Source organism: Scophthalmus maximus, chromosome 16, assembly GCF_022379125.1.
Source record: "Scophthalmus maximus strain ysfricsl-2021 chromosome 16, ASM2237912v1, whole genome shotgun sequence".
Lineage (NCBI taxonomy): Eukaryota > Metazoa > Chordata > Actinopteri > Pleuronectiformes > Scophthalmidae > Scophthalmus > Scophthalmus maximus.
Genome location: NC_061530.1, coordinates 10,337,519 through 10,809,790, shown reverse-complemented (window position 1 = coordinate 10,809,790; position 472,272 = coordinate 10,337,519). Strand labels below are relative to the sequence as shown.

Here is a 472,272-nt window from a genome sequence, read left to right as displayed (position 1 = left end):
CAGCCGACTAATATAAACCACTTCGTTGGATTCATTTTAAGAAATATATGTTGGAAAAAAAAATAACACAAGCAGACAATATTTACTGCACGCAATGCCAGTGTTGGCTCACAGTCTTGAGAGAAACTGCTGCATTGAGATAACAACATAAAATAGTCCCAACAACAGTCATAACAAGGGTGCAAAAAAAAAGAAGCAAAGTGAAGGACAAATACGATTAAAAAATCAGTGTGACTAATTCAAAATTAGCCCAAGCTTGTGTGCGCCCAGGAGATTAACGATGACACACTCCACTGAGAATACACACGATAATCAGTTTTTGAATTTGGGTTATAGTTTTGTGTATTCACGGAGAAGACTCCCAAAGGTTGACAGCAGAGAAATTAGTCCCAGGTTTTTCTCACTATCAAATGTAGACCTGGTGGCAAACTGAACAACCCTCTACATGATTCAATTTGTACAACTCATTAGGCAGCAGTGATTGAATACGGAGACGTGTAAATGGCTTTTGAGCCTGTGACCTTGCAGACTGGAACCACTGCCCAGGCCCTGTGCAAGGAGAAGTGCCTTTTTCATCGCCTCAAGTCTGCTGCGATCATTTCCAGCACGGCCGGCGGCGGGCCAGTCCCGGCCGCCGCTGTGAACAATATTCCCAGGGTGGTGGCCAATCAGGACTCCTGTCTTCAGAGGCAGCAGACTTAGACTTAGCAATCGATTCATTTCTACTGACAGCCTGAAGCCTGGGGCAATAGTAGCTGAAGGAAAAGCAGTCCAACCCTAACGTTTCCATGTAAAACAATAATAATGTAGAAATATACTTTGGTGGTCGTGGGTGACTGACGATGCTTAAATAGAAACAGCATCGCTGTGTATATTTGTTTCCAACATACTCTCTGAGAATAGTAAGACAGTGTTGCGCTCCTTTTGTCTTTACAGCAATGACTATTCCCCTCACCGAAGACAATGATATTCATGCTCACTCCAGCCGACAAAGAAAGGGACGGGACGTGCACTTTGTTGACGCCTCCAGAGTTTCATGTCCCCGCAAATGTTTTTAAAAGGAATGACTGCGTGACAGGATTGCATGTGTTGTTGGCGAGACGTCTGAAGCAAAGACTTCCTCTCCGTGTTCAGAAAGTAATTATGACAGCAGGCGAGAAGGCTTCAAGGGGATTTTCTTTTCACAACAAATGGTGACGCCTGTAGAAAGGAATAACAAAAAAACTATATATTTTCCCTGTAGCAGTGTGTATGGCAATAGCATTTATGTTTTCCTATGCAGGAGGACTGTGAGGACAGATTTGGTCTGTAACCATATATTTCTCAATAAAACCTCTACTTATGCCTGCAGAGATGCACTCAAAGCCAAATATCTATTGATCACTATGTAAAATTCAAATGATGTGGCACATCTCTTCGGCAAAGTCCTTCTGCGAATGAAAACGGTGACAGTTAGGACAAACAATGTGAGTGTCGGCAGGACGAACAAGATAACTAAATGAAAGAAGACTTTCAAACGTGATTGATCCGGGTGCCAAGTCAAGCGGCTCAACCTTCCCTTCAGGGTGAACAACACAAAATGCTCCGGACAAAGAGGGTCATCTCCATTTCTTTCCCCCCCCCGAGGTGTACGTCGCTGGTGAGGCAGTCAAAAATAGCTCGCTCGCGTTGCAAATGGAGAGATGAAAGAGTGAAAAATGGCACTTTGTGCAGCGGGAGAAGATCTTCCTTGGTAATTGTGCTAAGGTCTCATACATAGTGTATCAGCAGGCACGCTGCTGTGTCTGTAGACCTTGTGCCAGCAGAAACAGTCTCCCGTGGGCTGCTGAGAGGGAGAGGAACCGTGTCTGAAATGAAAACATGGGAGAATTTGTATCCAGCATTTCTTTTCAGAGGAGACATGGAGGAAAACCTCTGTAGTTTTGAATGCACTTCTGTCACAGTGTGTTCTTTTATCTTGAGGTCAGAGTACGGAGATATTGCACTGTATAGAGACGAAAAATGATCTGTAGAGTGTCTTTTTTTGTATTTTGAACAAGCTCTCAAAGTGGACTCGCTGACAAAAGTGACGCCGGATGTTGTTTGTGCCGTGTGGCGCATAGCGTGATGTATTATCTTACATAATGTCCCCTCATTCCCGTTCTGGAAAAACCATCAAACATTAATGAACCCTCAGAAATTGTGTTGCTCTCCGGACTATAAATTCCATTTTTAATTATTATGACGCATTCAGGCAGAAAGATTTCCAGGGCCAAATGCAGCTGGACCGCACAAGATATAAAAACCAGTCCCTGGAAGAAGAGATAGCAAAGGTGATGATTATTATTATGCTCCAAGGCCACAATGACACTCATTTAATGTTGCTCAGGCCGCGGGAGAAGAAGTGTCCTGCCAATGCTAAAAAAAAAGTGTGCAAATTTGAATTTGATCCAAATGTCCAAAACAAAAATATTTTTTTCCCCCTTTGAGTTATTTGATTTCCAGATGGCATATCTTGTCCTATCTTAGCCTCAGTTCAGAGCGTTTGGCCTCTGGAAACAAAAAGCAGTTTCTATGCAGTGCACTGCAAATAACCCCCGTGTGCTTGGCTGATAATCGTGAGCGACCTGTTGTAGGAAAAGGATGTTACTGCTATTTTGGATGGTTGCTGCTGCGTAGCATACTTCACTTTTACATGACTGAATCTGACAGGGCTATTTCACTTTTGCTGGTCCCAACGTGCGCTTTCATCTCCAACCCTGCATTTCCAATCAGTGCCGCGCAGTTTGTAAGGAAACAGACTATACGTGATCATCTGAATGCTTCACAAACTGTCCCTCTCCTCTCACAAATCTGTAACAGGGCATGATCATTACGTGTTTTTTTTTTCCTCTTGGGGCCTTATTCTGTGCACAACAGCTTCTAATTGATGTTGATCTCAGTCCTGTGTTTTCATATATTTTGTCCCAGGAGACGTGCACTGGGTTTGTTCTTTCCTAGTATCTGTGGTACTTTCTTGTGTGCAACAATATAGAGCAAACCCTTGATGAGAATATTAAACATCATCGTCATTGTTGTTGCGGTTGGTGGCAGGAGTCCTAATTCAGCTAAATGAAATGAGCTCACTTTTACCCACTTAATCAGGTGCACCTCGATGCTATACTTTTTTTTTTTTTTTAAGTTTAACATTTTGGCCCACTTTTCTCCATTTGGTGGATATATTTGTCTGGCGGAAAAGTGGGCCAGAAGCTTCCCATGAGCCTCCACACGCAGACAGGAATTAGATTTATTACCCAGAATGCCCCACAGGGGAACACTGTCCCCTGCCCCGTCTAGAGGCAGAATCGATGAAACATGGAGGGGAGAGGAGAGGGGTTGAAAAGAGCAAGGCGAAGAGAGGGAACAGCTATTTTGGAGTGCAGTGGAGACCCAGGAGAGAGAGAGAGAGAGAGAGAGAGAGAGAGATCTAGAAATGAATAAGAAATTCAGAGAAAATGACAAAGAAGGGAGGCAAGAGGGGAGAAGTCCAGGAATTCTTTTTAACCAGTGGCTACAAGCAAAGTGCAAAGATACTGTCCATCTACAGGAGGCACACGTTGTTTGTTTTCCGACTGTTTAGCCCAGGACATGAAGTGAAGCCCACTCTCAGGTTGCACATGCACAGTGGTGAACTGTGGCGAAGAAATTCTTCTTGAGTGTGGAGAGTTGGTGAGTCTCTGAAGACGTTTCCAAAGTGATGAATGACATCTCTTATCTTCCTGCAGCCCAGAGACAAGACCCTCGCGGTTGTTCTCTGTCAGACTTTCTGAATGTCTGGTCTCGTACAGCCCAATCTCAGACGCACAGTCACTGACCCATGACAAGGTTGATTCATTCAGGTATTCTTCCTCAGTGCAATGGCCTTTTTTCGTGTTACTATCTTTTCAGTTGATTGCCAGATGAATCATCTACCTCACAACTTTAACACAGAGAATTACAAGGGCATCATCTGACGTGTAGACATCCCTGAAAAATTACTTCTAAAACTAAAACTACATTGTTCATTTCTCCCAACAGTCCAACCAAAGAAAGACTTTTTTATTCAAAGCAACTGAATGAGTTGCTGAATATTTTCAAATTAACAATGGGTTGTATGAAGGGTTGGCTTGCTTTGATGAATCCACTGAGAATTAACAAAACTGCAGTTCCCCTCAGCTATACGGAGCTTGAAAGCCCCCTAATGCACGTTGTTTTGGTTTTATGTACCGCAGCTTTACTGTTTCATTGCTGTCATAACGTTGTTCTGCGTTGCGCAAAGCTAATAGGATGTAAAATCCCACTGCACATTAGTTGTGTCTGTCAGTAGACAGGCACAATTAGTGTCTAGCTCATGAGCATATAAACAGCCAGATACTTTTTTTCTCACGAGTCGGTGTAAAATAAACGTAAGATATTTAATATAACCTTGATTTTTAATGTTACTTTTTAAAATCTGTATTAAATTCATATTCGGATGCAACTTTCTCCACAGCACCACGTGTTGAGGGTCACGGTGATGCATCATCTTCTCGACCATATCACACACGTCATATTTGGCCATAAATCTTGACACTTAGACATATGCTGGTTTGATCTCCATCCCCCCATTCCTCAGTTATTGATAATCTATCAGACTCCACTTTGTAATTTACTGAATGGTCTCTATGCGAGTGATGGATGGTGTCACAGAGGCAACTTAAAGCCAGGCATCAGAAAAATGCATCAATAGATGAATTGGTTTTGCAGGACTAAAACATTTTGTGTGTGTGTGTGTCTTTGTGTAGAGTACTTGTGAGGATGCTGACTTGCTGTTGTGTAGCAGATGTCCTTCACGTTCCCCATCGTAGTTTAGCATGTTAGCGTGATAACATGAACTATTTTACACCAAACAGAAAGTACACCTGAGACTGGAGGGTGCATTCGCTTCTGCAGGTATTTGTTCATCCTGAAGGAGACATGCCATTCCTACAAATCAGGCCTCTGTCTACAGAGTAATTATGGATTTAATAGATTTTTATAGTTTGATTCTAAAGAAAAATATGTCAATGGCCAAATGCCTTTTTTTCCCAATGAATATGTGCCTATTTATTTAATATGTATCTATTTGTGGTAATTTTAAAATTGCAGGTTGCCATTTTTCTACAAATGCATATTCATAATGATACCCTCCTGTGTGTTTACAGTGCCTATTGTAAACACACAATGGCTGCTGGTCTTGGTTGCAGCCTTTGTTGACTCAGCTCATTGACAGCTTGGCGATGACAGTGAACACAGCCCCCTGCTCCTCTATTTGTTCTTGCCATCTCTGTTAGACTCGTTCGGCAGCCACCTGAATTCCCTGCGAGCTGCTGTACAAAATGACAGTAACAGATGGCTAGTGTGTGTTTGTGTACATACAGCACGTATGTAGGTCAGGTACACCACTGTCACCGGTTGCCATGGGAACTGCGTATCAAACATGTCTGCAATCTCCCGGAGAAATCGACTTGTGGCCAAGCTGCTGCTCTCGCACCTCTCATTCCCTCTCTGCAGTTAAGCCTTCATGATTTTCGCGCCAACGACACGGGAATATTCTCCAGAGAAAGTTGACATGATCAAAAACAAGCTCAGACTGAGCCCGCAATCGCCCTGCTGACGATAAGAAGGGAGATGATGCATCACTTTAGATCAATAATCCACACACATCTGGTCAGCCAGAAGCACACTGGACTGGTGATGCCTTTGCTTCCATTAACCTCAATGTACTTTTAAAAAAATAAATCCTAATCCCACACACTCTGACCTGCAGTATTATCTCTGCCTCGCACTTGGTGGCAGTCTTGGATCTGTTCATGAATGCCTGTACGTGACCTTGAGGATTTACAGGGAACACAAAGGGATTCTCCCTGCCAGTCTCTGTCTGTCTACCTCCATCAAACACACACACATTGTCCACACACACACACACGCACTCTGTATGGTAATCACACGTGATTGGATGCAGTGAGCTGGGGATTCATGTTGAATGCTGATGAGGTTCTTTGGGTGCTTTCTTGAAAAAAGGGGGGAAAAAAGGAGAAGCGGTAGAAAGCTTCTTCTGTGCCTGCAAGACAGAGAGGAAGGAAGAAGGAAAGGAGAACGAGAGAAAGGGGGAGAGAGAGAGAGAGAACAGCCCTGCTCACATCATTCATCAGTGTCAAATCCTGCCCTCGCCTCCTGGTTAGACCATACGTGTGTGTGTGTGTGTGTGTGTGTGTGTGCAATCACCTATCGACACACACATATAGGTGGAAGTACTTCTACATGACACACACACGTGAGTCTCTGTGATGCACTGCTGCCCTTTCTTATCACATAATTCACTGCCATTATGCCCGATGAGAACTGTGGTGTACAAACACTCCAGTTAACATGGCCTCCCTCTCCACTGCATTGTCCCACGCTCTCCTGCTGCGGATGTATACACACAAACCTGCTTTGTCCTCACTGTGTCCCAGTTTTTATGTCCGTCCAGACTAATGAGGTGAAAAATTAGCTCGAGGCGAACCAGGGAAGCCTTTAGGGTCGGCACCGTGCAAAGCAATTTTTGGTGTGAGATAGCTACAGACAGAGCATTATGTACCTATGCGCAAGTAACTGTGGATTAGCGATGTCAATTATGTCAGGCCATTCTTTGTTGAGGTCCTGGTTGTATACAGTGTCATTGGCTTGGTAGCTTTAAAAAAAAAAAAAAGTCGAAATTGTTCTTCTTGTCAACAAATCCCATGATTAGAATAAAATCCATCTTTGTCCAAATTTTTTTTAAAAAATTAAAAAACTAAGAAGTGTAATTCCCATCCGGTTATTTTTAAATGTTGTTGATTTTTTCATGTAATAAAAACTTTTTGTAAGGAAAATATGTTTCACGCTTGGTTGACGTGGAAGATTTTAGTTTATCAATAAAAGCAAAATGTGTTGCAGTTGCAGTTGGAACAGGTTCAGTGAAAAAATCATGACGCACACAAGGCATGTGACATTTCGCACCAATGAGACTAAAAAATGGCCAAAGACAAAAAACATCATCACACCACATCATATTGTCTTCAGCATTATTTGAGGGATTTATTTTTTTGACAAAAAGAGAAATTATGCCAATTTATCCTTTAATTTCTAGAGCCTTCAGGAGTGTGTTTGCTATCTCTGAGCTCTGATACAGTTCTGATACATCTACAGTGACTTTTAGCTGTTTGCTGCTGCAACGTAGAAATCATTGCATCTTCTGAGCCTAAAAGATTCTGCCTGCTCAAACACCATACTTTTTTTATGAGGATTAAAAAGTTTTCCTCGGGGGCCACCCAAGGAAAATGTCTCATTGATCACATACAGTACAAATGTATTAAAGTTAATCCATGTAAAAGTTGCTATTTCCCACACTTTTAACAGTCTGCATTCAAGCAGAACCTCATGCTTCAGCGAGTGGAAATAGATGTTAGACTGTTGGTGGTCGACCATGTGAACGCTCTTTTCACGCCCCTGTGTTTGATCTGTCTAGAAGCTGGCTCATACCACCAGAGTACGAAAACATCCTTCCGAGCCAGCGACTGCTGCCTCTGAGACTCATCTGATGACGGAGTCAGAGATGAAGTTGGCTGTTTTCACTTCCAACATAATGACTCAAACACTCGCATCCAGTCACTGTCACGCGCCTTATTGCGATCACACAAGTGACACGACAGCTCACTCTGGGATCAAATGTACATCCTGTCGTATTGTGCTGAGTTGGATGCATTTTGTTATTCGGATCTGGACCTGTAAGTGGAGCAAGAAATTTCCCAATTATCCAACTAGTTTGAGACACAACACTTCAAAGAAATTGAGTTCATTTGATTACACTGAAGTGGCATGATAAAGTTTAGATTGACAGTGTGTCAGCTGATGTGTCACATCAATTGCCTTCTCCTCAAGTTACCTCCAAGCATTAAATGAAACTCCAATTGACATACTAATGATTCTGGTGGACAGATGAACCCACACTAAATCCTCCAGTTAATCAAAATCATCTCTTCGGATGAGCAAAACATCTCTCCATTCTATCTTCAGGGACGAGTACCCTTCCCCCCCACAAGCAGCGGTGAGGGATGAATCAGATGCAACGACATCTAAGTAGTGAGTCATGAAAACAAACCAGCCAAATCAATTAGATGTACCTCGTCAACGGGTTGTCGACTCTTGGAAAGCTGGTCAGCGTTTGGACAGAAATTCAATGGAAATGTTCAAAAACCCTGCACGCGCCCGCAGTGCCAGCTTGGTACCACACGGCACAAACAAAATGTGCGGATCATTAACATTTCAGCTGACCTTTCTGCTGTGTCAAAACACACCTGGTCTGCTCAAATAGGACCACACAAACAAACACCAGTGTCTGTTCACCACACACACCAGAAATTCAGAGAAGGGCACGCTTGAATCAGAAACTACTGTCAACACTTTTATCAGGGAACCTCACCTAAAGGCATTGTTGCTTATTTTCCGCAGCTGACAGTTTAATTTTGTCCAAACGCCTACAGTGCTGGAGCTCAAGCACACGCTCGTGCTCATAGGGCCATCTAGTGGTGCTCAGGGGCATTTAGATATAATAACCATTGTGTTGTATTAACAAGGCTTCGAAGAAACAAACCAGATTATAATGAAGGTTTGTTTGTTAATGATAAAGCAAAAATGATGACAAGATGCCGGTTTTTGAAAGGGGCCCAAGCTGAGAAATATGATAATATTTTCTTTCACACAAATGATCTCATTTCCTGTTTACTAGTGTGGCTAATTATGTGAAGATCAGCATGATGGCCTCAGTGTGAAGACTTTATAAAAATAGGCGCTGTTTTAGTTTTTAACTTTTTGCCTTGAAGAAATCCACCTATACGTATCTGATTAGATTGCATGTAGAAGAAGTATTGGAAAATATGAGGATTTAACCTGCTAATCCAAACATTTGACTTTCTGACTCAAACTGAAACATTTTGTGAAAACTTCTCAAATGTGATAAAACACTGCCGTTCTTATCTGGACCCAAAAGGCCCAGGAGAAATACTCTGTACACAGGCCAAAGCATGGTCCTCGAAATGATCAGCAAAAAATTATAATACGTTCAAAATCATAGACCATATGAAGATGCCATAGCAGTCATGTATTTGATATTAGCTTCCTGTGTCATTAATAACCTCTGACACAGACACAAAAGCTAATTCATGCATACGACATGCAAGTGCAGCATTCTCAGTTCCTTTTATGTGGCAAATCACCTCATATTTATGACGGTATGCACAACAGAGGAACACTGTCTGTTGAACTGAACCGAGTTAATAATCATCGCCAGGATATACACTTAAATAACCATTTCAAATATTTACCTTTTTTATTTTTTTAAATAGTCAAATTGGACTTTTTGCAATTTCATCACACTGTAATCTCCCTGACCACACACTCATCATATGGCTATATTTGATTCTGGACGAACAGGGAACAGAAATGAAACTCTGGCCTAATTGACTGAGTAAGACTGTGCAAAGTGTAACCAGCTTTTCTGTGGTCAATTTCCCATTAAACGATTTCACTGAAAGGTTTAAGGGGAAACCAACCGCTCCTGCAACAGAGGTCCAGTCGGCCTAGTGAAACTATTTCGGAACAGAAAGAGGTTTGTTGAACTGGAACAACATATAGAAACATTTGTTTCACTTTTTTTTTTTTATAATTCTCAAGAGAGGCATGAACCAATCATAATATTAACCCTCTTCAGGGAAATAGCCCTGAGAAAAATGAAAAAAGTAAATGAACTCAAATAAGCCTGAGCTGAACACGTCGGGCTGAAAAATAATTTCGTCAAGCAGTTATAGGATCTATTATGTAGTTTTCTTATAGAACATTACTGTAAAGGGCAGTGGTGCTTGCAATCATTTTTAGCATCTCCTTTTTTCGCGGTTTCACCCAAAACTTGCATTCCCATCTCCATCTGACCTACATATTTCTAAACATTATGTATCTGTGGAGATACTTTAAAAGAGGAAAAAAAAAAGAGTGTTGGAAGAAGATCTGGATCTGGATCCCGACCAACATTTTCATCACATTTTACCATGGCTGAAACCTATATCTTCGATACAATTTTCATGCAACTCGGTATATAACTTTTTTGAGTAATACTGCTAACAAACAAACAAACAGACAAATGAACCCAACCAGTCACATTCACTGCCCCCCAGCTGATCCAACCAGCTTTGTATTGACCTTTGGCACCCCTTCAGAAAATCAGTTTTTGAGAGAGTCATCACAGAGTCACTCTCAAATGAAATGGTGTGGTCAAAGCGTTTAAAAACGCACCGTAGGTCAACAAGAACTATTACACACTTTTCACTACAGGCTCACTTGTTTCATCTATGTTGGACCCACTGTATACGCATCACACTAGGTATGTTCCGAATGGATGGAGATGTCGCGTGCAATTAAAAACACATGACTCTCAGACATCAGGCCTGGATCTTTCGCCGCATGCTGCTGCAGACTGAGGCCGTGACCTCTGACCTCCGACCTGTGGTGGGCGGGACTCGGGCCTGGAAGTTACACGTGAACCCGCGCTCCCCGCTTCTCAGAGTGGGGTCGGGGGGGCCCTGCTCGGGTCCTCGCACGGCTTCTCGAGTAATAAAATATACCTTTCTTTTTAACGGTATTAATAAACTTTTGCGTCGTCGACAGGCCTCTGCATGTTCCACCCGCCCTTTTTTTATCGTCTGGATTAACCGGTGTTCCGTCTTCCACCGTGGCTGAATGGTGAACTGAGCCTTGGGAGGAAGAAGAGCCTCCCTCCACCCCCCTCAGCCCGTCTGACCGCCCACAGTCCGGGGGGGGGGGGGGGGGCTGCTTTGTGAATGAGGGGAGCGGCGAAGGGCAGAAAACTAACTTTACCAACATCCTCTCCCGACGCGCGGAGGGTCTTCGACGACGAGGAGCAACAAGACACCACAGTAAGTCGCGACGCCCTCTGGGACCAAGTGTTGCTCCGATAGGAGGCAGATTGACAGGCGGTTTCTTCTTTTCTTCTTCTTCTTCTTCTTCTTCTTCTTCTTCTTCTTCTCCTCCTCCTCCTCTCGACGGAGAGATGCAACGCGCAGCAGCCTCGCCGTGACTGGAATAACTGTCGTGAGGTGGGAGACGGTTCCAGGGCGAGCACTGATTTTATCTCATCATCCGAGGAAGAAATCCTTCCTTCGCGCCGACCGCTCGTCAACCGCTCGGCGACCGGTCGGCGACTGCAGCCGAGCGGAGAGACTCGGGGACCGGTTTTGTTTGCGGATGACACGTCGGGGTTAACGGGATCGCCGCGGCTGCTCCAAGTCGTAGCTCGACAGCTCCGATTCTTCCCGTGTGTCCATCGCACCCGCTTCGATGCCTTTATGTTCTCCCCCACATCCGAGGCGTTTGGCCGTTTGATGCAAAGTTTCCGTCCGCTCGCCAGCGCGTTTCGCAACGTTTCGTGACTCACGCAGAAGACGCGCACTGCCAATGTCACCATGAAAAAAAACAAAAAAGATAGAGCCATAGAAGACTCATTCATGATCTTACGCTTTGTCATTTCCTCTGGGAGAAAGTGGTCTGGAGCCTAAGAAGTTTGTTCGTTTTTACTGTGGATTTATCTGTGGTTATTTTTCTCAATTGGCTATTTCCACCGAGGAGGTTGTGTGATTGGCTCAGAATGTTTATTTGTTTGTTTGTTAGCAGGAATACTCCAAAAAAAGTTATGGACGGTTTGGCGTCAAAGTGCCATCAAAGATAGATCTTGGCAATGGTACCGGGTGATTACATTTTGGGAGGGATCCAAAACCGGAACTGGATCCTGTTTTTTTTTTTTTGATTTCTTACCATTTCGAAATAGGGCAAAACTTGATATTTTCAGTCACACCTTCACAAATACATACCATTTTAAAATATATGTATGTCAAATGGAGATGGGAATGCCAGTTTTGGGTGAAACAGCATAAAGGTGTGGGGATTGCTCAGCCTTGTTGATCATTTGGTCTATAAATTATAAGGAAATTGTGAAAATGGCAATTATTATTTGCTAAAGGTCAGGGTGGATGTTGGTACGATCAACTGACCAAACTCAACTCAACTCTCAACCGCTAAAATCTCCAAAGACTGAACAAAACCTGCAAATGTTCACATCTGACTGGCTGGAACCTGAGCATTTTGATCAACAAAGTAATAAGTCAACTGATCATTTCAGCTCTACAGGAATGCAACTGATGGTGATTTTCTTCCATGTCTGTTCAGGCCTTTCAGAGGAGCTGTAAATCATGGTGGTGGGTCTTGCCAGTGTGGCCTGTCTTTGCCTGGTGGTGGTAGTCGGTGGCGAACCATGCCTCATCATCAGCGAGATCAACGCCGACAACCCGAGACTGGACACCACTGAGTTCGTGGAGCTGTATCACACCAGTGGACAACGTGCTTCGCTGGATGGCTACACCCTCGTCTTCTATAATGGAAATGGAAATATAGCCTACAAGGTGCTGGATCTCAAAGGCCACAGCACAGACGACCGGGGTTTCTTCCTGGTGGGCTCCGTGGACATGCTGCCCAAACCTGCCATCCTCCTGCCTCCAAACACGGTCCAGAACGGCCCAGACGCCATCGTCCTCTACCACACGTCTGCTGCTCGCTACGGCGAGAAGATGAACGTCACGGCTGTCGGGCTGGTGGATGCCGTCGTGTACATGACTCGCCGTACTGGCGGCGCAGAATTCCTCGCTGAGACGCTGACACCTGGAGAACCGGCCTTTGTAGAGGACGAAACAGCTCTCGAGGGGGACGAGTCAATCGAGAGGTGCCTGCTGTCCGAGGACAGATGGGGCTTTCAGGTGTCCTCACCATCGCCGGGTCAGCGAAACAACTGCACCCCGCCCGCTGCCCCGGTAACCAGTCCTGTCATTACTGAGCTGAAGCTGGGAGGAGGGCAGGTGGACGGGTTTGTGGAGCTAACAGACGCCCCAGCTGCGGGTCCTCTGGTGCTGGTAGTGTTGGATGGGAAAACGGACAGGGTCAGTGTGAGTGTGGATGTGAACGTGGAGACGTCCAGGAACATGCTGACCTCCGTGACGATAGAGAAGAACTACATGAAAGGTCTGTGTGCTGTGACTTGATCTCGTTCCAATGCTTACCATAATGAAATTGACCCTCATGGGTTTTGGTCCCTTTTCATTCATTCATTCATTAGCTTTCGTTTTCCTCAAAATTCTTTGTTCCTCTTATGATTTCTTCCTCAGGAGACGAGTCTGGGGCGGTGGCCATTTACAGCGGCAGAGCGTCAAACTTCTCTGTGGGCAGTCCACTGAGCCAGACCCAGCCCTTAGATGCGTTTGTATTTGCTGGACCTGGAAACAAGCCTAGTGCCAATCTCACTGAGACTCTCATCCCGGGCAGACATCCTTACCAACTCAGCAACAGGCAAGAAACCACTACAGTATTCCCCCTGCACAAATGAAGCTGCTTTCAGACATGCACTGAAGTCCGGACAACATTGTCCTGAACATCTGTGGAGGCCGGGTGCATGTGAGAACGCGAATGTCCGCAGATGTTGCTCCGGACATTCTGTGGAGTTTCTCCTGCCAGCCCCCCGAGTGTAATCTCCGGAGTGTTTTCTGAGTGAGCCCATGTGAGAACATGGAGAATTTCCGGAGAATGTCCTGAGCAAATTCTGCGGACATTGTCTGGAGGTCAAGTCTGAAAACGACTTAACACTGCAGTATATGCAAGAGGTGGAAATAGGTGTGGTGAAACGCTTGTGGGTGTTTTTATTGTGACTATCAGAGGTGTTAGGGATGTTCAGTGGTTGCTTTAAGAAGCCATAGTTTCAAGCGTTGTGAAATGCATTGAGGAAAGGGTCAGCTTGTGACCATTGTTCCTCTTTGCTAAATGCACTGTTCCTGTGTTTAGTGAGTGTCATCGCAGTGAAGCAGTAGTCAGATCTTTCTCACACTAGACACAAGACACTGAAAAAACCTAACAACACTATACATCAAGATTCATCAAGATCAGGGGTTCACAGCCACCTTAGCAGCAATATTGGACAAACCCTTTCATGCCGAATTTGGACATGATTGCTGCTGGCATGTAAGAAAAGTAAAGGGATAATTGAAGTCATATGTCATCTTTCTTTCATATTTATTTAGTCATCTTTTCAGCCATTATAATTGTATGACCCTTAGGGCTTACTGTGTGGAAGAACGCAATGCAAAGTCTGATTTGCAACACAATGAAATAAACTATTGAGCATAACAGGAAACAATTTTCTTTCTTCAGCGCATGATTTATACTGTCATATCCCACAGCCCTAATAACCTTTAAAAATTAGGATCAGTTTGTGAGGGGTGTTTCTTTATGACGTCATTATTTTCTTTCAGTTTGAGAGAAGGAGGTTTCTATCTGAGTCGCTGTGGGGTGGCTTCCTGGTCCAGAGATCCCGGCGTCTTCTGGGAGGCCCAGCAAACTCCTGGGCAGCCCAACCAGTGCCCCTGGCCGAAGATCTGCCCTCACAGTATCGGTGAGTGTATGAATTATGGTCATGGTTCTAACGTCTGGTTCCGTTTATTAGATAACAAAACACAGAAGACCCCCAAAACTTGATTTAATACTTGCGTTTTGAGAGAAACAAAAATTTGCCTGCTTAGCCAAGTTGTTATTGATGTGTTTGAGGGCAAACTATGGACTTCATCATTCATTCTGAACTGAGGGACAAGGCTACAACACTGGAACAAGTAGGGATGTTACAATGCCAGAAATTTGGTACCAATGCCACTGAAATTCCAAAATGATGAATTTTTGAATGATTCCAAAAGTAAACACCATTAAACAGTAAACCACTGACACACCAGTAGAGTTGAAATATGAATTAAAAAGTAATTGGAAGTAGTCCAACATTTATGTTGAGCTAAGCTAACCAGCTGCTGTTTGTATCTTCATGTTTAAAAGTCAGACATGAGTGTTATCAATCTAAATATGTGAAGCGAATGAGTACTTGTCTTAAAATGTCGATTTATTCCTTTTAACAGCGTCTAACAAATGTCTTCTTTTATGCTTTAGTAATTCCGGGAGGCACAGACTCGCCGGCTCACTTCCCACCATGGGGGAACAGTGACTTCCTGATCAATGAGCTAAACACTGACACACCCGGCGCAGCTGAGGATGGCGAATACATTGAGCTTTGGCACACATCCGGTCGCCGGGTGTCCCTGCAGGGGATCTGGATATTGCTGTTCAGTGCAAACAGCAACAAACCCTACCGGGAGATCAGCCTGAGTGGACACTTCACCACCTCTAAGGGCTACTTTCTGCTGGGCAGTGATAGGTTGGTGCCGGCTCCGTCGCTCCGCCTGCCCCCGAATACCATCCAGAATGGACCGGACGCTGTGGCGCTCTACCGCAGCCCATTTGGTCCACCATCAGCCACACAGAGGGGGATTCCCACAAAAGGCCTACTGGATGCGGTAGTGTACCGGCGGAGAGGATCAGATAAAGAAGCGCAGGAGCTGAGTAAAGCGCTGACCCCAGGACAACTGCCTCTGTTGGAGGATCCAGAAGTTCTGCCTGGTGATGAGTCTCTCAGCCGCTGTAGAGGCCTTTACCCCCACGACCTGTCTGCGTTTTCAGTGAGTACTGTACACAGAGCAGAGACTTTCCTCTAATGTGTTATATAGGTTTTTTTGTGTTTGTACAAGGTCTACAAATTTAGAAAGTCTGAGGTAAAGGGAACTCCTCTCCCGGACAGAAAACACTGCTCCTGGAGCTTCTCAAACGGCCGATACTTCCATAAGATGGTGACCATATTCCATATTACAGAAGTGCATCAAGCATGTCTAGGGGCTGGTAGCCGGGTAAAAGCGAGAGTGAGAGAACTTTCCACACACACACACGCACACACACACACACACACACACACACACACACACACACACACACACACACACACACACACACACACAACAGAGTGGGCCAGCTGGCCAATCTAAGCAGACTGGGCTTCATTGGGAGTGGGCGCCTGAAGAGATAGGAGCTAAAACCAAGCTTTTCAGACAGAGGCTGGAATCAGTATTCAAAGGGGAATAAAGTTTTTGATGCAAAACAAGACGTTTTTTCTCTATTTGCATTATTATCATGATCATTTTTTCAAGTTGTTAAAAGCCATGCGTCTGTCACCATAGGTGGCTCCACCCACACCTCTGCGGGAGAACACCTGCCCCCGCCCACCCCCAGCTCCTGAGGGTGTGGTCATCAGTGAGGTGGCTAGTGGCCACTGGACCAATCACAGCCAGCAGAGGGCCTTTGTGGAGCTGCACGGGCCCCCCATGACAGACCTGCGAGGCCTGGTGCTCTCTGTGTTTGACCAGGAGCGCAGCGGGACCGTCATCGCCCTTCCTTTGACTGGATCTATTGATCAGGACGGATTTTACATAGTTGGAAATGTCACTGGAGCAGGTGAGGCTAGTGGAAGACATTGTCATTGAGGGATGGATGAAAATAGGAAAAGAACACCTTTCCTATCTCCGTCTTAATAATTACGTACATCTTTTTCTTGTTTTTCCTTCACCTTCTCTCACTATGCTCCTTCACTCTTCTCTCTACTGCGTAGATCAGATTTTCCCCGAGGGCTCCACGGTGCCGGTGCGAGGGGCGGTGGTCCTGTGCTATGACCTGTTCAGCGTCTGCAGAGCTGGGACGGCGCTGACCAACTCCAGTCTCAGAGACGCGCTTGTGTTCAGTGAAAACCAGCAGCTGCTCTCCTCCCTGACCACCACCAGAGGGAGACAAGTGATTCCAGCTCTCAGGTTAAACCCAACAAACCCAACAACATGAATCACACAAGCTTTACATGTTTAAACTTTCACTCCACTGATAAATCTTGAACCCAAAGAAAGTTATATTCTGACGGTGGACAATGCCATTTAATTATCTTAATTGGGTCCCTGTTATGCCTTTTGATCACCGGGGTTCACTTGTAAAAAAGAGACACACAGTACCATGGTAACTATGGTACTGTCAAAACAAATCAAAACTGTCCCTGACGCTGCAATATAACCATTCAGCCTTGTACGAATTCTGACAGGGTTGTGAAATTAGAATGTCTACTTCGTTCCCAGTGAAGTGGTGGACACTGAGGAACACAGAGAACCACCTCACTTCACTTTCCATCCGTAATTATTTCTAACATTACAGACGATGTTTTGACAGAGTTAGCCACCTGCTTTGTTCTTATGGCCTCTAATAGTACGACCGTGGTTTTGCCCACGTATCGCATGTTAAGAGGCTGTTTTTTCTCAGGAAGAAAAGCGCGTGTCACTTACAACAGCAATTATTGTGCATTACTGTATCGTGTCCGCATGGCAGTGTGACAATAAAGCCTCAAAATAAAATCCAGCTATCGTTATTTCATTATTCATACATTGGAAAATGTTTGCGGGGTGTTTTTGTTTTGTTTTATTCATCGCAAGTGTTTTGTTTTATTCATCGGCTGCTGAATGAGTCAATGGATTAAGATTTGATTTCGCTCGATGAAAAGATTTCGATTTTTCCATGTTTTAATTTCAGGAACAGTTAGACACTGAATTGTAGAAAACACACTACATCTTAGGTTTTAACGTCAGCAACTGATGTATACACATACATACCTGTCATTCTGCTTTTTCAAATTTATCATGTACCATCATTATATCACGTCTATTCACATATTTTATTCTATATTTCCGGTTGCGTGTACGTGCAGGTCGGTGGAAGATGGCACTGTCTCGCTCAGCCGGTGTTCATGCTGTGAGGTGAGAAGCCCCTCCTCCTGGACAAGCTCCTCCCCCACACCTCACGGCGCCAACCTCTGTCCGAGCAACGCCTTCTCCAGCCAAATTGACCTTTGCCTCGGACCCCTGTCCAGTGACTGGCATGACCAGTCGGGAGGTGAGGCATCATATCTTGAATGTAATGTGAAACAGAACCGTGTCTAAGGGAGGGTGCCGTGTGTTTTGAAGATTTTTAGGGTGTTGAATCAGGAGCAACTGGACTTGGTTGCAGGACCAGTTGCTCCTAATTCAAAACCCTTGTGGATAACTATGACCTGGATGAATGAGAATCTCCACAGAAGCCTTTGGAGGCAAGTTTGATTTGGCAATATAGATAACACTAACTTGACAGACAGGTACACCGTTATTCCCAGTGTCCTTTTGGTGGAAACATGTACCATGTGGATGCAGCATCTCTGGTTTGATCCCAGCTGGGGACATGTTATACATGTTATACAAAAGAACCCTGAATTGAGTGGCAGTTTTTTTTGTCTAATGGTCACAACACAATTAATATGCATTTTGTTAGATTTGACGGCTGCTCGCCTGTTTTCCACAGACTGCAGTGGTCTGATACAGGGGAAGGGGGTCGCAGAGGTGGCCAACTACCTGGAGAAGAGGTGTCACTGCGGCATCTCTGCCTTGTACCTCCAAGGTGAGCCGCTTTCACTCCCTTGAAATGTTTTTTTTCATGTAACAATTGAGCTTTCTGTTCAAGAGACTGCAAGTGAAAAAGACCGAAAAGTTTACAGATATTGACCCCTAACAATCAACACAGCGGGATAGGTCTCCGTTACCATAGAGCTGTAGAAAAGAAGAGATAAGAAACTGCTGTTGGTGAAGAAACACAACATTATATCTGAATACAGGCTAATCATTGTGATGTGTAGTGGTGCGGCAAAGTATACTTGACTTAAAAAGACTGCCATGATAACCTGTGTAATAATAATGTAGCAACTCACAGGAGATTATAGTGGCAACCAGGAGTTTCTTCGTTGGTTCTGCTCCTGTTATTGGGAAAACTAAGAAAATATGTTCTCCTGGTTATTATTGCGACAATTAAAGTTACCTTGCACATCTCACAAGTTCATTTTTGATTAAGACATTAGTCTAGTATGCATTGATGAATTTTAGCTGTTCCCAATCTAGAAAAGATCTCTCCGTCTCTGTCTCTGCCTGTCTCGTGCGAGGGGAGGGGGCAGCTCTCTCTCACAGAGTGTAGCACCCTGCAACACACACACACACACACACACACACACACACACACACACACACACACACGCACGTTGCTGCTCTCCATTACGACGACAGGGAGAACTAAAGCTCAACACTGTGGTTACACTTCACTAGAGTAGACGCTGACAATGCTCGTTATAACAAGCGCAACAAGTCTTTTGCACGAAAGGGCAGAAACACAAGCAATCTGTAAAGGTACAATCAGTACATCCTATATATATATATATATGTGTAGGATGTACTGATTGTACCTTTACAGTGATCTGAAACTTAAACTGAATTTCTGAACGACAGTTCAGATGGTGCCCTTGTTAGTGACCATGTTAGATAGAATTTATGAACGTACCCATAACAATCAGCTTTCTAATAGTACATTTTCTTTAAATCGTTAACACACCATAATCACTGTTGTCTGTAGAAAACGATAACACGTCTGTCTATTCTTGTTCAAGGGGCCAACTTTTCTTGCGTGTCCGGGTGGCTGCGAGTGTGGGGGAACATCCAAGCACTGTCGGACCATCAGAAGGCCCTCATCGTCCAGACGTCCCACATGAATCCTTCACCAGTTCAGGGAGACGTCTGCTCTTCTCCCACCACGGACCGTTACACAAGCACAGGTTTGCGACTCCTCAACACACATCACGAGCTAACTGGCACAACAAAGCAGACACAAACAGGCGGTTAGTGCTTGAAATTGCATAACAGTCAACTAATGGTCTGCTGAACACCCTTGGTGATGAGTTCTCTGCCAAATGTGTCAAATGCACGGAGGCCGCGGCTTCGACTCCGACCCCGGCCCTTTGCTGCGTGTCTTACCCCACTCCCCCCCCCCCTCACGCTGAATACTGGCCTGTCAAATAAAGTGTTAAAAATGCCCCAAATAATATCATAAAAAATTTAAAAGAAATAATCCCCCATCCAACAACGTCATCAATTTACGATGCTTAGTTTGTTGACGGTTAGCCTAAGCAAGCTGAGCGGTAGGTTTTGGTGTGGCAAAGGATGGAAAAGTTCCAGAAGTGAAAAAACAACGACGGTGGCGTTAGTATTTAACCTAAAAATTGTTTAATGTGTGCATAGATACAATCTGGACTTCATTAAATATGGTTTTGTCAATGGAGGTGACAACACAGAACCCAAAGCCCAATGTATGGAGCCTGGCTTGACGCTCTCAAATGAGGAGAGAAGATTTGCCAAAATACTTTTTTTGAATGGGCCCTGTCCCGTTACAAGTATGAATTGGTGGGCCTTGAAGAAGAAAAAGTCCTGTTTTTAAGGTCAGATATTGATTGATCGAGATATTTTATCCATTTTATGTTGATAAATGTCACTAACACTGCAAAGAGAAAATGGCAGGTTCACATAAATCAGCAGCAGGATTAAAACGGGCTTGTGGTCTCTAAAGGCAACAAAATCTATTGCTGGTTCAAGGTTCCATCTTTGAATTGATGTGTTTAAAGAGTCGTCAATGTGTTCAGAAAGTGTAACGGAGCTTTTCTTTTCCCTCCCCAGCTTCTACCCTGGGGTTACAGATAGGTCTGATAATAGCAGTGCTTCTGCTGCTGGGACTCGGAGCTGCACTGTTCACATATTTCTACAGGAGGAGGTGAGGACTGTTATTTGTATAATTCTCCCTATCGCTCTCATCTGTGGCGGATGTGCCACACTGATGACAGATATTTATAATTACCTTTTTAGACAATGAGCATGACGGCAACATTTTAATTTCCTTACTCTTTCCTAGAAATCTTCACAAAGCCAGATTATTAACACTTGTCTAATGTTAGTGTCAATGTCACAGTGAGGATGTGAATATGGTATATTAGTGAAGGGATATGGACTAAAACCATGATCGAAATAGAAATCAAATGTAATTAAATAGTTCAGTATGAATACAGTGTGACATTGGCATAATAGCTATAGTATGATGATGATGATGATGATGTAGTATAATTTAAAACATTCCAATTGAAATCATTAAAATTATTTTTTATAATTTCATAATAATTAAATTATTAGGGAATATTATTTGAATGAAAAAAGGAGCAGGAGGAAACAGCTAGCGTGGCCGTATGTCTCTGCCACTTTGTCATAATAAGAGTATGAATTCTTGATTTACTGACGAAACCATGTTTCAGGGTATACATGAGGGTCTGGGGTATAAGGGTAGTTGCTTTCTCTGTCTGCTTTATAATCCAGCCTTAAGCCCAGTGACATTTGGATACATATAGAGGTACAGTATCTGACATGTATCAAAGTATGGACCGACTTTAGCCACGTCACTCAAACTGCATGGATTTAAGGTTAAGGGATCCTTTAACGTTTTAGTGCACCTCCTTACTGGAGACACCTGTAGGCGGAGGTCCCCCTCGAATCGTTGTCCATCCGTCCAATTCTTGTGAACGCCAGATATCAGGAATACCTTGAGGGGTCCACTTGGAGTCGAGGATGAACTGATTTGAATTCATTTGGTGCTGTAGCTCAGAAATAAAAACCAAAAAACCTATTTCTCGTGTTTTTACACCATCTGAACAGTCATAGAAGGAGAAAAAATTCACGTGTGAGGTTCAGATTTCTCCACCAGCCACAAAATTTTAATTCCCACACTCCCGTTTCTTCTTGACTGGAGGAACCCTCATAGTTCTCCTCTCCTTTGTGTGTAACCCAGAACTATAAATATGGAAAGTTCCCAACGGTGCTCAGGAAATCTGTGAAAGTCGTTCCGAGTAATTCAACAAATCACAGAGCGAGGTAGTGGTGGTAGATGAGGCGGGCTGAGGGCAGAGTCGGGACTTTAATTCAAAAACATTTTTTCATGAAAATTCCCTGGGAATAGTTTGAATGTGAGTTACTGGAAACCATGGCATAATTGCCACGTGTTGACTCCCAGGGAACAGCTGCTCGATTGTGTGTGCGTGCATGTGTACCTTTTTTTCAGGTTGTTCTCTCTCTTCTTAGGCGTCCTCTGGACTATTACACCATGGAGCTCAGTGAACACGCAGAGGGAATTTCAGATCTATAATCCAGGCTTTGGAATGCTGTCTGCATCTGGGAGTGCTCTTGTGCGTGGGAGGACTTCGGCAGAGAGAGTGATTGGTAATAATCAGAGGTTCATTGGACCTGAGCGTAACTGATTGCGGGGTTGTTTTGAAGCAACATGCCACCGCCAGTGTCCTTCTGTGTGTCGCTGGGAGATCACTGATGAAAATGACTTGTTTAACGGCACGTGACACGTGATATTTCGTAGCACTAGTGACACACTGACATCAAATCAGGCAGCCCAACGAGTTGAATTTTAAAACATAACATCATATTTAGTGTACGACATTGCCTGTGATCTTTGCTGGTTATTACTTTTAAAGGAAAAGGACGATGAAAAAGTTTTGTTTTTTGGAGTCCTAAATGGTCATTTTTATTGACTTGTTTGTGTTGCCCTGGAAAAAACTGTATGTAATGTAAATTTAAACAGCTATGCTCTTCATTTATGCAGAAAGCTCTACCAAGTTGATGACCTTCCCATCATCACCTTCTCAGCTGGTAATACGGTGTTTTAACAACAGGCATTGTTTTTTGTGTTTTTTATAAAGATAATATTTGTTGAGCTCACATGTATTCTTCAAAATGAGTCGACTTCCTGCTACTTTTACTGCTGCATGCTGTAGTAGACCAGTTAAGACTCAAGTCTCTGTACGGGCTTGATTGCCTTTTAAATGTGAATGTCTGTAGCTAACTTGTGAGGAGTGTCTGTAACCACTTATGTGTGCTTATTTAAAGCAAACTGTTTACATTTTCTAGATTGAATATGAGGCGGGGGGGATGTGAGAGACGGATGTCAAGTAGTTTGTTGAATGAAGAGTATTTGTTGTCAGAGATAAGAGACTGCTTTGTGTTGAAGGGGGAAAAAATCCAAGCTCTTTTATTTTTCGCTTGTGTTTTTTTTGTGGCTCACAAACCTCAACTGTGCCTTTGACATGCGTGTTATTTGATCAGCTGATTCCTCCTCTATAAGAGGGGAAGTGCTGCCATGATGATTTATTATTCTCACCAATTTGAAATGACAACTCATTATAGAAATATGGGAAGGTTTGGAAATTTGGTTTGAATCCACTTTTCTTTATGAATCTAAATAATCAAGGTTTAAAATAATAAGATTGCCATGATGTGCCATGAAATAAACATACGCTTGAATATGCTCCACTTTTGGTGATGTCATTGTGCTACAATATTTAAAGTTAAATTGACTTATAGAAGTATAATTGTTATTTACTTTCTATTCATGTCGCGATGATATCTTCATTTATCTTCGAGTGAAAATCCGATATTGTGACAGCCCTGACTGAAGACGTCAAAACTATAAAATAACATATGGAATTATGGAGTTAACAATCCTGTCAAATAAATCAAAATATATTTCATATCCTAGATTCCTCAAAGGAGCCGCTTTGCCTTGTTGACAGCTCTGTGCACTGTTCAATATCGAGTCACCTCGAATGCTTAGTCATTTTTAACCATCGGGGGTGAACAACATTTTAAAACCTCACAATTTATAAGTTTCCTTTTCAGTGTTTGCCTTCAGGTTTATTTCCCCCCCCCCTTTTCCTTCCAGTGTAAATGTGAAGTTAAGATTCACGGTTGCTGTTCATCCTCTTGTTAGTCATTTTTCTGTCACTGCCCTCTGATGGCTGTGCTCCATTTTCAGATATCTAATGATCATTATCTTCAGTCGCCGCGCCACTGCTCTCAGTGGCCCAATGTTCTTACGGCCCACTTGTCTATTTGTTTGGATGTGCTTTCTGTGAATAGAGCAGGTGCATTCACTGAGCACCACTGTGATTCACTTAAATATGTGATATGACATGGGTTCATGTTTGCACTGTGCAGTATAAAAAATTACATGTGCTCTTTACAATTTTCTGCCCAGAAACACCTATTCACTATTTATTTATGTGTCAGACGTCAGCAGTTGAACTTACTGATGCAAATTGCTGGCTGAAGCTATTCTTGCTCCCCTCTTCTAAGCCTTGATACCAATAATAATGTATCTCGTTTTGGCTTTCACCGTGCTTCGACACCAGCTGCAGTTGAGTAGCTATCTAAAGAAAAAAGAAAAAAACACACTCAGACCTGGGTCCCTGTCACATTGCGTGCTCAAGTACAAAGCACCTTCTGTACCCTCTTTTCACTCCTCAATCTGTTAACCACAAAACAGGAAAGCAGATTAGATAGACAGGAAGGAGCTGCAGCATGACACGGTATCTCCAGCAACGGTCCTGAGTTGTGATGAATTCAGCTGCAATGTTTTGAGACACGTTTCGTCTGCTCACTATTCCTCAACTAGATTTCATTCCTTCGCAATTTTGGCAACTGGCACTTGAAGCTCTCCTACACCTTCTTTCATGAGAATTACGGCACGACCATGTGAAACAGGCCACATTTTTTCGTCTTTTGACACCTCATCAAACCCATGGTGAGTAACCGGATTTTTGTTTTTAAAAAATGTAACATGGACAACTACAGAAATGTTCTAAAACTGAATCCAGCTTGGCCTTTAGTCTTTCCTGAGCGATGAAAATGGAATAACGTGCCATAACCTACGATAAATTTCCGATAGACTGGCACCTCATAACCTTCTCATGTTTTATTCATTGACAATTGATCTGCCTGGCTGTTTTCTTTGTCGTGTAATGCGGATGTTCTTCGATCATGCAAATTATACAACTAGTTGTTTGCTTTCTGCTGCTGCCGATAATTGTGTGATTTTACTTGCTCCTCTGTGTTTGCTGTGCAACATTGTCTCAACCATTTGGCATTCTCCCCAACTTATTTACTCAGTTGCACAAGTATGTGCATTAGGTGGTTTGGCCATTAAGATTGTCTGTAAACTTGACTATAGAAGCCGAGCGAGGCGTCTCAAATCATCTGAGGTCTGGATTTTTGAATTAGCTTCCGTTGTGAGAACTTCTATGTGCTCAGCAACAAACCACACAGGAAGGCCTCTGTCATTTCCCGTTTGTCTCAGTGAAACCTCCAACATAGTTTAAGTTCATCATTGCAGTACATCCCGCAGTTTTGTGAAAAGCCTATGTAGTGATAACCCTCCAAATTAATATGTTGTTTTTCTATACAGCATTCCATATGTATGCAATAAACTATTTAAGAAAAAATATGTTAGAAAGGATAATAAATGTCCTTTTTAAGAAATTAAATTACAGTGTGAGCTTGATTTTCTTCACTGTTGTGTATAACAGCTACCCTGAGAGTGAGCAGAGTTCAGTGACCTGTAACACATCTGACAGTGAAAGTATGGTGTGGGAACTTCATTAATGCAATTTTAATCAAGGCTGTGAAATCATTTGAAAACAACAAGAGGCACTTTATAGGCCCTGCACACTCATGTTCATCCCCTCAGTTGTTTTCATTTATAACTTGCGTTGTTTTTCCTTTGCCATTATCAAAAGCACTTTGACTCAACTCGTCTGGTTCTTAATTTGATATATATATATATATATATATATATATATAGTCAGACTTGACTGACTTCACTTATTACCCGATTAGTTCTCTCTTTCAGAACTGTGTGGATGTGGACAGAATGTGCAAAAGACCTCCTTACCTTCAGCACCTCACTATTATTGAGACCAGGGAAGAGGTTTTTCGAAGAGATTGAGGCCTCAATAAAATTCTTCACCTTCTTTCATCACAGCCTGTAATTCCCAGTTGGTTATTGTTGCAGATCTTGTAAGTAATGCTCAGTTTTTTTTTATTGTAAAGACACAAACCGGAACACTTTTGGGAATAAATTATTAGACCTTCTCATGGAGAGGAAGGCGCATTACGATTCTATCCTGGACCGAAGCAAACGCATTACATGGCAGGACGACTGCTACATGGATCTTCAGTCAACATCCTGCTCTCTCTCTTTACAACCAGAAACAGAAGGTAAGACATTTCATGACAGATTCATCATGGCTCTGTTGAACTCTCCCTCCCCTTTAACCTTCATTTTTAATTTTTGTCATTTCTTGTCAGTACTCTCTGTAATTACACCTGACAAAAAATAAATAGCATAGTATCACATCTTTTCAGCATTACAAGGTATTGTTCTGGGGCACAATAAATTCCTGACAATTTTACTTGCCAATCACGTTAATCACGAGAGTTTTCTCTGCTCTGTGCTATGTTTTGGTTTAGATGTTGGCTGGATCCAAAAGCATCAAGACCAGCTGCGACGCTTCACTACGACCTCATTCCTTGAGGGGATGTTAACCCACCTGAGAAAGATGGACGTGCTGAGTTTAGCCGAGGAGTCCAAGATCATGGGAGCGGGCCGGCTGCAGGACCAGCTCAATATGCTCACAACCATTGTCACGAGCACAGACACTCAAGGCTCTGATACCCTCCAGGGCTTCATAGAGAGCTCAGATTCTCAGGTTGCTCAGCTTATCATCAACCACGGTACGGGGCTTGAAATAGGATTTGCTCTCTGTGTCATTTTTTAAAAGCGTGATCACAAAATTGCTCTCAGAGTAGTAGTTTAGGCATCTAGTAGCTCACAGGGTAGATTTAGATCATCAAGTAATAGCAGGGGGAGGTGGTTTAATTATGGAGTTCCTGAAATACTCATGTCTATGTGCAATTGACGAAGACATGGAGTCCCAAAGTGCTCCTGATGAGCTGTTCCATGCCATCTTCAGAGTATGAATATATGCATGTAATTTGAATCATATTGTAAAGCACTCTGCGCCAGGGCTATGTAACTGCAATCCATTTCATGCTCTAGCATCTTGGCAAACAATAAGAGAGTCCATTTCTTTTACTGCAGATTGCATGGTGAAGGAGCACAAAGAAGTGCTTTTACGACGATATGAGCAGCACAAGGATAGAGATTCAGTCAGCTGCCCCAAACTGAACACCTCCTCAAGAACCTTACTTCTGGTTGATGGACTTTCTGACCTCCAGCAAAAGGAACATGACCTGATGCAGGTGGGGGTAACTCGAGGAAGAAAAAGAAATCACCTCAGACAGCTGGCGCTGGCCAAGCTTCTGGAGCCCCTGACCCGGGTCAGTTTGCCTCCCAGGGTCTCCCTCACAGTCGGGGTTGCTGGTATCGGCAAGACCACCTGTGTCCGACACTTCATCAGACAGTGGAGCCAAGGGGCCATCTATACAGATGTGAGCTTCATCTTACCTTTTACATTTTGTGAGCTGAACTCACTGGAGAAGCTGTCAGCTGAGAAACTGGTGAAAATAGCTTTTCCTCATTTAACAGACCCCAGTCTGGTCCTGAGCAGCTCCTGCCGGACACTTCTCATACTTGATGGTTTGGATGATTTCCGCTGCACTTTAAATTTCTCTGATGCAGCACCCTGCAATGACCCAAAGAAAGACGTGTCTATTGAAGACTTAGTTACTAACATCATTCGAGGGAATCTGCTCCCTGACGTAGCTGTGTGGGTGACTTCCAGGCCAAGAGTGGCCTCACTCATCCCTGGAGGACTTGTAGACAGAGTGACTGAGATTCCAGGATTCAGCCCGAAGGACATCCAGGTCTTCCTGAACCACCACTTTTCTGAGAGGGATTTTGCCAGCAAAATATGGGAACACTTGGAGTCCTACAAGATCATAATGGTGATGTGCTACATACCAAGCATTTGCTGGATAGTAGCTAATACTCTGATGTACATCATGCAAAGTGGAACACAGGAAAGTCTTCCAAGGACTTGCACTGAGCTCTATGCCCACTTCTGTTCCATGAAGGCAGAAGTAGGCGAACCAAGAGGCAGGGAGCATGTAAAAATGGAGCAGCTTCATGGGAGCAATCGAAAACTGCTGGGGAATCTTGGGCGATTGGCCTTTTATGGGCTCCTCAAACACAAGTACGGCTTCAGTGAGCAGGACCTCAGGGCCTATGGGATAGATCTACAGTTAACTCAAAGCAGTTTTGGTGCCGGAGTTCTAGTTCGGGAAGAGTCGACCATATACATAACTTATCGGTTCACTCATCTGACTCTGCAGGAGTTTCTTGCAGCTACATTTTACCATGTATCCTCCAAACGGGCTATCTTTGACTTGTTCTCAGAAAGCACCATGTCCTGGCCCAAGATTGGTTTCCAGAACCACTTCAGAAGTGCCTTTCAACGTGCGCAGCAAGCTGAAGATGGACATTTGGATGTGTTTGTGCGTTTCCTGACAGGCCTGTTGTGCCCAGTCACACTGAAACCTCTCGCTGGGCTTTTGTCCCTTGGGAGAGATGATGGTAGTCAGAAGGCCTGGGCAGCAGGGTTTTTACAAGGCCTCTTGGTCAGCGGGGGTGTTGTTGTGTCCCTGCGCACAGTCAATCTGGCTTATTGTTTACAGGAGTTGCAACACACAGAGCTGTTGCGGAGTGTGGAGGAAGATTTACGGCTTGGTAGCCTTGCAGGGAAGTTAACATTGGCTCACTGTGTTGTGCTTGGATATCTGCTGCATGTGTCTCCAGAGTGCAGTGAACAGACCAACCTAACAGGCTCTCTGAACTACACCACAGTGAAATGTTTGCTCCCACAGTTGCTGTACTGCAGTCATCTCAGGTCAGCTCCCCAAAGCACGGTCTCCCAATGAACTAAACTCAGGAGAAAAAATGAGGGTTGAAACTCGATTTTTATTCTGTTCAACAGGTTAGAGAATAATCACTTTAAAGACGACATCATGGAATTGCTGGGAAGCCTGCTTAGTGCCAAAGACTGCCACATTCAGAAGATTAGGTGAGATTGCACTAACCACTACTTTCTACTCCCTATTGAGTTAAGGCATCATATGGTCATTTTATGGCCCAATATTTCCCAACTGTACCATACAAAGTTGTCTAATAATCATATAATTAGGATTTTATGTTGGTCTTGTTGATTACAAGGGTGCGATAGACCCTCAGGGATTATCATGTAATTGTAGAATTGGTGTGGCAATGATGACACCTGTGATTATCATTAATATGATGTACCATTAAATTGTAACCATCTTTTATTCACTCCCTCAGTTTGGCAGAGAACTCCATTAGCAACAAAGGTGCCAAAGCACTGAGTCGAGCACTGTTGGTGAACCGGACACTAACTTCTCTCAAGTGAGACCTCTATGTTTCCTGTCATAAATGACTCATTACAATTAAGTGAACAAACGATACCCCTTAAATTCCTTAGAAGAAACTGGTGTGCTAAAAATTTAATTTAAAAAAAAAAAATTAAAAAAGCATTGACAGAGCCAGGAAAAGAATGGCCACTCCAAAGGTCAAAAACATTTCATAACCTTTATATTTTCAAATGTTTTTATTTGAGAAATTAGACTTTAAATGATATAAATAAATTCTGCACTTGTTTTTAATACATTACATCATATTCACCGCTGGCATTGATTGGGCTAATTATGCAATAAGATATAAGATAATATACTTTTATATGCTATAAACTAGTGCAAGCATAAACCTAAGGCATATTTGCCTGCTAGCAGCATATAGATGGCAGCTGTTCTGTAAACAGCTGTTAAATATACATTTGATTAACATTTTGATGCTAATTTATGTAACTTTAATATTTTCTAGTGTGTGTAGTTTTATATCAAAGGATTTGGGGAAAAAGGACATTTCTTTAGATGGCAGTTTTTTCTTGCATCTTCAGGCATAGACATTGCTACATAGCGATTCAATTACTACTGTATATCATCTAATCGCCCATTTATAACTTAGTCTCCGGAACAACAACATCGGCTCCAAAGGCGCAAGGTTCCTGGCAGAAGCACTGAAAATGAACCAAGTCCTGGTATCGATCAAGTGAGTGTAATTGCTATATATTCTGGTTTTAACACAATAATCACACAAACTGTCAGTAAAACCCTCGGGTTGGGGTAATTGCTCAATTTCCTGAACCCCTCATCAGCTTCCAGAACAATGCCATCGAGGAGGAAGGTGCTCGAGCCCTCGCAGAAGTGCTACAGTGCAATCGCAAATTGGTGTCTCTGAAGTGAGTTTTGCCTGTGCTTGACTTGTTTGTGTTTGTTACACCTCCTATTTATATTACATGTGGTGTAGTCAGTACTAATACCTTTTAATGCATGTATTGATTCAGCATACGGAAGAATGCGGTCGGAGCAGGAGGAGCCAAAAGGATTGCTGACGCGCTGAAGACCAACCGTACCCTCACAAATCTGATGTAGCCTTAAATTTATTTAGTCATTAATTCTGCTGATCCTAAATACACAACATTATACTGTACCTTACATGCTTTTGACCTGGTAAAATGATGCAAACATTTGTACATTCACTCCAGTGGATTCAGAGTGAAATCTGTCTTTTTCTCTTTGTTCTTTACACTTGTTTGTAGAATTATGTTTCGGGGTACAGCTCACTTATAGACGATAGCTTGTTTACCACAGAGCCTGTATTTCGGTCACATACTGGTCCTCAACATGAATGACTTTTTTAACCTGCCGATTGTGTGTCTATTTTTGCTCATATCTGCAGTCTTTGCAGCAACCAGCTTGGGGATAAAGGGACAATCGCTCTGGCAGAGGCTTTGACGCTCAACCACACTCTACTCTCACTTCAGTCAGTATCTGCAATTCAGGAGTCTCCAGCAATACATTTAACATCACAAGCTATTGAACCCATTGAAGTTGTGTTTAACCTTTTTTTTGAGCAGACTTCAGAGTAACTCAATCAGTAACAGGGGGATGGCGGCCTTGACCAAAGCTCTTAGGCTGAACCGTGGTCTTGTCTCTTTGAAGTGAGTATGGAACTTGAAGCTTTCTGTTTTACTGTACAGCTTTCCTACAGCACACGATCCTCCACGTATCTATATCTGTAGTCAAAAATCGATACCATTTTGTTATCGGATCCAGTGAATATGGAGAGCCATAAGTCCTGACATGACCCTTGGGAAAACCAAGCTGGTGCCCCTTTCCCCAGTCTTTGTGTAACGCTAAACTATGCTGCAGCTTCATATTTACAATCCCTGTGGAAGAATAAGACATTGCCATTGTTGCCAATTCTGTGCATGCTACTGTGTATGGTATGGAAACAAATCCTCATCAACTATGATATGACCTTAGACATGAGAATTCCTTTGCATTGAGATTGTAGGGGAAACTGTGATTTCCTAACCTTATTCCCCCCTTTCCGTTAATTTTTCTTCTAAATCTGGATAGTTTAAGGGAGAACTCGATTGGGGTGGATGGAGCCAAGAACATGGCTCATGCACTCCATGAAAACAACTCTCTACAGGACCTTGAGTGAGTCACCTCATTAATAGCAGTATATTGTGCTAATTGCTCCACAGAGGCATAGAAATACTATTGCATGTATAAATGCTGTCACTCCATGTCTCTTTTTTCTTCAGACTGATTATTTGTACTCTATGTTCTCAATGTACTGTGTGTGTGTGTGTGTGTGTGTGTGTGTGTGTGTGTGTGTGTGTGTGTGTGTGTGTGTGTGTGTGTGTGTGTGTGTGTGTGTGTGTGTGTGTGTGTGTGTGTGTGTGTGTGTGTGTGTGTGTGTGTGTGTGTGTGTGTGTGTGTGTGTGTGTGTGTCCCAGTCTCACAGCCAACCTGTTGCATGATGAAGGGGTTCAAGCTTTAGCTGGCGCCATCAGGCTTAATCAAGGCCTCACCTCTTTGCAGTAAGTGAGGCTCGTAATGCAAATGCGAGCATTCACACTGACAGGTACCCGCGCCTGTGTGTAGATCAAGCACCACTCACTTAGACGAAGTTGATACCACAACTGCAGAATGGCACACACAGTACAGCGCATACCTCCACCAAGACAAAAAGAATATCTAATCTCAAAATGCAATGATGCAACCGGATTCAAGACATTTTATTACATAACTGGGAAGTTATTACATTATCAGGTTTAAGTGGAGATATTTATTACATTACATTACATTACATTACAGTACAAGGAACTCATTACATTATTGGGTTCTACGGATACTCAACAAAAGTACAAGTACGTCAAAACACTACTTCAGTACACTACTATATTGAAAGTACTTAGTTCCTTTCTACCCCTGCAGGAAAACCCATTTACAACATTTTCCTTATTTGGAAACCTTATGTGCCTCACTTTCTCTTTTTACAGTCTCCAGTGGAATTTCATCAAGTCCACTGCCACCAAAGCTCTTGCCCATGCTCTGCTCTCCAATGGCACAATGCAGCTCTTGGAGTAAGGTCAACCTCATTATCCCATTATCAACCCTCATATAGCCCAACTCCCTCCTACACACTCTTTGCCCCGCAATTAAATTGATTTCCTCAAAATGCCAAAGCTGTATTCTGTGAAGGAAATGTGCTTTACCTTATTGTGAGCAACTGATTGACCAACAGTTTTTTTTCTGAACAGTCATGTGAAATTTCAGTCACAGGGTTGTATTGTTATTCACAACTGACACTGGGTCTGTGTGTGTTTGCAGTCTACAGGAGAATGCTATTGGAAATGAAGGCGTGATTTTTCTTGCAGAAGCCCTGAAAACCAACGCGTCTCTTCGTACATTATGGTTGGCATTATAGTACTGTGCAATCGTCTTCAGCCTTTCATTAAAAAAACGAATGTGTTTCTGGATGTTTGACAGTTTGTTGTTCTATTATTTTCACACACGTCAATTCTTTTGTGGGCTTGTCTCTCCAGTATCCAGGGCGTCTCAGCGGGCAAAAGTGGTGCCATTGCCCTGGCGGAGGCTCTAATGACCAACAAAACCCTGCAAACATTAGAGTGAGTCCAAGCTCACTCTTGTGTCAAACTGTTCTTTTGTTATTTGACATTCAGACACATACTATAAGAGAGTAATTTAAAACCAGTTGAGGTCAGTCCTCTATTGCTTTTTCCCCTGTCAGTTATCAATTCAAATAAGTCAGCTACAATATGAACACATTTGCTCATAAAGTGTTTGCTCATAATCCTTCTGCAACTTTACTGAAATAAGATTCATTTCACAAGAAGAACTATGGACCACGTTTTAGGTTTTTAGAAAAACAGCAACAAAAAGCAGAATCGAGGTACAGTAGAACAGTGCTTTAGCCTCCGATTCTTTTCTGTTATGCAAAGTGCAAGAGGCTACGGAGGATGGGAGGTGACATGGGCATAGTCTTTTTATAAACTACTTTAAGTAAGTCGCAAGCATAGTTTATAAAATAAATTACAGTCATCTCACTTCCCAAGCTCTGTTCAAGGCACCTCACTGTAAAGCTGTCAGGTTCCTGGTTCCTTTTTACGTTTGCATTGCAAGTGACATGAGGCAAGAGAAAAAATCCTCCACCTCGGGATGTGTCACTAGTGTCCCTATTACCTCTTGTTCCTGTATTTCCTACAATTGTCTAACTGTGTTATTATTATTGCTAGTGTTAAAGCACCCTCTGCCATTTATGTAAGAAAAATATTGTGTTTCATACTACATGTTTGCACATTTTTCCATTATGTGTTTCAGTCTACGTGGGAACACTGTCGGGATGGATGGAGCGAAGGCTCTAGCCAATGCATTGAAAAGCAACAGAAGCCTCAAGTCATTGAAGTAAGTCCTGACGGGATCTTATTATGATCCAAGTGAATCAACAATTATTGTCAATGTGTCTTTTTACAACTTGGAAGCCATACAAACGATAATAAACACAACAACATGAATAATTTATTGCTACTAACATATGACTACCTACTCTGCCATTTTACAAGTAAATGAAAAGTGAATGTTCTTAAATTTCCCTGCATTTAAACTGTAGCCTTGGTATATTTTGTGTTTCCATATAAAACTGTGTTTGGGTTATTTCTATTGAGCAGAAACACGCAACTGAGAGTCTTATCAGACCACTTCCTTTGTGTGTGTGTGTGTGTGTGTGTGTGTGTGTGTGTGTGTGTGTGTGTGTGTGTGTGTGTGTGTGTGTGTGTGTGTGTGTGTGTGTGTGTGTGTGTGTGTGTGTGTGTGTGTGTGTGTGTGTGTGTGTGTGTGTGTGTGTGTGTGTGTGTGTGTGTGTGTGTCAACAGTCTGCAGGAGAACTGTCTGGGCATGGATGGAGCCATATTCATTGCAACAGCCTTGAAGGGAAACCACCAATTGACCTACATCAAGTGAGTTTCTTTTTTCACGTTCATATCTCCTCTTACATCTCTACACATAATTGATTACCATTTATTTTGTGAGAACAGGAATTTTAAGGACAAAAATATGCTGTCAGTCTGCTAATATCAAAAACCAAACCGTGTTTTCATGTTTGTGTAGTTTGCAGGGAAATGGCATTGGCGAATCTGGAGCGAAGGTCATATCTGATGCCATAAGAGCCAACGCCCCGAGCTGTGTGGTGGACATCTGAGACTGGAGCAGGTCAAACAGTACATGTAGGCTATGTTTTTAGAAAAAACAGATGTAAACTATGTTATTAAGCTGTATAATGATACCTACATGAACATACCATTTTTAGATCTATATTTTTATATTTATCATGATAATAAACAGTTGCTTTGCCTTCAAAATGCTGTTTCCACCAATGACAAATAAGACTAGGAGACTTAGAGATGCAGAATATTTTTATGTACACTCAGCATCTTAGTGAAGCTACATCCCTCCCCATTTGCTATTTTTGCACAACTGAATCTGTTGTAAAGAAATAAATAAATAAGAAATTTAAAATAATTGAATATATATGTTTACATATATATATATAAGGGGGGTTGTGCAGCAAAGGATACAGTATGGTCTGTCACGGGGACGTATTGGCCTTATGCTCTTGGTTTGGATTTCACCTGGTCCCCCTTACTGGGCAATATGATGCCTTCATCACTCCCCTTGCACACGTGCATGAGAGAATCTCCGTACTTCCCATTTCAAATATCGTCTCAAACAGTTCACCTCATTCCATAAATTGTTGGTAGCAATGTGCCCCTTGGCACTCAGTTTCAGAATGCTTTGCGCCTCTGACCTGGAAGTGTTCACCACTGCTTCAAATTTCCTCTGGAACACAGGACCAAAAAATTATCAGCAACAGTGGCTTCTGATTTCCCATGAGTAAAGTTTGTCTTTTGGATCAAAGGTCTCCCTCAACAAATAACAGTTTCAAAAGCCCTGATGATTTATCCTAATATTATATTGCAGATTTTTATTCTGGTTAATTTCTTAACACTACACTTAGCCAATTTGTTTTGAGCTAAATGCAATTGTGAGCATGCTTACTAGTTCACTGTCATAAGCCAACATGATGTTTAGTAGGTGAAATATTTAGCACCTTAGTTTAATATCTTACTTTCTAATACATTAATTTCCCTAATACGACTATATTCTTTTCTTTTCTAACATTGATCTTACTGACCCCAATTGGGGACACAGCTTTTTTCCCCAATGGGACAATCCCACATTCCCAGTTAAGTGGTCTTTAGTCTCAAGTTTGTCCCAAAAGCCTTTGATATTTATGAACCATGCAGGCACAGCACTTAAAAAACCTGATGCAGACTTTTAGTATGCATATTTCAGTGTTTGTTCATCAAAAAAGTAAAAATTTTGTACAATTTTGCTCTCAACATTAATCAGCTGGAAGATTTTACCATCTTACCAGCTTTAAAAAAAAAAAACTAGTTTGTGTTTTGGTTTTTTTACATTATCCTCTGGGCAAATAATGTGGGGCGATACAGTGATCAGAATGTCAGTCTGTTCTGTGGAAAACCTTATGAAATTCGTTCACGAAACTTCACAATTATGTTAATCAGGATATGAAGTGTTGCCAGGGGGATATGTCATCTCCCGAGGCCTCTGTTTATTGACTGTTTATGATTGTTTATTTTGCATCCTCACTCCTTTATCACTGTATTTCATTTGCATATCTCTCACTGGATACATACAAAACCCTCAGATTGTATTCAAGATCACTGACTTTTCCATAATTGGAGTGGCTGTATGAATTCTCAAAGAGATATATTTATGTCAACTGACAGCACCAAATATACAACAAATACAAAGTTAAAAAAATAAAAAAATACCGTAGCGCAATGCTTATTTACCCATCCTCCTCCTATTCCTTTTATTGCATATAACAGTACTAAATTAAACAATATTTTGCAATATAGTACATTAAAGTTTATTTTTTCTACATTAAAGACCTCTGTATTTGATGGTTTCTTTCTTCTGGTTATTTTTTAAAGTGGAAGATCTGTAAGGAAACTAATGACTGCAAGAGGTCTGCCTATGAATAATTATGTCATACAAAGGAAACATTCTGCAAGAAAAGGAATCCGGTATTAAACTCCTCAGCAGCTGTATAATTTAAACCATGGAAGCCCACATATCTAACATCTTTAACTGAATGGCAGACTCAGGCCGCGTGTGGATTTTAGGGGACTGAAGACTTTTAAGGACACACCAAGCAAAGGCGAACATGTCAATGAGGTATGTGGTAAACCCAGTGTCAGAGAAAATTGCTTTTTGCATTCAAATACTATATTAATTTTATATGGGTTGGTGTGACATGGTTTCTGTATTCTCTGTGGGCTTCATATTTGAGTGGTTTTAAAGACCAGATCACAATAACTCTACAACAGTTAATTTGCTATGAGTTAGGAGCTATAGGGGCATACACAAACATTTAAACATCCATCCAACCTGGATCACACACTTAAATTCCACTGATACCATGCTTCTGGCCACGCCGGCATTCCGGGTAATGAATGAAAATAATTTGAATAGCAAAAAGCAAATCCAGACATTTTGTCATCTGCTCCGTTTAGTTGACTTTATTAACCACTAGGATGACTTGATTTGGATAGTATTTTAAACATTGAATTTAGCTTCTGAGTCTTATTCTAAAATGCTTTCATGGTATTTGAATTAACAACCAACACACTAAACCAAGAAAGACAAGTGTGTTGTTTAATTCCTGATGAAATCAATTATTTGTCAACAATTGAGAATTCAGCGACATAAATTGTGGCAATAATAAAGTGTTATGCTGATGCGGAAGAGTTTTTAAGGGACTTACAAACTCAGTGAAATTCAAAATATCAGAGCAATAAATGAAATGTCCTATAGTCTAAGAACATACCCACATTCTCCCCATGTGGGTGGATTTTGAATCTTGGGAATCTTGGTGGACTGCAACCACATAAGAGACTACCTGACCCATGCATTTCCAATATCAGTGAAACAAATGGGACCACTCAATGGAGACATCAAGACCATGTCTCCACTGAGTGTGTGGGAGCTGATAGGAAACGAGAGGGATGGGGGTTGTGCTGCACGGCTCCAGGAGCTCTCAGGAGGTGATGTGAGTACGTACTGGAGATCTGAGCATCACAGTAAAGACGCTGACCTCTTCTCACCAGCTTTTGACATTCTGTTCAAATTCTGTGAAGTTATACTTACGTCAGTGACCTATTAACACCTTTATTTCCCATTGGAAACAAAGTTCATAATAGAAATGTGTCAATTAAACACATGAAATGGTGGGCCTTTTATTGTAAACTATGAATTCATAACTCTTCCTTTGCGGGTTTGAATCATTTCATCTGGGTGGTAGATAATAAAAACTTTAAGTCATTAGGTAACTAAATTAATTAATTTCACCAAGTGTCAAGTAAACCGTTACGTGAACACCAACCCCCTGTACGAGAGGAATACATCTGGGAAGTTTAAGTGAACCGCGATGTGGAGTATTAGAAAAAAAATCCTTTTTTTTTTTTCTCAAAAAATCCTTTTTGAGAAAACATAGTTTGGTAACCCCCCCAAGAATATGATCTGTCCATTCATTTGCATGCGATGGAGGGATGACTTAGAATAACCGCCCCCCCCCCCCAAAAAAAAATAAAAATTTAAAAAGATAAATAAATAAACAAAAGAAAGAGGAAAGAAGACACGACTTATTGCCAGTTTTAGGGGGCGAGAATTATCTTCAGGATTTGATTGTCGATGAGCCGACGAGCTGCTGCGCGCGGTCTCCCGCCGGCGGCTCGTGGTGAGGAGCAGCCGTCAGTCTGTCAGCGCGTCGCCCGGGACGGAGCGACTCTGAGCACCGGAGGACCGCGGCTATCCGTGAGTGACAGCTCTTGCTTCTTTGACTTTGCTTTCAGGACTCGAACCCGTTTTACCCTGGTGTGTGTTTTTTTGCAGATGATGGGCTTTACCCACACAACATTACAGGCTATGTGCTAAATATCCTGTGACAACACGGACCCTCTGCAAGTAAGAAAAAAATGAACTTCTTCTTTAACAATATGAAATGCTTTTCACTTTGTTTTTCCATCAGACAGCCGTTATACATGATGATTAGAATGAGTCCCATCTTTTTTTCTCTCTATCCATTCCAATTATCGGGACTGTGGGGATTGGATCATGCTCACAACTTAAGTTAGGCAATACATCAGACAAAAATGCATTGAGCTGTCTTGAATAAAAACATTACTGTAGACTGTTTTATGCACAAGGGATGAAGGGATGTCATGCATACAAATTTGTGGTGTAAGAAGCCTGCAACTGCAAAACTGCTGTACAGCACTGTCTGTTTCAAGCATCATAAATTGTTTTGATATATTATGTCTCAGTGAATGTTGTGATGTGTGTGTGTGTGTGTGTGTTTGCCATCGGGGCTTTTTCATATGCTGTTCGGCTGCTTATTGCTGATATAGATGCTCCGCCACGATGTTCTCATGATGATTTGATTGATGTTCACTCAGTCAATCCATTGTATTACCTGCCCAAAATTTTTAAAGGGTCCATTTCTGAATGCTGCCGTGTGCTGGTAGAATTGAATAGAATACTGTTAAAACAAAATGCTTTCTTCTCAGGTGTAAGCCACTCAAGCAAAAGCTCAATTTGAGGAGCCAGATGGAAATGTATCCCTGTGTGGAGCCCTAATGAACCCCACAGTGTGTGGCCAGTATCGCAGTGACTCACAAATAAGCCCGCGACAGCTGTGATTTGCCTTAGCTGCCTATTCAGTGAGCCCATGCTTAAAAGGCTTGTCTTGAAAAGATGCTGCTTCGTGATAATAAAAGACAACTTCAACAGTTGAGGATAAACCCAATGTGGAGTGGGGCTTAGTAGGGCCTGCATTAGATCTGGGATATCCCACATATGAAGTTTGAAAGTTTGAAATGCCTGTCAGCCTAAGAGTGGTTGGAAACACACCGGTTTTTCATAAAAAAAATTTAAAAAACAAGAATAAGAGACATTGCTGTTTGCCATCATGTCTTACAGAGTGGGGTGAGCTCCACAAGGAGCAGTTCTTGGACCCCTAAGAAAATCAAGCTGCTCTCGCTGCCACAGGCGAGGACTGCCATATGACAGCCACCAGGAGGGGAACAAATTAAATCAGTGTTTTGTAGGCCTTAAGTGCGACCCCCACAGATGATGAGGACATGGGGCCCCCTGAGCTGCAAGAGGACCCGGGGTTAATAAGTGGGGTGTGACACAGCATCACAATAGGCCACAGTGCCAACCTAAAAATATTTCTCAACAACAATATTACATTTTTTGACAAATGGGACAAACTGAAAAAAAGACAAAAAATCAATCATCACGACGGAAACAAAAACAAGATACAGCCTTTTAGTGGGATTATGATGATAACTCTCTCCAGCAGAATTTAAAAGTGCATTTACATTTTAAGGTACTCAAGTTTTACCTCACTGGTCATAAGGGGAGTTTGAGGACACACCACAGCAAAACAAGAGCAGAAGCAGCAGTCATTGCTTTAACACATGCTCTTGTAACCTCTCCGATAGTTCGTTCTCAGGAGGAAAGTCTAAATTCTTTTGAATTCAGAATGATACATTTTTTCATATGAGGGTTCCAGGTTGAACAGACCTGGCAAGACCCTCATCCAGCCCCCCTTCATATCAGAGTCATAACATTTGACTGACTGAAATATGTTATGTAGGTGACTAATGTACATCCAAAGGTGAGAGTCTGAGAATTTGAGAAACAAATCTGTAGGTGATAATGATGACTATAAATATATATGGTAGGATTCACAGTGAGTTTCAAATTGTATCGTAAAATCTTTATAATTACTAGAGAAACTAAACAATTATAGTGTGTCCCACTTACTCTAAGTAAGTCATAATTCTTCTGAGCAGATTTTGGGTTAAGTGGTCGGGGAATCATTATAATCATTTCAAATCTTATTTGAAAAAAAAGAAAGAAGTCCTTGACAATAACATCGAAAATGGGGAAGCCAGCTAGATGAAGATTTTTATAAAAAAAAGATCACATATTGTTTTAATAGCATTTTTATGGTTTGAAGGGGATATCACTCCACTGTCTGATTTCATCATCGCGGGGTAACAATGTGGTTTTACTGTTTGAGCTTCACCGTGCAGAAGGACGTTTGTGCAGAGTCTGACACTGGCAGGCTGCTCTCACATTCGTGCTGAAGGGGAGAAAGGTTATATGTGCCTACCCTTAACCTGGGTTTAAAATGTATACATATGAGAGGATTTTGTGACACCACTAGCCTTTAATGCAGCTCCAGTGATGCTAATGGATGGTAATTCATATGTTTTCTTACATGATTGACGTCAAAGTAAGCACCACCCATTTCTCATGAAAAGCCTTTCCTTGTGATTTGTCTGCAGGGAAGTCTACAATAGCTGAAGCTTTTCTAGGTCCAGTGGTTCACATCTGTTTTGAAATTCATGGCACATCAAGCCTTCTCCAGTTAAATAGACAATTCAGATCAACTGAACCCAATTGCCAACTGACAATTCGAACCCTGAAGGTTCAGGGTTCGAATCCCGGTTCAAACCAACCAGGGCCTTTCTGTGTGGAGTTTGCAAGTTCTCCCCGTGTATGCGTGGGTTTTCTCCGGGTTCTCTGGTTCCACAGTCCAAAGACATGCAGAATGGGTTAATTGAAGACTCTAAATTGACTGTAGGTTGTTCGTCTCTGTATGTGGCCCATGCGATAGGCTGGCGACCTGTCCAGGGTGAACCCCGCCTCTCGCCCAATGTCAGCTGGGATTGGCTTCAGCCCCCCCGCGACCCTTAAATGGATAAAGCGGTAGACAATGGATGGATTCTGATCAACTGCCATATGAATAGGAACTCTAGTCTTAGAAAAATGAATTTGGCCAGCACTTACAGAACTCAGCACTAACAACCTTTCTATTTCAGCTGTCAAACTTGTTCTGATCTCTTTTCTCCTTTCAGTCCTTCCAAAAAGAAAGAAACAAGTCTGCAGGGATGGACAGGGCACGAGACATAATGGCATTGATCTGCCTGTTATTTCTCAAACTACCAAAGGTCAGTTTTGGTAAAATACAATATTAAAGGTTTTGCTTCTCTTTTTAGAAATAAAGTTTTCGACAAGAATAACTCCAAGTAACTCAACTAAAGAACCTTTTATTTTCCGATTTTCTGTGACTTAATAAAATGTTTGACATGAAAGTGAAGGAATGTTTTCTAAAGTATCATGTTCTGTATCTCCTTACAGTATGAGATGGCTAGTGGAAAAGTCTTAGAGGAAACTTATCACAAGTGGGTCCAGTATAAAGAAGACTGTGTCAAAATGATAGTAAATGAGCCGCCGCCTCAAGGTATGGAGCAACCTCTTTCAAGTACTGAGTCATCATGCAAAAGGGGATATGGCAAGAGATCAAAAAGGAAGGGAAAGGGAACTGGGAAAATGTCAAATTATGCTCATGATCATCTGTGGCTTTTTTTTTGGTGAGGAGCAGGTGTCTTTTTTACTTTCTTATTCTTATTCTTTCTAGCGGATGTGTTCTGTAACAGGACATTTGACAAATACGCCTGCTGGCCAGATACTCCTGCCGGCTCTGTGGTCAACATCTCATGTCCTTTCTACTTGCCCTGGTTTGACAAAGGTAAAAAAGACTTTTAGTGTCTTTACTTTGAACAGAACAGACTAGCTGAAAAATGAATGTGTTCATGCCAGTCTGTACTCTTTCCATTCCTGCATGTTTTTGACAGTTGCTTGGCAACTATGTCCGTCCAACTGTGGAGGTTGCTGAGGATTTTTGGAGTTTTCCCAAACTTAAAGACACTTTAGCTAGTTTCTTCCATCGTTTCTGTGTTAAGCTAAGATTCTGGCACAGACATACTGTAAATGTGGGTATCAGTCTTCTCATCTAACCAACAGCAAGGGAGCAAAAATAAAAACATATTCTTACTATCCCTTAAAGCACCTAAGTAATATTACAAGCACACCTGGTTATTTTGCACATCAGTGTGTTTCTTTTCCCCGTCTGACGGATTTACCTGTCCCCTGCCCGGTGCATGCTGTGATTGGCCTCAATCTCTACTTAGGAAAAAGCGGGTAATGAGTCAGTTACCATTACACTGACAGACTGTTTCTCCTCCAGTGTCCCAGGGAGTTGTGCTTCGGCGGTGTGGCTCTGACGGCATCTGGGAGAGAGAAGACAGCGGGCAGGTGTGGAGGGACATGACCCAGTGCGAGGAGGAAAAAGAGATCACATCTCACGAGGTGCGGCAACCAAAATGTCTCCAGCTTGGGGGTTAATTTGTTGCACTTCTCATTGCTTGGACATTTGCATCACGTATAGGAAGATGCAGGTCATCAACATCATCTGATTGAAAAGCAACTGATATTTACTCATACGAGTTTGGATGCCAATTGGCATCATTTGGTGCAAAATAGGGGCAAGGAGAATGTATACTTTCATTTGCAAGTTTTTATAGATAAACAAGTCACAAGATAATCTTTTATCCCCAGTCTGCATTAGTAAAAAATAAAATAAAATCATTATTCATTTATGTTAAACTCATCCATTAGTGATGATGGATGAATGATGGAGACCTACGGTGTATAGGGAGTTGACACATACTGTTAACTGGCATTCAATTAAACAAGAGTCACTTTTGTATGAGTGTTTGCCAAAGTAACAGAAATCAAGCTGCAATTAACTCTATTAATTTAGTGTTATCTGCTGTATAATGAATCTGCATTGTTTCCATATGATCTTAGTAGTTTGCATGAAAAATGATAAATATATATTGATTACTACATTACTTAAATTATCTTCATGCAGAGAGCGGCAAAAGTCTGTTAATCCCTGAAACAATTCTTTGCAAATATCATATGCCTGAGGTTTTAATAATTAAACTCTTTCTGCCTTCATTGATAATCTCATTAAGGTTAAAATAGTGAAGTAATTTACGTGATCTGATTCCCCAAAAAATGATCAGTGTGGATTTGTATTTACAGCTGTGGTTCAAACAATTGATGGTGAGCTTCAGGATGTTGTACACTGTCGGCTATTCCTTGTCCCTCTTCACGCTCATTACGGCTCTCATCATTCTTCTGAGCTTTAGGTAAGCTGTCATACAGATGCGCAATGATTTTTGCTCCCATATTAAGTGACTCGACTCAATCAATGCTCTTTGACAGATACAGAGCGACGCTTTGTAAAGAAAATAGATAACAACATGCTGCAAGTTTAATTCTTTACGCAAATATGATATCAGAACTGTCAAGATGCTCTGCATCCCTATCAATCGAGTACTAATGCAGGAACTGAAGACTGTCCACAGACATGCAAATTGAGGTGAGTTTCATTGGAAACTTGAAATTGACTGTAGGTGTGAATGTGAGTGTGAATGACTGTTTGTCTCAGAATGTCAGCCCTGTGATGGGCTGGCGACCTGTCCAGGATGGATGGATGGATGAATGGATGAAGTTTGCATTATTTAGCGAACATTGAATAGTGATGATGAAGCAAAAGAGTTAAATGATTAAAGGGTGATCAGACAACAGCATTTTATTTTGAAGAAATCAAATAGGAAATAGGTGCAAAGTGTGTTTTTGCAGGTCATAAGTGTTGAGGAATTTCTGTCCTCCCTGCAAAGATGAGCGTTCCCACGCACTGTGCGAGGTCATCCAATCTATGGCAAGCCAAGTCAGTTGGTGGGTAACTGATTGCTGTGTTGGCAATAAGGATTAGAAGACAAGCAAGAAAAAAATGTATTCAAACCTTGTTATTTTTATGTCCCCTGACAGGAAACTGTATTGCTTCAGGAACTTCATCCATGCTAACCTTTTCCTTTCCTTCATCCTGCGAGCCGTGTCTGTCATTGTTAAGGACACCATGCTAGAACGCCACTGGGGACGAGAAATCGTGAAACAGACCGATGTGAGTGAGATGCTCAGTCACCAGGTGGGTCTTATTTGAAATGTACTGCTAATAGTGTGCTGTTGCTACTTATTATGGGGTACCACTAAATATTACTTGTGGCTATTGCATATTTGAAGCTAACACTTCAACGAGGCAACATTACTTTTTGTGTCCATTTCTTCTAGGCTGCTATTGGCTGCCGGATAGCACAGGTGATGATGCAGTACTGTGTCCTGGCCAATCACTATTGGTTCTTTGGAGAGGCAATTTATTTGTACTCTGTGCTTATAGCCTCAGTGTTTATTGACAACAACAAATGCTTGCCTTACATCTGTCTTGGCTGGGGTAAGTTCCATCTTTTTGTGTCCAAACTAACAAACACCCAAGAAGTTTTTCTGGGACTCTTTATGTTGTGTTTCTCTACCCTCCTCTAAAATGTATTTCCACTTAATACCAAAAATCACCTCAGTACAGAGATATAGAACAGCTCATATTCAAAAAGCAGTCATGTTGCAACAGTAGAAACCACTCCCCCTCTTTGTGCGCCTGTTAACAACTGCACAAATAAACAAGGTTCTGTGACAGTCCCAAGGCATATGCCCTGTAACATCCGTGTATGTCATGGAAACCTCTCAGCTATTTGTTTACTTATTCTTACTTAGTTTCTTATTAAGCACTAGCAGGGAGGACTTTTCAATTGTTAATGTGTTTTTTTTTCTAAGGAACACCACTTCTATTTGTGGTTCCCTGGGTAGTGATGAAGCTATTGAAGGAAAACAAAGAGTAAGTGTGTGTGTGTGTGTGTGTGTGTGTGTGCCTGCGTGCGTGCGTGCGTGCGTGTGTGTGTGTTTATGTGTGTGTGTGTGTGTGTGTGCGTGCGTGCGTGCGTGCGTGCGTGCGTGTGTTTAGCATCCCCCCCATGTGCCTGATTGCTTCACATCCAGACCCCCTTGAAGGAGAACATCTGCTTTTCTTTGCAGGTGCTGGGCTTTAAATGAGAACATGAACTACTGGTGGATAATTCGCTTCCCAATTCTTTTTGCATCACTAGTAAGGATCAAATATGCAAATCATTTATTCCGTATTTAGCTGCATCCCTCATCTGTGTCTATTTCTGAAAAAATGTACGACATAATATAGCTTTTTCCTTTTTCTGATCAACAGATCAACTTTCTGATTTTCATTAAGATCCTCAAGGTCATTCTTTCCAAATTACGAGCCAGCAACCAGACCGAATACCCTGATTACAAACTTCGGCAAGTTGTCACAAATTTTCAATTATGTTCACATCATTCTTTTCAAGTTAACACCATGACTGGCTGTTATGGAAAAAAAAGTGATGAATGGAGGTGAGGTAGCCAGAAAAATGTATGTTGACAAAAAAAAAACATTGTATGATGTGACAAATTGCCTGCTGTTTGATTTGTCCCTTTAGGCTTGCCAAGGCAACGCTTACCCTCATTCCTCTGTTTGGGGTTCATGAGGTCATATTCATCTTTGCTACAGACGAGCAGACGACAGGCGTTCTGCGCTACACCAAAGTTTTCTTCACTCTTTTTCTCAATTCATTTCAGGTAGGTTGGTTCAATTGGACCGGAGACTAATTCCTTGCTATTGCAGATATGTCTGTCAAAGTAGAACAGTTTAACTGTCTAGACATCATCTGTGTGTTCATGTAAAGCAAATGTCGCCCACTTTGCTGAAACTAAACAGGGACTCTCTGCAGGGCTTTCTGGTGGCTGTGCTCTACTGCTATGCCAATAAAGAGGTTTGTTGTTTCATTTCATAATCTCATTTAAAAAAAAAATCTTTAAATACAAGGTAAGCTATATTGATTAGACATATGCACCTGTCACATTATCCGAGAGGCAACAAACATGAATCTACAATGAAAGTGTGGAATTAGGGTTAAATCATATTAAACATAGTATTAATCTCCCTATGAATTTAAGATCATTTAAGGGTGCATTGGAATGAAGAGAAAAAATATATGTGTGTTGGTGAGTGGTTCCTTAATTGAGGTTTAATTGAGGTTTAATTTTCCATCCAATTTTCAAGCATCAGACTGTTAAATGACACAAAATGGCACATTAACTCTGATAGGGTTCACCCCCCTCTGGATGCAGGTGAGGGCAGAGCTGAAGAGGAAGTTACGCAGCTGGATGATGGAGGCAGAGCTTGTATGTTGCGGACGGTGACTAGCCGTGCTCGACTCTCGAGTAGACACTTTTTCCATCACCACAGTGCCAGAGCGCAACAGAACCTCCCCCATAATGATGAGGGCGAGGCCTGACGGTTCGCCCACTCCTGAGAGTTCACTGATTTTCCGGCATCAAACTCAACCGACATCACCACAACCTGATGCATCATTGCTGCACTGTCCATCAGTGGCACACAGAGAAAACACCCTGCATCGCGGGGATCAGGATGAGACTGGAAAGTCGTCTGCAGCGATGCAGGTGTCCTTCCTCATTCATCTTCAAGACCCTGTAGAGCTACTCCCGAATGTTGTCGATATAGATTCAGGCTGAACACACCGTGCATTTTCAGATCATATGTGGTCTATTGTGAATATGTAAAAGTGTGATTAAGTAATTGTTATAAAGAAATTGTGAACGTCTGATTGTTATCGCCTGAGCCATCTTCAAGTAAATAATGCAAATAGGGTGTTAAAATAAAAAGGATATTTTTCTTTTAATTGACTCTTGTGTGATGAGGCAGTGCATAAGTCCTGCATGATGGGTCGTTGTTTTTCTAAGTCATAAGTGTATGGGGTAATCACTCTATAGCTTGGTGTGACAGAATTATCAGTAGGCTTGTTAACACATAGGTTTAACGTTTCAAGCTGTAAAGGTAATCAACATCAGAGCTATATGCAGTAACATTTATAGCTCCTCAGAGTTCAAAATGCGACAGTTCCTCCGTTGTGTCGATTCTGTTCCGATAAACTCCATTACCCAGAATTCCAGGGAACGAAACGCGCTGACGTCAGCAGCGTCGCGCCGTGTCGTTGGCAACGCGGAGGCTGGAGCGGGAAGGACCCGACTGCTGCTGAAAACACCGCTCGTCAAATCCAAACTATAGGTTCAGCCGGTGCCGGCGAGAAGTGGAGAAGCCCTCGCGACTCGTTACGACCTGAAGCAAACTTTTTCGGATCGTTCGAATGACTGTGGCGAGGAGAGCGAGCGTTTCGGGCCAGGTTACAGTTCGCTAGCTAACACCTGTGGAGTTCGAACAACAGACACCTCGACGAGTGGATTCAACCTCTCGCCATCGATGGCCTCCAAAGGTAAAGTGATTTTTTTTTTGAATGCAGAGTCGCTAGTTGTGGCTACGTCAGATGCAACAGCAGAGACTGCGACGGAGGAACCGACTTGTTCAGTGTCACTGAGCTCTGACTTCACTCCGCAGGTTGGCAGCATCCTTATGTCAACATATTCAAACATGTCCGAGTCGAGGACTGGAGAAGGTCTGCAAAGGAGGGGGACGTGTCCACATACACGGTAACTCAGTGTTGCATTCAAAGTTATACTTTAACCCCGAACTACCCTTTAAAGATCAGACACCCTTGAAGGTTGCTGTTTTTGTGTGTGTGTCAATTTGTAGTGTTTGGCAAAATAAACAGCTGTGAGGGTCAGAGTTTGACTCACGAAAGGTCTATTTGTTTGGGGTGGAATATCACTGTTAACTGACTTTGTCGACCCCCTCTGCGACACCCTCCAGGACAAGACGCTGAAATGTTCAGTGTTCAGAATCAGGGGTCCTGTTCCTGCCAACAGCCACATCCTGGTGCCCAAGACCATCAACCAGTCCCTGGGGCTGTCAGGGCGCTACTTCTACCTTCTGTTCAGGCCCACTCCTGGCAAATACTTTGTGGTGCACCTGGACGTTGCAGCAGAGGTATGTCATTGTGTATACTGTCTGTGATTTAGGATTATTCATACATATGAATATGAATATATATGCAACCTAATGGTCTATCATTATCAAGGAGGTTTTTCACCCCTGTCCATTGGTTTGTCAGCAGGATTACGCAAAAATGTCTTAACAGATTTCCAGTAAATTTGGTAGAAGGACGGGACATGGGCCATTCAATTCATTCAAATCCAGGAATTTCAAAAAATTACAGGGAACTGAGTGTGCACAATTTTGTGCGACTTGATTGAATTTAAGGGGACTGTTGGGCCTTGGCAGAGGTATGAGCTCTACTGGTACCATTCTAGATTAGTGAGTCTTTTTATTCTTGCAGGTGACTGCACTCCATTTTGAAATGGATCAAGAGACAAATCCACAGCTCTGAGTTATTAGCTTTCTTTGTAATTTTCTACCCCCCCCACCCCCCCTCTCCTCCTTCTGTGTCTCTCTCTCTCTCTCTGCTTTGATGTGTAGGAGGGCCAGGTTGTGCGCATCTCCTTTTCAAATATGTTCAAAGAGTTCAAGTCCACAGCCACCTGGCTTCAGTTTCCTTTCCTCTGCGGAGCTGCGAAGGATTCAATCTATGAAAGCACGTCCAAGTCTGCAAGACATGGTAAAATACTTGCGCACACATGCATACATACTTGTGGCGTATTTGTTTTTCATTTATCACCCCACTGAGACTCCACGGTACTTTTGTATATGTAATGTAAATAATCTTTCATTTCTTGCAACAGTTCTGACTGACCTTGTTTTTATGTTCTCCAGGTTTCGTGGGTGCAGCCCCCACATCAGTGCGTTGGACCTGTCTGATGCTGGATCTACAATACACACTCTCTGTCTACCTCAGCCGCTGCTTCAGTCACATGAAGAGCATCAAGCTTTGTGCCAACATGGCAGTGAAAAACATGTTTACCAGTGACCTGCTGCTCGATCCAGGTGAGTAATAATGTATATATATATATATATATATATTACACTTTATATGCACACCTCATGTCTATATGTTTATGTCACTAGTGTTAAGTGTTACTTTGAGGTGGCGTCATGTGAATAAGAGAAATGCAAAATGAATGAGGCACATTATCCTCTTTATGCATGCATGACATTTTCACTTTTCTTATCTCTTTGTCCTTTTCTCTTTCAATAGGAGTTTCCTTCAGTGAAGCCAAGCTGATGGGGCTGGCCTCTTCCCATGGAACAGGTGCCATGCCTAGAGACATGTCATTCCCCGTGCCCAGGGGAGTCTCCTGGCATGACCTCTATGATTATATCAGGTACGATTACCTCACTTCATTCAATGTGGAAAGACATTTAGGAAAAATATTATAAAACACAAAAATGTGGCTAACCCTGTTGTTAACATGTGAACATGTAGCTTTGGTGTCTTAAGGGTGGATTTTTTACTTTTACTATTACAGACACACTGGTATTTATGTATAACTTATGTATTTGCTCAAAGCAAAAAAAAAGAATCAACAGCCTATATTTTCAAAAATTTAAGATAACTACATGCTTTGTTACAGTGTAAGTCTCTGATTTTGTCTTACCCAAACAGGTTTCCCTCGGAAGGAACAAAGTTACCCTTTGACTCCATTCAAAAAGGCAGTCCAAGTGGTAAGTCATGAAATATCAAGCCACTCATCATCATGTGGTATTTAAAGCTTTTTACTGCCCTTGTGTGCTATGCTCTTTAGGTCTGACCCCCTTGTTTTTTTTTAGATTTTCCTTAATACTTTTTCGTTTTCCCTTACATGCTTTTAACAGGAAATTCTCATTAATTTTTACTTTGCTCTGCACCAGAAACAAATTAAGCTTGTATCATTCCTTTCATTTTTGTTATTTTGTACACGTGTCATACATTTTCTTTAGGCAAACATAGTTCTTGCCTGTACCAATAGGACTATTTATTACTATAGATTACTGAAATTCGTAAACTAATTTCTCTCAGGTTGTGTCACCAGCCAAAGAAGCCCCATGAGAGAAGTGTCTCGCTGTGTAAACCTCAGCAAACCAGTACGGGACCGCGTGTCCCTCATCCAGCAGATCACTTCCCCAAAATCAGTAAGATAACAGTTAGTAGCCTAAATCGAGCCATTGTGTATTCACATATTTACTTTTGTTAATATGCTAAATATAGAATTGAAAATATAGTTTTCTTGGAGACTGCTAGGTTTCTTTTTTCCATTCTTTACCCCCCTCCTGACTCCTCAGCTGCCGAGGGATCAAACCCCTGTGGTGACAAACATACCTAAGCTGGATGTAGTCTCCTCTTTTGAAACGGTCGGATGGCTTTGCCAAGATGATGACCATCAGCAGCAGCAGGAGGAGTTGCCATGCTTCAGTCCATACCGGCTCACATCCAGGACTCCCTGTGATACTGATGACGGCGGGGTACATGTGTTTGTGCATCCCGAGGACGCTTTCAGCAAGCATGGGGAGGAAAGTGAAGAAGAGGTGAAGCTTCTTGTTGACCAGACTGTACATTCAATCCAACTTGATATAAAAACAATTATATATCATTGCACATCCATCTCTCTTTTTTACATCCATGTTCTGTATAATGCCTGACATCATGATGCCTTTTGAATTGTTTTGTGAAAGATTTGAAACATACTGTTTACCTTTTATATTCGCAGTTTGCTTGCAGTTCTTTTCCACATCCTCTCCATTTGTCATCATCTAAGGAAACCAAACAGCAGGTAACTGATGAGAACGGTGCTGAGGGAAAATGAAAGCTTTTTTTCGTTTCAAAATCTTTGCATCTTCTTCTTCGGCTCACCTTTTCAGAAGCTGCTTCCAGACCCAATTCTCAGGCTAAATCGAATCATCGGCTTTGGAGGAGCCACTACTAAATATGTATGTTTTTTTTAAACTGTTACAGGCAACATAGTTTTGAAGGTCATGGATAAAATGCATGAAATCAAATACACAGGTCTAACAGTTGTACTGTATTACACTATAGGCTCTGTGGACCAAATCAGGTGATGCAGTGGTGTATCCTTGTCACGCAATTATCGTCTCTATGAAGATTTCCTCCAAACAACAGCGATTCTTCATTGGCCACACTGACAAGGTAGATGAGCTGTGACATGTTTTACTAACCGGCAGCGCAATGTGGAGGACTTTTGACTTTATTCTGGCAGCTTAAGAAGAATCACTTAATTCCTGGCCTTCGAAAGCCAATTGCAGCAAATATAAAGAGAGCAATTTCGAGTCTATTTACTGTAGAAATCGGATTCTCGTCAATGTGTGTTTTCTCTGTAGGTGTCTGCATTAGCTTTTGATGGCAACACAACACTGCTTGCCTCAGCACAAACTGGCAGTCATGGTGTTGTACGTGTGTGGAACTACAAAAGAGGAAACTGTCTGGCCATATTCAGGATTCATGCTCATTCGTTATCCTCTCTTAGGTAAACAACTGTATACACACACACACTCGCATACGTTAATTTATTAAATTCTATGCGTACTGATTTTTTTTCCATTTCCTTCCATTTGGCAGCTTCTCATACAGTGGCAGTATTCTTTGTGGAGTTGGTAAAGACAGCCACAACAAAACGGTAAGTTTCATGAATGCTAATTTTTCCGCATGAAAATTCCAGGGCTTGTTTTCTAATTTGTGTATAGGCAAGTCATTTATCACTAGCTGCACTCTGTAGGGAGAGCCATGCACATCATTAGATTCAGATGAGAAAATGCTAAGCAGCACCTGTAATCACTAGTTTGACCGACTCATCTAGTTGTAATTTAAATGACATGCAATAAATCGCTCCCCTTATTAAAGTCTATGACTTAACAAAGCTGCGAGCTGACTGTGTATATTTGCAATCCTAATTCTACCGCTCTTAGATGGTGGTGGTGTGGAACACTCTGAACGTTACCAAATGTGGAGAGGTGACCATCTTAGCCAAAGCCCACACAGATGTGGACATTCACACCATGAAGGTTGCCTCATTTGATGACACAAGGTACCCTCGTCTCATTTTTTAGTCATATATTTGATTTATTCCTTTTGGCCTACAGTGATGGGCTGAAAAGCGACAGGGACCGTGCTACCTTAAGATCTAAGAACGTCATTGATTACGAAATTAGGACTTTGGAATGCTGCATTAGGATTATATGATTCATAGACGGCTACTATGGCAGTTTACACCGACAGCAAGGCAGCTGTGTAGACCACACAGGCAGACTTCCTCAGGGCTCAGGGCAGATCAGCTACATCCCCCAAAAAAACCCTCAGTATGTCACAAACAGCCATATCTGAAGAATCAATGTTTAAACTGAATAGAAAAGCCACTATTAAAAAGACGCTTTAGTGTTTTATGTCTGGAGCATAGAAAGGAATTTAGGAATCCTGTAATGAACCTCCTTATGGAAAGAGGAGTTCTGGACAGTAAATTGTAGGAGTTCTCCAGATATCCTCTCACGCTTACCTCTTGTATCAGCTATGCTTAGTGGAGAAAGGTGTGGATGAGAGAGTGGGAGAAGTGAAGAGGCTTTGACTGCAAGAGCAGAACAGAAATAGGCAAGGACTCACCAGTAAACTAGGATTCAGGCACTAAATGTCAGTGTGTTGGTTTTAGGATGGTGTCATGTGGTCGAGACAATATTCGTCTGTGGCGAATACGTAATGGGACGCTGCGCTCCTGTCCAGTAAACCTGGGTGAATACCATTCACTGGACTTCACTGATGTGGCCTTTGAGGAGGGAAACGCACCGACCCAGCATCTTGAAGATCAAATGCTGTGAGTGGGCAAATGAGTCACTGCAACCAAACAATTGGAAGAAGTATAAATCTGATCTGGATCATTATTGATAAGAGATGACTCTTTCTCCCCCTTTGACTGTCTTCCTATAGATTTGCCAGCAGTCGGAGTGGCCATATCTTTGAGGTTGACTACAGCAGAGTTTTGATCAGAAATGTGAGGAGACTGTTGCCTGCACAGCAGCAGCATGCGGAACGCAGGGAGAAATGGACTTTTAACACAGGTCTCTAAAATCATTTAGAGAGCGAAAATGTTTGTTATGTAGTAGTTCAAAGTAGAGGTTGGGTAGACAGGGAAAAAATCTGTAAAGAGCCTGTGATTACATCAAGGTGTGTGCGTGTGTTTCATAGGACCAGGCATTGCCATCAACAGCATCAGTGTGTGCTCATCATTCTGTGCCACGGGCTCTGAAGATGGCTTCCTGCGTCTCTGGCCCCTTGACTTTTCTGCCATCTTCCTGGAGGCAGGTAGGCACAGCGGGGCGTGGTGTAACATTTACCTGCGGCAGCTCACAGTGACTGACAGCTCCCACTCCACAGGCACTGATATGATCCACGTTCATGTATGTGTAAATAGCAGTTTTTAGTTTGCAGGGACAAGTGTTTGTGAATGTGAAGTGGAAGTCAGGAGTTTTACACCATTGATTGAATTGTCATCACTTAGCACAGTATTCGTTGTAACACCAATTATCACATGCTGCGTACTGACATTACAGTAGATTAGCTGTATCACAGGCACCGCTGGCTTCCACATTCAATATCAATTTATCTACCTTTTTGAGCAACAGCATAAATCAATTATTCTCTGCTATAGCATTCATTTACATTTCTGTCAGCATTTGTCTGTCCTCATACAGAACAGCTCAGACACATGTCATTGTTTTCCAGAGCATGAGGGACCTGTGAGCCTGGTGTCAGTCTCATCAGACAATCTTCAGGTCCTGGCAGCCACCTCCACTGGTAACCTGGGTTTCCTAGACGTGAGTAGCCGTGGTTACAACACCCTGATGAGGTCGCATATAGACACTGTGCTTGGCTTCAGCGTGGACGGCATCCGTCGGCATCTCACAACAGCCTCCTCCGACGGCACAGTGCGCATTTGGAATATGGATTCCATGCATCAGGTCAGATTTTCAGGGCTCAAGGGGAAATCTATTTAATCTTTTTGTCATTTCATGTAAGAGACACTGTCTGTCAATTTGTTGAACCAGACAAAAGGCTCAGGTCAGTGTGTGTACGATGCACATAATCTCGTATGTGAGACTTTGGCATTCTATTGGCATTCATCTGTCAGTTTCTCTGTTGGAGCGAGATAATGCAAGGCTCTGTTTTTGTTCCTTGTCAGACTGCTTTGTGCTTTTGAAAAAGTTTTTGGGAAAAACGTATCACCAAACTTTCCGCTCGCTCTCTCTTTTTTCCTTCCCAGTAATTTTTAAGGACCCTATCTACATTCTCCACTACCATAGCATTACCACTGGCACTGACCAATTTTACTATTGAACTGAATGTCTGTCTTGTTTTCTCCTGTGTTTAGCTGTATGACTTTGTGTCTGAGGACAGCCCCTGTTCAGTGGCCTTCCATCCCAGTGAGCAGGTTTTCTCCTGTGGCTCCAGCTCTGGCATCATCAGGGTCTTTGACATCTCAAGTGCCAAGCTGTTGGCTGAACACAAGTACGTCTATAGAAATTTGGAAGAACATAGTTTTGGTTTGTTTTCTCTGTTGGATAACAAATGTTTGCATGGACACAATTACTATAATCTATAGTATGATATGTCATGTTGTGTCCTATTGCTAGAAAATATAGTGAAATGCAATTCTTCCCAGCTCAGCCAGTTTTATTTAAGGGGCCATCTGCACAAAATGGTGGTTTGATTATGATGATTAGCAAGTTGCTTTATAGTGCATAGAGTATATAAAGATCAAATTATACTCTGAACTGACTATAAAAGTAGATTGGTCTTAATTTAAAAGGTGCACATTTGCATTGAAATTTAATATAGATAACAAGTACAGTTTTGACTTTCAAATGAACAAGATAAATTCTCAAAATGTTTTGAATCTGTCCTCCAAGAGGAAGTAATGACCGCTTTTATATTCTTGTTTCCCTGCATATATTTTTTCTCTTTCTGTGTGTGTGTGTGTGTATATGTTTATATATGTGTGCATATGTTTATATTTATTTGTGTTATAGGCAGCACAGAGGTGAAGTGGTGGGCCTTGCCTTCTCTCCGGATGGGGAGTTCATGTATAGTGCTGACTCCCAGGGCTCTCTTGCACTTTACAACTCCTCTGAGGAAGATCACAATATGATCAGAGTCGTATGTATGTATACACACAAACGAATGCACAGACAAAACTCAAGTTAATTTTGGTAGATTACATGATATAGTTCTAAGCAATGTAAACTTAAATCAATTGAATCAAATCGTAAAACATTCATGCAGGCACAGTATGAAATTAGCCAGCCAGTTTGAATCACAGACACAAGCTAGTGTATCAGGCAGCCATATTTAACACCAGTGTGATTTAATTCACTCTACCTAATTTGTTAGGTAATGTGGTGGCCCGAGGCCCTGAGCGTGCTCCAGACGCTCTTACAGTGAGCAGTGACAGCCGCTGTCTGGCTTTTGTCGGCCCCTCCGAGTACATTGTCACTATCGCCGACGCACGGTCTCTGGATGAGGTATCTTGAACATTGTCATCTTTCAGCATCACTCTTCCTTTATGTGGGTTTTTCTTTTTTATGTTCTTGCGTGTCCCACTTACCCCTGCCATCTATTTCCAGTTGCTCCATGTAGATGTGAGTATTTTGGACATAGAAAGCCCGCGTCTGGATTCTGCACTGAAGGTCTGCTTCTCCCCGTCCTCCACCGAACACTTGCTGGTTGCAACATCTGCTAACAAAGTCCTCTGGGTTAGCACTAAGACAGGTCGTCTGCTCCGAGAGGTAACGCCACAGATGCTGTGCCTTAGAGTATCTGCATCCACAAATTAGAGTGTCCACGATTCCTCATTTGCCTGAGAAGCAGCAGGTGTTAAAAAAGTCTCAGTTGCAGTGAGTGCTGTCAGACGCACAACATAAGTTTAGCTGAGAGAAATACTGATGACAAGAGGCTCACAGTGTAGAAGGATGTGGAAAACATGTCCGCAGAGACAGTGACACGTGAACAAGAGTTTTGATATGTACAGGTTGACTCTACACAATTATTTTATCCAATTTTCAGCCGTATTATATCTGAGAGTTTGTTTTCGTCCTTACAGGTGTCTAAGGTTCACAAACACCAGTGCTCATCCCTCGCTGTGAGCGAGGACAATCGATTCCTGCTGACAGCAGGACACAATGCTGTGAAAGTATGGGATTATAACATGCAGCTCGATATTAACTCCCAGGTAAGTCAATAATTGAATAATTATACCTTTTAGTATTGGGTATTTTTACAGATTTATATTTGATAACCTAAGTCCTGCAGCTTTATGTATTTTACATGTTTGAGTCATACAGTAAGCACATACACTGTAAGTATGTAGTTGTTTGTGGCTGAACACAATGCAAAGCATTTACAATTTAAACATCTTGTGAAAACAAATAGGTATGCAGCTAACCGGTATTTTCATTGACAATTAATTAGATGATTATTTTCTCGATGGTGTGATCAATTGTTTGGTCTCTAATGTAAGGTCATAGTGACCTTGACGGTCAAAATTATTACATTTTATGCCAAATTCTCTCAAGGTGTTCTTGAGATGAGATTTACACTGTGACCCCACAACACAGGTTTTTGGCCATAACTCAAGAATGGATACACTTATGTAATACTACCAAAGCCTTAATGAAGAAAAATGTCTTTATTTACATAAAATATTACATTTTACGTTTTCCTTTTTCAATTCGCTGTAGAAGTTTTGTGTATTTCTGTATTTCATGAATGATGTCAGTTGTAACGGAGATGTGTCTCTCTGTATCAGATGTTCATAGGCCACAGTCAGCCCATCTGCCAGGTGAGCTTCACCCCTGACCAAATGGGTGTCGTCTCAGTGGGAGATGCCATATTCCTTTGGGACTTCCTGGCACATTCTATTAACTCTTTGACTGACAGCCGGTAATATTCCATGTTGCACGTTTGAATCTTGTTATTACTGTGCGTTACAATTCATAACTTTAATTTGTACGGGTTAAATTCGCCCCTTCTTCAATCACAGTTCACCTCACAGTTTAAGCTCCAACTCTACACCTAAATCAGGTAAATTCACTCTAAAATCATAGTTATGATGGAATAATAGACAATAATACAGAATGTACCTGATACAAATCTTCTTGTAAATAAGAATTTATTGCTTTATTCTGTGTCTTCATGTTATAGTTGAACCGGATGCTGGAGTGAGAGGAGTTCAGTTGTCCAATGGGATGCCTCGACAGAAAGCACCCCTACCTTCCTCACCACCTCCACAACTGGACGCCAGCACGACCTACCAAATTAACCAGGGTGGTAAGTTCTCCTGCTAAAGGAGACATATTATGATTTTTCAGTTTTAGCAAATGAACATGAGCCCGCTCATTACACTGGTTTTCAGTCTAGAATATTATGCCACTTTATCTAAAGTGTATGGAGTAGACTTTATAATAATTTACAGCTTCCTGATTCTCTTAATTTCCATTTCCTATTCCTTTCAGATCTGGCTAAATATTGATCATTGACCTATCTTTAAAATACAGAGACACAAGGATTTTAACAACATCCAGTTTATATTTCAACTCTCACACAGGTGTGAATCTTAGTCTCTCAGCTCCTAGCAAGAAATGATAAACCCCAGTAGTTGCTTGGCAACAAAAATGTACATGCAACACTATTCCTGGAAATTGTATCATTGCTAATGGCCATTACAGAAGGTGTCAGTTATTGCATGGAAGATGACTGGTTAGTGGAGGCAGTATTAATAAATTCTCTCTTGTCTCTCTCCTTTAGCTTTGTTTTGTGATGAAAGCCCGGCCATCACAACTGTTCCAGGCCAAGCCACTGGTTCAGATCCTTCATCTGACCCCAGACCTGCCGCCTCCTTCCTCAAAGTTACAGAGCTGGTCAACACATCTCCCCTGAATAGCAGCCATATTGACAATAGTAAGTGCCCCACTGCACTTTTCCTCATTGACATTGAACTGACTTTCTGTTGTTGTACTAATTTGATCACAGAACTGAACTTTCAGTTTTTTTATGTCATTTTTTTAATGTATTTTTTTTTTATGAAGTTGAGTCGAAAGGGAAGACGGCAGTACGTCCAGATTGTTACAGCCACTTTATCCCACGCTTCAAAACCTCCACTATTGATCAGGTAAAGAGCACTCTGTATAATTATTTGATTACTATATAGTATAGTGTTATTGTATGCTTGCTCTCCAGTCTTACTTTTTTCTCTGATCCAGGCTGCTGTTGCTCCCCAACCAGGAGAAGAGGGTATAAAGCTGAAAGCAGTGATTGGCTACAATGGCAATGGGCGTGGCAACATGGTGTGGAGCCCTGACCAAGGTTACTTTTATATACTGGAATTGAAAGTATCACATAAGCTGTAAAAAAGAATATGTTTTTGGACAATCTCTTGGTTATTTTCTCAGATCCATCCTCTCTAATCAAAGAGATCTGGTTGTTAAGATATCAAGCTAACAAAGTCATTTGATATTACAAGGACTGACCACAATGCTTAGTGAAATATATATCCTGAGAGAATATTATTCTGCTAAAACAGGTTAAAGTAATATTGAACATGAAATAAGTACTTTCTCTAACAGGAGCACAAGCAGGGCTGCAGCTAATGATTATTCTCATAAACATTTGATCTGATAATTATATATTCAATTCATTGTTTTGTTTATCAAATGTAACAACACAGTTGAAAAATGCCTGCGATTATTTCCCACAGCCGAGGAGGGTGCATAATTACACACTCTGAAAACTAACTACAGCTCAACTGAATATCAAATTGAAACCAAAATGAAAATAGAATAAGATTCACATAACTACAGTTATTGTTATTGGCGGATGTTTTGTCTTATCCTCAAATTATTGTTTGTTGCAGGTTTATTTGCGTACACGTGTGGCTGTGTGTTGGTGGTGGAGCATCTTCAAACAGGATGTCAGAGACACTTGCAAGGCCACAGCGAGGAGATCTCTTGTCTTGCAATCACAAATGATGCGCAGGTACTTTTCATGGCTCAAGGCGCCACAGTTATGTATAATGTAATGAGTTGTATATAGATGGGGACAGTGAGGACAAAGAGCTCATGTCTACTAAGGTCTTTTAAACAGTGTGGATACAGCTGGTGATGTTGCTATAGGTAACATAATATAAAATTGGTGTATTGAGGTGATTGACAAACTACTGCTCTCCTTTTCCGGTGAGTGATAGACCAGTCTGTTCATCTTTTGAAAATCTATAGATTAAACAAGTTTGCATTTTATTTCAGTACCTTGATGATCTACCTAACTTGTTTATGTTATTTCCTGCCCAGACAATAGCATCAGCAGCTGGCGGTAGTAAGGGTAGTAGGAGCCTCATCTGCATCTGGGACATCCACAGTGGAACATGTCGCAATACCATCTCCTACCACAGAGGGATGGTGCAGAGTCTTGCTTTTTCCAGGGATGATCGCTTTTTTCTCTCCGTCGGTCAGTCAAATTGAAATTGGCTGGCATCCATCATTCATGAGCATGTCCTGTAGATTTAAACCTAAATGTCTTTGCATCACTTGACATAATGATTTAAGTACAACACATTTTGCCTCTATAGTCAATGAAGTTATTCTGCTACCACTGTTTCTTCCCAATTCCCCACAGGCGACTTCTCTGACCCAGAGGTGGCCCTGTGGAGCAGCAAGACCTTCCAGATGCTGTCCAGTGTAAATGTGTCGGGGCCGATCCATGATGCAGCCTTTAGCCCCTCAGCAGCCAGCCAGATTGCCTGCGTGGGCAGCCAAGGGATTTACTTCTGCCTCATCCACAATCGTGGCCTGGAAGAAGACCTCAAGGTATATGACCACACCCACTTGGCTGGAATAAAATGTGTGTACTTTTATTACTCTGGTACATAATGGCTGACCACTCTTTCACCCTTGTAGGTCCAGAGGGTGAAAGCACCAGCAGACGTCGGTGATGTGGAGCTGACGGCTGTGTGCTACCACTCTGACTCCTTTTTGTTCACCGCCACTAATCGAGGACATGTTTGCGTCTGGGACGTTAACACACAGTGTTGCTTTATGACCTGGGAAGCTGATGAGGGAGAGATCGGTACAGATTAACTCTACATTCTGACCATCTAGTTAGAATAACAATATTTTTTTTAGCTAAGTACTTTTAATAGTTCACACTGTGGTTTCTTGATGTAGGCGTGCTGTTGTGTCGAGGGAACCGTCTGTTGACAGGCAGCAACACCCGCTGGTTGCGACTGTGGGGGGTCGAAGCTCTACAGGGCATGCAGCCTCGGGAAAGAGTCTACAATGTGGAAGACAGGTTTGTATCACATTCTATTATGATTCTTTGTGTGTCCTATCTAGGCAGTGGTCTCTTTGCTTTAATTATTTCATGTATACATACATACAGCTCTGACTGGGTACACTAAGATTAACACTGTCGTTTCATTTTATTTTCTATACAATTCACCACAAACTTTAAAGGACTTGGAGGTTTGGTGTATTCATGATTTCTTCTTTATAAATTCATTTTCCTCCTTTCATTATTTGCATATATTGCACAGCCCAAATTCACCTGTATTTTAATACCATAGATAGCATGGACCATTCTGCGTCACATTATTGTATTGTTACCCTTTGATTTCCCGTCCTTTGTGACAGTGCACAATCTGTACATCAAAGACTTGTAGATAAAGCTGTACATCTCCCATGGATCTCAAGGAATAGAGATGGAGAATAAGCTACAATGGAAAAAATAATTCAAAAGAAAGATATTAGATGACATGAAAGCCAGTCTTTTAAAGTGGTAGTAGCCACTATCTGGTCAAATATGCACAACAGCGTTTCTGGGTAAATGAGATCAATGTTTTTCTTCCTGTCTGTAAAAGCGATCAATCTAGAAATCAATTTGACCTTCTTTAGCCAGGAAAAAACAATGTGTTGCTACCTGGCAGCAGATCTATGGTTATGCCTCTGGGGTAAGTTACCACAGTATTGCCAACTGTGGTTCTATCCAATGTTAATTGAATTAGATTCTAGAATCTAGATGCTACCTGGCAAATCAGGTCAGTTTTAATGGTATCTTGTACATTGAGTTAATTACAGAGACATATATATGAGATATGAGTGTAATGTGTATAAAATGTATGTTTCTGTATGTTCAAGGCTCACCCACTCTTACTCATATCCTCTGCAGCCCTATTAAGCATTAGTCACACTGTGGTATATAGGAGTTATTTTAGAGACCGTAATCTTAAAATGTGGGGATTATCAGTGGCTCTAATTATAAGGCATGATTATGTAAATGTGTAATTATGGATGAATGCAGTCTTCTGCTGAGACTGACTGGTGATTTTCGTTGCAGTAAGCTCTGTCATGTAAAAAAAAAAAGCATAAAAGTTCCTGCAACTAACTAGTGGAATGAGAATACAGTATATCCTCACCCATGTTTTTTGTCACCTGCGTCTGTCCTTTAGTGGTACCACTGTGGTGTTGGAGCAGGAGGTTATGCTGGATGGGACGACAGTCAGCGCAGCATTTGATAACACAATGGACATGGGCATCGTTGGAACCACGGCCGGAACCCTCTGGTACATCAACTGGTCAGACAACAGCAGCATCCGGCTGGTCAGCGGGCACAAGACCAAGGTAACAGTGTGAGCTCTGAAAAATTGAACAATCACCAGATCAAAATCGTGCGTCTCCAACAGAGTCTGGAGTATATTACTGTCCAGTCGATGGCATACATCTGCCTATGGCATGTTAACAAGTGTCACCCATTGCTACGTGTGTCAGAAGCTCACAGCGGGGAACAAATATAGTATCACTACCTATTCACAGTTGATCCTGTTTCCTGTTTATCTGTTGCTGAGCTCTGTTGCTGAGTATGAATGTGAGTGAGTGGGTGAATGTCAATTGTGCTGTAAAGCACCTTGAGTGGTCAATAAGACCAGAAAAGCGCTGTATGAATGCATTTGTTGTAATGGCTGTCTGACACAGGGGCTTCACTCTTTTTTCAATCTCGATTTGGCTGCTTTCCAGGTGAATGATGTGGTGTTTAGCTCCGACGAAAACCACTTCGCCACCTGCAGTGAGGACGGCAGTGTGAGGGTGTGGTCAGCCCCAAGCAATGAACTGGTGGTGCAGTTCCAGGTGCTCAACCAGGTGAGGACGGTACACTTACACTTATTAAAAAAATTACAGTCAGTGCTAGTATAAACTGAGGGAACGCCATACATTTTCTACTGGACGCCTCAATGACATTTGTTGTATATATGATTGGGAAGTCAGAGAAAATCATGTTAAATTTTAACAAATTATAACTCTTATGTAATTGTTAGTTTTCTGGTGTTTTTGCACCATCCTACTGTGTTGAAAATAGTCTTTTAGAAGTAAGAAAATGAAAAATTATCAGCAATAACATTTATTACATAAGGAACATATTTCCTGTACTATTTGCACACAGGTGGCAAGATTGAATACTGCAAGCAGATACTGTGCAATAATTTCTCCTTGTTGTTCAGGCCTGTGGCTGTGTGTGTTGGAGCCCCTCTTCTAGTAAGGACAGTGCGTGTGTGGCTGCAGGATACGGTGACGGGACCTTGAGGATCTTCCGGCTTGCCTCCTCAGAGATGGAGATGAAGCTGCATCCCCATCACGTGGCTGTCACTGCAATCCAGTACTCAGCTAGTGGTGAGAGAGCAGTGCAGGAGGAAAAAAATTAAAAAATGATCTCCATCTCCTGTAATTACTCAGATCAAGACTTTTCCTCAGTCTTCCTTGTCTACCTGTCTACTTCTTTTAGCAATTGTTTTTAGGACCCTCCAGAGAAGAACCCAGACCAGTTTCGATTTTAATATGGGATGGTTTGTAATAGTTAAACAGTATGGTTACATCCACACTGATACGTCTTAATCTAAAAGATTTTTTTAAAACAGAAATGGTCCAAGCTTTCTTGCTCCATATTAGAAATAATCTGTCCATGCTAACGTGCCTGAAATTGCATATCACATGAGGAAACATTGCACATTGGCGTGCCAACGGCCACTGTTGCAAATAGTAACTCAAATGATAGCTTGCCTCCTGCACATGTAGGCAGACAACAAGGTCAGTAACGCTTGTAAACCTTTATCCATGTTGCATTCACCACTGGTGTTTGAGGCTGATTTTTTCCCCAGAAAAGTCTCATGTGATAGAAAGCGTGGGAAGGATACATCATCACTGACAAGACACTTTCAGGAATTGAACATGCGTGTTTCCAAAATTATCAGTTTCTGCTTGTTCAGACTAGAACGCAACCCTGGAGTTTTCAAATTACAGAAACGTTTCCAAATATCTCTGTGTAAAGTGATGCATTTTACCGCTAAATGGTGTAAATGTAGCCTAATAGAAAAATGTATCCATGATCGGAGGATGGATATTCAGAAGAATTTTCCTGAAAAAATTTAAAGACAGTCCATGTACTGAAAGTAAAGTGTCATGTTTGAATCAAGCTGCTATGATTCATTCAGTATCTATTTTTGGCCCCCAACAGGTCATGTGATCCTTTCAGGCGGGAAGAATGGTCTGGTAGCTGTCAGCAGCCCCGTGAATGGAGCGACTATCCGTGTCATCAGGGACCACAAAGGAGCGCAGATTACCACCATCCAGTGTGTGAATGAAAAGGTCAGCTCAGTGAATCGGGCAGAGGTTTGAAAGGTTTGAAGATTTAACATGACAGCACAATAGAAACAGTGAGAGATTTATTCTGCCACAGTACTTAACAAATAATCCCTGAAGAAACTTCAGACTGTGCCCTGAGTAAACTTCTCCATGAAGGGTGAATTTTATTCCATGTCTTTTTTTGTATGTGGAGTTGTGCTACTAATGTCAACTCTCAGCCTCTTCTTAAATTTACTATATAGCTTTTTCTTTTGAATGTGGATATTTTTCTGGAGTTTGCAGTTCACATATGCAGAACAGAGCAGGAGATTGTCTGAGTAAGACACGCTCACAACAGCAGGAACTTCTGGAACATTCAGGCTTTGGGTGATGCCTGGGTAGAGCTCCCACTCGCCTGCCGTCAATCTTCTGGAGATTTTCTTGCTGTATACTGACTCACATGGGCTCACTGACATTTTCCAGAAATGTTTCCAGGGGGCTGGCAGGAAAAGTTCCGGAAAATGTCCGGAGCAACATTTGTGGTCATTTGTGTTCTCACGTAAAGCACCTCTGGAAAATGCGCGGGCTTCATTGCATGTCTGAAAGCAGCTATAGATGATTCTGCTGGTTGATACAAAACATAGTGCCTTTGTTTGCCTGAATATTGTCAATAATGTTCTTGTGATGTATAATGTCCATTTTAATCTTCTAATCCCTAGTGTAAGAATTTCGGACTGGACGGAGCCGAGATGTGGTTGGCTGCCAGTGCCGACAGACGTGTCAGTGTGTGGGCTGTCAATTGGTTGAACGACAAGTGTGATCTGCTAGACTGGCTTACATTTCCTGCTCCCGCATATAATGGGGTACTGTCTGTATTTTAAGTAATAGTACGAGGTGAAGAATAGAAATGTCAATGCTGTTGGATATCCCCTTAATTTAAGGCTCAAGGTTTCTTGGTCTCCCTTTTGTGGTGGAAGGACACCCTTAACTATGAGGTTGACACTTAACCCTGAACCCTTTAGCCATATTGATAGTCAATGGCTTCTCTGTTGAATCAACTTGTTGTCTTCTTTACTCTGCAATCACTGTTTTGAAGTCTATGCTCAGAAGAAAGGCTTGATAATGAATACTTAGTTAACATACATTTGCATGCAATACTTCCCCTAAGCCTATTTTTATTCTGCATGTATGTGTGCATGTTTTTGATTACTGTTTTGACATCTTCTGGAATATTGTTTTAGCCTGTTTTGGAAATATCACAAAAATATCAAGTCCATCTTTATCCATTAGCCTTTTAAAGGGTCTCTAAACTCTTTGTGTTGTAGGATGACAGCCCACCGCCCTGCCTGGCCGCCTTCTGCCCAGCAGACACCGGCCTGGTGGTCTACACTGGCTACGGAGTAGAGAAAGAGTTGTCCTTCTACAGTCTGTCTAAAAAACAGGTACCACAGCTCCGTCACTGTGCTGGGGTATTTCCTGTGCCTGCACAGTGCAGAATGTCAACAAGTCTGTGTGTTATTGATATTGATTAATATTATACAATATGTTTATTTTTTATTTTTTTTCCACAGATAGTAAAAAAGATTGCCCTGCCCCACTGGGCCACATGCTTTGATCTCTGCGCTAAGAGTCAACTCATTGCCGTGGGATCTAAAGGTAAAGTAAAGGTAAAGGAATGTGTAAATTCAGTTTTGATAATGAGTTTAATAAATTTCTGATCTCTTACCAGAACGAGGATTGAAGTTAATCAAGTCGAGCAGCGGCAGGTTTCAGGACTTTCTGCAGCACAGTGACTCCCTACAAACATGTCACTTCTCTCCCAGTGGGGCGCTTGTTTTCACTGTGGCTTATAATGAGATCCTGCTGTGGGAGGTGAGGGGCCTCTGACCACAGATCTGTTTATGAATCTCAAACCTGGTAGCTTTGTCTTGTTGTTGTTACATAATGTAATTTTATTATTCCACAAATATATATTTTTTATCAATCAATTGTTTTTAAGGAAATAGTTTGTGGATGAGCTTTGAGAACGATTCCCCACAGTGGTGCTTATTAAGTAAATTAACTGTATCTTGTGGATCTTTTTTAAAATACAGCCATGTTTTAATTAAGGGAATGTTTTGCGTGTCCATTCTCTTCTTATTTTTTTATTCAGTTATTTTAGTTTTTCTTGCCGCAAGTTAGTACAAATACCGATGAGAGATTAGCAGTTACTGTTTTGAGATGTAGATAGAGTGATGTTTTTTTTTGGGGGGGGGGGCTGCCCTGAGATGCAATGTAAATAAAAAAGGAGCTTGAAAAATTATAATTGGTGAGATGACTGTACAGTTCCCGGGGGGGGGGGGGGCACACACACACACACACACACACACACACACACACACACACACACACACACACACACACACACACACACACAGACACACATAAAAGAAGACTACAACCGCCACATGCATTTGATGTTTCTCCTTCCACAACAACAAAGGAGGACAGGTGGTATACTTGGATCATTTTTCATGAATCCTCTCGAGTTTCCATTTCGGTGAAGGATACTGACACAAGGACTTAAACTCAGACTTTCCAGTTTGAATGACAGTGTGTTACTGGTACAGGGGATAGACTATGTAAACAGTACAGGGTCATTTCTTTCAGTGTTTTTCATTGGTTTGTCAGTTGAGTATTCAGAATTGTTGCATTCACCACCTTTTCACTGTTGTGTTGAGAACCTCTCCGGTAAAACCTTATTTATTCTAGTTATTCAATCAGTCCGTGACATGATTACATATATGGAGAGAGATATTTAATGGTTTGTGAATTTGGGGAAAAAAAGTGGGGCAACATACAATGCATGGAGTTAAAATCCATACACACTGACTTGTCCAGCAAAAAAAGATATCAAATGCATATGTGAGCATTACCATCATAATTTTACTCTAATTATCTACCAGCTGGAACTGCAAAGAGGACAATTATTGAACATTAGAGATATGTCTAACAATAAAGCACAATCGCTGAGACTGATGAACACTATTTAACATGTTACCACATAGTTGGGAACTTAAATGAACCCTCTCCATTCCTTCTCGTTTGTAGGTTGCTGCACTACACACACACAATTCCTTGTAATTTTACCTACGGGGGTATGGACTTGTAAATAACCCCAGAAATATTACACATTATTTCATGTTTATGCTTTGCATTGGGGCATTACATATTCATTCAAATGCCATAGCATGTACGATATGTTCAGTTCACGTGTGAGTATCTATCAGTTCATTAAGGACCTCGTTGTCAGATTATGACGTCAATGTGACGATTGATTTGATTCCTACACCACGTGAGGCGACTGTGAGGCAGCGCGCCGTTTGTCCTGCAGGGGGCGTCTTTTCCTCCAGTCTCCCGTGTGAACCGGAACGATATGGTTTCACCTTGGGTGCACATCGACGTGGAGAGACACACATTTGGCTCCAGCTAGAAATTTGACATTCAAATGAAAGATACATGTCAATGTAGCACCGCGGCGCGTCTGACTGCTCTTCACACAGAGAGGAAACATGAAGCAGGACGTCAGGATACTTTTACTGGGGGAACGTAAGTCTTTTTTACACTGCTAGCTAAAAGAGCTAGCAAACATTAGCTGTTGTAGCTAACTTATTACTCAGTGGGAGCGGACTCTTCCTGGGTTACTCCTGGTGGAAATGTTATTACGTAGATAAATGCGCGTGTGTGTTTGTAAATATGTGCATTAATTGCGGCATAATTTTTTGTCATAACTAAGCTGCCGCTTTCCAAATGTTTGTTTCCGCTAATGCTAACATAGCATAGAGAAACTTTGCCCACAAAGTGTCATCGGTTAGTTCGTAGCTGATCTTGCTGAATGAAATGGCTTCTGTCCATATTTCCTTTGGCTAACTCATAAGCTGTCGTCTACTGAAAGCCACAATACATGAAGCACAAATGTGTTGAATGACAGACAACTATATGTTCTATATATTCCACGTCACATGATCTGTTTGATTCTTTATTGTCTGTTTTAATTCTCGATAAACACATTGCCTCTGCCCACACGTCCTTCGTGCTGTGTTAAGTGGAAGCATATCAGGACATTTATTAGAGTAGCACCAAATGAAGTGCTGTCAATTTCAACATTCAACTAACATCGGATGATGGTTGAGTTTCTGTGTGGCCGCTCCTCTCATCCTCTTCTTATTGTCTCTTCTAACAGCCAAGGTGGGCAAGACGTCGCTCATCATGTCTTTGGTTGGAGAGGAGTTTCCTGAAGAGGTGAGTGTGGGTGCAGCTTCTTAGCCACCGCTGAGGGTTTTCCCAAATTTCCCTTTTTACAAGACGATGGTCAAGAAGCCGACCACCTGCATCTCATGGCCTGTGTTGCCACAATTACTCCACAGTAGTCAATGTTTAGCATTGGCTAGTGTACGTTAGAGCCCGACTGATGAATCCGTTGGCCTTTTCGCAGACAAGTCGCTGCGTTTGTATTTTGCCAGTATTCAAAAATAATTTTAATGAATAAACAATGCAGAAAGGATGTGCATTTATGTTTACATGATATGTTTAAAATATGTGCATTGTCTTAATTCAAGTTCTATATATTGGGTTGAATGTTTATTTTCAATATATATAGTTATTTGAAATCCATTTCTTTCCTCCCTGCCTGTGTTAAGTGTAAAGCAGGAGCAGTTATCATTATCTTTTGTAGCTTACCTTGCAAATTTACTTTTCTTGCCGCTCAACTTCCAAAATTGACTTGTCAATGAAATGACCGTAAGTATTAATGTCTCAATGATGTCCTGTTATAAAACAAAAGAAATTGTTTCAGATTTCATTCATACTGTAATTTTAAGAAGGATGATCAACACCATTGTTACTTATAATAGACCATTCTGCCATTCTGTGGCAAGAACAGATTTTTGTGTAGCTCCATTAAAACATCTTGACTGTGGCTTCTGTTTCAATGCATTTAATTGTAAATGTTTATTGTTTGCATACATTTTTTTATTCATATATATATGGTAGAAAGTGTGTCTCTTAATTACGTGATGCTGTGGCCTGACCAATTGATTATTGAGAGTTAATCTTGGATCTGTGATCCCTGATAGGTTCCCCCCAGAGCGGAAGAAATCACCATCCCTGCTGACGTGACTCCGGAGAAGGTGCCTACACACATAGTGGACTACTCAGGTAACATAACCTGAAGGCTAACAACAACAAAAAAGGAGCCATAACAAATGCATGTGGGTCTGTATGACACAAGTGTTTGTCCTTAACCTCGACAGAAAAAGAGCAGAGTGATGACATCCTTAGAGATGAAATCATCAAGGTAAGCACACCTTACCACCACACCAATCAAAACATTCTGAACTTGAACAGATGATCTTTGTAACACTTTGTTTAAAACCCAAACCCACTGCACCCAGGGTTTGAATTAAGCTTGATCAATCTTGATCAATTCAATCAAGCCTGGATGGAAAATGGGAACGTTTGAGCTGTTTAAATGCATGCAACTGTCTTAATGTTGTCTGCAACTTGACAACAAACCAAAGCACATTTTTGAAGGTCGGTTCAGTAACTCTCCTCAAGTATAACGTACTCGTAAAGGTTTTTAGGTGAAAGCAACAACATACTGAGCATGATCTTTTTCTGTCTGTGGCTCCAGGCATTTTTGAATATACTGGTTATTCTGGTTATTTTTTTTTACTGGTTATTCTGTAAGTCATTCTTCTATTTCTAATGTTCAGTGCATTTCTATGCGCATATAAAGTGCTAATAAGTAATAATCCTTTTTGATTTAAATAGAGAATATTGAGCTGTTGTCTGTTCTTGATATGAAGTTCTTGTCACCACAGGCTAATGTGGTGTGCGTAGTGTATGACGTCACCAACGAGGACACAATAGACAAGGTAGTAACCTGCTGCATGGTTTGCATCGTCTCAGCATTCTACATACTGTGTGTTACATTTACTCCATGCATTTGAAATAGAAACTTCACTTGTGTTTGACGCAACCTCTTACTTTTCAGATTAAAACTAAATGGATTCCTTTAGTAAATGGAAGCGCAGAAAAAGGAAACAAGTATGTATAAGCTGCGTGTGTTACTCGGGCTTTGCTTTTCTGGTGGACTTTGCTCTCCTTCCCTGTTTTGCCCCTAATGTCGGTAAACTTGTCCGTCTAGGAATTTAAGGCGGTTGTTGAATTTATTCATTCTGAAAACTTAATAAGAGCATCAACAAAATACCCCATATGAGTGAGAGCATGCTTAATTGTTAATATGTCCTGTATAGTGATGTCATTGTTGTATGTAATAAATCACGATAGTGATACTGAGAGTTAACATATCTTCACACATTGTGTCAGAATTCCCATCATCCTCGTGGGGAACAAGTCAGATCTGCGCTGTGGGAGCTCAATGGAAACCATTCTTCCCATCATGAATCTGTTCTCTGAGATTGAGACATGTGTTGAGGTGAGCTGAACCCTGCGACGTAGCCATGCTGCTAAATACTGGAGTCTGTGTTACACCTGATAACTCTATCTATGTGATAAGCACGTGGTCGCTGGGTTTCAAATCAATATTTACACAAGCACACTCTTTTTCATTTTTCAAGTGTTCGGCAAAGAACCTGAAAAACATTTCAGAGCTGTTCTACTATGCACAGAAGGCAGTGCTTCACCCCACTGCCCCTCTGTATGACCCTGAAGACAAACAGGTCAGCCCCTTTTTTGTAATGGGATGTCAACTGCTGAGTGAGCCCCTTTTTCTTGTGCATGCAAATTATTATTTGATCAATGACAACCTCTTTGTCCTCTGATATTTGTCCACAGCTGAAACCTTTGTGTGTCCGAGCCCTGAGCAGAATATTCTACATTTCCGACCAGGACAATGACCGTATCCTCAGTGACGCTGAACTCAACAGGTTTCAGGTGCCAGTTAAAATTGCTTCAGCATAATGATTTCTCCACTATTATTTGAACCAAAAACTATATGTTTGCTATAATTCTTTAATTTTTATTTTGTAGAAATCTTGTTTTGGGAATCCTCTGGCACCTCAAGCCTTAGAAGATGTGAAGACAGTAGTTTGGAAGAACACCAGTGACGGTGTGCAAGACAATGGCCTAACTTTAAACGGTAAAAATCCGTTTTAACTGACAACATTCAACTGTAAAACTGTAAACCGTGTCGTTGTAAGGCCCCACTCAACTAATGGCCAAGTATGGTCCGTCTTCTCTCTCAGGTTTCTTGTTCCTCAATACATTATTTATCCAGAGGGGTCGACATGAAACCACGTGGACCATCCTCAGAAAGTTTGGTTATGACGACAACCTTGAGCTGACCGATGACTATCTCTATCCTGAGTAAGTCTGCGTCTTCTCTTTCATTTCAGCTGTAAAATATGGTTTTGCAAAATTTTCATTTCAAGTGGTTGAGAGGTAAGATCCCTCTCTATGTAGTCTACCGTTATCTAGCTCAGACTTGCTATGTTTCTTATGTGTTAATCCTAACTATGTTTATTCGTACACACTAGTCGGGTGTTGATTTTGTGTTGTCAGACTTCGGGTTCCTGTCGGCTGCACCACAGAACTCAGTCCTTTAGGCCATCAATTCCTCCAGCAGCTATTCGACAAGTACGATGATGTGAGTAGCTACCATTTTGCCGCTGGGCTGTAATGTGTGATAAATGTTGCAGGAAATCTTGCTAAATAGTGGAAGTTGTCTTTGTGTTGAAAAGTGTCTTTTCTTCCCCCCTCGTAGGACAAAGACTCTGCCTTGTCGCCCACGGAGCTCAAGAACCTGTTCTGTGTATGTCCCTACATGCCGTGGGGGGCCGAGGTCTACATGACTGTGTCAACCACAGACGAGGGCTACATCTCTAACCCCGGCTACCTCTGTCAGTGGACGTAAGTGTCTCCCTCCGTCGTTGATGACTATGTATGATTGTAAGCATGCACTAGGCTCACACTTTAATACAGTAATTAATAATTAATATTCTGCACTGCTCAAAGCTCACGTGTACCATGCCTTCACACGCAGGCTTTCTGCATACCTTGACATCCACCGTTGCCTGGAGCACCTAGGATACCTAGGCTTCCCCATCCTCACTGAGCAGGAGTCACCGATTTCGGCAATCACAGGTGTGTGTGTGTGTGTGTGTGTGTGTGTGTGTGTGTGTGTGTGTGTGTGTGTGTGTGTGTGTGTGTGTGTGTGTGTGTGTGTGTGTGTGTGTGTGTGTGTGTGTGTGTGTGTGTGTGTGTGTGTGTGTGTGTGTGTGTGTGTGTGTGTGTGTGTGTGTGTGTGTGTGTGTGTGCGCGCGCGCGCGAGCGTGCATGTTTCGTAGTTACTCTTGTAATTGAGAAAGGTTGGGACCATCTCTCTGTGGTACATCAGAGATACACAGTACATCCTCCCTGAAAACTTTTGTCCCAGTCTCATAATTTAGCACAAAAGGAGGATTACCAGTCTTAATCCAGTTCACTGTAGCCTAATAGATTAACATACATGTACATTTGCCCTTGAGATGTGAATGGATAGTTAATTTAACCTGGGAGTCTGCAAGTTACACTTTAATGCATGCATAGTTTGAAATGCGGTGCACGCTCCACCCCGCTGCAGGACAGTTTTCCAAGAAAGCTTTGACAAGATTAGAAAGTGTGATGTAATAGGTATTACTGCTGCTAATCACACACATTCTGTCTCTGTCTCAGAGGTCAGAACCTTAAGTTGACACCACTGTACATGTCAGAGAGGCTAGATGTGTGTCAACCTTTTATTAGGCAGTGTTATTTATTGTTATTGTACATTATTTTTAGCCATGTCTGCAGTTTTACTTTAGGGACCTCATATTTTGAGCCATGGTTCAGTTCATACGTCCTTTTTGTGGATGTTAGCAAATGGTTGCAGTCTTTGTTTCAGAATCCCTGCACCTCTAGTCTCACATATCCTAAAGAGGCCACTGTACAAAGTAACCCTCTTGATCGTGGTATCAGCATGCACCTTTCTCAGGACAAACTTTATTCTTTGTCACGAGTGGGACTAATATTTATTTAGTCAAATTTTATTTTATGCCTGTGTGACTGTTCGTCTTGATTCCTCTGACTATGAACCTGTGGTGATCAGTATATATAATATATATAACACAGGTGTAATGCACACCTGCGTTATATTCTTAACCTAGTTAAGACTCTGGAACTGCCTCCCCCTGCACATCTGTGCAGCCCATTCTCTGAATATTTTTAAGTCCCATTTAAAGACCCACCTCTTTTCACTAGCCTTCGATTAGTGTCTCCTTTTTTTTAAGTGCCAGTGCATAGTGTTCCCTGGTTACCTTTTAAATTCTTTTTTGCTTTACTTTACCTATTGTATTATTCTTTGTTTATTGCACTTAAGCACTTTCTTGTGAAGCACTTTGGTGCGGCTCAGCCGTCTGTAAATGCGCTATAGAAATAAAATTGACTTGACTTGACTAGTTGTTATGCTTTGCATTTGTCTTCTGAATGGCACCAGAGGTCAGTTTATCTTAGCTTGAAGTTATTCCATATACAGTGTGGCCAAATTTGACTTTAGTGTTTAATATTATGAATGCAATTAAGCAGCCTTAATCTAAAATGAAAAATGAAAGCAGTTGAAATTAAAGCCAGAGAGTTTGCGTATGCCTTATTTTTTATATAATTCCTGCTGCTGGCACTCACAAACCAATCAGTGATGACACTGGAGAGAAGAAACTCATTTGTTGCCATGTTGAAGAACTGAAAACAACAGCCCCCGTGGCAGGTCGGTGTTTCTCATCTGCTGCAGGAGTAATGTTGGCCTCATACATCAGAGGTATAAAAAAAAAAATAGGCCACACTATTGCGCTGTGTAGAAATCATAACATTTTCTTTCTTCAGTTGTGATAATCAAACAGCATTTTTCATTTTGCCATGTGTTGATGTGAAGTAGCTGTTAAGCTGTGCTAACTCAGATAGATTCTGATAGGCAGAAGGAGAGTCCTGTGTGTTTATGTTTTTTTTTTTGTTTGTGCTTGTTTATATGTGCAGTGACACGGGAAAAGGAGGTGGACCTGGAGAAAGGCCAGACACAGCGGTCGGTGTTTCTCTGCAAAGTGATCGGACCGCGAGGGACAGGGAAGACGGCCTTCCTCCAGGCCTTTGTGGGTTGCAACGTCGCGGTATGGCACCATCTGCTAGTCTGGAGCTGAAAATGTCAAATGTTAAAAAATTTTAAAACTGTAAAACGTATAATATGTGTCATCATTAACACTGACGCAGAGGTGTAACTGTTTTCCTGGGGTTTTTTTTCTTCTGTTTTGAACAGAAAACAGGAAATCATAGCAGTGCCTTTGCCCCCTATGCCATAAACACTGTTCAAGTCAGCAACCAGGAGAAGTACCTTATCGTAAGTAGCTCCCATCCTCATCTTAATGTTGACCCTAAACTCTGACCCTGACTGAAGCCTCAACACTGCACTCTGTTTTTATTATTATTTATTTTTTCCCCCTCCATGCAGCTCAATGAGGTGGATGTGGAGGCGGAGTTCCTGAAGGCATCAGATGCCTCCTGTGACGTCGCCTGTCTCATGTATGACCACAGTGACCCACATTCCTTCGACTATTGTGCCAGTATATACAAGGTCAGTCACAACACAAGTTAGTAGCTACGGGAGCATTTTTTACCTCTAGTGGAGCAACATGTCCATCTGTAAATATTACCTCAGGAGACAGGCCGCCTCCAGCCTCTGCTATGATTCACAATCTCTTGGAAACGATTAAACATCATTTATTGAATTTCTTTCTTCTTGGAAAGATACCCCACTTAGGTAATGCTCATAAAGGCTCAACAATAAAAGAAAGACAGAAGTGTTCTCGTCCTTTATTAAAGATCTTCAGAAATTAAAAGGTAATCTGATCAAGGTGTTTACAAGAGGAGTAGCCTTGGCCTGTTATTACAATTATTAGTGGAATGAAGGGCTCAGACAGGGTCTCTCCACGGTGTGACACATTAGTTTATGTGTAAACATCATGCTAAAAGTGATGTCGTCTTCATTTCATTTGCATGATGAATGTATCCGAATTTCATTAGGAAATTCTCCTCGCTCTCACTTAAGTTGTCAATTTTTTTCCCCTTTTTTTTATCTTAGCAACACTACATGGAGAGCAACATCCCATGTGTGTTAGTCGCTTCCAAAGTGGATGTTTCAGAAGTGAAGCAGCTCCACGGGATGACCCCGGCAGAGTTCTGTTATAAACATCGACTGCCTCCGCCGATGCCCTTCTCCAGCCTGCTCCTCGACTCCACCAGCAGGAACATCTACACCAGGCTCGCCTGCGCAGCGATGTACCCGTATGTTACACAAACGTTGGCATCACTCAGAATATTACGTTTCACACATTGAGGAATTAAAGCGTGATCGGTTGAGATGTAAAATAAGCAAGACATTTGTTATGGTAATGTAAGTGTCTGTTTATTATTTGGTGCGACTGACACTCTGTGGTTGTTTTTCAGACACCTGAACGGTTCGGACATGAGCAACACGTCCTTCTGGCTGCGAGTGGCGTTCGGCTCGGCTGTTGTTGCCGTTCTGGGCTTTGCCGTCTACAGAGCCGTTGCGAGACTGAAATGACCAATAAGCAGCTGAGCTTTTATTTTTAATTTTTTTTCCAAGATTTTGCAACCCTTCACCTATCCATCGAGACCAGATCAAGACCCACTGCAGTCTGAACCGTTCCACTTTTCAACATGCAGGCTTCCAGGAAACGTCTTCATATCTTCTCTGCCCCCATCTCTGTGTCTTGACTGCATCACTTTTTTCAAAAGATCGCAAAAAATCCAAAGGCAGTTGGATCCAAGTGATCATATTATTCTCCTCGCTCCATTGCCCAGCTTTTTCTGCCTTATGTTGTCTACGCAGGCCTAGAAAGAATTAGCCTGTCTGCGCTCATTGATACACAAAGAACTGCTAACTGTTAATATCCAAAAAAGGTGCTTTATCAGAGCTGAGGAAATGCACAAAGTCTCTTGACCAGTCCACTCCTCCCCCCCACGGTCGTCTGTGAGAGTCAATGGTGAGATTGGACAGTTTTTATATACATGCAGTGCTTCACAAGCAAAATAGAGAAATGCCAAATTGACCAGACTGAAGAACCAAAGTGCATCCCATGCAGTCTTTTAAACAGAGACAGACATTGTGATTGGCTGCTGCTTAAACTCCTCAGTGAACAACACTTATCCTTCTGACCACAGATACAAGATACTTATATCTTATTTGCCAAACAATGAGCAGTGAGTAATCATAGCATGTTAATTGAACCATTTTGCCTGAAAATGAAATGGCTGGAATGTTCTTGTTGAAATTTTCCTAGCGGTGTGAGGTGTCCGCTGATCGGCCGTGGCATGGGGAGACTTCTCTTTTGTGCATGAAGAAGGTATAAAATGCAACAACAAAAAAACGATAACAACCAAGAAATATTTCTCCCGAGGCAATGCAAATCTTAAATGTAAAAAACCTTACAGGAGGATCTGGTCAGGCGTCTGCTTTCACTCCATCTGTTCACACTGAAATCAAATTAGTTTTAACTGAGACTGAAATATATTTGTAAGCTGTTCTTTTTCTATTCACATATACCTTACACTGTGCACACACACGTGACATAATCTGCCATGGTGTTGTTCCCCAACATGCATGAGTCATGTGAATTGTTTGTTTTCGTTGATTCATTTAGCTGGTGACATGCTGCTTCTGCAGGACGCTCGTCTGCGCTTTTTCAAATATGACTGTCCTGATGCTTAATAAAAAACCAGACTGGGTGGAGGGGAGGGGCCTCCGCCCAAAAGAAAACTAACATTGTGGCTGTTGGGATGGAAGATGTGTTGTGATTTCTGTGGCGTATGTTTTATTTGATCCTCACCGTCTTGAATTGCAGCATCTGTGTTTAAGAGCTGATTACTCACAACTGATTTTTATTTCGGGGGGGGGGGCGGGATCCGCCTTCAGTGACCTGACACCACACACTTCGTTTACCTCTTGAGTTTGATTCAATGCAAATGTTAGTTTAATGCTACGCTCTTTGTTATTAGAGTATAATTAATGTTTCCCATCCCACATCACCTTCATCACAAAACATTTGTTGCATTAGTAATTTCAAATGTAAAGTCATGCAGCTAAAATTCAAGTGGGAGTTCCCTGTTAGAAGCAACACTGTTTGCACAAAGCGTCTCGACGCCAGAGCAGCATGCCCTGGCATGTTCGGATGCTCATCTCTGATGACTCGGCCTGTTGCTGTTTACACAGGTCGGTTCGATTAGGAGTTTGACTCCTGCAGGTCCCACCAGCACTGGCGCGTAGTTCCTGCAGGAGACCACGAGGTGGCGGTGTTGCACGTCGGACGAGAGGCGGGACAGTAAGGGATGGGTGTGTCTTGAGTGAATATGGATGCGGGGGTTCCGAGTGATGTTCTACACATATTTCTTTGTGTGTAGTCATACAATTGCAAGTGACATGTCTACTGTTCAGCTTTTGGCTGCACTATTTTTGAGAACTTCACGCATCTCCCTGTGTTTACGATTCCCTCAAGCAACTATTTCTGTGCAGCAGTTTCGAAAAATGAATTTCGATAATTAATATAAAAGCCTTTTTGTCCTCATATTAGCTTAGTTAGCAGTTACAAGGTCATTCCGAGTTATTTCTTTTGGTTGTTCACATAACTTGGTGGTATTTAACTCTCACTGCTGTAACATGGGACTCTGTAGCACCAACTCCATCGAACTTTGAGAACGTTGTAATGCTGAATATTATTGCTTTGAAACCTAAAATCCCAACTGCCACCATCACTGTTTTGGAGATTCATTTTTTTTTATTATTAGTTTCTCCGCAGCAGGCTACAAGGAGCTGTTTGTGGGCAGCATCCTGGTGTACACGGACTACAATCTCAAGACCTTTGTGGAGGTTTGTGTGTCTCGGGAACGTGTGTGTGGAAATGCAGGTGACCGTGTCACTGGTCTATCGAAGCACATTAGAATAAAACCTATTGATCTTTGATGGGCTATATGCTCTTGTGCCCTTCTCCCCTTCGCTCCTCTAATTCACCAAGCAGCTATTACGCACGCGTAAAATGCGCGCAATAAAGTTGACAAAAACAATCTGTAGAAGATGACAACGGTTTATTGAGTTGCAGTACAAACGGTCTTTAAAAGTGACTGACCACAGCGGGATGTTGTTATGAGTCGTTCTGAAATGTGAAAATATACAGACAGGGAGCTTGAATGAAAACTATGGAGCCTTTAGGAAAAGGATCTCGCTGACGTCCACTGACTGTGGTCTGGACATTGTAACGGTCCAACAATGGTCACCATTCAAACCCCCCCCCCCTACAACAACTATTCATTCGTTTAAGTCTATTTACATGTTATTTTTACCCTTTCAGTAAGATCCTAGAGCTGCCATCAGACAGAAATTAACATTATTATTATTATCATCATCATCAATAACCCCAAATAAAAATGCTCACACTTGTTTCTACAGCATCTTTAGGCTATAGTGCAATGGAGAGAGAACTACTGGTAAAAACAGCATAAGTTTGCATGGGACCTTACAAAAATAATACATATATGAAAACATTTCCTTCAGTATTTACAGTGTGTGTCTCTGATCATTGTCCTTTCACTTCTTCTTCGCCGTCTTCGCTGCCTTCTTCGGTGTCTTGGTCTTGGGCTTGGCCGCTTTCTTTGCGGGCTTCGCCTTGGGCTTGGCCGCCTTGGCTTTCTTCGCTGGCGCCTTCTTGACTTTCGTCGGCGTCGCCTTCTTCGCGACCTTCCTCACTTTCTTCGCCGCCACCTTCTTGGGCTTCTCCGGCGTCTTGGCCACCTTCTTGGACTTGGCCACCTTCTTGGGTTTGGCGACTTTGGCCGGCGCTTTCTTTGGCTTGGGGGCCACCGCAGGCTTGGTGGACTTCTTGGTGTCCTCGGGTTTGGACAGCCGGAAGGATCCGGACGCGCCGCTGCCTTTGGTGTGGCACAGCATCCCGGTTTCCAGCAGCCTCTTCAGGGCCATTTTAATCTGCACATCGGCATGGTCGCCCACCTTGTAGTTCATCCTCACGTACTTCTGGATGGACTGACGCGACGCTCCGCTCCGGCTGGCGTCGCTGACGATGGCCGCTGTGATCATCTCGGAGTACTTGGGGTGAGAAGCAGGTTTCTTGGGCTTTGCTGCCTTTTTGGCTTTGGCCGGAGCCGCCGACGTCTCTGCCATGGTGACTTTTTTTTTTGGGAGTAAGTTGTCAAAAAAAAAAAGAAGAAGAAAAAGTCCCAGAGGTGTGATTTCACCCGGTTCAGCTGGCGAAGCAAAAAAAAAAAAAAAAAAAAAAATATTCGCACGGCCACAAACAAAGCGTCTCCCGAGAACGAGACAAAATCACACTCTCTGCTTTCAGAAGAACCGAATCGAGACGTTGTTGTAATTGTCCAGGCGCAGTGACGTGTCTGTCCACCGGATCACTTAAGTGTCTTATTCCACAGGCGCTCCAGTGAGCCTATGAAGGCCATCTGCGGACGTGATTGAGAACACCAACTGCCAGCAGCTGATCCAGCGTACTCCATGGAACTGGCGCCGTCCTGTTTGTGTTTCTTCGCCGGCCAACTCCCGTCAAATATAAAACCCACGGCGGAGCTCTGGCCCACGGAACCGCATGTGCTGGTAGCGGAGACATTGGGCTTCACGGCGACACGTCGCTTCCCCTCCGTCGGCGCCGGCGAACAACTTTTATTCCAGGAAAACCCGCTGGAAGCAGCGCGCGCCGTGAACAATTTTGCTCAATTCGCGTTAAATTGACCCGAACCGACGGAGCCTCGGGCCGAACGACCCGGCGCACGTCCACGTCGAATCTGTGCCCGGGCGGATGCACGCGGTTCGGACGGTGCACGGCTCCGTTTTTGCTTTTAATACATCGATACATTTCCCCAACTAACACAGTCCGGCCATTGACTTTGAGTGACGTGGTCGAGATTATTTGCTGTTAAACCTGCTATAAATGAAATGTCACAGTGTGTGAGTCCCAGGTGACACCCGGGGCGACGGCGTGGGCTCGTGTGCGCGGGGACGCGTCGGGCGGCTTCGCCCTGTTTGCTGCTTTTTGGACAGAATTGCTTATAAGTGTCACTATGGCCGTCGCCACTCGAGCCCCATTGTCAGGAAAGTTGCCAACACCTCCAAAGATCAGGGATTGTGGTACCGGCTCACAGAAGCGACCGGGTCGCTGGATGAGCCGGACAGGGGTGTGAGTGACTGCTGTCCAGATGTGTGTCCAGCTGCAGAGGGGGGCTGCAGCTGGACAGCGGTCCCTCGGCGCGGGGCTCAGTGATGGCTGTCTTTTGTTCAGTGACTGGCGCATCATCACCACAGCCACTGACACATCTGACATTTGGATTGTCCTCTTTTTTCACACGGGGCTCCGTTGTGTCGCTCCAGAACAGCAAAAGCCTCCCGAATAACAAACTTTATAATCATTGTCCTGCCTTATTTCTTATTTCAATATCAGCTCGGGTGTCCCTCCCAGCAACGCCATTTTGATTCCCGTGTAAGTCCCAGCCACTGGAGTTGTGTTTTCAGCCACACTTTTGTGGCGTGTTTATCTGAGAAATGTGACACTTTCTTCTTTTCTTTTGTCGTTATTAACCACATTCCCGTCCTCGTCTATACAGTCCATCAGTGTGGTGCAAAAACCACGCGGGGGCATGGCCAGGCAGTGGGACACTGTTCCACACAATGGAGAGTCCACTGTTGTTCCAATAACATCGTGGTCAGTTATTAAGTAGCCCCACTGGGTCTCACCTGTCTACTTTTTTTAAATATTGGAGCCGATAGATATGATCAATGTCAATAAGCAAAAATGAATTATCACATTTGGTGAGGTAAAATGTCTGCATCTCTGTCCCTCTGTCTCCACCTGTCCTCACAGTGAGTTGCTGACTTGAGTGTTTTGTTTTGGCGTGTGTGTGTGTGTGTGTGTGTGTGGTGGGTTAGCGACTAGTAAAGGAAGGAAGGAGGGAGGGAGCGAAGGTGACAGTGGTTTTCCCTCCATGTGGAACAGTTCAGTCAAAAAGGGAGGGAGATGAGAGAGTGAGTGAGTGAAGGGGTGAGGAGGGAGGGAGAGAATGGCTTTGCATTCAACAGCATTTAGGCTCTGTTTTGTACAGCACAAGTGCATGTGGGAGGATGCTGTTGCGCCATATTGATTTGGCGCAACAGTATAAAAAAAGGACATAATTAAGATGTTTACCTCAACGCGCATGGCTTCATAATGAGCAACATGCCTATTGTTTGCGAGTCGTATTCGGGCCAAGTGCATCATTGATAGGGTTTCTGGTTGTATTATGATTCTAGTTATTTTTTGTTGTTGCAGGGTCCGTTGTTGTTGTTGTTGTTGTTGTTGTTGTTGTCACCACCGACTCGCCCCGGAGTGATGATGCGTTTTTCTTGTGCCCCATTTAGGAAGCGGCGGTGAGGATCACTGACTTGTCCCTCCACCCGCCGACAGGGGGACGTCCTCAGCACCGACTGGACCTCCCGAGCCCCCGTCCCCTGCCCCCTGCCCATCACATCAGAGCAATCGGCGGCACAATGCCACGTGACGTGTCGACCAGTGCCCCCCCCCCACCCCCCACAGGCCACTGCTAATTGGAGATGATCTATATGAGTCCCGTGGTGTCCCATTCAGAACTACAGCACCGCTGTTGGTTTTTAGGCTCAGTGTCTTTGTGTTGAGGACAACGCTGAGGCATGTTAGTCGATTAATCAGTTAGTCGGCAGGAACTGTTTTGACAGTTGCAGATAATTGATTGATTATTAATTGATTGACATATCATTTGATTACATGTCTGAGCAAAAAATACCCCAAATTCGATTAATCCAGCCACTGCCATGTAAAGATTTACAGCTTACTCTTTACCGAGGTTTCTGTTTTGCACCAAGAGAATAGAAGCAATTTGATTTATTTTCTGCTGGACTGAGCAATGATTCATGACAATAATCAACAATAATGAAAATAATCATCATTTGTTGCCTATAGGAAAATGTACAGATTGTTATATGTCAGTGGAGCTTCTCATTCTAATCCAAAAAGGGCATGGAGTCGGGCGACAGGACTTGGTGGTAGACTCTTGAATAAAGCAGGAGAATTATTCAAGAATCTACAACCAATGATCCGTTCAACACCCAGTGGACAATTTCTTATTTACTGCTTATAAATCAATTATCACCTTACTAGAGAAATATTCTCGATATTGGTATGAGTGTGGTTTTCTTCTTGGTGTGTCCACGGTCACTCATTTCTGCTGCCAACAATCAGATCATCCTTGCCCAGTTTTATCTTTAGTCGCGCCAGAGTCTAAGGTGTAAATATATTCATCTTACATCACCCATGCAAACCCCAGTGCCTGGTTTATTTGTCATTAGTGGGAGTTATATTACACGTGTATTTACAGGAGGCGGCTGCACCACCATGTCAGGAGAGATTTAGAGTTGCACCTCTAAATTTATCAGATGCCACCTTGTAATTTTAGCTGCCTGAAACCCTCTCCTCCTGCCTCGGCTCTGGCCCAAAGCATTCTGGGTAGCGTCAGCCACCATTTTTTTCACCAGCGAAAGCCTCTCGGTGTCCTCTGTGTTCTGGGCTGTGGATCAGTCGTCAACAGATCCAGAACTATCCAGCACGTTATCATATCGTGCTCTACTCTGATATGACGACTGTGTCGCAATTTACTGAGGCTTCAGACATCAGATAAGGTTGAATCACATCGTTCTTTCTTATTTACTCAGGTGGCAAGAAAAGAAGGTCTGGAGACAGGTTTTTAGATTAGATTGTTTCTTTTTCAGCTTGTAATTCTCTGGGGGGGGGGGGGGGGGGGGTTACACAAAGACTGCTTTACCAGTTTGTCAAGCAGCAAATTGGGATTTATTAATATTCAACATGATAAGGCCACATGTTCTCACACACAAACCATCTTTTGTCCCAAAATTCCACCCAGCAAATCAACATTTAAAACAAAATACATTGGTTGAAAGTCTTATAAGATTCAGAATAAATACCCTCGGTACCAATTCTCAAATATGTTTGCTCATCAAATTTTAGTCGTATACATTTTATTCCGACACAAACTGCACGTCTCTACAGATATCGCCCTTTGAATCCAGACGAGTAAATGCCCCACGATCACTCAGCCAGTCAATAAAAGATAATCAAAACAAGGGAAGCACTCTGACCAGACCAAGTCAATTTGATTTTAACTTTAGGCTTGAGTGTGAAAACAGTAATATTCTATTTCACCCTCAGATTTATCAGAACCATTTGACTTGTTGCTGTTCAATCAATCATTGTGGTCTGTAATTCATTTTGTTATTGCTTTAACTAATAGATGATTTTAAAAACAAAATGAACCTCTCGATACAAAGTCACTGCGCAACGACCTACCTTCCAATGTGCTCTTCCCATCAAGCGAGAAAAAAACCACGTGGAAATGAACCTTTTGTATTTTTTCAGTAATGTTTTCTTTGCGTGTAACTTGTGAGTCACACGCAAAAATATGTTGGGAAATTCCAATGATCTACAATAAAGTAATATAATATCACATAACAATGTTTTAAAAATAGATACAATCAACTTGCAACATCATAAAAGGAAGCAGAAAAATTGTGTAATGTCTGCCAGGAACACAATTTAGCAGAAGCCAAACTGATTTGTGTGGCTCTACAGTTATGTCAACAAATGACAACAGCGCCTCCTCAAACTTCCCCATATAACCTACAAAGGAAATGTACCCACCTGGCTCCAACCAGATCTTTGTTCTTACATTAAGAAAATATGAATACACCAAATGTGGTTTGACCAAACTGTAAATGGGTTCATGCCTGTGACAGGATGTAACACCGGTTCCACTATAGCAGAGTTGTTGGGAGAAACTCAGGCAAGAAATATAGAAACGTGTGTAAAAGTGTAGTTCATAGAAACATTTTTATAACGTTTCGCTAACAAATGTGTCATTTTAATTCCGGTAGAAAGAATCTCCTCCCTCAACATGTTCTTGGACCAAATATGAAAACTCAAAGCGTGACCGTGGACACATGGATGATGAGTTATGGCTTCCATTACTTTCTTGCTTGGAGAACTTGTTCAAAGATGTTCTGTGAGGGAAACAGTTTCTGGCCTTGAGCCTAAATGAATTGAAGTGCACCACGAAGGACATTGGGCTGTTGACAACTGTTTGTGTGTTTTGTTGCTGTCATGTTCTGTGTGTGTGTGTGTGTGTGTGTGTGTGTGAGAGAGAGAGGGGGGGGGTCTTTGTGTGTAAGTGTTTATATTACATCATGTGCAGAAAAAGGAAAATTAAAATAGGGGGAAAAAAAGGAACAGACTTATTTTCTTTGCTCCCACCCAGCCGTAAGATTTTCTTGCATAATATGTACATCCCAGTGTAACAGTTAGAAATGTCAACTGTAGCCTGGAGCTGGACATAGTTTAGTTCAGTTGCCCATTAATTGTCCCAGTGATTGGACCTGCACTAAATTAAAAGGGTGCCATGTTGAGAAAACAGAAAGTGAGAACGAGGCTTTGACACACTGGAGCAGCTTAAATACACTTGTCCTCTGTGTAGCTGTGGAGTTTGTGTGTGTGTGTGTGTGTGTGTGTGTGTGTGTGTGTGTGTGTGTGTGTGTGTGTGTGTGTGTGTGTGTGTGTGTGTGTGTGTGTTGCACACATTTGGCTTTTGACAGTTGTGACAACACTTGGACGTCTGAGCAGGTGTCAGCAGCCAGCAAGTGCTGTGCTAACTGCTGCACAGCCGAGCCAACAGAGGCCCGTCAGTGTGTGTGTGTGTGTGTGTGTGTGTGTGTGTGTGTGTGTGTGTGTGTGTGTGTGTGTGTGTGTGTGTGTGTGTGTGTGTGTGTGTGTGTGTGTGTGTGTGTGTGTGTGTGTGTGTGTGTGTTACCGTTAGCACACACTTTGTCAGTATGCAGAGCAGCAGCACAGTGTCAGCTGTCAAACCACCTAGGCCACGGTCTGTCAGAGCACCTGTGAGCTGTCATTCAAACCAGCAAGTGACTCAATCAGAGGCCATTGTGTGATGCGTTGTCTCTCAGGTTACAAAGATGACACAGCATTTTTAGTTAAACAATTGAAAGGGGGCTTTTTTTTTGGTGTGTGTGTGGGGGTTTTTTTTTTAAACAAATGCGCTCCATTGAAAGAAGCTCGTGCTGTCAATAGGCATCCTGTATTGTAGATAATCTAGATGCGGCCTTATAGAACTACATTTCCGAGACCCTCTCCCCCCGCCCCACTCACTCATGTGGCATATTGACTGCAAGCTACCACGTCTGATTTGACACCGATGCATTGCTCTTGAAGAACGCCACATTTAGCCCTAATCCTGACTTTAACCCTTGCCCCTTTAATACTTGGAGACTAAGGTTGACTGCACGAGTAACACAAGCTGCTGCGGCAGGCTGAGGCTACACCGCAACCATCTACCGTACGTAGATTCCAGCATAATTGTGTTATTTCCTAAAGAAATTTTTTTTAAAATAGAGAAGTTATAATGTTTTGTCTTTTGAACCTGACTAGGACTTTTTCTGTCTTCCACTTTGTTTTCTCTTGTTATGCCACACAATGATTTAAATGTTTGGACTTTTTTTTAACAGTTCCTAAAGTTTTAAAGAGCAGTGGCACAAGTCCCCTCAGGTTCTGGTGACCTCTGGTGTGAGCTGATCTAACCAACAGAGGGCAGCAGTAGCTTAAAGACGAGTAAATAACAGTGTCACTTGTGATCCATATAATCTTAGACTTGGCTTAAATGCAATTATTGCTGCACACACGGAGGATAGGAATATATAACTGTGTCAAACACTTGACAGTGAGGTATTGACAGTAGTGGAAACAGTACAGGCAGTCAAAGCACTAAATATGTTTTGTTAATAAAGTGCAGGATGTGACGAGCCGTGGTTTATTTTCAGGTCAACTCAGGTGCTGCACTGTGTCTGGTCTGTCAGCCTCAGACGCTCATTGGCTTTTTCTTCTTCTATATGGATTCCCGCCAACCGTCGTGCTGCCCTCGGTTCCGGCTGCACCCGCAGGTTTAGACAGCAGAGGTCTCCCCCCTCACTTCAATCCTGACTGCCTTGACTCACAAAGCCCATCACAGGAAGGGAAGCTGCTCAGAAAATCCTGAACTCAACTAGAAGAGAGAGTGGAATGAAAAGAAATGTATCATGTTTGAGAGAAGGATCAAGACTCGAGTTTTGCAGAGACGAGGTTGGTAAAAGCAGCTCTCCTATGAGTTCAAACCTTGGCAGAGTTTATGGAATTTGTTATCTATTCTTTTATTAATTCCCCCCCACTTCCCTGTATTGCCTTCACTATCTCCTCCTTCCTCTGACTCTCTCCTTCCCCTCCTTTTGCTTCTTCTGCCGTCGGTCCCCGAGAGATCTTCTAAATGGAGCAGTTTGGACTCAAACTGTGTCAGTTTGTGACCTGATTCATTTCCCTGTTGTCTTCCATCGTGTGTGTGATTCCCTCTATTGCACAATCACGACGGCTTGACACTCAGCACTGGAATGTGAAGTGCCATTTGTTTAGATTCACAAGACTGGCGGAGGCTTACAGGTTTTTGGAGATCCATGAGAGCAACTCGTCTTCCTTATTTATGGTCCGGCTGAGAACGATGGAGCAAGACTGTTGTGATGTGATCCTGCACATTGCAAAAACTGATTATTGATTGTGTTTTACACACTGTCCGGGCTTTATCACTGCTACAGTCCCCTCCGACTCTCTGGTTTGTGTTGTGGTCATGTAGAATTTGTATTCCCTCTTGCCTTGAGTTTCATTCTCCCCTTTCAGCTTCATTCATGTGATCAAATGTAGCTTTCTCTTTTTCAGGGTGGTAAAGCAGGAATGGTTTCCCAGCATAGACTGGACAGAAACTCCATCTCACTTGTGTGTCTACACTGGAACATCACTGACGTGGCTGTATCCCACTGGTTTGTGAATCCTTGTAGTGATTCCTGGTTATCTCTTTCTGTAGCACAACTTGCTGTCCTGTGAGGGAGAATTCACTCTTCTGAATATCATTTTCTGCAAGGTACAGCTCGCTGTGTATGCTTTGCAGCAGCATTTTGCCATCTCAGTGCATGTATGTGTGATATATTGATTCATTGATTGGATCAATGCTTTTAACAAAGATCTCCACGGTGAAAGCCGACACAACATGTGATGCAACCAAAAACAAAAGACAGGGGTCTTTAACCAAGGCAGAACAAAGTGTAGTGTAGTGAATGACAAAGTGTCATTATGCCTACAATTTAAGTTACACACAAACACCTATGTGGTCTATGTCGGCACGAATTGGTATCAAGCGATGTCAAACTTTTATTTTTCACAATATAACAATAGATGACAAGAACAAACCGTATTTAAACGAGCAGTGACTGCCTCCGACAAGAAACCATGAATAAGCTAATGCTAAAAAAAACCAACTCGTTTGGTGCAACCCATCCTAAAGGGTCGGAGGAGTACTAATCTGCATGCACTTACAGTACAGTATGTGGTGCACACAAGGAGACAGAGTAAAGGCACTCTTCATGTTAAAACCCTGGAATAGCCTGAGTATATAATTGAACCAAACTGAATCCAGACCTTTAAAGCACATATTTACAGCACACAGCTATTCTCACCCTGACACGACAGATAAACACCTGCCTAATGAACCTCGGGGTCATGGCTGGTGGTCTAATGAACGTGCGTCTCGCGACTTCCCGAGAGGCCTTGTTATTCTCCCCCTGCTCTCACACAGAGGCTTGTGGACCAGCGTTTTGTCTGCCGCCGCTCTCAGGCCTCGTTAAAGAGGAGCAGGCTGCCTGACTTTGTCCCGCCGCCGCCTGCCTCCCACCATCATCCATCCACTGGCGGTGAATAGAACATGAGGGGTTTAGTCAGGCCCAAGAGAGAGCATTCAGCTCGGGACGCTTCAGGCAGCGGAGGCCGTATTTCACTGGAGGCTTATCTCGCTCCGTCAGTCGTCTGTATAATGTCCCCGGGTGGCAGTGTAATGGAAACAATAACACTGGCATGGTCCTCGCTGGGGCTGTGAGCCTAGTTGGCCTCTTGTTCATATATTTGGGGATGTTGATTACCTGCGTCTATGGTGCTTATTCGTATAGTGTACGATTGATTAGTGCTACATACATATTACATGAGAACCTCATCCTTCTGTTCAGGTTTGAACACATGGTCTGAGCCTGTGTGGTTTTTCTTCTTTCTGATTTGCGTGATTTTTTTAGTGCGCTTGTTTTTTTTTTTCTTCTTTAGTTCATGGTTCTTGTCTTTCATTGTTTGATGTGAGTCTTGAGGTTACCAAGGCAACAGTTGGATCCAGTTTCCTTTTGGCTGCTCTTTCAGTCTGTCTCATTTCTTGCCGTGCGCAAATCCTCCAGCAGTGACCTTACGAGTTTATTCTTCCTATTCATGTTCACAACTGCAGAATGGTGGAGGCAAATTAATTCCCAACATTGATTAGAAGTTGAACAAAGAACCCCGCAGAGTGGCTTGAGTCGCCCCTCGCAGAAAAGTGAATCCTGTCGTTTCTTAAAGACTTGGTCATTATTATCATGGTTTTGTTTGAACAAGAGTATGTCAGAATGGCATAATGGGAGTTGACAAAGAAAGCCTGGGAGCTCTGCCATGTTCAAGGTGGCCTAGGCCCAATCCATTAGGACAAATACGGCAGTTACCCGCGGCTTCGTATGGCCAGCAGCCTCCGGCTGAGCCAATAAAGCACCGGTCACATTTGGTGTAATGAGTGGCTCCACATATTTTACAAATTCTCCTCACATTGTGGAGGATTTACAGCCCCCTTTGCCTATTGGAAAATTAAAGTCTAAACATCTGGTGCAATCATGGTGCTTAGACACACAGAGGCACTGTTTGTCACCGAGCCAGACGCCGAGTTACACTCCTGGTGCTTAATCTCACTGGAAACAGTGTGGAGGACCCAAAACACTCCTGATCAAACCGTGATCTGTCCGCCGAGGTCGCCACCACGTCACGACCCCGACGACGTCTTCAGCCACAGTCAACTCCAGGGCGTTTAAGGCTGATTGACTTTTTTTCCCCCTTCCTATGAGTGAAGATTTATGTCCCCCTGCTGCCTCCTCTTCGCCTTATCGGCGTTGTCCTAAGGAGGAGGGGTCACTGCGGATTTGTGCAGAAAGGAATCACCTTTTAAAGGAGGAACCTCAGCGAAATGATGCACAGCCTCTGGCTGCCGCCCACATGAACAGTAACAAGTTCATCATTTGTACGTATTTCAACCCTCATGATCTGCTCCCTGCATCCAAGCGCATGAGATTAACAAAAAAGAACTCTTTGTCTTTGTTCTGGTATTACTCGTATTGCACTATTGTGTTGACGATTCTGGTGTTGTGGTGCTATTCATTTGAGCTCATTGGAGGATAAGTGAGCCATCTAAACAGTCTAAATTTATTTTATGTTTGTGCTTGTGCGGTGGTGGGGGTGGGGGGGGCGGGGGCTTGGTTGTGCCACAGTGCATATAATGTGCTAATGTGCCAATGGTTATAATTAGCACAGAGATGTAAAGGATGCAGAGCAAGTTCTAGTTGTCTGGTGGTGGTAAGGACATCGTTAGTGGTATTATTTTGTCTTTTATGCCACTCGTCTCCTTTTGTCTGTGTACGGCCCTACAATCACTACACTCATTATATGCTTAGGTTTTTGCCATGCCTGTGTATTATTAGCTTTGGTCTTGTTTACAGTGTGTGTGTGTGTTTGTGTGTGTCTGTGTGTGTGTGTGTGTCTGTGTGTGTGTGTGTGTGTGTGTGTGTGTGTGTGTGTGTGTGTGTGTGTGTGTGTGTGTGTGTGTGTGTGTGTGTGTCTGTGTGTGTGTGTGTGTGTGTGCGCGTGTGCGTGTGCGTGTGTGTGTGTGTGTCAGTCAGTCACAGACCAGACGTATGTGCGGTGGTGGTGGTGGTGGGGGGGGGTCTCATCCAGTAGTAGTCGCAAAGCCGCAGTGGTGCCCATCCCCTGCTCCCTCCCTGAGATGCCACACTTGTAGTGAGGAGAGGAGCCGCAGCCCCTGGACACTCCTTCCCCTTCTGCGATTGGAAGGATGAGGCCACCTCCCTCCCCTCCCTCATTGGTATGCAGTGTGCAGCGCCTTGTGTGTGTGTGTGTGTGTGTGTGTGTGTGTGTGTGTGTGTGTGTGTGTGTGTGTGTGTGTGTGTGTGTGTGTGTGTCGAGGAGAGAGAGAGAGAGAGAGAGGTAGCAGTCAGTGCGATGGGATAGAGGAGAGCGAGGAGAGGAGGAATGAGTGAATGAGAAGCCGCTGGGTCTGCCTCGCCTGCCTGTCGTCCTCTGAAGCTGGCTTTACCGCCACACTGCGTTGGCACGGAGCGGGACTCGCGGCTCCGCCACCATCCCCTCTCTCACCACCGGCTCTCACCACACCACCGGCGAGGGAAAGCGAGGACCCGAGCTCACGCGGGCTCTCTCCATCACCACGGAGGGACGCGGTGGCTGCGCGAACGGGGCCTGACTCCACGATTTCGGCACCAGCTGCAACCTCCACCAAATCCCCCCCCACTCCTCCCCTGCTCCTCCCTATGCCCTTGTCCTCGGCGGCTCCTCTCACCTCCCTGGCCAGTATATGGATAGAAGCTCCCTGTTTCAGCTCATACAAGAGCAGGTAAGCGAGCGAGCGAGTGGCGGCGGCGGCAGGGGTTTCTATGGTTACGGGCTCCTGGCCACCTCGCCGTCTACCCGGGGACCGGGAGGCGGAGGCTGGGGTGAGAGCTGATGTCAGGATTGATGGCAGGGGCTGGAGCTGGAGACGGATGCGAGCGTCGTGGAGCCATGTGGGCCCACGGGAACTTGAGTTCGGATGCTGAGTACCCCCCCCCCCCCCAGCAGGGGGCTGGGCAGCAGGTCGTGGTTTGTGGAAGGGGTCGTTCGAGGGAGGGATGTCTGAGCGAATAGATAGATGGATGTGTGAATGGATGGATGTGTAGGTGGACAAGGTGGAGGAACATTAGTACAAATCGTGTAATAGTGGTCAGGTGTCAAAGAGAAGTCATTTAGCTGCTGCATTAGCGTTTGCAGCAGTGGTGTGAATGGTGTGTGTGAGTGAGTGTGTGTGTGTGTGTGTGTGTGTGTGTGAGTCCCCTTACCTTATGAATACTTGTTTACTTGCCTCAGACACTGCCCCCCCTAGAATAGAAGCTGTGATTTGGTTTTAAACTTTCCCCCCTTTTCAGCTCTGTCATTGAAGATGATTTGCCAAGAACAAACAGAGTGTTGGTGGCCATATTTAGGCTACAGTGGAAAATGTTTGTCTTGGCATCTGCTTTCTTAGAGCCGTCTATTCCCCAAGCTACGGTTTTCCTGCCCAGTCAGATCCGTGTTTGAATTTAGGTCTTTGGTTTACCATCTCCAAATTTAACAAACCAAAATGGATTGTAACTGGTAGATTCTAGCCAGTAATCATGTGTGTATTTGGTTAGTGAATATATATATACATATATATATATATATATATATATATATATATATATATATATATATATATATATGTGTGTGTGTGTGTGTTTGTGTGTGTGTGTGTGTGTGTTTGTTTCCAAATGTACCATGTCAGGTATTTAACTCTCGGTTTTCCAGCCCTGTTTTTGAACTGGCCTGTTGGGGTTTGGTTTGACTGACGGATAGATTGGGCAATCATTCTGTCTAAGGCAGAGAAATTGATTATCTGCTGCAGGGTTTAGGGGTCACGAGTGACCCATCAGCAAGACATTGATCAACACACCCAACAGCCTTGGGGAGACATGTTGCGTGTGCATGTGCGTGCGTGCCTCTGTGAACGCGTCACGGTAGCATTTTTCATGAATGTGTGTGTTCCTATAACAAACGGAGGAAGCCCGTGTGGGTTGAGTGAGAAGATGCTCTGTGGTCACACCGTGGTGAGTCATTTACTGTACGAGCACTTCAGTGATAACATCTACAGTACTTAGTGATACCCCAACAAGGCTTGTTCCTTCACAGACGCGTTGTAAACGCAGTATCAAAGAGGCTGACTCATCCGTGTCAATATATTCACTTTCGGTGCTGCAGGTCGTTGGGCTGGAGATGAAGCCAATATTTCCACACCGTAAACGGCTGGTTGTTTTATTGATTGTGGGGTTTGCGCTGCCTGTGCCAGTATGTTCGTATATATAGGCAGTTTGCAAGGCCGCAGTGCTATTACACTCTCATCTAGACCAAAATCACTCACCCAGACTGACAACAGGCTTGTTTCCACCTTTGGGACTCTACGCAGCGGCCTTTGATTTTGAATAGGGCTCTCTAATTAAACTCGAATGAAGTGAAATCTGCCAACAGCTTTTGGACTGTAAACAGGCAAGCTTGTTTTTAACAAAGCGTTGCTGCCTAATTTAACAATTTTTTTATAGCTTTATCCAGGAAAATATTTTTGCAGAGCATGCCTTGTGTTTTTGCAGTTCTTTCCCTCTATATTAATGTTGCCCCATTCATCGGAGGCTTCCGTCAATGACCACAGGATCCCAACAGCGTCTGAGCAAAAGCACAAGAGCAACTGGAGGTCAAATGCTTTGCTTAAAGGCACGTTAAGTCGAGTTGTTTGGGAAGTGAGTGCATCGCTCAGTCACTATTTGGTTTTTAGGACTGCAACTAACAATTATTTTCATTATCGATTGTCATAAAACAGTGAAAAATGACAATCGTGTTTCCCAAAACCCCATGATTATGTTTTGTCCACACACCAGAGATATTTAGTTCACTGTCACAGAGGAGCAAAGAAACCAGAAAATATTCACATTGAAGATGTGAACATTATTTTTATAAATGTATTCAAGCCACCACTGGCTCAACTTTTGCTTCAGTCAACTGTACATTAGACTTTAAAGCTGCTAAACTTTAATACGTCTGGGGTTACCTGGAGTTTTGAAAATAAAGTGAAAAAATCAATACGAGATGTTTTGCACCAAATGAAAAGTGAACGTGTTTAGTTTACATGAGCACTGCAGGTCTAAAGCAGAGGGGGGAACTGCAGCCCTGTCACACTGAACCACATGAAAATGCTGCAGGGGGAGAGAAGAAAAAAAAGAAGGCAACAGTGGCAACATGAGTGAGTTTATTAGTCTTTGTCTGCAGGAGGTTGCAATGCTGAGCTCAGTCTATTTCTGGCCTATGCGGGCTCACACTTGATCGGGGAACGCACACACGGGTTTCTCTTAAGTCGCTCTATTGCGGCACCATTGATAAGGCAACTTGATGGCGTAGCTCTCAACACACACAATCATTATAGCTGCGGAATATTTCCCCCATGTGTCATTCACCCCTTATCTGGCCTATTTATATCTTTCCCATTTGGCATTGGGGTTCTGAGTATGATTCTGACATATAGTCAAGTAGGAAGAATAAGGCTCATGTTACTGTATATTGCCCCCTTTCATCATTCTCCGATGCTGATTTGCACTGAGTTGTATTTGAAAAATTCCTCTGGCTGTTTGGGTGCCAGGAAATGTAGTTAGCTGACTGTTTGCATTAAGGAAAATTCCTTGGCTGTCTCTGTCTGGGAGTCTCCATCGGAAGAGAGGGGGGGGGGGGGGGGGGGGGGGCACGGTTTGGATCTTGGGGCCTTCACGTTGCAGAGCCACAGTGGTAAAGTTTGAGCGTAATGATGGTAAAAGCGGTGCAGAACGTGCATTGTGATAATTAATTAGAGAGTCAGTGGCCCAGTTGTTGGTGAACACCAGTGAGTCCCGAGGGCAGCGGAAGCAATTCAAAGTGGTTTTATCTGATGCTATGCAAATATGCTCATGTGCCCGCTGCCCTGTGAATGCCACTGCCCTCTGCAGATACACGGCCACTGTTCAGGCTTGACAGGCTCGTTCACAGAGACCAAAGTAGTCTGTAGTGTTGGTTCTGTGTCACTGGGTAAGCACTGTGCCGCTGATGCTGGGTCCGGGAGCCACATCGCTCCTGCTGCTGATGATGATGATGTATTCCCATTACATACTGTTAAATACTGTAAATTCTGTTCATTGAACTGCTAGAATCGACCGTTCAAACTCCAGCTGCACTATGTGATCAAGTGTAGGATAAAAACAACCTAAAAAACACACACACACACCCACACACATGGCAATTGGTATGGAACAGATGATTTTATTTGTCAATGTCTCCTGATTAATTAATTGACTAATCAGCTAATTGTTTTAGCTCTCGACACATGAAATGTTGCTACTCGTCCGCTCTCTGTGACTGCAGTAATTAGCAACAACTACATACACATTGGTTGTGTGCCAGTATTCTGCATGAGAGGTACTTGGCTGGGTCTCTGCCCGCTGGCTGTGCTTCTATCATGGCTGGGGTGTTGTGTGTTGCGGTGGTCGGCTGGAGGTGTGGTTCTCGAGCCCCTGTGGAACAGGCCGATTGGTCGGCTGTAGGCGGGGGTCAGTCCGAGGCGCTGAAGGTAATAGAGGTCCCGCCGGTCAACACTGAGATCATTCTCCTGCGGTCAACATTCCACTCCTCTTTGACCTCCTCCTGCTCCTAATGCTCACAGATGTGTTTACATTTCCGTTTGGTCTTGTCCATCCCCTCTCTTGAACCAGCCAAGTATTACGCTCTTCCTGCCTCAACACCTCCACCTTCCATCCATAATCCCCCGCCACGCCTCCCTTCACACCTAACCCCCTGCCTTTGTCTTATTTACCACCTTGTGCCTATCTCATAGTCTCTTCACATCCATCTGTATTGCATTTTTCCTTCCCCTCTCAGGCATCTGTATCCTTCCCTCCTGGCATCATCGCTCCCCCCCCCCCTTTTGTGTCTTTCCTTTTCCTCTCAAACGCCAATATGTCGGGGTGGGGAAAAGGAGGGGAAATGCAAGAAAAGGATGACTGGTAACCATGGCAATGCATGCAGCTTGTCAAAGTGTCGCCCTCACCAGTGTTGGATCGCTTCAATAACTGCTTCCCTCTCTGTGCTTTTTCCCTCCAACCCCTTCCTCTCTCCGTCTCTCCGTCTCTCCGTCATTCTAGCAAAATGTCACCAGTGTGCCCAAGGAAGGAAAAAGAAAAAACAGGCTCTTCTTGCCAACATCCATTCATCTCAGTGTTCCTCACCCTCTAATTGATAACCCTAATTGGGTACAAGAACCAATCCTCCACCCCTTTGTATCCACTGCAGACAGTCTCCCCTGTGGCAACGTTTACCTGAATAAGGTCAGACTAAGAAAGGGAATAGTATCATTGTGACAGCTCAGTGTCAACACTTGGTGAGTAGGAATGTGCACAGCCATATACAGTGTGCGTCTGTGTCTGAGTCTTTGCTGTTGCTGTATGTGTAGTGATGTGCTGACATATGGAGGCTGACAGTTATCAGACATCCCCGGTGTGGCTCGCTGTTCCCCCTGTCAGCCCGGGCTGAGCCAGGAGCACATTAGAATCTGATCTATCTCCCTTCTGTGGCAAGTGGATGCAGAGCACTGGAGTGTGTCACAGCCCTCTTATAGGAAGAGGACTCGCTGCCTGACTGCTGGGTTCTGCACACGCACGGAGTAACAGCATTTTCATTCTCTCTGCGTCTCCGTTTCATTTCTGTCTCTTCTCTGGCTTTCTCTGCTCTACCTTTCTCTCTTTTCATATCTTCTTCTGCTCCTTTAAGTTCAACATTTTTCCACCTTTCACATTGCACTGACTGAATCGACCAAGCATCTCTCTAACTCCTGTTTTCCACCTCTTGTCTCTCTGCTGTCTTTTCTTTTCTTTCTGCTGTCTCTTCTCCCCATCTCAGACACTGGCCATATCTGCACCCGTTTGCTCCGCTCTCCTCAAGGGAAGAATGGGGCCGTGTTTTAACAAACATCCATGGAACACACAGTTAAAGGGGTTATCTAAAAATAGACCTGGGGCTCTTTTCTTTCCCGTCCTTGTTCATTTTTATTCACAAATTTGGTTTTTTGTGCATGTCTTGAGATCGGCGTGTGTCAGGCGCTGAGTGTTAACGTTACAGTGAGATGAGGGTGCGAGGGAGAACGACCACCATGGAGAAATTCTCTGGATTTCAAACATTTGCAGGGTAATGCAATGCAAGGAAAGTATATCAATCTTTCCACTGCATCAACCAGCAGCGGGAAAACACACTCATTCTGAGTCAAGCATCATCAAAACTAACCTATTAGTTCCTGCCTCCAACGAAACTCTCCCATGTGAATAAACATGCAAAAGTGTTAAGAGGAATAAAAAAGATTAAATGCAATTAAAAGGATGATTGTGTTCAACTAAATGACTGTAGAAGCCCTCTGGAAACAGTGTAGGGGGGGAGCAAAGCACATAACACAAGTAAACATGTTCAGAAGGAGATTCGTCATCTTTGCTCCTTCATTGAGCGGTGGAGCTTTGAGCCCCGAGTCTCACTCAGACTGACACAGCGCAGCGTCGCTTAATGCCGCACGCCTCGTGCAGCCAGTGGAGCACTTTTGTCTGGCTGTGTCAAAGCAGGCCCGGTCCACACTGAGGGGCCTTGTGGACTCATGACGTGGGCAACAACGACCCGGCACGACTGACTCCACACTGACGCAACATCGGAAAAGCTCACTCCTCCCCGGGGCAACAAGACGCTGTTGGTTTACTATCCGAAAACCTAATGAGGCTGTGTTAGCATTCAGGAAACTGTCAAATGAGGAGCAGCAAGGGCCCCTTTCCATGTGCTCTCTTTGTGCTGCTGCAGATTGTCCACAGGCACATTTCCACACACACAGATGATCCGAGGAGAGCTGTGGAGAGAAATTAACACTCCACAGCAGAGCAGTTGATTTGCATTTAAGAGGAGAATGCAAGGGGAGAAGATCCAGTATGTGAAGATGCTGGCCAAAAAAAACCCACATTGCATAAACCAGGCGTGGATACACACCCTATACTTTAAGAGCCATTTTTAAACCGGCGCTATTTTAGACAACTACGCTGGTCCATTTTTATCACACTCTCCCGCTTAAATCAATTAAGCGAGGAGCAGCACTGGCGTGAGGCGTCGGCAGCAATAACCCACGGGGCCTCGGGTCTCAGTGAGCGAGTGGTGATTATCAAAACCACACAGGCCGCGAGCTGCAAATGTGACCGAGGACAGAGCGACTCAAATGAAGCATCCACTCGGAAACAAAGACTGAAAAGTCAATCTCATTTCATACTGAGAAATGTCTTCTTTTTTTTTTGGTCTTTCCCTCCACGCAAACTGTGGAACTCAATGCATATTGGAACGATGGTGCCCACTCGTCTTATCACACTGCTCCAACAACAACAACCATCATGCAGGTCTGATTCTTTCAAAGGCATCAGGGAGACCACACAGCGTCCCTATTTGAGCTGAATCCTTCAGCCCTGTAGCTCTGTTTTGTCGTTCTGAATATCTAGCGTGTCTCTGAGTGTCTATATATATTTATATACATCATAGCTGTCTGTTACTGACGCATTCTCCCTCAAGGCAAACTGTCACCTGTCATCTGCAGTGCTTCTTATTATTTGAAAAAAAATCATGGTATCTTTAATATAACTTTTTTTTGTCTGTTTTTTTTTTTTCTTCCAGCTGGACCCAGAGAACACCGGTTTCATTGCAGTGGAGAACTTCACCAGCTTGGTGGAGGACCATGAGCTGCAGCTGGACCCGTCCAAGCTTGACATGCTGTTAGCCCTCGTCCAGAGCAATGAAGACGGACAGGTGTGCTACCAGGAGCTCATCGAGCTGGTGAGTGCAAGCCGGACGCACGCACACGGGTAGAGACCAGAGTTGCCTCGCTTTTCCTGTGCTGATGCAGCGCAGATACAAACTTCCACCGTTTTCTGCTTTGAACTCATTTCAGAAAGGGTACGGGATTGATTCAGACGGAGCGCGCAAGTTCCGCAGTGGCAAAAATAAGATAAGAAAAATTGACCGCACCGTTCGGGTCGTTGTCCTGCAACAAGGAGGATCAATCTTTTCCAGTGAATGTGTCGGTAAATCCAGACACTTAACCTCACAAGCCTTTCACACTGCTGGGTGCACTAGAAAACGTTTCCAGAGCAACACATTTTATTTCATCAGAAGTGATACAATCAAACCAAACATAAGACAATATTTTGTACATACTGACTTGAAACCATGTGTGTAGTACACGATGTTCTCATGCAGATGCCTTATTCTGAGTGCGCTTTCCTTCCTTCTCTGCTTTGAATGTGAGGTCAGACTCTTCATGCTTCTCTCATTCTTCCCTGCCTCCTCACCTGTGTTCACAACACTTGTATTAGAGCTTTATACGTACGTAAAAGGCGGACTCTCATCGAGCACAAAGATGAGCACCTGCCCCCAGCCCCTGGCAACATAGGGATGTAACCACTGTGATTAATTCACCGCAATGTAATTCTTGGCACATTTTCCCTTCCTTGAGCCCCCCCCCCCTCTCTCTCTATGTATCCATATCTGTCTTATCTCTTTCTCCCCCTTGTGTTATTTGACCTATGGCTTATAATGAAGGGCACATGGGGCCACTCAATTTGGAGCAGGATCCATTTCTCTGAAGAAAACTCTTCAGAGGTGTCGCTACAGTGCAGCCACTCCTTCTAGCAGCCCTGCCTCTTGGAAGTGTGTGAAGCTCTCTTCCTCTGCCATCCTTCAAGTGTTGTTATTTATTTATTAAATTTTTGGACCCATCTTATTCCAATTTGTTCTCATCTCCAACCCTCCCCCTTCCTTGCTTCAAGTAATATCATTTTGAACCTCCTTGAACCCCTCGGATCTCATCTCCCTGTCTTTCATTCCACACGCCTTAGAAACACATGTTGGGTGAAAAAAGAAAAAGCTTGCCTCGCTTCCTATGGCATCCGGAAGAAACTGTTAAAATTACCCATCGGCCAAATGCAAATTGCCTTCGATTAGCCTGGCATCGCCAGTAGCAGGCAGTGATCTGAGGTAATTCGAGAACACCCAGCCTCATCGACATCGACCCCGCAAGTCTGATCTTAAAGATTTGTCTGATGCACACATTTGAACGCACGCAGTCCCCAGCCACAGTGATCTGCACACGCAGACAATTTGCATATATACAAACACTTCATTATTAATTAATGCAGCCACCCACTTCCTCTCTGTCTGTTTCCCCATAGCCCCCTCTCCCTGACACACACACACACACACACACACACACACACACACACACACAAAAGCAGACAGACTCTCATTCATACACATGAGTGCTGCCGGTACAGATTTGCTGACTAATTTAGAGGCTATTCGAATGTTGATGTGGATCTTTGCTCCCGTTGTGCATCATGTGATGCATGAACTCTGCAGGTCTCCGTTCTCTGGGATGAGCTCCAGGCCGCCATGGGGAAAGTGGCTCATGTATAGCAGGATATTTTCACAGGTTCACATATACCTTCAGTATATACCTTCATAAAGACACAAAAATCACACACAGCAAGGCGGCAGGCACATTTTACACATGGTGACACGTTTCCGCGCAATTACACACAGACTATCTGTCAACGCAGGCGGCTGAGAGACACCAGAGGTGTCCGAGTTCACACATGGTGAGGCTGTGAGGGGATGGTCCTGTGATAGATGAGCTTCTGTTTATGAATTGAGGGTAGAGCCGGGCCATACTGAAGTAGAACATTCCCGCGAGTGTAATTACGCGTATCCATTTCTTTAAAGAGTTCCCTCTGATGCTATCGTGTAACAGCTGTGTAATTGAAGAAGTGTGTCATTGTTTTCCTTCAGGTGGCAATTTGGCTAATGTTCGACAGCGATCCAAAATGGCTGCCATGCCTAATTACTCGGGGAGAGGGTGTATTCTAGAGACTATAGCAGCAGAATCTCCTTGTTCCTGTTGGAGGATTTTACGATTGTTGCTCTGTGGCCTTTTATTATTTTACCCTTCGGACCGGAAGTTTCACTTACATTGTCATCTCCCTCAGGACGCATAGTTAGAGAAATGCTCATGTCGTTTCACTTCACGTTTTCTGCCGAGCGAGTCTTCTGTCACGTCTGAAGCTGTATCGTAAGAGAGAGCACTTACAGACTGCAGATATTAAAACTTTGGTTGCAGTCCTTGTCAAGACAAACTCTGTAAATGAAAGAAATGCATTTTTTTTAAGTCTGTTTAGGTGCTCACAGTGCAGCCGTCTCCATGGACACAGAGGATACCTATCAACATCACATCCCACACCAAGCTCAATTCAAGGCTTTCTGTTTCAGATGTTGTTGCCCGCTTAGTGTGATGCATTTTATGCAAGTGTCCTGCAGTGAAGGTTATTTTTTTGTTTTCTTGAGTTTTAGCTATGCAATGATTAAACCATGAAGGAAGGATGTGGCCGCAAACTGCTGAGGAGAAATAAAAAGGTGGACTTCCATTTTAAAAGGATTTGGGCAAGAGTATGTGGGTCAGGGTAGAATCAGCGAGGCCGAGATCCGCTGTGATTTAGATTCTGCTGCGAGAGTGCATGTGTCTAAGAGAGAGAGAGAGCAAGCGAGAGGGGATTTGGGGCTTTTGAATGACTCACAAATTAGACAGAAAATGGCTATGGTGACACTTTTGGCCTGGTGGCTGTGAATAGCTATGTAAGCCTGGTTAATTGGCACAAACTTCTAATATTGTAACGATGAATGATTTATTTCGCCTGTACGTGTGCGTGCGAGTACGTGAGTGTGCGCGCGTGTGTGTGTGTGTGTGTGTGTGTGTGTGTGTGTGTGTGTGTGTGTGTGTGTGTGTGTGTGTGTGTGTGTGTGTTTGTGTGTGTATAAAGCACAAGGCTGTCTCTGACACTGCTTGTGTTCCACCCATCTTCCATGCAGGGTCATCTTAGCCAGATAACTCCATCAGTTCAGCCAGAGGGGTGAATAAGTAATGCTAAAGCCTCTCTTGGGGAGCTGTGCACACACACACACACACATACACTAGTATATACACCCATAAAGAACATTCGTCTGTATCTGACTACTTATCCACAATCACGTGTGTGGGTGTGTGTGTGTGTGTGTGTGTGTGTGTGTGTGTGTGTGTGTGTGTGTGTTTGTCAGTTGAAGTGAGTGAAAGATGGTCACCCCCATAAATTCTGAGCAAAATCAGAGGAGTTTATAGATTTTGTTTTGCATCGGCAGTGCAGAGCATGGCCTCCAAACCACGTTTCTAATTGTTATTCCTGATTAGCATTGGGCAGTGAGGTATTGACCATGTGGTGCGGCTAATTAATCCATCAAGGACAACTGACGAAAGCTGAGAGCATCGTGTACAGTGGGCAACACACAGCTACTGGGAGGAGGAGGAGGACCCTTGCTGTTTGACACACACACACACACACACACACACACACACTGCTGTCAACTTGGCCCATTCGGCCCTCCCTAAGGGGGAATACTATCTTTATCTTCGTGCTCTCATCATCAATTATTTCCCGGCAGATGTCGCCTCGTCAGGGAACTTCCACTGTGGACATGGCACAAGTCAGGAGAACCCCCTTGACTTCGGTGCACCACAGTCCGTCGCCCCTCTTGGTACATTACCGCCTGTTTTGGTTGCCCGTGTGCGCCTCATTGTCTGTTTGTTGCCTGTCTCTCTCCTGTCGGATCTTCAAAAGGCTGCTAATGCTCACTTTAGAGGCGCTAGTCCTGTGTGTCATCGAAGGCGAAGCAGAATGACAGCTATGCTTAGCCGTGTCTCGGGGGAAGATACTTTTCACAGAGTCAGTCTGAATGGGAGAGAAGGCAGCGCACGGTGGAGAGGCGGCATGATGTTGTCACCGAGCCAAACTCAGAAACAGAGATTTTTATTTCGAGAAGAAACTCAACAGAGATAGAAACAAAGTTATATTTGTATCCTCTTTTCCTTATTTTTATTCTACCTCTCCACTTCATATGAACACAACTCGTCTTCTTTTACAATGTGATTTCAGCAATATGGAGATGTTTAGAATGAGAACAGAGTCATCTCACCTTCACTGTCCACCGGTGGCCTCCAGAATCTGTAAATTGGACTCACCCAGACAGGCGTCTCATCTTCCCATCTTAATTTCCCCCTCTCTACATTCTAATGTCCCTCTACGCTTTTTCTTCTGCATTCACTCCCTGCCGCAAGTATAGTATAATTGCATTTTCCAGGCCAGATTTCCATACTAAATATGCGTCCCTCCATCTGCCGGAGAGCCAGCAGCTTAGCTCAACGTCACTCTGGTTATCGCCGTGCAACAGGCCCTCACACCTCGACTGTACAACCACCAGTCTCATAATTACCCACAGTGAGGGTGGTTACTACGTCCTGCTCTGTTAACTTCCAAAAGGAATTAGAACATCTTTTTTCCCCCCCATGTTTCTCCCTCAGTGAGTTCTTGAAAAGGAAGTTTCTCCATTTGTGGAGATGTGTTCATTACCTCTCGATTGTCTGCAGCCTTTGTCCTCCAGTATATTTAGCTCGTTAGCTTTTATAGATATTGACCCACTATTTCTTTTACTGTGCCCCCTGCTGTGTCTACATGTAACGAGTCCACAAGCAGCAGAGCCCGGCTAATGAATTACGAATGGTGTACTAGAATAGTGGGCTGCACTTCACGCAGGTCTCCTCGAGAGGTTTCATTACACTTCTCACAAAGCTGCCACATTGTCTGAGGTTACTATTGTAAGAAACGGGTCCGCTGCTGTCCATTCATACTGCTAATAGAAGCAGCTGCTGCCATACATGCCCCCATTGTCTTCCTTCGCTGCTTTTTTCCTGGAAGGTCGGATTCATGAAGTGTCCCATCACATCATAACATGCAGAAAATTGCTTAGTCAGCCAGTTGTCCTCAAAGGACAACACTGTCCTGTTTCAGCAACACTGGAGAAATCTGGAATCAGTCATCAAATAAATCCTACCTGTGAATCACACACACACACACACACACACACACACACACACACACACACACACACACACACACACACACACACACACCATGCAAGATGGTCAGACACTGGAATTCTGATAGTTCTCTGCCTCTGCTGTCAAATAGTGGCATCAGGATAGTTTTCATCCTTAGCCTCTAATAAAGAACTTATCAAGAGTCGGTCCTGCAGGCTGCTGCTCACTAAGCAAACCTGGAGTGTGTGATAACATGAGCGCATACACACACATACGCACACACACTTTCTCTTTTACCATGGATAGTTCCTCTTTACAAGGATTCGCTTCACAGCCCATTTGTTATGTCTGAGCTGCAATCAACACTGCCATCAATCACACTTACTTTTTGTCTTTATCAAAAAAAACTTACATACATTGTTGTTTCTTATCATCCATGAATATTAAGGTATAGTTCTGTCAAACAGCAAAAAGCGATCATGCGTTGTTTTTACATGATATATATTTAATTTGCTCAAATTACCTTATTTGCATTGACATAAGAATAAAAAGAAAAATGTATTTCTAGCACCAGTTGAGTGAAATAGAATTGATCATTTGTTGCAGATGTATGTTCTTACCAACCTAATTTCTGCATTAAAATAAAATCTTCATCTAAAACATCTTTTGACCACACTTGCAAGACGGCAAATCATGGACACATTGAAGGTAACAAAAAAAGTTAAAAGTACATACAAAAAACTAATAGGGCAATGTCCAATGTAAAATTTATATCAATAATAGCAAAAGGGAATCTTCACTGTTCACTGAAGCGTCTGAATAAACCTCAGGACAGAAAGTCCATAAAAGAAGATTAGAGTCAACACCCTTTGCCCCGGACTAGTTGATGATAGAAGTAGGACTTATGTAAACTGATGCACGAACCCTTGTGAAATCATTATTTTATGAATGTCGGCTCATTCCCATCTGAGATGATTAGTCACACTGATGAGCTTCCCCTCGGATTATATGAAAAGAAGCAATCCTCCGTTTGCTGATGTTTTGGCCACTTAGTGTGAAGAAAGTTACGACTAAAATTGCTAAGATGAGAAAATTCGGAAGCAGGCGAATGGATCTGTTCATCCTGGTAAGGTGTGTCCTCCAGCTGCTGACAGTGATGCTCATACAGTGACTCAAGATAATTGTATTGCAAATAACACATTAAGTCCTCAAGTAGCATTAAACAAGCACTAAAAATGAATGCAAAGCTGCTAATTCAGCAAGCAGATGTTTTCTCTGGATTGTTGAAAGATATTGCATCCAACCAGGATAACGCATCCAGCCAGGATAACGCACGCTTGTTTTTTCATCCTTTCCTCAGATGAGCAGCAAACGCTCCAGCAGCTTCCGACGAGCCATCGCCAATGGCCGCCGCACGCTGCAGAGGGAGATCCTGCTGGACGAGACGGGGCTGGGTCTGTACAAGCGCTTTGTGCGCTATGTGGCCTACGAGATCTTGCCCTGCGAGACAGACCGTCGCTGGTACTTCCACCAGAACCGCCTGTGTCCCCCGCCCGTCTTCATCGCCATTGTCACCATAGTCCAGGTACGGGGATGACGTATACAGCTCATCTTAGGGTTCATTGTATCATAACATAAATCTTGCACCACATATAGTTATTCTGATGATTTACCCCGACTGGAAGAGGTGTTTTTAAAACACTGGACTGCAAATATTTCACCTAGGACGCACGCAGTATGTGCTACTAACCCACAAACGTGACTTTTAACTGTTCCGGTGCCTCAGTCGTTCCCCTCGGACCCACTGAAAAGATTTTCTGCCTCTGATCACACGCTTGTACTGTGAGCTCGATATGACCTGGTAACCCGTTTGGGAGTCAGGGGCTTAGTTGGTGCATTTAATGCCGTTCCTCCAAGCTTAAACCCTCAGTCTGCCTACATGCAGGGATTTCTCTTTTCCAGACACCGAGTTTGGAACTTTGTAACCAGGTCAGTAAGCACCCTGGCCATGGCAGTGGCATTAATTGGCCTATTATGTTCATTTGAGAAAGAAAAGAGAACCACTAACAGCGAAGCCCTCCGGGGCCACAGTTGAATGGTTCCGGATTAAGCAGCAAAAATAACCCACAGTCACTCAACAAAACTTCATCATTTCCCCTGAAATCATCACAGTTCTCAGGACGGAGAGCCAGATGCTCTTGTAATGCCTCCAAATGGCACTGAATGGTCTGTAATGACAATGAGGCTGTGATAATAACGGTTCACATTCATTTAATTCACAGAGACAATGAGTCATTATTCTATGAAAGGAAATTAATGGAATTGAACGAGATGTGCCATTTTTTTCTTCTTCAGCGAGCAGTAATTGTCTCCACAAGTTTTATAAGCATCAGCTGAGGAATACAAAAAAAGAAGAAGACGACGAAAAAAAACTTCAAGTGTCTTTGATAAAGCACAGTGGGTTTTGTTTCGCAGGGCAATTTCCACTTTTTTGCACCAGCAGTCCGCAAAGGGAACGTGGAATGGTTGCGTCAGCAAGAACTGACGGTTTGGTGTCATCCCTGTGTCTCTGTTGCAGATCATCGTGTTCATGTGCTATGGCATCATGCTGAACAAGTGGGTACTGCAGACCTATCAGCCCGACTTCATGAAGAGCCCTCTGGTCTACCATCCCGGCCACCGTGCACAAGTGTGGCGCTTCTTCAGCTACATGTTCATGCACGTTGGGTAGGTTCATGAATCACCTAATACCTGAACTATAAAAAAAAAAAAATCTCACGCCTTCGTTTGAACCGTGTCTTCTTTTTGTGCACTCCCCTCAGATTAGAGCAGCTGGGGTTTAACGCTTTACTGCAGCTGATGATCGGCGTGCCTTTAGAGATGGTCCACGGCATCTTACGAATAAGTCTGCTTTACATGGCAGGAGTGCTGGCCGGTGAGTGTCTTTTATTTATGTCATTTGAGTGTGTTTTCATCTAAACCAGCGGTTCCCAAACGTGGTGCAGTGTCACTGGGAAGTGCTGTAACACCGGGCTCGTTGTCACATGGTCAGTTTGACCAATCAGAAAAGAGCTGCAGCGATGTCATCAATATTGAACACTCGCTTCTCCTTTTTGAGCTCACAAGAGAAGTGGCGTGTCTCTGTGAGCAACACTGTGGGTTCTATTTAAACGATCTGAATGCATGATGTAAAGCGCCTGGCGTCAGTGCATTTAGGGCGCAAAACCACCGTTGCAAGTTTAATGGTGGAAAAAATGAGGTTGCCACACGGGGCGCATGGTTCACATGGGTTGTACTTCGCCTCTTAATCAATCGTGTGTGTTTTGGGCTTAACAGGCAATAAACCGACCAGATTGCCCTCTCCCATTCCCTTTAAAAACCAGGTGTGCCGGCATCCTGCAGGATTGCTATTATAACGGCAGGGTTTGCCAGGTAGTGAGTACACTGCGCACTAGCAGACTTTCTGTGGGTGTAACAATCACAGCGTACGAGCGACACACACCCACCTATGTAGACGCATATTATTATATAGATAATGTGTCATTAGCTTGTCGACCACACAATGTGCCCGATCACAACTTAATTTTATGAACAACATGCTCATGGGCACAAGTGCATTTGCTAATTCAAACAACGTTTCCTGTACAGGAAAATGACAACAGCGCTGGTCAGTGTGGTGCCTCTTTGTGTCGGCTAGAAGAGATAGGGTCCTCTGGATCTTATGACCAAGAACAAGAATTTTCAGGCAGGAAAGTAAATTTGTTATTTTCGCTCACAGCAAAATATTAAATAACTACTGTGGACACTTTAATTCATCATTATGACATCTCTGAATACTGGTAGAAATGCATTGTACATTCACTGAACCTTAGTCTTAACATTTCAACCTTCCTTAACTTTAACAGACTGAATCGCTGTTTCAGTAGTAATCTTTTATTTTTGAATGAATAAAGAAAGTTAGAACTCTGCTCCTGGAGGTTTATTATGAATTAGAAAGTCATTACAATTCTAATGGAAAATGTATTTTTTCCTAACCCTGCAAAACCAACATATACATCATGACAGAAGTCTGGTATTTAGCTTTTATTTGTTCTGTTGCCAGCACAGAGGAGGTCTACAGTCGGCATGTATAAATAAATATCATTGTGCAATAATGAATATTCAAATTTGTATGCATATTTAACTGAATGCTTCGAATGGCTGGAGAGACCTCCACGCGTCATTGCTTTATCCATCTTTGATGTTTATGCTTCTTGCTGCAGCTACAGTTGCCTTGTTGATCCAAACAGGCTCAAAGTTAAGTGAAGCTGAAAGATGAATTGTCTGACATGTTGACAGCCCTGGTAGTAATGGCCTTTTTGAGTCATCCCATAGTTGCCAGTGGTATTTATTCTTTCACTGATGCATTTTCCCTCTGCACCACCATGTCTGGCTCCCCCATCCTCTGGATGTCTGTTTCCTCTTCAATGAAGACTGTCCTCGTCTTCTTCGTCTCCCTCTTATCCATCTCAGCTCATTCCTCTCCGGACACAGTGTATTATTCAGTGTTGGTGGCAGAAGATTATTGAAGGCATTTCTTTCTTTTTCGAAATTCTCTTTCTCCAACTGGAAAGCATCTCTCATCCGCTGGTTGCTTGTCTTCTTTTTTCCTCGAATGGAGGCCTTCCTCATCATAGCCATCGCTTCCTTCTTCTTCTTCTGTCTTGAAGGATTCCCTGTCGTCAAACATAGCCTTATTTTCAGCATCAACAGCCCTCATCTTCTTTGATGAAGGTTTTCTCTTTCTTTTTTCATGTTTTCTTTTTCCAACTGGATCCCTCGTCCTCTGGAAGTCTGTTTCTTCTCGGTAGTAGGCCTTTCCAGTCCTGGCCATATCTCCCCTTTCTAATTTGAAGGCCTTCCTTTGTTCAAGGTCTTCCTCCTCCTTTGTTTTGCCTTGAGTGCTTTCTTAAAGGATTTTCTTTATTTTTCCATGTTCTCGCTCTCCACCTGAAAGGCATCCGTCATTTTACACTCTTTTTTTCACTCTTCCTTTCTCTCTGCTCTTTCTGTGCCTTTCCATCTTCAGTTCCTCTTTCATCTTGTTGATGCTTGCATCTTCACAATACAGTTTTCCTCCATGTTTCTTCAGCAGTTTTTTCTTTTTTTGGTTGTTGTTTTTTTGCCTCCCTCTGCCCCTCCATCTCGTCTTACTCCAGATCGAGATGAAAACATCCTGCCGTGTCACACAGCAGCATCTTCCCATATCCGCTGCTCTGTATGGGACGCAACTACGGACTCGACATCCCTCTGATCATCTCTGGATTTCTGCAACAGAAGGAAATATTTTTGACATATCACAAGGAGGACAATCATTTACAACTCCATAGTATAAACTAACACATTTTATTTGGTAACTGGTGTCTCAAAATCAATGTATAGTAAAAGTAATGTATGGAAAATGTCTTACAAGATACTGAATTTAGTTTCAGGACAGCTGTGTTTACTCTATTTAAAGCTCATGTCCAGACATCTTTAGATAATATCATCCACATTAAGGACAATGATTTTCCTTTTTGAAACACTGACACAAACAGAAAATACTTTTTTATTCTCTGCTGAGCCCTTTGTGTGTATTATTGCCAGTCTGCAATATATCTACACTGACCCACTTGTTTTTCCCTTTTATTACTGTAAATACAGTCTATTACACAGAAAAATGCTTTGATTGTTGTTTTGTTGGTTACAGCTGGGTAAAAAATGCAGGTCCAGTGAAACTGAGTCTGTTTGCATCTTGTTCTCGAGTCAGCATCCTTGAGTGTCCTATTTGATCGTTTTGGCTTGTGGCCCGACCCTTTATTAAACAAAAATTGTATGTTTGTAGCGGAGTGACTCCCGTTGTCCAGAGGTTTGGCTGCAGCACCCATATCTTGTTGACAAGAAACCTCATTAACGTTCATCCTCCTCCAAGCCAGTTTGGAGATTGGAAAGTTTAAATCCGTTCTGATTGCCGGATGTGGTTTCTCACTGCAGTTTCTGCTGTTAATGCGTATTCGGTGAAGTCATATCAGCACTACTGCATAAACCTCTTTTCCCTTTCATCTTCACCAGCCATTTTGGTTTAGGATCTCGTTAAAAAAACTCTTGCCAACCATGATTTGAATACTGTTGAGAGCAACAATTCATACGTAGTTACATTTATTAATTTTAATCGACCTGATCTGATGTGACTAAAAATCTAATTATTTTTGCTCTTCCCTCTCTCTGCACACACAGTAGTGAAATGGGGTTAAAGCTGCTCCAAACTCCTCGTTCTCTGTGAAAGTCAGACCCACACTCATATGCCAAAGACTGTTAGCACTCATGAATTATTGCAGCTTTGATTTATTTCAGCAACGATGGCCCGAGAACGAGCGAGCGAGTGAGCGCGGGACTCAGAGGACGAGAAGTGGGAGAGAAATGCAGGGTCTCTCTCTGGGGAATTAGCGTAAGTGCAGTTTGAGATGTTGTTTGGAGATTTAAGCAGCAGCCCGAATCGAAAAAGGAGGAGAGAGAGCATGGAGGAGATCGTGCATGCTGACATTTGTACACTCAGAGCCGGGGCGTCGAACTGCGGATTTCTACGATTGAGTGATCAAAAATTGAATTTCTGTCGTCCAAGTGGAGTCTGAAGCCGTGTGAATCAAAATGTGAAATTTAAAGCATTTAACTTTCAACATGATATAATCTGCAAAAACTCAATCATCATCTTGATCAGGGCGCCAACTACAGGGGAGCTTGGGCCCATCTCAATAACACATGAGCTCCCCCGAAAACATGGCTATTGAAATTTGGTCTTTTTAACACAATACAACATCTATTTCTTTTAACCATCTATTTCTATTTTTCTGAATCTTCATAAAGGATCATGCCGTGCTATTACACCTTCTGCATCAATACACAATAGAATACCAAAATGATTAACTAGTGTATGAACAGTAGCACTCAGGATTTCGAAGGTGTTGATTCCACACTGGAAGTAAAATGGCCTTTCTCTCTTTATCAGCAATCAAGTGCACTCTTGTTATTCCTGAAATAAACAGCATCTCTCTTTCTCTTCCTGTTGCTCTTCACGCCTCTGTGATGCTGAAAGCCGCACAGCAGGCAGCAGTAGCTGCTTTTCATCTTTTTTCTTACTATGTATATTCTCATTGATAGTAACAATTATAACCATACACAAAATGAAGAGCTTTATAAATGTTGTATCAATCATTTCTGACCATAAAGAATTGGGGAAATTTTTTGTTGCTTCTCTGAACCTCCTGGTATAGTTTGCACACTGATCACGAACCTTTGAGGCAACACTTTAGAGTTCCAGCTCCTCAGTCTGACAAATGAGGAGAAGTAGAAATCAGCCAAACAGTGAGGAAGAGCTGTCCGGGAACCACAGGATGATGGACGACTTTTAGCAGCACAATAATTTCACCCCCTGATTCTTCTTGGTGCCGTTGAAACTGGAGCTCTGCTGGCACAAAATGTTGTGATCTATTGGTGAGTGGTCCACTAGTGAGTGGGTTGGGAAATGCACTGGGACTCTTTGTGTAATTCTGTCTCTGGCGTTTTGGAGGAGGCTGCGTGAGGGGTTTCAGGTTCGAGGCCCCGGCTTTGGGCACGGCAGGTTTTTTAAAAGACGGTGAGGATGGGGCTGTTGAATGTAACAGCGACGAACCTTTCTCCTGTTGGCATTTCCTCCAGATTTTTTGCAAGTCCATGACGAACACTTGTGACAAGTGTTTGCAATTTTTTCAAAATAATTGCATAATTTCAGTTGTACAAAGTGGAATTTTTGAGGACTTCGTTTGGCACAAGTCTTATAATTATACTACTTCTCATCTGTGGAAGGCCATGAATTAAAAGGACTACATGGTTTCCATGTGATTTACACTACATTACATTACATTCATTTAACTGACCCTTTTATTACCCAACTGACCCTTTTATTACGCAAGAATCGTTCGAGTACATGTTGGAACTGTTGGAATACGTTGTGTTTCGTGCTAATTATCAAATCTTAGCATACAGTAGCTGTAGTTGTTTATTGTTTGGCTCGTGCTTAATTTTTACAGTTGCACACTTTTTTTTTGTTTAAATTTCTTCGGGGGGAGCAAACCATACTGGGAAAGAAATACGAATTTCGGCATAGATAGATGCAAACTCGAATCCTTGTGGATGTTAGATTACTCAGTAAAATTCTTGATTTCTTTTTTTTTCCCTCCATCCCCTTTTTGTTGCCCATGGCTGTCTCAGGGTTATAGTCATGCAGTCTTTTCTTTTTTTGTGGTTCATGATTTCAATCATGTCAGCGCTTGCCATATCTGCTCTTGCACGCATGTTGCTTATTATTTCTGTCGGGGGAGCAGGGCTTTCACATATTACAGCAGCATTCGCTGGGTGCGTTCATGGAGCAATGGTATTGTGTCTTTCCGTGTGTTACTTAACACACTGCAAGAATTTCTGCACCGCAGGGCTTGTTCTCAAAGCTCAAAGAAATATTTCTTTTTGACGAGGCCTCAAATACTGTGAAAGTAGGATATACACATCTCACACGGCGTCAACATGCATCTCTGCATTCACTATCTTTAAAATATTACGTTTGCGATTTGAGAGAAAAGACAGTAGAAGGCTTTAATCCGATTAGGTCAGATTGTGTTATATTCATCTGTAAATCTTGGATACTGCATGATCTCCACTCCACTGCACTGCTCCAATAATGTAGTGCAGCCTCTGAAAAGAAAGCATGACGCTGCACATCTTGTCCTTGGATGTGTGCTGACAAAAGGAACAATTGTGTTATTATTCTCCGACAGTGCAACAGTGCTGTTCATGCAGAGCCTGGACCGTGTCCTTACTCATTTTGCATCCACTCAGTAATCCTTCATGGCTCCGTTGTGACGGTGGCTGAAGAACTGCACTCAAATTTCATAATAAGAACAGTATCAGTCAGAATTTCAGACTATGTTGACGACATGAATGTAAAATGTTGAGTCATGTTCAACATTTCAGCCCAGCTCCACATTAAAGAGGGAGCAGCAGGGATTTGTTTGTCTCCCCCCCCCCTCGTTCTCCTCTGATCCGGCTTCCCTCCGGCCAACAACTCCTTCAGCTTCTTCATGTGCTTCAGGACATCAACAGTTTGCCAGAACACCATGATTTTCCTCGTAGCCCCCTTGTGAGCCGCGGGGCGTCTGTCTCCTCTAACACCTCACATTTGAGACAGTCCACATCCTCCAGTGAGCTTGAGTCTGTCCTCTTCAACTCAGATACAGCATTAGTGTGATGATGAGATTTTAGTGTCGTCATTCTCTGCTATGATTTATTTAAACCTCCACTCCACTTTCCCGCCTGCCTGGGGCAAAACTTTCACTTTGACCAGTCTGATTTTCAACAGGGTGGTCAGTGTATGGAGCCCCAAGATAATCTGCCTGTCTCCGGTCTCTGTAGTTGTCTTTAGCAGAATAATGTCGCCATCTCACCGCCACTATGACACCTCGAGACGACCTTCCGCTATGCACCTGCTGTCTCGACCTGCCATAGATAAGATGCCCTTGCTTGGTGCCTGAGAAAACTCTTTATAGTTACTCAGAAGGAGAGAATACTGAAATTCCTCAACAGATTTGTTGTATTTTATGTATTTATTAATTGGTTATTTGAATGACGACATACAGTTGTATGCAAAAGTTAGAGCAAACTAGGTATTTGTTGATTTTTGAAGTTAAAGGCAGTGAATGCAAGTCCTGCAGAAGACAGACGTTAAAAATGAGCCTTTCCTCAAATGCACTTTTACTTTTTAGATTGATAGATAGATAGATAGATAGATAGATAGATATGTACTTTATTGATCCCAAGCTGGGAAATGTATGTTGATTATTTCTTTTTTGAATCAAACAGTATTTATGGCATGTGCAAAAAGTCTGGGCACCTCTCTTCTTGTAGAATAGAATAACTTCATTAACCTTAACCTTAGGTCTTAGCTGACTCATTAGGACTTGTGTAGGATTGTCATTGGGATTTGTCGGCTGTTGAGACTTTCAGAGCTGATGAATTCCCTGACTCTTCAAGCGTCGTGGTAACTCCTTTTACACAACTAACTCTTGAAATGATGGATCTGAAAAGGAAGCTTCTACAAAGCAGAGAAACACTGAATGGATCGAAGCATCATCAGAGGGAAACTGTGACCTGTGACCGCATCACTAAAGGCAATATCTGAAGAATGTAAAGTTAAAGATAAGCCTTTTTGCCCACAAACGTTGTGGACAGATGAAGATTTTGACCGCAATCATCAAAGATTTGTTTTGATGGGAAAATGGAGCAGCCTTTGATGAAAAGGATCGTGGAGTGTTGTGAAGCAGTGTCTTGCGGTCAGTCACGAAAGTGAAAGTGATAAGAGGTTGGCTCCTACAACAGGACAATGAGCCAAAGCAAACCTCAAAATCCACCAAGAACGAGCTTTTGGAATGGCCTCTGCCTGAACATCACTGAAAAACTGTGGCCAGATGTTAGACACGCTGTGCATGCAAGTCTTAAAATAGCTTGATTTAACTTGAAGTGATCTGCTGGAAGAATGGGCGAAAAGAGTGATTCTTTTTTAATGTCTGTTTGTTGCAAAGGGATTTTTATTTCTGTAATTTTGCCCAAATGTTTGCATACAACAGTTTTTTTACTCTGAGCAGGATAATGCCACAAATCATCTTCGTATCATTTGCAATGCTTGTCCCCAGATTGGCGTTTTGTAAAAACAAGCATACATGGAATACATTTAAAAAGCAATAAAGATGCATATACACAAATAATGAAAGGAAAATAAATATTATGACACAAGTAGAAGTAAAAGATGACGCTTAAAATATAGCTGCTGTAAATTTTGGTCAGTCTTCAAAAACAGACTCAACTTGTTTCCAGTCATCAGTCCTTTCTGACTAAACGGGGTTTCACAGAAATGTACTTAAATCTCCCTCTATCTCCACTGTGGTGCCGCTGAGCAAGGCATTTAACCCTCACCAGCAGATTAACATTATGGGATTTAATCAACTTATTCTTTTACCTGTTGTTTCAGTTTAGTTGCTGCTGCTCTTCAAACCATACATTTGAATGCAGTACTAGGGAACAGTGTGGTATTGCTACTTGAGTAAACAGTTTGAATACTTCTTCCTCCACTGTCCCTGGATGAATGAAGATTTAAAAAACTCCTCGTAACATCTGAGTAACTGAAGTGTAACTGAGCGTATGGTTTGAATCATGCATGAGGATTTTTTTTCCCCCTCCTCTTTGTAACCATGAGCCTGGTAACAGAATATACTGTTTACTGTAATGACGCCAGATCACACTGCTCATCGTTGTTCTCAGGCGAGAGGAGGAAGAGACATGTGGGCCTGATGTCATTTGTGGCCCGTTGGGAAACTCTAATGGAAATGTGATAAATGACTGCATGTCACTGTGGCCTCATTGTTACCAGCCAGTTGATGTTGTCATTACTCTAAAGCCCCACGTCGAGTCGCATGTAATGTTTAATTCTTCAGCCACTGATTAATGTTGTTCCGGTACCAGGTAGGACGGCGGCATAGTCAGCTTTCTATTGCGATTAAGAGACTCACTTTATTGTTGCCTTTAAATTAGCCTGATGATTGTTTCTTCAATTCAATTCAGTGAGCTTTATTGTTTCTTCTTTCTCTCACAATAAAAAAAAATAGTTTCTTAATGGTTTCCACATTTCTGTTATATAAGTGAATGCTTTAAAAGAAAAAAAAATCACACTGAGTATATTAATGCAGGGAAAATATGATTATATCTGCTGCCAGTGAATAGAGGACCTGGTGCATCGCTGAGAGAGATTTTGTCCATCATCCATTTTGTTGATATTTGATTTTTACTAAGTGAAACTGTTGTACTGAGATCTCACGAGCACGGCGTTGGGAGTGAATCTACAAGATCAAAGTCAATCAATTCATCTGAGTTATTAAAATAAACAAACATGAGCTTTACCTTGATGGATTTCTAGTTTGGTAACAGATTGACTTCCTAGGCTTGAGGCACTGTTATTTGTTGATTAAATAGTGTTTGTTAATTAATAATACAACTGATAATTTAACCATATAATGTAATAAGAAGTATGGCACTATGGTTTGAAATGCAGATTTAGTTTTTCCAGAGCTTTCAACACATTTGACATTCTTCCTCAGTTTCTCCTTGGTTAAAATTCAGTTGAAAACTAGCTTCTAAGTGGATGTTGAGAAAAATATATTTTTGTCAACAACATTTTTAATTTCTTATTGAAACCTATTAGTTCGAAACAATACATCTTTGTGAGGAACTTGAAAACCTGAAAGACGCCATCAATAGAAGAACTGCACATTTGTATACATCATTGATACGAACATTGAACGACCTTTACAAAAAGGCTTTTAGATCTGATCCAATGCACAACTGAGATGTAAACATTTTGATTCACATGGTCCTCAAGAAAGTTACCTAAGACGATGGGACTTTTTGTAGAATGGGAGTTTTTCTTGGAGCAGAGTAGAATCAGATAAACCGACGCTGCCACACCTTCACAATGCATCAGCTGCATCAGCAACCAAACTCTGTTAATGAGGTAGAGATGGAGATAAAAAAAAAAAAAACATGGAAAGAGAGAGAAGTGTCAGATTGTGTACATCACTCTCAGTGCCAGAGGGATGTGACACGGCCTCTGGCACTGACGCTGTGCTCTGACTCACTCGAAGCACTGGTGTGGAGATGTTTAACAACACTCTGGTTTGGCTGGCTGGAGGTGAACCTGGGATGTGGAGTCGTCTCTGTGTCGCCATTGTCAGCTGAATCACGATTATGTCCCATGCTGTTACTTTGAAGGCCCGTTGGTTGAGAGTGCGACTGTGACCGAGCATCATTGTCAGTGTACAAGGGCACATTTCTGTGTTTTTTAACCAAACTTAGCTGCAGGCCGCTTTACGGGCACGGACCTTTGTGTTGCGCACAACGCTGAAAGCGGCTGGTTCTGTGTTTCTAATGTACTCCCCTGGTGCTGAGCTGAACTGAGCACTGAGGAGGCAGGGTGACCTTGGTGCGTTGCAGAGCCTGCCAGCGTGATTATGGTAATACCCAACCACCCAATCTCACCCCACAGTTAACCCTTCCTGGGTGACACTGAGCCCACTTCCTCTGAAAACACCCCATGCAGCCCCGCTGATAAAAAACACCCATGATGAAGGATATTTCGACAGAAATGCAGTCTCATTGAAGGCATCTCATTCATGTGGAGCGAGCCCGCTGTGTTTGCGGGCGTTTATTTGCTTCTACTGTGCGCAGCCAATCCAGGACAGGAATATTTGTTAGAGTCAGAGAGGAGGCGATTTCTCTGCTCAGTTTATATTCCGTTCGGTTGATGGTTTCAGGGTTTCTGTGATGAAGAAGCACATCACGCTCCCTGTAGCCATCACTGTGGCCTATTAACCTTGAGCGAAGGAGGTGATTTCCTGCACTTTTTTCATCAGGATGTTGGAAGAATTTGAGTCATTTCCGCCCAAGGTCAGCAATTGTGCCTGTTCACTGAAAAACAGGCGTGAGTGATAACCGCTTTGTTCGTGACAAGAATTTATTTTTTCGAAATTGGAGCTCTTCTCACAGCATTAACAATACACTCTCACTGTCTGTATGCTTTCACAAATCTCTAGATTTTGTCCCTCTGCTTCACGCAAACACAGACACACATACACGCTCACAGACACACATACACACACACACACACACACACAGACACACACACACACACACACACACACACACACACCAAGATGAGATATGATTATACTTTTCCCTGATTGGTGGTGCTGTGCTGAGCAGTTTCCTCTCAGCAGCTCTGAGGATGTGACTTATGGAGAGTATTGATTTTTCCTGATGCCCCCTGGACTCTGGGGTAACATCAGTATTATCATATTTTTCCCCATGTGGCACATTTGGACAGGGAAGAACACAGAAAGAGTAAATGGAATCAGTCTCTACGGAAACCGAGGGCAAGATGTGTTTGCAGTGGCCATGCTGGAACACTGTGAAGTTGATGAATTACCGTGTATCCCTTCTTCCAGACCAGAGCTTGGCATCAACTGCACTGGAATTGTGTTGTTGCTGTCGTCTTTGTTGTTGTTGTTCTTGTTGTGTTTCATTTCCTTTTTGCATTTCCATATGTGCAGACAAGAGAAGTCCTGACTGATGTTGTGTTTCGAACTTTGGAGCCAAGTTTGTCTGTTCTGCTTCGACTCCCATGCAGGAGCACAGGTGTAGCGTTTTGTCCCTTTGAGGATGCTGACAGTTTTTGATGCTCCTCCACAGCTCGACAACACTGACAAGTAAAAGTTTGCAGACTCCGTCGTTCCCTTTACATCATGTGATGGTTTTCATCCCCTCCCAGCCACACTCAAACACACACACACAAGGAGATGGATGGAGATGCTACATTGGATGAGAGTAGAGGGGATATTTTCCCTTTTCCCTTTCTGCCTGGATGACACAGAGGTGTCTATCTCTTTCCCAGGTGGAAAATATCTTTAATAGTCTGACAGCACTATTATAGTTGAGATGGGGCTTCAAATGACATTTGAAGCAATGAGCTTTTCAAATGGACTGTAAAGTAGACAAAAGACCTTGTGACAGATGGTCTACATCTAGTCAAGTCACTAAGACATTTCCTTTTTTACTCCAGTCACCTCCGAAACTGTGTCGGCTCATAAACCAAGGTACAATGCTTTCCAAAATCAAATATTATCCACTCTTCATGATTAAACAATCCAGCACGTTGCAGGTACTGTAACGTGTAATGATTGAGTTACATTGACTTTATTCTGATAACTAATGAATAATTGAAGTCATTTATTATGTTATTCATTAGCAAAAATATTAAGTGTACATTTCTACAGGTTGCTGTTAGAATTACTTTACTTAAAGATGTTAATTTATATATGTATGAGTCAGCCAACTCTCAAATATCAATATCTGTGTCAAAAATCTGGCATCATTCAGGGTTTAAATTTACATTTTTCACAATCATTTCACATATAGTTGACCAAATCATGAATTGGTTGATAATAGAATGAATGTATTCGCACTGCAACACAGGGCAACATAATTATGAAGTCATGTGAACATTGCACATTTGTGTGACAAAATATTATAATCAGAAAAACATTATTATCAGGATAATTATTATTATAGAGTCTGACTGGTTGCTTGCTGATATGAATATGTTTCATTCAGAAAGCGAAGGTGGAATTAAACAGCTCTTAATTTAATTATTGAGTTAATTTATAACTCAAGCCCTGAAAAAAGAAGGAAGCACACGGGAAAAGAGTCCCTGTTCTGATTGCATGACTGCAGCTGTGTAGTGTGTCTTCTCACCGTAACTCATGCACCCACACACACACTTTTTCCATCAGTGTCCGTCTGCTCTTATTTGAGCATAGTGAATAAATCTGATCAGGCACTTCCCCAGTTTATTAGCCAACAGAGGCCCTGTGACCAGAGGAGTGCTGACTGCAGCACATCTATGTGGTGGGGCCACAAGATTTGATGCATAGAAGAGACGTCTTCTGAGGCGAGTGTGTACAAATAGAGCGACGTGAGACTAAAGGGCAACAGACCTGCTGTAGCAGGGCAACATGTTACCTGTCCTCTGGTTTTCCAATGTAAGTTTTTACCCTTTTATAAGAACAGACAGTTGCAAAATGATAATCCTAATGGTCTCAACAAAAATACAAGTCTTCCAAATTCTTTCACAATGAAACATGACAAAATACCTAATGGTGGTTTGGTTTGTCTCATAGCTTATACCAAGTGGCTAAAGAAAAGAATAAAGGCAGAGTTGTCAGTTTCCTTGTACCCAATCAACCAACTGAATCATCTTTATAAATCAACATTCATTGTCCTTTAACCGTCTATTCCTGAGCAAAATATAGACTGACCAACCGAGAAATGAAACTCATGTGTGTTAATGTTCCCTGACATCATTTAGTTTCCCAAAACCTTCTGTCAGACATCTTTTTGAATGAATGGCTAGGTGATAAATATCTACCGAGTTTCTTTGAGAACTAGACATGCTTTTAGATTGGCCTCTGTGCCTTGAAGGTCCTGTAATCAATATTTTTATATTGATAATGAGTTAGAGACTGTGTGTAATGTGAAACGGTCACTTGCACTGATGAACCCACAGAGAATTATCACCAGACTCCGCAGTTCCCCAGAGCTTGACGGAGCTTTATAGCAGCTCTCAGGTCGCGGTTTTTGGTTTTTACCTCCTGCAGCTTTGTTTACAGATGCTGATGACATATTTTTGGTGAAGAAACTCTGATAGATCCACTCAACAGCGTAAACATAATTGTGATTGTGCCCAGTACTATTATTTTTTCTTGCCCCTCCCCCCCTTGCCTCAAACATGCATCACATGCACAGGTATACACAACCACTCCAGACAATCGCAAAGCAGACCATTGCTATATCACTATGGAGAGACTTCCCATGCAACTCCCTGCCGAAGTCCGGCTGCTGTCCATGGTGCTGATTAAAGGCTGGTCAAAGTCCCAAATTCATCATCGCTAGACTCAAACCACCAAAACCAGATTTCTCCAACAATCCAACATCCGAAATAGCTTAAACCAGCATTCACCAACAAGTAACTCTCCTCCTGCTCTGATTGAATATGATTGAATGATTTGAACACAGTATTATAAAAGAAAAACCCTACCTGACCTGCACCAAACAGTAGAAAAAACTAAGTTAGTGACCAAATAGATCCTTCCGAAGGTGATGAAAACCAAAGAGAACTAGAAGAGAGTCATTATTGGATTTTCCTTCATTGGGTCGCCTGAAGCACTTCTCCAAATGAATGCTAAGGTTCCCGTGTCAGCTAGATAGAGTGGTGTTAATAGTCAGCTGTGAAAATGTTCACCCTGTCTACTTTATAAACTGAGATGTCAATGTTGTGTTAACAGCTCATAACTTTCAAACCTTTTGGCGATGTTTTGCCCCCTTTTTTTACATCAAACAATGAATGCATCAATACAAATTTAAAACTTAAGTTATGGGAATAAAGATATGCATCAGAGAAATCAATACATGCACCTGAATTATTGATGGAAAGCATCGCCTAAGATGATCTAATATATTCACCCATCCATATGTTGCCCTAATTTCAAATCTGATCCTTAAATACACACAGTCACATTTCTCCAAGGACACTTGAATGACTGTCAACAGGCTCAGTTATACAAGCTGAGAGTGAATCAAGTATACAGACCCAACAAAGCAGACAGTGAAGAGTATCGTGTTTGTCAGTGTTTGTGCAGCGTCGCGATTTTGCCATATTTTCCGAGGATTAGAAGATGTATATTTTTTATTTATTGCAGCGTTCACTGTGCTCCGGCGCAGCGTCCACTGGAGCAGCTACAGAGCTACGCAGCCTCAGGCGCTGGGAAACTCTGGCCTTGGATCAGCTTACCATCCCTTGTCTGCACCTTGTCCCAGAGAAACTGAAAAATATAAAGTTGACCCAAAACTTACGGCCTGCCTGGAGTAACGGTAATGGTGGAGCAAGTCTGGTTTGACAGAGCCACTCAGTTCTCTGAGCTGCATTGGGGATTATACTGCTGTAATATAAGTAGTAGACTAGTAAGTATGTAGTTGACCTACACTCATATACAAAGTACATCATATTTCATGTCTACACTGCAGTGCACTTGTGATTGTTGCAGGCTCACAAAGGGATTTGAGGATGTTGACGATGACTTCAGGACGGCGACAATAAATAATCTTTGCATGAGATGGAATGTGTCAGCTCAGCACCGAAATAATCGCACACCTCACTGCTGAGTGCGAGAATCCTAAATCTCAAATCCCCCGACTCAGGGGGCCCCCACATGACAGGTCTGTTTAATATTCATACCGTATTTTGGAGCCTCTCACCAAAGCGGAGCGAGCAGGAGGAGAGAGCAGTTTGTATCCTCCCTGTGGAGCTCGTGTCTTCCTCTGATCCTGAGGTCTCCAGTTGTCTTCTCTTCCTCACCCACAGATGGTGGTGTCACATCCCTGACAAGTGTCTCCTATGAAGAGGTTGTCTGGGCTGCTGTTAATTATCGTTTTAGTATCCAAACTTCACTACTAGTAGAAGCTGATTTAACCGATATGTTTTGACATGCTGCTTTTTAGACATGCACCGTAGTCCGGACATTTTCCTGAAACTTCCGGAGGGGCTGTTGCTGAAATGTCTACTAATGTTACTGCGGACATTTTCTGGAACCATGATGTGAGAATACAGCAGGAAAAAGATTTACGGCAAGCTAGTGGGAGGTCTACCCAGGAACCAAAAGTCGCCTCGACTCGTGTTCCGGAAATGTTCCTGCCGTTGTGAATGTGTCTGAGCTGCACAATCTCCTGCTGTGCTCCTCATATGTGAAAGGCAAACTCCAGAAAATGTCCACACCCAATTTTTACGGACATTTTACGGTGTTCATTTCTGAAAACAGCTTATGTGTAATGCGAAGGGGGTCACTGGCAGTGAAAATGTGAAATGTGGTCTCTTAGAAGAAAAGAAAAAAAGGTGGTTCATGTTTATATCACACTGCTAACTGTACCACTTAATTTGACTGAATCTTTAAGCCCAATAAAAGACTAAAACCCCCAGATGATAGCTCTCATATCATTCTATTAATATTTCATCAATGTATCTTCCTACTCTAATGCATTGAACTAATAGAATTAACTGGGGAAATGTTGTGGAGTCTCAAAGAGAAACTCGGATGTTGATGCTGCAGAGGTTGCTCCAATTCATTTCCCCCCCCCCCCCCCCCCCCCCCCCCCCTTTACTTTGAAGACATCAGAGGCCATATACTGTACGCCACAACCGGGTAATTGCAATTTTGTGGAACCACAAGAAATGGGACACTGTGAATCTCCTGAAGTCTTTAGCTGAAGCTACAACCTTGATATGCCCCATAAATCCACGTTAAAATCGCAGCGTAGCTGTCGGGGCGAGGAGAGATGAATGCTCTGATTACCATCTGTCTTCCCATGATCGTCACTGTCACCACGGGCTGACAAGGCATTCTTTGAGACGCTGCTTACTCCGTGCAGACCCACATACACACAGACTACAACTGTCGCTGAAGTCGCTGCATTATAGATCTGACATCAGAACTCCAGCTGTGATTAAAAAGTGGCTGTTTTGTTTTATCAGCCCTCTCCAATTCCCTTATCAGCTCATTTGCATAATTAACAGTGGCTGACGCCGTACTCGCCAGAAACTGCCACTGTGATTTCTCCTGCTTGGAAGTCTGTCCTACTTCACAGTGTCAGTGGTTTGTTTAATGCAGCGGCGAGAGTACTGCATCTATGATCATATCTATACACCTTTAAACACATGTCGCTGCAATACTCCCAGTGCGTCGACAGTTGAGTCAGATACTAAAACACATAAGCAATAGTTTGACATTATGAAACCTGTGTTCCCTTTACCGCTAAATGAAAGCTAAATGAAAAAGGTTGATACCGCTCTCATATCTGTCCAGTAAACTCAATGATAGCATAGAAACAATGTAGTCTGAAATACCTGATGGGTGTTTTCACACTTTTTCACCCCTGTTTCCAGTCTTTCCTTCTTTTGTTACAGTAAGTAAATAAGAAATGAGCAAATAAGAAGTGTACTTCCAAAAATGTCAAAGTAATCCATATTCTTTTGTTGTCATTCTTTTAAAATAAGAGGAGAGGAGTCTACAGTCAATATTCATACATATCAATACACAAGAGAAGGTCATGAATAAAAAGGGATTTATTATTGCATAGTGGCCTTGTGTGTTAATATTATTATAACTTAATATACATGTTGTGTTTCAAATAGACTTTTTCTCAAATAAAATTTTAAAGTCTGTGTTTGTATAAAAGTATTTGATATCACTAATGTGGAACAAGCACTGACGACACTCGTCTTCTTTTATTGCACCTGCATTGGGCATTAAGGTTTATAACAATATCATTGTCGTAGCTTGTTATAATAGTTATTGTTATGTTAGTTGATATAGACTTTTGAGTTTTTTGCATAATTTTAAACTCTACACAGCCTCAACTGGACTTGAGTTAGTAAAAATATGTGTGCAGAGCCTTAAACTGCTCACACCACAAAAGTGATGGTTTCAGGGCCAAATAATCGTTTGAAAATGTCTTATTGTTCATATACAGTATTAATAGTATCAAATATTTTTTAACAGTACAGCTTTCTGGTAAACTACAGCGGGCTATTGTATGTAGTCATACTGTGACTACTCAATCACTCTACATCCTAATGCCTGTCATAATGTTAATTCATATGCCACTGCCTGACCACCACTTTACTTTTCATATTATAATTATCTGTTTAAACAGAACATTTGGCTTCTGTCCCAGATTAGACTTCGCTCAAAAATATAACCCGAGGCAATTTAGACAGAGCACACTTAGGAAATGATCCTCTTTAGCAAGAGGAAGAGGAAGACTGTGTCTAGTGTATCAGTTCTTTTCCATTTCAATATCTTTACTCAGCTGCAGTTTTAGCTGACCGTTTACATCACAGACGTGTGTGTGTGTGTGTGTGTGTGTGTGTGTGTGTGTGTGTGTGTGTGTGTGTGTGTGTGTTGTGTTTGAGAGTGTGTGTCATGTATGTAGGATAAAAGGACATGTGAAGGTCAGCTGATGTACAGCCCCTGTGATTTTTAGAAAAGAGCTCAGAGGAAGGTGACTTGTGCTGCTGCGTGATGAGTAATCTGACTCTGCCTTTGTTTCTTCCCCCTCTGCTCTAAAATGCTGTCCTTTCTAACAATCCCTCACACACACACACACACACACACACACACACACACACACACACACACACACACACACTCACTCACTCTCACTTTTCTCTCTGTATTGCATGCTCTCCCTCTGTTTTACAGCTACAATCCTAACATCTCTCTCTCTCTCTCTACAGGCTCTCTGACGGTGTCCATCACAGACATGCGTGCTCCAGTGGTGGGAGGCTCCGGCGGGGTCTACGCTCTGTGCTCAGCGCATCTGGCCAACGTTGTCATGGTAACTGCCACTATCATCATTGCCTCCATTGTGTCGTCCAAAAACTCTTTTCAATGGACATGAAATGTCAGAGCCGTACACAGTGTGCGAGCAGGAATGACAGGGACCACCTCACCAACCCCCCCCAACATCCGAGGCTTTACTCTCGTCTACTTAGTTGTGTGTTTTTTTCTCCCCATCAGATGTTAAAGTTTATTTCTAGCTGCAGTAGGATCATGTCAGTGTGTTAAATACTTTTCAACGCCCAGCAGTTTTTGAAACGACGCCACCGAATATTCCAGACACATTGTCACCTCATATCTAGTCATCGGCTAAGTGGAGAAGGTGCTCATGGTTGCTCATGGTTGCTCATGCTTGTTGATGAGCAGCAGAACCCCAAGGACTTTCTCCCAGTTTCTCATATATGCCGAATCTTTTTCTTTTTTCCTCGATAAATCTCATGTGAACTGGCATTTCAGACTCTTTTATTAATTATTAAGACTGTGTGTATTTGCCTTGAACCCCCTAGATACTGTGTGTGTTTCTGTCCCAGGGTTTCTATGTGAAATGCCTTCCACATTCTGTCCATCTCTCGAGGCAGTGTTACATCTGACGAATCACTTTAACTAATGTTACTGCTCACTGCGGCGGATATGCCAGCAGGGATACAAATCAAAGGGCGATGTCGGGCTCAGAGTAAAGACTGTAACTGTAAAAACTGTAACTGTGTTACGCTCTTCAAGGCATGTCTTAGTTCCACATTGATGAGTTTTTGAGTTTGTTTTTTAGGGAAATCTTCAAACCTCGTCCAGTCATGACCCAGTAAATTCATGGCCATCTGCAAAACATCCATCATCATGCGGTTGGCTCCGAAGACATTTTCTGGTTCGGTGAGGTTTCAAGCCCTGCAGTGGACGTGACTCTCTGGAAGTCATACAGCTCCAGAGACATTGTCAGAATGCAACGGGGAAACCATGTAGTGCACAAGCTAACTTTGAACATTACGCCTAAATCTTTCACTTCATTGTTGTTGACATCTTTAAAGAGAAATGAGCCCTTCCTTTTTGAGTTTTGTACAGTTGTGTCCTCAGTGATCTTCCGCACCTCACACACACACACACACACACACACACACACACACACACACACACACACACACAGCAGACTCCTTCAGCAGTGTGATAACGAGATCTGTAACAGACAAAAATGGATTGGCTGTCCTCCGGTTACAGCTTGCCCTTCTCCTCCTGTGAGTTTTGAGGCACGTCAGAGCGAATTGCCTCCCATCCGAGAGCAGCAGCATCACGTCAGACCTCCTCCTCTGCACTAGTGTTGCTGTCCTCTCCCCTTCCATGGAATTAATCATTTATTTGAAGAAATACTGTGACATCAGGAGCACGGCCACTTCTTGCCTGTTTTAAGCTTATGGTCAAAGCAGGTTTTATTAATACATTTCTCTTGAATTTTGCATGGCATCCACTATTTCCTTTTCTGCTTCAAGGAGAGATTACAAACACTGGCGCTGGGTCCTAGTCCCACAGGCAGGAACTTCAAGAGGGATGTGACTGGTGCAATTATTCATCCTGGCCAGTATGTGTGTTATTTTAACTCAGGATGCCATTGTTCTTTTTTCCCTGAAGAATCACACGGGCTATTTATTGGCCCATTCTCCCCTTCTGTTGAATGATCTTAGCCCTAATTAATAGAGTGCCACCGGGCTGGAATCAGTAAGTGGAGAGCAGTCAGGTGTATAATCGTGTCTCTGACTTGTGTAAGTGCAGCCTCCTCTCTCTTATGGATATGGATTGTGTTTTTTTCTTGTCTAAATATGTCCAGCAGATAGAGAGCGAGGTGCTTCTTGCCAGGCCGTTAATATACTTATATATGTAATGATTGTTTGTGTCATGATTGTTTGCGCTGACGAGACACTTTTGCCTTGTGTTGCAGAACTGGGCCGGGATGCGCTGTCCTTACAAGCTGCTGCGCATGATCCTGGCTCTCGTTTGCAGTAAGTCCTCCATATTTACTCGCTGAGCTCCTCCTCCTGCCTGATGGATTTATAGTTTCATCTTTAAAAGCGCACACCTGTTCACAGTTCAACGTAACAACAGAGTATTTATCATCTGAGTGGGGTTTAAAAACCTCTGAAAGCTGAGCTACAGACATGCTTTGTAGGTTATCGTAATAAATGGCTCAGAGTGAGAGGTTCCCCTGATTGGACATGTTGAATCGTTTTTGAAGCCTTTGAGTCACATTACTTGTCCGTTTTCTCCACATGAGGACCGATTCACTGTCACATTCATTAGTGAGCAATATGTTCCCTCCATCTGTCCCGAGCCTGCCGCCCCCGAACTGAGAGAGCAGAGTGTCTCTGCAGGAATATCTCTCTGTTGCATCTACTCCCTTTGTCGTACAAACAACTTTTCAAAATAAGATATGACACGTCCTTTCTCTGCGCCACTGTGAAGACTAGATTAGCATTTGCTCTGGTTTTATGTTTTCAATGATGAGTATTTATTGAGCTAAGGAGATTGCGTACAACATTTGGAAGCAGTTTTTTGGAGCAAAGATACATTTCAATCCCCCAGTCACATTTCTGTGGCTGCAGAAGCACATAAAACACAGTCACATGAAGTCAACTCAGATCTGTTCTTTATGAGAGGGAAAGTTATTAAAGTTATTAAGATCTTAAGTAAAGTATAGCGAAAACGGACACCATTTGCTTATCTTAGCTCGGCACAGAGACTGGAATAAGGGGTAAACCTTTAGTCTGGCTCAGTCCAAATGTAACCTGATCTAATAATAATAATAATAATGATACGTTTGAGCACTTTTCATTGCTAAAAGCAATCTTGGACAACTAGCTGCTGGCTGTAAAGGGTGAATGGATGGCATTTCGCACTTTCCTAGTCTAAACAACTGATCAAAACACTACAAGGCACATCCACCCATTCACACACATAAATTCACACAATGATGGAACCGCCATCAGGGGCAGTTTGGGATTCTGCGTCTTGTCCAATCATACTTCGACCGTGGATTGACCATGGAATCAAACCACCGACCTTCTGATAAGTGAATGACCTGCTCTACCTGAGCCACATAATTACAGTACACGGCATCAGTGGTGTCGTCTCACTATCCTCCATGAAGCAAATAAGTGTATGAGTTCCTTTAAGTTGCTAACAGGATCCTACCCTGGCCTGAGTTCCCCACAGCTCCTGTCATGAGCAGATACTGAAGAGATTTCTCTACACTGATTCTGTCTTTTCTGTCTCTTCTTTCCTTCTCAGTGAGTTCAGAGGTGGGTCGTGCAGTCTGGCTCCGCTTCTCACCGCCGCTGCCGTCCTCAGGGCCCCAGCCCAGCTTCATGGCACACCTGTCGGGGGCCGTGGTCGGGATCAGCATGGGGCTGTTGATCCTGCGCAGCTACGAGGAGAGTCTGCAGAAACAGTGCTCCTGGTGGGTCATCGTCTTCTCCTTCATCACCTTCCTCCTCTTCGCCATCTTCTGGAACATCTTCGCATATGAGCTCCTGGGGGTACAGATCCCACCTCCTCCCTGATGATGACCCCCCCCCACACACACCCTCAGGGGCTCTCCTTCACATACACACTGACTCCAACCCTGCTCCAAACAAAGGTTCCCTTTTGACCATTGTTAACAATCCCATTTCCTCTCAAGTTCGACCCAAATATAACGATATGAGATCATTCAAACTTAAAATCGACCACAAATCCTTTTTTACAGATACTTTGCAAATCAAAGAAATATGTCTCTTTTATTAAAGAGGGATTACAGTAGCAACAAGTACAGGTGACAGTTCCTCAGATCCATTTCGAGGAGCAATATCTTTTTATATACATTGAAATCTCATCCACATTACCAGCGCTTATCTTTCACTGTCATTTCTTTGAGTAAATGTTTCATACATGTAATGTCCTAAAGTAAGAAGGATCTGAGTTGATGACGTGTGCCTCTGGTGAAAAGCAAAAGGGATTTAAAGTGGCAGAGCTGTAGGAAAAAGTGCTGTTGCTGAGAAAATGCTTGGAGAAATGTCTTTCTTAAAGGTCAGAGATGAGGATCAAAACTAATAGTTTCAATGTTTTGCTGAAAGGCACTTAAGCAGAGTAGACAGAATCTGACTTGTTGCCTGTGCTGCAGGGGAAGATTTAATTAAGAACTTCAGGAGGAGCACATTTACTTCCAGGGGCAGCAATAAACAAAAACACTGTAGCACCAATGAAATTTGATTGTTGATATAAATGTACTTTAATTTCACATCCCTGCTGTAACTTGCAGGACTCACTATGTTTTTTTTCCAGAATTGCTGGCACACTTACCGAAAAACAAAAAACAACCAACTAGCTGCCGTGTATTTCCAGCCAAATGGAAAGAAATCAGTCAAACTTCTTTGCCTCAAGTGCAAACAGTTTGCAAAGTTCCCTCCCAGAGCATGTGCCGTAAGACAGGAGGCAAAAGCTTTAAATGCAAGATTTCAGGCACATTTTATGTGGATTCTGTCATCAACAAGGAGTACCTTGAGGTTGGAGGCATCACTTTCATTTTCACTTCTTGACATCTTAAATAACATTATACCTACACTGTGGACACAGAAAAAATATTTCACACAACAAAGAAAAGACACCAAGATAGGAAATCAAAATGACAGAGTGACAGAGGAGGGGGGAAAAAAGTAGTTGAAGTTTCGTGGATTAGCGTCTCTTCAGCGAGTGAACTCCACCAGTTGCTGTGTCAAAAGTTAACTACCAACTTAGCACCGTGTAAAATATGCCATATCATTTTCTGTGGCTCTCAGCGAGACAAGGACACACACGCGCGCGCGAGTGCACACACAAACACACACACACTTCTCCTCTATGTCTTTGAGAGCGGCCACTGCCTGATTCTCTGGGTCAACGTGGATAAACTGAAAAGGAACAAACACACTCACACACTCACACACACACACACACACACACACACACATGCACACGCACACGCACTGGCCTCTGCCTGTACTCGCTCTGACAGACTGAACTGGGGAGGGCGCGGATGTGTCATCACCTGACCTCTGACCTTTCGTGTCCCAGAGGGCATTGGGGTCTATCTGTTGGGCCCAGTCTATACCTCAGTTTCTCATTCTTAGGGACTGTATACTTTTGTAAAGGAATGTACCTATGAAGAAAAAAAAAGAGTGTTATTAAGTTGTTCCTGTTTTTCATTTGGTAGTGGATGTGTATATTGTATGTTCATAACCAAGAGTATATTTATTTGTATTTTTTTTCCTCATTGAGGGGAAAAGAGAAAAGTTTCAAATGGTGCAAAATTAATGCTATGATTGTTGTTCTTCTGATTACTCCTGTATGGCTTTGATCCTCTGAAAAGTAGTCTATGAGGCAAAATCCCCTGGTTTGTTATGTGACCACCAATGACTCAGCTCAGTTGATTTTATAAATCTTTACTGCTTTACAAAATAAGCCATAGAAAGAACTAACATGAGAGGGCAAAAGCAGAGGGGAAAGGTGTTTGTTGGTTTGAAACCTGCAGATAATGGTAACTTGAGTTGAGTTTTTTTGTGCCATCAAAAGACATTTCTTCATTGTGTGTTCAACAGGTAAGGTGAAGGAAAGCAAACTGCAGCGTCAGACTGTTAAAGATGTTTTCATGGAGCTGGAATCATTTTTGTTGATGCAGCTTAATTAGCCCACGCCTCGCTACAGTCCGTCCTTTGCAAAAAACAAATTACGAACAGGGTTTCTGTCGTATACATTATCTCCAGTCTGATCCAAGCTGGTGGAAAGCTGAGGCCAGCATTGCATTTACATTTACTCCTGCTTTGTTCCATGTTTTTTGTCTTTCAATCAATAATTAATTTGAATGTCCACTTGCTGCCTGGGGGGAATTTTGATAGTTGGTCATAAATACAGTTCGCAGCATTTGCTTCCACATGAATCTGTCAGTAGTAACAGAAGAGTTACTACGGTATGGAATCGGTATTAAATAGCCAGAATAAGCCATTCTCAGATGTATTAAAGACCGAAAAGATCAGCCAATATGTGGTAGTAATGCATCCTCGATGGAAACTCTTGCGTATTCTAGGAAATATTATTGCTTGGAACAGCAAAGATACAATGATGAATAATGCATACATACCCCGTTAGCCTATAATGAAGATAAAGATGATGCCTGAGCGGAGGTTAATGTGCCTCTTTAACTTAAGATTCATAGGAACCCAGAAGGGTTGTAAAAAGGGCTAGTGAATGGCTATGGTTTTGTAGAACACATTAACTGTGAATATTATTCCTCTTGGAAGGACACGCAGGACTAATATTGAAGGCTTGACAATTCTTGTCACCCCTGAACCTAAAAAAAAAAAAAACTTGACTGAGTTCTCCACATGCTAAATGAAATGTTCCATGTTTCATTTGTTATTTACACAAGACAAACAATTGAAAATAAGAAGTATCTGAAACAATTGGTTTTGGGGTGGGGTTTCAGGAGTGCCACTTTTCCGTGAGCCAAATCTCCTGGCCCGGGGCCCGAGCCAGCCATAGCACCGAAACACCTTCAAACAGAGTCATCTCCTTTCTGAGAAAGGCCTTTCCTGCACTCAGGCAGCAGCCTGTCTTAGAGGAGGAGGAGGAGTGACAGAGGCCTGACTCGCATCCTCTGGTTGACAGCATGTGATAGTTTTGGTTTGTGAGGCAGGGGGAAAGCAGACACGGCAGACAGAAGGTGCTCTTCATACAAAACCTGTACGTGCTTCTCTCATCCTGCCGCGCTCATGTTACGACACCCCCAGTGTCAGGAAGATGCATGGTTGTTCCGAGGACACACCAGAGACCAGAGCATAGCCATTTGAACAGGATATCTTCCTTGAATAAGTGCATCTGACAGGTTGCATGATGTTTAATTTAATTGCTGTCTGTGAGTCACATACAGTATTGCTGTTCTACAGTATGAGGAAGGCTTGGTGAGTGGTGGCATGTGCTGAATAGGAGCAGCCTATCAATAACATGAGAGCCATCACTTTGGCCAGTCCACATCCACCCCTCAATTGGTTTCGATATAGACCTGACTGTGGTAAGAGATTATGTTTAAAGGTTAGTGCCAACTCTGATCAAAACTCTGACACATGGTCCCCTGTTGATATAACTGTACATGAAATATTGTTAATTTCTGTGCTTGTCTCATTCAAAAATGCAGCATAAGCTCATAGAAGCGTACTTGACATGCCTGCTGCTTATTTCCTGTTCTATTTTGTCATAAGTGGACTTTTTTTTGTTGCACTTATTATATTGTCGTTGACTGACATGTTGTTGTGTGCCATATTCTCTACTGTACCTCCCTATGCCAATCTATTGTGCTGTTATGCCCAATGCCTTGTTATATATATAAGCCCAAGTCTGACCACCTGGCAGAAAGGCTGCTCTGCTGTTATTTGTTCCACATGACCATACACAGAATCCACAAGAAAAAGAAGCTGCAGTGCAAAATAACTGTACATCCAGTAGCTGCTCTCAACTGCTGCTTGCGAAACAAGCTGGCCAGGTTGCCTTTTCTCAGTGTTTAGTGCTACTTAGATATTGGTAACTGTCACTACAAGACTGTGCATATCTGGAGCCGCCAGAGATGGAACTATATTTAAAACAAGTCACTGGATGTGCATAAATTCTCACTCTCGGTGTAAGTGAACCTGTAATGCAGGTTAAGGGGTACTTAAGGTCTTTTAAATGTACAGACATTTGGCTTGAGTTTGCAAATTATACTGGATATATGTGTATAAAACAGGGTCAGATTTTTAATTTGTGCAGATTTGTTAGTGATTTGAAACCGAATTGGCTTGTACGCACAAAAAACTGTTGCTAACTTTTAAAATTTAAAATCATGAGTGCCATGAAAGTTCATGTGGAATAGTCAGTGAACACTGATTTTTCTTTGCCACAGCTAGAAACAAGTTTAAAAAGGTTTTGTCTTTCAGTCTGTTGGAGCACAGGTGTACACCTACTCCAGTGGTTTGTAACATTGCTGTCATGGTTTCCCAGTTTCTAGCTTTGGTACAGATTCTTTTTCATGGTCACAAATACTGCCTGAGCCCCTCGAGGTCACGCAAATATCACAGGAGGTTTCTCAAGACGCAAGTTGTTCCCTTCGATGGTTAAGAATTTTAAAAACAGTCATATCTGTGCTGCTGTGGTAGTTTTCATGAGCTGCTTACTTGTTGACAAAATGGTGCCAAGCTTACGAGGCTCAACCTCTCAGACCCGACAAGAGGTTGGTCCAAAACAGCGTTTACAAAAACAAAAAAAACAGAAGAACCTATTTTTCTCTTGGTCATGAGGAAACTAAAGGAAAACTAAATTTACATATGGATAATTTATATCAAAGTCCTCATTAATTATTTCCACAATCTATTGTACTTTTTAAATGTTCTGAACGGAACAATTTTATATTGTATATATATGAATATATTTTGTTTTATTTTGTACTGTTCATTGTACTTTGCTTTAATTTAGAAACAATATAAATAAAGAACAATACTGTGGCAACATGCTACTGCTTTTTAGTGTGTCTTAGCATTATATCATCATCATCGTCATTGGAGCTGAAACTAAATCATCCATTAGTAAAGCAACAGAAATGGATCAGCAACAACTTTCACAATATTCAAGAAATAATGGAAAACTCATTGGGGTAAGTATTTTCTGGTATTTTTAGTCTTAGTATCTTTAGATTATTGGTTGTATTTAAAAAAAGATATTTGAAGATGCATTGATAACTGTAGCCGTTTTATAAACTTTAATAGACCAAATGATTTATCAATTAATCTAAGAAATGTTAAATGAAAACAAGCCTCAGTCATCAAACATTAACAATAACACCAGAAAACTGCTCAGTGCAATCTCTAAGTCCAAAGAAAAAGTACAAAAACTGACAAATGTTTGATATAAATTTCAATATATTGTAATAGTCGGAATTTCATCGTGTTTTGAGCTTCTTTGTTGGTCTCTGGTCAGTGACGGGGTCTGAGCACTTTGCTGCCACGCCACTTCCCTTCACATCAACATCCTTTACAAGTGAGAGCTGCAGCTGAGTAGCTATGGTCATCGCCCACAAACACACCTCCAGCCTGTGGGGCGTCCAGTCCTGCTGGGGATCCACTAGGGATGAGAGGGGAGGCCAGGGAATGGTGTCAGTGCAGAATATTGCAGCAAGTTTATTGAAATAACTTTCAAATCAGTGTCTGTGAAAAGAGTTCATCTGCCTTGGAAGTGATTGTTTCTCGGTAGATTTAATGTGGGTTTTTTTTTAAAAAACAGATCAACAGAATAACACACTTTTAAGGGTCTTTCTCTGTTCATCAGTTTAAAAAAACATAATATAAAACATTATCAACAATGCGATAAACAGTTGTACTACACCAGCAAGAGAAAATGCTGATGTAACTGTGTCCCTGTCATTACCTCACCTTTGTTTAGTTTTGCAGTACGCTCAACCATCTTGCCCAGGTACAGAGAGTAATGCTTGGCTGTGTACTGGATGGGCTTTAGTCCTGGGACACTCTCCATGGCTTCATCGGACATGAATGCTGTCTGTTCTGGAGCTCCTGCCGCCAACACCGCTGGAAGAAAATGGACAGTCAGCCCGGAGCCTAGCTGAATGTACCTGAATCTAGCTTGCCTAGACAGAGAGCAGTGAGTTCCTGCCACCATTATAAACACTTTTCTGCTCACTTATTGAGAAGGCAGTGACTTTGTGCTTAAAGGTGAATTCTAAGACTTCCAACGATTTGCTGCAAGTCGGTGCGACACAGTGATTTCACAAACAAAATATTGACACTGTGCTAACCTGAAGCGGTGGCTGGCCCGACTCCTTTCAGGGAGCTGAGCTGTGCGATCGCTGCCTGCACATCAGGTAGGAGGCTGAAGGCCTTCAGGGAACACTTCTCCACGGCATCCTCACTGTTGGACGCCACCAGCTGCTGCAGCCTCGGCCTGAACTTCCCTCTCTGCACAAAGAAGCCCACAGAGCTACTCAACGACACAGCTGAGAACTGTTAGACTGTTGGTGCACACCCACACAAAAGATTTTAATTTTTTGTGTGGGTGCCTTTCAGTTTCTTGGGGATTGTTATGGTTTTAGTGTCTAGACTTTACTTACCGTGAGCTTCCACTCCATCAGTTTCACCAGCTCTGACAGAGAGATGTGTTTGTCGAGTCGTCCTGAAATGAGCGTGGGTAGCTCCTGTTGGTACCTTACCACAGATACACACAGATTACAATTCTATTACATTTAATCACATATATGTAATATATCACATAAGATTCAAATTACCAGTCAATATACAATGTTATTCAGTCTAAATCGCTCTCTCAATGCCGGTGAAGCTCAGCGTGATTTTGTTTAGTGTAGCTGCGAGGAGGGGAAACAGGATTACCACTTGTCAAGGTTCAGCAGCTTTCCAGGTTTCTTGCTTTTGGCCTTGGCCTCCACTACATCCCAGTACTTGTCATACACACTCCTCCATGACGCTGGGTCCTCGCAGGCAAACAGGGCACTCATGGTAGAAGAGTGAGCTCACACACCATCACCTGCAGACACATGCAGACCTTACCTGAATGAAATGTTCATGTATTATGCCCATTTGACAGAAATGTCTTAAACTACCTCGATTGAATCCTACAAACCGAACTTCCCCCCTCGTTCGAAAGACTCTTAACACAGAGAGACAAGTTCACCAGGTGAACGATCGCATCGGTTGAAACTTCTGAATGAACTAAAGAGTCGTGATCCACACACACCCAGAGCATCGTGGTCCACTGAACTCTCGCGATATTACACAACCAACTCTCGCGCCAGGTACCGCAAACAGCGAGCAACAGTTTTCACGAGGTTTGTCCCCTGAAATACTTTGGTATTCGCTTGAGCACGGCACTCTCACTCCAAAGGCTGCATCTCTGACAGGCCGTGACTTGTCCGACATGCGTGTAGAAACGTAGCTTGCGTCGTGCGCGTTTCGTCTGTGGACAAAAAAAGTGCTCGGTAGCTAGGTTAGCTCGTTAGCGTTAGCATCACATTCCAGTCATGTTTACGGTGCAGCTACACCAGAGTGTGAGTTTAGCCATTGAACACCGCTGACGGATAAACGCAGCCGACACGTGACATCATGCTGGAGTATAATAAACCATTCGAACTAACTCATTGTGTGAGGTAAGTTCACCTCTGATATGAATCGTGTTTATGCCCGAAGTCGTCGGAAAGGCTCTCCCTCACTGCTGGGTTAGTTTGTTTTCATCTCCCCGTGTCAATACGTCCTCACGTGAACACTGAGCAGCAATTAATCAACCATGAGCTCGAAGCAGGAGGTGAACAAAACTAGCAAACCTTAGGCAAAGCTGAATTTCAGTGCAGTAGAGAGAGGGAGAGATAGGAGTGTGGATCTTTGGCAGTATTTACATGATGTAATCTGTTAAATAACATGACATGTCCACAATACATTTGTGGAGAAAACATGGTCACTTGATATGTATTTAATTGTGTGAAAGTTGTAGCATTAACTAAACAATCACTGGTGTTGTTATTATTCATAAATGTTGATATATGTGCAATTCATTTAAGCAAAATATGATTTCTTTCTTTCACTAGCAAACTACCTAGTTGGCTCTCACGGGAGCATGCGAGGAGGACCCTGTGATGCCGGAGATATTATAGAGGCTTGCAGTTCTTCCACTGGTAAGTAGTGCAGCTCGTTCATTGTCTGAAACGTTAATGCTCTTCATTAATTGGTTTGTTCCACACTGCCAACCCTCCTGACCCCCTGTAACTGTGAGGCCTGTGAAAAGTTCATGTTTTATTTCGCTGGAGTGCCACCATCTGGTGGATGTCTGAACTATCGGATGTCTTTTACAGCTGCCACTGGTGCAAAAGCAGCAAGTAACACGTGAATGTCTGGTTTGCCTGATGGATCTTTGTCACTTTGACCTTTCTGTGACCCCAAGAAAAATAAATCACCTTTGTCTGCACCAGGAACATGGAGAAGATGTCACGGGTTACCACAGCTCTCAGCAGCAATGCCATCAGTGGCCGAACGATGTTCTGCCACCTGGATGCTCCTGCCAACGCCATCAGCGTTTGCCGTGACGCAACGCAGGTGGTGGTGGCCGGCCGCAACATCTTCAAGATCTATGCTCTGGAGGAGGAGCAGTTTGTGGAGAAGTTGAATCTCCGTGTCGGTCGAAAACCCTCGCTCAACTTCAGCTGTGCAGATGTTATGTGGCACCAGATGGAGGAGAACCTGCTGGCCACAGCTGCCACCAACGGAGCGGTGGTCACCTGGAACCTGGGGAAGCCCTCTCGTAACAAGCAGGAGCAGCTGTTTACTGAGCACAAACGCACAGTCAACAAGGTGTGCTTCCATCCCACAGAAGTGTACATGCTGCTCAGTGGCTCGCAGGATGGCTTCATGAAGTGCTTCGACCTGCGCAAGAAAGAGTCTGTCAGCACTTTCTCAGGTAGTGATATAAAGCTGGTAATCTAAACTGATGCTCTAATAATCAAATAATCTCATTTGATGCCGATTATTTCTTTACATGGCAATGTCATACATATCTGAATGTCTTCACGGTGTGTGATTATGTTGAACTTTGTTACGTTTACTGAAATGCTTCAAACATTCTCACTGTTGAACGAATGAATATTTCCAGTTTTAAACTAACGGCACAGAACTAACGTCTTAAATTGTTAAACTGTTACTATAATGTTATATAATACATTACATTTATAAAGTGCTTTTAGCCATTCTCAAAGTCACTTTACATAGGTTAAAAACAGAGGAAAGCAACTAACTAGGAATATAACATACACATAGCTTTCCTCATTCCACACTTGGACCTATATTGGAAACTTATGTTACTTATATTAACAATGTAGTTATCCAAATCAGCAGAAACACTCTATTATCCTCTTATATCCCTGATGAGTTGTTCCACACCCTCTTTCTAGGTCAGTCAGAAAGTGTAAGGGACGTCCAGTTCAGCATGAAGGACTATTTCACATTTGCTGCATCCTTTGAGAATGGCAACGTCCAGCTGTGGGACATCAGACGACCAGACCGCTATGAGCGAATGTTCACTGCCCACACTGGACCGGTGTTCTGCTGCGACTGGCACCCTGATGACAGGTTAGAGAAATGACTGACACAAACCAAGAGCAAAGATAGAACCATATTTGTTGATGGGTTGTTTCAAGCGTGACTTATTTTTGTTATTTGCTAATACAATAGTTTCCTTTTCTCTATCTCAGGGGATGGCTGGCCACCGGAGGCAGAGACAAGATGGTGAAGGTTTGGGACATGACCACTAACCGGGCTAAGGAGATCTACTGTGTCCAGACGATTGCCTCAGTGGCGCGGGTAAAGTGGCGGCCTGAGAGAAAGTACCATCTGGCCACCTGTTCCATGATGGTGGACCACAACATCTATGTGTGGGACATTCGCAGACCTTTCATTCCCTTTGCCACCTTTGAGGAACACAAAGATGTGACCACTGGCATTGTTTGGCGCCACCAGCATGACCCTCATTTTCTGCTTTCGGGCTCAAAGGACAGTACGCTCTACCAGCATATGTTCAAGGACGCCACTCGTCCAGTGGACAAGGCCAACCCTGAGGGTCTGTGCTTTGGACTGTTCGGTGACTTGGCTTTCGCAGCCAAGGAGAGTCTGATCAGCAGCGACATCAGCAGGAAGCCTTACCCTGGAGGAGACCGACGCTACCCTATCTTTTTCTTCAAGAAGCCCGACCCGACAGAACAGTTTGCTCATGTGTCCAGTGCCCTTAGCGTCTTTGAGACAGACTTGGACAGTAACCGCATGGACTGGTTTGTCAAGACGGCACAACTCTACCTCCTCAGTGGGAAGCCATTTGCTGAGCTGTGTGATCACAATGCCAAGGTGGCCAAGGAGCTCAAAAGACCTCAGGTCAGAAAGATCCATGCCTAAACAAATGTGCTTTGGTTCAGAGCATGTCAATTTAAATGGAAAATGTAAAACTACATGTCTCACAGTAATTGTTACTTTGCTTAAAACTCTTGGAGAATTATTTAACTGCACCGGGGCTGCAACCAACAATTTTTTTTTTCATTCATGTATTAATCAATTGATTGGTTTAAAAATGTAAGTAAATAGTAAATACCATCAAGGTGACATCAGAAAAGATACTCAGTAGACAATCATAGAACACTGCAACCAGAATGAATTTACATCTGAGATGCTGGAATCAGTGAATCACTAACTTGCATTACATTAATCAATAAACCTGTTGACTGAAACCTTCCAACAATTTCAGCAATATTGTAGTAATGCAAGCTCTGCCTTTTAGTTTTAAAGTTTTACAATAAAGAAAGAACGCAGAGTATATTAATCCCAATTTCTGGGTCGTATGCATCTTTGGTGGGTTTATTCTATAAATATTGTACCTTAATTCTTATATTTCCAGCACGATTTAAAGGCAAGACACAACAAAAGTAAAATGATTTGTTCATGACTAACAAAAAGTCACAACCCATTAGATCTGTAGCCATGCAATACCAAAAAGTGTTGTGTAGCTATATTTAACTCTTTTCTTTAAATACAGGTTTCCACAACATGGACCATGCTGAGAATCATGTTCTCTGACCCAGCAAACCTCACAGCGCCTGGCACAAACCACAATCTCAGTAAACTGGGTACCTTGCCTTTAATGAACAGGTAAGGTTGTTTTTTTTAAGTGTGTGCCATTACAAAATAATCATAATAAATAAGTCCCGCAACACATTTACAGCTTATTTTTTGATCTACGTGTTTGTTTTCAGTTTCAATATGAAGGAAATGGGCACGGGGATGGGCACCGAGAGCAGACTGGAGCGAAGTAAAGGTGAGAGCAGGCAGGACAACATCCACCTGGAGCCTGGGAACCTGCACATCAGCAATAATAATGAAGGTGAGAGAGGTAATTTAAGTTCTAATAAGCCAAACTAAACATTGACAAGATCGTTGTGTCCTTGTGTTGTTTCTCCAATATTCATGTCTTGTACATTTCAATCATACATTCAATTTTAGAGAATGAGGAGACAGAGGGCAGCGAGGGCCAGGCTGAGTACATGTTTGGTGATGCTGAGTTAGACGATGATGACCTCTACTCTATGGAACATGATAACCAAACAGGTCAGTCACAGTCTCACTCATCACTGAGGAAACCAATGAGTTGCACATGTCAGTACCTGCTATTTATAATTGCCTCCACGCTCTGCGCTCTTTTGTCTAATATTATCTCTGCTTCCTTTTTCATTACAGAAGAGCAGGAGTACACGCTGCCCCAGGAGGCCTTCCAGCTGCGGCACGAGATCGTGGATAACCCTTCTGCTCCCGAGCACCTTCAACAGGACAAAGCTGACTCCCCGCATGTCAGTGGCAACGAGGCAGAGGTCACGTGTCTCACGCCCATCGAGTCCTTTTCCCTCATCTCCATTTCCCAGCCACTGTTCAGCCCACATCTACCTGCCAGCTTCTTCTGCCCCATTGTGCGAGAGATGCTGAGCTACTACGCTGAGCAGGGCGACGTGCAGATGGCCATATCAGTGCTTATTGTCTTGGGGGACCGGATCCGTAAAGAGATTGATGACCTCACCCAGGTTAGTTAGAAAGAAACTGGCATCTTGCTATGTGTTACCTAATTCGCTGCATTCCAACATATCTTTGACAAGAACTTACAGTAGTTCTTGTTTTTATTTTGTTGTTTTTTTACACTACTCAAAGGAGTTATACAATAACTTCAGTTTGATTTTCAAACCCAATATTTCAAGTCTAGGGTATTCACTGATTTATTGGATATCATTCATGTGGATTAAAAAAAAACAAGCAAACATCTCTGGGCTATTTAATAATGACTAAAAGGTTTAAAAATTGTTTAAAAAATTTAAATGATGACATCACACAGCAGAGAGAATAGGAAAACCTGAGCGGGTTGTGTTTGCTTTTCAGGAGCACTGGTACATGTCCTACATAGACCTGCTGCAGCGGTTTGAGCTGTGGAACGTCTCGAACGAGGTCATCAAGCTGAGTACGTGCAGCGCCATCACCTGCCTGAACCAGACGTCTACAACTCTGCACATCAACTGCAGCAACTGCAAACGGCCAATGAGCAACAAGGGCTGGATCTGCGACAGGTGGGTGTAATGCCACTAGGTGCTCTATCTCTGTTTATCTTCCAGGTCTATTCAAGACCACCAACCTCCTGCTTTCCTTTAAATTAATAATTGTGCTTACTTTAATGTAACTTAATTAGTAAATTAGTAGTTTTTTATTATGAAATTTAAACACGAGTTCGACCTTTTGGGAACTGTCCTTATTCACTTTCATGTTGTGGGCTAGATAAAAAGAACAATGCCACTCACATGTCTCTATGCTAAATTGGAAGTTACTGCCAGCAACCTGCTAACTTGGCTTAACACAAAATTTTAAAAAAGGGGGGAAAGAACTAGTCTGGCTCTGCCAAAAGGTAACAAAGTCCACCTACTTGCACCTTTAAAGGTCACTCATCAACATGTATCTTGTTTGTTTAATCCCTACAACAATCAATCATACCAACCATTTTTGTCCTTGTTATGCCTCTGCGCCAGCGATAGCTGTAGCCAGACGCATTAATTTCCTTCGGTCCTAGACTTGTTGATGTGATATCTCAGGTTTGCACAAACCTTCAGTTGGACTCAAAGATGAACATTAGATTGTGTTGGTCAAAGTTCAAGTGCACCGTGAACTCACAAAATCCCGTCTTGGGCTCAACTCTAGAATGAATACGCTTGATATAACAAAATACACTTTATACCCTTTTATAACAGTTCTTTACAACATCTATTATGAGTTTGGACAAACATGGATGTAGCCTAAGCTTGACTCGTCGGCGGAGGCATACAACTGCGAGGCAGTAATTCTCGTTCTGCACTGGACACTGAATACTTATTAACCTCCGACATGAACCGAGCTCTGACGGGCGCCCTGCGTCTCTCCTCTAGGTGCCACCAGTGTGCCAGTGTCTGTGCCGTGTGCCACCACGTGGTGAAGGGACTGTTTGTGTGGTGTCAGGGCTGCAGCCACGGTGGACATTTGGAGCACATAATGAACTGGCTGAAAAGCAGCCCTCACTGCCCCGCTGGCTGTGGCCACCTGTGTGAGTACACCTGAGCACCCGTCGCAGCCACTGTTCATGCAGTTCGTCCTCTGTGGAAGTGGGAGTCTGTCCTCTCTCAGGCCTGTATCATCACACTCAACATCGGTAGACTGAGATGTCTTCACCCCCTTCTGCGGGAGCCTTTGCTGATTTGTCACTGTGGAGGATCTTTTTTTGTTGTTGTTGTTTTTGTAAATGAACAGATGTTACGATAGATATAAAAATAATTTAACAATATATTTCTTGAATTCACGTGCTGCTTTTTACGTTGTTTTTATACCCCTCAGTAAAACATTTAAGGCTGTACAGCAAAAATCATTTGTCTCATCTTTAAGTGGACTGTTAATGTTTGTACATAAAAAATGAAATGCAAATACTAAATAATAAATTAATTTATAAGGAATGGCACTCTATTCCACAAATACATTAAAGCAATAACAACCAAATGGACACTTCTGTTGTCTTGTACCTGTATTGCCTGTTTTGTCCCCTGCATTCATCCCTCCCCCAAAAAAACTTCTATCAGTTCACTTCATTCACATGTATGGTGGGATGGTACACGGGCCGTAACCCAATGGTACAGTGTGGGTGAAATGTCTCGCTTGAGAGCAGCTCATTGAGAAGAAAGAGCACTACTTATTAATTTTCCTTAACTACACTTTACATTCATGGGCCCAGATATCCCAACTGGCAACCCGCCGAAGTCTCTCGCCTCTTGTCCACCAGCTTGACACAAAGTGTGCCACTCGGAGTAACAGTCATTGGCTGGTCACAGTTTGTATATCTCACTGGTGGTGAGATGCACAACAGATAAGTGTCGAGTAAACAGAGACAACTTCAGTCCAGACAAACCTCAAAAGAACAGCTTTGTCTCGTGTGAAATGTGACAGTTAAGAGTCTTGTTATATCCAGTGCTGTGTAGCCTGATGGCAACTGGTTGAAGGATTTTACGGTCTAGTTGTCAGTTTTACTGGCAGACTTTCATGAGATGAGTAAATTATCACTGAACCTTGTGGAATATTTTATCAGCCCAGTCTCAACACTGTTTAAATTTATCTGGGCACATTTACATTCTGGACGCTGCTGAGCATCACACGTGTTGGTCTGCCAATGCTGTTCGCCATCAAGTTTGTACATCAGCAGCAGAGCAGCACTACACATAGTAGTCCTCTGGTTCCGTGACCATATTTACTGAATTAATATAGTGACATTATAAATGTCCAGGGTTCTGGCAAACCACACACAAGAAAGAATTCACAGATTTCACAATGCATACAAATGAATGACAAATAAGCAAAATTGTTTTGTGTGTCAGTTTAAAAAAGCGCTGTGAATATCAATGTGTGTGAATGGGTCAATATGACTTTCCTGTAAACCCCTTTGAGTGGTCTACATGACTAGAAAAGTCCATTTACCATTTAACCTCGTTTTTTGAATGGGGCACAAACTTCCCAGCATATGTGAATGGCAGATAGTTATCAGTTACGCATGATCTGTTTTAAAGCATCTTAACATTACACTAGTACAGTAATCCATATCTCCCTTCAAGTAGTATTGGAGTAGAGTAGACTGGAGGCTGTTGTCTACATCAGCTGCTTAATACAAACTCGGCCAACATCCGTATAATGCCAAGGTTGATACTGAGCAGCAACTGTGATCACACCGATTTACCGACAAGGCCCTGGGCACAGTAAAGTCTTTTCAGCTGTACTTCATACGAAGACACCCCAACAATCAGCAGGGGGATTCAAGAGGCTCAGTCAACTCTGCACAGAACTGCCCTGTCGTGTTAACAGATTAAATATTAACCACATTCAGTCAGATTAATCTAATGATTAAATCAAAGATCTGGACAGGACAAGGGAGAGGACCTGGTGTCTGAGTGACTTGCATATTTAGTCCCTAGAAAAGACGAGCATTATTTCCATAAAAGGACAACATTTAAAACATTCAAGAATGTATCTTATATTCCACAAATCTGCTTAAGTCGGATACAGAGCAGTGAGCACTGTAAATCCCAAATATATGGAAAAAACAAGGACATTCTTTAATGTGTGACTTTGAATTCAGAAGGCATCAAGTCATGAAAAATTCAGTTTTCTGCTTCTCTTCGAAGTTCCACTTTTAAGTCTTTGTTCCCTGATAAACCGTTGGGTATAACAGACTAAAACATATTGAAATCTAGTTTCCAAAAAAAACTCTTGCCATTCCATGTACACCACATGCTGTACATGAACATAATAGTATGAGTAGTACTAAGTAAAAAAAAAAGTTTCATTTGTACATACAATAAATATATGAATTTAAAAACAAATAGAAAAATGAAGTATCGACCCTTTACTTACAAGCAACTGGGTTTTAATTTTAGTCCACATACAACCATGAATCTCAAGCATTATCTCATACTATTACTTGAGTGTGTTACGTCACTGAGTTAAATCTGAATCTGGACCTTCAATTATAAAAAAGAATATTAAACTTGTATTTTTGCTCTAATAAATGGCAGTTTTGAAATGTTATCATTTTGTCCATAACCCGTTTTCCCAAAACGACAGTGAGTTGAAGAGACCTTCCCTGGTGTGATGTCATGTGTTGCTGTCAATGATTCACAGACATGTCTTTAAAATTTTCTTACAATTTTTCTTATTAGGATTTTTATACTCGTCGATATGCATTCAGCAGGACATTATTTTCAAACAGCATACAAATGAGAAGAATTCATTCAAATCCCAAAGTATCACCGCTGAACTTAATTCAACTAGACAGACTACTGCTTTACTTCTAAGAAATGTACCTCTTTACCTGGTGGCATGAACATAATTTAAACCACATTTCATATAGGTAGAGAGAGTACAGTTTTTTAAACAAATGCTTCACAGTATTACAGCCTCTGATCCACGATCAGTCCCTCCTCCTCCTCTGTGCATTTTCACATCACAACAACCGGAGACCAGTGTTCACCAGCACAAGCGTGCGGGGGTCAGGTGCCCTTCCTGCCTGCTTATCGTTTCCCTGCAGCAGCTGCCGTTAACCTCGGCCTTGTCACCGCTGGCGAGCTCTGGTTATTTCAGCCAAACCTTGAGGGACGGCAGGTCTTTCTGCTTCGAGCCCGATGGGAAGGGCTGTCCGCGTCTTTGGCCTTCTCCCATTTCAGTGAGATTGTTCAGGGTGGTTTTTTATCACCCTCCGTCGAATATTTGCAGAAACCCCTGAAGTTGAGAAAGGTGAGTTAGTTCTGCATCTTTCAGCAGCTGTAGAATTCCACCGCTTGTTGTCAGTCTAGCAAAGTCTTACCTGAAAAGCTAAGGCCGTTCCCAGCTATCGGACACTTTTTCAGGGGCACTAAGTCGCCTCAGGCTCTGCAGCACAGTTATCAGCGTCCCTGCTGTTATGATGAAACAAGCAGCGACAGCGTTAGATGACCCTGATGACACAAAAGCGCTTTAATCCGTTAGCATTACACCATCTTACCCAGTTGTTCTTCACAAGAATCCAGCTTCTTCATCAGCTCGACAACACTGGAGCATTTCAGGCCCTCCACAGCTACAAGGAGACGTAAAATCAGATGTTTTATTTCCTTTTAGTTTTTTTTAAATCACAAATGTAAAATGTGTTATCCAGCACTGCACTACAGCTCACCTTTAACACCAGCATCATCTTCTGATTTGTCTTCCACACCAGTATCAGAGCTGCCCTTGCCATCAGTGTCGAGGCAGGAGAGCAGTTCGGCGCAGCAGGTCCTGGCCTTCGCTAGTGTTGAGCTCATGTCCTGAGTCAGCCGGTGGTTCTCCACCAGCTCAGTGTGGACCCTCCTCCATGCCATCTTGTCCTCCATCAGGCATCCCTCCATCACAGTACGCAGCTCCTTCTCCTGAGACACCTGGCTCTGCAGGTTCTCCACCTCCTCACAGCGCTACAACAGAGGCAGTGAGTCACGTACATGTAGTCAAAAGGATTCCAGAGAAGAATGTGTTGAGTAAGTGCTTTGTAGTTGTACCTTGTGCAGCTGAATGGCCATTTCCTGCATCTCAGCCTCAAGTTGGTCAGCATAAGCCTGTTCCAGAGCATCACTGGGTTGTCGAGCGTTGCTGTGCCACCTTGCAATTGCTGAGGTCATCTTACGCTTGGGACCAAACAATCTGGACAACAAGAATGGATATTTTACTCCATGTCATAAGAAAATATACAAACACTGTGGCTTGAGGTCTCTTACGTGATTCCTATTTCTTTGAGATCGTTCTCAGTCAGGGTGAGAAATATCCGCAGATCAATGTCTTGCTCCTCAAGTAATGGGAGATACTTGGAGAAGCCAATTTGCCTCAAAAACTCTGCAAGATCCTACAGGAATAAGAGATAATACGTCTGGAACAAACTGGCCATGAATCATACACCATCGGGGTCACATTGTGGATCAATAAAAAGTAGTCAAACCCACACATGCCTTTGGACCATTGTACGAAGGTGGAGGAACAACGTGTGAGCGGACCCCACAGTTCCCTGTGCCACTGGAGTGAGCTGCCTCGTTGCTTCCGTGGCGACTCTTGCCCTTTGAGTGATGGCTCTTACTCAATCTGCGAGAGCTGCTCTTTTTGCACTGGTCAGAGTCCTGGTGGACAAAGGAACATCTGTGTGTCACTGCATGTCAAGAGCAAGAAAAAATGTGGTGTTTGCCTCTGTAACAGTAGGATTTCTGTGTTCACCTCGTTACTTTCCACAGAGCCTTCCCAGTTGAGGCCAATCACGGGAGGCAGGCCTTCGCTGCTGCTGCTACTGCTCCTCATGGTGGGCATGTCATTGTCAAAGAATGGACTGTCATCTACAACAGTAATAGAAAATATGTCAATTGCTCTGAAAGACCCCCAGTACAAACAGCGCCTGAAGACCGCGCCAAGACACTAAAGCTGTTTTCAGACATGCACTCCGGAAAGAATTGGGTTAGGACATTTTTCCGGAGTTTTTCTTGTCTAACATATGAAAAACACAGCAGAAGATTGCTGTGTCAAGCGCATTCAAAACAGCAAAAAAAATTCCGGAACATACAGGTGAGGGGCGGCACCTGGGTGAATCTTCGAGAGTTTTTCCTGTTGTATATTCACAAGGGCTCACTTGGACATTTTCTAAATATGTTACTATGCTGCTGGGAAGGAAAAGTTCAGGAAAAGGTCCCAGACTTCAGTGCTGGTCTTAAAGCTGCTCATTTCAGAGGGCACAAAACACTGGTGATCGTTCACCTCTCACCTCTGCTGCTGTTGCTCTGGCCGTCCAGCTCGTTGATAGGTGAGGTCACATCACGGTAGCAGAGGCCCTCACTCTGTTCACCAGTGTCACGGAATGTCGTGTAGCCAGGTGGGGCAGCAGCAGGCTCTGTGAGGAGAAGGCGTACATAAACACACTCCTGTCCTGCTCATGGCTATAGTAATGAACCGTAGCGTGACGACTATCTGCTGTACACAAACTACAGCAAATGTCAATCAAACTCGCCACAACTAAACTCTCAACGTGGACACAGGCTGGCAGACTGGATGTATTACGTGACACTACCACACAATTTGCTGGTGCCTCCTACTCGGAACTTGGCGATGGCCTGAGGCCCATCATGGATGCTAATGCCTTTAGCTCGGTTTCGACTTGGCCTTATCCTCGGGGGCGCACTGTCCGAGTCCTCCGAGGAGCTTAGGTCTTCAAAGTGTCCTGCTAGGTTGCATCAGAAAATGAAAAAAAACAAAGAAAGAATTACAACTCAAAAACAAAACAAAATGACAAAAAGTTAAGCTGTGGATACAATTACCTGGTTTCATCCTTGGAGAACGAGAGTCAATGAGGCTGACAATCTTGGTATAGCCGTACAACATTGCCAGCGCACGGGCAGTCTCTCCTTTAACATTGCGGTCATCCACTTTAACTTTCTGTGAATGAATAAAACCAAACAATTTGCTCCTCACACATCCTCAGTGGTAGACGAATCCGTCCGCGTATATTTTCAGGCATTGTAGCGCAACATTTTACACATGAACCGCATGTTTTGTAGGCGCTAACCTACTCACGTGATCAAGCAGGTACTGAACTATGATTTCATGGCCAGAGGCAGCAGCCTCCATCAGGGGAGTGAAACCAGACCCTGGCTCCCTGTGAAAAAAAGTAATGGAAAACTTAAGTGTCTGGATGGAGTGGTCGCAGTGGTGTTGGGATAACGGAGGACACTCACTTGACATTGGCATCAGCGTTGTTATCCAGCAGGAACTTGACCATCTGCTGGTGGCCTGTGCTAGTGCAGTGGAACAGAGCAGTCCAGCCAAGGGAGTCCTTCAGCTCCAACTCTGCACCTTGCTTTTGGGATGGGAAAAACAGAAAGGCTTTTAGAATTTGAATAACAAACACTGAATCTGAGTGTTTGATCCTACTTCCCAGGCAGCATTTGGTTTTTCTTCAATTTACAGTATTAAGATCAACTTGCAGAGATTTGAAACCTGTTGGCTGCAGATAAACCAGTGGTTTTCATTTGGTCTGCTCTCTTTGTCAAAACATTCTAGGACAGTTCAACATCTGGGTTTTTGGGGCTTCCAAACAGCAAACGTATGCTCCTTCCTTATTTGATTTCCCACCATCACCATTTGCTTCTCGCAAATGATCCAATCACTGTACAGTGTCCACAGTCCATGGTCATTTTACATTTCACCATACAGCTTTGTCGAATGGAAGGGTTGCGGTGCAGGGCCATTAAGTACCTGAAGCAGGAAGTATGCGATACTTTCATTGCCACAGCTCGCTGCCAGCATCAAGGGGGTCAGACCTTTGGCAGTGGTAGCATTGACATTCACACCGGCCTCCAGCAGGAGATTGGCAATGTTGTCGTGTCCAATGTACGATGCATACATCAGCGGGGTCCAGCCTCCAATATTCTTTCCATCCAGATTCACCTCACGTCTGGAAACAAACAAGTTCACCTGTCACACATGTGTATTAGGACGGTACACATCTCAGGAGGGTGCATGTTTTGGTGGCACCCACTTTTTGATGCACTCTGCCACCACGTCGTACTGGCCGATGGAGCAGCCGGTGTGGAGGTCCAGAGGAACGTCCAGCTCCTCGGGTCGCAGCAGGGAGTCGCCCAGCCACAAGGAGAGGCTGACGCCCAGCTGCTCCGATTCACTGGCCTCGTCGCTTAGCTCGGACATTCTTCACTCGTCCCTCCTCACACCTGGAAACAGAGGGGGATGCTGCGGCTGAGCACCGCCATGACAACGCACATCACTACACAAAGACAACAACCTGGATTCACAGGGTCAGTGTTCGCTGCCTTATTAGGCATTAGACAGCAAGAGTCGCTTTGTGCCGTTTGTCAAAAACAAACATAAGTAAATAATAAATAATCCTGACTGACACTAGCTTCAGCCTTGCGATTATTTTAGCAGCTAGCGGTTATCCATGTCTTCGCTGCCTCTAGCTAACTCCCAACTTTGCTCTTTTAGCTAATTCAACGTTAGCTTAGAGAGAAAACGTCAACCCCGTTATGAACTTCTCCCCCACTGTGCATCAACACAAATGTCACATGACAACTCAAACTAACTTTTTAACTCCGTAGACAAATACCACGAGTTCAATACTCACAGGCAGCAGGTAGTTTGTTAGAACAGCGGACCAAACTTCTTTTTGTTTTGGGTGTCACAGTCAACTGTGCCCGTGTCGAACAACACCCCACCTTTTCCTGTTTGACAGATACGGCTGAAAATGTTCAGCTGCACTGATCGAGTCTTCACCTACATATATACACATCCAGCGTTTTGTTGTGTCATCTTGAATCAACAGCATTGCCCTGCAGGAAAAAAAGAAGATTTTTCAAGAAAAAAATCTGAGGGGTCAACAGTTTTTTATTTTTTATTTTGAAGAAAATGGACACAGGAAGACATAATGGAAAGCATTAATTTCAAGCAATTCTGAATGCATTATTTCCTTATCTGGCGAATGAATATGTATACAGGTCACACGATTAGTAATGATATTTCGGTAGACTGCTGCTTACGAACTACACCTATAGAGTTTTGTCAGTCATTACTGTACTTGATGTAAGGTGACCTTGAGCACCATGATAGGTGCAGAATGTACTATTTATTAAATGATAATGACAGTAGAACATGCCACAAATGATAATAAAATAATTACACCAGCAACCCTTTTAACCTTTAATCCCCACCAGAGAAAATTAATCTGGAAACTGCTCAATGCTTCTCACATTACAATGTAACTGAGCCTTTGGTTAAACTATCACAAATCTTGCATTGCATATGAAAAGTTTGTTATAATTTTTAATATTCCAAATGAATAAACAATGCAAAACATAATAATACAAAATTATTTATTTTGAAATAAGGTCCAGGCAGCAATCAGTCAAGTGTTTTATATAATAGCAAGTATGATTGTAAATTGTTTTCCCTCCCATTATCTCCAATTGTTTGCGTTCCACAAAAAATGTCCGGCTCAGACGAGACGACCCAGGCACAGTCTGACAGAACCTGGCTACGGTGAAAAGTTTGTCTTCAGGGCTAAAAATCAGAGAAAATTGAAGCGAAACTCTTCCTTCGATGGAGTGAAGACAAAAGCTGACGTCTTCTCCTGAGTCTGAGTTGTCAGGTCTGTTTGCTGGGCTTCAGCTTGCTGCGGGCTGTCCTCTGCGGCTGGGGTCTGGCTTTTGACTTTGGCTCTCTGGTGGAAAACAGACCTCTTGGGGGAATCTGACACAACTTTGACCTGAGCTGATGCCAGTTCTGTTGGGAACAAAGAAAACCCAGCAATTGACTCCACACACTTCCACAGTCCCAAAGTAGACCTTTTTACACACAGTGTAATTTTGAGTTTTCATGTGATTCTTCTACAATCCACACTCACCACTCTGAATGAGCTTGAACTGCTTGTTCTTCTCTTCTTCCATTTTTTTCCTATACTCTCCAGTCATGGCTCTCATCACCTGCCTCTTCTTGACCAGGGGAGCTTTGGAGCTACGCAGAGTCTTCAGGGCATGAGATGCTTCTTCCTCTAAAGAAAAAAAAAACATTCATTGTGTCACACCTCAAAGCAATTCACGTTTAAGGGTCCCATATTATGCCCCCTTTTACACAAGTTACATTGGTTTTCAGGTGTGTGCACTACATGTCTTTGCCATTCCATGTCAAAACACCTCAAGGATCAAGCCACACAGTAGCCTCCTCTTTCTGCATAAACAGCCCTGTGAGACTATGGTTGATTCCAGCGCTTTCCTGCTCACTCCTCGCCTCCCTCCCTTCGTGTTCCGCAAAGCCCCACCTCGCTCCTCCCCGGGTCTGCTGCGCAACTACGGCGTTGCGCTGCCATGACAACAGTTGCACGTAACAAGGCACATACACGACGTAGAGACCCGGGAGGCACAGCGAACACGTTCTCCATAATTACACACAGAGCGCAAGGGGCTGGGCGATAGAACGTTAACGACATCCCGGCCGGCGGAGCTCGCGTCCGGCCGCGAGTCTAGCTATGCCGGCCGGTAGCCGCGAGCTCCGCCGGTAGCCGCGAGCCGCAAGCTCCGCCGGTATCCGCGAGCTACGCCGGCCGGCCGTGAGTCTAGCTAGGCCATGCCCCCGGTCGTCGTCCGCTTGCGGGGAGAAAATTATGGCGTAGACGCACAGGGTTTTTCGGCACTTCAAGGGGGGAGGTGCTGCTCAGGTTGGGGGCGTGGTCGCCCCAGTAGCAGGAGTCAACTTACGTCACTTGACGCCCGGGCTGTGAATGGCTCGTTTACAGACCGTCTGCACGGCCAACCCAAACCACGAATCAACGACTCATTGTTTCCTTTCATTCTCCGTGGGCTGGCAGACACCCCAGATGACCAAATATACATGGAGGCAGGCTGAAAAGGTGCCTGGAGCATAATATGGCCCCTTTAAGTACATATATTGCCCTATTCTGGCCCCATACTGAAAGATTGTCTTTAGATTTCTAATGTTTTCCACTCATACACTCGATGTAACACAATGTAATGTGCTTTGCCATGTAACACACTCACTCTGTTTCGGTGTGCCCTTCTGGGATCTCATCCCCTTCTCCAGGTGCTCAATGCACCAGTCCAGCTGTCTGTTCAGCTGCTCTTCTGCACTCTGAAACACACAGTCACATTTAAATATGAAATCAATAATCAATTGGAACCCAACATGACTACTGTATAGGAAGAAAACTAAATCACACTGACCAGCTCTGTATCTTCACCTCCTTGACTCCCCTCAGCTGGCTTCTGTTGTGCCTCAGTGCTTTCTAGGACTTTTGTTTTACCAGATTTCTTCTTCTTCTTCTTCTTCACTTTGGATTGCACCGACAGCTCAGGTGAAGAGTTAACCTCCTGCAGCGAGGAAGGCTTTTCCTCTCCGATACAACCTTGGCTTCCCCGAGAGCATGCGTCTGGGTTTCCTGCCGTCTCCATGTCTTGTTCCGGTGTGACACCAGGGACTTGGAAGTTGAAGGCAAAAGCAGAGCCCTCTCCGGTAAAGGATATCTGTCTGGGTGCTGGCTGGGCGCTGCCCGGTGAGGTTTTCTCCTGAAGTGCTGGAGGGTTGTCGGGGAGGAACTCGAATCTGAAGGTGTTGTCACTACGAGTCCAAAGGGGTCTCTCAGCTGGAGCGGAGCTGTTTGACTTCTGTTCAATATCTGTTGAATGAACATGCACACAAACCTGACAATGACTTATTTTCCAGGGTATTGCATGGATTTTGAATTGCAATAATTACCTCCAAAATAATCTAGGTAATTTAAGCTAATTGTACATTTGCCATTTCTTTTGGACACAATGCCCCATTTCAGCTATTTGAATCCACGTTTTGTCGCCTCAAACGACCTGTAACAGACCTCACACTTCCATGCAACAAGGCTCGAATGAAGACGTGTGATGAAGTGAAAATGTACCCATAAACAGCAGTCTCTGCTCGGCCATGCTTTTCCTTCGTCTCAACTATTCAACTCGAGGCCTCGGGGATGAAGACATGCTCAACGGAACACGCAAAGGTGTGAGCCAGCTTTATGTATTTATTTTAAATGCTTCTACTTCTTCGTCTCCGTTCTTAAATCATGTTAGGTTTGGAACGACTCACCTCCGGTGTCACTGAAGAAGAGGTCCGTGTCGTTATATTTCCTTTACGCTCGTGGTTCCACTTGGGGATCGACTTTTCCGTTTGAATATAATTACAGTCTATGGGATTAATTAGCAAAAAAATATGTATATATGTCATCTCTGTCATGTCAGAAAGACGGGTTATTTAATTAACGAACTAAAGCAAACATAGTAAAGCATAATAAAAAAAAAGCATAATAAATAAACTTGATAGTAACAGGAAAGGGTGGGCTGGGGGCTCTGTGTATCAGCTTCCCGCTTAATCCTCCACAGATAATATAGACACAAAGGATTTGTGTCCTTGCTCGATTTTATTATGCTTGATCCATTAACGATCAATATAATATGACCCATCCAGTTTCCGACAGATGAAGCATGGGGTTAAATGTGATGTACAAACTCAGGTCTTCACGCAATGACTTGTGGAAGTTTATTGTGGAGATTTATGTGTGCAGTTCACGCTGTGTCTGGCTGCTATGGGTTTACCATAGAAAAGAAATCTGGGCTTCCTGCTTTTGATCGTTGTTGTTTTTTGATTGTGCTTTTAAAGCAATACTGTGCTCAAGCCTGAGCATGTTTCAGTACAAATGCATACAAACACAGTATGTCCTGTATTCATTTTGGATATAACTTGTGCCCTGTTCATTGGCCACACATATAATTTTAAAAGATCGTTCCCCAGTCGTGTAGAACTAAACGCTGATGACTGTGAGGAGTACGAATTATTATACGTTCATTTTTCTCCCAGGTTCACGACTGACTGGAATCGCTCGATGAACATGTTGATAGTTCAAAAAATCTACTTCAGAGGCGCAGGCGGTGAGCCTCTTTTTTTTTATCCCCTCCGCCAATAACATTCCGTCGTGGACATCGCTGTGGACCTATCCTGTACCCTGGAGGGCGGGACTTCATGTCGCGCTCCACTCAGGCTATAAATATCACCCCCTGCCCTCCTTCACAGTCAAAATACAGCCAGCCGTCTTGTTGGGGAGGTACACAGCTGTCCCGGGAAATAAACATAAAAGGTAAGTTGAGGGCATTTTCTAAACCATCGTGCTTTTACTCCAGCCGCTAATGGTAAGAAAAAAACCCAATTGACTAATTTGCTTCTCAGACTGTTAAAATAGGTTAAAATACAGTTGGACTCGTGTTAACCGACAATCCATTGACAACAACGGAGCGCGCCATAGCCACCAGGCTAACTGTTAGCCCCACTTGAGCTGCTCTTTGTGAACTCATTTTGTCGGGAAACTCGTTTCTATCACAACGTAACGTTACAATAGGACTTACTTAACGCGTATGTTTAATCATTGCGACGACTACGATGCTAATTCAATTACTGATATAATCAAAGCCTCTATGATAGTAAGCTGGCGCCATTTTGCAACCGTCCATGCTAGCATTTAATTTGCTCGCCAACGACAGCAAAGAAACGTGCGTCTCTCCCGCAGCTTAATGGAGGCTTGTCCTCGTAGCTGTTTTTCATTAAAAACCGCAAGTTTCTACTGAGATATATATAAGATCCACCTAGAGAGCTGCGTCCCACTGGGGGTTGATGCATTCTGCTCTGAACGTTACTTAGCTTGGCTTTTATCTGCAGCTCTTTGTATGATTAAAACGGTTTAATTTATATTTGAGGGGGGCGGTGACTCGTGTGTCATCGGTTAAACTGCTCAGCGAGAAATTCACTTGTGGTGGTGACTCACTCTTGTAGATATTAGAGTATAATCCTAATGGTAGTGTGGAATACATGACTAACTTACATTTTTTGTTTTGTTTTTTCCAGACATACAAGTGAAAAATGGCTCGTACCAAGCAGACTGCTCGTAAATCCACCGGAGGAAAGGCGCCTAGGAAGCAGCTGGCCACCAAAGCTGCGAGGAAAAGTGCGCCCTCTACCGGCGGAGTGAAGAAGCCTCACAGATACAGGTACACATGTTCATGAGTGATCAGGTTTGTCTGATCCATCATAACGGTTTGCATTTTATGTCCCTCACATCAGTTTTATTTGACAAAACATGGTCAATGACTTGGGGGGTCTTGATGGTTGCACATCTTTTTGTCTTCTCAGGCCGGGTACTGTTGCTCTGCGTGAGATTCGTCGGTACCAGAAGTCCACCGAGTTGCTCATCAGGAAGCTGCCTTTCCAGCGTCTGGTCAGGGAAATCGCTCAGGATTTCAAGACAGATCTGCGCTTCCAGAGTGCAGCCATTGGCGCTCTTCAGGTGGGATAGCACTGGGGACAAATCAGAAAGGATGGTTGTAAAATGTCACTGTTGTAGTAGGTGGCAGGATTGTAGTTCTAACCTTCTTCTTCTCATGCAGGAAGCAAGTGAGGCCTACTTGGTTGGACTGTTTGAGGACACCAACCTGTGCGCCATCCATGCAAAGAGGGTTACCATCATGCCCAAGGACATTCAGCTGGCCAGGCGAATTAGAGGAGAGCGTGCATAAATGATTGGATTTTATCTTTTTAGTGTTGGGGGTGGGTGGGTGGGAAGGACTGACTGGGGGTTTGTTTTGTAAATCTTGATCTATTGCCAGCATGTGTACCACCTGATTTTTGTCATTTGTGGTTTCCGGCATGTTTTTTGTTTTTTTTGTACTAAGTTTATCATTTCACTCCTGACTTTCTTCTCAATTGGCCAATTCACTGTAGAATAGATCTTCATATCTGTAAATGCCGAAAGACAATATTCCACTGCCTTTCTCAGGTTTGCAAATCTATTTTAGAATCTTTCCCTTTCAATCCTCTGCATGTCATAGGATTTCTTGTGCTGTAAATAAACTTTCCACTACCTCAAACTCTTGGCCTGAGTTGTTTAAATGTGTAACTGAATATTAGCTTCGTTGTATGGTCTGAGCTTACAGAAGTAATTACCATTTTAGTATTTTGCTTGGTTAAAGTGAGGACATGGTGGTTAAACTTCAAAGTAAACTTCAAATCAGAGTTGGATAACCTGAGTCTTTTAAAAGCCTTAATACGAGGCAGTGTCAGTTAACTTTTTTTCTCCACCGTTTCTGGTCCTACATAGTCATCTTCAAGAATCCATGACACTTGTTCATAATGCAAATGGCCCTGTGGTACAATAAAGGGACATTTCTTAAAATCAAATTTAACAGCTCCGTGACTAGTCTCCATTAACACGGGCTGCGTCTAAAGTCAAGACTGGCAAAGGTAATTCATCTGAAAACCTGTTACTCGGAAATGGGGGGGGGGGGGAAGAAGCTGACTGTTTTTCCACTGAAATAAAACATAACAGCATTTCAACTATCGAGTGAACCGTAACTAAAAGGGAAGAGTAGGTTTCAAACAATTTTAATCTTTTTTCTGATGAATGAAAGTTGACAGAAGGCAATGTATGGTCTAACAATTTTCAATGAGAGAGGAAAAAAAATGCATGCATTTCCATAGTGGACGGTTTGGTCAGAACAATGAGTCAGTGCCAGAGCCCAACATAGTGGAAAATAATTTCATAATAAATAAAAAAAAAAGTATATACATCTGAAGTTCCACATTTGTTAACTCGACTTATTGACTTGCTGCTCCTCTTCCTCTTCAACCAAGCCAGGTATTTGCTCATGCAGCTGCTTCTCCAGCAGTACATCAAAGTCCGTCTCCCCTCTCAGTACACACCACAGAAGGAGGCCGGTGGCAATCAGGCTGATGGGGAGGACTTTCCACCAGGGCCGCTCAAACTTGCTCCCCATGGCTTGATCCACTTTCCAACTGCTGTTACTGGCTTTACTGGCAGAGAACTTGACAGGCTCACTTTTCACCTCGCTGTCATCTGTGGGCTTCTTGGACCTGGCTGGCCTCCGTGAGCTCAGAGCTAGCGGCCTTACACTGTTCACTCTGCCGACGACAACAGAAAAATAAATAAGACATTGGTTAAGACTGACTGACTGACGACTTTTTGTTGTTTGACATTTTTATTTTGCTGCTAATACAAGAACATGTTAGAGAAGAGACTGGGGTTCTGCGAACCTTTGCATTTCAAATGTAAATGTGTACTCTGTAATTCCAAGAATACAATTGTGAGATTCAATATTACATTTCCTGTCCTCCTATGTCTTTGATTTGTTCCCTACAAACCTGTTTGATACCATCTGGCTGAAGAATTGAAGAAGACGGGAGAAAATCCACAACAATGTGCAATGGGACAAACAGGTGCTTTGCACTTGATCATCGTCAAAACAGAAATCCCACAATGCCAATTGTACTATAATTAAATTTGAACGATCCATAACTTAAATAAATAACAAAATATTGTTATTGCTTTTTTTAAAGCTGTCAAATGTTAATATAAGTATCAGCCCAACTTAAAAAAAATATTTATTATTGACTACCAGAATTTTAATTTGCCTCCTCCTGTATTGGAGCAGGATGTGGCCAGACACAGTGGTGATGCCACCTCGAGACAAAGCCTACACCTGATTTTATAACAAATTCTCAGGGACACAAGAACACACCATGACTTTACATTTTGTAAATCCCACCTTACAACTCCTTTATGTGATTATGAAAACTCCGTCTCAGTGTTAGAAAGAGCAGTCTTTGTCACCTGATCACTTCATCAAGGTGAACACTGGTCTCGTGTGTTGGTGCTGACTTTAAATGTCCAGATCATTGGAACCAGCGGATGTGAGTTTTAGGCTGAATCAGGGTTTGACATTGTGAAAACCAACTTCTCCAAACACTGGAAAGGCCTGGTAATTAATCAAAATCAAAACTCCCTACAACTGCAATTTACAAACTGATTCCTTTGATAAATAACACATTGTCATTGAGTCACAGCCAGCGTGCTTCCTGTCAGCCCGCCAAAGATTTACACTCACCTCACGGTGGAGCTGTGAATGAAAACCCCTCGACTGAGAGACACTCTTGTCAGACCGGCGAACACTCGTCCTGCTGTTGTAGACATCTCGGGATGAATGAGCATCTTACTGCGAACACACTCGTCTGGACGGTGGAACCAAAGAGTTTCTTACCAAACGTTCTCTGGTTAGGTCATGTAACACGACGTTGTGCAACCTTGAATTCTTTCCGGTGTAGCAAATGGACACTGGTGTGGAGCGTTCCACTAAAATGTAGATTGGAATCTGAAATCGCGTACAAATTTAGACGTTTTACACTCAAGTCTTCATATTATCACTATTTTATACTCATGTTATCATAATATCCAGAGAAACAGAATATTAAAAGTTTGTCGTGGAAATGTTGTTATTACAACTTTTTTCTTCTTCCTGAAACAGTAAATTGACCCTGGTTAAGTTTGTTTTGTCAACTGCTGTTTTCCTTGGATGAACCTTAACCTTTGTAAAATCATATCAGAATTTACCTACAAGGAGGTACTCGCAATGTTTTATTTATTAATTTTTACTTTGTATCCATATCCTTCATTACATTTCTTTGTAGTTTTCATGTTACTGGCCTCTGACGATTCAAAATCTTATTTTGTCTCACTCAAATAATTTGACAGAAATAGATAATAGATAATAATTACTGATAATTCAAATAATATTAAAAGGGCTTCGGTGGCGTTATCACCCAGGGTCTGTGAATCACTCACACTCGTCGACCAATCACAAAACAAAGAGAGATGTCTGTCCAATCACACTTCATCCGGGCGACATCACTTCCCGTTTGGATCCCCATGCTTGTTTTGTGCTTTCCGGAGGCCAGCACGTTCTTTCCGTATCTCGAGTAAGTTGTATATGATTAATTTAACAAAAGAACAATGTGATATAAATAATGTTTGGGCCAAAGTAGCATTTAATTGTTTTTCCCTGAGCAAATGACATAGTTCTTTATTTATTCTTGTCCACGGGGGACACGTCGTCAGCAGTAACGCAACCCAGTTAAATATTCATATACAGTTCTACTGCGTGCGTTTGTCTATGGCTCAGGGTTAGTGTCATTAATTGTTGATGACAGCGAATGAAGTATGTAGAGGCACTTATCCCTCTCAGCCTCTAGGGCTCATGATCTGTCCATTTGTAACTTCATACAGTGTGACTGTGTACTTCTTTAATAACATGCACTGTGTTTCTCTGTGTTGAATCAGATCATGGCCAAAGATAAATCTTTAAAATCAGTACCAAATCTTCCCAAAAAAAAAAAGTTGGAGTCAAATGCAGCCGAGGTTCATGCAGAAAACACGATGGATGCTGAAGTGAAAAAGAAAAGGAAGAAGATGGAAGTAGAGGTGAGTGGCACCGTCTCTTGTTCCTGTTGTAGTCGATGACCCAACATTTAAGGACTCACTAACTTATACATAATGTGTTTACTTCATCCAGGAGGCTCCGGTCGAGATTCCTCCCGAAGCCATCACAGCAGATGATAAAAAACATAAAAAGGTCAAGAAACGCAAAAAGATACAAGAGGCAGAGACGCAGACAAAAAAAACTGAGGTAATAACGTTAACTGCTCAAAGTGTCCTCTTTAAAATATTTTCATTACTTTATTATGATAGTTTCTGTGAGTAGTCAGCTGCACTGTGGGAGCGGATTTGTGATTCTCCAAACAGAAAACTGAAAGTGCTTCATAATTATAACAAAAATTTATAACAAGATGTTATGATACATAAAAACACAATTTAGAGCATTGACCAGTCGTTCAGTGCATAAAACTGTTTATTTTCATTTTCATTCAAGCGAAAAAATTGTCCAAAGTTAAATCAGAAATCACATTTTTCATTTGACAATACATCGTGTAAAATAAATGAATTACGCCTCCTTATCTGATTCTGTAAAATCTTAGAGTTTCCATAAACAATGGCCGGACATGTTTTCTTTCCAGCCGACTACGTCCTAACTATTCCAAGTCACAGTCACAGTGTAACAAAGGAACCAAGATTTTAATGGTGAAACCGCTTTATCCAGTGTTTTTATGGGTTTTAATTATCTGGTCTGTGTGCTGTTTAGAGGAGGAGACATCTGTGGAAAATTCAGCTCCTGGTAAAAAATCTGTTGAACAATGAACACTGACGGAATGTTATTTTAAAAACAAAACGCCTATGAGTAATTTAACAATGCAGACAAAATCACAAATGAATCTCTATAATGAAATACAGGCGTCGTCTGTCGCATGGTTGCAGATGTCTGTGGCTGGCACAAAGATGGATTTTTCTGTGGCTGACCTTTGCAGCTTGGCCCATCTGCTCCTCTGCTGGAGAAAAAGCATCATTTTATCCTGGAAGGTCTCCCCAAGGAAGCTGTAGATGAGTGGGTTCAGGCAGCTGTTAGAGAAGGCTGCCAGCCTGACAGCGTGACCTGTCAACGGGTAGTGCTGCCACAGGGTGTCCCCGTCCGTGTCACCTCTCAGGAGGTGGACACTTACAAACACATTCTCAGGGAGCCAGCAGAGGAAGAATACCAGCACAGCTGCCGAGATCATCCGCAGGGCTTTCTGCCTGCGAGGCCTCCACAGTCTGACCCCTTGTTCCCGCTGGCTGCGCTGGAGCACCCGTGCTATTTTCCAGTAGCACAGGCCCAGGATGCAGAACGGCAGCAGGAAACCCAGCATCACCTCCAGCCACTGGATCTGGGTCACGTTGGCAAAGCAGAATGTGAGTTCTCCAGCGTGCTGAGCTTGAGCTATAACAAAAGGAAGCAGGGTGAGCAAGGACGAGGACACCCAGATGAGGCAGCAACTGAGGCGTGCGTGCGCCATGCTGCGACCCACGGTGCTGGTCAGTGCAATAAACCGATCGAAGCTCATCCACGTTAAGAAGAAGACACTGCTGTACATGTTGACCTGCTGGAACAGGTTCATGAAGGTGCAGAGGCCGGCCTTGTTGTAGTAGCCCTGCTTCAGGTTGAACACCTCGATCAGAGAGTCTGCCACAAGGATGAGGTCGGCCACGGCCAGGTTCATAAAGTAGAGGTCTGGGGCCGTCAAGCGGCCCCTGTGTTGCAGGTTGACTACTAAGATGAGGATGTTGCCAATGAAGCCGACAGGGAAGAGAAATACAGTGTAGAGGCTGGAAAGGACGAGGCTGATAATGAAACGCTGATGATTCTCTGAAGCTGTCTGCAAGAAATCCGAGACGACTGCCTGTGTGTCATTTAGGTTTACAGTGAAGTTATACTCGGTGATGATGCTGTAGCTCACGTACATTGTCATGTCCAAATTACACTTCTGTGTTGAGCTGGTGTTAGTGGTGGCTAACCGTTAAGTTTTCATAGTCCTTCGTTTTCCGAGGTTTTTTAGCCCCTGCGGAGTGTGTTGTGCCATCGGTTCCCTCTTCCTGGTCTTCGCGGACATGTAGTGGAGTTGGTGCCCACTCTGGTCTTTACAGAGAGGAGAGGCACAGTAAGTCAAAGGCTTGTTTACAGCTTCTCAGTTTTTTAAAGATTTGATGTTGAAGAATTGACTTTCGTTTGGCAGAAATTCTGTACACACTGTCAATAAAAACAATACATTTGACAACACCAAACATATACAAGTTGTTAGTCAATTTGGAATAAAGTGGTTAAAATCAGTCTTGAAAAATGCCATATTTCAGATACAGATTAAGCATAAATGTTAGAAAATAAAGATTCACTCTTTGAGGTGACTTTAGGATTCTTTTAGTTCAATATGAGGATTTTAAATTGTAATACTGGAAAATATTAATAGGTGTTGTGCTGAATTTGCTGTTGGTCAAATTTAATGGTACATTTGACAGAAATAATGGCTTTATTGTAAAAAATAAAAGACAATGTGAGTTAGTTATCTTTGACATAATCAAAATTGTAATAATTAATCTTTAATATAGAAAAGCTTAACCTTACCTAGGTTTCCTAGCACTGCATGTAGTCTGTCAAATTGTCTCTGTCCGTTGGTGGTAACTATGAAAGCAGATGTCAGAGTAAATCTGGCCAAGTGTCGCGGTGTATCGCACAACAACACCAAGAGCATATTTACACTAAACAAGATGAAGGACAGTTGGGCATAGGCTCTCATTTTGTTTCAACTCCCTCTGCTGTTTGTTTCAGTTCACTGGTGCAATTTACAGGCATGATTTTCTGACTTTGTTATGAAAAAGAAATGTATGTTAGATCTTTGACTTAAAGTATTGCTGCTGTGATTTTCACTCACTGAGAATCCGGGTCTGACATTTCACATGATGCCAACTTATGCAACTGAGCTCCTGTATTAATGTTCCTACTTGTCCTTGGTTTTGTGCCTCACTATGCTGGCACTGATACAATGCAGGTCAGTTATTCCTAGAACTGGTGTTGGTTTTTTGGGAAAGGGTGGAAAGTTACTGGTCGGTTTCCTTTGTTCTTTAACAGATTAATATAAAAAAAATATGAAGAATATTGGCACTCAACTTAGCATCTGACTTTTATTTTCCAAGACTGTATGTTTCCTATGTGGCATTCTGGCAGGGTTTTTTCCAGACATTTTGTCTAAATGGGCTTGTGTGTGAAATCGTGTATGTTTTCCAAGAAAAAGTCAATTGTCTTATTCATAGCTGGTGTTTCAAAACAACTTCAAGAAAATTGAAAGAAAACGACTGGGTTGGAGCGTTTCCTGATCTCAAATTGAGTTTGTTTGAGCTACTTAAAAGCATTTTCTTTAAGAAGAAAAATTAAAATGCCTTTATTATGCCATTATTTTCATGGCATTGTCGCGTGTCATCTCAAAACAAACTCATCGGGCTTGATGCCGAAAGGCGCCAAAGTTTGTTTTTAGATTAAACATGGCCATGCATGGCATTTGAAACCCTTGTTTTATGAGTGTAAAATATATGAAAGCACTGTGCAAATATGTTTCACAGGTCTGAGGGTGTATAGTAAAACATTTATTTTTGTTTAAAAAAAAAAACACCATTTGAAAAATAGCTTAACAAATACATGCATGTATATATAAACAGTTCAGGGAAAAACAAATGGAAAAGGTATGTTAAAACAAAATGTCTAAAACATCAGATATCAGAGGTCGTTAATTTGACGCATCAGACAAGTCCTGTCTCCCATCGGAGAGTTTTTGTCCTCTATGACTCGATGTCCTGCAGGGTGTCTGTGATCTCGATGTGTGGAGCAATGATGTTTCTGTTGGACTGTGTGCGCCCTGGGCTCCGACAGCAGTCCCTCAGCTGCCTAAAAACTCCCTGGAGACTCTCTCGACACGGCCTGTGCATGAGCAGCACGAGCAGCAGGCTGACGCTGCTCCCTGAGAACAGTACAAACTCGGCCACGTTCAGAAACGCTTGCTGATAATTGCTCAGCCCCACCTCTCGCTGTAGTTGGGCTCCTCTGACCTGCGCCACGCTGTAGAACAGCAGGCAGAAAAACATTAACACAGTGATTGTCAGGAACACTGGACCCTCCTCAGAGCCGGAGAGGAAACGTCCTTTAGACTTCCACTGCCGGACACAGCCGCATATCAGAAGTCCTAACTGGAGGGTGTAGGGAATCAAAAAAGCTAGGCACAGCTTAGCTGCTGCATACGAAACACCAGCTTGGGCTGGATCCATGAAACAGTTTTTTGTTTCCTGCAGACCCTCACTGGGCCCACGAATCGCAGCCAGGATCAGAGCGATCAGGACAGAGGTCAGGATCACCAGAGCCGCACAGACCCCAGGCTTCCGCAGCAGGGAGTGGGATGGTGGATCAAGGGTTAGCACATAGGCCATGAGCAGTAACACAAACAGGCCACACAGAGAGGCTGTGTTGATGATGAAGGAGAGAGCAGCGCAGCCCAGCGCTGAGGTCTTCAGATAGTCGGGCCTGTAGGCCACAGCGTGGAGCGAGAGGAGCAGGAGCAGCAGCTGGAAGCCACAAAAGGCCCAGAGCAGACAGTCGAGCCAGGCCAGCCGTCTGTGTGCTCTGTATGTCTGGATGAAGCTGTAGAGCAGAAAGCAGCCTGCCACAAATCCCAGTCCTGCAAACAAACTGTAGACATAGTTCGCTCTGGAGGTTATGTCGCTGGCTGCAATTTGGTCTAACACAGAGGACGGGGGGACTGTGGAGGTGGAGGTGTCCGTGATGGTGAAGTTGTCTGTGATGGCAGAAGCGTTGGAAAGAAGAGGTGAGCTGCTTCCCTCAACTGTGAGCGAGGCCGCGCCTTTAGACTGCAAAAGGAAATAGAAAACACCCACTAATGAAATCGAGTCTTCGGCAGCATCACCCTCCACTGTTTGTCAAGTGTTTCCTCCCATCAGAGGATGAACAGGAAGCTAGTAAACTATCAGCAAAGGTCGTATCGTTTGGTTCTGAATATAGGTTCTGTAAATCAGTAGCTCTCTTAGTGCACAAAAACAAGTAGACTTTCCCAGCTGCTCTTAATGCATCTTTGCCCAATGTGTCATTAAATGGGTTTTCCGCAGGAACATACTCTTACAACATATACAACACTTCCTCCCTAAATTAACTCAAAGTTGAATGAAAGTTTTAACTAATCTTTAGGAATCATGTGTCTCTAAATATATACATTTACAGATCAATAAATCGTAGTAGCTTAGTTTGTCTTATTATATATTTTGTCACACTGCGTGTCTTTGTTTGCTCCTCTTTGAGGAACTTCCAGCTCAGTTAAAAAAAAAATGCATTTCCACGTACCATTTTTGCTGTCGTCACCCGCTCGCCTCCTGTTTTGAATGCACCAGCCAGATGTTGCCTGTTGACTTAAAGCTCCGAAAATGATGCTCGCTGCAGGGACACGGCCGCTCACTGTGAAGGGCTTTTTCATTTCTGTGGGCAATACCCCCACCAGCATACTTTCAGAATGACTGCGTGGCCACGTGACCAAAATCTTTTCCTCCCCTCCCTCTCTCTCTTTTTTTCTTCATCACTGTGAGTCCGTTCAATCAGAGAGCATACTGTGCCCCTTGTTTGACTTCCCCCGAGAGTAAAATGCAGTAGTGGGGCTGTGGTTGCTGGCTCCAGGAATTAAATGGCTTTAATCATATAGCTTTAAACTGAATTGCTGTTTTAGTGAAGTCCAGTAAGACATTTGCCAAGCACCAATAGACAGATTATCAATTTCATGCTGTTAAAGGGAGAAACTTGTTACCCACAAATGTTTCTCTTCCATGTCAAAATTCACACAACACCTGTGTTTTTTGACTCCTCTGTGTGATTTGGCGAGAAACAAACTAAACAGGCGGGGGTTTTTAAACGGTGCAAGCGTGTGCTGTGGACTAAAGTGAGCTCTTTGACCGCAGCACTGCAGGGATCTTGCACACCACCGTTAATTTTACCACACAGAACGAATTTCGCTTTCACTTGTCTTTTCACTGTAGAACAACAATGTGTCAGCGTTGTTTTACACTCAATAGAAATCAGTCTGGGTGTATAATTAGCACTGAACCAGAAAAATGTGTTAAACAGTGCTGGCAGGAAATGGCTGTTACCATAAAAATTGTTGTTTCAACTTTTCTTATCATTCAGTCTTGAGCTATTTATGGATATTTGATAGTGGCTTAACACAGTCACTGACAATAATAAGAAGGAAGGTCTTTATGTAAATAACTCCTTTTATTTGGATGCGGTGTGACAGATTTCAGATCCACCCACATGTGAGCTGGAGGGAGAGGAGGACTTGAGTCCTGAGGAGAAGCGGGTCATGGAGAGGAAGATGAAGAAGATCCTGAAAAAGGAGGAGAAGAAGAGGCTTAAAACTGAGGGAGAGACCCAAAAGAAAACAGAAGCATCTGGACCCACCGCACCTCAGCAGGCCTTAGATTACCTCACTTGGTAAGCACCACTCTCATTTGGTACTGGACCACATGTTGAACAACTTCCTGCTTTGTTTGTTGTCACGTCTTGTATTAGAAACCGTATTTCCAAAGCAGCTCATATCTCTGATCAAATAACAAGGAAGCACTGTGTAGAAAACACTGCACACAGGCAGTATTTACATTTACTTTTCAGGTATTTAAGCCCTGGTATGTATCCAGAGGATCAAAAATATATCACAAACTTAATGTTTCTGTTGTGTTGCTGCAGTCATTGTCAAGGCTGTCGATTTTAGTGTTGGGTGGTGAGTTAAATTTCATTTGAAAGAAAAAAAAACACCAACTCATCAAGTTCGGTTTACTATTTCTATAATATCACCTTTGGCTCTGGTGCCGTCACCCTGAGCCTGTTTTACAGACTGAGGGAGTTTTTGTATTCACCATGTTGTCAGAGTGGAATAAAATGCTCAAGATGCACTGTGGGAAGTGTAGTATTAATAGTGTAGTGTTTTTGAGATACTGATTTCAACTAGAGTTACACATCTTAATGGAAGTACCGGGGTAGCACTTCACAGTGTTTCTGTTATTTTGTGTCTTTCCCTTTGTCATATATACAGTATGGAGGGAGAACATACAATGAATATTATTTAAAAAATTCAACACTAATTTGGTAATATCTCAGCAGAAGTTGAGCCTTATAAAACTGGTTTTGTGTTTGCAGCTGGGCTGAGAAACGTACAGAGTGGAAGTTCCAGAAGACCAGGCAGACATGGTTACTGCAAAACATGTTTGACTCTGAAAAGGTAAAAGTAACCAGAGTGATCATTTTATGAGTGAAGGAAGTGTTGACCGCTTGTTCTTCCATTAGTTTGTGAGTTACACCCAACTTCTAATCACATTCAAAGTTCCACAGCAGGGTTTGAACATCTTTTTTTTGTATTTTGTGAAGTACATAAGTTGTGGAAAAATTAAGGAAAATTGTGGAATAATATAGATATATCTACAAAAAGTTAATTTAATGATTTGAATTGCCTTGAAATACATGGAAGGCAGATGAGCACTCTTCAAATGTGGAAGTGGAGAATACATTTGCCACCAACAACTTTATGAACTCCTCTGTTATGTAAAATGGCGTAGAGATGAGAGAAAAACAACACAATCACTTAAAAAATACTTGTCCTTAGATTCCAGATGAGAATTTCACCGTGCTGCTTCAGTACCTGGATGGGCTCCGTGGACTGGCGAGGGACACTTCAGTGCAGAAGGCCCTGGTCCTGGTTGAAGAGTCGGGCAAAGCGCCAGAGGATGTGGCCGTCCAGCAGAGGGCGCACAGAGCCAGAGAAGTTATCCAGCTGCTCTCCTGACCTGCCACTACTACAGGGAGGCATGCATTCACCGGAAAAAAAGACTGAACTAAAGTTTGGATTTAACCACAAGTGTCGCTCACATTTTGTAGAATATGAAAGTTAAGCCATTTTATACTTGTGGTACAATAGTACTCTGGGAGGACAGCAGTTGATGTTCCTACGCCAAATGTTAAGAAATAAGAAAATAAGCTTCTTGGGTAAAGACAGATGAGAAGAGACGTAAACCTGCACAGATGAAACAACCTGCACAGATGAAACAACCTCTGGAGTGAAGTCGCAGGAATGTTTGTAGTCGAGACATGTTTGTGCGTGTCAAGGCTCATAGTCAGTGAAGCTGCTGATTTGAATAACTTTTCTTACTCAGTCTAGGTATAAACATGATGAGCATGTTTTGTTTTGACAGATCCCCTCAGACAAAAAATAAATTTAATCAACAACAGAAGTTCTTATTGATGTATGTGCATTTGAGATTTGAACTTATCTGTTTCATTTTTGGCATTTATGTAAACCCTCTACTTAAATGAAATCTTACACAAAGTGTCTGCTTTGATTATAAGCTGATCTAATTCTACACAGTCTCTATATTACCAGGGTGTGATTGAGTCCAGTATTCCCATCGTCTCAGTGCCCAAAGCAGACGTACAGTAGGTACAGGAACAGCTGCCAGTTCTGGCTGCAGGATCAGGGAGAAGGAAGGTTTCCTGCACTACAATGGTGTATGTTTTGATTCTTAATTCAGCTTGAAAACTTATCATCCGAAGGCAACTAAGTCTCTATATGTAAGTAAACGTTGATGATCTAATTGATCATTTCCTGACTTATAAAATTACACCCAAATACAGTACAATTGACTGAATTAAAATTTCTCTTACAAATAAATGACACCAACTGTTAAGATTTTTGCCTTTTGGTTTGGCACACATACACAAGAAATATGCCGGTTACAACCATCCAGTCTAACATGTCTTCACCTGAAACTTTTTGGGGACTCACTTCTCTTGATAAATGTTTGTAAACCTTCTAAAGACTCAAGTGTGTATACATAAAACATTTTGATTACTTTTTTTTTATTTCTCAACATGCTGCATGCTTACAGAATTTGAAGCATATAACAAGATTAGTTTTTGTTTGACACCCATGAGAGAGCCAGCTGAGTGTACGAACCTCTCTTGAAAAAATTCCGCCACGGTTGAAAACCATATACAAGGCAATTTTTTCAGTGTCACCTATTTAAATTAACCTTTAGTTCCGTCACTAGTGACAGGAATATTGTCCGGTGAGTGTCTCTGTTGCTCACGTTGACTGACGAAATACATCCGGCTGCTTGTAAATGCCACAAGGTCAAGACCAGCTCAAGGTGATTTTCACTGCAGATCGATAAGGCCATTGTCTCCTCGTGGGTGTTGATCCTTCACTGTCACAGTCATGATACCTTGAGTTTCATCTGTGATGTATATAAAAAAGCAAATGAAATTACACAACTATGTAACTACAAAGTGCGTAAAACTTAAATGAGTGAAGACTGCTTAGGGGAAGTGACTTACTTGGCTTTGAATCAAAGGGAATATTGTGTTGAGTGAGGAGAGCACGTAGTCTCTCAATCTCTTCACTCTGTTTTTCGAAGTCCTGTACAAAAATGTATTGACAAAATGTAAACAACTTCTTGACACATTGCTTAAGCATTATTGTAATAATATTTCTTTTCTGTAGACTGTTATTTAGTAAAGTATTTCAATCTCTGTATAAATAGACATACCTCAGTGCATTTCTGCAAGGAGATGTGTGTTTCTGAATTGACTGCAACCTCTGGCAACTTGACCTTCACTTTTTGGCTTTTCAGGAGACCAGCATCTTCAAAAATGTCCCTCAAAAGATTATTATATCCCTGCAGCAAACAAAGACATTGCGTTATTGTACAAGAGACCATCAGGTAACTTACTAAAACTGGATTAAAAAAGGTAAAGAAGAACATTAAAAAGGGCTGACACTTCAGCAGGCAACTCAGTTGGTTAATAAGTATAGAATTTTCTATTCAATCAGAACAAGAACTACATGTCTCAGTTTAAATCATTCTGGGTTTTATTCAAGTAATTTTTGAGGCATTTTTGATTAATAGATTAAAGGACAGTCAGGAAAGAGGGTGAGAGAGAAGAGAAGAGCCCCACAGTAAATGGTCAAGCCATTCGGGAGTCAAACTGGGGACCTGCTGCTCAGAGTACATGAACCCAATGTGGTGTGTGCCCTGACCATTCAGCTATCGAGTCGCCCCATAACTCTGGGTTTTTGATAAAAATGCACATCTACATCATCATCTTGCAAGTTGCCTGAACTGTCAGTGACATGCTGCGTCATATCTCAGCCAAACTGCTCTACCTGCTCAGTAATAAGACCTTCATAGCGAGCCTGCTCAGCTTCATCCCATTCTCCTTGCAGCTTCTCAGTCAGTGTTGGATACACTTGGGGGGGGGAAGCATACAAATTATTAAAAATAAATTACTGTAATCACAGACTTACGCTGCTGATTTGTGCTGTAGGATGGTTCTCGTCTTACCCAAAAGAGAGTGTGGATGGCAAACAAGTGGGGTCTCAAAGATTAGTGAGTACACACAAGTACTGGGCTCTGAGACTTGAGCAAGCTTGCTACTTGTACTGCAGACAAAAATCACCTACAGAACCGTGACAAAGGCAAAATTAAACAACAAATTTGTCTTCATATTTTCTCGTGACAATCACTTTGAATCAATGAGTTGAGTGAAGAGGTGTTTGTTGGATATGTCCCAGGGGAAACTGTTCAATGGTGTGAAATTAAATGAGTAGACTTGGGTTGAGGGTTTCATTCATTATCTCCCAAGACAGATGACTACCAGAATACGTTTACATATTTAAGCACACAAACCTTTGTTTCTCTGTTTCTGGTTCCACAAGTATCCCCATCTCTCATCCACATTCCTGTATAAGTGTTGTTTGCCATTTCCCACTCCTGCCAGATCCTAGGAGGAGCAGAGAATTGGCAGCTCTCACAACAAACCCACTGCTTACTGCCAACTATTCACATAATGATATTTGCAATAAAGGCAACTCTAGGTAAGGGTAAAGCATCTTACCCCAGTATCCCACTGTAGGCGTTCCACCTAAATGACTGTTCATGCTGGGTGACGTTGTGAAATGGACAGAATTCATATTTATACCTGGGAAGTGACCCAAAAAAATGTTTATTTTTGGAGGCAGTCTCTGTTGATGCAATTAGAAATCAAATAGGTAGTTGTAGAAAGCCTGCTGAAACGTATTGGCTAATAAAAACACAAATGCCACCCTCAGATGAGACGTAAAATACTCACGTCGACTCTGTGAGACTGAAACACTTTCCAGCAAGCCGATGAAGATGCACTGGGCCTTGAGGAAAACATTGAGGTGACACATGGTGAGTGACTGTCGCTGATTAAATACAATGCAGGGTTTAAAGTGAGTCCCAGTATCTCACCAGACACTGGCGATGGGGTCGCTTTGGGTTGTAGCCTGCTTCCCTGGGCCATAAAATGATTGTTCAAACTGCAACACAGAGGAGCTCAGGTCAGGTAGGACGTCAGACGTCAACAATGGCACTCACGCGATTTCTGCTTAACGTACCCAAATGTGTTTGGCTCCTCGACTATCTTCATTTTACCGGCGAATCCATGGTTTACTGGGCGAAAGACAACAAGTCGAAAACAGACTCGACTCAATGAGCACACAGTGGAATGGCACATCTGGGTCAGTATAACAGTAAAAATAACATATATTCAGCGGAGTATAACGTCACTTACTGAACAGAGACAAGCAGACCGTCCACAGCTCCATTGAACTCGACATTTTGCTAAACAAGGAGTGCACGGCTTAATTATGAACGACTAAAATATGACATCGAATTGCCTTGTAGCTACACTTCCTGCTCGGTTTGGTCGTTTGTCACGTGACAGGTCACGTTGCGAAACAAGACGTGCGCATGCGCGTTGAGCGTTGTTGGGCTACGACGTGCTCTCCACGATACCAAGTAGCGACAGCAACTAAACTGTACCTCAAACGTCACTTAAAGCAGTGGAGGCCGAACGAAGGCTGAGACGACTTGCGTGGTGTTAAAGGCTCCACACAAGGATTGAAGACATTTTCGTTTTTGCGAATTCGTCTATCAGATGTGTTGGTGGTGTAGCTAGCTAGCTAGCAAGCTAATGTCAAAGCATGTAAACATCTGGGCTCTGCTGTAATCTGACAATACCTTCTTACTCGTCCACCTGGTGCAACATGGGGAAGAAGAAACAAGGCAAGTTTGTTCGTCCTGACCACAAGGGGAAAGACAGACGCCACAAAATGAAGGGGAAGTCCTTGGAGGCCTTTACAGAAGAAATGCACACTGCTTTTGAAGGTAATGGTGGATTGATTGATTTATAATCCAACAACTTGTTTCAACTGCTCTGTGCTTGCCTTTTATTTTACATGTAGGCTACGAGAGCTAGATTTTCCAAAGTGCAATATTTGCCCTGTTCAAAAAGCTAAATGAAATATTATATTATATAAATTGCATCAGTTGAGTATCTAAAGTAGATGGTTTACACGACATCCCTGTGTTTCAGTGTGGAGACATGAGGCCTTGGTCTGTTGCGCTCCTAAGATTGTGATTTAATGTTCGAAAACGATATTGGCCGTTCATTCCCTTTTCAAATGTGCTGATGTCAAATGTGCTGATGCTAAAAATTATTGCATACCACCTTTGCCAACTATTACTGTGGTGATATACAATCAGTTATTAGTAAGTAATTACTTGAAGACTGGTCTGGTTTAAGGGAAAAAAACCTGCAAGTATAAACCTCATGAACCTGATTGAGGATGTTGATATTTATATTATAATGTAACCGTTGTCCTCTGCCACTGTTTGTTGTGGTTGTTTTTTCTCCCACCTCAGCGAGTCTCCACGTAGAGGATGGAGCGGAGGCTCCTCAGGTGAAGCTGCCCTGTCCACTTGCCATGTGGGACCTGGGTCACTGTGATCCTAAACGTTGCACTGGCAGAAAGTTAGTACGCAAAGGATTCGTACGTAACCTGCGCCTCAATCAGAGGTTTAACGGACTCATACTGAGTCCAATGGGAACAAAGTATGTTACGCCAGCAGACAGGTGTGTTGAGTCTTCTACTACTGCATACACTACAATGTTTAAATAGCTGCCAGCCTGCAAAGAATCTCTACAGTTTATTATAAAATTGTGTTCAGATGATGAAGCCAAGCCAGATAATATCCACATATGTTTTAAAATCAAAGAAAATCAAACAAGCATATTTAAATTAGTATTTTTTCAGTAATTCTTGTTTTTTTATTTGATAACCAATAATTTGAGCACATCTTCAATGTGTCTACTATGTGTATTTATACCAATTGGTCCATAACAAATGTATTTCAGTGGAATTTTTCTTCATGATCTCTATATTTGCTTTTATGCACAGAGAGATTGTGGCTCAAAATGGTTTGGCAGTGATTGACTGTTCTTGGGCCAAACTGGAGGAGACTCCCTTCAGTAAGATGGTCGGGACTCACCCCAGGCTACTGCCGTACCTCGTAGCTGCAAACCCTGTCAACTATGGCAAGCCCTGCAAGTTGTCTTGTGTTGAGGCTTTTGCTGCTACATTTTGCATTGTAGGTAAGGCTTTAGCTTTACTTATTCAGGACTTATGTACTGCGTTGTCTTCCTGACTGCTTCTTGTATCTAGTCTTAAGTTATGACAGTGAAACTCAAATGCACTTTATCTGATTTTGCAGGGTTCGAAGAACTGGCTATGCTCTTGTTGAATAAATTCAAGTGGGGGAGAGTGTTTCTGGAGCTCAATAAAGTTCTGTTGGACCGCTATGCTGCTTGCCAGTCAGAGGAAGAGCTGCTCACTGTAGAGAAGGAGTTTCTCACGTCCAAACCAGAGGAGGAGGAGTTTGGTAAATTCAGTAATAAATATATTGAAGTCCTACCCAGTGTTTTCCCAATATCCTTAAGTAGCAGTGGCTGTGATGTTGTTTATTTTTGTCTTTGTCTTTGGCTTGCTTTTAAATGTTATTTGGGGTAAGCACTCCTTCAGAAGAATTATGACAGAATCATGATTGATTGCATTTTACGGAAACTGGAATAGAATATTAAACGTTTATTTATTTTGTAGATGCTCCAGCAATGGTTGTAGTTTTTCTTTTTGTGGTGACTCGCCAGTGCTAAATTGTTATTGGGAAACACTGGAATCATATTCAAAAAACATAGTTTTTAAGCCTTTTAAGCTTCATGAATTAGTTCAGAGTAATATAATTAATTAAAAACCAAAGGTCATTGTGAGTTGTGATATCTGACTCATAATTTTATAAACACTGATTTGTTCCTTCCATCAATAGTCAGATGTAATTAGCTATTTTGCTCTACTTCCTTCATTTGATTATGATTAATGTGATTCTACTTGAATGGCCGAACAAATCAGAGATGTGGGCAGTGATTCAGAAGTCTGGAACAAGGGTGATCATTTCCTGCATCTCTGGAAAATTGCCCCATACATAGAGAGGGCTGCATGCTATTGCTTAATGTTGATGCAATTTCCTTCTGAAAGAGGTAATCATCTGTCTTTTCACAGATCCTTTTGATGTTAATTCAGGAGTAGAGTGTAGGAATCTCAACAGACATCAGTGGTAAGCATTAAGTATTTATCATGAAGGTATTAAATGTATAATGTATATCAGAGTGAGGCAATTCCTCACACTTTGTTTGTTTGCAAATCCTTTCGTGAAAAATGTATAATTACTACTGATCCAGTCATTTTAGTGTCGACAGGTGGTCTGTTTACATATTTGCATGTCACTTTATACAACTTTTAATTTGCAATAGAGTGACCTATGGTCAGCAAAAAAATATTCTTAATAAATATTCTTACTTTCTGTACATTTCTAGTTTGTCTTCCATAGGTATGATTACTAATTTTAATTGAACTGTCATTTCTGTAATAAGTGAACCAGAAGACGATGATTCTAGTGAGGATACCGACACGTCGGAAGATGAGGATGAAGAAGAAGAAGATGAGGAAGAAGATCGGAAAACGGAAAGCAACGATGAGTCAAGAACAGAACCACATCATCACGAAGTGGAACAGACTGAATCATAGTCATCACATTAAAGCATAATGGATCGTTTTAATACAAGGACTGGCAAAACTACGTTTAACGACTCACTACTCCATAAATTGAATGCTATTTTGGGCTCACCAGTTTTTGTAATAAAATATGAAGACCATTAAATGAGGTTTCTGTTTTTAATGGAAATACAGATCAAATGAATCGGCAACCATCATCTAATGTAAGATGCGTTTTTCGGATACATGCTTGTCCAAAGTTGGATCTACGTGTGCAGTGTGAATTTCCACACAAACGTTGAGTTCTCACTGTAATGTGGTGCATTAACAGCAAATCCTGCAAACAGGCTGGAGCGAAAACAGTCTTTGGGGCACGTCTGCTGTGGTATTTGAATATCAACAACTGCTGCCGGTCGACTCCATCCCAATCAGCAGACGCAGTCGAGTCGGTTGTAAATGTGGCGAGGGGGGCGGACACAGCGGGACTCTCCTCTGCTGTCCTGCGTTAACATTGTTGTGGAACGACGTCACAGCTTGAAAATGAAGGCGCAGAGGCAGCCATTACTGGAGCTTCTCTAATTATTTTATTCCAAATAAATACTCGAGGAAAACTCCCATGGCAAGAGCTACAAGTCAGTTGGTGAGTGTCGCGACTTCACCGCGAACGACGATTCGAAGCCGGTGCTCGAAATGTACAGCGCGGCGGCTGTTTGACAACAACTAGTTGGGTCGGGCCTTCATCTGGAGAGCGGTGCTAGCCGCGGAAGATCGGTCAACGTTGCGACTCACTAGCTAGCCACGTTAGCTCGCTAATGTTTGCTAACACAACACCCAACGCCGAGTGGACGTGTCCAACCCGTGGTTCGTTTCTGATGGAAGCTCGGCGGAGACACTCGGTGCTGATCAAGCATCTACCTGTGCTTACTTTTAGTTTCATATCATGTCGGGTCATTTCATGTGGCCAGTATCGGTTGGCTAACGTTAGCTACACGGGTTCGCGCTTTCGAACGATGCTGCTGCTTGCTAACATTAGCTTCATTGCGTTCCTCCTTTGGAGAGAAGGCACCAGTTTAAGGTTGACGCTGTGTAGTTCAACTGTCAACACATTCACTCTCACACGTCGTCGCCGGCGCACCGACCTCGGACGCGACCAAGCAACAGTACGTGTGAAGCGCATCGTGTTGTGAAGTCGCTCGCGTGATACCTGGCTTGCTAACGTTAGCTAATTGCATGGCTGTTTGCGTCAAGTTTATAACTCGCTGTTAGCGGTGGCCGGCGGTGTTTGACAAGGCAGCGGGGGCTAACGTTAGCCTGCTAGCAGCCGTTAGTTAGCAAAGAAAGTTCGCACAGGCCTGCAGTTACCCGAGCACTTGGGTCGATGCTAGGTGCGGGTTTCCGTCAGCAATTTCATGTTTGACTAACAGTCACGGACCAGGAGACGGTGACATGGCCACTTGTCAGCCACACAGTCGGGTCCGGGTAAGGCAGCCGAATGGCCACACCTTGGTTTTGAAAGAGAAGAAGCTAGGCCAACTGAACTAACTACTGCTAACCGAGTGTTACAGTAGTTAACAGTACAGCAGTCGAGTGAACTAGAAGTAACCAGCGTTGGTTGCAGCAGCGAACTGCGGGTAGCGCTGCATGCTGTCTTCGAGTCGTCAACAATCATTCGGTGGGTTTCTCTGGTTATCTGCCAGGTCAACGCGATCATCCACACACACATCCGATGAGTGGAGTGCAGTCGCGGCAGCAAGTACACCTGTCACACGAAGGCAGTAACTTTGACATCGCTCTTCTTTTGTTCAACTTTAACACTGGTGGGTGGGACCCCCGGGCTCAGAAGCTGCTTCTTGGATTGCTGTTACGTGTTCTTATCAAGTGTAGACGTTGCTCCTCAAATGGTGACAGTTGAAATATTTTAAGTCATTATGTTCTAACAAGAGAACTGCCAGTAAATTCAAATTGGCGACATTGGTCAAATGAATATAATTCAGATCGTCCTCCTTCTCTTCTAGAGTCATTTACACATTTTGTGCAAGTTGATGGGTAATTGCTTCTTTTGTGTTTCATATTGTTTTCATTGCAGTCTACTACCCCAGAATAATAACAAAACAAGTATATATTCATTGAAGCTGCTTCATTGATCAGTTTTTGCCATTCATCTCCCAGCGCGATCGTCATCTTATTTCTTTTGTTTCAGTAACATTGGTTATACTGCATCATATTTCAAACAGTTGCTGAGCTAAACAGCGAAATATGTAGATTTACTTAAATAATTGCTGTTGGTAGCTGTTCTCACTTTAGTTATTTATCTATCCTAATATTCATTCCTTATGTTCAAATAGTGGCTACTGGGTTGCAAGCATATATATTTCAAATAACAGCAGAAGGAAAAATATTTTTACCAGTGGATTTAAGGTGTGTTTTGACAGTTTGAGACTAGGAAGCACAGTCCCCCGTACATCACAAGTAAAGATACACTATTTAAACCACAAATTGATAATTTATTTATTTTCAAACAAAAACTTCAACCTCATCACCCTTACTGATGGAGTCTCAACTCTTTCTCTCGTTTCAGTATGATGTTGTGCCCATTCAGCCCAGTGTTGTCATCTGTTCCTGCTCGCATCCATCAATGGTAAGAAACCACCCTGACTCCTGCTCGCCACTTGCTATCCCGGGCGCAAGCAGTAGCCACTGTCCCAGCATGGAGGGCTCGGCCTCAGAGGCTCGTGCTGTAGGAGCTTCTGCCAGCGGCCAGGTCTCAGACCACCGCGCGCCGCCGGCAGTGCAGACCCCTCAGCCACGCAAGAAGAAGCCAGAGGACTTCAGATTTGGCAAGATACTGGGAGAGGGCTCGTTCTCAACGGTATGTAACTTGCATTCCACTTAGTTTCTGAATTATACTTGGGCAGATGTTGCTACATGCTAGCATTCTTTTTATTAAAATACTTGGATGAGTCATCCTCAGTTCATTTGAGATTGAAATGATAACAGCGCCTAAGAGTTTCTCCTAAATCTGACAAGATGTTAACATGTTTTTATGTTCTTTTATCCTAAGGTTGTCCTGGCAAGAGAGCAGGGATCAGGGAAAGAATATGCAAGTAAGTAAAAATGCTACAGTTTTTGGTGACACTTTATTGTCAAGATGGAAAAAATTACTGGGTTTGTTTTACTACTATATCCTGAAATTTTCTTTTCTCTCCTCCAGTTAAGATTTTAGAGAAGCGCCATATAATGAAGGAGAACAAAGCCCAGTACGTGAAAAGAGAAAGGGATTTGATGTCAAATCTAGATCACCCATTCTTCGTCAAACTCTACTTCACATTTCAAGATGATGAGAAGTTGTGTATCCTTTTAACAAGTACAATTTGTAAAGCTATGTTGTTCATGAATAACTTACCAGTGGTTTTGATTTTCTTTATATATACAATTATTATTTTCTAACTTTTTTTCTGGTAATCACCATGATCCTTAACCAACTTCTCTTAGATTTTGGTCTCAGCTACGCCAAGAATGGAGAGCTCCTAAAATACATTCGCAAAATTGGTTCATTTGATGAGACCTGTACTAGATTCTACTCAGCTGAAATAGTTTGTGCTCTAGAATACTTACACAATAAGGGGATAATACACAGGTAAGATTTTGTTTGTTTTCATCTGAAATGTTATTTTGGTCCTGTTTTCTGTTTTCCATATGTAATTCTTTAAATAATGTTAAGCATTTGTTTTCCCTATAACTTATATTCTGCTCTTTTCAGAGATCTGAAACCAGAGAATATACTTCTGAGTGAAGAGATGCACATCCAAATAACAGATTTTGGGACAGCAAAACAGTTATCGTCAGATAGTAAACAAGGTATGCTCATATTCCTGATTTTATTTGTCATGAATTTGATAGTTAACTCTCTGCAATAAATAGCATAAATGTATTAATGTCATAAAGTAATTTATTTGCATTATTTGGCAGCAAGAGCAAACTCCTTTGTTGGAACAGCACAGTATGTGTCTCCAGAGCTGCTAACAGAGAAATCAGCCTGCAAGAGGTAGCTAGATTTGATCTTACACTTGCTAATCACTATTCTGTTTTTTTTTATGTTTCTCAGTTAAAGAGAGCATCATATCTTTATTTATCTATCTATCTTTTTCGTCTCGTAGCTCTGACCTCTGGGCGTTGGGATGTATTATCTATCAGCTGGTGGCTGGTTTACCACCGTTCAGAGCTGGGTAAGTACCAAGGGGAAGTTGCTGTCACAGTTCAATTAATTGTTCAATAATAGCTTATCTATTGTATTGCTACTTTCCTTTTAAAGTTAACTGTTAATAAACATGTCAAGTGAAACACGTGTGAGAATAACATTGGCTTAGCAAACAATATTTCACTTGTGGCACTTTTCCTTACAGTCACCTTTTTATTACTTACCTCTTGTGTTTCATTCATTGTAGAAATGAGTACCTAATATTCCAGAAGATAATCAAGCTGGAGTATGAATTCCCAGAGAAATTCTTCCCCAAAGCCAAGGATCTTGTCAGACAACTTTTGGTGAGTTATCAAATACCACGATTCATATGTAATCTACAACTAAATGCTACTTAAATTAATTTGCTATACTAGTTATCTGTGCTGCTGATGATGCTTTTCTGTTGAATGAAAACACGTCTGTTTCTGTTTTCTTATCAGTCACTGGACCCCTCCAAGCGGATTGGCTGCGAAGAGATGGGCGGGTACGACCCTTTGAAGCAGCATCCTTTTTTCGACACCATCTCCTGGAGTGACCTTCACCTACAGACACCCCCTAAGCTCACCCCCTATCTGCCAGCCATGTCTGAGGATGACGAGGACTGCTATGGAAACGTAAAATGTTTTAGGATTGTCACAACCCAGTTATCTTCTGTCCACTGTTTGCTTAGTTTTTTGTTTTGCATGGGAGGATTTGGGTGTGATGCCTTGTTGACAGATAAAGCCAAACCTAACGTTATATTTTCTCACTTATCTCATTTCCGACCTCAGTACGATGATCTCCTGAGCCAGTTCAGCAACATGCAGGTGGCCCAGTCCAGCTCATCGCACTCCCTTTCGCCACATGAATCCACGCCCCCACAGAGGTCTAGCAGCAACATTGAGCAGTACATCCATGACCTGGACAACAACTCCTTTGAGCTGGACCTGCAGTTTACTGAAGAGGAGAAGAAACTGCTGCTGGATAAACAAACCACTGGAAACCTCTGGTAAACCTGTCTCTACACATTTCACCCATATCAACCTGTTTATATGTGTATATTAGAGTGCTCTTCATTATTTTCATTCAAATCTGAATTATTATTGTCTAAGAAAATGTTGAACAAAGATTAATTATCATTTTATTTTGTTGCTGAAAATTTTTGTTCTGTACATTTGGGACCGTCAGTAATCTAGTTTTGCTTATTTACTCAGGCACCAGTTTGTGGAGAACAACCTGATCCTGAAAATGGGCCCAGTGGATAAACGAAAGGTGTGTAAAATCAAGCCGGTGTATTTGAAAACTTGTATATTACATTGTTGTATTGCAGTGGAGTCATTATATATTTTCTAAGAAGATGAAACCTTTCCAAGTCAAAGCCTTTCATGGGGTAGCTGTATTTTCAAGCAACAGTTAGCTCGGAATGACTGAAGTGACTTCCCATGGCATTGCGCAGCCTGCTAGCATTTAGCAAGTGAAGGGGAATTCCCTGCTGTGGTGTGGAAAGTCGTTTTGGTCTCGCAGCCCCCTCTGTTGGTGAAGTAATGTCCCATGCTGTGTGGCATTCCATCGCAGGGTCTGTTTGCTCGGCGGAGACAGCTGCTTCTCACTGAGGGACCACACCTGTACTACGTGGATCCTGTTAACAAGGTCCTGAAAGGGGAGATTCCTTGGTCCCTAGAACTACGCCCTGAGGCAAAAAACTTCAAAACCTTCTTTGTTCACACGGTAATTTACTATTTATTTCTGATGTTCGTCCGTACACTTTCCTCCAGCAACATGTTGATACTTGCCACATGTTTAAAATCTCTTCTCATATGTAGATCATTTTGAAAATATTTTTCTTCTGTTTCTGTTTGCAGCCTAACCGAACATACTATTTGATGGACCCCAGCGGAAATGCTGACAGATGGTGCAAGAAGATCCAGGAAGTGTGGAGAAAGATCTATCAAAGGCACCAAAACCCTGGCCTATAGGAGTACAGATCCTCCTGTGGCCGCTCCTCTTTAGCTCTGAGGCCAATCACTGAGCAGAGTAACACCCTCTTTAGTGCCCTTCATCACAGCAGTGTAAACAAACTCTTAGAGACGCTGGCATCTAGACCTTGTTTGTTTTCCTGAGTAGAACCATGGGAAAAATAGAACTTTGGATTCAGGGTTGCTTTGCTTGTTCTTTGTGCTCTCTGTGAGGCTTCTATTGCATTTTTCATTGTACGGATGATAAGACTGCCACCATGCACATCTGCTTTTTGTACAGTCTGCAGGAGGAATAAGAAGGGCAAGCTTGTCCTATAGAGTGACACGAGCTTGGGTACTGCTAGGACTATCTCAAATGCAAGGACTGGTTTCCTGCTTCAATGATACCATAACAAAATCTAGCTTTTGTTAACCAGAGCCTATCCTGTTATCTTAATTAAACCATATCCTAATCCTACATCGTATGTGCAAGTTGTAGTCAGGCCCCACTTCTAGTGCATATACTCCATAGTTGTAACTAATACTGTAAGCTGATTCAGTCTCACACGTTTATCAAACTCAAATCCTACATATAAATATATATATATTTTTGTCAGAGCCCACATGTTCCCACGGTATTTGAGTTTGTTTTTTTTGTCTCTTGGTACTTGCTTATTGCAGTCCAGTTTAGGTCTCTATGAAACAAAGCAGAGTGCTGCTCTGCTGTGAGACATGGGTCGGAATAAGTCTCTGTACAAGTGTGAGCCTTCTGTAGCTGTAACTGAGGATGTATTGCTAACAGGGGGTGGGTAAACATGCCACTAGCTTGTACTTTCTAATCATAACTTGCTTATCTTTCCTGCATGGCCAGTTTTGTAGCTCAGCATTGTCCGCTTCTCTCTCCTAGGGCACTGGAGTTATAGGTTATTCAAGTATAATGGTGGGTATTTTTGACTGCATTGGCAACCATTGCGAATATTATTGGATGATTTGGCTGTTCTGTACCATTCACTGGCTATTTCTTTGTGGTGTGAATTCTTCGATTTCTTTTTTTTTTCCTGTGGGATAGTTGGCTCATCTTCAGTACGTCCTATTGAAAACAAAATCTTATGTGCTGACCACCCCATGCTGAACAGAAAACTTTCATCAACAGAAATACATACACATACTATCACTCTCGGAAGCAATCACAGTAAAGCTGTTGTCCCTGGACAAGGTGGCAGAGCTGCCTCATTGGGCTCATAAGCCTGTCTTGTTTGTTTGTTTGTTTGTTTTCATTTTGACGTTTGGCCCAATAGAAATTAAAGCGATTGGTTTAACTTGTGCTCTTGTTTTAGCAATATGTATTATCATGATGCTTTTAATTTTTGACATAATACCCTAAGGTCCTTCCCAAAGGTCCTCTTCCTTCAGCTGAGTCTGTGTGCGCAGTGTGTGACTGGAGTATAGGTGAATAGGACCCGCAGGCCCTGGGGCCCAGGGCTCGATGTGGTTGGATGTCAGTTAAAGGATATCTATCTGATCCAAATAACCGATGAAATTGCTGTATCTGTCTATAAAGTTGAGGAAGCACTAGAGAAGAGTTTTCCTCTAGTTAGAAAAATTGTTTGAATCAAGTCGATGGCAGTCGGTTACATTGTGTATGGAATACTCTACCTGGCTTGTAACTGACTAGAACTGTGATGTACAGATGATGTATTATTAAAATCTGAAGCAAGTAATGCAATGATATTAGGATACAGTTTTTGTATTTTTATTCTTGTATAAGGTTATTTGACGGCTATTGTTTAGCCTCTAGTTCATTCTGTGTTATTTAAATTCTAATATATGAATCATATTTGGATTGAAGTCATGTTCAGGGGCCATGTTGTGTATGTATTGAGATGTAAAGCCTTTGAATGTGAATAATTATTGTAAACTATAATATTTTACAGCTTTTTTCTTACTATATCATACATTTTCTATTTGCTCAGTGATTTAATCATATTCTGATAATTTAATGAATCTGTTCATTCTCTCTCTGATTATTTGTGCGCTAGGTCAGTAGATGTTGAATGATGAATTTTCCACTTAATGCTTGGTAGTCCAGTAATTAAAGCATGTAGGGATTTAGGCATAAAAATAAAGCCATGTGTCCTGTCTTCTGTTAACAGCCACGGTCACGACACAGTGAAATTAGCGGCATTCAGTGGAAATGGCATCTCACATTTTTGCAGCATGTAAATAAAGTACCGGCCCGTTATCAGTGTTTCTGTGGTGGAAATTACTTCAAGTCCTTGGTATACACCCTGTTGGCTCTTGAATATTTCAACATCTCTAATGGGAGACGATGCTTAAAGCACGTCCATGCATCAGTCCACCTACAGTGATATCTGTATTACATCCTCAATGATCCCGGCAGCAAGAGACCGTCGCCTCACATGGGGACGCCGGCAGCTCAGTCAAGGGAGGACCCGCTTCTCCTGGAATAATTTATGCATCTGTCAGCACTGGTGGAGTGGCTTGGTAGGAGTGGCCGACGAGCTGGCAGTCTGCTCTGCATGAATCGTGGACTCAAAAGTTTGCGGCTGCTGCTGCCGCCGCCTCACATATTTCCTGTCAGCCGAGCGGACAGAGCCGAGCCGAGCCGAGCCGAGCCGAGCCCAGGGCGGAGGAGACGAGGAGACGAGGGATGGCAGAGAGCAGCGCCGAGGCGAGCGGCTCCGTTCACCGGAGATGTGTGGCCCACGCTCCGGCGGAGAGAGACGCTTCACCCGGCGTCGCGTCGAAGTGGATTCGACTCAACGTCGGCGGCACGTGCTTCTTAACGACGAGACAGACGCTGTGTCGAGATCCCAAGTCGTTTCTGTACCGACTGAGCCAAGCTGACCCCGAGCTCGACTCCGACAAGGTAAATGCTAAGCTAGTTAGCGGCGTAGTTGGGAGCGCACTTAGTTAACTGCATTTTTATCTTCCATTGAAATAACATTGCATTGCTCACTGCGTTGCCCAGCGGCGCCTTTTGGTCGATGGCGGCGTCTTCCAACTCGCTTAGTCGGATAACAAAAAAAGATGTATGCCTTCTTTTTTTTTCAAATACTCAGCGTTAACTTGGTTTTTTTTTTTTTTATGCTAGCTAGCATTAGCCCAGTAAGCTAGCAGGATTCCGACAGTCACCACATGACAGACGATCTTGCTGCTGAGCGTTGCTCGCTCCTTGTGTCAATAACACCAGGTGACACGTCTGTCCTTTGTCTCGGCGCGTCTTTAAAAGTGTCAAGCAGTTGAATAAACGTCGCTCGTTTGTCTTTGACATCTTTTGTTTTGGGGTGTGAATAAGTCGCCACAGTCGTTGGAAACTTTCCCCATCTACGACCGAGTCTCTGTCGCGTTGACCACTGTTCACGGTGAACACTCACACAGTGAGAGAAACCACTCACAACTTGTCACGTGTCGAGAGTCTACTTCGATGTACACAGTGTAGGCCAGGTTTGACAATTGGATATTTGATCTAAACTGTGGGTGAGTTATTTCACAATATGCATTAACCTTAACATGGCTGCCAAACTTTAGGAGAAATAATATGATACGATACGTGTCATATGCTGATGGGTACACTGTCCACCTATAGCGCAGTATCTACAATCCTTAGTCATATAGTTAGTCATAACAAATAACCTACACATAATAAGATGTTATTGCTCTATCAATGTGTGTGTGTGTGTGTGTGTGTGTGTGTGTGTGTTGTTTTCCCTCCCTCTCTTGAGGTCAGTCAGTTTCTTGGCTCTGTTTGCTCTGTAGTAATCAGCCTGTGTGCCGGTGATGAGGCTCCCCTAATGAGTACGAAAGTCATTGCCAAGTGGGGTGAGGTGCTGCTGACGACTGAGAGCCGGTGGGGGGTGAAGTCACTCATCTCCCTGTGAATGGCCTCAATGCTCCAGGATCTCTCTTGTTTGTCCATCTGCCACTGTCAGAAACAATTCACAAGTGTATACATTGTGCTACGTGGCCTGTTTTTCAATTATTCATTTTAACGCCCCATTCTTCATTGCTTTTATCTACTTACGCATTTTAATCTTCACCACTTTATGCTAAGCTGAAAGCAGGGCTCATCTCATATTTTCATGCAAATATCCTAATCTCTGAATAATCAGCTTGCTTTTTTGTCAGTTTATCCTCCCATGTGTAACGGATCAGTCCATCTCAATCCCATGTCTTAAGTATGTATCAGACTCTCAAGCCATTACGGTACCTTTTTCCTGCCGACAGTCTGATTAAAGATACATCCCATTCAAGTACAGGTTATTATTAGATACAATAGCACTTGCCACAGTGTCTCAAACTATATATGATGGCATTATTTGATCTTATTTGACACTGAGCCATGTTCTTTCCCCCCCTATAACACTGCATGTAAGTAGGAAGCTCTGTAGAGTGACAGATCAGAGAAGAGCTCTGTTTTTGGGGGAATGCAGTATTGTATTTCCAGCCAAGGAAATGAGAGGTTCGACTCTCAGTCACGCAGGCTGACGTGCTTCAGCAGGACTCTTGAGGAGAACTGCATTATTCATGCTGTTGACTGGAACATGTTTTGCACATTGGGGTAGACCGGGGAGAAAGTGGAGGTGTCACGTGCACTGCCATAACAGCTTTTAAGTCCTGGTTTTAAGTCGGTTATCCCAGAATTGACAGATGTGACAAAAGCACTGGCACGCTAGTGGCATTGTTGTTAACATGTTTGTAAAGTTTGGGTTACCAATTCATGCCGAAATATCATAAGCTGGAATTGCTCTCAAAATTGTAAATTTTGTGGAGTCAACAAGAATCGCGGGATGCAACTGAATGGGCATCTGTCCCTTTGGCAGACCTCTGATCTCAAACTACTCAGCTCAGGGCCACTCACGTGAAGACCCAGCTTTCTAGCTCTGAGAGCTGCATCAATATTTCAAGCACCCCATCCCAAAGGATTCTTGTTTCTTCAACTTATTCTTTTCATATTCATATCCATTTGCTGCCCGGACAAGTTCTCGCCGCAGCATGTGTGAGAAAAATATGGCCACATTTAATACCGTATTCGGGTTGTATGTCATGCCTGAGCACACTGTGGGAGGCAACGTAAATATTTAAAGGTAATGTCGTCTCCTACTGCTCTTCTTGCAGTAAGTGCTCAACAAGGCACTGCAGTGCTACTAGCAAATTAGGTGTGACTCAAGCCTTTATCATTCAAAAGAAACTTTATTCACAAAAGCCAGGCACCTACAATTGATCGCTGCAATTTTATTCTGCAAGAATCTAAGTCGTCGATGACTTCTAGCTTCTTTTTTTCTATTTCATTTTACATTTCTCTTCCTGCCGACAGAGAGCTCCAGGTTGCAGTGACTTCCTGGCTTGCCAGATTAGCCGTGAAGCTACTTAACTGCTTCTCATCATGACGGCAAAGCTTTTAGGGGATTTTGAGCTGATCATTTAGTATCTGAAACACTTCACAGTCATAAATTGTTCTGGAAAACACTGATGGTGTTGCCTTGCTGGCCTGAAAATGGCAGAAAGGGTGGAAGTTCCTCCCAGCCTTGGTGAAAGGTCAAGCAAATGCTCAAATGGCAGTGTTAAATATTTTTTGAAATATGAGATAGTTTCACACAATATAGCCCTGCTGTGACGTGTGTATTATTTAAAAGCTGAAAGCCTTTTTGTCTATGCCATTACTGCTTGTACTCCAGAGAGCCTCCTGGCTCCCACTCTACAAGGATCAGACTTCCACTTGGCTAAGTAGCTACAGTCATGTGACTTTTGAAGATCTACTGTAACATCTTTGAGCGCTGTTTCTGCAGGGCGCTCCTGCTCCAGCTCGGCTGCAGTCAAGGCTGAGCCGCACTTGATAAAGCTTTCATTCTTTTCTTCCTGACCTGAGAGAATTGCAATGACCTCAAGTGACGGTGTTACATTTTTCTGAAGCTTGTCTCGATGTAGTTGGTTTGATAATTACTTTTGAACCATGTTTCCTTCTATAAGAGATGCTAGGAAATTGTGCAGTGATGAATGCTGAATGGTTCCCTGCACAGTTCTCACATACGCCAATTGTTCTGTAATCAGAAGCAAGCATGCGACAGCTTGTCAATTTTGTTGAATTATGGATTGACTTTCAGTGTTGATGTGTCTGCAGAAAGCCTCATTGGACACCATGTGCTTGAAGGGTGGGTCATCGTGGTATTTCCTGTGGGAAGATATGTATTGCATGTGGGAGGATATGTATTGCATGTGGAAGAAGAATAATAGTGTTAATACACTACACTTTCTTTTGTTGTGAAGGCCAACTGTCTAATTGTTTTTTGTTTATCTAGATTCATAGTTGACCTCAGTATGAATCCAGACATGGTAAGGCCTGATATTACATTCACATTCCAGTGACTGTCTGGAAGGCTAAGCCATAAAAGACCATGCAGCATGCCTGACCTACACTGAACTGACCTATTTCTGTTGGTTTTTGTAGTGTTGTCACATTTTTTGTTATTGTCTGGTGTCTTTGGCTGGGCTTTTTCCCCATGTAAATCTAGCATTGTTATCTAATTAATAAATATGTGTAACTTATGAAGATTTTGAGTCTTTCATGATAAGTGTGTTGCCTTGCAACTTCACGGTAAACCTGTTGTGTTCTCACAACGTTATTATTCCTAGTTTTCCCATCATCATAGTGTTGGACAGAAATGGTTAACTTTCTCAGGATGCCCTTCATTTTGTGGTTTGCCATCAACGTCCCCACTCCTCTGTTGCCCATTGCTCTCCAGCCGGGGCCCCTAGAGACAAAGTCTTTTGTTTTTAATTAAAAACACTGTTCCCTTTGTGTACAAGAGTCCACATGACCAGAGCCCCCATAATCATCCTTCTCTGAACGAGGGGGCACTGTCACCCCGAGTTCCCCATAGAGACATGTGCACCCAAAGGACCGGCAACAGGCTTGTCAGCAGCACAACAGGTCAGGAAGAAAAGAGTGTACAGAAGTGTAGATTTACATACCGCATCTTTGCATGTTTGTTCAGTGGGAAACAAGTTTATAAATGCAGTCGGTGCAATTGACCTTTTTCACTGCTGACATTTTGACTTGTTTATTATTCTAGTAGGATGAGCACAGGTGCCTCTAACAATACTCACGAAGACTGTTATTATTTGTGTGTCAGTGTGACAGTGAAGCAGTGTATGCATAATACCAGGAACCCCTGAAAACAAAGTGCTAACTGGAATTCAGCTGTAATTAATTCATGTTCTTTATTTCTGTCAAATGTTAAAAGGGCATATACACTGTCTCCTAGCACTTTTCAAAGCAGGCCACAATCACTGGTTGTTGTTGCTTTGTTTTTACCTTTTATTTGAATGTTATTGGTGAGTTGATGGGAAGAAGAGGGGTAATTAGGAATGCTGAGAAAAACAAATCTGGTTAATTTAGGGAACAATAAAGAATTGTGTTCTGGTGCTGACAAATCTATCAAGGTTCAGATTTACAGTATATATTAAAAGTAAAATGATGATGATAAAGTACAAGACTGACAGGTTTTGGGTTTTTTTTCAGAGGGAAATGTGTCCATTCAGTATCTTATTTTCATTTAATGTTGGTTTAATTCTGATGGGTACCTTTTGTTTCTAGTCTAATCCAACATTATTTTATCATGCATCAAAAATTATGATTATCAATTATTCTCAGAAAAGGACGTTTAATCTTAATGATAGTTTTGTGCGTCACTGCTCTCATCTGACATCACCAGCACTAACACTTGGACAGGGATGCATGGCCATGTGACAGGCATGTGATAATACTAGCAAGATGACAAAGAAATGGAGCATTTTGAATAACTTCCAAATTTGCGTGCCAGATATGTCAAAGGAAACTGGCCTATCAAAAATCTACAACAAGATTGATAGATCACTTGAAAACTGGAGGTAACAGCTGAGCCATCTTGTAACTTTTAAAATGCTGCATGTTAAGTGCGATCAAAGCTTCAGATATTCGCTGGTAATTTTTTTTTTTTACTGAAGCTACAAAGCCCCAAAGATGGTATTTGAAACAACCCCAATAAAATGATTGGATTGGCTACAATAATTCCGAAAAAGAAATATAAACAATTGGTGCCCAGGGGCTTTAGTAATGCAGAGAAGAATAGATGATCAGCCGGTGTGAAAAGCAACCATCATGCACAGTGTGGTTTGAATGTGGTGAGCTTTGCAGCTTTGGCCTTCACAGAGCTGCATGCAGGCCTTCCTCTATGTGTCCTTAAACTTCAGTGACTATAGAAATGTAAGAAACTGACACAGGGCAATAAGACCAGAATAGAGCTCCACTGGGCTCCAGTTGAATATTTTCGTCTCGGAAAGGAGGTCAACCAGCCAAGAGGGTTCAGAAATTCATTACAAAAGTGAATGCACTGGGAGCTTTTCTCATTATAGGAAATAATAATGTGTTTTGAGTTTAATCCATCATTGAACTTGTGAAAGAGGAGCTATGTATGTACATGAAGTTGTTGGGGAAGACTTAGCTGCATGTTTGGTTTTGATTGTGGCCTGGAGTGTATGACAAAATTGCTGTGTTCTTTGGGTAAATATTGTCAGAAGTTACACCAAACCAACAATGCTGCAAATTTGTACAACATACTGCATCGGCAGCAGGTGCCCGGTTCGATTTCTGGCCTGCTCGACCATTTGCTGAGTGTTATTCCCACTTCTCTCCCCTTGCTTCCTGTCTCTCCTTCATTATCTCTATTTGAATAAAGGCAAATGAGTTCATACAATCAATTTCATACAATGTGTAAGGCCGACAATGTTACGGACCAGACTAGGTTAAATGTCAGTTGTAAGACAAGCTGCTTTCTCCTGTTCCCCTTGGTGGATTCAACCTACTGTTCCAAATCTTTTTTCTGTTCTGCTCTAATTGTTTTAGCCTCCTGTTTCCCCCGTGAGACAAAGACGGTCTAATCATGGTACTTAAAGAAATAGGGGAATACCCAGTGGTTGTGAAAGAATCAGGATCAAACCCAAGGCCTGTGGGAGAAATGAAGTGATATCCCAGAGCTGTTGTATGTGTGTGACTGTGTGCGCATTTCCTCTCAACCACATAAGAGATTATCAGAATTATGAGCTGACCTCATAATTCTCATCTCTGGAGTGTTATTCATTGATGCAGTGCATTTCAGTCCCCAGATTAAGTCTCGATTAAGGTTTACACCTGCTATCAACTTTTCACATTAGTTTTCACAGAATAAAATAACGATGTGGGTAATAAACATCAGCAATTTGAGTTAGTTGAAAACGTGCCAGTTAATATGGCGTTCTAATAGTATACTTATCCTCCCTCCTTTTGCTTTTCAGGATGAAACTGGTGCCTATCTCATAGACAGAGATCCTACCTACTTTGGGCCGGTGCTTAACTACTTGAGGCATGGCAAACTGGTGCTCAACAGGGACTTGGCCGAGGAAGGTAATGTCTTAAGAAATGTTTTCAGAATCAAAGTACAGTTGGCTGTAGCACATTCGATTCATTGCAAACTTGCAATAATCTCCTGATTGGTTGTTGCAACATGTGACGCTTTAATATCTAAATAACAGTGATAACAATTACAGCAAAGAATTTGGGGGTATTTTTTTAACATTTCCACCTGAACTGTCCGTTTGTAAATAAGTTCCTTACAAATAATTTTGACTGTCAAATTTATATTTGAATGTTTTTTTTTTCTAGTAGCATCTGTGCAAAACCATAAATATTTATTTACATCTAATCTGTAGTAGCAGTAGAAGCTGCTTGATGTACGCCTGCCTAAAAAGCGTAAAATGTTTTTTTGTCACTGCTTTCAGGTGTGTTAGAAGAAGCCGAGTTCTACAACATCACATCATTAATAAAGCTCATCAAGGACAAGATCAGGGAACGCGAATGCAAAACATCACAGGTAGATGAAGTTCTGTGAAGTTGATTGATTCCTCCATGAATGTTAGATTTCTGTTGCATTAATGTTGTGAACGTTTATTCCTCGTCCTGTTCGTCCTTCCTCTCAGGTTCCGGTCAAACATGTGTACCGGGTGCTGCAGTGCCAGGAGGAGGAGCTTACACAGATGGTGTCTACCATGTCTGACGGTTGGAAGTTTGAACAGGTAAATTTCTTTGCGCAATGTCACTGCAGCAGTCCTCCTTTCATGTACTTCACCCACTCCGCTATGCCTCACATTGACCCACGAAGTCCAACCCTCATTTTTGGAAATGGCTAAAAAGCCAAACTGCAAATGGCATCTTTCTCAATACATGATCCAGGCATCCCTTTGTGCTCTGATTGGTTGTTACAGCTTGTCAGTATAGGTTACGGGCGGGCCCACCAGTCAGAGTTTCTGCTGATTGTGTCAAGGGAGGTGAAGGGAGAGGAGTCTGCTTTGCCAAACAACAGCGGAGAGGTGTGTCCCTCAAATTTCTGTCCACGGCTGGTCACTGCATGGTCCCCATGTCGTCTATACACACACCGTTGGCCATTGTTTGTCCCAAGTAGACAATTGGTTTGTTTGTTTTGAGTTGATTGTGTTCATTTGTACAGCTTGCTCACCAGTGAGGCTTAAAGAACATGACACATTTTTACTTGTTTCTGAAATTATTATTGTATTATATATATTTTTTTTATTCCTAATGCATTCACAGTTTGTAAGCTTGTTAACGGCTTTCTGTGACCTCCTTTGATATAGACACTTGGCTTATTTTGGGGCTTTGCTGTAATAGGTGAAAATAAAAAAAATTAAAATCCAAGCCAGTAATGTAATTATTCTAACGATAAAGCATGTGTTTTGATGTTGGGGGTGTGATTTGGATGAGTGATTGAATCCCTTTGAGATGAGGGATCATTGAGCTGAAATCTCACTAATCTCCTCACACAAGTCAGATGGGAAAGTCCTAGAAACGCTCCTTATGTGAAGTCTAAAGCACGGTCATCAGCCCAGGAGAGTCTTCTGAGAAGATGCGCTTTAACGACCTACTGTCTTCTTTAAGACACTTTGTTTACGAGTATTTTCTGTTCAAGGCATTGGAATAGGTGCACGTTTGTGTCTGTTAAATCTAAAAACAGTGTGACAAGTGGAATCCGTGGTGGCTAGTTGAAATGATTTGGTCATTTTTTTTGTATTGATGCCTAATGTAAGAGAAATCACTTAACAACAACAAGTCTCCAGCAGCAGTGGCTAATGAGGCCATGCGTGTCTGAACATGCACACCTTGGTACTGAGGGTATACATGTAGCCCGCAGTGTGTACACACTTAACATTCAGCAGTAAAAGCAGTTATTCAGGGTCAGGGATTACCATTTATTTGTAAGGTGTGAATGCAGTTGTTTATGAAGATCGGAAAGTTCTTGTCCCTTTATTTGTCCTCTTGTGTCCTGTCTTTTTTATTTGGTGATGTGATAGAACTCACCGTGGTTATATTCAGAGGTATTTCATGTTTTTTAAGTCAATTCCACCAGTTCCCGTTGATTTTCAACCAGCATGTTTGCCTCCTGTAGTCCTTGCACTTGTATTCTGTCAGTGACTATCTGCTGATGATGTTTATCTTTCTATAGTGTATTTGTACGTGGAATAATTATCCTATTTTTGTAGCCCACAGATTATTTTATCACCTAGAAAACACTTTTTCAGTTTTCATGGGTATCAAAATGAATGTGTTTAATTTTGATTTCCATGTTGACTTGTTTACAGGACCTGAAAATACAGTTTCACTAGAATTCTTATAAAATGCAGCGACACATTAACATCAAAACACATCAGAACACATTGTCATTCAGCCACATTGTAACACATCTCCTTGTGGTATCCTGGTTGCAATTGTTTGAGTGGGGCTCCCTTTTTGCCTAGTGCTCACAGTTTACCATGTAATTGTGCAACCATGAATTTAAATGTAACCAAGACCCATAGGTTATGTCACTGGACATTGCTATCTATATCAACATGGCAAAAAATGTGAGATAAATAATCCTATAAAAATACATTAATACAGACGATACTTGAATGGGTCTTTATAAAATGCCATTTATAATACATTCAGAAATATAAGTAGCAGGAACTTGTAGACTCTCTGTGCGCCCCATTTAGTCAACATTCTATTTTACTTTACTTAAAAACGTCTCCCTGCCTGTTTTCCCACCACAACAAACCCAGCTTTTGCCTCTACTTCCATCAGGCTATGGATAATTTTTTCCATGTCCTCTGCTCTTGTGTCTCTCTAGCTGGTCAGCATAGGCTCCTCTTACAACTACGGAAACGAAGACCAAGCCGAGTTCCTGTGCGTAGTCTCCAAGGAGCTGCACAATCAATCATACGGGACAAACAGTGAGCCTAGTGAGAAGGCTAAGGTAAGTGTGTGCGAGTGTGCAGAGGCTGGTTGAAAATCTAGCCACAGCAAATATGTGTGAATGATGGCCTGTGCTGGATGTTTTTAAAATTACTGCATTTATGAACGTGCCACCAAGGGACGGAGAGCACCTCTATTTTATTAATGAGAAACCTCTATGAAGGAGAACATTGTAAATATTTAGTGCTTCAGTTAAAAACTAGACTGCTTGTACTTCAAGTGATAAAAAAAAAAAGCTAGAGCGAAAGGGGAAAACAAGAAGTATGAATTAAAGCAAAGCAGACTTTAAATGTGATGATTAGATTTGGCTATGTCAAGAAGGACATAAATTTTGATGGCAATGATTTGATAACAAAAGTTGTTTCTAACTGAATTAACCCAGTGTTTAGGCTCATATTAGATTTGACCAATAGTTAAAAAAAAGACTGTATAAACCATGCTTGGGGCCGTAGAAGAGCACAGGTCTGCAGATTAGTGGAGTAAGGTCTGTCATTTTCTCAAGGGCTTTGGGAGCGAAGCAGGAGGCACGCCCTGAGGAATTCAAGCTCCCATCAGCTTTTCCCTGCAGGGGCCTCACTCCTTGAAGGCAGCTACACATGAAGAAGCACACCGCTAAAACCTATATTCACGCTGCTGTTTCACCAGTGCATCTTTCAAGGAAATGTAGAGAAGGAACAGAGACTCTTATTGTTCCCAGTGGCATCATGCCTATATGTAGTCATTGAGTATGACTAATTTCTATGTGTTACTACAAAGTGAAGTCTAAAATTCTCAGTCCTTTGTAAAGTGAGGGTGTTATTTAATTGGGTAAAACAGATTTGCAGACATTAGTTATCAATGGATTAAGTACATTGGAAAGGTACCCTGGATAAGATTTGCATGTATATTCTTGTGTTTTGTGTTTGTGAGTTCTTCACTACATGTAGATGTTGTTACTCCCCTCTGAATGTGACCCATTAGTTTTAATTCTCTCCTTGTTATCCTCTTCTACCATCTTTTTTTCTCCCCCATTCATTTCCATCATTTTACAACATGCCTTTCTTGTCTTATTCTGTGCTGTCTTCATGCTGCATGTTGCTCAGAGCGAGGACGAAGAGACGGATTATGAAATGAATGACTCTGATTAGGGTTGAGCACTTATGACTCACTGGTGAGCGCTCAACTGCTAGTGCCTCCACCACACCTCCCAAGTTTGTCGTCGTCCCCCCCCTTACCATGCCTCCTTGATGAGTTTTACATCATTGGAAAAACTTCACATCTTTATGCCAGATAAAGTGACAGAATCCAGGTAGAAAATAACACTGGCCTTCAGAATCTAAAAAGCGTCTTTGAGCATTTGGAAAAGCACTATTTAAATTAGATGTATTATTACAAGCCAGAGCTAGATGAAAATCCTTATGGTTCTTGTTCAGACTGGAGGAATACTCTCTTCGAAACCAGATGAGACAAACTCACTTAGTTTCAGTAGTGTAAATATGACCCGTGCAATTATGTTCATGCTCGCAGCCTCGGTTAATGGAGGGCATGCTGAATCATCAGTTGCTGCAGTTTGACCATTGTTCTTCATCCAGTGACATTGAAAAGGAAGGGAGGGGTACACCCACCCCTCTGCCATGGTCAAAAGTGGTAGTAGCAGTAGTAGTAGCAGCAGTAGTTTTGCTTGGACAGTACAGTCAGTCACCCTTGTAGCTTCTACTAGCTTTTACAAATATATATATGTATATATATTTGTGTATATAAACCCACAATTGGATTAGTTTGATTTCAAATTTAATGCCATATAACACATTTCTTGTTTTTTGTTTAGAAAAAAACATTCCCCAATTTTTTGGTATTTTGAATAAATTACACTGATTTACCTTGGGGATTGGGAATATATTACGTCAATGAATGTCCTCACAACTATAGAGAGACGTCTGTGTGTGAGTGACTAATGGATAAAGGCAAAAAGCTGGAGACGAAGAGTAATTGCAATATACAATTAAACTCTTGAGTGATGTAATATTAAACACAGGCTGCTCGTGTGGACTGTAATTTGTAGAGATACAAGTATTGAATTAAAGCACTTTAACAAAGATAGAAGAGTGGACAGCTGCATAGATGGATTGATTTTCAGAGGCTCGATACAGCTAACAAAAATGTTTCAACAAAGCTTCTTCAGCTCAAACCAAAACCTAAACATGACCACCATCACTACATTCTGTCCTTCCTTCCTCTCCCTCTTTCTTTTACCTTCTCTCTGGTGGTCCGTCTTTCACACTGTTGCGATGTGAGCTACACATGCTAGCTCAGACAAACGGTTGCGTTGATGCATGCATAATTGCTTGAGCAAAAAAAGGTGACTTTGACTACTGAAATCCATTGAGCCGTAGAGAGTCGGTGCTCAATGTTTGCTTTGGAGCATGTTGAACATTGTTTTTGTTGATCATGATATGCTTGTGTCTCTGCAGATTCTTCAGGAAAGGGGTTCCCGGATGTGAAGAGGACTTAGTATTATGAGCTCCAGGTGTTACGATGCAAACATATCGCCTCTGTGGAAGAACGTTTGGCACAATGGAGATTTAAAGGGGGGGTGTACATTATTTTGTGTTCCCTCCTTCTTTATTTTTATTTCTTGATGTAAATAAGTCAGTTTACTGACAATTCGTGCCTGTACACTTAAACTGGACCTTTTTGAATTTGCGGCAAGTTATTTTGTTTTTCTGATTGAACGTAACTAGTAACAATCTACAAAGGTTTTATGCTATAAAATATGGCCATTATCACATAAGGCCAATGATTCACTCAGGGTCATCTATTGAATTAATGATATTCTCCAACTCAAGGGTCTGGTAAGGGATCAGTTTGGTCTTCATAACCCAAAAGTATCAACTCAAAATCATTGTTTCAAGATGTTAAGAAGGGAATAGTGCATGTTAAAGAGTTGGGCTATTAAATGTGAAATTCACCCCAAAAACAAGCTGACAAAAATGTTCTTCCGAAGATTTAAAACCGCTCTACTGAGATAATGACTATGAGGATCCCAACTATACATCACACATCTTGTCAGATGTAGTTGAGGTGGCATTTCACTTTTGAGTAAAAATCTTCTTCTTTTTCTGTAACGACTCTGGGTCACAAAAATGTCACTGTGATTTGACTGTTTAGCTTAAGGGGCATTGGGTCGTTTGTCACTTACAGGCCCTTTATTGGTGATGAGAAAATGACTTGTAATGGAGAGGAGTCCCACATTTATACATAGACTCTGTATGCTCACCTGAAAGAGACGGTAGATACTTCCATTTCATTCACTTTCTTTGCTTGAGAAGTAAATCTGTCGCTACTGTAGCTGCTTGTGGCACCGTGCACTGTATCTTGCAAACTTAGTAACCCTATTACCCACTGATACAGTCACTGTGTGCTGCGTGGTTTAGTCATTGCATTTATTTCAGGAGTCCACTTGCCTGAGTTTTGAGCGTTGAACTTCTTAGTATTCGATAAGTCAAAGCAAGATTTCTGCATTTTCTGTTAATCTTGAATTTTAGTAGTGTAAAGAACTGAAGATTTGCTCTCTAAATGTTGTGAAGTGCAACTTTATATCAAGTTTAAATAAGATTTTTCTGAACTTCTAGATTGAGACCTCATGTTCATAAATCTGAAGTTAACTGCATCCCCAAAAAATCAAAGGTGTTTCAAAAAATATTTTTGTTTTACAATGATATTTTTTAAACATCAGTGTCCAACAACAATTTCCCGTTTACTTTCTGGAAAAAAATATCCTTAAGACAAATCTAGTTTTTGAATTTTTCCCTTTACCGGTTTGTTTTGTATGTTTGAGGGAACCTCTTGTTAAAATTTTTTTTTTTTTTCTTTTTTATGGGAAGTATTTGTTGTGTTTGAGGTTTGGGGACTGGAATTTTTTGAAGGCAGTGGTTCATATCAAGAGGATTTTGTTTTGATGTAAATAATCCAAATCCAATATTAATATTTAACCCTTAAAGAAAGCTGCACGTTTTGTACACTGTATAGAAAAATGCAACTTCAAATGGAAGTTGTTTATACTGGATCTTTGAAAATGACAAAATCTTGATAAACTTCTGTTTTACATTGTTTATACAGGCCTAGAGATTTCCAAGTTAGGGTTGAAACAGCTGATGCTGACTACGGTGTCTTTCACTGAGAACATGCCTGGAACATTTATCGATAACCAATAACAAAGCTATACTTGGCTGGCTATGAAGTTGACTGTTACATTTAAAAGCAAATGTATTTTTTCCTGCAGTGTGATAGATTCTTAAAAGCGTTTTGAATTGTGTAGATTTCGTACACAGCATAACATGCACTACAGTGGAAAACCTCACTGTGCATGTTGCTTACAGCCTGTAATGTTAATGTAAATACTGCATTTTAGAACACTTCTTTTTTTATATAGAAAGTTGTTTTCAGGTTTGATGTGTTTGGTTTTTTTTGATAGGTTGGATATTTCATTCACAAATAATCAGTTAGTGTTGCCTTTTTTCCCAATGACCAAAGTCCAATGTCTTATGTGTATTGCACACATTGATGTTAGTGTCAGGGACTAGTAAACTTTTCTTAATGCTGGCACACTTTGTACATACGACCTGTTAACGACACGGAAACCTCCATTTACTCACATATACACATATACACTTGACAAACAATTTTTATATTGTCGGGCAAATGAGTATAGATGCATGTTTTTGATATAAACACACGTACACAAGGGCTTTTACAGTGCAAAATTTGAGATCTGCAAAGAGGTTAAATCAAAGTAGACTGGATTTCCTGCCAGAGTTAGGCTATGTTTACATTTGCTATAGTATTTTGAAGCCTTCCAATTATGTACCCTCTTGCACTCCCTAACACACGTTCACGTATGTCTGACTTGCGTGACTGCACCAGGGGAAAATAGTACTCCCCCACTCCACATGAACTGAAACTCACTCAGACACTTGAAGTTACTCCATCCATTTCACAGCCTGTGTTAGAGCATTGCAGACAATCTTGCTTTTTGCCCTCTCGATGGCAGAGCTGCTCACTTTCATAAGGATAAATCTTCCCTGTGCTGGTTCAGATCTAAGGTTTATGTCTGTTGTCTTTTGACATTTTCTTTCACAATGGGATTTGTAAGTCTCTTGTTTTTAATTAGCTTGTTTCGGTTGTAAACCAGTTTTATATACTTTGGTCTGAGGTGTTTAACCCTTTGTCATAGCAGCTACATTACCTTTTGACACCCTACATAAACGGGTTGTCTGGATGTGCATTTGGCATTGTTAATCATTTCATGTGATGGACAAACTTGTCAAATCTGTAGCCTAATACTATTAAGTGCCCAGTTTGTTTTGCAATCAAGTTAATAGCAACAGACCACTGTAATGCATGATTGAAGATGATCACACTTGTAATCAGAGGCAATTAATGTCATTTTTCCTCAATCTAACAGTTGCATCAATGAATAAGGTTCTCATATCACCACATAGATCACTTCTATATGATCTTATGCAATGTTAAAAATGTAAAAACTATGTCTGAGGTTAAGGGGATAGATCTATACGGTCATGTATAAGGTAAACACAATAAAAATGTTGTCATTCATGTCTCTGTGCATATTTACTTTTCAGAAATGTGTTTGGGATTAAATACAATGTTAGTGTTTTGAACACAATACTAATTAAGGATTAGTGGTTTCATGATTATCAGTAATCATATTTAAACGTACGTCACAAGTGTAGGAACACCTGTAAAGACTAGTGAAAAAGAGTCGTGACAGCAAATCTTTTTGGTTATATTGCGACCTCTTGTGTCATTTTCTCATAAATCGTTGCAGTGACATAGCTGCCTGGGGAGGTGCCTGCTTAAATATAGATTTATAATTCGGGTTGTTTTTTCCAACACTGGATTATAAAAAAATTAAATAAATCACATGTGTTTTACAGATAGAAATGTAACCTCTTGTTGATGTAAGTTCTTTGGCAATCGTTCTCAAAAGGTTAGTTGATTTGTCCAACGTCGTCGTTATGGGTTAACGGTCTTCCGTCTGGGCAAAGATGTTATATAGGAGAAGATGAAAATCTGTCTATGCCTGCTCAAATGGGACCAGGGCCTTCCTGGTGTGTGAACTACAATGTCTTATTCCTCATGGATGTATAATTAAAAGGAGCTACAGACAACCAATAATAAACACATGCTCCTCTCGTCTACTCGAAAATGTGGCTTGCTTGTTTTATTTTCTTAACAGGTAATTTAGTAAGCCCCAGAGCGCATGCGTAAGGAACAACGGCCGCAAAGCCAGGATTCATCAACAGTTTAAGGTGCTTTAAACGAACTGAGCGCTGCTGGCAGAAGCTATGCTGTTCTAATGACACGGAGGCAGATAAACGTCACATCAGATGAAATATTTCGTTTGCATCCTTGGCAGCTACAGAGATACACTCAGAGAACGAAAAAAATAAACGATCGACGTGCAGTCTGATCTTCCTCAGGGTATTTAAACAAAGACGGAAGTAAACGTCAGATGACTATTTCGCTTCGTTGTTTCTGTGTCTGGCTCTAGTCGGAGCGGGTGGTTTTCAGGAGGGAAACTTTACAAGGTTTAACTGGATTCGAGCACGATTAATTCATTTCGCTTAATTACCAGAGCAAGTGCAGCCATACTGAAAGGTAGGAGAGCCTCTCAATAACGGAGCGTGTTGGTTTTGTCGTGTATTATGGTATTTTACCCGCTTCAGTTTGCGCCATTTTTGCTAGTTTGGTAATGCACAAATGTGCGCCTTTTAGCTCTGGTGTTCTTTGTCTCTATTCTTTAATGGGTCATGATACGGTTTGTTCCTTTACAATGTTTCATAGCTCGGTTCGCTGTCTCAGAGGAGACACTATTCGGCGTCAGAAGAAGAGCAACAATCGCCCTTTCGCGTCCAAAATTGTGTTCAAATCAAGTGCAATTGCGCATTTTTGTGCTGCATCGGGCCGTGTCGGACGCTAACAGCGCCAGCGCCTGTTGGGATGTAGCGCGATTCTGGCGCACATGAGTTAGCTCGCCCGGCTAACCGGCTAGCGTGCGAAACAAATGGCTCTGGCACAACGTTTGTGGACGTGTGCGTTGACAGCGAGTTCCCACTGAGGCTCCGCGAGCACGAAACGAACGAGGTGTTCATGATGTCGTTTCCCGGGCCCCTTTTACTTTTGAAACAGTGGGCGCGTAAAGAGAAGAGAGCGGCTTTCTGTGGACATGCATCACCTCCTGCTAACTTCACTAGCCCCCCCACAGGTCCACATATGTCAATTTAAACCATGCGTGAAGTCCTACTACCCGTTCTGCTGATGAATGCCGTCCAGCAGTACGTTTTGAATTTTGCGCACAACACAGGGAATGGTACAACTCCGCTGGCGACCAAACAGATGCTGTCGTAAAGTTGGTCACTACGTGGGTAGTTCCTAGGTGTTGCTAGGAGCGTGTTGTTGCTTTATCTCCGTCGTTAGCGTCGCTACTCTGTCGATCATTAGAAATTCCAGTGGATGACGCGACTTTTTAAAGTCCCCTGATAAGCGCCGAAGTCGTCCACTGTCACTGCAGGACAGGTTAGTAAGAGTCAGGACAGTTCAACAATCTGTCACGATGCACAACTTAGAGGTCAAGTCATACTGGACTCTAGTGATTTCACTGATTACCACACTTTCATATACACAAGGAGTATGGATAAGATGAGATCGTCCTCTATTCGTCCCACAACGGGTGAATGTGGCTCTCATAGAGGAGTGCAGAGGAAGTCCTTGCCTGTGTGTTTTGTTATATGGTGCTCACTACAGTTTTTCAACTTCTCAATCTTTCTACGGCAGATGAGTTTGCAGAACATAGGGAGCTTACTTTTCACTGTTGGCGATTGCATTCGCATCGCAGGAGTCGTAGAATCATCGTGGGAATAGCCAAACCTCTTATGTCTGGGAACCTCTGCACAAATCTAAACTGGCCGACCTGAGGCAAAATCATGTTTGTCCATACTAATAATAATTGTACCAACGTATGTTTATCATCACAAACTGCCAGATTTTTTGTAATGCATTAGAAATTGAAGAAAATGACCATCCTAAAACCTGTTATTTTTTAATAATTTCCTTATATCAACAGTCCAAAATCCGTACATTATAGAAGCTGCGACCTGCAAATGTTTAGATTTATTTTGCGTTAAAAATTACTTTAATTGAGCAGTAATTTACCTGGCATTCTCTTTCATTACAGGAGTCCGCAAACCATGTCAGGCATTGCATTGAGCCGGCTTGCCCAGGAGCGCAAGGCATGGCGGAAGGACCATCCTTTTGTAAGTAGTGTACTAGAGGAAACACCGTTTCCGGCTTCTCTGTAGGAGTCGTTTTGAGCTTTCATTATGTCCAGCCGTCCAATAATCATTAACATCCTAACTGTTTGCACTCTTCTATTTAATTTTTCAGGGATTTGTTGCTGTACCAACGAAAAATCCAGATGGAACCATGAATCTCATGAATTGGGAATGTGCTATTCCCGGCAAGAAGGGGGTAAAGTTTTTTAATCTGTTTGCACTCGGAACGTCTTTGTTTTACAGAGCAGCCACTGTTAAATGGAACGTGATGAGCTTGAAATTTCTGTAGCAGAGAAGAAAAGCATGTATGGTTTTTATTACCAAACAATAACATCTGTAGAGGTAGGTCTTTCTGTTTTAGCAGCATAGGCAGTTATTAGACTTCTGAGCCTTATTTTCGAAAAGCAGAAGAGGTGTGAAAACATTTCATTGAAAGGAACAGTCTGAACAGTTGGCCTGTTTTTAAAATTCAACTGGCAATAATGATTTTTAAGTGTCATTAATAGTGGAAACATGTGAATATGACCTTCTGTTAAGAAGTTGATCTAGTGATTGTATGTCTCCTCAGACTCCGTGGGAAGGAGGCCTGTTCAAACTGCGCATGTTGTTCAAGGATGACTATCCGTCTTCACCCCCAAAATGTGAGTTACCGTGTCTGACCTCTGACCACCGTAACCACAACCGTCATTGTGATTGACACTTTAATAACTTTTTATTGTGCTTTGCCAAATGCTTGTTGAAATGTACCTAATTCAGACAGTAGATGGATTTAATAACAAATAGTAACCTGTATTCAAGATTTCCTAATGAAGCTGGTCAGTGTTGGACCTGCTTGATGCTTTGGCTGTGATTGGTTGGATAATCTTTGTTGTCCCTGTCACAGCAGTAGTAAACACGTCACATTTTTTGTTTTAAATGCTTGTTAACGACTTTAACGCTGCGGAGGCTGATCAAAAAGCAAAGGACAGTCTCACTACTATACTCTCGGGTGCTTGATATTTATAATAGTAACGGGCCTTTGTCATTTTATCAATCCATTGCTGTTCATAAGATGATCTGATTTGTGAATTAAAATGTATGCCTGGTTTGTATGCCATTTTATAGACTATTAAGTCTTGATTTGCAAAGATCAACAGATCATTTGTAATGGCCCTGTAACATAAGTGCTCTGTTATTCTGTTTCAGGTAAATTTGAGCCTCCACTTTTCCATCCAAATGTCTATCCATCAGGCACAGTATGCCTATCGATTCTAGAGGAGGACAAAGACTGGAGACCGGCCATCACAATAAAGCAGGTTTGGATTTTGAAGCACACCTAAAACTTAGGAATTTGCATATCACTCAATTCAACATAACCTTTTTTTTAGAAATGATGAAAAATCAAATTTGGTGTTTATAGTTGTGTGGATGGTTTCATTTATCTTGTTATAGTCATTTCAATCTTTGAGGAAGACTGAATGTAGCAGTGTGCTACGTTTACGCATATTCAACTTGAAATATTTACAAATAGAAGCTTCTTTAATAATGGTTTTCGATTTTAATTGACCCTAGTGGACAGAAATCTGTAATATGATCCGACCCACATAACAACTTATGGTTTTCATTCAGCTGACAGAGAACTTTTTTGACCAAAAAATCTGAGCATTTTCTATGAAAAGATGATGAGTAGCTGGTTTTAAAATCAATTTGTCTTTTTGCGTCATTTATCCGTAAGATCTTATTAGGCATCCAGGAACTCCTAAATGAGCCAAATATCCAGGATCCAGCCCAAGCAGAGGCTTACACAATCTACTGGTGAGTGACAGTCAATCTCTTACCTTTTTTCAAACATGGTGTAAAGATGCTTACAAATTCACAAGTGAAGGGTGTCTGAAAAGGGCCAAGTCAACTGATCTCGTGTACAGAACAAAACAAAAAATTGTTGTGGAGAAACAAAATGAACAAACACAATTCAATTCCTTTTTTCTTTGTATTGCATCAGATTACAACATGCATCATCTCATTGCACTTTACATCATCTGGGTGTGACATCACAATGTTACAATTATAGAGAGAAACCCCAAAAATGTCATAATGAGAAAGCACTTGCTGACAGTGGAGAGAAAAATACACAGTGAAACATTCACGTTAAGTGAGCAAAGCATTTGGTAGATATCGACCATGTATGATTCTGGACAAAACTACACTGCCTTGACACAATACACCATTGAGTATACTGGGCATGAGATTTTAACGCTATGATAACCGTAGGCCAAAATATCGTGCACATCTTAAATGCTACTGTAAAATCTCTAGGTAAAATAAATTATAGCACATTTTTTGCAATTGACGGAAAATAAATGCAGTCTCAGTCGAAAGTGTTGTTGATGGTGATGGTTTGACACTCGATGGTGCTCGTGTTGGAGGGAGTTGTTCCTCTGCACATTACACGACCTGGAGGATTCCACTGCACTTTTTGGTTCCTTAGTAAGGATATCTGTTAACGTGTGGAGTGGAGGAGGGCGTGGTTCTGTCAATCGGCCTGGTCAGAGCAGTAAAAATCATCAACAACAAGAAAGAGAGAAAAGCTTTCTCCAAAATTGCTTACTGCACAAGCAGTGTTGTGCGGTGTCCACCCATTTTTGTGCTTTCAATTTACATAGCCAGGGCTGCAGCGAAAAACCTGAAATTTTCCGGCGCACGCACAGAACCGACTGATAGCGTCAGCACACAAGTTCAGACCCCGCTCTCTCTCGGCCACACCCAACACGCACACCATACTCACTGCTCCCTTTCCGACTGCAGATAGGCCAATCGTACAACAACGGGCAGCGCAGACTGTTCGAGACGGTATGACGGGAAATATTAGTGGTCACAGAACCGTGACTTTTTAATACCGTGGTTTACCTTGAAACCAGAAACTGTCCCATGTCTAGTGTACACAGTATACTGCACATGAGTGTACTGACTGAAGGATCTGATTTGAGACAAAACTTAAATCTATGAGGTCACAAGAAAATCCCCAAAGAGGCCACAATAGGCAAAAAAAATGCAACCATAACTTAGATTGTCTTAAACTTGAAGATCTCAAATTTATTTTTTGTTTGGAACTTAAAATTGTTTGACTTCCTTGCCATTGCCATTGTATTGCTAACCCAGAAGTGTTAGCAATGGATCCTACTGCCCTACGAGAACACACTGGTAAAAGTGACCAGGATGATTAGTAATCAATGAGTTGGCGCCTTTAAACTCTTAAAACATACTTCACATTTATACCCTTTCTAACCCATTGGTTTTGTCTAACCCTGAGCATGATATTTTTTTTGTCTTGTGTGTATAAAATATTAAAATTTTCTTTTTCTGTTAAACACCTGTCTAAATATGTGTCCAGCTTAAGCAATGTAAGACAGGATTCCCGTTTTTTTTTTTTAATTGTTCAAATGTGATTACATTGTGATTTTGTTTGTTATTTTCTTCATTTTATGAATATACCTCTTATTCTGGATCAAAAACCATGGTAACGTATCATTCTTCTTCTTTTTCTTTTTTACCCCTTTGCAGCCAAAACAGAGTAGAATATGAAAAAAGAGTTCGAGCACAAGCCAAAAAATTCTCCCCCTCGTAAGGGCGAAGACTTGCTCCGCTGCAGCAGAAGGAATGGGTTTAACAAGAATCACCTCCCCTCTCAGTCTCTCGATGAATGTGCTCCTCTCACACCGGGACTTGCTTAAAGACTTCTATTTAAACTCCACACATTCTGTGCCATCCGCTCTCTTCTGACCTTTCATTTTTTTTGTTCTTAATTGCCGGTTGGTGCATAATGCTGGGAGGGGATGGGTGCTTCAGCACCCTGGTTATTTCTTTTTAAACATTAATTGTCTTATGTGGTGCAAGGGACACAGCTCGGTACCAGCTTGATCAACACAATGCAGGCTGGCTGTCATCAGTGTTCAAGGAAGAAAATGTCTTTTTGTTTATTTTGCTCTTTCACAGGGTCTGTTCCTTGGTTTCCCCTTTTATTTTCCATAAAATTAATGTAAAATTAGCTTATTTCATTGTCAGTATTTCAACTGCTGTATAATGAATGGCACTTTTATACTGTTGTATCTCACTAGTGTCTCTAGATGGCTCTGTCTAATTCTCTTTCCCAAGTTTTCTATTCAGCATGCTGTAAAATATGATAGAATCTGCTGCCTTGGCTGTCTTTTTGTTATTCAGAGTGTTTGCTATGGAATAAATAAAAATGGCCACAGTGACTGAGGCAGGTAGGCTTACTTCTGTATCAGACTTTAAGGTTATATGGTGCTTTGTTCATGTATGTGTTGGCGTAAATAAAACTTTCTACAAACTGTTGCGTTTTCTTTATTACACAAAATACACAACAATGGCAAACTTCTCAGTTACCAGGGAAAATAACCCAATGATTTTGAGAATGATTTGTTTCAGGCAAAGGCTATGCAATTATATAATTTTCCTTTCTTTTCTCACATGCATGATACTGTACAAACATTTTACAAATATGAATGCTCAGTCATAAAGCCACTAATGTGATCAATGAAAGCTAAGCATTTACAGTAGCCGCAGCTTTAGGCAGTTGTAGCAGTTGTCACGAAGCGTTACATTTCTCTCTCCAGATGAGTGTAGTTGAAACTTTTGGGCCCAACAATATTTGAAGCTAAATTTCATACTATTCAATTTTCCAGTGGATACATACTAACATCACTTTATGCTTCCCCAATGGCCTCCCCTCTGATTTTCCCCCGTAGGCAAGATTTTGTTGACAAGCTCCCACGGTGCTCTGCTGTGAATGGACTGGTTTGTGTGAGGGTGCTCAGGGTGCAGTACTTATCACAGTACCATGGAGAGTCCGTCTCCAGGGAGGTTGTTTCACTGCAGAGCCAACACCCCGAGTCACCCTCAGCAGGGCTCCCCGTCTGAGATCTGAGGGTCGGACTCCCTGGACTAAATGCTGGAGCCATGGTACTCGCAGCATAAGGGATGCCCAAGAGCGAAGCATCACTGACTGGGCAGAATGTGTTGCTGTAGGTGCTGCCCTCCATCAACTGGTGGTGAAAGGGAGGCTGACAGTCTTCCTCTGGGACGTCTTCACACTTAATCATGGAGTCGATTTGGAGCGATGCCTCTGCTTCCACTACATTTGCTGTGTCTTTTGGTGTGATCACCCAGCTCTACGGTTACAGTCGTGTGAGAGACATTCTCATGAGATAAATTATAACATTTAATATGACAAGCATAATTTACCTTGAAATCTCCCTGGCAGTCACTGTACAGGGTGTGGAAATAAGGAGCTGGAGATGGGATAAAGGAACTAGGCCTCCATCTGTAAGCGTGAACAATATAATGATAATATATTGATTACATGACTTTATTATATCATTTGAGAACGATTCAAAAGCTGTAAGAGGGACATACTTTTTAACAGGAGCAAAACACATAAGTAGGATGAGTGTCACCAGCACACACAAGGGGATGAACAACTTCTTAGCCAGTTCACGAGCCAAAGTGTTTGTTGGGAGATCTGTGCAGGAGAACAGAGTGGAAGAAATTAGCTGTGGGTTGAAGTCCATGAAGAGAAATCCTAAAGTTGATAATACAAGCTTGGAAACGCAAAATAGGAAATGCAGCTTATTCATCAGGGTTCCTTCCAAGATGAAGATACACTGAGGATAACTCAGACTTGCTGTGTATTCTTTGGGAGGGACTCACCACTCATGGAAGACTCTGTGTTCCAGTGGACCTCAGAGGACCAGTCACTCCACTGTCCTTTATAAAAAGCCAGATTAGGACTGGACCGTACTCTGGCAGCGTACACCGTGTCTGGCACAAACGCCCGATCATCCACAGAGAACTTTGTTCTGTCAGTGTTAATGTCATGTGATATCACCTGGAGGGAAAAGATGTTGAGCAAATATAAGTTCTTAGTTCAATTTGTGCTTTTCTTGCAACTGACAAGTCTAAATGTCTGCATTGTGAAAAGCTATGGGCACTGATGAAGTCGCCATGGTAGGTTATTATCTGAAAAAGCAGCTCAGAGCAGCTGATTGCCCACAAAGTCGAGTTGTTTTGTCTGAGTCCCCTGACATAATAGGTAGAGCCCAAATTTGAAGAACACTACTTTAGTATCTCTGAATTCTGTGAAATTATTGACGTCAGTTTGGGTCAAACCTCTTGGCTCAGTGGTGAGAACAAAGTAGTTGTTCAAGTGACAGAATACAAGATCAAGTTCAATAGATAAAATCAAAGTGCCCCAGTAATTATTAACCCTAAACTGCCACAAACCGACCTTCAACACACCAGAACTATTTCCCAAAACGTGTGTGTTATTCTCTTAGTGTACCTTTTTGTCTCTTTTGAAGTAATGAAGCTGATACTTGAAGCTGTCGACCAGGCTGGTGTAGTCTTTGAATTCCTCGTAGGTGCTTTTCCAGGTGAAGTGGTATTGACTTGAGTTGTGGCGAACTGTGAGGCAGCACGGTGCGTTTGGTTTAACTGATGAGAGGACACGTCACAGACAAACATCAGACACCAGAAGACTTTTTTTATTGAAAGGTAGACACGCGTGAATGTGTTCTGTGTCTGATTATGAGAACATGCCAAAATCAATTTGTCCCTCACTGTTTGTCACGGGTGTATATTGGTCATCCAGCACCTCGCAGGTTTCATTTCCATCATGTCCGTTGTGGCAGAGTGAGATTCCAAAAGCATCTAGATCTGTGAAGATCTTATCGTAATCGTCATTGGTCATCGGGATAGATGTTTTAACAGAGCAGAAATGATGCCCACTGCGTTTTTTTGTCAGCATACACATAAATTTGTCTCTGCACAAGGAGGAGAGGAGAATCAGTAAGGAGAGACCACACATTTAGGGACAGCTATCATTAATGTGTCAGTAAAAAAAAATGTCTCACTGTGTCCATTTTTGTGTGAAAGTGAGCCAGTAGGAGCTGCTGCTGCCTGAGGTGTTTTCTGACGGTGCGATGCTCATCGTGCAGTTGATGGTGAACAAGTAATCGTTCACACACTGAAGATCGTGGTCCACTAAGAAAAAAGATGTGCATGCAGTGTTTTATTTGAACGGGAAGGGGTCAAAAAAGGATTTAATACCGGTACGTATCACTTAATGACCATACTGTAACCCCCAAAATGACACTGACTTTATTCATGGTTGATAAATAATTTGTTATGGCGTTAACAAGATAATAAAATGCACACACTTTAAAATTATTTTAACACATGTTAATTAATGTTAAGTTAATTATCCCTTTAGCTAGTGAATATCGAATTTTTTGTTTTTTTCTCTCAAGGACTCCAATAACCACTACTGATCATTTCAGAACACCTTCAACTAAAGGCCTCGTGGCTTATTAAACTTATAAACATTACTTACAAAAGCCTGAAGTATTACTGGTCACTATAGTTGTTTTTTCGGTCCTTACTAGCCACAAATCAAGAGGGCCCCATATTTACTTCAGATAAACTTTACAGTACTTTTTTTTTAAACAAAGGAGCCTCATTTTGTGCTGTAGAAGTTTGACACATTGCTGAAGAAAGGGATTGGGTTTTTTTGTTGCCTTTTGAGGACCTGTACTGGACTTGAGAAATGATTACAACAACCATAACTTTTTTACTGTTTAAACTGGCATATGAGTATTTTTTTAAGATAATGTGAACAATGTAAATGGATGGACGGCACTTATAAAATGCTTTACAGTTTGTTTCTCCCTCACCCATCCACTCACTGATGCTAATAGGGCTACAATATTTGGTACGTCATGACTATCCTTTTTGTTCATATATTATATATATTTGTTTTTATACAGTATGTCTTTATTGACCAAGAAGGCTCTCTTTCATGGACTTTTTGACTTTGCTCTTAGCAGTTGACTTTGTACCATCCAGTCCAAGATCCATTGCTGAGGAGTTAAACTGTTGGTTCGTTATAAAATGAAAAACCTTAAATAATAGACTGTTTTAAATACGCCATGAATTCAAGAGTAATAAATGCTGTTATACGGACATGCAAAGTTGGACTTTCCCCACAATAAGGCATGTCAACCCGTCACAGAGGGTCAAAGGTCAAGTAGTCCCTAGCTGAGGTCCTTTCCAAACAGACTCAGCTTAGGAGACATTTCTATTTCAAAAGAATTGGAAGAGACATAACCTGCGACAGGATTCCCATGTAGACAGAGGATGTTGGCCGACATGAGCAGAAGCACAGTCAGCTGCAACAGCTTCAGCCTCGGTGTGGAGCTCCGATCCATGGCATCAGCTCAGCCGCCTCTGTTTGTCATACTGTTTTGAAGCTCTCGTGACAAACTGTCTTTAATGAAGACTGAGACAGGGAGGGTTTTTTTTTCAAACAGTGATAGCTATCACTCACATCTTGGTGGTAGGAGAGGATGTGCTTTTTTTGAGAGAGCAGTTGGGGTAAGGCTGCAGTATTTCAAGTCCCGAGCCTCACAGCATAACCGCACTCTCTCATGCTGAGCCCTGGGTTTGGTGTGTCATTTTACACAAAGTGGTTAAGCAGCATTAGACACTGTTCACAAATAATAATAATAATCTGAAATGTCTGTAGATGTTTTACCCTTCTGCTGAGATACTTTATGATAGAACTGGGGTGCATCTAGAGATTATTTCATTCATGGTAATCGACCAGAACAGGCACAAGACGGGCAGACATTCATTTTGATCAGTCGACGAGCTGGTTAGACACAAAAAGTACTCCTATTCAAAGGTCAAGCAAAGATTATCATGTAAACTTCTTTCTCAAGCTCTTCAAACAAACTGCTCTCGTGCTGTACGTCGTCTATAAAAACTCAACTAAAATAAATCCGTAGAGTAGTAATGTCTGCTAAACGTCATTTGAAATACATAGACACTGAGATGTCCTAAATATTGAATTATAAACTAAATAACAAACCAGAGTGACTTACACAGACAAATCCCTGCAGTGAATGTTCTCCAGCTTAGTATTTGTGTCTGTTTATTTAAATGAACTTACTTTCAGTAAGTAAGCACTTAGATGCCTACATGCCTCTCTGATGAATTGAGTGATTTTGATGTCAGAAATATGTAGGACAGAACATATTCGTGATTCTAACCAGAGAAACTAGAATATAATATTTACTATGCAACATACGAGAGAGTTGTGCAACGTGGTGTGTACCAACAGGAGGCCATGTTCGTTGGTTGTATGTTACAGGGAGTCTGTAGAAAGATAAGAGTTGAAGGTGAAGTCCAGGCCTTCCTCTGAGGTTTGTGATTTTGTTGATTAAGAGTACGTAAAGCCACTGACTTGCACACTAGAAGACTGTGCCTCACTGTGTTGGATTGTACTTGCTTATTGCATAAAGTATTTTAGCAATAGATAAAGAAGGGGAAGTTGTTGTCAGAAAGCTGACACTGTGCCAGTTTAGTTTTGTTCAGGCGTACCACGAATTGCAGTTAAATGTTAAAAAAATACAAACTTAATTAAACTTCAAGAGATCTTGAACAGGAAACCAGTTAACTCAACATATTAACATTCAGATAGTCCTTTCAATGTGATTAAAAGAGGTTTCAGTTTGAGTTTAGTGTATGCAATCAAAAAATATCTATGCACTTGTCATCTATAGTATTTACCACAGACCATAAATCAGGCCTATTTTTATTATGACTCTCGAAACTTACACCCCTTGTGTGATGCTGTCGGAACTTATAATGAAAATGCGTTTGAGATGTACAATGAAGCTCTTGTGAGATGAAAGTATTTTCAAGTCTTTATAGCATGCAAGAGCAGACACCTGGATCCAGCTGGCTCTATCTGCAACTTCGTGCGGTTCCTCTGCATCTTTGTTTTTGTTATTGTGATAAAGACATGCTTCCTTCTGTGTGATAAGTACTTTAAAATATAGGAAACAGCTAGATATATCATCTCTGGCTTGAAGTGACATGTAATCTGATGGATGAAGATCTAAGGGGAGGATCGCAGCTGCTTGAATGTGTATTTTTAAGTGGCTTGGAAAAAGGATTTTGCCACATAACATTATGATGTTGAAAGAAAAATAAATTTTGTCAAAACATTATTAAATTAAAATGCAGTACGTTGAGCAGAGGAACATGCAGTACAGTGCCACCTTTCTGTTGGCAATTCAATTAAAATCGTAGACAAAACAGGTATTATTATAATTTAATATTTCACTGGTAGTGTTTACACAGTTTTCTTCTCAGTATTTTATTGCATGAGTCCTTTACACAATTTAAAAAAAAGACTAAGTGGCAAAATAATAATGGTCTCCGCTGAAATCTAAGTCTGTGGAATTTTATACAAGTGGTCATAATGCACCAGGATACAAAACATTATGGGTACATTGTTTTAATTTGACCTCTAAGTCTAGATTAGAGATCTAGTTAAGCACTTGAGGCACACCGGCACGGTCACTCACAGGCCAGTTTGCCATCGAAGGATGACAGGGTGATGGCAAAAGCTTGCAGGGCAGACATTGGGAAACTGTAATCCATGGAGAAGACGTCTTCTGCTACACGGCCAAACTGCATCACTATGTAATCCTCTGGGAAAGACAGTAAGGGGGCATAGGAGGGAGGTGGACAATGAAGACAGCCATTTATCTTTATGGTTGGTCGATTAGGGAATAAGAGAGATGTCAGTCGACAGTCACATCTTACCGTTGTCAGGGTGGATGATCTGGAAGTTTTTGACTGAGGCCTGGGTGACACGCCCGTGGAAGTTGAGCACGTAAGACTGAGTCTCTTCCTTCCAGCTCGGGGACTTGTTCACCAGCGTGACCAATTTGTCTTTGTTGCCATTTGCATTGCGCACCAGAAGAGTTTCAAGATCCTGAAGGGAAATTACATTTCAGTTTATCTGAAATATTTTAATCTTACCCCACATCATTGTATTTTTTTTTTCTTCCCCCTCATACATTTTTTGGGCAGATGGAAACTCTTTCATCATTCTCCAGCATCCCGGGGATGATCACTGTCATTTTCCTTGGACCCTTGAAACCCAGCACATTCGTCTCCTGGAACGTGATGAACTGTGTTTTTCAGATCACATTATTTTGTACATGATGTATTTTAGGATGTACATATGGGATATTTTGACTCACGTAGCAAATGGCTGCAAGCTCTTGCCGTACTGATTCACTCTCTTTGATGAAGGGCTTTTTCTCTGGGTTTTCTCCTCCATCATAGACTGTAAACTTTGTGCCAAGAACATTGGACCTGTAGACAGATTGCTCTTATAAGTTCTTGTAAGAAGATAATAGAAAAATTAAGAATAAAACGTTGGGGTGTATTTACTTCCATGTAAAATTATGAACTCTTTAAATCAATGAATGAATCCCTAAAATGCAGAACATACTGTATGCTTACAGTTTTAGTTTACTTGAAGCTAGTTGTTCCCTCAATGGAATTTGTAGATTACACCAGAAAAAAATCAGCATCACAAATTAAATTTTCTGAAATTAAAAAGGTTATACCTTAGTTTTCCTATGTAGCAGTTTGTGTCTCTGGATAGATTTGTCGGGTCAGTGGAGATGAGGTAGTTGGATGTTTTACACTTCTTTCTTTTTCTGCCTGCCATTAGAAACACCTTGGTGGTGGCACGGTGAAAAGCAAAGTGCAGACAATGGAGAGGAGCAGTTTGATGGAGAAATGACAGCTCATGAGAGGATGGATCGCATTGTCAGAGCTCAAATCCACACGCAAAATGATTCGGCGGTGTACTCACCCTCTGTCCGTCTTCCTTCTCCATGTGGAGGTAGTAAGTCGGGTAAATGCCCTTCTCCATACCTCTCCTGTCCCTGGTGACCCTGCACTGGATCGTTACATCTCTGGGAGCGGGACGCAACGCGAACTTCTCGAGGTCCTCCACTGACATTGGGGAAGTTGGCTGAAATGGGGGAATACACATGTAGTTTGCTTTACAACAGTTTGCTTTCTACACATTGCAATACAATAATTAAGTTGTTTTTTTCTCCAAATAACGTCTCACTCTTTCATTGGATTCACTGTCTGAAGATGAACTCTCCCTGTAGTTGGAATTAAGCGAAGCTAGACTAGGCGTAGTCTTCTCTGCTTCTTTTCTCTTTTTTCTCTTTTTCTCCTTTTCCCGGACTTCCTCGTCTTTGCCCTCCTCACTTATTTGGCACCTGGCTGTGGAGACAAAACATGCGTTGTTTTTTTATTACTACGATTACAGCACTGTTGATCATAAAAAGCATGGAGCCAGATGATCACTCACATGTGTCGAGTTGTTTTTTCCTCTTAGGTGACTGAGGGACAGGCCTCTGGGACCTGTCCTCCTCTTCATTCTTACTTTCATCGCATTTATTCTTCTTTGGACTTGCCACGTCCATCACTGACTCGGTCTCCTGAGTTGCGGCCTCCTGTAAATGCATCTCTGCAAAATAGGGAATGTTAGATGTTAATGTAGAGCACTGTGAATCAGGTAAAATATTTTTACCTCTTTGAAAAATAGACACTATAGATAGATTGCTGATGGCTAAATGATCAGTTCCCAAACACTGATTTTACTTTTTGATTGTTTGGTTGTCTTGTTTGTCTTCTGTGTGTCTTCAGATTCTTTTACTTTGTCCTTCGTCTTAGTTTTTTTCTCCTTTTTCTCCGTGTCTTTGTCCTTTTCCTTGTTCTGATCCACCTCTAAAAAAAAGCAGCGACGAATGATAATGATTATGCAAAGCAATGTGGCAACTACTTTTACATTTGTGTGCATGAAAAAAACAGAACATGCACACACTCACACAGATTTTACAGACCATGTACGGCCCAAAAGTTACTAGTACCTGTCTTATGTATACCTTTATCCTTTTTCACATCTTTCTTCTTTGTCTTTTTTCCCTCCGACGGGGAATCATTATTCACGTCACACTTCACCTCAGGCTCGTTGTCGACTTCCAAGTTCAAATCTTTTTTGGGAGTAGCCGGCTCCTCTGAAGGCCTTTCCTCTAACGTCTCACTTGCTGTCATATTGCATTCACCCAATGTGATCTCATCCAGTGGGTTATCATGTGCGTGCTCAACTTGATCTCCAGGATAAAATTACAAAGAAAAAATATTTTAATATTATTGAAGAAAGTGAAAATAACTGAACAGAAGATTTCCTATTAAATGTCAGCAGCCCTTCTGCTACGTAAAATAATAAATTATTCTAATACTAACCACTCAGGGAAGTGCTACTCAGGGACTGGCTGATCAACAGAGGAGTTTCATCCGACCGGGCAGCTTTGTGCTTCCTGTTCTTTTGACGAGTATCCCAATTGGCGGTCACCATTTGAGAATCAGCCCTCTTCTTTTGCTGCTTTTTGATCAAAAGGGTTCGCTGTGGTAGAATGAATATTAGATGTCATTCAAACTGTCAACTTTGCCTCCACACAAGAAAATAGTGATCATCGTATGTTCTTATATTCAGCACTACATTGTCTTCTCCTGTCAACAAACTTTAACTTTCAGTATGTGGTCTTTCCCCTTTCAGTGCATTTTTTCCCCCTCCTACTTGTTTACAGTGTTGTTGGTCACTGGTCAGGTATATAGTCGTAGTAGTATAGTATATATAAAAGTTACTGCTGCTTTTTTAATGATTCGGTGGATGGATATTATCTGGGATTATTTGGATAAAATATTAAATTGCTATTTTTAACTACTCACAACTGATAAAAGATGCTAGCCTTAAAATACAGGGACTCATACATCATTGCTACTGATAACTAATACTATCATTAGTAGTAATATTAATTTAAGATGAGGAGTAACATTAGGTTACCACAGCTACCACTGGCAATAGTGATTATCTGCTTTCTGGCGTAAAGTATTATATAGCACTCCAAAGGATATAAGCCAGTAGCTCACATACTGTGGAGTATGGACAGTAGCTCTACACCGCAGGTGCTTTTGACACAACATGACTTGATGGGACTCAAGAAAGGTTTTTTTTTTTTTGGTGAAGCTCTGCCTCAATTTTAACCCCTTATTTAAAAAAGGAATAAGCTCAAACCTTTTCTCTAATGACGACATGGACTACGATAATTACATCTAACTCAAATAATTGTTTTTGATAAAGAAACAGCCAATATATTATCTTAAAGTAACATTGACAGCCATTTAGTGCATTATAATTATTGCACCAGTTTGAAATAAACAAAAACATATCCAGGTTATTTTGTGTAAACTACATGAGATAACCCTTGTTTCTTTACCTGGTTGTCCAGCTTCTGTTGTCGTATATCGGGCTCCTCCATTTCTGAGCAAAGACTCTGCTAATCAGAGTTATCAGTAGACAATAAAAGATATGTAAAATTAAAATAAAAAGCAACAGATGATATCCAACCTCAAACCTCGGTGATAGAAAGATGATCAGAGAGAAGCCATTAAAATGTAAGTGCGCGTTCAATTGTGCCACACTGCTCCATCTGACAGTCTGCCCACCTGCATGTAGCAGAAGGCAAAGTGGATTAAAAGGGGATAATGTTCTTAAACTGCACTGAACAGCTCAGGGAGTGGACAAGCAGTCTCCAGGGCAAGGCAACCTTCCAATGTTGCCTTATTGTGGAGAGGCTAAGGGCCCGTATATGTTTCACATGAAATGTGAGAAAAGCAAGAAGGCGGTGCATTGCTCTTGTCACTTCATTTCCAAAAGTCAGAAATCTGCATTACCCAGACGTAAACAGTCAAACATCGCAGCAGCAGCCACCACCACCACAAATACTGTATCCCCAAAGCTTCCCAGTCTATCACTCTGAAGTGGAACTGGTCTGTAGGGGCTAAATGCTGATATTAAAGAAAATAGCTCTTTAATCACATTTAATCATTTCGTATTTCAAATTCATTCATTTTGTTTGACATATGCATTTCTATATATGTCAGGGACGTTTCTTTTATCACATCAAATCCCATCTTCAATAATAGCTAAACATGTGCAGTGCATGTGGAAAGAATTCAGACCTCCAGACACCATTTTTTCACACATTTTGTTATGGTACAGCCCTAATGCTAAAATGAGCGTAAAACAAAATAAAAAATGAATTGAAATAAAAGTCTGGTTGTTCCAAACTTCTTCATTTTAAGAGTTACAGAGGTCAATGTGCTCTTGGGAACCTTCCGTGCAGTAGAATTATTATTATTTTTTGTATCTATATTTTCTTCTCATTTACCGGTATATACGCTCTGTGTTAACATTTTATCTTGGAAACCGGATATCACTAACTCCGCATGTCAGCTCGCCGCGGCGCTCTGCGGGTTTGACCACGGACAAACGACTGATGGAGTTTACAAGAGACTGAAAGCCTCACGATTATAGTATGTAAAAGTATGTAATAGTATGTAATAGTATGTATAGTATGAACGGGTCCACGCCTTTGAAACTCGTGTAGTGAGTCCGAGGCGTCGCTCGGACTCACTATGTGATGGTGTTGCTAGGATACGACGTAGCCAACCAGGAAGTGATCCAGCCTTATCGAAGACTGTATCGGTCAGTGCAAGTTTTTGTATACAAATACTTTGACATACTTTGACATTGACAGAGAAGGATGATTGGTCCCTTTGTCGCTATCAAGTAGAGAGTATATTTTCACAAGCCGATTGTGTGTGTGTGTGTGTGTGTGTGTGTGTGTGTGTTATCCAGCGGTGTGGTGGTGCCTGGATAAGTGGGTACTCTTAACTTATGCCGGGGTTTTTTTAAGTGGATATTTAAAACAGTGACCTGGAAGCATTTTTAGTTCACCCAAAATGGGCCAGGTATAAAGAAATTAATTTCTGATGCAGATATTGCATCAATGCAGGCCCACCGAGTACAGGCTGAGACAACTGCATGATTATGCATTTTCAGTCAGCTGTTCCTTAGTCCATCATCCACACGTGAAAACTGGACAACTGTTTTCGGATCTTGCAAGTAGTCAATGGGCCAGTGGTAAATTTTTGTAAACGGTCACTTGAAACAGCTGATTTGCAATAGATAGTGTTGCAAATCATGTGCACTTTTGCAAATGTTACTGGTCCTACACAGGCCTAATGCATGGGTCTATGAAACGTATTCAAGATGAGGCAAACGTGGTGTATCAGTCTGTTAAGTTTATTTTTCATAACCACACAGCATTTTTTAAAAACTATTATGGAGCCATCTCACTACTGCGAATGTCATAACAAGAAATACACATTGAATAGTGGCACTGTGCATCTACAGGTCTCATATTTAGTTTTACTATCATCCACAATTGTAATCGCCAATGACTCTAATTGGCATGAGACTGACTAGATGCTAATCACGTGACCAGAGTATTGTCATTTACGTGCATTAGGGTAACCCGTTGTTGTCGTCGACGTGCTGCTGTCATTAAGTGTTCACTGTTGTTGTTGTTGTGGTTGTAGTCGAGGAGGCAGCATCCCTGTCCCCGTCGGAGTCCTCTCTGGGAGGGGGGTGTCGTGGGGGGCGGAGCGGCAGCTGAACTCAGGCGACTTTTTTTTCTTTCCCCCAAGAAGTCAAACGAAGGCATAGCCCGACCTACTCTGCCTTTGATTGGCGGACTCTGATATTCGTATCCCAACTCTAACCAATCACCACTCCTCGTCCAACCAACTTCACATCAAAGGCAACGAGTACTAGCCAATCAGAGACAGAGTGAGGCGGGTCGTACCCTCCGCTCCACTACTCGGTCTGTCGTGACAGAAATTAATGAACAGAAACACTAGCAACTTCTGTTTTTTTTTTTCTTTCAGGCGTCAACTTGTGCAGTTTGGTCACTTTGATACGTAATTTCTGCTACAGAAATTAAAATGGACACGATAATAAAGGTAAACATTATATGTATTAATCATTTGATGGATGCAACTATTTTCTAAATAATTGCATTATAATGTTTTGCAAATAAAGCAAGCTTTGTTATTTATTCTCAAGGTACCACGGGTCCCCAACGCTAAAATGATGCTATGGTGAGATGCAGACGATGTTCATTTTGCTTGCTCTACTTTGTATACCTCTTCCATGACAAGAGTGTCAAACCCTGAATCCATATCCCTGGGTGTTTTCAGGACAGATGTGAGCTATCACAACATGGAGGAGATCGACAACAAGCAGTCAATTACAGATCTGGAGAGGTTTCTGCCCCTGTCAAGGACCATGAAAACACACACACACACACACACACACACACACACGCACACACACACACACACACACACACACACACACACACACGCACGCACACACACACACACACACACCTAACACACTTGTTGTTCTCCCTCTCAGTGTTTTATGCAGTGTGTTTGGAGTTGACCTCGCTGAACCAAAGAGGGGAGTTCTGCTGGAGTTGTACGTGCAGACTGTGCTCTTTTGCAGAGAGAGGAGCTTCAAAAAGGAACAAACCTCTGCTCTGCTGTCCATCGTCAAGTCCATCCATGAGGCTAACATAGGTATATAGATATATCAAGTCCATAATCAATTCAGTATTTAGATAACAAGACAAAATACATATACACTGTTGTCTGTATTTATGTTGCAGAAACACCACTCGACAACATAGAACAGTGTTTTGAATACTGCAAGGAGCTTATCCTCTGTCACTCTGTCAGGGTGCGTAAATTTAAAAAAAAATCTTTTCCACTAGCACTTATTATTTTAACAGCTATACATCTCCGTCATTGTCAAGTGACTTCATGTCTCTGTCTTTGCACACTACAGCGACCTCCCTTTAGTATCGACCTCTTCAACTCTGAGGAGGCCAACTGTATCTTTAAGTATATCCATAACAGCTATATGAGACACTACAAACTCTATAAATATATATTCACTCCACAGGTGAGAGTACAAACATTTGTTTTTCTACACTGCTATGCTCCTTTGTTTTTAAAGTGGGATCAAGTTTATTATGACATTTTTTAACAGGTTAAACTTGATTTGACATTGACTTACTCTCGGATCCCAGACCACGAGGATTCTTCTGCCCCAGGTAATGATTAGACTTATTGAAGCACAAAAGTTCTAAGGTGGCAAGTAAACCTTTCATTTCATAATTTAAAAATAATGTTGACGTTGTAAAGCATACCTCAGATTTAATAATTTGGTCAGCTTTTGACTACACGTTACTTTGCACTTGGTGTGTTTGTTCAGTTGCATGTTGTTTTACACAGGGTACAGAATATTCTTGACATTTTCGAGGTCTCCTGACCAGATTTTAAGCACTTTTTTTTTGTTGAAAATGTGATGCAGAAGAAACTGCACAGCAGAACGATGAATTTCCTGAAACACATGAGCACACATCCATCATAGACCGAGAGGAAAGCGCACTGGGTAGGATTGCAAATCATAAAATGACTGAGTAACTGTGCAGCAATAACTTTTTATGATCAAATGCAGCTCAAGCTGTGTTTTGCAACTGCTTTTTCTCTCCTCACTTCCAGGTCCCACAGCAGATCTGAAGGCGCTGATAGAGAAGGGAGTCACAGAGCAGATGATGCATTTGTCTGGACAACTCGATGAGAGAATGAAAGAAATTGCAGATCAGCACAACAGCTCATTGAATTCTCCACAAACCAACCTCAAAGATAAAAAATAATGGATGATGTTAATAAACGATGAAAGCCTCCTTTATCTTTTCTATTGAAACAGAGAGTGTGTTGATTCATACAAAACAAGACCATTACCAACTGAAATCAGTTTTATTGGTAATAAAACCCAGTTCATATACAGTACAACATATGTTTGCATTTGCACAGTACCTGTACATTTCTCAGGCAGGCACTTTCAAGATAAGTGCCACTCATTTAACTGGGGAATGAAGTGAGTAGGTAATAGTGCTTAAGTCGGAAAAAAGTCAAAAATGGTCTTCACAGTTAGTTTAAGTGGGTTCCCTATTTAGGAATGTCTGCATGCATGACGGTTAAATGATTTTTTTTACCAAAAGCACTTACAGTACTGTAGTTGAATGTTTCACACATGTCCTCTGTTATTTATTTATAATACTGGGATATCTGTAAATCTGTTTATATAATTATCTATTACATAATTACAGTGATTTCAAGTCCACTTCAGCCACACAGTGCTTAAAAATTCATCCTGTCCTCAGATATAACTGACGATCAACAGGTACAATTCTACATATACATGTATAATGTACCTACAGTATACATTATGTGATGGGTTATATCAAATGATTGCAAACACAATGACCTGAAGTAGAGTTTCAGACAGCCACACACTCAGATCAAAAGGCAGATGAGGAGTATTAGGGTGTGCATGCTTATCTTGAACTTGCAGAGCCATAGTGTGCATTGAGGCATACAAACGTTACGGTCCCTGAATTCATCATCTTAAAATTAAACACAGCATGTGCACCAAGTAAAAGACAAAAAAACAGACCCATACAGATGGTTAAATAAAAATCAAGGTGGTTGGGAATGAGGTTGACCGTTTATGTTTCAAAGTCCTCCAGGCCCAGCAGCATGACCTTCGCTGTGTTCTGAAAGAGGGCGGCTCTGTTCTGCTGCTCCCCTTTCTTCACCCAGTGGCCGTAGATACGGAAGGCGCAGCCATCGATGAGTTTGCGGACGCCGCGAAGGGAGTAAGGATCCCTGGCGAGCACCTCCCGAGTCAGTGGGCGAGCTTTGCGGTAACGGCTGTACATCCTGATACAAGCCAGCACGCTGACTATCAACACCTATGAAAACAGTGAAGAATGTTGAGCCTATTCGCTTTGTCCCATACTGCTGAACAGACATTTGTATTTCAGGGCTTTTGATTTTCTATCATCTGCTGAATATAAGCCAGGTCAACACTGTGACTCACCCTAAATGTCTTTCTGGGGCTGAAGAGTCGCACATCCTCCTTTTGGTACTGTCTAAAGAAGGGATGTGTCAAGGCTTGCTCAGAAGTGAGACGTACAGCTGGCTCCACCACCAGCAGTCTGGATATCTGAGTATTACAAGCAATTTGTTTTTTAAATAAACACAAATGCTTCTAGAGATACAGATGCTGGGTGCATTTTTAGCACCACAAATATTGCAGCAGGAGAGACAAGGGGAAGGTCATTAAGCGGATATTAAAAGGGACTTCTGGGAATGTATCAACATATTCATATATTTAAGCAGTCTACAGGATATCCTCTTACCAGATCTTTCACAGTGTCAGACCTATCATCCCACTCTGGGGAGCTAAACTGGTAGCGACCCTCCATGATCATCCTCAGCATCAGCATCTGTTTGCGATGCCAGAACGGTGGTGAGCCGGCCAGTAACGTGAAAAGAATCACTCCACATGCCCATCTTAACAACACATACAACGTCAACACAAGCAAGACAGAATTAGACATTAAAGAGAAGTCAACACCCAGGATCATGCATTTGTAAGTACACTGAGATAAATGTTGCATCATTGAAAAGAAAAGACTTACAGGTCGACCTCCCGGCCATAGCCTGGGTGCATCTCATCCATGGAACATTTAAGTATTTCCGGGGCCAAATAACCAGGCGTCCCACAAAGTTCTAATTAGAAAAGTTAAAAAAAAAGTTTTTTTTGAGTATGACAACTATATGAATCACATTACAGTTCTGGTAGTAATCCACAGTCATACTACATTACCTCGAAGTTTCTCTCCAGGATGTAGCTGCACTGAGAAACCAAAGTCGGATAGTTTGATGTGTCCCTGATCATCCAGGAGAATGTTCTCAGGTTTCAGATCCCGGTGGACAATGTTGAGTGAGTGGAGGTACTGCACCGCTTCCAGCAGAGCTCGCATCATACTCCTACAATACAGACCAACAGGTGAAGCAAAAATTCTCATGTCTTACATTGACAGTTTGTGTTTTTTAAGTGGGGAATTTAATTTAATGTGTTCTTCATTCTAGCAAACCTCCGGTATCTTAAAGTTCTAAGTTAAAATAGTATAATGCAATATAAGTGAACTTGGGCTCCTTGTTGTCCTCTCTGAACTCAGACTTGAGAGCTGGTTACTGAATGGCAAATGTTTTTTTAGATTCAAGAAGCTACTGGATTAGCCTGAAAACCCTAAATGTTGAGTTCCATATTTCAATAAAGTAAAAACACCTTAAAAGGGCAGAATTCCAACCACCAGACTGTAAAATTAAAGTATATTTGGAGATATTCAGCATCAAAGAAAATAGTGCACAACAAGTGTATGACACACATTATGACGTAACAACAAAGTAACAATAATAATAACGAAACTGTGTCAAAATGACGACAAATTCAATTAGCTGATGCTGAAGCTCACCTGGTTTCCTTCTCACTCAGAGTAACCTTTTCTGTGAGGTAGTCAAACAGCTCTCCTCGCCTCATGCTGAAAAGGAAAACAATACTCTCAAGATCTGACAATTATTTCATGAATGTTTTCATTAATATTTTAGGGAGGGATCAGACAAAAACTGTGACACATTTGCTATTTGATTTGATACTCACAGGTCGAACACCAAAAATATGAAGGTTGTGGACTCATAGGAGTCAATGAGAGTAACTAAAGGGAGTCAAAGACACAATTGTTTCAACACGGCAAAACATTCAAGAACTGACAACCTTAGTGTCAAAAGATCAGAATTCCAACATACTGATGGAGGAGTGTCCCTTTGACATGTTGAGGACTTGGATCTCCTTCAGTGTGGAGGTTTTAACCTCCTCCAGCTGCTGGGCTGTCATCTTCTCTGCTGTGATCTCAATAATCTTCACTGCCAGCTCCTGACCCGTGTGTCTGTGCACACACCTGCGCACCACACTGCTCACACCCCTGAGACACCATTAACATAGAATACACAGAATATACAGCCTTGATTTTCTATAGTCTCCGCAGAAAAATCAGAAGATTTACATTTCAGGTTATTTTTTGATGGGCTCACCTGCCAATCACCTCCTTGGGGTCATATTTCTGATAAAACTCCTTGGCCCCCACCCAGTCAGGTAATTCATCTCCAACAACAATGTCCTTGGTCATGATGACAGTTTATGAATCTAAAACAACAACAACAACAACACACTGTCAGTCAGATGTCTGTCTTTGTATAAGTTCTGCGTGAATATTAACAGGAACAAATGAGCTTACTCAAACAAGGGAAATGTTAAGTTTTGTTGCAGTTTAATCCAAGTTGTCAGTGCGTTTTAGTGATCTGCTCGTAATATGCTGACACCGAAGAAGTCCAAGACAAATTTCCCACTGGGACAATAAAGTCTATCCTATCGTGTCCTATACTACACACCTCTGTCCCTTCACTGTTACAACTGTGCATTGGATCCATCACGTCAGTGAGCTAGCTGTGTATTTGTCTTAGCCTTGCAGCAGCAGCAGCAGGTTCACTGACCCTACAGGAAGCTACTCACCGTATATGCAATCAAACGGCAAGAACGCAGATGTCGAATAAGGAATCAGATGACAGGCGACATCTCCGCTCAATGAATCTATCGCAATGCCATAACTGTGCGACTCAGCGGCGCCTGTACTGAAGTTAGCTGCAGGTGATGTAAGTTACAGTTAGCTAGCGCTTGAACACTATTTACATTCTGGTCACTCGGAAGAGCTTGTCACCTCAAGGGTGTGGATGTACCGCCCCCCTGCGCCCGGAGTGAAGATTGCACTGTGGGGACTTTCTTTCTTTTTTTTCTTCTTCATTATTTTAATAACAATATTTTATGCATTATGTTCCGAGTAGTTACATCTTAAGGCAACATACACCAATGATGTAGATGAACCATTGCTTGTTTTTAATATTTGTTGATGGGGGGGAAAAAAAATATGGAAGTACGTTGTCGTCATTTCCTGTAGCTTCCGTGTATGCTCAGTGCTGCATCCTCAACAGTTTCCTTTGAAGGTTTGTAACGATAATTTGGGTCAGAAAACGAGCTATATTCCCCTGCACAGGTAGAGTTTTAATAACAGAATGCCTTAGATATTTAGTGATTGTCAGTGAATAAAAATGCCCGCCGCCAGATATTAAATACCCCGGACAAAGAGCGACGCTTAGCCAAACAGGTCCAGGACAATTATTCGTTAGCATTAGCATAGCTGGCGTTAGCCAGGTTGCTAATTCGTGTAAATCGTCGTAGTAAAGCCAAAAATAAAAGCTGTTGATTGGTTTTCGGTTAGTGTTTAATACAATAACACTAAGCATAACCGTTTAGTTAAACATGTTTTTTTATGGACACCGGACGAATACTAATTTAAGCCGGTTGAATCAATGGTCCTGCCTAGCTGTCATCAAATGAATGAGTTCCCAACGCAACGATCACAATTCGTGTTCGATCTCTCGCAGCAGAACGAAAGATGTCGGGTGTTGGGGGAGGAAAGCGTCCCTCAGGCGGGGACAGTCCCCCTGGCCCACCTGAGAAGAAAAACAAAAAAGAGGAGAAGACCACCACCACTCTCATCGAGCCCATTCGAATAGCCGGAGTTTCCTCTACGGTCAGTCTTTTTGAGTTTGTTTATCCTCTCAAGTCACTGTGTGGCCACTTTTTTTCTACTGCTTGAATCAAGAAGCCTTACACGCTGTTAATCGTTCCATTTTTGCCAAACAACTTTAAGAATTTTTGGTATTACTTCTTGGTGTCTGTATATAATTTGCAGGAGGAAATGGACATGAAGGTGATCCAGTTCAAGAATAAGAAGCTATGTGAGCGACTGGAGCAGAGGCAGACGATGGAGGATGAGTTACGAGAGAAAATTGAGAAGCTGGAGAAGAGACAAGCCACGGATGACACCACCCTGCTGATTGTCAACCGCTACTGGTCACAGGTGCTGTCTGCTCTCTGGATTACACTGTTATAACTATATTAATACCATTTTTTGCTGAATCCTGTTTGCCGGAAATGTCAATATGAACACAAGACTTGCTGTAAATCATTTAAACTAGTCAGTCAGATTAGTCTGATTGATACAGCAGGAGTAAATGTGTTCCATAGCCCAATAATGCATAGTTGTAAAGTCTGCCAATTTGCAGGATTTTGCTTTGTGCAAAGTCAGTCTGTGGAAGTACCATTGTAACTAATGAAAATCAAAAGATCCTATAAAGGCAGGACTTTACACATCTTTTAAATCCTTGTCTTTCTAATTTGCAGTTGGAAGAGAATGTGCACGTTCTACGCAAACGCATTGAGCCAGTAGCTCCATTGACATCTACCCCCGCCCCACCTTCGGCCCCTCTCTCTGATCCTACACCAATGGAGGAAGATGGTGTCAATCTGGCTTCACCAACCTCGACTGTTCCTCCACCTCCCCTTCCAGAGGTCCGGAATGATGGGGAGCAGGCAGAGCAGCAGCAGGAGGAGTGTCAGGAAGAGGGTCAGGAGGAGCAGCAGCAGCCTCCTCCTCCTGCTGGGTCAGAAGAGTTGACACCCACAGAGCCCTCACAGGACTCAGCAGCAGGTAAACACACAGGTTTATATATATTTCAGATGAGGTTGTTTAATGGATAAGACTCTACATTGGGTTTCAAGAGTTCCCATCCAATATTAAACTTAAAACCCAATCTCTCTCTGTTATTATGTTAGTGCTGTCGTTTGTACTTGTTGCAAACTTCAAACGAACTGCTTCAAATGAATACTTTTCACTTCTTAAACCAACTCGTTGCCATTGTTGTTTTATCAACCTCTTTATGTAAAGGAATAGAAAAAACATGTTATTTACACACATGCTCCTAAATACATTTTACAGTTTCCACACATTTTACTTTTACTTTACTTTTAGTCACAAATGTGCATGCTCTGCAGAGACACCTGAATCATCTTCCCGAGGGGAGGGGTTGTGTGGCATTCTTATTAATTGCTTTGCCCTCAGAATTGGTTTCCTGTTATTGTCTTGTAAGGGGTTTAAACTGGTACCTATGAGCGATGGATTGTCTTTACTGTTGGTTGCAGTTTTTTCCATACCAGGCTGTCAAGCAGGAAGTGGAGATACTCTCATTGGTTCATTAAGCAGAAGGTTGCCCCTACCTGACAGACTGTGGGCTGCTGGTCAGAAAGTCCAGGGTATAATTGAACTGGCTGGTTTTAGTCCTTGGTAGTTGAGCTTCACTGATAACTTGGATGGGTTGATTTTGTTGAAGGAAGAGCTTTAATCCACAAACAGGATCCCCGGTATATCCTCATGTATTTTCGAGGTGTGTCTTTGAAGAAGCCAACTGTTTTAGGTTCCTTGTATGTTTGGGCTGACTCTTCTGGCCTGTAGAATTTCATTATCAGAAAACAATGCCCACCTCCCCTTGAGATGTGGTAAGAGATGGTGTACGCTAATGTAGTAAGATATCAAGACTTTTATGAGCCATTCTCTTTCTCTGGAGATTGATTTTTAACGCCATATTATTTACCTGCTGTACTGATTTAAAACCAACCTCCTACTATGTACAGATGCGTCACCACCTCCTCCATTAAGTGATAATGCCAAGGGTTTCCTGACTACGCTGGAGCACAGCAGCGAGGAAGAGCTCACCCTGCACCTCCAGGACCGCATGCAGTTCAGCAAGGAAGCCATTGCCTGCTTGGTCTGCGTCTTTGACAGGCTGCACAGCCGAATCGACAATATGTGCAAGCATGTCCAAGCCTCAGGTAATTGTAGAGACATTGTTATTATTAATTCATTCACATATTTTAAAACCAGTGGCAGACATGCATGCAAATGAGAAAGAATAACTGCAGCACATTTTACATCTTACGTTAGAACTAACTAATTGCTTGCTGCTCTTAGTATGTCATTATGTAGTTGTTGGTGTACGTCAATGTGTACAGGTTTTTTTTGACAACCAATCAGCTCCACTCTTGTTGGACACTAACTCGATCCTCGTTAACAGCAGGTGAGGACAATAGCCAGTCTGACATCATCAATGTGAACCACACTCTGCTGGAGGAGAACAGTCGACTGAGAGACCTTGCCACTCTCCTGCAGGGTCGTCACCACAAGATGTCTATGGAGGTAGAGAGTCCTCTGCATTGTTTGTGGGTGTCTGTGTGTTTGGTGAATGTGCATATTGATGTGCACTGGTCCCTAATGCTATTGTCATGTCTTACAGTACAATGAGTTGGTAGACAAGGTGACCAGCTCTGAGACCAAGGTGTCTGAGATGGAGACGACAGTGGAGGACCTGCAGTGGGACATTGAGAAGCTCCGCAACAGGGAACAGAAGCTCAACAAACATCTGGCAGAGGCCATGGAGCAGGTGCGTCTTTATGTTTGCATGTCCGTCTATAGTCTGCCAAGTGAGTATCTTTGTGCTTTTTTTGGTCTGTCCATGAGGTCTAGGGTTATGCTGTTTCTGAGCTGACAGTGATACAGTCCTTAGCATTAAAGCATGTCAAGCCAGCTGCTCTTATAGATGCACATATTGCTGTTAATGCATGCATTGATGGAGTTGTACTTTGTGCGTCAGCTATATGAAAATAAGCATAATTGGAAAGATGTCATAGGATGTGTGTAGTTGTGCTGTGTGTTTTTGTCGTGTTCTTCTTTCCTGTTTTTTCTTTTTTTTCTTATCCGTATTCTGCTGTTCTGTGTCTGCAGCTGAAGTCTGGGTACAGCAGCACTGGCAGCTCAGGTGGGCTACCTGGAGGTCAGATTACGCTGAATATTCAGAAGGTGAGTATTCATGGGAAGCACGGCATTGTAATCCACCTTGTGGAACACTCATATACTGCAGGTAAAGCAGTGTTTTTACACAAAGCACATTTCTCGTATAACACGTCCTTGTTCTCATCTTAGTTTGAGAGTCTCAACGCAGAGTTGGAGCACAACCAAGAGTTGGCAAACAGCCGGATGGCAGAGTTGGAGAAACTGCAGGCGGAGCTCCAGGAGGCTGTTCGAGAGAGTGAGAAGCTCAAGGTAAAGAAAGGACATTGATGGAAGGAAAGAAGATTCTGTTGAATAACACCAGGTGGTCAAGAACCCCATTTGATTTACCTGATACAAGTATTTTTTAGTGGCAGGCAATCTGATGACTTTGTATCGTGATTGATTCGAAAAAAGCGGCAAACCATAGAAAGAAGTAAAGCAGTCACATTCTATCTAATTAAGAATATAGTGCTGACCAGAGGTGTGGACAGCGTGCGACCTAAGACACTGAGGCACATGACCATTTTGAAAACAGCGTCCTGAATATAATATTGTGTTTTAATGGTGCATATAGATAAATTCATATGCATGAAATATCATAATTTAGATCATGGATCATGATTGTGTATTACAAATAAAAAAAATGGGGGGGGGGAGATTACCCACTGCCAATATGAATGTCATAGTGTGGCTCAGTGTTATGTGGCAGCGGTTTATTGTTCAACTTTTGCCGTCATCTCAATATATATATCCTTCTATTTCAGATTGATTTGCGCAATATTCCAGAGGAGGTTGTGAAGGAGACTCTAGAATACAAGTGTCTGCAGTCTCAGTTCTCCCTCCTGTACAATGAGTCCCTCGGGGTCAAAACCCAGCTGGACGAGGCACGGGCACTCCTACTCACTGCGAAGAACGCCCACCTCCGTCAGATTGAGCACATGGAGGTAACTCCAAGAGGATGCGTTTTTGTTATTATGTTAAGTTTTTCCCATGGAGATAAATGAGCTTCATCCATCAGGAAACACTGCTGACATACATAAATGCACACTAACTTTAGCACTGTCTTGCTGTTGCACAGTTTTCCTTTACATTTCTGATATTCAACTGGTACGTGTGTATTACCACTGTTGCTTGGCAACATGAATCATTTCTTGGTGTTTTCAACTGTTCAGAGTGATGAGCTGTCGCTTCAGAAGAAACTGCGAACTGAGGTCATCCAGCTGGAAGATACCTTGGCCCAGGTTCGCAAAGAGTACGAGATGCTGCGCATTGAGTTTGAGCAGAACCTGGCAGCCAATGAGCAAGCAGGTACCTTTTCAAACACCCCCTCACATCAATATAGAAGTCTCTGAAGAGGGAGAGGGATTTAAACACCTGCTAATGATCCAAAACTTTGTTTGTTATAAGTTTGATCGAAATCAAGGCTCAGATATGATTTACAGTAATTTGAGGAATTTTATTCAAGCGGATATTAAGCCACACACTTATCAGAAGAGGAATCTGTTTTTTATTATCTGTTGGCATGGTGGGAACAGTGCATACTATGTAATTTTTTATAATGATGTCATCATGTCATCTTACCATTTTCAGCTCTGTATTACATTGAATGACTCATAACCAAACCTTGTTTTGACTGTGCGCTGTTTGTGTGCTTTCATCCTTGGTGTTTGCTCTCTCAGGACCAATCAACAGGGAGATGCGACACTTAATCAGCAGCCTTCAGAACCACAATCTGCAGTTGAAAGGTGATGTCCAGCGTTATAAGAGGAAGTTACGAGAAACACAGATGGAGATCAACAAGGTAGATAATTTGATTCATGGTCCAATGGTTACAGTGTTTTGCTTAGATTCAGAGGGATGTTTAAAGCAAAATTTAAAACATTAGTGATGATGCATTTCCTCCAACCTTTTTCATCAGCATCAAGAGAATGATGGTAATCCGTGTGCTTTATCAACAGTTACGATGTCAGAGTGGCGACACAGCAGTTCTGATTCTGGAGGATACGACGAGTGATGGCATCGATGTGAAGAAAGAGGAGGATGAGGACCATGAGGAGGAGGAGGAAGAGAGGAGGAAGGAGCTTGAGAGACAGCGGGCCAGGGAGAGGGAGAGGGAGGCTGAGCGAGAACGAGAGAGGGAGCGCGAGAGAGAGCGACAGCGCAGCGACGAGCTAAAGAGAAAAGACTCGGACACTCTGAAGATGCTCAGAGTGGAACTCAAGTACATCCCTTCTATTAAACTTGACTTTCATGACTATTAATGGGCTAATTCACATTTTGGTATTAAATATTGTTTTTGCATGATTTGAAATTTCAAGATTTGTGGAAAAAGTTAATCTCTTTGTCTTTTCTAACTCATCAGGAAAGCCCAGGAGTCCCAGAAAGAGATGAAGCTGTTGTTGGACATGTACAAGTCAGCTCCAAAGGAGCAAAGGGACAAAGTGCAGCTCATGGCGGCTGAGCGCAAATCGAAAGCTGAGGTTTGTTCTTTGGTGTGTTGCCTTTCTGTCATTGTTTTTTCATATTTCTGTTTCCCATGTATCAAGAATCTCCTTGTTAGCGGCTAGTAACAAAAATACCCAAAACAGCAGTGCAAGTTAAATACAATGCCCATCCCAATCTTGAACAATGCAGGTGGATGAGTTGAGGATGCGGGTGCGAGAGTTGGAGGAGAGGGAGCGGAAGGAAAGCAAGAAGCTGGCTGATGAAGATGCCCTCAGAAAGATCCGAGTTGCAGAAGAGACCATTGAACATCTGCAGAAGAAACTTGCTGCCACTAAGCAGGTATGTGTGTTTTTTTTCTCTCAAACATCATGTGACATGGTCATACTGTACGGCATGCTTTTACCCTCTGTACCCTCTTCATACTTTACTTCTAGCTCACACATTTCATCAGTTCATGTGTCAGCTGCAGTGTGTTGCCATCAAAAATTCACAAGTTCAATAGGTTAGATTAAATTAAATGTAAATCTCTTAACCTCACCTTCTAAAAACATTCATCTTTGTGAGGGAGAAATTAGACATGAATCATCAGCCCTTCATGGGAAACCGTCAACTTTAAATCTGGGACTGCACCCGATATGATAAATAAACCAGCTGTGCTAAAATAGACAGTATTGCAATGAGTATGATATTTGCCTAAGCACCTTAGAACACTAAAGAGGAACTGAAATCTAAAGATGTGGCCTGTGATTTAAATCTGTTTGGCTGGTTAACATCATGCTAGTCTCTTTGTCACAGTGTTATAATGTTATACATTTGCTTTTGCTCTTAGTAACATGTCAGCAAAACTATTTTTGGTTTGAAGCTAATTGCTTTTGTACTGTACACACAACATCTACTGATACTAAAAATATTTTTAAAAATCTATCTAAAAATGTCTTTAAAATCATCTAAAGCATCGCAAACTTATAAGACCAGAAAACAACCTCCCTTCACACTATATACAAGACTAATTTTCTTAAGTATGTCTGCTTACCTTCTAAGTTTTATATTTCATCAACATAGTTGCAGCACACACAACTAATTAAAAAAAAATCTGTTTAGATTATAACCTGCTTTGTAGTAAACGGGCTAAGACATTTGAAAACATCTCTATAGAAGTTAAAATCAATCAACAACTACTTAATGTGCTATGTTTCATTTTGTTAAAATTAATTTACACTGTTGTCTGAACCTACAAGAGAGAAGGTGGGAGGTGCTATGAAACGATATGTTTGGTATGTTTGTTTGAGCTACTCTTATATAAGTTTGTAAAATCCTGTCAGATCTGAACTCACTTACTTTGCGGTTCTGTCTCGAGACCCTCTAAGGGATATTCATGACTAAGTCAGAAAACTCAGGGAATAAGAGAGCAGACTCTCATGAGATGGAAAATATAATTATATTATATAAATAATAAAAATATAAAGCCATTATCTGACCTGGGTCAAATTTTGGTCAATTGTAACTCTATAACCTGAGAGTTGCATAGATGGTGGTCACACCCACATTAGATAATGTAATAGTCTGGTCACAATGATAATAATTCAGCTGTTGACCTCTGCTATGTTGAAGTGGACCAGTGTTAAGAGTCTAATGACTTAATATGAATCCTTATCTTCACCCGTGTCACCCAAGCAGTCTTGAGCCTTATCGTATTTGGTTTTGGTTCCTGTATGGGTGTGAACACTTCTGCCAAATTAATAACTGTACTGAGACCACATGAAAAAATTCAGCTCTCTGTTCATTAGCACTTAACATTTAATTATACCAAATATAGAACATGACCTAAAAATGTAGAGTTCAGTTTTTATTTAAAATTGATAAATTGTTGTTTCACACACCTTTTTCAAGCATGAAGTAGACAGCTGCTGAGATCTGATACCCTGAAGCGCCTCGTGCTGGGGATGTGTAGCAGGAAAATAGTTATCAGGAGACAAAACACAACCTGGACTGATAATGATTTAATATACTCTCTTACCTTATTATCTAGTATGGAGTTCAAGTACAGCAACTAGATGTGTTTTATTTTATTACATTTTTTTTACAATTAAATACATCAGGTTGTATGACAATGTCACAAATTTAATGTCTTTGCAGATTCTTCATAGCTAAAAATGCCACATAGATTATGAACACCCTTTTTGATTCAGATGGATAAGATGCATCATATTTTCTCTCTTTATACCTATGATGAGTTTTTTATTGTTCATTTGGAAGTTGTAACTAGTATTAGATGTTGGTGATTTTTATGGAATATGATCTCTGTAAATATCTACCAAATGGTGATGAAGTCCTGAAGCAACAACAAATGCCACTGTCTCTGGTCACTGACACCTGTGCATCTCTTGAGGAGGAGGAAGCCCTGCTGAGTGAGATGGATGTGACCGGCCAGGCCTTTGAGGACATGCAGGAGCAGAACAGCCGACTGTTGCAGCAGTTGCGGGAGAAGGATGACGCCAACTTCAAGCTGATGAGTGAGCGAATAAAATCGAACCAGATCTACAAGCTGCTGAAAGAGGAGAAGGAGGAGCTGGCTGACCAAGTTCTCAGATTCAAAACCCAGGTGAAGTGTAACTCTTTAAGCCTGGTAATGCAGCATCGTTGTTTCCCATCGTGTCAGGGAACTGAAATGTCGTTTTTTTTACTGGTTGCTGCCTCTCAGGTGGATGCCCAGCTGTTGGTTGTGCAGAAGCTAGAAGAAAAAGAGGGCGTTCTCCAGAGCACGCTGGCAACTCTGGAAAAAGAGCTGTCGGTCCGGACACAAGCACTGGAGCTCAACAAGAGGAAGGTGAGAAGACAGATGCCATCAATCACATTGTTGGCTCTTACACAGGTTTGATTGCTACCAGATGTCTGTGGTCCCAAATTTACACTTTAATACATTGAAAGAGTATCTGGATATTTGCTTCTTCATAAAGTTGTACTTGTTACGTATCATCATTTTTATGTGTTTAGGTGCTTGTTAAAAATTCTAGCGTCCAAGAAGTGCGGGGTTGTTACCACAAAAAGTATTAATGGGCTACTCTGTTGGCAAATGAAACCCAGCATCTGTCCTCATTCCCACACCTTGTTTTGTAAGTGCCTACATTTGTGTGACGTAATTCTGGTCATTGCCAACATAGGCCAGGTGCTGATCAGACCGGCAGAGAAGTGCTCAGGGTAAAACATAATGAAGTCATCTTGTCACTAAAGTGAATATATTTCTTGAATTCTTTTTTTCACATTTGTTTTAAGGAACAACCTCAACAATAAAATTAAAACACAAAACACAAAAGCAGCTGTTTACCTTAACTGACACCAGGGATGGCGTGGAAGCAATGACACAGATCTAAAACATATCGTACGCTGTGGAAAATGGTCGTCAAGGATGGAAAATAAACACAATCTACTGTAAATATGATAAAACAAGAATACATCAGCGGTGCTGCTTAGTTCAAAACTGAATCTCTAAAGTTGAAGCACAAGGAACATCAAGGATGTCGAGTTTTTCCTGAGCTTACTGCAGCATCACAGCATTACAGCTCAGAAATCTCATCACTAGTTTTTTGGTGTTTTTTTATTGAGTGTGTCCGGTTCCTTCCCTGCTGCAGGCGGTGGAGGCTGCCCAGCTGGCAGAAGACCTGAAGGTGCAGCTGGAGCACACACAGGCCAAGCTCAAGGAGATCCAGGTCTCTGTGGCAGAGAACCGCACCGCTCGGGAGAGGGAGAGTAGCAACCTGAAACGAGCACAGGTATGTTGTGTGTCAGGTTTGGGGATATCACGCCAGACTCTGTCCAAAAGTTACACCTGACGTCACAATAGGCTGCAGCTCCAATGACTCTTCTCTCCTCGTGTCCTGCAGGAGGATCTGTCGAGACTTAGACGTAAGCTGGAGAAACAGAAGAAGGTGGAAGTTTACTCGGATGCTGACGAGATCCTGCAGGAGGAGATCAACCAGTACAAGGTGAGGAAGAGAGAACATTGTTTATGTGCAGAAGAATTGATGACTTTAATTAACCTCTGTAACTGACAAGGGAGTTGCAAAGACACCCAACTCCTCCCTGGCACAATCAGAAGCAGAATGTTGCTCACAGAAATACAACAGTCCAGTGAAAAAGTAAGGTCGTAATGCAAATACTACAGCTTTGTGATTTGTTTGATTGGCTGGCAGTGGTAGTTTTTCATTTGTGAGTATGGGCCAGAAAGTGAGCTCAAACCTCTATAAATATTACAGGCACTTTGTGCTTTGGGGATACCAAGACTCTTACTTGTTACGCCCTCAAGTATTAGCTGCATCACCAAAGAACAAGTAGAGTCAATAACAGTGCCGGCAAGTCGGTATTTGGCCCATAAATAATGTATTTATCTGTCTCCAGGCCAAACTGCGCTGCCCCTGCTGCAACACACGAGACAAGGAGACGGTGCTCACCAAGTGTTTCCACGTATTCTGTTACGAATGTCTTAAGATGCGTTACGACACCCGACAGAGGAAGTGCCCCAAGTGCAACTGTGCCTTTGGAGCCAACGACTTTCACCGCATCTACATCACCTAACTCGTGTGGAGAGAGAGAGGAGCGAGAAGAGCGAACAGTATACAAAACCAAAGGAGAGAAAAAGAATAGAGAAGAGACAAATGAACTGGAGATTTGTTCAAAGAGGGAGACATTTTTGCGTGTGTTTCCCTGTTTTAATCTCTCTTTGGAAAGACTTTTACTGCGTCATTGCCAGTTGGTGATTAATGTGGTGACCAAACAGTGACACATCTGACTGAGAGAGTTGTGCTGTAGCTAATAAACACAGTTGTTTGTGCAAACCGTGATATTCTCACACGTCGAGCCGCTCTGCACTGTTTTCCTGTCTTTGCCGGTCTTGCCAAGTTAAACATCCTCTCTTCTAACAAACTGGGCCCACTTTAACATATTTCTTTAGCGTCCCCCCTAATGTATTGAAGAACATGCACTGCAGTGATATGTGGTTGATCCTCCTGAATCCTGTAAAATCAGTGAAGTGGGAAAAAAAGCTTCAAAATTAAAAGAAGCCCTCCTTCTCAGACTTGAGGATTGCATGTCTAAACCTAAATATGTTTCTGATCTATAAAGTGCAACTGCCAGACTTGTCTAAATTCTTTGGTTAGGCTATAGTATTCACAATGCCTGGGAGACTTCGGCAAGTTTGGCACGCAGTCAGCACATACAGGGCTGTTTGGATCACCTTGGGCATGGTCCTCTGTGTGTGTTCATCTCGTTGCCATGGCTCCTATTGGAGAGTTTGACACAACATCTGCAGCTTATAGTGCCTCATTACTGATGAAATCACTCCAGTGGAAACTCAGCTCATATGGGTGTCCTTAGTGGGCTGTGCTGCTCCAGGTCCTCTCTGCTAAAGGTTAGCTATGACAGTGGAGTAGAAAAACATCTGTTTTAACAACATGCTTCGTACCTAATTGAGCCAACGAAAGCCCTTTCCCCTCTGTTCTGATGATGTGATCTGTTTACTGGGAGTTTGGTTAGCGTCTGTTTGACGTTAGCGCTTGTGGGAAAGGCAGTTCACACCATGTAGCGCACATAAAAAAGTTCCAGGCCGCTGAGAAAAAGAGGGAATATGTGAAGAAGAAGAAGGAAAAAAAAAGAAGCCTATCGGGCATTTGGTAACAGTTAAGTAAGAATCCCTGCAGCAACTATGCTGTTGGCAAAGATGGGAATAATTTTAATGTTAATAATACATTGGCAGTGGTTGTTTACTCATTTGAATGTGCATAACTGTCTAAAATAAATCGGTTGTTTCCACTTTGTGCTCAGTGATCATTTTGTGTGACGGGACTGATGGTCTTCATTAATATATGAGACAATGCTGTGACAGGGTCCAACCTGATAGCTCTCCAGGCAGGAGTCCACTGCCCCCCCCCCACTTTTTTTTATTGCATATTTGTGCTGCAGCAGCAGGCAACACCCAGCCCCAGACATCAGCAACACCACCCTGCGTCAGGGGCGCTCACTATTCAACTATCAGTCTCCAAAAGTTAAGACCACCGCTGCTCTTTTTAAAATAATATCAATTTTTTTTTATTCCTTGGATCTGCACAGGGCATCCAAGTGAATAAACACGAGGCTTATCTAACTCCAACCGTGAGCAGACTTTCCCAAAGGCTGAAAGAGAAGTTTTTCCTACTGAGTGTCATCTGTTTTTGCCTTGGTTGCTGTTCCTCTCTCTCTCTCTCTCTCTCTCTCTCTCTCTCTCTCTCTCTCTCTCTCTCTCTCTCTCTCTCTCTCTCTCTCTCTCTCTCTCTCTCTCTCTCTCTCTCTCTCTCTCTCTCTCTCTCTCTCTCTCTCTCTCTCTCTCTGTATGTGTGTGTGTGTGTGTGTGTGGGGGGGGGGGGGGGGACCAGGCTCCTGCCAGAGACTTGTGTTTTTTGGCAGAGAGGAGGGAATGACGTCGGCAGGCGTGGTAATAACAATGAGAACACTATTAAGTCCAGACTACACAGACTCTCTGGTAGAAAAAAAAGAGAAATGTGGAGGAGAGAGAAACAAAACGCCAGGGTGTGGCCCCCGAAATATGAAATATGATGTATTGAAATGTGTCATGTACCTGGGGTGGTTGAGGAGAAAGCCTCGCTGGAAGTGAAACACATGAAAGCACAGACTATGCTCGTGGAGTTTCCTGTGCGTCGGGCCGCGCGCACAGAACCCGCGCGGCGCAGTACATAGGAAGTGACTCACAGGAGTCGAGCGGCGCGCGTGGGTGTGTGCGCTGTTAAAACAAGGCGCAGACTCCTGCGGGTGACTCACTCGGCTGCTCGCTCTTCCAATGCTGAGAAACCAGCGCGGACTGTTAATCAGATGAACTTTCGGGAAGCGTGCGGCCGACAGCGAGCAGCTCCTCTCCCGCGGACCCGATGGCTCCCGACGCCCTGTGCGCGCTGTGCGGACTCATGATAGCGGCGCTGACTCATTTCCATGTTGCGAGCGCACAGAAAAGTGAGTACATTATTTTATTTTTTATCTCCCCCCCCCCCCCCCCCCCCCCCGAAATCAAATAGGATGCTTAAAAAAAAATCACCACTTTTCAGATCGTTTTCCAGCTCGATGCAGTGATTTGGTCCCATCCAGACTCTGACTGTCTCAAAAGCAAAACCGCTGGCGTGTCTTTGTTTTCTGTGAACATGGATCAGGGTCCCGGGGTCTGCTCTGCCCATAATGGAGTCAGATAGTGGGTCTGCTTACAGAGCCGCTTCCTCAACCAGCTGCATTTCTCACCGGTTCCGCATTCCGATCGCCTTATCTCAGCCCGTCCATCCGTGCCCCTGGGTGAGAAGGACACATGGACAGAGTGTCTGTTCTGATCAAAGATCCAGTTCGACTACATCACAGAAACCCAAGAAATAAGAGCTTTTGACTTTGTTTCCACAGCCTTGTGAAAGTCTGGATGTAATCCCAGTGGTCAGACTTCACTGAGAATGTTAAATAATTGGATGAATTACATGGATTAGGATCATTTCCCTCCGATATATGTATTTTTTGTTTGAACAAGCTGAACTCAAAGCATGTTCGATTGAGATCCTGTCCGTGTGGAACCATCTCCACATCTGGACATCAGCTGTAGGTTCCACCCACCCCCTTCCAAATGATGACAAAATGCAGAACCCCCACACCCAAAAACACCCTTTGTCACGCTCGGTGCTGAGACGTGCCAAGGCCTTTTGGTCATGCACGCAAGGAAAATGTGTGTAATCCAAACTTTTTTGTGTGTTTCCCAGATTTTACACATGGAGCCATAAAAAAAAAGTTTTGTGGTTGTCAGGTGACATGACCCCTGTAGTTTCCTCATTTGAGACGTCATGCTGGCTCATGTGTGTGTTGCCATTCATGAATGAGTGAAAATTGCAGTAAACTCTTTAGAATGAAACTCACTCAATCCTTTAAACCTCAACATTCTGCTAAGGCTCAACATGGCAATCTTATCAACTCATTGAGCAGTTTCAAGGTTGTTTGATTTGAGCGACAAAAGGCTCCTCGTCTCTGATGTGGTTTGGGTTTCCGGGCAGAGGTCAACCAGGAGTTAAGGTTCAGTTCCTCTCAGTGACTCCTTGAACCCTTGAGTGTGAGTCCAGCTGGACCTGATGGATGAGGCATTGCCGAAACCCTCAGGCTTACACGAACTGTGACATATTTGCACTGTGACCGCAGCTTTTAAATGAGTCAGTGTGGCCCTGCAGGCGAGCTGGCTGTGGAGGACGGAGAGTCTCGGAGGGCCCACGCATGTGGCCGCAACATAACCAGAGGCGTGGAGGTCAAAATGCCTCAAACATGACTTCTTGAGCAGGTGCCTTTTTGGCTGCAGCTGATGAATAAATGACCTGTACTGGCTGGTTGTCAAGTATTGTGAATCCTGTGTAATGTGCCCAGCGAGAAAGTCTTGTAACGCAGCCGCCTGTGCATTCGATGATGATGGATCTGGACCTCCTGCTCATGGGAAACTGAACTAGTGTTCTTGATCTGGGGGTTTAAATGTATTCTCTTTCTAACAGAGGTGTTTTTGGCCCCCAACTCCCACAGCCTCAAACATGAGATAGAATAAGTTTTCCCACCATGTTCAATTTTAAGAGATACTCCTGCAATTTAGTATTGCTCTTACTTAAAATTGGTGAACACACAAAAGACTAATAACGGTTCAGGTCACCGCCGAAGAGGCTGAGATATTTAGACCTTTAGTCACTGCATGATTCAAGGTCCTGATCATTCCCACAATGCAACGTAGGGGTGTCATGGTGATTTAACTATGCAGTGTTCTGACTAACTCTGTTCTTTGTAAGATGTGTTTCTCTGTAAATGTGCGACCTGACCTTGGTGCTCTATGTGACCTTGGGATTAGTGGGACTGGTGCAGTCGTATCTCACCACTACCTGTCCTTCCTATGCTCTTGACCAATGCCCTTTTCCCATCATTTTAACACCCTTATCATTATAAGAATGTACTCGGACAGAGCTTCTCGATCAGACTTGCAGAGATGATCGAATCCCTTTGCAAAGGTTTGTTCACTTATAACAAAATACTCAAAGACAAAGAATTGCATCTACGATCTTTATTTCAGATTTCCACCACAATAACAGTTTTCATTCGACCCTCCCATATGACCACATCTTTCAATCTCCAGGGTTCCAGTTTAAACCCAAAAGTTCTAGTTGAAATGAAAATGTCTCAAGCCGGAGCCAAGATAACCCTGATGACATCACTATGACATCATCAGGGGTTATTTTGTCAAACTTTAGAGAGTAGTCCCTCCAGACATTTTTCTTCTGCTTTCAAAGGCTGAAAATAACTTCTCGTGACAAGTAAACTAAACTTCATGTCAGAAATTATCAATTGCCCTTTAATCAATAAATTGATTAAAAAAATAAAACTGCAATGATGATGATATTCATTTTATCAAACAAAAATGTCAAATATTACAACTTTTGGACTGTTGGTTGAAAAGAAAACAAGCAATATTATTTAAATTTTAATTATCAAATGATTAAGTACTGTACATAAGTCCAATTTTTAGGTACTTTGTTATATTTCTAGTTAATGGTACTTAATACTTCTGCCTCACTACAAACCAGAGCTAACAGATATATGTAATTGTTATTTTTCTTTTTTAGCCAAACAAAGAACAATATTTTATACTTATACCTGCACAAGATTAACCAGTGCTTCTTTGTAGTATTGGCATATGCGTCCGTGAGAAAAAGCATTGTGTCTAGTGGGGGGTTCATTGTCAAGTTTAACATATCTTGAGGCTTAAAAAGGAAAATCATGCAAAAAATCAATGCAAATTCCTTCTGCAGACCTTTGTTTTCTTCTTCTTCCCTAGGCCATGAATCATTTCATGATTAACACCCCCTCACCCCCCAACCACCATCAGATTTATTTGACTCACCGGAGCTACCCCACTACAACAGTAAAAAGCTGCTTACAATATTGTAATTTCATAAATACCAATATATCAGTCACAGGGACCATTAGCACTCCTGCAGTATGACTTCTACAAGGGTTTTAATGCAAGGATTTTGCTTGTAGTGGAGTATTTCCACTGACGAATACTCCATTACAGTGGACAATCTCTGAAATGTTGACACAATCATATTTCGATGGGCCTGTGTAGCATTTTTGATAAATCACTTACCCCCGCCTTTATGGTATAACACACAGTCTCCAACAGTTGGTTTTATCAGCTCCTGAGCGTCATGTCACAAACATTCATTAACTGCTGTTGTCATGGAAGCAGCCACAGTATCCCACACATTCATTGAAGTGCGTTTGGTTTACGTCAAACTCGCCTCCCTGAAAGTTTTTATAGTTTGCTCTCTGCGATGATTAAAGCGGCCGGTTTGAACATGAAAGTTACCACAAAGATGACGATGCTTGATTTAGGCTCAGCTAGGTCCCTTTGTTAATAATGGTGGACACAAACAAAGTTGTTCATGCAAATGGATGTGTGACACAGCAGGAAGACAGAATTCACCGTCATATCTGTCCGATATCTGTTTCCGTGTGACATTATCTGTAATGCGGACAAGTCTGGTATCGTTTCAGCCAGTCTTATTAGGTTGACTTTATGTCGTAATATTGTTTTGCAGAGGTTGTTTTTCAGCTTGATGTCACAATACTCTTCGTCCATGACCTTGGGGAATTAGTGCATTCTTACATTGTAACCAAACCTAGCAAGTTAAACTGCACACTATTAAAGCAGCGAGCCAGATTCCACACTGAGTTTGCCCTTGTTGTTAACTGTGTCACAGGCTCAGGTTTCTTCAATCATGGCGGAGGTGCACAGTTTTTAATTGTTCAGCTGTCTGGCTTCTGCCATTGAAAGAAAAGCACCTTCCCATTGTGTCCAGAGAGATGTTTGTCTCCGTGTGTGTAACCACAGTCACCAACCTCTTTCTCACAGGCACGTTCGCCGATTCTCTGGAAGTGGCACACGTATGCGCGGAGCACAACAATTCTGCGGAAGCCCTCTGTGAACACACATCCTGCTCTTCGCACAGTGCCGGCCTGCTCATGCAACCAAAGTTACTGAGTGATTCCCTCTCGTGCAGTTCAGTTGCATCAGCAGTCTGACCGAGAGGAATTTCCCACTTTCATTTTAGAGGAAGAGGAAAGCCACAAAGTTCCTCGTGTGTCCTGCTGCAGGTCACAGCTGCAACAACTGGTTCCAGCAAGTCAACAGATTATGGTTTATTTTATTTGTGTTTTATTACAGTCTAAGGTGAATTGTGGTTGCTTTCTAAAACAGTCTCAAATGTTTTCTCCAAACATTACCTCCGGATCACAATATTTCTTTGGCCGAAAACAGCATTAAATATTTGCCTTGGAAGTACTCATAAACCCCCCATAGGGCCCAGCTCCTTTTCCCCTGTGAGAGTCTTATGGATTATACATTATCATAACTGTTTATCTCTGATGTTTGTCTGTGTGCAGGTCAGTGTGGCAGTTCAGAGTTCTTGAACTCAGATTTGGACGTTTGTGTGCCGTGCGCATCCTGCAAGCAGTACCCAAAGACCCCGTCGTGCAACACATGTAAGACACTGGCTCGGACACTGAGAATATATGAACTACTCCTTCCTGCCGTGATGGATTCGCACATTAGGGTCATTTTTTGTTTTTATCACTAGGTAAACCTGTGGAGGACACACCAGATGTGTGGAAACTGGCGGCCATCACCAGCTTCTCAGTGCTGGCTGTCGTGCTGGTCGGTGCTGCGCTGATAATCGGGGTCATGGTGCATCGACGCAAGTCGCGGCCTCTACGTGGTGAGATTCTCAAAGTTTGAAATTTGATATCAGATATCACCATTACATAGTATTTGTTCATCATAAACCACAAAGAATAGCTGCAACTGAAAAGTTCAACACAACAAAGGTGTATAGTCAAGTATGGTTTCTTTTACTGCAACAGGAAGTAGCACATTAAAGTGGTCTGTCAGCCGTGAAGGATCATTTTAGTGCATTCCCTGGAAACCCAGAAAATCAGGAGGAGAAAAGTGTTTTTTTGTCATTTATTCCACAGGCGTTAGAATGTAACTACAGGTATGTTCTCTGAAGACATGGTGTCAGAACCTTAGATGTGTCACATTCTAGGCTAACATGGATGAGTCGTTGATGACAAAGGGGATTCATTTATTCTTTTGAAATCTTTCATCAACCCTGGTGCAAAACAAAAATGTGTAGCCCTTTGTAGTTCCCTTTTTAAGTAATTGTAATAAGAGTCATTTCCAGTTTACTATGGAGCCTTTTGCAGCAGCGTCACAAACCATCAGAAACGGCACAGAATTGAACTCTTATTGTCCACTTGTGCTTCGAGACAAGTTGTTCACTTGAATACACTGTAATGGCTGGAAAACATAAATGACCATGTGTTCTTCTTCATTTTGTATTACAGAACCCATTGAAGAAACGGCGGGGCCACTTTATCAAGCTTAAACATTTCAGTAGGTATAAGTTCCATTTTCACACAAAGATTTTGCACTCAAGAAAGTCTTAATATTAACATAATGTAATGCCACTGTTTCTTTCACAATTGATTTGGGATAAAACTCTTGAGAAACAACGTAGTATTAGATATCAGCTGCTTTGAAGTCCACATTGGTCAGAATCTAATCACGACTGTTAATTATAAACTATAAATGTCCATATATTAACATGTTAGAGATGCAAAGAGAACTGAATCATTGTCGTGCCCCTCCCCAGCCTCATCTTCCTCTGGAAACAGATGTGACAGAACCAAGCAGCGACTGGCTCAGAGCCGGACGCGGGAACCTCTGGACCATGAAGTGCCTACTCTGACCGCAGGGTATCTCTCGACCAGAATCGGACCATTTTAATTTATTAGACTGTTCATTGAAGAGATGTGCTCAGTTCTCACGCTCAGTCCTTTAAGTGACCACAGGACTCCACAACCCTCACACCTCTGTAGGAATAGTAACACAACATTATCTTCGAGTGGTATCTTTTTTAAGATTACGTGTGCCTTTCTATCCCATGCAAATGAGATTTTGATCCTGAAGATGTTTGTGGGTTTATAGATTCAGAATCGAGGCTAAACTACAATCCACGCTCCTGTTTTGTATTGTGCCGTTTCCAGCAGGAATCCAATGAATGTAACACAGCTCCTGCTGCCCGCTGGGCTGCAGTTTGATCCCCTGCTGTTCTGCAGGGTTACAAGGGGTCTCTCTGCTGGTTATTTGCCACAACAGCCTCTTAAAGATGAACCACATGTGAGTAAGTCATACTATTAGAGGCACATTAAGGCCATTTGAATGTAGCTATTTTTAGGTGAAATGTATTCTAGCCTTGTCCCCGTCATGTACCTTTTCTTTTAGTCGTCTGACACAGTGGCGGAGTTGTCGGTTACGTGCTCATGCACTGTTACCGGGTCTCCTGAGACGAACACAGACAATTTATTGCAGGTCATGACAATATGAAAATGTTTTTAACTGAATCTTTTCACTATCACAACCCCCAGAATACGTTACCGTCCCAACGTCCGTAGGACTGGATGCTTGAAACACTAGACAGATCCCAATCTGCCAACAAGTGGTAATGTTGCTCAGAACGTACTGTAGTAAAGGGAATGACACCTACAGTGTTTTAGGTGCAGATACAGCCACGAGGCCAACTCTTGACTTGCCGAATGCGCTTAGATCTGCAACAAGGTAAAAAAAAGAAAGATGCATCATGTGTAAATGTCTGTTGGTAATTTTGTGGCCTTTGAACCCAGTGAAAAACATGGTGGGCAGGATTCGTTTTCCGATTTTTTTATAGTAGAATTTTTTTTTTTTCTCCAAACCATGATGCAGAATGTGGTTACTGACAATGTTTCAGGTCTTATTTTAGATCTGTCTGCTTGTGGGTTAGGGAACTGCTTGCCCTATGGCAGCAAAATTATGGAATCACTTAAAATACAGATTACTTCATTTCTTTTTTCTTCTTTCAGATGTTTATATTATTTATTTGTAAGTATCTTGCAGAGTTGTATTGTATCAACTGTGAGGGACAAGCACATTAAAAGGGACTCCGGTGAAGATTTCTCTTTAACTTCCACTCGGCCAGCCATCGATGTTACTGAGCAATAACTAACAACTTTCTGCTTATTTTCTTATGCTTTCTACGTCTAACTGTATATACTGTACATGCACTGGCTTCTTTTACTTACTGCAATCTTATAAACCGCTTTGTGTACCAAAAGTATTTTCACAATAAAACTGACAATTTTAATAAATAATCCAAGGTGTATCAATGACTCAGTTGGAGGGATATGGACAAGACACAAACACATTGTATTTTCCAAGTCCTTTAATTAATGTCAACTAGTTTCATCAATAATTTGCCTATATTCTAAACTAATGTCTAACAAAGAAGTAAAAATCTACGCTTCTGAGTGACAAAATAGTTATATAAATATGAATTAAATACTGAGCAGACATTTTGGAGCACTGAAAATCCAATAGATCCGAATGTGTGATATATGCTTTTTATTACACAATAGCTAATCTAGTAGTTTTCTCCTTCCGAAAACAAAATCTTGCCTTAGATGTACAGAGATCCAACTGGGTATTTTTCTTCTAATATTTACAGAGAGCTCCGAGATGAATGCACACGCCACAAATACCAGGCTGTGATTGTGATCAATTAATGAGGACAATGTGTTAAGTGCCGCAGGAAAATAAGAACGTGAACATTGTACAAAAATAAAGTCAGTTACAGTTTTAACTGAAATTTATATCTGTAGTTCTACATGTAGGCTACCATGGCATCCGAAAAATATTTTACAGTAATCACCTAAATCATTACAATTAATACACATGAGCTTTTTTAAATAATGTAACAAAACGGCAGATGGAAAGTTGTCATGGTTTTTTTAAGTGTCCGGATGTCAAATCCACCGACGACAAATGAGATGAACTGAAACAATACTTTCAGCATATTGCTTGAATATTACAACCCCCCAAAATTTTAGCAGAGGTGAAATATTGAGCAGCCGACTTGTCGCCTGTCGGCAAACAACAGGCGACGTTACCTCGGCTGCAGAGTAGACCTCATGTCCTCCTCGGGGGAGAAGTTTCACGACACGTGTGCAAATATAACTGGAAACAACAAACTGCAGAGCAACAACATCATACAGTGATGGTGACGACAGATTCTGCAGATGATAACATCAAACCTGAAAACTGATGCTTCACTCGTTCCGCGTCTTACACTTGGTAACTATCTGAGTTAGTATGCGTACAGTGAGTTCCCTACAATGTTCACTGCATGAGGCATTAAGTAGTAGAACTAGGTAGGCAGGGCTCTCCATGAGGTATTTCATACTTCTGACCAGTGCCACACAAACATACTCATACATGACATGTAACTTTATGGCATAAAGAAAATCAAATTTTCAGATTGTTATATTTAAAAAAAAAAAAAGGCCATGTGTTCACTTTTGCAAGATGTATGATTCTTTTTTTTTTTAAAGAAATCACTTATGGAAGAACATTCACTTCAGACAACTTGGCAAAAATTATTTTAAAAAAAGAAACGAAATTGCACATTTCTATAGAACATAAGTGATTCATGAAAAGTTGAAAGTGGTTCAAATGTGTGAATCCACAAAGCTCTGGTATGTCGACAGGAATACTTGTGCTTAGCAGAAATTAGGCATTTTGGCCAAGTTCGTTTGAAAGCACAAATGCAAAATCTTTGATTCACACACATCTTTTGTGACAGAAAGGAAATTCAAGGAGACACGAGAGAAAAGAAGAACTTTCACCTCACTTTTGCAATTCTTTGTTATCAACCGTTTGAGACATTTTAAATGTTTGTGGCTGACTGGAGTCTGAAACGCCACAATAATAATGAAAAACTAAATCTAATGTATCAGACAAAACTCAAAACATTTTGTTTTACAGTATGAGAAGTACAGTGAGAGGAGGTGTGTCTACATTTACCTGCTACAATCGGTTTACATTTGAGGCACTGGCTCTTCTACATAACTGATGCTTCTACAAAAGAATCCACATGGTCGGCAGCACTGCAACATGCAGCTGCAGCTGAATGTCGGCGTGACTGACAACCGTTACATATGATAAAATATATAGAACATGTTTAAATGGCACAAGAACAAGGAAAACTCTATGTTCAGTTCAAACTGACAGATTATCTACAAGGATTTATACATCAGGTTTGTTCCTTTTGAAGGTTTCACCCTGAGCTGCCAACAACACATCGTCCTTGGCTCATTCATTCCTGCCTGTTGCAACTGTGAGCTAATGAGTTCGAAATCCACTGATGAACTTCCCTACAGGCTACATGAGTTTCAGAAGACCCTTTAAGATTTTTTTTTTCTTACAACATTCATAAAACGTTTTTCTAATAAAATATGGGCATAAAACAACAGGAATAAATTATTAAATACATCAATTTAGCATACAATGTCACTCAATGTGAATATTATTAGCAGTACAACTATTTACTTGATAATAGGATTTCCGTAAATCACTTTGCCACTGACCTTTGGACACACCCAGAGGTATTTGACTTCATAATAACAGGCTCGCCCTGTGTGATCTCCTGAAGGAAAAGTTAGCAGTCCTCCCATATTGACGGCGAAGCCGACAAAAGGATTCAACGATAAATAGAGTTTGTATATTATGTTTTCTAAGGAACGTACAGAGGCACTGAACAAAAATTATACGCAGCAAGAGGGGAGGGAACACAGCAGTCTTAAAAAACGTGGTATCAGTGTTAATATTCTTACATGGACCTGGGCTGCGGTTTTTCTGTTCACTTTGGTTGGTTTGTTTGTCGTTGAGGAATGAGCGTCTATTGGTTTATTCGCTCGCCCTGTATTCTGGGATCCTGTTCGTTCACGGAAAACTTGCAGGCCTTCGTAAAAGATGGCCGATAAACTCTATGGAGACGTTTCAGTGAAGCTGCAATCTGTTGCCGAGGTAAGACTTGGTGGACAGTAATGAAATGTGCATCTTCAAAAGGGAGCTCCTGTTGGGACTGAGGAGCATTTCGGATAAAGAAAATACTGTTTTACAATTACTGATAGAGAGATAAATAACAGATAAACAAAAGGATCACCAGTCCTCTTCTCTTGTATGCTCTGCAGTACTTCTTTAGAGGAAAGACCCCATGTCCAGGTCCATAAACGTGTCGGCGTCCATGCTAAAAGAGGAGTTGTAGGACTGTGTGTTCTGATGCATCTTCTGATGGTGCCGCAGGTTGGACTTGCTGGAAAAGCTCTTGTCACACAGCAGGCAGGCGAAGGGCTTCTCTTTGGTGTGGATCCTCCGGTGACATATGAGCTGAGTTGACACACGGAACGCCTTTCCACACTCCAGGCACTGGTAGCGCTTGGGCTCTGTGTGAATGCGCCGGTGGTTCTTGAGAGCCATTAGGTTGGTGAACTCTTTCTGGCAGATTGAGCAGAAAAAGGAGCCTGTCTTGTGGCTGTTCTTGTGGTTGAGCAAGGAGCCGGCATGGCGATAAGTGCGGCCGCAGTGCTCGCAGACGTGGCTCTTCTCATCGGCGCCGGCAGTTTCGTCACCCTTCTGTGAATTACTGGCGCTTCCTGGTATGTGGGACAGAGATGGTGGAACCTGCTTGTGCATCCCGTCCACCCCCATGGTCTGATTTATTCCTGAGTCCCAGCAGAAGTTGTTGTCTACGGTTTCGTCCACAGCTTGTTGATAGGGGCCCTGATCCCCGTGGTGCATGTCGTGGTGCTGTTGGTAACTGTCTGTGGTGGGAAAGCTCTGCTGGCAGAGGCTGCAGACCACTCCTCGGTCCTTGGAGTGCACCTCCATGTGGCTCTGCAGGTGTGCGACCAGGCAGAAGGTCTTGCCGCACTCGGGGCAGCAATGACGCCTCATCTGGGAGTGTATCTGCAGAGTGAGAGAGTCAGGAAATGTCTGGAGACACAAGGTACAATGGTGGAGGTTTTCGGAGTGTGTCTTTTTATGGTTGAGGAGGGAGCCGGCGTGACGGTAGGAGCGCCCACACAGGTCACACCTGCAGCAGGGACAGGGGTCATGTTCAGTCCCTAATAAGACACTGCAATCCAGATCATGTAAACCAACAGAAATTACTAATGAAACTGCAAATTGCGGATACTTTATCTTTACTATCAATTAATATTACAACACTGTCAAAATAATAGCCTGCCAATACTGCTAATTAAAAAGTTAAAAAGTACTTTTTTAATTTAAAACAAACATTATTCATAAGGAATATCTAAACGTTTTTTTTCCAGTATTTTAACCAATAAATGGATTGAGCAGGACATTACACGGTAAAAAAATAAACTTTTTCTGGTTAGCAAAATAAATCAAAATGATATAATATTTATTGACTTCAATTTCCAATAACTTGTAATGGCAAATTTATCTCATCAGTCGGGTCAGGAGAGTTTTGTTAAACAAAGACATCAATAATGACTAATAGACAGAACAAGACTTGCACAGTTGAGTTCACAACGAAGACAGTAACTCACATGAAGCACTTCTCTCCCCTCTCCGACTGCTGGACTCCAGCTCTCAGTAAGTTCCTCTGACCTCTGCGGCAGCGATGCCTCTTCAGACCAGACCTTCCCTGGAAATTCTTTCCACACGCAGGACAGCTGAAGTGACTGGCCACCCTGTTGTGGACCCTCTGGTGGTTGTGCAGGATGCTGGCGAGGCGGAAGGCCTTTCCGCAAGTGAGACACACGTACTTCTTCTTCTGCGTGTGGATGCGCGTGTGATTTCGCAGAGCCATGGGGTTAGTGAAGGGCTTGGAGCAGAAGGTGCAACTGAACTGACCGGTCTTGTGGGTGTTTTTGTGGTTCAGGAGTGAGCCCGCGTGGCGGTAGCTGCGATTACATATGTTGCATGTGAAAGGGCGCGCCTCTTTGTTTGGGGATGTATTTGTTGGGGCATCACTGCTGCCTGAAGGTCTATCACAGGTGTGGGCTGCCAGTTGGTCAACAGAGAGAAAGGCCCGTTTACATTGCTTACACTTTGAGGATCTAGATTTGAGGCCCCTCTTGCCTCTGGCCCCTTCATTTCTGAGGGCTGCACAGGCGTGAGCTAATAGCTGCTTCTTTCCTCTAAAGCCTTTTCCACATTTTTGGCAAGAGTGCTTTTTATATGCAAAGTGGGTGCGCAAGTGGTTTTTCATTGCTAGTTGATTGGAGTAAGTGTTGTTACAAACAGAACAGTAATATTCGCCTGTTTTATGGGAGTTTCTGTGGTTGACCAGACTTCCTGCATGGCGATACGTACGCCCACACTGATCACACGCAAAAGGTCGCGGATCGCCTGTGTCCTCAGATTTGACAGAAGTATTGAGCTTTGTTTGCGCTAGGTCAACTGCAGGTAGTCGCTTGGAGCGTCGTGCAGAGGTAGAAGCCTGATTGGAATTTGAAGTTGAGGACTGCATTCCTCCATCTGACCGGGTCCCATTCATCTGCATGAGGGCCTGGATCTGGTTGTTGAGTTCCTGGATTTTGGCCTGGTTCTCTTTGTGCCTTCTCAGGTGGTTCAGTAACTGCTTCTGAATTTTGAAGGCTTTCCCACACTCATGGCAAGTGTGCCTGTGTGAGAGGAGAAGGCATAATTAGTCAATACTGTGATTGAAAAACAGGGAAGGGTTTACACAAGGAATAGAACTATGATGGAAAGAATAACCTAATCTGTGGCAGAGACTCTATGGGCCACCATTAGCTTTTCCTCTTTCAACAATTATCAAGTTACGACAAGCATTAACAATTTGCAACATGAGTGAAACAAGTGTGAGTTGTACGTGTATTACTAACCTCTTGATATCAAAGTGGGATCTCTGGTGGTTTTTTAAGGCCAGGAGGTTGTAGAAGCGTTTCTGGCAGACAAGACATTTGAACACACCGGTTTTGTGGGACTTTTTGTGGTTAAGGAGGGAGCCGGCGTGTCTGTATGACCGCCCACATTGATCACACTTATACTGACGAGCTTTGGTTTCACCCGTTTCAGTAACCTTACTCGTGTCCTCATACTGGGCAACATCGTTTACCTTCACTTCCTCTTTAACATTCATGAACTCATCTTCCGTCTCAGCTGTGCAGCCGTGGTTCTCGAGATGATGGTAGCTGGTGCAGAAAATCCCACAGCTGCCACAGATGATACTCTGTGGCTCCTCATTGCCTCCAGACACATCACTGTTGTGTATACGTAAATGAGTGACATTGTCTACCTCTTCCTTATTGTGGAGAAGTTGATGGGTAATCAAGTCCTGCTTATTGGCAAAACTTTCCCCACACGTGCTGCAGATCATCATCTCTCCCAGCTCATCATCTTTCACTTCATCATGGGAGGACATGGAGGAAGGCCCTGAGCTTGCAGGAGTACCGTGCAACTGTGTATGCCCTCGGAGGTGGCTCCTGAGAGCCCTCATGCTGTTGTAGCTGTTTCCACATATAGAGCACTGATAAAGATCTCCATCGTCATCATCCTCTTCAGCGTTATCACCTTCTCTGCCACCGTTCAGCTGATGGCGCCTGACTTCTTCATGGAAATTCTGCTCAAAGTAACTTTGGTCATGGCTACCATTCAGACCATGGAACTCTACATCACTCTGTGGATTTCCAATGGAAAAGTGACCGTTACTGTCCTGGAAGTTTTCATTACTCCCATAGTCACTGCTAGAAGTGTTGTGTTGAGTTTGAAGCAGTGGACAACAGTGAGACTTAATCCCTGCAATATCTGCAAATGTCTCACCACAGTCTGCACACATGTGCCTCTGCATCAGGTGTTCATCGTGAGGTAGATGCACAGTCATATCCTGGGAAAAGTCCGGATTAAACTGCTCATGGTACAGTGATCCATTGTTGTGGTCAACTCCGTTCTTGTGATCAATACCGAGCACAGGCTGGGAGCCGTCTTCCTCCTCTTGCGAGGAGAAGCAGCCCTGCTGGCTATCCATAGTCAGAGGCTCTGAGGAGAGCCAGTCTCCCCCAGCATTGAGGCTAAAAGATGATGGCTGAGCTTTGTGGAGACGAAGATGACTTTTGAGGGCGGCCAGGTGAGGGTAACTCTTTCTGCATATGGAGCACTGGTAAATCCCAATCTGATGTGACCTTTTGTGGTTGATGAGGCTCCCAGAGTGCCGATAGCTTTTACCGCAGATTTGACACTTGAAGGGACGTTCCTCAGAATCTACAGTCGAAGTCTCCTCCATTTCAGTTGCATTGGCAGTGTTTCGTGAGTGCGCCAGGACAGGATCGAAAACACTTGCGTCCATGATTGGGGGCTCTCCCTGAGTGCTACTGGAAGATGGGGTTTGATTATTGGAGCAGTCCGAGTACACGTGTCCATTACTCATAAACGGCTCCTGTGGCTGATCAAAACCTCCATGATTATCTACTGATGACACTGATGAAATATTATTTATAGGTGATGCATAAAAATTAGACTCGGGCGAAGCAATACTGTTCTCATATGACACATTGTGGTTCTCTGACAAGGTATCTTGAAGACCAAATGATACAGATGAAGAGTTATGCATTTGGATGTGTTCTTGGAACTGCTCATCACTGGGGAATAGTACCTGACACAAATGGCAGAAATTTACTTGAGCATCCTGTGTCTGAGCTGAAAATTGTCCGAGTGGTGTGGCTGTGTATGACCCACCCACTGATCCAGGGTCTGTCCCGCTTCTCCCCTTGTGAGTTCTCTGGTGGCTGTAGAGGGCAGCCATGTTATTAAAAAGTTTGAAGCAGACAGTGCACTCAAACATTCCCACCTGATGAGTCTTTTTATGATTGGTTAGGCTCCGGTGATGTATGTAGGATTTGTCACATAAATCACATCTGAAAGGTCGGTTTGCTGCATCATCAGAGGAATCAGCTTGTGCATTATACACATCCTCTGTCTTGTCCTCAGCTGGGCTATCTTCGGAAGAAATCACAAAATTGGCTGAATGGTCATTGAGATGATGTGGGGGATCATTTTCAATTTCATGACCATTTTCATGAGTGGGATATTCCATGTCTAACTTCCTGTATGACTGCTCCTTTGTTCGCCTGACAAGATGAACCCGCTCATGTGTAGCCAGCTGAGATGCCAGACGAAAAGCTTTCCCACAATGTGCACACGAGTACTTTCTCTGTGAAGTGTGGCTCCGGAGATGACTCTTCAGGGACAAAGCGTTAGAGTTGTCTTTACCACAAATGTTACACTGAAAACAACCCACTTCGTGTGTCTTTTTGTGATTAGCTAGACTACCAGCATGCCTATAGCCACGTCCACATTCGTCACACTTGAATTTGCGTTCTTCCTCTTGTTGAAGGTGAACATCCATGTGCTCAAGCAGACTGGGCATATTGGGACATACCATGCCACACTGTTTGCAAGAAAATCCTGTTGTCCTGCCAGGGTCGTGTGCTGCCATCACAAGATATCAATTGAATTAAGTGTACCACACACAGAGTGTTTGAGGGTCCAGGAGGGAAATGCATTAAATGCCTTTCTTGTCTGAATGAAGAGGTTTCTTTCTTGACAGTAAGGTCCAAGGAGCGTCCAGGTAGGTAACACGGCAGAAGACGATGAAAACCAGTTCCATACTATTACGAGAGTGACATGAGTTTAGGGGAAGCAGGCAAATGGAGCTGTTGAGGACAAAAGAGTGGTGGTAAATATATTAACAAAGCATGTAATGTGATTCAGTTTTATGTATACATATGCATCACACATTTTTCTAAATGCAGTAGTTAAAAAAGAATCATTGTACAGTACAGGCTGACACCTTAACCCGAACAACACATCTGTATAAGTTAAGGAGCAGCAATAAACATCTTATATTTTTGACTTTTCACACTTGACGATTATAAGTCCGTCAAAATCAATAAACGGAATTATGGTTCAATCGGCATCTGCCTGCATTGAAGCCAGTAAAGTTGAATACGGTTAGCTACAACCCGTTCCCAACACTGAGATGTTGTGCTCCATCTCTGCACCAGCAGGCTAGCTGACCGAACGTTAGCTTGTGTCAATAAACCGGGAGACCAACGCCTCTCTACAGATTTGCTGCACCTACAAGTGACCACATTCCCCGACACTATGAACAAACACAGAACGAACACATTCGTCCACACAAGGTCGGAAGGAAGAGCGGACGAGCGAATTACGATTACATGAGCATCGCGCAGCTGCGAGCTAACGCTAGCGCGCCACCAGCTAGCCTCATCATCATGGCTAGCTAAACAATCATTGCACCAAAAAGCCAAGAAGTCGTTTTAAACGCGGAATCACAACATTAGCGAACACGTCGAATCAAATACCTGTAGCCGCACTGATTCAATGTAATCCTCCGAAGATATGTTTTCATTCCTTACTATACAAACGTATATTTTATGTAAAGGGCACCCCCTTTCCCCCCCAATTGTCTTTTTTTCTTCTTCTTCCATTACCGTTTCCACATTGCTCTTGTTGCTAGGAAACAGGAAATGTGCAGCAGAGAAATACTTCCCTCTCAAAAATAACTAAGTAGGTGGGGTATAAGTTGAGTCAATACAAACATCGGCGAAGTCGGCGTTGAAGCGAGCACACAGCGAACATTAAACGCAAATCAAACCGAGACGTTAAGTGTCCATTTCATTATTCTGCCCCTGCTCTTTGCATTAAAACACATTAGCTTATTCGGATTAGCACTGTAGCTAGCTCCGCCATTGACTTCATGTGCCTTGTGAATTATCTTTGCTTCAGCTTCACGCGCATGTTTCCCCCCGTGGTAACTTCATTATAACTGTTATATTTGTATGTAGGGGCTGTTCTACATATATTATGGGTCGTATCTTGGTAGTTTTACCGTTAAACGCATTAAAATGTTGCACACTTGGCTGCCCGGTAGCTGTCGTCATCATGGTCCTAAAGCCGTCCCCCATCCCGCAGCCAGTCACCGCGTCTCTCAGCAAATGCAGTCGTGTAGCAGACATTTCTCCAGGCATTATCGACAAATGATTAATGACCCGATTCAGGTAAGAAAGGCCGTTATTTCCCTTATGCACGCGATGCAAAGGCAGCTATTGTTTGCGAAATCCACCCAGTATAATGGCGATAACTACGATGGGGACAGTGTCGAGCGCATTGGTGCAACCGGTCCTAAAGCCAGCCATTTTGAGTTACAAAAAAGTGTTTAGCGATCAAGCTAGCAAGAAGAGAATACGTACATGTCGTGTCCGGTTGTTAACGCCATCACCGTGCCTTGCGATCTTTACGCCTCGTACCTTGTTGGCCACATGTCGGTCATTCTCACGAAATGATCTCTGTTCATTGCATCGTCAACTTCCTCTGGCATCAGAGCGGTTAGCTTATTGTCCCTGAGGTCCTAATGCCAGCCATTTTGTTATCGAATGCACACCCACATATTTTCACATGTTATTATGTGATTACACAGAAAAAAAAATTCTAGTCCATCATCCGCCACCGTCACTGACGATCTGTTCAGACCATTTATATCTGTCATAGGAATTTAACATGGTGTCTGTGGAGCAATTTCCCGCTCTCACAACCTTATGCTGCTTATGATGTTTATCATCACAACTATTTCAAAGCCTCTTTATATCATCTCTTTGCAGATATAAAGATGGCCTCTCCCCAGCCTGGCAGCCCACCTCTTGCAGAGCAGTACACTCCTTCGCAGGATGAAGACAGCCAGCAAGAAGGAGAGGTGTTGAGGGATCAGCCTGCAAAGAAACGTGGCAGAGGCAGGCCTCCAAAAGCCAAAGCTTCCTTCAAATGCTCTACATGCACAGAGGCGTTCAGGAGTCTGTCAGCTCTGCGGAGCCACAAGCTCTCAGCGCATGTGAAGGAGCGTCAGCAGCAGCACACATGCTCTCAGTGTACGAAGACATTCTCCAGCAAGGCTCAGCTCTCAAAGCATGAGCGCACTCACTCAGCCCAGCGCCCCTTTCAGTGCCCTGACTGTCACAAGGCTTACAAGACGCCAACAGAGCTACGCAACCATAGCCGCTCACACACTGGGGAGAAACCTTTCATATGCACGGAGTGTGGTAAAGCCTTCATGCAGGCTATATGCCTGAGGATCCATATGACGCAGCACAGTGGTGAGCGTCCTTACTGTTGCCGCCAGTGCTCTAAGAGCTACCCCACCCTGTCTAAACTGAAGGTGCACATGCGGTCTCACACGGGAGAAAAACCATACTTCTGTGCAGAGTGCGGTAAGAGTTTTGCCGATCCCTCTGTGTTCCGAAAACACAGAAGGAACCATCAGGGCCATCGGCCGTATGCCTGTGACGAGTGCGGGAAAACGTACACAGAGCTGAAGGACCTGAAAAACCATGAGCGCTCCCACACTGGAGAAAAGCCGTACCTGTGCTCCGACTGTGGCAAGGCTTTCTCCCGCTCCTCCTCTCTGGCCTGCCATCAACGCATTCACTCTCAGAATAAACCCTATCAGTGTGAGCAGTGTGGCAAAGGCTTCACCCAGCTGTCTTCCTACCAGTCTCATCTCCGCACTCACTCTGGTGAGAAGCCCTTCCTCTGTCCTCAGTGTGGCAAGATGTTTTCTGATCCATCCAGTTTCCGTCGCCACCAGCGAGCCCACTTGGGTTTCAAGCCCTACCCCTGCGATAAGTGTTCCAAGAGGTTCCGGCAGCCAGCTGATTTGGCTGTGCATGAACGTGTTCACTCTGGAGAGCGGCCTTACAAATGCCAGAGCTGTGACAAGGCCTTCGTGGCATCCTGGGATCTGCGGCGCCACATGCTTGTCCACACAGGACTCAGGCCCTTTTCTTGCACTGAGTGTGACAAGTCATTTGCTGAGCGCTCGAGCCTCAACAAGCACCGGCGTGTGCACTCTGGAGAGAGGCCTTTCAAATGTGAGGAGTGTCTGAAGTCATTTGTTGTATCCTCAAGCCTGCGCAAACATGAGAGAACTCACCTAGCTGAGCAGTCTGACCAGCAGCAACAGCAGCAGCAACAGCAACAGCAGCAGCAACAGCAGCAGCAGCAACAACAACAACAACAGCAGGAGACAGAGACGGGGTCAGCTTCAGGCTTTACTTCCCACACAACCCTCCCTCAGTTCTCCTGTACACATTGTGATGCTACATTTGGAACATGGGATGAAGTTCAGGCCCATGAGAACCTTCACTCCATCGATTCCTCTCTTCCCACAGTTACCAAAACTGTACCACTGGGCTCACATGTCTGTGAAACCTGCCAGGCAGAGTTTGCACAGCTGGCAGATTTACAGGAGCACGAGAAGCAACATCCCAAGCCAAGGCCTCATGTCTGCAACAGCTGCGGCAAAGGCTTCCTCAACAAATCTGGACTGCGTAAACACCAGAAGATCCACTCCACCAATAAACCTCACAGCTGCCCCCACTGTGGCAAAGCCTTTCTTTTTGCTGCCTACCTTCGCAAGCACTTACGGACTCACGCAGATGCTGCCCAACCTGCCCAAACACTCAATGACTTAAACATCATTCACACAGACCCGCTACCCTCTCCTCCACCCCTTGGTGAGGTTTCCCCCTCCACTGTTGAACCGAGCGGCATATCGCTGACGGTTCCAGTGACTGTACCTGTGACTGCTTTCCAGACTCTGCCCGAGTACTTAGTCAAAGAAGAGGGACTTTAAGCTTCTTTTTTTATACTGTCAATACCATTGCCTTAAATCTTTGAGATGATGGGTCTTATTCTGAAAAGCAAACTGTTATTTTCCAAAAACCTTCCTACAAAGATTTCAAAATATCTTGTCCTACACTCAGTTGTTACCGCTTTGTCACTGTTTTGTTATTCCATGATATTTGTTACTTGTTACATATGTACATATTTTAAAATATATGCTATAAAATAAGTAGCATATTAAGGAATTGTCTTATCTGTTGTGATCTCCTCATAAAAAGTGGTGTTGCAAACATACAGTTTATGCTGATCACTGTAAAATCTCACTTGAAAATGTTGTGATTTCTGGTAAACAGGATTTTACAATTCATTTTAAGTATAGCTTGTCTTAAATTTACATTTTGTTAACATAATCTGTAACTGTTGTGTTGTAAAAAGTATTTGTCATCGAATATTATATTAATCTTCAAGTAAAAAAAGAAAAAAAAGGTGGAATTCCGAAATGTTCAATCAGTGGAATTCAAATTTTCTACAAATAAAATTGTGAACTGTGTAAAAATTAGTGATGTTTGTTGTTTCCTTCCTGCCTGCGCAAGTGAGTTTGAGTAAGCACATCATCTGGTGTTAAACTGTAGCACATAAATTGATGACGATGACATTTCTTTCACCCAAAAATACTGAATGCAAAGCGAGGGTGTTAGTATTCAATCATTGCGCTGCGAGAGGTAAGCTCACTTCCCATTAATTACATTTTTTAAACCTTTTGAAGTACATCAAGAATCACTTAAATCCATACACATTAACAGAAGTGTATATATTTGTTGTGTAAATGAGTGTCGTGCTAAAGCTTTTCTATGTGTGTATGCACTTCCCCTAAGTTGCCATTTAAAAATAAATTATTTATTCTACAGGCAAGAGAAAAATTAAAAATGAATAGAAAAAACTGCACCATCTTTTTGACCCTTTTGTCAGTTCTGTGGCCTTGAAGAAACAGCATTTATATTTTTCACAGCTGAAATAAACTTTATACTTGAAATTTAACATGAAAAAGATCTATCATGATATATAAGCACAATGGAAAATTAAATGATCTGTGATGAATGGTGGGAGAATTATTCGGATCAGTAAGTGAAAAGTATAAATAACATAATGTAAAATATGTCTTTAAAGGTGAAGGTATAAGTATATTAACAGAAAAACGTACTTAAGGTATTTAGAGTAAAAATACTGGTTCTGCTAGAAACTTCAATATTGTATACAACAGTACTAGACTATGCATTAATGTTTAACAGTACTTCACTGCTGCATGCAGTTGAAGTGGAGCTAGTTTTAACTAATAAACACAGTTTTTTTTTGTGTTTTAAGCCTTTCATAAGCAGAACATTTCAAGTAGAGTCTTTGAACAATTTACTTAGTTACGTTCCACCGCCGAATTGAGGTAATCACAATTTAAGAAGTAGTATTTTCCTTTGTTCCAACCTCCCCGGGTCAGGGGTGACTATGGCAGCATTAGTGACAGGCCTCATCCCCATCCTGCGGACGGCAGTGGACGCCACCACCACCTACAAGTGTCGCTCCCTGTGGTTTGGCTTCCTGTGCATCCGCGTGGTGATCCTCTTTCTGGCTGAGCTGCCCTTCACCAAACTGGACTCCGACTTTACCTGCAACGGCACCAGGGATGGCATCTGCGCCAGGGCCTGCTTTAATAAACATTTCCACAAACCTATGATGGTGGCCTGGAACTTCATGTTTGTCCTAGTCATTCTGTCTGTCCTGCTCATGGAGCTATTCGCCTCTCACCTGCGCTCTCTGGCCCAGAAGAGGAGCTCCCAGGTGAAGGTAAATGTTGAGCTGGAGGGCCAGGGTCAAGAGGAGGCTCAGGGTGTGTCTAAAGAAGACAGGGACAAGACGGTGATAGATCTCCACAAAGACAGAGGCACAGTGGGCTTCTACCTGCTGAGCATCACTCTGCGTATTCTGGTTGAATCTTGGTTTATCTATGTACTGCTTTTTTGGAACCTGCCGGCGCTAGAAAATGGTCCATACAAGTGTTCGACGCACATCTGCTCTGAGGTACTCGTCTGTGTTGTGAGGGCCGCCCCAGAGAAACGCATGTCTATTTATGCTTTGGCTTCCATTTCAGGCATGATTATTGTTTGTTCTGCATTATTTTGTGTGTACGCCATTGTTCACTATCTTTTTTAACATTTAATTATTGACACAGCTTGATTTTTTGTAATTTTCTGATATACGTAGACTCAGTTGGATATCAACTTTTTGATGCATCTTAAAAGTCATGTTTAAACAACATCTTGATTCCCTTTCTTTAAGTTTTGGTGTTATTATTGACCCCACACATGTCTAGTACTTAAATGGAACATCCCTGACTTCCACTCTATGATCCATCTAGACCTGTCTTTTGCTTGGATTAAAAAAAAACAGGATGAAGCTGCTTTCACTTATCATGCAAAAAAAAAGAATATATTTATTTATGGATTTTATGGTTTTTAATCTTTTTATCCATGTCATACTTATTCTTTAAGATATCTTTGCTCTGTTCTGATCTATTTTTGTGTGTATGAAATGTGCGATATAAATAAACTTGCCTTGCCTTACAATGATGCTGAGCTGTGTTGTGTATACATTTTCTGTTTTCATCCTACAGTTTGGTGAAAATAAATTCCATATTTTAAAGCATAACAACACTGGCTGTTTCTGGAGGTTAACTTATGTTGTGAGATGTATTTTGCTGAAAGCAAAAGACCTAGGTGTGATGTGTTTCTGAGTCAGGTTTTTTTTTGTCAGTGCAGAAGCTCAAACTCTGCCACAAGGAAGGTGTCAGATACACTGTGCACTGCCTCAGCAGTTTTTCCATGCAACACTGAGAGGAAATATTTGAAATCTTACAGTGAAATACGATTTTTTTACACAGGCAATCTTCTTGTCAGATGATATATAGCAATACATTTACACTGAATTAAATATACAATACATATGTATACAATATTTGAAGGATATTTATTCAAACAACTGTATTTATCCTTGTCATCCAACAAGGTAAAAAAAAGTGGAGGCCGACAGTTGGCTAGACTTTATATTTATTCTTCAATGAGATGGACTTCCTGTTGCTGTGCTTCATGGTGTAGAGCAGCACTGCACCAGCATCTGTTAGAGACTGGCGGCAGGGGAAGAATGGAACAATTATTATTAAAAAAACGAAGGCAAATGGGAAATCCGGTATTCTATTCGTAAGAAGTGTACGGACAGTATAAGGACACAATATTACCTGTGAGTCTGAAATGACTGATTGTCTCTGGGGAGAAAACAAAAGTATTAGTGTGGTGGTTTGAACTAAGGTGAGCCACTGAATCAAATAAATGTACAGTACAAACTCACCCGTGTGAAGTTATGAATGTTGTTATATATCGGCTCCATGGTTTTAACCCACTGTTGGTATGTCTGTTCATCCTGGGCACTGTGATTGTGCTCACTGCAAAGAGAGACATCACATTAGCTGCAAAAAGCATTCATCATGCATTTAACGAGAACATACAAATAAAAAAATAACTACATGCTTAAAAGTAAAACTACTATTTTAATTGAAAGGAATAAAAAAGAATATATCCTAAAGAAAAGGTTTGGGATGGTTACCTATGAACCATTGAAGCAGAAAATCTACAGAATCACAGAATAAACAACATTGGTCTCAAAACATGAACAGTTCTTCAGATTAACAAATTTATTTGAAAACCTCTACTGTACAGCACAAAAAATTGTTCTGACTTCCTGTTTCAGTGCAGCGATATTCACACATTTTCTAATGTAATATGCATATGTGTAATGGTTGTACATTTTCTTATGTTTTGTCATTTTTCTGTGTTGAAAGAATATAGAATCAGCCCCAATTTAAGTCAGATTTCACCAAAATCCAGCTCTCATTCCACATGTTGCCCCCCTGTGACTCACATTGCTCTCTCTATCAGCTTCCTCTGCAGCTCTCCTTCCCTCCTGGCGTCGAGAAAGCGGCCTCTGACCGCCAGAGCGGCGCTGGCCTGCGATGAGTTGAGCTGAATGATGGCCAGAGATAGAGAGGACAGGGCCGCCGAGCTGAGAAGGATGGCCACACTTTTATTATACAAGTGCTTCTCAACATTTACAGCTTCAGCCTTGCCTTTATATTACAGTGCGAACACACACACACACACACACCCACACACACACACCCACACACACACACACGGGCTGCTAGAATGATGATTTGCATGAACGTAAGTCTGTAAATGGAGGAGGTAGACTTAGTTAAGAGGTTAATTTACTGTGTGACTCAATGTTAGAATTGATGAGAAATGGGATTGACGTAGTGCGATCATTTTTCTGCATGATGCGAGGGGCCCAGTATCTCAGCAACAGCCAGTCGAAAATGGATTTTCAAAACCTCTTTGCCTCAAGCTTCACTGAGATTGGCATAAAATAATACATCTAATCAACTTTTGTCCTGAGGGAGAGAATAGCTCGTTGATGGGGGACATCAAAAGATAATGACTTGTTTTAAATCTACAAGGATGCAACAAGAGACAAGATAGCTCAGTGCAACAGTGGTGTGCGCGTGTATCTCCAAACAAAAGCATTGGGGTTGTGGAAACGTTGTGATCACCTGTCATCGGTAACATCTCGGTTTGAAGTTATCACTCTGAGCATCGTCTGTCCGTTCCTCTGTCTGTACCTGATCTGCAGCTGGATGGACACGCGGCTGCCAGGGGCTGCTGCTGACACTGAACAGAGAGTGGACAGAACAGAAATGTGAATCAAAAGGGTATTTTTAATTTAGTTTTTTACACAACAACCCTCTTGAGTGTTTTTTAAATCACACAAAGAGCACACGATGCTTTTTGACCACTCTGAATATGGCATCACAGCATGGTTTTGGTGTGCGTTGTAGATTTCAAAGCGCAGTAAAAGGTAAGTGAGTCAGAGTACAGTTGTGGTCAAAGAAAACAAACTTGGAATGAGGAGGATCAGACTGGCAAAGTTAGAATAAACAACAAAACAGCTTGTTCTCACCTTCTGTGTCTAGTTCATTGGCTCCAAACTGGAAGGTGATCTCTGTATCTGGGGCCACGTTGCCCACCTCTTTGATCCCTTTGTTTCCAGCCTGCCTCTCTCCTCTCATACGTCTGAAGCAATGGAGGACATCAGTCAATGAAATTTAAACTGATCAGCTACTAGGATACTTATACAGTGTCTGCAGCTGTTACAGTGATTTGGGCAGCAGTAGTGTCACAGTGCAGTGTGTAGCTATGGTCCTGTTCTCAATGATCTGTTCAAACTCCGGGTGCAGCCTGTTTGGACTTGATATTACCACCTAGATTAAAAGAGACAAAACAGATTTGATGACAGATGTAGTAAAAAATACTGACACCACATACAACGCAATTCCACAGTGTCTCTTACCTTGCCTCCAGTGCGATCGGCGAGTCTTCCCAGCTCATCCAGCCTGCAGTCTGTTCCCTCTATGGACAGCACAGACACCGTCACCCTAATGGAAGAAGCATATTTGAGCATGATTTTCATCACAGTAAATCTAGATCAGATGAGCGACAGCAGAGCTGTCATCCTCCATCTTTCGCTGGGCTGCATCTGTATGTCCACTTGCTGTCTGTGTAGCATGACAATATGCTTAAACACATTGATTTGGAGGTGTGTACCAACCCCTGGTCAGCAGCGTACTCCCCCAGCTCCTGGTAGAAGATGGTGGATGAGAGGAGGGTGCGAGCATCATTATCCTCCACCTCCAGATTTCCTAACTCTGTGTTGGCCTTCCCATCTGTACAGATAATCACCTTCAAGATCAGAGGGGATAGCAGATCAGGATTGTTTTTTGGAAAATAGGAAAATGAAAATCTGTCATGTAAATGCTTAAGGACCGTAGTGTTTGTGACAATTTATTCTTAACAAGTTTTACATCACAGCTCATCTAGGTCAAAGTGTAGGAAAATAACAACATATTAAGTTTTTCTGTGATGTAATGAATGGATATAAATACAAGGCTTCGGTGGCCCTTCAGTTCAGTACACATGGATAGGTATAGGTGAATATGTGAACTAAACATAGGCTAAAACATACAAATACTAATAAGATTCAAAAGCCAAACTTACTTTGGACCCTGGCTGTCTGGAGGCCATTGCAATCGCCAGGAGAGCAGCTGGACCCAGAGCTGTGGTTCCACTTTCAGATAATCTTTTTTCCAAAGCAGAGATTTAAGAGGACATGTTTGTTTTTTGAACATATATTAGGTATCACCATATGTATTGTTTTCTTCTTACCCCATTATCTGTCTCTGTAAGAAGTCCTTGGTCTGTGACAGTGGAGGTGGACTGGGGAAACACGCTGCAGCCTCTTTCAAATAGTTGCTGTCAGTTAACTCAGCGCCACTCAGGGAATGTGATGTGAAATCCTCACGCCCATACATCGTAACCTGGAATAGGATCATCGTGGGATAAAGACAAGCCACAACATTGAAACATTTTATTCATAGTAATTTTCAAGATGGTAATGATGCTGAATGACAGGACTAAAGACTGAAGAAATTCCAATTTGCTCACATCAAATAAAACGCAGAAAGATGCTGTGACTCACAGCAATACAGAAACAGTTAGACCAAGAAAAAGGATTATTCAATATTATTCAATATAAGCTAGAGATAAAGTTGAATACATCATGTATGTACCTGATGGTTGAAGGTGATGAGCCCCACTCTAAGGTCTGGTTGCTGTTCACTTAGTCTCTGAACACACTGTATCACAGCCTCCTGGACAAACTGGTTTGAATACAGAGATTTTAGACTTTTCAAATCACCAGTCCTGATGGCCTCTCTGTGCAGCTATTATCTTTATTATTGTCATACTGCTCATTTTCAGTATCACAAGATGAGAAGGACACTTGACAAAAACGCACCTCGAGACGGGATCTGTGAATCAAATGCTCTCCCAGTAATACCTTCAAATGACATAGATTGATGAGTTGAAAACATCACATGTTGTATTCTGGGATACGAGTATGCAGAACGGTGTCAGTTGTGTGTCTTTACCTGGGAGGTGATGCTCATGGAGCCTGAGATGTCAATGCAGAAGAGCAGCAGATCGTCAGCAGCACACAGCGGCTTTCCATCCAGGTTGAAAGAAAAGAGAATACTGGGTGGCATGCTGGGAGGACTGGTCGACTCCCAGGATTGACAGAAGTGACACACATTATCCTGCAGTTCAGTGTAAAGCGTGGGAAAAAGATTACTTTTTGTATTGGTATTACGGAGAATACCAGTATGAAACGAGTCATCTAACTGAGACCAAAACAAGCCCCAGAGTCTCAACCAATCGAACCGATCCAAATTATTCATTATATTATGACCAATAACGCTCATGCTTGAATGCCTCAAAGAGAGTTCTGTATTTGTCCAGTGGTGATGACAAGGGGATTTACCTTTGGGTTTCACATTTAAAATCAATGACTCTAAATCATGTTGCTACTTAAAGGTCGTATAAAATGTGTAATTACCACATTGTGATAGCAGGAGTCTGTCACAGAGCCACACTGGGTGCAGAAGGTGGGTTCACCTAATATGGACTGCACTGGAAATATTAAAACATCATCGTGATCATGAGGTAATAATAGTTAAGATTAAAGTAAATGGCCAATAATGAAGGTTTTATGGCAATGATAAAAGTTTACTGACCTCTTTCCTCAGAGAGTAATTTCCCCAAACTGACAAGGACCACGTTGGGATTCCCAGGAAGGGGCTCCTTATCTGCTGGTGTGAGCATTAAAAATGAGCATTTTGTGTTTCATTGTACTGGTCTCTTGACAGCTTCACAGGGGGCTGCTGTATTTACCTTTAGCAGCTGGCGTTTGGGAGGGTGATAAGGTTGAGGGTGATTTCTCAGAGGATGAAGCAGCTGAGCAGCATGAGGGTATCAGCACCAGGTAATCTGGCATTGACTTCATGAATGAAGGTCTCGGTGGGAGGGCTGGGGCTGGAGGGGGTTTGAGGGCAGAGGATATTTGAATGTCTCCTGTCTCTTTTGCAGCACAGGCAAGTTAAAACTGAGTACAGTGAGGAAAAACAAAGATATCCGTTCACCTGGTGTCTGTCCCGGCACATTTCTGGTATCAGCTAGCAGCTTCACCTCGCCGCCAGAACCTTCTGGTGTACTGTATGAGTAGTTTGGGTCCCAAGGATGAGCATTTAAATCGGGCTCATTGTTTGGCAGGTCATAGGTAAACGTCTGACTGTTGTTGAATGGCTGGCTGTAAGGAGGAGACTGGCTGTTTGCTGCAGGTTTCATGTGCGGTGGAAGAAGAGCTGGATAAAGAAGATAAGAGCAGACAGTTAACAGTATACAATCACCTTTTAGGTTATTGGTCGTTTTCTTTTTTGACTAACTGACCCCTTCAATACACATAACAAAGAGAAAAGCTCATTAAAGTTCTCCAAACAACTTTTGCATCCTGCTGCAGATGACCCAGAGTCAATCCAACGGTCTAAATGTCTGAATTACCCTTTTAAGATTTCAATTGCATCCATGATATTTCAGAAAACACCAAAGCATTGATCAGTCATACATTTACACATTTATTTTTCCACATTCGCAGTATACCTGTCCTTCGAGGAGATGTCGTCTGTTGACCTGTTGCATTGATGGACAAAGCTGCGCCCAGTTTATTGTGAAATTCTTCATTTTCATAGAGGAGAGAGGGCTTTGCAACCTTTTTCGCCTTGCTCGTTTCCAACTGTTCGATGACCTTAGGGGGAGATGTGTGGAATTTTGCTGATTTGACCTCTTCAGAGTTTGTTGGAGGGGGAGGCGGAGGTGTGCGTGGGCGGATTCTGTTATTAGGAGGGAGGAGAGCTAAAAGGCATGAACATAAAAAAAGAAAATACATACAATGCTTGTTAAAATTGAACTGTGACTTGCAAGAGAAATGTCATCCCAGACAAAAGATGACTTTGTGATGTCTATGTCTCCTGACATAGATAGGAGAAGTTGTGTGTCACTGATTACATAACATACATTATGGTACTTGACCAACCAGTCACACATAAATCTCTGATGCAAGGGAAAAAAATCCACCTGCAGATACTTATACACTGTTATGTCCATTCAGTATATGACATTCAACCAAAATGTGCAGAGTGTTGCAATTTAATCTTTCTGTCAATTAATACTTTTAGACAATGACTTCCTACATTTCCCAGATTGCCTTTTGACATCTGTGACAGCAGGTGACATGCATCAGCGACAGACATAGCAGACGGAAAGCACCGGTGAATCCACAAAGAAGGTCTTTCAGAACGCATGAAAAGGTCTTCGACTGACACCACAATCTGTTAGTTCCTGATTTTATCAGATAACTGGAATGCTTTCTGGTGTCACACTCCTGTGAAGCTGCGGAAAATATCTGTGTTTGGCTGGTGATCTGCGGGATTACTAATCTAAACTAAAACTAAACAGCAAAGTGGAGCTAAAAATGTGACATGTGCTGTTAAACTAGTCTGAATTAGTAATTGGATTGTTTTCTTTGACGTCAAGAGAAAGAAATCACACCTGAGCGTTTCATGACATTGCCGTTGGATCTTTGGCCGTCCTTATGACTCACCGGTGGCACATAAACAAACCCACAAGCAAATTCCATTGCGATTCAGGTCGTCTGAGAGAGAAAATACATCATTTAACACAACAATAACAACATTAAAGTGTATACAGTAGCACCTTTAACGCATGATACCACTCATTAAAATCAAATCCATTGTAATCAAAGTAATAACAGTGTGATTTTCTGTGGGGAGTACAGTATGTTTGTCAGAAGTTGACACGCTTTTAGTACTCTCTTTAACAAAACAGAATGTAGACGGTGCAGCCAACATCTTTCTGTTATATAAAATGAACATTCAAAGTAAGCATATGATAAACATACTTACACTCGCAGAGACCTTTGAACGCTGAGGGTACAGTGCAGTCATAAACATCAACTCACCCAGGTCTCAGAAATGTTTTAACTCCTGTGTGACGTCTTGTCATTCACTATGTGTGTCTCAGAGATCGGGTCCAACAGGTTTCCTTCTTTCTTCCTGATACTGTATGTGTGCTTTGAGTGCACAAAGCAGCGAGGTTGGGTGGTTAGTCAGAGATAAATCAGATACTGCGAGACTCTAGTTAAACATTCATGAATGTAAATAAAGAGAGCTGAAATCAAAACAGCAAGCTATCAAGGTCAATATGGATAACATTTTTCAAAGTCAAATAACAACCTGACCATCCTGTAAAATTCTCTCATGTATACAGATCAAATTATTTAATCTATACTGACCTACAAATGTAGGTCACTTTGGACAATAGTGCCTGCAATATTATTTTTTTGGGGAATCCTCAAGTACTAAAAGACATCTGTGTGCTGGAGGATTCGCGGGCAGAAGTAAGAGAGTTAAGAGATCTCCACAGTCATTGCAACTCATCCTGTTGGGTTTAGGATTGGTTTCATAATAACCCAGCCCGTTGTTGTAGGTGCATTTAATTCAAAACCAGAAATGTCAAACTCATGGTGGCACTGTAGGAAAAGTCAGTGGGTCACCAAGGTCAGAGTCATTGTCTTGGGACCATAGATGTCTCTGAATCTCATGGCAATCCATGTCACTGTTGCTTATATATTTTAGTCTGAAGCAAAGTGGTGGATTGACCGGCCAGCATCACCATCCATAGAACCACACTACTAGCATAGCGAGACAAAAATTATTGTGTCAACCAGCTGGATCGTAGGCAAAACAAATACACTTTTATTGTGAAAATCCATTCTCCTCAGTCAAAGTAACATATGTGTGCTTTGGTTTCTACATAATACGTCATAAGTAAACATTAACCTTGTGTGCTCGCATCATTGTAAACCTGTGCCTGGGTAAACCTCATGTACAGTATCATTAACAGCTATCTTCATTACAGTGATCTATTGACTCAGACGTGATGGAAGTAAATAAATATCTTATCTCTCTTGTTCTCTTTTGCACACATGCAAGCCACCACACATACACACTCACGCTCACAGTACATTTTAGTCTTTGATAAGTTAATTCATATTGTAGAACTCAAACCAGTAGGTTAGAATATCAAGAGCCTTAAAACGTATCATTTCAAACTTAACATTGGAAACAGATTACATCTGACGCAACTCAGAATCACACACATCTTACACGTTAAACGATAATAATTGTTATTTTTTGAAAATGTAAAAACTATAACTCTCTGTGAGAATTTACTGTAGGACATAAAAGTTTGGACAGTGTGATGTCACTCGACAGCTTCAACATAATTGGCCGGGTAGAAGCCCTCCTTCCCCCCGCTCAGCACTCCTCGACACCAGCCCTGGTCATCCTCCTCTTCAACCTTCAGGAACACTTCACCTGTAATAAAAAAGAATGCAAAAACGTTGTTTTAAATTCCTCGTCTTGCTTCTGTCATTCAACATATTCACATTAAAAAAAACAGTCTCACTGATCAGTATTAATTTTTATAATATACTTTAGAGCACCAACAGCCAAGCTCTTGGGATTTGCACTCTGGCCACCTTGCTCATTATTTGACACTTTGGCACCAAAATAATCTTAGTAAGTCAAGTAGATCGTATTGCTCTGTCCAAATACTAGCCTGTTGAAACTAATGGCAATTCATCAAGAAATACTTCCTCTAAAAGTCTGCTATTAAATTCTTTAAATGTGTGCAATCTTTCAACTTTGTCATACTAAGCTGCATGGAGAATATTTTAATGAGAATTATTTGGATAATGTGGATTTTTTCTGGCTCCACAAAATTAAAACAAAATGACAGCGAGAGGTAAACCCAACTCTCTTTGTATATCAAAACTTTATCACACACAATGAGAGATGTAAACACACTTCATCTAGCAACATCTCTCTCCTAATGCAGCACAATTATTGCTTTCTGTCTTTTGCCGTATGCAAATGATGTCTAGTGCTGTAGATTTGTGCCATCTGTGTTTCACCAGTGATAAAGATATGGGTATGTTTTATGTGATGCATATCCTGCGTAAGTAAAACATCTATTTAATTCCAAAACATTTCCCTAAGCGTTGGTTTAATACTAAAAAGCTCTTCTAGGACACTTCACATAATCTTCCCATACCAGTAATTTACATTACATCAGAAAACTCCAAAGAGCACACTTTGAGTATTTTCCCCCCAGCATATTTAATTGTCGTCTTACCTCAGATGTATACAATTGTTGGATTTCTATTAAAAATAAAAATCTTGCCAACTGTTGCTTCAACAATGAGAGCAAAAGGACTGTGTAACAGAATATCACCTGCTTTAAAGGAAAGCTCATCGCCCTCCTCTCCGACATAGTCGTACAGAGCTCGCACCTTCACACCCCCAATCATCACACTAGCAGAAGATACAGATGTTCGATTAGTGAAAAAATAAATAAAATAAAATCAGCTTTTAAAAAAATGCAATTAGTTACATGTGAAACGCACTACGGTGGATACTTACGGCCCCCTCTCTTTTCTTTGCTGGTCTCTTTTCTTTCTGTTTAGCTTTTTTACTGGTGGTACCCATTCCTGAAAAAAAGAAAAAGATTTGGGTTCCAAATTGGTTTAAAATGTATCAACAGTTTGGGTGTGGAAAAACATAGACAATATATGCATCAGAGTGTGCACATCTTCACACAACTCGAGTCAAAAGTTATTTTGGGTCGGAGTCTAAACCTTTTCATACCAGACATTCATGAATACAATCATATGAAAATGAAAAGTCATCTGTAAAATGTTATCTTTTGATGGAAAGTTTTGTTTTTATAGGTTATAGACAATGTGTGAGTCTTACTGGCATAGAATTTCCCCTTGTTTGTTTAGAATCGGTTGCCCTGAGAGTGCATGTAGTTTTGTTCTCTGTTTAGGAGTGATATTTTGTAACATACCTCAATCTTCGGCCAGTCGGTGGGCATGCCAGGACCGTGGTTGTGCTTCCACCATTTGAGATCATCCTGGTCATCGATGGACATCAGGGTTTGATGGAGCTCACTGTACACTGCCTTCACACTGACACAGGGACATGATTCAATTAGCACTCGCCCTGCATGAACCCATCGATCCACACACAAACTGTTTACTGTACAAACACTCATTCCCCTGATGGCGGCTCACCTCTCGTTGTTGGTGATGTCCAGATGCCTGTGGATGGAGAGGAAAGCCTGCTTCAGAAAGCTGATCCTCTTCCTCTCCTCCTCCTGCGACTGTTCAAATATGGCTTCCATCTCCTCCATGTAGCGAGGCGTGTAGGACGTCACATCCTCCAGCATTTTCTCATAGCGTTCTCTGGTCTGCAGGCAGCTCATAAGAACAGTGTTGTGATGAGAGGCTGCCATGCTTTACCCCAGGAACAACGGATGGACTGTGTTTCTTTAATGGAAGGGGATCTAAAAAGAATAAATCTCTTCCTTCTGCTCTTCCATGTTCCCATGCAGGGCTCCATAAACACTGAGCAGAGTAACAATAACACATCTCCATACAAGGAAAATGCCTGGAACAGAGAGCTGGGGCTCGTGTTTAGAGATGATAGTTCCTCTACTGAATAAATATGGCTACAAGCTGCAGGCCAGTAAAAAAGTTTCTTGGAATTGCAACATGTTTATCTCGTCGCGAATCAGGACTTGTTCATTTAAATTCAACGTGCACGACTGACTCGGAGCGGGATGGTGTAGTGTGTAAACATCTCTCCTCACCTTTTCTTTCTCCTCTGTGACCTTTTCTCTGGCCTCCGTGATCTTCTGCTTTTTCTCTGGACTCATCTCAGTGTTTTCATTTGCCTGTTTCTCTTTTTCCAGGGCTGTCAGCTCCCTCTGGCATGACTTGTGGTACGCAACTCGGACCTTCTCCAGCTGTTGAGTATACATTCACACGTACATATTTACCCGTGGGAAAAATTTCGGAAAATACACTAAAAGGTTGGACGAGGAGACTGATACCATTCTGTAGCAGACAGTTAGTTAAGCTTAGCATGAAGACAGGAAACAGGAAGAAACAGCTTGTCTGAAAAGGGCAACGACTCCTCTGGAGTCCACTAATTAACATTTTACCAACTTGCTTGTTTAATATACAGCGTTTGCACAGTAAACCATCAAGTGTATTACTCGTTGTGCAACATGTCATCTAAACACTAATTTCACTTTTCGTGGCATTAATTGTATCTACTGTTTCCCCAACTTCAAGTCAAAGATACATTTTTGGTCAATTAAGTTTTATTTGCCAAATAAAGCAACAACATTTAATGGATAGTTTATTCGCATAATTTGCATGTTACGTAGTAGATATATATTCTAAGCTTCAGACATTTTGGGGATTTATGCCTACTTGATTTCTTGCTAAAAGTTACCATCTGTATGCTAAAAAATTATCTTATTAAAACAGCCAGTTAGTTTATAGCTTATATTGGATTTTTATTTCTTGATTCCAGGAAATAGTCTGGCACATTGCAAAAACCACAATGCTTCTTTTTGACGATTTCTCAAGATTCACATATTAATTGGTGAGCTATGGCGTGCTGGAAGTCTAATTTAGTTCACCGAGCCAGGTCAGCTGTTTGCCGTTTTCTGCTCATCTAGGCTCACCTTCTGCTGTCCGTCATATTTACTGTACAGATATGAGACCGGTGTCCGTGTCTTATTTAACTCTTGGCAAGGACGCAATCTAGGAGTTTAATTCCTTTGAAATAGCAACAAATGAAACAGGTAAGGTTTGCTTATCAAGACCTTAAGAGGCAGTCGAAAGCTGCAGGAAAAAAAAGCTCAAGTGGGCAGTGAGTAGATCTGGACCTTTATCAGCTTTTTGGACCAGGGTTTTTGGGATCGTGAAAAGCTGGTGTTGTTGTCGTGGCTCTCCCTGAACCCACAAAAGATCTTCTTCGGAAAGGTCTCCTTCTGCCAGTTCTTCACCCGGTGCCCCTCCTCAGCAATGAGAGATTGGGAGATGGAGGCGTGGAGGGCGGACAAGCGCTCGGTGGAAGTGAAGAAGCACTGCCACGCCCTCATGAGGGAGCCATACAGTGGCCCTGGGAAAGTGGAAAAGAAGACAGACTGAGAAATCAAACAACGCAGCACAGAAGGTGAGTCATGGAAACAATAGAGAAATAATGACCTCCATTTGTCCACTGGAAATTTTTAAACAAGCACACATATGAACTCATTTAACACGACTAAAGAGGCAATTTTCACTTGATGAGAGCAAGCTGACATGATCAAAAAGGCCTGGGAATGTATCTTTTAGGCTTCTAGGCCACCATGGGTGCAGCCATTTCGTACTTACGAGAATCCACTATGGTCTTCCACTTGCTGCTCCACTGACTGAGCTGCTGGGCGTACTGTTTTTCTACTTTTGCCCTCTCCATGAAGCAGGCCACAATGTCGTTGCAGGCCTGGAAGGATTGTTCAGTCCGGTGCACTGTGCGTGCATAATTCCCAGGCTAGAGAAAGAGGCGGAGAGTAACACGCTATTCACAAGTGAGAGTACTTTAACAAGCTGTTCCTAGGGTGGGAAGATTTTTTTAGATTGATCATGAATATAATCCTCACCATCCAGAAGCTTTGTTTCTTGGCATCTTCGGGTGGCTCTTTGGGGAGGCTTGCCATTTTTCAGGAACGTGTCTGTGTCAGAAAGCAAATGATAGCCGTGTGTGCGATAGAAGAGAGTCGCTAGACTGGTTAAGATGCATAACGAGCATGGAAAGTTAGGTTTTTTTGGCAGGCAGGTGACACTGATTATCATGGAACAGGTTGGACGTCTACACGATATAATGTGCACATACAGCCGGCAGGCTTCATCATAAACAGAACTGTTCCTCTTCTATGGCAGGGACATATCATAGGAAATGATTGGCAGATGAAGGCTTGCATTGTGCGTGTGTGTGTGTGTGTGTGTGTGTGTTTGTGCGTGTGTGTGTGTGTGTGTGTGTGTGTTTGTGTGTGTGTGTGTGTGTGTGTGTAGCCGAGCTTATTGCCATAACTACTTTGACAATTCTGACGAGGTGTTATTTACACTGTGCAGTGCTTGGATACATCCAAACCCCCTGCGTGAGTAAGAGGAGTGTCATTGCAGTGGCAGACTGATATTCACAGGGGTGGGATCTGCCAGCAGGAATAGAACAGCTGCTCCTGCATTCTTCCTGTTGCCTTCCCAAAATAAACAGCATAGAAAGGTCATCTTTCCCTTTGCTCTGGCTAATAAAGGTCTATTGGAACCAACTGTCTCCCACTCGGACTTGATTAGATACAGAGATCAAGACTGCAAAAATGCAGCAGGGGTAGATTTACTGATCTGGCAAACAAAACGGAGCATAGGATTTGAATGAATAAATTGTCCAGATAGCAAACATTTTTGCATTGCATGTAAATCAAAGCACATGTGGCAAATATGTTGGCAGGAGAAAGGCAGATTGAACAAAGGCTGGGAAATGCATGCACAAACACGCAAAGGACGCAGTCACATTTGGGCCTATTTCTGTCTGGGCACACACATTGCTGGCTGAGTAATATGAAAGTGACTAACCACACCTCATCACAAGACTGAGCATGAGGAAGAGTCAGGCTCATTTAGAACCTTCTTTCCTTCAGTTAACTGGTCTTCACACTTATTATCATGCATTATCACAATTCCTCTCACTTGCTATGAGCTCCTGCAAGAGGAAATGTGGTAGCTTCACCAAGAGTCCCTTTTCAACATAATCCTATTTCTATTCTTGTCCATGCAGAGGGAAGGGAGCGGTTTCGGGACAGAACTCAACAGCTGGTCCTGCATCACACAGATGCATTCATAACAAGGTATTTTAATGCTAAAATAAACCTCAATCCTCAAGCCAAAACTAAGCAAGAAGAGGCAGCAGAGCAGTCATGCCTGTGAGCAACCAGCACTTACATTTCTCTCTGAATCACCAGTGATTACTCAAGTGACCACTTGTTACTGTAGTTCAAGGGCTACAGAGGATTTCCCTTCATTTCTCTGTCCGTCTCCCCCTCTCCCAGTGTGTCTTGCCTCCTCTCACACAGGCTTCTCTCCCTCTCTTCCTCTCTCGCTGACCCAATTTTCCCTTGGCACTTAAAGTTACACACACACACACACACATACACACAAACACACACACACACACACAGGTTGTTGATCTGAAAGTGGGCGTGAGACACAATGACAATTCAAGCAAGCAGAAATAAAAAAAATAAATAAACATTTGCATGGAAATCGCTCTTCTGCTTATTGGCTTCAGGGCAAACAAGGAAGGAGGAGAAAACTTACCTTTCCTGCCCTTCTCCCCCGGTAGCTGTGATTATTCTAGTTCACAGTCATTCCAGGATGAACTCGTCTTCCTCTTTCTCTTCTGTTCCCCTACTTTAATCCCGTCCTCTGCTTCTTTAACTCATTGGCTTCCTCCTGTCAGGCTGTTTAGGTCTCCTTCTTATCTTTGCCTGTCACCCTCTAACTTTCTCCACTGTGCTATTAGAAAAAAGCAGCTGGAAGAATCCCCCTCCTTCTCTCTCCCTGCCAATCCCTCCTTCCGTCTCTCTAAATATGGTGATAATGAGATGCTGAACCTTCATTTTGACCGTTTGCTGGTCACAGTATCATGTCAGTGTGGCACACAGACATGTGAGCTTATTAGTGAGTCTGTGTGAAAGCAGGGGGGGACCCATGAACTACCAGATTAGCCCTGTGCTCCTTTGTGACCTGCCATTCTCTCTCTGGTCAGGCCTAGAAAGAGAGCCAGTCAGAGAGAGCACAATAAGCAGCATGTTCACCCACATGCACTGTTCACTTATTCTGGTCTGCACTCGTCTGTATATTTGCCAGGGGTGAAACCAGTGTCATCCAGAGTTACAGTTTGTTTACTGCTGACTGCATCTGGTCTAGATTTCTTTTTTTTTAATTTGCTGTATAAAATTAGGCTTTTCTAAAATCCAATAATCTTAACAGCTCATCCAGACCCAGAGTATCTCAAAGACCACTTTTATACAATCCACCAAACAAAAATATTTTTTTGTTTCGTACTTGTGGTTGCTGAGGTTTGATAATGCTTTGGAAAGTTTTACTTTACATTCTGTGAATCCAGACACAGGAATGAGTTTACTTCGCACATTATAAAGGTAGGTAAACACGACAATTAAAAATTTCTAGACTAACATCCCTTTCCAGAATCAATGCGTGATCATATACTGTGCAACAGCCTTGGCTCTGAATACAGACAAAAGAAATGCTAGGTAAAAATGTGATTGAATGATTGAGTAGACATGAAAAATTATAATGCAGCAGATCTCGTCCCAAATGCACTCCTACAGGAGACTTTGGAGCGATGTGTTTAGACAATTAGGATGTAGAGTGGGTCGCCCAGTAATGGGAAAGTCAGATACTACCCTCCATATTGCTCCTAATGGTAGTAAAATCAGTGTTGTCAGTCAGTGGCAGACTAAAAAAGTGCTAAATATGTACAATACATTTAACTAACCTTAACCCTATTGAAAATATTGGTCTCATGACAGCAGCCACCTAGCAAAATCAGGACGTCTGCCTCCAGAAGAGGTCAAAACGACTCGTGGAGTCCATACAGACAAGCACCGAAGACATTCTGGTAGTAAGTGAGTAAAATACCTGACTTAGACACCTGATGGATTCTCCTCTAATTTGTCATGCATCTGTAGTTTCTACCCCAGACAGTGTTGCCATGAAAATGACAGTATGAGGTGACCTGATGACTACAGATATGAAAGATCACTTAAGGTAAAAAACACAAAACATAAAAAGGGGAGTGAAAAGTGTTTGTCTCTGTTTTCCTGTCACATCCTGACAGTCATACCCTGTCATACTCTGAGAGGACAAAAAACAACCCCAGACGTCTGCATTTTTACTACCTATGAGCAGACCCCAACAACAGAAATACAAGGACGCAGCAAACAGTATTTACAGTTTTCAAGCATGAACCTTAAACTGGCCACCATACTCGCTAACAAGACTGTATTCCTCCAAGTTGTCTTTCATCGCTCTCCATGCCTCACAGGCATCTTATTGGTTTGCTGTATGAATGCAGCCACTGCTTGCTTCTGATTAAGCCATCTCATCTTCTCCGTCTGCATGAGCTCCACTCTTTTGTGTCTTTTACCTCACCGATTTCCTGATGGGGAAAATAATCCCGAACCTGAAAACAATGTTGTGTTGAACCACGAGATACGAGATACTGCCAAATGACTCAGTTCAAACACAGCACTTTAAATTGGATCATTATGTGAATCTGTCAGAAGAAGGAATTCAAGGAGAAAAGAGAATCACGGCAGGGCCATAGTTTATTTTATTATTTATTTCAACAACTTAGTTGTACCTCTATCATCTTGTTTACCAGTATATAGTGTTTTATTAAAAACAAAACTTTATATATTTATATATATATATAATTTATATATATACCTTTTATCACTGCATACTTACTCTCATACTGCATGTCATATTCATTATGCTTTTTGCTAGACCTAAAATACTCCTTTAATTCATAGTATGTAATGCTTTCTACACTACTGCTCAGTCCTTTCACTTCTCAGGAAGAGCATCCATCATGAAAAAGCATAAAGGCAACTCAGCATTAGAATAGAGTCATTATTTTTAAACTCACAGAGAGAGAATATACATTAACTAACATGTGTCAGCTTCACAGGGGTCACCGCGGGGCGAGCAGTATAGAAAGCAATTACAGAAAACCCCAAATTAAACATAAACCAAACAAAGCTTCAAAGAATTTGTCCACACTATCTGGAAGACAGTGATTCTTAAAAATGTTTACATACTTAATGTTTTTATCTTTATTATACTATATTTTATGTTGTCATTGTTATCATCATCATTAAATATAGATCTATAAATGATGTGTAGAATTCTCTGTAAAGAATGTCTAAACTGGCTTGATTAAAACAAAACAGAACAGGGTGTTCATGTTCACCTCTATGTAACATATACAGTATCCACTTAAATTTTTCACTGAAAAAAACCCTTTTTGAAAAGTGAGTCAGAGTATTTTGTTTCGAGGATTTATGTGTGGAACAGGAAAACACTAGGATTGTCAAATAGTGAGAAAGCTACCGTAATTGTTTTCTCACTGATATAATCAGTGGGGAAAAGGCCTTAGAAATAGAAAGGTATAGGTCAAGAGAAGCATTTAGCCACCAACACAGGCCGACGAACACACACGCACAAAATCAGACACACAGACTCACAGAGGCTGAGGAAGTCAGGCAGACAGCATAGCCGTAAGAAGCCCTTTTTGATCACTGCACCTGCTTTGTGAGAAAGCGGTCAACATTATGGCATCAAAGATGATGGATTCCTTCCTTGACCTCTGCTATGGCCATGAATACCAATACATTCTATGAGTGATTTGCAATTTAGAAAGACATGTAAACCCTTTTCATTTGCTCTCAAATATTTTCTCTCTTTTCAATGGAATAATTAGGAAAATAATAAAAGGTAAATTCCCAACAAGATTATCCTCAATTTCTGGTATGAATTTCTTTATTCATACCTTCATTTCAACAGTTTAAAATACCCTGACCAGTTTGAAATGAATGATTGCGATCAGCACTCGGTACAAAACAAATGGTTCTACTAATACTGAATCCAGTTTACATGTAAGATATATTTAGTGCTTGCAAAGTACATACATACAAAGCTTACTGGGGTATAATTTGGGGAGAATATGGCAAATATAGAAAAAAGAATACTATTGTTGTCTATCATTTTTCTCTATTATCATTTACAAACAAAATATTTTCTCTCATATTCTCACTTTTGCTCCAGTACTAATACCAGTTAGATAGTCTGATCTCCTTAAAGCACAAAACAAAAACTGATGTTCCTGTTTTCACCTGCAACCAGTACCACTTTATTGGGGTTTACCCTTTAAGTGGCAACTTTTCAACTTTTCTTTGAACTTTGACTGAAGTGTTGTCAGTGCTGCTAACTGTGCAGAAACAATCCCTCATTGTGTGTGAAAATATCATTATATGTGTATGTTTGTCTTTAACAACAGAAAATGGTGTGTAAACTACATGTCTATCCATGGAAAGTTTTTAGTATATTTTGAGTTGGAAAGCATCATTTTTATATATTCTTAATGCCTCCCCACCCTTTTTTTGACCAGAAATCCACAAATGTCATTAATTCTTTACTTTCAAATTTGTAATATAGTTTTCCCCACATATCCAATCCTTAGTCTTAATTCAACACAACCGGTTGAGCTCCACTGTTCTTCTCTTGCACATCTTCTGTTATTTTTCATGTTTCTCAATATGTTTCTCTCATCATTGATTCTCCCCTCTTACTCTCAGTCTGTGTCTCGGGGAGAAGTAGTGACATGCAAAGGAGAGGAGAGCCGCCTGAGGAGAGAAGGATGGCAAATCAAAGAATAAGAATGGGTAGAACATAAATAAAGACAGAGTAAACTCAATAGGGATCATAAAACGGATTAATATATAGAGAAAAGGATGGAGGGAAGAGGGAATAACTAATCAAATTATATGTATCTACTGAACAAAGGGTATGGTCCAGTTAAGATGTATGGAAGGAATGAGACACTTTGACCTTCCTTCACCTTCCTTTTTGACCATTTGATCCCGTTGCCTCTATGTGTTCCAGAGTCTATTAGTCCTCCCTCACCTGTCAGTGAGTTTCTTAAGCGCCCTCTCGATGTTCATTCGATGTCCTACACGTGTCACTCCCAGATCCAAGAAGTCATCCTTGGTGAGCGAAGGCAGATGCGATCCATCTATCTCATTGTCTATAAAACGCTCTATGTGCTCGCCCAGGCTTAGATAAGCCAGCCAGTCCGCCACATCATACTTGGTCCAGTAGGGCAGGGGCTTGACGGCAAAGGGTTTGGCTGGTGGGGGAGGGGTGAGATGGGGGTAGTTAAGACAAGATGGGCTGAGGGGCAAATGCATGGGGGAGGAGGCTCCAGAGAGGAAATGGGTGGGAGAGAGAGAACGGGAGACAAGTAGGGGATTTGGACTTGGCACACCGGATGGAGAGAACAAAGGAGGTGTTGAAGACTTGTAGGCGTCTCCTAGAGGGAGGCCAGGAAATGGAGGAGTGAGGGGCTCAGGAAATTCAAAAGGGTTGTTGTAGACTGGTGTACTGGGAAGTATGGGGAGCGAGGAGGGTCTGGGTGGGGTGGGGTTTGGTTGTTCGGTGTTATAGATCAGAGGGCTTGGAGCACGGCGCCGAGAGACTGAAGACCGCATCTCCTTAGTGGGACTGCACTGGAAATCAAAAGTCTGCCTGCGAAACTTAGACCGATGCTTCGGCGATGTTGGGTATGGGCAGAAGGTCGGGGAATGGGGAGGGTGGGAAAGAACTGGAGAGGAAGGCATCTGTGGGGAAGGGGATCGGGTCCAGTTGCGCTGAATTGGTACTTGAGGGGAAGGGGAGACAGAAGGGGTGGCTGACAGGTTGGGTGTCAGGATCTGACGATGCTGTGGGGATGAGGTGGGTAATGGCGAGGTGGAGCGGCCAGTAGGTGGGCTGTGAAAAGCATCAGTGTAATCTGCTGAATACCTGAAAGACACAAGAATGCACCTTTTAAATTCCAACAACAAACAGTTTTAATAAGTAGATATACAAACTGTTATTTCAAGGACAACAAACAAACCTATGCATGGTGGGTGACTTGGGAGTGTGGCTCCAGTCATCCATGCTCTTCATGCTACTCATCTGTTGCAGCTTGGAGCTCAGTTCATTGATGATGCTGGCCTTCACGCCAGAAAGAGGTGAGTGCAGGCTGCGGCCCTCCAAAACCATACCACCTCTTTGGACTGCTCCACCATGCTCATGCTCCTCAACCTCACCCCACCCGACTGACCGAGTATCCATAGGTCTCTCTAAGCAGGCAGCCAAAGCAGAGTTAAAGCCGTCCTCCATTTTGGATCCACTCTGCTTACACTTTGTTTCATCTATGAGAGCTCCATCTAACCTGGCATCTTCTAGATTGCTTTGTCTGTGCAACTGCAATGGAGCAGGGTTGGTGCTGTTCTGCCTGCGTAGTGCTACAGACTGACCCCTCCCTCCTCCCTCCTTATAATGACTCATCTTTGGAAACACAGGATTTGCCACTTTGGCACTGTGCACCTCAAATGTGTGCCCACCTGAGTAGGTTGTACAAGGATCCTGATGTTCACCACTTTTCTCTCTCTCTCCTCCTTGCCCATCTCCTACGACCCCTCTTCTCAATCCACTTAGTCCCAGCATTTCTAAATGGTGGTCGCTACTGCTGTGACTGTCCAGCTCCTCAATCCCAGAATCCACCACGCCATCTTGCCAGTCTCCACTTTTGTGTATAATGTTAGTGTGTTGAGTGTGGTCAGCAGCTCTACCCCCTGTGCTGAGGCCTGCCCTGGGCCCAGACATGCTCATGCTGTAGTCAGAGGATGCAGGTGATGCTGTGGTGGCGGCGGCAGCAGAGGCTGTCATGGTTGTGGTAGCATATGTCATGGTGGTGGTAAGAGCGGCTGAACCTCTGTCCTGGGCAGGGGTGTGACCACCTACTGAGGGGTCATTAGAGCTGCTGTAATAGGCATGAGAATGGGACATCGGCTGGGGTCTGTGTAGTGATGTGGGAGGCATTGCAGCAACAGAGGTGGTTGTGGTTGTGGAGGAAGGGGGAAATATCTGTGGGGATGGATAAGAAGGAGAGAGAGCTGACTGTGTTAGGTTGGCTACCTCGCTGTCGTAGGAGGTAAGGCTAGAAGCAGCAGAGTCACCACCTTGCGGAGAGTGTTGGGGAACGTTTGAGGTCTTGGGACGTGGGAGAGGTGGTGGGGGAGGTGGAGCAACAGCAGCAGAGTGTTGGATTGGGTGTTGATGCCCCTGAGAAAATTCTTGAACTCTCTCTCTCTTACCATTAGCAAACTGTAAAGGAGGGGGCAAGGGATCTGCAAAGACAAACTCATCATCTGCATCAATTGAGGGAGCTGGCGGAGGGAGAACCATTAGTCCTAGACCTCCCCCCGCCCCTGCTCTTACATCCCCCATAGCTCCATCTGTCTGTGCAGGGGCTGTGGGGACAGTGTATTGAGGGATGTAGCTGGTGTTGGAAGTGCTTTCCATCTGCAGAAAGGAAGGTCTGCGGGGGGCAGGTTGAGCCGGAGGTGGAGGAGGCTGTATCCTGCTGTCGTAAACCTCCTTTTCTCTTTCTCTCTCCCTGGGACTCTGTGGGTAATACTGCGGTGAATATTGACTGGTTCTGTCCTCTGAGAAGCGAACTCTAAGACCCTCTCTGGGTCCTCCCTCCTTTTCTCTTTCCATTCTCTCTCCACCTCCTCCTCCCAAACGTAATATCCTTGGTGACTGTGGCCGGCTCAGAGATGCAGGCGAGGTGGTGGCGGAGCTTAGGTGAACAGAAACAGGGGAGGTGTAAGCCGATTGTGTAGGTGTTGCAAATAGGGAATGAGCTGGGGTCTGAACAGGGGTGGAGAATGATCCTACAGTGGACATCTGCCTACCAAAATGTCTGTCCTCTCGGCGTGTCCTGCGATCATCTTTTAAGGCCCTTTCTCTTGCAGCCAAAGCCAGGCCAAGTGGGGATGAAGGGTCGAGAACTTTTCCTGTAAGTGGATGGATGAAGGTAGTAGTTGGCTGGGTGCCGTACATTGAGGGAGCTGACTTGGGCTGTCCATCATGCCCAAGGACAGGGGAGGAATACTCAGGCAGGCCAAAGGCTGGGGGCATGCTGCTGGAATAGTTGATGTAGCTGTCTCCAGAAAACATGCCCTCATCTATGGACTTGGAGGGCCGGAGTCGAGGTGTGGGTACTTCCACTTGTGAGCCCTGCAAAGGCTGAACTCTTGACCCTAGTGCTCCTCCTCCATCTCCTGTCCCCCCTCCTGCCTCTCCTTGAATATCTTCCTCAGATGATAGGAAGAAAGAAGCACTCTTTCTTCTCATGTCTCGGAAACGTTCTCTTTCCCTGCGTGCTCCTCCTCCCCCAAAGGCTGTACCAAAAGTTGAAGTGTAATCCAAGTTTTCCAGGTTTTGTTGTGAGGAAACAGAGGGGGCGATTGTTGATGAAGGCAAGGAAGAGGAGGTAGGGGGCTGAGGTGGTGAGGAGGTGAGTGGTGAAGGTAGACTGGTGTTGGCACTGTCTGGGGTTGCATCTGCTGAGGTGCGGTCTACATCCTGGGAGGTCTCAGCTTCCATGCTGCTACCCTGGCTGCTCCGGCCACTGCTGCTGGTTGAGGGTGCTTTGACGATGATGGTTGGTATGGGAATCGAGCTCTTCTCTTTGGCTACCCCTCCTTTTCCTCTATGCTGTCGCAGCCCATCTTCCACTTTTGACTGTTTCATCAGAGCTCCCCGTCCACCCCTCTTGGCTGCCCCTCTGCCAACACCTCCACCCTGCTCCCGGTTGGCCATGTGCAGTTGATGTTGTGTAGCTTGTTGGGCCTTAGGTTTAGCACTTGTCGGTGGTGTAGCGCTGCTATAGCCTCTCCTCAACCCTCCCATTTTGCCACCACCTCTCCTGGGTGCCTCTGGCTCTCTGCCGCACAGTCCTTCTGATTGTCTCCTGAGGGTGGGGACCATGACCTGCTGGTTCATCACACCAGTGCTTCCCCTCTCCCAACCGGCTTGAGGAGGATGCCCTGGCTGGGAGTTCAGCTGGTAGTGGGCTTGAGATACAGGGGGTATGGGCATAGCAGGCCCTCTCGCAGGATGAGGGCCTGCAGATAAAGGTGGATCTGGAGCAGATGTGTTAGGGGGTGGGGGGATTTCCTCTGGCCCTGGCACGGACAGACTGCGAGCCAACTTCATAGCAGGTGGGTGGAGGTACTGCCTCTCCTCTTCTGTTACACCTGAGCACACAGACATAGCATTTACAAACAGACACTCATACTGAGCTGGCAGAAATTTTCCATAATAATTCCCCTTACCGATAGATTTTTGACGCATCATGACTGCATGCTGAGGACCGTGGCCTGGTTGAAAATGAGCTTGGTTGTAGCCAAAACCTGGTCCTTGCTGAACCAGACTCACCGATGACTGCTGCTCATATGGTTGCTTCAGGAGAAGGAAGGAGGGAGTAAAGAAAGAAGAGGAAACATTTATTCACATATAATCATATAAAAATGATGCTGGCTGTGGGGCTGATATTGGTTTGATATACAGTAAAAATGCAATACAGCAGAAACTGTCAGTCAGAGTATTAGTGTATCAGGCAACAGAGCATAGATGAATGGACACAACCCATGTGTTTTTGATGTGGCCGGTGAAGTGACAATCATTTTCTCTTGAGTGCAGTGAGGGCAGAACAACATGCAGGGCTAAACTAAAGACCAAGCTGATTTATACATAGGAATCTCTTTTTTGCTAGCATTAGTCACTTCCTTGACTAAATATGTGCTGCACCCTGAGCAGTGGAGAAACTCTGTTGTATATCTAAATCTGGTACTGCTTGACAGGGAGAAAAGTCCATGGGTGTCCAGTATTTGATAATATTCAGTAGGTCATATTGAAAGGCGGGCTAAGAAGCTGGCAAGACATTATGGTAACGATTTGAGCAGGGATAATTTCCTTCTAATTCCCAACAGTACCTCAGTGGGAACAATGCTCTTGCTCCGGTCCCTCCTCCCCCCATGACCTCTCTGGCCCTGGTTGTCAGATGTAATAGTGTGTTGGGCAGCAGCCAAGATTTCATCCAGTTTATCTAAAACAAAGACAGAGCAGGACAAGGCCAGAGAATAAGGGTAGAGAGGTAGTGAGAGGGAGTGTAAAGCAGGAAACCTGAGGAGGAGGATTTCAGTGAGCACCCCTAAAGGTATAAAAACACTGTGTTACAGTATCAGAAGAACGGAGAGAGTGATTCCATACTTAGTGCCATCTGATAGACAGTCCTCTTCTTATCAGGACCCTGAGAGGACTCGTAATCTGAAAAAGGAGGAGGAAAAAAAGAGCATCAAACAGGCTGACTTTTAATTAAAGCTCAGGGGCTGATGGGGGCATTGATAAAGGTTGATACTCACCTGCTTTCTTTTTCCACGGAGAGGCAGCTGTAGCATACATAATTTGGGAAACAAAAATTAGGTCTGACTAGATTTGCTGTGTAGTAATGTGTATAAAGCAGATGAAAGGATGAAATACATACTCAGACACATGTGATGGTGTGAACACTGATGTGATGAGAGGGAAGGTGATGGGAACAGAAATGATAATGTGAGCACATAAATCTCTGAATCCCCCACCTTTTTCCACTGTATGCAGCAAATTTGGGTCAGAGGCAGAAAAAAACCCAAAGAAGGCATCAGACAAGTGGCGATTTAAAACCTATAATTACTTTCATATCTCTTAATTTCATTGTTATATTATCGGCTCTCTTCTTCAAAAGAGCAAATGAATCAGAAGACTACTTCCTCATCAAACTATTGCTAATGGAAAAAATAAAAAGGCACATAAGACAATTTTCTTGGCTTTCTGCATCAACTTGGTTAATATTTAATGCTGTGTTTCCCTAATAGTGCCATAGTATTGTCATCCTGCACAGAAGCAACTAACCCACCAAAAATAAGAGTTTTCAACACATGTATAAAACATATACATTAATTTGTTATATTTTTCATTCCAGGTCTATGCTCTATTTTATTCATTGCTTTCAGTCTTTAGTCTCTTATGTCATCTTACCCATGTCTTCCAGCTCTGATGTCATTGACTTGGAGCGAAGGGCAATGGCTGGAGGAGTCAGTCTTTTAGACTGCTGCGGTGCTGCCAAGGGAAGCCAGCCAAATGCAGACTTAATGTTTAGTATTCTTGTATAAACATGCAGTCACCAAAGAGACCCACATTGCAGAAGGCTTTTAGGGTGAAGTAAACATGGTATCAACTTTATCGTTACATCATATAAATAGGATGGAAACAACATGTGAGGAAATTCTGAGCCCTACCCCTCTTCCGGGTGGTATCCTCCAGTTCAGGGTTTCTAGCAACCATCACAACTTTCACCATGAGACTATTGCCGCCCTGTCGGATCATGTTGACCACCTGCCGGTGGCCAACCTTCACCACATTGTGGCCGTTCACCTGACGGACACAAAGACGCACATTTGAATGAAAAATTCATTTGAATGAAAAATCGTCTCTTGTCAAAAGGAGTGGACGCAAAAATAGATAGGTTTATTTTAATAATTTATTTAATGTTATATCGCTTTTGTGTTTTATTAATATAAATGGATTTTGAGACAGCCCCTGAGTATCCTATGTCAGTTTTTTCTGTCATAGCACTTTGTAAACCCTGTCTTTAAAGGTGCTATATAAATAAAGCTTATTATTATTATTATTATTATTATTATTACATTTGGCATACGTTGATGTTGTTTTAATACTCTGCTAAACATAATTTTGCAGTGTTTTGGAGGGGTAGACCAGCAATTCAGGCAGCCACTACGCTAAAGCAAAGTTACAAAGGCTTGGGCAGCTACATATATGAGTCATGTTAGGTTGAATACCAATTAGTTGTATGTGTCAGATTTAATAGAGGTTTAACAATTGCCATATTTAGAACTGAGTTTTCAAGGCAACATGCAGGGACATTTAAAGGAACAGAATGGCCAGAGAGTCGCTACATGAACTGCTGTTCCTCACCAATTCCACTTAAAGCCATCACATAAAGAATATTTAGAATTATACATCCATTGACAGGATAAAAACTACACCAACATTGATCTAAACTGGTATTTCCGACAAGGCTTTTGTGAGATGTTTCTGTTATCTACCCTGCAGATATCATATTTATTTCATGCACCCACTTGTTATCAGCCTGCCTGTTCTATGCCTTATTCCTACATTGCCCAGCATTCAGTATGGGAGAATGCACCAGCATTATAATTTTTTAATAAAGCATCTCACTCAAAGTGTAGCTTGTTGCATACAAATCTATCAATGATCTGTGTGTGGGAAAATGTGTACACCAGCTTCTGTTTCACCAAGTAACTCTTCCTGTATTATTCGTGAATTATCCTAACTCTGAAAGGAAATGTTGGATTTTAGAAAATAGGCACAATCAAACTCTAAAATTGAAAAAATGCAAAGAAATGCAAAGTGCTTTTTTTTTTAATGTTCATAATCCATAAAGCATTTTGTTTGAAAAACTCATGGCTTCAGATTGAGTTCAGTCCCATTTCAGTCCATAATGCATCTTGTTCTTACCTCGATGAGGAAATCCCCCATCCTCAGGCCCGCCCTCCACGCCACACCCCCCTCATCAACAGACTCCAGGTACTGCAGCGCGGGAAACGCTGGCGTTGGAGTGAACTCCTCTATGGGAGTCTGAGCTGAGGAGGATAAAGACAAAAGTGTGAGCATGAGTGGATACAGGTAACAAGAGCATGGGTTTAAAAAAATGAGTGAGGGATAGAGAGATTAGAAAGAAAGGGAAAAGAAATATGTGGTGATTTTGAATAAGAAGCTCACCTTTGGCTCCCCTAAGCACAAAGCCAAAGCCCTCATTGTCTTTCTTCTGTAGGAGCACTGTCTTTTCCTTAATGATGTAGTCACTTAGAGGGAGTAACGAGGGACGAGAAGAGAAAAGGTAAAACATTTTGTGAGATGGGAGAGGTAACCGAGAGGATGAGTGCTATATGATTTCTATAGCAAAGGAAAAACGGTATTGTCATGCAAATAAAGCATTTACTGCGTGTGGAAAACAGCCATACTGTATAACATTATGAAATCATACTGCAGCAAATGAAAGGTTGGCTTGAGAGAATGTCATACAAAAAGCAACAGTACACGAAAAGGTGTGATGGCAGGGATACAGGTATTGTCACATTGGGTGGATGTGCACATGAGATGACATTCTATACCATAGACTAATCCAGCTGCAGCTGACAAGCACTAGGGGGAGCGGCACATTAGGAAAATATGCACATACACTTCACTGATAATGGAAACTTCCAAATGCACCTAAATCGGCGCATTAGCTTTCACCGCCTCTGGCAGCTTTTGCAAAGATACTGCTTTACTGACTCCAGTGCACCAGTACCAGTCATACATGACACGTCAAATAATGTACAAGAAGAAATCAGACAGGCCTCTAATATCCTGCAACAAACAGCTCCTCGCGCTCAAAGACTAAAATCTGAGAGGGCAGCAATCACAGACATTTGTGATGCAATCTTGTTATGAGACAGTTTGAGTGGTGTATTGACTGGCTCAGCAAACTCCATTATTATATTACCGTGACTGCAACTTTTGGCCAAACTGCTTTACAACCCTTCCTCTAATATTGGACCGTTTCAATGGACTCCACACACAGCCACATCTCGTGACTCATTTCTGGACTTGACTTTCTAACAATGTCAATCCACCACTGTTCTGTTCCAGAGCCCAGAGCTTGAGTGGATCTGTATGATTTAAAAGGCATTCCAGATATTTCTTTCCCAGGCAGCTCATTTCTGTGTTAGCTTTTGCTCCTCGACGTAACTCGAATTGACACTTCAACTCAAATCAAATTAAAGGATTGGATTTCCTAGAAGGGCTGAACGAGTGAGCGGGACAAGTTGCCTTGTCAAAGAGTTGCCTTTTATTATTATTATTATTATTTATACAGTGATAGCTCGACTGCAAAAACAATGCTGAAAAATACTGGATATAGACATAATTTCCAAAAGGAAAATAACTTATTTTACCCCTCCCCCGCTGTTAAATGGGAAGTTTGGGTAAATATAGATGGAATTTAAATATGTCAGGCACTGCTTAATCTCACTCTGCATACAAATTCTGCCCCATTTGCCTGAGTCAGCCGACCCAAAAGCCAAACTGTGGAGGGAAATTCAACTTCAACCATTAAGTACAACACCACCACTTGATTGGTTGCCTGGCAAAAAGGTCTGAAGCCAGGCACTCATCAAAGTAACTCAGCCATGAAGCCACTAAGTCAAAATTCAATGTATCATTTATAGGTGCAAATGTGTCATTTTATTTTTAGGTTTCTGGCACCAGAACATTTTTTCAATTTCTGCTGGAGGATCCCATCAGTATAAATTAATTTTACCTCTTTAACCTTTGAAACTAGACCGACGTGTATACTGGTACTAAAAAAGCAAGAACAGTGGAAAATCTGTCTACACTGTCTCATACAGTAGACAGGGAGTTATTGTGTATTTAATTCAATAGAGCATGCAATAAGCAAAGTTTGGCCGAGTCACGAGTCCTACAGGCCTGAACATCCAGACTTCGACACCAAGCCGCAACTTTAGCACTGAACAGACGATCGCTAGTTTCCCCTACTGAGGTCCATCCCTTGTGTGTTCTCCATCAACGTTACTGTTTCGCCAACGCATAGCCGCCTTCCAGCCATCTGCTCCTCACACCTCATTCCTTTTTCTCTCACCCTGTCCTCCATCATGCTTTCCCTTTCTAAGGATCAAAGTAAGATGGAGTGGGTGGACGGATTCACCGGGCTCTTCATCCATCCACTTCTACAAGGGGGGAAACAAGGCCAGTGTCTGTCCTCCAGGTGGCTCTAAGCTGTATTGCTGGTTTGCGGTCACACACCTGCTTTACTTTACATACATAAAAGAGTGTGTCTGTCACCATATTGATCACTGTGACCCGAACAATTAGAAACATAAAAAGCACAAATGGCATTGATGGCAAGTAGGACAACCTCTCTCTGAACTGGCTGCCATGGAGCTGTAAGCCTACTAGAGACCAGAGTTAGTATTTACCCTACTGAGTCATCCTCCATTCTATAACAATTACTGGGAAAAAAGGCAACTTTTTAACCATTCACCTGCTGGATGCACATGAAAATAGATTGGTTATGTGGGGACAATACCCAGACACCGCAAGTGACAAATGTCAGTGACACACACAGTGGATGAATGGTACATAAACACAGAGATATGTACAGGAGAGATACTCCCACATCAATCAAGCACAATGACGTACAGTATACACTTACATGTGAAAACCACATATATTTTATTCACTGTATGTAGCCGTGCATGTAAATCCATGCACAAGCGAACAGGGACACGCACAGAAAGGACAGCTACCTCCAAGGGATCTGACAAACTGCACTCTTGCCACTTACTGACTTATGCACTTTCATCCCTCTGTACAGTCAGAAATACCACACATGTCCATGATACAATGGGAAACATTAAAAAATATGGGATGTGACAATAGCATTTTTAAAGGAACAGCGATAAATGGGTCCTGGTGAATGAATGACGCCTGCTTAAAGAAATCATGACTCAAAGAGAATGAAATACACCCACACTGTCTGACTGAAATGCATCAATATGTGCACGCTTTCACGCACTAACACACACACGTTCAGAGACACACCGGAGGAAGACACAGAAATAAACATGCTGCAGAGTCTCCATTCAATAGCCACTTCGGTCCAACAGATATTCACATGCACGGGGAAAATACAAATTTAAGACAGGCACACAAATACACGCACGCACACTCAGAGACACACACACGCACACACACACACACACACAGAATAGATAGCTTATTAGTCTGTCTTTGAAAAGGCACGGCCTCTCAATAGCATCATCTACCTCTCCCCTCTCTCCATTGTCCTCTCCTCACATCCATAGCCAGCCAATGAATGAGGAAACAGCCGCTACCTGTAAATGAACCACACGCTCCTGTTTCTGGGGCCCAGTGACGGCCACGAAGAAGAGAGGGAGAGAGAGAAATCTCTCTCTCCGCATCCCCCCATTGCCATGTCCCCCCCTCCTCTATCTCGCGCGCTCGCCGCCACCGCCACCACCTCCTCCTCCCTCCTCCCTCCTCCTCCTCACGGTCTTCCAGCGAGAGCTCAGCCGAAGAGAGCCGCGAGAGTGGAGGAGAGAGAGCAGCAGAGGTGGGGAACGAGGAAAGAGAGAGGGGATGTGTTGCTCTGCACCCCACATATATCAGACAAGAGGGAGACGATGTGAAAGAAAGACAGAGAGAGAGAGGGAAAGAGAATACCAGCGATCACAACAGGGGGAGCATGTACTGTATGGTTTATGTGTGTGTGTGTGTGTGTGTGTGTGGGTGTGTGTTTGTGTGTGTGTGTGTGTGTGTGTGCTGGTGGATTGCACTGAGAGGGTTTGCTTGCAAAATAGGGGAAATGTAGAGCTGAATTTGTGGGGTGAGGATGCGGGGGATGGGTATAAATGTAAGCTGAGAGAGAGAGAGAGAGAGAGAGTGAGAGAGAGAAAGAGAGCTCTCACTTGCATTTGCACCTCCACTGACTGGTGTTTCACAGATATACTAACAGCTGATTCCCACACTAGATTTACTTCTCTCTCTCTCTCTCACACACACACACACACACAGACACATGCACACCCACACATGCACACACACACACACACACACACACACACACACTTTCATTTCGCCCCCTCCTCTACTCCAAAGCAGATCTGCCGTCACCATGCAGGCGAACAAACGCTCTTCCGCTCTCTTTTTATCTCTCTGAAATAGTAATTGACATTCTCCCAAATGGCAAGCTGCAGTGGGGGAACATGTTTCAGATCACCTTGCTCTTAATTGAGCACCACTTCACCACAGTGCTGCAATTACGCCTAACCAACTTAACACAGGTATTATAACCCCAGTGGCTGCTATTTCCATTTAGAACGCAAGCGCGGCAACATTAAAGTGAATCCTTTTTTTCTGAATGACTGAGAGCTGCTAAGCACAAGGATAATGCCAGCTACCATGTGTAAGAGGCTACAAAACCCTGGGGTGACAACTGGGAAGTCCTTCTCACTAGCATTGGTATATAACCAATGGTTGGTGCTTCCGCCTCCTCATGACTCATCAGGAGAATGATGTGTGACTATAGAAAGACACAAGCGTATTCACATGCAGACATTCGTAACAACACAACTTCAACTGTCCAGGGCTGGGCCGCAGCCTTTGGCAGATATCACGGAGGAGAAGAACCCCACCTCTACCTTTCATTAAAGCATCATTGTGTTCAGTGTAAACAAGTAACAAGAGACGAGAGGTAGGAATGTGGATGGAGGCGACAACAATGTATGTCTGGTGGAGCCGAAAGGGGCAGAGCATGATATTACATGGCTGCTCTTTGTGCCTTCAGCAAGCGCTGTTCAAGATCAGCAGAAAACAGACACATAAAGCAAGCAAAGAAGACATGACAGAACTAAAAAGAAGTGAATCAATTGAGCATGGACACACACACACAAACACACACACACACACACACACACACACACACACACACACACACAGGCGCGAACACACACAGGCGCGAACACACCCGCATAATACAACCGTTTTTCAACTATTTCAATCACCTTGACTGGCCTCACAGTCTTAGCTTACCGTGTCATTGCTGCCCACATATCAGGGATTGAAGCCAATCAGGTTTATTCTGGTTTAATCATTATTTTTGTCCATCTATTTTCAAAACTGATATGACTGTTCAGGCTTGTACGGGGCTGGGGCCTGTCACAAAATGCACTGGATGATATTAAAGACAATCCACAAATGCCCCAAATGACTCATCCTCAACACCTCTTTTGACCGACCAGTTTGCAAGCTTCACAGCAACGTCACTTACCTGGGTCCATCAGTGCCATCGTAAGCTCCAACTGTGACGTTACGGAAAAGCTTCCTCTTGGCTTTCTCGCTGCGCGTCTCTGCGAGGTACATGGAGGCAAAACATATGCTTGATTCAAACTTCCCCATCTGTCATGACACCTTCTCTGCGCTTTTGTAGAAGTGTGCGTGTTTTCCTAAATCAAATGCGTTTACACCACGTTTTTGTGTCTTCAATGTCACATATGGTTTGCTTGCTGCATGAAACAGGGAAAACGTGAGAAGATCGAATATCTGTGCTGTCTGCTGTAAAAAAAAAGGGCCTGCTGGTATATATGAGAGTGACGTGCTGGGTGTTACAGTGACTTAGAGGATAATGCCAGCCTGAGGAAGTATGTAACCCATTTTCCCATATGCCCTTCCTCCAATCTATGTGCTGTTTTATATGATTATTGTTTGCCTTGTTAAGCTACCTCTAGATTTTACTAACTTTATGAGAGTAATCTCTTTATGTATATATGTATGTACGTATGTGTGCTCTCATGATTCTCGGTTAAATTCACTTATTGTAAGTCGCTTTGGACAAAAGCGTCAGCTAAATGAATGTAATGTAAAGTATTCACAAATATATCAATAAACCATTGGTTTCCATTTAATGTATTAATAATAAAAAAAAGTAAAAATTAATCCAGTCAAGCACAAGACTATAGGACACCTGTGAAATCCTTCTTTCAAAAGATTAGAACAAAATTCAGGGCATTTTATGAAACTGCCTACGCATTTGCCTTGAACGGATAATATCTTAAAAATGAAATAGTGAGATGAAGATCCCACTGGATCTGTCTCACCTGATCGATTGTCTCTGGTGAGAGCCGCCACCTCTTCCACACAGTCTGAAGGAAACCAGCCAGTGCGACCTTTCACTGTTCCCTCCCAGTATCCCCCCTCTCCTACACTTAATACTAAGACAGATACACAGACATGGAAAGATATAAGAAGGTCATTTGGGTTGTAAATCCAGTGTCACATACTGGTACACTGCTATATATCTTCCCTTGTTTACCTTTTTTTACCTGTTTTATATTAACATTGTACAGTCCACTGAGAACAGCTTGGAACATGTACTGCTTTGCGGTTACTAGATGCTGGCGCTTCTCATTTCTCTTGTTTACAATCCTCTCTTCTCTGATGTACATCTATGCCTTGTTGTTAATGTTTTCGATAGAGTTGCCTACATTTTTTCTCAAACTGCACTGCAGCTGCACTCAACATTGCACCAAATAAGTAAACATTTAGGTAAAGAAAAACCATAAGTAAAATAGAGGACATTTAGGTAAGTGTGTGAAAACAACAGAATCATTCCATTTCATATTCCAGTGTTCAATTCTTGTGGGGAGGACTTCATTTATATGTCAGTTCTCTATTTGTTAATTTGGCTCCATCTCACCTTTGACTTTATCTCCTTTGCTGAGTGACAGCTCTCTGTCTCCACTGGCCGAGTGGGCACGGTTGGCCACGTACACCCGCCCCGGAACTGCACTGTACATACGCTTTATGTGACCTCCCCCGCTGCCCGCTGAGTTCGCTCTAAAGAGGCAGGAAGAGAAAGATACTCTTACACAGCCGTGAGAATAGACTGTAGGACACACTGTGGAAAAACAAGTGAGACAAAGTGAGACGACGTACAGCTTGTCAGGCTGTCAGAGACCTTCAGCAGTTGAGTCACGCTAATCAGTCATAGCAACAGTGAATATTCATGCAGCAATCAAATGTTTTCTTACTGTTACTGGCATTTGGTGCATATGTCAGGTATGTAGAAGGCACTAAACTTTCTAACACAGTCAGTGTGGGTCTGTTCTGTGCTGTGAGTGCCGCCTTACAAATGTGGCAGTAAGACTCTTGTCTTGTTTGTGCTGAAGTTGTCGTCATTTTCATTGTTGTCGGGGTTTTTTTCCCAGGCTATGAATATCTCCCACCATTCTGTTGCCTTGCAGGGCAACATTGTCCACAGATACCACAGCTAAAATATTTCTCACCATTAAAATTGGAGCACAGTATGCAACTGAGACACAAATAGTAATTTATTTGCATACAGCTAAGAGTGATTTTAGATTCGTGACTCCCTGTTGGTGGATGGCCTTGAATGACCTGGTTAGAATTCCCGCTCTTTACGTGCACGATACATCATTCCTCCAGCGGCTACTTACCCCTGTCTGCCTCGTGGCTGCCGGGGCCGCTCCTCTGTGTCGCTTTGGCCTCCTCTCCCTCTGGATGGGGAGCGAGTACGAATTCTGGGGCTGCTGGAGCTTCTCATGCCAATGGAGGCCCTGCGCTGGCCCTGCAGAAACACACCCATAAAAACATTGTCACGGCTGATCTGGTGACATACTACGATTCATGTATGAGCCTGAAGAGCAATTCAAAATCAGCAGTCATTTTTAATACCACAGAGATCAGTAGATGACCATCCACCAAATGGTCTTCAGTACCTGTCCAGGGTTAGGATTGGTTGCGGCCTTGTTCGGCATGGCCAGAGGGTCAGACTGCGTCATGGTGTTATCACTGTTAGCACGCAGTAGGTGGTGGGAATGGAGCGAGGGGAGAGGCAATGTGTGGGCGCTCTCTTTTCTTTTGGGAACATACTTGGGCGATTCCAAAAAGGGCACTGAGGACAGAGGTGTGAGGCGTGATTTAAAGGGAGGGTTCAGAGGTGAGGAAGGGGAGTGAGGTTTGATGTGACATGATGAAATGGAGGAAGAGATCAAGAAATTCAAGAAGAAAGGAGATCGAAGAGGCAAAAAAAAAGGTAGGTGTTGGGTGCTGAATAAATATTCAATAGCCTCGTCAGAAGAGAAAGTTTGGCATGAAAGCTTACCTACGTCAGAATCTTTGTGGTTTTTGATGATTTCCCCGAGTTCAAAGTGACCAGACATTACAGCTAGCTGCAAACATACAAAACAAAATGGTAAAGTTATTCTCTTTCTCTCTCTCTTCTTTTTTCACTTCGCCAACATGATACAAATATACAAATTACTAAATATATTTCTCAGTTATATTAATAGTTAAACTGTTTACCTGACAAGGGGTCTGACCGTGTTTGTTCTTTGCCTCCTTATTTGCTCCCCTGTACAGAAGAACGCGGACACAGCTCTCCTGATCATTCAGAGAAGGAAAGTGACTGGTTAACACCTTTAGAAAAAAAAACAGTAATTATTACAGTAACTATAGTTCAATATAAAAGATCTATTTTCATACTTGCCTTGTTGTACAGGGCAGAAATGTGAAGTGCGGTGTTCCCTGAGGTATTTTCAGAAGAGGTGTCTGCCCCATAAAACAACAGATGCTCCAAGTGCTGGGCAAAGCCATTCTGGCAAGCCTTGTAATGTCAAGAGTGTGATAGAAATATCCACAAAGTATTAGTATTATAAAATATAGAGGGAGACAAGTTAAAGTGAAGGGGGGGATTTATAATGGACTGTTTCAGTGCAAATGAATGCAGATACAAGGGGGGCAGACATATTTTGTAAAGGAGATACAAAGAGAAAGAAAAGGAAATATTACTGTGTGCGCCCACATTTAGAACTATAATTACTCTTACAAAAAACCCAGGTCAGAGGCCTTAACATTGCACCATGATGGAAAAGAAAGGAAACAAAAAACATTCAGACAACAGCAATAAGTCTTCAGCAGCCTGAGAGGTTTCCTCTTGTTTTTCTGGAGGGACTAAAATATCACAAGATACGTACAAAGTAAGGCAAGAAAACACAGAGCACGGCAAAACCAAAATAAAATACCATGACAACTGGCTCGCAGCACGCAGCAACGCAAATTTACCATAATGCCACAGGGACACAATGTAGGCAATGCACCCATATCTACAGTGAGAAGGAGGTAATATAGAATACTCTTTCTGAGCTGGACTCAGCTCAAGATGACTCCGATTTCAAGGGGTTCAAGGGGAACTACATAGTCATCTCAGTTTATCAATTTCTTTTGGTGATATCTTGATTCTCTGTCGCGTTGCCTCTGAAAGGCTGATATGGATGGAGGCATGGTGGGATGAAGAGTACCTTATGTATTTCTTCCATTCCAAACTCCTCTTCATCCCTGTGCTATGGAAAGAGAGAAGGAGGGGAGGAGGCAGAGAGAATGGAGAGACGAGTGAGGAAGGCCAGGAGGAGAGGGGTGTGAGAAAATGCTGAGAGAGACTGAGGGCGGTGGAACGCAACATCGACAACGGAGATAAGACAGAGAAAGATGTTGGTGCATTGCTTAAGTTTACATGAAGAGAGACAAAGAGCCAACGATGCTTACCATGACAATATGAAATGAAGACAGACAGACAGACAGAGAGAGAGAGAGACAGTCAGACAGATCTGCCTATTGGTACCTGATGGGACTCGTCCCAGCCATTCTCGTCCCTTGTCCCCACCCTCGCCCTGTAGTACAGTAAGGTCTCACAGCAGGAAGTGTCGCCCCCTGCTAGTACAGTGTGGTACAGCGGGGTCAGGCCACAGCGGTCTTTGTAGTCAGGAGATGCTCCAAGGGACAAGACAGTCTGGCAAGAGGAGACAAAGACAACCATGACTTTGTTTAAGTGTGTGTGTGTGTGTGTGTGTGTGTGTGTGTGTTTGTGTGTGTGTGTGTGTGTGTGTGTGTGTGTGTGTGTGTGTGTGTGTGTGTGTGTGTGTGTGTGTGTGTGTAAATCCAGGGTAGGAATCAACTTTAAGAATATCTGTGATAAACAATTCAGTTGGTGTTCAAATAGAGACTGCAGGAGTAACAAAAAAAAAGACAATGCTGTACATGGTGGGGCCTTATCTAGACTTGATGATGATAATGATCAATACAGTCACAACGTTTTGCTGATATATAATAAGTTATTTCGAGAAACATATTTCAATTCAATTGCAAACAATTCAATTCAACATTGAAGACTCTTTACATAACATCTAAATTGTTGAATTTATGTGACTTGACCACAAACCACATAATCATTCAGTTTATCTTGTCCACATTGCCTGTCCTGTCCTGCTAGAGTGTATTTGTAATCTGTGAGTGTGTGACTTAAAAATCAAAGTCCGTACCAGCAGCCCAGCGTGATTGTGAGCCCCAACAGCTTTGTGCACTGGTGTCAAGCCGTCTCTGCTTCTGAAGTCCAAATGAGCGCCGCCCTGAACCAGCACCTTGATGCCCTCCACCGGCAGGCCAGGCTGCACAGCCACAGAGAGCGGGGTCTCTGACCAACAGAGGAGGTTTGGAGGTTCCGAAATTATGGCATGGTGAAAGATGAAAATTCATCCCCAATAATCACATCACAGTACCACTTACAACAGAAGGAAGCTGTATAACCAGTCAAAACCGGGGAGATGTTGAACATTAAGTCTTGTGACAAACTCACCTCCAGTGTCAGGGTCATGAAAATTTGGATCAAGACCTTTATCAAGCACCTTTGCCAATTTATCCATTGCTCCAGTCTGAATGTATTCCAGGAACTTCTTCAGACTGGCCTGGGAGGGGTGGAAGAGGAAGGAAAAGGACGCCAGTGAGGGGGATTTAATAGTGTACACCAGTGACGTTTAATAGACAAGAGGAGAAATACCTTTGTGCTGAGCTTTGCAAGAGCCTTTTCATCCAGGTTTGTCTGTTTATAAACTCTTGTCTTGTACCTAAACTGAGGACCAGAAAAAGAAAACTGTGAATCATCTCACTGCAACACAGTTCAGTTTATTAGTGACAGTGTAAATAGAGGAAATAAGAGAAAGATAACTGTTTGTGGCTCAGATGGTGTTTTTTACACTACTTTTTTTCTTAAAAGAAGAGAAGCAAGGCTTGGAATTGCTTTTAGAGCAAATACCTAAAAGTTAGTTAATTTCACAAATGCACAGTATCTCTTGTTAATTGCAGCTAAACTCTGTGTTTCCAGAATTCACTCTCCCACTCAAGGGCATTGGAACAGTTCCATGAATATGAATATCACGTCTGCTTTTCATTTTTCATTTTAGCGTTAATCTTGACACAGACAAATTCAGTGCTTTAACTGGAATAGGATATACATCTACTGAAATACTACTGACCAGTATTAGCAGGAGCATTTTGTTTGATAAGCCTGTTATTATACTTCTGTATATGTCTTCATTTCCAGACATTTAAATGTAAATTTGGCACAAGGCTCATATTCATTACAAAATGAATTGCTCAAAAGAGTTCTAGTATTAGCTTTATAAAAATGTAAATGGGTATAAGGACGCAAAGAAGATCAACACTGTAAAAGACAGTAAATAGAGATTATTTATTCTTGACCAAACAAATATGCATCTAGGGCAGTTTTCCTTTAAGCACAGTGAATATTTCATGTCCACATACTGTGGATCTGAATGGATCTGATAAACTGCAGTCTTAGAATATAATGTACTCACTGCAGGCTATTTTTATATCTATACTTTAGATATATACTTAATTGGTTTGATAGAGGTTCCATATTGAGCAGCACTAGATCAGATTGTTTAAATATTACACAATTAGTGTTTGTACAGACAGCAGAGTGTTTCAACCTATGTGGTGGTCTGAAAGAGCCTTTAGAAATAAAAATCCGGTGGGGAGATTGAAAACACTGGCCTTAAACATTGTCTAAACTAGAATCCATCTTCAAAAATCCTTTCTTCAAAGGATGAGTCAGCTGAGGTCAGTGGTTTTACCATCCACCTCCTCTCTGAATGGTCGTAGGCGTCAATGAAAACCACCTAAATGGATGTGCGCTCTCCACATCTGTACTGGACTGTGACGGCAAAACATTTACTGGATGTGGTAGGTGGAGGTGAGCTCCCAACTAGCAGCTGACAGCTGAACTGAACCGCATGCTGCACTTCAGACAGCCAGAGAGCAACTGCATTTTTGAAGCACCAGAGGTGTGTTGGGCCAGGATGAAGACAAATGATGGTACACACCCGATCACTGAATACTGGCCCAAGTCAAGCACTGAACTGGCTTTACAAAACAACATTACTCGTGTGATAAATATATCCACTGGTGCGGCTGAGATACATTCTGCTGTGGAGCAGAATCTAGTTACAAGGCCTCATCAGTACGAAGACATGTCCTCATCTGGAACCTTGTCAAGAATGTCAAGACTCTGGTTTGAATCTGAACCCCTGAGTGTAGGATACAATTTCAGCCCCACCCGGCACATCCACAATTACAGCAGCTGGACCAGCAGAGGGCACTGTGAGATAATTAAATCACAGCATGAAACTTCCTACTGATGCGGTCCAATAACCCACCACCCACACAGGAAAAAGAATATAACATAGCTTGTAATTTACACAGAATGCAGTCAAATCGACAACGTGCATACTATTTTATTAATTAACTCTATGGATATTGTGGTTTAACTTTTTCTTTCTGAATGCAACAAAGGAAACATATATCTATTCTACAGTAATAAGGAGTGGTCTGAGTCAGGGGCAGTGCCTTCCACTAAGGAATTTGAGGTCCTGTGTATCTTTTATGGGAAATTGTGTTTTTTTTAAGACTTGATCTTTTATAGACTGACTTTTATTATTTTTAGACTTACTATATTTAAACAAGGCAACCTATAGGTTCACAAACAAATAAATAAAGTACTTCCACACTGGAATGTTATTCCTGGATGTGTGGAGTGGCCATGTGAAGAAATCAGATTTTTTAATTGAGAAAATAAGTAAAAAAAAACAAACACTTAATACTTTAGAGACTTTACTTTTAGTGTCCGGTCAAACAATTATGAGTTTTTTTAACTTTTCCACCCTTTCCATCTCCTTACTTCCAGGTAAGGCACCCCTTTCTCAAAGGACTGTGCGTAGTCCCGCAGGGCCCGCTCCTCCTCCAGGAACTTGGCGTCCCGTCCATCCCCAGCTGGCTGGAAGAGGCCATAGTTGTATACATCCCACAGCGACTCACTGAGGGATAAGATGATCTGCTGCTTAGCGCTCCACACCGTGCAGTCTTGGTCAAACTGGAGACACCTCTGACAGATGGGCAACATGGAGCATAGTGGAGGTCAGAGTTCACATGTAGCTGTTTTTGGAAGCACAACTTGTAATGGTTAAAATAAGGTGGTATTCTTGGGGGGAACCAGCCCGAGTCAGTATCCTTTATGTACTTCAACCACCTCTGGTGACAAAGGGGGTTGGCAAGTCAAGTGAGGGTGCTGAAAGGTTTAGGAACCCCTGCTGTAGTGTAAATTGTTCACTGTTTTTTTCTCTAGTGTTATAGTGACACTGTTTCTGGAAAGAGTTGTTGCTGATTAGACTGTTGTAACATTTCCTAACGCTTTGTGCACCTCAAACCTCACTTCTATACTACAGTGGGGACATCACAGAAGGTGACATACGAGAAACCCATCTAGGTGTCCAATGTTTTAAGTTCATCATTCTGTAAACTAACAGTAACCCCTCCCTTATTCAAGTAAAAATGTTACATTCAAATCTTTTTATGGTAACAATAACACTGATCCCTTACCTCGTTGGGGCTCTAACACTAACCTGAATAAGATGATAAGTTCTCTCAAGTTACACTCCGCGCCATACAGCAGTGCAGGTGAACAGAAAACCCCTTTGAAGAGTTCCCACAATAGACCATGTCCTATTAAGCAAACACAGATCTGGGGAACATCTTGTTCAGGTTACCATCATGTGCTATTGAGCTGGGAAACCATAGCTTTCAGTTGTACATCACACCAGGTATGTGAGGATATAACTTGTTTAAAGTTGGGTGACCAAACCCATAAAATTGAAATAACAGTGTCAGAGCTAGCTAGCAAACATTTTTAGTGAAAACAATATTGTTACAAAGGCAGAGGGATAATGTGTATTATCCTTCGATCATCTCTCCAGTCGTATTATTTGTGGAGAGATTTCAATGTTTTTCAGGCTGCTGCTTTTGCTGAAGTCAAAGCTCTGAATACGTCTTCCACCACTGTGGAGTAGCAGGAGTGCCTGGCTTCATTATAGAAGCTGCTGTAGCCTTCCCCAGTTTTGTTTTTATAGCTGATTCTCTGATCTCAGTGCACTTAATTTTTTTGTTGCATGAAAATCTGATCATTTCTGTGTCTCTGAGAAACTTAACTCATTAAAACAACAACTACTTTCCTGGTAACGTGTGTGTGTAAACCTGTAACATTCACACGCCTGGTGTCTCAATAAATCTAATGATTAAAGATTAAACAATTTCAGCTACATCCGGTCATTTTGGTTAAACATCTGCCATTTGCATTTTATTAATTTGGATTCATTATATAGCATGATGGCTTTAACAACAGCTGGTGAATGATGAAAGCATGATAATGTGGTGTGTGCAGAATATGAATGCATTTCTTTTTAATAATTGATTATCTGCCACATTCACATGGATAGAAGATGATTTATGGTATCCTCATAGTCTGTGCTGAAATTCGGTTCTATAGCTCAAACCTACTTTCACACCACTGTTTTTCCTTACCCCTTATGAAGAAGTAACGATTTTATGCTGGGATAAAAATATTTTCCTTTAGTCTTCATTGGTCCATATGCATACGCACCACAATCCAGACGAGAAATAAACTAGTTTGGAGAGAAGATCCTCACTGCCTCTTACTGTACAGTACGTCTGTGTGCGACACAACCAAGGCTCACTGGCCACAATGAGAAAATGCCTTGGATGTATCATGTGTATGTGGTATGCCTATAACGAGATATCACAGTGATTTGTGCATGGCCCATTCCCTCATATTATTCCATTTTCATGCATTTCCACAGGAAGACAATCTTTTTTTGTCCTTTTCTTATTGAAGTCCAGAGCCGGAGGACAGAGCTGCAGTCGGGCTTAACAAGAGGGCTGAGGGGTCTAAATCAGATGTGTGCATCTATGCTATTGTTCCATTCCAGAGCAGTGTAAGTAAAAATGCACAGCTCAGCACACTTTCATGTCCCCTCTGCTCCCCTCAAGCCCGCATGCTCCACAGCTATACACCCCCCCACTACTTTGCGCTATTTGATAGTGTAGCCAACTCTATTGGCATGGCAACCGGTTCATTAGTGAAGGCAGGCACCCGTTGCCGTAGCAATGTCTTGGTGGTCCCTGGGAGGTAAACCACATGACCATATATAAGTGAGTTGTAAAGTATGTGTGTGTGTGTATGTGTGTGTGTGTGTGTGCGCGCGTGTAAGACAGAGACTGACTGTCTAATCCCTGGGACAGATTTCTAATGTAATGTATACTGTATATTACGGTGACACTTCTCTCACTATCTTTTTCTTTTATACAATCAGGGATTTTCTGAGATCTCTCTGGCAGTACTTGTCTCCACCAAGGAGAGTTAATTTAGACTTTCGGTGTGCAATATGATGGTTTTTGTAAATGCACACAGTAAATCTTCCTCCTTGCTCTTTAACTAGCCCCCAATATTTCGTCCCCCCCCCCCCCCTTCTTGTCATCTCTCTTTAATTCGACTCAATAATTCTTTAGCTCCAGGGTTTTGGATGCTGAGTGTTTGTCAGTGGTGTGTTGGTACAGTATGATGCCTGTGGCCTATGCAGACCTAAGAGCAACACAAATGGCTTCCATAAAATATATTCCTTTCCTTTCAGAGTCATTCACTTCCCCAGCCCTCCCCAAACTCATTAAAAACCTATTAGATAATTAGCAATTACTGTTATATTGAGGGCAGATTGGCTGACATGTAGAACAGTCGGCATGTTCAGGGAGTTGAAAATGCAGAAAGGAAAGCTGGGGGATGGGTTTCAGTTGGGTATCAATTCTCACCTGGATATGGTGTGTGTGGGCTGGCCAATTCTCACCTGCCGCTACAGTACAGCAGAGAGCAGCTGTAAGTGTGAAACGATACTAACTTCAGTTCTGGAAACTAATTATGACCATACCTGACGGAGGCAAATGCTTACATGGTGTTGTTGACTGAATAATTCATGTCTGCCCTCACAGGTTGCGCAAGACAAGACAATCACTGTACTTTTTCCTACTTCCTTTTGGGACTCGTCCCTGGGCTTGTGGGATGACTGGAATGAAAAAAAGCTTTGAAATAAGAGATGCGCTTGCACAGTTATGCACACTGTTTGGCTAATGTACAAAAATGAGTGCATCAAGTACCCCTGAGTACATTTCAGCAACTAATTTGAAACAGATGTAGAGTCAACAACGCAGCAATAAAAGAGAAAAATGTTTTCATTTAGAAATGTAAAATAAATTGGATTTGGAAAGGAAATGTGAATCAGTGAATCATTTAAGCTTCCCCAGCTGCCCTGTTTGTGACTGTTTTTCATTCTAGATACACTTTTAAACGTTCGGCTTTTGATTTGATTGTTCATTTTTCAAATTGTTGATATGAGGAACTGAAGTGTACAAAGAAAGGATTTGCAACCTTTTTTAATCTTTTTTGGTTTGTAGATTTAAATCTGTGTTAAATTGGGGGTCAAGAAGAACCTGAGATAGCTTCATGTGTTGGTGGCCATGGTGAGGACATGCACTTACTGTTTGTTTTATGTCAGGAATTCCAATGCGAAACACCATCATTGTCAGGAATGCTTCTTCGAGAGGAGCCACTGTGGTCATGCTGCGCTCCATGAGAGCTCGTCTCTTCTGCAGCGCATTCAAGCCTGGGTGATGAGGCTGCTGATTGGCTGCAATGAGAGGATGCTGCTGCTTATTGGCTGCTTGATGATGTAGCGGGGCTTGATTTGACATGTAAGCAAACCCCCGGTTGCCTGGCCTCAGCGGCCGTTCTGCTCTCTGTCTGCCGACCACTATGGCTGCTGGTTTCACCACCTCGCCACCTTTCCCTTCCCAGGATTGTCGTCCTCCCGTCATGTCCTTCTCCTCCACACCCTCTAAACTTCCATTCTCCGTGGCACGTCCACCTTCCTCGTTTCCATTTTCTCTTTCCTGCTCCTCTTCCTCCACCTCATCCTCCCCATCTTTGTCATCCTGACCGGGATAAAAGTGCTCATTATTTCCCAGCATCCTTTGCTGTGCAGGGCTCACTGCAGAGAGGGCTGAGTGACATGTAGCTGTCATGAAGACAAAACATGGCTATCCCATGAGACTGGCTGCATCCTTAGAAACATGCTGTGGGAAACAGGCAGAGAAGGGAGTAAACTTTAAACATCTCAATGAGAGGGTGAACTTTACAAAACTAAAAAAAATACATGTGTAGTTATAGAAAAACTAGCCACCGGCAATTCTGATAAGTCCACATGTGTGATTGAGCACAGAGCTGGTCCAAATTTTCCATTTAGCCACTGGTGATGCATCGGGGAATAGCAGGCTGATGAAAGACAGGCTATATATAAACTCTGTGAATTTGCATCACAGGTTCTTGGCAGAAGGGAATGAGTTGGATGTGCAATTTAGCTTCACATGAGGTCAAGATCGTTGCTGCTTTGTGATAATGGAGCCGACCCATGTCTGAAGCACAACCCAGGGCTTACGGCTAAATGTGAGGTCCTTAAAAGTAAATTCCACCCCAGCTTCTTGTACAATGTTTGATATCATCAGTCTTGGCAAGTGTTATTTCTAAATGAACTTTTGAGATGGATCTCCCTGAATTTCCCTCCAGTCCTTCCAACTGTAATGCCCATGTTGGTTCAGAGAGGTGATACTTCCTCCACAAAACCTTTTGACAACCTGCACAAACATAATTGAACTTGTTAATATGCAAAATTCAATTTAGTTTAAAGTATGCTGCTAGAGTTCAGTTTTTTTCTAGCTGAGGCGAGCAACAGTCATGCCCCTTAATTAAAACCCAATAAGTGTTGTGGCTACATGACGTTTTGGTCAGTTGAGTGCTCTTCTTCCTTCAAGAATGTCTGCAATAAGTCTGTGACTTGATCTTCAGGAGCTGACAATCAGAATGAGATTGCAGCTGTGGATAGTTTAGAAGCTGAAACATTTCCTGCTACTAATCTTAACTGACATTTTGTGAAAAAATCATGTCAGGTCTTTTTGAACTTGGCCAGTTAACTGCAGGAAGAAAAGAGTACTGCCAAACATGAGGATTGACACACAAAAACAGTTGCATCACCAACAGCTATTTTTGCTCTTAAGATAGTTTCATTGCATTGCATTTCATTGTGTTTCAGATTTGGCATACTGTTGCCTCCATATGTTATGTCCTGGTTTTTCTGTGGTGAACTCTACAGGGGCTTTACCATCATGCAGATCTGGACCAATGCCAACAGCCGCCTTAATTATGGTGAATGACGCAGGGAATCTCCTGCTGTCTCAATGGCAGTTTCGTACCGATTATAATATGAGTTAGGAGTCTGAAATAGATGAGAGTCTGAAAGATCAGATGGAACTCATGGAGACAAACACAAATTTGTACACAGATCTAAACTCGTTCAATTCCAGATTACCAACATGCAGATACTTAAACATCATTAAGGTAGGGAAACATGGTGTTGATGAAGGTTTAAGAGGCTTTAAGTGATCTAGGACATTTGACTTATCAACCTCTATCGATGACCAAGGAACATCCTTGGCAGCCAATAACCACACATCCAACAGAAACATTTGGTGACGATGTCCTAGTATAACCATATTCAAATACTGAACAAGAGGACCACAGGTGACAGGGTGGGCGACTTCAACACAAACACGATGTCTGTCACAGTGAACCAGAAATAGCAGTTCCTTGAGAAAAAGGCGTCTATGCACTAAGGAAACATTAGGGTAAAGAAACAATAACCACAAAATTGTTTTGGAGAAAGTGTGGGGCTAGAAAACATATATAAAACTTTTCTTCATTGAGTTTTAGGTACTCACTGCTCATCAGTAGCCATAAGCGAGCTCAGCTGTTTCGCTCAAATGCCTTGAAAGCCATACTCAGTGTACATTTTACCATAGGGAACAGCACTCTGGGGCCATTGTTATGAGTATGATTCACATGTTCAAAATGTCAATAGCTGACAAAAGACTCACACGGTTTCAGAGATTAACACTATCATTCAAAAATACCAGAGGGGAATGGAGGAGAGTTGATTTATGAACACAGTCTCATCAAATATTAAACAACATGAAGACAGGCTGAGGGTAGACAGGAGCCAACTAATTGGCATGTAAAAGCAATAGGAGAATACACAAGAGAGAAAGACAGAGAGAGTTATAGTTTGCATAAAGCAGAGTAATCAGATTGAGAGGGGAGAAAATGAAGGGGGGTGCAGCTATGGTTGGATAGGGCCTGCGAAAGGGTAGAGAACTAACACAACAAGATGGTATAGAGTTACAGGTAAAATGGAAATGCTAATTATTCAATATTCTAACTATGGCAACTCCAATCGCACCTCCTGAAACCTTCATCATCATGGTTGTTGCAAATTGTCTCATCTTAGGCTTTCTGGTCATATCATTCACTGTCTGGTACAAGCAAACCCCATATAAATGTTAACTATTCAAAGTTTGCTTGCAGCTGTTAAAATTATACTCTAAAAGTTAAATCTTTGAGCTGACATGTGGTCACACCTGACATTCTTGTAGTCTGCGCTGGTCAGTGACAAGTTTATATAATGTATTGCTACTTCGTAGAATTTTTAATAATTATTAACCATTATCAGTTATTAAATGATTTACAAAATTCACGAATGTTGTATACAAATGCTTTTTCCTGATTCTTCCGACTCAAAACTTGGGTAAAAATGTCAACAGTCATGCAATGGAAGAGCATAAAAGATGGACCACCTGGAGATTTCAGAAGCTGGTGAGTCGCTCTGCTCATGGGAAACCCTTCCAAAAAGCTTGACTTCTGCTAATGAGAAGCCATGTGAAAATCACTAGATCCAAGATGACGTATCTGTATCACAGTAACGGGGACAGAGATGGATGCCTTCCATGAGCACTTGGGGAGCAGACATGGATGGATGGCGTGAATTGCAAAGGTCCCTGATATCTCTCTTGTCTATCCATCTTTGCCTCCTCTGTGACATTTTCTGTACCCCCTTCTTCTTCTGAAAGTGTAGCACTATTGCAATAATGACTTTGGGGCTCCTCTGGCTGCTTCGGTCCTTAGGGTTCCATATAAACAAAACATTATTCCTGTTTTGGGCTAGTAAGTCACACTCGAGTTTACTGCATTGCGAATTACGCACAAGAAAAATGTGAAAATGGTAGGTCTTGCTAATGTAAGTCTTTTACCCAAATTGTGGTGTTTATATCACCTGCTATTGACAAATATCACCTACAACTGTATTCTGTAGAGTTTGCTGTGATAGCTGGTGGTACTGGTTTTGAAGTTTCTCCTCTTCTTTTGGCCAGTCTCTCTGGGAATACAGTACAGTCCTTGCACAGTATGGACCTTATGGACAGTCACTTGTGCTCCTGCTCTCACTATTTGTCAGTCTCTCTCTCTCTCTCTCTCTCTCTCTCTCTCACTGCACTCCCTCCCTATGTAGGACGGAGCATGTGTATAGATATATTTTCAGTGTATCAGTCCCCGGAAAGTAGAATTGGAGATCATCCAAGGAACAGATTGTCCCACTTTTACGTCCTGCAAAAGTGGAACGGCCAAGTTCTGTCCTCTATATCGTTCTCTTTCACTGGGTCTCCACCCTTCAGCCTCTTTTACACTGCCAGTGACGAGGAGCTGTCGAGAACGCTCCAGGCCCACTCCAACTCAGGATGGGATGGATGGAATGAGTCACTAAACTGAGGGGATAGGGTGATTAGCTTTATATGAATGTAAATCAGATCTGAGGGTGTTGTTGTAAGGGGGTAAGATGGGCTATGATAAGTGGGTACCCAATTGTTTAATGTACCAGCATTCATTAAAGTTAACTCTAAAGCATAATTCAATAGAAAAAAATCCTTTGAGTGTCAGTGTCTACATTCTTTAGGAGTATAATGTTATTTGTATGCCTTCCTGCTGCTGTGTAAGGCATGGTATTTTCATGCGTTGATTTAATCTGTGCTTAATAAAATCATATTAAATGCAAGAACTGAATTGAAAGTTATGCCATCCTTGATTAATTTTAAGGGCAGATAACAATGCTAGCAATCCATTAATCTTCTAGATTCTGGCTTTCCCTCAGTGGGGGTTGGGAAGTGGTGGTGTGTGTGTGTGTGTGTGTGTGTGTGTGTGTGTGGAGGGGGTGGGGTGGGGTATTATCCTATGCAACGCACAGAGACGCTGAATAATCAATTGCATATCTGATGCGAATCAAACCAAAATGATTCCCCCGCTAATCAGGACTTAGGTGGATGTTTGAAATAAGTAACCCCCCCCCCCCCCCCCCCCCCCCCCCCCCCCCCCCCCCCCATCTCCATTTCACAATAAAATCACACCTCACTAATGATGAGGCCACAGCTTACTTCATAGGCTACAAACTGCTCATCTGATCTTCCCAGCGCGTGTTTATGCACATGCTCACGCACTGTATAGTCTCAAACACACCATAAGGTAACTCTTTTGACAGCACTGGTAATAAATGTCTAGCAGAAAGCAACAGTAAATGTCAGACCGGTCAGCCCGTGCTTAGCTGGCGGTCTTGTGTCGATCAAAGTGGGCTATCGTTCCACTCAGACTGGATATAATTGGGTCAGGTGGAGCGTGTGCTCAGGGCCATACTTGGGCTAAACTTGGCTGGATGGGCTGGGAGACCTGAATGTGGTACAGATTTAGGAGTGAACATCCCCTGCACTATTTTTGAGAATTCCCCCTTTCCGTAATCATGTTTGATACAGCAGCTGCAGCTTTTCTGTCCGACTACACAACAGAATTCCCTAAATCTAGATATAGGGAATTCTATTGTGTAGTAGTTGACCACAAATTTTTGCCCCAAATGTTCATGATAGCACTGTCTCAAACAAAATGTATCACACAAAGGAAGTGATTACATGATCGCTCATGTAAAGTATCGACTAAACCCTTGCAAACATGGTTAAATCAAGACTCTCATGATATTATTAATGAAGAACATTTTAATGACTCCGTTCAACTTATTGTTTCAAGGGTCAAGTTAAGGAGATAATCCACATGGGCCAATATTTAAGACACAAAGTTCCAAACACAACAACTGCTGTGCATTGGTGCTGTGTGCCAAGTCTCTTGATGTGGGCCTGGACCTGAAATACATAAAAATTATAAGTTTGTGCTGTGCTGCATATCAAAAAGTAAAATACCTTATTTCTATTCTCTGCTATAAACTAATCATCCAAAGGTGTAGCTCCTGATCCAACGCCTTTGTATAACCATGTCCTGGATGAATAAGGAAACTAATTAATTTCATATAACACAAACTTTCCCTCTTCACACATGATATGACAAAGTGTCATGAAAGCATACTTTTAAGTAGGCATCTGAGCAGCAGGTTGTCATCTATTTACAGCAACAAAGAAGGAGGGAATTGCAGATGAAAGGTCAAAACATTGGTAATACAACAGGCCGTCTCTAGAATTCTTGGTATCTAGTGACTTTTTTCAAGGGCCTCTTTTACTTTTATACTTGGTTCCAGAGCTCCTGAGTAAAGACCTCGGGCCTCAGCTACGATGAAAGCAGACCACAGACATACCAGTCAGACACATGCAGATGAGTGCATGTTCAAGGCTTTATATGGATTTTATGTCAGTTGAACAGCCACAAATAGACTGTCCAGCAGTGCCAGTTTCACTTACCTTGTGTGTCCATTGAAATAAAGGTAACACAAAGAGACAAAAGTCAACAAGATACTAATAAACCCTGTTAGACATGGCTGACAAAGTGAGGACCATGTCAACGCCTGTCAGGCCCCATTACAGTTCGTCGACCCGCCATGTAATGGAGTCTAATTAGTTTGACCATAGATTGTATATAAGATGGATGACATGGCAGATCCCGAAAAGTGAAGTCAAATTATCGCGATCGCCCCCTGGTGGCTGGTCGCAGTGGGGGTCATAAACCCCGCCTCCTCCATCCAATCGGATGGGACATGGACCAAAGCTACTAATACATTTATTTACAAAGATTTTTGTCATTTTACATAGTACTTATCACACTGGTGTATGTTCGAGTCTTGCCTATTTTAATAAGTTCGGTTTTAATTAGTTATTTGATGCTTAATAATTATTTCATATTAAACAAGCTGAAATGTCATTATTGACCGATGAGACTGACTCGTGATTGGTCGTGGGACCTCAATACCACAACATCACTTCTGTGCAGACTTTGTATCCAAATGACATTAAAAGTGCAACCTGACAGCGCCCTTATTTGGAATTTTTTAGATTCAGGTTAGTACAACAGGAGTTAGCAGAGACATGTGGTCCATTTTTATATATTGTCAATGGTTACTACAGACATGAAGACCCCTCATTCTCCACTCACTTATGACTATAACCCTGCTATCAATGCTATGTACTCCAACATACCTTTAACAAAGAGGGCAGAAGAAAGTTTGAAGAAACTTTTAGACACAAGTCGTGATCTGTAACATTCATCGCTACTTGTTTTCAGACAACACAAACTGAAGTTGGATATTAGACGGAGAAAAGCAATAAAGGTTCTTCATTTGTCCTTCGGCCCAAATTATCTTGTGGAAAGTGTGTCTTTACACCTGCTCTCAACACAAATCAGACACACTCCCTTGTTATGGCACAGAAATTAGCCAAAATCTGACCCTGCTGCTTGGAAACAGACTGCTCAGCAGCCCAGAAGATGGATTACATCAGCAAACAGTGAGGTTAATGAGGCAGAGACAATTATACTAAGACCTAAAGGTTTATGATCACCCCACTTGCTCGGTCATCATATTATATGTTATATATATACTTTATACTTATACTTTTGGCTCCAACTATTTACAAAGTTGTGTTTCCTCATAAAGTCTTCTGAGCCACTCACATTAATTTTGTGTGCAAAAATATTTTAAAGCTGTAGCTATTTCGGATCTTCATAATGGTGGATGTGTTGCAGTTTGCTGGCTTTTGTTTTCATGGCTTACGGCAATCCTCCAGATCTTCCCCCCGGGGGGGAAATCTCCCTGTATGTTATGATGAAAAGCCTGCAGAGTCAGGGGAAACTGCTCTTCTCCTGCGTTCCATCTTAATGAGCAGAACAATGGGACTCCGTCAGTTCCACAAATAACAATTAGACGTTCATTAAAAAATCATATTAAATGATAATTTTAGTTTAAACATTAAAAAACTTCTCAATGTTACTTGATGATGCCACTTTGAATGTCACACAGAAGATGGTCTGTGTGCCTGTGCAGATTTGGCAGTTTGTCCTTGAATTACAAGGTAATGAGAGAGAGTTGGTGTGTGTGTGTGTGTGTGTGTGTGTGTTTTGCTTACACTGTATATTGGTTTTTCAAAGCTCTACACAGCTGTAGCCCAGTTTAATTCTCCCATGGGACGGATTTAAGGAAGATTTTGTTGTGAATTTTGCATTTCTCCTTCACAGATACAGTAGCTGATTGCAGCTAAAAGAGCCTGGCTGTATTCCTCCACAGCAGTGAGCTGTCAATGGGAATATTCTCTGAGCATGTCTACATGCCCTACAATCTCTCCATACCCAACCCCTGAGAATTACTGGACCATATAGCATTGTCACATCTGCTACACAGTCTAGCCCGTTTATTGACTCCTGCTCTTCCTGCAGAAATTGTTGAGCACGGAACAGGACCAGGCAGGGGAGAACCACATGAGACAAGACAGGATGGAGTGGAAATAAGTAGGCTGTGGTGGTGGAAATGTTTGAATTAGGGAGACACACATCTCTCCTGACACACCAAGCTTTCTGCCAGATTCTGTGTATTTCATGTCTTTCATCTTCCATTCAATTGTTGCTTGACCACATTCTCTTTTGGCATAATCCACACATCATATACTGTATAATCACTTAGTCACTCTCTGGCATTGATAACGTCAACCAGCTCCCTTTGTTCCATTATGATCAATTTTTCTGTGTTTGTGAGGAGGCCATTAATCTTAGTTTGCCCACTCGGCTCTAAATTGCCAGTGTGCTTATTTTCTTTCTTTTCCAAATGAATTCCCAGAGGCACACTTCTACAATAGAAAGATATGCTTTTAAAGCCAATATTGCTTGTTATGCATTTCAGCCGTGTGGGGCAGGTCTTAGGAGGCTGTGCAAAGTCAATTATGTTGTATCCAGGGTGAAAGTGCATAGAGCTGGTACACACCACTGGTCGAGCACAACATAATACTATAACACTCAAGGAGGCCTGAAATAATGAGGTGTGTGTGTGTGTGTGTGTGTGTGTGTGTGTGTGTGTGTGTGTGTGTGTGTGTGTGTGTGTGTGTGTGTGTGTGTGTGTGTTTGTGTGTGTGTGTGTGTGTGTGTGTGTGTGTGTGTGTGTGAGTGTGTCTGACTTGCAGGTAATGATTCTGACAAGTTGCAGCTAAAGCATCTTGTGAAATGTGGGTGTTGATGAGCTCTAGTTTGATTCTGCCAACCTTACCATTTTAACCCCTGTGCTCTTGGAACCCATCCACTAAAATGTGATAAAATTCTGTAAGTGTCCTGGTGGTATTTATATGGGTATTACATAAATGTTCGTTCTACATAGGCATAAGTATTCATATTTTTTCTACAACTCCCAGACTGATAACAGGCTTCTGTGAGTTATTCCCTCATTTCCTCTGTGCAGATCACTGAAATACAGCAGGTCATAACCTGCTTTGTAACTGTGGGGGAGCCGGTGTAAAATACCACACAATGCATAATTATGATTCATAATGAACATGGAGTAATCCACATGAAACTGGGTCTTAACTAGACACAAGGGATTCAATTATGGTTGGATTCAACATTAAAAAAAACAAATTTAGAGAAATGAACGTTTCCACCATCACGGTCCACTGTGTCAAGTAGAAAATGTAGTTCGATATCTATGAGATCACATTAACTACAAGAAAACAAATCTACATAACCTTCATTATCGTAGCTCATAAAACTTACATGCAATATGGCTGAGCAGTCGGCTCTCAGAAATCACTGTTAAAGGAGATGAAGTTTTCTTTGAAGGCTCTGTGATCTTTATTGTCCCACTTTGATTTTCCTCCCCACCTGCATAAAATATGTGAATCAGACCTCAGAGGACGTGTACCTCACTCTCTCTGCCACAATTTTTCTTCTTCTTTTTGAGTGCTGTGACTTTCACCCTCAGGCACCTTGGTTTGAATTATCTTCGTGTGCCCAAATACTTATTATACGTCTTCTACTTTTCTTTTTTATTTAAATCATGAACACTTTACATAACTTTGACTGTGAGATAAACACTGCAGTAGCTGTTATTGCGGTTAATTCTAACCAAAAGACAGAGTATCAGTGAAGAGGAGAAAAAAGGTAAATACCTTTTAGTCTGCAGTTCAGTCTGTGTTGGTCCCTGCTGTATCCGCAGCGACCTCCTTGATAAACCGCAAAGAGAGTACAAAGGGGCCGGGATTAGAAAATGAGATAAAGATCCAATTGGTAAAATAGAGATGAGGAAAAATATGATGAAAAAAAGTGATTTGCTTTTTCTTTTTCAAAATCACATTTCATGCCTTCTAGTCTTTAAACTCGCACCAGCGTACGCCAGCCTGAGCCGCTGTATTATGCAGCCGCTCTCTTTTTCTTTCACACACAGACACACTCACTTTCACCTACTCTGTGCCCTGGTGTAGCCATCTCTCTCTCTCTCTCTCTCTCTCTCTCTCTCTCTCTCTCTCTCTCTCCCCCTTTCTCTATTGCACACCCTCATGCACTTTCTCTCTTCAGCATGGCATACTCTCTTTTTCTTCAGCAGCTAGATTGATCTCTTTCCTTCCTCTCTTTGTACTTCCCCTGTGCACCAACTCTTCACCATCTGTCCGTCAGTCGTTCTGTCTGCTTTTTTTTATTGCACCCGAGTGCTCTTCTATTCAATTATCCCAAATTTTCTTCATTATTCTCTCGCTCACGCTGTCTTTTTGTCTTTCCATGTTCCACCACATTCCCACCTCTCCGTCTCTCGCTCATTATTTCTGTCACTCTATCAATCAAACACACACACACACACACACACACACACACACACACACTTGTCCCATGATACGATCCTCCCCCATTTCATTTCCCCCCATCTCACACACAGTGGATGGATTCAGGCCGCCTCACTGTTCTCGTTTTGTCTTTGAGGTCATCACAGAAAAAGAAATACAGTTTTGACTTCTTCCATTGATTAGGTGTGGCTTTTTTTGTCCATGTTGTCGTAATAAAAGATGATGTCAGGTATTGCATCTACGTGTTTGTTCAGTGGTCACTGTTCATCATCATCATCCAGTGGTCGAGATAATTGTCTGACCACTGAGATGCATCAGTCAGACCTATTGACCCAAAATAAATAATGAAATTTAAAAAAAACGTGTTTCCTCAGTTTGCTTGGCTTTTATTAGTTGATGTTTGAGATATTGGCTGCTGGGACCTCAGCCTCTATCGCAGTGCAGTGGAACTGAAAATCATTTTTTATGATACTCTCATCGCATTGAAAATTGCATTTGGAAAAACTCAACAGTAAACAGAAAATATAATGTTGCCATGGATTCAACCTGAGCCCGGCTTTTGTTTACACTTTGGCACAACTCAAAGTAAGATGAATTGGCCATTAACAGTTCCTCTTTGCACTCTTTGCATTTGTTTGATCCTAATGAAAACTTCATATAAAATATGAGGATTCTCAGGCAACTTATTTTTTACCCCATGATTTCTATGCAGATATATGGATGATGATCTACCATGAACATCAGAGTTATTCTTGGAAAGTATATTGAAAATGAAACTATGAATCGAAAAATGAAGGAATCGAAAAACGTGTCATGTCTATGTATTGAGTTTTGACTGAGGCTGAAATGCAGTGTTTTTGCATCTCTTTCTGGTTGCAGGTGTGTTTGGGATCTACACATGGCACATGTTGCTCTCAAACTGGTCTCGACACCCGTGTATAGCTTAACTGTAAGCTGTTAAAAACATTCAAACTAAACCAAAATATGCAGATACAAATCAGAAATTATAAATGAGAAATCATACACTCAGTGCTCTAAGGTTGATATACGTGACCAGTTTATAAAAATATGTACAATATTCCGTTTGCAGCTGTGTGCTGAGTGTCTCAGTGAGATACTGTCCTTACGGCTGCTTTATGATGGCTTTTAGAGCCCATCGAGAGAAAGGTGGAAGACAGAGGAAGGCGAGCTCGGATGAAGTACATTAAAGCACACGATTCTACGCTGTGCTAAGAGGAGATGTAGATGGATCCTGCCGTATCCAGCCTCTTAAGGACAACTTTACACCTGCACTGTAACGGCTGATGAGAGCTGTAGTGGGAGCTCTAATGGTGCACAGCTCCGTGCCATTGTTGCCCAATGTCCTCATTCTGAGAAACTAGCTTTCCTCTCCTGCTTTCAGTGTTAACCCCTCTCATGCCACAGGCAATGACAAAAAGTGGGTCACGGGCAGATGGAGCATTCAGTAGTAAGACTCTGCCTGCTAGTTTTTTATTTATTTATCTGTTTGTTTTCTTGTTGTTGTTTTTGTGAGTGCAGTTATACTTTGCTGTGGGTGAAGCAGAGTCAGAGTGAAAAGAAACGGTAGAGCAGAAGAAGAGACAGGAGCAGAGGGCTGAATGAGAGGAGAAATATTGATTCATGAAATCGAAGCTCGAACAAAGTGTTGCTCTAAGTCATTGGCTAAAGTGATGTAGTGCGAGGACCTCAGAAAAAAACACATTTATTAGAAAAAAAAAATGTGTTGAACAAAACACTCATTCTGAGATTTGTGGCTGTTCCATTCAGACTAACAATGACATGTTTTCTATATCATATGATTTTGATATGACAGTGAAAAACAGGCTCAAACCTGCTGCAAGGCCTCATTCATGCATTATTCTTGTGAGGAAAACTGATGCAGTGCTGGACTCTGGTGGCCATGTCAAGTAACTGAAACACAGAACTCAAAGTGTTTTTAATACTGTATATGCTGCTCTCATAACTCTGGATTTACTTTAGCTCTTTACAATTACATTTTTTGAATATAGTTTCTCTGACCCCAGAGCTGCAGGACCCAAACCCCTCATTATTATTGTTATTATTAATATTAATATTAATATCATCACTAATAATAACACCAACATCATTGTATTTTTTAATTATAAGTATCAGTCTGGTAGAGATTAAAGTGGTGGTTGTACAACTGTCCTCTCTCTCTGTCTTCTCTCCTACTCTCCTCCCACCCTCTTTCTGCCCACTTCTCCTCTCTTCCCCATTCCTCTCCTCACCCCAACCGTTCGAGACAGATGACCGCCCACAAGTGAGTCCGGTTCTGTCAGAGATTTCTTCCTGTTAAAAGGGAGTTTTTTCTCTCCACCGTCGCCAAGTGCTTTACTCATTGTGGGATTTGTTGGGTTTTCCTTTTAATATTGTAATATTGAACTCACTATGTAAAGTGCCTTGAGACAATGTATGTTGTGATATGGCGCTATACGAATAAAATTGAATTGAATTGAATTGAATTGAATTGAATTGAATTGAATTGAATTGAATAGCCCAATGTTCGTGTTCCGCCATTAATACTGTTGTTCCGGTTTTATCTTCCTCTTCTAAAATAGAGAATCGTGGAAATGTAAAGTGCATTTAATGTGTATAACAAAACAAAAGAAAAAGAGCCAAAATGAGAAAAAAATGGGGGTTAATTTTTTGGGGTATATTGGTGTTATCACATGATGCGCAAATTGAAACTGTCGACAAGTTGAATTCTGAGAAGTAAGACATAGAAACAGTAACAACACATTTGCTATGGCATGTGTTACAACATAGCAGCTTCTTTGTGTCTCTTCTGCACATCAGCTTCCAGACAAAACACCTGTGCACGGTCTCCTGACAGAAGAACACATCGGTGCTTCGATGCTTCGGGATGTTTAAGTCACCCAGCTTGTATGAGACATTAAGGTGCAGATGAGGACTCCATACGATTTCATTGACCAAAAAAGTTCTACCGTCACACAACATTGCAAAAAACACTGTATTGCAGTTCCTTGTTTTTCAGTCTTTATCTTATCATGACTCATGCCGCCCGTCAGGCGATTGCTTTCCATCATTTTAAGGAAGTGAGCATTTCATCTGACCATACCCGTTCCTCTGTTATTTCTCTGAAGCCTTTTACTCAGAAATGATGAGAGATGATGAGAAGAATGTCAGTTGATGAGAAGAATGTCAGTTTGAATTACTTGTTAAAAACAACTCCAATATTAGAACCAAGAAATAACTAAATAATGTCATGTAATAAAAATGTAGGCAAGACAAAAAAAAACTGTGCACCCTAAGCTAAAAAGTTTGGATGCACAGTACCTAACTCTTTACTATCACGTTAGAATCCCATAAGCCATTGCTTCTGAGGAGTAATGGTTCAATTATTTGGTCCTCACCTATTATTAATGTCACATGACGAGGTATTTGCATTCAGTTTTCATTAATCACATGGATCAAATCAACAATGCAGGTTAGAACTGATAGAAGCTGCACATATGGCATTTGCCATTATTTTGGTCATATTTAGCATCTGGACACAGTTAGTTTTGATTCCTGTGAGGTTCGAGGTTCAGCTTTACCACTGAGTATCTTAAAAAATGATTATGATTGTCAAGTATCAAGGCATTAAGTGAGGAAGCAGGAAGTTTAATGTTGCTGAGGGCAGGGGCTGGTCGATACAATGTTTTCTCCTACTTCCCAATGTGACCTCACTCAACCCCTGTCGCTCTGGGTGTGAGAGCTTCACCACCAGCATTGCTTGAGTGAGTACATTGATTTTCCCTTTAGTAGTCTTTAGTCCCCGTTTGTGTTTTAACCTCGTGTGTCTCTGTCACATTAAGAATCCTGTTTTTCACTATTTTCCTGACATGCTGGAGTTTGTCATTTGTAATTGTAAGATGCAATTCATAAACTGTTCTATGACAGGTTTGCAGGAGGTTGTGAAACATTTCATATTGCAAAAGCTTTTTGAACTATCGTCTGCTCATTTCTCCATCTTTTTCTTTGAATTCACTGTCACTCTGTCATGTAGACCTTTTTGATGATGAGCTTTTGTTTTTTGGCTTAAGTAAGTGTTGACCAAGTTCCCCTTATTATTTCCTTGGGCGAGGTTCCCTTTTTGCTCTTATCTTGTTCTATCTCGATGTGAAATGGTCAGTGTCCATAAATACTTAGAATGTAAAAAAAAAAAAAAGAAAGCTTCCTCAAAAAGATTTAACATCCTGTAAGTGTCTGGTCACTTCTCACAGCCATAGTCATAGAAGGGTCTGGTCACTTCTCACAGCCATAGTCATAGAAGGGTCTGGTCACTTCTCACAGCCATAGTCATAGAAGGGTCTGGTCACTTCTCACAGCCATAGTCATAGTGTTGGTCCTCTTGTACGTTTTATTCTGACAGGGTAATGATTGGAGGAAAACATCTGCTGCTCCTGGCAGGTAATAATCTATACATCTATATCTATCTCTATATCTATTTGAAACATAGCGCAGAACTGGTGTTACAGTGATGTTACAGGTTTGGGAATGCAAGGTTTTAATTTTGTTCGTATTATTGCCGTATTATTGCAGTTATTCAGTGCTGAAATTCAGTTGTTAGAATTAACTTAGATTTGATTGTGGTTTTAATGCTGAGGTATTTTGAATTAATTTAATATAATAACATATTTCACACTTTAGTGGGAAAGATAGTTGTTTGTGTACAGTGCAGCTGAGATAGAGGAAATACATTTAATATACTGTTCAATGAGGTGCCATTTTCAATATTGATACAACATCTGGGTTAGTCACATTTACTTTTATTTTCTGTCATGATTTGCATTTTATAAAATGTATTAAAACCACTAAGCTGCTCTTTAGCAAAGCATGTAACCCTCACTGTTGAGCACTTTTACAATCACACTTTTTTAAATTCATATGCGTGAATACCAAACAGACGCACAGATATACGAACAGGCAGATATGAAATTATACCACAACCCTGTGAACAAAATAAATCCACACATTTTTTCAGAAATGTATGATTCATATTTCTTTCAATTTTAAGTCATCAATAAATGAATTCCATTTAGTTAAAACATATTGTTAAGACATTGGATATACATTAAACATTTCATGTAGAACATTAACAGGTAACATTGACATTGCCATTAACTAAAATATAAACAAAGCGAAATTAAATTATTATTTAATTATTATTCAATTATTTCACTAAATTATTTACATGCCCTACTCTAATTGAGAGATGTTGATGCGATTTGAGGGGTAAAGTGATAAAAGAGTATATTTATTTTAACATTCATTTAATTTTGTTTCAGAGTTCATGCTCCTGGCAAGATGTCAGGAAAAGCTAACAGGTAATTAGTGTTCAAGATTAGAAATGCTATCATCTCTCTATCTATCTATATATCTCTCTCTCTATATATATATCTATATACATATATATATGCCCTCTCTTCCTTGATATTTCACACATCTATATTTCTCAGAGATGTGAAATGTAAATAGACAGAGGACAATAGCCACAAACAACAGTCGTTTATATGTCCTTGTAGAAGAACAGAAATATTTTGCTGTAGGACTTTGTCATATTTCCCTTTGTCTCTCTGACTCCTTAGTTTCTATGTGGCCCAAACTCGAAGAGTTTTTCCCTGGGGACTTATTTTATTTGAGCTGTGACAACATTGCAAGCAGTAGCAGAGTGCAATGGTACTTAAACAACACAGTTGTTAAACAATCGCCGACTAGTGAAACATGGAAGATTGCAGTTGCTTCACCCAAGCACTCAGGCTTTTACCATTGTGAGAACAACGGGCAAAGGAGCGACAATTTGTTCATCAACGTCCAAGGTAGATGTAACACATAAGTTCAGACTCCGAGAATTGTAAAAGAAGATGCACCATACATATAATACTATAATTTACTTTACCATTCAGAATATGCTCCCATTGCCTCACTCACCATCAAGACTGGCCACCCAGTGATGAAGACCGGACATTCAGTCATGCTGCAGCTCGACAATGAGGATGGTCTGCAGGGATGGAAATGCGGCGTCTACAGGAGAGCATTAAATCAGATGAAGAAGATTAAGTTCCACTTGAAGATCACTACGAGTGTGGTCTTTCAAACCACGAGAATAAATGCCCCCGAGACGATTTTCTGGTGTTACGATAGTACTAAGAAAATGAGAAGTAACCAAATCATAATCAGAGCCTCGGGTAGGTTTTTGATTCATTTAATCCTCTGTTATAGTGTAATGTTTACAGAGTTTCAAGTATGATTTAAAGCTTTCAATTTGTATTTTTTTTGTGTTTTGATATCATAGTAATTTATACATCATTTTATAACTTTCTTAATAATAGTTTTTAAACACCATCATTAATGTTAATTTAATAACTAACTTGATAAATTAATATTTAATTTATGAGCATCACCAAATTCACTGATGAAAATTCAGCATAGTTTGGGGGTCATTACATTTAAAGTTTTAAAACCACTTTTAATGATCATCTTGATGCATCATCTTGTTTCAGATAAGGAAGTATCGCTGGAAATGTATCCCCTGCCTCCTGTAGTTGGGGAGCCTCTGACTCTGAGATGCCTCGTCTGGGGCACGGATCAAATCAGCAACACCGTTTTCTACAAAGACAATGCAGTGATTATTGGTGCCGTCAGCTCTACCCACACAATCACCAACGTGACCGAATTAACAGAGGGGCAATATAAATGTGATGTCACCTACACACACAAGGCCCAGGCCGCCGGGCCCCCCTATCATGAAGTCTCCGACACTCAAGAAGTGTTTGTCCAAGGTACGTAAACCCAGCCAACAACCTTTGGTTACCTTTGACAGCAATGGCTGCTGTTGTAGAGAATCAATGTGTCCCTCTATACTTTATTCAAGTATATTTTCTCCTGTGGACATCTTTTAAAGTCTTTTTCCTCATTTGTCCTTTTTCAGTGCATCCTATCAGGGCGATTATCTCTGAAATCTATGGCTTGTCGTGTTCTTGTCCACTTTGTGGCAGAGATTCCTCCTATCATTGGTACCACAGGAATGATGATCAGCTATGGGCATCTATGGGTTTCAACTCAAACTACTTCACACCAAAAGCAAGTGGCTCTTACGCATGTAGAGCTGTGTGGACCAACGGGAGATCTTTTCTTAGCAACTCTTATGCTTGTGAGTTGCTGCTTCCGTTCCTTGACATATTCGTTACACACATGGTTAACTTGTCAAGGTGTGAACTACGCAGCCTGTGAGAGCTGATAACCCTGATGGCGCCGTCAGTGTCATCTTGCCTTTTTAAACTGACAAATGCTGCTAATTGAAACTCCAACCAATATGAACGATGATATTTTTATGATCCATCTCATTTTCAGATCAGCTCAGCGGTTCTGACGAATTAACCATTTTCATCATCATACTCCTGGTCATTCTCACCATCGTGCTGGTGACAGGTTTAGCAGTTTGGTATAAATATCATAAGAAGAAGAGTAATACCACAGGTGAGGGACAACTTCTTGTTTTCCACCTTTGTGTGCAGGCCACTGCTTATAGACACACTGGAACCCATATCACTCCTTTTTCTTTTAGGCCCAGTTTACGAGGAAGTGGCGTTGAGGTCACGAGATGAGAACAAATATGAGACGCTGCAGAAGGCGCATGGTGCCCGTGGAGAAGCAGAGTACGACACCCTTTTCCCAGTAACATCAGGCAGAGAGAAGAAGGAGGGTGATTATCAACAGCTGAAGAAAGAGGAAATGAAGGACGGGACATACTACACCCTGGGAATGGAGGGGGCAGCAGGAGGAGGAATGATATGAACCACTGAAGGGGGAGCAGGAATGAAAGAGGGGGTATACCACACTTTGGGAATTTAGGGCACAGGTGGAGGAGAGAGATGATACGAAGCAATATGGGGGAGAGGACAAAGACAAATAATATGAGATAGTGACAGAAGGTCAGGGGAAGGACGAGAAGCAAAAGTGTGAGCCATGTAAATGAGAGTAAGAGGGTCTCAGTAGCCTTTATGCTTAAGAAAAACATTTCAAACCATCAAAGTTAGGTGATATCTTGGACTCAGTCCTGAGGATCAAATTCTATGATTAGACAAAATTGAAATATGCAGTTAGGTCCGTGTGGGAAAGTTAGGTAACTTGACTCTGGATGATTGAAAATATATATCTAGTGGCAAATCTATATTAGCCTGTAAGGGAAAGCACACTTCTTTAGGTCAGAAACCTGAATAGACGTTCTGAAATTACCAACCTACTTACCAAACGTCAGTTAATGCAAGAGCAGAAATAGCAACAACCCAATAAAGAATATTCTGTATGTTGTATGGTGCAGCAACGGACAATTGCTGCCATTTTTTAATAATGATTATAATAATAATATAATAATAATATAATAATGATAATAATTTCATTTTAAACAGAATATTCTTTATAATGTCGTCACACGTAACCAGAAGAGAAAATGAAACATTTTGTGACACCAACATTCGAAAACAAAATGTATTGAATGTGCAAAGTCAGTAAAACCTTGCATTAGGTTAAGGTGTAAGACAATCAAGTGGTATTGATCTGTTTGAGTAATTGTTCAGCTTAGATCTTGGCAGCTCATTTTCGTAACATTTATTCTCATATTGCATACTGAACCTTGCTCCCATGATTCAGCTCACTGAAACTAAATAGTCAGTATATTTAATGTCAGTGTTCAGTGATGGGAAAAGGTGAGAAAATTATTCTCCAGCTAAATGCATTTTGCTTATTTTCCCTTGTCATATAGTTTCATTTGTAGAGAGATGGATAACCTCATGATCTTTAATATATGTCAAAAACTATTTGCTTTACAAGTATCTTGTGTCATTTCCGCAAATTGAACATTTGTATACGGCAATATTCTATTTTGCATTTAAATGTGAATGTAGTTTGTAGTTTTTAAACAACAATCTGCAAAATCAATAAAATTCAACAAATGCCAATTAAAGTTGTTGTTTTTTTTAAAAGGTGAATAGGTGGACAAATGTTTTTTGGGAATAGAATAAAGTCAAGTCAGCAATCAGAGACAGAGGAAGTCTTTAGGTACAATACCAGGCAGACCTATACAGAAAACATTGAACAATATTGTTGGGTTCAAGATAAACCTATATAATTTGACTCTTGTCATTTTCAAATTTTAAGGCAATTCGCTCTTAGCCATTAATACATATAATGTGGCATAATGTTGTAGTTCTGAACTCTTTAAAAACACATTAACTTAATAAAAGGCCATTTTCTATTAGAAAAAGGCATGGCAGTTCAGTGACAGTTGTACAGTATACAATCACTGGCCACTATATGTATATACCTATTGTATACCGTTTATACCTGCAATGGACAAAATATATATATATTATGGAAATAACATTTGTACGTGTAGTTTCCTCTTTGAGGACGAGTAATCTTTGAATGAGCGAGGGAGTGTCCTGTGGTTCAGAGTGAGCTTGGTACTGAAGGATTCAATTCTAATAGGTTATTTGCAGCTGCAGTGACCCGGTGCAAAGAGACATGAGGGCAGGAACCAAAAGAAAGCATAGGCCGAGATAATAATTCACTGATGAGCTAAACAATAAAGGGACCAGACTTACGGAGGGTTGTGACAGGAAACAGTCGGACACCGGAAGAGCAGTCAAAATAAACATACAATCAATCCAACAGGGATCAGGCAGAAAATCCAAAACCTGGAGAAGATTTGTCCAAAAGGTCCAGTGAGAGCAGTCCAACAAGGCACAAACAGTGTGAACAAAAACCTGATGCACACCACTGAACATAACAACTACACTTAGGACTAATTGACAAACAAGACTGGAGGGAAACCGCAAAGACGGGAAGTGAAATCACAATTGAGTACTTTCAAAATAAAAGAGAAAGTCTAAGCAGGAGGTTCACACGGGGAGCAGAGCACGACAGTGGGCATGTTTAACAACCTTTTCAGGAACACGACCTTCATCCACCCTGAAGTAACCATGTTTTTAAACCTCATCTTAAGCACAGTAATATTACTGGGCAAGGAGATATAAAGACGGCGACCCCAAAACAACAAACTTTTCCCTCTTTAATGAGCCAATCAGCAACCTTTACAATTGCTTGACAGGCCAGTACATTGGGAAATAGGAGGAATGCTTTCTCTGCCACACTGGGAAACTAATCAACAAAATTGGTGAGATGTATTCTTCGGAATAAAACATTTCACTTTAACCAGAGAAAGGTTTTCAAGAAAGTGCCGGTTAGCCTTCTAAAGCCATTGAAAACTTGATAAAGTATGATACTGATTTTCGTACAAATAACAACATGGGACTAGAAAATCAGTAGGCAATAATACATGCCATTATTTCAACTGATAGATATTAAGACAACTGACGTAGTCTAATATTCCTACCAATTTTTGATATTATTTGAAATGGTATCAAATTCTTGGCAATCTAATCCTAACAGAGCAGAATAAGAGAGTAGTTCATTGTATTGGCCTGAAATATACAATAAAGGCATTTGGTTTTAGTGGACCATGGACCAGTAACACAATTGTGTATTTCCTGAACAGTGAGAAAACAGAAGAAACAGGTTTGTTAGGTTTTAGGCTATAAGGTGGCAGCATATATTGGTACAAATGCAAGGTTGCAAAGTGTATAATACACCTATAAAAAATTTATGATGAAAAGTATATCTATTTTTTTCAGTGTTATTTATGAAGTGTTTTTATGCGTCTGTGGCCATATAAGGAACCTCATTACAGCAATAGTTGATACAGACAGCCACATATTGGATTTGTTATAGAAAGCTTATGTTGGGCCATCGAATCCACAGTTTGCTCTAATCCCTCTACTGGTCTCCTTTCCACTAATTCGTCCTGTTCTCTTCTGTCCCTTTACTTGCCCTTTGTGTGTGATCATCTTGTAACATGATGCTGGCAAAAACAAATTGCAAGGAACCTTTTACTGCAGTATTATTAGATGTCAGTGATGAATATCTTTCTCCCTCCTTCTCTCGCTGACAGATGGATGCAGGATAATCCCATTGATTTCAGACACAAGAGCAGGCCGGTGACGGTGAATCCCAGGGCCTCTGTGCATCTTACTGGCTGCGGAAAAGTGGTGAGCCCCTTGTTCTGGTGCCATCAAAATCCATTTTTCTTCTTCATTTTCATGCTCTTATACTTTTGCTCAGGGATCGACATTGTCTGAAGAGGAGTGCCACATTAGGGGTAACATGAAACCACTACATACAAAGGATTGAAGCCCAACATTGTTGGTGCTTGAATCATGATAAATTAGGGAAAAAAACTGTTTGAAAAATGTAACACTCTGTTATCTCTGTAATAATGAAACATAAAAATGGGATTAATACATTAGCATAAATCATAAATAATATTTATGGTTAGTGTACAGGAATTATCACCTCTAGGTTTTATTACACAATGTTGCACATGTACATGATTTTTAGATTTACAGTTTTATTTTACAATCCAGAACAAAACATTAAACAATAGGTAAATGAAAAATAAAAAACCCTAACATTTAATCTTCAACCAGTGAACTCCAATCAATGAAACATTAACAGCAAAAGTGGTACCATCCCATGATCTAACACGGGGGTGATTCAACCTTAACTGTGGAGCTACCTAAATACACAACAACATCTGCTAAGAAAAAAAATAAGAAATTGCTTGTGTACAGTGAAATGTTGTTGGACAATATCAGCCATTTATGTTAAATTGGCTTATGTTTACTGATCATTTAACATGTCCTCAGCTTGCTGCAACATAGAATAAAGCAAAGCGGAAATTTCACCTTTCTAAGAAGACTGACTGAGACTTGCAAGCAGTAGGTGCAACTCGAGACTGGCATGTGTTGAGCTTGTCGGTCATTAATACCATGACCCCAGTGCCTTACCTGAAAGAGAATATGTTAGCACTTAGAGCATGAATTACCTGCACACAAGAGTAACATAATAGAACGTTAATGCAGAATATACTACATGTAAAACATTTACAAAACTGTCTTGATGACAACTGAAAAGAAATAAAAGTGGCTCCAAACTAAGAAAGTAACTTAATATAGGATCGTTATTACCCTGGATAATGTCATTCCCCGTAGTCCTATATGAGACATTTTATTCCCCAGTTTGTGAGCAGGCAGACAGGTTAGAGGCCTAGTACATCACAGTTTTTAACAAGGACATCAAAAACCTGCATCTATAAATAGTCAGAATGGGCTATTTAGACTTAACAGAAAAACAGAAATATTAGCAGGTGTTCAATTCCATTCTCAGTGGATAGGTAAACCAATACTACACAGCAAAATATCTTGTTGTATAGGCACAAGTCAAATGCTTTTTCTTAAAAGTGTGCACATCAAAGACAAAACTTGAAATTCAGTGGAGGTACATTACAGACACTAGTAAGAGCTGCAGAAAGTCTGCAACCTTGAATTTCACCCAACAAGAGTAATGCGCTTGTTACCAATGTGCGCATAAAGATTTGTAATCTGGAATGACTCAAATATAAATGGAATCCTGTCAATTAATATATAAATTTGACATAATTATTACAATGAATAAACATCAATTAGAGCCACACCAGGCCTACAACACAGCCCTTCTCCAACAGATGTTGTCGGGAGGCTGACAGGTCCTAAAACAATCTTACTTAGATTGTCTGTCACACAGGGTACACAATTGCAATCACACACAAACATACATTTTATATCTACTAATGTCGTCACGTCCACTGTGCAGTCTCTTTAAATTCAGTTCAGTTATATTAATAAACTTCAGACTTGCTGAAAATTGTCCCTTCCCGCCTTCCATTTCAAATCCACACCTATAATGTTCTCCATGCCATCAGGTGAAACTTCACACAGTTGATGTACTGTTTCTGCCTCACTAAAGGCTTTGTGCAGGGGACCTGCTGGTTTTACGTTAATTATCGGTCCCCCTCTCCTCCATAAAGGTAATTATTGGTTCCGGCTGGTTGTACATACTCCTCAGTTTTGTCCCAGTCTGACACCCAGCCTCCTCCTCCTCCTCCCATGCCGCCGCCTCCATTGGGATCTGCCCCCTGGTTCATGGCTCCGTAGCCTGCCCCGCCACTTGTGCGATATAGCTCCTCTGTCTCGTTTGCGAGCTCATCCTCATCCAGGATGCCACATTTCTCGTCGCTCAGCTCCTCTGGCTCGGCCCAAGCTTGCTTCTCTCCGGATGCAAAAAGTCCTGCAGCAGAGACAGACAAAATAAGATTGTTGGTCACGTTATTCAAAATTGTAACAGAGCTGACAACAGATTTACAAAATGCATTTAACTGATTTTTAGGTTTGATTGCAGTAAGAACAACACACAGGTTGTTGCATAATGAAACATCCTAATGCTCTGAAGAAGAATGAGTGGAAAATATACCCACCATAGAATATAACACCTCCGTAATGTACAATTGAGGCAATAAGAAACACACCCTGCCACTCCTCCCGTGTCTATCAAAGGAGAGCGAGAAGAAGAAAAAGCGGACAAATGATTATACATGTGTTTTCTTTTCTATTATGACTTTGAAATAAAGTGGTTCTAAATTTATGCATATATTCATGCATTGAATCAGCCCAGTCAAAGAGTTTGAACATGTGCAGAGTTTTATAAATGTATTTAAACACTGGATACTTTGGGTCTGTTGAACTTTCCTGGGTGCAAAATGAAATTGTTCCTCTTAAGTGATAGATTTCTCCTCGTAAGCAATGCTAAAGTAAAAAAAAACCTAAAAGAGGAAGTAATATGTGGTTTTGTATCTAGATAGCTTGGATGAACTATTTTCCACCACCAACACCAAGTGTTGAGATGAAGTGTTTTACAGTGTATTGTGTCTACGATATCATACAAACTATGATACTTTCTACAACTTGATTACAGTTGATTCAGACTGTCCACACAAATACATATTTGCATGACTTAGTGGTATCAGTTCTCACCTTGTGTTTTGTCATGGCACCAACTATAAGTGGGCAAACCATACCAGACAAAGTGCCCACACCGTTGGAGATACCCATGAGGATACTGGCATAGCGTGGCGCGATGTCCAGGTGGTTGACGTTGAAACCTTATAAGGAAGGATAAATATTATCAGAATGTTAGATTAAAAAAATAGCACTAGACCCACCAAAATATATAAATATTTATAGCTAGTGGGTTTGTACGAGGGCTTAAAGAATGAATAGACATTAGTTATGCTTTCACCTGAAATGGCAAAGCCAGAGAAACCCACAGCCAGGACCAGGAAGGTAATGGCAAAGACTTTTGTGTGAGAGAAGCCCACCACCAGCAGCAGAGTTGCCTCCATCCCGAACCCTGATGGAGGCAAGTGAAGATATCACAGAAATCAACAAAGAACCAGGCCTCAAAGCAAGATGCTTTTTTTAAGTCAACTTGAATCAATTTTATTTGTGTCTTTCTCTCTGTTCACAATCTGCTGTTCGCTGAGCAGTCTCCGAAAATAGCATCGGTACTGACACTGACCAACAAAGGGATATGTGCACGTATTCTTCTACATTTCACTTCCCTGTTGGAGTTCAAAAATACCCGAAAGGCACATAACTGTTGCTTTACAGTGAGTCATCATTCGTCTTATACAGTAAATGTTTTCTCTGCACAGAGGAGGAGGAAATACTTAAGTTAAAATTACACATCCAGACAGCAAAATGCTATTTCATGTCAGACTTGCTCGGCAATTTCGAGTTTGATGACAGGTTTGGCCTTTGTAAAGTAAAACAGCAGGTCAGCTACATCCATATGTATTTTGACTTCCCTTCATTTTGGTCCTGTCTTACCTCCACAGTTCATTAGTTTCCTGACGTTAGTGGTGGTCATGATGTGGTTTGAGCGTAAATAGTCGGCAAGCTGGCCACCAATGGGCACAATGATGGTCATGACCAGATGGGGCAGAGCAGAAACTATGCCCACCTTGATGAGAGAGAGAGAGAGAGAGAGAAAAAACTTTCAATGCAACCGATTATTGACCTTTAGTGATTTTTGCTGCAGTGAGCATTGAAAGCAGTGACTGTGCAGTATCATGAAATGTTATATGTATATACAAACTTTTGTTCCGGGTACACTACAACACCCTCAGCACACTGCCCGCATCTGGTTTTCAGTTACCTTGCTAATCTCGAACCCAAACACCTCCTCGAAGTATGCGGGCTGGCTGATGAGAAGCAAGTAGAAAGTCCAGCTTCTGCAAAAATTTGCCACAATGATGGCGTACACTGGCATGGATGTGAAGAAAGCCCTCCACGGGGTGTTGAATTTCTGCAACACATGAATAAGTGTGATGTTGTTGTTGTTGTTGTTGTTATTATAGCGATACTTTATCAATGATTTAATTTAAAAAGATCTATAGCCTTGGGAAGGCAATGACATCACATCAGCACTATCAGAGGAAATCTACTTGGTGTACTGACCGTCACTGCATGTTGGGCCGTCTGGCCAATGCTTTCCTCAATATATGTCCTCTCCTCCTCAGTGATGGTGGGATGGGCTGCGGGACTTTCATAAGACACCAGGGTCCAGAAGCAATACCACATGACCCCAAAAGTTCCTGGAGCAGTGGAAAGAAGACAAGCAGGCAAAGGGCAGGGGAGGGAAAAACAATCACGTAAGTGTCAGACCTGGAAGAAAGATCGCAAAGACGAAGCATCTGAACAGACCATTAAATGTTAAATTCATGCATAACCGGTGATGGGATGGGTCTAGGTTTTACACACAATAACCATGTATGCTGATACATTATATAGGCTATTATATTTATAGTTGTCACAAACAACAACTGATTACTGTAGGACTGTTGTCATGTTCACAATGGCAACTGGCACAATGTATTGCAGTACTTGATGATTCTGATTCTGGCCCATTCTTTTTAAACTTGCTACTAAAGATACTAACTACCCAAAACAAAAACTAATTTCAGTTTGAAAAGCGAGATCATCGAAAAAGCTGGATGTCGTTTATTGGCAGCATCAGGGTCGAGGGTCAGTTACCGTAAACGTAGAAGACCGATGACCATCCCGAGTACTGGACGAGGATCCCGGCTAACGGCATGGCAATCACAGCACCAGCATAAGAGCCTGGGAAACATAGAAATATTGTGGGTAAAATAAATAAGCAGTTAAACATCAAACATCAATCAATCAAAGAGAGTTAAGAGACTCACCACAGAAGGCTGTTGTCGCAAGACGACTTCTTTCCAGAGGAGGGGCCCATTTTGCCCAAATACCATGACAGGCAGGATATGAAACCCCCTGTAGAATAGGGAAGAAATTACACTATGGTGAATCTTCTGAATAAAATGTAAATTTGTTCACCTTGCTCATTTATTGTGTTCACAAGTAAAGCTATAGACAGAACTGAAGCACCTCCACAAGTCCTTGAAACACCCTGACAAGGATAACGCAGCCAAAGTGCATCCGGGCGGCTGCGGGGATAAGCATGTTCAGGCAAGATGTGGCCACTATGGCGAAGCCAAACACTCTGGAAGAGGGGGAAAAATAGAGATAGGAGGAGACATTCAGTGTGTACAGAAGAATGTGTAATGATCCCTTTGCATTCAATAAGTAGTGAAATAACCGACCTGTTTGCAGCAAACTTTTGACAAATGAACCCTCCTGGAATTTGAGTCACTATGTATCCCCAGAAGAATGAGCCGTGGATCATTCCCACCGTTTCCGGATCCCAGTCAAATTGAGGTTGCTGTTTGGACAGCCAGGAAGACAAGTACATATAAAACAAAATGCACATAAAGTGCAACCAATAGAGAATATTGTGAATTGAATATAAAGATTTGTAACATAATAAAGTTTTAACACTGCGAACTTGGAGCAAAATGTCTTCAAGGATCCCGCTCCGAAACAGTGTTGGAAGCATATTTGTCTAAAATATCCCTACATCCTGTAGAATTTAAAAAAAAATAATTCAGCCCCAGGCGATCGCTACTCACCACTATGACCTCCTTGTTGTCTCTCAAGATTTTGTGGCTGTTGACCATGCTGACGATGGCCACGCCCAAGTTACATCGGATTCCAAAGGAGATGCAGAAGCCAATGCCAGAGAGGATGGCGATGATGTAGCGCCTGGGCAGGCCGAAGCACGTGCAGTCGACCACCGGCATTTCCTTTTCCTCCACCAGCTCGGGCCGGCCCTCCGCCGACAGCTCGATGGTCTCGCCATTTTCTTGCTTCTTCTCGAGAGCGCTGCGGAGAAGAGTTTGGAAAAAAAGGTGTAGGGATCAAAAATTTTGTATGCATGTTAACTACAGTCCTTGTTCGTATGTTGTTTAGACTCTTGGGCACTTTGGGCTTTTGTCATAAATATGAATACAAAAAGGCCTTGATCAAAAAGCTGCGCAAGTGAATTTGGTTATCAAGAAGTTGATTCAAAAGTTACATTTTCATATAGTTTCAATCTTTGTATTCCTCCTCTGTCAGCTTATGATGGTGTGGTGTGGTGTTCTGAGGCATCAGTTTGAAAACCCTCTTTGCAGAGACAGCCTTTGACAAATCACACCAAAAGACTCCTTGATATAAAATTTGCCACTTCAGCACTCACTAGTTGTCAATTCAATTTAACAAAACTGCTCTTTAAAACTGTGCCAAATGACAGGACTCAAACAGAAGCAAAAACAATCATTGATCCCATTACAGGAGAGACCTTTACGTTTGGTTTACCAGTGCGGCTGTGGCTTAGGGAGTGGAGAGGGTCGTCCACCAACCAAGAGGTCAACAGTTTGATCCCCAGCTCCTTCCAGTCGGCATGCCAAAGTGACACTTAACCCTAAATTGTTCCTGATGGCTGTGCCAGCAGTGTATGAATGATTTGTGATCTGCTATGTATAGAAGCGCTGTACGAATGAGTGAATGTGACTTGTAATGTAAACACTTTGTGTGATCGATAAGACTCGAAAAGCGCCATATCACTGCAGTCCATTTACCATTCCTAGATTTTTCTATATTGTCGATTTTCTTCAAGGGCAATCAGTCATTCAGTCATCTCCCAGACGGGTGTTTCTGAACGATGACTGAGGATCTGGATTTTTAGATAATCTTTCAAACTGTCAATTTGACTGGTAACTCCAACATTATAACTAGAAACTGAGACTGTCGCCCTACTAACTTTGACATATCCCGTCTTCTTGAGGTGTTTAAACACTGCTTCTTTTTATATATTTATATATAACATTTGGTCAAACTGGCTGACAGTGAGGAATACAGTGTGAGTAAAAGACAACAGCATTGACAGAAACTTGTCTCATCCGGGTGCATTCATCCTCCTCTTCCCCCTCCAGACAAGGTTAACTACTCCTTTTCTGCTCCCGTCTGTAGCGTGTGCTCAAATGTCTTGCAGAGAAACCCGGAGAAACCATGACCTCTGCAAGCTCGACGTCTTACAGCCATCAAATATGTATCAAAACGCAGTGGATAATCTATTAAACATGACATGCGCTAGGAACAGACTTGAGAACTGCAGGTCCACGTGATGGAGCCCTATTGCTATTCCCACTGCTTTTGTCTGGTTAATATAATTTATAACCAGTGCGGGGAGATGCATTCGGCACATGAGAGCTGGTTGTGCTCAAGCAAAACATATCAGTCTACTCAGCTCTGCCATTTTTTTTCCTTCCAAGATACAATACCCAGAACATGAATAAAGCTTTTGGGAATGGGGGGTGGGTGTATTTTATAGACTACTTTATTTGACAGTTGGTTGTCCGGGACAAACAAAGATGAAATTGGATTGAGATCAGGAGCCATAGAGCCACATTTGATTGTGTTATGACTCTTTGCGGACTGAGCCACAAGGGCAGCACATTAATTACAGTTCACACACTACATTCTGCCACACTGGCTACACTGAACACTCAGCATGCTTGGGCTGAAAATCGCTACACACACACACACACACAGAATCCACTGATGTTATCTCTACAGTGGATCATTGTATGAATAAAATTTACCCAGAGAAAATAATAAACAAAAATCCCCAATCACGGTTTAATCCATTGAGTTATATACTTAAAATCCAACTGGAGCCATTTGTGGATATTGTTTTCATGTCATTGATGTGCGTTGACCAATCAGATCCAGCATTAACAATAATACACGTAAAAAAACCACATAATTAAAGACAAGTATGTTTGTATGTATGTAAATGTGCTGGTTGAGCAGCTACTAATGAACGGAATGGGTCTTAGCCATTGTATAGTTCTTTTTTCTATTAGTTATTTAAGTCCTCAGTATCAGGATCTATTCATTATTTTCATACATATCTTATCTCATCGAGTCCATTTTGTTCTTGACATTGCTTAAATGGATTTTCTTTTGACATATCAGAACTGCATTACCTTGTACTGAGACGTGAGGAGAGAGGGGGCATGGGTTTTTTTTGTTAGTTGTGCGGAGGCTTCTTTCTAAACTCTAAAATCTCGAGGCATAATATTACAGCTCTGCCAAGCCACCAGGACAATCGAAATAAGAGCCCCAGGTGGCAGAAAAATCTTTTTTAACCATTTCTGAAGCTCTTCTAAATCGTCCTTCCTCCAGATACATAGAATGACATGGACACTAACATATCGAGTGACAGAAAAACTTCTACGGATGGACTTTGTGTCCCTGCCAATAAACCTGTTCAGAACGGTCAGCTAAAACTCCAACCATGAGCAGACATGGGAAATAACAGCAACACAATAATAAAACATAGATGCTTTATTAGATACTGTAAGCACTGGATCTAACAGTCTTAAACACTGATCAAGTATTAATGATTCTCCATCCTGAATTATTAATATCTCTGGCTCTCTTGGACTATTTTGGTCTGGGCGGGCGTCTTTCTTCATTCCTCCTGTCTCCTCCTTTATCTTTAACCCTTCCTTTTGCCGCCAACTCCCCTGACTCACGCACAGTCTCTCACACACAATTCACAACATTTCCTTCCTCTGCAACACCAATTTATTTCCCAGTGTCCAGAGGACGTCCCTGTGGACGTCTTCTCTTTCTGCCATACAATAAGTGCTTGTTTTTCCACTTCTCTTTTTTTTTGTTTGTTTTACTACACATTGTACATGCTGCACTGCCTTTTCTTGACTGACCCTGGGTTAAGGAAAATCCGTTGTAATCCTCACAAGCCCCGACCTTCTCCCCTCTTGTGCTCGTCACACCATGAGGGAAGGGTGCCTGGGCGCCTCTGTGAGGCTGTGTGAGTCAAAAATGCCTCGTTTTGAATCTTGATCACATGTAAGATAGGTGAACGCATATTAATCTCTTAAAGTCCAGGTTAATCTCTTAATTCAAACGTCAAGAACGAATGTCAGGGCATCTCAGCAGCCTGGCATCATTGATTGCATAAGAGGGAATGAAATAACTACCGCAGAAGGTTGGAAAGCGCTAGGTCAGCGGGATAAAGAGGAGAAACGCATACTATTAATGGAGGAGTAACAAGAGGAGGTCAGTTAGTGTTTGTACATCAGTAAAATCATGTTTCTGTTCATTATTATTATATTATGAATAGAATAGACTATTCTGAATGGTGTGTATTAGAACAGAGACAGTTCCATCATGTGCAGCAGTCTGTCCGTGTGCCTGCTTTTCTCCGTGCTCGCCCCTCAGCTGACGTTGCGTGCAGGGAACAGGACGAGGGAACGGGCCGGTGCGTGTTGCGCACGGCAGCGAGGAGTCCTGGGAGCACCTGAGAGCTCGTGCGCCCCACGGAAATGAAGGCCTACAGGCAGCTGCGGGCTCGCTGCCATGGCCTAATCTTGGCTGTGAGGTGCTCTGAAAAGGGGGGGGTGGCACGATGACGGGCTACTTAGGATGTGAGAGAGAGGGAGGGAGGAGGTGTCCAAGGTGTACGGCCTGCAGGGATTTACGTGGGCCGACAGCTTGGACGAGGAGAGGCTATTTCTGGAGAGGATTTAAGTGTTTAGACGCTCCATCAAATCCCGAGGGAGAGAGAGGAAGGGGAGTCCATCAATACCTCCCTTGCTTTCAGATACCCATCACGGGCCAGACCCCCTGACTACTGCACACACTTTGGTTCATCGTGAGGAGGTGTGCCACGCAAGTTCGGTTTCTTGCTGCCAGTTGCCAACATAGCAGCATATCTGTGGACAGAGGAGTCTCTTTGCGCAGGTGGCTTAATGCGCACTGAGAAAATGTAACATTCCCTTCCATGTTCCCTGACCTTAGTCCACATCCCCAGTCTGTCACCACCAGTTTGCTTGTCATGCTGATGAGTAACCCACACCAAAAAGCTGGAGCACTTACCAAGGTGGGGGGTTTATTAAACTGACCCTAAGCTACTGTGCCATGAAGGCATGTGTGAGAGAACAACAGGCCGCAGAGAGAAGCCTCACAGGCCACACTGAACAAACACACGTTGCGTGTGATAGAAACTGAAACACGTCGCTTGGCATGTCCGATCACGAAGCCCCAGACCAACTCTCCACATAGAAGTGTGACACTGCTTCAGTAATATGACAATGGCACAGCACAGCAGAATCGCCTGGCGAGGCTAAATCTGGTTATTGATCCCAGGGCTTCATCTTACACTGATCGAGCAGTTTTGAAACTTAATTCTGTTTATTCGTTCCTCCGATGCCAAAGGGGGATAATTCCCTTACTGCATCACTGCTCGAGAAACAGACTTTGGTCGATGATTTTTTTTTTAGCTTTCACCTTGAGAAAGTGTTCATGATTTTGAATCTGATATTCAATGATATAAAGTGATAAGGTATGTATGACAGTTTTCTTATGTGATGCATTCAGCAGCCAAGGGAGAAACAGATGTTGTGCCAGGTCATACAACTCCACACTAATCCAGGTCCCTGGACATCTTGAGCTTTAAAGACACATTAAGCTTAAATCATGTTTCAGCAACTAAAGGTAAAGACAAAAAAAAACATTTGCTGGTTTGTAATTGGTCCCAAAGAAATGTTACATACCCATAAATTTTCCCGAGAGTCTTGGCTGCCACGGCCTTAAACCTGTCCGGCCGGATCTCCATCCTCACGACTCCAGGTTCCGACCAAGGTGCAGTCTTTGCGCGCTCCCGCCCGAGCGCACAGCCTCCTCCTCTGCTCCCTGCGCCTCGTGGTTCTCACGCACACAATTGAGAAGAAAAAAAAGAAAAAGAAAAAAAGAAAAAGAAACTTGATTTTGCCTCGATCACTGGACTCCTCAACCCCGCAGGCTCCTGTGCAGCCAAACCCGCGGCCAGCAACGCTGATTTCTCCGAGGTGTAAACTGGCTTCAACCTCCTTTGGGAAAAACCGAGTGGACAAACATTGTCAGTGTTCACAATCAACTTCTGGACACTCGTCGGTGTCCGCTGAGGTCCAGGTGGAGCCGGAGACAACTTTGGACAGGACTCATGTCCGGGCGGCGTCTCTGGCCGTGGTGCTGAAACCAGATTACCGCTGCCTGCGCGCTAATCTCTCCAAGTGTGTGTGGTGAGTGGAAGGCGGCAGGTCACTTCCTCCCCTGCAGCCCGGCGCTCAAAGCCCCGACTCCTCCAGCAGCGGCTGTTCTTGGAACCGCACGAGCCTCGAATGGAGAGTTGGAGTAAACACTGTCCGATCGAAGTTGCCAGCTCTTGGTTGCGCGGGAGGGGCGCGGTGCTGCCGGGCCGCCGGCCATGCCTCTGGGTCGGGGCGCGGACAGCTGGCGACTGTTTTATTACATAAAGGTGAATTGTCTCCAAATGGCCGTGGAAGTCTACGAGTTAAAAAAAGAAAAGAAGAAAGAAATGACCTGATTATTTGTAGCCAAAAATATGATTATTCTAGAAATGGTTCTCCTTGCAGCGTTTCAGGTGTGCGCAGTGGAGGAGCTGCGATGACGCATCGCCGGGCAACTGTCATTGTATGAATATGCAATGGATAACTTCTGAACGACTTGACTTTATAACAGTCATTTGGGACACGTGGCGTTTGACGCAGATACAAATTACTAGTAAATCTCCAGATTTCGTTTGTGTGTGTTGTGTAGTAAACAGACCTTTAAGCATGTAAGTGATCGGGCCTTCTCCGACCTGCGACTGTATATGACAAGTTAGAAACCAGGTGAGGGTGCACCAGTAATGTACCAACTGGTGTGTCTTGAGACATTGCTCCACTTTCTTTATTTGCTTTACTTAATTGAGTATTTTACGCAATCCTTTAGTGGTTGATTTTCTCGAGGACAACATTTTGATCAATCTATTTAGCCGCTTCAGTTTCAGGGTCCTGGCACTGTGCGTGGTGGCAAACCTCCTGGTCCTGGTCCTGACACACACACACACACACACACACACACACACACACACACACACACACACACACACACACACACACACACACACACACACACACACACACACACACACACACACACACACACACACAGAGAGAGAGAGAGAGAGAGAGAGAGAGAGAGAGAGAGAGAGAGAGAGAGAGAGAGAGAGAGAGAGAGAGAGAGAGAGAGAGAGAGACATTATTCATCAGTAACTGTGCTTCTGCTGCTATAGTCAAAATGTTTGCTGTGTTTGCAGACAAATTAGCTCAGCATTTCTTCTTTGTGTAAACTCAATGTCAGTGTGGCACATCCAAACCAGCGAGAGTGAAGGAAAACCAGAAATACCTGCATATATGTATATATATAGTTTACAGTATGTTGGTGTGTTTTTGTTAAATTCTTAATCAGAATATGAACTTTGTCGGAAAGGTTTATAAAACCACAACTGCATGAGCCTCTATCCAAAAAGACACAGATCAAAGACTGTCAGACTCCTGCTTGATGAAATTATTTTTTACCAAGTAAAAAAAATTATTCTTCTTTTGTCTGAGATTTTTTATTATGAAGATTTGCCTTTTTAATGTGTCCGTCGCCTAAATAATCAGTTACATCTTAAAGTTTATTCTCTGGTTCCATGCTGGAAGTCGACTGAAAGGATAGATGGTATCAGATAAAATGCAGAGAAGACCTACTTTATTGTGATTGTAAAAACATACCAACACAAATAGCTACAGTTTATACATATAGGTGTGATGCACAAGCAAATGTTTGCAGCAGATATGTAGTAAAATATGGTTGGTTATGGGAAGTGAGAGGGCTCAGGGCGTCAACAACAGTTGGTGTCAGATTTGTTAGTTGCATCGGGCAAATGTGTTGTTCATGCTTAAAGTTTATCTTGTACATTCCTACAGGGCAAAATCTCATTGAAACCTGTACTTCAGTTTTGAAACTGGTGCTTTGTTTTAATAGGAAAATAATTCCGGCAACATTTGTTCACAAAAATCTAAATTTTGTCTGAGGTGTATACAGATAATTATAAACAGCATGCACATTGAAATAGAGACTACGTCTTAACATCGTTCAAAAGTGTCAAACTGCTAAGTCAGCATTCAATATCAGATGCAGCTCTTCTCCAGATCCTTGGCGGATATTGTTCTCAGAGAGTGAGAGGAGAGGAAGAGGGGAGGAAAGGGCATGGCAGAGGCAGAGGGAGGAGGGGACAGGCTGGGTGGGACCGAGATGATGGATGGAGTGTCCGAGAGCGAACCGTAACCTGCTCTGCGCACATCTGCTGCGCTGGAGTTAACAGAGGCGTGGAAAAACACAGGGGGAGGGTCCATGGGGTCTGTGGTAAAATCTGCAGACAGAGACATGAGAAACTTGACACTTGTTGATTTTTCTTGAATTCAGAGGGGGATATTTTCTTTTTAGATATTAGCTCAGAGGACAGAGTAAAAAAAACCCCCACCAGACATGTTTCTGTATCGATGGCTAATATCCACTCTATATTCACATTAACTATTGTATCATTAAAGGAAGTGCTTCAGCATTGAGAAATCACATTGTACGATGCTAGCCGACCTGTGGTGCTTTATAGCAAATGATTCCCAATAGATGAAAAAAGATTGAATGTCAATGATCCCAGTTTTCTCTGGATGTTGTTAATAGAGTTTATATTTCAATCTGTGGCTTCATTTTGTCTCTAGGTGAGATAAGTTTCTGTCGTTGCCATTTTCTTAATTTTTGTTGATTCGTTGTGTATTTTTTACATTGTATTTTTTACATTATCAAAAAAAAAACAAGCCTCCATTGCTGCTTTAAATATGGGCACAGTAATATTGATAAAGGTTTGGTACCAACAAGTGCGACAGCCTGAAAGAGGCTCTTACTCAGAAACGATTTAATGGAACTTGATGTGATCTACCTGGGTCATCGTCGAGCTGGGTGTGCAGGTACTGCTGTTTGGTGTAGAACTTGTTGTAGATGCAGTACACTGCAGCCATCAGAGTGAACGTTCCCATCGCGGCAGCGATGAACAGACCTACTTTGGCATTATCTTTGTCTCCATGTGCGTCTGTGGAGGCACAAACATATGGCAAAGACCAGCAGAGTATGAGTTTCAAAAATCCTGAAAAAAAAAATCCCACCTGCCTTTACAAATTTTTTCTTACAGTATCTATGTGGAACATCTTTGACATTTTGGCACAAGCTGCCTTTCTAAGATTAGTATTGTGCAGGATGGGTAAGAATAGGCTTACATGTCTGCTTTGAATTAAGGTGAGTTGTTTCTTCTTTTCTCAGAAGGTCCTGTGTGTCTGTCGGAGGCGGAGGAGCTGCCGGGGCCTGATGGACGTTGATCTCCTGCTCAGACTGCAGGGTGCTCTGAGAGCTGCACAATGGAAGTACCAGCAGCAGGCACAGAGCTGCCAGACACGCCATGTGGCTCATCCAGTGGTACGCCTATAAATCAAAAACAAGTTACTTCCAAATATGTTATCAATGAAAACAAAATAAAATCAGTATCTGCACTAGGGCCATCAATTATCAGATTTTCACAACACGATTATCGTGAGCCAAAAGAATTCTCAATAACAATATTGTCACAACATCTGTATGTCATGGAGCCGACTTCCACCTTTTTCAATATGTAATTTCCCCCAGTTAATGTTGAGAGGGAGGTGCACATTCCTCTCGCCAATCAGATAGAAATATATTTGAGCTTCTATGTTGTGAGAGAAATCCTCGTTAATGTGGAGGCTCGTCTTCCTGCTCACACAGCTTTTCTGTTAGGGGACTTTAATTCCCTAACCGTTAAGATGGAGTGCACCTACCCTTTAAAATGAGTTTCTGTTTATCAAAATCACTATTAAACAGTATGTTTTGATTATGCCTTTTGAGTCAGTCGAATTAATATTTTTGTCAAAGTACAATCGAGATGTATTTAGCCCCAGGCGAGGGGAGGTAGATGTAGCCTGGGTCAATGAGGCCCTACTGCTCCACGATCGTCCTGACAGCTGGTGACAGGGTCTAAAAACTGGATTGGTCTGTTTTCCAGCGTCCAGGATAATGGAGCCAGGGTTTTGTTCACCATGTAAGTTTATCCCCATTAGTTGTCAGCAGAGGATCCGTAGTGGAAAACCACCAAAATTGTATTTGCTTCTCCTTGTAGTGGCCTGTCTGAATAGATTATCTGAAAAATCAACAGCTGCATGCCGGTTCATCCTTCCCACTCACTCTACCAAACATCCCTGAATACAACACTGTAGAAGAATAATGATAATGCTGTCAATCAGATTTTTGATGAATGAACTTTACCTGCTACGTTGGGAGTGTGAACCAAAGAGTTACTGCGTCACAATGGAAAGAAATGGAAGTGATTTAAGAGGAGCTGGATTTTCACAATATTACCATTTGTTCATTACTAACATATCAACATTTTTCTATCTTAAAAGCTTGACACACACAATCTAAAAATGACAAAGTATTTAATGAACCCTCCAGAAGAAGCTATTTCACTAAATCCTTTTTCAAATATTGCAGTTGTTCTAATTTTCCATATGTATCAGGCAAGTCCTTTTTGCTCTGATCTGAAACTATTAAATCCTCCTTATGATACTCATAAACATTCACTTTTAAGAAAGCAAAGTTGTAACATTTAACTGGATCTCACCAGTTGTGTTTACCTGAGGTCGAAGCGAGGATGTCGTGTTTCTCTCTGCAGGGTGTTGCTCCTGTCCTCCCTGCCTCTGGCTGACTGAAGTGAGACTGCATCCAAGACAACTGAACTCCCCAGACGACAACATTTCCAGGGGGACACCTGGGATTACTCTTCTACACGAGCATTCACTTTGTACAAAGCGAATTACGTGTGTAGCCAGACAGAGCGATCTTCACGAACAAAATATGGATAATTCCTCTGTGTGCACCTTTTGCTCTCACACCATGCTTTGAGCTCTTTTAGAAACATGGCCCTAAATTTGTAGTTTGACAAGAAATTAAAATCAAAAAACTGAAAGGTCAGGCTGTTTGCTTATAGCCTGTTAGATCAATGTTTATATTTAGTTGTTTGTTTTTAAGACAAAAACAGTTGTGACTTCAGGGGGAAAAAGTAATCTAATATGAAAATGACAAACAACATTAGAGTTTGATGTTCACACAAGCTTCTGCCTTGGACTTTGTTGATGGTGTGCAGCAGAGCTCTCTGCTGACACATTAATGTACTGCTTCAATCTGATCTGGCTTTCAGAGCGAGTCTAAAGCCAAGTGCACTTGAAATATATCAAAAGTATTTTTATGTGAATTTAATCTGTTGAATATGACATACCAAGTTCTCCTTAAAATCATTACAATGTTACAATTAATTATATTTCTTCTCTTCATTTGCCAATGTAAATGGACAATGTAGAGATAAGGCATCTATATTGTTTAGTCACTCACCTTGACCTTGTCTGACATGTGATCCTATGAGTTTGCTGGTTTGAAACACTTTTGAATTAGGGCAGTGTGTTTTCCATTCCAAGTCTGCACAGTCCTGCAAGGACACTCAAATCTTCCAAGGACTCATAGATATGAAAGAAAAACAAAGAAATGCTCACTGTGACTGTATCCAAGAGTCAAAATGTGCCTGAGGCTACAAAAGGGTCGGCTGTATTAAGTCAGGCGCCGACAGCCTTGGACATCAGGTTCCAGGACACCTGCACTTGCTGCACTTTTACAGACACATTCAGACTCAGACTCAAATCTACACCATTCTAAGCAGTATTTCCCCAAACAGTGACTTTCTGTTACAACCTGTACAATCACAAGTCAGAAAGAAAAACAGATCTGCATATTGCCTCTGCATGTTCAGCGGCTGACATGCTCACCCTGGCGGACGTCATGATATGCTGCAACTTTCCCATGAAGATAATGGAGCAGACAGCAGGTGTTGAAAGTGGGTTTTGGTGAATATACGACTGCAGAAATGTTTTCTATCTCCCAAAAACTGTCCAGGCCATCCAGTGAGTCTGGGCTTTTAAGTGAGGGTAATGCTTCAATGGTGACACCCTGTAAGAAATACTAGAAAATGGTTACCTCCAAAGTAAATTTGTGAAAGTTCACAACTTTATCAGACAAATCTCTGAACAGTTTAAACGTTTAAATTTCAAGTCCAGCAACATTTCAAATGCTGTTGGTTTTTAATTTAAAAATGACAATATACACAATGGCAGTGGAATTATATTACATTTTCTCAAAAGATCATTTTATACAAACTAACTACATATACAATTGAACAGTGAAACTGTACCAAATGCTGGAATGTTGTAAAAAAAAATTCAGTCAGCCTCATTGAATGTAAAGGCACTGGATAGAGATACATTCAACAGCATTGAAGTTCATATGGTCAACTCATTTTCACCAAAACCCTCTGATAATTACAAACTTTTATCTTCAGAAAAATGGCTACCAAAAACAGGCAAGGCAAAGGTGATCAAGTCTTAAAATAGTTCCAAAATAGTCCACATTCCAAAACACCTAAAATTCATGATATACAGTTGAAGTTACATCTAAAGTATAGAACAATAACTTTGTCTGGTGCATGGCCGCTTGAAATAAACATCCAATTAGATTTCTTTTTAACACAAACAAAAATAAAACACATGTTCATGCAAATTTGATTTACAAATAGTCCCACACATTTTCTAAATATGTTCATGAAAAGTTGAAGAACTTGATTGTACATTATACATTATATCACAAATATGAGTTTCCCCTCATTGTTCGTAGTATTCTGTCACTTTTTTTCCCAGAAAAAAAAATGTTTACAACACTGCAGTACCGATGATAGTTCGCTGCTACTGTCGATCACAGACAAGGTACACGACAGAATGATGGAAATGTATATGACATCTATATCCAACATCTTTTACATATAGGAAGACAACAGTTGTTAAAATTAAAATGCATAGTTAATAAAAATGACCTATTGGATTTCAGCAGATAAGATAAGTTCACTGTGAGAAGTGGGAATCCTGTCAAAAAAAACAGTTTTAACAAGTTGGAACAGTAGTGAATAAAAAAATATCTTTTGGTCACATGTTGACTTCATAAAAGTATTTAAAAAAAATTTAAATATGAAAACAAGGAACATTTTATTACACACTGCAATTTCTCTCTGTGCCATTTTTGCACTAAAGAGAGAGATGCAATTAAACTGTCCTTCAAAAAGGCCCACTGAATTTTTGACTGAGTGCTGCAGGTCATTTCCCACAGTGTAACATCACAAGTTCAATGTTTAGGTAAAGGAAGCAGAGGTCCGATTCCTTTGGTCCAGTTCCGTCATTGGAGTCTCACACTTGTCATCAGTGCTAACAATGCTGTACTGACCAGTTTCTGCATCTCTGGATGTCCGCTTTGTCCTCTCCTGCAGAACAGCGTGGATCAAGGCCACTGGGACGGGCATCATGGCAAATATGATGAGTAAAGCCATAACTGCCAGAGCCCAGCCAGGGTACGGCAGGTGCTCCTCAGTGGCCTGGGAACAAGGAATCAGATTCATCACACAAGAACCTACAGCAGCAATCTAATTTAATGTTAAATTGCCATCTTTTACCTAATAAGGTAAGATGATTATAACAATGACTCACTGCAATATTGACATATATACTGTATACTGTATATCTGCAGTGTTACAAGCTGTGTCTGTAGTGACAGTCCCAGATTAATTCTGTATTAAATTGCAGCTAATGTTATCGCTATTAACAGATATCTGCATATGAACAAAGAATGTTAAATTGTTGTCAGACATTAGCCAATGAGGTCTGATGTTGCTGCTACTGCAAAACAAACAATTCCTACTGCTGCTGCTCCACATTAAAAGCATTTAACTAACGAAAAACAAGTTGACTTTTATTTTGAATAAGTCACAGGGACTCCAGTGTGTTTGTCAGTGACCTCATCACATTCTTCCGTACTTCAAAAATGCTGCAGGGATTTATGGAACAGTCAGGAGCAGCCAGAGATAGCCATTAAATGACTGTGCCATGCTGTTTTCAGCATTATTCCATGTGCTCAGTGTATGATGCAAAAGGCTGATTGTTGACCAATTTCTTTGTTAAAACATCAACAGTTTGTTTAGTAGGTGTGGAGAAACTAAGACAGCTTGTTTTACCACGTCTTGTAGTTGTTGTTTTTAAGTGCTGACATAAACAACAGCCGTTTGCCTTTTTCAACAATGTCTTGTGGCTGCACTGCTTAAAGCTGTTCATGTTTGAGACAGCTGAGAAAAATTGTGTTCAGATTGTACTGTACCAAAAAAAACAGAAACATAAATGATTCAATGCAATGTCCCATTTCAAGTAGCTGTTATTCCCCGATGTTAATGCATCTAGAGTCCATTTTTTTCTCTTCTCCATACCTTCTCTTGGTTCCATGCCATATAAGTGGGTCGTGTGATGAACATGCGAATGCCTGTGGCTCCCAGCAAACCCAGCATAGCAAGCAGAGAAATGTATTTCCACAGGTATTTGTAAATAATACTGGGACGCCAGCCCAGCATTGCCTCAATGTCGTCGAGGAACCTTCAAAAACAAACAACAAACTTTCAGAGTCTGAGTAAACTTAACCAATTAGCTAAAATTTTGAATGGAAATCAAGTCGTTACCCATAGGCTGTAAAATAAAGCTCACCTATCTGCTCCATATAACCAAGACACACTGAAGGTCTCAAACACCACCACAATAATTAGGGGCAGAGTGGCAGAGTAATCATCAAACATCGTCACAAAGTAGCTCCCACAGCGCTGGGTGAAGAGCAGGCCAATCAGAAAGCCTATGATGCAGCTGAAAACTGAAACAGAGCAGACATGTAAAGATAAAACATAATTTCTTCACAAGAAACAATACTACATATTTAGGGACTAAGCTTGATCAAGCTAATTATATGTTTTTTTCCAGTGAAACTTTATAGGCGAATTTACTAAATGTTTCCTCTGCCTTAAAGGAGACGTGACGCTTTTTCATTTTTTCCCTTTCATCTAGTGCGTTAAAGGTTTTTTTGTGAATGTAAAAGGTCTGCAAAGTTAAGAGCCCAAAGTCAGCATTTAAGGGAGCTCCTCTCCCCGACAGAGACATTGCTCCTGAAGCGGATAGTCAGTAGTCCGGCTGATGCTTTTGTACCATTGTGATATTAGGATGTCACGCCCCAAACAAAGCCGGGTAAAGGGAGAGATCTTCCTACACGCACTGGAAGCGGCTGACCAATCACAACAGAGCAGACTGGGCTACCCACATGGATGAACCTAATCATTCTGGAACCACTGTAGATCCAAGATCCAAACAATTGTGAAATTCTGTGATACCATGATATTATTTTAGAATGTTATTATCCCGTGAAAATCTCATACCCACTGCAACCCTACTCTGTACATATGCTATTCTGTAATTAACACTGCTCTGTCCCAAATCTTGAGTCATGACAGTAATGTGGCACTGAGGCTTGATGGGTTGGGATTCCCCTCTGCAAAAAAAAAAGCTAAAAAGGCAAACAGGTGTTTACTTGTAAATTTGGTCTTGTTGTTGGCCAGAGTTTTGAAGCGGTCGGTGAGGGGGGCGAGGATGCCTTCCATAGTGCCAAACATCGTGCTGAGCCCCAAGTTGAGCAGCATGAGGAAGAAGAGCGCTGACCAGAACGGGCTGCCCGGCAGAAGAGACATTGCCTCAGTGAAGGCAATAAAAGCCAGGCCTGTGCCCTCCACGCCCTGAACACAAGGTAAGAACACCAGCATTAGTGTTTGTGTACAGCACAGTTTTTGTTGACTTTAGTCCAAACATTAAGTCTTTACCTTCTGCATCTCTTTTTCCAGGTCACAGTCTGTTAAATTGCCAGTGATGTTATTTCCATGCTGTTTAAACCAGGCCCTGTAATCCTCCAGATGCACAGAGCTTGGAGCAGAGTAGTCGAAGCTTGGCATCCGGTTTACGTCCACATGACCGTTGTGAATCTGTTCTGAAAGCTCCCTCATATTACTAAGAACGAGAAAAAAGAACACACAAGCATAAACATAGAAATTTAATAAAACACAGTGGGGTCCAAAAGTCTGAGACCAATCATTATTTGAAAATACATGCACAAGCAGCCCTAGATATGTTTTTTAAAAAAATAATTGTTTAGACACACCATCCATGAAAAACACATATAATCATAATTGAACCTACCTGACAACACATTCCACAACTTTGCCTTTGGCACGAAAGCCGAGCACAGCAAACACCACCAGAGTGGCCAGCACAGATGTTAGGAAGTTTATAGCAGAGACTGTGAAGGCATCACGGTGGCAGTTGTTATTCCTTGGATTATAGGAGGAGTAGGCGATAATTGATCCGAAGCCAAGACCCAGGGCAAAGAAAACCTGTGTGGCTGCCTGCCGCCACACCTGCACGTCACCCCAAATTTCCAGCTAAAAATGTACAGAGGGAACAATCAGGGAAATGTGCACATTTGCTTCACTTCTCTGCACTCAATCACATATTTCATCTGCAGATACCTTGGGATAGAACATGTAGGAGATTCCATCTACGGCTCCATCCAGCAGGAGTCCTCGGACAAGGAAGCAGAACAGAACCAGGTAGGGGAAGATGGAGGAGAAATACATCACCTAAGAAGTGAGGAAGAATGATTACATAAAATGAAATAAATTCAAACATTACCAGTAAAAATCTGTTATTTGTTTTTTAATGTGCACACAGGTGCTTTGGGTTAAAAAGGCACAGCTCTCGTGAGTTTCCTACAACATACAAATTATTTCCTGAAGCACTAATTTCTACAAATGCTATTTTTTCTTGTTGGCAAGCTGTGCTATACTATTCTTATCCTTGAAATAAATGTATATTTGATATGGTTATTTCCTTGCTCAACAGTACTAATTTAGCTGCTTTCACAACCCATTTTCTGAGAGGAACTGACATTTCATCTAATCCTGTGTAAGCCTGCTGCTTGTTACACACTGACCATATGGCCCTTGTAATTGAGAAGCCAGGTGCTTAAGTCCGTAGTTGCGTGAAACACCTGATGTCAGCCAGGGTGGGATTAAACCTTAGATGTGGAGTTAAATATAAAATACGGTATAACAAGATTTACACTCCGAAGATGTTTGACACATCCAGGATAAAATCCTTGTTGGTGAGCAAGTTTTTGGTTGGTCTTGTAAACCTGAATACTAGCGTCATCTTGACAGAACTTGAGCAGCTCCTCTGCATAATGGCACATGAATTTAACGTTACTTGCTGACATCAAACTTGGAGAGGAGACAGCAAGTTCACCTGATTGCTGTTTCACTCTCATGGTGGTGTTTTTTGTTTTTTTAACTTTTTGTGAACAGAAGGAAAGTTAGGTCTGCCTCGTCCTCTATCTGAAGTTGTAATCATTGACACTTGCTTTGGATCCAGGGGGAGACGGGACCTTTGTGAGTTAAGTAGTTTTCTGTGTTTTATTATGAAAACTGACTGTAGGTTCTTTTCCACTGCCTGTCTGACTTCCACTCTGCTCTTTGCAGCAAACGAGAATCCTACAAGCACTCCACTACACTATACAAATGTTGGCATCCAAACTCTTTGGACTAGTAAGATATTCATCTTTTTGTGATCAAGACTTATAAGAGCCTTCATTTTTGTTACATTTATCAATTATCTTTTAATAGGTTTTAAAACTTCCAGACACCCTGGTTAGGGAAGACAAACAAGCCAGTATTAATACAAAACCCCAACATGGATTTTGCTATTTGAGGTTGGTCAACAACACTCAAGCCAAACATTCCAGAATTTCCATCAACCTCATAAATCTAAGCCCAATGCATGAGTGTGATTTGAACAGACTGACAATATCCAAACAGAGTAGGATTCTGTGTTTTTTTCAGTAATGCAAATTCTCTTCACATATTTGCTAATTATGTAAGTTTTCCCTCATTCTGCTCAGCTGGTTTTAGATTCAACAATGGCATGGTAATCAAAATTAACAGAATGCCAATGTGCCATGTAAAAATGTAGCATAAATAATTTATGTTCTTCAGCCAAACCAATTGAACATTTCTCATCACATAAATTTTCCCAACAGTTTCAAAAGGAATACATGAATTTTTCCTGCAAATATCAACAATCTAATGATTTTATTTAGTGGAACAACTTCCTGAATCGTAAAATCGTCAGCCTGGAGCCACAACAAATCACAGTTACCTTCACGGAGGTCTTGATGCCCTTGAACATTCCCAGGCACACAATGGTCCAGGCCACCAGAAGGCAGCAAGTGATGTAAGGGTTGAAAGAGCCTGTGTCACTGATTGAGTCTGTGATATCCAAGGCTTTGCGGTACCAGAAATATGATGTTGGGGAGCTCTTCTCACATTCTTTTACTGTTGGAAATTAAAAAGGTAATTACTTACGAATCTTATATATGACACACAGCTATACATTTACAATTTGACAACTGCTCATGTCTTGCCAGTTTTTTTTAAATTCCATGTGTTGAGTGCTTACCTGTTACATTCCCCTGTTCTGGACACTGGCTCCACGGTAAAGATTGCTGGAACGAGTTCCCAAGATAGAAAAGACTCCATGCAAGGATCACATTGTAGTAGAGAGCCACAAAGAAGCAAACCTGAGGATATTTGAGAAAAAGATGACCAGGTTTATACAAATATAAAATACTTTTCAAGATTGACTGTGCAAATACTAGCTCCTATGTCAAACAAGAATTACAGCCTGCAGGAAATGAACTCACCACCAACTCTTCTCTTCCGGAGTTTGAATAATGCCCAGAAAAGTGTTTTCGTATAACAATATGTCACAATAAATGTAACCCATAACCATTTGGATATAATAGGTCATCACTTCATAAATCCTATGAGACATTTGTATTTAGTTTTGTCCTATTAGCATATGAATTCTTGAGTTATGTGAGGTCACAGGGATCTTGAACTTGGGACCACCAAAATGTAACAATAACACTCTAGGGTCAAATCTGTCTATTTGTCCAAACCTCGGTTTCATAATGATACGAATATTTAAAGCGCTTCTGTACCTGTACTTCTCTTTGCTTAGTTTGTGTTCAAACGACAACCATACATGTCTCTGCAAGAAGGCAGACCTGCTGTCTCTGTACATCTGGTGTGCATGGAATTATTACTTTATCAAAAAGTTAGGATTGCCTGACTGGGGTATAAACAACATGCACATGGTGCATAGCTCTAGTAATGTGCTTTTCTATGTGTTGGTAAATGAGAACAAAAAATAACACCTAGAATGCATACTGAAAAATCTAGGAGTTATAATGGGTGGCTCAATCATGTAGCAAATCTTGAATTACCACACAGCTTGAGTAGCCAATCCCTGCAAGTCTGGGGGAAATGTACTTCCACACTCCGATGCTGCCCTGTCGGATGGCCTGACCAGCTGCCAGCTCCAGGAATAACAGAGGAATGCCCACAACCAGCATCAGCAGCACGTACAGCAGGAGAAAGGCTCCTGAGGAGAGAAGAGGTGTGCGGCATTCAGTTAGCAAATGAGCACCTCAATTTGATACCCTGAGCAAAAACGATTCAAAGGAGAAGCAGATGCTTGGTTTTATCTGATTTTTTTTATCCCACAGCAGCAGAATATTTAACCATTCTGATAACTGCAAAACAAATTCAATTGTTGTTTACTGATAGGTTATACAGTACATATATGCACAATATTTCAAATTGTGTGCCAAAACATTTGAGTAGTTCATGTATTGACACGCACTGTTGAGCACATACTGTATATTAATAGTCTCTATGATCACATGCTTATCCCGTGGTGATGACGTCGACCACCCGATCTCCCATCTGACATGTGTTTACTCCCCTGTACGACAACATGGAGTACTCACCTCCTCCGTTCTGATGGCACAGATATGGAAACCTCCAGACGTTGCCGAGCCCGACACTGAATCCCACCTGAGCCAGAAAGTACTCTATTTTACTGTTCCACCCCACTCGGCCTGGGGGCTCTGAGGCCTGCTCGCCCTCCTCACCGGCGTGGCCATTGACCTCGGACTCTGTGGTTCCTGTCATGTCATCTTCAGTTGGCAGGGGCTGCTTCTCCATCTAAGACACGCGGGGACAAAGAGGAAACGGACGAGGATCGAACTTTCCTGCCATTTAACTACACTGCAATGTAAGGATACTGACTCACTGTGTGTGTGTGTGTGTGTGTGTGTGTACACTCAGTTGCCAGTTTATTTGGAACACTAAGCTAAAACAGATGCAGCATTGCAATAAGAAATTTAACGTTTTCATGTTTCAAGTTTTGCTTCAAACACGTGGTAATCTGCTGGTGCTGTAGGACTCAAACATGGTTCAATGGGAAGTGTTTCTAATATGTATCGTATTCCAACAATAACAATGAGTTGTAGGACTTGTTGTATTAGGCTACTTTAGCTTTAGCCAAGTGTGATAAACAGCCTGATATCACATCCGGTGGTTAATTACACTAATTCTGTTCACCTGCTCACCCAGTTATAAAACAAGCCCCGGCCGCACAAGAAACAAATCTCCTCCCATTCTTCAAATGACTAAATGTGCTTAGCTTCTTATTAATGTCATCTACAGCGATAACGCCGCCGGAGTGGAACAAACCAGTGAGCCACAGCACGTCTCTGTGTGGACTAACGGGGAACACTACGGACACGGACACTCCCTCCGAGACCAAACTGACCGTAAGAGCGGACGATGTGGAGAACCAAGGAGCAGCGGAAACGGCAGAAACCACAGACAATGGACAGAGACTGCCACTGTTGTCTGTTCTCCGGTCCGTCCACAGGGTGAGACGAGCACGTGGAGTCGCGGTTCGGAGAGTGTCGTCAACAACCACGTTGCGAGGAGTTCTTCCTCACGTTCGACTCACGCAAATGAAACGCAACACACCGGTAACATTACATTATACACAAAGATATATATCTATATATATAGCTATATATATATATTGTAGCGACCCAGCCGGACTATGGGGGGGCTTGATGGGGAGTTGTGTGTGTGTGTGTGTGGGGGGGGGGGGTGCCCTAGCTCAGCCCGATGGGGCGGGAACAGCGGAAGTAAGCGGAGGCGGGAGACGGAAGAGGGGGGTTCAGGGAAGAGTGTTGAAAAAGACGCCTGTCGATTAGCCACAGTAGCGAGCCAGCTAGCGTTCGGCTATCACCCTTTGTTATTTTGGACACTCGTCCAACCCCGGGTTAGCCTGTTTCAGAGGGTAATGAAGCCCGGTTCTCCGGTTAAACGTCAGCCACTCTGTGTCCTCATCATTCCGCTAGCCCGCCCCCGCAGTGTCGGGCCGCGAACGCGACAATATATCAAAATTAAAAAAAACGCATAACCGTTGAATACGGTGAATTCTGTATCCGGTCGTTTCATTGGCGCAGAAACGGGCTCGTCTCTTTCGCGTGATGCAATACGATGATGAATGCTGCTTTCAAGTGCTGCGGGAAAAAAACCGCACAGACGGCAGCATCCTGGAGCGATGCATATTTCTATCTTCATTAGCTGTCGTTTTTGACCAAATAATTCGTCGACTGAATGTTATAAAATAAAAACACTTTTATAGCAGAGCCCAATGAGAAATCTTCAAATGGTTAATTATTTTCCCATAAATTTTCCATAACCTAGATTATTACTTGTCCACTAATGTGAACTCTACGCACTACTTTCAGCGACTTCATATACTGTAGTGTCAGTATTCTTCTGGGTGAAGCAATAAACTAGTCGGCTTAATTGAAATATCCTCACACAATCTTGGGCTTCAAAGTGACAAAGCCTCGAATAAATTGCAGGCGTTAAGAGTACACGTCCCTCTGACATACATTAGTAGAACATTAAGATACCAGAGCATAGTTGTTTACAAGCGCTTCCAAACTGCAGGCGATAGTACTCACATATTTGTACTTTCCACCAGGGCTGTGGTGAGGTTAGAGAGTGGTTACAAGTGCTGTTGACATCGGTGAATAATGAAAACAGCTGTTAGCAGGCTTCAGATCAGTTTTGATGGTCCCCATTGGGGCGGGTTCTCTTTGACGAGATGTGAAAGCGCGATACATCTCAACGGAACACTGAATAAGTGTCACCGATCTCCTTGCATTTTATTCTCCAACACGCTGGTATGACGCCAGATAAACACGCAGTTCACAGCGCAAATGCAGAAAGGATGCCACAGAGGATTAGGAAAAGTTTGTTTTTTAAATGGTTCATCCACTTGTATTTACCTTCCTCTGGCAGTGAAACGTAACACGTGTCAAATTACAACTCATCAGTTTGAACTTGTAATCGTTTTTTCCCCACTGCGATGAGTGTTCCACATCAGGGACAAATTTAAAAAAAAAATCCACGCTGATGCAATAGTGTGAGCATGTCAAAAATGTGTGTCCACAGTATTATATTCAGATAAGACAAACTACTTCTTCATCAAGCTTGACTACTTTCTCTGCTCTCTCCCGTCTCGTGGTTCTGGCTGTGACACACACACACACACACACATGCATGCGCACGCACACACGCTGTCTGCCACGTATGCCTGGTTTGAAGTCAAATAAAACACCGTCCACTACTGCTACTTCCAACACACAAACTAAAGTCACAATCTATGCGCTTGGAAATAAAGCCACGTATTTATTAATGACTGACAAATACCTTGTGGTATCAAAAATCGTGGAGATTCTTGGGGAAAGTTTCCAGACGTCCTCAAACCCAAGTCAAGTGGGAAGCTCGCTTGTTGTCACTTGACATGACGCCGCCCATCTCCTCTATTGGCAGACAAAATGTGAACTTGGCCACCTACATTTAAGGACTGTTGTGAAATGTGAAAACCAACAGACAAAGTGTCAGTGTGGACCACTTACCCCACCCCCTGAACATGGTGTGTGAACAACCCTCCCAGGGAGATATGAAGATTCATGTATCAGATACTAACAGCAATCTGTGATTTAGAATTACGGAGCCTTGTTGTCATTATACAAAGGAAAAACGGTACCACGAAATTGTAGATTCTACTTCTGAAAGCAGTGCAAAATTATTATTTTTAGAATAAGACAAAAGGCACAACCTATAAATACCAGACTAATAAATACTTGTGGTTAGTGGTTATCTATTCGTTGTTGCACAGTATGGATGTTTGCAGAAACCATGGCAACAGTCAGGTACATTATATTTCCCAACATTTAAGTTTGATTGTCAATCAAAACCCTCTCCGTGCTGCCTGTAGTATATTTATGATTATTTCATTTAAATGTATATATTAAAGAATTAAAATTCCCACCATGGGTACGTCTTTCAATTTTGATTGTAAACCGTTGCAGACGAGAAGTGATTTCTCATTTGTAGCTATCGGCCCTTACCAAATTCCTTCATGTGTCCCTCTGTGCAAAAAAAACATGCACGTGTTCTTGTGTTGGTGTGCAGGAAGGAGATTGAGTAAATACTCTAGCTCTAAGGTGGGGTGGTATTCTGGGCGGGACTGCACAAGGTGACACAACTGTGCTATGTAAAAGCTTTGAGTTTCAAAGAGAACAGTGAGACACCTGCAGTTGCACCGAGACACAGGACAGGTTACTTTGTCAGTACCAATACACATACACAGCTGTAGGCATCATGAATTAAGCACTGGAAGCCTTTTCGACCTTGGTAAGTTGATTCAACATACATTTTCAAATCAACCATCGCTTTGGTTATCTGAACTGGTTTCAAGTAAGATATCTAAATCTTTTAAATTCTAAATGTGGATTCTACTTTGGGTGGCTGGTAATGTGTGTGTTTGTCATGATACTAACAGGGTGACGTGCAGTGGTTGATTTCTCAATAACTTTTTTATATGGAGACATCAATTCTTTGTAATGCTGGTTTAGGATGTGTTTTGTCACTGCTTTCAAAAAGTATTTTCTCTGTTGTCTAAAGAATAGTTTCTAACCAATTGCCATGGTCATTTTGGACCCTGGTATTTCTTGGACTTGTTTTTATATAATGCATTTGACTCCAACCATACCAGTTGGGCTCTGATCCTATGAGCAAATAAGATGGGAATGCACTTTGGTCAAGTATCTTTTGATGAAACCACAGGACGTTTGCTCTCGTTTGATACCCGTGATTCTAGTATTGATGGTCACTGAAGAGAGGAGACTGAATGGTGAGATACACTGTATTGTTGACAGACTGGTTGGGCCGTAGCATAATCCCAGCAGGGTTACTGAAGCAGAGAAAGACACAGGCTAACGACAACTGAAACAGGGGAAGGGAACATTTGAATGAGAATGTCGCTTTCTTCGGTGTGTTCGTTTCGAGCGCTAAGAATTTACTTTCTGTCTTGAGGCAAGACCATCAGTACCATACAAACAATCTACATCTGAGTCTATCAAAGGGACTCTGACAACATCCTTTTGTAGCAGCCACTAATGATTTCTGATCCCCCTTCTCTTCAGCTGTTGACTCATCCAAAGCTGACACGGTGGATAAAGGATGACTAACATCTCACAATATCTTGTTAATGTGAGTCTTATCTGCTTCACATACACCTTAACGCAACACATCACCACAGAGATTAAGTGATACTTGAGGAGGCAATTTTTCCTCACTTTGTCATCAGCATACTTCTTACCCTCTGCTTGCAGCACCTGCTGACGTTCTCACTCCAGGACGGGGATGTGCAGAGTGTGGAGGAAGCCCGCTCACGCCTCTCCTTCCTGGCTCAGAACAAAAAGCTGTGGAGTCAACAGATGTTCCTGGACGTCGGAGCAGAGGCCATTCAGCTGCGAGACATACAGAGCAAGGTGAGGGCTGATGGTGTGACGGTCAAAGGGCCCGCAGGCTCCGGCTGATCAACTGGATGTAGATGAGGTGATTCATTTAATGGGGAAATTCCATTCATATTTGCAGGTGTAATAACTTTACGAGTTTGATCTACTCCTGCAGGATGAGCTGGAGAACTACTCCTTCAAATCTATCTACCGATGTGATGCCATAAACACAGTGAAACCCTTCCAGTCCCTCCTGATGTTAATCTGCCAAGGTGAAGATCAGAAGAAGCCCGACATTCTATTCTTCCACTGCGAGACTGTGCCGGTGAGTAATGACGCCTGAGCTGCTTCCCCTGCCTTTTCCTGCCTGAGTCACTGTCAGTTTGAATGTGTGGTTCAGGTTTTACAAGTGATGCCACGTTCAGATTCTTATTATCACAGGCAGAGGAGATCTGTGACAACATCAAGCGGAGGGTTTCGGGTTCCTCCAGCAGCAGGACTCAGAAGATCGCAGAGGCCTCCAGGTACATGCTGCATGGCTCTTTCTTCCTGGTGAAGTTCCAGTGCCCACTCTCCCTGTCTTTTCATGGTGTTAATGGAAAACAATGTTTTGGTTTCGGTGTGAAATTTTGCATTCATGTGGTACCTAAGGAAGTAAGAACAGACACACCGCCAACGAAAAGACAGACAAAGACAATACATTGCCCATTGAACAATTTGCTTTTTTCCTTTTTTTACATCCATTATGTCTCATTTTCCACTGTATCAAAGCAGCCTGGTGTCACCATCTACCTCACTGAGAGAGGGCAGGAGAGAGACAGAGAGGACAGTGTAAACGGCCCAGAGAGAGCGAGAGAGAGAGAGAGAGCGAGAGACTTGTTTTACTGGTTCCTACATAACTTAACAAGGTGTGACAGAGATAACAAGGCCATTGTGACAGAAAACACAGAGAGGGCAGGTGGAGGGATGACGGCAGAAGGGTGCCGGCTCGGAGCCTGAACGGATTACCTGCGTTGAACATTTTTCTCTATAAAGGACGCGTGAAGAACAGACAGACAGACATGTGGTGAGACGGGAAGATAGACAGCTGGGGTTTTTTAATGTTTGGATCCTGATTCAGTAACACGACGGGAAAAGTTTGAGTCAGTCCTCCGAGTCATTTGCATAGAGGTTGTGTGTGTAGGCAAACATACAAAAGTTTTGTTTCACAGTGATCCACAACTTTGTTTTTTCCATTTAAAACTTGCTTGATGTGAACTGACCTGTTTAATGGAGAATTCACATTGAAGCACAGTGTTGTGTGAAATCTAAGGCTTGGCTATGAGTAAGCACTTTCATACTGTTTACTGTATTTTAGTGGAATAAGGGCTGCGGGCTTGAATTTCAGAGACACCACGTAGTCTATTGATGGAGGTCTCCGTTGTCTGGCTGGATTCTCCGATCAAAGTTGTTCTTATGTTGTAACTCTTCTCCGAGGCTGCATCCAATTTTAGGCTCTCAGAATCAGGATGAGCCTGTCTGACAGTCAAAACTTTTGTTTCTGAAAGTGTGTCAGACTCACTGAAGGGTGTTTCCTGTAATGGTGCAGAGGTATTGGTCGCTGCCATCATCTGCAAGAAGGATGCAAAGTTGTGAGAGTGTAGCAGCATGGCTGAAAGTCTCCTCCCTCCCCCTCCAGGCTTCCTCAGGCTGGAGGAGAGATGATCGACCCTTACGGAATTCCAAGTCCCCCCATCGCACAGGCTCCAAATGCCCCGCCATCAAACCCTCCACCTTACCCTGGACCCAGAGGTAAGAAAAGAAGACTTCATTTCAAAAGGAATGTCTGTGAATGACAGAAAAACCTTTTGTTGTAAAAGTATTCACAGAGATTTGACATGATGAGTAGGTAAGAAGAGAAGCGAGACATTTAAGGTAAAAGGCTCAGGAGCACAGAGATTGCTTTGTGTGGGTTTTTGTTTGTAGAAGGGGGGTTTCAGGGGTAAAAAAAAAAGGGCCTGGAATTTTGGAATGCAGCAATCACCAGGGCCATGAATGCAAATGGATCAATCGAATCCTCTCCCCTCTTCCCCAGCATCAAACGCTGTGAGCGGTGGGCCTGATCTCTCTTTCCTACGAGCAGAGCGAGAAGTGGTACGCCTCCTCCTCACCTTTGTGTCTTTTCACTCACCTCTGGCTGTATTTCATAACTGAACATCATAACAAACTGGTTCTCCCCCCTCCTCAGGCTATCCTCAACCACTGCTTCGACGACATCGAGAGCTTCATGGGCAAGCTGCAGCAGACGGCCGATGCTGCGACGGTGCTGAGCCAGAGGAAGAAGAAAAAGAAGAAAAGTAAAAAGCAAACTGCAGAAGGTGAAAAGACAGGGATAGAGTTTTGCAGGTTTCATGAACAAATATATAATTTTTCAATTGAACCAAAACAACTTTTGGTCGTGATAACCCTTTTGTATTTTGTGCCTCTCGACTTCTGAACAACAGAAGACTTACTCACTATGAAGGCCCGCCCCCCACCAGAGGAGGAATTCATTGATATCTTCCAGAAATTCAAATATTGCTTCAGCCTACTGGTGTGTATCAAGTCAGGTCACATTCATATGTATTGTTTTTCCTCACTGCCCCACGTTGTGTTAAATACCTTCTATGCATTTCTTTACAGGCCCGTCTGAAATCAACCATCGCCAGTCCTTCATCAGAGGAGCTTGTTCACCATGTATTCAAACCTTTGGACATGGTGAGTCACCTTGGTCTCCACCAGTCGGCCTCATGGGGTCAACACCTGTTGTTGTTGTAACTGTTGCTGCTAACATAAGGTCTGGTAGTAGGACATGATGAACATCTTAAAGTAAATCGAGCGCCCGTGTGCCTCATGACAAACCATTCACTGTGGGGGGGCAGATGAACAGGAGGATAACGGTAAAGGAAAAAAAAAACATTTGGGGCCTGTCATGGTGATTAAATTATATAATCAATGTCATTGGACACTGGCGTCAAAAACACAAGCTTGTGTCATGTCAAAATAATGGAAAAGTCGTCAGTGTAGTTGAGCAATGTTGCCACAAACTCCATGTTCCATTCAGTGTTTGCACAGGGCAGTTCCCTGTGTGATAATTGAAACTCCTAACACTTGATAAACGCAGCATTTGTTTGATCTTCGACTTGTTTGCATGGCAGTGTTTTAATGTAGATATGTTTTCTTGGCGCATACGCCCTTTTTCTTAGCCGACATTTTGCCATGTCATATGGGAAAAGTACCGCTTTTCCTGATTACATTAACAATGCCACTGTTCTCTTCAAATTAAATTAATTTAATTATTTAGACCTTTGCTTTTTCTACTGTGACATGTCAGAATGTCTGCAGTGAAAAGGGTCTACGCTTCTAAAACATTTGGTTCAGATTTGAGCTGGACATAAATCTGAACCGTGCAATAATCTCTATCAATCTATCTGAATTACAAAATATTACTTCTATTAACACTAACCATTTATTTTTATATGTTAAGGAATTTCCAAATCCATAGACCTTTTTAATAATATGATCTCACTCTGAAATGATTTTAGTCGGCAGAAACGTGAGGGAATTCAAGAATACACAGTATTTAATGAATTTCAAAATTACATAATCATACAGGGAATTTCAAGGGTGTCTCAGTTGATGTATGCCTCAGTTTTTCTACAGGTATGAATCAGTCCAAACAGTCAAAGGGTGGAATGGGTGTGTTGGATTTTTGTACATTGGCATGCCTGAATGGAAAACACAAAGTCTGTCTGCAAGTCTTGAACGGTGTCCCACCTCTTTTTGTGTGAGTGGAAGCCTCAATTTGTGTCCCAAAAGGGAGAAGTTGTGTTTTCCAATCTCCCAATCAGCAGGATAGAAGTCAACCTCACTTTGTCTGAGCTCAGTAGCTGTCGGACCTCGAGTGTCAGGTCGTTTTTTTGCCGACTGTGGGCATCAACGAAAGGTTTTGTCTTTGTCTGCGTGCGAACAGATGGTGAAAACAACCGGAGGACCAGCTCTGGGAGCCTCACTGTCCAGCCCCGCCATGACGAGCTCCGCTGTGTCCCTGCTAGACGACAACCTGAACGACGAGGAGAGGCAGCTGTGGAGGTCTCTGGGTCCAAACTGGACACACTCTCGGTCAGTCACTGCCAGCCACCAGCGCCCTTTTTAAACCAACATTAATTTTGTTCTTTGATGGTGGAATAAAGTTGTTTATCTAAACTAATAAATATAGCTTATGGAATGGTTATATAATACAGATTCTTTCACTGTACACAGCTGCATTTTGCTTTGAAGAACTGTTTAATACCATAACGTTTTAATGTGGAATTTTGCTGTAGTATATACAATATAATTGTTAAACTTATAATTTATGTGGATCTCTCAGGCATGAAAATGTTGTATGAGGATATTTTGTACTGGCAACAAATAATTGTTGTAACCATTAATATAAGCTTGGTTAAAAAAAAAAAGACAGAATGAACCCTCCCTGCTCTCTCAGCTCTCAGATCCGGGGGCCTGTAGCTCCATACACCCCTGTGTTCTTGGACGGTTGGAAACCAGAAGCCTTGAGAGCAGACGGGCAGGTTTGGGAAGATCCTGTGGAGTCACAGCACAAACATGAAGCCCTCCGAGTACAACAAGAGGTACGGAATACCTGCGTAGGAAATGGATTCGACACATTGCTCCATTGTGTGTCGGAGGAGAAGAGCACTCGAAATATGAGCGAGTAAAAATACAACACACAGAAATGAAGTGCAAAAAATGCTAGAGCTGCACTTTCCGTTAGTTGCCTAAGTTCCCTGTATAGTTTGCACACACAGCAACTTAAACTTAAAATAGTAGTGTTGTGGAAGTTATTCAATAATCCACTCTTAAATCTCTTTAATTGAAAGTGTTCTCACAAGGACTTTGTCTGCATTGAATATCTATGAAACCAAAACACAATGCAGAAACTCACACCATCACAAATTCAGGTCTGTTTAACATTTAGGAACCTGTTCAACCCTGGTGAGAAAAAAGCCCATCTATTCTTGTGAAAGCTCAACTCGGAAAAAGATATTTTGTCAACCATCCCTGTCCCTGTGTATGTTGACCACTGGTTCTCTCTCTCTCTTTGCGTGTGTGTGTGTTTGTGTGTCCCGTTGTCTTCACCCACATCAGCTGGTTGGTCCTCCAGACAGCCACGTCGGCGATGAAACGTAGGTCCTTGATATAGAAGCAGATCAATCAGTTTCTCTTATTTACCCCCAACTGCACGACGACAACAACATCTGTCTCCTTTCTCCCTCTCAGAGACGCCAGCACACTCCCGCAAGATCCCGAAAGACTCTACAGCTGCAGTTATGACTTCATAGCCAGGAACAGCAGCGAGCTTTCAGTGCAGCAGGGGGAGACACTTGAGGTAATGTAACCAAGAAGATCATGTACAATTACAAAGTAAAATATGTGTTCATGATGCATTGAGGAATCCATCTTGAAGCTTCATTATTGTTGTTTGTGATTAATTTTATTATTCTAGAATTTGCATCCTGTGAATAATGCCGATAGTAAGTTTTTTGGATGAAAATCTTTAGTAAACATGCAGTTATTGTTGTTAAACCCGACAGTTTGCTGACTGACTAACTTCTTGTATGACAGGTGGTTGAATCATCCAAGCGCTGGTGGAAGTGTCGTAATCGGTTCAGCCAGATAGGCTTTGTCCCCTTCAACATCCTGGAGCCCATAACTCACATAGACAGCCCGGTCACCAACAAACCCCCCAGTGTAAGACACAAAAACACACCCACACATGCATGTATGCACACTTGGCTCTCACAAGCACAGAAGCCTGCTGCTCTCACCTGTAAACGCCTGTGTGAATTACAGGGTTTTCTTCTCTCTGCTCCACATTCCTGCAGGCTCCCGCCCCGCCTCCCCTCGCCAAGACTTTTTCTGTAGTCCTACCCAGCCCTCCTGCTCTGCCCCAGGCACCCACCCACTCCCCACAGCGCCCACGCAGCTTACCACCATACAACCAGCAAATGTCAGCCGCAGAGGACTCGGATAAAGGTACCAAATGGTTACAGGGGACTTGAGTGCTTCACATAAATGCAGTGATAAGTACATTAAGGTATTGGGATCTGCAATGTCCCAGACTGTCTCTGGCACAGTGACTGTGTATGTGTGAATGAGATATGAAAAGCAAAAAATAAGGGATGGATGAAATAGAATGCCTTCTTTTAATGGTACACAGAGGTAATGATACAAAGTTTTAACAGAATACTAAAAAGGACACCCATTCGGTTCAAGTACAACTTGAACCGAATGGGTGTATAGAGCCTTTATGATTTTTTTATAACTGAGCCAAAATCCTTAAACCTCAAATTGAAGGGAACAAACTCTCATCTGGATGTTCAGACGCACAATCTTCCTCAGAAGATATATATATATATATATATATTATTTTTTTTAAAAGCAGATTACTCACATCCTTATTACTGTATTTAGGACGCTGATGACCTGTGAATTTAGTTTTTAAAAAAGGAACATAATTAAAAATAAATATCTTGTGGTCCGGCATGAATAACACTCACAAAATAACACAAGAGCCAACAAAATGCACACGAATAAGTAAATTATTAGTATTTGTTTTGTTAACCTAAGTTATGTGGTTACAGTATAGTTTGAGCACACAAGGCTGACATTAAATTGATGAAATTGTGTCACCTTCAATCTTTTCAGTCATGTTGGTGAACGACGAGCTGCTCCAGAGGCTGACCAACGGGAAGACGAACCTACATAAACCTCTGGTCATCCCTCGCTCCTCAGAGACATCCGTTCCTCTGGACTTCCACTCTCCTCCAGAGGAAGTGGCCGAGTGGCTCAGAGGGAAAGGCTTCAGTGAACCGTGAGTGGATCTCAGCTACTGGCTGCCACTTGCTGTTTAATACACATAAGTACTGCCATGTTTACTCACAAAGAGGTCATGACACGTGGCCACCTTTGACAAAAATGATAGTGAATTGGTTATTTTCTCGTGCAAGATTGATATGGATGAAAAATTTGTACAGTAGCAGCTCCGGGTTAGTTAATTGTGAGTCATATGTACATACTGTACTGTCCCTCAGGACGGTGTCATGTCTGGGAGTGCTGACGGGCGCCCAGCTCTTCTCCCTCAACAAGGAGGAGTTACGGGCTGTGATTCCAGACGAGGGTGCCAGAGTCTACAGTCAGCTCAATGTGCAGAAAGCACTGCTGGAGGTAGTTCAAGTTGTCATCAAAGTTTATCAAAGACAAAATAACCAATTTGGGCAGCAAGCCACAGTCCAAATATGCACAGATATGTTTCAGAACAAGTGCAGAAAAAGATTTAAGAGTCAGCTAAGAGAAGATAGTATTTGAGCCAACAATTTAATCCAGGTTTGGGTCAGATAGGATGATGCTTAACAGTTAACTCAACTAATGGAAATGCAGGCTTTATCTGAAATGAACAATGTAGGAAAATGTTGTTTTGTTTGTATTCTGTCCCATAGGGTATTTCTGGTCTCATTTTGTAAAATGCTCAACTATGTTCTAAAGACCTAAGCAAGTTTCAGCCTAAGGCATAATGCTGCAATAACTCAAACTTTCAGCTTAGTAACAGAGTAATGTTTCGAGTCTTCTTGCCTGAATACAATGCCAATCATTATTTCATACGCTTGAACCAGCCAGGTAGTTAAATAGAAAATGTTTTAAAAACCCGATTTAACTACATGCAAGAATTACTTCATTAAATATATAATTTCACTTGTATCCGAAACATGGAATAGACCCAATATTTTATAGTCCAATCATAGGTAATTAGGGATTATAACTTATTTGACTTTGTCATGACATCAGTACATAGCCAAGTCATGAATCATTAAACACCAAGGTCCCACATTAATACCTTTTGAACTCTGTGGCAGAGGGGTTATTCAAACCTCTCCAACTATCGTTTTTCACCAGATTAGCTCACAGGTTGCTTGTTGATTTAAAACAATCTGTGTTAAATTGCCTTTTCCCCTGCAGGATGCCAGACGGGCCACAGAGTTGGAGACAGTCATGGAGAAACAGAAGATGAAGGTCGATCTGAAGCTGGAGAGCAGCACACTGTGAGCAGCAGGGGGCAACATCATGAAGAGTTTCAGATCAAGGATTGTGTTCACATAGCACAATGGTGGAAATTGCGCCTTGTTAAATTATAGTTACCAGAGACCAGAAGTGTAACAGTCCCTTGATGATCAAAGATTGTCTACGAAAAAATGCATCATGCTCGAACCTAATTACTTTAAGAGATTAATACAAGCAGGTGCTGTGGAAAAATTAATATTTTAACATTAAAGTACATCATTTTTAAATTATCTTGTTTGTTTAAATGCGAATAGTTTTCTTTCCTTTCTGCATAGTACAAGACGAACTTGAATGGAACCTATCTTTGTTAAACAATCAACCATGATTAATATGCCTTGACACAATAAGAAATAAAATGGTAGTTTTTAATTGAGACTTAAAAGAAAGATTTCCAGCAGAAAATAAACATAACTTCACACATTAGGTAAAGCAATGCATCCATTAAAGTTGGTCTGCATTTAAGTATAAATCTACACAAAGAAATTTGTCAACTCGACCCATAAAGTGTGTATTCTCAGCATTGAATTTCCAATGTATAATTTCTGAACCTACTTCACATGCTGCCACATACTCTCATCAATTTAAATTAAAAGAAATGAAGCTAGAACAAATTTTAAAACAAGACACAAACTAAAAACAAGCATTAACTTGGCCAAAATAACGGAAAAGATTCCCTTCACTACTTGCAGCATAAAATAAAAATTGATTTGGACAACAAGAGAGAAAGTTAATGCTAATATTACCAATTTAAGAGTGTTCATTTTGAATTGAGACCAATATGTGGACAAACATTCAAGAACTGCACTCAAAGCAGAGGGAGATAAAAAAAAAAAACTTCTTGATCGGATGTGGATTTTCACACCATGACAATCAGTAGGCCCACAAAATATTTACAGAGATTCTGTATCAAACGACCATCCGCTAATAATCAAAGAATGTGGATCAGTTCCATTTTATGCTTCAATCCAGCAGATCATTGGTTAAAATTTGCTGCATCTGTTGGAATCATTGTAGGGGAGTTTATAACAAGACACGGGACGTGTTGGACAGACAGCCACCAGATTACAGATGTGGGTATTACAATACACTCCACTACGGATCAATAACTAGTCCTGCCACCCAAAATGCAATCTGATTTATCTGGATGCTAGATTATTGACTCAATACAATATTTCAGGTATATGTACGCTCTGTGTCGGCGGCATTAGATGTCAAAGCAAAGGAAGGAGGCAGGCAGGAGAACAAAGGGGTCAAGGCAAAGACAGAGTGTTACGTTAACCAGAGAGACAGGAGGAGACTGTGTGTCAGTGGTCGAGGGTGTCGGGTCTTCAGAAGTCCCCCGTGTCCCGGTCGTCTGCCCGACGGGAGTCCGATCTTCCGTTCATGCCATCCCTCCTGTCTCGCTCCCGTGACCGGTCTCTGGACGAGCGCTCTTGGTCCCTGGAAGACCTGAGTGACCAGACCAGATGTTCAGAGAGTTAACACAAATCCAAGTACACTAAGCAAATTATAACATGATATATTTTGACATAATACCAGCAACAGAAGATATATTTGAATAGTTATTACAGAATTTGAATAAGTTTGATTTTTTAAATATTCTTACTATATTTGACTCCCAAAATTTGTTTAAACAGCCCCAATTATCGTCAGCCTGGTGGGTTTATTTCAGATTTACAACAAGATGTATGTACAACTCTCTGCTTGATGTTTAGGTAACAGTATCAATATTTATTTTGACATCGATTGCTGTGTGACGTAATCAGATATGAATGATTTCTTGTACAGTTACACACAAAACTTGCATGTTGTTTTGACTAGAATCAAATCTTGCCTCACATACACATCACCTTTCCCTTTGACTGTCTGACCACAGAGGAACAAACCTCAGAGGGCAACACATTTTCTATTTTGTTCTTATAAACAAGTAAAAGAAAGAAAATTTCGGAAAAGCTGCAACAGTGACTGCAACTCATGCTACTTGTGTTGTGTGGGGGCTCGGTGAGAACTGTACTTGTGTCTGGAGCTCTGCTCGTGGCTGTGACGGTGGCCACGGCTGCGGGAGCGGGAACGGGTGCGGTGTCGCCGCCTCCTCTCCCTGGAGCGCGAGTGTGAGCGGCGCTTGTCCCGTGATGTGGAGCGTGAGCGCCGCCTCCTGCGGTCACGAGAACGGGACCTGATGAAAGCGAGAGATAACACTTGTTATAATAATATAATTTATAATTTACATCAAATCAAACCCTTTCCGCAGAACAACCAATTTAAAATGTGGGAGGAGAAAATAATGCAATGTACTTACCTTCTCTGCTCTTTGCTTCGTGATCTGGTCCTTTAAAATAAGCAGAGAACAAAACCGCAAGTTTGAGCACTGAAAAAAACACTTCATACAACACATGAATTCCATGAATGTCATCAGAATATTAAACGCCTGCACCCACCTCTTCTTCATTTGTTCCTCTTTCTCCCGCTCTTCTCGTCTCTTTAAGCGCTCCTGGTTCCTTTGCTCCTGCTTGTCAACCACAGTTTTCTGTTAAAATAAAATCAAAGTACCCAATTAGAGGTGAAAGCTCTTTCGTCCAAACTCTGGACTTGTTTTTTCTGGATGTTTTTAATAATCGGCCCATTGTCACTCCCAGATATACTTTATTTAGGATTTTACATGGTGGCAGGCTGAATAATACCTTTAGTTGGTCAAGTTTCTCTCTGATCTGGATGAAGCCCAGGTGAAGCTTCCCACCAAAATGGTCGGCCAAACGACGGTCGTTGTCATGGAGACCCAGGTAAGCAGAGCATACCTCACACACCCGAAGCTTCTGTTGCTGAAAGCTTGAGGCCGGCATCGAGTTTCTATACTCTTCCTGAGGAGACAGAGAGAGAGGGCGTTAAGGAATCAGATGGTTTAAATATTTATATAAGGAATAAAATGCGCCCGCTGCACTAAACAGAAAGTATTTCCTGAGTTGTCCTTCCTCACCTCTGCATCCTTCTTCCTGGCGCGGACCTTCTCCACTTCCTGCAGGACCTTCTGTGCCTCGTCCACATTTCCCTCAGCTCCGAGCTGCTCAGCCTTGGCCAGCAGCTTTCCTATTTCTTCATTCAGCTCATGAACCTTCTCTGCCTGCACAACACAGCCCAGAACATCACAATTAACACCTGGCTCTGTCCTGCACAAAACATAGTCTGAATGTAATTCATGGCTTTCATGTTGTTTTCTTCAAAATCTGTTTGCTCACCTTTGCTGCAACCTCAGCACTGATCTCTTCTTGGGTCTCAGCAAGGCGCTTCTTGGCTAATTCTGTCCTCCGGTCACAGTCGGCAATGAATGACTCCAGGTGATCCACCGCCTTTCAGAGTGAAAAAAACATTTGAGAAAGAGACTTTATAATACAACAATCAAAGCAATCAATTCATGGGTCTTTTTCTGAGGTGCTTATGGTGGGGTAAACTTTATATGCATCATATAAGTATGAATTGTGTCCTTGAGTGGGACACATGACCAGTATTATGACCGTTTGCTCCATTGACCAGATGCTCAGTTAATAATATCTTTTTTGCCTTGGTTGCTCATAGCAACTGCTATTGGGAACTGAACCAACATCTCAATTTATTAACAAATGCTGACTCCAACTACTACTATTAGGGCTTACTTCTAAATGACCAGTGGAAACAATGCAATGACAAAGACCCAGAGAAGGAAAAATTCTTCCAAAATATAAATCTGTTGATCCTAAATATCTAGAATGAAAACTGGGACCAACACACTTCTTTTTGTTTACTTTTTGCATGCCGTCTAAAATGGCCGGTCAAAAAACCAAAGCCATTTTGTGCCTGCAATCTGGTGATGGCAAGTAGCTACTCGATCATTAAGGAGGAAGCATTTTGTACAAGCCATTCCTCCACAAAAGCAACATTCAATCTTTGATAAACAAAACAACTTGAAAAAAAATGCAATTTGTGCAAACAGGGCGACATTTCTTAACACATGTATTATTTACAGTAGGACAACACTTACGTCAAGCTCAAAGAACAAATCTCTATCCTTGGAGGCAATTTCATAATCTGCCCGAAGCGCCAGGTCGTGAATCTTGGTGCACTCTCCCAGGTCCATACGCTATCACCAAAAAATAAACAGCAAAATTAGCATCTTAAAATATAAATTGCTTTTAAGTGTGGGTGAAGAAAAAAAGCACTGGGGCACACTTACAGTTCCAGACAGGATGTCATGTGGACAGCAGTTGAGAAGATGACTTTTGCAGACTCGCTCATCAGAGTACTTGACCCTCTGCCTCGTCTCATCGCCTGAAACAATCCAAAAGACAACCAGTGAGAAAGACCTCACATATTTGGTAGCAAGTGCGAGGCAGCCAGTGCTTTAATACATTCACATATATAAAACTGGAACTGCATTTAATTAATTGAGCAGATATCTCTCAATATAACTGCGTACAAGGATTATGTGCCTGTGTGAAGACTTCCAATTGTCAAAGTTTTCCCTTGCACTGTATCAGTGCAACAAAATATTTACCAGTAAAAAACTAAATGTGCATCTAGTAGACCATGTTTATGTCAACATTGTAGCTGTTACTTGTGGCTCTGCATGTATGTTACACTTCCTGTTATTGTTGATGTTTACCTTACCCAAACCTTGATAAAAATGTGGAAATAATAGAGCCTTGATTCAGTTTAACTTGTGATCAGGCTCAACGCCCACTCTGTAAACATGGAGCATCAAAGGATTGAGCTCAGAAGGACACATTACTGGTGAATGGTTGTTTGATTCAACCAATATAGATAAAACTACTTTGACTTTAACATTTTCATTACATATCATCACATTAGTTGGAAATAAGGCTATGCAGGAAAACCTGCTATTAAGACTGTGACAAGAGATGTAAACACTTCAGACAAATGTTCCAGCGAAGACCTTTACAAATAGAAAACATTGAAGAAAAAAACAAAATACAAAAGAAATCCAAGGACAAAAAAATTAGTTTATACACACTGCGATCTGCACCACATACTGTACCCTTCTGCATCTTCAAGACCTCAGCTGCAGAATTTTAAACCCGCTGTAGAAAAGTATAAATGGGAACAGTTTTCTTGCCCATACCTGTAGTAAGAAGTTGGGAGTCATACACAAGTCAGATTGTAAATGATGTGTGCAAAGTGTTTGTTTCGACTGAATGCAAAAATTGCCTTCTGAAAACAGACGATTTGGATTTCGTTTGGATTTCAACGCGACCAGACGTCTTAGCTCAGACTGTAGAATACTACTCCAAATTGTAATTCTTGTGCCACTGAAGATTAACCCATTTGTTTGATTACAAAAAGGCTACAATAACTTCCGGAAGGCAAACAAATTGTTTGGATATTCATCATAACAGCTTTAAAAATTATGTGTGACTCACGGCTCGATGAACATGAGGCTTTTCTGCAACTCCTTTGCAGATTGATGTAGGCTGGCAAAGATACACTGAACCTTAATGAATAAAATAAAGGGGCCACAATTGTTCAGTTTGTATGCAACAAATGTACGGGAAGAATTTGATATCATTCTCATCACACATACACCCACAAACGCACAACACAAAGTCACTCTTACTGTATAGCTCCAATTAACAACTTGTTTTAAGATTATCTAAAGGGCTGTCATCATTTTACCAACTGTCGGGATGAATCTCCTTTTTAGAAAATGACAGGAGAGCCGACGCTGTTGTTTTCTGCCAATGACAATCAGCTGAATTATCCTTTAATGTTTGCATCCAAATGGCTGAACGTTAATACTAAAATTGTATTTTAGCATCTATAATCACCAATAATTGCATTGGTAGTAATATTGACAGGAGAACCTAAAAAACGATACACATTTGACATCTACACAAAATATACTAGATCGCAGAGACACGAGTTTCATATTATTAAAAAAAATGCTACTCTACTTAAATTCAGAGGCAAGTGCAGTACTGTTCAGTTCCTTCAATTATGAATTAGTTGTTGAGCATTTCTCATTCAAAAATACACCAAGCTTCAGGTATATGCTATGATTAACTGTTATGCCTGTGTATGATTGACAGTTAATTAATTAACATTCGTATAAAAGGATTCCAAAATGAATGTATTAGGATGTATGTGGTTATAACGCAGGTCGTCGGAGTCCTCCCCTGGGATTCAGACCCAACAGGTAGGCCTCGTGCGAGCTCGTCACACGAGTATTGTAAAGTAGTGGAATTCACTTTGTCTCGTAGTTACACGTCTATTCGTGACCGAGTCGGAAGTCTTGCTGTATGTCGTCCAATGGTGCCAAGCAGCATGGCGCCGGAGGGATCCACAACGTCACATAAACATTCGCATTTGCTAACTTAGCTACGAGCTGCGATTGAGGTCAACTGTAACGGGGGTAGACGCGAAACTAAAACGTCTTTAAATTTAGAATTTGCCACAGGGGATGCAAACATTAAATCCTAGCGTTGATCCGTGAAGGTTCTTTCGAGTCTAAAGTCAAAGTAGTTTACACAGCCCTCTGCAGTACATCCATTCATGCAGGTCTGCCCATCACACGACAACACCAGCCTGCCTCAGCAGTGGCTCCATCTTGGCTAGCTAGCACAGCTAGCGTGCTACGGCAACTCACCATCCCTCGCTGTTCCCATCAGCTGGTCGAGCAGCGCTCTCATTTGAGCTTGGGCAGACATTTGTGGGTCTTCTGTCGACGGCTCTATATAAAACGTATCAACTGAAAGCAGGTCCTTGGTATTTAGGTTATGTGGTTCGATAATATATTCGTCCAAGCATCACCCCTCGAAGCTTTTCGCTATTTCGTGGATTCGCCAGTTTCCGTTCTCCACCAGGGAAGTGACGACAGAGCCCGTCCAAAGGTTCCGGTTTAGTCGACGCTAAAGGGAGGGTCTTTTGTCTGAAATCGACCAATAGTATTGTTTCATGGCAAGTGAATTAGCCAATGAAAGAGTCTTCAACGAAACTCAGGAAAAACGCCTATTTGTTTCCCCCAGAATTTAACCTGTCAGGCAATAGTTGATAATAATTCGTGATTCCCGGTAGCCCCTCTTACTCCGGGTTATATCAAGATTTTGGTAAGAGGAATCTTAATATCAACGCTAACGGTTTTAAACAATTTCTGTCAAAAAAAAGAGACATTCAACCCGGTGAGCGTGAGCGCGCTACCTGACAGACAAATCCGAAACATTAAAACCCATTGTCATTTGTTTACGCAGCGGAGGTTGACAGGCAACTTCGTCGTCGGTGTGTCAGGCCTCATGGTCAGGCCTCATACTCTCTGAACACTGACCACAGGAGACGACGGTGGAGAGGAAAGTAAGAACAACTGTTTTTTTTCCGAGTCTATGTTCGTGTTTCTTTGAACTCCAGATAGTGGGCCTTTGTCCAACAGGTTTGTGAACTAACCAGGTGTTAACCGCGGATCTTGGGAACTCCCAAGATCAAAGCCATTCCATGGGCTACATCCGTTAGCTTTGATCTAAGTAGTTACGAGAGTAAACGTTCCTCTTGGGCCACATATAGCTAACACCACGCGGTCTATTCATTTAGTTTTAAAATGATTTTGACAGAAAATGCCCTTTCTAATGTTTCCAAATGGAGTAATATGCCTGTGGCTACATAACAAATAGCTGGTTGTGCTAGCCGATTGTCCGTTATGGGTCTGTGTCGTTCGTGCTGAGAAATCTCTGGAGTCACAGCTGGCACCTTTTGAATAGGCCCAGCTCCAGAAAGGTCGTTGCAGCAAAAAAATAGCTGGACTGACACTGATGCCTTCGGTATTTTTTTTTCATGTGCTACTTGTGTGAAGGCCAGCGAGGTTTGTTTGTTATTGTAGCTGTTTAACTTTGGCACATGCGTCAGGTACAGAAGCAAACTGCTCCTCACAATGGGAGCATTTCCTTTTGTATTCCATGAAGAGTGTTGAACGGTAAACCCTACCCTCTGTCATGCAGATCAGTAATGCATTGAGGCGACAATGGAGACCGCAGACCATGCCACCGAGGGCGACCCTCTGAAGAGGGGAGAGGAAGGGGCAGAGACAGGAACAGCACCATCAGCGACAGAGCTGAAGAAGAAGAAGAGTTGTAAGGAGGCTTTAGGCTTTGCCAAACTGACCCACTGGCGAACTGCAGTCTTCTTCCTCTCCCTGTTCCTCTGTCTCACCATCGTGTTTGCCTTCTCCTTCATCATTCCCTGTCCGGTCAGACCGCAGTATCTCGTGTCCTGGAACAGGACTTTCTCCGAAGCGGGTGTGTATGACGGTGTGTGTGAGCATTTGACTGCTTGGCGTTGTCCTGGACGTGAGACTAATGTCTGCTCTGTCGGCCACAGCGACCTTTGACTTCCTGGCTGTCGAAGCTGCAAGCAGAGACAAGGTGCTGGACGCCCTGTTTGTCCTCGAAACGAGAGAAGGCAGCCCGAACAACACGTGTGCTGATGCAGGTGTTAAGTGTTCTTCAATTTCAGTGAAACCATGAAGACACAATAATTTGATTGTTTACACAATATGGTCACTCTGTATGATGGTTGTTTCTGTGTGTGCTTTTCCAGGTCTGCCTTCGCCATGTGTGTTTGTGTTAGCGGTGGATGGGACAGATGGAGAGACGCTGTGGGAGCGTCCACTGCATCCCGAGTTCCACTGGGCCCAGTGCGGCCTGGAGAAAGAATCAAGCAGAACCTGGGACTGCCTGCTGTCCCATTCTGACCAGCTAACAGCCATTGACAAATACTCTGGTTTGTGAATGATTTGGTTTCTCTGTATGATGGATACTATAAATTACCTAATTCATTTTTATCCCAACACATGTATGATTGATAATGCAGAAAAGTTGTTTTCTCACTTCAGTCACAAAGCAAGGATCTAACACCATGTGACCATTAAAGAAACAGTATAAGTTCTAGTAACAAGCAAGAGGTACTTTGGTACACCGATCATAGACAATACCGATTAAGCTTTATCTGCTGACGATGCCTGAGATGCAGTTAAAAGCTCAGAGAAAAGTAAGTAAGTGGACCTTGAGATAAGATTATTTTGTAACTACTACTATCCCCAAGGTCAAGAAAGAACTTTCATGCTTCAGGGGAATTTGTACTTGTTGTTGTATAGTCTGATATACTCAGTCAGACTGAGTGCTCTGTTCCTTTGTGGTGTGTTTTATGTACAGGGGAAATCTGTTGGCAGCAGCCTCATCCCTCTGGTCTGCACAGCACGGTGCCTGTTCTGAGCATCCCCGATCTGGATGGAGACAAGGTCGACGATCTGGCTCTGGTGGCATCTGATAAAACACAGGTCAACATCAGCAGGGTTATTTATCACAGCTACATGTATTTGTCTCCCGCGTAACATAAGCCCTGTTCAGCCGTGGTATTAACGTCTGTCAACAGGTCCATTAACTGGGCTCTAATATGAAAACAATACGCTTTGGCAGCGACATCATTTATTGATTTTGCACCAAAATATAATTCACCCTGTTTCATTATGTCCCATCGTATCTGCAGACCCAGCTGGTTTTCCTCTCAGGGAAGACGGGTGTCCAGATCGGTTCCACGGTGACTCTCGACTCCACAGAGACACACCAACATCTTCTCCATCGCACAACAGAGGGTTCTCACTACGTACTGCTCCAAAAAGGTTTGCATCTGAAATGGGTTATGGAAAATCCCAACAGGTTACAGCATATCTCCAGCTAATTTCTTCTAATAGGATAGTGCTGCACTGTATAAGCAGGGCTAACAGGTGTCTGTCATGGAAAAATTGATGCAGTTGAATCAGGAAGACTGAGACCGTGGATGTCTTAAGCAGATATATTTATTTCAAGAGCCCAATATTTTGAGGAGATTTCTGTTTCATTACACAGATCAACAATTGGTCAGTGCATGGTGTCCCAAAAACGTGCCTATCTCCAGTCTCTGTGCATGTATTCAGCTCTCTCAGAATTATGTTGTCAACAAACAGACAGAATGGCTGTCTCCATAGAAACACTCTGTCTCTGTCTCAGTAAATTTAGGACAAAGGGCAACCAACCTTCGCAACTAGACTACACATTCTAATTTCCCCGACAGTACCCTGTAGAACTAAAACAGATAATAACCTGAAGTTATAAGGAATTTGAAAGACCATTATTTCATTACATGTTGGAAAAGTGGCTCAGCATGATATGGTGCTCATCAGGGCATATATGCCCTGATAAAGTAGATTTGTGTAGCACTTTAAAGACCCCTTTCTGTGTTTTTTTTTGACAGCATGTTCAACACCTTTCATTTTATAAAAAAAGGACACATTTCTGTGCATTGTCCTTACAATAAGAGACCTCTTCCCCAATTATCCTATCCTCACCACATGCATTGATTTTTTTTTATGACAACTTTCGTTTTGGTTTCACAGGAAAAGTGAACTGACTTTGAGCTCCTCTACATAGATGCATGCATAGAGTAAAGATGGATGAACATTTCTCTTGATATCATCTTGTCTCCATACACAGACACTGGCCTGTATGGGCTGGCACTGTGGAGGATTGCTACCAAGGCTAAAGCAGGGATGGAGGTCAGCCTCAAGAAGGATAAACACTGGGAGATAAAAGCTAGTGCCACATCTGGCCTGGTACCCATCTACGAGTAAGAAGGCCACTCCAATAAACTCTTAATTATTATTATTTGCCAACCCATTTACGAGTAAGAAGGCCACTCCATTAAACTCTTAATTATTATTATTTGCCAACATGGGTTTCACTTTAATAATAATTGTGGCTTCGGCCTGCGACATTCTCTTGTATTTATTTCTACGTTATAGGTCTGACTTGGTGAGACAAGTGGTCAGAACAGAAGACAGAGACGATTCATCCAACCTGCTGCTTGTGTCTTGGAAGGAGGTGGCATTGGTCGATGGAAAAAGTCTGCATCTACTGTGGCGATATAATACCAGCTCAGTCCTTGGGTATCACTTCCATTTGTTTGTTTCACAGATGAATTAGATCTGAAATAATTAGTAGAAAAATACAAGAAAACAGGCATTTATAGATAAAGCGTTTTTTGATCCAGATACACATTTAATTTAGTATCAAATAATTTTGAACTTCTTATTAACAACCCCAACATTTTCTGGCACATTATGTTGTCGGGTAATAATTTGGAATAATATGTATATACTGTGTGTGCAGAAGAAAGGGTAAGTCAGGTGATTATAGCAGAATAAATGAAATAAAATAAAAAATATCACAATAGGAAAATAATGTTTTTAGCTGGGAATCAGATTGTGGATTGATGCTCTTCATTCACTACTGGGAAAGTCAGAGATCTCATAACCTGCTGAAAATAATGTAGTCATTTTGTAATGATAAGCAAGCCTATAAAACCCCTACAATTAATTATGTTCATACTTTTACTAATAACCAGGTTAATGAGTCAGATACATTTCTCCTCTGTGTTCTCCTTCACCCAGCGAACCCTCGTTTGGTCACTTTAACAAAGACAGTTTACTTGATGTTGTTGTTGAGGACAATATCGGCAACTACACGAAGAAGGTAAGTTGGGTGTAATGTGTACAAATATTGCACATTGTATTTCCTATGTCCAGCGCCTCTGACACGGTGCTCAATTTGAATCATGCATAAATTGTACAACTTTCCGTTTTATGCGTAGATAATCATTCTTGATGGGGAGTCTGGTGCTGTGCTGTGGGAAGTCAGTCTTTTGTCCACTCCGAACGCACCAAGGCCCAACTCAATACACACCAGCAACTTCGTTTCAATCTTTGTGTTTTGGGGCATAGTGCCCTCAGAGACCAACTCTTCAGTAAGTACACTGTCTTTATGGAAAAGACGTGTGTTACTGATTTGTAACTTGATTTCAGATCCACAAGATGCTGATTTGACTCAAATTTCCTTCTAGATCCCTTTGACCAGTGACCAACGGTCTTACATGCTGCACCCGCTCTACTCTCAAGTTCTTCTCGAGTCCGCCAATGTCCTGGACCACATCGTAACATTTAAAGGTGCTCTTGAATTTGTCTATGCTCATCTAACTACAGCAATGTGTGGCTGTGCTTGGAGGGATAAAGAAAACCACACTTTGTGACTATTTGTGTTTTTTGTTATCTCAGCCACGCTGTTGGAGCGTGGACGCCACGCTGCCTACTTCCTGCTTACAGGTCCCGAGACAGAGGGGGACGAAGACACTGTGGTCCTCAGCAAGCGAAAGCTGAAGCAGGACGTCCCTTCCAGCAAAGTACTGCGTATTGGCACTGGAGGAGGCTCAGAGACCAATGAGTACATCCTAGAGGCCTTCAACCGACTCCGCTTCAGTGACGAGTGAAAGGGCTTGGGCTTTATAAAACCAAAGTGTGTGCACTTGCTATGACTTTCATACTGCTTACAACCCCAAAGATTCCTTTGTGTTTAGAGAGTTGGGCTGACGTGATCTCACAGAGTTCTTCCATTTGTCGCTGGACAAACTGGGCATTACCTATCTTCCGACTTGACTGTACACACACTACCACGAGTTAGATTTGATCTAGTGTCCAAATAGCTACTTGTTCTCCAACATTTACTGTGCACAGATGCTGTTTCTCCTGCTGATGAATCAAGAGGCAGGTGCCTTGCTGTTTTGTTTGTAGCACTTCAATGCATTGCTCTTTTTATTTTTACGAGGCTGGATTATTATGTGGATCTATGCAACTGTATGTGTCTCTGTGCTTTAAAGGTCGCAGCCCTGCGCTACCACAGCCACTAGTTCCTGTGTATTCCAAAAATAATTTATAAGATCATGCAGAGTTTGGGTTACTTTTCTTTTGATTAAACTCTCTCAACCTGTACCATGAAACGGACAGTTGTATGGTGAAACTTGAACAGAATCACCACGAACCTTAAAGTACACACTGTGAGGTTACATTTTTTTTTGTGGCGTATTCTGTTTGCAAAAGTATCAGAGTCTTGTAGTCACTGGTACTGTTGTCAATAATCAAAATGTGTGTTACTTAATCCAAGATGCTGTAACGGTGAGTTAACCTTTGATGCAATCGATCGATCAATGCTGAGGCTTAAAGGGTCGCCGTCATGTACCGAGTTACTGCTGTGGTCCGCCTGCTCCGTGTGAAGCACAGTCTTTTCTTTGTGATTTCTATTAGCGGAAGAGATTCTGGCTATTGTTACACATCTATATATATATTGAGCCTGTCGGGCAGGCCTGTGTCGGAGCTGGCTGTTTTTTCTTGACTTGATATGTTTGAATATGAGCAATATTAAACAGTTTCAAAATAATGGATGTTCAAGCTCCAAGATGTCTCATTATATTATATTCAGCAAACACTGATGCACAGAAAATGATGGCTAACTTTCTAATTGAACGAGTTGAACTTTGATCAGCTACCAGAAAGGAAGCACATCCATCGAGTCTGCTCCTTATATCTTCTGCAACTGGTGTAATGAACTTGACAAAACAAAAGTGTTGTTGTGGATTGATGAGTCATCATGAGTTGATGATGTCAAATATTTGACGTCTTGCCTCAAAGACAACGAGATAATGTCGAGTCACATCATATATTCCGAAAACAAAGTTACTGTTGAATCCTGATCAGCTGTACAGGAGAAACAATCTGCTGCCCCCTGGTGTTACACTTGAGCCGTTTCAGATGCCATGTGCAGCGCAGAGCCGCCCGCCCGATGTGTGTAGTCCATACTCGCGGAGAAGCCAGTCACGTAGCCACCTACCGCCACATGACTCGTGCCTCCCAAAATACTGGCAGCGCGTCAATTCATCACCATGACGCACGACGCCCGACAGGCTCCTGCCTCCCCGACGGACTTCAGGGGAATGGAATGAATCGACCTATGAGGGGGTATGGTCGGAGGGGTGTGATACGCCGTCGCCGGCATCTTTGTGCGGTTTCAGGAGCCGGATCGAGGCGCTGCGATGGCATTAATAATCGAGCAGTGCCACCTGCCACTCTTCTGTCCTCCTCAGGTCGGCCTGCGCGACGCTCAGTTTGTCGGAAGTGCGCGCGGCGGACGTGCCCCGTCAGAGACGCAGCCCCATTTGGACCGCGCTCCTCTGTCCTCATGTCACACCTAACTGTACCCCCCCCCCCCCGTGTCCCGACCACTGTAAGTTCCTAGACAGCGAGTTCCTGGTTTGGGTGAACTGACACACATTTGCCAGCCTCTCGCTCCCACGTTGCCCCCTCGGCTGAATTCAGACCCAGTATGAAGACTGACATTGACAGGGGGGATAATAACACGCTGCTGTCCAATCAAACCGCCTGATGTACTTTACACATCCAGCGCGCGCGCGCACACACACACACACACACACACACACACACACACACACACACACACCTATCAATGATTAACAGGAACAACGAATACTTCCGCCTTGAGAACAGCTCACAGATAAAAGTGCGATACATGAAGAATGATCATGAATATGGAATGTCTCCGCTGCGGCGGGCCGGTCTGTGCAGTCTGAGCAGGGAGAGTCTTCAATGTGACCCGGCGCCGCCATACCGTCACGATCGCGCTGCACGGCCGCAACATCCACGGACCGGAGCGCGCGCGCGCGCGCGCGCGTGCGCGGCGCGCACGCTTCTTATCTGAGGGAGGAGAGACTCACTTTCACCGTCCAGTGTAAAAGTCACGCGGAGCTCGAGCACAGCAACTGCGACAAAAAAACAAGGTAACGTTCACTCACGCATTACCATTAATGCGAAGACTCTGAAATAATAATTATGTACATTTTTTTTAATGTACATAATGAGAATAAAAAAAACGGGAAAGAGGGGGCTCGGCTGCCGCGAAGGACGATGACGCCAGTTCGAGTTCCGCATGTACACATTTTTTCTCTTCATACACTTTATTTGACCTTGTGCTAGTTATTGATCACCTTGTAGGAACAGTGAGAATAAAATCACCTGCGTTGTGTGAAAAAGAAAGAGAAACTGGGCAGGAGGAGCCGCGCGCGCAGGCCTGGGGAACGAGGCTATCGATGAGCAGCTTTTGCCAATATGGTTTTTTTTGATCGCGTCTTTCGTTTCCTTTTTAATATTTCCGCATTGTGCGGGGAAATGGCTTTTTGTCAGACGCTCGTTTGACGGCATTGTGTCACATGGGCTGCCGTAGATGTGCCATTTGAAAGGACTATGCGGTGAAGGACGTAGACGTGATTGGAAGCAGCCAAAGCCAAAATCTCTCCCCAAAAGGAGCCTCTGCTGAACCGTGGCTCGTCTTCAGCAGCAGAGTCCCACCTGGGCTGTCTGTGTCTGTGGTAGTGTGTAGCTTCAGGACACCAAACTTGTGTTCAGGTGAGAGTGCGGACACAGGAGGGATGCAGAGTCCAGGTCTAGAGTTTAGACTGTTTATCTCGATGCAGGTCAACATGCCAATCCAAAGTCCATCACAGTTTCTGTACCGTATACATGTGTCTCGCTCTGTGTGTGTCTGTCTGCCGTAATTCAAAAGAATCCTCCTGAGAGGATTCACTACCTGTTACATGCGATGAGGTCACAGATCACAGGTGTGTGTGTGTGTGTGTGTGTGTGTGTGTACCTTTGATCCGTGCATCAACAGGGATTGTGTGACAGGATTTCAATTAACGATTATCAAGAATTGGAATGAACGTTCAAACTGTGCAACATATGACGGTTACTCACTGATCAAAAAGCATATGGTATACAAGAAGGGCACGGACAACACTAATCTAGACAGTAAAATACACACACACACTGTATATAATACTGTAACACAACTCAGAGACCTGCATGCAGGCATGTTCTTTTTACAAAGGGGGTAGTGGGGGAAAAGCATTTCTTCTGGAACGCTGCATCACCCACTGACGATCTCGTCTCGACAGAGGCGACGATGGCGGAGGACATCAAGACCAAACTCGAGAACTATCGCACTGCTCCATTTGACGCCAGATTCCCCAACCAGAACCAGACCAAGAACTGCTGGTCCAACTACCTGGGTAAGACTGCTGCTGCTGGCCGACAGTCAAGGTCGAAGCAGTCACCTGTGGCTCCAGACCATTCTAACTAAACAAATTAAATCAAACACATATCGAAGAATATTTTAAAACTCTGGAGACATGCTGTGATATTTCGATATTAAAAAAAATCAAATCATATCCAGAATCAATATACCTCAAATCAATGATGCACTAAATCTGGGTCAGGTGAAACAAGTCTTGTCTCAAGAAGGTCACATGAGGTCTTTCCAAGTTGTTGACCTCTGATCTCCTGGCTGGGATGTCGTGTGGGCGCAGACTCGACCCTTCAACTTGACTAAATGGAGCGATTCCACGGTCTTTTTTAAATAAGCATTGTTGTTGTTTCTCTATTAATAGACTATCACCGCTGCCAGAAAGCTCTGGAGGCCAAAGGACAGGACACCCTGCCCTGTGATTGGTACAAGAGGGTCTACAAATCCATCTGCCCCATGTCCTGGGTAAATAACAATCCCCCCCCCCCCCCCCCCCACATCTCAACCCTTCCACGAAATAAGTTCTTTTATAAAACCACACAAAACAAGTAATGGCAGAATATACTGTGTGGTTCTCCCCACCGTGTAGGCAGAGTTTGTTTAACAGGGGTCAAACAACTTTTATCGTTCCTCGCATTCCTGTGAGTCTCTGCTCAGTAGTGAGAATCAAAACAACATGAGTTTCAGTCCAAATTCAGAGATTGGAAATCCCCACTTGAAATAACTCTCAGATCAATGACAATACAGGAAGGTGCGACACATTCTGAGTTACTGTTTAAGACTTATCCTAGAAACAGGTTGAAATATTGACTGGTTATCGTCAGATATCATATTTTTTAATTATGGAGTTTCCAACTTGTATAAATCGCAGTCTTAGGAATATATAACCCTAAAATATTTTATCACAAAGTGGGTGTCACTCTTTTTTTTCTTGTCCCTTTAGATCCAGAAATGGGATGACCAGAGAGAAGAGGGAACCTTCCCAGGGAAAATCTGAGCTGGCCATCGCCAAAGCTGTTGAATTGTAAAGATGTAATCTTTTCAGCAAATATTATTGTGTATGTGGTGATGGAGACCACGTGGCTCCGTCACCACCTTTCCATTACTGGTGCTCTGTCCCAGGAGTAAACCGAAACTGAATGGTCATTCCCTACGAATGCCGTGAGATGTAAAGCTGATTCTGTATTAAAATATCTCAGGATATATTTATGGACCTCGGTTGTCCCTTGTGTTTTTTGTGTTTCCCACCTGTGAACTATGAGACACCATATGTTGCTTAGATGAGAAGTGTCAGTGTGGGAGGTCAAGTGAGTACATTCAAGTCTAAACATGCAGGACGAGGGGTGAAAAGGAGTTCATCTTTTTCATTAAACTGATAGAGACACATATATTTTTCATTTTATTCAATCAAATAAACCTACATCAAATATACATATTTAATCAAGATTAGAAAAATAATTAAATATTTCAAAACACTAAATGTTACACATACAATAACAGCCACCAGCCCACAGAGCAGGACTGAGTAATGGCTACTGCTGCTGTTGGACATACAGAAATTAAAATACATAAAACTGCATTTCATATACAACTACTCCCATCGAGTGGAAGGAGTATGGAACCTATTGTTTATATTGGAGCAGTGAGAACTCCAAAACAAAAGTGTCTTAACATTTTAAGATGAAACATTCCCATGCAACAAGTTAGTACAGTAAATATTGAATGAATGAGTAGAACAACAAGTGCCAAGTATTATAGTGAAGGTTCAACCACATGTATCCCTTTTTAACGATAAGTCTTCTCCATTTGAGGTAAGTTTATAGTATTTGCATATAAGAAGTTGCCTGTTACTGTATCTTCTCAAACTCTAAACTGGAAAATGATTTTTTTTTTTCTGTTCCCAACTAAACTTACTAAAACGGCTTTACTGGCTCAAGAAATGTGTGCCTCCAAAAGCAAAATCAACCTCGTAGCAACTTCAATAAAGGTCACTTGTATTTCAAACATGTATTTTCTACCTGATGCTAAGTAGAAAAAAACATGACCAAATAGTGTACAGCCAAATATATGTTGGAAATTCAATAGGGGAGTTTGTTAACAGACTCTGAAGTCGTAAATATTCTGTTTTGATTTTATTTTACTTAAAATGTACTAAAATCTTGAATACTGTACTTTTTCAGTGACCTTAAATATAAATCTTGCAAATGTCAAAAAACCTCAGCGGACACACTTCCCCAAGTAGAACCATTAGGCTTTGAAATATATTAGCTAACAGGTATATATTATTAATAGATACTGTGAGAACTAGTGTCTGCATAGCATTGCGACTGGTTGGTGCGCTGATGGGAGTGGTGGTCAGTTCTCAGACCTATTAGGGCAAAGAGATGATTGTTTTGGCTCATCAGTGGATTAGATTCCTTAAAGGGGCAGTAAGCGATTCTAAAGCAATAAACGTTTTGTAAAAATCAGCGAATATTTCCTCACGGCCCGCTAGCATTCGGTTCTGTGTCTGCGCCGAAAAAAAAATCCAGGCTCAGCCCTGACCGCACCACACTGCGAGTGCAGTTTGTAAACATCACTCGTCGACACGTTAAGAGACTTGCTGGCGGGTTGCACCGAGGAACAACAACAAAGAGGGAGACAAGCTCTCTCCAAAAACTGCCCCTTTAAGAAATGTAGCATCAGCCTCATCCTGACGTGAGTGTATGTGTGTGGCTTTGGAGCATTTATCTTACTTGTTTTTTCTTTTTTTTTCTTCTTTTTTTTAACACGCCACAAGCAGCATTAAAATATGCAGCACAAGAGTCACAAGTAGCAGCCACAGATATAGTGTTTAGTACGAGGCACAATAATAGGGCTGATAAAATGCAACCTCACAGGGTTAGGGTTAGGGACCGCGGGCAACGACACGGTACGTGTTAGAGATAAAAACGCATGTGTGGGTGTTGTGTTCACAGCAAGGAAATAAGGGAGTTATCCAACCATAAAGTGGAATTCTGTGTGTGTGTGTGTGTGTGTGTGTCTGAACCCATTGTGCAGCCTCTGTCCTCTTCAGTGTGGACCATGTGAGCCACTGTCAGGCCACCAGGACAAACCATGGCTGGGTGGCTGATCTGGATCTTGTTGTAATGAAGGTTTTCAAAAGTCATCCATCAGAAAGTGGGTTTAAAAAAATTCAATACCTCCTCATTCCATGTTTCCCACCCTCGGTCATGCAGGTCTTAGGTCGAAGAGCTGTATTGCGGAAGAATAAGCAATTTTTAAAAAATGTTGACATTTTCAAACTACTGACTTTATGTGTGGAAAAAGCTCTACTCCAAGTCCAGTTGTTCCTCAGACTCACCTGGATCTGCTGTCTGCTTCTTCTTGTTGTGATGGACTATCTGATTCTCATTGGTCATCTTCACATCCTGGTCCTCCACATAATTACTGCAGAACAGCAAGAAAAGGAAGGCGAAGCAGAGGCATGTCAGCGAATCCACTGTGCCCATATGGGAAGTTGGCACAGAGAACAGCACAAAATGGAGGACTGACTGATGTCAAAGCTTGAAGCCAGCAGGCCCAGGCCTTGAGACCCATGATGGAGCTAGAGAGGTCACAGAGGAGCGAGGAAGGGAGAGGGACTGGGGCATCACAAGTCAGGCGTGTGGTAAGGGGGGTCTGGCATGGCTGCGGGACATTTGAGGGAACTGGAGGAATATTCAATGCAGGGATCGACCACAGGGAGTTGCTGACACATCGGCTTTCAGGGGCTCTGTTACTCACTGTTTGTAGTGTCGGCTGCCACGGGGGCTGAAGTGGAGAAGAGCACATCTCCGTTCAAAACTACTCACTTCTTGGGACAGTGGGATTGAATTTAACCTTTTTTAAACTGCTTTCAGACATGAACTGATGCATTTCCCTGAACTTTTCCAGAGGGGCTGGATGTGAGAACACAAATGTTTTTTTGCCAGCCCCCAAGTAAAATTTCAGTAAAATGTCATAGTGAGCCCATGTGAGAATACAGCAGGAAAAACTCATGGAACTCTGGAAAATTAATTGTGAGCGAGCGGGCATGTTGATGACTGTAAACAACAACCCTGCTTTCCGCAGCGGAATTATCGCCATGTCCTGCCTCCTGCTGCTCTACACAGACACCAACAAATGTTCCGGAAATGTTCCTGGTGTTGTGAACACATCTGACAATCTCCTGCTCTCTTTATATATGTTAACAGCAAACTCAGGAAAATGTCTGTAAGCAGTTTTCTGGACATTTTCCGGAGTTCATGTCTGAAATCAGCTTTATTCAAACTAATAGTTTCTCTGTATCATCCAATTTGTCACCCAATGTTGAACTAATTCACAGTAATAAGTTATCTGGCTATGACAATATGGCATTGAGCAGATATAGCATTCTGGACAAAGCCTAGTTTAGGCAAAAGATGTGCAACACTATCAAAAGGCAACATGCATGATGTGTTTTGGAAAAGATGTAGGATTTTCTTTTTGTAAAGGGAATTGTACAACCAATCAGCCATGAAACCAAGCAGTTAAACATACAGTATCAGAAAGTGTGGGTACCTGATCACAGTGTTCCTCTCACGGTGTGCAATGTAGGCATTGTCTGTGAACAGGATGGTGTGGTAGGGCACCACTGGATCACAGGTCGGCAGAATGCCTCGGGCCACGTGGCTCACACTGTCCAAGATGCCGTTATACACGAGGAGGTCGTCCACCAGCAGCTGTACACACAGGGAGACGTTCAGGTTTAGCTGCCTGGAGGCCGACTTAAAAAAGAAAAGACAAAAAAAGCCCAGCTCACAGCGGACGGAGAGGCTTACCCCAAACTCCTTCACTCCTCTCTGTGATGTCTTAGAGTAGTTCCACAACTTGATCATGGACACGGTCACCGGCTGATCAAAGATGACGTACACACGGTTCACCTGCACGGAAAAACAACAAATACAATCAATTGCAATATCTGGTCTGAGTGTGTTAACTGACATTCTCTCTCTCTTTATCTCTCTTTGTCTCACACTCACCAGTCCAGGGAGAACCGGGGCTAACCACATATGTCTTCCATCGTGGGTGCTGTTGACACCATCTATTAATTTATCTGGAGTCCTCACATCACCAGTCACATTGTCCAGTACATTCACACTGTCTGGGAAAGCGGCGATGTCTAGCGGACATAACGTTAAGGAACAGACACACATTCAATACCTACTGTATTAATACTCCTTCAACAGCTGTTATTTACCAACAAGCACCTTCCCTGTGACATTCATCCAAATAGGACTGGTTGTGTAGCAGCTAGAGCTAGAGTTTTTTAACCTTAAATGTTTCTCTTCTTTAGGTCTCTTCTCCTGTATGGCCTGGAAGTCTTTTCACTCATAGATTTGTAAAGGGAATTGTATAGTAATTCTTCGCCGAACCAAGACCATAATGTAGCTTTTGAGGAACATTTTCCATTGGAAAAGCACAGGGGTGACTAATGATACCTGTCCTACAATATTCATATGTTGTGACTTTAAAATTTGTAGTCCTCTTAACTCATTTTCTGTTGATTTACACCACAGATTATCAAGCAACCAACTACCACACCACATAAAAAAAGAAGAAAATGTTGATATATTATAGCTGGTGAAGAGAGTTCAAGTCCGGGAGGATGTGATGCACGAAGGTCAACACAGACTCATAATAAAGGATACTGTTGTCACTGAGACTGATCTTCTTGTGGTCCTGGTCGTAAAACTCGAGGCCGTTGAGGCCGATGTAGTACGGGTCGCCCCAAGTTGTTAAGAGCTGCAGCTGAAAAATGACTGATGGGTTGGGGTCAAGGGAAATACAACATGGGTCATCTGGTACATCATACAGTATGTCACTGGCCAGCTGTGACAGCACTATTAAACATGGCTACATATACAGTATTCACCATTGTGTCTGGTATTTGGGATGAGTTTTGCACATTAGCTTAGTATTAATATACAGTGAAGAGACATGATGCATCTCCATGTCTTATCTTCCTTTTCCAGCGTTAACAAAATTAGTGAGCATGTCTATGTTGTTACCGAAGCAACCAATGCAGATGGGTTAAGGTTGTCTGGACCAAAATCGCTGATCTGTTCATTTGCAATTATATAAAGATTACTTCAGATAACAGAAGGAAATCAACACAGCTGTTCAAACCATAAGTGTGCGAAAAGGATACATCCACAAGGCATGATGGGTGCTTCGTAGTCCATGCTGGCCTGCTCTTGTTTTTTAGAGCTTCCTCTGAATTAGAAAAAAAAAACAGAATTATACATGAAGAAATGAAATGCCAAAATGTGCCTCCTGGATGAGGAGTTCACGCAAATGCAACCTTTGGCTCTTACCTGTGGTAGTCTACAGCACTCCTGTTGTTTGTGGGCGTCTGGAGGAAGTCTACGAAGAGGATCTCCTGCGCAAAGTCAAAGTGACAGTTGCCCGGTCCTTTCCTGATCAGGAATCCCTCACTCGGGGAGATCGCTACATCGTCCAGGAACACATGGATCCCCTTCACCTGAACCAAATACGAAGATATTTGTCTATTTTACGTTTTGTACAAAAGTGTGGACTATAAAATGTTTCAGGAGGCTTTAAACACATGTACTGATTATTTGCACAAAAGCAGTTCTTTATGTGTGAATTCTGTGTTGTTTTTTTAGATCCAAAAACAGATCTCTGGTACCACCTGAGGCAACTGACACTTTGATGTAATTAATCAAACCTTGTTGTTTCACAGTTTAGAACCTACAATATTACATTGTTTGATTTATATGTTTTAATATTACAATTTTTTTTATATACAGGAACATTTGGCCTTTGGTAACAATTGCACATTCCTTGCAAATACTGTACGAGTCCATCAGAGCAGCATCTCACCCCTCTGTAAGAGTCCTCTGGAGTCTTGTTGTAATTCCAGACACGGAGTCCAGCGATGGTCTGGGCCTTGTTGAAGGTAATGTTCAGGGTGTGGGGCTCTCCATAGGAGAAAGGGATCAGCCACATGTGCTCGTCATCGGTGGTAATGTTGTTGCCGTCAACAAGCCTGGATAATGGAAAGTGTCTGGATTTTTATTGTCATATAAGATTTTTCCTGAGAGCACATAAAACATTTTGTGTCAGGCGTACTTATCAAGTGTGCGCAGGTCGTGTCCGTACTCGGGCAGGCCGTTGAGGTCGCTGGGCGAGGCAGCCACCATGCTGAGGTCTAAGGGTAAAATCTCACCGTTTTTCTCCACCACTTCTAATCCAGTCAGGCCCATGTAGTGGGAGTCACCCCAAGTGAACAACAGCTCTATTCTAAGGACTGGAGGAGGAAGAGACGGTTAAAAAACTAAAGCAAAAAAGGAAACAGAACATGTGATAACAGGGTATTATCTATGTACTCACCCTTTCCAGTGTACATCCCGGGAATATGTTCCATGTTCTCCTCAGACTGGCAAACAGTTGGATTGAGGTGAAGCTTCAACTAATAAAACACATGGACACATTTAACTGTATTATACTGTTGTGTTGAAGGTGTGAGATTTTCATGGTATGATAACCGTCTCAGAAAATATCAGGGTGATATCAGTGCTAAAATGAAAGCCTGCACGTACAGTGAGGTCTTCCTCTCTGAAACCGGCCTGTGTGAAGGGTCTTTCCTCTCCCTCTCCATCAGCGGTTCGCGGTCTCTGCAGCTCGTCCTCACACACCAGGCTCTCGCGGCCCCCGCCTTCACCGAGGAAGGTTTCATCGTAACGAGACATGGCCTCCAGGATGTCATCATCAGTGGTGAACAGGATAGTGTCCCCAAACTGGTCCAGCCCTGAAAAGACAACAGCTAATTGGTAAAAGGGCGATCAATACATACAAAGGAGCATAAAATAAAAAAAACTGTGAGGCCTTTCTGCTCAAATACCTCCAGACAGGTTCCCTGAAGCTTTGGCAATCTCCCCCCTGAAGATGCACCTTCCATCCAGGAGCATTTCCACCTCTTTCACCCCTCTGAAAGAGTGGATGCGGGACTTGTTGTAGTTCCAAACGCGGATCATGGCCACCTGAGAGGGAGCTCCGAAGTCCAGAAAGATGGTGTGGTTGCGACCAGGTGTGAACGGGGCTAACCAAAGATGCATATCATCCTGTGTGCGATTAATGCCGTCAATCAAGTTGGTAACAACACGTGGGTCTTTGCCATAAGCAGGGAGAATGTTGATGTCTGGAGGATTAGCGCGAATGTGAGCAGGTCGAATCGGCTCTCCACTGGAGCTGAACACCTCCAGGCTGTTGAGGCCCACGTAGTGGCGATCACCCCAGGTGGACAGAATGTTAATGACCAGCCTCTGACCTTGTGGGAGCACCGGGATTTCAAACTCGTCCTCCCGCTCCATGAATTGATCATCATCAGGGACGTCGCACAGAGCCCCCTGAGGGGTCAATGAGGAAAGGGGACTCCTGGGGGCCGTGGAGGGGTTGACAGGGACGGTGGTTGGACCATGACCCTGGCGCTGGAGGAACTCATCAAAGATGTCCCCTTCAAAGCCCATGTTCGAGATGCGTCCGCGTTGGCATTGGTTGAACTTGATGAGGGAGTCCCAGGACTCCATGAGGGTGTCGTCTTGCTGGCTGTGCAGCTGGGCCCGAGACGAGCACTGCCTCCTGTTGGTGTTCACCAATGACAGTGGCTCCTCTGGAAAATACACAAACAATAGCTATTAGGACGACCTCAACAGGTATTATCAAACAAAGAATACCATTTCTATTGGACAATGTTTGATCTTACAAGTAAAAAAAATACAGAAGAAGAAATCGCTAGAAGAAATAAAGATAATCATTACACACCACAAAGGCCAGGGCAACATATGGATGTTCAATAACAGTGATAATAACAGTCCAATGACAGTGATCACACACACACACACACACACACACACACACACACACACACACACACACACACACACACACACACACACACACACACACACACACACACACACACACACACACACACACACACACACACACACGCACGCACACACACACACACACACACACACACACACACACACACACACACACACACAAACAAACAAACAAACAAACACAAATATATATCCCAGTGATGATAAGGTGTGTTAAGACCACCTAACCCAGACACTAGCAACCCAGTGAAAGCCTCAAGTTAATGCTGATCGGGTTGAAGAATCTCCCAGCATACTGTTTGATTAGTCTGTCTTCTGATCCCTCATTTGTGAATTACAAATATAGTTTAATAAACATTTTATACGCTTTATTCGTGTCACTAGTAGATCATATTATTAAACAACCAATGTATAAATGTGTCCCCCTCTCATTATAACAACCTAACATATGCAACAGTAGCACTGACTACCTGTGTTTGACAGTGTCGTAGCTCTTAGGTGCGGCTCCTCCGTCTGCCTGGTGGAAACCGCACTGTTTCGGAATGAGCTCCTGCGTCCACTGATGGGTCTGTCTGTCTTTGGCTCCCCGAGCTCCTCCAGCAGGTCGCAGCTCAGGTCCACAGAGTCAGCCTTCCACTGACCCCCATTCACTGTCCTCTCCGTCCCCCTGCACACCCGGCCCGGGTTACAAGGCAGCTCGGGTAGCATCGAAGAGGACGAGGCTGATGGGGATTTGGGCTCTGCGCCGTGCTGAGGCACCAGCCATCTTGGCCTCTCCCTGCTGGTCTCGCAGCCCTCTGGAGCTCCTCTGTTCAGGGGCTGCAGCCATTGGGGGGCCACCCGAGACGAGGACGGCTGGGTGGTGACGGTCTGCTCCATGGGTAGTGGCTGCGGCACCTGTTGCCTAAGAGAGAGGGGCTCCTCTGAGGCAGACAGGTCAAAAGAGTTTATTTGTGTGGAAGTGTGGCGAGAGGAGGATGAGACCCCCACTCTTGAAGGACTAATCGGTGGTAGTGGTATATGTGATTTCTCCTGCATGTCTATCATAGCCTGGCCTGCTGTGTCCGATGGCTGCGGATTCGAACTGTGGTGTCGCTGGGTGCTCTTGGACTCCACACCATTCCTGTCCTCATGCCGTTGGGGGCTGACACCCCGCAGGTTGTGTCCTGAAGACACAGGGCTGGAAAACAAGGAGTCGGAGACCTGGAAATCCTGGAGATCAATCGTGGTGCTATAGTCAAAGACCTGGTTGCCGCAGCCCTTCTCCAGCTCACCTTCAAACACCAACGTGCTGTTGTGGTACAGCTTAATATGCCGTGCACCGATGTCAAGCTCCTGAAAAACAATCAAGGTATTAATTTACCAGCAACTTTTACTTACAGCCATGTTTAACTACTATGCTACTAAACAGCCAAATAATTCAGATTTCAAGATCTTAGATCTAAACAAAATTAATTGTACACAATTAAAAAATCTGATCAAATTTGTATTCAGAACTATTTTTTTAGGTACATAATGATTCTTATTCATCCAGGAGCTTAAGGTTCTCACACACACATGGTCCACACTATAGAGGACAGACGCTGCACAATGGGTTTACACACACACACACACACACACACGCACGCGCACACACACTATTGATTAATTTATCTATTTCATACATACAGAGTTCTTCAGGCTACCAGTAATTAGCACACTCACAGACAAACACGAAGTCAAGTCAAGTGAAGAAATGGCCGAGTCCCAACTCAAATCTGCGTGATCCTCTAGACAGTAAAGCTCTGTAAACCCAGGTCACACTAGAACCTGTCTCCCACCAACAGGTCCTTACCTTCCATGTTCAAGACATCAAGTAATTCTAGATGGCCATAGTAGCACAGAAAGAGATAAGATGAGGTTTCTGTGCCCCTCTGTGAACAGCAGTGAGGCTGAGAAGCAGAAGCCCACGTTTCCCCTAACACTAATCCTCTGGGGCTAATCTCTCACTGTTCCACATTCGGACAGGCTGACTGGCAGCTCAGCCAGCCACTGCTTAGAGAGAACCGCACCTCTAATGTAACCACGCCAACACAGTCAACCCCAGTGTGATAGTGACAACACACTGGCGTGAAGGATTTATGAGCACATGGAAATAAACAATCTTTGAACTCGAGGGAGAAATCAGTAGATGTGAACAGAATGGAATAGATTGCACAACTTGACTTTTTATGTATGAACTATAATGACACATGAAATCGATGAAAGAAAAATTTAAAAAAGAAGCACATACATTGAGGCTTCTGTTGTAGTTCCAGATTTTGATGCGGGATATTCCAAAGTCTGGGGAGCGCTCTGTGTTCCTGATGATGAAGTAGAGCTGTATGGGAGGGTGGAATGGACACGTCCACATGTGACGTTCTTTGGTGGTCTGTCAGCCCGAGAGAATAGACAGAACATCCCTTTTAAACTCAGGTGTACAAGCACAAGTGTAATCAATATTGTTAATGATGAATACATCCTCCTTCAGGCGTTTCACCTTTGGAATCCTGTTATTTTGCTCACTTGATAATCGTTTTGGACATAAAGATTTTTTAAGCTAATCCAAAGAAAAATGTGATGTAAATGTTAGGAGAAACTAATTCTAATAAAAACATCAAATGCTCATTTTCAAATTATTATGTGCTATTATTCAGTTATGTTAAAAGATAAAAGAAAATAGATAGAGAATTATGTAAAAAAAACAAAAAAACAATACATTTCACGATAAAATGTAGATTATTCAAAAACCACACAATAAAATGTTGAACAAGACAACACACACAGGCTGAGTAGATTTAAAGGGTCAGAGTTTAATTGGTGTAATTTCTAGACAAATCTTATTGGTGCCGACATAAAAGATGCTGTGGAAGCAACGACTCACCTTCACCTTTCCGTTGACAAGCGCCCCCAGATTCCCGGGGTAGTTCACGTTCCTGATGTCTAGGTCGTGAGGCGACACATGCAGCTTCTTGTGTCCGAGGCAGAAGAACTGCAACTCAGTCAGCCCAACCTGCAAAGCATTCCCCCAGTTCGACAGGATCTCCATGGTAACGTACAATGCCGGGGTGAACTCTGCCGAGGACTGCCTTCTCTGCAATGACATGAGAAAATGATTCACTGTGTTTCTGTACACTGATGATGTCTGTATTACACCTAGCAGTATCAGCATTATTCTTTCTGAACTGTGTGGCATTGTTACAGACTCACCGGCTGCTCGCTGTAGTCTGTTGTGACAGGCTGAGGAATGTTGTAGGTGGGTCCAGCTTCAAGCGTCTCCAAGGCCGTGAGCAGTTTCTGTTGTTGCCTGAACAAAAGGACGACATCCTCAGCTCTGCCGCTTCGCCTGTTGTCCCTGACCTTCATATTAGTGGTGAGGGATGGCTGACCACTGTGTTAGCTACCCTGATAAATTATTCTTCAAGGTCAGAGGGCAAACACACCATAAATTTTCTGTTGCTATTAGTTTCTACTATTTTTGTTCTGACACTACATGTAGCAGGTGTCCTTCTACCTCTCAGTATAAAGATGTACAGGGTGTTTAAGTGTTGTATTCTGTCAACATACCTGGGGCCCATCAGTGTGATTCTGTGCATGGCCAAACTGACACTGCTCTCATTCTTGTCGTGGGAGTTGTGGTGCACTAAGCCATTCATTATCTGGTGTGCCCTGCCCTAGATAAAGATAAAGCAGAATAGAAGAGTCAGAGATAAATAAGCTTTAAGGACAGTCTTTATGTGTAAGCCAAATCCAGAGCACTATCTCACTATCTGTATTAAAATTGGAGCACATACAGTAAATGCATTTATGGGTGGACACACTGGACACAAAAATCAGGTCATAATAGTATATGGTCTAAGAAGTTCAGATATAAGTATGAAAGCATGCTTATTGCTTTTTTTTGTAAGGAAACATGTATGTTATAGCTTCAGTAAAGATGTGAGAAGTGAAGTGGGGGGCAGGCGGACCGTGCTGCGACTGAAGAGCTCAACACTCTGCACAGGGTCGTTTTCTCTCTGGATGGCCTGGCGGACTCTGCACGCCATCTCCTCTGGGTCTCGCTCCTCAGCAGAAGCCTTTCTAAGCGCTGACGTGGGTCTTTCCACACGACTTCTTGTCCCTTAAGCAAGAAGCACAATTTTATTTTCCCCCACATCAACAACGGCTATTATCCAACCTTTACAGATACATGTTTTCAAAGGGCTTGTATCAAAAGATTTATTCCAAAATGTGAAATAAGCAGTCTTTTACATAATGTAATTTACATGGAAATAATGACCCTCAGGTTATACTTTTTAAATGAGGAAATTCAGACTTGACCATACTATAAAGATAATAAAATACCTACTCTGATCATCCCAGCAGTCATCTGAAGGTGGCCTATCTAATGTCTTGCTCTTCACCAACATAGGCTTGGTAGGTATGAAGGAGTCAGTGTTTTCTTTCCTTTTTGCAGACAGAGAACGTTCAATCTTACGACCTAGAACAAAAGAGAAACATCTGTGTTTCAGGAAGGGACTGAGCAATATCTTCAGAACAGAATACTTATCTTCGTTAATAGGCCTAACAGAGTCTCACTCTGTCTGTGTTTTCCACCTACTGACAAACATGGCTGCTCTACCATTCAGTAATAGTTTGTGTACTTAATTATTCTCCTTGTACCCCGCCAGTGCTGATGAAGCAAGTAAAGAGGAGACGGAACCATTCAGGACAATTAAGATTCAACCTACCAATCAATAACAAATTTACATATCAAGTGGATGCTGACGCCTACCTTTAGGCGAGGGTCCAAAGTCTAGGACTATGAGGTTTGCTGAGTCAAAATGGCTGTGGGAGCTGCTGGGCCGAGGGTTAGAGGTGGACTTGGAGGATGAAAGAGGGAGCCCCAGTTCATCCAGACTCTCAGTGCTCTCCTCCCTCTCAATCTGCTCCTCCACCCACTCTTCCTCCGACTCCTCCCCCGCGGAGCCACGGTTGCTCCGCCGCATGCTAACCTCCAGGCTCCGGCGCAGAACCTAGTTTTACAGAAGGTCAGCGTTTATGTAGGCATGGGTGCAGTGCAAGCATTCACAGGCACAAACGCAAGCACATGCATGCTGACAGTTTAAGCTGTCTTTCGATTTATGTGACAACCGCTGGAAAAACCATGATAAATTAACACCCAAGGAGCATGAAACTAATTTAGACGATGAGATCACTTCATCTCTAGACAAGATGAAATAAAATCGTGTGCATTTCTTTATCCGCTCACCTTCACTTCCTCAAGGTTGAGAAGCACCTTCTCACTGTGCTCCTGGCTTGCTTGGCCTCCTTGGCTCTCAGGCCTGGAACTGAAGGAACACGTCACCTTGTACGTGTCCCTGGGGGAGCGAGGACTATGAGGAGAGCGCGGACTGGAGCTCTGTGTGAAACACAGTGATTGGATAATGAGGAAATGGCAAAGATGGAGAGATGCTTAGTTGTACAGACAGCTGCATCTGACACATAGCCCGTCCTCTTAAAAAAAAAACAAAAAAAAACACCCACACAGCCTTAGTAGACATTGTCATGTCTTCACTATACCTCCATGTCTATACTTTCATATGACTCAAAATCCTCAGAGTAGCGCTTTTCTGGGGATAACAGCAAATCTGGTCCTTCCTCTGATCGAATGTTGACAGATTTCTGCATTGATGACAAAAGAGAAACTATTCATTATGTGTACTTTCTAACTCATATAATTTCATTATGAAACATTTACAAATTCATGGTTTAAAAAATCTCAAGAAAATAGAGGCTTCCACCTGCACCCATTCTTTCCTCTGGACCTTTCCTGGGGCAGAGTGGATCCTCTTCCTGTGGGCTTGCTCCAGATTACTGCTGTCTTCAGTTAACTGGTGGGCACTTCTACAGACATCTGCCGATGAGTCACAGCACAGAAAGGAACATGAGCCGCGTGCAGCAGACTAATGCCTTGGAGGAGAAGGAACACACGCAGATGGTCCACAGCACAGAGGAAGAACGAAAAACTGGCTGCCAGCTACAACTGTCACTATCACTTATTCACTGGGAAATGGCGTAAAATCATGCCATGCGAACTACAAGCTGAGGAGTGGTGCTATTAGCTGGTTTCCATATGCTCTGGGGATGACAGCATCAACAAAAATAGAGTATGAGGCATGTGGTGTGAAAATGACAGAATACTTAAGATCAGTAACCCGCTGCACAATAGAGTGGTAAAAAATGATGAGGTCTTACATAAGAATTTTCAGTTTTGAGTGTCTGGGGGGTTTATTTTAGTCCAGCAACAACATACCTGCTGTGCGTGCAGGCCTCCAAGCAGGTGGCGAGGTAACAAACTTGTGGCTGAAGCTCTTGGTTTGCTTCCTACTGGCTTCAGCATTGGCTCCGTTTAGGTAAATGGAAAAACCTTGCTCAAGCCTTTCCAACTCAATCTCCCTGGGGTCTTTTTCTTTAAGGCGCTTACGGATCCTGAGGAGGAAAGAAGACTAATGACTACCCCTAAAATTGACAATAGAAATCTTAGGTTTGCGATGGCTCTGGTAAAGATACAAGACTCAATAGAGAACATTGTACATTTTTGAGCGGGTCTAACATACAATTTCCCACATTTCAAACACTATTATTTTTGTGTCTCAACGCAAAACAACCAATCAGTGTTCCAATTAGGCAGCACTGAAATGACATGGAGGATTTGTGTATCTCCTCTGTGAAACCGAATCCATTTCTCCCCAACAGTCTGTGTTCACACTTCACCTGTTTTTGTGCTGGAGGGCGATTAAATATTCATCCAGAGTGTCATCAACAGCAGAGCCAAGCTTCTCTCCTTGGCACGCCTTGCTCTATTTAAACAGCACACGCATGGTTATACATGCACAAACACACACACAAAGCAGAGTCAGAAAAACCTCCATCAGCTGTTTAAAGAAAACAGACTGTCACACTGTTACGCAGGTATTCATAGTCACACACGTCAATCACTTTACTTGGTGCAATTTATGCAAACGACTTGCTCCTCCAATCATTCAAGACTCAATACAGCGCATGCAGTTTGTCAAACCCTTATTAAGAAATGATTCAGTTAACTCTATTGGCCTGACCATGTTTCAATTTTGAGATGCGGTGGCAGTATAGTGATCACAGTAAAAGGCACTGTTTTTAAATTTGCTACTACTGACTCAGCATAAGCCCAGATCCCTCTGGAATAATTCCAATATTTTAACGAGTCAGTGCCTTGTCAGAATCCGGCTCTCTGTTTAAAGGTGTTCCTAGCCCGTACTAATTACCCTGAGAGCATATAAGTGACTGCAGAGTGACTGGAACAAAATCTATTACATCTTCCAATGATGTTCCCTTGCATGATACATGAAGTGTTCCCTTGCAAATAAACTAGCATTGACAACAGGTGTCACAAATCCGAGAGGAGGACCATCCCTTCACATGTCGAATTACCCCCCAAAGGGATCAGTAAGGGATTATTTGATCTTGTGTCATGCAATACAGAGTGATGAACAGCTGGATTTTTACAAACATACACCACACACAACAGCCACCATTTGTTCACACATCGCAGGACACCACTAAAAATAAAGATGAGCCTCATTAAAACATCAGATGTGTGCCTGCCCTTAGGTTTGACAGGAACGTGCGTCTTCAAAGGCACATCCGTCGGTTGTGTGCATAACACGGTCACCTACAGCTCATGCCATCCCATTATGAGACAAAAATGAACGATCATGCAACACGAGCAAAGAAATCACAAAGCCCCTTACTTAGTGTCTACAAGTCAACTAGGCTACGGCATCTGTCAGTGACAGCGGCAGAGAAGCAAGGAGATTCGAAGGAAGAATAGAGAATACTTGTTAGTGACAGAGAGGAACAGAGCGACAAGTGAGACACTCCAGTGAAATATGGTGACTCGTGTCAGGAAAACATGACAGGTGGTGTGAACTCCACAAATACACTTGCAGAGCAGATGAGCCCTCACACAAAGAGATCTTCGCTTACCTCGTTATGCATCGTGTGGCTGCGGATGATGCCGTTCACATCATGACCCTATCCCATATCTTGGAGAGCGACGATCGTGCTTCAGAGATATCGATGGAATCTGCGTTGGCTTTGATTGCCGCTGCAGAGGAACACAGATGAGGATACCTGTGACACGAGACCCCCGATTGCCTCGGATGCAGCTCGTTTGAAAATGTCGCCGCACCCGCTGGAACGATTTCAGCAGAGCAAACACATCTCGGCTGTCTCCCGAGTCAAACGTCACGCGTGTCTTTTTTCCACCGTGTCACCGCTCATTGTAAACAGCTCAACGCAACTGCCCCGTGTGCCGCTCACCGATGTGCGGTGACGTTTGATTCCTTTATGTGGGTAGCATTCATTGCTAACGCGCTAGCAGCCGCTGACAGGGAGCGAGATTGGACGCACTCGCCAGTGTCCAGTGTCGTTACGAGTCAACTGCTCGTCGCACAGACGATCTCCCGCGGTTAGCGGCACAGAGAGAGAGCGTTGGCGAAGCACAACAGCCCGGTGAAGCTAGCGGGGACGCTAACAACAAACTAGGCTAGCGCGTTAGCATGTTTAACATGAAATGGCAAAAACTGCCTTTTGAAGTTTAAACATTCTTGCACAGCCTTTACTCTTGTTCAAAATAAAAATGTTAGGTAAATACTTACTGCCCCTGTAACATAGCATGTTGTTATCCGTTAGCTTTAAAATGAGAGGGACTGTTTTTCCTCGTGTGCCTACTGTACTGTGTTGGTTGGTAACCAGGATAGCCGTAAACCAATAGAAAGCGCCGCACAGACGTTAGCCACGCCCCCAGCCTGCTGCTGCTGCCACATCCATACAAGCCCGCACAGAACCGTGCACTGCTGAACCACAGTGCAGCACTGAGCACGATGGTATGCAAGTTATGTTATCATGCAACAGCACAGCATGAGGTGACAAGTAAATCTACTTAGTAAAAATCACACACACTTTCATGGTCAACAGTTCAAAGTTCAACACTGTTTTTATTATTATAAATCAATACATTTTATATATAAAATAAAAAAAGACAAAGGGGGTCTGAAAATAAAACCATTGTAGATGTAAACCAAACAGATCAGGTTATGGCAGCCCTCTCACCACACTGGACCCATAATCGCGGACTGATCGACCAGCATATGTCTAGGTAATACTCACTCATCCCCAAAACACCCTAGGCTATACTGAAGATCAATCTACAGTTTGGGGAATTTTTAAAATGGAAATAATGCAGTTGACATCAATCTCTCTGCAAAGTGTTGCAAGTATAGCAACTTAGCATGCCATTGGTTTTTGTGCAATCCATTATAACCATCAACAGCAGCAGTCAGCATTACTTGTGCAGTGTGCACACTATATATTTATTTTGTATAGCGATTCAATGACGTGAAGACTCTTGAACTTCTGACGGTAAACAATACAAGCTCTGTGTGGTGCCCAGTGTTATGGTCCTGAATGTAACGCAGGTTTAGGCATCTTCTGTCCAGAAATGAGGAAGACCTAGCTTTAGCCCAATTTGTCATGTTACAAGACTTCCTAAAATTAATATGGGGCATCTGAGAAAAGCCAGCATCCTTGTGGTGTATACACTTAACCGCTTCTTGAAAATAGGTGGACATAAAAATGATGATGCTGGAGGTCAACAAGGAGCACGCACTGCTTAAACAAGCTTAGCCACTCTGCACTAGTAACACTCAAAAACACTCAACACAGGAGAAAGAGTGGGTCGGTTACTTTGGAAATCAACTTTGATTTTAAATGGATATAGTGACTCCATGAGTTAAGGATAAAACTGTAAATGTTATTTGTATTATTGACTAAATTAAATCGCCCTTGTGAAAACAATTGTAATCCAATACAGTTTTCCGTGAAATTTCAGGCCAACGGGTGTGAAGGCAATATCAGTGCAACAAATTCATCCTCACTGCACCGCAAGTTAAAAGCATACAATCTAACTAGATCAGTCCAATCAAAACAATTTCACCAACCCCGACTCTTATGACAAATCTCATGTTTTGGTAATGCGAAATTACTTGTATATAGTTTCCCAAATTTCCCTTCTTATTTATTTGTATTTTTACTATTTGTACAAAACATAAATCAGCAGTGTTACCAGGTCAAAGTGAACTGTCTCAATGATAATTGTGGTAAAGCGTTATGGCTTTCTGTTGCCTGCTTTTCAAACCAAGCCTTTACTTACTGTGTTGAGTTATGGTAGGTAGGTAGGTAGGTATAGGTTAAAATGGACCACGTCCATTTACTAAAAATACACATGGGAGGAGAAAAAAGTAAAACAATAACTTAAATAGAAGTGCTTAAAACAGTTCATAGAGCCCTTTCAAAAACCCCAAATAAAAGTTGCAAAGCAGGAATCCCATCCCAACAGAGAAAGAGAGCCAAATGAACAGCTGTAATGGTAATACTAATATTCATCCAACGATTCACAGATGCACAGTTCACTTATAGGTCATTTCCTTCCCTCCCTCACAAACACTTTTGGTTTCCTGGTCAGTGGCCCCCCCACGTCTGTGAGCCTCGGCTTCCCTCTGTTTCTAGTGTATCTGTGGTAGGAGAACAGTCAGTGTCAGTACTCCTCCCCTCTTCCTCCTTTGCCATCAGTGCCTGTTCCTCCTCTTTTTTCCTGCGCTCCAACTCCCACTCCACAAAGGTGTCGAAGAGGCTAGGCCACGCCTCATCCTCGCTGTAGTTGCTGAGGTCAGACCCGATCGCCTGGGTGAAGTTGAGGAACATGTTCCACGTGTCCCGTGAGATGCCCCGAATACCTGAGGGGTTCTCCGCTAGGAAGTCCAGCCAGCGCTCCAGGATCACAGGGGAGTCCTGGGTGAAAACAAGGCGCCACAGGGCAATAGCGATATCACGCTGTAGAGAGCGTTGTCCCTCCTCAGCGTCCAAGCCAAACTGGAAGGTAAAGCGGTACAGGTCCTTGAAGTTCTCCTCGCCTCGTGCATCCAGCAGCATGCAGGGGAAACGTGAGCAGATGCCTTTGAGGCTGTCTGCCTGGATGGCCTTGCAGCCCTCAACAAACTCCTTCCTGATGACACAGAAAACATGACCACACATCAATTAAATTAAAATTTTGGTTTCTAAGGGTAAATATCAAGGGTCACAGAGCAGACCTACAACCAATGAGAGCAACAAAACGTGTGATGTAGCACAGAGAGACAGAAACATGTACACGGACTACAGCATAGCAGTAGTTTGTTCTTCTTTAACAGGACATATACCTTCCAGTTTGTTTAATACGGTTTCAACTGCAGATTAATCAGACATCCCCACGTCAGCAACATTGGTTGCCATTGAAAGTACTTCAGCGGTTCCTCCCATTGAGCACTCATCTGTCAGTCAGTGCATCAAATCCACCCCATTAGAGATAAATGGCTGAGATTGGCCGTTTCAGAGCAGATGGAAACCGGTCTGAATGAGAGGGGCCAGAGCCATCTGCGAATAAATATGAGCGCGCTGATTGTTCTGGTTTATAGGCTAACCGAAGCAGCAACAGAGCTAAGTAGCTGCTAAATTTGCTAAAAGCTGCGATAAAGCAGTGTCAAGTTATCTCGAGCAAACAACAGGCGGTGTGTCTAATGCGGCACAACATACATTACTGACAAAGAGGGCATGGTCCCTTGCAGTTAAATGAGTACATTTAAAAACTGTACTACAGACTTTATGCTTTCAATGTTTGACTAACATTATTTCCACTTCAGTGTTGTGGGCCTCAACCCATGCAGATATACTTTGACTCTTGTTATTGAGCCCCACAACAATATAGGCTTTCAAAGTCAAATGTAATATAAAGAGCTTCAGTAGGCATCGGTTGACAATGAAACATGTTGCTAACCACAGTTTGCTATTGTCCAAAGCCTCTGGACAGAAAAGTGCTGAGTTAAAAATCAGAGCAGGGGAGCAGTGACAAGTGACCCAGCCAGCGGGCAGCCCCATTCATCTCCAACACTCACTGCTGAGTGGGAGCGCAGAGCCGGATCCATTTCCTCTGTGCCCCCTACCTGACAGTGAGACTCTGTGTGTGTGTAAAAAAAGAAAAAAAAGAGTGTTTGAGGTGAGATGGATGGACCACTCATCAGTGAAAAACTGAAGACTAGGTGGTCAAACCGTTCAGGGAATCAAAGTGGCTGAAGGTTTATTATCTGACAATAACATGGTTATTAAGGGTGCACAATTTTGTGGTAACAGTATCAGACAATAATTGCGTAAAACTAATTTATAGATACTAAGAACCATTTAAAATGTTCTCAGATAGGTGCTTGTATTCATCCAAATAGCCACTTGTCAAATTGAAAGATCAGCTTGTGTGTAAGATTTATTATAACTATAATACACTTTCTTCTGAAAACTTGTGGCATCTATCCAAAATTTCTAGGCAGGTCAAAATTATTTGTTTGTCTCAAAGAAGACTGAGGATTAGTGTCTGGTCAGACAGAGGGTGATATTCTCACTGACTTGAAAATGAACAGGGACCAGGGTTGCCCAGATATGAGTCAAAAATAGATTCCTAGTTTAGAAGAGATGTGTTTTAAGAGCTAACAGCTAAATGTTAGTGTACATCGTGTTACAAGGCGCCAGTGTGAAACTTTTCTTTCTCTCAATCCAAAGCATGAACAAAATATTCCCAATTCTAAAATAACACTTTAGAGCATTTCATATTTCAATAAACCAGGCATGTTTTATACATTTGAGTAAAGGTAATCTGTGGTAATGTCAATTAGTGTTTGCAGATGCATGGAAACAGCAATGTGTTGGGAAATTAAATTAGGACAGGCACAAATGAAACTAGGTTTTTTCGTCATGTGGGATGAGGAAACATCTGTATCAAAATGTTCAGTTTTAGAGCCAATTACTATGCAGTGGTTGTGCTGGTTTATCATGATAAACAAAAATTAATAAAACCCCGTTCCACAGAACTCCTCTTTACCTTGTAAACTTGCACATAGTGGCGGCTTGAAACTTCCAGGCCAGAACAAGCACGCGAAATTCTGCTGGGTCCACACACAGGTCATTGCAAAACCTCTCCATGCCTTCCTCCAAGATAGCATCGTCTTGTTCGTCCTTGTAGCAGCAGAACAGCTCCTCCATGCGCAAAATTGACAGCCCGTCTGCATCCAGAAACTGATCCTTGCGAGGTTCCCCCATCACTGCGGGTATGACAGGTGTCTCCACTGTAACTTCCAAGGCCTTGGTGCCATTCGACAGCTCGCTGGTGGTTTTGCTAGATAGGGCACTGGGCTCTTCTTTATGGGCCCCACCACCACCGCTGCCTTTCTTGTGGTGGGACTTAGAGCTGCTCTCCTTGTCTCCACTCTTACTGCCGAGTGAAGACGTTGGATTCTTACACTTGGTGACACACTGGCCCATGTCTTCCTTCCTGGTCCCTCGTCTGTCTTTCCTCCCCGCCTTCAGTCCCCGTCCGAACCACCTAGACGCCTCTGCTCAGGCCTGGTGAGATGTCTCAACATACCCTCAGACCTGAGATGAAGAACAATTTAACAAGGTTCATTATTATTGAGTGTAGCTCTAAACTCTGTCAGTCTTGCTTACAATCAAAAGGTCAAGATCTACGCTTCTGTGGATTTTAGTAGAAAGGAATAACTACGTGGGTTTTTGAACATTGAAGGTCAACAAATTATGCTACCTGTGCCAAATCTACCATCGATCCAGGTCTTGAGCTGCTAGATTTAAAACCCTAAAAGAGAGGACGAGATTAAACATTTTTTATATGTACTGAATACATTCAATGCTTTCACAGTGCAGATAACCATAAGAACATCTGCAGATGAAATTCAAGAAAAGTAACATCAATGGAATTGTGTCACACTGAAGAACTACACAACTACAATATGAACTTTCTTCAGTTTTCCTTGTGGTCACTAACGGTTCAGCCATCTTTGGGAATTAAAATATGAATAGAGTTGTAAAATATATTATATCCATTTATCTGACGCTTTTATTCAAAGCGACTTAAAATAGGTGCATTCAACCGTGAAGATATCACTCCAAAAAGTGCAAGAAGAGTGAGAGTACATAAACATTTATCAGCTTCAAGTGCCAAATTTGAGATTTTTTTTAGAGTTGCTGTCTGAACAGGTGAATTTTTTATAATTCATAACGATCCTAGTATGAACTATATCTGCACAAATAGCTTGTGTGCAACAGTAACTTTATCTTTACAAGTTATCAAGAGAGAAAACATAGTATTTGACAATCCTTGTTTGACATGAGGTTTACTATATTCTACAATAGGCAGCAAAGACACTAATGCTCCCTTTCTACACCACAGCAGTGATGACAGTGGATATAAAAAATGCTATCACAGAAATGATCAACTTGCCAAAACAGCAAACGGTCAGTGAGCATCTTTAATATTAAGAAAACGTGGTTATTTTTGGGCTTTGAAGGCTTGGAAAAAGGGGCACCTGCAAGCTTGGAAAAAAAGATAAAGGGAATAATGTAATAATGAAGAGTAACATCACTGTACGAACTCAGTTTCTCCTAATCCTCCAAATAATCAACGACCAAGTGATAACTATGGTTGAGATTGGCATGTAAAATAACAGCATAATACTAATTATGGAGGAAAAAGTGTTGACTTGCCAAACTGCATGTAAACTGAAGGTTTAGACTAACCAGAACAATGCAGTACGTGCAAATGTATAACCTCTCTTCAATCTTAAACATGCTGATGCCATGTGTACATGGCCATGCAATGAATCACTCTGCTGTCACCGCTGGAGCCAGTAAAGCATCGATGATAATCAAGTGTTAGATGACTAGTAAAGCAGCCGGTCAGCTGGTTACTTACAGGGAGACAGTGAGATGGCACTGGCCACGGATCAAAGTGTCTTCCTACTCTGCCCCATCATTGTGCCCTTGAAATCTGCAGCACTGGAAAAACACATTATCTTGTCATCACGAGATGACGCTCGAGTATGTCGTTGCGGGCACGAGACAAGACATCAGTTTGCGTTATGGGAGGATTATTCATCTGCTGTGTCATAACCACAACGAAGTCGGTTCAAAGCCGTTGAACTGAAAACATACGGCGCACGGTGGACGTGAGAGGGGCTTATGCATCTGTGGCTCAACGAGCCCCGACGCTTGGTGTCCAGCCAGGGAGCCATCACAGCAGGTCAGCTGTTCGCTGGATTACAACTCACGAGCACCGATTTTCAAAAGTCACAACTTCTGGAAACACACTTTTACTCAGTGTGGGGATCGCGGATCGCGCCAGGTCGTGACTCTCGTCTCACAATAACGACGACGACCAATGTTCAGCGTCGGAGACAATCGGCTGTGTGCCAGGTCGCGGCTCCGGACATGTAGGGGCAGATCTCTTCACACGTCCCCCCCCCCCCCCGACTGCACTCCGCTGAACCAACACCTGGATGAAGACGCGACGACTCACGTTATTAACTGAAGTGGTCTTAATCGTGTATCCACGACAAGCTAGTGTGCTAGGTTAGCAAACACGTCAGTATTCATGGGTTTAGACTGACGTCTCCTGGAACAGCGAGAAACACATTCAGCTAGATTACAAATCAGAGAGGTGTGCGTCGTTGTTGTCAGTTGATTTACACACGTGACATCAACCGACACGAGCTGCCATTGATGTCATTTTAACAAACTTGTGCTTCGGGAAGTGTCGAGCCCCGGCGGCAGCAGCGGAGCGCAGCAGCACACGCACACCGCACTGGACGCACCGTCCTGTGAACAGGGCTCGGGTTCTAATTCAGACCTGTCAACGTAACCGTTCCCCCGGGCAGGTCGTTCCGGTCGCGGTGCCGTGGTCGGTTCCTCACACGCCTCCGCCACCGGGCCACTGACATGTAAAAAACGCCTGGCCCTGGCGACGTCGCCATAGCTAGCTAGCTAGCTCTAGCTAGCTAGCTAGCATCGGCTCGCTCAACTAAAAGTTAGCTTTCGGCTAAGCTAGGTCTTTCGGCGAAGACGCCGAGGAAACGCCGCGACTGTCTTTTGTGGAGACACTTACCCTTTTGGACAGTTGAGCCGCGGGGCGCTGGACACACATCGCGGCGGGTTGGAGCCCGAACACAAAGGAAGTTGTTGGTAAGTTGTCCAAGGCGAGCGGGCACGAGCCGAGGCAAACTGAGTCAAACTCGTCGCGTCAACTCCGCTAGCCGACTAGCTGGCAGCTGGCAGAAACAACTTCCACGCCGATATAACATTATTCTCCACGTGTAGAGTAAAACTAAATAAAAAAATAAAATAGAAGAAAAAAAAAGGCCATCAACCAGAACGTGCTTTTGAGTTGTGTTCGTCCCCGAGAGAGAGTTAAAGACCTTCCGGACCACAGCAGCCAGGCTCTTTGTGCTTCCCCCTTCCAGTCATTGAGTGGATCTACGTTATGGGCATTTTCCTGCATCACTTCCTCCAACAGCTGATCTTCATCTCCTGTGGTGGCAACGACGAGATCACCGTTTTCATTAAGAAAAGAAAAGAAGTGGTGTTGTGTCTGTGAACGCTGCGGTACACCCAGTTGGATACGTTATTACAGAAGCACGTGCTTTGTCGATGACATTTGACAGAGCCTCGAGAGGATAATGTATAAGACTGGGAAATGAGTAAAAACACTCAAGTGCAAGTCACTCGAGATGCCTGGAAATATAGATGTAGAAATTTAGCTATTAACCGAAACACCGTGGATACCGCCTGCTTTATTTAATAGGCGCTCTGGGTTGGTTTTTTGTTGTTGTTTTTTAAGTAGCAATTGAGTTTATTTTTTCCTTTTCTTCTCAGCGACCTTTCAGACGTCATCATCGGGCGACCGATGTGTTTGTGATCTGCTGCCCTGGCAAGCTGCTGGCGAACTAGCCTCGTCTCCAGACACACGACACACGGTAGGTCGGAGTTGGTGCCGTCAGATGAATTGTAACGAACGACAAAGATTAACGACAGGGCTCATTGTGAACGTGGCGACTAGTGTCCCTCTGACGCCGTTGAGACAGGAGACTGCTCGAGGGGAGCGAGCGATGGCGAGGTGGAGGAAAACAAGAATTAATACATACAACTACTGCCATGTATGTGATTCTTTTTTATAGACTTTCTTTAATCTCCAGGCATACGAGGCCATTACAGTCAGTCATGTATCTGTTAGTTAACGTCTGTGTGCAAAAGAGCCCCGTGTTGGTTTTTAGTGACATCTAGTGGTAACTGATGGGGACACTGGACAACAAGCCGACGGGGCGAGCAGCTGTCCCGAGGCCCCAGGGGCCCCAGGCTCCCAGGGGCCCCAGGCTCCCAGGGGCCCCGCACTGTGCTTGGTTCATTGCTTGTCAAATGAATCTGATCATTTGATTATTTTTTTCAGGTTCGTTGGGGGAATCTGCACCATTAAAGCACAGCTTAAACTTGATTATTTCTTTTTGTTTTTGTTCCTAAATTCTAAATTTTAATCAAACTGATTGTTAAAGACACTAGAAACTTCCCCTGGTTGTTATTCCTGTGTAGTGGTTTGTGGAACAAATGATGATGCTGCCGTGTGTGTGTGTATTGTAAACACAGTGGGCAGATTTTAAAACAGATACTATAAATGGGTGACAGAGAAGTCTTTTGTTTTTAGGTCGCCATTAGGTAAACAGCCTTTTGTATGTTACAGAATCTGTAGACATAAATTGACAAAGGACCGAGAGGGTTTAACTGAGGGCAGGGTGTTTAAAACGTTATTCATTTTGTATGTAATCTTCATAAGAAATGAACTAGCGGAGTTTTTAATTTCATTAAGCTGAATTTCCTTCTCGTGCAGGCACTTGCTTTTCTCTCCGATTTTGATCCCAGATGGCGGCCTCCACTCGCAGGACGGTGATGTCACTGTATATGCGGGCGTTTCGCATCGCCCGTGCCTGGCAGGCAGAGAGTGGAGTTACAAGTGACACCGAGAGTGAGAGAAAATACATAGTTCAGGAGGCCCGCACTCTGTTCAGACAAAACCAGCAGGTGAACAACAATAGATCACAACAAATATATAGTAGTTCATTGATGTGTGCGTGACTAATCCTTTCTTCTTTTCAGCTCACAGATCAAGAGTCAATTAAGAGGTGTATAGAAGAATGTGAGGCAAGGATAGAAATAGGTAAGAGTGGAGGAGAGATGCAACACTTTTTCCTTACATAACTCTGGACTAAGCTACAAGGCAACCATTTCAAGCAGCACTGTTTTATGCTTTCCATGTGCCCTTGTTATGAAATGAGAACTGTTTTTTGTCTTGTTTAGCACAAAACATGTGATAAGCTTCCTAAATGGTGAGATGGACTATATAAGGTGAAACATCTGCCAGGTGCTTACATGAAAAATCCTGCGACACAGTTGTGCTTTCCCCAAATCCTGTAAAGTGGTAATTAGGTGAATGTTTTTGTCCAGTTTCCTTGGGTGTAATATGTGACTAAGTGTGACAAAGTATTTGTCACTGAGTGACCTTGCAAGTTCATCTGAAAGTTCAGTGTTTCGGCTTGAGTAAACAGGAGTTAACACGACCTGAAGATCAGAATGTTGCTGACTAAAGAAAAGCCAGAAAAAGCAGATCCGTAAGCGGTGTTTATGTTGTCAACAGTTGAGTGAAATATAAGCCTGCAGTAATGAATTTTACAATGAGATCTGCCATGCTAAATGTTTTTTTTAGATTATATGATAGTTAACTTTTCACAATAGGTGCTCTGACTTGACACAGGGAAACTTCAACCAGCAAAGGTTAAATGAACACCTTCGAAATGATCCATATAATACGTAAACCAAATGTTTTCGGTTTGGCCGGTAGGATTTGCTCTGAAAGCGTAATGTAGTGTCTTCAAGGTTTTATATGATGTTGACAATTCCTGCCAATATTTATTTTTCTTCACAGGTCTACATTACAGGAACCCATATCCAAGGGCGGTAAGTTAACATTCATCAAACCCAGCTTTACTTCGATCTGTGTAGGTTATTGTGTTGTTGATACATTTCCTTTAACCATTTTTTTCTCTGACTGTTCCTGTAGACCTACTTACCACCACTTGGACTGGCAACTCAGAAGGGCAGGAAGCTGCGAGCACAGCAGCGTCTGAGGAAGCAGGCCAAGCCAATTTACTTAGAGTCACATGATGACACCTGATGCTCGATTTCGAAGAACTTTGCCAAGAGTTCAAGTTACCTAGGACAAGAAATAAGAGTGCGGTCACAAGCTGATGTCAAGGGCTGAGTCGATGCAAGCAATCACTGATGAAAGAACGGCCGTCACTCAGGAAAAAGGCATTTTTGACTGTACATTTTTTTAATTCAGTAAACTGCATGAACTCAAGTTTTAATTGTAGCTGATGAGTGTCAGGGAGGCTGTCAGTGGGGTGTGACCTGTTATATAAGATACATTGTATATTATATTTTTTTGTATCTGTCGTGTGAATGGATCACGCTCATGTAGGTGGTGGACATGGATTCTACATTCTATAAATTAAATTGTCTTTAAACACATGAACTTGCTTCATGAAACCTTGCAAATGGCTGCCAGAATTGGAATAAATAAATGACTATTTAAGAATGAATACGAAAACTTGGTGTTAAATAAGCCTCAGGGCCAAAGAGGGCTACAATCCATAAACTCTATCCATACTCCAGCACTCACACGTTTACTGCTGCCACCAGGTGGCGCTGCGACAGACTAAACGCTGTGATGTAGATGAGATCAGCCATGTGCAGTTTGGTACAGATGATGTGACTATGTACAGGCCAGTTATAGTAATTCCTATTTTCCTGAAATGTTGTGCCATGCCACCGACCTGTCGTTCAACGAAAAAACTTACAACCTTCCCAGTGTCACATTGTCAAAATCTTAAGATTAAACTGGTAAAATTTCAGGTAAAACAGATTAATGCCCTAGGAAGTGTTTGGGAATGGCCAAAAAAAATATGGATTTCCTGTTGGGTTTAGGGTATGGCCCCATAAGTTGTTTTTTTTAAGTATTGGCCAAATAGATAAGTCTGTATAATTTCATACATCTAGGTCAAAGTTTACATGCTGCACCCATTGGATAGTACTAGATGTCAGTCAGGCTGTATCCACACTCTAGTGCATATCCTGCTTTATCGTCTGTTTTGCTCTAAATGGGACCAAAATTTACAAAATGAACATCATGCGGTATTGAAGACTTGATACTAGAAATTGAACTCCTCAGGAAAAGGTTTACTGATGTTATAAATCATGTGAGAATTATAGTCATTTTCTCATAGACTTCAGCATAAATATGTTCTTACATTAATTAATTCCATAAACCAGTCTTTTAAAATGGTAAAAGTGAACTCATAATTTAGTTAGGTGATTTTATTTGTTTTTTTAGATGCAAACAGTTAAAAATTTGCATATAGGCTCCTATTTAGTTAAAATGGTTGATTTAAGTCTACATCACAAATGTACTTGGAAAGACCTGTAACTTCTGTATTCTGTGTGGACAGTACATTTTATGTTCTGCTCCACTTCCCAGCAGTGTGGATCAGCAGACGTGACTTTAGATAGTCTCAGTGGGGCACACATTTGCCGTTCACCATTGTTCTCCAGTGATACAGTCCTGTATATCACCGAGCTGTTACACCGCAGAGCTCAGAATGTTGACTTTATCAAATCATTTTCATTTCACCTTGACAAGACTCCTCTGTTCTATGACTTTTTGACGCCCTTCTCTATGTCCTCCAGTGCGACATTGATTGGCCTGCATGTTGCCACACGATGGAGCACAATGAACACATAAGTGTGCATGTTTTGCTGAGTGAGGTCGGCCCGGCAGCTGATACTCCAGGCTTCTGCCTCCGGTGTCTGGACTGTGTTTGTCTTCCAAATTGGCTTTGATTTAAACATAGTAGGATTCATATTTACTTGTAACAGTCAAGTGTTGAGTGACAGTGGACAAACAAATGTTTATGCCAGCTAAGATCTTAAAAACTATTTCTACAATCTTTATCCACCAGGGGTCACAGTATACTTCAGCAGCACCAGTGTGAGTGGACTGCAGGCTTTGCTCTGCATTTGAAATATCTGTGGAGATTATTTTAGAGGTGACATTAAAAATGGCACAAGGTTTAAAAAAGATGCCTTTTTATAAAACTTGTTGTTTTGTTTCACTGGTTGATAATTTTTTTTAAGCTGCTATCTTGTACAGGACTCCCTTGCAAATGATGAGATTTTTGGATCTCAATGGGAACGTTCCTGGAGAAATAAAGGTTAAATAAAAAAATAAAAATAAGGAGTAAATACAATAAATAATTAAAGCTGCAAGCAGCGATGATCGGGCCCTCGCACTCTCGCCGTCGGGGACGAGCGGGTCGCCGCTCTCCACGCGTCCGCCGAGTCTCGCGACGGCCGGTCGGGACGCGCCGATTTCTCTTCCCCGTGTCCTCACTTTCAAAATGCCGTCTTCCTGGCGAGTTCAGTCCGTGGCACCGACAGACTTCGGCCTGGAGATACGTTCGCCGGTGATATTTCGTAAGCGTGGGTGGCTTTCTTTTTCTGTATTGTAAGGAGCGCTAAGGAGCTGCTTTGCAACGGCCGAACTCAAAACTCATGTCCGATCGAACCTGTCCTCGATTGTAATGTGTGTGCTGTGTTTCGTGCCTTTAGAAGCATCCCCGACACAGTGAAAGAACACCTCACGTTTCGTGGCGAATCGCGCTCCGCTGTGCCCGCACCTTTTGTCGTAGACTATAAAACCCTATGGGCAGTTTGATCGGGATGGTCTCATCTACGCGTCGCCCAAGTTTGAGGTGGTTTCGTTTAACGGCCAAGGAGGAGGTGGTAAAAGTACGACACCTTTGATTTTCCATGTTTAGACATATAAAATCCAAAATGGCTGACTTCCGGTTGGGCGGAGCTAATGGCTCCAAGAGGCTTTTTTGTAGGTCGGTGGATGATACACTAGCCGACCGAATTTCGTTCATCTACGTCAAATTTAAAGGCGGGGGCCGTGACTTTGAAATGTTGTAGGGGGCGCTATGGAGCCATTTTGACACAATTGGACAAAAGACACATATTGGACATATTGACTTGCCACTCTGAACATGCCTGCCAAGTTTCGTGAGACACAAATCAACTCAAGTACCTCAAACATGTATCCGTATTTGATGGCGAACAGGGCGTCACCATGGCAACAGCGTTTGACACATGGTCAAAAATTTCACAGTACAATGTCAGCCACGTCTCACAACTACGCTGACCAAATTTGAGGTTTCTCCATTGAACCTGCGAGGCACAGGACGTAAAAGAAGAATTTCAAACTTCCTATTACCATTAGGTGGCGCTATGACTTATGTCCAAAATTGACATGTAGATGTGTTTATGGCGGGACTGTTATCATGCCTGAGAAGTTTGGATCAGATTAGACCATGTACCTTTGATTTGGAGCAACTTCCTGTTCGTGGCGAATCACGCTTCACCGCGGCCACGCCTTTCGATGTGGAGTAAATCTTTTGATATCGTTTGATCCGGAAGGCCTCCTCTACGCGTTGCTAAAGTTTGAGGCGGATCCGAATAACCGCCTAGGAGGAGTTCGTCAAAGTACGTCGCCTTCCGTTCGCCACCTACGCCAAGGTAAAATCCAAAATGGCTGACTTCCGGTTGGGCGGAGCTAATTGCTCCAAGAGGCTTTTTGGTAGGTCGTCGGAAGGTACATGAGCCGACCGAATTTGGTTCTTCTACGTCAAATTTAAAGGTGTTAAAATTGACTTTTAAGTGTTCTAGGGGGCGCTATGGAGCCATTTTGACACAATTGGACAAAAGACACATATCGGACATATCGCCTTGCCACTCTGAACATGTCTGCCAAGTTTCGTGACAAACAAAGCATCATAAGTGCCTCAAATATGTAACGGATTTTATGGCGAACAACGCGTCACCATGGCAACAGCGTTTGAGTCGTTTCAAAAATTTTCACAGTATAACATCAGCCATGTGTCACAACTAAGCTGACCAAATATGAAGTGGATCCAATGATCCTGAAAGGCACAGGATGTAAAAGAAGAATTTCATACTTCATGTTACCAGTAGGTGGCGCTATGACTTATGTCCAATATTGACATGGGAATCTGTTCAGGGTGCGACAGTTATCATTCATGAGGAATCTGGTAAAGATTTGTCCAAATATGGTTGAGTTATGATGATTCCAATTTTGTTAGCCGTTAGCTCGTAGTTTTTCAATAGCCGCGCGGACGGCTTCCGACGAAACATCACAGATTTTTTTATATGACATTGTCCAATATGTATAAGTGTACTGAGCAAGTTTGAGGTTGATCGGGCGAATCTGCGAGGCAGGGGAAATAAAAGTAGGATTTGTCACGTGAAATTGTCAGTAGGTGGCGCTATGACTTATGGCCAATATTCAGATGGAGATGTGTTAAGGGCGGTCGTCTTATCATACCTAAAAAGTTTCGTTCAGATCAGACCAAGCACCTTCGATTCAGAGCTGTCACTATATGCCCCCGAAAAGACTCCCTTACATAAGGGGGCGCTATGGAGCCCCATGGCCACACCCAGTGCCAGGCCTCTGGGTCTGAGTAGCGGGAAGAATTTCTGACGTGTGTGCCAATTTTCCTTCGTTTTCGTGTATGGGAACAGTCTGAAAACTGAGCGAACGATGCTGAAAAATAAGAATAATAATAATAATTAAAGCTGCGAGCAGCGATGATCGGGCCCTCGCACTCTCGCCGTCGGGGACGCGCCGGCAGCCGCTCTCGACGCGTCCGCCGAGTCTCGCGACGGCCGGTCGGGACGCGCCGATTTCTCTTCCCCGCGTCCTTACTTTGAAAATGTCGTCTTCCCGACGGGTTCAGTTCGTGGCACCGACAGACTTCGGCCTGTAGATACGTTCGCTGGTGATATTTCATACGCTCGGGTGGCTTGGTTTTTTTGTATTGTAAGGAGCGCTAAGGAGCTGCTTTGCAACGGCCGAACTCAAAACTCATGTCCGATCGAACCTGTCCGTGTTTGTAATGCGTGTGCTGTGTTTCGTGCCTGTAGAAGCATCCCCGACACAGTGAAAGAACACCTCACGTTTCGTGGCGAATCGCGCTCCGCTGTGCCCGCACCTTTTGTCGTAGACTATAAAACCCTATGGGCAGTTTGATCGGGAAGGTCTCATCTACGCGTCGCCCAAGTTTGAGGTGGTTTCGTTTAACGGCCAAGGAGGAGGTGGTAAAAGTACGACACCTTTGATTTTCCATGTTTAGACATATAAAATCCAAAATGGCTGACTTCCGGTTGGGCGGAGCTAATGGCTCCAAGAGGCTTTTTTGTAGGTCGGTGGATGATACACTAGACGACCGAATTTCGTTCATCTACGTCAAATTTAAAGGCGGGGGCCGTGACTTTGAAATGTTGTAGGGGGCGCTATGGAGCCATTTTTACACAATCGGACAAAAGACACATATTGGACATATTGACTTGCCACTCTGAACATGCCTGCCAAGTTTCGTGAGACACAAATCAACTCAAGTGCCTCAAACATGTATCCGTATTTGATGGCGAACAGGGCGTCACCATGGCAACAGCGTTTGACACATGGTCAAAAATTTCACAGTACAATATCAACCACGTCTCGCAACTAAGCTGACCAAATTTGAGGTTGCTCCAGTGAACCTGCGAGGCAGAGGACGTAAAAGAATAATTTCAAACTTCCTATCACCATTAGGTGGCGCTATGACTTATGTCCAATATTGACATGTAGATGTGTTTAGGGCGGGACTGTTATCATGCCTGAGAAGTTTGGATCAGATTAGACCATGTACCTTTGATTTGGAGCAACTTCCTGTTCATGGCGAATCACACTTCACCGCGGCCACGCCTTTCGATGTGGACTAAATCTTTTGATATCGTTTGATCCGGAAGGCCTCCTCTACGCGTCACCCAAGTTTGAGACGGATATGATGAATCGCCTAGGAGGAGTTCGCGAAAGTACGACGCCTTCCGTTCGCCCCTTACGCCAAGGTAAAATCAAAATGGCTGACTTCCGGTTGGGCGGAGCTAATTGCTCCAAGAGGCTTTTTGGTAGTTCGTCGGGAGGTACATGAGCCCACCGAATTTGGTTCTTCTACGTCAAATTTAAAGGTGGGATAATTGACTTTTAAGTGTTGTAGGGGGCGCTATGGAGCCATTTTGACACAATTGGACAAAAGACACATATCGGACATATTGACTTACCACTCTGAACATGTCTGCCAAGTTTCGTGAGACACAAAGCATCATAAGTGCCTCAAATATGTATTCGTATTTTATGGCGAACAAGGCGTCACCATGGCGACAGCGTTTGACATATGGTCACAAATTTCATAGTACCACGTCAGCAACTTCTTACAACTTAGCTGACCAAATTTGACGTTGATGTGGTCAACCCATAAGACAGAGGACGTAAAAGTGTAAAAACATTATACTTCCTGTTGCCAGTAGGTGGCGCTATGACCTATGTCCAATATTGACATGGCAATCTGTTCAGGGCAAGATTGTTATCATGCCTGAGAAGTTTGGGTCCGATCGGAGCTTGTACCTTCGATTACGAGCGACTTCCGTTTTCATGGCGAGGGATCGAAATTCGCCACATTTTCGCCACGCCGTCACAGCGGGGGGCTCTGACGTACACTCAAACTTTTGATATCGTTTCATCCCATGGGTCTTTAGATGACACACGACAAATTTCAAGTTGCTCATGTGAAATTTGTAGGAGTAGCTCATTAAATTATGGCACGTGAAATATGGATTTTGACACAAAATGGCCGACTTCCTGTTGGTCATAGGAAATTTTGCCAAGAGGTTTTTTGTCAGTCCCGACAAGATGTATCTGCCTCCCAAATTTCATTTATGTAGGATACACCGAAATTTTTTTCCCTATACCTGATGATTTTTCCAGGGGGCGCTGTGGAGCCCCTGGGCCACACCCAGTGCCGGGCCTCTGGGCCTGAGTAGCGGGAGCAGTTCTTAACGTGTGTGCCAATTTTCGTCCGTTTTCGCATATGGGAACAGGGTGCAAAATGAGCGACCGCGTCTGAACAAGAATAATAATAATAATAATTAAAGCTGCGAGCAGCGATGATCGGGCCCTCGCATTCTCGCCGTCGGGGACGCGCCGGCAGCCGCTCTCCACGCGTCCGCCGAGTCTCGCGACGGCCGGTCGGGACGCGCCGATTTCTCTTCCCCGCGTCCTCATTTTGAAAATGCGGCCTTCCCGGCGGGTTCAGTTCGTGGTACCGACAGACTACAGGTCGAAACATTAAAAAGGTCGACTGACGGTTGACACACGGTCAAAACTTTCACAGTACAATATCAGCCTTGTCTCACAGCTAAGCCGACCAAATTTGAGGTTTCTCCAGTGAACCTGCGAGGCAGAGGACGTAAAAGTCAAATTTCTAACGACCTGCTACCATTAGGTGGCGCCATGACTTGTGTTCAATTATGACATGTAGATGTGTTGAGGGTGGGACTGTTATCATGCCTGAGAAGTTTGGATCAGATAAGACCATGTACCTTTGATTTGGAGCAACTTCCTGTTCATGGCGAATCGCGCTTCACCACGGCCACGCCTTTCGATGTAGACTAAATATTTTGATATTGTTTGATCAGGGAGGCCTCCTCTACGTGTTGCTAAAGTTTGAGACAGATCCGAATAAACGCCTAAGAGGAGTTTGTCAAAGTGCGTCGCCTTCCGTTCACTGCTTAGGGATAAAATAAAATCCAATAGGGGTAAGGTAAAATCCAAAATGGCTGACTTCCGGTTGGGCGGAGCTAATCGCTCCAAGAGGCTTTTTGGTAGGTCGTCGGGAGGTACATGAGCCGACCAAATTTGGTTCTTCTACGTCAAATTTAAAGGTGGGATAATTGAATTTTAAATGTTGTAGGGGGCGCTATGGAGCCATTTTGACACAACTGGACAAAAGACACATATTGGACATATTGTCTTGCCACTCTGAACATGCCTGCAAAGTTTCGTGAGACAAAAATCATCCCAAGTGCCTCAAACATGTTTTCGTATTTGATGGCGAACAGGGCGTCACCATGGCAACAGCGTTTGACACATGGTCAAAACTTTCACAGTACAATATCAGCCATGTCTCACAACTAAGCTGACCAAATTTGAGGTTGCTCCGGTGAACCTGCGAGGCAGAGGACGTAAAAGTACAATTTCAAACTTCCTGTTACCATTAGGTGGCGCTATGACTTATGTCCAATATTGACATGTAGATGTGTTTAGGGCGGGACTGTTATCATGCCTGAGAAGTTTGGATCAGATTAGACCATGTACCTTTGATTTGGAGCAACTTCCTGTTCATGGCGAATCACGCTTCACCGCGGCCACGCCTTTCGATGTGGAGTAAATCTTTTGATATCGTTTGATCCGGAAGGCCTCCTTTACGCGTTGCTAAAGTTTGAGGTGGATCCGAATAACCGCCTAGGAGGAGTTCGTCAAAGTACGTCGCCTTCCGTTCGCCACCTACGCCAAGGTAAAATCCAAAATGGCTGACTTCCGGTTGGGCGGAGCTAATTGCTCCAAGAGGCTTTTTGGTAGGTCGTCGGAAGGTACATGAGCCGACCGAATTTGGTTCTTCTACGTCAAATTGAAAGGTGTTAAAATTGACTTTTAAGTGTTCTAGGGGGCGCTATGGAGCCATTTTGACACAATTGGACAAAAGACACATATCGGACATATCGCCTTGCCACTCTGAACATGTCTGCCAAGTTTCGTGAAAAACAAAGCATCATAAGTGCCTCAAATATGTATTCGTATTTTATGGCGAACAAGGCGTCACCATGGCGACAGCGTTTGACACATGGTCACAAATTTCATAGTACCACGTCAGCAACTTCTTACAACTTAGCTGACCAAATTTGATGATGATGTGGTCAACCTATAAGACAGAGGGCGTAAAAGTGTACACACATGTTACTTCCTGTTGCCAGTAGGTGGCGCTATGACCTATGTCCAATATTGACATGGCAATCTGTTCAGGGCGAGATTGTTATCATGCTTGAGAAGTTTGGGTTCGTTCGGAGCATGTACCTTCGATTACGAGCGACTTCCGTTTTCATGGCGAGGGATCGAAATTCGCCAAATTTTCGCCAAGCCGTCACAGCATGGGCCTCTGACGTACACTCAAGCTTTTGATATTGTTTCATCCCATGGGTCTTTAGATGACACACAACAAATTTGAAGTTGCTCATGTGAAATTTGTAGGAGTAGTTCATTAAAATATGGCATGTGAAATATGGATTTTGAAACAAAATGGCCGACTTCCTGTTGGTCATAGGAAATTTTGCCAAGAGGTTTTTTGTCAGGTCCGACAAGATGTATCTGCCTCCCAAATTTCAATTATGTAGGATATGCCAAATTTTTTTTTCCTATACCTGCTGATTTTTCCAGGGGGCGCTGTGGAGCCCCTGGGCCACACCCAGTGCCGGGCCTCTGGGCCTGAGTAGCGGGAGCACTTCTTAACGTGTGTGCCAAGTTTCAGTCGTTTTCGTATATGGGAAAGGCCTGAAAAGTGAGTGAACGATGCTGAATAAGAATAATAAGAATAATAAGAATAATTAAAGCTGCAAGCAGCGATGATCGGGCCCTCGCACTCTCGCCGTCGGGGACGAGCGGGTCGCCGCTCTCCACGCGTCCGCCGAGTCTCGCGACGGCCGGTCGGGACGTGCGGATTTCTATTCCCTGTGTCCTCACTTTGAAAATGCCGTCTTCCTGGTGGGTTCAGTTCGTGGCACCGACAGACTTCGGCCTGTAGATACGTTCGCTGGTGACATTTCATACGCTCGGGTGGCTTGGTTTTTTTGTATTGTAAGGAGCGCTAAGGAGCTGCTTTGCAACGGCCGAACTCAAAACTCATATCCGATCTAACCTGTCCATGTTTGTAATATGTGTGCTGTGCTTCGTGCCTGTAGAAGCATCCCTGACACAGTGAAAAAATAGCTCACGTTTCATGGCGAATCGCGCTCCGCTGCGCCCGCACCTTTCGTTGTAGACTATAAAACCCTATAGGTCGTTTGATCAGGAAGATCTCATCTACGCGTCGCCCAATTTTGAGGTGGATTCGATTAACGGCCAAGGAGGAGGTGGTAAAAGTACAACACCTTTGATTTTCCATGTTTAGTCATATAAAATCCAAAATGGCTGACTTCCGGTTGGGCGGAGCTAGTGGCTCCAAGAGGCTTTCTTGTAGGTCGGAGGAAGATACACTAGCCGACCGAATTTCGTTCATCTACGTCAAATTTAAAGGTGGGGGCCATGACTTTGAAATGTTGTAGGGGGCGCTATGGAGCCATTTTGACACAATTTGACAAGAGACACATATCGGACATATCGACTTGCCACTCTGAACATGTCTGCCAAGTTTGGTGACATACAAATCATCCCAAGTGCCTCAAACATGTATTCGTATTTTATGGCGAACAAGGCGTCACCATGGCAACAGCGTTTGACACAGGGTCAAAAATTTCACAGTACAATATCAGCCACGTCTCACAACTACGCTGACCAAATTTGAGGTTTCTCCATTGAACCTGCGAGGCACAGGACGTAAAAGAATAATTTCAAACTTCCTATTACCATTAGGGGGCGCTATGACTTATGTCCAAAATTGACATGTAGATGTGTTTATGGCGGGACTGTTATCATGCATGAGAAGTTTGGATCAGATTAGACCATGTACCTTTGATTTGGAGCAACTTCCTGTTCATGGCGAATCACGCTTCACCGCGGCCACGCCTTTCGATGTGGACTAAATCTTTTGATATCGTTTGATCCGGAAGGCGTCCTCTATGCATTACCCAAGTTTGAGATGGATACGATGAACCGCCTAGGAGGAGTTCGCGAAAGTACGATGCCTTCTGTTCGCCCCTTACGCCAAGGTAAAATCAAAATGGCGGACTTCCGGTTGGGCGGAGCTAATTGCTCCAAGAGACTTTTTCATAGGTCGTCGGGAGGTACATGAGCCCACCGAATTTGGTTCTTCTAAGTCAAATTTAAAGCTGTTAAAATTGACTTTTAAGTGTTCTAGGGGGCGCTATGGAGCCATTTTGACACAATTGGACAAAAGACACATATCGGACATATCGCCTTGCCACTCTGAACATGTCTGCCAAGTTTCGTGAGAAACAAAGCATCATAAGTGCCTCAAATATGTAACGGATTTTATGGCGAACAACGCGTCACCATGGCAACAGCGTTTGAGTCGTTTCAAAAATTTTCACAGTATAACATCAGCCATGTGTCACAACTAAGCTGACCAAATATGAAGTGGATCCAATCATCCTGAAAGGCACAGGACGTAAAAGAAGAATTTCATACTTCCTGTTACCAGTAGGTGGCGCTATGACTTATGTCCAATATTGACATGGGAATCTGTTCAGGGTGGGACAGTTATCATTCATCAGGAATCTGGTAAAGATTTGTCCAAATATGGTTGAGTTATGATGATTCCAATTTTGTTAGCCGTTAGCTCGTAGTTTTTCAATAGCCGCGCGGACGGCTTCCGACGAAACGTCACAGAATTTTTTATATGACATCAGCCAGTATATATAAGTCTACTGAGCAAGTTTGAGGTTGATCGGGTGAATCTGCGAGGCAGGGGGAATAAAAGTTCAATTTTTCATGATATGTTCCCAGTAGGTGGCGCTATGACCTATGGTCAATATTAACATGGAGATGTGTTGAGGGCAAGCATCTTATCATACATGAGAAGTTTCATACAGATCAGACCAAGCACCTTCGATTCATAGCCATCACAATATGCACCCTAACGCCCAAAATTACATAAGGGGGCGCTATGGAGCTCCATGGCCACACCCAGTGCCAGGCCTCTGGGCCTGAGTAGCGGGAGCAATTTCTGACGTGTGTGCCAATTTTCCTTCTTTTTCGTATATGGGAACAGCCTGAAAAGTGAGCGAACGTGTCTGAAAAATAAGAATAATTAAAGCTGCAAGCAGCGATGATCGGGCCCTCGCACTCTCGCCGTCGGGGACGCGCCGGCAGCCGCTCTCGACGCGTCCGCCGAGTCTCGCGACGGCCGGTCGGGACGCGCCGATTTCTCTTCCCCGTGTCCTCACTTTGAAAATGCTGTCTTCCTGGTGGGTTCAGTTCGTGGCACTGACAGACTTTGGCCTGTAGATACGTTCGCTGGTGACATTTCATACGCTCGGGTGGCTTGGTTTTTTTGTATTGTAAGGAGCGCTAAGGAGCTGCTTTGCAACGGCCGAACTCAAAACTCATGTCCGATCGAACCTGTCCATGTTTGTAATATGTGTGCTGTGTTTCGTGCCTGTAGAAGCATCCCCGACACAGTGAAAAAATAGCTCACGTTTCATGGCGAATCGCGCTCCGCTGCGCCCGCACCTTTCGTCGTAGACTATAAAACCCAATAGGTCGTTTGATCGGGAAGATCTCATCTACGCGTCGCCCAAGTTTGAGGTGGTTTCGATTAACGGCCAAGGAGGAGGTGGTAAAAGTACGTCACCTTTGATTTTCCATGTTTAGTCATATAAAATCCAAAATGGCTGACTTCCGGTTGGGCGGAGCTAATGGCTCCAAGAGGCTTTTTTGTAGGTCGGAGGAAGATACACTAGCCGACCGAATTTCGTTCATCTACGTCAAATTTAAAGGCGGGGGCCATGACTTTGAAATGTTGTAGGGGGCGCTATGGAGCCATTTTGACACAATTGGACAAAAGACACATATCGGACATATCGACTTGCCACTCTGAACATGTCTGCCAAGTTTGGTGACATACAAATCATCCCAAGTGCCTCAAACATGTGTCCGTATCTGATGGCGAACAGGGCGTCACCATGGCAACAGCGTTTGACACATGGTCAAAAATTTCACAGTACAATATCAGCCATGTCTCACAACTAAGCTGACCAAATTTGAGGTTGCTCCAGTGAACCTGCGAGGCAGAGGACGTAAAAGTAAAATTTCAAACTTCCTATCACCATTAGGTGGCGCTATGACTTATGTCCAATATTGACATGTAGATGTGTTTAGGGCGGAACTGTTATCGTGCCTGAGAAGTTTGGATCAGATCAGACCATGTACCTTTGATTTGGAGCAACTTCCTGTTCATGGCGAATCACGCTCCACCGCGGCCACGCCTTTCGATTTAGACAAAATCTTTTGATATCGTTTGATCCGGAAGGCCTCCTCTACGCGTTGCCCAAGTTTGAGGTGGATCCGAATAACCGCCTAGGAGGAGTTCGTCAAAGTACGTCACCTTCCGTTCGCCACCTACGCCAAGGTAAAATCCAAAATGGCTGACTTCCGGTTGGGCGGAGCTAATTGCTCCAAGAGGCTTTTTGGTAGGTCGTCGGAAGGTACATGAGCCCACCGAATTTGGTTCTTCTACGTCAAATTTAAAGGTGGGATAATTGACTTTTAAGTGTTGTAGGGGGCGCTATGGAGCCATTTTGACACAATTGGACAAAAGACACATATTGGACGTATCGACTTGCCACTCTGAACATGTCTGCCAAGTTTCGTGAGAAACAAAGCATCATAAGTGCCTCAAATATGTATTCGTATTTGATGGCGAACAAAGCGTCACCATGGCAACAGTGTTTGACACATGGTCAAAATTTTCATGGTATCATATCAGCCTTGTCTCACAACTAAGCTGACCAAATTTGAGGTTGTTCGAGTGAACCTGCGAGGCGCAGGACGTAAAAGTATCATTTTTTAACGTCCTCCTACCATTAGGTGGCGCTATGACCTATGTCCAATATTGACATGGGAATCTGTTCAGGGCGGGACTGCTATCATGCCTGAGAAGTTTGGTAGAGATATGACCAAATATGGTTGAGTTATGACGTTCACAATTTTGCTAGCCGTTAGCACGTTTTGTCGGACACCCCCCGGGGGGGGCGTCGCACGGAACGTCGCAGAATTTTTTATATGACATCGGCCCATTGGTATAACTGTTGTGAGTAAGTTTGAGGTGGATCAGATGAATCTGCAATGCAGGGGAAATAAAAGTAGGATTTGTGACGTTATGTTGTCAGTAGGTGGCGCTATGACTTATGGTCAATGCAAACATGGCGATGTGTTGAGGGCGGGACTGGTACCATGCCTGAGAAGTCTCGCACAGATTGGACCATGCGCCTTTGATTTATAGCAGATGCTATATGCACCCGAAAAGACAAAGTGACAGAAGGTGGCGCTATGGAGCCCCTGGGGCTCAACTTGTGCCGGGCCTCTGGGCCTGAGTAGCGGGAGCAATTTCTGACGTGTGTGCCAATTTTCCTTCGTTTCGCCATATGGGAACAGGGTGCAAATTGAGCGAACGATGCTGAAAAATAAGAATAATAATAATAATAATTAAAGCTGCGAGCAGCGATGATCGGGCCCTCGCACTCTTGCCGTCGGGGACGCGCCGGCAGCCGCTCTCCACGCGTCCGCCGGGTCTCGCGACGGCCGGTCGGGACGCGACGATTTCTCTTCCCCACCATAGGGAAGCGGGCTCCGGAAACCGTCCAGTGGCAAGAAGCGGCCCATGTCGCGGAGTGGACGTCCCCAACCCCCCCTTGCCCGGCTCCCCGGGGGTCCTAAAAATAGGCGGCGAAGTGTACGTACACTTCAAAATACCTTAGAGCTGAGGTCAGGGTATTCCAACTGGACAAAGGCAAGGTGGTCTCTTCCACCCGGCCAGCACAGTCCTCCTCAGTGGGGGGAACATGTCCACTCGGTGGAAGTGCAACCTACCCCGGGGGCCCCGGGGGCCCCTTGTGCCAAAGCCCCCGGTGTCGGCAAGTGAGTTCTGGGATAATTGGACTTTTGGCCCCCGGGGGCCCCTGGTACTCCCGGGCCCCCCTCAGGCCTCTCCCCCCGATGTCGGCAAGTGAGTCCTGGGCTAATTGGACTTTTGGCCCCCGGGGGCCCCTGGTACTCCCGGGCCCCCCTCAGGCCTCTCCCCCCGATGTCGGCAAGTGAGTTCTGGGCTAATTGGACTTTTGGCCCCCGGGGGCCCCTGGTACTCCCGGGCCCCCCTCAGGCCTCTCCCCCCCGATGTCGGCAAGTGAGTTCTGGGCTAATTGGACTTTTGGCCCCCGGGGGCCCCGGGGGCCCCTGGTACCCCGCCCCAGAGTCGGCAAGCGAGTTTTGGGCAAAAGGGGGCCATTTACCCAGAGTGGACAAATATTCCACCGATTGGACATATTTACTGTACCGTACTGTACTACCATGACAAGTTCTGCAATGTCGACAAATGTACCACGAAGCGGACACCCAAAAATTTACAAAGTGAATGAAGTGGACAAAAAGGTCCATCAGTTGGACAGGTGTACGAGTTAGGGAAGTGGTAGGGGCCCCTGTGTCCAACGGCAATACCCGGGGCCCCCCCCCCCAGCCCAGAAAGGAGTGATAGCGCCACCGACAGGCGCAGTGGCTACAGCACACTTTGCGTCCAATTCGTGATCTTAGTCACAGCCATATGACACCCTAACAGGGACGCAAGTCCATTGTGACGACCTTTGACCAATGGCAGGAAAATGCCCATTCATTCTCAGCCACGAAGTGGAAAATTCCCTTACCCGTGTCCCGTAGGAGGAGTTCGTCAAAGTGCGTCGCCTTTCGTTCACTGCCTACCCCAAGGTAAAATCCAAAATGGCTGACTTCCGGTTGGGCGGAGCTAATTGCTCCAAGAGGCTTTTTGGTAGGTCGTCGGGAGGTACATGAGCCGACCGAATTTGGTTCTTCTAAGTCAAATTTAAAGGCGTTAGAATTGACTTTGAAATGTTGTAGGGGGCGCTATGGAGCCATTTTGACACAGTTGGACAAAAGACACATATCAGACATATTGTCTTGCCACTCTGAACATGTCTGCCAAGTTTCATGAGAAACAAAGCATCATAAGTGCCTCAAATATGTAACGTATTTGATGGCGAACAGGGCATCACCATGGCAACAGCGTTTGACATATGGTCAAAAATTTCACAGTACAATATCAGCCATGTCTCACAACTAAGCTGACCAAATTTGAGGTTTCTCCAGTGAACCTGCGAGGCAGAGGACGTAAAAGAAGAATTTCAAACTTCCTATCACCATTAGGTGGCGCTATGACTTATGTCCAATATTGACATGTAGATGTGTTTAGGGTGGGACTGTTATCACGCCTGAGAAGTTTGGATCAGATTAGACCATGTAGCTTTGATTTGGAGCAACTTCCTGTTCATGGTGAATCACGCCTCACCGCGGCCACGCCTTTCGATGTGGAGTAAATCTTTTGATATCGTTTGATCCGGAAGGCCTCCTCTACGCGTTGCCCAAGTTTGAGGCGGATCCGAATAACCGCCTAGGAGGAGTTCGTCAAAGTACGTCACCTTCCGTTCACTGCTTACACCAAGGTAAAATCCGAAATGGCTGACTTCCGGTTGGGCGGAGCTAATTGCTCCAAGAGGCTTTTTGGTAGGTCGTCGAGAGGTACATGAGCCGACCGAATTTAGTTCTTCTACGTCAAATTTAAAGGTGCGATAATTGACTTTTAAGTTTTGTAGGGGGCGCTATGGAGCCATTTTGACACAATTGGACAAAAGACACATATCGGACATATTGTCTTGCCACTCTGAACATGTCTGCCAAGTTTCGTGACAAACAAATTATCATAAGTGCCTCAAATATGTAACGTATTTGATGGCGAACAGGGCGTCACCATGGCAACAGCGTTTGACACATGGTCACAAATTTCATAGTACCACGTTAGCAACTTCTCACAACTAAGCTGACCAAATTTGAGGTTGCTCCAGTGAACCTGCGAGGCAGAGGACATAAAAGAAGAATTTCAAACTTCCTATCACCATTAGGTGGCGCTATGACTTATGTCCAATATTGACATGAAGATGTTTTCAGGGCGGGACTGTTATCATGCCTGAGAAGTTTGGATCAGATTAGACCATGTACCTTTGATTTGGAGCAACTTCCTGTTCATGGCGAATCACGCTTCACCGCGGCCACGCCTTTCGATTTAGACAAAATCTTTTGATATCGTTTGATCTGGAAGGCCTCCTCTACGCGTTGCCCAAGTTTGAGGCGGATCCCATGAACCGCCTAGGAGGAGTTCGCGAAAGTACGAGGCCTTCCGTTCGCCCCTTACGCCAAGGTAAAATCAAAATGGCGGACTTCCGGTTGGGCGGAGCTAATTGCTCCAAGAGGCTTTTTCGTAGGTCGTCGGGAGGTACATGAGCCCACCGAATTTGGTTCTTCTACGTCAAATTTAAAGGTGGGATAATTGACTTTTAAGTTTTGTAGGGGGCGCTATGGAGCCATTTTGACACAATTGGACAAAAGACACATATCGGACATATTGTCTTGCCACTCTGAACATGTCTGCCAAGTTTCGTGAGACACAAAGCATCATAAGTGCCTCAAATATGTATTCGTATTTTATGGCGAACAAGGCGTCACCATGGCGACAGCGTTTGACATATGGTCACAAATTTCATAGTACCACGTTAGCAACTTCTTACAACTTAGCTGACCAAATTTGACGATGATGTGGTCAACCTATAAGACAGAGGGCGTAAAAGTGTAGACACATGTTACTTCCTGTTGCCAGTAGGTGGCGCTATGACCTATGTCCAATATTGACATGGTAATCTGTTCAGGGCGAGACTGTTATCATGCCTGAGAAGTTTGGGTCCGATCGGAGCATGTACCTTCGATTACGAGCGACTTCCATTTTCATGGCGAGGGATCGAAATTCGCCACATTTTCGCCACGCCGTCACAGCATGGGCCTCTGACGTACACTCAAGCTTTTGATATCGTTTCATCCCATGGGTCTTTAGATGACACACGACAAATTTGAAGTAGCTCATGTGAAATTTGTAGTAGTAGTTCATTAAAATATGGCACGTGAAATATGGATTTTGACACAAAATGGCCGACTTCCTGTTGGTCATAGGAAATTTTGCCAAGAGGTTTTTTGTCAGGTCCGACAACATGTATCTGCCACCCAAATTTCATTTATGTAGGATACTCCAAATTTTTTTTTCCTATACCTGCTGATTTTTCCAGGGGGCGCTGTGAAGCCCCTGGGCCACACCCAGTGCCGGGCCTCTAGGCCTGAGTAGCGGGAGCAGTTTCTGACGTGTGTGCCAATTTTCATCCGTTTTCGCATATGGGAACAGGGTGTAAAATGAGTGAACGATGCTGAATAAGAATAATAATTAAAGCTGCGAGCAGCGATGATCGGGCCCTCGCACTCTCGCCGTCGGGGACGCGCCGGCAGCCGCTCTCCACGCGTCCGCCGGGTCTCGCGACGGCCGGTCGGGACGCGCCGATTTCTCTTCCCCGTGTCCTCACTTTGAAAATGCTGTCTTCCTAGCGGGTTCAGTTCGTGGCACCGACAGACTTCAGGTCGAAACATCAAAAAGGTTGACTTACGGTTGACACACGGTCAAAACTTTCACAATACAATATCAGCCTTGTCTCACAGCTAAGTCGACCGAATTTGAGTTTTCTCCAGTGAACCTGCCAGGCAGAGGAAGTAAAAGTCAAATTTCTAACGACCTGTTACCATTAGGTGGCGCTATTACTTTTGTTCAATTATGACATGTAGATGTGTTGAGGGTGGGACTGTTATCATGCCTGAGAAGTTTGGATCAGATCAGACCATGTACCTTTGATTTGGAGCAACTTCCTGCTCATGGCGTATCGCGCTTCACCACAGCCACGCCTTTCGATGTAGACTAAATCTTTTGATATCTTTTGATCAGGGAGGCCTCCTCTACATGTTGCTAAAGTTTGAGACAGATCCGAATAAACGCCTAAGAGGAGTTTGTCAAAGTGCGTCGCCTTCCGTTCACTGCTTAGGGATAAAATAAAATCCAATAGGGGTAAGGTAAAATCCAAAATGGCTGACTTCCGGTTGGGCGGAGCTAATCGCTCCAAGAGGCTTTTTGGTAGGTCGTCGGGAGGTACATGAGCCGACCGAATTTGGTTCTTCTACGTCAAATTTAAAGGTGGGATAATTGAATTTTAAATGTTGTAGGGGGCGCTATGGAGCCATTTTGACACAACTGGACAAAAGACACATATTGGACATATTGTCTTGCCACTCTAAACATGCCTGCCAAGTTTCGTGAGACACAAATCATCCCAAGTGCCTCAAACATGTATTCGTATTTGATGGCGAACAGGGCGTCACCATGGCAACAGCGTTTGACACATGGTCAAAACTTTCACAGTACAATATCAGCCATGTCACACAACTAAGCTGACCAAATTTGAGGTTGCTCCGGTGAACCTGCAAGGCAGAGGACGTAAAAGTACAATTTCAAACTTCCTGTTACCATTAGGTGGCGCTATGACTTATGTCCAATATTGACATGTAGATGTGTTGAGGGTGGGACTGTTATCATGCCTGAGAAGTTTGGATCAGATCAGACCATGTACCTTTGATTTGGAGCAACTTCCTGTTCATGGCGAATCACGCTTCACCGCGGCCACGCCTTTCGATGTGGAGTAAATCTTTTGATATCGTTTGATCCGGAAGGCCTCCTTTACGCGTTGCTAAAGTTTGAGGCGGATCCGAATAACCGCCTAGGAGGAGTTCGTCAAAGTACTTCGCCTTCCATTCGCCACCTACGCCAAGGTAAAATCCAAAATGGCTGACTTCCGGTTGGGCGGAGCTAATTGCTCCAAGAGGCTTTTTGGTAGGTCGTCGGAAGGTACATGAGCTGACCGAATTTGGTTCTTCTATGTCAAATTTGAAGGTGTTAAAATTGACTTTTAAGTGTTCTAGGGGGCGCTATGGAGCCATTTTGACACAATTGGACAAAAGACACATATCGGACATATCGCTTTGCCACTCTGAACATGTCTGCCAAGTTTCGTGACAAACAAATTATCATAAGTGCCTCAAATATGTATTCGTATTTTATGGCGAACAAGGCGTCACCATGGTGACAGCGTTTGACATGTGGTCACCAATTTCATAGTACCACGTTAGCAACTTCTTACAACTTAGCTGACCAAATTTGATGATGATGTGGTCAACCTATAAGACAGAGGGCGTAAAAGTGTACACACATGTTACTTCCTGTTGCCAGTAGGTGGCGCTATGACCTATGTCCAATATTGACATGGCAATCTGTTCAGGGCGAGATTGTTATCATGCCTGAGAAGTTTGGGTTCGTTCGGAGCATGTACCTTCGATTACGAGCGACTTCCGTTTTCATGGCGAGGGATCGAAATTCGCCAAATTTTCGCCAAGCCGTCACAGCATGGGCCTCTGACGTACACTCAAGCTTTTGATATTGTTTCATCCCATGGGTCTTTAGATGACACACAACAAATTTGAAGTTGCTCATGTGAAATTTGTAGGAGTAGTTCATTAAAATATGGCATGTGAAATATGGATTTTGAAACAAAATGGCCGACTTCCTGTTGGTCATAGGAAATTTTGCCAAGAGGTTTTTTGTCAGGTCCGACAAGATGTATCTGCCTCCCAAATTTCAATTATGTAGGATATGCCAAATTTTTTTTTCCTATACCTGCTGATTTTTCCAGGGGGCGCTGTGGAGCCCCTGGGCCACACCCAGTGCCGGGCCTCTGGGCCTGAGTAGCGGGAGCACTTCTTAACGTGTGTGCCAAGTTTCAGTCGTTTTCGTATATGGGAAAGGCCTGAAAAGTGAGTGAACGATGCTGAATAAGAATAATAAGAATAATAAGAATAATAATAATAATCCTTACGGAAACAATAGGGCCTTGCACCTCGGTGCATGCGGCCCTGGTGCATGCAATGCCCCAGGTCCGCGCACCTCGTGCTCGGGCCCTAATTAAAGCTGCGAGCAGCGATGATCGGGCCCTCGCACTCTCGCCGTCGGGGACGCGCCGGCAGCCGCTCTCCACGCGTCCGCCGGGTCTCGCGACGGCCGGTCGGGACGCGACGATTTCTCTTCCCCACCCTAGGGAAGCGGGCTCCGGAAACCGTCCAGTGGCAAGAAGCGGCCCATGTCGCGGAGTGGACGTCCCCAACCCCCCCTTGCCCGGCTCCCCGGGGGTCCTAAAAATAGGCGGCGAAGTGTACGTACACTTCAAAATACCTTAGAGCTGAGGTCAGGGTATTCCAATTGGACAAAGGCAAGGTGGTCTCTTCCACCCGGCCAGCACAGTCCTCCTCAGTGGGGGGAACATGTCCACTCGGTGGAAGTGCAACCTACCCCAGGGGCCCCCAGGTACCCCCTGGGGGCCCCTGGTACCTCTGGGGCCCCCGGGGCCCCTGGTACCCCTGGGGTACCCCCCGGCACCCCTCGGGCCCTCCTCCCAAAGTCGGCAAGTGAGTTTTGGGCCGATTGGACTCTTGGCCCCCGGGGGCCCCCGGGGGCCCCTTGTGCCAAGGCCCCCGGTGTCGGCAAGTGAGTTCTGGGCTAATTGGACTTTTGGCCCCCGGGGGCCCCTGGTACTCCCGGGCCCCCCTCAGGCCTCTCCCCCCGATGTCGGCAAGTGAGTTCTGGGCTAATTGGACTTTTGGCCCCCGGGGGCCCCTGGTACTACCGGGCCCCCCTCAGGCCTCTCCCCCCGATGTCGGCAAGTGAGTTCTGGGCTAATTGGACTTTTGGCCCCCGGGGGCCCCTGGTACTCCCGGGCCCCCCTCAGGCCTCTCCCCCCCGATGTCGGCAAGTGACTTCTGGGCTAATTGGACTTTTGGCCCCCGGGGGCCCCGGGGGCCCCTGGTACCCCGCCCCAGAGTCGGCAAGCGAGTTTTGGGCAAAAGGGGGCCATTTACCCAGAGTGGACAAATATTCCTCCGATTGGACATATTTACTGTACCGTACTGTACTACCATGACAAGTTCTGCGATGTCGACAAATGTACCACGAAGCGGACACCCAAAAATTTACAATGTGAATGAAGTGGACAAAAAGGTCCATCAGTTGGACAGGTGTACGAGTTAGGGAAGTGGTAGGGGCCCCTGTGTCCAACGGCAATACCCGGGGCCCCCCCCCCCCAGCCCAGAAAGGAGTGATAGCGCCACCGACAGGCTCAGTGGCTCGGCACACTTTGCGTCCAATTCGTGATCTTAGTCACAGCCATATGACACCCTAACAGGGACGCAAGTCCATTGTGACGACCTTTGACCAATGGCAGGAAAATGGCTGACTTCCGGTTGGGCGGAGCTAATTGCTCCAAGAGGCTTTTTGGTAGGTCGTCGGGAGGTACATGAGCCGACCGAATTTGGTTCTTCTAAGTCAAATTTAAAGGCGTTAGAATTGACTTTGAAATGTTGTAGGCGCTATGGAGCCATTTTGACACAATTGGACAAAAGACACATATCAGACATATTGTCTTGCCACTCTGAACATGTCTGCCAAGTTTCATGAGAAACAAAGCATCATAAGTGCCTCAAATATGTAACGTATTTGATGGCGAACAGGGCGTCACCATGGCAACAGCGTTTGACATATGGTCAAAAATTTCACAGTACAATATCAGCCATGTCTCACAACTAAGCTGACCAAATTTGAGGTTTCTCCAGTGAACCTGCGAGGCAGAGGACGTAAAAGAAGAATTTCAAACTTCCTATCACCATTAGGTGGCGCTATGACTTATGTCCAATATTGACATGTAGATGTGTTTAGGGTGGGACTGTTATCACGCCTGAGAAGTTTGGATCAGATTAGACCATGTAGCTTTGATTTGGAGCAACTTCCTGTTCATGGTGAATCACGCCTCACCGCGGCCACGCCTTTCGATGTGGAGTAAATCTTTTGATATCGTTTGATCCGGAAGGCCTCCTCTACGCGTTGCTAAAGTTTGAGGCGGATCCGAATAACCGCCTAGGAGGAGTTCGTCAAAGTACGTCACCTTCCGTTCACTGCTTACACCAAGGTAAAATCCGAAATGGCTGACTTCCGGTTGGGCGGAGCTAATTGCTCCAAGAGGCTTTTTGGTAGGTCGTCGAGAGGTACATGAGCCGACCGAATTTAGTTCTTCTACGTCAAATTTAAAGGTGCGATAATTGACTTTTAAGTTTTGTAGGGGGCGCTATGGAGCCATTTTGACACAATTGGACAAAAGACACATATCGGACATATTGTCTTGCCACTCTGAACATGTCTGCCAAGTTTCGTGACAAACAGATTATCATAAGTGCCTCAAATATGTAACGTATTTGATGGCGAACAGGGCGTCACCATGGCAACAGCGTTTGACACATGGTCAAAATTTTCAAAGTATCATATCAGCCATGTCTCACAACTAAGCTGACCAAATTTGAGGTTGCTCCAGTGAACCTGCGAGGCAGAGGACATAAAAGAAGAATTTCAAACTTCCTATCACCATTAGGTGGCGCTATGACTTATGTCCAATATTGACATGAAGATGTTTTCAGGGCGGGACTGTTATCATGCCTGAGAAGTTTGGATCAGATTAGACCATGTACCTTTGATTTGGAGCAACTTCCTGTTCATGGCGAATCACGCTTCACCGCGGCCACGCCTTTCGATTTAGACAAAATCTTTTGATATCGTTTGATCTGGAAGGCCTCCTCTACGCGTTGCCCAAGTTTGAGGCGGATCCCATGAACCGCCTAGGAGGAGTTCGCGAAAGTACGAGGCCTTCCGTTCGCCCCTTACGCCAAGGTAAAATCAAAATGGCGGACTTCCGGTTGGGCGGAGCTAATTGCTCCAAGAGGCTTTTTCGTAGGTCGTCGGGAGGTACATGAGCCCACCGAATTTGGTTCTTCTACGTCAAATTTAAAGGTGGGATAATTGACTTTTAAGTTTTGTAGGGGGCGCTATGGAGCCATTTTGACACAATTGGACAAAAGACACATATCGGACATATTGTCTTGCCACTCTGAACATGTCTGCCAAGTTTCGTGAGACACAAAGCATCATAAGTGCCTCAAATATGTATTCGTATTTTATGGCGAACAAGGCGTCACCATGGCGACAGCGTTTGACATATGGTCACAAATTTCATAGTACCACGTTAGCAACTTCTTACAACTTAGCTGACCAAATTTGACGATGATGTGGTCAACCTATAAGACAGAGGGCGTAAAAGTGTAGACACATGTTACTTCCTGTTGCCAGTAGGTGGCGCTATGACCTATGTCCAATATTGACATGGTAATCTGTTCAGGGCGAGACTGTTATCATGCCTGAGAAGTTTGGGTCCGATCGGAGCATGTACCTTCGATTACGAGCGACTTCCATTTTCATGGCGAGGGATCGAAATTCGCCACATTTTCGCCACGCCGTCACAGCATGGGCCTCTGACGTACACTCAAGCTTTTGATATCGTTTCATCCCATGGGTCTTCAGATGACACACGACAAATTTGAAGTTGCTCATGTGAAATTTGTAGTAGTAGTTCATTAAAATATGGCACGTGAAATATGGATTTTGACACAAAATGGCCGACTTCCTGTTGGTCATAGGAAATTTTGCCAAGAGGTTTTTTGTCAGGTCCGACAAGATGTATCTGCCACCCAAATTTCATTTATGTAGGATACTCCAAAATTTTTTTTCCTATACCTGCTGATTTTTCCAGGGGGCGCTGTGAAGCCCCTGGGCCACACCCAGTGCCGGGCCTCTAGGCCTGAGTAGCGGGAGCAGTTTCTGACGTGTGTGCCAATTTTCATCCGTTTTCGCATATGGGAACAGGGTGTAAAATGAGTGAACGATGCTGAATAAGAATAATAATAATAATCCTTACGGAAACAATAGGGCCTTGCACTTCAGTGCATGCGGCCCTGGTGCATGCAATGCCCCAGGTCCGCGCACCTCCGTGCTCGGGCCCTAATTAAAGCTGCGAGCAGCGATGATCGGGCCCTCGCACTCTTGCCGTCGGGGACGCGCCGGCAGCCGCTCTCCACGCGTCCGCCGGGTCTCGCGACGGCCGGTCGGGACGCGACGATTTCTCTTCACCACCCTAGGGAAGCGGGCTCCGGAAACCGTCCAGTGGCAAGAAGCGGCCCATGTCGCGGAGTGGACGTCCCCAACCCCCCCTTGCCCGGCTCCCCGGGGGTCCTAAAAATAGGCGGCGAAGTGTACGTACACTTCAAAATACCTTAGAGCTGAGGTCAGGGTATTCCAACTGGACAAAGGCAAGGTGGTCTCTTCCACCCGGCCAGCACAGTCCTCCTCAGTGGGGGGAACATGTCCACTCGGGGGAAGTGCAACCTACCCCAGGGGCCCCCGGGGCCCTTGGTACCCCTGGGTTACCCCCCCGGCACCCCTTTTGGCCCCCGGGGGCCCCTGGTACTCCCGGGCCCCCCTCAGGCCTCTCCCCCCCGATGTCGGCAAGTGAGTTCTGGGCTAATTGGACTTTTGGCCCCCGGGGGCCCCAGGGGCCCCTGGTACCCCGCCCCAGAGTCGGCAAGCGAGTTTTGGGCAAAAGGGGGCCATTTACCCAGAGTGGACAAATATTCCTCCGATTGGACATATTTACTGTACCGTACTGTACTACCATGACAAGTTCTGCGATGTCGACAAATGTACCACGAAGCGGACACCCAAAAATTTACAAAGTGAATGAAGTGGACAAAAAGGTCCATCAGTTGGACAGGTGTACGAGTTAGGGAAGTGGTAGGGGCCCCTGTGTCCAACGGCAATACCCGGGGCCCCCCCCCCCAGCCCAGAAAGGAGTGATAGCGCCACCGACAGGCGCAGTGGCTTCAGCACACTTTGCGTCCAATTCGTGATCTTAGTCACAGCCATATGACACCCTAACAGGGACGCAAGTCCATTGTGACGACCTTTGACCAATGGCAGGAAAATGCCCATTCATTCTCAGCCACGAATCGGAAAATTCCCTTACCCGTGTCCCGTAGGAGGAGTTCGTCAAAGTGCGTCGCCTTTCGTTCACTGCTTACCCCAAGGTAAAATCCAAAATGGCTGACTTCCGGTTGGGCGGAGCTAATTGCTCCAAGAGGCTTTTTGGTAGGTCGTCGGGAGGTACATGAGCCGACCGAATTTGGTTCTTCTAAGTCAAATTTAAAGGCGTTAGAATTGACTTTGAAATGTTGTAGGGGGCGCTATGGAGCCATTTTGACACAATTGGACAAAAGACACATATCAGACATATTGTCTTGCCACTCTGAACATGTCTGCCAAGTTTCATGAGAAACAAAGCATCATAAGTGCCTCAAATATGTAACGTATTTGATGGCGAACAGGGCGTCACCATGGCAACAGCGTTTGACATATGGTCAAAAATTTCACAGTACAATATCAGCCATGTCTCACAACTAAGCTGACCAAATTTGAGGTTTCTCCAGTGAACCTGCGAGGCAGAGGACGTAAAAGAAGAATTTCAAACTTCCTATCACCATTAGGTGGCGCTATGACTTATGTCCAATATTGACATGTAGATGTGTTTAGGGTGGGACTGTTATCACGCCTGAGAAGTTTGGATCAGATTAGACCATGTAGCTTTGATTTGGAGCAACTTCCTGTTCATGGTGAATCACGCCTCACCGCGGCCACGCCTTTCGATGTGGAGTAAATCTTTTGATATCGTTTGATCCGGAAGGCCTCCTCTACGCGTTGCTAAAGTTTGAGGCGGATCCGAATAACCGCCTAGGAGGAGTTCGTCAAAGTACGTCACCTTCCGTTCACTGCTTACACCAAGGTAAAATCCGAAATGGCTGACTTCCGGTTGGGCGGAGCTAATTGCTCCAAGAGGCTTTTTGGTAGGTCGTCGAGAGGTACATGAGCCGACCGAATTTAGTTCTTCTACGTCAAATTTAAAGGTGCGATAATTGACTTTTAAGTTTTGTAGGGGGCGCTATGGAGCCATTTTGACACAATTGGACAAAAGACACATATCGGACATATTGTCTTGCCACTCTGAACATGTCTGCCAAGTTTCGTGACAAACAAATTATCATAAGTGCCTCAAATATGTAACGTATTTGATGGCGAACAGGGCGTCACCATGGCAACAGCGTTTGACACATGGTCAAAATTTTCAAAGTATCATATCAGCCATGTCTCACAACTAAGCTGACCAAATTTGAGGTTGCCTCAGTGAACCTGCGAGGCAGAGGACATAAAAGAAGAATTTCAAACTTCCTATCACCATTAGGTGGCGCTATGACTTATGTCCAATATTGACATGAAGATGTTTTCAGGGCGGGACTGTTATCATGCCTGAGAAGTTTGGATCAGATTAGACCATGTACCTTTGATTTGGAGCAACTTCCTGTTCATGGCGAATCACGCTTCACCGCGGCCACGCCTTTCGATTTAGACAAAATCTTTTGATATCGTTTGATCTGGAAGGCCTCCTCTACGCGTTGCCCAAGTTTGAGGCGGATCCCATGAACCGCCTAGGAGGAGTTCGCGAAAGTACGAGGCCTTCCGTTCGCCCCTTACGCCAAGGTAAAATCAAAATGGCGGACTTCCGGTTGGGCGGAGCTAATTGCTCCAAGAGGCTTTTTCGTAGGTCGTCGGGAGGTACATGAGCCCACCGAATTTGGTTCTTCTACGTCAAATTTAAAGGTGGGATAATTGACTTTTAAGTTTTGTAGGGGGCGCTATGGAGCCATTTTGACACAATTGGACAAAAGACACATATCGGACATATTGTCTTGCCACTCTGAACATGTCTGCCAAGTTTCGTGAGACACAAAGCATCATAAGTGCCTCAAATATGTATTCGTATTTTATGGCGAACAAGGCGTCACCATGGCGACAGCGTTTGACATATGGTCACAAATTTCATAGTACCACGTTAGCAACTTCTTACAACTTAGCTGACCAAATTTGACGATGATGTGGTCAACCTATAAGACAGAGGGCGTAAAAGTATAGACACATGTTACTTCCTGTTGCCAGTAGGTGGTGCTATGACCTATGTCCAATATTGACATGGTAATCTGTTCAGGGCGAGACTGTTATCATGCCTGAGAAGTTTGGGTCCGATCGGAGCATGTACCTTCGATTACGAGCGACTTCCATTTTCATGGCGAGGGATCGAAATTCGCCACATTTTCGCCACGCCGTCACAGCATGGGCCTCTGACGTACACTCAAGCTTTTGATATCGTTTCATCCCATGGGTCTTTAGATGACACACGACAAATTTGAAGTAGCTCATGTGAAATTTGTAGTAGTAGTTCATTAAAATATGGCACGTGAAATATGGATTTTGACACAAAATGGCCGACTTCCTGTTGGTCATAGGAAATTTTGCCAAGAGGTTTTTTGTCAGGTCCGACAAGATGTATCTGCCTCCCAAATTTCATTTATGTAGGATACTCCAAATTTTTTTTTCCTATACCTGCTGATTTTTCCAGGGGGCGCTGTGAAGCCCCTGGGCCACACCCAGTGCCGGGCCTCTAGGCCTGAGTAGCGGGAGCAGTTTCTGACGTGTGTGCCAATTTTCATCCGTTTTCGCATATGGGAACAGGGTGTAAAATGAGTGAACGATGCTGAATAAGAATAATAATAATTAAAGCTGCGAGCAGCGATGATCGGGCCCTCGCACTCTCGCCGTCGGGGACGCGCCGGCAGCCGCTCTCCACGCGTCCGCCGGGTCTCGCGACGGCCGGTCGGGACGCGACGATTTCTCTTCCCCACCCTAGGGAAGTGGGCTCCGGAAACCGTCCAGTGGCAAGAAGCGGCCCATGTCGCGGAGTGGACGTCCCCAACCCCCCCTTGCCCGGCTCCCCGGGGGTCCTAAAAATAGGCGGCGAAGTGTACGTACACTTCAAAATACCTTAGAGCTGAGGTCAGGGTATTCCAACTGGACAAAGGCAAGGTGGTCTCTTCCACCCGGCCAGCACAGTCCTCCTCAGTGGGGGGAACATGTCCACTCGGTGGAAGTGCAACCTACCCCGGGGGCCCCCGGGGGCCCCTTGTGCCAAAGCCCCCGGTGTCGGCAAGTGAGTTCTGGGATAATTGGACTTTTGGCCCCCGGGGGCCCCTGGTACTCCCGGGCCCCCCTCAGGCCTCTCCCCCCAATGTCGGCAAGTGAGTCCTGGGCTAATTGGACTTTTGGCCCCCGGGGGCCCCTGGTACTCCCGGGCCCCCCTCAGGCCTCTCCCCCCGATGTCGGCAAGTGAGTTCTGGGCTAATTGGACTTTTGGCCCCCGGGGGCCCCTGGTACTCCCGGGCCCCCCTCAGGCCTCTCCCCCCCGATGTCGGCAAGTGAGTTCTGGGCTAATTGGACTTTTGGCCCCCGGGGGCCCCGGGGGCCCCTGGTACCCCGCCCCAGAGTCGGCAAGCGAGTTTTGGGCAAAAGGGGGCCATTTACCCAGAGTGGACAAATATTCCTCCGATTGGACATATTTACTGTACCGTACTGTACTACCATGACAAGTTCTGCAATGTCGACAAATGTACCACGAAGCGGACACCCAAAAATTTACAAAGTGAATGAAGTGGACAAAAAGGTCCATCAGTTGGACAGGTGTACGAGTTAGGGAAGTGGTAGGGGCCCCTGTGTCCAACGGCAATACCCGGGGCCCCCCCCCCCAGCCCAGAAAGGAGTGATAGCGCCACCGACAGGCGCAGTGGCTTCAGCACACTTTGCGTCCAATTCGTGATCTTAGTCACAGCCATATGACACCCTAACAGGGACGCAAGTCCATTGTGACGACCTTTGACCAATGGCAGGAAAATGCCCATTCATTCTCAGCCACGAAGTGGAAAATTCCCATACCCGTGTCCCGTAGGAGGAGTTCGTCAATGTGCGTCGCCTTTCGTTCACTGCTTACCCCAAGGTAAAATCCAAAATGGCTGACTTCCGGTTGGGCGGAGCTAATTGCTCCAAGAGGCTTTTTGGTAGGTCGTCGGGAGGTACATGAGCCGACCGAATTTGGTTCTTCTAAGTCAAATTTAAAGGCGTTAGAATTGACTTTGAAATGTTGTAGGGGGCGCTATGGAGCCATTTTGACACAATTGGACAAAAGACACATATCAGACATATTGTCTTGCCACTCTGAACATGTCTGCCAAGTTTCATGAGAAACAAAGCATCATAAGTGCCTCAAATATGTAACGTATTTGATGGCGAACAGGGCGTCACCATGGCAACAGCGTTTGACATATGGTCAAAAATTTCACAGTACAATATCAGCCATGTCTCACAACTAAGCTGACCAAATTTGAGGTTTCTCCAGTGAACCTGCGAGGCAGAGGACGTAAAAGAAGAATTTCAAACTTCCTATCACCATTAGGTGGCGCTATGACTTATGTCCAATATTGACATATAGATGTGTTTAGGGTGGGACTGTTATCACGCCTGAGAAGTTTGGATCAGATTAGACCATGTAGCTTTGATTTTGAGCAACTTCCTGTTCATGGTGAATCACGCCTCACCGCGGCCACGCCTTTCGATGTGGAGTAAATCTTTTGATATCGTTTGATGCGGAAGGCCTCCTCTACGCGTTGCTAAAGTTTGAGGCGGATCCGAACAACCGCCTAGGAGGAGTTCGTCAAAGTACGTCACCTTCCGTCCACTGCTTACACCAAGGTAAAATCCGAAATGGCTGACTTCCGGTTGGGCGGAGCTAATTGCTCCAAGAGGCTTTTTGGTAGGTCGTCGAGAGGTACATGAGCCGACCGAATTTAGTTCTTCTACGTCAAATTTAAAGGTGGGACAATTGAATTTTAAATGTTGTAGGGGGCGCTATGGAGCCATTTTGACACAATTGGACAAAAGACACATATCGGACATATCGACTTGCCACTCTGAACATGTCTGCCATGTTTCGTGAGAAACAAAGCATCATAAGTGCCTCAAACATGTATCGGTATTTGATGGCGAACAGGGCGTCACCATGGCAACAGCGTTTGACACATGGTCAAAAATTTCACAGTACAATATCAGCCACGTCTCACAACTACGCTGACCAAATTTGAGGTTTCTCCATTGAACCTGCCAGGCAGAGGACCTAAAAGAAGAATTTCAAACTTCCTATCACCATTAGGTGGCGCTATGACTTATGTCCAATATTGACATGTAGATGTGTTGAGGGTGGGACTGTTATCATGCCTGAGAAGTTTGGATCAGATTAGACGATGTACCTTTGATTTGGAGCAACATCCTGTTCATGGCGAATCACGCTTCACCGCGGCCACGCCTTTCGATTTAGACAAAATCTTTTGATATCGTTTGATCCGGAAGGCCTCCTCTACGCGTTGCTAAAGTTTGAGGCGGATCCGAATAACCGCCTAGGAGGAGTTCGTCAAAGTACGTCACCTTCCGTTCGCCACCTACGCCAAGGTAAAATCCAAAATGGCTGACTTCCGGTTGGGCGGAGCTAATTGCTCCAAGAGGCTTTTTGGTAGGTCGTCGGGAGGTACATGAGCCCACCGAATTTGGTTCTTCTACGTCAAATTTAAAGGTGTTAAAATTGACTTTTAAATGTTGTAGGGGGCGCTATGGAGCCATTTTGACACAATTGGACAAAAGACACATATCGGACATATCGCCTTGCCACTCTGAACATGTCTGCCAAGTTTCGTGAGAAACAAAGCATCATAAGTGCCTCAAATATGTAACGGATTTTATGGCGAACAACGCGTCACCATGGCAACAGCGTTTGAGTCGTTTCAAAAATTTTCACAGTATAACATCAGCCATGTGTCACAACTAAGCTGACCAAATATGAAGTGGATCCAATGATCCTGAAAGGCACAGGATGTAAAAGAAGAATTTCATACTTCCTGTTACCAGTAGGTGGCGCTATGACTTATGTCCAATATTGACATGGGAATCTGTTCAGGGTGGGACAGTTATCATTCATGAGGAATCTGGTAAAGATTTGTCCAAATATGGTTGAGTTATGATGATTCCAATTTTGTTAGCCGTTAGCTCGTAGTTTTTCAATAGCCGCGCGGACGGCTTCCGACGAAACGTCACCGATTTTTTTATATGACATTGTCAAATATGTATAAGTGTACTGAGCAAGTTTGAGGTTGATCGGGTGAATCTGCGAGGCAGAGGAAATAAAAGTAGGATTTGTCACGTTAAATTGCCAGTAGGTGGCGCTATGACTTATGGCCAATATTAAGATGGAGATGTGTTGAGGGCGGTCGTCTTATCATACCCAAAAAGTTTCGTACAGATCAGACCAAGCACCTTCGATTCAGAGCTGTCACTATTTGCACCCGAAAAGACTCCCTTACATAAGGGGGCGCTATGGAGCCCCATGGCCACACCCAGTGCCAGGCCTCTGGGTCTGAGTAGCGGGAGCAATTTCTGACGTGTGTGCCAAATTTCCTTCGTTTTCGCATATGGGAAGTGCCTGAAAAGTGAGCGAACGATGCTGAAAAATAAGAATAATAATAATAATAATAATAATAATTAAAGCTGCGAGCAGCGATGATCGGGCCCTCGCATTCTCGCCGTCGGGGACGCGCCGGCAGCCGCTCTCGACGCGTCCGCCGAGTCTCGCGACAAGCGGTCGGGACGCGCCGATTTCTCTTCCCCGCGTCCTCATTTTGAAAATGCTGTCTTCCCGGCAGGTTCAGTTCGTGGCACCGACAGACTACAGGTCGAAACATCAAAAAGGTCGACTCACGGTTGACACACGGTCAAAACATTCACAGTACAATATCAGCCTTGTCTCACAACTAAGTCGACCAAATTTGAATTTTCTCCAGTGAACCTGCCAGGCAGAGGAAGTAAAAGTCAAATTTCTAACGACCTGTTACCATTAGGTGGCGCTATGACTTGTGTTAGATTATGACATTTTAGATGTGTTGAGGGTGGGACTGTTATCATGCCTGAGAAGTTTGGATCAGATAAGACCATGTACCTTTGATTTGGAGCAACTTCCTGTGCATTGCGAATCACGCTTCACCACGGCCACGCCTTTTGATGTAGACTAAATCTTTTGATATCGTTTGATCAGGGACGCCTCCTCTACGCGTTGCTAAAGTTTGAGGCAGATCCGAATAACCGCCTAAGAGGAGTTCATCTATGTGCGTCACCTTCCGTTCACTGCTTACGCCAAGGTAAAATCCAAAATGGCTGACTTCCGGTTGGGCGGAGCTAATGGCTCCAAGAGGCTTTTTTGTAGGTCGGAGGAAGATACATTAGCCGACCGAATTACGTTCATCTACGTCAAATTTAAAGGCGGGGGCCATGACTTTGAAATGTTGTAGGGGGCGCTATGGAGCCATTTTGACATAATTTGACAAAAGACACATATCGGACATATCGACTTGCCACTCTGAACATGTCTGCCATGTTTCGTGAGAAAAAAATTATCATAAGTGCCTCAAACATGTATCGATATTTGATGGCGAACAGGGCGTCACCATGGCAACAGCGTTTGACACATGGTCAAAAATTTCACAGTACAATATCAGCCACGTCTCACAACTACGCTGACCAAATTTGAGGTTTCTCCATTGAACCTGCGAGGCACAGGACGTAAAAGAAGAATTTTAAACTTCCTATCACCATTAGGTGGCGCTATGACTTATGTCCAATATTGACATGTAGATGTGTTTAGGGTGGCACTGTTATCATGCCTGAGAAGTTTGGATCAGATTAGACCATGTACCTTTGATTTGGAACAACTTCCTGTTCATGGCGAATCACGCTTCACTGCGGCCACGCCTTTCGATGTGGACTAAATCTTTTGATATCGTTTGATCCGGAAGGCCTCCTCTACGCGTCACCCAAGTTTGAGACGGATATGATGAATCGCCTAGGAGGAGTTCGCGAAAGTACGACGCCTTCCGTTCGCCCCTTACGCCAAGGTAAAATCAAAATGGCTGACTTCCGGTTGGGCGGAGCTAATTGCTCCAAGAGGCTTTTTGGTAGTTCGTCGGGAGGTACATGAGCCCACCGAATTTGGTTCTTCTACGTCAAATTTAAAGGTGGGATAATTGACTTTTAAGTGTTGTAGGGGGCGCTATGGAGCCATTTTGACACAATTGGACAAAAGACACATATCGGACATATCCACTTACCACTCTGAACATGTCTGCCAAGTTTCGTGAGACACAAAGCATCATAAGTGCCTCAAATTTGTATTCGTATTTTATGGCGAACAAGGCGTCACCATGGCGACAGCGTTTGACATGTGGTCACCAATTTCATAGTACCACGTTAGCAACTTCTTACAACTTAGCTGACCAAATTTGATGATGATGTGGTCAACCTATAAGACAGAGGGCGTAAAAGTGTACACACATGTTACTTCCTGTTGCCAGTAGGTGGCGCTATGACCTATGTCCAATATTGACATGGCAATCTGTTCAGGGCAAGATTGTTATCATGCCTGAGAAGTTTGGGTCCGTTCGGAGCATGTTCCTTCTATTACGAGCGACTTCCGTTTTCATGGCGAGGGATCGAAATTCGCCACATTTTCGCCACGCCGTCACAGCGGGGGGCTCTGACGTACACTCAAACTTTTGATATCGTTTCATCCCATGGGTCTTTAGATGACACACAACAAATTTGAAGTTGCTCATGTGAAATTTGTAGGAGTAGTTCATTAAAATATGGCACGTGAAATATGGATTTTGACACAAAATGGCCGACTTCCTGTTGGTCATAGGAAATTTTGCCAAGAGGTTTTTTGTCAGTCCCGACAAGATGTATCTGCCTCCCAAATTTCATTTATGTAGGATATGCCGAAATTTTTTTCCCTATACCTGATGATTTTTCCAGGGGGCGCTGTGGAGCCCCTGGGCCACACCCAGTGCCGGGCCTCTGGGCCTGAGTAGCGGGAGCAGTTCTTAACGTGTGTGCCAATTTTCCTTCGTTTTCGCATATGGGAACAGGGTGCAAAATGAGCGACCGCGTCTGAACAAGAATAATAATAATAATAATAATAATAATCCTTACGGAAACAATAGGGCCTTGCACCTCGGTGCATGCGGCCCTGGTGCATGCAATGCCCCAGGTCCGCGCACCTCGTGCTCGGGCCCTAATAATAATCCTTACGGAAACAATAGGGCCTTGCACCTCGGTGCATGCGGCCCTGGTGCATGCAATGCCCCAGGTCCGCGCACCTCGTGCTCGGGCCCTAATAATAATCCTTACGGAAACAATAGGGCCTTGCACCTCGGTGCATGCGGCCCTGGTGCATGCAATGCCCCAGGTCCGCGCACCTCGTGCTCGGGCCCTAATTAAAGCTGCGAGCAGCGATGATCGGGCCCTCGCACTCTCGCCGTCGGGGACGAGCGGGTCGCCGCTCTCGACGCGTCCGCCGAGTCTCGCGACGGCCGGTCGGGACGCGCGGATTTCTCTTCCCCGCGTCCTCACTTTGAAAATGCTGTCTTCCTGGTGGGTTCAGTTCGTGGCACTGACAGACTTCGGCCTGTAGATACGTTCGCCGGTGATATTTCGTACGCGCGGGTGGCTTGGTTTTTTTGTATTGTAAGGAGCGCTAAGGAGCTGTTTTGCAACGGCCGAACTCAAAACTCATGTCCGATCGAACCTGTCCATGTTTGTAATATGTGTGCTGTGTTTCGTGCCTGTAGAAGCATCCCCGACACAGTGAAAAAACACCTCACGTTTCGTGGCGAATCGCGCTCCGCTGCGCCCGCACCTTTCGTCGTAGACTATAAAACCCTATAGGTCGTTCGATCGGGAAGATCTCATCTTCGCTTCGCCCAAGTTTGAGGTGGTTTCGATTAACGGCCAAGGAGAAGGTGGTAAAAGTACGACACCTTTGATTTTCCATGTTTAGTCATATAAAATCTAAAATGGCTGACTTCCGGTTGGGCGGAGCTAATGGCTCCAAGAGGCTTTTTTGTAGGTCGGAGGAAGATACATTAGCCGACCGAATTTCGTTCATCTACGTCAAATTTAAAGGCGGGGGCCATGACTTTGAAATGTTGTAGGGGGCGCTATGGAGCCATTTTGACACAATTGGACAAAAGACACATATCGGACATATCGACTTGCCACTCTGAACATGTCTGCCAAGTTTGGTGACATACAAATCATCCCAAGTGCCTCAAACATGTGTCCGTATCTGATGGCGAACAGGGCGTCACCATGGCAACAGCGTTTGACACATGGTCAAAAATTTCACAGTACAATATCAGCCATGTCTAACAACTAAGCTGACCAAATTTGAGGTTGCTCCAGTGAACCTGCGAGCCAGAGGACGTAAAAGTAAAATTTCAAACTTCCTATCACCATTAGGTGGCGCTATGACTTATGTCTAATATTGACATGTAGATGTGTTTAGGGCGGAACTGTTATCATGCCTGAGAAGTTTGGATCAGATTAGACCATGTACCTTTGATTTGGAGCAACTTCCTGTTCATGGCGAATCACACTTCACCGCGGCCACTCCCTTCGATGTGGACTAAATCTTTTGATATCGTTTGATCCAGAAGGCCTCCTCTACGCGTTGCCCAAGTTTGAGGCGGATACGATGAACCGTCTAGGAGGAGTTCGCGAAAGTACGACGCCTTCCGTTCGCCCCTTACGCCAAGGTAAAATCAAAATGGCGGACTTCCGGTTGGGCGGAGCTAATTGCTCCAAGAGGCTTTTTCGCAGGTCGTCGGGAGGTACATGAGCCCACCGAATTTGGTTCTTCTACGTCAAATTTAAAGGTGGGATAATTGACTTTTAAGTTTTGTAGGGGGCGCTATGGAGCCATTTTGACACAATTGGACAAAACACACATATCGGACATCACAATTTGCCACTCTGAACATGTGTGCCAAGTTTTGTGGGATGCAAATCATCATAAGTGCCTCAAATATGTATTCGTATTTTATGGCGAACAAGGCGTCACCATGGCAACAGCGTTTGACACATGGTCACAAATTTCATAATACCACGTCAGCAACTTCTTACAACTTAGCTGACCAAATTTGACGTTGATGTGGTCAACCTATAAGACAGAGGACGTAAAAGTGTAAAAACATTATACTTCCTGTTGCCAGTAGGTGGCGCTATGACCTATGTCCAATATTGACATGGCAATCTGTTCAGGGCAAGATTGTTATCATGCCTGAGAAGTTTGGGTCCGTTCGGACCATGTACCTTCGATTACGAGCGACTTCCGTTTTCATGGCGAGGGATCGAAATTCGCCACATTTTCGCCACGCCGTCACAGCGGGGGGCTCTGACGTACACTCAAGCTTTTAATATCGTTTCATCCCATGGGTCTTTAGATGACACACGACAAATTTGAAGTTGCTCATGTGAAATTTGTAGGAGTAGTTCATTAAATTATGGCACGTGAAATATGGATTTTGACACAAAATGGCCGACTTCCTGTTGGTCATAGGAAATTTTGCCAAGAGGTTTTTTGTCAGTCTCGACAAGATGTATCTGCCTCCCAAATTTCATTTATGTAGGATATGCCGAAATTTTTTTCCCTATACCTGATGATTTTTCCAGGGGGCGCTGTGGAGCCCCTGGGCCACACCCAGTGCCGGGCCTCTGGGCCTGAGTAGCGGGAGCAGTTTCTGACGTTCGTGCCAATTTTCGTTCGTTTTCGCATATGGGAACAGGGTGTAAAATGAGTGAACGATGCTGAACAAGAATAATAATAATAATAATCCTTACGGAAACAATAGGGCCTTGCACCTCTGGTGCATGCGGCCCTGGTGCATGCAATGCCCCAGGTCCGCGCACCTCGGTGCTCGGGCCCTAATAATTAAAGCTGCGAGCAGCGATGATCGGGCCCTCGCACTCTCGCCGTCGGGGACGAGCGGGTCGCCGCTCTCGACGCGTCCGCCGAGTCTCGCGACAGCCGGTCGGGACGCGCGGATTTCTCTTCCCCGTGTCCTCACTTTGAAAATGCTGTCTTCCCGGCGGGTTCAGTTCGTGGCACCGACAGACTTCGGCCTGTAGATACGTTCGCTGGTGATATTTCGTACGCGCGGGTGGCTTGGTTTTTTGTATTGTAAGGAGCGCTAAGGAGCTGCTTTGCAACGGCCGAACTCAAAACTCATGTCCGATCGAACCTGTCCATGTTTGTAATATGTGTGCTGTGTTTCGTGCCTGTAGAAGCATCCCCGACACAGTGAAAAAAAAGCTCACGTTTCATGGCGAATCGCGCTCCGCTGCGCCCGCACCTTTCGTCGTAGACTATAAAACCCTATAGGTCGTTTGATCGGGAAGATCTCATCTACGCTTCGCCTAAGTTTGAGGTGGTTTCGATTAACGGCCAAGGAGGAGGTGGTAAAAGTACGACACCTTTGATTTTCCATGTTAAGTCATATAAAATCTAAAATGGCTGACTTCCGGTTGGGCGGAGCTAATGGCTCCAAGAGGCTTTTTTGTAGGTCGGAGGAAGATACATTAGCCGACCGAATTTCGTTCATCTACGTCAAATTTAAAGGCGGGGGCCATGACTTTGAAATGTTGTAGGGGGCGCTATGGAGCCATTTTGACACAATTGGACAAAAGACACATATCGGACATATCGACTTGCCACTCTGAACATGTCTGCCAAGTTTGGTGACATACAAAGCATCATAAGTGCCTCAAATATGTAACGTATTTGATGGCGAACAGGGCGTCACCATGGCAACAGCATTTGACACATGGTCAAAATTTTCACAGTATCATATCAGCCATGTCTCACAACTAAGCTGACCAAATTTGAGGTTGCTCCATTGAACCTGCGAGGCAGAGGACGTAAAAGTACAATTTTAAACTTCCTATCACCATTAGGTGGCGCTATGACTTATGTCCAATATTGACATGAAGATGTGTTCAGGGCGGGACTGTTATCATGCCTGAGAAGTTTGGATCAGATTAGACCATGTACCTTTGATTTGGAGCAACTTCCTGTTCATGGCGAATCACACTTCACCGCGGCCACGCCTTTCAATTTAGACAAAATCTTTTGATATCGTTTGATCTGGAAGGCCTCCTCTACGCGTTGCCCAAGTCTGAGGTGGATCCGATGAACCGCCTAGGAGGAGTTCGCGAAAGTACGACGCCTTCCGTTCGCCCCTTACGCCAAGGTAAAATCAAAATGGCGGACTTCCGGTTGGGCGGAGCTAATTGCTCCAAGAGGCTTTTTGGTAGGTCTTCGGGAGGTACATGAGCCCACCGAATTTGGTTCTTCTACGTCAAATTTAAAGGTGGGATAATTGACTTTTAAGTGTCGTAGGGGGCGCTATGGAGCCATTTTGACACAATTGGACAAAAGACACATATCGGACATATCCACGTACCACTCTGAACATGTGTGCCAAGTTTCGTGAGACACAAAGCATCATAAGTGCCTCAAATATGTATTCGTATTTTATGGCGAACAAGGCGTCACCATGGCAACAGCGTTTGACACATGGTCACAAATTTCATAGCACCACGTCAGCAACTTCTTACAACTTAGCTGACCAAATTTGACGTTGATGTGGTCAACCCATAAGACAGAGGACGTAAAAGTGTAAAAACATTATACTTCCTGTTGCCAGTAGGTGGCGCTATGACCTATGTCCAATATTGACATGGCAATCTGTTCAGGGCAAGATTGTTATCATGCCTGAGAAGTTTGGGTCCGATCGGAGCTTGTACCTTCGATTACGAGCGACTTCCGTTTTCATGGCGAGGGATCAAAATTCGCCAAATTTTCGCCACGCCGTCACAGCATGGGCCTCTGACGTACACTCAAGCTTTTAATATCGTTTAATCCCATGGGTCTTTAGATGACACACGACAAATTTGAAGTTGCTCATGTGAAATTTGTAGGAGTAGTTCATTAAATTATGGCACGTGAAATATGGATTTTGACACAAAATGGCCGACTTCCTGTTGGTCATAGGAAATTTTGCCAAGAGGTTTTTTGTCAGTCCCGACAAGATGTATCTGCCTCCCAAATTTCATTTATGTAGGATATGCCGAAATTTTTTTCCCTATACCTGATGATTTTTCCAGGGGGCGCTGTGGAGCCCCTGGGCCACACCCAGTGCCGGGCCTCTGGGCCTGAGTAGCGGGAGCAGTTTCTGACGTGTGTGCCAATTTTCGTCCGTTTTCGCATATGGGAACAGGGTGTAAAATGAGTGAACGATGCTGAACAAGAATAATAATAATTAAAGCTGCGAGCAGCGATGATCGGGCCCTCGCACTCTTGCCGTCGGGGACGCGCCGGCAGCCGCTCTCCACGCGTCCGCCGGGTCTCGCGACGGCCGGTCGGGACGCGACGATTTCTCTTCCCCACCCTAGGGAAGCGGGCTCCGGAAACCGTCCAGTGGCAAGAAACGGCCCATGTCGCTGAGTGGACGTCCCCAACCCCCCCTTGCCCGGCTCCCCGGGTGTCCTAAAAATAGGCGGCGAAGTGTACGTACACTTCAAAATACCTTAGAGCTGAGGTCAGGGTATTCCAACTGGACAAAGGCAAGGTGGTCTTTTCCACCCGGCCAGCACAGTCCTCCTCAGTGGGGAACATGCCCCCGGGGGCCCCTTGTGCCCAAGCCCCCGGTGTCGGCAAGTGAGTTCTGGGCTAATTGGACTTTTGGCCCCCGGGGGCCCCTGGTACTCCCGGGCCCCCCTCAGGCCTCTCCCCCCGATGTCGGCAAGTGAGTTCTGGGCTAATTGGACTTTTGGCCCCCGGGGGCCCCTGGTACTCCCGGGCCCCCCTCAGGCCTCTCCCCCCCGATGTCGGCAAGTGAGTTCTGGGCTAATTGGACTTTTGGCCCCCGGGGGCCCCTGGTACTCCCGGGCCCCCCTCAGGCCTCTCCCCCCCGATGTCGGCAAGTAAGTTCTGGGCTAATTGGACTTTTGGCCCCCGGGGGCCCCGGGGGCCCCTGGTACCCCGCCCCAGAGTCGGCAAGCGAGTTTTGGGCAAAAGGGGGCCATTTACCCAGAGTGGACAAATATTCCTCCGATTGGACATATTTACTGTACCGTACTGTACTTCCATGACAAGTTCTGCGATGTCGACAAATGTACCACGAAGCGGACACCCAAAAATTTACAAAGTGAATGAAGTGGACAAAAAGGTCCATCAGTTGGACAGGTGTACGAGTTAGGGAAGTGGTAGGGGCCCCTGTGTCCAACGGCAATACCCGGGGCCCCCCCCCCCCAGCCCAGAAAGGAGTGATAGCGCCACCGACAGGCGTAGTGGCTTCGGCACACTTTGCGTCCAATTCGTGATCTTAGTCACAGCCATATGACACCCTAACAGGGACGCAAGTCCATTGTGACGACCTTTGACCAATGGCAGGAAAATGCCCATTCATTCTCAGCCACGAAGTGGAAAATTCCCTTACCCGTGTCCTCACTTTGAAAATTCCGTTTCCCTGCGGGTTCAGTTCGTGGCACCGACAGACTTCAGGTCTAAAAATCAAAAAGGTCGACCTCCGGTTGACACACGGTCAAAACTTTCACAGTACAATATCGGCCTTGTCTCACAACTAAGCCGACCAAATTTGAGGTTTCTCCAGTGAACATGCCAGGCAGAGGAAGTAAAAATTCAAATTTCTAATGACCTGTTACCATTAGGTGGCGCTATGACTTGTGTTCAATTATGATATTGTAGATGTGTTGAGGGTGGGACTGTTATCATGCCTGAGAAGTTTGGATCAGATCAGACCATGTACCTTTGATTTGGAGCAACTTCCTGTTCATGGCGAATCACGCTTCACCACGGCCACGCCTTTCCATGTAGACTAAATCTTTTGATATCGTTTGATCAGGGATGCCTCCTCTACGCGTTGCTAAAGTTTGAGGCAGATCCGAATAACCGCCTAGGAGGAGTTCGTCAAAGTGCGTCGCCTTTCGTTCACTGCTTACCCCAAGGTAAAATCCAAAATGGCTGACTTCCGGTTGGGCGGAGCTAATTGCTCCAAGAGGCTTTTTGGTAGGTCGTTGGGAGGTACATGAGCCGACCGAATTTGGTTCTTCTAAGTCAAATTTAAAGGCGTTAGAATTGACTTTGAAATGTTGTAGGGGGCGCTATGGAGCCATTTTGACACAATTGGACAAAAGACACATATCAGACATATTGTCTTGCCACTCTGAACATGTCTGCCAAGTTTCATGAGAAACAAAGCATCATGAGTGCCTCAAATATGTAACGTATTTGATGGCGAACAGGGCGTCACCATGGCAACAGCGTTTGACATATGGTCAAAAATTTCACAGTACAATATCAGCCATGTCTCACAACTAAGCTGACCAAATTTGAGGTTTCTCCAGTGAACCTGCGAGGCAGAGGACGTAAAAGAAGAATTTCAAACTTCCTATCACCATTAGGTGGCGCTATGACTTATGTCCAATATTGACATGTAGATGTGTTTAGGGTGGGACTGTTATCACGCCTGAGAAGTTTGGATCAGATTAGACCATGTAGCTTTGATTTGGAGCAACTTCCTGTTCATGGTGAATCACGCCTCACCGCGGCCACGCCTTTCGATGTGGAGTAAATCTTTTGATATCGTTTGATGCGGAAGGCCTCCTCTACGCGTTGCTAAAGTTTGAGGCGGATCCGAATAACCGCCTAGGAGGAGTTCGTCAAAGTACGTCACCTTCCGTTCACTGCTTACACCAAGGTAAAATCCGAAATGGCTGACTTCCGGTTGGGCGGAGCTAATTGCTCCAAGAGGCTTTTTGGTAGGTCGTCGAGAGGTACATGAGCCGACCGAATTTAGTTCTTCTACGTCAAATTTAAAGGTGCGATAATTGACTTTTAAGTTTTGTAGGGGGCGCTATGGAGCCATTTTGACACAATTGGACAAAAGACACATATCGGACATATTGTCTTGCCACTCTGAACATGTCTGCCAAGTTTCGTGACAAACAAATTATCATAAGTGCCTCAAATATGTAACGTATTTGATGGCGAACAGGGCGTCACCATGGCAACAGCGTTTGACACATGGTCAAAATTTTCAAAGTATCATATCAGCCATGTCTCACAACTAAGCTGACCAAATTTGAGGTTGCTCCAGTGAACCTGCGAGGCAGAGGACATAAAAGAAGAATTTCAAACTTCCTATCACCATTAGGTGGCGCTATGACTTATGTCCAATATTGACATGAAGATGTTTTCAGGGCGGGACTGTTATCATGCCTGAGAAGTTTGGATCAGATTAGACCATGTACCTTTGATTTGGAGCAACTTCCTGTTCATGGCGAATCACGCTTCACCGCGGCCACGCCTTTCGATTTAGACAAAATCTTTTGATATCGTTTGATCTGGAAGGCCTCCTCTACGCGTTGCCCAAGTTTGAGGCGGATCCCATGAACCGCCTAGGAGGAGTTCGCGAAAGTACGAGGCCTTCCGTTCGCCCCTTACGCCAAGGTAAAATCAAAATGGCGGACTTCCGGTTGGGCGGAGCTAATTGCTCCAAGAGGCTTTTTCGTAGGTCGTCGGGAGGTACATGAGCCCACCGAATTTGGTTCTTCTACGTCAAATTTAAAGGTGGGATAATTGACTTTTAAGTTTTGTAGGGGGCGCTATGGAGCCATTTTGACACAATTGGACAAAAGACACATATCGGACATATTGTCTTGCCACTCTGAACATGTCTGCCAAGTTTCGTGAGACACAAAGCATCATAAGTGCCTCAAATATGTATTCGTATTTTATGGCGAACAAGGCGTCACCATGGCGACAGCGTTTGACATATGGTCACAAATTTCATAGTACCACGTTAGCAACTTCTAACAACTTAGCTGACCAAATTTGACGATGATGTGGTCAACCTATAAGACAGAGGGCGTAAAAGTGTAGACACATGTTACTTCCTGTTGCCAGTAGGTGGCGCTATGACCTATGTCCAATATTGACATGGTAATCTGTTCAGGGCGAGACTGTTATCATGCCTGAGAAGTTTGGGTCCGATCGGAGCATGTACCTTCGATTACGAGCGACTTCCATTTTCATGGCGAGGGATCGAAATTCGCCACATTTTCGCCACGCCGTCACAGCATGGGCCTCTGACGTACACTCAAGCTTTTGATATCGTTTCATCCCATGGGTCTTTAGATGACACACGACAAATTTGAAGTAGCTCATGTGAAATTTGTAGTAGTAGTTCATTAAAATATGGCACGTGAAATATGGATTTTGACACAAAATGGCCGACTTCCTGTTGGTCATAGGAAATTTTGCCAAGAGGTTTTTTGTCAGGTCCGACAAGATGTATCTGCCTCCCAAATTTCATTTATGTAGGATACTCCAAAAATTTTTTTCCTATACCTGCTGATTTTTCCAGGGGGCGCTGTGAAGCCCCTGGGCCACACCCAGTGCCGGGCCTCTAGGCCTGAGTAGCGGGAGCAGTTTCTGACGTGTGTGCCAATTTTCATCCGTTTTCGCATATGGGAACAGGGTGTAAAATGAGTGAACGATGCTGAATAAGAATAATAATAATAATCCTTACGGAAACAATAGGGCCTTGCACCTCGGTGCATGCGGCCCTGGTGCATGCAATGCCCCAGGTCCGCGCACCTCGTGCTCGGGCCCTAATAATAATAATCCTTACGGAAACAATAGGGCCTTGCACTTCAGTGCATGCGGCCCTGGTGCATGCAATGCCCCAGGTCCGCGCACCTCCGTGCTCGGGCCCTAATAATAATCCTTACGGAAACAATAGGGCCTTGCACCTCGGTGCATGCGGCCCTGGTGCATGCAATGCCCCAGGTCCGCGCACCTCGGTGCTCGGGCCCTAATAATAATTAAAGCTGCAAGCAGCGATGATCGGGCCCTCGCACTCTCGCCGTCGGGGACGAGCGGGTCGCCGCTCTCGACGCGTCCGCCGAGTCTCGCGACGGCCGGTCGGGACGCGCGGATTTCTCTTCCCCGTGTCCTCACTTTGAAAATGCTGTCTTCCTGGTGGGTTCAGTTCGTGGCACCGACAGACTTCGGCCTGTAGATACGTTCGCTGGTGACATTTCATACGCTCGGGTGGCTTGGTTTTTTGTATTGTAAGGAGCGCTAAGGAGCTGCTTTGCAACGGCCGAACTCAAAACTCATGTCCGATCGAACCTGTCCTCGATTGTAATGTGTGTGCTGTGTTTCGTGCCTTTAGAAGCATCCCCGACACAGTGAAAAAACAGCTCACGTTTCGTGGCGAATCGCGCTCCACTGCGCCCGCACCTTTCGTCGTAGACTATAAAACCCTAAAGGTCGTTTGATCGGGAAGATCTCATCTACGCTTCCCCCAAGTTTGAGGTGGTTTCGATTAACGGCCAAGGAGGAGGTGGTAAAAGTACGACACCTTTGATTTTCCATGTTTAGTCATATAAAATCTAAAATGGCTGACTTCCGGTTGGGCGGAGCTAATGGCTCCAAGAGGCTTTTTTGTAGGTCGGAGGAAGATACATTAGCCGACCGAATTTCGTTCCTCTACGTCAAATTTAAAGGCGGGGGCCATGACTTTGAAATGTTGTAGGGGGCGCTATGGAGCCATTTTGACACAATTGGACAAAAGACACATATCGGACATATTGACTTGCCACTCTGAACATGTCTGCCAAGTTTGGTGACATACAAATTATCCCAAGTTCCTCAAACATGTGTCCGTATCTGATGGCGAACAGGGCGTCACCATGGCAACAGCGTTTGACACATGGTCAAAAATTTCACAGTACAATATCAGCCATGTCTCACAACTGAGCTGACCAAATTTGAGGTTGCTCCAGTGAACCTGCGAGGCAGAGGACGTAAAAGTACAATTTCAAACTTCCTATCACCATTAGGTGGCGCTATGACTTATGTCTAATATTGACATGTAGATGTGTTTAGGGCGGGACTGTTATCATGCCTGAGAAGTTTGGATCAGATTAGACCATGTACCTTTGATTTGGAGCAACTTCCTGTTCATGGCGAATCACACTTCACCGCGGCCACTCCTTTCGATGTGGACTAAATCTTTTGATATCGTTTGATCCAGAAGGCCTCCTCTACGCGTTGCACAAGTTTGAGACTGATACGATGAATCGCCTAGGAGGAGTTCGCGAAAGTACGACGCCTTCCGTTCGCCGCCCACGCCAAGGTAAAATCAAAATGGCGGACTTCCGGTTGGGCGGAGCTAATTGCTCCAAGAGGCTTTTTGGTAGGTCATCGAAAGGTACATGAGCCCACCGAATTTGGTTCTTCTACGTCAAATTTAAAGGTGGGATAATTGACTTTTAAGTGTTGTAGGGGGCGCTATGGAGCCATTTTGACACAATTGGACAAAAGACACATATTGGACATATCGACTTGCCACTCTGAACATGTCTGCCAAGTTTCGTGAGAAACAAAGCATCATAAGTGCCTCAAATATGTATTCGTATTTGATGGCGAACAAAGCGTCACCATGGCAACAGTGTTTGACACATGGTCAAAATTTTCATGGTATCATATCAGCCTTGTCTCACAACTAAGCTGACCAAATTTGAGGTTGCTCCAGTAAACCTGCGAGGCGCAGGACGTAAAAGTAACATTTTTTAACGTCCTCCTACCATTAGGTGGCGCTATGACCTATGTCCAATATTGACATGGGAATCTGTTCAGGGCGGGACTGCTATCATGCCTGAGAAGTTTGGTAGAGATATGACCAAATATGGTTGAGTTATGACGTTCACAATTTTGCTAGCCGTTAGCACGTTTTGTCGGACACCCCCCGGGGGGGGCGTCGCACGGAACGTCGCAGAATTTTTTATATGACATCGGCCCATTGGTATAACTGTTGTGAGTAAGTTTGAGGTGGATCAGATGAATCTGCAATGCAGGGGAAATTAAAGTAGGATTTGTGATGTTATGTTGTCAGTAGGTGGCGCTATGACTTATGGTCAATGCGAACATGGCGATGTCTTAAGGGCGGGACTGGTACCATGCCTGAGAAGTCTCGCAGAGATTGGACCATGCGCCTTTGATTTATAGCAGATGCTATATGCACCCGAAAAGACAAAGTGACAGAAGGTGGCGCTATGGAGCCCCTGGGGCTCAACTTGTGCCGGGCCTCTGGGCCTGAGTAGCGGGAGCAATTTCTGACGTGTGTGCCAATTTTCCTTCGTTTCGCCATATGGGAACAGGGTGCAAATTGAGCGAACGATGCTGAAAAATAAGAATAATAATAATAATAATAATTAAAGCTGCAAGCAGCGATGATCGGGCCCTCGCACTCTCGCCGTCGGGGACGAGCGGGTCGCCGCTCTCGACGCGTCCGCCGAGTCTCGCGACGGCCGGTCGGGATGCTGTCTTCCTGGTGGGTTCAGTTCGTGGCACTGACAGACTTCGGCCTGTAGATACGTTCGCTGGTGACATTTCATACGCTCGGGTGGCTTGGTTTTTTTGTGTTGTAAGGAGCGCTACGGAGCTGCTTTGCAACGGCCGAACTCAAAACTCATATCCGATCGAACCTGTCCATGTTTGTAATATGTGTGCTGTGTTTCGTGCCTGTAGAAGCATCCCCGACACAGTGAAAAAACAGCTCACGTTTCGTGGCGAATCGCGCTCCGCTGCGCCCGCACCTTTCGTCGTAGACTATAAAACCCAATAGGTCGTTTGATCGGGAAGATCTCATCTACGCTTCGCCCAAGTTTGAGGTGGTTTCGATTAACGGCCAAGGAGGAGGTGGTAAAAGTATGACACCTTTGATTTTCCATGTTTAGTCATATAAAATCTAAAATGGCTGACTTCCGGTTGGGCGGAGCTAATGGCTCCAAGAGGCTTTTTTGTAGGTCGGAGGAAGATACATTAGCCGACCGAATTTCGTTCATCTACGTCAAATTTAAAGGCGGGGGCCATGACTTTGAAATGTTGTAGGGGGCGCTATGGAGCCATTTTGACACAATTGGACAAAATACACATATCGGACATATCGACTTGCCACTCTGAACATGTCTGCCAAGTTTGGTGACATACAAATCATCCCAAGTGCCTCAAACATGTGTCCGTATCTGATGGCGAACAGGGCGTCACCATGGCAACAGCGTTTGACACATGGTCAAAAATTTCACAGTGCAATATCAGCCATGTCTCACAACTAAGCTGACCAAATTTGAGGTTGCTCCAGTGAACCTGCGAGGCAGAGGACATAAAAGTACAATTTCAAACTTCCTATCACCATTAGGTGGCGCTATGACTTATGTCTAATATTGACATGTAGATGTGTTTAGGGCGGGACTGTTATCATGCCTGAGAAGTTTGGATCAGATTAGACCATGTACCTTTGATTTGGAGCAACTTCCTGTTCATGGCGAATCACACTTCACCGCGGCCACTCCTTTCGATGTGGACTAAATCTTTTGATATCGTTTGATCCAGAAGGCCTCCTCTACGCGTTGCACAAGTTTGAGACGGATACGATGAACCGCCTAGGAGGAGTTCGCGAAAGTACGACGCCTTCCGTTCGCTGCTTACGCCAAGGTAAAATCAAAATGGCGGACTTCCGGTTGGGCGGAGCTAATTGCTCCAAGAGGCTTTTTGGTAGTTCGTCTGGAGGTACATGAGCCCAACGAATTTGGTTCTTCTACGTCAAATTTAAAGGTGAGATAATTGAATTTTAAGTGTTGTAGGGGGCGCTATGGAGCCATTTTGACACAATTGGACAAAAGACACATATTGGACATATCGACTTGCCACTCTGAACATGTCTGCCAAGTTTCGTGAGAAACAAAGCATCATAAGTGCCTCAAATATGTATTCGTATTTGATGGCGAACAAAGCGTCACCATGGCAACAGTGTTTGACACATGGTCAAAATTTTCATGGTATCACATCAGCCTTGTCTCACAACTAAGCTGACCAAATTTGAGGTTGCTCCAGTAAACCTGCGAGGCGCAGGACGTAAAAGTAACATTTTTTAACGTCCTCCTACCATTAGGTGGCGCTATGACCTATGTCCAATATTGACATGGGAATCTGTTCAGGGTGGGACTGCTATCATGCCTGAGAAGTTTGGTAGAGATATGATCAAATATGGTTGAGTTATGACGTTCACAATTTTGCTAGCCGTTAGCACGTTTTGTCGGACACCCCCCGGGGGGGGGCGTCGCACGGAACGTCGCAGAATTTTTTATATGACATCGGCCCATTGGTATAACTGTTGTGAGTAAGTTTGAGGTGGATCAGATGAATCTGCAATGCAGGGGAAATAAAAGTAGGATTTGTGACGTTATGTTGTCAGTAGGTGGCGCTATGACTTATGGTCAATGCAAACATGGCGATGTGTTGAGGGCGGGACTGGTACCATGCCTGAGAAGTCTCGCACAGATTGGACCATGCGCCTTTGATTTATAGCAGATGCTATATGCACCCGAAAAGACAAAGTGACAGAAGGTGGCGCTATGGAGCCCCTGGGGCTCAACTGGTGCCGGGCCTCTGGGCCTGAGTAGCGGGAGCAATTTCTGACGTGTGTGCCAATTTTCCTTCGTTTCGCCATATGGGAACAGGGTGCAAATTGAGCGAACGATGCTGAAAAATAAGAATAATAATAATAATTAAAGCTGCGAGCAGCGATGATCGGGCCCTCGCACTCTTGCCGTCGGGGACGCGCCGGCAGCCGCTCTCCACGCGTCCGCCGGGTCTCGCGACGGCCGGTCGGGACGCGACGATTTCTCTTCCCCACCCTAGGGAAGCGGGCTCCGGAAACCGTCCAGTGGCAAGAAGCGGCCCATGTCGCGGAGTGGACGTCCCCAACCCCCCCTTGCCCGGCTCCCCGGGGGTCCTAAAAATAGGCGGCGAAGTGTACGTACACTTCAAAATACCTTAGAGCTGAGGTCAGGGTATTCCAACTGGACAAAGGCAAGGTGGTCTTTTCCACCCGGCCAGCACAGTCCTCCTCAGTGGGGGGAACATGTCCACTCGGTGGAAGTGCAACCTACCCCAGGGGCCCCCAGGTACCCCCTGGGGGCCCCTGGTACCCCTGGGGTACCCCCCGGCACCCCTCGGGCCCTCCTCCCAAAGTCGGCAAGTGAGTTTTGGGCCGATTGGACTCTTGGCCCCCGGGGGCCCCTTGTGCCCAAGCCCCCGGTGTCGGCAAGTGAGTTCTGGGCTAATTGGACTTTTGGCCCCCGGGGGCCCCTGGTACTCCCGGGCCCCCCTCAGGCCTCTCCCCCCGATGTCGGCAAGTGAGTTCTGGGCTAATTGGACTTTTGGCCCCCGGGGGCCCCTGGTACTCCGGGGCCCCCCTCAGGCCTCTCCCCCCGATGTCGGCAAGTGAGTTCTGGGCTAATTGGACTTTTGGCCCCCGGGGGCCCCTGGTACTCCCGGGCCCCCCTCAGGCCTCTCCCCCCCGATGTCGGCAAGTGAGTTCTGGGCTAATTGGACTTTTGGCCCCCGGGGGCCCTGGGGGCCCCTGGTACCCCTCCCCAGAGTCGGCAGGCGAGTTTTGGGCAAAAGGGGGCCATTTACCCAGAGTGGACAAATATTCCTCCGATTGGACATATTTACTGTACCGTACTGTACTACCATGACAAGTTCTGCGATGTCGACAAATGTACCACGAAGCGGACACCCAAAAATTTACAAAGTGAATGAAGTGGACAAAAAGGTCCATCAGTTGGACAGGTGTACGAGTTAGGGAAGTGGTAGGGGCCCCTGTGTCCAACGGCAATACCCGGGGCCCCCCCCCCCAGCCCAGAAAGGAGTGATAGCGCCACCGACAGGCGCAGTGGCTTCAGCACACTTTGCGTCCAATTCGTGATCTTAGTCACAGCCATATGACACCCTAACAGGGACGCAAGTCCATTGTGACGACCTTTGACCAATGGCAGGAAAATGCCCATTCATTCTCAGCCACGAAGTGGAAAATTCCCTTACCCGTGTCCCGTAGGAGGAGTTCGTCAAAGTGCGTCGCCTTTCGTTCACTGCTTACCCCAAGGTAAAATCCAAAATGGCTGACTTCCGGTTGGGCGGAGCTAATTGCTCCGAGAGGCTTTTTGGTAGGTCGTCGGGAGGTACATGAGCCGACCGAATTTGGTTCTTCTAAGTCAAATTTAAAGGCGTTAGAATTGACTTTGAAATGTTGTAGGGGGCGCTATGGAGCCATTTTGACACAATTGGACAAAAGACACATATCAGACATATTGTCTTGCCACTCTGAACATGTCTGCCAAGTTTCATGAGAAACAAAGCATCATAAGTGCCTCAAATATGTAACGTATTTGATGGCGAACAGGGCGTCACCATGGCAACAGCGTTTGACATATGGTCAAAAATTTCACAGTACAATATCAGCCATGTCTCACAACTAAGCTGACCAAATTTGAGGTTTCTCCAGTGAACCTGCGAGGCAGAGGACGTAAAAGAAGAATTTCAAACTTCCTATCACCATTAGGTGGCGCTATGACTTATGTCCAATATTGACATGTAGATGTGTTTAGGGTGGGACTGTTATCATGCCTGAGAAGTTTGGATCAGATTAGACCATGTAGCTTTGATTTGGAGCAACTTCCTGTTCATGGTGAATCACGCCTCACCGCGGCCACGCCTTTCGATGTGGAGTAAATCTTTTGATATCGTTTGATCCGGAAGGCCTCCTCTACGCGTTGCTAAAGTTTGAGGCGGATCCCATGAACCGCCTAGGAGGAGTTCGTCAAAGTACGTCACCTTCCGTTCACTGCTTACACCAAGGTAAAATCCGAAATGGCTGACTTCCGGTTGGGCGGAGCTAATTGCTCCAAGAGGCTTTTTGGTAGGTCGTCGAGAGGTACATGAGCCGACCGAATTTAGTTCTTCTACGTCAAATTTAAAGGTGCGATAATTGACTTTTAAGTTTTGTAGGGGGCGCTATGGAGCCATTTTGACACAATTGGACAAAAGACACATATCGGACATATTGTCTTGCCACTCTGAACATGTCTGCCAAGTTTCGTGACAAACAGATTATCATAAGTGCCTCAAATATGTAACGTATTTGATGGCGAACAGGGCGTCACCATGGCAACAGCGTTTGACACATGGTCAAAATTTTCAAAGTATCATATCAGCCATGTCTCACAACTAAGCTGACCAAATTTGAGGTTGCTCCAGTGAACCTGCGAGGCAGAGGACATAAAAGAAGAATTTCAAACTTCCTATCACCATTAGGTGGCGCTATGACTTATGTCCAATATTGACATGAAGATGTTTTCAGGGCGGGACTGTTATCATGCCTGAGAAGTTTGGATCAGATTAGACCATGTACCTTTGATTTGGAGCAACTTCCTGTTCATGGCGAATCACGCTTCACCGCGGCCACGCCTTTCGATTTAGACAAAATCTTTTGATATCGTTTGATCTGGAAGGCCTCCACTACGCGTTGCCCAAGTTTGAGGCGGATACGATGAATCGCCTAGGAGGAGTTCGCGAAAGTACGACGCCTTCCGTTCGCCCCTTACGCCAAGGTAAAATCAAAATGGCGGACTTCCGGTTGGGCGGAGCTAATTGCTCCAAGAGGCTTTTTCGTAGGTCGTCGGGAGGTACATGAGCCCACTTAATTTGGTTCTTCTACGTCAAATTTAAAGGTGGGATAATTGACTTTTAAGTTTTGTAGGGGGCGCTATGGAGCCATTTTGACACAATTGGACAAAAGACACATATCGGACATATTGTCTTGCCACTCTGAACATGTCTGCCAAGTTTCGTGAGACACAAAGCATCATAAGTGCCTCAAATATGTATTCGTATTTTATGGCGAACAAGGCGTCACCATGGCGACAGCGTTTGACATATGGTCACAAATTTCATAGTACCACGTTAGCAACTTCTTACAACTTAGCTGACCAAATTTGACGATGATGTGGTCAACCTATAAGACAGAGGGCGTAAAAGTGTAGACACATGTTACTTCCTGTTGCCAGTAGGTGGCGCTATGACCTATGTCCAATATTGACATGGTAATCTGTTCAGGGCGAGACTGTTATCATGCCTGAGAAGTTTGGGTCCGATCGGAGCATGTACCTTCGATTACGAGCGACTTCCATTTTCATGGCGAGGGATCGAAATTCGCCACATTTTCGCCACGCCGTCACAGCATGGGCCTCTGACGTACACTCAAGCTTTTGATATCGTTTCATCCCATGGGTCTTTAGATGACACACGACAAATTTGAAGTAGCTCATGTGAAATTTGTAGTAGTAGTTCATTAAAATATGGCACGTGAAATATGGATTTTGACACAAAATGGCCGACTTCCTGTTGGTCATAGGAAATTTTGCCAAGAGGTTTTTTGTCAGGTCCGACAAGATGTATCTGCCTCCCAAATTTCATTTATGTAGGATACTCCAAATTTTTTTTTCCTATACCTGCTGATTTTTCCAGGGGGCGCTGTGAAGCCCCTGGGCCACACCCAGTGCCGGGCCTCTAGGCCTGAGTAGCGGGAGCAGTTTCTGACGTGTGTGCCAATTTTCATCCGTTTTCGCATATGGGAACAGGGTGTAAAATGAGTGAACGATGCTGAATAAGAATAATAATAATAATCCTTACGGAAACAATAGGGCCTTGCACCTCGGTGCATGCGGCCCTGGGGCATGCAATGCCCCAGGTCCGCGCACCTCGTGCTCGGGCCCTAATAATAATAATCCTTACGGAAACAATAGGGCCTTGCACCTCGGTGCATGCGGCCCTGGTGCATGCAATGCCCCAGGTCCGCGCACCTCGTGCTCGGGCCCTAATAATCCTTACGGAAACAATAGGGCCTTGCACCTCGGTGCATGCGGCCCTGGTGCATGCAATGCCCCAGGTCCGCGCACCTCGTGCTCGGGCCCTAATTAAAGCTGCAAGCAGCGATGATCGGGCCCTCGCACTCTCGCCGTCGGGGACGCGCCGGCAGCCGCTCTCAACGCGTCCGCCGGGTCTCGCGACGGCCGGTCGGGACGCGCCGATTTCTCTTCCCCGTGTCCTCACTTTGAAAATGCCGTCTTCCCGACGGGTTCAGTTCGTGTCACCGACAGACTTCAGGTTGAAAAATAAAAACGGTCGACTTCCGGTTGACACACGGTTAAAACTTTCACAGTACAGTATCAGCATTGTCTCACAACTAAGCCGACCGAATTTGAGTTTTCTCCAGTGAACCTGCCAGGCAGAGGAAGTAAAAGTCAAATTTCTAACTACCTGTTACCATTAGGTGGCGCTATTACTTTTGTTCAATTATGACATGTAAATGTATTGAGGGTGGGACTGTTATCATGCCTGAGAAGTTTGGATGAGATCAGACCATGTACCTTTGATTTGGAGCAACTTCCTGTTCATGGCGAATCGCGCTCCACCACGGCCACGCCTTTCGATGTAGACTAAATATTTTGATATCGTTTGATCAGGGAGGCCTCCTCTACGTGTTGCTAAAGTTTGACACAGATCCGAATAAACGCCTAAGAGGAGTTTGTCAAAGTGCGTCACCTTCCGTTCACTGCTTAGGGATAAAATAAAATCCAATAGGGGTAAGGTAAAATCCAAAATGGCTGACTTCCGGTTGGGCGGAGCTAATCGCTCCAAGAGGCTTTTTGGTAGGTCGTCGGGAGGTACATGAGCCGACCAAATTTGGTTCTTCTACGTCAAATTTAAAGGTGGGATAATTGAATTTTAAATGTTGTAGGGGGCGCTATGGAGCCATTTTGACACAACTGGACAAAAGACACATATTGGACATATTGTCTTGCCACTCTGAACATGCCTGCCAAGTTTCGTGAGACACAAATCATCCCAAGTGCCTCAAACATGTATTCGTATTTGATGGCGAACAGGGCGTCACCATGGCAACAGCGTTTGACATATGGTCAAAACTTTCACAGTACAATATCAGCCATGTCTCACAACTAAGCTGACCAAATTTGAGGTTGCTCCGGTTAACCTGCGAGGCAGAGGACGTAAAAGTACAATTTCAAACTTCCTGTTACCATTAGGTGGCGCTATGACTTATGTCCGATATTGACATGTAGATGTGTTTAGGGCGGGACTGTTATCATGCCTGAGAAGTTTGGATCAGATTAGACCATGTACCTTTGATTTGGAGCAACTTCCTGTTCATGGCGAATCACGCTTCACCGCGGCCACGCCTTTCCATGTAGACTAAATCTTTTGATATCGTTTGATCCGGAAGGCCTCCTTTACGCGTTGCTAAAGTTTGAGGCGGATCCGAATAACCGCCTAGGAGGAGTTCGTCAAAGTACGTCGCCTTCCGTTCGCCACCTACGCCAAGGTAAAATCCAAAATGGCTGACTTCCGGTTGGGCGGAGCTAATTGCTCCAAGAGGCTTTTTGGTAGGTCGTCGGAAGGTACATGAGCCGACCGAATTTGGTTCTTCTACGTCAAATTTAAAGGTGTTAAAATTGACTTTTAAGTGTTCTAGGGGGCGCTATGGAGCCATTTTGACACAATTGGACAAAAGACACATATCGGACATATCGCCTTGCCACTCTGAACATGTCTCCCAAGTTTCGTGACAAACAAAGCATCATAAGTGCCTCAAATATGTAACGGATTTTATGGCGAACAACGCGTCACCATGGCAACAGCGTTTGAGTCGTTTAAAAAATTTTCACAGTATAACATCAGCCATGTGTCACAACTAAGCTGACCAAATATGAAGTGGATCCAATGATCCTGAAAGGCACAGGATGTAAAAGAAGAATTTCATACTTCATGTTACCAGTAGGTGGCGCTATGACTTAAGTCCAATATTGACATGGCAATCTGTTCAGGGTGGGACAGTAATCATTCAGGAGGAATCTGGTAAAGATTTGTCCAAATATGGTTGAGTTATGATGATTCCAATTTTGTTAGCCGTTAGCTCGTAGTTTTTCAATAGCCGCGCGGACGGCTTCCGACGAAACGTCACCGATTTTTTTATATGACATTGTCCAATATGTATAAGTGTACTGAGCAAGTTTGAGGTTGATCGGGCGAATCTGCGAGGCAGGGGAAATAAAAGTAGGATTTGTAACGTGAAATTGCCAGTAGGTGGCGCTATGACTTATGGCCAATATTAAGATGGATATGTGTTAAGGGCGGTCGTCTTATCATACTTAAAAAGTTTCGTTCAGATCGGACCAAGCACCTTTGATTCAGAGCTGTCACTATATGCCTCCGAAAAGACTCCCTTACATAAGGGGGCGCTATGGAGCCCCTTGGCCACACCCAGTGCCAGGCCTCTGGGTCTGAGTAGCGGGAAGAATTTCTGACGTGTGTGCCAATTTTCCTTCGTTTTCGTGTATGGGAACAGTCTGAAAACTGAGCGAACGATGCTGAAAAATAAGAATAATAATAATAATTAAAGCTGCGAGCAGCGATGATCGGGCCCTCGCACTCTTGCCGTCGGGGACGCGCCGGCAGCCGCTCTCCACGCGTCCGCCGGGTCTCGCGACGGCCGGTCGGGACGCGACGATTTCTCTTCCCCACCCTAGGGAAGCGGGCTCCGGAAACCGTCCAGTGGCAAGAAACGGCCCATGTCGCTGAGTGGACGTCCCCAACCCCCCCTTGCCCGGCTCCCCGGGTGTCCTAAAAATAGGCGGCGAAGTGTACGTACACTTCAAAATACCTTAGAGCTGAGGTCAGGGTATTCCAACTGGACAAAGGCAAGGTGGTCTTTTCCACCCGGCCAGCACAGTCCTCCTCAGTGGGGAACATGCCCCCGGGGGCCCCTTGTGCCCAAGCCCCCGGTGTCGGCAAGTGAGTTCTGGGCTAATTGGACTTTTGGCCCCCGGGGGCCCCTGGTACTCCCGGGCCCCCCTCAGGCCTCTCCCCCCGATGTCGGCAAGTGAGTTCTGGGCTAATTGGACTTTTGGCCCCCGGGGGCCCCTGGTACTCCCGGGCCCCCCTCAGGCCTCTCCCCCCCGATGTCGGCAAGTGAGTTCTGGGCTAATTGGACTTTTGGCCCCCGGGGGCCCCTGGTACTCCCGGGCCCCCCTCAGGCCTCTCCCCCCCGATGTCGGCAAGTAAGTTCTGGGCTAATTGGACTTTTGGCCCCCGGGGGCCCCGGGGGCCCCTGGTACCCCGCCCCAGAGTCGGCAAGCGAGTTTTGGGCAAAAGGGGGCCATTTACCCAGAGTGGACAAATATTCCTCCGATTGGACATATTTACTGTACCGTACTGTACTTCCATGACAAGTTCTGCGATGTCGACAAATGTACCACGAAGCGGACACCCAAAAATTTACAAAGTGAATGAAGTGGACAAAAAGGTCCATCAGTTGGACAGGTGTACGAGTTAGGGAAGTGGTAGGGGCCCCTGTGTCCAACGGCAATACCCGGGGCCCCCCCCCCCCAGCCCAGAAAGGAGTGATAGCGCCACCGACAGGCGTAGTGGCTTCGGCACACTTTGCGTCCAATTCGTGATCTTAGTCACAGCCATATGACACCCTAACAGGGACGCAAGTCCATTGTGACGACCTTTGACCAATGGCAGGAAAATGCCCATTCATTCTCAGCCACGAAGTGGAAAATTCCCTTACCCGTGTCCTCACTTTGAAAATTCCGTTTCCCTGCGGGTTCAGTTCGTGGCACCGACAGACTTCAGGTCTAAAAATCAAAAAGGTCGACCTCCGGTTGACACACGGTCAAAACTTTCACAGTACAATATCGGCCTTGTCTCACAACTAAGCCGACCAAATTTGAGGTTTCTCCAGTGAACATGCCAGGCAGAGGAAGTAAAAATTCAAATTTCTAATGACCTGTTACCATTAGGTGGCGCTATGACTTGTGTTCAATTATGATATTGTAGATGTGTTGAGGGTGGGACTGTTATCATGCCTGAGAAGTTTGGATCAGATCAGACCATGTACCTTTGATTTGGAGCAACTTCCTGTTCATGGCGAATCACGCTTCACCACGGCCACGCCTTTCCATGTAGACTAAATCTTTTGATATCGTTTGATCAGGGATGCCTCCTCTACGCGTTGCTAAAGTTTGAGGCAGATCCGAATAACCGCCTAGGAGGAGTTCGTCAAAGTGCGTCGCCTTTCGTTCACTGCTTACCCCAAGGTAAAATCCAAAATGGCTGACTTCCGGTTGGGCGGAGCTAATTGCTCCAAGAGGCTTTTTGGTAGGTCGTTGGGAGGTACATGAGCCGACCGAATTTGGTTCTTCTAAGTCAAATTTAAAGGCGTTAGAATTGACTTTGAAATGTTGTAGGGGGCGCTATGGAGCCATTTTGACACAATTGGACAAAAGACACATATCAGACATATTGTCTTGCCACTCTGAACATGTCTGCCAAGTTTCATGAGAAACAAAGCATCATGAGTGCCTCAAATATGTAACGTATTTGATGGCGAACAGGGCGTCACCATGGCAACAGCGTTTGACATATGGTCAAAAATTTCACAGTACAATATCAGCCATGTCTCACAACTAAGCTGACCAAATTTGAGGTTTCTCCAGTGAACCTGCGAGGCAGAGGACGTAAAAGAAGAATTTCAAACTTCCTATCACCATTAGGTGGCGCTATGACTTATGTCCAATATTGACATGTAGATGTGTTTAGGGTGGGACTGTTATCACGCCTGAGAAGTTTGGATCAGATTAGACCATGTAGCTTTGATTTGGAGCAACTTCCTGTTCATGGTGAATCACGCCTCACCGCGGCCACGCCTTTCGATGTGGAGTAAATCTTTTGATATCGTTTGATGCGGAAGGCCTCCTCTACGCGTTGCTAAAGTTTGAGGCGGATCCGAATAACCGCCTAGGAGGAGTTCGTCAAAGTACGTCACCTTCCGTTCACTGCTTACACCAAGGTAAAATCCGAAATGGCTGACTTCCGGTTGGGCGGAGCTAATTGCTCCAAGAGGCTTTTTGGTAGGTCGTCGAGAGGTACATGAGCCGACCGAATTTAGTTCTTCTACGTCAAATTTAAAGGTGCGATAATTGACTTTTAAGTTTTGTAGGGGGCGCTATGGAGCCATTTTGACACAATTGGACAAAAGACACATATCGGACATATTGTCTTGCCACTCTGAACATGTCTGCCAAGTTTCGTGACAAACAAATTATCATAAGTGCCTCAAATATGTAACGTATTTGATGGCGAACAGGGCGTCACCATGGCAACAGCGTTTGACACATGGTCAAAATTTTCAAAGTATCATATCAGCCATGTCTCACAACTAAGCTGACCAAATTTGAGGTTGCTCCAGTGAACCTGCGAGGCAGAGGACATAAAAGAAGAATTTCAAACTTCCTATCACCATTAGGTGGCGCTATGACTTATGTCCAATATTGACATGAAGATGTTTTCAGGGCGGGACTGTTATCATGCCTGAGAAGTTTGGATCAGATTAGACCATGTACCTTTGATTTGGAGCAACTTCCTGTTCATGGCGAATCACGCTTCACCGCGGCCACGCCTTTCGATTTAGACAAAATCTTTTGATATCGTTTGATCTGGAAGGCCTCCTCTACGCGTTGCCCAAGTTTGAGGCGGATCCCATGAACCGCCTAGGAGGAGTTCGCGAAAGTACGAGGCCTTCCGTTCGCCCCTTACGCCAAGGTAAAATCAAAATGGCGGACTTCCGGTTGGGCGGAGCTAATTGCTCCAAGAGGCTTTTTCGTAGGTCGTCGGGAGGTACATGAGCCCACCGAATTTGGTTCTTCTACGTCAAATTTAAAGGTGGGATAATTGACTTTTAAGTTTTGTAGGGGGCGCTATGGAGCCATTTTGACACAATTGGACAAAAGACACATATCGGACATATTGTCTTGCCACTCTGAACATGTCTGCCAAGTTTCGTGAGACACAAAGCATCATAAGTGCCTCAAATATGTATTCGTATTTTATGGCGAACAAGGCGTCACCATGGCGACAGCGTTTGACATATGGTCACAAATTTCATAGTACCACGTTAGCAACTTCTAACAACTTAGCTGACCAAATTTGACGATGATGTGGTCAACCTATAAGACAGAGGGCGTAAAAGTGTAGACACATGTTACTTCCTGTTGCCAGTAGGTGGCGCTATGACCTATGTCCAATATTGACATGGTAATCTGTTCAGGGCGAGACTGTTATCATGCCTGAGAAGTTTGGGTCCGATCGGAGCATGTACCTTCGATTACGAGCGACTTCCATTTTCATGGCGAGGGATCGAAATTCGCCACATTTTCGCCACGCCGTCACAGCATGGGCCTCTGACGTACACTCAAGCTTTTGATATCGTTTCATCCCATGGGTCTTTAGATGACACACGACAAATTTGAAGTAGCTCATGTGAAATTTGTAGTAGTAGTTCATTAAAATATGGCACGTGAAATATGGATTTTGACACAAAATGGCCGACTTCCTGTTGGTCATAGGAAATTTTGCCAAGAGGTTTTTTGTCAGGTCCGACAAGATGTATCTGCCTCCCAAATTTCATTTATGTAGGATACTCCAAAAATTTTTTTCCTATACCTGCTGATTTTTCCAGGGGGCGCTGTGAAGCCCCTGGGCCACACCCAGTGCCGGGCCTCTAGGCCTGAGTAGCGGGAGCAGTTTCTGACGTGTGTGCCAATTTTCATCCGTTTTCGCATATGGGAACAGGGTGTAAAATGAGTGAACGATGCTGAATAAGAATAATAATAATTAAAGCTGCAAGCAGCGATGATCGGGCCCTCGCACTCTTGCCGTCAGGGACGCGCCGGCAGCCGCTCCCCACGCGTCCGCCGAGTCTCGCGACGGCCGGTCGGGACGCGCCGATTTCTCTTCCCCGTGTCCTCACTTTGAAAATGCCGTTTCCCGGCGGGTTTGGTTCGTGGCACTGACAGACTTCGGCCTGTAGATACGTTCGCCGGTGATATTTCATGCGCGCGGGTGGCTTGGTTTTTTTGTATTGTAATGGACGCTACGGAGCTGCTTTGCAACAGCCGAACTCAAAACTCATGTCCGATCGAACCTGTCCTCGTTTGTAATATGTGTGCTGTGTTTCGTGCCTGTAGAAGCATCCCCGACACAGTGAAAAAACACCTCACGTTTCGTGGCGAATCGCGCTCCGCTGCGCCCGCACCTTTCGTCGTAGACTATAAAACCCTATATGCCGTTTGATCGGGAAGATCTCATCTACGCGTCGCCCAAGTTTGAGGTGGATTCGATTAACCGCCAAGGAGGAAGTGGTAAAAGTGCGTCGCCTTCCATTCACTGCTTACGCCAAGGTAAAATCCAAAATGGCTGACTTCCGGTTGGGCGGAGCTAATGGCTCCAAGAGGCTTTTTTGTAGGTCGGAGGAAGATACATTAGCCGACCGAATTTCGTTCATCTACGTCAAATTTAAAGGCCGGGGCCATGACTTTGAAATGTTGTAGGGGGCGCTATGGAGCCATTTTGACACAATTGGACAAAAGACACATATCGGACATATCAACTTGCCACTCTGAACATGTCTGCCAAGTTTCGTGAGAAACTAAGCATCATAAGTGCCTCAAATATGTTACGTATTTGATGGCGAACAGGGCGTCACCATGGCAACAGCATTTGACATATGGTCAAAATTTTCACAGTATCATATCAGCCATGTCTCACAACTAAGCTGACCAAATTTGAGGTTGCTCCAGTGAACCTGCGAGGCAGAGGACGTAAAAGTACAATTTTAAACTTCCTATCACCATTAGGTGGCGCTATGACTTATGTCCAATATTGACATGAAGATGTGTTCAGGGCGGGACTGTTATCATGCCTGAGAAGTTTGGATCAGATTAGACCATGTACCTTTGATTTGGAGCAACTTCCTGTTCATGGCGAATCACGCTTCACCGCGGCCACGCCTTTCGATTTAGATAAAATCTTTTGATATCGTTTGATCTGGAAGGCCTCCTCTACGCGTTGCCCAAGTTTGAGGGGGATCCGATGAATCGCCTAGGAGGAGTTCGCGAAAGTACGACGCCTTCCGTTCGCCCCTTACGCCAAGGTAAAATCAAAATGGCGGACTTCCGGTTGGGCGGAGCTAATTGCTCCAAGAGGCTTTTTCGTAGGTCGTCAGGAGGTACATGAGCCCACCGAATTTGGTTCTTCTACCTCAAATTTAAAGGTGGGATAATTGACTTTTAAGTGTTGTAGGGGGCGCTATGGAGCCATTTTGACACAATTGGACAAAAGACACATATCGGACATATTGTCTTGCCACTCTGAACATGTCTGCCAAGTTTCGTGAGAAACAAAGCATCATAAGTGCCTCAAATATGTATTCGTATTTGATGGCGAACAAAGCGTCACCATGGCGACAGCGTTTCACATATGGTCACAAATTTCATAGTACCACGTTAGCAACTTCTTACAACTTAGCTGACCAAATTTGACGATGATGTGATTAACCTATAAGACAGAGGGCGTAAAAGTGTAGACACTTGTTACTTCCTTTTGCCAGTAGGTGGCGCTATGACCTATGTCCAATATTGACCTGGCAATCTGTTCAGGGCAAGATTGTTATCATGCCTGAGAAGTTTGGTTCCGATCGGAGCATGTACCTTCGATTACGAGCGACTTCCATTTTCATGGCGAGGGATCGAAATTCGCCACATATTCGCCACGCCGTCACAGCATGGGCCTCTGACGTACACTCAAGCTTTTGATATCGTTTCATCCCATGGGTCTTTAGATGACACACGACAAATTTGAAGTTGCTCATGTGAAATTTGTAGGAGTAGTTCATTAAAATATAGCACGTGAAACATGGATTTTGACACAAAATGGCCGACTTCCTGTTGGTCACAGGAAATTTTGCCAAGAGGTTTTTTGTCAGTCCCGACAACATGTATCAGCCTCCCAAATTTCATTTTTGTAGGATATGCCGAAATTTTTTTTCCTATACCTGATGATTTTTCCAGGGGGCGCTGTGGAGCCCCTGGGCCACACCCAGTGCCGGGCCTCTGGGCCTGAGTAGCGGGAGCAGTTTCTGACGTGTGTGCCAATTTTCAAGAGTTTTCGTATATGGGAAGTGCCGTATAAATGAGTGAACGATGCTGAACAAGAATAATAATAATAATCCTTACGGAAACAATAGGGCCTTGCACCTCTGGTGCATGCGGCCCTGGTGCATGCAATGCCCCAGGTCCGCGCACCTCGGTGCTCGGGCCCTAATAATCCTTACGGAAACAATAGGGCCTTGCACCTCGGTGCATGCGGCCCTGGTGCATGCAATGCCCCAGGTCCGCGCACCTCGTGCTCTAATAATCCTTACGGAAAACAATAGGGCCTTGCACCTCGGTGCATGCGGCCTGGTGCATGCAATGCCCCAGGTCCGCGCACCTCGTGCTCGGGCCCTAATAATAATCCTTACGGAAACAATAGGGCCTTGCACTCGGTGCATGCGGCCCTGGTGCATGCAATGGCCCGGTCCGCGACCTCGTGCTCGGGCCCTAATAATCTTACGGAAACAATAGGGCTTGCACCTCGGTGCATGCGGCCCTGGTGCATGCAATGCCCCAGGTGCGCACTCGTGCTCGGGCCCTAATAATCCTTACGGAAACAATAGGGCCTTGCACCTCGGTGCATGCGGCCCTGGTGCATGCAATGCCCCAGGTCCGCGCACCTCGTGCTCGGGCCCTAATAATAATCCTTACGGAAACAATAGGGCCTTGCACCTCGGTGCATGCGGCCCTGGTGCATGCAATGCCCCAGGTCCGCGCACCTCGTGCTCGGGCCCTAATAATTATTGCAACTTTTAACCTAAATCTTGCTTCAATTATAAATGATAATGTTTGGTTTTCTGAGGAGTAGGTCACATTCATTAACGCTGTATGGGGTTGCTGCTGTTCTCTCTCTGGAGACCACATTACCCCAGTGATAAATGACTGTCCTCCTCAGTGTAATTGACCACTGATGGGAGAGAAGCAGCAGCAGCCGCTGACGGTCTTAACATTAATGCTGAATCGTGACTCGCTCCATGCATTCATACTGTGTAGCACGCGCGTTTAACAATGACCCCTCTCTTTCATTCAGTCATTTCTCGCTGGGATGACATCACATTCATTTAAACACCTCATTTTCCTCAGTTGCACAAAGAATGTCTGAACACATTACCGTACATCTCGGAGTAAACTACATAATAGGAGTAGCAGACAATGTTTCACTTACACTTATTTAGACAAGAAAGAAAAGCACATTTGAGCACCCTCAATAAATACGAAGAAGACCGTAAAGTTTGTCTTTTTACCATGAATTAACAAATGCTAGCATGCTAAGATAAGGGGAAATTAAAGCTGCTTTAAGAAAAATACGTGTGTAAAAGTACATGAATAAGCCAGAAGCTGCAACACCATCCAGTTGATCTCCAGCAGATCTACTCTTACTGTCCATGTTTCTCTCTATCTCTGGGTACGGTAACCACCATAAGAGATCCCCCTGGGGACGTGAAGTCTCATGGCATCTATCCTGTCCTTTTGGAAAAAATGAACATTTTAGTGAGGTTGGTTATTTTGGTGTTTTTTAAAATTGTCTCTGGTTTGTATGATAACCTGTTACAGACCACCTGTTTGTCTCAAAGCAGGGATGTGACCTATTTTGGCCACGATGACACGTTCTAAAAAACTCGATCATGGAAGAGAAAAAAAAACAGGTCCTTTTTAAAGGTTGTCTGGTGTAAATATAGATATTTGGAGATTCACCTGAGAGCAGTGTCATTATGGAAATGATAAATAAGCTTTAGTGCAAGAACAAAACAAAGGCTCCAGAAAGAGGAGAGCGATCCATCATAGAGCCCCCTCACTCTATGTGCATTATTTAGGGGTTTCGCAGCGACCCTGGGGGAATATGGTGGAAAAACCAGTGTGAGCAGGAAACAAAGAAAAAAGAAAAGGATGAAGAATAATGCAGGAGTTGGACATGTAACGTTGTACTTAAGGAGCTACGATACAGGTAATTAGATGCTTATGGGGAAATCCATCTCCTCGTCTTACCTGGTCAAGTTGCCTGAATGCGCTGATCACATTATTAGCTGTCCTGACAACACTTGAACCATCATTAAATAAATATCGAGCTTGTTTTCACTTTGCAATGCAGTCAAAACAGACAAAGATAAAGCAAATGATAATGCTAGTGCGATAGGATGTCATTTTAATGATTTTGAGTCTAGTCTAGTGCAGAAAATTATTTTCAACAATGTCAAAGCCATCACATTGTAGCACTGCCTGCTACGATCTGTGTGATTTAATGCCTTCTAATGTAAAATGCATAACTGTAGCTCTTTGTTGCACATTTGATTTAAATAATTGTTAGTTCTTGATTAGACTGGTGCTCCAGTGATTCAGTAGGGGGCACGCAGCCTCATCAGATTCATGGTATATATTAATCTAAAAGGCAATCAAGCAGCAGGCTTGTGGGAGTGTTTCAACGACTGAATGATTTCTATTATAACATATCCTAAATACACCACTACATGTATGGTGCTGTCAACACAAGTTTCACTTCACATGTCAAAACACATTATGGATTGTTTTTCCTCCACATGCAATCTCCATTAGCTTCCACTCAAAACATTACTAATGAAGACAATTAAGTGCACACTGACCTCAGTTTTTCCATTTTTGGTCCATTAGTGCATCTTAAAATGATATAGTGTTTTTAGTACATAAATAATTTGTCATTAGATGTTCATTGTGGGTACATTCTCCAAAGAAAACAGCTTTTTTTATAGAGAACAATAATTGATAAGAGGTGTCAAAACAACAAATTATATCAGACAATGATTTGATATCTTCATTAAAAGTGTTTATATCTGGACTAACACAATATTTGATATCGTGACTTAGCAGTAAATTGTCCTTTTGTGTTGCATCGCTCAGACATTTCTCATCTCCAACTCTCTTCCCTCTCTTTCTCTTGGCTTTTGTTGGGGCTACATGTTTGTCAAAGCTCGCAGAGCAGCCACTCTGAGATTAGAGGAGGAGGCCTGAGGTGTGTGTGTTGAGTTGACTCGAGCAGTGCAGTGACTATGGCTGAATGCCTGGCGTGTGGACAGTGCAAACAAGTGCTGATGCATGCATGGTTAAGCTCTGCCCATTGGGATGCTACACTCAAAGTGTGTGGAGTGTATGCAAGTGTGTCAGTGAGTCAGGGTTAGGTCACGGGCGCTGGGCCTGTCGATTAGCTCATGATGATCGAGACTGAGCACCGAAAACATCAACCGAAACCTACATTTTTAAAGAGGAGTCTGTGGAAAGCTGTCACACCTTTGTCCTCTGGGTTCTTACACTGTCTTTTATAAACACCCTATGCACTGTAGCAGAACATGTGTAACTGAGTGAGTTTAAACTTGGTACACTGAGGACCAGTAGTTGCTGAGAGTCCTGATTTGTGGCCAACACAGTGAGCAGAGAGAGCATAAAGCGTGATGTTGCTTTATATTATTTGCCAACCAGAGTCATGTGCCCACAAATGTGAGCCAGCGCTCTGTAGAGGTGTTTAATGACGACTGGATGTGCTGAGATCCAAGCCTAGTGTTGGGTCACAGGGTGACTGTTCCTGGGTAACTCGAAGAAGCCATCAAATATTTAGCCGGCCTCCTTTTCATGATCATGGTATGTAAACAAACATTATCTGTGTGATGGACATGCAATCTTTTGGCCCTGGCACCACGGTGAAAGCTTAGACAGCTCTTCAGTGTAAAACGAAAAGAGGGTCACAGAGGAGGATAAATCAGCAAATCCATTTCCTCAAGATTTGATCGGACTAGTGGTAGTACAGGCACACGTTGAAGAACACTTTGTAAAGAAAGGAAACTGGTGACTAATTAAAATAGGTTTTGAGAGAAAGGTGAAAAAATGAAAGAAAAATCTGTTTAAATGCTGCACCTTGTGTTCTGCATGTAGCTGCCGTTGTCTTTGAGGGCACCCAATCTGCTGATACATATACAGAAACTTTGCATTTTCTGATCTATCGTTTACTTTCTCTCCACTCACTCTTGCTACTTCAAACGCAGGGGAGAGGTTAATGCAGTGAAAGATGCATTCGTATGAAGCAATACTTCAGTGAAATGAAATTAAAGTGATCAAACTAAATAATTGTTTCTTTTAATTGTAGTAGATGCATGAAGGTGGATGGAAAACTCATTAAAGGGG

At 43.1% G+C, this 472,272-nt stretch overlaps 42 protein-coding genes and 3 long non-coding RNA genes across 100 annotated transcripts; 26 read left to right on the top strand and 19 right to left on the bottom strand.

Moving 5' to 3' along the window:
* Positions 1–10,816: 10,816 nt before the first annotated feature.
* On the top strand, positions 10,817–23,250 carry si:ch211-183d21.1. Of its 2 annotated transcripts, none has more exons than XM_035612086.2 (12): positions 10,817–10,967; positions 12,274–13,119; positions 13,263–13,443; positions 14,400–14,539; positions 15,079–15,644; positions 16,197–16,470; positions 16,625–16,820; positions 17,756–17,940; positions 18,382–18,477; positions 19,511–19,675; positions 20,571–20,664; positions 22,017–23,250. In XM_035612086.2, the coding sequence occupies exons 2-12, from the start codon at positions 12,297–12,299 to the stop codon at positions 22,078–22,080; spliced, it is 2,784 nt and encodes a 927-aa protein (XP_035467979.2). In that variant the 5' UTR covers positions 10,817–10,967; positions 12,274–12,296; the 3' UTR covers positions 22,081–23,250. The 2 variants fall into 2 exon arrangements, with proteins under 2 accessions (XP_035467979.2, XP_035467980.2); XM_035612087.2 differs by lacking the exon at positions 10,817–10,967 and adding an exon at positions 10,990–11,147.
* An 846-nt stretch (positions 23,251–24,096) lies between these two features.
* On the top strand, positions 24,097–34,708 carry nlrc3 (NLR family, CARD domain containing 3). Its single transcript, XM_035612085.2, has 19 exons — positions 24,097–24,525; positions 25,830–25,997; positions 26,250–26,513; positions 26,881–28,627; positions 28,715–28,801; positions 29,074–29,157; positions 29,776–29,859; positions 29,966–30,049; positions 30,155–30,238; positions 30,550–30,633; positions 30,728–30,811; positions 31,233–31,316; positions 31,619–31,702; positions 32,165–32,248; positions 32,496–32,579; positions 32,711–32,794; positions 33,507–33,590; positions 34,058–34,141; positions 34,293–34,708. The coding sequence occupies exons 2-19, from the start codon at positions 25,874–25,876 to the stop codon at positions 34,381–34,383; spliced, it is 3,405 nt and encodes a 1,134-aa protein (XP_035467978.2). The 5' UTR covers positions 24,097–24,525; positions 25,830–25,873; the 3' UTR covers positions 34,384–34,708.
* A 3,155-nt stretch (positions 34,709–37,863) lies between these two features.
* On the top strand, positions 37,864–46,814 carry LOC118288081 (glucagon receptor-like). 2 transcript variants are annotated; one of them, XM_035613866.2, is made up of 15 exons: positions 37,864–38,084; positions 38,163–38,234; positions 41,201–41,293; positions 41,484–41,586; positions 41,764–41,874; positions 42,373–42,494; positions 43,236–43,342; positions 44,028–44,184; positions 44,328–44,487; positions 44,865–44,925; positions 45,123–45,192; positions 45,307–45,398; positions 45,578–45,716; positions 45,869–45,910; positions 46,269–46,814. In XM_035613866.2, the coding sequence occupies exons 3-15, from the start codon at positions 41,234–41,236 to the stop codon at positions 46,338–46,340; spliced, it is 1,296 nt and encodes a 431-aa protein (XP_035469759.1). In that variant the 5' UTR covers positions 37,864–38,084; positions 38,163–38,234; positions 41,201–41,233; the 3' UTR covers positions 46,341–46,814. The 2 variants fall into 2 exon arrangements, with proteins under 2 accessions (XP_035469759.1, XP_035469758.1); XM_035613865.2 differs by having other exon boundaries at positions 37,864–38,234.
* Positions 46,815–47,143: 329 nt separating this feature from the next.
* On the top strand, positions 47,144–65,822 carry wdr90 (WD repeat domain 90). 2 transcript variants are annotated; one of them, XM_035613293.2, is made up of 43 exons: positions 47,144–47,431; positions 47,554–47,645; positions 47,866–48,042; positions 48,532–48,670; positions 48,826–48,996; positions 49,208–49,334; positions 49,616–49,674; positions 50,009–50,121; positions 50,272–50,514; positions 50,697–50,759; positions 50,848–50,916; positions 51,023–51,133; positions 51,325–51,470; positions 51,563–51,620; positions 51,910–52,028; positions 52,644–52,805; positions 52,919–53,049; positions 53,177–53,293; positions 53,714–53,949; positions 54,360–54,496; positions 55,018–55,148; positions 55,379–55,509; positions 55,612–55,773; positions 56,088–56,216; positions 56,793–56,926; positions 57,027–57,067; positions 57,188–57,310; positions 57,791–57,943; positions 58,072–58,154; positions 58,246–58,348; positions 58,896–59,017; positions 59,329–59,485; positions 59,654–59,844; positions 59,935–60,103; positions 60,202–60,325; positions 61,482–61,653; positions 62,047–62,169; positions 62,529–62,697; positions 63,539–63,669; positions 64,365–64,508; positions 64,971–65,087; positions 65,217–65,301; positions 65,375–65,822. In XM_035613293.2, exons 1-43 carry the CDS (start codon positions 47,419–47,421, stop codon positions 65,530–65,532), a joined length of 5,535 nt encoding a protein of 1,844 aa, XP_035469186.2. In that variant the 5' UTR covers positions 47,144–47,418; the 3' UTR covers positions 65,533–65,822. The 2 variants fall into 2 exon arrangements, with proteins under 2 accessions (XP_035469186.2, XP_035469185.2); XM_035613292.2 differs by having other exon boundaries at positions 47,145–47,431; positions 57,188–57,313.
* Positions 65,823–66,232: 410 nt separating this feature from the next.
* On the top strand, positions 66,233–76,493 carry rhot2 (ras homolog family member T2). Of its 2 annotated transcripts, XM_035612779.2 has the most exons (19): positions 66,233–67,233; positions 67,868–67,926; positions 68,760–68,841; positions 68,937–68,980; positions 69,507–69,560; positions 69,680–69,732; positions 70,015–70,123; positions 70,266–70,367; positions 70,483–70,581; positions 70,678–70,786; positions 70,893–71,013; positions 71,209–71,293; positions 71,411–71,556; positions 71,690–71,790; positions 73,693–73,823; positions 73,970–74,050; positions 74,162–74,284; positions 74,792–74,994; positions 75,157–76,493. In XM_035612779.2, the coding sequence occupies exons 1-19, from the start codon at positions 67,197–67,199 to the stop codon at positions 75,272–75,274; spliced, it is 1,857 nt and encodes a 618-aa protein (XP_035468672.1). In that variant the 5' UTR covers positions 66,233–67,196; the 3' UTR covers positions 75,275–76,493. The 2 variants fall into 2 exon arrangements, with proteins under 2 accessions (XP_035468672.1, XP_035468673.1); XM_035612780.2 differs by lacking the exon at positions 66,233–67,233 and having other exon boundaries at positions 68,760–68,813.
* A 1,301-nt stretch (positions 76,494–77,794) lies between these two features.
* On the bottom strand, positions 77,795–79,169 carry LOC118287506 (histone H5). The gene has a single exon (XM_035612782.2). The coding sequence runs from the start codon at positions 78,899–78,901 to the stop codon at positions 78,311–78,313; it is 591 nt and encodes a 196-aa protein (XP_035468675.1). The 5' UTR covers positions 78,902–79,169; the 3' UTR covers positions 77,795–78,310.
* A 6,602-nt stretch (positions 79,170–85,771) lies between these two features.
* Positions 85,772–131,535, top strand: rhbdl1 (rhomboid, veinlet-like 1 (Drosophila)). 2 transcript variants are annotated; one of them, XM_035611737.2, is made up of 8 exons: positions 85,772–85,949; positions 97,308–97,466; positions 103,949–104,173; positions 105,167–105,315; positions 105,411–105,523; positions 123,584–123,684; positions 125,611–125,671; positions 126,957–131,535. In XM_035611737.2, the coding sequence occupies exons 1-8, from the start codon at positions 85,890–85,892 to the stop codon at positions 127,226–127,228; spliced, it is 1,140 nt and encodes a 379-aa protein (XP_035467630.1). In that variant the 5' UTR covers positions 85,772–85,889; the 3' UTR covers positions 127,229–131,535. The 2 variants fall into 2 exon arrangements, with proteins under 2 accessions (XP_035467630.1, XP_035467631.1); XM_035611738.2 differs by lacking the exon at positions 85,772–85,949 and adding an exon at positions 89,942–90,393.
* A 1,072-nt stretch (positions 131,536–132,607) lies between these two features.
* zgc:112496 (uncharacterized protein LOC541336 homolog) lies at positions 132,608–135,025 on the bottom strand. 3 transcript variants are annotated; one of them, XM_035611748.2, is made up of 6 exons: positions 134,888–135,025; positions 134,105–134,258; positions 133,828–133,921; positions 133,516–133,675; positions 133,136–133,288; positions 132,608–132,827 (listed from the first exon to the last, which is right to left on the bottom strand). In XM_035611748.2, exons 2-6 carry the CDS (start codon positions 134,227–134,229, stop codon positions 132,646–132,648), a joined length of 714 nt encoding a protein of 237 aa, XP_035467641.1. In that variant the 5' UTR covers positions 134,230–134,258; positions 134,888–135,025; the 3' UTR covers positions 132,608–132,645. The 3 variants fall into 3 exon arrangements, with proteins under 3 accessions (XP_035467641.1, XP_035467642.1, XP_035467643.1); XM_035611749.2 differs by lacking the exon at positions 134,888–135,025 and adding an exon at positions 134,335–134,523; XM_035611750.2 differs by lacking the exon at positions 134,888–135,025 and adding an exon at positions 134,355–134,523.
* On the top strand, positions 134,502–141,317 carry wdr24 (WD repeat domain 24). Of its 5 annotated transcripts, none has more exons than XM_035611731.2 (11): positions 134,502–134,559; positions 135,313–135,399; positions 135,694–136,178; positions 136,669–136,846; positions 136,969–137,641; positions 138,297–138,409; positions 138,514–138,641; positions 138,761–138,865; positions 138,995–139,332; positions 139,682–139,866; positions 140,713–141,317. In XM_035611731.2, exons 3-11 carry the CDS (start codon positions 135,698–135,700, stop codon positions 140,879–140,881), a joined length of 2,370 nt encoding a protein of 789 aa, XP_035467624.1. In that variant the 5' UTR covers positions 134,502–134,559; positions 135,313–135,399; positions 135,694–135,697; the 3' UTR covers positions 140,882–141,317. The 5 variants fall into 5 exon arrangements, with proteins under 5 accessions (XP_035467624.1, XP_035467620.1, XP_035467623.1 ...); XM_035611727.2 differs by having other exon boundaries at positions 138,514–138,650; XM_035611730.2 differs by having other exon boundaries at positions 135,577–136,178; positions 138,514–138,650.
* A 1,891-nt stretch (positions 141,318–143,208) lies between these two features.
* On the bottom strand, positions 143,209–148,627 carry anks3 (ankyrin repeat and sterile alpha motif domain containing 3). Of its 5 annotated transcripts, none has more exons than XM_047327397.1 (16): positions 148,476–148,627; positions 147,876–148,065; positions 147,593–147,791; positions 147,073–147,194; positions 146,912–146,993; positions 146,656–146,773; positions 146,409–146,561; positions 146,106–146,231; positions 145,568–145,683; positions 145,303–145,473; positions 145,081–145,205; positions 144,865–145,006; positions 144,507–144,780; positions 144,339–144,410; positions 144,162–144,252; positions 143,209–144,076 (listed from the first exon to the last, which is right to left on the bottom strand). In XM_047327397.1, exons 2-15 carry the CDS (start codon positions 148,040–148,042, stop codon positions 144,170–144,172), a joined length of 1,950 nt encoding a protein of 649 aa, XP_047183353.1. In that variant the 5' UTR covers positions 148,043–148,065; positions 148,476–148,627; the 3' UTR covers positions 143,209–144,076; positions 144,162–144,169. The 5 variants fall into 5 exon arrangements, with proteins under 5 accessions (XP_047183353.1, XP_047183356.1, XP_047183355.1 ...); XM_047327400.1 differs by having other exon boundaries at positions 145,309–145,473; XM_047327399.1 differs by having other exon boundaries at positions 146,409–146,558.
* A 576-nt stretch (positions 148,628–149,203) lies between these two features.
* c16h8orf33 (chromosome 16 C8orf33 homolog) lies at positions 149,204–151,993 on the bottom strand. The gene is made up of 5 exons (XM_035611742.2): positions 151,791–151,993; positions 151,084–151,535; positions 150,901–150,991; positions 149,751–149,897; positions 149,204–149,629 (listed from the first exon to the last, which is right to left on the bottom strand). Exons 1-5 carry the CDS (start codon positions 151,816–151,818, stop codon positions 149,415–149,417), a joined length of 933 nt encoding a protein of 310 aa, XP_035467635.2. The 5' UTR covers positions 151,819–151,993; the 3' UTR covers positions 149,204–149,414.
* Positions 151,994–152,865: 872 nt separating this feature from the next.
* Positions 152,866–154,800, top strand: h3f3d (H3 histone, family 3D). Its single transcript, XM_035611754.2, has 4 exons — positions 152,866–153,020; positions 153,782–153,924; positions 154,067–154,220; positions 154,321–154,800. Exons 2-4 carry the CDS (start codon positions 153,797–153,799, stop codon positions 154,447–154,449), a joined length of 411 nt encoding a protein of 136 aa, XP_035467647.1. The 5' UTR covers positions 152,866–153,020; positions 153,782–153,796; the 3' UTR covers positions 154,450–154,800.
* Positions 154,801–155,298: 498 nt separating this feature from the next.
* Positions 155,299–157,048, bottom strand: c16h16orf91 (chromosome 16 C16orf91 homolog). Its single transcript, XM_035611753.2, has 2 exons — positions 156,835–157,048; positions 155,299–155,851 (listed from the first exon to the last, which is right to left on the bottom strand). The coding sequence occupies exons 1-2, from the start codon at positions 156,936–156,938 to the stop codon at positions 155,518–155,520; spliced, it is 438 nt and encodes a 145-aa protein (XP_035467646.2). The 5' UTR covers positions 156,939–157,048; the 3' UTR covers positions 155,299–155,517.
* Positions 157,049–157,544: 496 nt separating this feature from the next.
* LOC118287032 (uncharacterized protein C7orf50 homolog) lies at positions 157,545–167,529 on the top strand. The gene is made up of 6 exons (XM_035611751.2): positions 157,545–157,702; positions 158,064–158,204; positions 158,296–158,409; positions 164,489–164,685; positions 165,388–165,469; positions 165,851–167,529. Exons 2-6 carry the CDS (start codon positions 158,067–158,069, stop codon positions 166,028–166,030), a joined length of 711 nt encoding a protein of 236 aa, XP_035467644.1. The 5' UTR covers positions 157,545–157,702; positions 158,064–158,066; the 3' UTR covers positions 166,031–167,529.
* On the bottom strand, positions 158,614–163,758 carry LOC118287026 (G-protein coupled estrogen receptor 1). 3 transcript variants are annotated; one of them, XM_035611740.2, is made up of 3 exons: positions 163,549–163,758; positions 160,774–163,061; positions 158,614–160,290 (listed from the first exon to the last, which is right to left on the bottom strand). In XM_035611740.2, exon 3 carries the CDS (start codon positions 160,121–160,123, stop codon positions 159,056–159,058), a length of 1,068 nt encoding a protein of 355 aa, XP_035467633.1. In that variant the 5' UTR covers positions 160,124–160,290; positions 160,774–163,061; positions 163,549–163,758; the 3' UTR covers positions 158,614–159,055. The 3 variants fall into 3 exon arrangements, with proteins under 3 accessions (XP_035467633.1, XP_035467634.1, XP_035467632.1); XM_035611741.2 differs by having other exon boundaries at positions 160,774–162,258; XM_035611739.2 differs by lacking the exon at positions 158,614–160,290 and having other exon boundaries at positions 161,769–163,061; positions 163,549–163,748.
* On the bottom strand, positions 167,082–169,996 carry gnptg (N-acetylglucosamine-1-phosphate transferase subunit gamma). Its single transcript, XM_035611745.2, has 11 exons — positions 169,837–169,996; positions 169,661–169,715; positions 169,515–169,582; positions 169,372–169,426; positions 169,138–169,221; positions 168,930–169,023; positions 168,585–168,699; positions 168,407–168,489; positions 167,790–167,918; positions 167,578–167,659; positions 167,082–167,477 (listed from the first exon to the last, which is right to left on the bottom strand). The coding sequence occupies exons 1-11, from the start codon at positions 169,880–169,882 to the stop codon at positions 167,398–167,400; spliced, it is 891 nt and encodes a 296-aa protein (XP_035467638.1). The 5' UTR covers positions 169,883–169,996; the 3' UTR covers positions 167,082–167,397.
* Positions 169,997–170,018: 22 nt separating this feature from the next.
* Positions 170,019–173,318, top strand: tsr3 (TSR3 ribosome maturation factor). The gene is made up of 6 exons (XM_035611744.2): positions 170,019–170,432; positions 170,970–171,180; positions 171,506–171,699; positions 171,819–171,986; positions 172,661–172,715; positions 173,032–173,318. The coding sequence occupies exons 1-6, from the start codon at positions 170,312–170,314 to the stop codon at positions 173,183–173,185; spliced, it is 903 nt and encodes a 300-aa protein (XP_035467637.1). The 5' UTR covers positions 170,019–170,311; the 3' UTR covers positions 173,186–173,318.
* Positions 173,319–173,599: 281 nt separating this feature from the next.
* On the top strand, positions 173,600–181,568 carry pdpk1b (3-phosphoinositide dependent protein kinase 1b). 2 transcript variants are annotated; one of them, XM_035611733.2, is made up of 14 exons: positions 173,600–173,792; positions 175,731–176,021; positions 176,214–176,256; positions 176,364–176,501; positions 176,645–176,789; positions 176,913–177,010; positions 177,122–177,197; positions 177,310–177,378; positions 177,598–177,694; positions 177,833–178,006; positions 178,163–178,380; positions 178,586–178,643; positions 178,947–179,099; positions 179,234–181,568. In XM_035611733.2, exons 1-14 carry the CDS (start codon positions 173,769–173,771, stop codon positions 179,345–179,347), a joined length of 1,698 nt encoding a protein of 565 aa, XP_035467626.1. In that variant the 5' UTR covers positions 173,600–173,768; the 3' UTR covers positions 179,348–181,568. The 2 variants fall into 2 exon arrangements, with proteins under 2 accessions (XP_035467626.1, XP_035467625.1); XM_035611732.2 differs by lacking the exon at positions 173,600–173,792 and adding an exon at positions 174,148–174,312.
* Positions 181,569–181,819: 251 nt separating this feature from the next.
* kctd5b (potassium channel tetramerization domain containing 5b) lies at positions 181,820–197,261 on the top strand. Of its 2 annotated transcripts, XM_035611746.2 has the most exons (7): positions 181,820–182,216; positions 188,660–188,768; positions 189,143–189,234; positions 189,341–189,436; positions 189,626–189,730; positions 191,542–191,667; positions 194,117–197,261. In XM_035611746.2, exons 1-7 carry the CDS (start codon positions 181,998–182,000, stop codon positions 194,144–194,146), a joined length of 777 nt encoding a protein of 258 aa, XP_035467639.1. In that variant the 5' UTR covers positions 181,820–181,997; the 3' UTR covers positions 194,147–197,261. The 2 variants fall into 2 exon arrangements, with proteins under 2 accessions (XP_035467639.1, XP_035467640.1); XM_035611747.2 differs by lacking the exon at positions 189,626–189,730 and having other exon boundaries at positions 181,823–182,216.
* A 907-nt stretch (positions 197,262–198,168) lies between these two features.
* On the top strand, positions 198,169–204,327 carry ube2ib (ubiquitin-conjugating enzyme E2Ib). Its single transcript, XM_035611752.1, has 7 exons — positions 198,169–198,326; positions 199,903–199,981; positions 200,112–200,195; positions 200,568–200,640; positions 201,185–201,294; positions 201,714–201,793; positions 203,540–204,327. The coding sequence occupies exons 2-7, from the start codon at positions 199,916–199,918 to the stop codon at positions 203,601–203,603; spliced, it is 477 nt and encodes a 158-aa protein (XP_035467645.1). The 5' UTR covers positions 198,169–198,326; positions 199,903–199,915; the 3' UTR covers positions 203,604–204,327.
* On the bottom strand, positions 204,325–208,308 carry LOC118287024 (interleukin-21 receptor). The gene is made up of 8 exons (XM_035611736.2): positions 208,161–208,308; positions 206,908–207,037; positions 206,615–206,817; positions 206,337–206,488; positions 205,706–205,883; positions 205,412–205,517; positions 205,241–205,319; positions 204,325–205,167 (listed from the first exon to the last, which is right to left on the bottom strand). The coding sequence occupies exons 1-8, from the start codon at positions 208,258–208,260 to the stop codon at positions 204,703–204,705; spliced, it is 1,413 nt and encodes a 470-aa protein (XP_035467629.1). The 5' UTR covers positions 208,261–208,308; the 3' UTR covers positions 204,325–204,702.
* A 1,869-nt stretch (positions 208,309–210,177) lies between these two features.
* Positions 210,178–214,451, bottom strand: si:dkey-220f10.4 (tubby protein homolog). The gene is made up of 12 exons (XM_035612688.2): positions 214,219–214,451; positions 213,185–213,344; positions 212,824–213,051; positions 212,540–212,665; positions 212,247–212,405; positions 211,998–212,158; positions 211,734–211,895; positions 211,483–211,595; positions 211,111–211,225; positions 210,925–211,023; positions 210,668–210,839; positions 210,178–210,552 (listed from the first exon to the last, which is right to left on the bottom strand). The coding sequence occupies exons 1-12, from the start codon at positions 214,258–214,260 to the stop codon at positions 210,419–210,421; spliced, it is 1,671 nt and encodes a 556-aa protein (XP_035468581.2). The 5' UTR covers positions 214,261–214,451; the 3' UTR covers positions 210,178–210,418.
* A 759-nt stretch (positions 214,452–215,210) lies between these two features.
* ccdc189 (coiled-coil domain containing 189) lies at positions 215,211–218,606 on the top strand. Of its 5 annotated transcripts, none has more exons than XM_035612696.2 (10): positions 215,211–215,317; positions 216,734–216,808; positions 216,912–216,946; positions 217,046–217,111; positions 217,266–217,429; positions 217,519–217,589; positions 217,698–217,814; positions 217,902–217,965; positions 218,226–218,306; positions 218,417–218,606. In XM_035612696.2, the coding sequence occupies exons 2-10, from the start codon at positions 216,791–216,793 to the stop codon at positions 218,569–218,571; spliced, it is 771 nt and encodes a 256-aa protein (XP_035468589.1). In that variant the 5' UTR covers positions 215,211–215,317; positions 216,734–216,790; the 3' UTR covers positions 218,572–218,606. The 5 variants fall into 5 exon arrangements, with proteins under 5 accessions (XP_035468589.1, XP_035468588.1, XP_035468590.1 ...); XM_035612695.2 differs by lacking the exon at positions 215,211–215,317 and adding an exon at positions 215,338–215,489; XM_035612697.2 differs by lacking the exon at positions 215,211–215,317 and having other exon boundaries at positions 216,061–216,808; positions 218,229–218,306.
* A 49-nt stretch (positions 218,607–218,655) lies between these two features.
* On the bottom strand, positions 218,656–222,550 carry phkg2 (phosphorylase kinase, gamma 2 (testis)). 2 transcript variants are annotated; one of them, XM_035612689.2, is made up of 10 exons: positions 222,339–222,550; positions 221,861–221,972; positions 221,576–221,751; positions 221,430–221,484; positions 221,245–221,310; positions 220,593–220,756; positions 220,405–220,495; positions 220,123–220,276; positions 219,801–219,926; positions 218,656–219,672 (listed from the first exon to the last, which is right to left on the bottom strand). In XM_035612689.2, the coding sequence occupies exons 2-10, from the start codon at positions 221,953–221,955 to the stop codon at positions 219,427–219,429; spliced, it is 1,173 nt and encodes a 390-aa protein (XP_035468582.1). In that variant the 5' UTR covers positions 221,956–221,972; positions 222,339–222,550; the 3' UTR covers positions 218,656–219,426. The 2 variants fall into 2 exon arrangements, with proteins under 2 accessions (XP_035468582.1, XP_035468584.1); XM_035612691.2 differs by lacking the exon at positions 222,339–222,550 and adding an exon at positions 222,064–222,273.
* Positions 222,551–222,727: 177 nt separating this feature from the next.
* Positions 222,728–234,801, top strand: rnf40 (ring finger protein 40). 7 transcript variants are annotated; one of them, XM_035612683.2, is made up of 20 exons: positions 222,728–222,826; positions 223,268–223,416; positions 223,579–223,746; positions 224,070–224,376; positions 225,357–225,554; positions 225,800–225,918; positions 226,016–226,162; positions 226,504–226,578; positions 226,702–226,821; positions 227,316–227,495; positions 227,724–227,859; positions 228,231–228,352; positions 228,510–228,772; positions 228,914–229,043; positions 229,186–229,335; positions 231,386–231,598; positions 231,698–231,823; positions 232,626–232,766; positions 232,878–232,979; positions 233,392–234,801. In XM_035612683.2, exons 1-20 carry the CDS (start codon positions 222,790–222,792, stop codon positions 233,566–233,568), a joined length of 3,060 nt encoding a protein of 1,019 aa, XP_035468576.1. In that variant the 5' UTR covers positions 222,728–222,789; the 3' UTR covers positions 233,569–234,801. The 7 variants fall into 7 exon arrangements, with proteins under 7 accessions (XP_035468576.1, XP_035468578.1, XP_035468575.1 ...); XM_035612685.2 differs by having other exon boundaries at positions 225,797–225,918; positions 228,914–229,031; XM_035612682.2 differs by having other exon boundaries at positions 225,797–225,918; positions 231,389–231,598.
* An 892-nt stretch (positions 234,802–235,693) lies between these two features.
* Positions 235,694–243,279, top strand: LOC118288112 (tumor necrosis factor receptor superfamily member 12A). Of its 2 annotated transcripts, none has more exons than XM_035613923.2 (5): positions 235,694–235,992; positions 240,478–240,576; positions 240,672–240,809; positions 241,438–241,490; positions 241,746–243,279. In XM_035613923.2, the coding sequence occupies exons 1-4, from the start codon at positions 235,911–235,913 to the stop codon at positions 241,476–241,478; spliced, it is 360 nt and encodes a 119-aa protein (XP_035469816.1). In that variant the 5' UTR covers positions 235,694–235,910; the 3' UTR covers positions 241,479–241,490; positions 241,746–243,279. The 2 variants fall into 2 exon arrangements, with proteins under 2 accessions (XP_035469816.1, XP_035469815.1); XM_035613922.2 differs by having other exon boundaries at positions 235,706–235,992; positions 241,438–241,486.
* Positions 243,280–243,335: 56 nt separating this feature from the next.
* znf646 (zinc finger protein 646) lies at positions 243,336–253,385 on the bottom strand. 4 transcript variants are annotated; one of them, XM_035613908.2, is made up of 4 exons: positions 253,228–253,385; positions 248,842–251,667; positions 247,540–248,619; positions 243,336–247,058 (listed from the first exon to the last, which is right to left on the bottom strand). In XM_035613908.2, the coding sequence occupies exons 2-4, from the start codon at positions 251,448–251,450 to the stop codon at positions 246,164–246,166; spliced, it is 4,584 nt and encodes a 1,527-aa protein (XP_035469801.2). In that variant the 5' UTR covers positions 251,451–251,667; positions 253,228–253,385; the 3' UTR covers positions 243,336–246,163. The 4 variants fall into 4 exon arrangements, with proteins under 4 accessions (XP_035469801.2, XP_035469803.2, XP_035469800.2 ...); XM_035613910.2 differs by lacking the exon at positions 253,228–253,385 and adding an exon at positions 252,867–253,008; XM_035613907.2 differs by lacking the exon at positions 253,228–253,385 and adding an exon at positions 252,340–252,496.
* On the top strand, positions 252,900–256,211 carry znf668 (zinc finger protein 668). Its single transcript, XM_035613917.2, has 2 exons — positions 252,900–253,035; positions 253,636–256,211. Exon 2 carries the CDS (start codon positions 253,644–253,646, stop codon positions 255,660–255,662), a length of 2,019 nt encoding a protein of 672 aa, XP_035469810.2. The 5' UTR covers positions 252,900–253,035; positions 253,636–253,643; the 3' UTR covers positions 255,663–256,211.
* A 115-nt stretch (positions 256,212–256,326) lies between these two features.
* Positions 256,327–258,534, top strand: gjz1 (gap junction protein zeta 1). Its single transcript, XM_047327879.1, has 2 exons — positions 256,327–257,722; positions 258,460–258,534. Exons 1-2 carry the CDS (start codon positions 257,150–257,152, stop codon positions 258,532–258,534), a joined length of 648 nt encoding a protein of 215 aa, XP_047183835.1. The 5' UTR covers positions 256,327–257,149.
* Positions 258,535–258,648: 114 nt separating this feature from the next.
* Positions 258,649–265,826, bottom strand: LOC118288108 (circularly permutated Ras protein 1). Of its 5 annotated transcripts, none has more exons than XM_035613915.2 (21): positions 265,619–265,826; positions 265,249–265,351; positions 264,301–264,552; positions 263,784–264,005; positions 263,536–263,676; positions 263,379–263,453; positions 263,201–263,274; positions 262,737–262,901; positions 262,604–262,645; positions 262,377–262,466; positions 261,973–262,124; positions 261,805–261,886; positions 261,359–261,489; positions 261,101–261,185; positions 260,905–261,011; positions 260,711–260,823; positions 260,304–260,421; positions 259,616–259,756; positions 259,046–259,139; positions 258,936–258,962; positions 258,649–258,824 (listed from the first exon to the last, which is right to left on the bottom strand). In XM_035613915.2, exons 2-21 carry the CDS (start codon positions 265,334–265,336, stop codon positions 258,735–258,737), a joined length of 2,289 nt encoding a protein of 762 aa, XP_035469808.1. In that variant the 5' UTR covers positions 265,337–265,351; positions 265,619–265,826; the 3' UTR covers positions 258,649–258,734. The 5 variants fall into 5 exon arrangements, with proteins under 5 accessions (XP_035469808.1, XP_035469807.1, XP_047183833.1 ...); XM_035613914.2 differs by having other exon boundaries at positions 265,623–265,826; XM_047327877.1 differs by having other exon boundaries at positions 263,379–263,450; positions 265,623–265,826.
* Positions 265,827–266,451: 625 nt separating this feature from the next.
* On the bottom strand, positions 266,452–273,200 carry LOC118288110 (protein kinase C and casein kinase substrate in neurons protein 2). Of its 3 annotated transcripts, none has more exons than XM_035613918.2 (11): positions 272,993–273,200; positions 272,618–272,862; positions 271,279–271,350; positions 271,013–271,169; positions 270,523–270,758; positions 269,434–269,589; positions 268,856–269,031; positions 268,630–268,750; positions 268,203–268,270; positions 268,015–268,094; positions 266,452–267,095 (listed from the first exon to the last, which is right to left on the bottom strand). In XM_035613918.2, exons 3-11 carry the CDS (start codon positions 271,333–271,335, stop codon positions 266,983–266,985), a joined length of 1,164 nt encoding a protein of 387 aa, XP_035469811.2. In that variant the 5' UTR covers positions 271,336–271,350; positions 272,618–272,862; positions 272,993–273,200; the 3' UTR covers positions 266,452–266,982. The 3 variants fall into 3 exon arrangements, with proteins under 3 accessions (XP_035469811.2, XP_047183834.1, XP_035469813.2); XM_047327878.1 differs by having other exon boundaries at positions 272,618–272,796; XM_035613920.2 differs by lacking the exon at positions 272,618–272,862.
* A 1,810-nt stretch (positions 273,201–275,010) lies between these two features.
* On the bottom strand, positions 275,011–311,882 carry LOC118288106 (SH3 and multiple ankyrin repeat domains protein 1-like). The gene is made up of 28 exons (XM_035613906.2): positions 311,603–311,882; positions 301,793–302,386; positions 298,092–298,295; positions 295,893–295,964; positions 295,692–295,800; positions 295,378–295,529; positions 294,681–294,848; positions 294,361–294,402; positions 293,550–293,666; positions 293,366–293,443; positions 293,166–293,232; positions 292,780–292,955; positions 292,498–292,628; positions 291,738–291,877; positions 291,139–291,252; positions 290,313–290,391; positions 285,182–285,264; positions 284,918–285,042; positions 283,657–283,792; positions 283,397–283,477; positions 282,961–282,969; positions 282,742–282,768; positions 282,590–282,646; positions 282,313–282,425; positions 281,653–281,779; positions 278,379–281,574; positions 277,388–278,284; positions 275,011–277,107 (listed from the first exon to the last, which is right to left on the bottom strand). The coding sequence occupies exons 2-28, from the start codon at positions 302,333–302,335 to the stop codon at positions 277,056–277,058; spliced, it is 7,095 nt and encodes a 2,364-aa protein (XP_035469799.1). The 5' UTR covers positions 302,336–302,386; positions 311,603–311,882; the 3' UTR covers positions 275,011–277,055.
* On the top strand, positions 298,029–301,642 carry LOC118288113. The gene is made up of 3 exons (XR_004785801.1): positions 298,029–298,327; positions 300,099–300,198; positions 301,247–301,642. It is a non-coding gene; the product is annotated as an uncharacterized LOC118288113 (long non-coding RNA).
* A 4,079-nt stretch (positions 311,883–315,961) lies between the features above and the next one.
* On the top strand, positions 315,962–321,281 carry LOC118287815. Its single transcript, XM_035613385.2, has 9 exons — positions 315,962–316,053; positions 316,689–316,726; positions 317,605–317,643; positions 317,905–318,135; positions 318,223–318,504; positions 318,820–319,098; positions 319,248–319,469; positions 319,670–319,795; positions 319,884–321,281. The coding sequence occupies exons 2-9, from the start codon at positions 316,693–316,695 to the stop codon at positions 320,111–320,113; spliced, it is 1,443 nt and encodes a 480-aa protein (XP_035469278.2). The 5' UTR covers positions 315,962–316,053; positions 316,689–316,692; the 3' UTR covers positions 320,114–321,281.
* A 2,052-nt stretch (positions 321,282–323,333) lies between these two features.
* On the top strand, positions 323,334–330,949 carry LOC118287379. The gene is made up of 3 exons (XR_004785652.2): positions 323,334–323,424; positions 327,831–327,962; positions 329,329–330,949. It is a non-coding gene; the product is annotated as an uncharacterized LOC118287379 (long non-coding RNA).
* Positions 323,722–335,262, bottom strand: LOC118287373 (vesicular glutamate transporter 1). The gene is made up of 13 exons (XM_035612484.2): positions 334,296–335,262; positions 329,301–329,553; positions 328,935–329,053; positions 328,720–328,834; positions 328,518–328,605; positions 328,345–328,431; positions 327,769–327,905; positions 327,467–327,616; positions 327,139–327,271; positions 326,549–326,659; positions 326,284–326,411; positions 325,728–325,797; positions 323,722–325,540 (listed from the first exon to the last, which is right to left on the bottom strand). Exons 1-13 carry the CDS (start codon positions 334,355–334,357, stop codon positions 325,254–325,256), a joined length of 1,740 nt encoding a protein of 579 aa, XP_035468377.1. The 5' UTR covers positions 334,358–335,262; the 3' UTR covers positions 323,722–325,253.
* A 5,498-nt stretch (positions 335,263–340,760) lies between these two features.
* On the bottom strand, positions 340,761–351,453 carry LOC118287370 (sodium-dependent neutral amino acid transporter B(0)AT2). 5 transcript variants are annotated; one of them, XM_035612478.2, is made up of 12 exons: positions 351,296–351,453; positions 348,508–348,724; positions 347,962–348,119; positions 347,133–347,253; positions 346,833–347,008; positions 345,149–345,259; positions 344,820–345,061; positions 344,447–344,630; positions 344,161–344,362; positions 343,293–343,452; positions 343,022–343,184; positions 340,761–342,139 (listed from the first exon to the last, which is right to left on the bottom strand). In XM_035612478.2, the coding sequence occupies exons 2-12, from the start codon at positions 348,722–348,724 to the stop codon at positions 341,900–341,902; spliced, it is 1,974 nt and encodes a 657-aa protein (XP_035468371.2). In that variant the 5' UTR covers positions 351,296–351,453; the 3' UTR covers positions 340,761–341,899. The 5 variants fall into 5 exon arrangements, with proteins under 5 accessions (XP_035468371.2, XP_035468368.2, XP_035468372.2 ...); XM_035612475.2 differs by lacking the exon at positions 351,296–351,453 and adding an exon at positions 350,872–351,238; XM_035612479.2 differs by lacking the exon at positions 351,296–351,453 and adding an exon at positions 350,545–350,829.
* LOC118287372 (epidermal growth factor receptor kinase substrate 8-like protein 1) lies at positions 349,305–361,757 on the top strand. 3 transcript variants are annotated; one of them, XM_035612482.2, is made up of 19 exons: positions 349,305–349,440; positions 353,077–353,143; positions 353,266–353,424; positions 353,567–353,716; positions 353,833–353,915; positions 355,070–355,182; positions 355,466–355,524; positions 355,619–355,748; positions 355,875–355,963; positions 356,053–356,127; positions 357,383–357,531; positions 357,896–358,040; positions 358,558–358,595; positions 358,690–358,798; positions 359,035–359,160; positions 359,295–359,445; positions 360,118–360,283; positions 360,504–360,636; positions 361,426–361,757. In XM_035612482.2, exons 2-19 carry the CDS (start codon positions 353,114–353,116, stop codon positions 361,510–361,512), a joined length of 1,992 nt encoding a protein of 663 aa, XP_035468375.2. In that variant the 5' UTR covers positions 349,305–349,440; positions 353,077–353,113; the 3' UTR covers positions 361,513–361,757. The 3 variants fall into 3 exon arrangements, with proteins under 3 accessions (XP_035468375.2, XP_035468374.2, XP_035468376.2); XM_035612481.2 differs by lacking the exon at positions 349,305–349,440 and adding an exon at positions 352,145–352,285; XM_035612483.2 differs by lacking the exons at positions 349,305–349,440; positions 353,077–353,143 and adding an exon at positions 352,179–352,285.
* A 121-nt stretch (positions 361,758–361,878) lies between these two features.
* luc7l (LUC7-like (S. cerevisiae)) lies at positions 361,879–368,397 on the bottom strand. 3 transcript variants are annotated; one of them, XM_035612489.2, is made up of 11 exons: positions 368,159–368,394; positions 366,936–367,006; positions 365,732–365,826; positions 365,540–365,638; positions 364,761–364,871; positions 364,502–364,645; positions 364,209–364,385; positions 363,966–364,054; positions 363,827–363,856; positions 363,542–363,703; positions 361,879–362,976 (listed from the first exon to the last, which is right to left on the bottom strand). In XM_035612489.2, exons 4-11 carry the CDS (start codon positions 365,633–365,635, stop codon positions 362,856–362,858), a joined length of 930 nt encoding a protein of 309 aa, XP_035468382.1. In that variant the 5' UTR covers positions 365,636–365,638; positions 365,732–365,826; positions 366,936–367,006; positions 368,159–368,394; the 3' UTR covers positions 361,879–362,855. The 3 variants fall into 3 exon arrangements, with proteins under 3 accessions (XP_035468382.1, XP_035468380.1, XP_035468381.1); XM_035612487.2 differs by lacking the exon at positions 366,936–367,006 and having other exon boundaries at positions 368,159–368,397; XM_035612488.2 differs by having other exon boundaries at positions 365,732–367,006.
* Positions 368,398–368,479: 82 nt separating this feature from the next.
* Positions 368,480–374,798, top strand: fam234a (family with sequence similarity 234 member A). 2 transcript variants are annotated; one of them, XM_035612485.2, is made up of 13 exons: positions 368,480–368,618; positions 368,760–368,859; positions 369,498–369,794; positions 369,877–369,987; positions 370,096–370,278; positions 370,710–370,834; positions 371,044–371,176; positions 372,027–372,159; positions 372,335–372,478; positions 372,983–373,064; positions 373,183–373,335; positions 373,432–373,534; positions 373,643–374,798. In XM_035612485.2, exons 3-13 carry the CDS (start codon positions 369,521–369,523, stop codon positions 373,852–373,854), a joined length of 1,653 nt encoding a protein of 550 aa, XP_035468378.1. In that variant the 5' UTR covers positions 368,480–368,618; positions 368,760–368,859; positions 369,498–369,520; the 3' UTR covers positions 373,855–374,798. The 2 variants fall into 2 exon arrangements, with proteins under 2 accessions (XP_035468378.1, XP_035468379.1); XM_035612486.2 differs by lacking the exons at positions 368,480–368,618; positions 368,760–368,859 and adding an exon at positions 369,181–369,361.
* Positions 374,799–375,932: 1,134 nt separating this feature from the next.
* On the top strand, positions 375,933–378,726 carry LOC118287378 (cytochrome c oxidase subunit 6B1). 2 transcript variants are annotated; one of them, XM_035612494.2, is made up of 4 exons: positions 375,933–376,212; positions 377,386–377,499; positions 377,878–377,978; positions 378,457–378,726. In XM_035612494.2, the coding sequence occupies exons 2-4, from the start codon at positions 377,394–377,396 to the stop codon at positions 378,508–378,510; spliced, it is 261 nt and encodes an 86-aa protein (XP_035468387.1). In that variant the 5' UTR covers positions 375,933–376,212; positions 377,386–377,393; the 3' UTR covers positions 378,511–378,726. The 2 variants fall into 2 exon arrangements, with proteins under 2 accessions (XP_035468387.1, XP_047183457.1); XM_047327501.1 differs by lacking the exon at positions 375,933–376,212 and adding an exon at positions 376,424–376,837.
* Positions 377,390–395,245, bottom strand: LOC118287369 (katanin-interacting protein). 4 transcript variants are annotated; one of them, XM_035612470.2, is made up of 29 exons: positions 395,122–395,245; positions 394,448–394,568; positions 393,197–393,282; positions 392,736–392,911; positions 392,224–392,336; positions 392,003–392,104; positions 391,692–391,841; positions 391,215–391,455; positions 390,789–390,920; positions 390,409–390,560; positions 390,008–390,114; positions 389,651–389,747; positions 389,325–389,534; positions 388,695–388,832; positions 386,893–387,757; positions 385,420–386,187; positions 385,118–385,326; positions 384,909–384,987; positions 384,648–384,825; positions 384,399–384,564; positions 383,870–384,036; positions 383,704–383,768; positions 383,204–383,314; positions 382,535–382,674; positions 382,334–382,435; positions 382,074–382,234; positions 381,279–381,305; positions 380,857–380,942; positions 378,900–380,747 (listed from the first exon to the last, which is right to left on the bottom strand). In XM_035612470.2, exons 2-29 carry the CDS (start codon positions 394,457–394,459, stop codon positions 380,689–380,691), a joined length of 4,899 nt encoding a protein of 1,632 aa, XP_035468363.2. In that variant the 5' UTR covers positions 394,460–394,568; positions 395,122–395,245; the 3' UTR covers positions 378,900–380,688. The 4 variants fall into 4 exon arrangements, with proteins under 4 accessions (XP_035468366.2, XP_035468367.2, XP_035468363.2 ...); XM_035612473.2 differs by lacking the exons at positions 378,900–380,747; positions 380,857–380,942 and adding an exon at positions 377,390–377,566; XM_035612471.2 differs by lacking the exon at positions 381,279–381,305.
* LOC118287380 lies at positions 382,668–383,211 on the top strand. The gene is made up of 2 exons (XR_004785653.2): positions 382,668–382,979; positions 383,072–383,211. It is a non-coding gene; the product is annotated as an uncharacterized LOC118287380 (long non-coding RNA).
* A 190-nt stretch (positions 395,246–395,435) lies between the features above and the next one.
* Positions 395,436–402,980, bottom strand: dcun1d3 (defective in cullin neddylation 1 domain containing 3). 3 transcript variants are annotated; one of them, XM_035612490.2, is made up of 5 exons: positions 402,498–402,980; positions 401,310–401,392; positions 400,143–400,193; positions 399,426–399,976; positions 395,436–397,526 (listed from the first exon to the last, which is right to left on the bottom strand). In XM_035612490.2, the coding sequence occupies exons 4-5, from the start codon at positions 399,863–399,865 to the stop codon at positions 396,983–396,985; spliced, it is 984 nt and encodes a 327-aa protein (XP_035468383.1). In that variant the 5' UTR covers positions 399,866–399,976; positions 400,143–400,193; positions 401,310–401,392; positions 402,498–402,980; the 3' UTR covers positions 395,436–396,982. The 3 variants fall into 3 exon arrangements, with proteins under 3 accessions (XP_035468383.1, XP_035468384.1, XP_035468385.1); XM_035612491.2 differs by lacking the exon at positions 401,310–401,392; XM_035612492.2 differs by lacking the exons at positions 400,143–400,193; positions 401,310–401,392.
* Positions 401,986–406,038, top strand: lyrm1 (LYR motif containing 1). The gene is made up of 6 exons (XM_035612493.2): positions 401,986–402,574; positions 403,265–403,365; positions 404,271–404,461; positions 404,537–404,597; positions 405,363–405,394; positions 405,498–406,038. The coding sequence occupies exons 3-6, from the start codon at positions 404,303–404,305 to the stop codon at positions 405,609–405,611; spliced, it is 366 nt and encodes a 121-aa protein (XP_035468386.1). The 5' UTR covers positions 401,986–402,574; positions 403,265–403,365; positions 404,271–404,302; the 3' UTR covers positions 405,612–406,038.
* Positions 406,039–472,272: the final 66,234 nt, after the last annotated feature.

Coding starts and splice junctions, on each gene's coding strand:
- si:ch211-183d21.1 (XM_035612086.2), top strand. CDS start 12,297: ATGGTGGTGGGTCTTGCCAGTGTGGCCTGTCTTTGCCTGGTGGTGGTA. Junction 13,120..13,262: donor AGAGAAGAACTACATGAAAG/GTCTGTGTGCTG, acceptor TTTCTTCCTCAG/GAGACGAGTCTGGGGCGGTG. Junction 14,540..15,078: donor GATCTGCCCTCACAGTATCG/GTGAGTGTATGA, acceptor TTTATGCTTTAG/TAATTCCGGGAGGCACAGAC.
- nlrc3 (XM_035612085.2), top strand. CDS start 25,874: ATGGAGAGGAAGGCGCATTACGATTCTATCCTGGACCGAAGCAAACGC. Junction 26,514..26,880: donor TCAGCTTATCATCAACCACG/GTACGGGGCTTG, acceptor CTTTTACTGCAG/ATTGCATGGTGAAGGAGCAC. Junction 32,249..32,495: donor GGCACAATGCAGCTCTTGGA/GTAAGGTCAACC, acceptor GTGTGTTTGCAG/TCTACAGGAGAATGCTATTG.
- LOC118288081 (XM_035613866.2), top strand. CDS start 41,234: ATGGACAGGGCACGAGACATAATGGCATTGATCTGCCTGTTATTTCTC. Junction 45,399..45,577: donor TACCCTGATTACAAACTTCG/GCAAGTTGTCAC, acceptor TTGTCCCTTTAG/GCTTGCCAAGGCAACGCTTA. Junction 45,911..46,268: donor ACTGCTATGCCAATAAAGAG/GTTTGTTGTTTC, acceptor CTCTGGATGCAG/GTGAGGGCAGAGCTGAAGAG.
- wdr90 (XM_035613292.2), top strand. Junction 52,806..52,918: donor CATCTTGAAGATCAAATGCT/GTGAGTGGGCAA, acceptor GTCTTCCTATAG/ATTTGCCAGCAGTCGGAGTG. Junction 62,698..63,538: donor AATCCAGTACTCAGCTAGTG/GTGAGAGAGCAG, acceptor GGCCCCCAACAG/GTCATGTGATCCTTTCAGGC.
- rhot2 (XM_035612779.2), top strand. CDS start 67,197: ATGAAGCAGGACGTCAGGATACTTTTACTGGGGGAAC. Junction 68,981..69,506: donor TTAGAGATGAAATCATCAAG/GTAAGCACACCT, acceptor TTGTCACCACAG/GCTAATGTGGTGTGCGTAGT. Junction 74,285..74,791: donor ATTGTGCCAGTATATACAAG/GTCAGTCACAAC, acceptor TTTTTATCTTAG/CAACACTACATGGAGAGCAA.
- LOC118287506 (XM_035612782.2), bottom strand. CDS start 78,901: ATGGCAGAGACGTCGGCGGCTCCGGCCAAAGCCAAAAAGGCAGCAAAG.
- rhbdl1 (XM_035611737.2), top strand. CDS start 85,890: ATGAAAAGAAATGTATCATGTTTGAGAGAAGGATCAAGACTCGAGTTT. Junction 97,467..103,948: donor ACCAGGAGCTCATCGAGCTG/GTGAGTGCAAGC, acceptor TCCTTTCCTCAG/ATGAGCAGCAAACGCTCCAG. Junction 105,524..123,583: donor CATGGCAGGAGTGCTGGCCG/GTGAGTGTCTTT, acceptor CTCTCTCTACAG/GCTCTCTGACGGTGTCCATC.
- zgc:112496 (XM_035611748.2), bottom strand. CDS start 134,229: ATGAGTGCCCTGTTTGCCTGCGAGGACCCAGCGTCATGGAGGAGTGTG. Junction 133,676..133,827: donor TGATGGAGTGGAAGCTCACG/GTAAGTAAAGTC, acceptor TTCTTTGTGCAG/AGAGGGAAGTTCAGGCCGAG. Junction 132,828..133,135: donor TACTGCAAAACTAAACAAAG/GTGAGGTAATGA, acceptor TCTCATCCCTAG/TGGATCCCCAGCAGGACTGG.
- wdr24 (XM_035611727.2), top strand. CDS start 135,698: ATGGAGAAGATGTCACGGGTTACCACAGCTCTCAGCAGCAATGCCATC. Junction 137,642..138,296: donor AGGAGCTCAAAAGACCTCAG/GTCAGAAAGATC, acceptor CTTTAAATACAG/GTTTCCACAACATGGACCAT. Junction 138,651..138,760: donor TAATAATGAAGGTGAGAGAG/GTAATTTAAGTT, acceptor ATTCAATTTTAG/AGAATGAGGAGACAGAGGGC.
- anks3 (XM_047327397.1), bottom strand. CDS start 148,042: ATGTCCGAGCTAAGCGACGAGGCCAGTGAATCGGAGCAGCTGGGCGTC. Junction 144,411..144,506: donor AGATGATGCTGGTGTTAAAG/GTGAGCTGTAGT, acceptor GTCTCCTTGTAG/CTGTGGAGGGCCTGAAATGC. Junction 144,253..144,338: donor TTCTTGTGAAGAACAACTGG/GTAAGATGGTGT, acceptor TCATCATAACAG/CAGGGACGCTGATAACTGTG.
- c16h8orf33 (XM_035611742.2), bottom strand. CDS start 151,818: ATGGCCGAGCAGAGACTGCTGTTTATGG. Junction 150,992..151,083: donor GAGGTGAAGATACAGAGCTG/GTCAGTGTGATT, acceptor TGTGTGTTTCAG/AGTGCAGAAGAGCAGCTGAA. Junction 149,898..150,900: donor GAAGGGCACACCGAAACAGA/GTGAGTGTGTTA, acceptor TTTTTTCTTTAG/AGGAAGAAGCATCTCATGCC.
- h3f3d (XM_035611754.2), top strand. CDS start 153,797: ATGGCTCGTACCAAGCAGACTGCTCGTAAATCCACCGGAGGAAAGGCG. Junction 153,925..154,066: donor AAGAAGCCTCACAGATACAG/GTACACATGTTC, acceptor TTGTCTTCTCAG/GCCGGGTACTGTTGCTCTGC. Junction 154,221..154,320: donor CAGCCATTGGCGCTCTTCAG/GTGGGATAGCAC, acceptor CTTCTCATGCAG/GAAGCAAGTGAGGCCTACTT.
- c16h16orf91 (XM_035611753.2), bottom strand. CDS start 156,938: ATGCTCATTCATCCCGAGATGTCTACAACAGCAGGACGAGTGTTCGCC. Junction 155,852..156,834: donor ATTCACAGCTCCACCGTGAG/GTGAGTGTAAAT, acceptor TGTCGTCGGCAG/AGTGAACAGTGTAAGGCCGC.
- LOC118287032 (XM_035611751.2), top strand. CDS start 158,067: ATGGCCAAAGATAAATCTTTAAAATCAGTACCAAATCTTCCCAAAAAA. Junction 158,205..158,295: donor GGAAGAAGATGGAAGTAGAG/GTGAGTGGCACC, acceptor TACTTCATCCAG/GAGGCTCCGGTCGAGATTCC. Junction 158,410..164,488: donor CGCAGACAAAAAAAACTGAG/GTAATAACGTTA, acceptor GCGGTGTGACAG/ATTTCAGATCCACCCACATG.
- gnptg (XM_035611745.2), bottom strand. CDS start 169,882: ATGTCGAGTTCAATGGAGCTGTGGACGGTCTGCTTGTCTCTGTTCA. Junction 169,583..169,660: donor GAGGAGCCAAACACATTTGG/GTACGTTAAGCA, acceptor TCTGTGTTGCAG/TTTGAACAATCATTTTATGG. Junction 169,427..169,514: donor GACCCCATCGCCAGTGTCTG/GTGAGATACTGG, acceptor GTTTTCCTCAAG/GCCCAGTGCATCTTCATCGG.
- tsr3 (XM_035611744.2), top strand. CDS start 170,312: ATGGGGAAGAAGAAACAAGGCAAGTTTGTTCGTCCTGACCACAAGGGG. Junction 171,181..171,505: donor TATGTTACGCCAGCAGACAG/GTGTGTTGAGTC, acceptor TTTTATGCACAG/AGAGATTGTGGCTCAAAATG. Junction 171,700..171,818: donor TGCTACATTTTGCATTGTAG/GTAAGGCTTTAG, acceptor CTGATTTTGCAG/GGTTCGAAGAACTGGCTATG.
- pdpk1b (XM_035611732.2), top strand. CDS start 174,163: ATGCTGCTGCTTGCTAACATTAGCTTCATTGCGTTCCTCCTTTGGAGA. Junction 176,022..176,213: donor GAGAGGGCTCGTTCTCAACG/GTATGTAACTTG, acceptor TTTTATCCTAAG/GTTGTCCTGGCAAGAGAGCA. Junction 178,644..178,946: donor GCCCAGTGGATAAACGAAAG/GTGTGTAAAATC, acceptor ATTCCATCGCAG/GGTCTGTTTGCTCGGCGGAG.
- kctd5b (XM_035611746.2), top strand. CDS start 181,998: ATGGCAGAGAGCAGCGCCGAGGCGAGCGGCTCCGTTCACCGGAGATGT. Junction 189,235..189,340: donor GCGAATGCAAAACATCACAG/GTAGATGAAGTT, acceptor CCTTCCTCTCAG/GTTCCGGTCAAACATGTGTA. Junction 189,731..191,541: donor TGCCAAACAACAGCGGAGAG/GTGTGTCCCTCA, acceptor GTGTCTCTCTAG/CTGGTCAGCATAGGCTCCTC.
- ube2ib (XM_035611752.1), top strand. CDS start 199,916: ATGTCAGGCATTGCATTGAGCCGGCTTGCCCAGGAGCGCAAGGCATGG. Junction 199,982..200,111: donor GGCGGAAGGACCATCCTTTT/GTAAGTAGTGTA, acceptor TTAATTTTTCAG/GGATTTGTTGCTGTACCAAC. Junction 201,295..201,713: donor CGGCCATCACAATAAAGCAG/GTTTGGATTTTG, acceptor TTTATCCGTAAG/ATCTTATTAGGCATCCAGGA.
- LOC118287024 (XM_035611736.2), bottom strand. CDS start 208,260: ATGGATCGGAGCTCCACACCGAGGCTGAAGCTGTTGCAGCTGACTGTG. Junction 207,038..208,160: donor ACATGGGAATCCTGTCGCAG/GTTATGTCTCTT, acceptor CTTTTTTCTTAG/TGGACCACGATCTTCAGTGT. Junction 205,518..205,705: donor CACAGAGTCTTCCATGAGTG/GTGAGTCCCTCC, acceptor TCTCCTGCACAG/ATCTCCCAACAAACACTTTG.
- si:dkey-220f10.4 (XM_035612688.2), bottom strand. CDS start 214,260: ATGGAGGAGCCCGATATACGACAACAGAAGCTGGACAACCAG. Junction 211,596..211,733: donor AGAAGGAAGACGGACAGAGG/GTGAGTACACCG, acceptor GCCACCACCAAG/GTGTTTCTAATGGCAGGCAG. Junction 210,840..210,924: donor TTTCCATCTGCCCAAAAAAT/GTATGAGGGGGA, acceptor ATTTCCCTTCAG/GATCTTGAAACTCTTCTGGT.
- ccdc189 (XM_035612696.2), top strand. Junction 217,590..217,697: donor TCCTCTGTCACTCTGTCAGG/GTGCGTAAATTT, acceptor TGCACACTACAG/CGACCTCCCTTTAGTATCGA. Junction 218,307..218,416: donor CCGAGAGGAAAGCGCACTGG/GTAGGATTGCAA, acceptor CCTCACTTCCAG/GTCCCACAGCAGATCTGAAG.
- phkg2 (XM_035612689.2), bottom strand. CDS start 221,955: ATGACCAAGGACATTGTTGTTGGAGATGAATTACCTGACTGGGTGGGG. Junction 221,311..221,429: donor ATATTTTTGGTGTTCGACCT/GTGAGTATCAAA, acceptor TTTCCTTTTCAG/CATGAGGCGAGGAGAGCTGT. Junction 219,927..220,122: donor CTGACACTGTGAAAGATCTG/GTAAGAGGATAT, acceptor TGTAATACTCAG/ATATCCAGACTGCTGGTGGT.
- rnf40 (XM_035612681.2), top strand. CDS start 222,790: ATGCTCAGTGCTGCATCCTCAACAGTTTCCTTTGAAG. Junction 224,377..225,356: donor CTCACAGGACTCAGCAGCAG/GTAAACACACAG, acceptor TACTATGTACAG/ATGCGTCACCACCTCCTCCA. Junction 231,824..232,625: donor TGGAGCTCAACAAGAGGAAG/GTGAGAAGACAG, acceptor TCCCTGCTGCAG/GCGGTGGAGGCTGCCCAGCT.
- LOC118288112 (XM_035613923.2), top strand. CDS start 235,911: ATGGCTCCCGACGCCCTGTGCGCGCTGTGCGGACTCATGATAGCGGCG. Junction 235,993..240,477: donor TGTTGCGAGCGCACAGAAAA/GTGAGTACATTA, acceptor GTCTGTGTGCAG/GTCAGTGTGGCAGTTCAGAG. Junction 240,577..240,671: donor GACCCCGTCGTGCAACACAT/GTAAGACACTGG, acceptor TTTTATCACTAG/GTAAACCTGTGGAGGACACA.
- znf646 (XM_035613908.2), bottom strand. CDS start 251,450: ATGGCAGCACACGACCCTGGCAGGACAACAGGATTTTCTTGCAAACAG. Junction 248,620..248,841: donor TCCCACTTTGATATCAAGAG/GTTAGTAATACA, acceptor CCTCTCACACAG/GCACACTTGCCATGAGTGTG. Junction 247,059..247,539: donor AGGGGAGAGAAGTGCTTCAT/GTGAGTTACTGT, acceptor TCCCTGCTGCAG/GTGTGACCTGTGTGGGCGCT.
- znf668 (XM_035613917.2), top strand. CDS start 253,644: ATGGCCTCTCCCCAGCCTGGCAGCCCACCTCTTGCAGAGCAGTACACT.
- gjz1 (XM_047327879.1), top strand. CDS start 257,150: ATGGCAGCATTAGTGACAGGCCTCATCCCCATCCTGCGGACGGCAGTG. Junction 257,723..258,459: donor CGACGCACATCTGCTCTGAG/GTACTCGTCTGT, acceptor TTGTCAGTGCAG/AAGCTCAAACTCTGCCACAA.
- LOC118288108 (XM_035613915.2), bottom strand. CDS start 265,336: ATGGAATTTGCTTGTGGGTTTGTTTATGTGCCACCGGTGAGTCATAAG. Junction 264,553..265,248: donor CAATGTCATGAAACGCTCAG/GTGTGATTTCTT, acceptor CATGCCTTTTAG/CTCTCCTCCCTCCTAATAAC. Junction 260,824..260,904: donor CTACTGCTGCCCAAATCACT/GTAACAGCTGCA, acceptor CCATTGCTTCAG/ACGTATGAGAGGAGAGAGGC.
- LOC118288110 (XM_035613918.2), bottom strand. CDS start 271,335: ATGGCAAGCCTCCCCAAAGAGCCACCCGAAGATGCCAAGAAACAAAGC. Junction 269,032..269,433: donor TCACAGAGGAGAAAGAAAAG/GTGAGGAGAGAT, acceptor AGCTGCCTGCAG/ACCAGAGAACGCTATGAGAA. Junction 268,095..268,202: donor CAAAGAAAAGAGAGGGGGCC/GTAAGTATCCAC, acceptor ATCTTCTGCTAG/TGTGATGATTGGGGGTGTGA.
- LOC118288106 (XM_035613906.2), bottom strand. CDS start 302,335: ATGACAGCTACATGTCACTCAGCCCTCTCTGCAGTGAGCCCTGCACAG. Junction 294,849..295,377: donor ACAATCACGCTGGGCTGCTG/GTACGGACTTTG, acceptor TCCTCTTGCCAG/ACTGTCTTGTCCCTTGGAGC. Junction 293,444..293,549: donor TTTCTGCCCTGTACAACAAG/GCAAGTATGAAA, acceptor CTGAATGATCAG/GAGAGCTGTGTCCGCGTTCT.
- LOC118287815 (XM_035613385.2), top strand. CDS start 316,693: ATGATTGGAGGAAAACATCTGCTGCTCCTGGCAG. Junction 316,727..317,604: donor ACATCTGCTGCTCCTGGCAG/GTAATAATCTAT, acceptor ATTTTGTTTCAG/AGTTCATGCTCCTGGCAAGA. Junction 319,796..319,883: donor GAAGAAGAGTAATACCACAG/GTGAGGGACAAC, acceptor TTTTTCTTTTAG/GCCCAGTTTACGAGGAAGTG.
- LOC118287373 (XM_035612484.2), bottom strand. CDS start 334,357: ATGGAGATCCGGCCGGACAGGTTTAAGGCCGTGGCAGCCAAGACTCTC. Junction 328,835..328,934: donor CAAAAGTTTGCTGCAAACAG/GTCGGTTATTTC, acceptor CCCCTCTTCCAG/AGTGTTTGGCTTCGCCATAG. Junction 327,617..327,768: donor CGGCCCAACATGCAGTGACG/GTCAGTACACCA, acceptor CATGTGTTGCAG/AAATTCAACACCCCGTGGAG.
- LOC118287370 (XM_035612475.2), bottom strand. CDS start 350,916: ATGAGTTGTAATTTGACACGTGTTACGTTTCACTGCCAGAGGAAG. Junction 345,062..345,148: donor CCTACATGTTCTATCCCAAG/GTATCTGCAGAT, acceptor GTACATTTTTAG/CTGGAAATTTGGGGTGACGT. Junction 342,140..343,021: donor TGGCATGGAACCAAGAGAAG/GTATGGAGAAGA, acceptor CCTTGTTCCCAG/GCCACTGAGGAGCACCTGCC.
- LOC118287372 (XM_035612482.2), top strand. CDS start 353,114: ATGACTAACATCTCACAATATCTTGTTAAT. Junction 358,799..359,034: donor AGCAGGGGGAGACACTTGAG/GTAATGTAACCA, acceptor CTTGTATGACAG/GTGGTTGAATCATCCAAGCG. Junction 359,446..360,117: donor CGCAGAGGACTCGGATAAAG/GTACCAAATGGT, acceptor CAATCTTTTCAG/TCATGTTGGTGAACGACGAG.
- luc7l (XM_035612487.2), bottom strand. CDS start 368,219: ATGTCTGCCCAAGCTCAAATGAGAGCGCTGCTCGACCAGCTGATGGGA. Junction 364,386..364,501: donor CCAGGAAGAAGGATGCAGAG/GTGAGGAAGGAC, acceptor CTGTCTCCTCAG/GAAGAGTATAGAAACTCGAT. Junction 363,704..363,826: donor CGAAGCAAAGAGCAGAGAAG/GTAAGTACATTG, acceptor CGCTTTCATCAG/GTCCCGTTCTCGTGACCGCA.
- fam234a (XM_035612485.2), top strand. CDS start 369,521: ATGGAGACCGCAGACCATGCCACCGAGGGCGACCCTCTGAAGAGGGGA. Junction 369,988..370,095: donor CAACACGTGTGCTGATGCAG/GTGTTAAGTGTT, acceptor GTGCTTTTCCAG/GTCTGCCTTCGCCATGTGTG. Junction 370,279..370,709: donor AGCCATTGACAAATACTCTG/GTTTGTGAATGA, acceptor TTTTATGTACAG/GGGAAATCTGTTGGCAGCAG.
- LOC118287378 (XM_035612494.2), top strand. CDS start 377,394: ATGGCGGAGGACATCAAGACCAAACTCGAGAACTATCGCACTGCTCCA. Junction 377,500..377,877: donor CTGCTGGTCCAACTACCTGG/GTAAGACTGCTG, acceptor CTCTATTAATAG/ACTATCACCGCTGCCAGAAA. Junction 377,979..378,456: donor CCATCTGCCCCATGTCCTGG/GTAAATAACAAT, acceptor TTGTCCCTTTAG/ATCCAGAAATGGGATGACCA.
- LOC118287369 (XM_035612470.2), bottom strand. Junction 392,912..393,196: donor GCCCTCCAGCACAAAAACAG/GTGAAGTGTGAA, acceptor TTTCCTCCTCAG/GATCCGTAAGCGCCTTAAAG. Junction 392,105..392,223: donor AGAGGAAAGAATGGGTGCAG/GTGGAAGCCTCT, acceptor TCATCAATGCAG/AAATCTGTCAACATTCGATC.
- dcun1d3 (XM_035612490.2), bottom strand. CDS start 399,865: ATGGGCCAGTGTGTCACCAAGTGTAAGAATCCAACGTCTTCACTCGGC. Junction 397,527..399,425: donor ACTATGTGCAAGTTTACAAG/GTAAAGAGGAGT, acceptor CTGTGTCATCAG/GAAGGAGTTTGTTGAGGGCT.
- lyrm1 (XM_035612493.2), top strand. CDS start 404,303: ATGGCGGCCTCCACTCGCAGGACGGTGATGTCACTGTATATGCGGGCG. Junction 404,598..405,362: donor TGAGGCAAGGATAGAAATAG/GTAAGAGTGGAG, acceptor TTTTCTTCACAG/GTCTACATTACAGGAACCCA. Junction 405,395..405,497: donor GGAACCCATATCCAAGGGCG/GTAAGTTAACAT, acceptor CTGTTCCTGTAG/ACCTACTTACCACCACTTGG.